The sequence below is a fragment of the Hippocampus zosterae genome, chromosome 18, assembly GCF_025434085.1.
Source record: "Hippocampus zosterae strain Florida chromosome 18, ASM2543408v3, whole genome shotgun sequence".
Taxonomy (NCBI): domain Eukaryota; kingdom Metazoa; phylum Chordata; class Actinopteri; order Syngnathiformes; family Syngnathidae; genus Hippocampus; species Hippocampus zosterae.
This window is the reverse complement of record NC_067468.1, coordinates 12,519,949-13,071,383: the sequence shown is the minus strand read 5'-3', so window position 1 is coordinate 13,071,383 and position 551,435 is coordinate 12,519,949. Positions and strand designations below refer to the sequence as shown.

Genomic DNA, 551,435 nt, shown 5'->3' with positions numbered 1-551,435 from the left:
CGTTGGGCGTCATCCACCGTGGCGCTCTTTTGCTTATTTGCTTGTCATCACTTGGATCGCGCTCCCCTCGGTTTCCATTCTGTATTTCTGGAAACGTCGTCAGAGGATCTTATTATTGCGTGGATTGTGTTATTGCGTGCCGCACCCCATCCGAACATGATCACAATAAAACGCCCCAGTGTGGTTAATTATGCTCCTGGTGTAATTGGGGCTGCGTGTAAAGTCATATTAATTCCACCATTTTCTGTGCCTATGCTGTATTGTCGATTGTATAAAGTTCGGTGAATATCCATGTACTGCTATATGCACCAAATAGACTCGATTCACTGAAGGAAATCATGAAGGAAAGCACACAGCCCAAATTACAGCATTGGATGTTCTTAAGATCTCCATCGTGTTGAGAGACTAACAAGTTGATCGACTACGCGCCCGGTTGCAGATGAATACACCACTAACAAATTGTGAAAGGTCTTCGCTGTCACAGGAGTGACTGGCCAACCAGGCTTTATGCACCGCGGAAAAAAAATGTCTTACTGGTGAGGGAAGACGTGTCAGAAGTAGTTCCGAGTTGCGAGGAAAGAAACCAAGCTATTTGGTTAAAATTGGACAATGTATATTTCATCTCTTTTGACATATGTCGTTCTCAGTACAGTGAACCCCCACAAATACTTGCTTTGGCCTGAGTATTACAAAACAAAAAAAACAGCAAATAGGTGAGTTTTTCGGCATATAACGGAAGATACATTGCCTCAAACCAACCGTGAATACCGGTAGGTTCATTTGAGAGTGCCGCTCTGCGAATTTGCAGGAGTTCTCTGTACTCGGCCTTATATTTAAGACTTAAGACTTTGGTGGGCAGATACAATCGAGGAGTTGGCTCTGGGTATGACTCTACTTCTGCACGCCTCCGTTCTACAGGCTGATGTCGATGCTGTACGTAAAAGATGACACTTGCTTGGATTTGCCTCCCACTGTCACTTCAGTCCCGTCCGGCTCAAACTTTCCCGCCCAATATCATTTTCCAGCGAGAAGCACTATTTTAGTGCGGTACTTTCCCACTTGATGACAGGCTTCGACGGAGGGAAGCGCCATGCCAACACTGAGGTAATAGAAAGCAAAACAATTAAAAAAAAAAAAACACTGCATGTATCCACTACGATTGGATTCTGTCATCAGAATTGGGATAATACTTATTGAAGCCATAAGGCTTTAAGATAAATGCAATTTGGCCATATGATGGCAAAAGTCTTGAATGGAGGCCTTCCCTTGGGACCCTAGCTGCTCTCGGAGGAGGTGGGCAGCGCCGTGGAGGCCGAGCGCCGTCGCGCCGCCAACTGCGAGCGTTCGGGGCTGTGTTTGTCGTAAGGCTGCAGCTGCACCTCCAGGAAGTCCCTGTGCTGCTGGCTGATCACCTGGCTGATGAGCGCGGGCAGAGCCTGCAGGTTGCTCAGCAGAGTCTCGAGCTTGGTCTCCAGCAAGGCGATCCTCTTCTCCATGTCCTCTCCCCGCTCGTTCAAGTCCGACACCATGTCATACATGATGTTCTGAGTCTGGGACAAGGCAGAGGAAAACACACAGCATGAGCCTCACGCGCTGCTTTTCCCGTTCCTCACTCGCTTTGCGCTTTATGAACGAGACTTCAAGGCAGCCGGCGGAACACGGATTTCTGAAAAGGAAGGGAAATAAGAACGTGCATTGAAAAAAAAACAAACAAGCAAAGAATGAGCATTTCACTGCTGACAAGAGAAAGCACTTCGCGGGAGGAGGACAAAGAATGTTAGCAAGGAGCTGGAACGAAAGACCGCCATTTTTTTTCTTTTCTTTTAATGCAGAATATAGGATCTGTCTTAGCTCAACAAAGGTTTGGAAACACTCCTCTGGAGACACAAGTGAATGAGTTCTTTTGAAAATAACAATAAGAATAAAAATAGGGGCGAAAAAGTGCGATATAAAGCGTAGCTCATAATGTGATGCGATGCAAATAATACCGCGAGGGGCCGCTTGCATCTACACTGCCCTCTTGCGGCGACACACACTTACTACAAAGAGGCCAGCAACCAGCTGCTGTGTGCAATAAAAGCCATCTTGCAGCTTTTTATTTTTATATAGCGTGATCCATCGCCAAATATTACACTTCATGACAGGCTGGCCCTGATCCAGTTTGACTGCAGCGTTCTTTTGAATGTCAAACACCCCCCCCCCCTTTTGCTTTCTGCGCACGCGCGCGTGTAGACGTGTGAATCATCTGAACACAGAAAGTCTTTCTCCCAAGTTACTGGCTCTGCTGTGTCAGGTTGGCCCACCGCCCGTTTTTTTTGCCTTAAAGTTTCTGTTTAGCGCAAAGGGGAGAAAAAACTTTTTTTTCTTCCTTCGAAGAACAACCCCCCCCCCCACCCCCCCCACACACAAGGGTGCTCTCTTGTCAAAACATATGGTGGAAGAAAAGACAAGAAGGTGAGTACAGACAACCGCGATCGTGAAACGCCTGTCTGTTCATTTGACACCTGTAGACTTTGATTGAGGAGCGAAGAAGCAGGCGTCACAACAACGCGCACGCGCACACGCACAGGCAGAGAAGCCGGAGTCTTCCCTCATGGGCAATGCGGCGGACAACCGTTACGGTCCATGTGGCTTACCTTGGCAAGGTCCACTAGCGAGTTTGCTTGGTCATTCAGCTTGCGTTGCTCCATTTTAACACTTCTCAATCTGAACACAAGACCATCCACAGGCCGGTGAATGAACGCTGCCATCAATAGTGGGGCGGGGTTAGCTTTTGTGCACACACACACAAGGGCATACGCACGCAGCACGGTCCCGGGACATGCATAAGGATGTGTGTGTGGTGTGTGTGTGTGGAGAGGTACAGAGTGAGAGAGAGATAGAGAATGCAGGGGTCACCGTGTTTGGTTGGCGCTGCATGCAAGTGGGAAGGAGCGCGACTGTATGGCTTGTCACTTCATGAATGCAAAATGAGAGCACAGCTATGCAGTGGACTCCAAATGGATCTGATATTTGACTTCATTAGGATATGCGGTCCCAAACCAAATTATACGAATGTTCGGAGAAATAAGTAATTTTTGCTACGTGTTATATTGTAATTCTATGACGTCACCCAAATGCGTATTCCTAATGGCAGAACTTTAACTTTTGCCCACTTTTAAGTCACCTGACCTGTATAATTCGCTGTTGTCCTTTCAGTGACCTTACACAACAAGCTGTTTCGTTTTGACCACCGTGTGCTTTTTTTTGGGGGGGGGGGAGCTCCATAAATAAATTAAAATGAATTTAATGCACTCATGGGATCAGTCAGTTATGTAAACAACCACAAGGGAACTAAATGAGCTTGTTCAAATTGGAGACTGACACACACGACCATCAGAGTGCGCCAAAGGTGGCAATAAAGAAAGAAAAAAGCCCCGACACCAAAACCCCCCATACGGAAGCGAAAGGTCTCACGATAAATCAAATGTGTAGCAGACAATATGTAACGTTGACACGCATCCTTTGTTACACGAATCGGACGACAGCTGATGTAGGACTCGAGGGATGACCAATAGTGGTGAAAATTGTGTGTGTGAGGGGGTGGGGGGGCGTAAGCGTGCGGAGTCCTCCTCGCCTTGCCTTTTATTCCCGGTGCGTCCGGTCACCTCAGTCTATGCGCCGGTGCATCGGAACGGCCTCTCTAAATCTGCCCGCTATCCTTTGCGACATCGCGGCGGCAACGCGAAGCCGCGGCGTGTCAGTCCCGGTTAGTGGCGTGCTGTTATTTATTTATTTCGGCTTTTAGCGTAACCCCTCTTCATTATTTTGTCTGGCGGATAAAAGGACGACGTGGACATTTGCGCCACAAGAGTCATATTTTTTTATCTTAACTGACAGTTTTACGGCGTCTGTCACTTGGCCGCGCAAATGATGGGTGGCTGGCTTTGGCCTGACCTTCCTCTGGGGTCAGGTTCCTCCTCACATATCTCACGGCTAAGAGGCACTGCACTGACGTAGCTCTCGCCTTGACTCCCACATTAACCTTGGGAACAGGGAGGGACGGCGCCTCTAAAGGAAATCGATACAATGAAACCTCCAAAGTCGAATGGCTACGAGATCGTACAATTAAGATTTTCAACACCATTTTGGACATGCGGAAACGTCGGCGTATCCGGTTTTTCGTGCCAGCGAGACGAGCTGCTTTGATTGGCGGCAAGTCAAATCAGCTGTGTTCACGCCCAAAGCGGCGCAAGCTACCTCTTGCCAAAATGACCAACACCGGGTGTAACACGCTTCGTTACAGGTTATCATTATTGGTGAATGAAAGAGTTAATGCACTATTCAAAGGGCCGCGATCGTCGTTGCGATTGTGTCATCCAACAGAGAAATCGAGGAAATGTAGGCTGCAAATGTAGGAGCAGGCCAAACAATGGTTCCACACACCGAAAGATGACCCCCTGAGCCCTGATCCGGCTGACAAAGCTGTTCAACGAAAACCCAGGAGATGTCGTGGAAAAGATGTGGCACTAGCTAGCCGTAGAGCTCGAGTCGTCATCCTTTGGTACATGAAAGCACGGTTGATTGGAGTTTAATCAGTGGCTTTCTGATTAAAGATCAAATTGTCAGCACACCCATGCAGAAATGGAAAAGGCACCATCCCTCACCGATAATTGAAATTCACTGGACGAGCATCTGAAAAAAAAAAAAAAAAAAAAAAAAGCAGTTTGACTGCAATGCCAAATGTGCGATCGAAAAAAAAAAATCCCCAAAGCGTGGCATGAATTTCACTTATCGAATGAGGCGGTGTCATTGTTTTTGGTCATACTATCGGGTTCGAGGACAAGCTCTCGTTAAGCATGCACACAACAAGGTTCTGGATCCAAATGTGAGGCGAACACTTACTTTCGAGCTCTATTGCATTGAGTGTGGACGACAAACAGGAAAAAAAATAAATCAAAGGGAAACATGAAGTAGACAAATGAATTATTGCAACATCATCAAGACATATATTCAGATGGCAAAAAATAATCAGTTTCTCTCGAGTGGGGCTGCGACGCAAACCTCATCTCCACCAGCTTGACTTACTGCTTCAGCAACCACACCGTTATCTCTCTGCAGTCTCACTTGTTTGCTGCTGCGCTTGCTCTCTTCACTGCATCCAATGCCCCCCCCCCCCCACACACGTAGAGGCGACGAAAACAACCTTGCTGCTGACGTCAGGACGCTTACGCTTGGCCAAACAGACAGACGCTGCCACAAAGCGTTAACGGCCTTACAGCTGTTTGCACCTCGCATCCTTCACGGGGGGATGTCTCACAGCGACGCCATTTGACATTTTTCATATTGCTTTCCCGAACACCTTCAGCATTTTTTTTTTGGGTGACCCACCACCGCTTCAAGTGCGAGTACTGACTACTTTTATGATGGGGGCCCAAGTGTATCCATACTCTTGTTGCATTCCAAACCACATTTTATTTTCTTCACGGCAGCGATATTAATTTAAATTTTATACATTTATAAAATCTTTTTTTCCATTCTTCAGCAATCCGCATTACAAAACGGCTAAGTTTCATCAAAGTGGCGATTCCTGGGCAAAAAAAAAACGGCGAAAAAGAGCTTTTTGTAAAAGCATGCATTTCAAGCACGTGAGGCACCACTGCCACCTACTGGTCGCTTTTTTTAAAACATGATTTACAATGCAAACGGCTTATTCTCATTCACAGATTGCATCAGACCCCCCTCCTCTCTATGACGCAAAAAAAGAAAGACTTAGATGTAGAAGTATGTCCTTGGTAGGCGGGGCCTAATTTTAAAAAGACGTACAAATACGTCTTGTGGAATGAGAGAGTTAAGAATCGAATATATAAGTGAATACAATTGAAGCGAGTCTGAACACATGGGATGCACTGTACAGGGCAGCACAGTCCTTTCTCATGCGCTACTTTGATCTGCTTGCTTTCCTGTCCTACATTCATCTTGATCCAAGCGCCACACTCACTTCAACCCAATGCTTGAGGCGCTTCGAGATAACACACACACACATATATACACATACACACACATACATATATATATATATATATATATATATATATATATATATATATATATATATATATATGCAGTAGACAGCAGTTCTCGCGTGTAATCATCTCGACAGGATGCTGAGCGCGAAACCTCCACACAAAACTGAACGTGCCTCTTTCCCACCCAGGCTGCTTCCTTCCCGGGGTTAGCGTTAGCGCCGAGGGAACGCCTCAAAAAGGAGAGCACAAGGTCTGCGTGTCATCATCACTTGAAAACCGCAAGGACATGATGACACGCCGAGGTGACCGTTCACACACACACACAAAAAGAAGCCCTCAATAAAACAGTTCCAAATGTGGATGTGAGTTACGGCAGCAATAGCGGCAGCGGACATTTTTTGCTAACTCCAGGCATTGAGCCAACATACAAACAGCAGCACATATAGTACGGCTCTAAAACTAAGTTAAGAGCACAGTCAGTCACCTTTAGTTGAACAAAACACGGAGCTGATTGCTGCCGAAAGAAGCTTCTCTGTCAGTGGAGGAAAAAAAAAACACGAGCAAGGTGAGAGGCTACGATCGATACATTAGTGGAGTCACGGCGCACTTTCGGCTGTCCTCGGAGGCTCGGGCTGAAAGGGCGGCTGCCAGGTAAGAGTGTGAACGAGCCCACTAGGAAAGGATAAAAACAAAACAAAACAAAACAAAACAAAAACCCCGCTTGGGTCAGGCCTTGGCGCCAGACTCGACGCACCCGGAGTGACGGCAACACATGAATCAACACGTCGCGGTAAAAAGCATATTTAACAGCTTTCACGCCGACGACTACAACGCTGCTCTTAATATAAATGGATTACAAGAGCCTCTTAGTCTTATGTGGCGATGGGGGTGATTTACATACATTTATGGCCTTCGCATAGTCTAACACGTATACAGAGAGCACGTAAAAGGCAGATCAGCCCCTGAGCTGTGAATTGAAAGGGAGTCAAGGTGTGTGTGTGTGTGTGTGTGTGGGGGGGGGGGGGGGCATTTCAAATCCACGTGAGCTCATTGCGTTTGCTACAGGTGTCAAATAATTCAGGATTCCGGTTCGGCTGAGCGAAAGAAAAGAAGCGCGCCACCTACTGATGTATGGCTTGGAGAAATTTCCTCTGGTGCTTCCTGACTCTGGCATGGTCCATCTTCCTCACCAGTTTGGTGTTCTTGTAGATGAGCCACGTCTCCCTGAGAACATTCGCAGCTGTATTTTTCACCTGAAAGGTTGGAGGGGCGTGGGAGGGGGTGGGGGCAAAACGCAAGTTGAATCTGACTGCGCCGGAGCGGGCACGGCGGGACGACTCACTCGTTTGGTGAGCTGGGTGTCCATCATGAAATTGTGAACGTGCTTTTCAGCTTTGGTTAACTCCAGCTTCTTGGCCACCACAGCCACCACCAAGGCGGTGCAACCCGCGCCCTGTCGAAATAAGCAGTTCAAAAGCAATTCTTGATTATCCACTTCCGGCGGATGTCACTTCCGGGTATTGCGTCATCGCTCAACGTAATGACAATGTGCTCACCATAATGCCAGTCAGGAGGCAGACTCCTTTCCCGCAGTACGTATTTGGGACCATGTCCCCGTATCCGATTGTAAGAAAGGTGATGGAGATCAACCACATGGCCCCGAGAAAGTTGCTGTTGGTATCCTGTTGGTCGTGGTACCTGAAAGAAACAACGAACGCGACAGCCTTCCTTACGCCGGGACATTCACGCTCGGAATTGAACCGACATCCAAAGTAAATCGAGGACCGAACGTGTCGAAAATCTGGATTAAGTCACGATAACCGCATTCCTTTTTCGATCACGCTTGTCCTCGCGACGGTCTCGGGTGAGTTTGAGAGAGAGGCGGAGTTACGCTTCATTTTACACTTGTGTGACAGTTAAACAATTTGTGCCTTGAAATGAAATAAATTTCCATTCAGTCCTGAATTTGCGACACCGAGCGCATATCTTTTAATCAACAAACCAGAGGTTAAGTATCGAGCATCCCAGATACGGTGTCGTTTGACCTGACGAATTCAAGCGCACTTTGTAAGCCGGATGCTAATTGAGCTCTCGGAGATGATCTATTTTTGTGCCTTATCTATGTTTGATGCCGAGAGGCGCAGCATTGCGTGAGGAGAAAGGGGGGGAAAAAAACAACACATGGATCCAGGCACCTCTCGCAAGCTCTCACGGTCCACGCCGCGATGATCCACAACGAGATGGTGAAGACCAGCAGCACCGTCCCGGGGCAGATGGTCATGAGGGTCTTCATGACGAAGCGCGTGTTGAAGTTGATCTTGTTGAGCGCCCCGATGCTGCGAGACGAGGCGTCGGTGAAGAGCTTGCTGTGCAGCAGCATGACGCGGGCGATGAGGTACAGCCGCAGGAACATGGGGATGGACAGGATGATGTCCACGTCGGCGTCCGCCTGGGACGGCACGTAGGAGTAGGCCAGGCGGGCGTTCCAGGTGAAGGTGTAGTTGCCCGGGATGGGGTGGATGGCGCACACCAGGATTTCCAGGCAGATGAAGAAGATGCGCTCGTACGTCATGGCTATCCTCCAGTCGTCCGCCGCGTTGTCCACCATAAATAACTGCGAGCAGAGCGGCCGACGTTTTTATCGATGCGACAACGCCGGGCAACAGGAAATCATTCAAGATTCTAAACAGTATGTCACTAATTGGGTCAGTTAAATCCGTTTCTCAACTGGCGTGACTCAAAACGCTCCGATTTCGATTACGGAGGTGCCAATTGATTATGTGTATGCGGATCATCCGATATTGTTCCGGGTCAAAACCCAAATTAGAAACTTACTCCGCAGAAGTCTCGCTGAGGCGAACAAATGACCTATCGATCTAACATGGACGCGTGCGTACATATGAATGAAAAACAAATGCGAGTGTTTTTTACAAGGGAATCAAAAAGTCCTTCGTCAAGAAATCGCGCGGCGGCTTGATGATCAATAAAACGGCTTACAGCATTTCACTCTGACAATGTGCAACACCTATAATAAAAATGTGAGCCAACAGTCAGGGAAGGCTGCGATAAAAGGAAGTGAAGATAAATGGCAAAACAAAACAAGGCGGGCTCGAACTTTAAGAGGGATGGACCCCGTTTGAACATAGCTTTATTTCTAAATAAAGCTACGATTAAAAAAAAAAAACGCACTCTACCCGGCAACTGAATCACTTCCTGCTTTCCTTTTCTTCAGCCAATCAGAAGCTATCAACATTAAAAAAAAACACGAAGCAATTATTAAACAACAGAATGTCATTTTAGGTCAGAACATGAAATAATACGATGCTCAAACATGAAAATGAGAATAATATTATAAGATACGTTTACAATCATAATTCTCGCGGCAGAGATCGGCTTCGGTCCACGCGTAGCGCTCAAATATCGCGACTTGATTAGATTGCAAATTTAAGCGGCTCTTGCTCATTTTTTCATGTTAATGTGAAAATATTTAAAGCACTTTGGGCGGCGGTGTTTGCACTCAAAATACAGTCGGTATATTTTATTCTTCCACCAGTTACGCCTTTTATGCACGACCCAGCGACGTGGGGAAAACGCCGCCGGAGATATTCCCACCCCCGTGTCCTGAACAAGAATTCCTGAAAATTCAAATCACGTTTTCTTATTGGTACCATTGACGTGAAAGGATTTCAAGCATTTCTGGGCCGTGTCGTTTGCTCCTCTCAAAATGCAACAAATGCACGCACGGGCGTTTCTGACACCACTGGCGCTTTTCTCTTTCTTCCACTTCTGTAATTTCTCTCACCGCTTGGAGTCTTTGAATAAAACAGGAGCAGAAAAAGGTGCAAGATTAGCAGCGTGCAGTCAGCATTTTCAGCTGCGCGCACAGTTGCACTGATGCGAACATCTGCTGCCGCCACATTAAAACCTCTCGCCTCCGAGCGGACGGTGCCAGTGACCACCGTTGAAAGTCATCTCTCTGGGGGCTTGAAGGTGGCTGTAATGTAACACCCTTCATCGCTCCACCAAACACACACTCACACACACACACACACTCACACGCATGTTCCGACGAAGGCCCCTCTGCCTTACTCTTCATCATTTTCTGCGCAATTTACAGCGATAAGAGTGTATTCAACCTGAACTAACGCCGGCAGTCCGATCAGGGTGCTCCCATCTCGTCTACACATGATCCGGAACTCTCCCTGTTGCATATTAAAGCCCATCAAAGTGCGTTAGCTTCCGCAAACGTTTGTCAAATTGATTTTCCTCGCCATTCCCATCGGAGGCGCATGCCGTCTGGACTGCTAGCAGATATTTCATAACATGTATCCGTCAGCGAGCGGTAAAGGGCGGTTCCCGGTATGTTGTTTTTGCCATGCGAAGTTGAAGCTTTTCTTGAAGGGAGGGGGAAAAAAAACACGCGTGTGATAAATTGGATGCGGTCCAGCATACGTATTAGGGGCTCTATTTTTCGCAACTAGCACAAAATGCAGTTAACGGTGCACATGGGTGGAGTTTTCTTTCTTTTGGTATTTTCACGGAGGGGCGCCGTAGTGGGTGTGAACAGGGCCGATTTGATTCCCGCCCAATTGAAGCGGCTCCTCTTATTCCTTCCTCCGTGGAACTGTGGATAATGTACTTTCCACCCCCGATCGTGTCTGTTTGTGACACATACATACACATTGCGCAGCGGGTAGGTCTGGTGTTAAACATTTTTTTAAGAAATAAGGATGATGTGAATTCAATGTTATAATTTACGAATAACAAAAATGACCTCGATTAATTGATTTCAACAATGATTTAGAGCAGGGGTGCCCAAACTTTTTGGATCGAAGATCTACTTTTTGATCAACTAACCTCACGGGATCTACCCTTACCAGCGTGCACACACACACACACACACATTTAAGATTTACCTGCTTTATTTTATTTTTTAATTTTTTTTTTTTTGTGAAAATGAGACTGATTAGTGTGCAGTGTATATTAACACAACAAATATATTACTAACAGGTACAAAGACACACAAATGCTTGTTTTTTTCTTCTCGACACTCCTCGGATCTACTTGGGACCTGTCTTAGATCTACTGCTAGATCAGGATCTACCTAATGGGCACCCCTGATTTAGAGGGTTCAATGCACAATGATGTCTTATTTATGAATGAAATGTAGCGACATTCACCACACACACATCAGTGGCAGGTAGAATCTGTCCGCCTGCGTCTGGATATAAAATCCACCAAATTTGCGTTACACAACCCGCGCCACAACTTAGACCTGCTTCCACCTGGTCTAAAATCAACTCTACTTTCTGTCACGAGTAGACGGGGCTAAAATAAAAAATGGCGTCAATCTGCCACATTGTGCTGTGCCAAAGATCCGAACAAAACTAGACTCGCCTTGGCCCGAAAACAAAGATGCGCCAGTTTTTATGCGGCAAAGAGTCCTGCAATCAGATGCGTGACACTGTCACTGACGGCGTTTGATGCGATGTCAGAAATACTTGACTTGCTAGCTCTGCTGCATTTCCACTCCTGTTATAACTCTGACACCCCTCCATCGGTGGGAATCTGACATGTTGACTCCCAACTTGCCCTTTCACCAAGCAGCAAACCCATTAAATCAATAAATAAAAGCCGGAAAGATGCCATGTCCCTTTCTTTGCAGCATGTCATTTTGCTAGCTTGAACGCGTAACGACAAGGTCTAAGAATCCTCTCTGTTTTGCTGGCTCGCCACTCCGCTTGTATTTTACTCCCTTCATTTAATTGATAGGGACATCGCAATTTACCATAGTTCAAAGACAGGTCAGGAAACTGAGGTGCCGCAGAAAGACTTTATAGCTTTTTGCTAATTTACAACCGCAGGCCGCAGTCGAGCCAAGTCGGCCTACGTAAACAAACTTAAAAATGCTTTTGAGTTAAGCCGCTCAGCCTTCATTATAATCACAAATGTGTTGAAATGTTGAAATGTGAAATGTGTTGAAAAGAGGTCGGAACAGTAAACTTGAGTTTGCAGATACGGTCATGACCATCGTAGGGAACACTCACTGCTAGCTCACGTCGGAAGCTTGCCAGCAACTTTCCATTTAGTCCAATTTGAGATTCCTCCTCATGGAGGTGAAAACAGTCTTGGAGGCGTAATGGGATCGCTGACCTAGATTGTAAATTTAGCAGGGATAAAATTAAAATTGCTGAATCGTCTTTTAGCCCCCCCGTTGTGAATACGGAAGCCCCTTTTTGTCATTTTTCAAGCTAAGGACAAAAACAAACAAGTGTAGGATAATTCAATAATATGCTGTCATGCCATTTTTCCCCACTAGAGACAAACGCCCCCTGTGCGAAGCGTTTACAGAGCTCGTTACCTCAAAACAATGTAATTAAACATTTAGATCCCCGGTTGGCGAAGGAGAGTCTCCGGAGCGGCTGGAAGCAATTAGGGGAATGGTTGACCTGAAATACAATCCGCAAGGGCCCTTTAACGCAGGGCGTCAAGCATTCAATGGTGGCACAACGACAACAGTTCTGACACTCGGATGCGTACAAAGCGATAAAGCATGTGGAGAAAGACTAAAACGAATGCCAGTTGTCATATTGGAAGCAAGTTTTTTTTTTTTGCCTGTGAGATCAGTCGAACTTCTAATGTAGGTATGTAGGTTTTGACTTCAAAATGGCGCCGCGAGAGTGGCTGCCTTTCCAGCAGCTCCTATTTTTTTGTTGTTCTACTTCTTCCTTTCATAACTTTGCTGCTGTGAATCTGGAATTTCTCCATTGCAAGACTAATAAAGGTTTTCTTAGGTAAGATTTGTTGGCGTCAAATGTGAAGAAAGGAAGTCCCGTCGAAATAATTGATGATGTCACAGAAACAAAGCTTGTGTTTTAAAGCATAACGTGTTTTAAGACGGGTCATCCTAGCCAGGCTGGAATATTTTTTAAGTGTTTTGATTTAGTTCCGAAGCTATTCACTTTGCCAAATCAACAAACATTAGCGTGTTAGCAAAACTTTTTTTTTTTTAACACTCATGTTTTATGGCATGTCCACAATGTTTGTTGAACATTTTGCAAGAACTAAGCAGTCCATTTATAAACTAAGAACAATATAGCGTGCACGTCCTCTGAAACCATTTCCTGATTAAATTCTAATGCGACCCTGTCGGAAAAAAAATCTGATGTGCCGTGAGGAAACACCGGGAAATCACATATTCATGTTTTTGTGTACGGGCTGGAAGTAACTGCACACATCAACAGAATAATTAATAAGGGTTTTTTTGTTGTTGTTTTTTTTTTAAAGGGAAAAAAATAGTCACAGAGCGTGTTCGCCTGCAATGGTGTAGCTGATATAAAACTCCTCAACTTGAACAGGAGAAAGAAAGAAAATAATTGTTTTCAAGCTGCAATGAACACAAACCAGATGAATTGCGCGAAGGCCATATGCCGCAGCTTCATTTAAAAAGGCTCCGTTGCTGATTCATTTAAAAGGGCCAGTCAACACATCCAGCATGTCTGCAAATCGTTTACGTCGTCATGTTTCTACCAGGACAAAGAAACGTGTCGGAAATCAGCGCTTTCCAGAAATATCGCTGCTGTGGCCCGTAAAGGACGGACACATTTTTCCCCCCATTCGTGTGGAGCGCATGCCAGCCATCGCTGAAATATTCTATATCCCAACCTAGCTTAGCCTTTGGACTGGTTGACGGACAATCACAGGGCACATACTGTACAAAATACCATTCACACTCATGTTTAGCGCAACCTCAATAGAGGTCTGGCATCTAGTGAGCGCCATTATAGTCTATTGTGAATGTTTTGGTTTTTGGTTAACCGAGGGAGAGCTCACCAACTCCGCTAGGCTAAGCTGGTTAGCCGCCTTCGCCACGCTCAATATAACTAATGGAGTCCGGCTCAATATTGAATCTGTGTAATGTCGAGTGGGAAACATATCTGGCGATCCACAATGAAATCGCTCAATTTCATTAGCGAACAAAGTTGAGAGCTTCGGCCCAATTAGACATTCATACGATGCTTTATTTATGATATCGAAGCGAGCCGCTAAGGGGCCCACTTTGCTGCGTAAATCTGAAACTGTCGCGTGTTCAACCTTCCAATTTTTCTTTTATTTTTCCCCCACCATTCTGAAATCAAGTTTCATGCATGCAAATAAAGTATTTTTAATCAAGCAAAGTAAGCACCTGAATAAATCTCCCTTCTTTTATCGTTGGAGCCGGGATGCACACTTGAGGCAAACACAAATGCCCCCGCATGTTCGCATTGCCCATGCAGAGCACGGCGTGGAGGACACCATCAATAAATCATCTTTCGGGTTTCCGGGTGGGAGGCAAAGAAGTACGTCTGTCCCAAAAGCTTGCATGTTCTGAGAAAACATTGAGGTCAGCAGCCTATTGAGTCACCCGACTCCAGCCTCAAATCTCAAGTTTAGTCGAAAAAATTCACGACGGGACCCTTCACAATTGTTTTATATTTCGGTTGCAGAAGTGTTTTTCATTCAAACGGATTTTCTGTTGAGCCCCAAGTTAACAACCTACTTTGTCAATCTGTAACATTGCCCCCCCCCCATCAAAAAAAACAAAACAAAAAAGTCCTTTGATTTTCTCTAAAAATACTTTCAAAATAAAAGTATCTATTCAATGATGACAATTCCAAAACAATGACAACGCCAGTTGCAACGACAATGCCCCAAAATTGATGTGACAAATATAACTCCAACCACCAATTTCCGAAGGTCAAATCAAGGGCACATGAGCCCCCCCCAAAGAATTTAGAGTTAGTCCACATTGCAGAATCGTCAGCAGTACTACCACCACAAAGCATTACGATGTAAGCCCGAACACAAACAGCCCTTGGCCAAAGAAAATTAAAAGCCCTTTGATGTGAGTGTTAAATAAAACAAAACAAACGGGAACGTATCACTTGCCTCCTTCGAGGAAAGGCAGGTGAACACGCTGACGCCCGCACGCTGACAATGACAAATCAAAGTCGGGAGAGACGCAACGCAATCTCCGCCGGTACGCTAAGTCGCCGCCTGCCAACACAGCAACCGCAGCTCAAGTAAAAAGGTCTAAAAATTCCTTTGGCGGACGGCCACGCGTCAACAAGAGGAATCAAGGCGACTTGATCATCCGCTAACACTTCAAGGAGGACTAAAAATAGGGCCGAACATCAGCATCGGGGGGGAAAAGCGGGATTTCGCATGAGAGCGATCGCTGATGATGAAACCGACCTCGTTCGCGGAAACCCCGCCTCTTTTTTTTTTTTTTTTGTGATGATACGCTTTGCACGCACATTCCGGAAGCCACCTGAGCAAAGCAGACGCTTTTCAAACCAATTCCCGTGACAGCGGGTAGGCCGCATCCATCCCCTGTGCGCCGTGACCTTTGTTTCGCAGAGCAAAAATATTTGCCGTTGTTGGAAAGTAGATAAACGAGCGGCGGCCATGTTTGCCGAGCTTGACGAGTGAATCCGTTTTTAGGTGGCTTGGAGTGGTGAAACGTTTCATAGCGGCGACGGTGTGTGACGGACATCTGGGAATGCACAGGGACCTGCGTGCATAATGGATTTCATTGCAGGGGGGGGGGGGGTGGGGGCAGGAAAACTGGAGCATAATCAATTCTTTTGAATTGAAAAAATGAGACGGCGTACTCCATCAAAGTCACAGAGGTAGTTTGTTCAATAAAAGGAAACTTTCGCACTGTAATCGACCGAGAGGTATTTTTGCATTTTGATTCGCGGATGAATTATTCCACCTTTTTAATCTCCGTCCGGGAGCAAAATTATGCAAAAGCACGTTGCTCAAAATTTACAGGTCAAAGGACAAACTCTGAAAATCTTGCCGTGGTGGATAAACGTCGGGATCCAGCATTTGGAATGTTTACTTCTATTAACATTGCATGATAGAGCAACCCCCCGCCCCCCTTAAAAAGTAAATCATTCATGAATCTTAATGGTAAAATGAAGGCATGTGCAGGGAATGATGGGACTGATGCAAATTTAAGACTATTTTGCACAAGCGCTATTCCGGTTTAGCCTGGCAAAATGTTACGACCATGCAATGCGTAAAATGCTAAATAACCCCCCCCCCCTCGGAAAGTGCCAGTCAAAACTATTACCTTCTACAAGGCGTGTATTTTGGAAATGGAACCACATTGAAATATGCTAAAGTGCATTTCTAGCCTCGCTCATCAAAGAAAGGTTCACAATGAGACATTTTACAAGTTACCGTTTCCCTTGGAGGGGCATTGCCACTGAAACCATTTAAAGAAGTCAAGAATAACTCTTTCAACATTTAAGTTCCTATCACGAGTTTGGTAACAAGAAAATGCAGAGAATATCTCTCTTATTTATTACATGAGAATTTAAATTTTTAGTAGACATTTTAGAAAGCATCATGGGAGTTAACATTTGCTCAGTTTTCGCGGGCCACATAAAATGATGCGGCGGGCCAGATCTGGCCCTCGGGCTTTGAGTTTGACAGCTATGTTTTGAAGGTTCGGTCTGCTTCGACTCTTGGATTTGCCCTCCAGAATTTAGTTTGAGCTCCACTTTCACACAAACTAGAAGAAACATTCTTCTAAAATCTTCTAAAATCTCCAAATAAAGACCGAACGGATGCCTTCCCCCGTCTGCAGTTGAGTAAAAGAATGTGTCAAACGCCTATTTATAGAAAGTTATCTTTTCGCTACAAAAGTCGCCATGCTCCATTTCTAAAAATAGTACTTCTTCTGTGTGTGTGGTGGTGGTGGTGGTAAGGGGGGGGGGGGGGGGGGTTAAAAAAACGTGTGTTTCATTACCTGGATCTCTCTTGCATGGTAGATGATAATCAGGCCCAGGAGAATGACTGTAGAAAGGCTTATCAGGCATTTTAGAGCTAATGAATACAGGGACTCCTAGAAGAGAGCGACAACACTAAAAACCAAAGACAACACTGGGGCGGTCACAGAGAAATATCACATAGTTGGGGGGGGGGGGGGTACACGGCTGATTGAGAAAGCACATGCCGTTTAGCTTGAAAACATGGCTCAGCGCTCTCCGAAATAGTGAAGCCTTCTGCTCTGGAAACTGAGTAAGAGTAACCTTGCAGCCCACTGATGAGGCTTTGAGGGGCAAAGCACACCCCGATAATAGTTCTACGCCCACGTGTGTACTTTTTAATGTTTTGAAGAGGGAAAAAAAAGTTGAGAAAATTTCAAGATACACACCTTTCCATAGGCTCCCCAGGAGAGTTCCGTCTCAATCACCATAACAACGATCCCAAACATCCCAAAGATTAAAGCATAGTCGCTGAGCCGCTTCCGCTTCTCAAACAAGGCCCTCCTGTGGCCGAGCTTCTCCCCAATGTTCTGGTTTTTCTTCTTTCCCGATTTCCCCCCGCCGCGGCCGCAGCCCCCGCCTCCGTCCCCGGACGCGTACGGCATGAGCGCGGCCGAGTGGCTCTCCGGCTTGGAGATCGCCAAGGTGTCCGACGCGTCCGCGGCCGAGAGGGGCTGCGATTCGGAATCGAACTCGTGCACGTTCCTGCGGGACGAGCTCAAGTGGCTGAGCGGCCGCAGGACGCCGCCGTTGTATCTGCAGCTGCTCATGGCCGTCTCATGGTGGGAGGCGTGCGCGCGGCTGGCCCCGGGATGCTGCGGATGCTGCTGCTGCTGCTGACGAGGAGGAGGAGGAGGAGGAGGAAGGGGGGGATGCCCGGTGGAAGTAGCATGACTAGATGGAGTCCGGTCGCGGACGCCTCGCCTGGAAAACGTCTCCGAAGATGTCCTCAAAGTTACCGCGAGGCATGTCGGCGACGTCCCGCGGAGGACGGAGCTCTCCCGGGCACGGCAGGTGCAGTGATCGGTGCAGGCGCAGGTGTAGCGCGGCGGCTTTCCGGAGGGGTGCCGGTGGCACTGAGTCGGATCCGACCGCTGCGCTTGGTACAAATGGTTCCGCAGCTGCAACGGGCTTCCCATGTCACGGCTCTCTTTCTTTTTTTTTTTTTTTTTAAAGCAGCAGCAGCAGTCCGCCTACCGCGGGGATCCGGCAACGGGTGGTATGCTACTCGGACCAGGACGGAGCCATTTCGGCTCCTGTAGGAGACCGGAGCACATTCGATTGGGCAACGAGGACCAAAACAACTGCTTCGACGTCACGAAACGCTGGCAGCCGCGGGTTAATTCGCTCTGCTCGAGATACACGTCGACAGTCTAGAAATGAAGAACAGGAGTTCTGTTCTGAGAGATACCCCCCCCCCCCCACCTCCCCAAGGCATGGGATATATTGTTTGGTGGCGTACTTGTCTACTTATTTGATATGGTCTACATATCTAAAACGCATTGCTATCCCCTTATCCCTCGAGCTCAATAAAAAAACACAACTTTTGTTTTGGAATTGCCCCCCCCCACAGCATGCTTTTAGTACTGCGTTTATCTTTGCAGTTCGAGCGTATAACCAATCAATCAATCTATATCGCTCTATTATAATACTGCATGTCCATCTAGCAATCGACCAAAGCATCTGTTTATCCGTTCACCCATTTATCTATGAAATATTAATCCATCCATCCGAAAAATGTATCGATCAAATATTTATCTATCCCATCCAGTTGTCCCGTCTAGTAATCCTCGCTAAATCCTTGTCTATGCAACTCTTTTGAAGTTGGTCACCAAAATGCTGTACTTGATCAAACAACTATATTAAAAATCTAAATACAGGCCGTCATTTAGCAGCCATCTCGGCTCCTCGTAAACTCCACACCCGAAAACATTTTTCTTGTCGCTCTCTCTTTAGTCCGGCCTTCGAGAGTTACGCCTGTGGCGACTTTATTCATTTGATTGGCTGCTGGTCACGTGGGGAGGCACGCTCAGTGCACGTGGCTGGGATTTTCCGGTTCTTCGGTAAAGTTGCTTCCACGTCCCGAGGGACGAAAGCGTGGACAGAGTGAACGAACTTCTCCACTCACCCGCTCATTGATCATAAAACCGTTCGTCTGCACACCATCGCATTGCGCACTTACTCCTGATTGGCTGCATCAAGCACAGCCTGTGACGCTGCCGCCCACTTCACTTTCCTCTTTGCTTGCGTGGAAACTGGCTTGTCCATCTCGTCCATCCATCCATCCATCCATCCGTCCGTCCGTCCGTCCGTCCGTCCGTCCGTCCGTCCGTCCCTCCCAAAATGCTTCTGAAATTCATAGCATTATAGATGTCGAGACACAGTCAAAACAAAACGACCCATATTCATACCTGTCAACTTTTCGGAGCGCCAACCTGTATAAACTACCCCCCCAAAAAATCCTTATAAAGAGCAAAAAAAATCCTTATAACATACCGAAGCATTTTATATGTTAAAACAACGGCAGAAAAAACCCGCACGACATTTTCAATGATAATTATTGTAGATTTCCATAATACACGTGATTTACTGGAAAGTTAACGGAAATAAAAGCATTCGAGTAGACTAGCACCATTCTGGGCAAAAGCAAACGGAACCTCTTAGGGGGAGAACCCCCCCGCCCCCCGGAAATTTTCAGAATCCGTATGATTTGTGCGATATGGCCATATACGTAAAATTCATCACAAAATCTGCATGAACTATGGCTAAACCGTGTAAGTTGACAGGTACGCATATTTTTTTAAGGCAGCTTGTACATTGAATTGAAAATTGGTGCCGTCACATACAATTTGTGGCCGAAACTAATATACATATCAAAATATAGGGTGCTCAAGTTTTTCTTATTACAATAAATAAATCAACCAATTCCTTGATGCAATATGATAAATAAACATGGATAAATGCGACCAATCAATATCAATAAATAGCATTCATTAATTTAATTAGATAGGTTGAAAAGGATTTGCACAGCATTGTTGTCCTTTTTTTTTTTTTTTTATAAGGTCCCGACTCCATTGGATTTGGGGTTTGTATCTTTAGCCCTGGAATGTTTCCGTCAAGTCTTGTTTGCTCGAAGTGAATGATTCGCCGCTGCTCACCCTAAAAGTCAGCTTACGACGGGCATCTGCTCAACCGAGACCCGGCCTAACGTGTACAAGCGTGATCGTAAAAGGGATCGATGAAGGCGTTTGCGACAACTGCCTACAGAAAAAAAGTACCTGCGATAGAAATTTCATGTGGCAGAATGCACCGCATGGTGTTTATGATGAACTCCCCACACTAAGTGGCGGCGGGTAGTAAGACTCCACCATGTCTAGTTAGTGTCGTCTATCTAAAGTTAACGACCCGAAAAGCCATTCCGATATTGCAGAGGGCCACCGGAAAGTTAAGTTTTATTCGGGGTTCTAAATAAAGCCTTTGTATCTTCGAGCGGGGGCCTATCATTGTTCCCCTGGCTGCAAAACGCTATTAAAGATGAAACATCCCGCCACCCTACATACAATAATTCCAGAGTCAGCTCCTCTTTAGCCCCCCTCCCAACTTCCTCAATTTGGTTTGAATCACACACGACCGTTAACAGTTTCCCCGATTGATTCCTTCTGGAAGTTCTTTTTGCACAAAAGTCGCAGGACAAGAAAGAACCCGTTGACTTCCCGAGAGTAGCGCGTTCCGCTCCAAAGCACTTTTTCAAGCACTTCATCACTTCCGAGACGTCTGTTCATTAAGTCTTTTGAAACACGCTGATGGGAAAAATTCAAATGACGTCAATCGAGCCGAATAAATCACGTCCCGTCAAGCGGTCACCTCTCCATTCAATGTAGGGGGGAAAAAAACCCCACAACAACGAGATGTATCGTCTCACTCCAATCCTACAGGAGAACGACGGCCCAGAATGCCGGATGGCTGTCACTGCCCCACTTGGCCCCAATGCAAATGGATATTCTAACTTCATCTGTCAGATGCTCCAATGGTGCCTGATCTCCAAAGTCGCCCTGGTCAAATTCCGACGCCGTTATTGGGAGAACAAATTTAGGTTGCTCAGATGGAAAAAAAAAAGCCCCATGATGTTCAAGCGGAGTAATTACTTTCACTTGCTATGCAGCGAACTTTTCTTGAGCTTCAGGCCTCGTCTTTAAGGCTTTCAAGGAATTGGGATGATTAAAAACGACAGATGCCAGCCGGGATGTGAGGATCAGAATCGCTATTAAGATTAAGAGCGTCAATTAAAAAAAACGCGACAGCGACGTGAAAAACGGGGGAGGGCATATTAGCGGGCGGGGGAAGGAGGGGGCGATTATAAAGTTCATTACTTCTCTATACGTCTTCTGACGTTTGTCGACAAACTCTGATGACCGACTAATCGACAGGAGGGTCACCCCCGTCAAATTTGCTCTTGTTTTTTTTTGTGTGTGTGTGTTTTTAATGAGACGTTTAACGTTTGGCCGAGAGAGTGTGAAAGTGTCGCTTGCGACTTAGTGAAGTGCGTCACAATGTCATTATGGTTAACACCTGCAGCCGCTTAATAAAAAAAAATTAAAAAAGTAAAAAAGGTGCTCCTTTGTGTACTTATCGCGCTCATACTTTTCCGGTTTGGGGCATCTGCAGACTTGAACGGAAGCGATCGGGGTCGTCTTTTATAAAGGCGACTACCTGGAAGCACTGGAGGACAAATAATAGACATTGATTATAAGATTTAAACATTCGATAGCACAAATAATAATTAAATAGCGCCCCAAAGGCCAACAAAGATGGCGGCCCACCCGGATCGTCACATGAACATAGCAAACCGGAGCAAAGTGACAAAAGGTATTCTGCCCGACAACAGCATCCTTTCATATTTTATCTCCATTTCTTCCTCGATATCGGGTCCGATGCTTGAAATCCAGCTCGGTTGTAGTCACGCTGCAACTGACATAACGGCAATTGACGTTGAGCGGGAGATTTATGGTCAATCGGCCTTAAACGGGACGCTCAAGGCCATGATGGCACCATGTGGGATTTGGACTTGCGATATCCACTGTCGCACTTGATGTATGGCAACTGTGCCGATGTGTTGCTAAATTCTAATTTGCAAGAAGCGACGTAGGCAGAGAATGGCCGCGACCAACCCGTGGCCCAAAACTGAATTTGGGATTTTTATGTGATCATAAATGTTCTCAAAATACTTACGTTTTTAAGTAAGTTTTAAATAGCGTGTAGCATTTGTAATGATCGTAAGTGTAAAAATAAGTTCAGCACTGTATAATAAAAAAAAATATATATAAAACTTTCATGATCGCAAAACAATTACAGAAATATCATCCTTTTTGTCGATGAGTCATATTGTGCCCCCCCCCACTCCACAAAGTCCAAAAAAAAAAAATAGTCTCGATGAGCCTCCCCCAAATTTTAGTACCGTCATCAATTGAGCTATTTTGTAAAGCACAGCCCCTGCGCATCACATAAGTTGAACTTTTTACTCATCTACCCACCAGTCCTTTGGGTCCGTGTCACTCATCCCCGAGAATGAAAACTCTTTATGGGTTTAATCATTACCTCGGACCCGGAGGGGGCGACTGGGACAGAAAAGATTGCCCTCATTTTCTCCCAAAGCGTAAAGCTGCTTCTCGACCGTCGACTTGAAATTCATATACGGCACTGTGGAGAGAGTGTCAAGCAGCATCTTACGATACATATCGGCACCGTTGAGCAGTAAATAACGTTTGGATACCTTCACGTTTTATTTCGGGGGCTGCAGAAATGTCGGCTTCATTCGGCGATTCGAGAGAGAGAGAGAGAGAGAGCACTTTTATCCGCTTTCAAAGTGCACGCTCGGCAGAGCCTGGAGTTCGAGGACGGCTTGAGCCGCAGTTACGGCCACGTGGGGAGCATTTAAGACGTCGTTTTGTACGTGGGCGGCTGATATGAAGTACCCCGACAGTTCCATATTGACTTGTATGTAACAGCGCAGAGTAGTCGAGTGGTTATTTACGCGGCCGTAAACGCGGGCGGGCAAAGTGTCGAACATTATTGCGGCGACGGGCTGTTTTGAAAGTTTGCCAAAAGGCCTAGGGAAAGAGACGATCATCACGGAAGGACTTTGTTTGTAAATGCTACGCAGTCCGTGACTATGCAGCAAGTTTGTCCGGATCTTTATTTGATTTGAAGACGGGCGGTTAAATAACCAACTGCTTCGGGCTGCCTAAAGTCTCGATCATCCATCTTGCAATGCAATAGCACACACTCGCACGTCCCCATAAGGTTAATCATTTCTGGTAAGCGTTATGAAGGTGCAACACCAGATGAGCATTTCAGTGATTCATCAGCATAGCCATGAGCAGACCGACGATGCTACAGCACCTAACACTCCTGGTAGGACTCGATTTTGTTTTTACCCGATGCCGTTTTAAATGCAATCCGGAGCGTATTAAGAAGCTAAAGAAAACGCACCTTCATCCCTCCGTTTTTTCTTTCCAGTGGGACTGTCCTCTCGTGATCGTCGTCATTTTCATATCGGGGATCGGCGGGACGTTTCAGTACGGATTCGGAATATCTTCCATGACGTCCCCTTCCGCTGTAAGTCCAAAAACACGTTTGGGTCTTAGCGACGACGGCGAGCTGCGAGGCAGTCAGATAATGATTCCGTTGCAGTACATCAAGGAGCTGGTGAACCAAACGTGTATACAGAGATACGACGTCTACCTCCGAGACTGGCAGGTGTCACTCATCTGGTCCTTCACCGTCTCCATTTTTTGCATCGGGGGCTTGCTGGGCTCGTTGCTGGCGGCTCCGTGCCTCTCGACAATTGGCAGGCTAGTGTAGAAATGAAAGCTTGTGGTGTCACAAAGACACTTTTGTCACTCACGCGGTTCTCCGTTTGCCCGTTCGCCGCTCAGAAGAAAATGTCTGTTGTTCAACAATTTGGTGGCGATGGTCGGCGCCGTGCTGATGCTCTTGAGCCAACGAGCCATGTCCTTTGAGATGATCATGGCGGGGCGATTTCTGTACGGCGTCAACGCAGGTGAGACCAAAAAGCGCAGCGCACACGGCTTAACTTAAATCCGAGAGAATCAATCCAAAAAAAAAAAAATCGAGTATTGTTTTGTCACTGAGTGGGCCTTTTTTATGCATCTGCAGGAATCAGTCTCTGTGCTCACTCTTTGTACACCGTCGAATGCACCCCAAAGATCCTGCAGGGTGTGGTGGGTGTGACCATTGCCACTTTTATCTCCATGGGGAAGTTTGTTGGTCAGCTTTTGGGGCTCAGGTGAGACGTGCGGCGGAGGGATGACAACACAGGTGCCTCTCTTAAAACACGACTGGGCCGTATGTCCCGTGCAAGTCAATTGAGGGGGGGGGGGGGACTCTTTTTGAAAAGGGTTGACCAAGTGAAGCGATGTGGTTGCACACCACCACGAATGCGGCCGCGTTCAGAATTGACCAATCGCATTCAAGCTGATGATGAATGGGAGTGTGTCAGCACACACAGCTGCCACCTTTTAATGTGCCTCGCGGCCAATATCTATTTTGGTTAATTTTTAACACGTCGTACAAAAGTGAGCCGAGGGTCCGGAATACCACTCAACGTGTTTAACTTGTGATAACGGGTGTAAGGAGATGCACTTTGGTTCAAACTCTACTAAGGCTCAAAATGAACGCCAAAACAACCGCAAAGAAACTAAAAACGAAGAAGCATTTTCTAACAATAAAAATGAACAAACTATAAAAATGTACTAAAACTAACTGATTAAAAGAGAAAAAGTCTAAACTAGGGCGGCCCGGTAAGTCCAGTGGTTAGCACGTCGGCTTCACAGTGCGGAGGTACCGGGTTCGATTCCAGCTCCGGCCTCCCTGTGTGGAGTTTGCACGTTCTCCCCGGGCCTGCGTGGGTTTTCTCCGGGTGCTCCGGTTTCCTCCCACATTCCAAAAATATGCGTGGCAGGCTGATTGAACACTCTAAATTGTCCCTAGGTGTGAGTGTGAGCGCGAATGGTTGTTCGTCTCTGTGTGCCCTGCGATTGGCTGGCAACCGATTCAGGGTGTCCCCCGCCTACTGCCCGAGGACAGCTGGGATAGGCTCCAGCACCCACCGCGACCCTAGTGAGGATCAAGCGGCTCGGAAGATGAATGAATGAATGAATGAATGAAAGTCTAAACTATGATAACCTTGGCTAAAAAACTGACTGCGATCGCTTTCAACCGGACCAGAAGGTAGCCCGCCGACATGCGTTTGGAGGCGGCTAATTCCTGGAAAGGGTTCATTGGGAAACATTGACTGCACAATCACATGTTGGCATTCGGATGCTATTTCATAGCCATTCTTCTCGCAGCGAGTTACTTGGCACAGAGGACAGATGGCCCTGGCTGCTCGGCTTCAGCGGTTTCGCTGCGCTGTTTCAGCTCGTCAGCCTCTCCTTCTTGCCGGAGTCTCCCAAATTTCTACTGCTCAACCAAGGCGACCAACGGGCTTGCGAAAAAGGTGCCGCCGTACGTTTGGGATCACGGGTTTTTTGCCGGGTACATCCGCTGAGTCATATTTTTATTTTTTTTTCTGTCACGTCACGGCCACTTAGCTTTGACGAGGCTTTGGGGTAACAAGGACCACAGCGTGGAGGTGGAGGAGATGCTGGAGGAGAAAGTTACTCTCCAGAACACCCGAAGCCGCTCTGTGATGGAGCTGTTTCGGGAGAGAAGCATTCGCTGGCAGCTGATCACCATTATCGTGACGTTCTTATCGCTGCAACTTTCTGGCCTCAACGCAGTGAGTCGACCAACGTTCCCTGCAGCAGTAATATTGATACACGATGCATGCTCCGACAAAATAATAATAATTAACGTTAAAAAAAATGTAGGCTCAAGTAGCATTCAAAACTAAAGAGGGTTTAATCCCTTAAAGTATTACAATAAACCAAAGTAACATTATGCATTGTTTAGACAGCCTTTCAAAAAAGGAAAAAAATTAATGATTCAATTCGAAATTATAGCACATAAAGTGAAATAAAAATGATACTTTTTTTTTTTTAACAAAAGGTTCTTTAAGATGATGTATGGTGAATGCAAATGTATTGTACATCAAGATTAGTACTTGAAAAGTACAGTAAATAGCTACAAAATTCATGTTCACGTTTGATTGAAGCCATTCTAGTTTGTATTTGATTCAGCAATGCTCTCACGTACCACTAGAGGGCACCCACGTACTTCACCGGGAAAGAGGGCTCCATATTCTAAATAAATACGAGGGGCCTCGGTTAATGGAGGAGATCCATTCATACGACACTGATGTCACCAGAATAATAACACAAGCTAGTCTCTGTTGCTAAGCTACGCTAATGCAGTCCAAGCCATCTTGTACTTACGATTTCTCAGCTGTAAGAACTGTGAAACCATCTAAATCTATCACCGCCTCGTCAAAATTTTTACCTATACCCGGCGAATTACATAGACCCACAATCTGTGATGGGGTTGAGCGCTCCATTTCAAGGAAATGGATTTACTGTTCTCGTCATTGTCTAAACGTTGAGCCATTTCTAGGAATCATTCAAGGAACACTTTGTGTCAATGGCTAAACTGGCTGTTTTGCCCAGAAATATTACATAAGAAACGATGTATACATATTTTGCATAAAATGGTTTGTATGACTAAATAAACATATTGTTACGATTAACCGCAGGTGTACTTCTATTCTCAAGAAGTGTTTCGTGCAGCTGGCATTCACGAAGACCAGCTCCGATACGCCACTTTGGGAACGGGGATGTGTGAAACGTTGTCCTCGCTCGTGTGCGTAAGTGCCACCTGATGACTCATCTTCCGCATATCGTCGTGTCCATTTAATGACATTTTTTGGATAAAAGCATGCAGGAGGAACGTACCACAATGTCTGTTAAATGTCAAGATTATTTTCCTTTGTTCCGGATGCGGCTGTGGTGAAAGCGCTGTAATCAATGAAAGATATCTTGAATTGAATGATAATGAATTTAGTTTCCGTGATTAGCGGGAGCTCTGCTCATGTTACTCTACAATGAGCCGGGCCCGGTCCGTGTATTTTATTTTCTTCTTATTATTCAAAAATAAATAAATAAATAAAAATAAAATAAATTCCACATGCCAGCAGATTTCAACTTCTTAAATGTAAAAAAAAAACTCAAAAATTCACAACAAATTGGAACTGCGAGGCAGAAGTGTCGTTACAGCCCCACCTTGTGGTAGTTTCTCATATTGTCATCATCTTTTCCACTTCAACTCTGTATGCATCCACTTTGCTCTGTGCCCTTGCTCCACCGTTGACGCTCCAGTTCGTGATCATTGAGAGAGCAGGAAAGAAAGTGCTGGTCTTCGCAGGATTTATGGCCATGACGGTTGCGCTCGTCCTCCTCACCATCACGCTCTATCTGCAGGTGAGCCACGCCCACCAACCGGATTTCGGCATCCTAAGCCGTTCACCCCCAAAATTGAAAAGTGACACTGGTGTCTTTGTTTCTCACCTAGCATTACATCCCCTGGACTTCGTACTGCAGCATGGCCCTCATTTTCATATTCCTCTTCAGTTATTCCATTGGGCCAGGTACGTTTTATGCCGAGATGCGAACAAACAAAGTGACAAAAGAAGAATAATAAACTGGGAAGGTGTACCGATAAATTATTTGGTGATAGAATGTTAAATGTCAGGTCATTTTTGGTCAAATTAGGAGTTTCGTTTCGACCCGAGCATTGCTTGGCCGCCATCTTGTTGCATTTTAGTCCCATGAAACTAAAATGGAGTTGAGGGCTCTCTTTTAGACAAAAAGAGTGCTTTGTCCACATTTTGTGCCATTTTAGTTCCAAGAAATGAAGTCGAGGGGAGTTGATTTTTTTTTTTAACCGTTAAATGTCATCCATGTTTGTGAAGGGGTCCTGCAAAAATCTTGCTGAAACCCTGTTGTGCTTATTTCCTGCCTGAATGATTCGTACTCGCGTGTTCTTGCCTCGCAGCCGGCGTACTCGCTCCTCTTCCAGGTGTTATTTTCACTCAGGCGTTCAAAGCGAGCGCATTCACCGTCGGCTTCGCCATCAACTGGATTGGAATGTTCATCGTGGGGATGCTCTTCCCCATCTTAGTGGTGAGCTTTTTCGTGTTACGTGCGCAAAGTTCCCACTGGAATCACAAACGCAGCCACAACGCAAAGCGCTTCCGTTCCAGGAGAACCTCGATTCCTTCAGCTTTGTCATATTCCTGTTGGTGTGCTTGACGACCGGACTGTACGTGTACTTCAACGTGCCGGAGATGAAGAATAAAAGCGCTCTGGAGATCGCCGTCGACTTTGACCGGATGCACAGCAAGTCTGGAAGGTGGAAGGGGAAAAAGAAGGATGAGCTGCCACCCAACGTCTGTACAACTTCACAGACCAAATTTTAGCTTGAACTGGTGAAGATCAGCTGGCAAAAACTTGAAATCTCAAAGATGATGTTGAAACGAGGGAGATTAAAATATGGTACTGTCTTCTTTCTTACATGAGTTTGTTTTTTTTCCATCTTGTGATGACATCATAACATGTGACAAATTTTTTACACTATTATGAATACTAGATGTTTGAAAGCCACATACAATATATTACCGGTACTCCTTTTTTTTGGGGGGGGGGGGTCCATCTTTTTGTCTAAAACACTTTGGATTTCAATCTTAAAACTCAATTACAGCAAAAACAGAACAAACAATTGATCAGTCTCTACAAATGCAACAATGGACTCGTGTAGAGGACGTCGTTCACTACATTCCCTTTAGACTCTTTTTTTTATCTTAAATTTTAATTTCAAAGTTAGTATTTACGAGAAATTTGGTTCTGCGGTGCAGGTCTCCTATTTGGAAACTCACTTAGGGGGTGCAGCGCCCACCCCGCAAGTGCGTGTGGGCGTCTGATAACGCAATCGGCTCGACAATCTGGACGGCCGCGTCGCTCTCAAGCCGCTAATGTGTTGCAGTAAACAAAACAAAAAAAGGAGGAGGGGCGGCATTCTGCGACGTACGTCACTCGGTCAATTTAAATGTGGGTTGAGCGAGGTCAACCCCGAGAGAAGTTTTGCCTCCCTTCATCAATAATTCCTCGTCGGCGGTTGTGGACGCCATGGACACAGAAGGCTGTTTTTGCGACGACTCCAAGAGGACCAGAAACAACGCGCATAAGTGAGTTTATCATGACGTCATAGTTCAAATACAAATTGGGGGGGAGGGGGGGGGGGATCTTGACTCAGAATATTCATGTTCTTGACTAGAAGGTGAATATTCAAATAATGTCTTGCATTCTCACTTCCGTTATCAAATGCGTGTTCCAACTTGCTCGTCCTGGGTTATTTGTTTTGTTTTATTTGTTTGCTTGCCCATCGCCAATAACTGTAGGCAGTCGGTTGGTACAAAATTACAAACTGCAGATTCTTACCGTCTTATAAACCAGTAAAAGTTTTAGAAACACTGAAAAACAATATGGCAATGTTGTTCTAAAAAATTATGATTCTATCGTTTGAATCACATCCATTTTATTCCGATTATTGTTTCAAAATGGGTTTTAAACGTTTATATTATGCGAGCACCATCAAGAACATCACAAGGGAAAACTCAGACCGCACTGAAAAGAAAAAAAAAGGCAAACGGAATATTACAAAAAAATAAAACTTGAAATACTACATCACCGGTATCAAACTCAAGGCCCGGGGGCCAGATCCGGCCCGCCACCACATTTTATGCGGCCCGCAAAAAGCAAACCATACATGTCAACTTCCATGATGCTAGCTAAAATCCGCACCAATATTTAAAATTCTTAACGTCCAAATTCTCAACATATTGTAAGCATTTTCTTGTCACCAAACCCATTATGACAGTCACTTAAAAGTGGAGTAAACAGTTATTCTTGACTTCTTTATGTGGTTTCAGTCATAATGGCCCTCCAAGGGAACGGTAGCTAAAATGAATTTGACACCCTGGACACTGAAATCATACATTAAAATCACAAGATATGAAATAGAATTGAAAATCATGCAGGCTGAGGAAAAAGGCAACCGCATGCAAGTATTGTGAGCGTAGCAAATGTGTGACAATTCGTCTCAGCAAATGACAGTCACGTTGAGTGGGGATCGCTCCACGGTCATGACGACTGTCCTTGTGTTCCGTCGTCACAGGATTTTTGTCAACAGAAGCTTGACGCTGGAGAGTATCAAATGTTATGGCTTCGACATGGACTACACACTGGCAAGTAAGTACGGCAACACGTCTGAAAGACCTCCCGAGATTAAAAGGGTTTTGAATCTACCACGAGAGTGTCCTAAATCATCACACTTATCAGTATTAGCACAATCAACGAGATTTACTGGTGAGCCCTACGTCAAAGTATGACGAACGCAATTGATTTGTCCCTCACAATACAAGGCTCCGATAGGCTTTTTTGGGGGGGCAGATCCATCTTCAGAATCTTTTTTTTTTTTTAAGACTACCGGTAAGTGCTTGCCTTCAAGTTTATTGCCACACGCAGCTTAAGTTTACTCAAAAACACAAATTTTTGTCTTATTGTTGTCACGATAAGACAATAAATTGCCACAGACATATATTCTATATCCTCTGTGAAAACGAGCACTAAGAATAAACATAAAATAAGCGTGCGGTATCTCTGTATGCAATATACTGCCCCCTGGTGGCACACCAGAAAGTACAGCACAACGTCCATTGGATTGACATGTCTTTTTTTTACAAACCCACAATGAGAAATGCCACCGGAAAATAGAATCGTGAAAGAAACTAGAATTGTTGTCACGACAAGACAATAAATTGCCACAGACATATATTCTATATCCTCTGTGAAAACGAGCACTAAGAATAAACATAAAATAAGCGTGCGGTATCTCTGTATGTAATATACTGCCCCCTGGTGGCACACCAGAAAGTACAGCACAACGTCCATTGGATTGTCACGATACAGAAGCTATTTTTCTTGACAAAAAACACACGACTAAATGTTTTGTTTGTGGCGCTAGAATTATTATAACAATTTGTATTTCCTACACTTTTTTGTTGTTCTCTGTCAAACATTTCATGTCTTTGTGTGCAAAATGAAAGTGTGTTAAGATTAAATTGTCATGCTGCTCTCCTTGCGCCATGTGATCGTAGTGTACAAGTCTCCGGACTATGAGAGCCTTGGCTTTGAGCTGATAAGGGACAGAATGGTGTCCGTCGGCTACCCTCATGAGATTCTGCGGTACACGTATGACCCGAGCTTCCCCACAAGGTGCGTTTGGTTACGCCAACAACATGCTTCAGTCGTGATTGGCAAGTTTTAAATTACTTTCTCTTTCACCGCCAATCATGTCGCCCGCCTTATCTTCAGGGGCTTAGTGATCGACACCACATACGGCAACCTCCTGAAGGTGGACTCCAACGGGAACATCCTAGTGTGCAGTCACGGCTTTAGCTTCCTCAAAGGGTAACGTGAAAACAAACGCCAATGGATTTTCCCCGACAATGAGCCATTCTTCTTTTTGTTTGTGCCTTAAAGCGAAGAGATTGACCACTATTACCCCAACAAGTTCATCCAAAGAGACGACACGAACCGTTTCTACATTCTCAACACCCTCTTCAACCTTTCAGGTGTCACATTGATCGCTCTTCTCATTTTTTTCTCCACCAATAGTTCTCAAACGTTTTAAACTTTGCATGAACGTTGAACTTTATCCGTGTTCTCACCACCGCACTGCTTTCGCACGCCACCTGGCCACGCAGGTAGGATCGCCGTACTGAGCACGAGCACGCACACGCACACACACTCATACGGTGTGTGGGCCAAGATCTGGACACTGCTGCCATCTACTGGTGATTTGTCATACTGAAATGATTCCGAAAGCCTTGATACTTAGTGAGGAGCCGTGCGACGCCGTTTATTGCACCCCCCGCCCCAAAAAAACACAAAAAATGTGATTCCTTTTTTACATTTTGGCATCAAATGAGTTCATTATTCTTTGATTAGTATATAAAAACAAAGGAATACTGTATTCGGAATCAGCGTCCAAAAATGTATCGACAAAAGTTTGCTTGCATCTCAGATTAAAAAAAAAAAAAAAAAAAAAAAAGGTAAAGATTTGTTGACCAGTGTCATCTTGCATAATGTGAGGACTTAATTACCATTTCAGTTGACTCACATATGATTGCTCCACAATCTTGTGTGTGTGTGTGTGTGTGTGTGTGTGTATGTGTATGTATGTCCATGTGTATGTTCCAGGGAACTATACGACTTGGCCGCCCCCGTCTGCCTGATGCAAATCTGTACATAGTATTGTTTGCTATTACTCAAAAAAATGTGTTTAGGACAAATAAACGCCCACCCCTCACTAAACTGGTTTTTCGACCTTTTGGCAGAGACATATCTCTACTCTTGCCTCGTGGACTTCTTCTCCAAATCTACCAGATACAAACTGTGAGCATGCACTTTTTTTTCAGCAACCTCCTTGCTCGGCCGACCCTCTATTACAAAGCAAATGAAAGATAACAACATTTCAACCCCTACCCCATTATCCCTCCCCCAGCGTGCTAAAAGGTTACCACCACGGCGACCTGTTCATGTCATACAGAAGCATGTTCCAAGATGTTCGCGACGCGATGGATTACATTCATGACACGGTAACCTTTACACAACATGAACGTTGGGACCCCCCCCCCCATCTGATGCATACTAAGCGTTACATTCTCTGTTGTGCATGCAGGGCATCCTCAAAGACCAGACCGTCAAGAATATTGACAAATATATTGTCCAAAATGTGAGTGGTGAAATAAGAAAAATACAATGAATTTAAATGCAGAACATATTAACAGGTGATGCATGCTGAACAAAAAAAAAACAAAAAACAGAAACTTAGCACTTTTATTTATTTTTTATGTTAAATTGCTTTTTTTTCTCTTTTTTTTTGCCCCCTCGCCCGCTGCACAATTCTATTCTATTCTATTTAGGAAATTATTATAATTCCTTTTCTCTGATAATCTTTCTCATGCAAAGTAAATTATTGAATGTTTAATTTAAATTCATGACACTCCCTCCTCCTATCATGATATTCATCTACTTAAGACGTCACTTGTACATTAACCAGTGATGCACCCCAAGACTTACGACTGCGTTTTTTTTCCTTGATTGATCACTAAATATTGATTTTTAACATTTTGTTTCTCACAGCCCAATATTATTGTTCTCTTGAGCCGAATCAAAAAGGCGGCCAAGGTGTTTCTTGCCACCAACAGTGACTACAACTACACTGATGTAAGCAACCCAAAAAAGACTCAAACCATATCCAAACCTGCTGAAAAGATGACAAACAATGACTCTGAACTTCTTCTTCCCTTTATCGAGGCTGTAATGACATACCTTCTTGAACACGGCGCCAAGGTAAGATCGTTTAAGCTTCAACGTTCACGTGAGAATGGATAAGGAACAAAGAAATGCAAAAAACAAACAAAATAAGAGATTTCAGGGTGCTACAGAGAGGCTCTCTCTAGGCAAGGTCCGACATGAATGGTGGCCCGATGGCCCGGGGCTACCATGTGACGTGTCGGGCCAGCCTAATATTATATTACGTAATTTATGTTTTAATCACTGACCTTGCTATACTGGTGTGCGTTTTGGCCACTGAGACGCCACGCTTCGCAATTTCCCCCCGCTGAAAAGGCAAAGACATAGCCAGTCTTACTTTATATAACTTTAAACGTTGTTATTTTAAGGACAAAGCAGGGTACATTCATCAAGTTTTCCACCCCACAGCAGTCTGGAGATCCCCCAGAGTCGTGGCGCTCCTTCTTTGATCTGATCGTTGTGGATACGAGGAAGCCGCTGTTCTTCGCAGGGGGCACGGTGCTAAGACAAGTCGACACGGTAGGAGGAAATGGCCGCTTTTTTTTTGTATGCATTGTACGTGGCGTGCTAGATTAACCCTTTCACGCACCCTGTAACCTGATAACATGATAAGATGTCACCGCCGTCCTTTGAAAGGGTTAGAGAAAGAACCCGCTTTGAAAAAAAAAATTGAGTGAAGTCAAAATTTGATACAATTTTGAGTTGGGCAATTCAACAAAAATAAGTTTTGCTCAAGTCAAAATTGACTTTCCCTAATTCCCAATAAAAAATTTGCTTAGTTGTGCTAAGCAACAATTTTGGCCTTAGATGTCAGTCATTGATCTTTTAAACTTGCTCCAACTTAAAGTACTATTTTAGGGCCCAAAATAAATTTTTTTAAACATGTAGTGATCTCAGGCTGAATTTGAGCGTTTTTATCGCTTTCTGAACAAAGTCAGAAAAGACCCGCCTGTCAGATGTTTTTGAAAGATTGGTGGGGGGCGGGGGGGGGGGGGGGGGGGTGATTTTAACTCCCGATCAGTTCACAAAACGGCTATACACACGTTCAATATTTCTGACGTGCGCTAAAATCCAGCAGTAGCCAATTAAGCTAGCCATAGAATCCATCCATTCGGGAAACCAAACCAAAATGCACTACGAACAGCATCGTATCGACTTACTGCAATACAAGATGAAAAAGTTCAAAACACATTTGAACTTGGAAAATGTCAACTGCGTTTGGGATACAGAACACAGGGAAACTACGGATCGGGACGTACACCGGCGCACTCAAGCATGGAACGGTGTACTCCGGAGGTGAGCCCAAAAAAAAGGACTTGTCGCGTTTCAACCGTCACTCTGCCGGTTTCATTTGGGTTCTTTTTACGGCGTCAGGCTCATCAGAGCTGGTGTCCGACCTGCTGAACGTCAAAGGTAAGGACATCCTCTATGTGGGGGATCATATCTTTGGCGACATCCTCAAGTCGAAGAAGCGCCAAGGCTGGAAGACGTTCCTGGTGGTTCCCGAGCTCACTAAAGAGCTACGAGTGTGGGAAGAGAAAAAAAGTACGCCGCTCTCTCATTTTGGGATGCCGCTATTAATTTGTGGTTGAGTTGTTTTCACGTTTTTTTTTTTTTTTTTCAGATTGGTTTGAAGAGCTGAAAGGTCTTGACATTTTCCTAGCTGATATTTACAAGTACGTACCCGTTCTAACCATTGTTTCAAATCTTACTTCTACATACAGTATATACCCCCCCCCCCCCTACACCCCCAACAAAAACACCTTTGCTTCTCTCATATGAGCATTCCAAGCATTTTCTAACCTGAACTACTGACGAAAATATTGTTGCGTGCAGGCACCTGGACAGCGGCAGCCAAGACACTCCCGACATCAGCAGCATTCAGACCAGAATGAAGGTAAGGTGCAATATCGCACAAGTGTACTGCGCACGCACGAGTTCAACTTTTACACCACATATGAGTAGGTCGGATTAAATTTGTCCTTACACGTCTTCACTGGAGTTAAACAATTATTTACATCACTACATCCTCTACTCGTGCGATGACGGCCTCAGCAAGGCAAAAACATCGTCACCAACCTCAAGCAATGTGGATTAAAACTCCTTTTTTTTTTTGACATTTCTTGAGTAGAGGACGGTCTGGCTGTCTGTGTAACCCCCCTCTTTTAGATTCTGACCACCTGGATGGACATGTCTTACGGCCGGATGGGCAGCCTACTTCGAAACGGCTCCAGACAGACTCTGTTTGCCGGCCAGCTCATGCGCTACGCTGACCTCTACGCGGCCAGCTGCCTCAGCCTGCTGCACTACCCCCTCAATTACCTATTCATGGCTCCTCCCGTACTGGTGAGTCCTCCTTTACTCGCAGCACAAGTGACACTGCAGCCCTTTCACCCGCAAACGTCAGGTGTCGCTCTTCCCAGATGCCCCACGAGGCCCCGACACTCAACACTGACGACTTTCCTTTGGCGCCGCGCACCAACTGTCAGTGCGAGCAGGCCCTAAGGTAGCTTTTGTTTGTTTGGTTTGACACCAAATCTCGAAGATATCGGTAAAAGTAGAATTGTGAACACTTTTTTGTCTCAAATGCAGCGTGACAAACAAAAGACCCTGAGGAGGAGACTTTCTAAAGAGCCTCTGCATGAAGATTTTGCATTTTGGAAATCGTAAGAGGTCAACTTGTTCTCTCAATAAATGTACGGCTCCCCCACCTGGAGGGTGGTTGCTATGCCTCTTCAATTGAGTGAACCCCCAGTAATGATGCAGCTCAATAAATTGTGAGTATGGCAGAAAAGATCATTTCCCCACTCTTTTATTGCATACTTGAATGCAGAATGTAAAATGTTAACAAAAAAAAAAAAAAAAGATCAGGGGTCACCAATGTGGGCCCTGCAGGCACCAGGATGCCCCCAAGGATCACATGAGTAGCCCCAGCGTTTGTTCTAAAAACAGCTCATTTTATAAGAATCTCGTAAAATTCTCAATTTAACCAAATTTGCTTGTGGAAAGAACATCCGAACTCTACAGGCCGGAGCTGACATTCCAACCCCTGATGTGCTCACCACGAGAGGTCTTACTGCAAACCCAAAAACATCAGGAGTCTTCACACATGGAACTATGAACTTTCCAGATAAATATGAGCACCGTCGATATTAATGAGACCCACAATGTAGTATTAGATTGAGCCTATTTGAAAACCACAAAGGAGGCGAGTACTACGTCAGTCTTATGCCTTTTAAAAGATAATAACTTTCTGTTGTTCCATGATTGTCCACTGGGTGGCAGTAAATCACCTCTGCAGCGAACTTGCTAATCAATAACTCGCTCACGCTCACGCTACACGAAATATGGTACAGAATACTGTTCGAGGGAGCAGAACGACAATACAGCAACATTTTAATACCAAAAAATACAAGGAGCGAAAGTCACTGTTTTCTTTTATCCAATTCCAGCTGACAGATACGATTTCTTTTTTTACATTTCACAAAAACATTGAAAAATGCGAAGGTTCTCGGTTTCCGGATTTCTACGGAAGTCTGTAGGCGTCAGAGTCAATACTGTATCACTAACCTACACTATCTCAACAGTCTTAATAAACAAATGCTCATCATTCCAATTTCAACATATTCCCCCTCAAAAATCACACCTTGCGGGGCACTATTTTCTCATTTCCAAAATTCACAGTTTCCCCCAATTCAACATTTTTTTACCAGAAATTCCCCATTCATTTTCAACGGGATATTCATACATACAGATCACATCATTACCATTTGAAAATCAATGCATTCAGCACATTGAATTCAACTTGGGAACAATTTTCAATTTGCCAAACTCCACGCCCCATTGAAAAAAAAAACAAGATAAAAAATAAAAACATCATTCATTCCCATTCCACATCATATAATATGATTCCAAGTACTTCTCAGACATTGGACAACCCACTCGCAACTCTGTGAGAAAACTGTGAAGCAGAACTACAGCCATTCTTCCAGTAGAAAGACTGGGCGCTAGCATTAGCCGTATTGTCTTGTGCTAGCTGTTTTGCTTTTTTTTTTTAGGCAATAGTGTAAGTTTTGTGGCAACTCTCCTTACTTCCATTACTCTTTAGTTTTTTTTAACTTCACAAAACCTAGAAAAGACCTTTTTTTTTATTATGGAAAAGGGTACAATAAACCTTTGTATCCGCCCATTGCCAAACATACGACAGAGCTTCCCGTTTGTCTGTAAATTAGCTTTGTGTTCAATTAAGCAGGCCCAAATTGCACAATAAGTACATTTGTGAGCAGGTACTTTATGACATTGTTGTCACAATGAGTTCAGTACTTTTTGTGACAAGTTTGGTGGTGTACCGTTTCTTTCTTCCATTGTAAAATGTGTGCCTCGGCGCCATCGTGACTGACAAACACTGAAATCGATACAGATAAATGGATAGATAGAAATACAGACAACACAGAGGGCTGGAGATGTTCCCATTTTCACGTGAGCCGCAAAACTTCACCAGACGGGTTTGGAGAGCCGGTTCAGTGCTCATATGGAATGTGTCTCTTCTGCGGAAGTCACCGCGGCGTGCGTGTCTTTTTTTTGTGGGGGGTGGGGGGTATGTGTGTGACTAACAATGATATCGGTACCCTCCAAATAACAGTAATGACGACAATAAGAGGGAAGAAGTGTGCAAAGAGTTGACAGCGGCTGTGTGGGTGAGGATGCTCGGACACGTGAATCGAGATTCTCAAAGCCGCGCTTTATTTCGAGTCATGTTAAACTTGATGACTCGATATCGAGTCAAAAGGTGGAATCATGAAGTGAGCAGATGTTGATTTGACAGACACCTTGGTGTCAAGTTGTCATAAGAGTGACGCAATGTGCATGCGATTAACTTCTTCTTTCGCCTTGAACATGAGGAGAGTCCACAAGACGTTCCACCCCACTCCCCCCTTTGCTTTTATTAGCACCGCCTCCTTACACACACACACACACACACACACACACACACACACACACACACACACACACACACACACATACACTTCCCAGATGATTTCATTTCCTGTATCAAGGGCTATTTCGGTTTATTTGGATTTCCCTCTTCATTGTCTGCTTGTCGGCGGGATTTATTATTGTTACTGTTTGTTTTTTGTGTGTGGGGGGGGGGGTGGCTATACTTTGCGGTTATTTGGACTAAATGCTGAATTTAATGTTAATTTTTCTAACTTTTCATTTTTTTATGCATTGCTTTTAAGACGCCAAAGAACTTTTTCTGGAGACTTTAATACAGGGAGAGAAAAAAAGTAGATACTTTTTATGCTTTTAATGAAATTGTCTGAGTCAAAGGTTTTTTTTAATCTCTCCGATGGACAAAAAGTGAATGTTCTTTTTTTGATTCTCATTCTCCTCATTCAGTATGCCTAGTTAAGAGTTTTTTTTGTGTGCAGTTTCACATTGAACAAACAAACCCAAACTGCTAGCAACCATTTACGCGTCCTTAACAGCAACAAAAAAAGTTATGCTAAGCAAGTAAGCACAGGAGAAGCATCAACTAGTTTAAAAAAAACTTGTGATTTGAGTTCATTTAAAAGATCTTTCAATGTGCAAAAAAAAGACACTTTTTCATGTTTCAACCCGATGAGACATTTTTATTTTTTTTTAAATACGAAAAATACTCTCCAGGCATACCTTTTCTTGGCACATCATCGCGAACAAATTTTATTTTTTTTTATGACTATTTTAAGAAAACCATCTTAATTCAAATGATACTTTTGACAGTCTCCTGTAATAAGATTAATTAACAGATGCGCATCAAGGGGTTTGGAAGCATCCAAGAGGCAACATTTGCATTTGTTTTGTACAACTTTATTGAAGTGCAAACACAAGGCAAAATATGAAGCTTTTTTTTTTGTTTTAAACAGTTGTTTGTATCATTCTTTTGCACCCGAAAGTGCTTCTTAGCAGCCACGTGTGGCTCTCATGGCAGGATACTATGCAGCCTGCAGATGCAGAGGCACCACCGTCCCCCATTCCACACATTCCAGGATTTCCCAGCAAGCATTGCAAGCAAGCCCAAACAAGTCACGTTCTTGTACTGGGGCGGAATTTCACACAGTCAAGTGACTTGAGGCGGCTTCTCTTCCTTTTTCAGAGTGCTTGGCCAACGAGTGGCCTTCGGGGGCCGTGTGCAATCACACAAACGAGTAAGCGGGTCACTTTGTGTCATCACAAATTTATTTATTTTTTTTAATGGACACACCGGCGCTCCCCCCCAAAAAACGGCGCAAACAACCAAGGCCCCTTTGCTCGTCGGGGTGCCCTCAGGGTTCAAACATGAGGCACACACGGGAGCACTGACACCTAATCTCAACACAACCTGAGAGAAGAGCAGAACGAGAGGGACGGATTGTGGGAGGGGGGATGGGGGGGGGGATAGGGCGAGGGGCCCGCATTCCTCCCCGAATGTCTGCCGCCCTCTCTCTCTCTCTCCCCCTCCCGGACCTGTTTGACGCCACAAGGATGCTCAAAAAAAAACCCACAGAGGCCCACACTCGCAACTCCCCCCCCCCCCCCCCCATTTCCTTTAAGCATAAACTCACACTCCCGTGTCACCGTGTTTGATGACACAACAACGCGCGGGTGCGGACGACAGTTGGTGTCAATAAACCTCATGTTACCGTTTCATGTAAGAAACAACGCTGTTACCTCAGCTGAGGAGGTCACGTTGACGCCGTTAAGGTCGCCACTCTCCAAACGAATTTAAATTCCACGAAACTTTTATTTTTTGGGGTGGTGTGGGTTCCCTACTGTTGGGAGGAAAGCGACACTGGCGAATGGCATGTTTTTCTTGAAAAGTGGTCACAGTGGAATTTTTCTGGGCTCATTTTTCTCAGTTATTTGGAATTGCAAAGCCAAAGAGTATGCAACTCTTGGTATTGATGGAATGTGGCAGATTTGGTACATTTGATCCCAAAAATTAAAAAAAAAAAAGGATGATTTGGGTTTGTAGAGGTCTGAAGTGGCTTTGGATCAAAATGTGAAATCGGGTTTTGCTTGGCTCATATTGTATCGACACATTCATACATTTTTATTCTTGAATTATGCAGAATCTATTCAGATGACCAGTTTGGACGATGCCAATTTAGCACTTTTTTAGTGAAAATCCCGATAAAGCGTACGGCCCAAATTTTGTAAGCACGGCCTTTTCCATAACCTTTTAAAGATTTCAAAGGACAAAGTTTTGGCTTAAGCAGGAAGCCTAAAACGGCTTCTACTCAACTAACGGTCAAAATTGATCACTTTTTTTTAAAACAATGTGCTAGCACTTTTTAGCCACACAATTTACATTTGCGATAAAGTTGTGAATCGGGAAGACTTAAATATCTAACTTCTTCAATCTAACTTTTTAAAATGATCGGTCCCAAATTTCTCAGTGGTTAGTGAACTTCACAACAACAGTCAAGGATTTTTTTTAATTTTTATTTGTGTCTCGGTGGACTTCTCCAGCATGGCGGCCTAATGAGAAATTTCAGGGATATGCAGGAGGGCGTTTCAATTGATTTTAACGATTGTTGGACCTTGGTGGCTTTTCGTACTTCCACTCAAGATGTTGATTTCATTGTGTGTGTTTATCTCCGCGACCCTAACACCTTTACAAATTCCACTCAACTTTATGGAGGGGTGAGGAAGGGACCAAAAGGAAGGAGCCATTCCCTTTTTTTTTTGGGTGCAGCTACAGTTATTTCCTCGCCCCCCTCCTCTTTTTTATGGTGAGTAGCAAAGGTGTAAAATACTATTTTAGTTTATTTTTCTAATTTCCACTGTGGATGAGGTTTTCTTTTTGTATGTTTTCACCCCCCAAAACTACGAAAGCAAACTTTCGGGCATGTTAGCCAAAGAAGTGAGCCAAAGTGGACAAATTTGTCGATCCAAGATTTCTTTGATCTCTCTCACGTGGAGAAAAAAAAAAATTCAGACATATGCTTGGGCAAAGGCGTACATTTTGGTACAACTTGGGGTTGCCCTTGTCTTGGGCTCCGGTCTTTCAAGTGACTTTTGACAAAAAAGGTGTCTTTGCTTTGTTTGGACGTCCCCCCCACCCCCCAAAAAAAAAACAAATAAAGAAAGAAGAAAGTCAGGAAAGAGCGCAGGAGGCTCCACCACCCGCTATCAGTCATCAAGTCAACCAGTCCACTTCCACTGGCCAGTTCTGAGGCCAAATGCTATGACAATACTATTGCACTGCTAGAATGGATGGTACAGTAGTGCAACATTGTCAAAGCAGCTGACCTCAGCATGTGTCAGCACACGGACGGAATAAAGGGACAGAGAGGAAGGGGCCGGGGGTGGGAGGGTGGAGGGGCATTATTTTGCCAATCTCCATCTAAATAGGTTGAGTTGCAATGGTGGGGGGATAGTGTTTAATTTGTTGGAGGCTATTTGGGAGGTTGTTTTTGCTAATAACAAGGGCGGGGAAGCTACGGGTGGGAGGAACTTCTGCGGCCAATCGGATTATTCCGTTGACATTATCACCATGCCATATATATTAGTTGTGCTCATATGTTTAAATACCTGTAAGGTATGTAAATTTATGAGCACAACTGGGCTAATTTAAAAAGTGTTCATTATACTCTAAAATAATGTGGAAGTTGTTTTCGTGAGTACACCAAGGACGGGGGGAAGCTCCAACTGGTGGACCATAGGCAGCCATTTAATGGACAGACCACAGCGCAGTTTTAAAAGCACATTTTCCGCATGGAAAAAACACAGGAGGGCTCACATTTTGGAAGTTGATTTTGCTAAAACACAAAAGGTCGCCCATATCCAACTAAACCCTTTTAAAAAAAAGCCCATACTTTGTAATAGCCATTTGTTAGATGGCAAACTTTTTTTTTTCTCAATGGATTCAATACTGGTCATTCAGTGAAAAGTGGGGAATATATATATATATATATATATATATATATATATGGATGGATGAAAAAGTTTTCCCCACCGCAGACCCCATATAATCTTTTTATATACACAAGTCAGAGTGGTGTGGGTCCATCAACCAATGCCCTTTTAATATTGCACTGCTCATCCCCAATGGCCAGTAGTGCAACAGAAAAAGGGCAGTGGTCAACAACCATGGAGCCTCCATTGCACAGAAAAACTTTTTTAAAAAAAAGACGGGGGGGGGGGGGGGGGATTATACAACTTGGATGAACACACGTTGATAAAACAAAGGAAAACAAACAAAAAATAAATAAGGCCATGCCTGTGTGTGGTTGATTGAGGTGGGTACACAATAACAAAAGCTGCTTGAGTGTTGAATTAACTTCCTAAATTTAACAGCGTTGCTTATACTCTCGCCCTGGGAGAATGGGAATTTCCCAGCATGTGGGGCCATACTATTCTCTTCAGTCAATGACATGCATTCTAATTTGGGGAAGAGGAGAAGGAGGAGGGGTGCGGTGGGGGTTAAAGCGAGGAAGAAAAGGAGCCGAGAGGAAGGAGGGGGCGGCGGGGGGGTTACACATTAAAGCCTCCCACACCTTGACTATCAAACTATTAGTCCGACGTGGTCCCGAGTTTCAGCTCTTGTACAAAGTGACTCTGAGCAAAGGAGTGGAAACAAAGTTGGAACAGGGAGGAAAAAGCTCATTTTGAAAAAGTGAAAGAAGTTCACGTGAGGAGTTTGCGCAACGCCGCCCGTGGCTGTTACACAACGAAGACAATCCATAGCATGACGCCAGCCATTGGACGGCTGCGAACGGGAACATCATGTAGTGGTGGCACGGGTGCTGTTTACCTGCTTTCCCCCACTCTCTCTCCGCCATGTCTACAAATGAGAAGAAGAAGAAGAAGTAGCGCGCGCAGCCTATGCGCCTCCTCTACTCCACGCCAAGCCACCCACCCAACCAACCAGCCCGGAGTCTCTTTCCTGCCAGCTCACGGCGCAACACTGACGACTTGTTAGATTGCACAACAGGCTTGGCTGCACGCACACGCCCGCAACGTGAAAATGTAACCCCACACCCACACTTCCAACCCCCCCACCCCCTTCCTCTTCACTCCCTCCCCTTTCTCCCAATCATCGGATACCTATTAGGTGGCCAAATAAGGTGCACTTTATCCTCTACAAGTCCACCCCTGTTCCGCCGACCCAACATCGGCCCGTTTTCCACGCGTGGAATCAAGTTTGCGCACACGATTTACGCGTAAAAAGAAGCTACAACTCACCGTGGAGACACCCCCACCTCCCCTCCTCTCTTCACACACACGCACCCCCACCCCCTTTTTTTCTACCTCTCCTCTTCCCACGGAATACTATCAGCAGGAGAATCCGTGGATAGGACAAGAAAAACGACGACAAGGGGGAAAAGCGAGCCTGTTTCCTCGAAATCACGCCGCGTGGAAGGAGGGTGGTGGAAGGAAAAAAAAGGGGGGGCTATGCCTTCCGTACTCGTTGTCCCCGCGTCGTTAATAACCGCACAAAACGGAGCCGAAAAGCTTCCGAAAACGAGAGTCAAAATCCCGCAAAAAAACTCCTCTTCATCCTCATCACGGGGTAGCGGTAGTGGTGGAAAAAGTGTTCCACGCACACGTAGCACACACGGCCCCCGAGCATACCGGACTCCATCTTTGACTACTTGACATTCACAGGCTGGCGAGGCTCGAGTCGCCGCTTTTGCATTGCCGCGCGCCCATTGGCTGCCTCCTGCGCTAGTCCGGGCCGATTGGCCGGCATGTAATGCCCGCCCCACTTCCTGCGCGCCGTTCATTGGTCGAGCGCGTCGACGCGTCACCCAGCGCAGCGAATCCCTGATTATCTGTGTCCCATTCACAAAATCCACACAAGCTCCTCCCCCTTCCCTTGCGGTATCCTAATTATTTTATTCACATTTGGTGGGCCCGTTATTAAAAAAAAAAAAAAACACGCTCATGATATTACAATTAGGCCTTCAATAACGTTATATAGGGTGGACTTTTGTCCAACTATGGCTTCACTTCGCTTACTTCCGGACCGAATATACATTAAAACAACTGAGTATAATTAATACAATTATTGTTAAAAACAAAACAAATGCGCGCGGGGGAGACTAAACGAGGCGCCACCACAGTGACAAAATGTGCCATTCGATTGGCTCAATTTGTCACCCTGGTCGGTGCACAAAATGGAAGCGATGCCAGTATCTCTCCCTCTTTTTTTTTTTTTTTTGATTGACGCTCAGAGAGGAGAAGCGGCCTGTGAAATTTGGCATTCCTGGCCCAGAGGAGCTGAAATAATGGCATTATCCCACGGCTTTCCCCCCTACTCGGTACACTCAGATCTGATTGTTCAGCCACTCGCATTTTTTTAAATGTAAAAGGCGGGGCGGAATGAAGGTCCGACTCTAATCTTCTTCTCCCCCCCACCCCTCCTAAAGTGTCCCGTCAAGACACAAGTTAATTTAAGGCACCGAGACATTAGAACTCTCGCTCTCCCTATCTAGTTCCAATAATAAGTTCTGATAGTGACGGCTGGTGGTCCACAGCGTCCTGCTGCTAATACACAAACTGCACTAGGACTCACACTCGTGCAGGGAATTAATGCTGCAAACGCCTGATTAGCTCATTCATTACTGTGGAGAGCCGCCCCCCCCCACACACGTTGACAATCAGCTGAAAGAAGTATGGTCAAACTGAAAATGTTCATGTAGGGGGTGGGGGGTATGATCTTGTTGTACATTAAACAATATAAGTAAAAATCCCCCCAAATCGACAACAAAGTTAAAACTGAGCAGGGTATGTTTAAAGGTGATCATAGATGTATTCACAATTAATTAGACAATAAAAACAGTTCAAAATGTGTTCATAAATCTGCTTTAAAAGTGCCAATAGGAATGAGATTTGCTTTTTGAACAACAACCAAAAAAAAATTACAAAATACATTTAAAAACATGTATACAGCATTTTTAAAATGTGTTTTAATAACTTTGAAATGAGGATGAACCAGATTATCCAACTGGACCTGCTTCAAGTTTTTTGGGGGGCTAATTCAAATGTTACATTTGCTTCGCATCACGACAAGTAATTTGCAATGCATAAAAATACAATTAATAGTCAAATGAAACGGTGTGTGGATATAAAAATTGAGTAACGTTTAGGCTTCTAATTTAGTGATCATAACTCCAAATGCTAATTTGTTAAAACATGAATTATAATCCAGTTCCAGAAATTCTTGTGCTCTCAGGAGATGCAGTGGGGAGGTTAAAATGATGAGGTAATAATTGTAAAATTTGGACAATGGACATGTAGGATTGTAAGGATTGTTTCAGTGTGTTGTGTGTGTGTTTATATCCCGCTGTTGAATTAATACATTTTATTAGCTCCAATACACGAGCGTGTATTTCACTTTTAGACATTTCTTTTTCAAACGGGCCTTAATTATGTTAATTTGCATTGAGGAGCTAAAACTGGGTGTTTTTAATCACAAGTTTATTGAAAATAATTGTATTGGAATTGTATTGTAGACTTAATGGAGACTTCTTCTTACTTTTTCTTTTCTGATTGATATAAAAATGATTTAGTCGATATAAACACATAACGGGGTAGGACTAGATAAGTTTTTTTTTACTTCATCCTACTCCCATGAACATAACTGTGTTGAATGAAGACTGATTTCTTTCTTTTTACTTTTTTATCTACCTTATTTTCTGTCAAATTATTGCTGTATATGTTTTACGTTCAATAAACTAACAAACAAAAACAAACAAACAATATTGTTAGATTGGGAGTGTTTCCAGTGATTCAACCTTTTGAAAAAGTTACGTTTTGTTGGGGGGGGGGGTGGAATCTTGTTTTTATGACTCAAGCAGACGGAGAGAGAGAGAGAGAAATTACTTTCATGCGCTGGAAAATGTTTCTGTTTAAAAGGCGCCTGGGGGGATGTGTGCGTATGTGTGTGTGTGTGTGGGGGGGCTTTAAAGCCACATAAATGCATGCAGTAGTAGTAGTAATATGGCTTCCTGCCTCTGAGTGTGTGTGTGTGTGAGAGAGAGAGAGGTGTCATGTGGGCCCGGGTGAGAAAAGCCTTTTAAAAGATGCTGCTTATTGTTGCGTCTATTTTTCTCCCCTTTTTTTTTTTTTTTGCATTTCCCCCCACGTAGCAACTCCCATCCTCCCAAAACGTACCTCCTTTCTTCCTCTGCACTTTGACCTCTTCCCTTCCCCCATCCCCATTTCCATCCACCACACACACACACACACGCGCGCACACACACACGCGCGCACACGCACACACACAGCTGCCTCCTCCTCACTCCTGGACTCTCCCATCAAGCCAAGCCAGTGTGATGGATCGTCATTGATAATTTGGAAGAAGCTTAATTGTGACATTTTGGGTGGCTGTGGGAGGTTTCTTCTCCTTTCTCATGAAGGAGCAGTGGCCGGACCCCACCTTAAGCCATCCTCTCTTCCTCCTGCTCCACCCCCCGTCCCCCTTTACCTTCCCCCCCTTAAAACAGACTCTATAGACTGCATGCATGACATTCCAGCTGTGTGGGTGGCAGGCTCCTTTTTTTTTTTCCTTTTAACTGCGTCTCCAACAGTACACAGCAGCAACTCCCGAAGCGCACAACCGCACGAGAACCGCCGCCACCCTGGCAGGCGTCTCTCTTTTAACGGGCTGAAAATAACCCCACAAACATTAGAAATTGCTGCACGTTCATACAGAGAGCCCGTATGTAAACATTTATGAAGCGAATGGGGCTAGATTAATTACTGGTCGTGTGCAACTGCACCGATGCACACTGAGCTGTTGCGAAATATTTGGACTCCAGATAAGGTTATCACACTATGGCAGTCTATAATCTAGGGGAATTAACTGTGAAATTAATTAATCAAGCATCTTTAGAAAGGCAAACTATTGATAAGCTCAGGGATGAGTGAAATTAAAAAAACAACAACAACAAAAAACAATCAAATAATATTGTAGTAATTTGGTTCCCATATTTCGGATGAATTTGGTTCAACTGGGTCATACGTCATTCTTCAAAGAAGTCAAAATATCAAAAGCGGCGCTCACAGTATGATGCATTTCAGTTGTACACCGCAAAAAAACAAAACAAAAAAACCCAACAACCCCAAAACAAAACAAACCGTCTCTTTTGAATGGAAAGGATCGCTAATGGTATCATTATTGACCCCCCTCCCCCCTTGCTAGCAGGCGTGTTGAAACCTACAAATAACTACAAAAAAATAAAATGATCTTAACACCAGGGCAAGCAAAAAGAAGAATAACAAGAGGGGGATGAAAGGTAAAAAACTAAAACTAAAATCTCTGTGTACCAAGCGGGATGCACTTGTACACCCGCGCAAACTCCAAACCCCGCCAACAATAAGCACAGAGACAATAATCATTTGATGGGTTCAATTCATTTGGGCACAACTACCATTTTATTGTGATTCACGTTACTAAACAGCAGTTTTACAGCCCCCCCCCCGCAAACACATTGCATATTTCCCCCCGTAACTCAGCATTATTACTTAGCTCACAGAAGACGTTTGGACACAGCTCTTGCCTTGGACCTCATTTTAGCTTCACTTTTAAAAACAAACGGATTGCCATTATTATTATTATTATTATTTCAGCCTGAAAAGCGAACACCGTTCTGAAAAAGAGCTAAAAGAAAGAAAATCACTTGCATGTCAGCACCCTCCTGACACTTGGACAGTTTACACATGCGCATGTCACTAAATGCAAAGTTTTATTAAATCACAGATCATTGTCACACTTTTATTGACATTCGGTTTTATGAAATGAACCAATGTGACTCTCATTATTAGTACGGTATTCTCATTCCAGTTTGGTAGACGTAGGAAGATTAGCTAAATGAATCCAGCATTAGAAATAGCTTTTGGCGTAGCTAGCTAGCTAGCTAGCTAGCTAGCTAGCGAGACACAAACAAGTCTAGTCCGTTTTGTCTTCTAGTCGAGCAAACAAGCGCCACCGGTGCACCAACAGTCACAACTGAAACACTTCCGAGTGAGCTCTGGTATTGACGGGCACATTGATGACTTATCGATTATTTCCTAGTGTGCGTGATCAACAGCGAGACTCGTCCATAAGCCACAGTTCACATCCTCCTTTCCCTCCATGCAGTATGCATACATGCACGCATCCTCTCCCCCTTTTTCCACCTCAACTATAGTGCATGGCATGAGCAGAGTCCAACAGGGGAAAAAAAACCTCAAGCCCATTAAGTGAACTTCAGAGGAATTCCTCACTTTACATACGGAATGCACTCGGGGTCAAAGGGCAAAGGGCCAGAGGGGAATCCACCCGCACCCGAGCAGGCAGGCCGGCCTTATTTAAACAAGCCTGGAATGCCTGCCGGTTGGTGTGCAGGAAAAAAAGAAGAATAAAAAGAAGAAGAAAGAGGAAGGAAGTTTTCTGCTATGAACCTAAACACGAGTGGCCAATTAATAGCAACGCTCTTGAAATGACCTCTGATGCCTCCGTTGAGAGCCTCGACGCACAACGCGGCATTCGCATCCGATGCGAAAGATCAGATCGCTCACTTTTGATTGACACTCGTCCCGAGGTACGTGTTCACTATGATTGCGCTCGAATGTTTAGTGACAAAATATAGCCTAGAAAGGAGTAAAAGTTGCAGGAAGGACATTTCGGGCCCTGGATTGGCCATCATTAGCGACTTGAAAAATGTAAAATATTCAGCCATAAACAAAACAAAAATCAAACAAACAATTATTTGTATTATTAATAATAACTCAAGGAGTATTACATGTTTGATGACACTACACAAGTTAATCCAAAGTTTCATACGGACATTTTGTTTTTGACTTCCACGTGGATCAATTTCACACAATCGCGGCATAAATGAATACCTCTCTCACAATCTCAACTCAACTGTATTTATAGAGCACTTTCAAACAGCCATCGCCGCACGCAAAGTGCTGTACATGGAGCAACTAATATGTACAACAGTAAAGCAACAAATCAGTAACAAAGACGGTAGAAAGCACTGAACAGCCAATTCAATTCAATCAAAATGTCAATTAAAAAAAAGGTCATTATTATTTTATAATCTCCAGCATTTTTTTTGTTTTTCAGGGACCGGATCTCATTAGGTTGCGCAGGTGTACTTAATGAAGTGGCCGGGGGGCTGCACAAGCAATAAAACTCTGTCTGCTGTTGTTCAAACTGCTCATTTTGCCACCGTACAGGCTTTAAAATAGCTTGCGAAATTGTTCCCAACAAATAATGCAACGTTGCCTCACTTCCTCCCTTGAATCAGTCCTCTTGAAGGTATGGGCGGGCCCCCTTTTCTAAGAGGCCCTCCAGCCAAAACCGTACACTCTTTCACTTTTGGGAAAGACGGTTTGCAAACCTTCCATAACTGCTTGTACAACACATTTTAATGATAGCGTGTATATACTGCGCAACAGATGACGACGCTGCTCAAATTTGATGTTTTGCGGTGATGTAAGCAATTATTTACCCCCCCCCCCCACTGCCCTCTTCTTCTTTTTTTTTAACTACAACATAAACAGAAATAAACACACATTCAAAAAACATAAACACACTGTTACGCCCCGGCACATGTGATCCACCCCAAATAAAGTGTTTATATGATTCTTTTCTAATGATTTACATGAGTGTGTAACATAAAACAGCACAATTAAATGTATTTTTACAATGATACAACTAATATATAGAGAGGTGTCAACAACTAGTCTCTTTGTTAGACTATTAAAATATGTAGATATTACGGTGCCATCAGATTTGTTGACTTGTGGTGATGAATGATATTTTTATTAGAATGTAACTAGCAAAAATGTGTTTTAAGCGTGAGGAACATTTCGATTACAAAAGCAGGAAACTGCCTTTAAAAAAAAAACTAAATGAATTCGTTCATTAAAAAAAAACATAATAAAAGAGTCACTACTTATACATTCACACACACAAGTATGTATGATTTATACAGCAACGCGCAAATTATTATGAGACATTTTCCAACCGTCTGAAGCTTCAATGTGAAGTATGAAGCGTGGACCGAGTTTACACAAAATGTCCTCTTTAGAATCTGTCACAAAAACTGAAATAGATATCACCGCTGTATGTATCCCACCATTTTGATGCAGTACTACTCTATAAAAATGAGTAGTGTCGTCAAAATGAAAGAGGAAAATATTTTTTTTGCACTTTTGGGGGGAGAAAATAGCCTTCTTGTAGGTTACAACAAAACGAATCAATCAATTCAAGAATCAATTCACTGGGTTTGTGTGTGTGTGTGTGTGTGTGTGGTAGGGGGTGGGGTGGGAGTGGTGTCAGAACCCAATGAATGAAAGGGTGCCCTAAATGTAAATGAAGGCGCCTCATAGTAGCTAGCCGCCATCACCTGGCCTGCCTGGTCATGTGACGTCGCCGAACAACAAAACCCAGCATTCCCAGCCAACCCCACCCATCCACGTCCTTCAGTTTTTAGGACCACCTCGTCAAATTTCTTTTCAAATGACATGCTACAATCCCCATGGCCGTGGTGGAATTCTGGCCACTTCAAAGCGGCGCAGGGTCGGCAGGGCCGAGTGGCCAATGATGGACGAGGGGCGGGTCCCTGCCTGCCTTGACCTCCCCGACCTTCCACCCCCCCCCCCACCCCCACCGCTCGCTCAGCCCTTCAGCAATCCCACCACCCAGTGTCATGCTCTTCAACCCCCACCTTCCATGTCAGTAAAGCCACCGAAAGCTAACGACTGGTCACTTGAGCCCTTCCTATCTTCACATCTGTCACTTTGAACCAGTCCTGGGAGTCCATGAAACAAAGCAATTGAATTCATTCTAGGCTTTGCAATTAATTCTTCCCAAATAGGTGGCATAAGAGACACTGTTTGTCAATGTAAACTCATTTTGGGATTAAAATGTAAGGCCTTCTCTGTTTACGATGGCGGCCTAATCTGAATCTGATTTGTATTGATTTGAATATCGTCATATTCACGACGAGGCAGCATTCTGGTGATTTTAATCCTCGGCCGTCGAGGAAGTGATCATCTAAGCGCTGCGCAAGGAATGAGATGATGCCCACCCTCCCGAAGGAAAGGAAGATGGAAGACTCAACCTGGTCTTGACCACGACACCCCCAGTGCCACAAGATTTGAGTCAAATTCCGAGAGGGAAATCAGGACTGAATGGGTAACAGGTCCAGCGTGAGCAAAACTGAACAACATGAATGAATTTAAAATGACACATAAGATTCTTTTGTCATATTATTTAGTATTCGTTTATGTCCTTCCCAATTTATATTGCACATGTTTATCCTTTATGTGACCATCAACCCAATTGGCTAAGCCTGAATAAAGAGCTCAAAATCGACAATAGTACATTTTATCTATTAATTTAAAATCTAAATCAAGGCTAGAGCCAACACCGATATAATATTTACAACATTGTCACTCAGTGGAGCACAGACCTTCCTAACGGCACACGTTTTGACAAAGACACCCCCAGCCCCATCCAATATCAAAATTGTTAGACTATGCCGAAGAAAACGGACGATACTATTTTGATTCCGCGGGGGTACATTCTGATAGTATTGTAAAGACTTTAGCAGAGTAAAAAGAAAGAATTGTGTTGACTTGAGTGGCATAAAACAATTTATATGAAAGTTCCTGAGAGCGAAAGAGCGCAGGAAAAGTCTGCGTTTCTGAGCTTTGAGTTAAAACTCTTGACTCAGCGTCTTTGCTTTGTCATTGTTGCGGCCATTTTCTGTTCATGAAGTCATCGACAAGTCAACAATTCTCCTTCCTCCTCCTCCCAACGCTCCACCCTCTGAAGGAACCGCTAACATTTAATTTCGTTTAATGACTAACTATTCAATTAATGTCCTTTCCTTTTTTTGTCACTTTACATTGTAAAAACGTTGATGTCTGTTATAGGATGACGACATTGTTAAAGCATAAAACGTTAACCTGATTTTTTAAACAAGGTTGACTGGGATATTAATACACATGACGACAATTTGGAGATTATAATAGTTGTCGTGATACTTAAATTATTATTATTTTTATTCACTATAATAAGCCGCTCTTCCTCTCCTGCCCGAAAGTAGATATTTGTATTGTGGCTCCCTCTGCTGGAGAACCTTCACACATTCACCTTATTCATACATTACAATACCCGTATTGTAATTTTGTTTTTGCAAATTTGTTAAATGGTCGGAACCACCGCTAATGCACCACACAGTATAGCATTAAACTAATAAAATAATTGCAGGCTTTGAATGACTCGCAAATGTGCGACACAATAAGATGTACTTATCAAGCCAAACACATTCTGCCATTATATATTAACAGCGAGACAAATGTTAAAAGTGTAGATTTAAAAAAAAAAAACGGAAGGGAAAAAAAAACAGGTTTTAGGAGCCAAAACGGCATCATAACTATGATCCGGCCGAAAATGAGTTTACATCCTAGAATATTTCGCAATGGAGGACTCCATGAAACATCTGCAGGCAGGAGGCTTTTGGCCGGTCTTGTACGTATCGTGACGCGTGGTGAGGTTTATGACTGGTGTGCCATTCGCATCAAAGTCAGATTTACAAATTTAGGAGCCGAACACAACGCATAATGGCTAAAAACATTTTTTGCACGCACATTAGACAATAAAGAGCGTTATTTCTAATGATTGAGACTTTGTGGTGCTAAAAAATAAAATTTCATGTCGGCTTCCACTGAAATATTAAGTTCATACTTGATGCTCTATTATTATAACGCTCAAATATTTAAAATGCATACTGTCACCACCCAAAAATATTTAATTCTAGTTTGTAAAACCCACATTGATTGTTGAATGATCTCTTTTTTCAGGTCAATCTTAAAACGTGTCTTAACTTTTTAGTTCAAGTTTGATTGTCTTACCTTTTTCGTTGTCCCTTTTCCTGTACAGCTACTCATCTTTTTCTTTGAGCTTCAAAAGTCTCTTTGTATGACTAGAGATTATATCCAGCAATTGAAGTCTTCCTGGAAAAAACCCTATTCCAAATGTTTGTCGAGTCGTTTTAAATCCGAGGACGATCTTCCCCCATGACACTTGCAACTGGCATCTTGAGCCCAAAGTAGAGTAACTTTGTCACCTTTGGTCCAGTCAAGATCAAATCATTTTCAACCCAGAAGATGAGAATGGGTCTGGAATCTTTTTCATTCATTTTCCACTGTCGAGCTATGCAGTCCGATGAGATGTGCTTTTAGTCTTCTACGCAGGTGCCTGGGGAGATGTAAATCACCACCTTGAACCTGTGCGCTCTCGTACGCCCCCTTCAGTGTGGGCACCGGAGCTGCAGTGTGGAGGTCGAATCCTCTCTGCCTCGCCTCAAGCTTAATCCGCAGTTGTATGCAATGCGGGCGGCCCGGTAGTCCAGTGGTTAGCACGTTGGCTTCACAGTGCAGAGGGCCCGGGTTCGATTCCAGCTCCGGCCTCCCTGTGTGGAGTTTGCATGTTCTCCCCGGGCCTGCGTGGGTTTTCTCCGGGTGCTCCGGTTTCCTCCCACATTCCAAAAACATGCGTGGCAGGCTGATTGAACACTCTAAATTGTCCCGAGGTGCGAGTGTGAGTGCAAATGGTTGTTCGTTTCTGTGTTCCTGCGATTGGCTGGCAACCGATTCAGGGTGTCCCCCGCCTACTGCCCGAAGACAGCTGGGATAGGCTCCAGCACCCCCCGCGACCCTAGTGAGGATCAAGCGGCTCGGAAGATGAATGAATGAATGAATGTATGCAATGCAATCAGTAAAACTATTTAATATTCGTTGGTGTGAGACTGAAACCTCCTGAGTTACAATTAGGTAAATTTTGATCTATTTCTTTCCACAAATCTATACTACAGGTCAGCCCACAAGTGTGGGTGTTTTATTTATGGTACAAATGATTCATCAAGTTGTTGAAAATGGCTTGCTCTCCTTTAATGGTTGAAGAAACAAACACAATACCTTTTGGGGTGGGGGAGGGGGGGCTGGTCTCCTGAAAAGTGATTATCTTGCCGCCGGCACTACTGATGTGTATGAGAATTATTAAATACATTAGACTGGCTATGGAAACCGTGTTTATCACAAGTGTTGGAAAACATTTAGGAGACGTTGACAGTCATAACAGACACTTCCCATCTCTAATTTTGTCCACTCACTTTTTTTTTGGTGACTGGTCACAATCTATTGAGGCTCTGCCTACCCTGGCTACACATCCCTGCACGTCCGATTGGCTTCTCCATCCGGGATCCAACCCAATTGAAGACAACAGCATTTACAGTTAGTCATGTTTATTTACAGCACAATCCTGAATGAGGGAGACATTTTTTTTTGGTGTGTGGATAAAACGCATCCAGATTCATGTTTCATCACAACACGGTTCTTAATTTATTGAGTCACCATTTGTCTATACAGAATCCATTCAGTCGCAATGTCTAGAGAGCTGCAATCCTCTGGAGACAAAATTTAATGACTGAAAAGAAATCCATAAAAAAAAAAAGGTTGTCCACAATGATCGTCTTCAGCTATTTATATGTGTATATACACACATATATATAGGTATATATGTATACTTGTATATGTATATAAATCTATATATTTTCTTGCCATGTCCATGGAGAGGTGATGGGCTTTGTGGTTTTGACAGTTCAAGCTTGGAAAGGGTGCTCAGGTCCCAAAGATTGAGATGTTTTTTTTCCCCCCTGCACCCCAAGTCACAAACGTCTCGAGTCCAAACTCTGCTGTGTACACGGGGAGGGCGGGGCTCATAGAATAGGTCCTTGTCCAGCCTCCAAAAAAGTTCGGCAATCGCCGCCCAAAATGATTACAATGCACACTTAACATGCACGTCCCGAGTAAAAAATAAAATTAAAAAAAAAAAAATGGGGGGGGGGGGGGCACACAAAAAAAAACCTGCAACGTCCCTTGGGCTTCCTTGACTTTTGTGGTATAAATTAGACAGGCACCACAAAACAGTGGCAAGACAACAAAAGAAAATAAAAAATAAATTACAAAAAAAAACAACAACAAAGACTGGTTACAGTAAAACAAACTACTTGTTAGCTTATAGTTCTAATTTCCATTGATCAATTTCAGATTTTTTTTTTGAGTGATTTCCTCCCATCCTTCAGGCCCAACACACACACAGCTGTATCTATACATGTAACCACAGTACCTGTGCATCTCCCCACATCACAATAGTCAGGTCCTCATCACGCTCACTCACTTGTTCTTTGGCGTCACCATGTCGGTGGCCTTTTAACGTCCCTTTCGGTTGTGCACAAAATTTTTTAAAAAGAAAGCATCAGAAAAAAGGGACAAAACGGGTCTCTGGATGAACGTAACATACCTTCAAATTAATTCAACATTCATTTATTTGAAGAAACATTTATTTTTAAAAAAACACTGTTTACATTTCCACCTGTCTGGACTCGCCCTATCTTGAAAAACAACCCCCCCCCCACCCCAAAAAAGTACATATTTTACAAAAAGGTTTACACACCGGTGAGTCAGAGTAGTCCACCCGCGTCAATGCCAACCTGACTATTGTCACAGCCAGTCCAAATTAAAAGCAAATTAAAAGCAGGTCATCATTCTCCCTCGCACACGCACACGCACACACACACACACACACACGCGCATACTTGAGAACAGGAGCAGGAAACTAACAGCCGTTGACACGGTTGGATATTGTTTTCTTTGCCTTTGTGTTTCTATCGCATAAGCACACACACACACACACCAAAAGTTTTCCAGGAGTCCACTGGCCGTCAGTTTCAAGCCGCCCGCTGCTCAACATGCTCTCCAACACAAATACGAACTGAAGAGATGGCAAAAATACAAGTGTACACATATCTACAAATGGGAGCCATGCCCGCCGGGTGTGCGCCATTTCAAAATGCATCATTTTTCTGTATATGCAGAGAATAAAACCGTTTTCTAAATAAAATACAATGTCGTCTTTGCGGAATGGGGAGTGAGGAGAGCAGGTGACAAGAGAGGAGGGGATGTCTCGTTATCTGTGTGTTGCGTGTATGCCCCCCCCCTCCTCTCCTTCACCGCATGTCCCTCCCCCTCCTCCTGTCGCCACGGCGACACTCCTTGCTTGTTTGACATCGCTCTGAAATAATAATGTCAAGAGTAATGACCACGACAATGCTAAAAAATATATATATATATAGACCCCTGCCCCCCACATGTCTCATTATCGCAAGTCCACTAAGGGAGGAGGGACAGGAGGGAGCTCATGTGATCTGTGTGACAAATCAATGCGGAGGAAAGACGAGAGGAAGGGGAAGTGAAACATGAGCAGGGTGTGCTATCATGAAGAGGAGGAAGATGACGTGTGTTGGGGGCATTTGTGATCCACACACGCGCGCACACACACACACACCCCCTTGTGTCCTTCTCATGGGTTCTTTGCAGATGGGTGGAAAGCATGAACAAGTTGTGACGACATGGCCTCACTGTGAGGGTGAACCCCCCACCCACCCATCCATCCATCCATCCATTCATCCCCCGCTCTTCCATGGGAGTGGGGGTCCGTGATCCTCCCCTCAGTTGCTGGTCGCTAATTGCCTGGGTGCATCATACCTCCAGGAAGCGGGAGCTGGGCTTGGTGTGGAAGGGCTCGGACCACATGCGCCGCAAATCCCCCTGAAACACATGCAGACACACACACCAAGCGCTTACACATTGGGCCAGTGCCGATGACGCGTCCTTCCATTCATGATTTTGGTCTATTGATGCGCATGGTGTTTTTTTTTTGACCATGCGAGAATTCCACCGAACAGAGACAATGTCTTCTATAACATTCGGACAGAATTATTTTATTTGGATTATTTCCGACGGCAAAACATGTTTCAAACAAATCGGCGATCTCACTAGCACCAGAACGAATTATGTTCCACTGCAGACATTCAAATCAAGCCATGAATTCTGCCGCATGGACACGCATCTCAAACCCATCAAGTAACGCGCCCGCTGACTGTGGACGTACCTTCAGGTAGGCCATGGTGAGCAGAGGCAGCAGGGTGAAGGGCACCAGGTAGAGCAGAGCAGGCTGAGCAGCACGATGGATCCTGGATGCCACGGTGGCCGTCAAAAGACCTGATCTCACACACACACCAAAAAAAAAATTACCAATCAAGCCAGACGTGTCAAACGAAATGAGACTTCCTTTCATTTTTGTTTGTGCATTTTCCCTTTGAAATAACATCCCGTTTTGGAATAAAAATCGCTCGTTCCCTCACCCACAAAATATCCGATGAGAGTGCAGTGGAAATAGGAGACCCGCTGCATGCGTCCCGACATGTTCCCGGGCCCCGCGGCCTCCCCGCTCGCTTGCTTCTTGTAGTTGTCGTAGCGCAGGACAAAGCACAGGAGCAGCCCGGGCATCACGATGTCTCCAATTCCCAGCATTGAGAAGTGACTTCCCGTGGAGCTGCGATAGAGGAGGGACAACAACGGGCATGTTTGGAATGTTAAAATTCCTCAATATCTTGTCGTCGTGCGCAAATAAAGGACAGAGCGACCAATTTGGCGAAGTAATGTTCTTTAACAGCCCACTGAGGCCGTAACGCTCATTCCAGCGGAAAATTAAAAGTCGTGCGGAGAGAAAAGCCGAGAAAAATAAATTCAATACAGGGGGGGGGAGGGGTGGAATAAATAAATAAAAATACAAAGCAGCAATAAAGAGAAACTGGAGGCACCCAGCGTCATTCCTACCTGGGAAAGACCAGTTTTCCGGGTAAGGAGAGGCGGGGGACGTCACGGGCCATCCCTGGCCCCAAGTGCAGCTTCCTGGACAGGACGTCAATGGGGTTTTCAGCAGGTTGGGTGGCAACTTTGACCATCACGTTGCTGTTGAAGATGTAGGCCGAGAAGAAGACCTAAAGGCAAACCCAAGGAGGCATCGGCACGTTATGCTCCTCTGCTTACGGTTGCTAGGCGCCCGTCGAGGCTGAAAATGAGACGCGCTGCTGCAGCGGTGGAGATTGATCATTGGCTTTTATTGGTGCTTAATGCACCCGTTTCTCCAAATGCACTTTAATGTGAATGTGACTGTGAAAACCAAGCGTCTTCCCTGACGGCTGTGACATTTACGAAGCGACGGGAATGAAACATATTAGTTAGGAACGACACGGCCCGACGGCGAGCCAATAAGTATCTGCGCCAACAAAACTTGTCTGCGTTGAAATGAACGGTCTCTCATTTATGCATCTAAATTGACAGAAATTCTCTTTGTGGGAAATTTGGAACCGTTTCTTCAAACACAAAGATATGAATGGCCACAGGGCGGCCATTTTTTTTCTCCCCCCATTCTATCCCAATGCAGACGTGAATCAAATATTCATACGAAAAAGCACTTCTTGGCCACAAGTAAACTTCGTTTGCCTTGTGACGACATATCCTTAACCCCCGCACGACCTATTTCACTGCGTGCCGTTTGCCGACTGAAAAACATCAATATTTGTCAACACAAAACATCCATCCATCCATTCATTTTCTGGACCGCTTAATCCTCACTAGGGTCGCGGGGGGAGCTGGAGCCTATCCCAGCCGTCTTCGGGCAGTAGGCGGGGGACACCCTGAATCGGTTGCCAGCCAATCGCAGGGCACACAGAGACGCACAACCATCCACGCTCACACTCACACCTAGGGACAATTTAGAGCGTCCAATCAGCCTGCCACGCATGTTTTTGGAATGTGGGAGGAAACCGGAGCACCCGGAGAAAACCCACACAAAACAGTCCACCGAAAATCAGTCGGTAGCATAATGTCGGGTGCCGCATTACGATTTTGATCCTTGCGCCGTTCGTCACCTTGTGATGCCACGTTGTAAATTTCAACGTGTGTATATTAAAGCGTCAGAAGGGAGACCTCTTTTTTCAGTGACTGTCGCTTATTGTTCCATAACCCGGCGTTTCTTTTGACTGACGGCGGCAATAATGTCACTTGAGGTTCATAAATCACGCCGACGTCCGGATGTTTTTTGGGAGACAGTGAGCTGATGACAATGAGCTTGTCCTCGTGTATCTTTTGCTCACGGCACCGCGCGTGTGTGTGTGTGTGAGAGAGAGAGCGAGCGCGTCGAGTGTGTGTCAGCAGCTATGGCGATGTCCTTACCCAGAACACGTCATAGATGAGCAGCCCTGACAGCAGCAGGCACGACACCTTCAGACTGGGCAGCCGCACAAAGGCTATCATGGCCACGCACAAACCCATGGCCAATGCTGCAAAGAGGGGAACCCCCCCCCCCCACACACAAAAATACATTAACGAACGATGGCAAGTTCGGTGAAAAAGAACAACTCGTAACGACACTTAAGACCGAATTAAAACATTCTCTCTTGCACTTAGCGTAGGCAATGATGGAGCTGAACAACAAAGTGCGTTACTCAAACGCAACCCATAAAAGTTTTTGATCGCGATGAGCATGGTTGGCGTCGTGCAGAACGGGGGGGGGGGTATGTCAACTCGGCTGCGTGGTTGACAGGGTGACGCACCGTCCATGAGGAGCCAGTGTCCGGTCAGCACCCAGATGAGCACCAACATGACGGAGAGGGAGAAGGACAGCAGCTCGGCCAGAGTGAAGCGGCCGCAGCAGCCGAATGAAATCCTGCAAGTTAAATGCGGGAGGAAAAGGTGGAGAGGCGACATCATTGACATGCACCACAACGCGCTATTGTGAGAGGAGTCGAAATAAACATTTCAACAAGTGGGAGGAGCCAGGTTAGAAAGGACCATGTCAGACAAGCTTGGACTGTGTGTGTGTGTGTGTGTGTGTGAAAGGAATCAGATTGGTTGCAGAGTGGGTGGTGGCCGCCCCTCCTTGTGGTTCACCATTGCAATGGTCCAGACACCAGCATGCTAAACTTAAACTTTAGAAGGCGGCGTGGCCAGTATATCTATTTTTTTTCTCGTTTTCTAAAAATTAAGTAGAGTCATTTGCGAAGGGTCACGGGTGAATGTTTACATGTTACGCACTATAAAAATATGAAGGCAAATGTGCGCAAGGTTCGCCGCGTCGCCAATGACGAGCAGAAACGGGGGTGGGGGGGCAGTGGCCCGGTTCGTATTTGCCATATTCGCGGGATTGTGATTGGCTGGCAACCAAATAAATAACGGCCACTATATGAGCAAGTGCAGAGCGTCGACGTGCGGTTCATAAACCTTTTGTTGTTTTTCCTTTCGGACTGGAACGCAGGCGATTGCATGTCGAGCAATGAAGCATGAAGTGATGAAATGGGAAAACAAAGAATAAAATAAAATCTTACTTGTTCTGTGGGGAGCAGGGCCTTGTCAGATACTGGCACATTGGCAACAAGAGGAAAGCAAAAGCAATTGTAGCGAGCACTGGGGATGAGAAAGACAGCAACGAGAGTCAGCTCATTCTCATCCTTTTTTTTTTTTTTTTTAGTGTCCGCTTCACGGATCAGCTAATGATCTTTGAACTTCCATCGGAGGAGCACCCAAAAAAAAAAAAGACTAGTGTGTGCGCAAGCCAAAAAGCACTCATTTGCTGCGCTCTTTGCGCGATCTGGCGCTCACCTGCCGTGCAGATGGTGAAGACCACCTGGACCGAGTCAAAGAAGAAGAACATGACGAGCAGAGACACGGAGGCGCCGATGGGTAGGAACAGCGCCTGCGTTGAGTCTATGGTCTGAATACCTTACAAGAAGACAAGATCCCAAATATCAGCGCCGTTTTTGGAATTGAGGCCGCGCAAAACGAGGTGACGCCGCAAAGGATTTGGACTCACTGTTGTTTGTGTTGCTGTTGTTGAAGGAGCCCGTCGTGGTGGGGTTGCCATCTTTGTCCTTCTCTTGGTTCTCGCAGTCCATGTTTAATGACCTGCGGCGGAGAGGAGGAGTGCTGTGAGGAAGCCTCACTTTGACAGCGTCCTCCCGTATCCGGCACTCGGTTTAATTCGCGGTCTGAAGTGTAATTGACTCGCGCACAACTGAGTGCACATGCTCGACACGTGACCAAGTGCCACTTACCTGAAGCTGCCATAGACGATGAGAAGGATGGAAATGAGGAAGGTGGACACCTGGCTGGAGTCAACTAAAGAATACGCCCTAAAGAGAAGAACATAGATTTAAAATTTTTTAAAAAAGAAGAACATGATGAACCCGATTTATTATTCCTTTTTGGATTAAGATGTCAATAAATAAGACGCGAGAGTAAAACTACAGTGAGGAACGTACCCAAGTTGTGACAACAACAAACATTTTCTGGAACAATACCGTCATCATAATATTGCCGAGCCTAGAACAAATTAACTTCTCTCCAGCATGTAGCACCAATGAACAAATTGCGCCACACCTTAGCGGTTCAACCGTAATATAGAAATTAGAAAAAAAAAAATCAGGTTGCACCCAGCAACTGGAATGTCCAAAAACATGGTGGCAAGTACAGCATATAAATGTGAATTGTTGAAAGACGTCGGGCGAGCTCAATTGGAATGGTGAGCCCTTACCACAGTAACTCTGAATGTTCAATTGAACACATTATTGCAAATATTCCATAAAAGTGACAGGACACATTAAGTGCACTGTGCATCACATCAAACTATTTATTTAAAAAAACAAAAACAAAAAAAGTGCTGCTGTTCAACAGCGGGGATAAATATTTTCCTCCCCCGGGAGACTGCTGGACCTTATTATTAAAAGCGAGCAATAAGTGGTTGTAAAATAAAAGAAGAATAGCAGGACTCATGAATTGATTTTTAAAAAATCAATTAAATCCAACTACATACAATTCTGCGCTCAAAATATGGAGTAGGCGTTGCTGACACGCGCACCGCAGCAGTCGCATCTTTTAAGACAGATATTGTGGACAGATAGCAACAGCCTTTAAAATTCCAAACTGAATGTTTTTTTAGGAAAAAAAAGTTGCACGGGCGGTAGACAAACACCTGACACGCCTTGTAAATCGGCGAGCCGATGTCATTCTTCTGAAAATGTTGCACGTCAATCTCAATTTTAACAACTGCGGACGCCTTTCGAGGAGGGTAGGGCGGGCGGCGCGGTTAAGTGGCGTGTTGGCGCAAAAAAAACAAAAACGTAGGAGTGTCCCTTTCTGGCGGTTGACTCCCTCGTTCTGGCACGGCGTACGAGAGAGCGAGCACAACAAATGATCGCAATCAACCAACGGGGCTCGTCAGGAAATCAAACGCTTCGACTGGCAGCGAACCAAAACGTCAAGAAAAGTTTGAACAAGATCCCAAAGGGTTGCGCTTGGGAGTTGAACGCAGAGAGACGAGCAGTCACAAGTTGATTCTTCCTCCAACCCCGAAATGGATTTACAATCGACGTACACAAAACGTGTGGCTCACTTGGCAGCGCTGACGTCGCACCGTCAACACTTGTCCGCTTCCGTCATAGGTAAAAACGTTGACGGCGGGAAGATGAAATGCAAGATCGCGGTTGGAATCGCGAATGCGGACAATTCAATCACATGCCCGGCATCCAAATTAGGCTTCTCAGTCGGCGCCGTGCCGTCGTACGGCTCTCGGCATCTTGGGAATGCTACAATATCCCCGGCGTGACGCATCAACAAGTGATCTGGGCCACTCGCTATTCATTTCATTCTTTGGCATCTTGGCTCGGCGACAGCAGCGAGCGGCGTTCGCATCGAACATTGTGTGGGAATTGCAGCTCGTAACGCAGATATTCCACCGGCGGCATCCAATGAAAACACAAAAGCGCAATGTTTCACTCGCAGAGCGCCGCCTTTATGCTCATGCAAAGGACTTTCCTTTCAGATGAGCGCCCGGGGAGCGCCGATGCGCAAAGAGGACTTAAATCTCGATTCAAGTTTTGAATGTTTTGACGCGGCCTGGACGTGACCCGACCCGCAACCTTCTAACGCGGGCCCTGGCGCGAGGGAAAGAGAGACAAGGCGGCCATTGTGGCTGGCTGCGTTCTGACCGAGATGCTGACTTGTCAGTCACTTGTCAAACTCGCCCTTCTCGGCTGAGGAATGCGCTCGTGTACGTAAACGCTCGATGTCGTCTATAACATGACGATCACGCTTCACATCCACTTTCCTCTGGCAACCGGCGGCCATTTTATTTGCTTCCGAGGCCTCAGAGGGCCATAACGGTCGACATCTTTGAAAATACAAAAACTCAACAAATGGTTCTGCTATTTTATTTGTTTTATTTTTTTTCCCCAAAATTGCTGCAAGGTTTTATTGTTTTTTGCAATTGAATGGTGGTTCGGACAAAAATGCTCATTTCGCACCTCTCCTCTGCAATAATTGCTGGATATAAACCCTGCTCAGTGAACATTTTGAGATACTTGCTCGGTGATAATGTTGCACAAAAGTTAATGCAAAAACCCAGCGGCAAAAGAAACGAACTGTACGCGATTGCGAAGCAGCTTGCACATGTTTGCGTTCCGTTCCGCTGATCGTCGATTTGCAAAGTAAACGTGCACACTAATAAGTCACGTCTACAATGTATCAAAAAGTTTGAGAAATAAGAGAGCTCATTAAATGTGGAGATCTTTTCCAGGGCTTTAAAAAAACTACAACAACAACAAAAAAACCTGCTGTTAAGGCCACTGTGGTGTGGAATATGCACCAAGAATAAAAGATGATCAAGGCAATTTTCATTTGCATGTGCATTTCCCAAAAGTGAATGTGACTTGGTTGGATTTCAAGAAAGAAAGAAGCTTCCAAGGAATAGGCAGAAAAAGTACAATATATATTTATATGAAGCGCATATAAAGACATCTTGCACCTTGTAGCTTTGCGTGCGCTTAAATGACAAATTCCTGACTAAACTTGAGATCATTCTCGATGCATCGCAAGCAATCTCATTCAAATATGACACTGGTCGAGGTGCCATCTGAAAAAGGCGAAAAAAAATAAAATAAAATAAAATGGAGACTTAGAGAGAGCATCTCAGAAAGACCGACCTTCTTCTTCACAGATTGGAATGACGTCACCAAATAGCCGTAAATAGGCTAAATAGTCGCCGAGTTTCATCCGTCGCGGAGCTAATTCATATTCCGGCACCAAAGTGGTTCGTCTGAATTCTGCGCACAGATGCCCGCGGAACATGGGCGAGATAGATGAATGGAACATTTAAAAACAAAATACAATCCCGGACTGTTGGGGGCTGGACGCAAGCCCAAAGGAGCCATAAACCCTCCTTGTCCAACGACAGCCCCCCCCCCTCCACACCCCTCCTCCAAATAACAATCCCAAATTTGACTTTCAACCAGCCAACATGCGTGACTTGACCACAAAAGGGTCAGCGGGCAGTAAAGGAGTCTTCTGTGGGCGTCCAGAAAAATTGTACTTGGCATGCGGATGGCCCTGCGCTGTATTTAAACACTCTTTCACAGTAGCTACAGGGTGGAGTTGCCTTGAGACCTCCAATTGGGGATTAACAATCATCTCCCTCCAACATCTAATCCAATTATGGATGTAATGGTCTAAATCCTCCAGGAACGGGAATGTAATTTGTTATCAACGGCGACCTTTTTTTTTAAATTCCATTAAACATTCGCCTCCTCTTCCGTGCAGTTTGGATGTGTGGTGTGTTTGCATCCTCGTGTGTCATTTTGAAGGGGCTGGGGGGGCCTTCGGTCTTGACATGCAATGTTTTGAGGCTTCAAACGACACGTAATGAGCTCATTTGATGGTTTTGCATTTATCGCGGGCGTGTTGGAGCCTATACCAGCTGTCTTCGGGCTGTAGGCGCGGTACAGCTGTTCTGTAGCCAGAACAGTTGCAGTAGCAGGGTCATTTAATGGGAAAGTATACAAGTTGAACTTTTGTATCTGTAATTTTTTTGTCCATCCATCCATTTTCTGATCCTCACAGGGGGTGCGGGGCGTGCTGGAGCCAATCCCAGTTGTTTTTCCCCCCCCCCCCCCCACACCATACATAGTTTGTTCCATTAAAGAGAATACTGAATATTGTTTAGAGATATGAAAACCGATTGGTTCACATTGATGTTTCACTTACGCTGATCCTTTCACCCGCCCCACCCACCAATTAATCTATCTATATATAGCGCGTCGTCCCGCACGCGGTCTGTCCTTCCGTCTGTCCCTTTTCAAAACGTACCTACTTCACCGCGCCGCTGCGCGCCGCCACTGCCCCGCTCAGGCAGTGGCTCACTACGCTCGCGCGGGCATCTTAGCGAAAAAATGTTGTCTACCCACAAGCATTGCAATGAAATTGTTAGTTATTTAGTAGAGCTAAACAGCTCTTTATTTTCGCGATAAGCAATGAAGATGAACAAAAAGTTGAACCAAGCAACAACACTTTTGTGGGCCGAAGACCCACCTTACCAGCCTTCCGCAGGAACTAGCTGATGAGCCACCCGGAGGGCGGCGAACCAGCTAGTATGATATAATGTCAACATTCCACCGTCGTAAATAGAAGTCAAACATATGGGCAGTCAGTGAGTGGCTATTTTTGAGTTCTGCTGGGCCGTTTGCGCTCATGCAGACGTGATATTTTCACCAGTGGAGAATATTAGCGCGATCGGACGTGTGCCGATTGTATTACGGCAACGCCATGTCAATGTAATGCCAGCCGAGGGCCATACAGGGGGGGGGGGATGCCAACTGTACAAAACGGAACAAGGGAATGGAATCGATTCTTCTGTGTGTGTATGTGTGTGTGTGTGTGTGTTACTCGCCAACGGACAAATTATTGGCCGTTAGAAAACTGCAGTTGTTTGTTTACATTCAAACTCAGCTTGCAGAAAACTGAAGAAAAAAAAAACCTTTTGCGTCCCCTCGCGAAGTCTAACGTTTACACACAAAGATTGACAGATAACGCTTTTTTTTAAACGCGCGTTTATGTACTTACGAGTGAATGAAAGCAACAAAGTTCAATTGAATTTTGCTTAATGTGACTTATAATACAATAACATAAAATCAGTTTTCGTTCAGCACGGTTTCCAAAGAAGCAAAAGACATCTGAAGCGTACCACCGTCTCCCAAACAATCGCACGTTAGCGATCACAGTAGCCAAACTGACCTGGAAGCAATTCAGTGAAAATGAATAATTTCCTGCCGCACATGATGAGCTCACACGGTGAAGTGGTTGGGAATCATTGACGAAGATGGTCCAGACAGTCAAGTCAGATCAATCAACTTTGTTTATCGAGGCAAAGCCTCTGATGCGTTTTTATGGGTTCTTAATCTTTTGCCAAGATGCGACAGTGTGACTCCTCACTTCCAATTAACTCTCTACTTATGTAAGCGTTTTGGTTAATATCCCGTTCGACTTGATTGAACGCAAACAGTACTGCGAAACTTACTGACTAGCAACTGCATTCCGAGTTATTACGAATTGGCAATGTCCCAAAGCCTTTCGTAGGTGGACCGGGAATGTTTCACGTCAACTTTCCGAGCGTCCATGAGACATTAGCCACGGATACAATTTCGGCGTACTCCAGATTGTAGCACATTGGAGTTGTTTGAAGCCGGATTTGCGCTTTTATGAGATTTCCCAACTAAATGTAACTCATCTTTGGCCCATGCTTGACCTCACCGCACACAAACGAGAACAGCACCTCCTCGGAGAAGGTCAGACATACATGCCTCACGAAATTCCAACATTCGCCTCGATAGACGTGCGAAACGGTAGCACGACAAGACCAGATCGCATCGGTGATAAATGAGGTGGTGGTGGTGATGATTGATAACATGGAGACACTGCTTAGCCAGAGACACCAGAACACGAGAACAACATTTGCGCCCTTCACATTGAAAAACTGTAATTTTGAAAACACAGGCTTCGGCCTCGTCTCGCAGGCTGCAATTACAAGAGTAGAACTCGTGTAGTTAAAGAGAGACGGAGAGAAAAAAAAAGTCACATTAAAACAAATATGTATATACATGCAGAAAGAGTGGTATCGCTTTAAATTTGAAATACTTATTTTAGTTCCTTTCTGCGTGATTTTCCGTGGTGGCATTTAGCACTTCAAAATGTCCGCGGCAAATTAGCCATGCTACGCTGCCAGAAAGATCGCCTCGATATTATCACCGACAAAGAATGGCTGCTACTATTAGACGTCTGTGTGTTCACAAAAGCAATTGGACCCATGCATGGTGCTGCGAAATGTGTCAGTGTGACGTAAACGCATGTGAAAGGTCAAGACAATGACACGACGAGACGCAACTATTCTATTCATAGAGCGTCTTCAACAGCAAGTCACATCGGCAGCTTCCCGCGCGAGGTTAAAGACAGAAAATAAGTACGGTGCAGACGTGACTAAAATTTGGGAGGGTGTTCTAATGAACATAAATAAATAAATTGTGCCACTTTGCCGTTTCCGGCGGCACTTGTTGTAGTCAATTAATTTCAATGAGTTCAATTATGTATAATTTGTGTTTAACGCATCCATTCAATTGTTAATTTTGCTGAATGAATGGCACGATGATAGCTTCATTCAAGAAAATTAATTGCATTCAATCCATCTGATCACGTGAAGTTCATTCTAATTCGGGTTTATGTTCCACTGGTATGAAAAGTCTGCAATTGACCACGTGACAACACATTGCAGTACTGCAAAATGGCAACTCAGCGAAGAGAAAATGTTTTTGTTTTATCAATGGCTGCATGGAAAAATGTAACACACTTATCAAAGTATTGACTAGAGAGGATCTTTTTAAGGTCAAACAGTACTTTGCAGGACACTTTCCACGAGGGGGGGGGAAACAAAAAAACGTTTGGCATCTGTGCAGGAATTCTAAGTACCGGTAGTATTCTTCACTGTCAGGCAAGTGAATAAGCACCATTATTAATATAATCAATCACATCTGTGAAGAAAAATAGTGCTGAATTGATAGAACGAATAACTACACTTAACCAATTTAGCACATGTAGCGTATTCTTACTGTACGTCTTGCTCATATCAAAATAGTATTCAAAAAGTGAATGGACAAAGGGCAAAAGCGCATAAAACACAACAGAGCTCCCAACGTTGGCATCACACATCCCACCAAAAGCAAGCAAGACTACTTTGGCGGGCTCGAGAACGCGTCTCTCAAAAGAAGGGGCGCTCCGGGAAGCGGCAACGTGACAGCGGCTATAGGTGGGCAAGCCTGGGTTGCCCTGGCGAGGGTGCCCGGCCTGTCGCTCGGGCCACCCGCCGCCGCTGCTCCCTACTCACCAGCCAGCCCAGCCCTGAGCCAACCTGGTTGATAAGATAAGATAAGATAAGATATCCTTTATTCGTCCCACACTGGGGAAATTTACAGCCTCCAGCAGCAAGAATGTATGTAGAAAGATCCTGCCTGGATCAAAATACAATACAATACAATACTATACATGCTGATTTATATAGCACTTTCACAACAGCGGCAGCTGTAACAAAGCGTTTAACAAAACAGTTAACATAAAGTAAAATAATAAACACAACACATAACATAGAACCTCGGACAGTCGTGCAGTCCTAACCACTTTTCCGTCACACGCTTTGTTGTTTGAAGCAGTTTGAGATGAAAGAGGAGAGAATCAAAGCGTCCTTTAACCAGTGGATCAGAGACGTCATGCTCAAAATGCGCACACGTCGGCTACAAGCCAAGTTTCAAAGTCAACAAGAAGCTGTAGCATCCATTGACGAAAAAAGAGATTGGTTCACTTCTCCTGTCCCATGGAAATCCATTTCAATTCCAAGCGGCGACTCTCGGTTCCAAATACGCATCGGCGCTCTGCGCCAACGCTCCTCTCTCCACATCCTCAACTATCAGCAGCCATCCATCCAGCCGCACCAACGCCGACTGTCCAACAGCGCCGACACGGCCACTGAACAAAACGGGGTTGTGAAAAATGCTGCCCATTACAGGCGCAAAAAACACAACCAACCTAGGTCTGTCCAGCACCGACAGTCAATTACACCGACATTCCTCCCAATCAAAATCTGTGCTGCCGAGAATGTGCAACCACCAAGCACAGATACTTCTCCTTTGACGAATGTCATGGCCAAAAAGCGCTGAAAACAGTCCATATCAGGTCCACACGATGAAACAACAAACAACATGTGACAAAACAAAAGACAAAAACACGAAAAAAATAACTAAAAAGCAAGGCTCTTGAAGAGCACTTGCCGAAGGCTGCCTACTCGGGCGCCATCTTGGGGAAAAAAAAATGAAAATATCGATTTGGGTGGAAGACTCCAGAAAGAAAGAGCGCAAGAGTCACGATGAACAAGAACCGAGACTGCTGCACTTTGCTCTGTGAGTAAATGTCACCAAAGGCAAAGATGGTTGGTGTGCCACATCAGAGTGCTGGAGGTGTAAGAGTGGGACTGATGTGTGATGCTGAGGCTCAAATGATACGCCACAGATGAAACGAGACACAAATGCTGCGATTTATATTGACAACTGCAGAGTTTTAACAGAAATGACAAAATCTAGCCTATTGTGAATAACGTACTGTGTTTCACGCAGTGTTGTAATAATCCTTCAAGGCGACGTCACAGAATTGGAGTAAGACATCCTCGGACATTCTGTGCCGAGGCATCCTAGGAAGAAATCTTTTTTGCCACTTTTGCAAAGGAAGTGCTTCGAGACGCAATGGAGACATTTACATAACAAACACACTAAAATCCTGAATCTCAAGACAAACCAGACCAAAGCTCTGAAAAGACCAAACACAGCAGAGGTCTTGATTCTTAGATTGCTTCCGAGGGCAAACGAAACAAGACTTGTTTTGAGTGGGGGTGTTCATAAAAATGTTGCATGCTTCACTGCACATTGCCTTGAACTGTGTTTATTTCGATTTAGTCTTCACAGTGTTCTATGACAACAGAAGTCGTATTAAGATACCAAGGCCAGGGGAAAAAAGCACCCATCTGCTGCTCTTTGTTGATCCGAGGGACAGCTAAACCTTTGATGCAAAATAAGGTTTCAACGAGCTAATTGTGCTCGTTTTCACACCTTCAAAGTTGCTGAGATAGTAGAACGCTCATCTTCTGAGGCCTCAGCAAAGTGGAAATGATTTTCATTCGAGGGGTTTGGAATTATCGCGTCACCTGAATCGAGTGTCAACATTCAAGGTAGCTTCAGGTGCTCGCATCTTTCTCCACCTGTTCAAACTGCGATGTGCTGCAACCTATCGAGTGCCACGCCGCGCGAAAAGGGGTGTCATGTTGGGACACGATTGCCACCACACTGCAAATAGCTTGAAGCCCCCCACAAGGGGAGCCATCGTTATTATGTGCGTCTCGTCGATGAACGCTGGCCCTCTCTCTCATCAGCTAACGCTAATTTGTTTGCTCACTAATCAGCTTAACGCTCCCGTGCAATGTGGCGTTCCCCCCGAGGTTATATATCCAACTCACGCGAATTCTGGATATAATAGATACAATAAAGCACAAGTGTCCAGTCAGGTAGCTGGTCGGCTAGCTCGTTAGCATTCGTTCACAAAAACACCATTGGAATTGACCTCAGCTGAATGGCGGTAGCACGGCAGCATCATTAGCCGCGGCCGGCTAACCACACATTTTTAGCTGCTCTCAGAAATATTAAAACGACTGACATGTTTTTGTCCAAGTTTAGATATGCAAAGGATGGTTAGCTACGATGGGAGACGTACACGTTTAGGTCCAAATGCGTCCCCTCGTCAATGGCACTTGCCAAAAGCAACGCAGGGGGCTAGGTGGCTAATACTTAGCGGGTAGCGCGGTGCCCGTGCGCACTCACCAAGATGAGTAGCCTTGCTCCGCCATATCGCCGACAACAGTGGGGCTACGCTACTGTGGCTCACGGGGATTGGGGTCCCGGCGACGACCGGTTGGGACCTCGATCAGGAGGAGTGTGCGGCTATTGGGGAGTAAGCTCTTTCGGCGTTTCCCTCGTTGTCCGTCGCCTTAGCGGCTACTTGTCGGTGTCAACATGGTGCTGCATCCCGACGGCAGCTAGCCGAGCCACTAGCCGAATGTGGTGCACTTGAAGCGGCTCTGGTGATGGGGGTTGCTGTGGTTAGATGAAAGAGACAAATCCACCCCCCAAAACAGCCACACAGATCGTTGCTTATGCTCTTCGTCTTTTTTTCTATTCTTTGCTGCCGTCCGTCACCCACCCCAGCCAAGAAGGCTCGGTCTCCAGCGACGTTACACCCACTGTAAATCCATATTCAGCGCGACGTTGCCTGGATAAATGCTGCTGTTTCTCGAGTCCGCAGCCCTCGCTGTTATGGAAGACGTTGAGGCTTTGTTGTCTATACTAGAGTGGCGGGGGCGCGCACACTCGCCCTGCTGCGCGTGCACGCGGAGAGAGCTTTGCAAGTAGGACGAGCACTGGACCGCTTTTGTGCACCCGAAAGCCTCGTTTGTACTTGTAGCACCGCGCATGTTTGAACGCATTCAAAGCAACGCATTTAGATAATTTAAACAGCCATTTGGACTGTGACAAAATATGTAAAACATGCCATTATCGTGGAAAGAGACGAGCTACCCAACAAATATATCTTTTTTTAATTATAAATTCTTACACAAAAAATATGCAGAGTGGCTCTGACTCCGTTTTTCATTTCGTTATTTCATATTGTACTGTATACCTTGTGTGTGTGTGTGTGTGTGTGTGTGTGTGTGTGGGTAGATGGGTGGGCGGGGCCATAATTAAATCACCCAATAGACTTACTTTGAACTATTCAATATTTATTTACTTTGTGCCAGCTGCAGTTGTTTTTGTTGAATTGGGATATCGCCCCTCCCCATCCTCTGGATGTGGTCTTCAGCTCTATGAAGGCTTCTCAGTGAGGTTTGTGTCTGAGATCCTTTGTAACTTTGCCGGCATTAGTCATTCCGTGCTGTTCGGCACCGACTCTGGTGGTCAGCAGTGATGTCATAGAACAAGAGTTAGGTAGCTAACTACAGTACTGTGAGTCCCGAATGACCGCCAGTGTGCCATGTCACTCCAAATCCTTGTGTCCGTTGTGAGAAGGTTCTGAGGGAGAGTCTTTGAACTGAACTGGAGAAAGCGGACTGTATGCTGTCACTCAATAACCCCGGCAATGGCAAACGCTCCGAATTGATGGAAAAAAACGCTGGCTGTGCACCCACCTCCCCTTCTCCAAAAACTGCAGTGCTGAGCAGGCTGACAGGGTTTTTCCTCACCAACCGGCAACAGTTTGTCCACGTGTTAATTCCCAACCAGGACTGCAATTTATTGGCAGCGATGGGTACGAGCCAAGGCTGCTCTCTGCTGTTCATTACCGACTCCATATACGTTCGACGTCTGCTTGGACCAGCCTTGACTAGTACCCATCGCTGCCAAAACTCCGGCGTAAAGCGCAGCATCCTACAGGCACAGTAATGTAATGACTATTGTGACTTTCAAAACAAAACTTTCCAATTATGGTTTAGTGGAGGCAAGATGTGTCTCCGGATGGTGGAGATTAAATTGGGGTTTAGAGGGAGGTCATCAGGATTCCCTCTGTAACCGAAGAGTGCAAGGATTACAGAAGTCTGCAGAGAGCTGCTTTTCGTTCAGATTATGCTCAATCTGTCCACAGAAATAGAGACACATCCATTCAGCAGACACTCAAGATGAATTAACCTTTGAGGCCAACTGAGGTTTAAGACTAGCTTTCCCCAAATTACACTCAACAACAGTCCTGACACAAAACTTGCGGTCGGTCTGCCAGCAATACAAAGTACAATCCCCACCAACTTCTAACTGTAAAAATATTTTTCTTTCTTTTTTATTTTATTTTTTTTTTTTTGGGGGGGGGGATATGTAGTACGAAAAAATATTGCTTATTTTAACACTTTAATGAGCAGGACAATTTTTTGGTCCTTTGAAGCTTGACGACGACGCGTTTTTCAAATAAACTGCCAATGTGCCGAAAATAAAACGTAATCAAAATCCGTGACTATCAATGCTGTAATCTTCATGGAAAATATTCCATTCCGTTCAAAAATAATACAAACTTTATATCTGTGGTTAGATCTAAAGTTGATGAAAAGATTTGCAGTGTTGAAGAGTAAAATAATACAATTAGACACACACACTTCTCGCCACGATTGCGGGATGCCCTTTCCACAGTGAACATCTCATCGGCTGCAGCTCACCAGCAACCTTGACGAGGACAAATTCAATCGAAAATCGGTGAATGACACCGGTGTCACACTCAGGGGTAAGCGATGCCAGGCTGTGTGTTCACATTAGGCCACAAGAGGGCAGTCTTTACGTATCAGCAAAAAGGCAAACGGCACAATGATTCACATTATTTTATTTTTAAATTAAAACTTGAACGCAAAGAGGATTCCCCCCAGTAGGTTTCTATTTAGAATCACTACAACAACCTCCACAACAAACACATCCATAAACACATAGGGCACTTGTTTTTTGCGTTTTACACTCCAGGCTACAATTATATTTCCCGTACAAACTGTTTTACACTGCTTAAAAATTTTTTATGATGGCACCAGTAAGACCCTGGGAAAAAAAAGTCCATGATTTCATGCATTCATTTTCATTACGTTTGACAGTATTCACTCATGAATGCATAATATATGATGGTTTAATTGATGCAGCCCCCACCTCACATATATTGTGCATAAGCAACACTTCGTAGCAACTGATAGAGACCTGTGGAACAACACCATCACAAAGAGACGATAAACAAAGCACATTGTGGCCTTAAGTTTTGAAATACCGGTTTTACACCATTGCTCCATGTCCATGCGCATAAACTGATCTTTAACAGCTTAGCTCATTTTTACAGATTTAAGTCAGAGTGTGAGAAACCTTTTCTGCTTCCAAAGGGTTGTATAAAGTCTGCCACAGGGCAGATTACATTTGCACAGTTTCTAAACAATTATACACAATGAACACATTTGTTGGTTACGTGTTTTTTTGTTTGTTTGTTAAATAGCAGTTCTGAGGTTAGCAGTCTCGCAGGGTTGATCATATCATGAATTTAAAAAAACTGTTTAGAAATGTAATACCTGCTCACGGGCAACAGAGGGAGACTGCATTTCCTGAACGGGAAACCTAAAACATAATTTGAGCGACTCAGACGAGAATGTGATGGCATCATTTCACATGTGACCAGTGCGTGCTTCATAAATGCATGCACACCTTGAACAGTTGTTCGTGCATCTTTGTAGAACTGTACGGGATATCTGGTGCATGTGATGCCGGTGCAGTTATTACAGCCAACATGCAAACATCACTGTGACGTTTCAAATTCAGGTCAGAGCGATATTATCAGCGAGGAGTCACCAGCCTGTCTTCAATGGAGAACAATGGGCCTGGGCGGCCACAACCGAGGCTGCACATCCTGTTCTGACACGGCCTCACACAATGCTTCATTTCTCAGGCTGATTTAAGGCACCTGATTACGCTTATTAAGTGATGTAACAGGGAGGCAGACTATACTGTCAGTATTGTTGCAGCTCTGACTGAGCCCAAAATTTTCTGATCATGTGGCTGTGACTAGGGCAAAGCACTTCATTCTCATTTCTTTGGTGAATTAGCCATTTATGAGTGCTGAGAAGTAATCAGGCGTGTATGCGGCCACTGATGAAATCAATAAATCAATTGCTTTTGCATTCCATTCAGTCCTGGTGATGACGTTCTTATTTCAAGAGAAAGTGGAGTGGTAGTCTTAACACACGTTAAGTGTAATCGGGCCAAATTTGAGCATTTGCAGTCTGGTTGCCCCATGGCACAGTGCTGAGATGTTATGACAGACATCCGGTTTGAGGGAGGAGACTCTGATTGTTGGGGAAGATCGATTCATACTGTATGTTGTGTGCAGTGTTGCTCATCTGCAGTACACCACACGCAGTCAGAACACATGGTTCACATATTTTTTCCTTGTCATGTGAGGGGACCCTCACATTTCAAAAGTCGGTTATGATGTTAAAATATAGGCATGTGCGGTACCCTGTTTCATTAGCAACTAAAATAAGGGCTTGACACGCTAGATTGCTTTGACATAAACACGAGCGCTTGTGTATGTTTTTGTGACCTTGATGATCTGTGTTTTGGATTCAATATTTCTGCAAGATGAGCTCCTTGGGCCCTATTTTGCTGCCCAATGCAAGCCGATGCTATACCTAGCTTTTATTTTTATGTTGGTCCTGGGAGGCAATCATTGTGGTGGGTGACTTGACTCATCTGAAAGCACAGACTTGAAGTGGAGCTTCAATTTCGAGTATTCATGCACACCCGCGCACCACTTATGTGCACCACTGCTTATAAGGAACTGCAAGATTTCCATTTGCGGATGATGTGAAGTTGGCCACCTTCCACATCAGATTGTGATCCCCAAACATACACCTGGCAATCCTCCCATAAAAGAATAAAAATATTATTTTAATATACAGTATATTATTTAAATATTATTTTATTTGAATAATAACACATTCAATAAATTTCTATTGAATTCAATGATTCAGAGGGTTTGATGCACAATGATATCAGATATATGAATAACATACAATAAATGACCTCCACCACACCACTCAGCTGGGCGCTGGAGTAGAAGCAGAAGCGCCTCTGGATCAAATGCACCGAAATCTCGTCACACCACCTGCGCCACAACTTAGACCTGGATCCACCTAAAATCTCATCTACTTTCTGTCAGCAAACTGTCAGGCACACTCAGGGCGTGTAATAGAAAATGTCCGCCTCTGCCCTCGCATGGTCAGCCAAATTCCGAAACACTGTAAAATTAGACTTGTTCCGAATATGCACCTTTGTACAAAAATAGAGACTCTCAAGTTTACTGTTGAAGTTGCCACAAGAATGTGAATTCAGACCACGCCTGCCTGATCTATTGAGAAAATAATTGAAACAAATGTGCATTCCACAAAAAATACGATTCACGTCTGCATACAGTGCACTACAAAGTTTATTGACTGCATTGATTAATAATTCAGAGTGCACTTAATTTTAACTTGCTTTTTCTCTCTAATTAAATGAAGTGTGCTGTTAACAGATGCATTCGCCGTCATGTTTACCTTGCATCAATTGATGCGCATCTTTGGCACATGTTTGCGGTGCTTTCCATTTCTTCACCTCTCTTTTTAACAGGGACGCTTGCATTAAGATGCCACATTATGCAAACATTACGCTGTGTAATGTAATATATTTGCCTAGCAACAAGTTTTTGAGGTTCTAAATGTGGTGTGTGGTGTGTGGTAAAAAAGGTAAGCAAATCATCACATCTAACTGCGGTTAAATCATGAAAACGCCCAAGACAAAAAATTGGATATTGGGTGGGGGGGGGGGGGGGGGAGTAGCTGTGATATACCCTATGCAGTGCTAGGGGGGGTCCACACCCCTTTGAAGACGCTCCCTCACCCGCCGCCTATCGGCTCCAGGGTTCTGTGGGATCCGAGTGTGCAGACACTGTTAGCATGCCTGATATGAGGGCCTGATCAAAGCTGGCTCATTCTGCCTGACCGATTTCCACAGGATTAAGGATTAGGTGGACAGGAAGCTGGGAGAGGCACACAGACTATCCGGGAGAGACCAAAAAAAAAATAAAAATGATGGTGATGGAGAGTAAAAACGTTGGCGGAGACAGAGAGGGGTCATGAGGCACTGGCAGAGAACATCTTGGGAAAGGAATGCAAGACCAAGGGCATGTAGTACAAAGGATGTGCAAAAGCGTCTCCAGTACTTACAATATTAGGCTATTGTACAATAAATGGAACATTGAAGTTCATTTAGTATGGTTGGATGGGCGGTCAGAATCCTGTTAAGGAGGCCTTATATAACACATGTGCTTTTAGTCTTGCCATGGAGAGATGTCATTAAATTGTGAAATCATGAAATCAGGAGCAAATCCAACAGGCGAGCAGCGATTAGGTCCCGTTGGGAGGAGGAAAAGGGAACGCGACGTGAGCAGGAAAGGAGAGAATTACCATAGTCAACAAGATTAAGCAGGGGTAGTTCTATTTTATGGTCTCCAAATAAGATACCGTAGGAAATGAATTTGAGAAAATGAGCAGCTGCCCGTGATTACCAAGAAAGCAGTCAAATTGGTTGAAAGGCCACATCCAAATTATTTTCCCATTGTCCAGTATTATCAGTGTGGAGTGATCAGTGAGTCCAAGACTAATCTCCCGCGGATTGCCCACAGCATTAGGTACACCTTACACATTCTCATGCCATCCAATGCAAGAGTTGAATTAACATTTATGCTTGAGAAAATGTCACTGAGTAGGGCAATCGTCACGTCAAGATGACTCTGCTTAAAAATAAATAAATAAATAATCATTCCGTGTCAGACAATGTTTACACTCGTGTCCAAAAACTGACCCCCCCCCAAAAAAAAAATCCTTCCCTCGTGTGGCTTTTTAGATAATATGATACAATGTAAACATCTGGTTTCAACTGTATATAAAAGGTAACGAGAACGGGGACAACTCAGCACCAGACTGCCAGCTCCGACGTGGACTCAAAAGTCCATCTCTCAGTTCAGTGAGATGCACAGTTGCTCATCTTCATCAGATTGTCCTCTTGCATTGCTGATTTATCCAACAGCTCAGGACACTTGACTTAGTGTCCGGGAAATTATCTTACACACGCCGACCCGGGGAGTTTTTCCCCTCTGTGCCTGCGCTTTTTCATCCTGGACACAGGGGAGTTTATGCGATTTCTTGATTGAAAATTTCACAGCACGCATTGACCATCTGCAGGCCGCAAAACACGCCGTTTGCTTCCAAGTGGTGAACACCAAATTGTGGAGGAAGTCCATCTAAGAAGCCAAAGACAATAGAGCAACACCCATTCACAACCTGTGGCACACTGTCTCATTTGCCCGGGCTTCTGTCAATTCCTGCTTTTGACCAATGACAACATACGAAGCCACCCCGCCGTCACAGAGACAGTTGGCACGGAAACAGCACATTACACCATCGTCCAAACCTCCCATTCTGCTGTCGTCATGACTCCCCTCCCTCCCTCTCTCTCTCACTCTCGCTCTCTCTCTGGTATGTTTTTTCCATCATTAATGAAATCACGGGGCGATGCCGGCCTTAAACGTAAAGACACACCCGTATCCTAACACCTCCGTTCAATGCGGGTCTCAAGCTCCTCAATGATACGTTTGTCATCACCATCGCATGAAATAAAGATCCCCTTTTGCTCCTTTTTTAAAAAAAAAAATCTCTGTTAGTCTCATGATTTAATCCTGACCATTTCCCCCTTCTCTCCCATGCGCGCTTTCTGTCCCTGCTTCTGACTCCTCCCTCCATTTCTGTCCTGCACTCCCTCTCTCTGTTTCTGACAAACACACACACACACACACACGGACGGACACACATATACAAACACACACGCGCGCAGACACACATACTCGCCCTCCACCCCCATCGCTGCAGTGTCTCAACTGCCTTGGAGCAAACGAGAGAGGATACAGACTTGTAAAAGGCACATTAAAGATAGAGACGGGCATGTGCGTGTGCATGAACGTGTGTGTGTGCGTCTGTGCATAACTGGGAGTATGCGGGAAAAATGAAGACGTGCGACTGAAAGGGTGGATTGCTCAGAGGCGTTCTCTGCGCGCAAGGGCTCATCTGCAGTATCCTTTGTGAATGGATGCTGGCTTGTGAACACGGTAAGGCTAACTACTACTCAGACTGCCGTTTTTGGTTCTTTACATCAGCTCCATTGCAAGGCCGGTTTGGGGACAGGGTAGGATAAACGTGGGGCACCTTGCGTGCGTTTCGGCCGTCTTTTCCCGCAACAAAACAGGCAAGGTGATGTTCATGAGATGACACCGGGGCAACCAGCTTGTCCGGCCCCCCTCCTCCACCCTGCTAGCTGTGTGCCAGTGGACAGTGCTATCATATCCTTGATATTTGACTCTCCACCAAAAAGCATCCGCTATCCTCTCAGAATGCTTTTGCTACATCTGCGTGCTAAAATCTGTCAGTTAGCTTATGTAGGACAAGTGTGTGTGCGTGTGTGTGTCAGTCCAGGCCACTGGGCTTGGAAATAGGAGAAGCGGAGAAGCACCACATGATCGGGTATTAGCGTCAGAAGACACCGGATGGGAATGTACAGTCGGAAAAGGGACAAAATTCCTCTTGAGCGTTGTTTTGCAGGCGCCGGGACAGATTGTAGGAGCCGTGTGGGATTGGCGCCGACCGCCGCTTTACGCCTGCGTTTTAATCGGCATTGATCACTGTTGAGTTGATTTATGGGTTGTGACGGCAAGGAGGGGGGAAAAAAACGGAAGATGGTTTCAGCAGCCTTTCAGATGTAGTAAATCGAATCATCATGATCCTCTTTTTTGTATTGTATGCTTGTGCTCCATGCCTGTGAGACGGGGAGGGAACCGTTGCAGCTGAGAGGTGGAGGGGCCTGGGGTGGTGGCAGCGGTGGGCTAACAGTAAGGAGGCAGATGGGGCAGAGGGGCGGAGGTTGTGATGCTGCAGAGAGGGGGAAAAAAATACGATTTGGAGAGACTTGCTTGTTTAAAAAAAAAAAAAAACGCTGTTCTTATCAAAATGCTGGCTGGTGATCATGACGACGTACACAGACAGACTTCAAACATCTTGGAATTAAGGTAAAAATGGTGGATAAAGTCGCCCGTGCTTCCTCAAAATGGATCAGGAAGATTAGCTTACGTAAATGCCCATATCGTTGCGCGGTTTGGGCTTGTCTGCAAAGGACGAGAAGGGATAGGAATATTGATCGGTCTGGGACTGACACATGGGCTTTTATGGGTGGCTGTTCTTAATCAAGTCCCGTGCTCAAGGTTTTTTACAAGTCAGATTTTGGAGCGATTCAACCAGGTTTTTTATCCAAAATGTGTAACTCATCATTTGCCGAGATGCCTCTTTTCCTTCCACTTGGCACTCCCATTTGATTAGTTCAATATGTCCGAATAACATCAGCGATGTAGCAATGAGGTGCTTTCCACAAACAAGATGGGAGAAGGCTTTGTGTGCTATTTGCCGCTTTCGGACTTTCTGTCATGCCAATTACGCCGGAGCCCGCTGTTGTCAATAATAATATTTCCACCTGTTTGCCCACAATCTCGTCACTGCTCGGAACCAAACAGTAGGCCAACCAAGGTCAAGCTCACTGTGACAAAAGCTCTAATCAGCCTTGCAAGCCGCAGTCACATCCGAGTGGCTTTCCCCCATTAAACAGTTTACTTTTTTCACTTGTAATGTCTGATGGAGTGGGAAAAAATGGACGAGGTCCAAGTTGATATACGGGACAATCGGAGCGTGTGAAGTGAGTCAAGCTCAAAATCCACAGAACAGCTTTTGCTTCCGTGCAAATGCATCGGGAACACAGTGTTCGACTGCAAATTAAAACATTTTGAAAAACGTATCGAATTTGTGATTCGTTTTCAGGAAAGAAAAAGGATACTAGGATGTTGAAAGGAGGATAGTAGTGTCATTTGTTTTGAGAAAAAAAAAAAACGCTAATATTTAGTATGATTTGGGGGCCGAATGGAAATATCACAACAAATGTTTGCGTGTACAAACAGTTGTCGGCCATAAAATATCAAGCCTGACGCGAGACGAGCGTGACTTCTTTGCGTGACAAAGTACTCGCCGCAAACCAGTTTATCAACCTTTTCCTGCCAGGGCAGTCGTAAATCAAGGACCCCCCCTGTGCAATTGCTTCTGAGAGCTGATTGAAATCTGTGTTGCTTCGAGTCAACCAATGTTGGGCACCTGTGAAGAAACCTCATTCAAAGCCGAGGACGTTGAGTTAAAACGTTTAAGGGGCATTTCCTCTTCGGCATAAGGCAACCTCTTCGAGAACGACAGTGGGTTCACTAATTTGCCCCAAAACAAAAGTATTAGAAACATACAGAACTCCACCATACTTCACAATGCACCACGGGTTGATTTGTGTTTGGCGGACCATCTGAGAAACAGTCTGCAGACCCTACCGCCCATAGGAATTAAGTCGCTTTCATTGGTCGACAAAATGTTGGAGACTTACTCCTTCGGACAGCCAACATGTTGTCTGGCAAATTTAAACCCCGTAGGCGTTTTTTTAAAATGGATTTTTATTGAGTTTACAGGCACCGGACGTTGCGCAACCCCATTCAACGCAGATGTGAAGCAATTCTCAGAAAAACTCATACTTAATTATTGTTTTTGTGATTTACGGGAAACGCTTCTTTTGATTTGGAAATCTTAAATGGCGTTTTCTTTCACTCTCAAAATTGATACATTTGTTTTTTTAGATTTGGGATACAATGCCCAATGCTCCCAATCTCAAAATCATATCTAAAAAGACCCACACTTCTATTATTCTGGACACAAGCGAATAAAAAAGGGCTCATCCAGTGCTCACATGAGTGGGTTTTAAACAAACGTTTAAACATGTCAAGATGTTGGCCCGAGAGAAGAATTTGGACCGAATGGTTTCAGTAAGTCAAAATGCAAAGTCCTCAATTAGACAAACACGAGGCACATAAAACATGAGGCCTCCTTCGCAACTGTGCCAATGGCAAACGATTGCTCTTGTTGCCACAGTAATGCTGTCGGTTAAATGAGTTGTATGCATATAAAACGGAGAGCAACTGGGACTAAAACTTATGCTGAGCTGACCTCCTTCCAACTCCTTTGTTACTTGCTTTCATTCAAGTTCAGTGGCTGAGATAATGTCTGGGGACAGCACGGGCAGACTTGATTTTAAAAGGGGACAACAAAATTGTGAAGGTACACGCCCAGTTGCCCGTGCACGAAGAGGGCCAGGGCCCTCGTAACACTTTTACACCACCAAGTCAGTACAACTCAAGAGCCAAAAAGAGCAATTATAGCCAACAGATGGCAGCATAGGGTTCCTTCTGTGGTGTCAAAACAACGCTCGACTCTTGCGAACATGGCGCATGTCTAGAGATGTGACCGTTACGAAAAGCTTGCGGTTGATCATAGTGTTTGTCACGTTTACAGAGTGTTGTAAAAGAGAGGAAAGATGACAGAGGTCTTTCAAATAATAGATAATAAAAATAGAAGTGATGACGTAATGTACGTACAGATTATGTCGACACTCATGGCACGATGCATATACGCACACACTACTAAATACTACTATTACTATGACTGGATAGCATGCAAATAGTTTGTAGTTTATCAAATATAAAATTGTTACACTGGTGAATATTTCTAAATACAATATTTGGCCATCTAAAGCACATTTTGGTTGTTAGTATTTTATAGACGAAAAAATATTTCTGATGTTTGAGTCGTTGCTAAAGCCAAAATCAGTGCATAAAAGTCACTGTTGTATATAAAATGTAACTCATCACGAAAAGCTTGTTTTCTGCATTTTTGGGTGCAAAATAGGTAATTTCAGTAAAACCAAGCCATGTTCTACTGCTGATTACTTTAAAAAAATAGTATGGGGTAGAAACAAACTGTTTTGTTGATGAAAGAAGAGAGTCTAATCTTTCATTTGGCAATTTCTCTATTTACGTCATCATACAATAAAACACAATCTTCTGTGAGCCTTGAAAGATCCGTCAGAATGCTCTGGATTGGCTCGCACTCAAGAGTTTCTTTTTTTCTTAAGTGGCTGGCATTGGCAGTTAATAAACTGGGGATATTCGTCTGATTCCTACAACAGGGTGCGCTCGCGCTCAGTTTACGAGAGTGAAGTGCCAACGAAAAAAGGGCGGCGTGACTCAGTGAGGGAGTGGTCGTTTTGCAACCCAGAGGTTGGTGGTTTGATCCCCGGCCGTTGCGACCACGTCGAAGTGCCCTTGAACTAGATACTGAACCCCCGGTTGCTCCTGGTGCTGCGTCAGTCGGTGAATGAGGGAGTACCCAAAGTAGAAAAGTGATCCAAGTGACAGCCGATTCACCAACGGACATTGTGATTTTACAAATGGCGTACATTGAATCAACTTGCGCAGCAGCGTAAGAATCAAGCCACACAAAGGCGTACACTGTCACCACAGTACTTACATTCATTTGACTTTCTCAGATTTACGGCCAAGTATTTTTCACACAAACTATTCTGTTCATGCGAGCGCCTGCTTTTCGTTGAGGATAGCGAGTGAGCACTGCCGCGAACCGTGAAGATAGGCCAGAGATTGACACCAATATAAAAGGGTTTGTGATTAACGAGAGATGTAAAAAGCTATTGGCAGAGAGCTTTTTTTTGTCATTGGACCAACATCGGACTAAAAGAATGTCGCCCGATTGTGAGCCGACAGATGTGTTGCAGACAAACGTAGTGTTTCGTGTCGCGTGACATACCTGACGATTGCTTGTGAGGCATCTGGGAAGACGCAGAATGATATTTATCTGGTAGTGTGGTAGATAGCACGACCGTTGGGGACGACAAAATAGAGATGCGGTTTGACAAGGCCATTAGACAGAGCTATGACCTGACTAATTGAAACTCTGCCCCTCAATTCAACATCCTGTAGTTGCTCGTCTCCAAGATGCCACCCGATGGCACCGAAACAATATTTTTGAGACACAGCTTCGGGCTGAGGTTGAAAACCGCAAATAGCTGAATTTTTCAGGAAAAAAGAAAATAACGGCGAGGGGTTATCCCAAAAATGCCGCACCTTAAAGGTTCGGGGTGTTTATTTTGGATTTTTCATCCCGGCCAGGTAATAGGAGACGTCTTTGGGAGGATATTCTCTTGTGCAGGGGGTGATATCAAGATAACTTAATGGCCCATGCTGAATCAAACCCAAATTAAGGGCGGGGCTCAGTGACCGTGTTGTATGAAACAACATTTGCTGGGCTCGCTTCTTTCTTTCTCACTTGACCTCCCTCTCATCAGTGCCCGTCGCCACATACAGGAGCCCGTCTGTTCCCCCCCCCGCTGAAGGCCAACAAGTGAACGGGCCTTCACTTGCACTCAAATGTGAGAGGACAGATTGACGGGGACAAACAGACCAACTTTGTGTTCCGTTGCACACACATAACAGTGGTCATATGACAACAAGGAGGCAGCGGAGAGGAAGGGAGAGGGGCGGGGGGTAATGGTGGCGGTGGGTTGATGTGGGAGCGCTATTGCCTGCAACCCGCGGGTAAAAGATGTTACTGTGCAATGAGAGCAGTTAAAGGTATGAGTGTGCGTATGTGGATTGTTTTCAGTTACACGTGCGCACATACAACTTTATACGGGGGAGTCAAAAATGTCAAACACAAACAGGGTCAAACTGCCATTTTAACCCTCTGTTTTTAAACAAGTCATTTTTCCAAGAAAAAAAAAAACAAAAATTGAAACATTACCAAAGAAATCATACAAGTGCGAAAATTTATTAACCACTGTTCATCCATCCATCCATTCTCTATTCCACTTATCCTGGTTGAGGGTCTTGGGGGGCGGGGCCTATTCCAGCTGATTTTGGGCAAAAGCCAGGCTACATTGGTCTGTTATTTAAAATTGTTTTTAAAAAATGTTTTTAAAAAGACCAAGAAGAAGAAAAAAAGTGTATTAATGCTTGCTGAACTGAGCTGGACTTAGATGATTTTATTTTGTGCAACCACTTCACAAAATAAATATGGAGTAAATTCTGCAAAAACTTCTATGTAACTTAAAAAAAGTTACGTTGTCTACTTAGCAACGGAGCCATTACATCCCTTGTATATCTTTTGGTAATGCCAAAAAAAAAAAAAAAAAAAAGCCGAAAAGTGTAAGAAAAAGCAAAACATTGGGACAGCGTTTAATCCCTTGTGACTGTGAACCGAGGCCGAGAGAGATTTGAGGACGTCTCGTGCAACATTTTTGCTTTTCTGGTCATGATGAGAAGTCACACGTATCATGAACACAAAACAAGCAGGAAAAACAAGCTGTCATTGTTGAAAAGGGCTGCAGAGTTTGCGGGGAGATCATATTTGGTTTTGCATGGAATCAATGCTGGAAAGACCAACAATTCCAAAAAATGTATTTGGTTTGAAAGCACCTGACAGCTGCTGAGAGTTGACATATCTTATCTGTCATGACCCAAACCGATGTTGCGCCCCAAGAGACATGCTGAGTAACCACCGTACTTGCTGTTTTTCAATGGTATATCATACATTTAGAGCCTAAAATTGCTCTTCATGCATATAGTTACAGTAATTATGACTTCACAACGAATTTGGGTCACATCGCCAATCAGGCGATGCGTTTTAATGCGTTTTAATGTATTTGTGGTCAAACAGCAAAGGAGACATCCGACAGGAAAAGTGCCTGTCCACCTTTGCCATCCTTATCCTTTCGCGTCTGGCCGCCTACTCGTCGAGTTAGCCTGTGCACAAACATGCCATTGTCAACGCTGGCTGGCCTTGTGACTCAATGTGATCCGCAAGATTGAAAAAAGGGGAACACAACCACTGAACATCAACAACGTTGCAGGGCATGATCGGAAAAAAAAAAAAAAAAAAAGAGAGCCCGCGTCCACCACGAAAAGCGTCCGCTGTTTTGGGAGAAGAACAGCGGGAACACTGCCCTCCATTGTTTTCTTTAATGACTGAGTTGCATCCTCAAAATGCAGGCATTCATCTCTGAAGTCTACCCCCAGCGTTACATCATGGACACACTTGGTACATTCGCACTATGTAAATGTATCCAAATACAAGAGCCATATTCACAATTCCAACTTGCAAAAAGAAAAATGCAATGACAATTGGTCATTTTTCACCGAGACATCAATATTGCGATTGTGGTTCTGATATTGACACAGTGCGGTTCCGCAGCATTACAAAAAAAATAACGACAATGTCAAATTTGGGGCGCGGCCAATTTTTGCGCCCTTTTCAAAGTCATCTTTACTTTCTCATGAAGCAAAAAATGCTTTTGAGCATTGGAGTCATTTTTTTCCAGAGGATGGATCACTGACTCCATTCCACCTAATACACATCTAGGGAGACACCACCTGCGCCGTAACTTAGACCTGCTTTTAGGTAGTCTAAAATGTAATCTACTATAAGCCACAGGACCTATCGAGGCGTAGTGCATTCCACCAAATTCACAATCATGCTAAACTAGCCTTGCCACGGCACGAAAATGAAGATGTCGCAGTTTTTACGCCAATCAAATCGGCGCCTGTCTCCAAAAAATTTGCAAGTATATAATAAAATGATTGTGGTAATACTTGAGGCTAAATTCCACTCGAGGTGGTCTCATTCTGAAACATTTGCTGATGATTTCTAACTGATATGGAAAATTATATCCAACAATTTGACTATTCAAAGCTTCTTTCCCCACGCGCCAAAAAAAAAAAACGGTTCTCATTAACTTACACTACAATGCATTTTGTCCAAAAAGCTAAATCTGGCCAAGACTAACATTCGGCAAAGTACTTTGATTTGCTGCGATTATCAAGCATGAATGAATCTTGATGAAAGAAGCTTTCTGGATAAATTAACGTAATCCACCAGAACAAACCCTCACGATTTTGCCCTTTCACAGCAATTTTTTTGTCAATTTGATCTCCCATTAGAGAGGATTCACACATTACTGAGAAAAAAATATACGGCCTGTGTTGGGCAAGTTAAACCTAATAAATACTGTGTAAGTTTTGGTCACCTGAAAGTAAGTTATATTACAACACTCACCTCTGAATTGCAAGGTGTCATACGACTTCTGCATTACTTTTGAGTTATTTAAAAAAAGAATCAATGCAGAAGCCTATTTTGGTAGACTGGTATCCATGCACTCGGCGTAAAACGAACATAACTTCATTTTCGTACTAGTGCAGTCTCACATTTTGGGGGCCAGGAGGTGCCTCTCTGGGCGTTCCGGTGGACGAGTTTGCCTCGCCCTCACGACTGATCAGAGAATTTGGTCACAAAAAGTAATACACATTGTTGCACTCCGAAAAAACAAAAAACAGGCGCATTGTCATTATCATTGCCGGGACAATGGTCAATGGTTCAGCATGTTTATGAATTTGGCAGATGCATCACTGGGCTTTCTTGCCGAACCCCCTGGGGCATCTGCAGAATTTGGTTAGAAAAAGTAGAACCAATTTCATACAACCCAAAAAGAGTTCCACTTTATGGCGATGTTGGTGTATTTGATTGAGGCGCATCATTCAGATATATAACAACAACAATAATAATGTGAATAATAACGTATAATCTCATCATGTTAACTATCTTCATGAACATATATTATCAACTTACACGAACTGTCGCACGTTGCATTAAAAAAAATAATTTTAATTCCATTGTCTGACCTATATCTACTCTAATTGTGATGTAAAGTGGGAGCAACACAGCTCTGACTCATCACAGCCAAGCAGGCTTTCGAGGTTACGAGTACTTTGTGTTCTGCTCCTCGGAGGTACACACACTCAAGCGTGCGTTACGCTAATAAGCTGCAAAATAAGGAATGTCACATGTTTTTCAAAGGCATCACATGATACAGTTGCAATCTGACAATGTCTGTGCTACAATCCGGGAGGACACTGATCAATCACTCTGCGGCTGGAACCATATATTGACTATTTGCTATTTATTTCTTTTGTCCTAGATTCCTAGATTAGGTTCAGGGTTCGATTCCGGCTGTAGCCTTCCTGTGTGGAGTTTGCATGTTCTCCCCGTGCCTGCGTGGGTTTTCTCCGGGTACTCCCACATTCCAAAAACATGCATGGCAGGTTAATGGAACACTAAATTGTTCCGAGGTGTGAGTGTGAGCGCGAATGGTTGTATGTCTATGTGTGCCCTGCGATTGGCTGGAAACCAGTTCAGGGTGTCCCCCACCGACTGCCCGAAGACAACTGGGATAGGCTTCAGCAAAGCCCCGCGATCCTCGTGAGGATAAGCGGATCAAAAAATGGTTTCATAAACACCTGCCATTGAATACAAATTACAGGGGAGATTTTGTGCCAATTCACGTCAATGCTAGTTTTTATCCTTGGTCCATTTGTCCTTGGCAAGGATGTGGTATTATAGGAGAAGGAGCAGATTCCAAGATTATGGGTGTGTGGGAATAGAGGGGTTCAAAATGTTTTCAACACATTGTTTTGAGCCAAATCTGGTATGATAACTCTGTCTTTTATACAACCGGAATAGCAGTTTTCATCCAACGTCTAACAAAGAAATAGTCTTTTGCGAACACCAAGATTCAATCGCCAGCCGTCGGAAATAAGTCAAATTGCGATTTATTGGAGTGAAACACGTTGAAATTAAGTTGCTCATTCCTTATTGACTGTAACAGCGTGTTTAAACTGTGTTGCCTGCAAACACTGAAATTCACATCCTTTTGAAGGAAGCACCAATGCCGTGGATCTTTCACAAGGGCTCCACCGGAGCAATCGTCACAGAGCCCTGAAAGTCACCTTGACTCCTGCCCGACCGCTGCGTCTGTCGCAAATGCATACGGAATATTTGACCCAAACACGAGCTTACGTGCGATGCCACGCGTTTGAATCCCTGCTCAACATTTTCCTCATTGGAATTCACCGGTCCCCTTTCGGGAAAAGCTGTTTGGCTGTGTTTACACTAAACAGGCTTATGTGTCACCTTGCGGTGGCCGCACAACGTGGGAGACAAGCGCAGTTGAGCTAATGCATTGCTCGTTCATCACATACATGAATAATAATATCCCTCCGGCAGCGTCTTGTCTCACTTAGGAGGCCAGCTTTATTTTTGCATGGCTGCAGGAATTCTCAGTAAAGTAAATAATCACATACTCTTTGGGTATTGTCATCTACCACAAAGGTATTTAATCTAACATGATATACAAAGTATTAAGATCGGGTCAAGAATTCCCACTATTTGACATAAAGGAATGACGCTCGTGATTTGGGTAACCCTGCCATTGTGAAGCTGTACGGTGCCGAGTCGGAGTCAAAGTCGGAGCGGGCCTCCAAACCTGGAGACAAAGGAAGTACAGTCATCTTAAAAGTCCCACGTTTCCTCTGCACCCTACTGCTTTAAATACACCAATATGACCTAACACAAAAGTCAGTCACACCACTAACAGGAGAACATTAGTACTAAAATTGAATATCCTGGTGCTCAGACTATTTACAACTCAAAATCCATCCATCCATCCGTTTTTCTAATCCGCTTATCCTCACGCGAGTATGCTGGAACCTATCTCAGTTGTCTTCGGGCAGCAGACGGGGTACACCCTGAATTGGTTGCCAGCCAATCGCAGGGCACACATTGACGAACAAACATACGCACTCACACCTAATTACAATTTGGAGTGTTCAATCAGCCTGCCATGCATGTTTTTGGAAACTGGAGTACCCGGAGAAAACCCACACAGGCATAGGGGAGAACATGCAAATTCCAAACGGGAAGGCCGGCGATGGAATCAAACCTGCTATCTCTGCACTGTGAGGTTAATGCGGGTTAAATTACAAAAAACAATTTTTTGTAATTTAAAAAGGGGGGGAGGGGTAGGTAAAGTTGGCATTACATCAGCATTCATGATGCCTTTACATTTATTCCAATTCCAATTCACCTCTGAATTTGTTGATTTACAACAAAGTGACAGTCTCGAAGATGTGTGAAATGGTATCAGCAATGATCCACGTCTACGTTTTGTTGTTAAGTTCAGCACTGCTGAAACTTTTAATGAGGCGACGATAAACGTTCGCATTTTCTTTTTCCTTGTTAGTTGTTTCCACTGTTGGCAATGCCCGCCTAACAATTATCTAATGCGGTGTGACTTCAAAAGGTGCAGAAATGCAGTTACCGCAAAAAAGGACTTCATACATCGCGTCTCAGAATCTCCGCACTCATCGTCTTGCCTGACTGTGTCATTGAAGGCGTCCTAGTTCAGGTGCCCGAAGCCAGCAAACGATGCTCGTTTGTTGGGGAGATGTTTTGTTCTCTTCTGTTTAGCCTCTCGCTCTTTTGAAGAACAAATCACTTTCCAAATTCCGGAGAAATGCTACCTTTCTCTCTGTCTTTTTTTTTTCAGATCGGTCGAGCAAAGTTGACTTTTGCCAGAAAAACTAGGCCAAAGTATGTTTGTTACTCCGCCAACGGAGAACAGCCTGTCTCATTATGTGTCTATTTACCACGGGCCACCCCTGTACCTGCAAAGCGGAGTTTTATTAACATCCAAAAACATATTACGGTTCAATATTTTTATGAGGTAAACGGCTAACTCCCAACTAATGCATACCCCCCCCCCCCCCAAAGGAGCAAAATGAAACCAGATCCCCATGAAAATATTTGTACTTTTCCACTAATCGTAGTGCATAACCTGGCAAAGAACATCCCAGATGTCTGCAAGCAAAGCGGGTCTTCTTCATTGTGCCCTGAAAGCGCGGGAGGCACCTGCATCATTTTCCCTCGAGACAGTAAATAAGCATTTTAACAAATGTCGTTTCGCTGAATTGCAGTCTGAGAACAGCAGACGATATCTGGAGGCAGTGAAGTGTTGCAGTGCAAACAGCTGAACATGCTGTTAAAAAAAACATAATTTTGCAAAACTGCATTACTGCTTTTTTGAGTCTGCTTTTCCGTGTAGTATGCTTTAGCCTGGAAAAACAAAATCACAGCTCTAACGGCAATTATCTGACTTTTTACACAGAACCTAGCGGACCGGGACAGTGCGGCGACTGTGTGCTTTCACACGGCGACACAGCGTTTCGCAATTAAAGAATTAAAAGCGTGACGATGTCAGGGCCAGCATGTGTATAAATTGATATCTTTTCTCTGTTGTGTTTTACCAGACCCTTGAGAAGTATTTATCTACAAGCCCAAGAAGCTAAATCTCACTCTGGGGTGGAGGATCGCAGCGGGCTGACGGGGAGAACGCAACAGGGGAGCCATGTGGGAATGGAGTGAGAGAAATTTCCCGATTGTACCCGTTGAGCCCAGACACTTCCTCTACTGACATAAACTGAAGAAGGAGGCCTGCCTTCCTCCAGCGCTTTTCCTCAAGGAGTGCCCTTGCTATGGTCCCCATCTCCCTTGACATTAGCAGGCAGTCCGACCTCGGTGCAAGGCGCTGTGTGGGCATCCCGCAAGTCTGGGTTTTGCCCACACAGGACTCAAGAGACTGCCCCGGAGCGAAAAGAATGAAACACTCCTGAGTCGCTCATTTCTGTGGAGGCTTTCCTGGCTGTTGGCTGTTCTAACGCAGCATCTGCCTCCCCCCGCCCCCACTCCCAATAATCCTCGCCCGTGCTCCAAACTTTCCATCCCTTCTTCTTTGCAATTAGTTCACCCGTCAAGCGGCAGCACGAGTTCCTTTGCTCTCACCACGTGGTGGAGGACCATGGGATGCCGTCAGAGCTCGGAGGAGAAGGAAGCGGCTCGGCGCTCGAGGCGAATCGACCGCCACTTGCGATCAGAGAGTCAGCGGCAGAGGCGGGAGATTAAGTTATTGCTGCTCGGCACCAGCAACTCTGGTAAGAGTACCATCGTCAAACAGATGAAGATCATTCACAGCGGCGGCTTTAACCTTGAGGCCTGCAAGGAGTATAAGCCCCTTATCCTGTACAACGCCATCGACTCGCTCACACGCATCATCCGTGCCCTGACCACCCTTAAGATTGACTTTCACAATCCCGACCGCGCCTATGACGCCGTGCAGGTCTTTGCCCTCACGGGGCCCGCCGAAAGCAAGGGCGAGATCACTCCAGAGTTGCTGGGAGTCATGAAACGCCTCTGGGCGGACTCTGGGGTCCAGGAGTGCTTTCAGCGATCCAATGAGTACCACTTAGAGGACAATACTGCTTACTACCTAAACGACCTGGACCGCATTTCCGCGCCCGAGTACATCCCGACGGTGGAGGACATTCTGCGATCCCGCGACATGACCACCGGCATTGTAGAGAACAAGTTCACCTTCAAGGAGCTGACTTTCAAGATGGTAGATGTCGGTGGACAGAGATCCGAGAGAAAGAAGTGGATCCATTGCTTTGAGGGCGTGACGGCAATCATTTTCTGCGTTGAACTGAGCGGCTATGACCTCAAGCTCTACGAGGATAACCAGACGGTAAGGAAAATCTATTTTAAGGCGCTTCATCACACAGACAGCCATACATCATAACTTATAGATGTCACAAGTGTCCCGAGCAAGACTATTATAAACTGAAGAAGAAAAAAAAAACCCAGAAGGCACAGATGGTCTGCAATGAACATTTTACTTACTCAAAATCACAATATAATCATGTAATCATGATTTATTAAATTATAATATTTGCGTCCAATGCAGGGTGTACCCCGCCTACTGCTCGAAGGCGGCTGGGATCGGCCCCAGCGATCAAACCAAAATATCTTCTTGACTTGAAGCCGTAACACAGAAAGCCACCCAAGTTTCATTTTGTGTCTGGGCCGATACGTTCACTCTGATGTAATCTTGTAAAAACAAAGCTCTATTTGAAGTGTCTCTGACTGAAGAGGGATGACCGTGTTATCTCTTGGCGGTTTTGGAATTTAAACTATTTCCTACCCATAGCATATCTGTGTTGTTAATGTTTGTTTAACTGACGAAGATCAACAATCTATTTCAGTTTTTTTTGTCAGCATCACCGAAGGGGGCAGATATTTTAATAATTCCACAAGCACCTTTTCTTTCCTAAAAGAAACCGGCGTCTGCACCCAAGGCCTTTCGAGAACCAAGTCACGCAGCACACGAGCCTGTGGTTCCGTGTGGTTACTGGAGTGAGCTAATAATGCATGGGTTACAAGTTTAAGAAAGATGGGTTGGAACTCATCAGAATAGATTCTGTGGAGAAAAAAAATCGTATGGTGTTAATTGAGTTCACAGAACCACGTGTGAAGCATTACCTGTGAGATTTAACAGCTTGCAAAGGCTCTTGGATCTCACTGGGAGTTCATAGGTGCGAGGGGAAAAAAAAACAACTTCAAATTTCGGACCGCTAACTAGCGAGCAAGAAACGATGGTTTTCAAAGTCCTGTGAGCTTACTACCGCCAACAACAAAATAACACCACGGGCTTTATTTGCGTTTGGCATAATAACTGGCGCATCTTCAGTTTTGTGCCGGGGGCGAGTCTAATTTTCAGTGTTTGGGAATTTGGCAGACTGCGCTTCAACCTTTGGGCATTCCGGTGGGCTGAAGGCGTCGTCTATTACACACCCTGGCTCACCGGCCAATTTGGCGAAAGAAAGGAGAAACGACTTAAGACCAGGTAAAAGCAGGTCAAAGTTGTGGCGCAAGTGGTGCTAAGTGGATTTAGCGCTCCGCTGTTCAAAGTGCCCACTCTACAGTGGTGATCTGTCATTACATCATCCGTAAGTGCAGCTCTGCTTTGCAGTTCCTTATAAACGGGTTTTGCGCGCTTCGATCTGCCGCATGAACTCCAGCGCACCTCTCCTGCGCCGAAAAGAGTACGAATGGCGCCACTTCCATTGGCCTGGAAACAAGTCGCTGGGTCCACAACAGCGTAAACATCCCTTTCTACCGGCGCACGTCTCTGAAAATACTAAAGAAATCACCACCCATGTGCACAGTAAGACTGCACTGTGCGCTCGATTTAAAATAAAGTCCCCATACGTGTGGAGAAAAATCAGCAATGATGGAAAGAATTCAAGCAGGATAGATAAGTCACTAGTCCGCCTCAACATTTGCTGTGCTCTGGTATCATTATAACTGAACGAACTGGATTAGGACACAAAAAGTATTCATCTACATTCCATTTGATGATCTCAACCCGATGGACACACAAATGTATTTAGCGACAACGAGCGGGGCATAAAAATCTCAGGCTCCACAGTCGAGCACTGTGAGACAGCTGGAATCGCTCAACTCGTGAACAATCCGCATACTATGACAAGACATATGAGTGATGGTTAAATATCACAAGAGTGAAGCCGCAAGCTGCAAAAAGCATTTTGCCTCGCTCAAACATTCAAGTCAAGTGGTTTGAAACGTGTTTTTTAATGAAATACATTACTGTTAAACAGTTTTCATGGGGGCTCAAAAAAATGGGCAAATTGGATGTCATGTGTTTTGCCTTTAGTGTGAATCTTTAGAACTGAATTTGACTGATACAATCAAATCCAGTTGCAGTTTGCCCATTTGTGTCAATGTAGGATTTTTGCAAACACAGTAATCTGCTTTCATTTCAGGAAATAAATCTTGCCGTCTCATTTTTAACTTCAAAGCCGCTATTAAAGAAACGTTCCTCTGGAACGAAATAGTTTCAGTTTTGATGCGCCGGATCACGCAAGACTTAAAACACACCATAATTACTGTACATCACCCACCCGTCAACTCATTCCCAGTTGCATTTTCCCTGTGCCATCTTTGTCCTCATAATGAATCGGTTTCCATGGTTACCATTGCCTAGCAACAAGCCAGTCAAATGCTCCTAATCCTGCAATGTTGACAGTGAGCTGTGACTAGGGAAAGGAGGATGAGAATGAAACGGGAGAGGAGGACAGGGGATGGGAGGAGGGGGGGGGGGCAACAAACAGCATCATCGGAGAGAATACAAGGAGATGAGCAAGGTGTGTCAAAAAAGTTCCAGGACCGGAGTCACAAATGACATATTTGAAATTCAAATCACAAACTACAAGATTGGAGATACGCTGCATTGAACACAGTGAAGTAGGCCGGCCGTCAACCAGCCCATCCATTACGTATGTATGTACAGCGCCGCAACAGGAAACACGCCCCAAACGAAAAATTTGGGCGCGGCGCCGCCGTGAGGACTGACAGCGCGTCCAATAAAAGAGGTGGTGGTGGTGGTGTGATTTCAGAGTGACAGCAGCAAGAATTTTGGTGGGGTGTCCAAATTCGTAGACTGCGTCTTCCGAAGGACCATCCACAATACTTCAAGCTCCTCCCCCATGTAGCCTCCGTGGACTGCAAAAACCGTAGAGAATTTGGACAGGCCTAATGTGTCTTATCATATAGGTGATGTTTTAAGATTAAATCCAAAAATTTAGACGAAAATCCGCCAGGAGTCCGAACGCGGGATGCGTTGGGGTGCCTCCGTGTTTTAAAATCCCTTGGAGTGTCGAGTCGGGGAGCAGCTCCAGCGTGGCGATATTCTTCTGCTGCCGGGAACTGTTGGATGCTCAGGTCATTGCGAGCAGGCGCATCGCCATGGTGAAGAAGCCAAGAGTTGTCCCGCCACAACTCTCACCTCTTCTGCTGCACTGAACAAAGACAATGATGCAGGATGTGGCCCACATTGGCTTGCAGTTTGTGTTTGAAAGCTTTGCTAGGAACTTGTCTGACACAATTTAGATATTCAGTGCACATATTGTGCGCCACTATATCACAGTGGAGGTGAAGGCGGGTGGGGGATGGGTTGGATTATGAATGCATGAATTCATAGTCCAGATTGAAATTAAATTACGAGTGCTGAGCAACTCAATGCAGCAAACGAGTGAGTGAGAGTGACCGAACTATGGAACAAATACTATGAAAATATGAAAATATGAAAACTGCATTGTCAGATTCTGGTCGAACCAGCATGCAGGGCGCTAGTTTTTTTTTTTTTTGGTAGTTGATCTTCATGTAAAATGACATGTCCCCAAAAGCAGTAACCTTATACAAGCATAAGACAGACTGCCACTTTCACAGGCACACAAGCAGATGTCTGCCGCCGTCTCGACCAATCAGATTAAGACCTGACCAAGTACTTAGGAACTAGATTACGATGGTATCATGCAATCAAACTCTTCTTATGACATAACAGTGTCTCGTTTAAAAAAAAAAAAGGCTTCTCTAATAAGCTGTATTTTTAATTCTCTGTATAATGCTATGGCAGCAATTGACTGGAAAAATACTGGTGTTGCTGTTCTTTACAGATGGCGTCAACCCGCGGGGTGAGTTGATACTGCAAGGCGGGGAGATGAACACAATACTCCCATTGAAAAAGACTGCTGAGGAAATATAAAATATTGTCAGATTTTTTTTTCCGACCTTGTGCTGCAATACGCACCAGAGTGATATGGTACTTAAAGAGTGGAGCCAGACACTGTATAGTCTGCTGATTAGTCAACAGAGACACATCGCTTTCATGTGACAAAAGGAATGGAAATGGTTTTCTCAAAGACAGCTTTTCACAGTTATGTCATAAACATCCACGTGCCAAGAAAGAAAGAACACAAATTGCTGGACGAGCTCCATCGTTAGCGAGTTGTTTTTGCTTTTTGTGAAAAATGTGAGCATTGTGTTGGGATGAAATGAAAGAAATCACACAGATGCCATCTGGCATACGCTCCCCGAGGTGAAACCGCAAGCCGGGTCAAGGTTTAAGAATTTACAAAAACTCTACCATGGTGAGCCGAACTGATTTATACGGCTCGGTAGAACGTCCTTTTTCGGAGTTTTGTGCTTGTTTTGTCAAAAGTACTTTACCCAATTGTTAATTAACTGTGGCTAATCACATTTTGGGAGGGAAAGCCGAGTTCATTTTCACAGACCACACCCAAGCCTGATAAGAAAAATCAAACAAATACTTCAATAGAAACTCAAAAAGATACAAATAAACGTTCCACAGAAGGTTTTTGCGGAATATATGAAATCCTTTGGTATGGTTCAGAAAAAGATAAACACTCTCAGCCTGAATTAATTGTTTGATGCTTTTGTGACGTGCAAAATTGAGGTCCCAATTGAAGATTTGTGTGACTTTATGTACGCAAATAATTGCGCTTCGGGAGTTTTGCTGTCATTGTCCATTTTTAGAGTTTGCATTTGTGCTTGAGGTAGAGTGCGGTCAGTGTGTATGTATTCATCTTCCGTACCGCTTGATCCTCACTAGGGTCGCGGGGGGTGCTGGAGCCCATCCCAGCCGTCTCCGGGCAGTAGGCGGGGGACACCCTGAATCGGTTGCCAGCCAATCGCAGGGCACACAGAGACGAACAACCATTCGCACTCACACTCACACCTAGGGAGAATTTAGAGTGTTCAATCAACCTGCCATGCATATTTTTGGAATGTGGGAGGAAACCGGAGCACCCGGAGAAAACCCACGCAGGCCCGGGGAGAACATGCAAACTCCACACAGGGAGGCCAGAGCTGGAATCGAACCCGGTACCTCTGCACTGTGAAGCCGACATGCTAACCACTGGACTACCGGGCCGCCAGTGTGTATGTATGAGTAAAAATTGCCTACCGCATCAGTTGCAGAGGCCGGGGTGAAAGACGAGAGGTGGTCGTCTCTTGTTTGGACACTGCAAGGGAGAGGACAGCGGTCAAACGGCAGGTTAAACTAGGTTTGGCGGACAAAGTTAAGGGACCAGCCTACAATCTTTTTGATATGTACTATACAAGTTAGGAGGAAAGGAGAGCTTTTGTTCAAACTGCAGAACAATTAGGAGAATGTGAGTGGAAGGGATAGTAACCAGTCCAAACGACTCTTTCGATGAACACAAGTGGAAAACGTAAATATAGCTGCCGGAATGACCTGCTTCTGTAGGTTCAATTAAAACGGCGGATTGGAATCCTAATTGAGGCTTCATTCTCCTTTCCCCTTTCATTTGCAATCTTTTTTTCTTTTTTTTTTTCCCAGCATGTGCAGATCTTGTGATATGCTCGGAGCATTATCTTATTCCTCTAACCTTCTAAACCACTGCATTCCATATGACAAGGACCCAGTCACAAGCTGCTGACCGGTCACCACAGGCCAGCAGCTGCTACGGGAGGCTCAACGTGCCCATTTTTCTTTCCGCTGTTGTACATCACATGATGACAAACTGTATGAGAAAAATCATTTATGTATATCCGCTTACTGCATATGAATTGAGTTCAAGAACTCTTCTCGACCATGTGATTTCAAGTGGGGGGGGGCAAATGGCAATAAACTTCGGCCTGTAGTCATCTGAATGACTACAGGCCATCAGATGCTTCCTGTAATACAATAAGAATCATGAGCCCCCGCCCGCCCCGGATACTTGTAATGGTAGTACAAATGGCGACTGTGCAGCATGCCTAAATTAAGTCACTGTAACACCAAACAGGGAAACGGGTTGATAAGTTCTCAAAAATCTGACTGAAACATGAGAACTAAAACGAGTACAAAACGGAGTTTAGGCAGATGACGATGGAGTCAGTAGGATAGATGAAATAAGAGCACTGTGTCATGTTCTGAAAATTGACTTTTCTCGGCCATGACAGAAATAGAAGCCTTTCAAAACATTAAGCCATTTGTCAAAATATTGAGTCATTTTTCAGATCAGCTTAAGCAGAGTACGCTGAAGTAAAATAAAAAGGGCATCGTCCATTAATCTGGATACTTCATGGGAGTAAAACATTTCTTTTTGTTTTTTGTTTTTTACCTCCCGAGATCACTTCAACAATGAAGGACCAGCTTGGAAACCGCTTTAGCCTTGTTAGCGCTAGCGTCAATGCCATGGTTCCTGTTTGGCGTCTAATGCTTGTCAAAAATTAGGCGGCATTCTAAAAGAATCTGCTTCACTTCATAAACCGATGCCTCGAAGGAACCTCCGAAAAGACAAGCCAAACCTGGCTTGGATTGCACTGTGACATCACCATGCTAAACGAGTAAGCTAGGTGGCTAATTTTTAAAGAGTTAAGCGCCCCTTCAATTGGAACATACTTGGCATTGTTTTATGTTCACACGATTTAACATCCAACATGCTACATACTGTGAATGTGTCACACCAGCTTTCAAAAAAAAGTCAAACCCATCTTTTAGCCAAGTCTTTTATATCAACGTGTATCCAAAATAGCCGCGAAGAACATTTCTCAACACATTTAGCTATCATTCCCATTTTCCCTCTTTAGGATGTTTCTCACCGCCCGATTTCTCTTTCATACCCCTTCCTCCCCTGCACAGAGCCGAATGGCCGAGAGCTTGCGCCTCTTTGACTCCATCTGCAACAACAACTGGTTCACCAACACCTCGCTCATCCTCTTCCTCAACAAGAAGGATCTGTTGGCTGAGAAGATCAAACGCATTCCTCTCACAGTGTGCTTCCCCGACTACAAGGGCCAGAACACCTACGAGGAAGCGGCCGTCTACGTCCAGCGGCAGTTCGAGGACCTCAACCGCAACAAGGAGACCAAGGAGATTTACTCGCACTTCACCTGCGCTACCGACACCAGCAACATCCAGTTTGTGTTCGACGCCGTCACGGACGTGATCATCCAGAACAATCTCAAGTACATTGGGCTGTGCTAGGACAAGACGTTTGGTGGGTGGGCGGGCTGGTTGGTTGGTTGGTTGAACAGGTGAGGTATGCGTTTGTCGGATGGGTTAATCCGAGTGCAACAATGACAGGAAATAAAAAAGGTCAATGAAATGAGGTTAGGGAAGGATGGTGAAGATTCGAATGCTTTAGTTGGTCAAAGATGGGGAATTGATACCCGATGTGTTTGCACTGAATATGAGTATGCAGAGACACTTAAAACACACGCAAACACCTTTATGTTTGCTCACGCAAGATTAAAATTCGAGCACTTGACGTCGCAACACTGGACATGTTAGACGGTTTTCCGCACCCGCCTGCCAAACAGAAGACAAAGTACTTACTGGGTGGCTTTTCGTTCATTTTGTCTCGATTATGTTGTTTGCCTGATGACATTTAATGCTGCTTTACAGGAAACATTAGGGGCAAAAATCAATGTTCACTTTGGGATTATTATTATTATTATTTTTCACTCTTAATAATGGTTAACAACGAGAGTGGCCGCGGGGTCGTAGGAGGAGCCCGTGTTGCAAAGGTGTGTCAAAAAAAAAACGGACACAGTTTCAAGTTGAACTAAAAAAATATTTTCTACGCACTATTTCTGTTCTTCTCCACCTAACTCTATAAAGGCTGTTGTGTTCCTCCTTTGCTTTTGCTTTTTTTTTGTGCATTGAAAAAGAAAAAAAAATGTATGGCAGACCTGCCCTTTAGAGCAGGTCACTGATTTACCGGGGAGTGTTCTGCTCGATTGCGTCAAGTGTTCGCGATGGTAATTCTACTTTCCAGCAAAGACGACAAAAAACAGTGCCAAGATCAGTTTGTAAATAAAACAGCCAACATCGATGACAATTATTTTGGTTTTGTTTTTATCAGAGGGAGGGAAAAAAATACCTTCAAACATGCATGATTTTGTTACTTTGGGATACGACTCTATTTTCCTTGGAATTTTATTTCTGTTTTCCTAGGTTCCAAAAATATATTCCCCAAAAAATATATTAAAGTCAAACACTGTGTAAGATTGTATAGTTGTCAAGAGGAATCTATTGAAGAGTTCTATCGATATAACTGCAGTGATGAGGGCGTTACGATGACTTAAAAAAAAAAAAAAAACGTTGCAAAGTCAAGTTTCATTCATGAAAAGGCAAGGATTTAAAAAGGACATTGGAAAATGTGAAAGAGACGACGCAAAGTTCAATCTTCCTTGCATTCTCCAAGTGGAAATTGTCCAACGGTTGCTATGATGTGTAAATAGACTGTACGGTACACTCTTTTGTCTAAACAAATAATAATAGTGGTTGAGCTGAAAGATGGCAAGAGACAAAGAGAGAAAGAGAGAGAAAGAGAAGGAGAAAGGGAAATTCCATTCCGTTCCTCCTCTCTTGCCCTTTCTTCCCGCTTGCGATGTGCAAACAACTGAGCTAAGGGCTTCACGTTTGACTTTACAGGATGTCCACTTCGAGAAAAAAAAAAAAAAGAAGAAAAAAAAATACAATTCAAACTAAATGACAAAAGGACAACTGCGAATAAAACTTATGCAAATTTTCATGGAGTTGTAAGTGTGGGTTTTTTTGTTTTTTGGACAGAGACTTTGCCAAAACAGTTTGTCTTGTCTAGAACTATGCGGCACCTAGTGAAATGGCGACGAGCGACATACTGTCCAAGACCATTGAATGTGCAGCGATTGTCCCCTGCGAACAATGAAACTGCTGGGGCACAACTAATAGCCACATCCAGAATGTAATTAAATTACTCCTGAATAAATTGGGCCTCTCCGTGATAGGGTGACAACATGCGGTGCCCCGCAGCTCGATGCGTACACGCTGAAGCTGTGACAAAGTGACAGCAAAATGTATCAACAGCGTAGAACCTGTATGACAAATAACATCGCACAACACACCAGCTGTGTTCAAATGAATGACTGGTTCATCTGGTGGTAATTCGCTCAATGAATGTTCCATAAAGTGAATTAGGCCTGTGGTTTATTCTTTTACGGACGGACTTCAACAATGCTGGGAAATTCGGCGTGCAGATAAATAGATCCCACTGAAGACTGGACAGTTCCGCTGCCAGCCTCATGAATGTCATGTGGAGTGCCTCGATGCCAAACAAAAACAAAACCGGACAAATCCTGGTTCTGTCCTATATCCTGTGCTCAGTTACACTCTTCATGACAAGAAATCTCAAAATTATCGTCCATGTGTCCGATGATGGAAAATCAATTTCCACACGTAGAACATGTTGCTGATGGCTAGTAGTTCTTGACGAGTTATGGGACTCATATCCAACTGGGAAAATGCTTTGGAGCAGGCATAGGACACGCAGGAAGTACGATTTACGTCATCCCTGCCAAAGCCACAGCCAACATTTACAACCTTCATGAATTTATTTTTGAGTCTGGTTAAATAATAAGAATACTGCATCTATTTATACCAGCAAATCCTTTGGACTTTTTCTTAACGACAGTGTTCAGCACTCATCTGTATAGAAGTATTTATATCCTCCAAAACAAGACTTATAAAGCCAGGCCGCAAGGATCTTGTGAATTTGCTTGTGTCCTCATCTTACCTCCGCTTCATCCAGCTGAAGTGTTCTCAGTATGCCCTCTGCGCCCCCTCAGTAGCTTCCACATCTCCACCCACCTGCTCCTTGGGTACAGACTGCCTGGTGAGTAAAAAAGAGAGAAGTCTCTGCCTCAATCAACATGCGGACAAAACGAGCATTGCCTGATTCGTACGTCCTGTCTGCTTCAGCGAGCCATCCTAAATGAAGCATGCAGGCTGAGCTTATGACCTTCTGCACTCTTTGCCTCCCAGAATATTACTGATGTTCGGCTCTTCCTCCTGACAGATATAATAAACCAACCTGGCTGAATCCGTTCATGAAACGTTTTTTGAGCAACCGTTCTCGTTGAAAAGCCGCCTTCCCATCCACAGAAAATCAATAACCTTGCTTTTTCGGTTCATCACTTATGATCGACGTACAAAACATTTTGTTGGGATATGATGAGAGAATGGCTTGGTCCAGTCACTGTCAATTCCTATTGGAAATATTCTGATTCCTTTCTGAGGAGATCCAATTTTGTGATATATCCGAATTGGGCCCACAAGCGAACAAAGAAATCAAAATGGAGTCATTTGAAACTTGTAATGACATTTTGGGTAGACCAATGAATGTCATTTGATCACTACACAAGGTTTTTGATCGATTGACGAAACCGTATGGTTTGGACTGAGGCTTTATAAATCAATTTCTGTAATTTCGTCCAAAACAGAGCTGCAGTGTTTGGGGAACCACCTTGAACTCAGAGCTACAGTTAATATGTTGCACACTCACTTTAGCAATTTAAAAATCGTTTTCCCCTCGTTTCGCCGTTAAAAAAAACAACAATAATAATTAACATTTCTGTCCTACAATACAGCTAACGTAGCTAACAATCGCTAGAATGCTGACAGAGTGAATTTATTTCACGCAATCATTGGAATGACAATTGCAGTTTACATTAAACGGTTTCATTGCTTCTACAAGAAGTTATTTGTTGGTTTAATTGTATTAGTTTCATGGCACGCTGTTTTAATGTCGACGTTCACATATAGTAGGTTTGAAGGTAAATGAACGTACCTGTAGTTCATTATTGCCAACCGTCATCAGCAATATCCGGTGTGGATTCTTATCAGTTTGCTGCCATCTACTTGACACTTTTGGTTACGACACTTTTGGTTAAGTAAGAGGATTGACTGGCGAGTCGTGGGTCTATCAGTTCAAGGTTATCCTTAAATAAATGTGTTCTATTAAAATAAATGATTTGTTTGTACTTTAATGTGTAATATCATCACGAAAGAGTATTCGCGTCTTTTTGAAATTCACCATACAATGGCATCAATGTGCTTTGTCCGTTAGAGGGCAGCATGCCCCTTCACACGGCAGTGAGCACGACGCACACAGGCAAAAGCAAAATGGTGAATTCCAAAGCGTATTGTTGGGAGATTTATCATCGTGCTGCCGTGTGATGTAAGAGGCCTTGCTCAAGTGAACCTCCACCTTTGACGTGTTTTATCTGGAAGGGGACATCGAATCTGTGGACACTGGGCCGCAGGGATCCAAAATGCTGCTGATGTGACATATGTCCATTTAAGTTTTGAAAGGTGCCTTGTGGCAATTTAGGCCTTTAATTGGCGGCAAGCGGTCATGCCCTCTCACTTGAGGCAATACATCTCTAAAAAATAAACAAACATGTTTAATTTAATTTGGATACAATTGGATCACAGTAGGTTATTATTGTGTTATGAAACACTAGTGTTGAGTTGATTATCACTAAAGTATGAAGGATATGGCATCTCAGCGACAAATTTATCATCCGCATCATAATGTACAGTTATACATTCGATAATCGGCGCTTGAGTCATTATCTTGCAGTTCAGTAACTGTTCATTTCCCTGTGGAGAGAACACCGCACTAAATACCACAAAAGAATACCTCTCTGACTCCACTCCGTAAGCTTGTTTCACTGATTGACAGAGTGGGGTGTTTAACGCTAAGCGCAGGTTTGAAACACCATACTTAATTTCATGGCCGCGCTCACTGATTTGCAATTTTTTGTCATATGTTCTGAAGGTGAAAAGATACTAGCTGCGGGCATTTACTGTATCTGTTGGCTCTTGTTCTAACAGGGAATCTCAGCATGTATTTCCTTGTGTGTGTGTTGATGATTTACAACATGACTTGCTTTCAGTGAACAAAGCCTCACATCATGAATCTATCTACTTTCAACTGAAATAATGGCGTGTTCCCAACCTTTTCCCAAACATGACTCCGCCCCCTGCGGTAGTGAATGGTTAAAAGGTACCAAGGTGACCACAGGTGCTTCATTCACCGACATTGTTGCTTATGTGGAGGACGCCTTCAACGATGTCTCGTGACTATTTTGGCTTCTCCTTCATGAGGAGCAATGCCAGAAACAACACGGCCGGCACGGCCCTCAATAATGCTGCTGATATATCCGTCATTGTGATTTATTTTTTGGTGGTCTTGGCTGTTGGACTATGGGTGAGTTGTTTCAACATCGAGGTTACCTTTTGGGTATGAAAGTAGTCATTGGTTGTCAAGGTTATTTCTGTTTTCTTTGAGATCGAGTTGAAAACCTAAACCTAGAAACAAATCGTAAAATCGCAAACGGATGACCCTCTGAACTGCCAGTGGGTGCTTGAGATTAAAAGTTGCAATGATTACACATTGACTTTATTTTCCCAGAAGGGCCTTTATTGACTGCAACCTGACTTTGTTCTTAGGTTGTGTGCATTTGATTGACAGCTGAAGGTTTAGCGGATCTGTCCAATAGCACAACCGTAGGACATAAAGTATAATATAGCATGTTTAAATTCTTCTGCTTGCTTTCAATTGCAGGCTATGGTTCGCACCAACCGTGCCACGGTCGGTGGTTTCTTCCTAGCAGGCAGAAGTATGGTTTGGTGGCCGGTGAGACCCTCATTTTCACGTCTCTTCCACGATACTGAATGTCACATGAAGATGGAATGCTTTCTGAATAAACCAATTGAATTAAAAACATAATGATAATAATTATGATTCCTTCCAAAGATTGGCGCATCTCTTTTCGCCAGTAACATCGGAAGCGGGCACTTTGTGGGAATCGCCGGGACCGGTGCAGCCTCCGGAATAGCCATAGGTGGATTTGAATGGAATGTGAGTTGAAATCATGAATTCAAATTCTATTTCAAATCATGAGAACTCTGTAGAATATTTTTTTTTCGTATTATAAGTTTTCGAATATGGTTATCGGATTACCTAAACAGCCACTGTTTTAACTTCAGGCTCTCATTGTGGTGGTCATCCTGGGTTGGCTCTTTGTGCCCATCTACATCAAAGCTGGGGTAAACAGGCCAACGTACTCTCGACTTACTCTTTCGTAAATTTAAACAAGAAGGTAGAAAGTATGGCGTCTATAAAGTACAACAGCATTTGCGTGTGTTTAGGTGGTCACCATGCCCGAATACCTGAAGAAGAGATTCGGGGGGCAGCGCATTCGCATCTACCTCTCGGTGCTCTCCCTCCTCTTGTACATTTTCACCAAGATCTCAGTAAGTTCTCTTTACATATCTCCTTGACTGTTATCAATCCCCATAAAAAATAAATAAATCGCCTCCCATCTGCTCAGGCGGACATGTTCTCCGGCGCCATTTTTATCAACCAGGCTCTGGGGCTAAATATCTACTTGGCCGTCGTGGCATTGCTCCTGATTACGGGGCTGTACACCGTCACAGGTCAGACCGCACACCCGGCAGCATTTTATTCATAAAAAAAAAAAAATAGTAAAAAAACAAATGTCTGGGGACGTCTACCGGGAGGGTTAAAGTCTTCCACACACCTTACTCTCAAACCATTTGTCAGTGGAATGTTATTTTTACTCATAGCCCATAAAATGTGATAAGTGCAAGCTAGCCTTCTATAACACTGCTAGTTGAACAGTGGAAGAGCTTAAGTTGGTTGCGACACTGATAAACAACGTCCACAAAATACGCAGAGTCGACCATATGCGGTAAAGAGTCATAAGAGGAAATAACGCTTAGCAAAATTTGACTCACATGTACATGAAACATGAAAGTCCATTTATTGCAACATGAAAATTATTTACTTGTTAATCTGCAATTTCCTCCCCTAATCTATTTAATTAACCCTTTATTACACCCTGTAACATGATAAACTGTCCACTGTAGTAACCACTCTCCCTCAAAGTGTTCACCTATTAGAATGGCCTTTTCTACAATATGCTGTAACGCTATGCTACAGTCCAGAAATTTAGATCAGGCAAGTTAAATGCCAAGTTTTTCCACATATAAAACTCGCATAGAACTAGAATAGCACTCAAAGATCTCCACCAAGGCTTAATCTCAGGCCCCTTCAGGTTTTGAACCGTTTCATTGTGTTTTATCTGTTGGCTGTATGACTGCAATCATCTCATCATGCTTTTTTGAATTTCATTCACCCCCATTTTGCATCGTTTTTAAGGACATAAGGATAAATTACAGCTCAATCTGGGAAGTGCTACAAAGCCGTTGTGTTTTGTCCTTAAGGTGGCTTGGCTGCGGTGATCTACACAGACGCCTTACAGACCATCATTATGATAGTCGGATCATTCATTCTCATGGGCTTCGGTAATCTTTTTTTTCTTCTTCATTAATATCCATATGAATGCGGTCTGAAATATGTCGTTTGAAATTTGTCTAAATAAAAGATTTGATTTGCAGCCTTCTATGAAGTGGGCGGCTACGAAAGTTTCCAGGAACGCTACATGAAGGCCATGCCATCCATCACGGGGAACATCAGTGAGAGTTGCTACAAGCCTCGGCATGACTCCTTCCACCTTTTTCGGGACGCCGTCACAGGAGACCTGCCCTGGCCCGGCTTGGTGTTTGGACTCACTATTCAAGCCACGTGGTACTGGTGCACTGATCAGGTCAGTTGAATGGCAAGTGGCGTGACTTAGGACATATCCGTGGTCATTAAAAAAAAAAAAACGTCTTGATGGATCACTTATTGTTTGATTAACCCTTTCAGGGACATCGGTTCCTACAGTGGACAACTTATCACGTTATCAGGTTATAGGGTGCATGGAAGGGTTAAATCCAGCTTTATCTTAATGGTTTTGGCCAAGCAGCACTAAAGAGCCCACTTTCCTGGCTATTGTGTGCTTTTACGAATTGTCATTCATGCATTAAATGTCGTTTTACGACTTTTATCTTCTATTTTCCGAAGAACCAAATGACTAATACGCCAGTGCCTCGATGTTGTTGTTGACCAAGACGATTAGCCGCGCCTCGTTGATCCTCACAGAAAGCCGTTAGAGCGACACCCTGTCCAATTACGGTGGAGTCTTCAGCTCTGACCGTCTGTTAAGAAAAAAAATTGAAATTAAATGCTAAGAAAAACAAACAAAAATAAGCAGTTTTCTATTTGGCTGCACTGTGTACATGAGCAGGCTACTTCCTTATTCCTGAGGGACAACGTGACGTCGGACTGTACCATTTCTGGTAAGAGGGGTCCAGCTTCAGGGTGAATATTAATTCTCCTTACATTTTAAATGTATTAATTGTGATTGTCTGTCCCTCGGTCGGTTGGTTACTTCGTAGGCACCTTACTCTGACACAGTTACAGTTCTTTTCTGAAACATTTTGTCCCCGCCGCACCCCCCAATTTTGCTGCTGTAGACTGCAAATTTCCGCAGTGTGTCTTATCTTATCTTATCTTATCTTGCATTGTAAAATAAATACAGTACATAAAATTGATACCGATACCTTTCCAATTTTCATCAATACCAATACTTTCATTCATTCATTCATTCATTGAAAAGAAAGAAAAAAAATCAATCAACAGTGTTTCACATCTGGGTTACACGGCGCTATTAGAAGGACATAGCGCCATTGTTGTAAACACAACTCTATTCATGATATGGACTTGTCTGTCTCCACCCTCCAAACAACGTAGGTGATCGTGCAGCGTTGCCTGTCAGCCAAGAATTTATCTCACGTGAAAGGCGGCTGCATCTTATGCGGCTACCTGAAGCTGCTTCCCATGTTCCTGATCGTTTTCCCCGGAATGATCAGCAGGATCCTCTACTCTGGTGAGTCACGCCGACGTTTCTAGGCGACTTCCCCAAAGCGAGCCGAACAGCGTCGTTTTGCAGACGTGGTGGCCTGCGTGGACCCGGCCGAATGCCTCAAGCACTGCGGGGCCAGCGTGGGTTGCACCAACATCGCTTATCCCAAACTGGTGGTGGATCTGATGCCCGTAGGTGGGTAAAGGAGAACCTGGCCTCACAACCTAACCTCACTGAATCCAAGCCGTGCATTCTCAGGTCTGCGTGGACTCATGCTGTCGGTCATGCTGGCCTCTCTCATGAGCTCCCTGACCTCCATCTTCAACAGCGCCAGCACTCTCTTCACCATGGACATCTACACCAAGATGCGGCGCTCGGCCACCGAGAAGGAGCTCATGATCGCTGGCAGGTTAAAAAACGAATGAACCAGAACCGATTTGCACGGTTGGGCTTTGTTAGACGGCCAACTGCCCCGCCGTGCTTGTACTCGTTGCAGAGTGTTCATTTTGGCGCTGATTGGCGTGAGCATCGCGTGGATCCCGGTGGTGCAGTCGGCCCAGAGCGGTCAACTCTTTGATTATATCCAGTCCATCACCAGCTATCTGGCACCGCCCGTCACCGCCGTTTTCATTCTGGCCATCTTCTGCAAACGAGTCAATGAATCCGTGAGTTCCTTCCGTTCGGTGGTTCTTTTCATGTCGTTTACCGGAGGCTTGTATAAACGGCGAGATGAACTCTGCTCCGTTTATCGTGTTCAAGAATGACTGTGCAAAGGTCTTTTTGTGACGGCTTTTAGTTCGGCGTTGTGTAATGGGGCGACGTTGGCAAATTTGCCGTTTTAATTTGAGCTCCGCCGGTTGCTGTGAAGCCTTTTGCGGCATACACCGGGAATCACCCAAAAATATTTGACTCTTCAAGTATGACATAATCGCCATCATTAAACCTTTCAGGGACAGCGGTTACTACAGTGGACAAGTGAAAGGGTTAAAATATATGAGTGTCGTAGTGTAGTTGTGGCGGAATACTTACCGAGGTGGTGGGTCTCCCCTTTTTAAGAGGTGGGATGGGGTGTGTGTGTTCCAACTTCTTTCTTTTACAGGGTGCCTTTTATGGGCTCATGTTCGGCCTCCTCGTCGGCTTATCCAGGATGATTGCAGAGTTTGCTTACGGCACAGGCAGCTGCGTGGAGCCCAGTAACTGTCCCACCATCATATGCGGCGTTCACTACCTCTACTTTGCCATCATCCTCTTTGTGGTCTCCTGCATCGTCATCCTCGGCGTCTCCCTCGTGACCAAACCCATCGCCGACAAACACGTACGAAAAGAACTGATGGAACAGTAACCTGTACAAGAAGCGGCGGATGTCACTTGAGATGTTTTGTTTTGGGTCCAGTTGTATCGACTGTGTTGGAGCCTGAGGAACTCTACTGAAGAAAGAGTTGACCTGGAGAAAGACGACTGGGTGGAAAATGTCAACAGTATGGAGGTGGAGGGTAATTGTCTCATGATTAATAATAACCCAATTGTTGTTGTTGTTTTTTTTTTTTTTTTTAAAGACACTACTAGTTAAAGTCGACCCTCGCTATTCATGGGGCGTAACGACCCCGCCGGCCAACGAATAGCGGAAACCCATAAATATTTGACGGCCCTTGAAATGCATATGAAAAAATTAAATAAATTACATCCCCCCCAAAAAAACTCTTCCAAAAAAACATTCATTCATTCATCTTCCGAGCCGCTTGATCCTCACTAGGGTCGCGGGTGGTGCTGGAGCCGATCCCAGCTGTCTTCGGGCAGTATGCGGGGGACACCCTGAATCGGTTGCCAGCCAATCGCAGGGCACACAGAGACGAACAACCATTCGTACTCACGCTCACACCTAGGGACAATTTAGAGTGTTCAATCAGCCTGCCACGCATGTTTTTGGAATGTGGGAGGAAACCGGAGCACCCGGAGAAAACCCACGCAGGCCCGGGGAGAACATGCAAACTCCACACAGGGAGGCCGGAGCTGGAATCGAACCCGGTACCTCTGCACTGTGAAGCCGACGTGCTAACCACTGGACTACCGGGCCGCCCTCTCCAAAAAAAACAAATACATTTAATTTAAGTTTCCCACGATAGACTGGGGCGGAGATGAGGGGTGAAAAAAAATATCTGACACAATAGGGGGAAAAAAAAAAACATCAGGAAAAAAAAGTCTTGTCAAATGTAGTCCTGTTATTTAAAAAAAAAAAAAAAAGCACTTCCAGAACGATTCAGAAATGTAATCCCCCTCTGCGTTCTTTTCCGTCTTAGAACCGGAAGAAGAACCGGGCTTCTGCAAGAAGGTGCAAGCGTGTTTCTGTGGCCTGGAGCAGAAAAAAACTCCAAAGCTGAGTGAAGAGGAACAGGCCGAGCTGCAGAGGAAGCTTACGGACACATCCGAAGTGCCGCTGTGGCGGAACGTTGCCAACGTCAACGCTCTCCTCCTCCTCTGCGTGGCTGTTTTCTTTCACGGATTTTACGGCTAAAGACGTCAACGTCTTCTTCGTGTCTTACAACTCCAATGTCTTCAGCATACAATGTAAAAACATTGGAATTGACCTTGCCGTTCCAATACTTTCGGAGGGGAATGTAATTCATATCCTAGTGCTGCAGAAATGCACTTCACGTCTTTGACATTTTTGTTCTATTCATCGTTCCAAACACTCAAGACTACTTGAGTGAGTGGACGCACATCCGGGGGCTTGTTTTGGAACGCAGCGTACTTATTCAATATAATACAACCACACCGGATGAAATAATGACATTGAGACATTGTTGACTTCCTGATGTCAACAGAAGCAGGACTGAGTCAAGATTTTCAGATTTCACTGACATATTACAGTGCTGAGCTCCTTTTTTTTTTTTCATCAGCGACTGCTAATTAGCTAGGTAGGAAGCCGCAGGGCTGGACAAAAAGGAGGCCGCGCCCGGTTTACAATAGACACAAGCCAATGGCTTATTGTAAGTTATGTAATAAAATGATTTGTGATATTTTTCCTCCATGGATCTGAGGATTTTTATTTATTTTTTGTTTCATTTTCTGTATTTTGCAACATGAAGCCTTCATTTGCCTTCATCTTGAATGCTGAATATTCATTCATTCATTCATTCATCTTCCGAGCCGCTTGATCCTCACTAGGGTCGCGGGGGGTGCTGGAGCCTATCCCAGCAGTCTTCGGGCAGTAGGCGGGGGACACCCTGAATCGGTTGCCAGCCAATCGCAGGGCACACAGAGACGAACAACCATTCGCACTCACACTCACACCTAGGGACAATTTAGAGTGTTCAATCAGCCTGCCACGCATGTTTTTGGAATGTGGGAGGAAACCGGAGCACCCGGAGAAAACCCACGCAGGCCCGGGGAGAACATGCAAACTCCACACAGGGAGGCCGGAGCTGGAATCGAACCCGGCACCTCTGCACTGTGAAGCCGACGTGCTAACCACTGGGCTACCGGGCCGCCCGAATGCTGAATATATTTATAGGATATAAGACAAGGGAAAATAATGTTGGGGGAAAAAAAACTTTGCTTGTAACAGGGAGCTATATAAACGCCACTTGAATCAGAACTTCTCCAAGTTATTTTGGAAGAAGAAAATATTTCAGAGCATGAGCTGTAGTCCTGCCCTTTTCCGCCATTGAAATAGTAAACAAATATCCTTTAAGTATTTATATTTGGATAGAATAATATTTTTCACTTAATTTTAAATTGCATGACAGTGTATTTATTTCTAACCATATTTTTGTTTAAAACAAAATAAAGGTAAGTATAAATTAAATAGGGGGTTAGAACGAATTCATTACCTTTCCATTCATTTCAATGAGTGGCATTGTCTTGGTTGATGAACGTTTCATGCGACAAATTGGATCACAGAAGCAATCAGGTTTGTCACTTGAGGTTCCACCGTATAATCTATCATGATTACAGTTATGAACATGAGATGCTCCTGCCACACTTAACATGACCCGAGTCATTCTTTAGTTAATAAACACTTTATAAAGCATTGGAAAGGCCCCTTTCATTTTAAGTAACGCTTCTTGTCGAGAACATCAACCATGGATGAAACGCAGTCAGCATTTTTACCGAACATGATTTGTTCCTGAATTTATGCTTCATTTCCTTCTCTCGGCACTCTGGAGATTGGATCTGCGTGTGCGCCAGCTTCCCGTATGTGTGTCTCGGTAGTTTTCTGTGTGTGTATATACTGTCGTTGGCTCAGGAGGGAGGGTGCGTGACTTTGGGGGTTTGGCTTTTAATGTTCCCGATTGGCTGAAATATTTCCTCTGGCAACTGAAAAGCACGCCGCCACCGCCGCCTGCGGGGCCACTGCAGTGTGTGCTGCGGCGACGACGGGATGGGAGGGAGTGTGTGATGGAGAGATAGCGGGCGAGAGAGAGAGAGAGAGCGAGAAAGAGGGCAAAGTGAGGAGAGTGCGCATGTGCAGCAGTGAGGTGTGCTCGCTTGGAACCGACGAAGGAGGAGGAGGAGGAGCTGTTGTGAAGCGGGGCTGATAAGAGCCCAGGAGAGCGGGACGGCAAGGAAAACAATCCGGTTTGATTCAAAACCCAGGGGCCAGAAGGACTTAAGCTATAGCAGGGAGGAAGAGGAAGGATGGAGACGGCCGAGAGAGACGCACCGACGCACCCCGGAGGAGGCAGAGCGGCGGCGTGAAGGACAAAAGAAGAGAGATGTGGACGTGCCTCCACCTTGCCTCCTCCATCTTAACATTGCCTCCATCCTCATCCTGCCGGAGAAGCGAACGCCGCCACCTTCTCCTCCCGCTTGCTGAATAAAGACCCCCCCCCCCCAACGAGGCTTAAGGTGAGGATGATGCCGTTTTTGCCCTTTTGTTTACGAGACGGATCGCCGAGAAGCAATCGAAATCTGGAGGAGGTGCCGGGAGGCTTGCGGTGCTGTTGCATCATCACATAAGCGTGATAGCCGTCCTAGGGCCAGTTACGAAAAGCTAATGTGGATGAACTAAGTTGGTGTTATAACAGGATGAAATGCCATAATTGGCTCTACGTAGCCCATGGGCAGCAGCTTCCCCACCCTTGTTGTGGGAGTTGGAGGTCTCGAGCAGTCTTGACATTTGGCAGGCTTCTTGGACGTGTGTGAGTGAGTGTGTGTGTGTGTGTGTGTGTGTGTGTGTGTTATCCCGACACGTACATCGGTGCTGCAGTGGGAAATATTGCCATTGCATAACCATCTCTCCCTCATGCCCCAAAAGCTTCTCCATCTTAAATATTGTGCACATCTACAATGGCTTCTAGACATGGCGGGTCTTTTTCAGGGAGGGGAGGGGTGGGGGCGGGAAATCAATCAGCCTTAATCAATCGAGCCGCTGTCGGCATATTGCGGAAGCTGATCAATCATCCATGAGGCGGCGGGTGACGCTTATTGCTTTTTCACTTTTCCGCCTGCGTGCCCCCCCTCTGCCGTGTTGTTGCCGCGGCAGCAGCTCCAGGAACGGCGAAGAGCACTTCACGGAAACGAGTTTGCAAAATGGCCGAAGTCCACCGCGGATGGTGGGAGGAAGAACCGTTTCAAAACAGAGTCGCGCATCAGTCTTGACGCGTTTAAGTGAGCAACTGCGTTATCTCGGCGGTTTAAACCGTGGGATTTTGCACACAAGGTCACCGCGTGTTACGTAATCAAAATACAACATAATACCCTCCGCGCTGCTTTTTTTTTTTTTTTCTTTACCAGCCGACGTTTGAATGTCGCTGACAGCTGAACGTCGACGACATGCGGTCGTCTCCGCGCCAACTCGTACGGGTAGGCAGATGTGAAAAGAATGTGGCGGAAAGACAGGTTTTCATTGAGAGAAGATGACGAGATAGGGAGAGAGAGAGACACACACACACACACACACACACGGGGGGTCAGGACGGAGACAGACTGATGACTCATTCAGAACATTCACAATCCTTCTCCTGGAACCGGCCTCCAGGCACAGGAGAACCGGCTTCGAAAAGATGGCAATTGATAGCAAGCGTTTGAGGACGATCGCAATGTCTGTCGGCCTTTTCGCAACAATGTTCGACGAGGTGTTCCGACACAATACAATACAATGCAGCTTCATTTTAAAGAGGATTGTCAAATCTCGTGCATGGAGCCCCACACGTCTGCTACAAGCTAAATTTGAAAGTATACAAGAAGCCGTTGCGTCCACTGACCCCCCAAAAAAACCCAAAAACGATTTGTTCACCCTTCCTGTCCCGTGTAAATCCGCTTCAATTCCAAGCGCCGACTCGTAGGTCCACGTACGCTAATGTTTGCGATGACGACCAGCAGGTCCGATGCCTACCTTGATTTCATTTGTGGCACGACGGCCGTCGTACTGCTGCCGAGACACCGCCGGGGATAACTGCGGGAAAATCTTGCAGCAGTTTGCACTTTTTCATTCGCAGGTCGCGGCCGGGATGAGCTCCTTACATAACAGCAGAGGGCGAACGTCGATTAGCGCGCAGGCTGCGCCAAAGGCGGCCCGTCGGCAGGATGAGGAGGGTCTCTTATCGGCCCGTCTTGTGTTGTGTCATCTGGAAATCAGAGAGGAATAATTTTAGCCGCTTCGTCTCATCCGGGATCAAAGACTGCTTGTGCTTTATCTCCGACAGGTGCACGCAAACATGCTGTTTATAGCCACCAAAAAAAAAAAAAAAGTAATGATATCACACTAGATATTTTTAATGTCAATGTGATTTTGCAGTCTTCAGACAAATTAACTATTTCCGCTTCGCAAAAGACACGAAAGCCCATGGGTGACGCATTTTAAATTCATCAATCAGTCTGGACCGAATCTCTGAACCCGCCCCCATCAAATCAGTATGGCAAGTGATTGACAGGCCAAATGTAGGCGACCCCTCGGGAAAGCATAACAGCTCAAGTACAGTACAATTCAGTTGTATTTAACTTTGAAGTTCAACACATTTGTGCCTTTAAGACTTGCTTTGATATAAACTTGAGTTGCGATACATTTTAAGGGAATCGTTATTTAAGAATGTTCCTCATTCCCCCTAACTGATCACCTTTTTGCACCCGCCCTCTAAGATCATCTATCACGATTCATTCATTCATATGCGTATCTTGCCGCCCAATGCCTGCACCTTATCACATTCGTGCGAAAGGGGCGGAGGAGCAGACGGGCTATTTTGAGGAAAGTGTCACATGTCCACAGTGAGCGCCATGGGGGAGGGCTAGGGGGGGACAGGACAAACAGATGCATGATGGGAGAGACACACAGAAGTCTAACATGGCCGCGGCATCATGTGAGAGCGAAGGCTGTTGAGGATGCGTAGGGGAGGGGCGCAGGAAGCGCTAATGTGTGCATGCATACACAAACCAGAAATAGAAACCTACTGTGCTGTGCCGCCGTTTTCCCTTCTTCTTCACTCACCATGTAGGTCATCTCTGCCCGCCGATTTCCTCTCAAGTGAATCGTCACTGCGCACAAAATAAAGGACCGAGGTTATTGTCTCTTTGTTTTGTTGGAAAAACAAACAAACAAAAAGGCTCACCCGCATGCTTGATGTTCTTGAACCCACGCGTAGTACAGAAATCCCGACAATCCGTTCTCGTGCTGTTGAGAGCTCCGCGGATGACGGAGTGTTGACGGAGAGGGAAGCGAGCTAGCGTGTCCGTCACGGTCACCTGCTCTCGGAAGACATCCGTTTGTACTTTACACGAGCTGTAGCAATGCCGCCTTTTACGGGGGGGGAAGTCAATACCGTAAATAGCGTGGACAAAATGGAGGAAGTCATACGAAATACAGCGTCCGGTTTCCCGAACTTTGCGGCACAGGAGGAACGACATAAAGCAACCATTTCCAAATTTGGGCAAGCTAGCGCCACGGTGCCTTTGACCTTGTGCGGTGACCCACAGTGAAAACGAGATGCGCTGAAAATGGCAAAGCAAAATCTGTTGCCCTAACTAAGTCACACACACACACACACAAATCCTCCAAGAAACTTGATCGCTGAGTCACACTAAAAAGTCAAACCTTGCAGCTGGATTCAATCCAAAGTGTTTCTTTTGTCACCAGATTGACACCCGCCCGGTTTTGCAATACTATATAAAGCACAGTCAAGTGCAATGTCACAGTATCACTCACATCCTGTCCTCAAAAACAAATGACTGCGTGACATACCGGACATTTTCTTTTCAGGTACAGGAAGTGGGCATCCTTTGCTTTTGAAATGCAATCAGTGTTGTTGGGGATATTCCAGGGCAACGATAGCACTCATGCTTCAATTTCTCACCCAAATGCAATATTTGAACCTTCAAAGTAGATCGATTGAATAGTAGGATGGTGTAGGGCACTGGTGTCAAACTCAAGGCCCGGGGGCCAGATCTGGCCCGCCACGTCATTTTATGTGGCCCGCGTAAAGCTGACCATGTGTGTGAAATTCCTTTCTAAATTCTGTACCGAAATGTGTAATAAATAATATTGATATTTTGCAATAATTTTCAGATTTTTTCTGATTTTGTTGTGAACAAACAACAAACAAATAATTGACTGATTTCAAAACACAACTTTGGTTTTGAACCGGCGATGGATTGTGTCCGTTGGCATAGACATGGATCACAAAAACAGGCAAAAGGACTGCATTCCTGTTGGCGACCGGCAATGCGTCCATGCGAACACACGCCTGAGCAAACCGTCTCCTGTGTTCTGTTTTCACAGGTAGACACGCCAAAGCTATCTGGAGGACCTGTTTTCACCACCGAAAGAGGCGCGAAATCTCAAAGGACGCCTTCGCTTAAATCGTAGGCCGCCATCTTGTCACCAAGGCCGCGAGCCAACCGGAGAGGGTCTGCTGAGTGAATTGGGCAGAGCACAATATAAACACCGAATTCACTCTGAGACACTTGGAATTGAATCGTTCCGCCCCCGTGAACGCAACCTTCCGCCAACCCGTCGCGTGCGTGCATCTAATGTGATCGCTTGGTGCTAACTGTGTGAATATCATGTTATTTTAAGAGGTAAGTGGCCAACACCGGTCAAAGAAGCTGGACTGTTTATTCTTAAGCTTTGAATTAAGGTGCTCTGGCTCAACTCTTCAACCCAGCAAGCCCTCCCAAGGATTCAGGCTGACAGGAGCCTTCATCAGGGTCGGGGGCGGGGTCTCTCAAGGCAACATGGAGGCAGCGCTTCGTCCACATGTGCCCTCTAATGGCTGACTTTAACATTGCAACGCGACCGAGTTCTCTTGCCTAGAACCCCCTTTCGAGCCTCTTTGCGTCCACTTCCGAAATCCAAATGTCTTGCCTCAGGCGTCAGCCCGTCACCATCCCGATGGACACGGTCAAGATCATCCAGTCCGAGAAGTTCCCCAGAGAGTGCACGGTGCCCGTCACCCAGCCTCGCTTCGCCCCGCCCCCCAGGGTGGCGTGGGACGGCGGCGGCGGCGGCGGCGGCGAGGGGGAGATCATCGTCAACCAGGCATGCAGCGACCTGAAGCTGGACGTGACGGTGGCGACCCCCAGGCCCACGCCGTCCCCGCAGACCCCCGCGGTCCGCAGGGAGCAGAGCTTCTTAGCGCAACGCAAAACCAGTGCCAACGAGATCTGCTACCACCAGTTCCACTACAAGATGGAGGACGTCATCGTCAATCAGTACGTGCTGCGCTCCTCCTCCACGTCCTCGTCATCGTCCTCGACCTCTTCGGGGCCCCCCGTGCCCTGCGAGCCCCTGGACTGCCCCACCTGCGGCCACACCTACAACTTCGCCGGCAAGCGCCCTCGCATCTTGTCCTGCCTGCACTCGGTGTGCGAGGAGTGCCTGCAGATCCTTTACGAGTCGTGCCCCAAGTACAAGTTCATCTCCTGCCCCACCTGCCGCCGCGAGACCGTGCTGTTTACCGATTACGGCCTGGCGGCGCTCGCCATCAACACCAGCATCCTGAGCCGGCTGCCCGCCGACCCCAACGGGCCCGTGCAGTGGGGCGGAGACGTCGACCGCAGCTGCTACCAGACTGTGCGCCAGTACTGCCAGTCGGCCTGCACCTGCCACATCGCCAACCCGCTGTCCACCTGCGGCATCATGTAGACAAAATGCGGGCGCCGCGTAAACGCTGCTCAGCCACACCTTTGTCGACTATAAGCTCTCCCCCCTTACCCTCATACACACACAGATACTGTCAATAATCCCTCCACAGATGACTTATCTCTCTATATATTTAATAGCACAGATGGATACTGTGTGGGACTTCTGGTTGCAGACGGTTCGATAAATAGTTAATATATGTATTTTACGTATGGACTGGAATCCTGTTCACCCTCTCTCGTTTGGTTGGATGTGTTTGTCATCTCTTTTCATGGGAATGCCAAGGGGAGTCGAGTACCCCCCACCCCCACCACCCCATCAAGGTGAATAAAGATTAAATTAATGACAATGCTCGTGTCACCGATGGATATCTTTTCACGACCAGTGCGGTGGTTTCCAACCTCGACACCACGGCACATTTGTGTGCCTATATTTATCGATATAGTGATTGTTTATTGTGGGGGAGCACGTTACGGTCCCACACGCGATAGGTCGGAATCTGTGATGTAGGGCGCGACTGTACTGTATGCTATTCTGACCCCAACACGGTATTTTGATGAACTAAAATGAATTAAAGGGCGGCCCGGTAGTCCAGGGGTTAGCACGTCGGCTTCACAGTGCAGAGGTACCGGGTTCGATTCCAGCTCCGGCCTCCCTGTGTGGAGTTTGCATGTTCTCCCCGGGCCTGCGTGGGTTTTCTCCGGGTGCTCCGGTTTCCTCCCACATTCCAAAAACATGCGTGGCAGGCTGATTGAACACTCTAAATTGTCCCTAGGTGTGAGTGTGAGTGCGAATGGTTGTTCGTCTCTGTGTGCCCTGCGATTGGCTGGCAACTGATTCAGGGTGTCCCCCGCCTACTGCCCGAAGACAGCTGGGATAGGCTCCGGCACCCCCCGCGACCCGAGTGAGGATCAAGCGGCTCAGAAGATGAATGAATGAATGAATAAAATGAATTAAGAAAAAAATTAATCCACCCGTTTTTATACATCCCAGGGGGCGGGCGGCCATTTTGCCACTCACCTAGTTTCTGGCTTCGGTCACGTGAGCACTGCGTTGATCGTTTTCAGTCGACAGCGAGCGGCAAAATGGCCGCCTTCTGAGTGGACCAAAAAAAATAGGTGGATTTTGCTGCTTCATTTATATTGCACCAACATAATATTATTCAGAATGCCATTTTTAGACATGCGAGGGTGCCTAGAACATATGGTCATGGAAATATTTGGCTTGACTTCCCCTTTAAATAATCATATAATAACACATAATCTAATGACAGACACCCAGAACGTTTATTGACAGGCTGTTCTTAATGAGCAGGATTTCACCAGCACATCACAGTTTTTACAGTTATTATTATCGTTTTGATATTTTAACGAAAAGCTCATTCGCTCATCGCTTGAGAATCAGTGGCATCGGTCGCAATGCTTTTGTCTACCTGTAGTAACTGTAGAGCTGACTTCACATCGCAGGAAAGTGTCTTGGTGTATATTTCGTAAATATTGCATCTGTTTCATGACTTTTTACACATTAAAATGAAATAATATTTGCAGTGAAAGGTATTGCATATAACAGCCATAGAGGAAACAAAATACTGACAAATTTTGCATATTTATCATAACTTACATCATCTTCAGATGTCTACAGCTAAATGTATTGTTACTTTTCCTGCCATGGTCAATGTGTGGTATGAATGGGAAGAGTTTTCGACCTCCTCCTGATCAGTTTGCTGAGTTGTCGCCGGGCGGCGTTACTTTCAAAGAACTGCATCGGTTGGCTGGAATAAAAAACAACAACAACAAGAGCACATTGAACAGAGCGGCGACGGAGACGACAGGAAGCAGTCGGTAGGGTGGCCCGATGTCAATTTGGAGCAGTCCCAGCATCGCCAGGCAACATATGGCGCTGGCACGCTTAAGAGATATTTCCAGCTCACCTATTTGTATTTTGAAGACTGGGCCCGTCCTTCTTCCGAGACAACAACTTGATCTTCCTGTTCTTGGCGCTTACATTAGCAAAGTCGCCCTTTGGGGAGGGAGAGAGAGAGAGAGAGAAGAACAAACAACAAAGCACAAGATATTAATAATAAGGCGTGTGTGTATATGTAGCATTACCATAAAAAATACAGAACATATTTATCAGCAGCATTAGTGATAAAAATGATATATAGTTTTTAAAATTAATTTGTTTTAATTGTGATAGCGCTGACTGGGTAGATAGTAACACATACAATTTTTACCTGTATTTTATTGCTCTGAGCCTCCTTGCCAAGTCGGTTGAATGTACTCGACTGATGCCCTTTGGAGCCCAGCTTAAACTTTCCTGCTTAAAAATAAACACATAAGTAAACAAATCATAAAAGTCAAACACATTATTGAAACACGCCCATTGTTCTGCTGTTCCGGAATATTTCGCAGCAACCTGAAAACTCACGTGGCTGTGTTGACGACACGGTCGTTTCGGAAGCTGATCTCTGTCGAAAATATTCCGGAACTTCCTCGAGCTGTTTGTCCTTGTTTGAAAGGCTCTCCAGCCGAACCTTGTAAAAAGTGAGTGGCTGACTCTGCTCTAATGATTGACAGCTGCTGGAAGTCTGACAAGAGGAAGGGAAGGACGTTATTAGTAATCAGGATGTGAAGAAACCTTGAAAAAAAAAAAAAGCAGCATGTGCGTCTGTATTTGTGTGTGATTACCCGAGCCCTGTCCACACTGCTGCCACCATTGACAAACTGCTGCTTTGCGACGTCCTCCCATTTTTGGCACACCTGCTCCAAGTACCTGAGCCCAGGACTCAGCCCCGTGGAGAACACCTCAGGGGGGGCCTGAAATGCAGCACAAGACAGGAAGGTTACAAAAAAAAAAACAAAAAAAACAAAAATAAACCACACAATGAATAACTCATTGTTGGATATCGTTTGCGTTTCAAAGCGAGCACCAAATTGTGAAAATTTAGCTCGTGAATGCCGCACCGCCGCCCTTAGCACTCACCAAAAAAAACATCAGAAGAATGTCTCAAAATAATAATGAAATGAAAACATTTTGAAATTGGTGTCCGTTTATATTTTAGTTGAGGATGATAACGGAGCGTTTAGTGAAAATTCACACAGCGCGACCGTGTTTAGCGGCATGTGAACTCCTGGTGGGCGCCGTCGGGCCTACCGGAAGTTAGCGTGAATGACATCCGAAGAACTGGCAAGCAGTTCAGCGCAAATTCTGAAAAAGGAGCTTGGACAGAGTTTCCAGTTTTCAAGTGTCACTGTTGCTCAGAAATTTTGAAAGGACGTTTGCTAACATTGGTTTGCTGTCTTATGCTAATATGCTATTAAGCTAACTTGGTGCGTTTGATTGTTTGTCTGACATACAGAGAGCGACTTGTGGCCAATGTGTGGTTTCGCTGTTGTCAGAGGTTGATGATGTTAAGTTCAACTAATTACAGTATACATTGGGGCTGGGGAGGGGGGGGGGGGTCCATCCAAACAGAACATGCAACGACTTGTATTTATTGTTCTACTTTCTTTGAATTATGTTGGTCTGTCGTATGCCAAATACTGTAAGAGCGCATATGCCATTTACATTTTTTTCCCCTCCGAATTGAGATCTCTCACATCTATTGTTTGGTTAAAATATGGGGGGGGGGGGGGGGTGAATGGCACGTGTGTACACTCCTTTAAATGTTATTGGACTTGAGCGCTTTTCTGAGAACTCCATTTCAAAGCTTCTGGATGTTGTTCTCTGCCATTCTGACAAGGAGCATGCAATGTTATTTGTAACCTGTTTAGCCTGACTGATAGCATAACACTTTTTTCTCCTCTTCAAAATCTCGGTGCACCTGCCCCAGTGTTTCAACTCAACAACAAGAACGATTTAATTAAATCTAATTACAGAGTTTGTAAATGACTGGAAACTAACTCGTGCTCGGACACTTGCCTCTGAATTTGCAGATTCATCGAGTGAACAAAGTCGGCTCCGAAACGGCGTTGTGAATAAACAGTGTGATTAATTGTGCCGTTCAGAGAATGACACGCAGGACTATAATTAAACCTACAGCAAGAGGAAATTGAATAAAAGGTTAATTTTTGGTTCCTTCTTTTCACAGCTTCTACCATCCCATGTAAGTACGGGAAATCGGTGACAACATTGACCGGGAGAGTGAAGGTCATTGATTTCTTCTACATTGGCCTTTGCTTGTGTATTCAACGGTGCCGTGCAAAAGGACGAAACCCAAAGGTTCGAACAGCACCGTGGCCAAGTCCAAAAATAAAATCCACACGGGCGTCTAGAGAACATGCGAACCAGTTTTGGATATTCCGATCTGGATGTCGAACCGCGGGGACCCGCAGCAGTGCTGTGCAATTGCGCAACCATCGCTAGCATGGACGGTTTACATAGCTAACGTGGGAGTTGGGTCATTGGAGCGAGATGAGAACTGGTTTCCGTTAACGGAAATTACAGACTGATGCGATGCGCAAATAAATTGTTTACAAAGAACCGGCATCGCAGTGTCTGCGTTCCAGTGAAAGGAACTCTGAATGCTTCAACACACACGTTTTGGACAGTATCATCCTCGCAACTTTGCGCTAACAGTTTGTGGATACCGGGACGCCCTTCCTTTCCTGCACAAAGCAAGTCCCGAGAAGTGACATATGGAAGGAAATGCGGCACACGAAGGCGTGCTCAGTTGCCACCGATATTGACTTTCGCAATGACGTGACTTCTTCGTTAGCATGTAAGTGAAACAAATTTGCATTCTGGCACAGGAATGGAACCCTGAAGAGCCGCCTTGTCAATCCGGCTGCAATTGGAAGCATAAAATTCCTTTGTGATTAATTAACCGGTGGTGAATCCAGGGTGCCCCTCACCCAAAATGAGCGAGTATGGTCTCAACGTGACGGAAAATGGATGTAGGACGTACTGGTCAATGGAACATGAAGATTCAGGGGGGTGGGAACGATGGAGTTTACACCATGATTGATTGATCAATTAACTCACACACTAACACTTCAAAAGGAAAGAGAACATCTCCGACTACCTGCTGAATTTTCCCTTCCATTACTTCCACTGCCTGCGGGTGCAAAGTCATGTCGGCAGACTGGTTTCTGACATCCTGCAACAGAGAGATATTTGGATCAGGCCGCCACTGGCGGCGGTGCGGAGCGAATAATGGCATGTGTGCAGTGTGAAGAGAGCTCGGAAGAGAGTCCGGAGGGTACGACCCCTGTCTGACCCTTTCGGTCACTTTTCCCTTTACAAGGGGGAGCAAGACTCAGCATGTTGCTGTAGGATTTATGTCATCTTCAAACCGCTGCTGGCATCCGACAACGGACAACCTTCAAGCTAACCGCGTCGCTAGTGCCGGAGCCAAATCCTAACCTTAAACCGAAATCTACGGCCGGAACAGAACTCCAACTAAACCAGACAAAACCCCCTAACTGTAATACCCCCAACCGTTACCCCGAGGCCCTAATCCAAACCCCTAACCCAACCTCACCTCCGATTGCAACCGCGTTGGTCCCATCCTTGTTCTGGAAGCCAGGATTTGTTTCCTCACGCCCGATATCTGCCATGAGCCGAAACTCTCCGACCTCAGAATGGAGGTTCTGCGTCGAGAAGCGGTATGATCACGTTGATCGATTGCGTGCGGCTCAGGACCTTGCCGGGACTCGGATCTCTGGAGAGCTTGTCTGAGTTTTTGGTTAAAGACTACGGATCCCTGAACTCTTCTGAGGTCTGTAGGCTGGGAGAGGGCAGGCGGTGACAAATAAGGGGGTAACGAAGCGGATCCATCTGACAAAAATGGGACGTGGTTGTCATTCCCTGCCCCGGATGCAAAAGAGTCCGTCTCTGCCATATCCATGGACAATGACGAGGTGGGAAAGAAAGTGTCAGTGCTGGCTGTCTCCACTCCGGAGTCCACCGATTCTGTCCGCGCATTTTTCTCCAAGGCGGAATAAGAATGCGAAGAACGTGAGGGGGAATCTTTGGAAATATCCTCCAGCAATTCGGGGTCCGGATGTTGCTCGGCCACCCAGGCCTCCATTAGGTTCCCAAAACTCCTGTACAGATTCATTCACTCTGGCTTTGGTTGCACTTCACAATCCGACTGCAACAAGAACGTGAGCGAGGATCCACTCTCGAGAGCCTTCTTGAGGTGACTTGCTCAGGTAGAATTCAAAACATCCCACTCCGGTCCGCCCCCATGCCTTTGTCACCACGCCTTCTCCACAGAAATTCACTGAGTTTGCAAATGCTCTCTTTCCTTGTGTGCATGTTTGTTGTTGGTCTTTTTTTCTGAAAAGACCATCTTCAGACTTCTGGTTCGAGCAATTGACATCATCATCATCATCATCATCCGAATGTATTTGTATGCACATAAAGATTCTGTCGAAAACATATTTGGCGGATGCTTACTGTACTTTTTTTTTTAAGTCTGGTGTGGAATTTTTACAAAGCATTTGACCCAGGTTATCAATGTGACTCATTTGCATGATCATTCTTGCCGTCACTGAATGCCGAAGGAGATCGAATCAGGATTTCACAACAGCGGTGACGATCTGTACGACAGAAGGAATGTGTAGAATGGACATTGTAATGTGCTGATATGATCTGAGCGGTCTACCTCAAACACACACGGGCACACCCGCATACACACACATTCATACACACGCTCGCGCACACGCACGAAAGCCTTTTCACAATCACTATTGCACAAAGGTTTTCCTCACACTGTAGATTTTCACAATGCATGTGACTGTTTTACAAACTGGATTTTTTTGTAATCTCCTTTAAAAACACATTCGCATAAAAATAGACAAAGTAGAATTTAAGGAAGATAAAAATTCCAATTAAATGTTCCCCTTTTCTTAACAGTTTGAGTAACCGACCTCATCTAGTTACCTTGCTTCTCAAGACGTGAATGCCTTTTAATAGATTTTTTATATACAGAATATCAAAATATTATATAAATATCATATAAAAATTATTTTAAAAAATACATCATATACATTTGAATTAAAATCGATGGTAGCAGCGGGCCTTGCGGTTCGAACAGATGCTTCGCCAACCATCTACCACTAGAGACCGCTGTTGCGCATTAAATGCAGACTATCTCGCCTTTCTTTCAATGCCAAACAAGACTCGGGAGTAAATTGATTAACTAGCAAACCGAGACGACGAAATTAAATGTTTTGCCGATTCCAGCTACGTAGTTCCATCATTTTACAACGCCACTATTTGAAAGAGGAAGCCTCGGGGTTATCACCCTGTTTAGTTTGTTGGCTATTGTGTGTAGCAACCAAGCGAGCCAACACCTGAGCAACCAGCCAACAACAGTGCAGGTGACCCGCTGGTGCCTCTCAGAGCACCAATATGGAGACAGAACATAACACAGTTTTGTTGGAGCGAGATCCACATTATATGCCAGGGTGAGTACATTGCTCCAAGCACATCCGTATGTCATTTTCGGTGAAGAATTACAGTTATGGCACAGATGAATCCTGCCGGGGCTTTTTTATTTTTATTTTTATGTGGGGTGTCTGTCTTTAGCTACTCAGGTTATCGTCCACAGCTAAAGTTCAAAATAGGGAAATCGTACGGGCAGCTGATGGCCGAGTTGCTTCACCCGGTCCCGCGCTCGGGTGGTGACGGGACCCTCGGAAGCATCCCCGAGAGGCACGCCGGGCGGATCATGCCTGGTTACACCGGTATCTCATTAGATTTTACATTATATTTACTGTTAATATCAGTTAATTTGCTCAGCATTGTGCACATCCTCTTAATTTCACCTTAATTGCGATCTATGTTTTTGTTTTCTTGAAAATAGAAATACCTGTAATGTGTTCCAAAGTGACTTCTTAAAGCATGAAATCTATTTGAGGCATTTTTTGCTGAAATATTTTACAAACTTCCATAGAAGTATAAACAGAAATTAATAGGCAATCCAAGGTAAAAACAACAAGAGTCCCAAATTGACGGCGAGTCACGTCACAGGCGAACCCCGTGTAAACAAACGTGAGAGAGCAAGTTGAACACCTCAAAACAACATCGTCGTCAAAACGGTGACGCTTGATTTGTGCTGCTCAAAATGTCAGTCTGCTTGTTACCGCAGAAGGTGATCGTTATAAATTTCGAAAGGGCATGCGTTGTTTCGCAAATTCTTCTCAACTGTGAAAAAGGATCTCTGAGTTTGAGCCATCCGGACAACTCCGAGGGCCTGCGGGCGCTTGGGGTCTGTCACACATTTTCAAATCTGATTGTCATCTTTAGAGATTCCGTTGCAATGACAAAAACTACCATGTGATGTTTTGAGCGCCAAAGAGTGATTTAGTATACACAGTGTACAGTATGTTGCATTCTTGATTTATTAATAGAAAAAATGGCCTTTACCCTGACAAACTTTGCACACTCGTGTTTCTTGCCTGTAGGTTTCATCCCCAAAAGGCAGAACTACATTGCCTGCAGCTACGCGGAAACATGCCAGAGAGCATTTTCGGATTTTTACCAGGAGATGTATACAAATAATCAATGGGCTTCGACGGATCCATCACTTGCCGACAAGTACTCGCAACCGCAGTCAGAGGTTTATTCAGCCTTGCTTTCTCTCTATTCTGTGACTAAATGACATTCTACAGTCTACCGATAATGAGATTAAAAAAAATACAAGATTTAATTTTTTTTTAACAGCGTACCACTCAGATTAGAATCTTTGTGAAGGCAGATTTTTGTTGCTATAGCTCATGTATCGGATTACATTCGAGTGTAGCTTCAGGTGTACCTAATGAAGTGTCCAGTGAGTCTGTATTTAGCTCGGGGCATGCTTGAATCAGTTCCCGCACGCTGAATTATGAATGGAGGGGCTCAGTTTCAGCTATGTACCGTCATCTATCCTTCCGAAAGCGAAGGAGACATAAATAGTCACATTCAGAGTAAAACACTTTGTAATGTCTATTGAATGATTCCCAAATGCGAGTATTTCATCGTTTTTTTCCTTTTCTTTTCTACAGTCATGTTTTGGTAAGGCATGTTGTTGATTTTTATGTCCAGAGGACAACAGCGCCCCTAGCCGCAGTTTCGGACCAAGTGGTATCCTCCAAGCCCTTAAAGAGCTTTACCCCTATTGCAAAACCACATTTGTTGGATGATGGCCACCCCTACAAGTACTACATGTCAGGTACAATGCGAGGCTGATGGCTAATAAATTAAGCTAAAAGATGCACAAATGTTCAACTTTAGTTTTTCTCTGGGGGGAAAAATAAAAAGAGGGTTGATGCAAATAACAATGCAGCAAAAAGACTACACTTTTTATGGTTTCAGTGCACTCGCATCGGGCCAGGTAGGACGGTTTCCACCATTTGTTCGACGTATTCTCTTTTTATCGTATGAAAAATTTGGTACGGACCCATTGGATGACATCATCTTGAAAAATAGATTTTGGACTTTTATTTTTGAAGGCTTTACAGGACATGTGCCGAAATCCCGCTACCTAATTGGGAAAGGTTACCCCGTTGTCACAAACGAGGCTCTTGTCCAGTTGGGGAAGCAACATGGCGGCAGCGACTGTTCACCGCCATCCGTACTTGAGAGCTACCCATCACGCCACAGGGGCGTGGTTCCAGCTTTCACGGGACATCTCCCTGGTGTGTATTGCAATATGTCTCATATTCATATAAAGCAGATGGGATTGGGGGGGGGGGGGTCCCAAAGTCCGGCCTCAGTTTATTAACTCGTGTAAACCATCCCACAGGATACAAATTCATGTACGGGCACACCTTTGGCCGTCTTTCGAAGAAAGTTTTGGAGAAAAGTGCTAAAAGGAGACCCCATCTCCAAAAATATTGAGAAGAAAACCGTAGATCAACAAGACCGTAAATCTACATATGCTACTGTTTTATTAAAATGATTGTCTTTGGACATTAAAGGATGCATTCCAACATTGTAATTATTTCTCACCCGTCACATCATTCTATTTATTCTCGCAGGCAATTGCGCAAGTCTCCATTTATATATTTATGCAACTCGTTTTTAAATAGCAGTCTATCAAAACAACACACTTTACAACATGGCTTACTGTTGTTGAGTTTACTCACAACAACATCCATCAGATCATTTCCAAACCTTAACCGGCCTTTAGAATGAATCTAGAAAAACGTAAATACAGTACCAGATCAGGTGATCTTGAGTTGCGGGAGTACCACCTGTATGAATGCAATGTCATGCAAATATGGAGGGAAAACATGCGCGGAATTATCTTAAAAACAGTCAAAAACACACGACTTCAACATTGAAATCGATCTACAGTTTACGATGCTACTTCTGAACAGAAGATTAGACGACTGGAATCAAACTGTTGCCAGAAATGTCACACTGAAATGTAGCCAAAGTCCAATGGCTAGCATTATTAGCGTCACCTCCTCCACGGAGCGAACTATGGCCAACTGTACCTCGAAATGAATTCCGTTTAAAGCTACAACAGAACCATATGACATTAAATGTGACTATTGGACTTTTGTGACAAGGAACTAAAACATAAGATACAATACTAATAGTAGAAAAGTATTACAAAATAAATAGCTTGAGCGCTTGGGTTAGCATTAGCATGTTCTATTTGACTGGGTCTACATTGAGTTTGGATTATTGTGACAACGCCAAAAACACCACCAACACAAAGAGCAGATTAGATGACTGGCTAATTCTGACTGTTTAAAAAAAAAGCCATGTCAGTGGATTGATTTCATAGAGAACATGACATCTTCATAATCCCTGACTGAATTTTGTTGTTTTTTTTTGCTGTCTAGACAGAGGTTGAGAAAAACCTGAATTTACGTGATGAGATATGAGTCACTTCATCGGTCTAGTTTCAAATATTTTAAGACATACAACATAAATTTAATGACAAACTTTTTCATAGCTGGCTCAGCTTTGGATTTAAGTACAGCTAATGCTTAATGAGTGAGGCTGCCAAAGCTGTTAATCTTGTTCGTCGTGTTCTCTGTGATTAGCGCAGCAGAACGGCTGAGTGTTGCGTTCCTAGCTGTAGCACACATTGGAAGATGTTTTGTGTAAAAGCCTTTCGGCGGCCTGCCAGTCTGACCGCCTCAGGGCTTCAATGACCTGATGGATTGAGTCAGGAATCCAACGTGGGATGTGTCTAGATGCAGCCACTGTGATGGACGATGGCATCTGGAGAAACGACAATAGGGAGAAAGCTAGATCAGGAAGGACGGACGGTTTAAAAAAAATATATATAGTAGGAACTGAACGGAAGTTCTGCACAATTTGAAAACAGTTCCTACAAGAAGCCACTAGGTGACAATATTGCTCCGCAATCACCTTTGAATCCCTGCTTCATGATGTCTATCTGACAAAAGGTTTGATGTTGCAGACAGTTTGCCGACCGCCAAGCAAATCAAAACGAAATAGAATTGCCCTCGAGCCTTGACGAAAAACCGTTTTGAATTTCAAGTTCTATCGCGATCCTTTCCGTGACATTCATCTCGGTACTTGAAGGTCTTGTACAAGGTCTTACCCTTTGACGCGACTCTGGGAAGTCGCCTGTAGCCTGGTGGAAGCATTTGCGGCTCCGAAAAGTTTGGCCCAGCGCAGTCCACCCTGGACAGGTCTCTCAACATGAACATCGGCTGCGGTTTGATTGTCTTTCTCCATTTTCCCAGAGTTCGGATTAAGTGTAGGTCTAACATCGAGGCAATTCTGGCTACAGCCAACCCCTTCCACCTCACATTCCCCCCAGTTCCTCCATTCTGGAACAGAAGCGAAAACCGTCTGGCTGACGCCATCCCCCATGGGGCGCGGTTGCCCGTTGCGTAACAACCTGGGCTCCAGCAGCAAGTCGAGCTCAAAGGGTAAGACGGAAAGAGGCTGCAGGAGAAGCAGAAGCTCCTGAAACAAAGGCCGGCATCGACCCAGCGACATGGACAGGAAGCCCCAACCGTGGTAGTGGGAAGTCACCACATCTGTGCACAAGGGAGACCGATGTCGTATCTTTTTGACTTTGGTACCTTTTCAAGGCACCTTGAAAGGCGCACTCACCTCTTTGACTGTGGAGGTGACCGAGCCAGAATTCCAAAGTTCTCAAGCTGGAAGAGGTTTGAGGGGGGCCCTTTGTGAGTGGCATCTTGAGGATTGCAACGACAAATAGAAAGATACAAACTCACTTCAGCAAGCCCATGATGAAGGCCTTCAGCTTCATGCTGTGGCTGTGTAGCTGTGGACACTTGAGGATTTTACGGACCAGGCTGGAGAGAATCTCGGTGGATGGACCTGTTGCGTCAAGGTCGTGAAAAGTTAGGATCAATAAATCAATCGAACGGAGTCAAACTTTTGAATTACCAGGTTTGGTCGAGACTTTGACTACGGTCCAGGAGGAGTTACGATGCTGACCGATGACTATGTCCAATTTGTGATCTTTGAGGCCGTCTTCTAGAATGTTCTGGATGGCGGGACACAGGTGATCCAGGACCAGACTGGCCATCATAGCACTCAGATAACTGTTGCCGAGACGCATCTGAGGTGCAAAGAGTTTTTAAAAAAATCTTTCGAAGAAAGCGTCACGTTAATTGACTTTTGGTATTATTTCCGACGACGTTCCCTTGACGGGTCCTTATATTAGCGTTTTTGGGTGTAAGCGCCAAATGTACCTTTTCTTCTGGATCTCTGCTGTTGCCAAAATGAGCTATGATGAGGTCCACCGCTCTGCTCACGGCCCTCAGCAAACCTGCGCACCAAGATGAAGAAGCCGTCGACACATTTACAAACGCTACGGGGACATAACTCACAGTCGTGTCTTAGCTTTGTTTGAATTTCGGACCTGTCCAGAAACCAGAAATCCGATATATTATATATAATGCATTCTGACACTTTCATTGAAGTATTTGAGGGACAGTAACAGTGTTTGCAGTGACGGTGGGTTATTGCACTGGCAGATTTTTGTATGCTGGATGAATTTTTGATGCATGCTGACGCCGCGTCGTACCAACGGACGGTTGCGGACCTCCGCCCATTTGCTTTTTCTCCAATTTCCAATCAGCAAAGGATTTGAATGTTCCCGAAAACAAACAGGGTGATGCGGATCATAAATCATTTGTGCGGTTCCTACTGCATCATTTTTGCGCGTCGGCATAGGCCAGCGAGCAGATGGCTCAGCCAATCCCGTGCAGGGAGAGTTAAAAATAGGTCATGTGTGAGAGGAAGCCCCTTAAGGGCGTTGAAGGAACCGCTGAAGCAAAGTGCTTTTACCCTGCTCCTCATCGGACGCATACACACCCCCACACCCACCCCACCTAAAAAAAAAAAAAGTCTGACTCATGCTAATTGTGACCGCATTCAGATTCCCGTTTCCAAACTCCGCTATAGTGGCACTCTCACCTCTCCTCTGGAGATGACTGATGGACAGAGACTCATAAGAGTTGTCGGGCGAGAGGTCCGTTGGCGGCCTCTCATTCGGGGGCGGAGGTTCGTCAAGTGGACTTTCAGCGGCGCCGATGAGGGTTTGCCGATGCCGTCGACCGGAAGTAGCGATTGAGAGCAGGGAGCCCAAAGAGGAAAGTGGGACCACGGAAGAGAGTGCAGCTGCTAGACTAAAGGTTTTTGGTGGAGGGCTCTGCGGGAGAGGATTCGCTTGATCAGGGTCGTCGTCGTCGGTTTGGGCTACGGAATCTGAAAATACGGACTCGAACAAGCTCTGGTCATGATTCGGATGGTTCTCCTTGGGGGTTGTGAGGCTTATAAGATCCTGGTAGGTAGGAATCCGAACAAACTTGGGCTGGCCGGGGCCCGAAAACAAATCCGTCGCAGTTTGTGGGCTTGCTGTGTCCTGAATGATCTTCGAGTCGGTCTGAGTTGGATTTGTTTCGGATGGCCTTGGACTACGGCGGGTCTGAAACCAGGTCTTTTGGCGGTTAGCGCAATCCGGGCTCGGCGTGCAAGTGGAGCAGGTGTCGGAGCTGGAACAGGCTTCCATGAAGATGGCGCAAGGGTTAGTTAGCGAAGAGGGTTTGGGATTCGGCTTGAAGGACGCTCGGGAGCTGCCAGACTTCCTGCTGTTTTTTTCTTTCATGTAATGTTCAACGAGGCAACCCGGCGGCTGAGCCTTGGGGAGAAGTTTGTCGTGGAGGCCAAGTACGATAGGCTGGATTGGGAGAGACGTCGGCCTCTCTGGTCGATGGGGGCACAGCAAATTTGACCCTGGATGAAAGCAACAAAAACATATCACATGATTACTACAAACTTTTTTTTTAAATGTACATACGGAAAACTCACACACTCTCCTCACTTTTCTCAAGGTGAGATTTTTCCTGGTTTAATGTAATATGCTGTTGGGCAGTTGTTTTGCGTGAGGCCAGGCATTTACAGCTCTGGTTGATGCGAAAAACCCCCGGCATGTGGCCTCGGTTCTGGATGTGGTCTTTCGTCGCGGAAGAGGATTTCTTTTCGGAAGTGTCGGCAAGCAGAAAATCCTGGTCTGGAAAAATTTCCCTCTGTTGATCCTGAGACAAAATAGAGAGAATAGCTTTTGTTCTGCCATGGTGGACGTTCAAATGAAACATGTTCAGATGCATTTTTTTTGTGTGTCCAATCACAATCATATCAGATTTTAACTTGTTATGCTGGGTAAAATCATTTTGTTTCTGGATCTGCATGATCCGCGGTCATACAATTTTCCTAGTTAATTTGCAGGCTTACCCGTGAATACTGCTGAGCTACTCGAATCATGGATAAAAATGGTCAAACATTCGTTTCAACCTTACTTCCATCCCTGTACGCTCCTGTCCACTTGTCTTTGGACGGACCAAGTGGATCTCGGGGCCGCTGATGCTCTCATCCTCGGGGCAGCCGGTGAAGTCGGACCAGGTCTCGCCGGGCGACTGGGACGAAAGATCACAATTCACTAGCTTGTAGTACGTCTGATTAGTCCCAGTGAGCAGTCCGGCTTGGTCGGACGCCTCCGGAGAAGAGAGATCTTGAGGAGGTCGACGCTCCGAGGGATGAAGGGTGCGGCTTGGAAGATGATCTCGAAGCGAGCAGCAAGACGCGGTCTTAAGAAGCTCCTCTCGCAGGGGACTATGCAAACTTTGATCATCGCGCTCACTTGGAAGAGGTCGAAGGTTGAGGAACACCGATCCCTCCGACGACGGAGATGGATGAGCCGACGGGCTGCTGAGGTCACGAGGCACGGCGGGGTTGTTGCTGCGGTCGTACATGGCGCAGAAGTTCACCAGGATCCCGTCGGAGCTGCCGCAGGAGGAGTCGCCGGCGTCGTCGGCTTGGCTATTGGGGAACATCTCTGAGGTAGACTCGATTCGGTTGTGGACGCGGCAGGAGATGTGATCGGGCATTCCGTCAGTTGCCACGGGGCCACATCTGCCCAGAAGGGGGCCCCGAGCTTGGAGGAAGTCTTCCCGGCCCCAGTCTGTGTTGCCGTCGTCGTCGGCGGCGCTTTTGTGCCACTTGCGAGTCCCGTGCAACACGAAAGATGAATCCTCTCGGTATTTGTGAAGGTTGTCCCCGTCGCTATCCTCATCGTCCTCATCCGGGTCCGGATTGGGAAGGAATGAGTTGTGCCAGCGCTGACTCGCCCTCGCTCGAACCGCTTCCTTTTTGCTTTCTTCTGCTGACCAGGCGGAGACGCAGTCACCAATGCCATCCTCCTCCTCCTCCTCATCCCCCTCCTCGTCCACTCGGCCTTCGTGGAGGCTCGCGAAACTGTTAGAAAAATGCTTCTGACTAATCGCGATGGGATGCTCCGGGCTGATCCCGTCTTGCTCTGGGAGGGACGCCGCCCGGGGCAGACCGGAGGAGCCCGGCGGCCTCCTGGCCGAGCCGCACAGGGCCCGAACGGGAAGTTGCCAGGCGGGAAGCGGAAGCAGCGGGAAGTGGCACGCAATCAGGGTGTCCCCCGAGACACTGGATGCGCCCATCATATTGTCCTCATGGTGCGGAAGATCAATTCTGAAAATATACAAGACGGGAGTTTCGTTTGTGAAGAGTATCGCAGTAATAATGCTAAAATAAGCCTGGTCCCGCGTTGGTGCTAATTCAGGTTTAAAACATATGGAGAAGAATTTGTGGTCTTCTTTATCCTCTGCATTGAATGAGTTCACCTGAGTCATCACAGAGACTCAGAATGTGTTTGGCATTTCCCTTCGCCCTTTTTCCTGCGGCGCACTTAAGTTATGATGATGCAGATCAACAAAGAGCTGCACTTAGTTGCTCAACGTTTTGTGCGTGCAACATGAGAAGCGGTCCAGGAAGTAGAAACAAATGCCTCGTCAATCATACAGCATCTCAATAACCAAGTAATATGGCACTGGAATAAATTCAAATTCGAAATCCGACGCTTTCGTAAGACCACCTCCTACAGGTCGAATGAGCAAACTCCCTTTCGCTCTTAGCCTGATCCGACCACGTACATCCCCCGTCTTCCACTTTTCTCAGCCTGCCAAAGTAGGTCAGCGGCACTGCAGACAATCACCGCCAGCGCTGCTCTGAGGAAAAGCGTGCTCACTGCAAAAACTCACAGGCAGTCATTGAAACAGCCACAGAAATATCTATTAATATTATATAAAGGAAAATTCCATTTTTTTTTTTTACAATCTAAGTGACTGAAACATTTTCATAACAACGGAATCATAAATCACCCAGAAGACACTGAAATGCGGGTGAACAGAGTATACAGGATAAACAACTTTTGGAGCTCACGTGAACGAGAAATGCACGCCTCACTTGGTGTGAGGTCAAAGGTTCAATCTTATGACAAAGGGAATTTTTTTCTAATAATTAAAAAAAAGTATTTAACGGGACATGGTTTATAGTAGCCGAAAAAAAACTAAACAAACAACAACCCTGCTATGGCACCAAAGATTAAGTCTAATATTTAATACCATACTGTCAAAAACTACCTGATCACATATTCGAGGTTTAGAAATTGGGTTAATCTGCGGGATCGGTGGCAGAATTCACAACAACAAAGATAATCTGTTGACTGTTTATCGGCATTGAGAAGGAAAAGTGATGTTGACACATCACATCACAGTACTGCAAATATTGCCATAAATAATATGTATATTAATTAGGTCAGTTCTCATCGGCACAACCTTTGATTGAGAACAAATCCAAATATTGCTGTCCAATAAATTAGCTGAAAAATGGAGAAATGTAAATGCCAATTTTGTGCCTCACACAACACACGAAGCACACAAACAAACAATGCGACAAGTCACAAAAAAAGTAGAACAATCATAATTTACACTTACAAAGTCAGTCACGATTCATCTCCATCCTCTTCTATCACGGTCACTTTCTTGTGTAAGCATCTTTGTTCAAGTATTCAAAATGCAGCTTCCGTCCTAAAATTACTTGCATGCAAATCAAAATGACGCGAAAATATGCGCATTCCGGTTTATTCTAAGATGTAGGTTTAGGATTTGAACGGTACCGAGCCTGCATCACCGAGGTACAGACGGACCCCCGCGCCGATGATCCGGCACCACCGTCAGTCAGCTGGAGGACGTGTGACGTCACGAGCCTTTCAACAAATGAGGAAAGAGGAATCGCAGTATCCAAGAGACACGTTGGGAGGGGGCAGAAATAGGGCTACAGCTCAAAACATGTTTTTAGAAAATATATAGATAGCGATACTACTAGTAACGCTACTATTACTACCAATTACTATAATATATTAATTGTAATTACCGCTGATTGTGTATAACAAATCACACTAAACGATTTTTAAGACTATAAATATAGGTAAACACTAAACACGCCCCCATTTTTTAAATGTGAAAATAGTCCCAAATCATTTTAAAATGTATTCAAGGTTATTCATACACACTATTTTAGAACTTAATTTAAAAATAAGAGTTTTATGTTTATACGTTCAGTCTTTCGCGTCGTCATGTGTTGATGGACGTCCCAAACGAAATAAAAAGCTGGCTAAGCCTTCCCCCTAGTGGCAAGAAACAAGAATTTTATGGTTTGCTCTATGGACACATCATTAGGTACACCTACACATACCCTCAAAATGGGTATTCATTCATTTTATCAACTTGTATTAGATCACATCAGAACATGCAGGTGTACCTACTGCTACTCCTTTTTACATTTACTGTAATGGACAACATAAAAGCTTTGGTCCATTTTGTAGGTTTTTTACCTCTGTTAAAATAGTCAATTTAATCACTGATTTTTAAAAAAAGTCATTTTCCTGTCTAGTCACAAAAAAGGCATAATTTGAATCCATTTATTGGACTTATTTTTTTAATGTTAAAATAAAAAAAATGTTTAGAATGGAATCTGCTGACATTGTTTACAGTATGAAAATACAAATATATAAAATGACAGCTCTTACACATCGCACTGGTGTCTATATTTGACCAAGAAACAAACTTGTTTTTTTGTTGTTTATTTGATCCATGAAGAAGCAGCTTGTTGTGCCGACACTCGCCCTGATGGAATTGTTTGTGTTCTTCAGGTGAATTTCCAGAAAGAGCAAATGTTTCTCCTGTAAAGACAAGACAGACAAAAGGAAAAAATGCTGATAATATATACAGAAACAAAAAATATGACAAGGTTTGACAAGCAAAAAATGAAAAAAAATAAATACAAGATTCCCAAAGTGTACAAAATGAAAAATAATGTAGACAGAAGTGCATCCTTGCGTCTCTTAAAAGGCATGAATAGTTCTTTTTATGTAGTTAAGATAATAATCATGAAAAAGAGCAATTTTTTGGTCCACTCAAAGAATTAAGCCCTTCGCGAAACTAGTCTTTTTCAAACAATTTCAGAAGCTCCATGTTTGCCTGACTAACTGTACCTGCAGTATTTCGTGGCACACTCCATATGATCCCTGCAGCTATCGCCCACCGGCTTCATGGAGTTCCAGCGCCACAGCAAAGACCTCTTGGTCCGCTGGACCAAGCCGGTCCAGTCTTCCGGCACAGGTGCCGATTCCACCTGACGGCACCATCATAACCAAAGATGAAGTTAGCATGATTTCCAAACACAGCTATTACGAACCATGGTTGTTGACTTACCTGCGTGCGGCACAGCAGAGCCATCAGCAGAGACAAAACGACAACCTTCTGCACCAGCGTCCTCATGGTGTCCAAATGGAGCTAAATGTCCCGTATCGGTGTGGCTTCCATTAAAAAGGCTTGAATTAGGTTAAGGAGGAGCTACCATTAAAGATCAGTTGGTTTATTAGATGCCTGGAAGTGATCGCCAGATACAAGCAGGCGGGTGCACTTATCAGTATTTACTGCAACGTAGTCTTTAACCTGTGGATTGAGGACAACTCCACGTGTGTCACCCGGACGGGACGTAACCACGCACCAGCAAAAAAAACAAAAAGTTAAATTTTCACCTTCACGACAACAGAGGTACCGACACCCATCTCATTTCCTGTTTTTGAACCACTGTCACGGCAGTGTGCGCCTCGAATTCCGCATTTGCTTACCTCGGGTAATGGGTGAAAAGCATTTTGTAAATATACATGGACTGTATGTCACAACAAAAAATAGATATTTTTCTTCACAAATTTCCTACGCCAAGATACGAAGCCCTGCACAAAAGCACCCAAGCAGACTGAGCACAATTGCAATCATGAATTTGATTCGACGTATGACAACTTGCTCATGTGAAGCACAACGACTTTATTGTTGCAATCCGGTTGACGGCAAATGACAAATGGTTTGGTAGGTGACCTATTACTAATTTATGCGGCAAAGTGATCCACATGTAAACACATTTCTCTTTTCCATCTGAGACTGCACAAAGCTCACAAGATGATTAAAATTGATTACAGTTGTGACAGCGGTGAATGGTTATTGTGATCACTTGTGTCAGGCAGTAACTTAATTCATGCAGCCCATTTGAAAAGATACTCACTTATGTACTTACTACCCAGGAAAAATGTCGCCGGTAAAAACAGTCACACAAAAAAAGGAGGCGGCATTTCTAGCAACCGGCTAGCATCAACCGAGGTGGTTTTGAGCTTTTTGTCAGCATGATGTGGGTAGTGGGGTAATGGAATTGGTGGAAAACAACCGCAAGCACACAAAAACTTCCCTTTATACTGTTAGTGTAGCGATATTGCGTTATTCAGAGCCCACGGAACTGCAGTTTACTGGACATTTTCTCAGATAAAATGGAAATTAAAAATTATTTACAAGTATTGCAGCTTGGTGGCTTGAACTCGATTTGCAGCACAGCAGTTACGAAATTTGTCAGGAGGGAGTGGGGTCAAGTTAAAAAAAAAACAAAAAAAATTTTTTTTTTGCACGACCAAGTTGAGCCAATGGAGAACACAAAAGCAAACTTGTACTTAGACCTCAAACGGTGCAGGTTCTTGGGTTAGGTATGGTGAAAAACACTGCCGTTGCCGCGCTGGCCGTCACTTCCTGTCTGGGGGGGGGGGGGGGGGGGGGGTCTACGACTCAAGCAGTGGCTGCCGTTCCGCAGCGGTACTCTGCGGGAAGAAATTAATATAAATAAAAACAATTTTAACAATTTGCAGAGTGAATATGTCAACCCCCCTAAATTGTCACATATTCTATTTACGTAATAAAACCAAGACAGAGTAGATTTTAGATGAAATTCTGAATAAATATATAATTTTAATAAAAACAATAATAATAATAATGTGCAGAGTAAATAATAAAAAAAGGGTAAATATGAACATTTGAATCCATCAATACATTATAAATATGCTGAGCATGTATTTAAATAGAAATATAATTATGATAAATGCATGGTTTGATAACAAATATTTGACAGATATCCGGAGCCTTTTTTTTTAATATATATATGTATATATAGAAATGCCAAACGGGAGGAATTGACGCACCTCTGGCATCTTGTGTCGACACGCCAGCAACATGAAGATGCCGCCCAGGATGATGCCGATCCCCATCAGTATGAAAGGAACGTTTACCAGCACGTTCTGCTCCGTCAGCACAGCGTTCAGCTTGGCCACCGATGAGTCATCAATGACGACGCTCTGGGGGCGCCAGGAGGGTTACGCAGGCGTGACTTATTTGTATGTATTTTGCTACATTTAAGGTAGCCTGAATTTTGGGCCCAGTTCGTCCCCTGGCGATGCCATACTGATGTGTGTGTATGTGTTTGTGTGCGTGCGGGCATTCCTGCATTTACCTCATTCAGGTAGAGTACGGGAAAAATCACAGTGGTCACGTTTCCTGTTTGGCTGAAATGTAAGGAGGAAAAAAAACAATCCACAATTAGGACTGCAAATTTCAAGGAATTTTATCTTTCCTAAGTAATTAAGGCAAACGCCGAAAATGGTAATAATAGAGATGCAACATTGTGAGTTAAACAAGTAATGTGACTTTTGGATCATGCATTGCATACAGTGGTTACAAAAAAAAAAAAAGAAAAAAAGTTGATGAGAATGTTAAGTGACTCCCTTACCTGAACGTGTCCATTTTCTCAACGTAGACGTTGACCTGGAGACGTTTGGCAGCTTGAAGGACGACTCCGGTGAGCTGCAAAAGATCATGGAGTTTCTGGTTAATACATCGGGGCTCCAGACCCGTTTCAACACCACAAATATGATTCTATGTACGTTGCAGGTGTGCTGCAGCCCACTCCGAGCGGTTAAACGTATCAGTGTGCTGTTTTGAAGGAAAGCAACTTGACCGATCACCGAGGAACTTGAATACATTCAAAAGAGCGTTTATGTCTCACCGGATTGAGATCAATGAAGGTCTGGTGGTACTCCTTTCGGGGCCTCATGCCGAATACCGCCCGCACAAATTTCTCATCTCCCTGGTAGAAGTGCGGCGAGGACATTATGATGGGCGCACCTGAACGCAGCACAAGATACCCCCGGTTATTGAGGAAACGAGACACGCGCGTTTAAAAGCGACACTTCCTTCACCTTGTTTGCAGGGCTTGACGTTCAGGACGCCCGAGCCCAGACAGTTGTCGGCGGGGACGCAGAAACCCGCGTTGGACGGGTTCACCGATGAGTTAGCGAACACCTGGCTGGGGGGAGCGAAGCGATACCCGGGGATGCCTTTCACCGCCACATCCTTCTCAAACACAGCGTATATAGACCTGAGATGAGAGGATTATATTCATGAAGCTAGCGCCATCTCTAATCAACATTCGCACCCTATTGTGATCATACGCTGACACAAAATAACCTGTCAAATGCTGATGATGAAAATCTGCGTGCGCACTATCATGCAGAAACACCCGTCACCTCCACGGGTGCGATGCCTCTGCTAGCACGTCAAAGTCAAATGGTAAGCAGAGCTGCAGTCACTTGTGCTGCATGCCCAGATTAGCATTTGCTAACAGCATTCCCTTCCAAACGTGCCCAACTGCTAATATGCAGAAGTCGACTGTAGTTTTCAACGTAATATCGCCAATCACCACCAGATGGCAGACATTTCTTCGTTGTGCTTACACTTGGTCTTTCACTGCCCTATACTACAATGCGAGTGGGCCTCATATTTCTTTGCGGATTTGGAATGAGATGCAGGACAAACACAGAACTTCAATGACATTATAATTTTTAGCAAGTTGATTTTTTTGGTGAAAATAAATAAATACATGACTTCTTGCACTTCATGCTAATTTGTTGTTCAGCAGTTTGGTGCCGTCCTTGAATGGTCATTTTTATGCACTTGAAAAAAAAAAAGATAAACTGATTGATGCTTCATTAGGATAGTGGATCTTTTATCCATGTATCAAAAAAATGGATGACCAAAAATTAAATCTAATCAGTGTATGTATTATGCAAGTTGTGTGTTTTTTTTTGGGGGGGGGCGGGGGGCATTCATCTTGTTAGGAAGTGCATGGTGCTATGTCTCCCCCCACTCCAGTCGCACTGATGAAAGATTTTGGTCCGCGACAGCAATTTATTTGCCCATCCCTTTCTTTCATCATCCTCTGTGAACGAGGAAGTAGCCCACAAAAATTCAGAAAGACAACAAACAACATTATGCCGTTTGACTTTTTTTCCTCCCCTCACGTTTGTTACCACGTCAACATTAGCGGGGCATCAAAGAGAAATTTCTACTCGTAGCACCGTAGAAGCTAAACGGTCTCCAAAGCCGATTTCTGCCTTTCAAATCGCTTGATTTGAAAACACAAACAGAGGAATGCCGCATAATGAAGAAGGAGAGGTTTCCTAACTAAATCCAGACAGAAAGATAAGACCAGGGCAATAACAGACCCAGTCATTGTCGACTTCCTGATGCTTCAGTCATGCCTTTTTGATTTTTGGCTGCTCCAAAACAGTCTTCTGAACCTTCATCTTAGTTCATTATGTGGGTTTGAAGTAGACTTTTTTTTTTCCTGAAGGGATTTTGAAATAAAAGTCACCTAAAATAATAACTCGGCCATGTAAGTGTTGTTTGAGCCACCTGCACAGGTCCGAGGAGAACATGTAGAGCATTTCATTCTTTGTGAGGACAGAGTGGAAGAAGGCGCCGTTGGTTCCGTTGATCATGTTGCACTCATCAGACGTCCACCAATTCAACGACCTGCATGTATAAACAAACACGTTTATGGTAGTTTTGTATGCAGGTCGGCATTTATTTTCATGGAGCATTCAGGCATTACCGAAATAACAACATATGTTCATATATTCTTTTTAAGTGGTGCTTAGGGAAATAGAGAGAGAACCGTGGTGAAAAGAAGATATTTGGGGGAAAAACTGACTCGTTAAAGGAAAATATTCATTGATTTGAACAAACTTCACACCAATCAGACAAGGAATTGTACGACCTCAGCAAAAATCATCTAATTCAATCAAAAGCTGACTGATTGTTGACCGATTGTATCAGTCGTGACAGAGGTAAGGTGAGTGAGCACGATTACCTTTGATTGTTCCACGTATCCACTCGAGCAAAGTCCTTGTAGTCCTCCTGGCCTGTGAGGAAGACGTATTCTCCATCATTGCTCGCGTTGCTCTGAATCACATCACAAAAGGGTTGTGTCAACAAAACACACAAAGCTCAGCGCCAAAAAAATTGATTAAACGCCAATTTTCATGATATCAATTTTCAGGACTTTGTAGAAGAGCCCGAAAACCGGATCCACGTCAGGTTTCAAAGCGTGGACGGCTTTCAGGAGAGCATCTTCGTAGCCCCACAGAAGCTCTCCCACGGTACGTGTGGTGAAGAGGCCCTCGTCTTTGTCCTTCATAAACGACGAGATCAGGTTGGCAATAATCGGATGATCCTTGAACCGCTCCATCAATGTCTAAATGGCAGGCAGCAAAAAAAGAGAACAGCATTTTGAATCCTCTTGGTCAAAGTGACCAAAGTCAGCTTGAAGTCAAATGCTAACGTAAGGAGCCATGCTCACCACCGCAGGGACGTTAACAGTCCTGATCAGTTCACTCTCCGGACCACGTGACATGTCGGGTTGGAATATGTATGTTTTTGTGTTGACCGCGGTTACTTTGGTCCCGTTATCATGGAAGATGATTTTTTCCATAGGCCGGTACTCTCTGAGTTAAAAAAAAGGAAATGAAACAAGTGGGTTAGAGTGAACATAGAGAACTCTGTCCTGCCGGCGTTGGAGTATTTCCTCACATAAAGCCGTCACGCTCCAATAACGCACTGCAGAAAATTAGCCGATTTCACTTAATTGATCCAAAAAATGATAGCTGTTCTTAGTACAAAGATCTGAAAAGTTGAAACCGAGTAGATTTCGAATTTAATGAAACTTGGTGCATTTGTTGGTCGTGACAATATTAAATCTCATATTGTAGGTTAATCGGAGTTAATTGAATTATGACATTTTCGGAAAAAATGGAGCACGGGAATCGTGAACAAATGCCTGCTACTGTGTTGAGTGCTACCTACCTGTACACTTCATTCTGTCGTGTAATTCACCCCCTATTACCTGTAAGTGTACGGTCCAATCTCCAGCACAGCAGGCCTGTCACCATCCAGCACCTCGAGTGGATTGGTCAGGTTGAAGAAATAAAATTGCATGTAGATCGGCGCCGGTGGATCCTCCCAAGCATCGAACGCATCGGTGCCATTCTTCAACACGATTTCCTGTTGAGAGGATACAGGGAGATGTTTAGTTTCAGATGAGAAGATTACATTAAAAAAAAAAAATCGGAATCATCTTTATAGGTATGTTACAACACACACGGAAATTGTCAACGGTAGTTTGAGTCACACTGATATTACAGCAACAAGCAACCATAACAAAAACAACATTTAGGAGGTAAAATAAGATGCTGACAAAGCCGAAATTGGTATCACGTGGGATGGATCAGATGGCAGCATTTCACAACAAATGGAGGCCAGTGAGGGATTAAACAAACAAGGTGATATTTTTAGTCTTCAACTGTGCCCAACCGAGGCCATCATGTGTGCTGCATTTAATATTACCGGTGATAGCCGCAAGCTTACGCAGATGTCAGATTACCGATGGTGTTCGCTCACCTTTTCCACCGCCGACTCCACCAGTTTTGAAAACACGTTAGACAAGGACAGCGCGATGCCCCCAATGAGAATTAAAAACGAAAACAACCCGCACGCATAAATAAAACATGATTTAATCATGACGAGGCGGCACTGGGTCACGTCAGAAGCGGACAAGTGATGCTAAAAATGACACCAACGCCCCAGAAATCCGCACAGCTCTTGTTTTGGTTTACCCGGAAGTCGCGCAAGGAAACAAAGACGAAATACCAAAATAAAATTTAAAGTCATGCGTTTTCCTGTTTCGTCGAGAGTTGCGTATTTCTTTTTGAATACAGTACTGTATAGGCACAAACCACGCCATGTGCAACTCATACAGCTTCAGGAATACGTAATTTCATAGTTTTGATATATTTGTGTGTATTGCGCCGCCAATTGAAACGTTTCAAACACACAACCTGCCTGTTTGTGCCCCCACTTCCTATCTTGCCGATTATTGCGCTGTGTAATCACGTGACATTTACGAACTTCATTTTCGTGGTTCGCCCTGGGTTATTTTTTCATAGCCTTTCATATTAGTAAACGTTAATCGCATTTTAGAATTGCCTTTTTGTAGGTAAAAAGTTTCAAGATTTCTCTTCAATTCTCAAGTCTTAGTTTTTGTCAAGTCACAAATCATCAAAACGGTGACTGGAGTCAAGTGCAGCGTCACCACCAAGCACACAGAGTTTACAGTTTTCATCTACAGTGTCTGCTCGTAGCTAATTTATATCGGAACGCATGGTAGCTATACCAACATGCATTTCTAAAAGCAAAAAATTACGTTGTACAAAAAATTGGAACCTGTTCGTGACATTGACTCCAACAGCATCTCCACTAGAGGACAGTGTCTTCCTTTTTTTTTAAAAATTAATTTTCTAAAGACAGTCAGTTCATTATTGATGTCCATCACCCAACAATTCTGACCACCCTTATCAAAATAATTCAGATACATTCTGACAGAATGTGTTTGACAAATGTTCGTGCCAAAACTTACCACTTAATTTCTTCGAGCGCTATATATTTTAAGAGACATTAAAAACACACGTTAACCTCTATAAAATCGAAGGAAATGATAAGTGCCCTGGTCTCATTTTCTTTTAAGGCACTGTATGCTTGATTGGTTTCTCTCTTCTTCTTTTATTGACATATTTACACTCATAACACATTTGCTTTTCGTCTTCGTGTCAGCTTGTATAAGGTTGCAATAAACCCTCATCCGAGTGGACCAAATCAGATCAATCGCTTAAAGCGCTGACATGTTGCTGCTTGCATTAATAACTTTTTTTCTTTTTTACTGCACTGTGGTTGCATCATCGACCAACATGCACCAACTCACTCACATAGTTTAAACGCAAAACAAACCATATATCTGTGGTGCAAATGCCAAATGACTCAAGTATACAGACAAAAGCTTATGACGTGCGAAAATGGCTATTCCCAGTTGGAGTTTACTGTTAAACTCACCAGCCAAACAAAAGAAAAATAATACTTGGAGATACCTTTGAGTTATCTTTTTTGTTTTGTGCTGTAGGTGTTTCTCAGTGTGGCACGAGGGCTCCCTCTAGTGATAGACTAAAGAGTGACTGAATTAAATTTAGAAACTATGCATCCAGAACAGTACATTTTCGAAGTATAGATCAGAATGTTTTTTTTTAAATTAACATTTGGGTCAAATTTTTATTGAACATGTTTTACATTATTATTTCTAGCGTTATCCGTATTTCCGTTCCAGCGAGCTGCAAAATCTTTCCATGCAGTTCATGAATGAAGCACAAAGGAGGACCCCTTCCCTCCCCTCCACCGCCTTCCCATCTCGGTCACGAGAGCCCGGGGCGCAATGACGTCACACTCCACAGGCAGTCAACAGCCTAGTGTGTGGAGGGAGGGGGGTTCGGCAACAGCCCCAACTTTTAATGTATGCGGCTTGGGCCGATCCGGGCCAGTGTGTCGGTCGGTCCGTCCGCCCGCCCGCACTGTTTTCTTCAGCTTTCGCTGCATCCTCCCACTGACCCACTCGAGCGGCGGCAGAACAACGACTCGCTGTTCGCTAGCTAATCCGCTTTTTGGCTCCTATTAGGAGGATCTCCAGCCCATTCTGCGACTCCATTAAAAAAAGGGTAAGTAAGCGTATTCTGCAGATAACAGCGTGCGACTTAGACAATTCGCCCTTCTAAGAGTTGTTTGTTGCAGTCTCGCGCTCGCCAAGTGTTTCGGCGGCGAAGATGCACGTCGCGCGTCTTTCGATACTTTGTCTTTGCAAAAAATTCATTTGCACTGTTCGCGGGCACGATGCAAAAAAGGCTGACAATTTGAACACGGTCTTGGATTATTTGTACACTGCAAACGCGTTTACTCAAGATGCAGACCGTTTATATTGCGCAAACATAAATGTTAGTGACAGTGAATTGTCTGAACACAACCACAAAAGAATTTGAATGAATCTGTTTGTGGGACAGCCTGTTTTAAGTCACACTACAACATGATTAACTCACCAAAGTGTAAAAAGAAGTGAACCGGTGAGCACTCTGCTAACGTCGACTTTTAAGTTTCAGCATGCTTAACTGTCATACAAGTGGATAAAGAAGTTAACCTCTTTTTTCATGAAAAATTCAAAGCGAGTGTTTAAATTTGCTAGGGAAATTTGGAAATATTCCAAATTACAAATGCTCGATGGAAACTATGGATGTGTAGGAATGAATGGGATTAAACTGCAAATGGAGATTTAACGGTATCACATTCAAGCATGAATATAAAACCATCTTGTTTTGTCATAAACATACATCCAGGCAAACTCGGTAGCGCCTTGGTATATCAATTGCTAATTTCCCCCTCACCCCATTTCACCCAAGATCACTTGGGTGTAACTTAGCGTTGTCTGACAAAACATCCATCCTTCCACCCACAAACCGATCCATCCCAACTGCTTATCCTCACAAAACAACAACAAAAACCGGTGAAGAGAAGTCACAGAAAATCCAAATTAAACGCAAAGAACAACCCGTGACATGCTGACTTAGTGTCACGTGATTGTAGTTCAAACTCTGAAACATCTTTATATCACTTTCGACTCATAAGTAGGACTGGACAGTGTCACAATCTGATCAATAATCTACTTTATTGGTCAGGATAATTTTTAAACAAATTCTTTGTGGAAAGAAAAAAATCTAAATTTAAATCATTTCTGAGGTAGTTGATGGAGGTTAAGAAAACAAAATGAAGGTAAACCTGAATGCTGTCATTGACCCCCCCCCCCCCCCCTCCCAGCAAAATCAGTGATTAGATTTTACCAGGGGAAAAACATTTAAATATAAGGGCATATCGGCTGGTTCTACTCTGTATACATATTTTTTTCCCCGTATAAAAACTGTAATATATGAAAAGAGGAGGTGCCCAACGTAACCCCCCACTAACACTCTATCAAATCTGACCAGGTTCTCCCCCCTGCGTCCATTTAAAGAGGCAAACGCTGGCAGGTAGCTGTGACATTCAAATAGCTCGACATTGCTTACGTGCTTGAAATACAAGCAGCTATCGGAGAGCAAAAGTAGAATAACCTCGTTACACGGCTGGAATGTTCGCTGGGATACTTTGGCAGGTAAATCATGGACAAGGTCTTCTTGGCCACGAAAAAAAAAAAAGAAAGAAAGAAAGAAAAAGAAAAAAATGGCGCTTGCTTGAGGGAACTAAGGCAGAAAAATACGGTTGCCAGACATCCCGGAGGGTTTGGAGGTGATTTAGAACAAGGGAAGAAAGCACCGAAAGCTGGAAACCATTTGCAGTGAAGTTGAAATTAGAATAGCATGTGCGGTGTCTACTTCGAAACAGCCTGTCGCTTGGGGGATTTAGTGAAATGTAAAAGTGGGATCGATGTGAAATATACTTTTTTTTTTTTTTTTTTGCTGCTGGACACCTCAAATCAAAAGATACGTTTGAGAAAGAAAAAAACACTCAGTGTTTCAACATTTGTGGTCCCCCCCCCACACCCCCCCCCCCCCTCCTGTCTCTCCCTTCTTCCAGCTGTAAGTGAGCGAGCGACTACATGGACTACTAGACCGAACATGAAGAGCCTTAAAGCCAAGTTCAGGAAAACTGATGTAAGTACTAAAACATATGCTCGTGACTAAGTAATAAGCGCGCGCACATGCCCGCATGTGGCAGAGGGCCGTGTTACATCTTGGGAAGCTGTGGCTGGATTTGTAGCCACCTCTCTTGGCTGCACCAATGACTGATATTTTTGCAAACGACAACAAAATAGAGCAAACGGTTTGAAATCATAACAGGCGTATAATCCATTTGAGCCCCCCTGCCCCCCCCCCCCTACCCTTGCGCGCTTTTGTAAACAGAAAACACATGAGAAAAGCTCCGTTTGCCAATGGCATGCTCTGACAGATTTAATTGCGGGTGCCACGAGAAGGCTAGCACCTCCAGAAAAAAAAAAAAAAAATGAGGTCACAGTCGGGAGACGAGGTCGAGAAGCCGTGATTGATGGCGTTGGAGCGGCGCGAAACAAACCGTACTTTTCTCACAGTGACTCATTTAAGAGGACCACATTGTGGGAGTGCCGGGCTTAATTCCAGCAAAGCGCCGTAGTTGTGCAGATCTCGACGAGCGCAGTTTACCCTGCGGATGATTAATCCATCTTTTGGGAAAGAACGGTTGTATCGCTGCCTCGCCGGCCAACATATTGAACACTCACAGGAAGTGAGGCGTCTCCGCCGAGTCTGACTCATCCGCTGTCAACCGTAGTTCTGTCGGCGACGGGAAAAGTCTGGAAGTTCCCGGGTTAACTTGGATTTGAAGAGGAAGTTGATGAAGTCTCAGATTGGTGAATAGGGACCACCATGTTTGTTTCAGATTTTTTTTTTTTTTTTGGCCAACATGCGACGTGTCAGATTTTTTTAATACAATTCAGATTTTTTTTCAAATCCGACCCATGTGTCCTTAGTATGCGAGTATAAATCGGATATGTATCCACTGCGTCTTGCAGATTAGAAGAAATATGTTTTGCGCAACCATTGAGGCTTCTGCTGTAAGACAAAAAAAAAAAAGGTCAGGGAAAGCCAACTAGAACAAGTCAATGTCATTTGGGGTTACTCAGAGGCTCATTCAATGGCATCAATCGGCATTTCTGGAAATAGAATCCATAATTTTGACGGATGCTCGTTTGCAAACCCAAATATGAATCCCTGTGATTTTTGGCTGGGCATGCAGCCAGATGAAAGTAAATGATTGCTAATTCACTCTGCTATGTGGGAGAGAACAACCGCGTCCATTGTTTGGAAAAATGTCGTGCTCGGCGTAGAGCTGCAAGATCAACAGTAGGGCTGCGTGTCCATCTCACCTTCTCGTATCGGTCGCACAACCTGGGAGGGATCCTTTGAGAGCGTGTCGGCCATCGTCATCGTTGCATCAGCCTGTTGAGCGGTGAAAAAAAAGAAAAAAAAGAGTGAGCAATGTGAATGTTGCTTAGAAACACGAGCAAAGAAATCCATTTGCACTTTTGTGTTTGCAACACATCACTCCCACATTCTATTGAGCGCTTTGTTTGTCAATGACAACTTTGGCCCGACTGTCGGCATGCTTTGCGCGACTGTTTGATTCGAACAAACGAAGGTCATTTAGTCTAAAAGTATGTCACAATAATTTTGAATTTAAATTTGGATTTCTCTCCAAACCTTGGAATTTATGGCAAGAAATATGAATAGAAAAAGTGCGTTGCCAAGAAATTGTTGGGCTACTTTATAATCAACAAGAAGTCTGATTCTATGCTGACAAATTGGTGACCCAGCACAATCTTGCATCAACTTCCACAAAGATAATACAAATCATCTTTTCTCTTGGATAAACCGTTTCCACGACATTTATGATGATGTCAGATTATTTAGTCCCATTGATTTAATTGTCTGAGTGCTGCTTCGTTAATCTAATCTGCGACCGGGCCTTCAGAATCAATTGTGCTGATCGATGAAACTGAAACTATGTTCTCCGCGGGACTTTTTCTTTAACCAATCGGATTTCAAAATCATCACGCGGTCGGCGGCATCGATTGGTGGTTCGAAGCAAGCCGAGTTGGACCGAGCAAAACAATACTGTAGTGAACAGATTTCATAACCAGCATCAACGGTGTGGATGATGCAACAGATGTGGAAAAACGCAAATGTCCATTATGGTCATTAAAAAAAATATTGATGTTATTGGGGTGTCCTTGTTTCAGACATCCCATCAAGGTACAACAACAGAAAAAAAACTAGTCGAGTAATTTGTATAACTGATGCATTTTAAGTGGATCGCCGAATGATGGCACACATGGATCGAGCAAGCACCGAATATGTCATCATATCAAATTAGGTCATATTGATTGATTATTACCTTCTCTTCATTCCTTTTCGTAATAGCTGCTGGGCGTACACACTCATTTTAATATATGCGGCCTTTTGTTGTGTTGTGTCTGTATGACAATAGTGGCTCGCACAGGCCCTCGTCTATTGTCACGATTTGCTCTCCCAGCTGCCATGCTAGGTAGGATTACCCCCCCCCTCAAATCACTTGAACATCCATGTATATTACATTGTATCAACGGTACACTGTATGTGCGCGCGCACACAATCTAATTGATGTACGGATTACATCAGTCACTACACACATCTTTTCCATGGCATCAATTAATCTGAGGTCGGGGGGGGGGGACGACATGACGCTGAACACCTCTCAAATTTTTTTTTTACTGCAATTCCACCATGTACGGCATCTAATTTTAGCTGTGTAAATATTGCAGGAATGGAGAGCTCCTTATCAGGCGTGATGGAATGTCTGCTGTGTTAAATAAAGCGGCGCTGCCCATGCAGGCACTCGGTCACATGCTGATCATCTGAAAACATTTCTACAGAATGCTTTGTGCACCGCGGGGAGAAGAGCGTTGAATTACAACACCATTAAGGCAGTTGGGTACATGATGGGGGGTGGGGGGGGGGGGGGGAATACAGACCACATAAATTCAATTATTTGAAAAGCAAAACGTTTTCGAGCTGAACATGATGGCGGCCAAATGATGATTTCTTATACAGCCGAAGCGTCGCTCTGGTGGGGGGAATGTTTTATTTGGCCCCCGTCTGACTCGATGTGGCCAGTCTGAGTTTATTCTGGCTGGGTGCAGCTAAAGGGTATTAATGCTGAGAGTGACAGTAAAGCCTTAGGGAGAGACCCTTGCTAATCCGGGGGAGGAAGGGCGAGTGTCTGTGTTGACAAATTGGAGCCAGTGACACAGAACAAAAAAAAAAAACAAGAAACCCCCCCTCCACAAAGATGTCTTCATTCAAACATACGAGCCTGATAAACTCTGTGTCCGCAATAAAGGCAATGCAATAAAAGTAGTATCCAGGTACACCGGCTGAAAAATGGATGCCTCTTGGCCTTAGATCTTTTTTTTTTTTTTTTTTTAACGCCGACACATTCCTTTACGTTTAAGCCACCAAAATATATCCGCTTAAAGCCTACGGTGGTCAAAATGTATCCCACCTTTGCCGTGAGAAGAGGTGCTAGCCGGCAGCTAGCTAGCTAGCTAACAGACTTGGCAGGAGGAGAGACGGTGGGCACACGTCTGCGGTGTCGTCTCCTTGCTTGGGAATGTAAATAATGACATGAGCTCTTCAGTTAAATATGGCAACCAGAGGGGATACATTTTCGGGGGGGGGGGGGTGCTCGGTATAATGAGCTTGCTAACTGGGAAGTGTATTAGCCTAAAAGCACGTTTTTCATACAAGTCTAATTATACGTTTGGATTAGCGATAGACTATGATTTCTTACGACTATGGGTGACCGCCTTAATTGTTGTTTATTCATTTTTTGGGGTACCGCAGGTGTTTTATTTTTGTGGATATTTGTCATGAGCATCTTGATGAAATCTGACTCGCAATAACGGGGTGGAGCCGATCTGTCCACTTCACATGATGGTCGCAGAGTCGCTGGCTTTGTTGATCGAAAACGTCGACCTTCTTAGGTTAACGTCTGCCAAATTTATCTGTCAAGCCGATTCGCAGCCATCGGATAATCGAGCTGAAAATCATCTCGATGGGTTTTCTTTATTCTTTGTGTACTTGGACCAAAGGAACAGCCTGGCTCCCCGCTTTCATTTTGGTTCAAACATGTTGTTTAGTTTGGCCGAACTGGAACAATCTATCAGGCTCGGATGTGGACGAAGTAAGGGTTCGTTTCAGGCCACCTGAAAAAATGAACGATTTCCTTTCATGAGAGACTTTTGGCTGGGGTCCGTTTTGATTTGTGGCTTGTAATGTTTTTGCTTCCCAGTTACCATACTGTGTGTTTAGTTGTACCCGATGATTTAAGTACTCAAAATGACAGATTTGCAGCTACGACATATCAAGTGGCCAAACGAAGCCTGTTTCTCGTTTATAGCGGACGGCTTGGACTCCGTGTGCTGATTAATGTAAATGAAGCGTCAAAATAGCTTCGGGGGTCACAGTTGGTTTCATCATCAAGCCTTGTTTTATTTCTAAGTTCAGCCATGTTTTCTTCAAAGGGCAGGAATGGCTATTAGTAGCCTAAGGAAGTGTTGCCCGACCATTATTTTTAAATCGGGGTTGTCTTGACATGCAGCCACAATGCCGGACATGTGCCGGACATCTTTCTTGTTTTGAATAGCAACTTCCCTTTTGCTGAAATTGAAATGCTTTGTGTTCGAGTCACACATACAAAGTTGTGGCGGTAACGTGGGAGATTGTTTGAATTTGTGATAGATTTGTAATGGTTGAACACAATCGCCTTGATGATTTTGTTCCTGGAACTGCACGAGTTGTTTATCAGCAGACTTGGATTGCTTAAAAATCGGGAATGCTTTGGTACAGATGACTTCATCTTTTTCCAAAGGGCCCATGTTACGGGAACGTGTCTTTTTACGGTACAGGTTCACATGCTGTTCATTTTTTTTTTATGATCTTAACTTGGAATCCACATCATTTGATCATTATGAACCTCTGAATTCGGATTGCAGAGTACGGGTGTTTTTTTTCCCCCCCCTTTTCTTACATTAAGCTCTTTTTACCCAATGAAGTTGCCCTCAACTCTTTTGTCTGTGCCCTGACACGAATTTTTTAAAAAAAGGATGCATTGTTTGAAGACATGTGAGAACATCTGCTTTGTTGCAGATAAGGCGTTTGCAGACATTGTAAATGTGTCAGTTTCAGGCTTTCCTTGGCCGTTTTCTTTTCCTTGGATTCACTCGTCCGGTCCTCTCCTTCCTGTCTTTTCCAAACAAAGCATGTTCCTGTAAAACGAGGAGGTTATTCCCTTTCGGACTGAGTGTCGTCTTTCTTCAGAGACTTCAAAGAAGTCTGCGGGTGGTGCTCGGCTTCTGTGAATCCAATTCCTGATTCAGGGCAATTGTTTTCGAACGGATTCATTTGGCGGTTCAATGACGTTTTGTAGTTGGTTTAGCAAACCAAACGACGATTGAAGATCTGCGTGAAGGCGTTCCAAGCATAAAATTGTAGAAATCTATTTGGCGTTCGGAAATAAATCCAAAGTCCCTAACTCGTCCAACTTCAACACCTTTTATCCTTACTTCAACAAAATCAGCTTTGCCTAGATTTCGAAGGGAAATGTCCGCGTCTTTGGAAAGTAAACGATTTCCCTTCTAGCTTCATCTGCTCGTGGAGCTATTAAAAAAAAAAAAAACATATGCACCGTAGGAAGTACTGTTTCCAGATCTGTGTTTGTTTTTCCTTGATGGAGTAGAGAAAGTTCAAAGAAACAGAGTAGTCACTCTTGGCGGACATGTTTGCGGAACCCCCCCCCCCCCCCCCCCAAAAAAAAACAGTCAGTAAACAAACATCCACGGGTGTTTTACCAATTGTACGTTGTCTTTGGAATTTCACATTAAGTTGGAAAAAAAACAGGCAGAGGGGGAAGGATACTACTATTAACATTTTTTTTGTTGCATTCTCCCCCCCCCAATTTGCCTTGTTCCCGAACTTCATCTCAATTCTCGTCCCGACCGCCAGCCTCTGGCCTGGACAAACAGGAAACTCTTAGCGTTATCAGCAAACTCTCTGCGTGTCTTAATGAGTGTCAGGCTAAAAACAGTGAGGGGGGGGGGGGGAAGGGACCCGTGTCCACACCCTTTTGCAAGTCAACTGGCAGGGAACGAGTTGGAGACGGGGCTCGAGGTGGGCTGTGCGACTCAAGTTGGAAAGGAAGCGAGGACTATTCCGTTTCCTAGCGCGCACAGAGGAACAATGACGTTTCCCGGCTTACAGTATCGTTGCAGGATAAGTGACCCATGACGCCACCGCCGGGTTGTAATTACAAGACTGCCGTCCCCGAATTGGAACAAGTCACACGACTTGCACGCGCGTTGTTATTTTTGGAGTCATTTTTCGACAAAACCGGTGCAAAATTGTGCCGTTTAAAACTTTAGTACATCCGTTGAAAATTGCAACCTTCCTGAGATAATATGACCCAAATTATGAGTAATGAGTGACATAAGTACAAGAGGTGGGGGGGGGGGGCTGCAGTGGCTTTTCATGCATCCGCCTACGCCGAACTCGCACATTTTGTCCACATTTGGCCAATTTGTTCACTTTTTGTTCAGGGGCTGAGTCACGCTCTCAAGCAAGCGCGTGAGTATTTCATCGCCCCCCCCACCATGACGCCGCACGAGCCCGAAAGTAGAGCGGCGCATTCCGCTCCACTTCAACCTGTCCGTGACAATGTCGTCGAATGCTATCAGTGTCGCACACTGCTTTAGGGTGGGGGGGCAGCCCTTCACTTTTGTTTCCCCCTCTTCACTACCAAGCGGCTACGGCGCACAATTTAAACTTCCTCTCTTGAAGCGAAGATGAGCTTTTGACACCATCTTTCTCCAAAGCGCAAGAATCGCAATTATTTTTGGGTCTGAGAAGCAGACAAAAGTAAACAAAGTTGCCGTGGAACAGGCTTTGTCTGTCTTCAAAGGTAATAAGTGCCGCAGTGCAAATGTTTCTAATTTTTTTTTTTAATGAGGAAGTACGTAGTTGAGCCTGTTCGCACATGCAGAGGTTCACATAAGTTGAAAGCTTTTCATGAAATTTACCGACAGTTGCGGTAACATTCACGCCGATGGACAATTTAGTGAACGCGACCCGGAACGGATCGCGTTTGACTTTTTGAGGTTGCCGCGTCATGTCATGCCGTATAACCCGGTTGAACACCTGCTGGCCATATATCTCCTCAACATGACCCTTGCCTCTGACTTTATATAGCGTCTGTTATTCTCACTCTGTCATTCAAATTGCTCATCTCGCGTTTCCTTGGAAATAGTCTCTCACTTTGTCAGCGATTCCAAGTCTTACCAACTACTGCAGATCAACGATCAACTTTGCCGCATGGATCATGTCCGAGTCCCCATTTTTTTCTTCCCCCAATTCATTACGCTGGCTCAACTCTATGTTCTATCGTGCAGCAGAGCTTAGTTGTCATTCAATCCGTTTCAATGACAGCCGAGCGCTTTGCTGCCAATTTTCCACCCGCTGTGTAAAAACGTATCTTACCGATTACGTTTTGCCACGAGGGCTATTTTCGCCATCGATTTCTATATTGGCATACGGTGCTGGCAATGCGCAGGCCTCAATTTGTGCAGCGCAATTTATGGAGTCAAAGGGTTTCGCAATGCTACCTTGGCGGAGGTCAGTAGGCTATCAGGTCAGCTACAATCCTGCACCGTCTTGTCTGATGTGCAGTTGAGTCGCATGCGTGCGTGGAGTTGATCGAACAGGATTTGGACCGCGCGGAATTTAACGGTATGCCCGCTCAAGTTTGCTGGGTTTCTGCAACTTTCTCTCTCAGTGTGATTTCAAGTTATTAGTCATGGGATACTTGATTTTGCAGCCTGCCAACAAAAGAAAATGCGTGCTGGTGTGTTTATGTGCATAGAACGCATGTGTTCTGTGGGCTTGGGCTAAGCCAAAGAAACATTCTCTTCCTGGGGGGGGGGGAAACATGACTCACATTAAGTATTGGCGCAAAGATGACATGACTGGAATCCACTAAATTTATTTAACAAAAATCCCCACAGAAGATATTGGAACTTAAATTTGCTTTTTTGTAACCACAGAGAGGCAACATTTTAACATTCTTAACTGTCTGGCATAAATAGCTCAACTTCGGTTGTCGTCAACGGACCACGCATTTGAAATTCATATGAAAAAATGTGCACGGTCAATGATTTATGATTTGACCATCGGCGAACTGACTTTCACGTTATGCCCCCCGCAGGTCAACGAGTGGAACAAAAATGACGAGCGCTTGCTCGCTGCAGTGGAGCACAGCGAGGCGGAGAAGGTGGCGTCGCTCGTCGCCAAGAAAGGCGCCAGTCCTATCAAGCTGGACAGCGAGGGAAAATCTGCGTAAGGAAATTGATCGGAAAGTACTCGATGGTCGGATTTACACAGGAGGACCAAGTGTCCATTCCGACTCCCGATCCGATACCTCGGCAATCCATTTAGAAAAAAAAAATGTTCTGTTATATAACGCGTCGTGAGTTTTTTTTTATTCACATTCGACCTGTGTCTCTTCCCCTTGAAACGCAACACCCGCCGACCTGCATGTTTTTAGCAGCCAGTAAAATCACAAAGCAGCGAGAAGCTGCCGACACCTGAGCGTGCTGGCGAAACAAATGCACCGCACACTTAGTTCACGTCATTGACCTTTTCTCACTCTCTCTCACACACACACACACACAACACACACACACGGTCGCAGATACTCGCAACCTTTGTTCGTCATAAAGAATGTGGCAGTTTGGTCTTTGCAAGACAACAGCACAAAGGGCGAGTCCGCGGCAGCTCCATGGTGATAAAAAGCTAATCGAAAGGCATGCGGGCATAGCTGTGGTGTGTGTGTGTGTGTTTGTGTGTGTGTGTGTGTGTGTGTTGTCTACATTCAAGGTAATCTGCATGTGTGTAATTTGCTCATTGGGCTGGAAACGGTTTCAGTTGCCTCCTGAAGTCGCACACAAACAGACGTCCGCCATTCCCACCAAGACCCCCCCCCCCCACCCCCCACCGCCCCAAACAAAGGTGTTGGCTGCGTTCGCTTTCATCACGACTATCGATTATTCACGAGGTTGCAATTTGCTGCGTTTATAGAGACCTCCACCAAGTGTGCTTGTTGTTTACAGTAGTTTTTTTTTTAATTACAATTTGAGAATTAAGAATTAAGATATCCTTTATTTGTCCCGCAATGGGGAAATTACAATCAGAATTCTGAAATGAAAAACGCTGGGTAGGGAGAGGGAAAATTGGGGGGTATTTTTTTATTTATTTTTTACACATTAAGACATTCCAGCACAGGACAGAGAGAACGACTTTTAAACAGAGTCGTGTGCGTCTATTCCTGACGTCTGACATCATTCTCCATCAATGAGTAAGTGGCCTGTGAGCTAACAACCCGCCAAGCGTGAAATGCTGCGCTAAGTGGACAAACAGCGCAACTTGGTGGAAGTCGGTGCTCTCCTACGTGCGTCGCATTTATGTTTTTCAGCCGTCAACTTTTTTTTTCTCTCTCTTTTCTTTTGCATCCAGTCTTCACGTCGCAGCGTCACGCGGTCACATCGACTGCCTAGCCGTCCTCCTCTCACACGGCGCTGACCCGACAGTGGCCGATGCCGCAGGTCGGTATCGTACACGCAGCATTATGTCACGCCGTTAGCTAGACTTGCTAGCCAGTTGACGAACGGAATGAGACCAAATGAAATTCGACTTCATGTGTGTATAAACTAACACATGTTGTGACTAGCGGCCCGGTAGTCCAGTGGTTAGCACGTCGGCTTCACAGTGCAGAGGTACCGGGTTCGATTCCAGCTCCGGCCTCCCTGTGTGGAGTTTGCATGTTCTCCCCCGGGCCTACGTGGGTTTTCTCCGGGTGCTCCGGTTTCCTCCCACATTCCGACAAATTCCTTGTGTGTTCTACATACTTGGCCAATAAAGATGATTCTGATTCTGATTCTGATATGCATGGCAGGCTGATTGAACACTCTAAATTGTCCCTAGGTGTGAGTGCGAGTGCGAATGTTCGTTTCTGTGTGCCCTGCGATTGGCTGGCAACCGATTCAGGGTGTCCCCCGCCTACTGCCCGAAGACGGCTGGGATAGGCTCCGGCACCCCCCGCGACCCTAATGAGGATCAAGCGGCTCGGAAGATGAATGAATGAAATGAATGTTGTGACTATGATAGAATGGTACTAATTAAAATTTTAACTCACCTTTGTAACGGATTAATCTTTGGTTTTTGATTAATCGCTAGGTTTAAATCCGTTACACCTGGCAGCCAAGAACAATCACGCCGAGTGTTGCAAAAGGCTTATTCAGGTAAGGTGCAATATTCGAAGAATATTTTGTTCAAGTTACTCAGAGGACGAACTGACTCCCTGGCTTTTGAGTAAATGAGCCCCCCCCCCCCCTCACAAAACGTCAAGTTATAGATAACCCGTTTCCCCTTGCAGAGCAAATGCCCCGTTGATTCAGTTGACAGCTCAGGAAGGAGCGCTTTGCATCACGCTGGTAAGAGTTCCAAATAAGTGTAAAGTTCATTTGACTGATTTATTGCGGATGAATTTTTGGACCACGTAATTGGAAAATATCTTTTTTTTTTTTTAATCAGCCCTCATCTCACCTATAGCAGGAATCATTTAGCATTCTTAGAATCAAGTGACGAAATGGAATTTAACTCCAATTTGTTGAACACAAAGTTTGCACCCTAAGTCTGAAAATGATGAATGTGTCATCATCATATTGCTCATCTTGGATTATTGAAGGAAAGAATCCTCTTTTAATTGCTTTGGTCTGTCAGAAGTGGGTGTAGTCTACTTCTGCAATCTCCGAGGAATGCTTCTTTTGTAAAAAAAAAAATAAATAAAAATGTTTTGTCCCTCTCATTTGATCCACAGCTCTTGGTGGAAAGATTCAGACTGTCCAAATTCTGTGTGAACTGAAAAGTGCCGTCAACCTAAAAGACGCCGTACGTACATTCTCATCTTGTCCACCTACTCCATGTCAGAATACGGTTGTCATACTTTTTGAGTAACGTTTGCGCATGCCGACGCGTCTGTGCTAGAGGGGGGGTCAGCGTACTGTGGGAACCGCACTCTCAAGCCGCAGACATGTGGTCTCCATTGCAGTGGAGCTCCATACCTGCGGTTTGATCCGAGTGGTATTGAGCGAGTGCGCGCGTTAAGTCATTGACATTTCCAGCGGCCCCCGTCATCTGCGTACGTATCCCCGTACAAACGCTCAAGCGAGTCATTGAAAGCAAAAACGGGGCCCACGCGCTACGTCTTACATATGTCGGAAACAGATGGATCCCGTTGGCAATGAATGGAAACCCAAATTCCTGACCGAGATCATACAACTTGGTAGTCGCTTCTTGAAATGACCCCAGTAACCGTGGCGAACGCAGGCCTGCTGCTGCTGCTCCGAGCGTGCTACGACACGGTTTACGACAGCGGTGTAATACAAAACACCACGTGGCTGTTGCTCGGAGACTCTTTTTACCCTCTGCAGCTGCACACGACTGTCAGCGTTAAAGCTTAATTGTAACCCGCTGTGGATGAAAGCTTCGTGACATAGTGTGATCCGGGGACACATGACCTCACTCCCCCTTTTTAATACACGACATAGAAAGCACCAACAATGCTAGCAAAGTTGAACAGGTGGCTTCTGTCGGGAAAAATGCATTGTCTCCACATAGCATGACATTCTGGAGAGGTATGTCAAGCTGCATGAAAGAAATCGTGACATTTACATGACCGTGAAACATCGCGGGGTCAGAGTCAGAGGTTTGTGGTGCATTTAGCACATCCAATGTTAAGGTTAAAGGGCTGCCATACCTGGGGTGGGGGTGGGAATGGACCTCTAAATTGTTCTACTCAATTTTGGCTTTTGGAAGTAATGTGTTTAAAAAAAAAAAAAACACCCTCTTTGCTCATTCTCACTTAGGCATTTATGTTTGTGTGCCATGACGCATTCTCTCCCCCTTTTCACATAATTCCGAGACTTCTCTCACCACACAGTCAACTGAACATACCATTCATGTCTAACGGTAATGTCTAATGTCCAAGTTCACTCCACATGAGTTAACGGTAGCTCGGGCTCGCGTTTGAATCCGGGTGGTGGTTGTTTCCCCGTTGTGTATTTAATGTTGGCACTGCTGCCGTTCCCCCCCCCCCAAAGGATGGGCACAGCCCTTTGCTCCTGGCAGCCAAACACGGCCACGCTGAAGTGTGCATCACTTTGCTGGACTGCGGCGCTGAAATCAGCACTTTTGACAACAGTGGCAGGTAGGGAGCACGACAGCAGCCAAGTTGCACCAAAAAGCGGAGTCTTGGGCAAAATACAAAATTGGGAGGTCAACCCCACTCACTGTTTCGCTGTACTGTGAACACTTACTTTCAAATGCACGTTGCAGGACGGCGTTGATGCTCGCCACAGAGTCCAATGCGGTGGCTGTCGTCGAAGTTCTGGTCCACAGAGGGGCAATCCTATCCGCGGTGGATTTTCATGGCCGCGATGTCCTGCACTATGCCAAAATGTCCGCCAATTGTGAGGTTAAAGCTGCGCTCACCGCTGCTCTGACCAGGCAGCTCCCTGGTGAGACACAAACACACGTGCGGGGATAAATAAAAACATGCAAAGTTGGAGTACACACTTGAACCACTTGAATTTTGCACTTCGATACAGTTGAATGCCTCTTCACAGTGTCAATGCAGTCAACACTGCCATCTGGCGGACAGTCTATGTAATACTTCTTTTGGATGTGTCAATGAGTTGATGTGTTTTTTGTTTGTTTTTCTTTTTCACTCACGTTACAGATGTCAAGTCTCCCATAAGTCCTGCGGTAAGGAACTGTGCATTTCAACGTTTTTACACAAATCAAATATGAACTCTGAAAAGAAAAAAAAAAGCCCGTTTGCTATAATTCGAGGAAACTCAATTCTCATCACTCGGTCATTGAAACTAACCACCACTGATTCCATTTCTCCCTTCGCTTTTTGCTGACCCCTATAGCATGATCAAGTAGCTAAGCTAAATGATGAACGGATCACAACTCCCAAAAAACGAAAAGCACCTCCACCTCCTATTAGCTCACTGCAGGTAAAACGCATGTCTCTCTTTGTCTGCTTGTATCAATGTCCTGCACTCTTGTATTAATACACATTTTGGAAAACGTAGTATTCGGTAGTAAGTCTGGCCTGTTTTCTGTGAAAACACCGGAAGCAAGCATCAAATAATATTAGCAGATAAAATCTTTATTCAAACAAGCTTTTGGGATTTGTTGCGCATACACATCAAAAGAAGTCTTTCGGAGATAAAATCACTTTCAACTTTGTCCGCCTGCAGAGGTCTGGAGCGTCTTCGCCTTCAGTTTCTGGAACCCCTTCATCCAACAAAAGTGACACTCCAAAACGATTCAATTACAAGGTAATAACCAAAAGTACGGGAAATTAGAAGATGATACACTCGTTGGCCAACGCGCAAGGAGATCCCACCTTGACTCCCATCTCATCCTCTCTCAATCGCCACTCCCACTCCACTCCCCCCCCCCCCCCTGCTCCCTCCCCCTTGTTCTCGGATGGAAGGATGATGAAGCCCGAGAGGACGATGAGAAGCTGCGCAACAACCAGAGCACCATGTTGCTGGAGACAATGGACGACTCGACGAACGGCGATGAAATGGATCCCAAGGTAATTAAAACACATTCGTTTTTTCAATTACACAATTCGACCAACGCAGGGGGGGGGTGGTGACAGGTTGCATTTGACTCGAAAAGTAGAGCGCGAGTCATAACAGTGACAGAATCTACAGTAGTAAGAGTTACCTCAAGGCATTTATCTTTCTCCTTCCGTTCACTCAAATGTTTTTGCGTCGCAATCGTTGCGCTTTGTGTCGATGCGTTTGCCACGTTTAAAACTTCAAACGTACAGCGGATATGGAAAGTTGAGCGCCGCGGGACATCTGTTTCGAGCTCAACTTGTTCAACCTTCAGCATTCTTGTGGAGGTCGAACCAAATGCTGACATGTCGGGGCCTGTTTTGGTGTTGGCTGACTTGGCGAGTGGTCCTGAGCTCAGGGCTTCTCAAGTGTCTCCTCCAGCTTGTAATGTATACGGTATGTTGTTTGCGTCGACAGGTCAACCCCGGTGTTACGCCATCGGCCGCTCTCGTTTCAGCCCTTCAAGCAAAGATTACCGCTCTTACTCTGGAAAACCAGCAACTGGCCAATAATTTTAAGGTAAGAAGCCCCGAGAACAATAAAGGACTCATGCCGCTTTTTCTTCACTATACAGTACCAACAACTCAGCTTTACATTCCTTGGTTTTGGTCGGTTGATATTACGATGAACGCGCTGCCTACCATTTTATTTTTTCTGTGCTATTCACTTCAACTACCTTAATGCAAAGCAACCAAAAAATAAAATAAAAAAACAACCCATGCACATTTTTTTGGGGTACTCTCTCTGTAATGCTCCTAAGGCCTCGGTACCGGTAATAGGAAAGTGGAGTTTGCATGTTCTCCCCGGACCTGCGTGGGTTTTCTCCGGGTGCTCCGGTGTCCTCCCACATTCCAAAATATGCATGGCAGGCTGATTGAACGCTCTAAAATTGTCCCTAGGTGTGAGTGTGAGTGCGAATGGTTGTTCGTTTCTGTGTGCCCTGCGATTGGCTGGCAACCGATTCAGGGTGTCCCCCGCCTACTGCCCGAAGACAGCTGGGATAGGCTCCAGCACCCCCCGCGACCCTAGTGAGGATCAAGCGGTACGGAAGATGAATGAATAATGTTGTTAGATGAGTTTGAAAAGATACTACAGGGATTTGGGATGAGAGTTTTTGATATGTATACAGACACACCGTCAATGACTCATGTTTTTTTTTCTCTCTCTCTACTCGTCACAGGAATCGGTCCTTGTTCCCCACAAATAGGGAAGCTCTACTGAATATCACACTCAATAACAGCTTTAAGCACACACACTGATTTTTATTTTTTTTGTCATTGTGTGGGGTCGCTCACATTTAAAAAAATGAGTTAAAACATCCGACAAAGCACCCCGCTTTCGTTAGCAGCAATGTTAGCTACAGTGATGCTACTCTAATGAATCCGCTGGACGCCTTAGCGACCACCGTTTAAGTCATATGGACCTCTGACTTATCAAGCGTTTGAAATTGTTTCGCCATTGAAAAAATAATCAGCAAGTAGCATGTTTTGCCACGCAGGTCCAAGAACGAATCACGCACTGGGAAAGAGGCGTTGAAGATGCGCAGCAAAAGCGTGTTTGTGTCCGGTGTTGTTTATGTTCAGCCTCCAATTCATGTTTGCAGAAACATCCATCTCTCCAAGCAAACGAGGACCTGAAAGAAACCAGCCGTCCCGACAGCATGACCTCTAACTCCTCCTTCCATTCCACACGGGATGACTTGGAGCTAGCCGCAGCTGTAGCTTCCACCGCCCACGCGTCGCGGGAGGACGGAATCGAGGAGGAAGTGATAAGGGGCGGCCAAGAGGAGACCCGACTGCTAAGACAGGCGCTCGAGAACGTCCAGATGAAGCTGCTGGAAACTAGAAAAGAGAACCGCTCGCTTCAGGCTCTGATAAACCCGGAGAGGAGCAGAGAAACGGGCGAGGAGGGAAGTGTAAGAGGGAAAGCCAAAGAAGAAGAGTTGATCGAGAGTCTGGCGGAGCTGCAGGCAAAGCTCACAGACACCCAAGAGAGATACCACCAAGCCGTGGAGGAGGTGGAGGAGTTGAGATCGCAGATGGGAAGCGACCTGGCCAATCAGCGGCGAGCGTCCGCGCTCGAACAGGAAGTAAAGCAGCTGAAGGCGCAGATCGCCCAGACGGGCTGCGAGCACGAGAATGCGACTCAAAGATTGAGATATCTGGAGGAGGCGCTGCGGAGGACCGAGGAAGAGAGCCGGAGCGCTCAGGAGAAAGAAACGAGGATGGCAAAAATGGAGGGGATGTATAAGGAGGCACAGGAGGAGATTAGGATGCTCCAGGTATGTCGATTTTTTAATTTTTGTTGAAAATTAAATCATTCACTCCCAAAGACGTTTTTAAACGTCATTTCAGACTGAATGAGTTAATTGGCTGAGATACTTTGTAAGTAGCTCGTCTTTTAAGCCAATATATGAATGCCGTTCATCAGGAGGCTCTCAAGGGCACAGTTCCCGTGGAGGCCGCAGCTAAAGATTTCGAGGAAATGAAGTCCGAGCTCAACGAGGTCATTTGCGGACTGCAGCGTCGCCTCCTGGAGTTGTCGCACTCCTACAGCGAAACACGGGCTCAGCTCGGCGCCACGCGGAGGCAGCTGGCCGAGACCGGCCGGCCGCCGTCCCCGCCCTCGGAGGAGTTGCAGCTGGAGATGCAGAACAGGCTGGAGGAGATGCAAACGTTGCTCGCCGACACGGAGAAGAAGTACTCTGAGGCTCTGGAGGAGATCTCGCAGCTGAGGCAGGAGGCGGAGGTTCAGGCGCAAAGCTCCGTGGACCTCGCTGACCACGCCCAAGTGATGTCGTCGTTGGGAAACGCCATCAAGCAGTTGGAAAGTCAGTGTGAAGAACTGAAAGAGCAGCTCCGCCTCAAGACCTTGCAACTGGACGCTCTTCAGAACAGGTGAGCAAGGGAACAATTGACGCCACCATGTGTCCTGTTTTGATTTTTTTTTTTTCAATCAATGCCTATTTTATCTCATTCAATCCCAGCCATTTTCACTGGAGCAACCCACAGAATATTTGGTTGTAATGCTATATAAACACAGAGCCTACCAAAATAAAGTTTGGACTCTCTTCTTTCAGCAGAAAAAAAAATATTTTGTTTCTATCTTTTTCCATTCTGCAGCAATCGGTATTACAAAATGGCTAAGTTTCATGAAAATTCATGAGCATGGGCAAAAAAAAAAAATGGAGAAAAAGAGCTTTTTGTAAAAACATGCATTTCAAGCACGTGAGGCACCACTGCCACCTACTGGTCGCTTTTTTACACGATTTACAATGCAAACGGCTTATTCTCATTCACAGATTGCATCAGACCCTCCTCTCTATGACGCAAAAAAAAAAAAAAAAGACAGACGTACAAGTACGTCCTTGGTAGGCAGGGCCTAATTTTAAAAAGACGTACAGTACATCTTGTGTAATGAAAGAGATGAAGTGTTTTTAAACTCACTACACGTATACCATAAACTACAATCACAAAACACATTTTCCCCCCAAACTCATCTTGCAACATTCATTCATTCATTCATTCATCTTCCAAGCCGCTTGATCCTCACTAGGGTCGCGGGGGGTGCTGGAGCCTATCCCAGCTGTCTTCGGGCAGTAGGCGGGGGACACCCTGAATCGGTTGCCAGCCAATCGCAGGGCACACAGAAACGAACAACCATTCGCACTCACACTCACACCCAGGGACAATTTAGAGCGTTCAATCAGCCTGCCACGCATGTTTTTGGAATGTGGGAGGAAACCGGAGCACCCGGAGAAAACCCACGCAGGCCCGGGGAGAACATGCAAACTCCACACAGGGAGGCCGGAGCTGGAATCGAACCCGGTACCTCTGCACCGTGAAGCCGACGTGCTAACCACTGGACTACCGGGCCGCCCCATCTTGCAATATCACCCTTAAAAATAAATAGTTGAAGGATTGCTTCGATTGCAGGCATGTGCACATGCACTTGCAGCAAAAGCACTCGGTCACTTCCACTAACAGCACAGGCTAAACTCAATCCCTCCCCCAGCATACAAAAATGTTAGTCTCAGTTGAGATGCATCACATGAACGTCCTTCCTCGACACCAATCGCTACTTTCCTATTCGCCATCTCTGTGTAACCACGTTGGTTGTTCCCCTGCAGGCTGGCGACGGAAAAAGAAACCGTATCAGCGGATTCAATCTCCGGCGAGGAGCACGGCAAAATGCGCGAGCAGCTGGAGGGCGAGGTGAACCACCTGACGCAGCTCCTCCAGGAGGCCCTGCGGAAGCAAGACGAGATGGCTTTGGAGGCGGCTGACGCCTGGCAGAAGGTGAGCGGGGGAAGCCTCAAACTCCCCAACAGCCCCCCCAAGGTGGACCACACATTGCAGGCTCATCACTAACGGCCGTTTTATTCCAACCAAAAGGCGCGGGACAATCGAGCAGAGCGGGAGGCCATCCAAGAGGTTCTGACGTCAAGGGAGAAAGAGAACCAGAGCCTGACTTCCAAACTGGCCGAGTCCCAGGATGCCGTGTGTCAGCTCAAGCAGCTGGTGGAGAATCACGTGGCCTCCGAGAGGGAGAAGAACAAGCGGGTGGGTCGCTTTTGACCCCGTCGGACGAGGCTTGCCCAGGAGTCTAATGCATCTCATTGGTCCCTCCCAGATCAATGACCTATCGCGGGAAGTGGCCAAGCTAAAGGACGCCTTGAACAGCCTATCACAGCTCTCGTACAGCTCAGGATCGCCCTCTAAGAGACAGCAGCAGAACCAGCAGCTGGAGACCATGCAGCAACAAGTCAAACAATTGCAGTACCAACTCGCCGTAAGATTTCGTCTGCCTTTTTCTTTCTTTCATATGAAATTACGCGTTTGTATTCCCCTCACACGCTGCTTCTGTTCCACATCTCAGGAGTCCAAGAAGCAGCACAATGAGATCGTGTCAGTCTACAGGATGCATCTTCTTTATGCTGTACAGGTACGAGGGTTTTCCCAAATGTTTGTTGGTCCACGGAATAACGAGTCGGGCTAATCATTTCGACTTTGAATGATCAGATCTTTACTGACTTTCATCGCAACGGAATGGAAAAATGATCCAAATTTGGCCCCGATTGCGTATGAATGTTTATCTGTTGCGTTGCACTTCAGGGTCAGATGGATGAGGATGTGCAGAAAGCCTTGAAGCAAATCTTGATGATGTGCAAGGTGCCAAGTCAAACCAAGGAAGCCTGCTGAGACGCACCGAGCACGCTCCAAAGCCAACAAACCCAAAACAAACACACTGAAGTCAACCGCTGCTGCCGCCGCCAACGTCCCCCTCGAGGCCGCAACACGGCGCGCCTCTGAACTCACATGGGTCTACTTTGCAGGAGTCACAACGACAAGTTCACGGCAAACCGCCCGAAACCCAACATTCATTAATATCAATCAACAAGCCAACTTCCTGTGTGTACACAAACACGCGAGCTGTCACATTGCTACGTGAAAGCAGCGACTATGATCCACTTCTGTTACATGGCGTGTCCAAAAAAAAAAAAAAAAAAAAAAGCCTTATTGGTGCTGCCATTTATAGCGTCTATTTTTTACAATTTACAACCATGTTATTTTTTACCTTAGCTGTCCAAATGTGTAATACTTTCCTTGGTACAATCTAAATTATTTTTATTGTCATGACGGCGAAGCATGAGATTGTGGCCATGTTTGCATGATAATGTTTGTAACTATTTTACTCTACTAAAAATGTTTTTTTTTTTTTTGTCCAAGTTACTGTACTCTAATAAGGAGGCTCTTGTTTGAATGAGAGTTGTTTTTTTTTTTTTCGTCCTCCAAATGTAACAATGCACTATTTGGCCTACTGACATGTCTTTTTATTCACGCCCTCTATTGAATTGTAAACGTTTGAATATTTTAGTGTCACAAAATGATGGGAGATAAGCCGCAAGGGTCTCGAGTCTGCACTTATTGATAAGACAATTCACGATGGCTCCGACGTGTTTTTTGCATCCCGGTCCAAATGAGCTGTTTGAATGCCATATTCGAGTACCGTAATTGGATGTCCCATTTGCAGCACTTTTTATGTCGTGTATCTCCTAAAACGTTTACTACTCCGCCATTTTTTTTTGCCTTAGTACTGTGCCAATAGCCATACGATTTCATTAGGTGACTTTTGCTGGAGTGTTTGACTGTTTAAAAAAAAATAATAATAAAAGAAACATCTGCGTGATTTCATGATCATTTTTCTCTTGTCTTGCTCAGGAAGAATGTTCAAAACACTGCTGACAAACATATCTTGGGGCCCCGCCGAGAGGACTCTTGCATGTTTTTGTAAAACATAATAACATCTGGGCCTCTGAAATATTTTGTATATCTAATGGAAAGAAAGCGCATTAAATTCAAGGTTGCTTGTTGTGTCTTCAGAACTACAGTTTTGTGGGGATGTTCAGCTCATTTTTTGTGCCCTCAGCAATAAACCAACCACTAAAACATCACAGTTGTGTTAATTTTTCACAGTTCACATGGTGATCACCGTAAATGCATAAAAACAGAAGATTAATATGATGGATCATCATCACCTTCGGGCGGGCGGACACCTTGTATGTTCAAATTTGGTTGAATTTCAGATTTTTCACAGGTCTATACTGTTGGGTCTCCCCCAACATGAGACTGATCTACAATTTGTAGTGAACAATCTACCTCGCTCTCTTAGACGATGCAATATCAGTGGCTTAGCAAAAGTGACGGTTTCATGAGACGTGAGCATCCTACACGACGAATATAGGTGGAGAGAACGTTTCTCCGGGCATTTGGGTGACCTGATTTAGTCTCATCAATTAAAAGGAAGCTGAAATAAATGGTCGAGGGGGTCCCGAAATGCCAGTTTTTAAGTTCGGAAGCAACAAATGGATGTTTTGATGTCTCAGGAGAATGTTCATGCAAAAAACACAGCCTTTCTATGCATCAGATACAGTACATTTGACAATAAAGTTTAATCCAATCCAATCATTGGCCACTAGATGGCAGCATTTACCAAACGCTTAATATTTGTCTGGCAGCCCGGTATGGGTCGTAGGGAGCTGTTGTGCCTCGCAGGTTGAGATTTCCTATCTCGGCTGGATGCTCTTCTGTGAAATTTTGCATTTTGGGCCGTGATCGTGTGACTTTTCTACGGGCACTCTGGCTTCCTCCTACATTCCAAAAACACGTCTGTTAGTTTCACCGAAAACTCTCCACTGTCCATAGGTGTGAATGCGAGTGTACATCCTGGGATGCGATCCAGCTCGCCTATTATTCTCCGCTACTTGGGACAAATCGACAAAAGTAATTCCCCGGATGAAGTTCAACAGATTAAATCAATGTCCTCATGCTCCAAGAAAGAAACTGTTTGTCATCAAGTTGTCCATTCCATCGCTTTCAGGTTATGATGAACTCCCCAGAGTAACTCAGGATCATTTATCTTCTTTTCTGTTCCCTCTAACCAGTTGCACAAAACCACTCGGTTTCCTGTCCTGGCTCCTGCCCGCTGGGCAAAGACAGACACACAAACACAGATCTGTCTTTACACGATAACTTCCTGTCAGTCGTGCCTCCCCAGACGTTGCGGCCTCAGGGTGCCGCACGCGGTGATCCCAATGCATCATGGGGCCGTATTGGTCAAGCGACACGAGCCGCAGCAACATACGCAAAAGAAACGTGGGGTTGTAAACTTCAATAAAGTGGTAAAAGACAAATAGTGACAACTTGATAGGCAAAGTCTTAAGTTGATGAGTCAAAATAGTACCAAAGAGTCAAATTCATGAGGGGGGAAAAAAAGCAATGTTGTAATCTAGTCAAATATTTGAGAGAGAAAAAGGTCAAAGGTCACTTTGATGGGAATAGTCACAATTCTAAATTTACAATTTTACAAGAAAAAGTCATACATCTTTGTGGTTTGCCATTCTATGACTGCAGCATTCATATTTGCCTCAAAAAGATATTCTGCCCTTCTTTTCATCCCCGCAAATCTACTGCTTCTATTTCCGCCTCCCAATTTGTGTCAACTGCCAAAAAGGAAGCTGCAGATGAATAGGTCAGTTTTTTTTTTGGGGGGGGGGGGTTGTTTTGGTGACCGAAACCACCACTCGGTGGTAATTCATCACTGCTGTCACAGAGTTTTGCCTGCCACTTTAAGATTCAACTCCTCTGCTTATCATTTGTTTATCCGGTGCATTTCTTAATAATGACATGATCCGCGCCTGGTAAACATTGTTGTTTGATTCCCACTAAAAGTGCGTCACAATGTGACACGTGCTTGCCCCGAAGTGACCGTGTCTCCGTACGCGCTTAAGTGTTGTCCTTCTAAAGGCGCTTGAGAGATTTGACCTAATTCCTTCGAAATGCGCGACTGAAAATGTCATGTTCTTATTGTTGCTGTGGAAAGTTTAGGCAACAGACTCATAATAATCGTGATTTTTTTTTTATTAATTGTATACAAATAGTCGGGTCTCCGGGGTCCGTGCATATTCGTCCAATATTCAAATAAACAACCACAAATCTTCGGTGAGATGCCAAATTCGGCTGCACTTCGTGCGGTCAATTTACGCAATAAAAAATAACCACTGCTGAATAAAGGCTACTAAGAAATGGATTAAGAGGTTATCACTGTAAGTGTGGCTAAAGAGGTTCATATGAATTTTAGTACCAGTGGAAACATTTGTGTTGTCATACAGCAAAAAAAAAAAAAAAAAAAAAAAATGTTGGGTGACACCAAATCTACATAAAGTGCCTCCCAAGACTTTGCTTTAGGCATGCGGCCTCTGGGGAACACTTGGGCATGTCAGTAAAGGCAGCCATGAGAAATGCCAGCGCGGAGTTACAGTCGGAGAACAACACCAAAGGACACAATGGAAATAGAAGCAAAAACTGCACAGGTAAGAACGACCTTTTTCTTTCCGTTTTTTAGCCTTGCGAACCTTAAGTTCCAAACGCATCCATTCATTTTCTTTCGTGGTTGTCTTCATTGGGGTCATTGTATGGTTATACACACCAAAACAAACGCCAACGAACAATAAAAACACTGCTTTGTATGATATGATGTATGATACTGCTCGTATTGACAATGTGGGATTAAATTTATTCCGAAACCGTCAACCACCATAACAATCAACTTCTGCTGGTCCACTGTTAACACTGAACAAGATGAGCGCTGGCTGAATATAATATTCAATATTTAAGTATGCAGGCTGCATTATTCTCAGGGTCTGTTGTTACGTCAATAGCATTGTAATTCCAAAAACGGTGCTAAAAATTCAAATAATAACAAAAAAATAATAATTGTGAAATAATATGGAATTCCCCAAATTGCGACATAGCACGTTCCCGCCCGACCACCATATTTTCGCGCCTCACTTACCTAAAAGGAATACAGTTTGACTTTTGGTACAATCTCCGACTGAGTTCTCATGAGAACACGTTGCCCTTCATCACCCCCCCCCCCCCCCGCACATCATTACAAACACATTACGTTCCAACTAATACGACCGCACTTTATTGTGAAGTGATTACGTACATGACGTGTTGTTGCAATGTCGGAACCTTCCCACCTCCACTGCCAAGCAGTCAAACGTCTTACGTTTAGATGTGCCGCGCTGGCCTTGAAACTGGAGCGTGGTAGAGGTACACACCAAGAGATACAAGCGGCTTAATTGCTGCAAGATGTAACTTGGCCCGCGGCCCACCCTGGCCCTCACATACATTCACAAACCTTGTTAAAGTGTGTGACAGAAAAGCAAAAAGGGGGGGGGGGGCAGGGGGGGTTGGATGCGTGCGTGCCCCACATGAAGGACTCGGCGCAAAGACTTCACAGACTTTTGTTTATTTGCTGGCTAAAGACCAAATCTTCAATGAAAAACTTTTGCTTAATCAAACCGAATCGAAATATGAGCGCGGAGCCTCTTTGAGGGTTTGAAAGACAAGCGAACAACAGACTTGCGGATCAAAGACGATATTAATGCAAACATGCCTGACTGGTCTACATTTGGCCCGCGGTAGAAACTGATGAAGTGTTACAAAACAGACCTGATGAGAGGGGCCGCGGAGGAGGGACGTTCTGGCCTAGTCTGACGTAGCAAAAAAACAAAAACAAACAATTTTGGCGAGGTTACTCAAACTACACAACCACAGTGTTCAATTTGCCCCCCAAAATAAATTGATTAAATTCTGGTGCATATACAGCAATTTCTCTCTGCAGCTTTTATTTCAAAACGGACCATGGGAAATGTTCATCACTGCGCATGGACATCACTCGGCGTTCTACCTGAGGACTGAAATAGTGGAAGGCCCTGCGATTTTTAATCAACCGGCTCCCATTGGAGGCCGAGCAGCCTCGTTGCAGTCCCTCTCTCGTTCACTGTGGCCTCCCGACATCAGGTTCTGATGAGGCTAACTGGAACCATGTGGCTCCAGGCTGGCTCCCCAGACACATTGGACAATATTGTGTTATTAATGGCCAAAATGGAGACAAAAGGAAAGGAAATCGGTCCCCTTCTCAAAGGCTGAGCTGCTTCTGAGGTAGTTCTTAGGAGAATGCGGTATGTCCGTGTTTGAAATTTGGACTATCCCTTCGGTCTCAGAGGGCTGAGCTGCATGTCGTTCAGCTTATCGGGCTTAACTTTCTGCTGGTGAACTGCAAGAAATTGGGTTTCGGGGAAGATCGTTCATGTTTAAATGAACCTCAAGGAGGTTCTTTCTGCCCGCTTGACTACAATCAAAGTCCGCCTGAGGGTACATGTATAGGAACTTGAACCTTGATCTCCAGTGCATCTAATGCCTCTGAGATGGGATTTCAGAACCCGACTGATGAAAGCTTTAAAGGTTTGACCCAACATTCCAATTCATGAACAGGGACGAGTGTTGTAGTCACGACCACACCAACAGAGACAAATATTTTTTTTTTTTTGGTGCTACCATACCCTGAAGAACTGGACTCAGGTCTGCCACTTGCTCTCACTGTGCTTATTTTCTCACTGTAAAGATGATGTGGCCTTTCGTTCACTTTTTGGCACGTTATCCAAAATTTATATTGAGTGCAGCTAAATGAACAAGACGAGCGGCACATGTTGAGCGACAGTTCGGTGGACTCCGGCGCTAATGGCTTCCTTTACACCCCCCCTTGCTCCCTTCCCCACCTGCCGCCCCGCATGGTCACCTATGATTCATTTTGCATCAAAGTAACGGAAGCAACATTCACAGTGAGTCAAAGCACCACCAAAGACTTTTTCTTCATTTGTCTTCACTCATTCTTGCCTCATAGACGCATAAACATGTACACGCGTGTACAGTACCACGGGAAAGAGTCACCACAGAATTTACAGGAACGTTATAAGGACTCACGGTGTGTGTGAGAGTGCAATAGAAAGGAAAAAAAAAAAGAGCGACACTTGTCTCGGAGTGGTTTATTAAAAAGGTGAGAAGTGAGTGCGGTGTCTGGAGGAGGGGGTTAAATTGTGCTCTTAAAAGTGCACTTCAAAGCGAGTACGGTGTCAGAGCTGAGGGGCACGAGAGTGGGAAAGAAGGATGAAGGAGGAGAACGAAAAGATACAAATGACGAAGGCTCGGGGAAAGCCCGTAGCGGGGGCTCCACCGGCGATGACTGGACATTGAGAAAAATGGAAGAGCGAGACCACATGAGAGGGCCGACACAGGAAGGATGTGTGGGCCAAATTAGCAGCATCGATGGAGCGCAAAACAAGAGACCAAAGAAGTTACGGGAAATATTTACGATATGCGCCATCCATCAGGAAAACTTTAGACATTGTAAACCACTCACCGGCCACAACATTAGGAACACCTGCGCGCTAATGAGATCCAAATACGGGAACCCCATCGAAAACACTCTGGCTTAACGAAGACAAGGGTCAATCTTAAGCCCCCTTTTGTTTCGCGCTGTTCATGGCCCAGTTGCCCACTCAAATTTGCGCTCCATTTAAAAAAATACAACAAGATTTAACAAGACCTGCATCACATTTAAAATAAAAGGTCTCAGAATAGTTAGTCACTTGCTTTTGACATTGACCGCTCATCTTAATTGCCTCCATCCCTCGTTTCTCCTTGACCTGATTGGTTGCCACACTTGTTAGCAAATTACTGTATTATCCTTATTCTCATTGCCTTCTAGGAAGGCAGCTGTAAAGCAGATGGCGGGGTGGCCAGCACAGACTAAACACTTCAGAGTCATGGGAGACTTTTAACAGACTCGCGTTCACAGATACGGTTGCCGTGATTGCAGTGTGTGTGTGTGTGTGTGTGTGTGTGTGTGTGTGTGTGTGTGTGTGTGTGAGAAAAACAGCAAATTTGAGGGAACCAAAAATACTGCATTCCTCTTTCCATTTTCGGTACCACATAAAGTGTACTGCGTCACAGCAGGGAATGAAGTCTGTTCGCGCTGCGACGCCATGTGATGCGCCACAAAAGCAACCCAACTCAAATACGTCCAAGTGGAAACACAAAGATTAGGGAATTTAAAAAAAACAACAACAACTGTTTTTCAAAAAGCATTGCTTAATATTTTCAAAAGAATTACTTAATCCACATTAGTGTCCTCCCGCCCTCCGATATCAGCCATTGTTTCACCTGACACTGATTGCTTTCTTGCTTTTTAAAAACAAAAATAAACAAAAATATAATTTAATGAATCAACTTGGCTTCCCAAATAACTTTATGGAGAGATTAAGTGACATTCCCGAAGCGTAATATCAGTGTAATTACTGCTCAGTAACATGTTTTTTTTTTTTTTTACACCACGACGTGAAGCCCACCCCCCCTACTTTAACTAATTATGTAACTCACAATAAAGCAAAGCTAAGGCCACGTTACATGACACTCCAAGACTCCGAAGTGCTCCCTTCCAGCATCCGCATGAGAGTAATTAAAACGAGTCATTTAGTTTTATCGCGCAACAGACTTGTCTTTTTGCGAGAGGATCTTCATTTACGAGAGCTAAACAAGCAACGCCAAATGCATATGCTCAGCTTTACCGTAACGACACAGCCATGAGAATAACGTCATAGCAAAAAAAAAAAAATCTATATATATATATATATATATATATTTTTTTTTACCAAGGGCTAGATATCACGTTCTCCCCGTTTCATCTTCGCACTCTCGCCGCGGCTCTTTGCTCTTCATCTTGCTGTAAAAGGCAATCATCATTAGTGTATGTTTGGTAATCCAATCTGCTGATGCGGCTTTGATCGGCCGACGTCAACCAGGCCCAAAAACTCTCCGAGTCCTCACGGTAATGAATGAGACGGGGGAGAGGATCTGGCCCTCGCTCGCTTCTCATCAGACCCTCGCATGTGTTTCTGATCTGTTCAAATAATCTGTGTTTATCTGGCCATGGTTAATTTTGTGCTGGGAAATAAATACAACCGCCAAACAAGTGAAATCAACTTTTCCTCCATGTTGTTCTTCATTTTTGTGTCACCTGTTTGGGAGTGGGCTGGAGTTACGAACACGTCAAGAGCCGTCGATGGACGCCGTTTGTGTTTCTCTTCCAAATGTGTTTTTGGTAAAAGCGTGACTATGAGCAGAAACCCCAATCAGACGTGAGTAATGCCGCTAGTTTTCACATCTCCCGTGTGCAACAATGTCAGAGCCCGTTAGTAACGAATTAATCAACCGGAGTTTGCTGGGCCCGTGGCGTCTGATAGCGTTTTTCTTGGAAGCTCTGGAGTTTGTCTTCACAGCTGCATTTTTTTACAAGACCTCGGCTCTACGAGGGAGTGACAAAGAGAGGAGCGCTCAGGGGGTTGCAAAACAGTCAAGAGAGTCATCTAGGAAAGAAAAGAAAACATAATAAAGAAACCTGAGGGGTGACATATAAGCACGGCAGAGGCCACGGTCGTATTCCGAGTGCGGCTGTCAGTGATGCAATTATTCAGTTTCCAATGCAAAATTTGAATTGTTAACCGTCTGCACGATCAAAAGTAGGGCTACGAATGAACGACCGTAAACCTGCCATCCCACCAGAGATCCTTCCACCTAGTACTACAAATGCAGCATAAATGAGAAAATAAAGCTCAACTTACTGTATGAAGATGAAAAAGTGTTCATTCTGACTTCAGAAATATCAATATTTGGGCAGTGTGGTGGACGGAGGTTGGTCGCAAAATTCATCGCGGTTATGATGATGGTCAATTTGTTTTTTACCCTCGCGTGACCGGAATGTGAAGATGAATTGAATCGGCGCTTCAGAAAGGATCGGCTGATGCTTCATTAAAGTGAATGAAGAAAATACTTTGCATAGATAAAGGCTTCGTGGGAGTGACTGTTAAAACCTTTATTTAAAATGTAGGGGGGGGAAAAACGTGTCTAAACTCACATACTGCTGTATTGCTGAAATCAAATGAGTTTCTTGCCTCGGTCATACAGCGCAATAAGAGAGTTGCGTTGAACCTTTTCAGGTTCTTCCATCACTCCGGGGTAAAAAGCACAATTTGTCTTTATCGCGCAATGACATCATACCACAGCCCACCCACATGTCTCAACACTCCCCCTGTTGAATACACCCATCTCCCTAAAAAAAATCCATCACCCCTAAAAGCTTTGGCTCATTGCTCAGTTTACCCCACGCTGTTATCTTATCTAACTGTACAAGATGATGAACAACTCGGGTTAAAAAGCTCTCATCCATACCGATTTTTTTTTTTCCTTTCCAGAACTAAAAAAACACAAACTATTGATTCGAAGTAGTGCATTTGGAATCACCGGTATCTTTGTTTTCCCTACACAATGTCGCGCCACCTGCACACAACCTTGAAGCTGGCCGTGTCACAGTAGGTGGCCATTAAGACAAACTTGTGAATTAGGAGAAGAGACAACTGTGCCGAGTCAGCGGCTCAAAGTGAAAGTGTGGAAAAAAAAAAAAAAAATCAAACGCTTGCTTGATAAAATGAAGCAGAATTTGCATTCAGTCTGATTGCAAGTGGTAAACTTTGAAGGCTTCTTGTTTTGGTTTGAACAGAGAATCCAAATAAATTGTCCTTTTTTCTGTTTCTCAATAAATCATTTTGTCAAATAATATCTTGGTTTTTCTATTCATCATCTGACCACACAAGAAAACAAAATTATTTGTCAAGTACATTAACGCTGGCCAATAACTAAAGTCACATGTGAGTAAAATTTTGCAGCAGATGTTTGCAATGTATTTGAAACCTTTTGCATCTTTTTATTTCATAAGCACAAGTATGCAGATTTAAGATGATGAAATCCAAAATGATTTTCAATTCTGATCCGGATGCTATTTTTACATTTGCGTGTGTCCGGGCAAATTCCGGAATCTGGTCACCCTGACAAATAGAACTTTCGCAGTTTCTGAGTCAGCTGAGTAGCTATGATGGGAAATCTGCACTGTTTGTTGTCGGAAAGTGACCCGGCCCTGAACGGTGGCAGGTGGTTAATGAGTCTCTCGTGACATTGTTTAATTTTGTACACGCCTCAGCTGTCGCGGGCTGTCACTCCATACAACACGTTCAACAGAATCAGATTTAGCCAGGCTATCAGCGCAATTGAAAGAAATTCTTCTTTTCTGGCATCAACATATGGAAAAGTATGATGGAAAAGTGACCGAATGACATTGCTGCATCATGCCAGTTTTCATTCCGCAAGGGACGGACGGAATGGTTATATTGTGAGGAAAAAGGATTACCCAAACAAAAGCGGACATTACAGTGTTTAGGAGTTAACGTGGTAATGAATTAGGGTTTTGGTAGTTTTGCGGAACAGAAGTTGTGACGTAGTCGAAGCAACAGCGCCTCTAGTGTCGGTAGGCAAGAAGTGCACTCAATTGCGTCACAATCAAGAATTAACATGACGGTTAACAATTAATCGACTATTACACCCACAAGCGACCCTTTTTATTATCTCCACAAAAGACGAGAGTTGAGTTTCTGTTTGATTGCTATTCATAAATTAGATTAAGGACGGGACAGAGACACGGCTCGACGGCAGCACGGTCGTTTTTGTCTCGTGAGTGTACAAGATTCGCAGAGTTTGCCCGATCAGCAATCCTCGACCGCAAAACAGCATGACAACATTCTATTCGGCCAATATCATTGTGCACTGCGGACGTATGCAAACAATTTCAGGGATGAGGCAAGACTGAAAACTTCGATGTCTGTTTCTTGGCAGGAGTCGAGCAATTTCTCAAGCGAGACATACACGAGTATGAACCAACCTCCCTCGACTCATTTGTAAAGCAAAATTTCATCAGTGTCCCCCGTTACTTTCAAAGGCTTTTCAGCACAATTCCTTTTTTTTTTTCCTCCATTGTGCCTTCCTGCAGCCTCTATTTGAGCGTGTCTTTGCTTTGTGTGTGTCTAGACAGTCTATTTCTCCAGCTTCGGGGATGGTTGACTGGCTTCACCACATCACACAGGTTTGTGTGCTGTAGTTTGTTCTCCCATCAGAGTGCAGGCTAAATTGCCTTTCAGTTCTTGTTGCCTTCTCTTGTCCCCGGCTGATGTCATGAGCGGGTTGAGGGGAGGGCGGCTAGGCCGTGTGTATACATCGACGTGAGAGGCCATACAACTCACGTGAACCTGACACCTGAAATCCAACCTGCGTGCATGGAACGTTGCCGGTGTCTCGTTCCATAGTAACGCAAGACAATGCTATCATACTCGGTCCTCAGAGCCTCATCTGACCCCACCAGGGCCTGACAACCCTAATTGTGATTCTGCACTTGAAACTGTCTCGACAGAATCAGGGATCACGATTAGAAATTAATCAATTGTTCTTTTATGCGGCAGGCAACGGCATTCATTTCAAACCTACATCTTCATAGATAAATTGATACTTCATTTGTCCTCTGGGGGAAATTAAATAAAACATATTCCAAAAACGGATGAAAACAATTTCCACATTAGGGGAAGTACTCGCACGCTGGAATATCTAAGGCATGGAGGAGGAAACAAATGCTGGAGGGGGCCATATTTGTGGTACTCTTTCACCAAATTCAACGCGCTCAAAATTTTAAAATCATTCAGGTTCCGTTTGTCCTGCATATCATTCCAAGTCCATAAAAAAAAAAAATATGATGAGGCTTATTCGCATTGTAGTAAAAGGGCAGGACAAGACCGTAACGAAGCGCAACTAAGAAATGTTTGCCATCTGGTGGCGAATGGTGATATTACAACTGAAAACTAGATTTGAAATTGTAATGCAAAACATCCATTCCCGATTCTTCAGATTCTCTCCGAGTTGGTAGACTCAAAAGGCAAACCTGGCATTCCCACTGAGCGGCTTTTGGTTTATATTTACGAGCCATAACGGTGGCTGCCTTCAACTACGTTTCTCTAGTTGCACCTATCAATGAATCCGCCCGTGATTGGTTTTGGCTGATTTCTCGTTTTTTTTTTTTTTAAATGATGACCACTGATTGGTCACAGGCGTACTCCGCTTTCCACTTCCTGCCTGATGAAATAAACAAGAATGCCAAGAGAATCATCAATCATCACAGACAATTACCTCTCCTCTCTGTTTGGCTGACCCTAGCCCGAACCACCACCTTCCCCCCACAGCCCCTGCCGCCGCCGCCGCCACCACCACCAGCTTGCCTATTTTGTGTATCGTTTGTTTGTCTCGCTTTAACAACCAACATGCCTGGACTGTGACAGATGTGCCAGTTTATGTCGAATGTCAAACTTTATCACGCTCATGTGGGAGGTGCTCAGTTTAGGCCCAGTTGAAACAAATGATGCTCGGTTTTAAAAAAGTATTTGGTGGCCGTATAATTAAAGAATACGAAAACCTCATGACTCATTACATGCTTGTCCACTGCCAAGGATGGAAACCACATTTTTCTTTTCATGACCAGAATTTGCATGTGACAAAATGCTATTCAAACTAGTCCGTGCATATCTCCGACGTGGGAATGAAAGGAATAGTGTATGTTAATTTCAAAATAATGGCTGCAAAAAAACATGAGGACAGAAGATTCATTTGGATTAAACACGAGTACATTTGACCTATCGATATTTCAGTGCTGGCCATTCAGCTCCACTGGACTTCGCCTAAAGTCTGGGGGGGATGGGGGGGGGGTTGCTTTGCTTTTTGTGGAGGCCATTAAACCAGAGCCGGAAACACATTTTTTTTAAAACATGGTTCTTTTATTGATATGATAAATGATGGAACAATGAAGCAACCTCGCACAATTCTCGTCTTATTTTAAATTTCATTAGCCTGTTCGGGTCACCGAGTTTATTTTATTAACACTAAAAAGTCTGCCAAAGTGCAGCAATTACAGTAGACCTCACAACGGGCCAACAAGATTGATCACCACTGCCCTTATCATAATTCATATGCTTGCAGCTGCACCCAAGAATTTCTTACATATTACACTTCCAGTACAGTAATTCATAAGGCACTATACATGACAAGAAACATGAGCTTTGTTGCAGGACTAAAAGTTTATCTTGACAATTTATCCCGATGAGCATCCTTGACGTGTTTTGTTCAGTCTCAACTGAATACGGTTTGTTTAGAAAACCAGAAAAATGGTTCAAGAAACAAGCGATTGGTTTGAAATAATAAGGCCAAATTAAATAAAAAGTAAATGAGAATGAAAATGTTAATTTGTCCTTGAAATAAAATACACAAACATACAAAGCGTGAATGTGGCGCAGATAAAATTGCCATTCGTGTTCCGTCACAAACAATCTTGTTGGACAAACAACTATGAATCAAACTCAATCCAAAAATTGTTTGGAAGCAAAGCCAGCGCAAAATTGAATCTGAAAACTTTCACAATAAGCAACTAGTGCTACACATTTTTTTTTTTTTTTTTTTTTGGTGGCCATAAGGGTCGTCGGGCCTTAAGTGGTGCTGGCGTACAAGAATGAATGTTTCTTTAAGGCAAATGTCAAGGAACACCTGCTTCACAGATGCAAGGTTGTGTGTTTAAAAAAAAAAAAGACAACTCCATGTCAAAATATGGCATCGCTTTCCTTTCCAATGTTTAATTATTCCTTGTTATGACAGCACTCAGCGTGGCCCGAAGGAATAAACTATTTGTCCTCAATGTCGATTTTTAGAGGACAGTGGCGGCTGAAGAAGAACAGCCGCCCCTGCGCCAGACTGTTCTGCCTTGTCTCCATTGGAAATGAGACTGTATCCCTCTGACCTTCATAGGTGCGTTTGTTCTGATGGATCACAAGGGGTCAAGGGGATGAAAGACAGGTTGGGATGCAATCATCTGGATTGCGGACATGAAGCCAAACATCCGCAACCCGCGAAGGTCCATGTGCCGTGTGTACGCCGTTTCGTACTTCGATTCCACACGGCTTGTACTTTTCCACTTCTTCCTAACGTGCGACCCTCATATTTAAGATTTATGATATTTGCAATGAATGATCAGTGACTGATGGACTCGGATGACAGAAGTGAATGTCAGTATAAGCACACTATTGCATAATTTTTTTTAAAAATACATGCACAACACAGTGTGACTCATAAACTCTCACATGGCAAAGAATTAGTCCCGCTTTTCTTTGTTATAATCCTCAAACATTTTTTTGTTTACATGATGTGAAGGCTGAAGAAGGCTGGCTCACCTTCAGACGCTGCCTGACAAAGAGGTGTTTACTTCTGTTGGTCGACTCGCTGATCCGTGTTTGTTTCCACTCAAAAGGGTAGAACATTCCAAGCAATGTGTTCGGTGGTGAACAGAAACACAAATGTGACTTCTAAAGCATCAATATTAATGTATGTATTAGACACGGTGGTGCAAAATTTGCTCAAGGAGGGAAAGGCGGGAGGGGGGGGGCGGAGGAGGGGAAACCTCCTTTGTGTCTCTAAGAGGTTTAATGTGTCTTTAATTAAACTTAAGTGCCAAGCCCATTTGTGCGGAGGTGATTTGAGGACTGTAATGTGCTCAACGCCACCGGCTCAAAAGGCAATGAAACAATTAGAATCACTGAAAGCAAACTGCTGGTCCCTAATGATGTCTTCCTTCCAGGCATAAGCAATCAAGCCTCATTTAAGGTACGGGCCGACGGAGCCAGAGGCAACGGCGTCGGTCGAGTCCCCAGCATTTGCTGATCTGGAGCCTGCAATTTTCAGCCAAAACCGCGGGGCAGCATTTTGACTCCTTTGGGATGAAAACTAAAAAAAAAAAAGTGACCGCATTTAAACAGTTTTTGGTCACGTAATATTTCCTCCAAATTTAATAAATGGAACGGATTGCCCTCCAACATTGCCTTTAAGTGGAGGGAAATTGCCAACTGGGCCTGGTGGGCCACAAACCCACCACCACCACCACCACCAGTAATGTTGGGGGGGGGGGGGGGCGGAGGAATTCCCCGCCAACTGCAACCAATCAGAAAGTCCTAAAAGAAAGGCCAGAACTAGGTCAGCGACCACCGTGCAATGTAATATCATAACGGAGGCAAGTTACCGATAGATGCAATATAAAAGTAGTAGTGCTATGAAGAAAAAGGCCGAATTCGAATTAAAATGAGGTTTTGGTGGTGGAATCAACGGTTGGCACTGATTTCAAATGCCAGAGTTGGTGTTTGCAGAAGAACCAGTCTGGTTGAATTCGTCAACCGTTTTCCTCATCGATGAAAATGGAAATAAAAAGTGTGTTTGAATGACACTCTCTACAGAATAAAACGCAAACAACAAAAAGCTTCAACAACGAAGGCCAGCGGTGCCTCACATACGATTTTTCTTGAAAAAAAGTTGCGCAGTGAGACCGAGGCTATCTTCCTCTCTCGCCGTCTTCTCTTCACACCACTTGCTGAGACAGCCGCTATTGGAATGAGTGTTACATAAAGCCACCAAAAGCTAAATTTCTTTGATCCTTACGGAACGGAAGTCTCACGTGACGTCATGCGTGACAGCGGGTCACCCTGGCAACATTGCTCCAGAAAAATACAAATAAAAAACGCCGCTGTTGGACTTCAGGTTCCACTGTGTAATTTAATACTGTAATGTTATTCGCTTAATATGAGTTAATCATTTGTCTGTACAATGTTTTCATTCATTCATTCATTCATCTTCCGAACCGCTTGATCCTCACTAGGGTCGCGGTGGGTGCTGGAGCCTATCCCAACTGTCTCCGGGCAGTAGGCGGGGGACACCCTGAATCGGTTGCCAGCCAATCACAGGGCACACAGAGACGAACAACCATTCGCACTCACACTCACACCTAGGGACAATTTAGAGTGTTCAATCAGCCTGCCATGCATGTTTTTGGAATGTGGGAGGAAACCGGAGCACCCGGAGAAAACCCACGCAGGCCCGGGGAGAACATGCAAACTCCACACAGGGAGGCCGGAGCTGGAATCGAAACCGGTAGCCGACGTGCTAACCACTGGACTACCGGGCCGCCACAATGTTTTCAATGTAAACATTTTGGCAGATGGCCTCTTGAAATCATGTAACTTTGAATTGTGCAACTCCCGGAAATGCAAACAACATTTGGCTGAAAATCTTTTTCAAAGAGGGGAAACCCCTACAGCCTTCCTAAGTAGTTTAGAAGAGGGGGGGGGGGGGGGGGGGGCTCAACGAGGGAGAATGCGTGCCGCTCGGCGGCATCCAACAAATTGTTTTCTGCTGTGACGAAACATTTCTTCCCCTCACGGAACGAGCGACGTGCAACATCTGAATCGTGTTAGGATGCCCGCACACCAAAACGCGGGGCTGCACAACTTGGCCGCCGAATGCATCGCTGATCGCTAACTTTTGTATGATCAGTTCACGTGCGTCTACGACAACGCAGAATGTTAAAAAACGAGTCGCCGCCAGTTGATTCGAAGCCGGCCGCGCGCGTGTGTGTGTGTTCTCCGGCCACGCTTCCCCGAGCGGCGTCGAGGTTGACCACGCCCTTTTTCTTTCAATTGACATTTCTCCAAGCCAGGGACTAGACGCAGATGTGCTGCAGAGCAGCTCCACACGCCGGACCGGAAATATATCAAACCGCTTGACACAAAAGGAAGTAGTGATGTCACAGCGAGAGGTCTTCAATTACACACGGGGCATGTTGAAGAAGTGCGTCTCAAAGTGCTGTCCGTGGTGCTGAAGCGTATCGCCCCAAGTGGTCCTTGATGTGGAACTTGTAATTATGGATGCAATTAGCAACGGCGCGAGGTATACGTGTATGATAACTAGCAGTCATTTTTTTTGGGGGGGGGGGGTATTGTAAGTAATTATCGCAGAAAAACAATAAAAGAACTCAGTATGGCGCACATCGCTATGAAGGTTGAAACGTGGATGTTATGAGTATCTGTGGCTTTGTCCACCTGTATGCTATCAGGACCGATCCTGGTTCGAGATGACGTAAGAGGCCTGAGCCGTTTTTGATTCTGATGCAAGGGAAAGAGTCCCGATGTTGGTCAAATGGCAAAAGAGAAAAGAAATTAAATTAAATTACTAATTAAAAATACAAAATTAGCCAGCGGGCACATTTTCGTGTTAGCCGATCTGTTTGGTAGTTTGTCAGCTACTTTCTGATCCATGGAAAAGTATTTACGATATTGTGAAACAGAAATGCTTCAAGTGGCGAAAAGAGAAACGCACGCCATTAGGTTTTACAAGACACAAAATACACGATAATCGCGAAATTCCCAATTCAAGCCCCCGTATCGAATATTCTGCCTTTGCAAGGATAATGTTTATTTTTGATTGACAGCGAGATATTCACCTAACATGTGTTTATGATTACACTTGTAGTTTGCGGCGGTTGTAGCGCCGCACTGGATCATACCGAGAGCTGTTTCTAATATTTTGATTCTCTCATGTTGCTAAACAAATTAAAACGGCTGTCAGTATGAGGCAGCGCAGATTTACACGATGCGCAACACAATAACGAATATCAAAAACAGAAGAAAGAGAGACAGAGCGACATGACGGATTAAGAATGGAGGACACAATGAAGGAGAAAACGCAGCAAAGCACGGCAAGTCTACCCTATTTATCTTCTATCAGCAGTGCAATTCAGTCAACAAAAAAAAAGGGCGGGGTGAGGGGTGGGGGGGGGGACCTTTGAAAAGATGAGAAGAAAGCGATGTTGTCTGACAATGTGAAAAGGAAATGAAACAAAGCTGGGGAGCAGACAGAACACCTGGATTCTTGAACGGTGAAATGCTGCGACTCAAAGTTAGAACCTCCCTTCATGTAAGCGCCTCGGGCAGATGTTTATCTTGACATTTAAAGCTCCTGATGATCCTGGTAAAGAAATCGAGAGATTGTATCTGAGATGAGAGGAACTTGACTCGGCTCAGACCTTGGCCATGCAAGATGGAGGGGGGCGGGGGTTGTGAAATTGTCACGGATGACAGGTTTTACAGGTAGGAGCACAAAAACCAGTAAAAAAAAAAAGGAATTCCGATTCCAAGCCTCACCGTTTGCCTCAAATATTAGTCGACAGAAGAATTATGGTTCCAAATTACGATTACCAGGATGCTTATCATGCAGAGTCACAAGTCAAGTCAACTTTATTTATATGTCCCGTAATCACAAAGACTCTCAAAAGGCTTCACATGCCCGTAGTTGACAAATTTTAACCCCTACGAGGGCAAGAATAAACTCAAATGACCCCACCTGGGGAAAAATAATGAGAAACCTTGAGAAGGGGCCGCAGATGGGACAATCCCCTTCCAGGGTGACAGGCTGCAATGGATGCCGAGTGGGTTGGTTGCTCAATCAAGAAATCTTTGTAAAAATAGAACAAATATTTTGCAGAGGGCCACTGACGGTGTCGCTCCTTTTCAGTTTAGGTGACCGTGTGAAAATTAGTGAATAAAGTTCGGACTCGATGTGCCCCGAGACTGGTGCGGTCTGCTTTTCTCATGAAGTCAGCTGGGTTCGATTCCAGCTCTCCACAAAACTGAACAGGATAAATAGAAACAATTTAGATGGATGGATTATTTTTTTTTTTTCATAAATACAAATTCCATCTGCACCAAATTTAATGGTTTCTTCCTCGGCCAGTGAGTCACTCCTCCAAAAGGTTTTGTGAAACTGGCGGTTTGTCAGCGGTATTTGCAGGATCCCGCTTACAAATTGACTGAAACCGCTTTACTTGGGCAAAGAGTTACAAGAATTAATCACTTACAAATTTGGAGTTTATGGATCCCAAAAAAAAAAAGAACAAGGCACATCGGACTTTGTTCTTTTTTTTGGAGTGGGTCGTTCTGGAATTTGTGTCAATTCATCTTCAATGCTGGACCTGAAAGGTGCTAGCCCAAAATCTTGGCTCAAGTTCAGTGCTTGAAGGGCATAACATTGGAGGTCTTCCACACCAAACTCGCTAAAATCAATTCCGCAAAAAAAAAAAAAAAAAAAGAAATCAGATGGACAGTCACGAAATATGAGAAACCTTTTTCTTCCCTTCATGCTCAGCTTGCGGAGCTTTGGCCCGGCGAGGGGAGGAGAGAGAAACACCAGGGGGAGGGAAAGAGAAATAGGGGTGTGTCAGAGTCACCCCACGCCCCCCCCCCCCCCCCCACACACACACACATTCAACCAGACACACAAATGCACAAAGTTCTTCAAAGCCTAGTGGTCTCCATAGATATCCAATCACACCAAGAGATGACAAGTGAGAGGGTGGGGGGGTGGGGCGTGGGGGGCTGCAGATAAATAAGGTGAAAGCAGAGACAGCGCTCAAGTCCGCACAGCTGATAGAGACGGGGAGAGAGAGAGAGAGAGAGAGGGAGAGAGAGAGAGAGAGAGAGGGCCAAAAAAAGAGAGGGAGCCACTGAAAAGAAGAAACGCAGCGCTCGGAGCACTCACACTCGAACAAGCGAGTCTGCGAAAGTGACTCCGTCAAGACGTTTGGATTCCTTCACACCGCTTTTTTTTGTTTGTTTACGACCCAACTTGGTGTGGGATTTTAGTGGCCATTTTGTTCCCCTTTAAAGTTGTTAGACAGAAGAAATACAGCATCATTTGATTACATGGTATGCACCTTCCGGGACGAGAGGACAGGGGACCACGTGTTTGGACTCGAGTTTCATACTCCCAAGAGTGAGATTTTTGAATATTAATAAGGATTGGAAAGTGCATTGCGAGGGCGACCGGGAGGAAAAAGTATTGGACGGGGAGACGGAGGACCCCCCCGCCGCCGCCCCCAGCAGTTGTTCAAACTGTGCGTGATTTGACTTATGGATGTCGAGACATTCCTCCAGACCTCCTGAGGAATAAGCAACGAAGCAAGTCCAAGATTCTGGGCCCCGTTACACAACCGACGGCGTCTCGAGATTTAAAGTGCGTGGAGTCGAGGTTGCGGGAAAGAGGAGATTTTGGAAAGCACGGGAGGGGGGGCCTCTCCCGCTCTTGTAGCCTTCTCCCTGCCCCCCCCAGCTCAGCATGCCCCAGCCCCTGAGCACCTCCACAGCTCCTCCAGCTCCACTACCATGTGTAGATGGACAGTGACACAAGGTGCACCGGTCGCCTGGCTCTCCTCCCGCCCCCGACACCGCCGCCACGCAACCCCGCCGCGCCTCCTCGCCACCCTCGTCTTCATCCTTTTGCTCCTCCTGCTCGGACCGTCCTCATCCTCGTCTTCTCCCGCGCCGCCGAGTTTGAACCAAAGCCATCATCATGCCGGAGGAGGGAGCCCGCCTCGCCCCTCCGTCTCGCGGGAATCATCCGCGTCATGGTCCTCACCGGCGCCTCTGCGCGCCTCCTCGGCCAGGTTGCCACGGGCGACCAACCTGTCATCGCCGTCTCCCGCCGCCGTGGTGGGGCGCCACGTGCGCAGCAGCTACAACCACCTGCAGGGAGACGTGCGGCGACGGAAACTGTTCTCCTACCAGAAGTTTTTCCTCCGCATTGACAAGAAAGGGAAAGTCAACGGCACCAAAAGCGAGGACGACCCTTACAGTAAGTCACTCAATCTTCGGCAGCTTTAAATTGACGCTGGAAATCCAAGTCCAGCCACCGTATTCTATCTTGTCCTGAAATGCCTCTACGCTGCAAAAGATGCAAAGCCAGGAAAACAAAAGATGGAATCCACTGTATCCAATTTCAGAAAAGTACCCAAAAGGAAGTCATCTATCTTTGAGGAAACATCTTAAACACACCGCTCATCACTTCCTTAATGAGAGACATTGCCCCCACCCACCCCCACCATCTATAGCACCGGTTGATTCAGTAACGATACATTTATGGCAGATTGATAGCAATGCCGGACCCATAATTGCAGTTTCGTTCGACTTTAATATAAAATGCTCCTTTTATGAGCTAATAAGATAAGATAAGATATCCTTTATTCGGCCCACACTGGGGAAATTTACAGCCTCCAGCAGCAACAATGTATGTAGAAAGAAGAAAGATAAAAAAATCTAAAAATATAATAAAAATATAATAGTGAACATAATTGCGTGATTTTGGAATTACCCGAGCACATGCTCCACTCGGACCCATTTTTATTCCAAAGCAAGACCGCAAAACTCTACCTTGCGGCACCTCGAACCTGTAACGTCGGGGGGGGGGGGGGGGGGACTTCTAGATCAAGTCATATTAGTCACGCGCTTTCATACACGTCGCAGGGTTCAATGAATCTGTCTGCGGCGGTGTACCAAGCTTCTCCTGCTGAGCACACGCACACGCACGTACGCACACTTGCAGCTACACGCGGGCACAGAGAGGCCAGTCTTGCACATGGCCTCCATATGGCAAAGACCACTTTTATTAGGGCCCGGACCAGTGTGTGCGTGTGTGCGCGCGCATGTGTGTGTGCCACTCAGACACCAAGCCTCTGCCAGACATGGCTGAAGGAATTTCAATTAGCGTCTTTTCCACCCATTGCCTGCAGACGCGCTCGGAGGCTGCAACAAGTCACTGATGCCATAACAGCATCAGGTCATGGAATTAAAGTCCCAATCCATCATGCAGTTTGTTTCCCGGCCAGAGAGAAAAGCCAAAGAATAAATCAGATGTTATCAGAGCGTGATCGCAGATATACAACGTTGTAACCTCACGTTCTACAAGTGGGAATGATTTGACGATCGGGGGGAGAGGAATCTCTCCGGGGTGAATCATGCTTTTGACGTGCGCGCACATCTGCGCGCAAGCTTGCGTGTATGTTGACGCTAATGTACCACCTCCGGCGATTCTCCAAACAAATTGCCGTCTTCAAATAAAAAAAAAAAAAGATGCCGCTATATTGCGGCGCCGTTTCACGTGATCGTTCGGCACGTGACCTTTTCTTGACGTGCGCGCACATCTGGAGTAAGTTGTCAATTAGCTTGTTTGGAAAAAGCCATATCGATATATTTATGTATATATATGCAAGTAACACGGGGGGGTTGGGACCGCCTGGTGCCAAGAGCTTCAAAAGCCCGCATGTACTGTAAATGCAAAAATGTTCTCTCTTGAATCTGATTTGTGCTCATTCAAAACACATGGCCGGTGTGAGACAAGCGCGAAGGAAGCTTTCACGCACACCTACGATCATGTCACAGAGCATTTCGGCTCAGCACCGCGGCATCTCAGGTGTTGAGCCAAGCGCTTATTTGGAGTCGTCCTTTTTTTGCGGCGCGGTTATCAAGCTCTCGAAGGTCTGGTAATGTTCAGGAGGTCAGATTGTAAATGGGCCTCAATAGATGGTGTCAGAGGTGATGAGGACGTTTTAAGTCAAGCTCTAAGGTCATGAATCTACCCCCTCCCAGGCTGGATTTTGTTTGTTTCTAAATCAGATTGTCGCAGTTAAGAGTATGAAACATGTGACAAAGTGATTTCCTAGCTGTCCGGGTGACCGCCGGCGACGCCGAAAAGTCCCGCTCGCGCATGTTTTCGGGGCAATTGAAACACAGCCCAAATTGTGGAGGATCTCACGTTCCCATTCGGCGGATGTTTTTCCACCTCCATGCTAATTACACCACTGTGCTCATTTGACACCCCGCCCCCAACCCGGGTTGACCCTTACCGAGTGACCCTCAGTCAGGAAGATTTGTTCATGGCAAAGTCACTCCATGTGTTGAAGCAAATGCTAGTTCTACAATACAGATAATTAAATGTCATTATGATATTCCAATTATGGGGGAGGGGGGGCTATTGACCATGAAAAAACTCCATCCGGGGATGTTAGTTGACCATCGATGTCTTTAAAAATTCTACAAGGTATATTTTCAAAATTCTCACGTGATCGGAAGTACTGCTAAGACGTAGTCAAAACAAGTCAGACATGCTGTTAGGCACTGTTATTCATCTTCCGAGCCGCTTGATCCTAACTAGGGTCGCGGGGGGTGCTGGAGCCTATCCCAGCTGTCTTCGGGCAGCAGGCGGGGGACACCCTGAATTGGTTGCCAGCCAATCACAGGGCACACAGAGACGAACAACCATCCACACTCACACCTAGGGACAATTTAGAGCGTTCAATCAGCCTGCCATGCATATTTTTGGAATGTGGGAGGAAACCGGAGCACCCGGAGAAAACCCACGCAGGCCCGGGGAGAACATGCAAACTCCACACAGGGAGGCCGGAGCTGGAATCGAACCCGGTACCTCTGCACTGTGAAGCCGACGAGGCACCGTTATGTTAAAATCAATAAAAAGAGCAAAGTTTCAGAACAGATATGAACCAAAAGACTTTCGCTTTCACGTGTCTCTGAGGGAAAAAGTCTTTTTCCACATCGTTTGCCATTTAATAGCCTGGAGTAAGGACACGAAAAAGAAAATCTAGCAAAACACATGCGGGTTTTAACACTTTGACGATTGCAGGGCAGGGAGGTATGGTGAGCCCCCCCCCCCCCCACCCCCCTGTTTAAAAATCGGGCTCAAGTAGCAAACAGCATCACCTCTGTGTCGCCGCTCCATCTTCAAGTCAAATGACATAAAGTACACAAAAAGCCATTTAACACACGTTTGATCTCGCTACGTTCTCCGATTTCTTCCTGAACCGCGTCCAGCTCGTCACTATTCTAGATCGTCATTCAGTTACAACGCCGGTCCACTTCGCCCTTCTCTCCCCACTTGATGAGCGTTTAGGGTTCTCGTGGGAAAACGTATCAGTGTGGCCCATAAAAAAGAGTGATGAGGAGCTACGGGACGCAGCAGAGGTTAATGTCAGCATTGCTTTGGCTTCAAAGTTACTTTGACATCTTCATGGACTCCTCTCTCAGTAAATTAAAGTGGTGCGCAAACGTCACGCGGGCAAGCCCGCTCGGAAAATACCGTAACCGTCAGAGTCGTCCGAAACTCTGCCAAAGTCAACAACTCCGTTCAGCTGTGCTCCGAAAACATACACTAAAACTAAACTACCTGCACGCTTCCTCATACATCTGCTCCATTTGCTCCTCGGAAACTAACCGGGAGAAGTTACAGTAGATTTGTTTTTATTTTACAGAGGTCGCGGAGCACATTAGTCGAGGTAATTGAGTGCCGGGAGATGAACGTGGACTTGAAATGTGCGCCGTCATCGATTGTGAAGAACTCTGTGAATGATGTTGGATTCATTTAGTCTTGGAGCAACGATGGAAACTGAAAAAAAAAAAAAAACGGTGCGGTGGATTTAATCATATTCCTTTCGTCAGGTGGTTGCACAAAATAAAATCATCTGGATCGAGACGTCCAGTCTGGATCCAGATGATTTTATTAATTGTCACCACTTGACGAAATAAATTTGAGTAAAAACCTTTTTTAGTTTGTTTGTTTTTCTTTTCCAGTGAAGTCATCACTGGAACATGGGTGGCTAATTAACCAGCACCCATTTCTTAAAACTAGCAGCTGAGCAGATAGAACCGCTCGACATACACACAAAATTATTGAGGCAATTCATCATCTTTTTTTAGGCGAGCCGACAATCTTCACCTGAAATGTTAACTCCAAATTGAACAGTTGACAAAGCGTCTAACCGACAGTACTTGCTTTGAAACACAGCTGAAGTCTGGATCAAATTACGCCACTTCGGAATCATGACCTCTTTTCTTTTACTGGAACCCGCCAAACACTCACCATTTAATATGCCCCCCGCTCCCCCCAAAAAACTGCACAATACTGATCAGACGTGCGGGTAAGACTCTTAAGTGGTTTTACTATAACCACACACTTCAAACCACCAAGCATAAAATGAAGCACGGCTTTGAAATTAACCTCATTAGAAAAAGATACAAATTGAGGGACTGGTCGGTTTCCTTATTATGCATACAATGCCTTTGTGGAATCGGAGATCGGATTTATTCATGCTATTTTCTATTTAGTCCTGAAGTACAACCCTTATTAAAGATGTAAGTTCGGCATAATTTCAACTGCATCTGACTTTAAATATTGCATGCAAAAAAAAAAAAAATCACTTTTCCGAGGTTGTGCTGTGGATTTCCGAGGATGAGGAACAAAAAGAAGCAGAAGCATCAGAAGTTGATTATGATGCCAAAGAATGTTTAGTTGGTGGGGAAGCCTTTTGATTGTTTATATTATGCTCAGGATTCTTGCGGACTATCATCATAAAGTAAACAGGATTGGGAGGAAAGGCGTGATATTCAGCCAAAAAAAAAACAAAAAAAAGCCGGATCTATCAGGTTTTCGGGCTGTAATGGCAGATTTCACCGATTTTTTCACCTGCAAGTTAGATTTCTGAGCACGGCAGCGCGTGCAGGTTCTCCATTCCTGATGCTTTACAGTCCGGTGGAGTTGATTGATACACACCGCCCATTCGGATTCTTGGCCAATCCAAAAATGTAACAAATCCTCCAGTTTGGCCACAAACCACAGAGACGTCCTCACTTTACTCTTTGTACAACGTCTCCCAGCGTAGCCGCAGTTACAAATGAGGATATTCCTTCAACTGCCCGGCATTTTACATGCCGTTCATCATGGGAGCAAATTAGAGCCAAGTTGATAGGAGCCAAAGTGCCAGCCATGCCTCGCAGAAGCTGGCAAATTTGTATTTTTAGCCCGCTTGTCTGTCTCTCTCTCTGCATTAAGAGAGTCAAGACCGAAAGTGTCATTGTTGCGTTACGAAGCGGAGCATGCGAAGCGGCAAAATTAATGGCCAGTAAAGCAGTGGGAGGTGAAGAACAGCATCTGTGATGGATAACATCCAGGGCCGCTGCCATCAAGACACCATGTGCTTCCCACTCTCCGACATTCTCTCACCGTTGCGACGCCCCCCCCCCCTACCCCCCTCATATAGCCTCTGCATGAAAGTGAGGCTCTTAATGGAGTCATCAAAGTTAGCGCTGAGAGGTCCGAAGTTTAAGTCCGGGGAAGCATCTGGACAACCGGCCTTGCAAGAACAGAGCGGGCAGGAATGCCAGCTAATGAACCTGTGTCTTACATCTCAACGCTGGCCATGTTTAACGACTCCCCCCCCCTATTTTTATTTTATTTTTAATCTTTTACAGGCCAATTTTGTTGAAATGTCAAGCTGAACACAGCCACGGTGTCAAATAATTTAGTCAGCAGACGGTTCATTTACATTCTCGTGGTAGCGTTGTTATTTTTGGGCAGCCTGAAATCTTTTGATGTAAAAAAAAAAAAAAAAAAAACGCAAGTGCAGACCCTCAAAGATTGGCAAACACGCCTAGCTGCGAAATGCTAAAAAAACTAATGGCAAAGTGCGTTGTTTACATTTGAAGTGCGTCAAGAGATCATCTTTAGGGGGCTTTGGAACCAAAAGAGTCACGAATTGAGATCAGCTGCAGGTTCTATACATTTATCAAGTTAGCCTGTTTATGATCTGAAACATACAGATTACAGAGTTGTGGCGTAAAATGACCAGACTTCTACAGCCGAAATTTAGTGCCAACACCTCTCACCGCAACAGGCGGTTTGAGGGGGGGGCGCGAATGAAAAATGTGTGAAATGCAGATGACCGTCACAGCACATTAGCTAAAAACATAACTCCTGCCGTGGAAGGCCCGTGAAATGTTTTGACAGAAACTGGCAGCTTTGGCACTTTATCATGTTACAAAGTCAACCGTGGTGCAGGAATGGCAATACCTCCGGTGGTCACGACCCCCCCCCCCCCCACCCCACCCCATTCTCTATCAATCCCCTGAATTTATGGTGGGTTTCTCTCCCAGATGCTTTCAAACGTCCCGTATGCGACATAAGTGAGCCCAACTTATCGAGTCGCAAGCGATGTGATCCAACTCACAATTTGCCTTTGACCATCAACCTCTGGAATTTCAAACAAAAGAGCTTTTGGCTTGGTGGGATTTGGTTTTTGGTGTGGTTATGGACTAAGTGCACTTTGTTTTTCTTTACTTAACCACAGACGGTTTTAGAATCACACAAAACATGGAAAAATACTGACGTAAAATCAAACAGTTGAAGGGACAACAATGAATTATGCGACACTTTGTGCGTCAGATACAATCATGCTTATGAAGCTAAACAATCTTTAAATATGAACTCGAGACAGCGTTTAATGTTCAGAGCACTCCAGCCTCGGGTTTGTGGGGAGGGGCCAACTAGTTTTGTGGAAAATGCAGCATTTTTCACACGGCATGTCTGTGTTATATGGCATGGCATCGTTTTGCTGAAAATGTGTTTTGCATTGCAAATAACTTACTTACCAATGTCGGTATATTTGAAGTTGAGGGTGTTACACAAGCACCCTTTGATCTGCCCCCCAAAATCATCCTTAAGTATTTTTTTTTGTTTTTTGGAGTGTAAAATACGGTCCCCCGATTTGCTATCAGAGTGAGTCACTTGGATGAATAAAGACTAAAAACATCGCAAAGGAGTGTAAATGATTTTAAATCCGCTTTGATTCATTTCAGGAATCGGGATTTCTTTACTTCTAAATCTCGCTTTTCAATGCTGCATTTCTAATAACAGTATGCGCAGCATAAGGAATTACCAGTACCTGTCTAGATAAATCCGATTTTCACACTCAGCGCTAAATACAACATTGTCGCGTCAAAGATACAAGAATAAAGCGAGTATGTCGGGAGAAAAATAATAATAATAATAAAAAAAGTACTCGACCGAGCACACCATGTTGTCCGTTCGAACAGCCAAAGCAAAAACTCACGACTGCAAAGAATTAAAAAATTACAAATGAACCCATCACATCAATAACACGTCCAGCATCGCTTCATATGACCGCTGCTCCCTTTGCAGTCTTGAGATGAGACTTTCAAGACACCGATTTGACATTAGCTTTGAATTGAGTAATTGTGCTACATTAACAAAAACAACAAGAAAAACAAACGACATGTCCAATAAAATAGCTTTACTCTGCTAATAAATCTCCGTTCAGGTCACATGTGATGTGGTTGGCAGGGGGTCGGCTACGAGCCGAAGCATCGCAGCTCCTTTTTATGGTGACAAGCAGTGTGTATTTAGTGGAAGATGTCCTCCCCCATGCCGTTTCGATTAGGTGAACCTTGAACAATTTGTGCTTTTTTCGTAGCCTTTTAAAACACAGATAATTAAGATGCCGGGCTGTGATCCAGAGGACACATGGAGGCAAGTTCACGGCCCCTTTCAGAAATAAGACCACATAAATGAGTATGGCAAAAAAAGGCAAGAGTGTTGTTGCAATCTACTTTTGCCTTTTGTTACCACCTGGACCTTCTTTCATGCTGCAAGCTAGCAGATGGGCTTGCTCCTTGCTAACCGGGGGTCATACAAAGAGCCCACCGCTTTCGAAACAGGTGAAGCGGCCTTTCGCGTCTCGCTGACGGACCTTATTTTGACACGTCTTAGAAAAACCTCTGCCGTGCCGTGGGCAGGGCGCAACATTTGGAGGCGGGCGCGCGAGAAGTTTTGCGGCGCTTTGTGTGCATGTCACTTTGACGAATAGTCGCGTCATTGAAAGCCAACAATGTGTTTAGTTTCGACAAAGATACATTTTTATTTGATGGCGAATATAAGGATTGGACTGCTGTCAAGACGCTTTGGAGAATATGCCAGATTAATGGCTTACATATGTGCTTTGTACCACCAACATTCATATTAGGATTTGAAATACAACAAAACCTACAGAATGTTGAAAAGCTTGCACATGTCCGGGGGGGGGGGGGGGGGGGCTCACATTTTTTTTCTGAACATTCAGACCGGAATTTACTAACTTGTGGCCATCGCAGATAGCACCCTAAAACTGGAGGATACGCATCGCTGTCTGAAAAGGGAGGAGGAGAAAGAGAGCAAAAGAGGCATCTGGTAGAGAGGCGTCACAGTGACGTCTCCGTCATTTGATCGTGACCGGATGACAAGTTAGGCTACGAAGACGCGACGAACGACACGCAAATGACTTCTTTGTGCAACATGCTGTGAACGAGTCGTCACGCCACTCCTGAAAGCACACTCGGTGACTGCGATACTCGTTGTTTTCCATCGGATGGGTTGGCCTAAAAGCGTTTGGCACGCCAAAAAGAAAATTTGCTGTCATGATGATTTTTTACCGTGATTGGCTACGGCACATTCCATGTACACGTTCGGGTTACGTTGACACAGTCGCAGCAGGACCTCCGTCGTAAAGCAAAGACGCTCTGCACCAAGTGACTGAAGCTAACTGCTTTTTACCTTCAATGCTGCTTTTTTTTGGGGGGGGGGTATTGATTCAGGCAAAGGAAATGAATGGTTTTTATTCTCTGATTTAATAGAATAAGTCCGAAGAAGTCACACAATATTTCAGTTTTACTTCCCAATTTCCCTCTGCTACCCATAGTCTGCCTGCGAGGTTGCTTCCTACAGGCCCCTCCAGCTAATCCTCTGAAAGCAGCCCCCCCCCCGCCCCATATCTTTACAGCATGCCGTAACCGACTGTAGGATGAGTCAAGTCAAGTCAACAATATTTATAGAGCACTTTCAAACAGCCATCGCCGCATACAAAGTGCTGTACATGGAGCGATTTAACATGCACAATAAACAGTCAGACAAATGATGAGAGAAGAAGTAACCGCTGACCACTGCTTAAACCAATAATTGGTTCGGGCATGAAAACCGATACACACGCAATGACCTCTCCAGAGCCTGGCAGCCGGAACACTTCTCTCTGTCCCGTTTATGTGCTTGCCTGCCTACATGCGCTCCCCCCTGGCCAGAAAAACAAACATAAGAGGGGAAAATGTTTTTTCCTGGCTTACACCTCAGTAGCGGGGCACGCAGCCAGCGAGAAAAGCGGCGAAATGAGCAGGGGGCAAGAGGCCGCTCTGAGGTCCGACTGTAACGTTGCGGGCCGTGCTGAGGAACGACGCGAGACTGGGGCTTACTTGTGAGGAGAAGAAAAAAAACTTTTTTTTCCCTATGGATTCCACCCACAGAATCTATATGATAGTGTCAAAGTCGAGGCACGGGGGCCAGATCTGGCCCGCCACATCATTTTATGTGGCCCGCGAAATCAAATCAAGCATGTCAAATTCCTTAATGTTTGCTAAAGTCTGAACCAAAATTTCAAATTGTCATATGTAACCCACAATAACAGTCATTATTCTTGACTTCTGATTTTAAATCTAGTTATTCATTCATTTGTTGTGCGCTATATCTGTGATATGTGGAGGGGATTAAACATTTATGTAGTTTCCCCAAATTCAGAATGGCCCTCCAAGGGAAACAGTCACTAAAACGTAGCCCGCGACAAAAATGAGTTTGACACCCCTAATCTAAATTGAAGCCTGTTTTTAACAACAAAACATTGCATGTCCTAAATACCTTGTGTTTGCTGTACTGTAATCTGCAGCGGTCAACGCGTCAGCAACATTTTGCCGCTCCGTCATTCGTCAGCGGCCGGCCCGCCAGTCTGTCATTGTTATTTTACCCGCGCTTCCGTCAATGTTACAGTTTGTCAACGCTATTTCAATCAACTATTTTTTGGGAGGTGGTTGAAAACGTGTAAAAGGTTCGAGAACCACTACTTTGGGTTTTAACAGCAAAACACGCTCACTCATAGCAACCCACGAGTGCCACAAATAAAGACGGAGCAGTCCACACGGGAACCAGAACCACAGAATCCATTATCAGCTCAAGCATATCTCAACACACAAAGTTCTTAACACTCACAGGCTAAACATATCTAGCATGTGGTACAATTGATCAACTGTTCCAAGTTACATACACGGCGCAAGGACACGCCGTGCTAAATAGATTGTTCGTCCGTGATTCATTATCAATAAAAAATAGATAAGGTCAAGGAATGCGTTTTCTCCATAACAATAGATAAAACATGGGTTAAAGGAATCTGCATATCCTACAAAGGTATTTCTTTTGAATGTCCACGCACATCACAAGGCAAATGTTTTTTAACAAACGAGTGATATGAAAAAATGTCTCATTTTTGCTGTGTATTGTTTCTGTAAAAGTGCTTTGAAAATGCAAACATTCAAAAAGCGCACTTTAAAAAAAAAAAAGATATTAACACAAATCCTACCAAACAAGTCACTTTCTTACAAAAGAGATGTCTCTCTGTCCACCAGGTATTCTGGAGATCAAGTCGGTGGACGTGGGAGTTGTGGCCATCAGGGGCCTCAGCAGTAACTATTATCTGGCCATCAGCAAGAAGGGAGAGCTGTACGGCGCGGTGAGTTTATAGCCGAACCACTTAAAAAAAAAAAGTAAATAAAGAGTATATTTTGCGCATGTGACGTGAATACTCCCAAGCAAACTTGCTCTGAATCAATGTGAACTGCTATCACTTTCAAGAGATGCTCTTGGTGTCGAGAACTGATATGCACCGGAAAATAATCTGGATGTTCTTTCTCTCCATATCAACCCTTTTTTTTGTTGGCTAACTTTAGTAGTCCTGAGTTTGTCAGATTTTAAAATTGGGAAATAAATGCTTAAAAAGTCAAAATCATTTCAGGTCTCTTTATGCTCGCTATGTACAGTATGATTCATTTTCAAAATTAGAACCACGTGTGTTCATTTTAAACAAGCCACGAAATCAAAATGGAAGTCAATATTCGGCACATAAATAGACACATTACACTGACAGCAAAATAACACATAATAGGGGTGGTTTGGGGGTTGAGAATTTAAACTTTGGTCTCAGCTCCAATTAATGAAAAACATCAGCTTTGTCATCATGGTAAATTCAGACCAAAATCTGTGGACTCACTCTTAACATGATCATTTAACTAACCCCCAAGAGAAGTCAAGATGCAAATCGCAACAACAAAAAGAAGCTGTACCTTAAATCCAAGTTGATGAATTCCTCCTCCATTTAGTGATTCAGTGATTTCTCACACGATGGAATTTGGTTTAGAGGCAAGCACGTATCTCAAATGTCCATCTGGTCAAACGTAAAAAGTGTGTTATCTTCCACACTGCTGCAAACCAACGTCCATTACTTTGAGTGCTTGTCAAATGTCAAAAGTTGGCAAAAGAATCTCCAAGTGCTCAGGCAACACTGGAGAAAGACGTGTATAAAATATTCATCAAGCAGGTGGTTTCAAAATTATGAATACAATTTATTCTTTGACAGGTGTTTCATTACCTTCGTTCAGCTGAGGCGTTAATGCTTTTTTTACAAGCATCGCTTCCTCTATCCAGGGAGAATTTCAAAATAAAAACAAAGCCCTTTCCCCTTTCCTAAAATATTTTCAAAATAAAACAGGAAGCAAAAAGAATATTCAGAACAGACTTTGTTAGGATAATGTTCATGAAAACAGCTGTTGAAACGATAGGAGCAATTTTATGATTATATTATGTTGCATTTATTTATTTATTTGCCATATTTAATAGGTGGGATAAAAGCTGATGGATAGAAGATGATTATTTTAGGTGGCACGGGGTGAAGAAGGAATTCATTTAAAATTATATTTATGATTGATGGTAAATACAACTGGGTATCCCCCTGCTGCCATTAACGTAACATAATTTTAGTTTGACATTCAGGCCCACGAACACTAATCGGTCAGTTGTGAGTACAATGAAACAAGATCGTCATCATTTCCGAACAATGAGTATACTTTTCAGCACATTTTTGCCACTCGCATTTTTGGACAGTAGAAGAAGCACCTTCATTGAACAAAGGCCGGGAAGCATAGCATTAGTGACATCTGACAATTGGGCTTTTGCTGACTTTAAACTGGAAGAAAAAGAAAATTATCGGCATGTGTGTACCCTGCAATAAGAAAGACTTGCCTTATGGTTGATACCATGAGAGTATATTGGTAGATTATGGCTGGTTGTCAATCCAAGCTGTTGTTTTCTGTTTTTTTTTTTCCATTGGGCAAGCAAGGCAGGAAGTAAAGTTAGTCAATGTGAGTTCTCTCCATTCACAGGAAACACAATCCCCCACCTTTTCTATTCTTCCCTCAGTTCCTCTGGGGGAGCGAAGGTGGGGAGGGGGTGTAATGCCCTGTTTCATCTCTTTTCTCCTCCACTCATTCTCCCTCCCTGGGTTTAAAAGAGGCAACTCTCAGCATGTCCCTGCGGAGCAGTGGCGGCGGCTGAGATGAAATGACACCCGCTAGAATAGAAAAAGAAGCATTCTGTTGCACGGCACCCCAAACTGAATTCCCATGACGTGTACTCGTGCTCTGTTGCAACACAAGACGCACTCGCACAGGCCCCGAAGGGCTGGCATTTGATTACACTCGATGGCTCTGCAACACTGACTCCTTTATCCTTAAGGCATCCAATGAAATCATTGTTTCATTCTATTGGCGGATTAACACACAGGCAATTAGGACCGTAGGCCTGTCACAGAAAACCAATGCTTGATTAAACCAACATGTACGATTAATTAATCGATTAATTGTTAATCACGGGACTGATATAATGAATAAATAATACACAAATGAACGCACACCAAAACTCCTTGTCATTTTTTGGGTCTTTTGTTATGTTGACACAATCTTGTGTAACAGTAATGTGATCAAAAATATATCGGAAAATGTTGTAATTTCATCATGGTCCTTGGCCATCCTTCCCCCCTCGTTCACACCTGTGCCTCTCTTCCACAGAGGGACTTCGGGCCAGACTGTCGCCTGATCGAGCGCATCGAGGAGAACAAGTACAACACGTACGCTTCGGCGGAGTGGCGCAACAAGAGAAAGCACATGTTTGTGGGACTCAACGCCAACGGTAAAGCCGTGAGGGGCAAGAAGACCAGGAGGAAAAACACAACCACTCACTTCTTGCCCATTGTGGTGCATCCCCGGTGACGAGACAGTCAGAGGAAAATACAATCTGCAGACTGCCGGCTGAGCATCTCGGGACGGACTTTGTTTGGAAAGAGACCGAAAGGCGACTTGGCATCCGCAGGAGCAACAAGGGGGGGGAGGAAACCTAAAAGACATTTCGCATCTGTCGGATGAGGACATTTCTATTTTTTAAAGAAAGATATATTGCTATACAATGTATATAATATTTTGGGGGTCTAACTTATAAAAGCACGCTGGCGCCGTAGGAAATATGGGAATAATAAAAAATGTGTGATCAGCAACAGAAAAAAAAAGAGGTGCAAAGCGGAAAGGGGGCGGTTGAAAGAGTAGCAAACCAAACAATTCAAACTCTCTCAAAAGCTTTCTTTGAATTTATTTATTTGGTGTCATATTTAACAGAAAGAACAAATACACGCTAAAAAGACAATTGAATGTCTTTTCGTTGTAAACCATTTATGCCTTTTTTTCTTTTCTTTTTGAATACTACTCAATTTAAACCTGAATAAATATATAAATATATTTGTCCTTAACTTGCAGTGAGTCGTTTTGTGTATTTAGACCCTCTTCATACAGCTGTGTTTATTATCATGATGATGATTATTTTTAGGGGCATAAATTGCCCTTCCGGGGACCTCCGTGTGTGAAAAGTAACTAACTTATTAATTACTACCAATCGAGCCACACATGTAAAATTAAAGAAGCCTTCCTTTCATATAATTAAAAAAAAATAATAAAAATAAAAAGCACCAGCCATCTTCTTTCCTGACAAACGCAAAGCCGCAAGCACACCCTGGCAGTTGTGCTCATGTGAGCGTGCGGGTGCATCAGTGGTCCAGCAGCTGGGGAAAAAGCCGCCGCCTTGACCTTACTTGTCTGAAACCTGTTGCCAAGACATCCCCCCCCTCCACCCCCCACCCCCACGAGACAGCAGGGCATATGGCGTAACATAAATATCACCCTCTTGTTTATCACCTGATTCTAATTAAGCATGATGTCATGTTTTCTTAATCTTCTGTCAAGTTCTTAAAGCCGTCCATGTCATGTGGCTGATGTCTGGTTCCTGCGATTTCTCTCGTTCGCACCCACCCTCCCCCCTTGCTCCCTCCACCTCCACTGATTCTTGTCATGCCTTGGTGAGGCTCGGATGAATTTTCAATAATCAGACCTGGGGCAAGGTTATTATTATTACACAGACTTGCAGCCTTCTTCTACCCGGGGCTGCAGTTGTTGTAATTTGCATCCATCACTTTTCAACTCTCTGCCATCTGTTCCTTTCTCTCTTTCCCGCTCTTCGTGTGTGTGTGTGTGTGTGTGTGTGTGATGGAAGCTGCTGTGTCTGAGACTAGAAAAAAAAAAGATTCAGGTTATTTGCTCAGGAATATACCGGTATGCTCACATCCGAATGCGAGTTAAGTACGACACATCAGAGGGGGTGCACTTTGAATTTTCCTTTTATCCCCATGGGGAAAGCTGCTCTTTGTTTACATGATTACTTGGGTGTTCCATAAACGACATATCAAGTACAATTACTCTGAAATGTGTTCAAGGCGCCGAGCCACCCACACCCCTTTCCCACCGTCATAAAGTTCAAGGGCAAACAGCCCGAAACCAACGTACACCTGAATAGGTTAGGGTTACTTTTACATAACAAGGTGAAAAACACTGCAAAAAATGATTGGACATCCTGTAATATGCATGCATGGCCAGTAGTTGGCGATGTTATTTTCGAAAGAAATCGTACACACATACAAACATCTTTTTTTTATCCGCCCCCATCATTTGCGAATCATCAGCAAAACGGGCGTCCATCAGTGACGGACTGACGGACTGGGGTGAATGTTCACCTCTGGCTCTGTAACTATGAAAACAGGCGAAGTGATAAGAGTAGACTGCCGCAACTTAATTTTCGTGCGGGGGCAAGTCTAAGTTTACTTTGTTTGGGAATTTGGCAGACGACATTGCGCCGTGCTGGGCGTTCCAGTGGACTGAAGGCATTTTTCACGCCCCCGGCGCATCTGACAACGTGGTGACAACGTGGACTAGAATGTGGCGTAGATAATGTTATGTGATATTGGTGGATATGATCCAGGCGCAGGCAGACAGATTCTGAGCTCCGCGGACATGTGTGGTGGATATTACAGACAACGGCGTGGGAAAATCCCTCTAAATGACTGGAGAAATCAATTTATTGAATGAATAATTATGAAGATTTTAAAAATATTTCTGAAAGCACCCCTCTGACCGCGGGGTGGTGTGGGGCTGGGGGGGTGGCTTGACCGAATTTAAAGGGAAAAAGGGAAATAAGGAAGCCCCTTCCAGCTGTGCTCTCTCCCACAACGGCGCAAACATTTCTACCCGTCTACAAAAACACCAAAAGAAAGAAAACTCCACAAATGCACTCAGCGAGAATTGTGCTGGGCATGAAAATATGGCCCAAAGGCAAATGTCATGCCAGGGCTAGCTAGCCATTTCACAGATACGCCGCATATTTATAGCATCATCTTAAAATACAAATAAAGAAGTAAAAAAGGAACACACTAATAGCATTTGATGATGACATGTGACATAACACTTTGTGAAGTACACAGAGTCTTAAGGGCATGAGTTCTGGAACAAAAAATATTGTGCTATTAAAAGTGGGAAATACACATAATAATTGGGTCAAATTTAGCCTTTTTTTTACCCTCTTCCAATCAAATCAGTGGATTAATGAATATTTGATTTTTTTTTAAACCCGTTTGGCTGTTCAATCATGCAGAATGGAGGATCTGCATTAAAAGGGGCCTCAATTTATGGTCTTTCGCCCCCACAACATCAACGCAATCTAATTTTGCATGCAAGTCAGAACGTACTAACCTATGCTGCTAATGAAGCAAAAAAATAAAAAATAAATACTGCTGCGCAAACGTAGTTAATTGTATGCTGTTGGTAACCTCAAAATATTATACGTTGCCACACTGAGGACCCTGTACTGAAAAACAACTCAAACTACAGTATTTTGCGCAAACTGGTTCACTTGTTAATTGAGGAATGCGACTCAAGAAAGTTGCATCCTGTACCACGTGTGGAACTTTGGGAAGATCACTGCACTTTTATTGCAACAGCAAAATGACTTTGTGTGGTCTTGCGTTTAAGCGTAATGCACAACAAGGCCACACTTTTCCACTTTTATTTGACGCAGATGTTCCAGACTGATTTGTGAGATGAAAATCTGCACGTCATCGCTTGCGTTCTCAACTCTTGAGAAGGGTTTCTGCAAGCCCTCCGCCAATGTCAGTTTTGCGGCGAGCTGCTCGGGTTGTGTTTGGTCAGAGTTTGGTTTGTTGAGGCATGCGGCGAGGTTCAGGATGCGGTTTCTGTTTCGACTGCATCGCCATCTATTGAGTCTGTGTCGTAGTTTGACTGAAACGTAGCCCGGCGGCCTTGCATGTTCGCGGCCCCTCTGTTTGCCCACGGAGTCCTGCAGCCGCACCGATCGACCACAGAGGCAGCTATAAATATTTAACTTTGTCGTGAAAATCCAAATAACACTTACAAATATGATAAACATTCAACAATATTAAGTTTCCTACAAGAAATGGGAAGATATGGGGGGGGGGGGGATCCAAAATCTGTGAAACTACTGTTCATAGCGGGTCTTTGGTTAATGACACAGTTCAGTTTGTCACGCAACACGGTCTATCATTACCCTAAACTGAAGTTCAAAATGTTTTTTAAAAAAAAAAGCTTTTTGGTTTATTGATCACTTGAGTTGAATGATTGTCTATCTGTACCCTGTGAACCACTTCTGCCTCTTGCCCAATCTCAGCTGGAAAAGGCTCCAGCCACCCCACCTGCAACCCGAATGAGGACAACCATTGTGGAAAATGGATAAATGTATTGGAAAGATTGTTTGCTTCACACAATGGATGGTGTCGCAACTTGGCGGTGCCAATATGGCCGCGCAAACATTTTTCTTCCATTAAAAATGTAACATAAAAGAAGCAGTTGAGATTTGCGGTTTGGAGATTTATGTACTGAAAGAACCACAGTCCTGGGGGATTTTTTTTTTTTTTTTTTTTTACGGTCGAGGTGGGGGCACAGGGAAGAAAGTGAGTGTAGGAGAGTAAATGTTAGCTGAGGGAGCAGCAGTAGGGACTTGATGCCAAAGGGGGGTGGAGGGGGGGGGGTGTTTGAGAGGAAGACGGCATGATGGGGCCGATTAAAGAACTTGCCAGGCTTTGGGGCAGGGGAGTTGGGGGTAGGGGGTGGTTGGGGGGGCGGGGGGGGATCCAGAGAGACTTTGGGGGCATTCATTGGAAGCAGACCAAGGGAGTTCCAGGAAGCACCAGGACGAAAACCATCAGTTGAAGACAACTCCTCAAGTTAATGTCTTTTTGTCCACTTTGAGCAAAGTTACATAAATGTTTGCGGGCTAACTAACTGTTTGCTCACATCAGTGTTTTTTTTAAATATTTTATTTTTCTTTTAAATAAGCAATTATGTGCCATGGCTGCTTGTCATGTTTGTGCTGGAGCTTGTTGCTCCCGTAGCGGCCAACAAGCACAATCATTATGCAGGCACGTAATTACGTCGTGGAAGCTCAATGCATCACACTCATCGCTCCATTTATCATTACCACGCAAGACAGAACTTTTAACTGATATAATCACTTGCCTTATGTTTGGAATATTAGCTGGTCGTAATATTGGTTTATCCTGCCTTCATTAGCATTTTCAGTTCGGTCCAGAGGGAGGCCGGGGGCCTGGAGCAGAGCCTTGTATTCTCCATCTTCACATCTCCCGAGAGCTTCAAGTTTCCTGCAACAGGTGGCTCAAACATTTGCCTTGGCTGCCACTGAGCCGACGTTCTGTTTATCGATTCGGGGATTGGGGGAGGAAAAAAAAAAAGGTGAGGAGAGGAGGCAAAAAGTGAAGGAAAGAAAACCATAAATCCAAGAGCTGGAGAGTCGATGTGACAGCACCGTTCAACTTTCAGCTTGCTCCATCGTTTTATTTTATTTTATTTTTTACATCTTCAGCTCTTTTTAATATGCGAGACCCTTTATATGACGTAAAAAAAACCAACATAATTGCTTATAGTATGAGGTGTACTCAAAATGATGAGCACAGCACGGAGTAACAAGACTGACCTGTGAGAGGCAGTGTGGTGCCACAGGGCCGCCAGACAACCGAAAAATACAACGAATAAGGAAGAGAAGAAGCTAAAATATAGATTAACCTGTGTGTTAACTACCTTTCGGTATCACAAATGATCACAGGTATATACAAAAAAGTAAGCATAGTATTTTGTACGGATATTTCTCTTAGGCTTTGACAAACTTATTTAACATTTTCCAGAACTGAAGTCAAAATTTCCAAATGAGTCTCCTCTCCTGTCCACTTTTTTTTCTGCCCTTCATCTCATATCTGGCTTTTTTCTGCCTGGATGCCCCCCCTTACCCCTCCTTTCCTCACCTCTTCCATACATGAACCCCCACCCATTTCTTCCCGGCCAGAGAAATATGCCTGCCGTTCAAATGAAAATATATTTGTTGTTTTGCTTGGCCTTCTTGCCTCCCCCTCGGCTGGCGTGATTGAGGCCGAGACCCCGTGCCCGTTGGAAGCAGAAAGCCTCCATTAGTCCTTGATCAGTAGACTGCCTGACAGCAAGGGCAACATACGCAGCATTAGGGCCTGACACGGGATTAAATAAAGACTAATTTATTGACTGCCCGTCCGGACGAACGAGGCAATAACTGTTTTCCCTTCAGGGTTTAATTAAATATGCGGGGATGAATACATGAAGGGATCGGATCACAGGAGACAGTCAATCGATCAGCTGTTTTACTGAAGACACTGTAAACGGTGATGCAACACACTGCACATAACAGTACTTGCAGTGTATCCGTTCGTCGGCCAAAATATTAGGTACAACTGCACAATAAAGTCTGTATAAAAAAAATTAAAAAATCTGTCAAAGTAGGGTCATTCGAAATAAAGGGAAACGTTTACTGACCTTATTTTTGGAGCATGGAAGAACTTTAATGGGACACATAATTGCATGTACTGTATATACTGAGTATATACTGAGTGTCAAAAACAATTAGAGAAGACTGTCTACCAGAAATCTGTTTGTAATTATCTTTATGAAGTTTGCATATGCATTTGTGAGTATCCCCGGTTGTGTTTTCTCATTGTATTTCTAATTCTCATCTTGCCATACAGGTGTACGAAGCATCGCGGCGAGTGGGTCTTTATGTACTGTACTGTAAATGGAAAATATGATCCAACCCAGACTGGATTATGGAACAACATCCATCCATCCATCTTCTACCGCTTATCCGGGGCCGGGTCGCGGGGGCAACAGCTTTAGCAGGGAAGCCCAGACTTCCCTCTCCCTAGCTACTTCTTCCAGCTCTCCCCAGGGGATCCCGAGGCGTTCCCAGGCAAGCTGGGTGACATAGTCTCTCCAGCGTGTCCTGGGTCTTCCTCGGGGACTCCTCCCGGTGGGACATGCCCGGAACACCTCACCAGGGAGGCGTTCAGGAGGCATCCGAATCAGATGCCCAAGCCACCTCATCTGGCTCCTCTAGATGTGGAGGAGAAGCGGCTCGACTCGGAGCCCCTCCCGGATGACCGAGCTTCTCACCTTATCTCTAAGGGAGAGCCCGGACACCCTGCGGAGAAAACACATTTCGGCCGCTTGTATCCGGGATCTCGTTCTTTCGGTCACGACCTATAGCTCGTGACCATAGATGAGGGTTGTAACGTAGATCGGCCGGTAAATTGAGAGCTTCGCCCTTTGGCTCAGCTCCTTCTTCACCACGACAGACCGATACAACGTCCTTGTGTAAATTATCCACCATTAAAAAAAAAAAAATACGACTTCAAGATACTCAGAGGTTAAAAAGGGTGAGGAGGGGGACACAACACACCCAATGCTGCGATAAATGCTTGCAGCATCTGCTATAGATTTGTGTGGATTTTCACATTGCAAAGTCTCAAATGCAGAATTGAACTCCCCTCTGAGTACATTCTTAATTGTGCATACCGCCAACGCTGTTTTGAGGATGATTTAAATACAGTTAAACAGCCAAAATTACGTCACCCTCCGGAACGAGATGATGGCAGAAAGGCCGGAAAAATTTGCTGCGTTGTCAGCAGGACACCTACAGGGTGTATAAAACGATCGGGTTTTCCCTATTGAATTGCAATAATAGCAATCAGGTACTATTTTGCCACGCTATCTTGTACCTCAAGTCTGCGCTTGCAAGTCAAAGCAATCGACTCGAATCGAAGTATGGCTCCTATCGCAAAGAACTCAATAAGGCGAGTCATCTCCGGCGGCACTATTGTAAAGACAAACAACCATTCACGCTCACATTTACACCCGTGTCTATTTTTAGGATCATATAAAAATTCTTTTGTTGTAGTACAATACAAGACAATAGTCAATAACCGTTGGGATGCATTTGATGCATTGGCAAGTGCTGTTGTTTTGGGCTCGGGGATAAGTCTTTAATGAGTGTGGGCACAATAGCGTCTATGGACTAAGGCAATTTGCGGTACGAATTGTTTTTCTCCTTGAGTGGAAAAGAGAAGCGTCCATTTTTTTCATTATGGAGAGCCTGGAGGACACTCTCGGAAGTAATACACTGAAATTGAAATGTAACAACATAAAACACAATGTATGGTTATAAAATATATTGAAAAACAAAACAAAACTAACTTTCCAAAGATGTGGCGTGCAGAAACCGAAAGAGAAACATTGCATTTTTACCACATTTCAACACCTTATTATGAGATATAAGTCGGCGTGGTGAGGTCTCAAGGTAAGAGCACCCTTCATTTTACAGTGAAAAAACTGTTCCCTGGAAATGTGAACCACATGTTGGCTCCATATGAAAGCAATAAACAGCTTCTGGCCCCCACGTCCCCAAATCCAGCAGTCAGATAAATCGTCACGATGACTGTCGAACACACATTTATTTCATCTATTTATTCACAGTACTTCCAATCCCCACCCCCTTACCCCCCAAGGTCACACGAGACGCACTTGTTTGCCCTTAATAACAAATTAAAACTACGATCGCATGCTCCGAATACGTTTACCTTGCGGTTCTAAGCGAAATCACATTTCACTCCAGTCAGTGTTTATCATTCCCAAAACGCTCTGCGAGCGTCTCACTTTATCTTTCACAAAACAACAATTGTTATAATAAGATACGGCTGCCTCGTGGGGTCAGATAGCATTCGAAATGTATTCTTGTTCGGAAAAGATCTCGTATCTTAGAAACGCAATAATAATATCTTTGAAAGGAACAATGCTGAGGCATGACGAGGACCGCGTTCCAATTGAAAACTTGATGACAGATAGTTGTGTGAGGCACTCATAAAACTGCCGAGTGGTCCGATAACACTTCAAAATGTAAACTTGTGTCGTTCTGACGTACAGTAGGCGAAATAACTGACTGGATCCTCTGCCAAATGCGTGTTGACTTTTCACAGAAATGAACGGTCTCAAGACATCACTCTCTTGAAAGGTCCAATGAACAGAGCCATGTTAAGAAATCTTGGATGAAAATCTGCTTTCCTCTGCAAGAACACAGAAGACGGGTCATGGATAGGTCTTCCAACATGACAATGACCCAAATCATATCGCCAGGGGAAAGAAAAAGAAGCTTATTAAATCTTTATATGGCAGCCATTAAAAAAAAGATGGAAAAACTATTTCAAGCATTCTGACTGTTCATTCATATCTCACAGATTATTATTTAGCGATATGTAAAAAATAGGGTTGCTTCTACCTCATTCCATTTATGAGTAATTAGCGGTAGAACATGGGTTGGTTTCACCCCAAACACCCGATGATGTCTTTCCAACTATCGCGAATGGAACAATTTTACATTTGAGAAACAAATGTGAAACAAGCATCCTATTTTGTAGTAGTGGTAGTAGTATTTAGTAGTGTGTGTGAGTGGGTGTGTACATTTTGGTACATTACGTCATCGATTCCAAAGTAATTTTTTTAAAATCTCTGTAATGTGAACAACACCTTAATCAATCACAAGCTGCCATCGGATTTTGAGAGAGAAAATGTACTCACGTGCATCCAGATTGTTTTGATGCACGGTTATCTCATGCAAGCGAGGCAATTCTGCCATCTGATGGCCATAATTAGATTGTTTTCTTTCCCGGTTTAATGATCAAACAAGTTGGCAAAGATTTACTCCACACATTCAGATTCAAAAAAAAAAAAAGAAAAGTTGATAGCAATTGATAGTGACGGCCTTGTTAGAATTGGCATTCAAAGAGTTAAGGTCATAGAGTTCTCTTTTGTCAGTCTCCAGAGCTCAACCCAAAAGAATGTCTATGGAAGGAAGCGAAGCTCGAAATTTCCAAGCAACGCAGCAAGCAAAATGTAAATGTCGGATGACTTCATTCATAGCTCCGCTACTTTTGAGTCTTTGACCGAAGGCACGCACGCCCCACACGAACGTGCATGAGCACGATTCTCAAACATGGCCGTTCATAACGCGCATAGTTGTGATGAATAGTCACTGTGAACGCATGTCCAGCTTCAACAAAATAGTGCTTACAATAGCTGGCGTTAGCAATTCAAACAAACCGTTGTTAGCCACGGCTGCTACGTCCAAGTACCTACCAGTTCGTTTTCCTTTATGTCTCTAAATCTTTTGACCAACCTATAATTAAGTTCATAATAGTCCATCTCCTTCTTATCAATGCGACCCGGGCTTCACATTCAGTGTCTGCAAAACATGTCCTCAAAGCTGGCAAAAGCCTATGAGGTAATAATTTTGTTTTTGTTTTTTTTTTTAAGTCGTATTTCGGTGCCCTATCGTTGACAACAAAGGCAGAGCACAATACTTTTTTGCCCGATATTGTTCTGTGGACAAAACCGCGGGATAATAATGAATAAAATGGAAAATAAACAGAAGGAGAAACACGATCTTCAGCAGAATTTGTGTGTGCTAATTATAGAACGGCGATATCGACTGAAATTGTTCCGTAAAACTCAACTCAACCCAACTCCACATAGCGTGTGCATTTATCTTTCCTCACCATTGGCCACGGATGTCGGGGAATCCTCGTCTATACCTTCAGGACACTTGTGCACATGATTTGTGCTCAAAACTAAACGCGGCTGGGGGACCTCCAGCAGTGCTTTGCATCTGCAGCTGCGGGATGATGTTATTTTTGAATAGAATTGGTTATCATCTGTGTGAAAGATTTTATCACATGTCCCAGAAGGGCTGTTGGATCACTTTGTAAAGCGTCCCGAAACACAGTGCTGCTGTTTGTTTGGACAGAAAACAACCCGAGTTAAAGACACAGGAAACAGACTCCTCAATTTCCTTATCTCTGATTCTCGTTGGGAAGCGTCCAATGTCCCTGCGGTGTTTATTTGTCCAATTGGAAATTGTGTCGGAGGACTAAATGTTCCCCTGCCCAGTCTTTGCAATGAGCATCATTTCAGACAGTTACAATTTTTCAACAAGCCAACGTTGAAGAAACGTTTTGGAACTTTATTTTTAAGAGGGTGTCTTTTTTTAGCATATCAACTTCTACCAGAGGAGTCACTTGATTGGGAAGCAATATATAGGCCAATACAAACGTTTCAGCCCGGAGCAAATAGCTAACTGAGTGATGGTAACGAGACGGAATGCGGTTGCATATTGATATGTTAATTTTTCACACATTTAAATGTGTATGACCACATGGCTTTATCTGGGTGAGCTTAAATCTTTGGATGGGGCGGCACAGCCTATGACCGGTTTCGCAAACCCGATGAAGACGAGCGCAAGGGAAAGTGGATGAATGGATGGAATGTACAGTAATGGTAACATTTACCAAAACAGACTGTCACATGCGATCAAATAGTCCTAATATTGTTTTTATCTTTACAGTTGGTGAAGTGGCATGAGGCCCATCACCCAAGGCCATTCCTGTACACAACGTGGTGCCGAGTGCCCACACTATCGCTCTATTAATCAGAAAACCTTGTGGAGCCTACTCTGCAAGCTTCTCTAACTTCTCTTCCAGGAAGGGGAGAAAAAAAACTACACAAAAAGTAACCCTCCATGTTTTCCTGCGCTTATTAGGGTAATATATAAAATACATCGGAGCACATAAGGAATGCAAGAAGAACCGTGAGTTGGGTTCTGAGAATTAGCTCACATTATAGCAATGGCCGATTTACATCGAAATACTTTGCTGTCTTGCTCCTTTTGCTCCGCCAGCAATACAGTATGTCTTGAAGCTGTCATCCCCCTGGCTCTCCCCTGCTTACTCTTAACAAGCGCAAGCCTCTTGGCCAGATGTATTGCACCGTCCAGGTTTTTCTTACCTTGGCTTTAAAACTCTCCTGCATGATTAAAAAGAGCCAGGAAGTCAGGACGGACTGAAGAAAATGTGGTGTGAAGGGGAGCGAGAAAAAGTCAGGTCTTTTTGTTACAATACAATACAATACAATACAATACAATACATGCTGATTTATATAGCGCTTCCACAACAGCGGCAGCTGTAACAAAGTGTTTAAGGAAGAAAACCCAGAACAATTTCTGTGAACATAAGGGACCCGCTGATGCGATGCTTGTTTTTAGCAACATTTCGTCCGTTTTCATCCGCCTTAAACTGGTCTGAAACCTTAGTTGTCCGTGCTAGCATTTAACAACAAGCTAACATTTGCCATTTACAAACAAGCTAACGTTTAAGTCTTTTACACAACGAAACAGTAACGCACAAAAACATTTGGAAATATGGGTGGTCACGAAGGACGGTAGCGATGCATTGAGTTTTAAAAAAAAAACAGGACGACCAGGCCCCTCACGGGTGGAGAATGTGAATTAGCTACTGTGTGAGCCCCTTCCTAGCGCTAACTTGAGATTGCGAATTGAGAGTTGGTTATAAATGGGAAAAGATATGCTCCTTGGAGCCCACCAATGAATTACAGATGTAAATAGTCTCTGATACATCGGCCATTCTATGAGCCACAGACATTCCAAGCAGACATTTGGCAAAAACAGTGTCAAAAAGCTGTCAGATGCCAAAGGAGTCATCCTTGGAGCTGGCGCAGTGCTTCATCTCATACTTTTTTTTCATGTATGTGACAACAAGCCCCGGGGGATCCAAAGGAAAGCCATCTCCTAATTCTCGTCGAACGCGAGCGAAAGTTTTCAATGTGCTTGACGGATGAATCGTACTTTAACTTTTCCCAGCTTTGTTTATGCGCCCCCATTATGCCGCGTTCTCTCCGTGTTGCGACTTGGACTGTTGTGCGGACCGAGCTGGGGGGAACTCCATTCCGGTTGCTCTCAAGGTTGATGCGCATATTTGACAAAGGATTTCACTCCGAGTTACTCTCAAGCTCATTTATTTGCCAGGACTGTGAAGCAAGGCTCTTCTCGCCATGTGCTTAGGACTCCAGACTACCCAAGGCCATGTCGGATTTCAACTGTTTGCAACATTAACGACCATTTACATAACAACGTTTATGTATATATTCCATCGCAATTTAGTGACGGCATTGTGCTAAGCCCTCAGTGTTATTTTCGAGGAGGGGTTCCCTAACATAGATTCGGGGACCCAAATAGGGTCGTCAGAGTAAACATCCATCCCTTTTTTTGATCCGATTTATCCTCATGAGGGTCGCGTGGCGTGCCGGAGCCTATCGGAGCTGTCTTCGGGCAGTAGGCGGGGGGCACCCTGAACCGGTTGCCAGCCAATTGCAGGGCACGGAGAGACCAACAACGATCCACGCTCACATTCAGACCTACGGACAATTTAAAGTGTTCCATTAACCTGCCATGAAGGTTTTTGGAATGTGTTGAGAAAACCGGAGTTCCCGGAGAAAACCCACACAGGCACGCTTGTATTAAGCCATTATGAACACCTCAAAATGGTACCCACCCTTCTAAACACTAGTTACACTTACACCAAATACATGTAACTTCTAAAACGCAAAATGAAGAATAAATACTCTGTACCGGCACAGGTGGAAACCAAAAGTCATCCGCCACGACCCAAGCCTCCGCTGCCACACCCGCGTCGGAATTTCCTCATCTTCAACTTCAACGGTAGCCACAGCAACTAACTTTCGCTTGCACAGCCAGTATTTACAATGCAAAAAAAAGTCGTATTAATCCACGAGAATTGTATCTTTGACTACAATGTGATGTGAGAGGCTGGATAAGGTAAGTCATTTTAAACTAAAAAGGAAAATTGACTCGTATCATATCATACCAAACCGTAATCCCTCTGAATCAAACCGAATCGTTCCTGGAACTGTATCGGATCCCCCTACATCTCAAATTGTCTTTATTGGAAAGATGTACACACTAAAAAGGCAAATTTTGTTACAAATTTCTCATTCCTGTTTCTGGAAAGGACAACCGCGATCATAAACGCAGTTAAATGAACACCCGTGTCCATCAAACGTGATCACGTGACAGATGACACAGAGGAAGTTATCGCCATCGGACACAAACAAACAACACGTGTTCTGTTTTCCAAAAATGCCTCTTAACAGATACAAACAAGAAGCATCTTCTCCAAATCGTCTCGCAGCTCTGAGCCAACGTGTTGGCCTGGGCTGCTGCGCTCTTAGACACACACACACACACGGACAGGCAAACAGGTCTAATGAGTCACAGCTGCTACAAATGCTTGCGTGATACGGGCAGCAATTAATGTGGACTTGATGCAGAACATGTTGACCTCCTAAACCAGAGCGAGGATGAAGAGACAAGAACAATAAAGGCCGCCATTTACGTCCAGTGAGACAGAAGCACGGGGCTTCATGTCCGCTGACCCCTTCATCTGGCTCGATGTCAACCCCGAACCTGCGTTTTGGACAACATGGCACGCCCGTGCCTCGAGGGGATCCCGATGGAGCCACCGCGGAAAAGGAAAACACAAGTCGTGGGAGTGCGATGACGACACTTGCGGCACATCTGACTCTGTCTTTTGTTATTGTTACAACAAAGCAATCCCTATTGCCGTAAAATTGCATTACGCGCCTTAATGGCCAACATCACTTGTTCAACGCTCGGATTAGTGAATACCTCAATTTTCAAGGTTACGGTCATTGACGATGTTCTGTAGTAAAACATGAATTGGGATCATGCTTCCAACACTCGAACTGCAACGTTGGAAGAAGTGAATGGTGTCAATCAGGTGTCAATCTCAGCTGCGCTGTTGAGCTACTGAAGTAGACGGCATATCTGACGAGCAATTGGTCGATTTGAGCAGATGCCACAATTTAAGGAAACTTTTTTTTTTTAAATACAAATAATAATCCTGGGCGGCCCGGTAGTCCAGTGGTTAGCACGTCGGCTTCACAGTGCAGAGGTACCGGGTTCGATTCCAACTCCGGCCTCCCTGTGTGGAGTTTGCATGTTCTCCCCAGGCCTGCGTGGGTTTTCTCCGGGTGCTCCGGTTTCCTCCCACATTCCAAAAAAACATGCGTGGCAGGCTGATTGAACACTCTAAATTGTCCCTCGGTGTGAGTGTGAGTGCGAATGGTTGTTTGTTTCTGCGTGCCCTGCGACTCGCTGGCAACCGATTCAGGGTGTCTCCCGCCTACTGCCCGAAGACAGCTGGGATAGGCTCCAGCACCCCCCGCCACCCTAGTGAGGATCAAGCGGCTCGGAAGATGAATGAATGAATGAATAATAATCCTAATAATTCTGTTATTGTGGAACCAAAACGGTCCAAATTGTCAAATATCGGTAATTTTGTGCAGAATCCCGCTAACTGATCAACAAACTGCCATCAAAACAACACCTGTAAGCGTTACATATTCATACTTGGCGAAAGAAAAAAAAGAAGAGCGCACACAACGCAGCTGTTTTGGAGGCCCCGTGGGTCGACGACGTCGTCTTGAATCACCATTGACACGACCCATGCGGTCTGGAATAGCCTCCCCGGACGCAACGTTGCTCTGAAGCGCCGCATCGCATCGGATGATCGGTGTCAACGGCATAATGTCTCTCATAGTGATTGAAAGCAGACAAAGCAAGACAGAACTGCAGACCCTGTATGTGTGCGAGTGTGCGTGCGTCCGTGTGAACTTTTCTCGTGACATTGACTCCTCTGAACCGGAGAATGACGACTCTCGCGCCAATGAAATTGACCTCCGTTGAAGCGATGTGTCTCGCCCCAAAATACAGAAAGCTCTGTCTTTTTTATTATCTGCACAACACATGTGAAAATAGGAAAACATTGTCGGTGGGTGTGGGGGGGGGGCAAATACCCTTGTCAGACAAGCTGGATTAACAGATGATCAATGGATGGACATACGGACAGACTGATGGACAGGTAGATGGATAAATAGACTGCAGTGTCTTAAAGTGCGCCTCTAGTGGTCAGAAAGAAAACTAGATTTTTTTTTTTTTTTTCAGGAAAAAGAGAAATCCATCCAAATGCGTTGTTGGTTGCAACAAGCTTGTAACAGCTCACGAAAACTATTTGTCAAGTCGTCATTGGCCATCCTTGCCGGCAAGAAGCGGAAGCCATGACGCAGCGGCGATGAAAACCGTTTTGGCCCGGCCGTCTTTCAGATTCAACGTGGCACTTTCTTGGTTGGAGTCTGACGAATGTGAGTCAGACTTGCGATTTTCCGCAGGCATTCGGACAGTCGTGACGTCACTGACGGACGGCCGTTTTGCTGACTCTGTGTGTCAGATTTCAAAGTGGAAATGTCATCCGAAGTCATGACTTTGGACAGTTGCTCCAGCCAACTCTCTGACGTGTCGGCCATTACGTTCAACTTGTTATTTGAAAACGGCCGCCAGTGAGCCGGCACTACAAAGGAGAAAAGAAAGTTGATACGTTCGGCAAGACAATGAATCGACAGAGGTAGTCTGTCTCTCTTTCTCTTTATTTCTCAACGCTCGGCTGCCTGGCGAGTCACGAAGCTGCGCTCTTTCCTCATCTCGGGGGTGCGGTTCGTAGTCCCGGTTGTCTTTTATCTTTTCATCAATTCGGTTTTGTTGCATCTGCACCACCGAACATGCCGAGGCTTTCTGTTCTATTTTGTGGTCGTTTTTGTGCTCGATAAAGTTGAGCTGTTCTAAGTGAGTCTCAGTTCGCACGGAACTGCACGTACTGTTACCCACGGCAAAAAAAAAAAAAAAAAAAAAGGCCCGCCTGAGGTACACTCGAGGTTTCCATGACGACCGGGGGGCTGTGTGCTAAAGTTTTGCGACAAAGTGAGAAGGAAAAAAGCAGTCCATCAAAACAGTAAAAAAAAAATCAAATTAAACTACATTAAAAAAGCATCAATTCGTTTTTTTTTCTCACGGAGTTCACTGATCAGTTGATGGCACAGATCAGTGCAAGTGGCGCATGCAACTTGACTTTTTCACCTGTCACTCTGCCCACCCTTCCAAAAAGTTGAGTTTTGCTACGTGTGTAAAAACAGCACCAAACAACGCAATAATCGCCTCAGAGGCCAAAGCCACAGCAGCTGCTCTGAACACACGAATGCACTCACACACACACACACACTCACACACACAAAGTCATCTTTACGGTGCCTTTCAGATGTGGCCGCACAACAATAATCGTGCTCATAAACATTTTGGGTCGCGGCCCAGAGAGGCGCGCGCTTCTTCGAGGGTTGTGGTGAGTAAACAGAGCTTTAAAAAGAATAACAAGGCACCTGTGAAGTGTTGCTTATTTTCACTTCGACACAAAACGTTTGAAGATGGGACGGCAGAGTCTTTGTAGCCGCATCTATAATAATAATCGGACCCGACGCAAACACAACAAATGGCAAGAAATAAAATCTCCGGGGCGAAGCGGAATTCTCTAGATGAAAATTGGATTCATTTTGCTGCATACCATTGACTGAAAATGACGTCACAGTGCCTAAGTGTGACAGTGTGGGACAAATAAAGGATATCTTATCTTATCTTATCTAAGGCAGGGGTGTCAAACTCGTTTTTTGTAGCGGGCCGCTTCGGAGTCACGTCTTCCCTCAGAGGGCCGATGCAAAATCTCAACGTTACTTATTACCCACGACAATTTGACATTACGGGTGTCCAGTGGTTAGCACGTCGGCTTCACAGTGCAGAGGTACCGGGTTCGATTCCAGCTCCGGCCTCCCTGTGTGGAGTTTGCATGTTCTGCCCGGGCCTGCGTGGGTTTTCTCCGGGTGCTCCGGTTTCCTCCCACATTCCAAAAACATGCGTGGCAGGCTGATTGAACACTCCAAATTGGAGAAACCGGAGCACCCGGAGAAAACCCACGCAGGCCCGGGGAGAACATGCAAACTCCACACAGGGAGGCCGGAGCTGGAATTGAACCCGGTACCTCTGCACTGTGAAGTCTACGTGCTAACCACTGGACTACCGGGCCGCAAATTTTAATTCATATTCCACAAACGTAATATTAACCCGAATATTGGGGCGCATAAGAACGTCTTATTGTCAAGAACATCTCTGACTGTTAAACCTGACAGGCACAGTTTAGTTTGGAAAATAGTTTGGCCTCTGCAGATGGAATATTCCCCGTTTTCATCATTGAAAAGATTGATTCGCCATGCAAACACACACACACACACACACACACACACACACACACACACACACACAGAAGCCCAGGTCATCGCACCTCACCACAGTATCCTCAGACTGCGGTCAATGGAATAATGTTCACACTGGCAAAGACAAGCCGCACCGTCCGTCCAAAGAATGAGTTGCAATAACAGAATTCCTCGCACGAGGAATGATCCGAGCCACAAGAGAGTGCAAGGTTGTCGCCGCAAGACAGCCTCGCGAAAGAATAACATCTTGGGGGAGAGAATAGAAGCCTTTGCATTCTTTTTTTTTTTCATGCAAAGTAGCAATATTTCAAAGGCACTCTATAAATATCTGCTTTCTGTCGATCTGCCGAGCCAATAGCAATACACCTTTTCGGAGCAGCGGGGCCAATGTTATTCCATCTGGATAGCCAGCGTGTGTATCATTACATGCCGAGCAAGCAGAACTCGCCCCCCCCCCCCCCTTCCCCCATATTCCCTTCCTAAAGAGCCAAACCGCACGCACAAAAGAATTTCATGTATGTTTGCCTTCCTTTGCTTCCTTCCAGGAGGAGACGAGAGCGTCTGAAACAGGTGCTGGAAGCGGGTCGGAAACTCACTCGCGCATTTACATCCTTCTGTCACGTTCTCGTGCGTCCGTCTACAACCCAAAGGGATGTACGGAGGGTCGGCGACTGCATCGCCTTGGACCACTGGACTACCATTTATTCATTCATTCATTCATCTTCCGAGCCGCTTGATCCTCACTAGGGTCGCGGGGGGTGCTGGAGCCTATCCCAGCTGTCTTCGGGCAGTAGGCGGGGGACACCCTGAATCGGTTGCCAGCCAATCGCAGGGCACACAGAATCGAACAACCATTCGCACTCACACTCACACCTAGGGACAATTTAGAGTGTTCAATCAGCCTGCCACGCATGTTTTTGGAATGTGGGAGGAAACCGGAGCACCCGGAGAAAACCCACGCAGGCCCGGGGAGAACATGCAAACTCCACACAGGGAGGCCGGAGCTGGAATCGAACCCGGTACCTCTGCACTGTGAAGCTGACGTGCTAACCACTGGACTACCGGGCCGCGGACTACCATTTAGGTCATTATCTGTTAATTGGACGTTTTATGTATGGTAAGCATAAGTGGTATCGGTACTTGGTATCGGTATCAGCGACCACACACGCACCGGTATCGGTTTGAAAGAAGCGGTATCGGACATCCGTAGTTTGAGGTACAGTAGCTGAAGAGAAAATTCAGGTCGGCACATCAGTGGACGAGTCCATCGCCACGATGCCAGTCACGAATTTGATTTTTCGTTTGACGTTCCGTATCAATGCAAACGATATTATGAGAAAAAAGGACGTCAGTTGAAGTCTAAAGCCAATCTGGTCAGTAAATAAACCGAAAAGACCTTGTCAAGAACCAAACAATGCTGATTTGGATTGTATTCACTCACTGATGGCAAGTAAGCAATCCCGCACATGTGAACGGACAGGCTTGTAATTTTAGACGGCGGGGGAACAAATTGGTCCGTCTCACCCACTCAAGTCAATCAAGACGTTGAGGAGAGGAGGAAGAAACAGTAAACACGGACAAAGGAGCGCAGACAAATTGGGAAAGACGGCCATGGGAGTGTCTCGCCATCCTCCCGTTGGTGGTCTCTCTTCCCACCGTTTAATTGGCCAGGTGGGAGGGAGATGAGAGCCGCCGGAACCAGCCGGAACGCGCTCGGCGGACCAGGACTCGCAGGGAGAGGCCTTCATCAAAACAGCAGTTGCCGCTTATTACATTATTATTACAGAACAGCAGCTTGATTACGGATGGGAGGTCTACTTTGACGGACATGTCTGGACGCCCAAAAGGTCGAACAGGGATACATACAAAAATGCTATTTCGAGATGATTGGCACATTTGATGAATTATGATGCTTTTAGATGTTTGAAAGCTCATTTTAGGATCGAAGTAAAAATGACTCATCGCGGTCTACAATTATTCTCACAATTGTGATGTGGTCCCTCGCTATTAAAATCATCAAGGCAATTCATTTCTGAACCCAATTTTACATTTCCTTTCCCGTTTGCCTTTTATAAATTCCTTCTTGAGCTCAAAATGAGGCATGTGGGCTCCGTCGCTAACCCAATAAGGGTATCAAGTATCGAGATGACAAATAACACACTTTATTGAATGATTTGCATCGCCGTTTTGGATCCAATTTAAACGCACGCCGAGATGAGAAATGAGACGACGGAAAGTAAAATCACATGTCGAGCCGTTGCCCACGCCGTGGCGAGGATATAAACAAAAGCGGTAATAAAAAACAGGCCGAATAGTTGCGAGCTGATCTAGTGGCGGCGAGTCTTCGGGGCAGCGCAAGTAACTCCCGACTTGCAATGAATTCGGATGGCATTTGTTGCAGCAATTTGGAAAGAGATCACCCCCTGACGAGCTGCTTGAGTGGACGTAATGAGACAAAGCAACGCCTTGTGCAGAGTTTCAGATTTGATATGGCTGCTTATTATAGAACGCAACGCACCCAACAAACTAAGTGTGGTCCCGGCCATGACCACCGTGACTGAAAATGACACAATTGCACAAAGCCACAAACATCCAGCTGCTTCAATGAGAAAGCAAACATTCTAAACTTGTCTCGAGGAGTGTTATGTTGTTGCTAATTTTTCATCAAAATGTTGTTGCTTTCTCTTGCCATCTCGTGTTTTCATGATTATCTTGCTCACAAATAAGTAGGGCACAATTTGGAATACAGCAACCGCTCCACATGCACTTCACATTTCAGACCAGACCCGTGAAATAGAAATACCCAAATTAAATACACCCAACCCCAGGCAGGCTTTCACAGTATTTACGGTGCGCAACGTCAAAACATTACAAACACATTGAAAAATATTGTACAGTTTGACAGTGTACCAATCCCGCTGTGTTCACTTCCCAGCCGTCAACTGACGAGAATTATGAAACGAACGTACGACCCGCGTTTTCTCCAGGCATAAAAAGCAGGATAAAAGTCAAGTTTTCTTTCAAATTTACAGTATGTATGCATGTATGTATGCATGTCACCATCTAGCGGTTGACAGTGGAATTGCATGCAAAACAAATGGTACGAGAAAGTTAAAAAACTGGATCAACAAAGTCTGCAAAGTCACAGGACAGCAAAGCTAGACTCCGCAATGGAGGGTCGAGGGTTAGGGGGTTTGGGGTTGGGGGGGGCTACTATAGGAGGACCGTTGTGTGTCTGGACTGTGGAACCTGTTGGCTAAATTTAGTTATGGCGAAATTTATTCGGGGAAGTACTTAACCTCTAAAGTGGAGTTGGCTGAACATATCTAGTTGGACCTTTTTGGTTCCAAGAAGTCCAAGCCATGTCCAATATAAAAATCTGGTGACATTTTAGTGCTGAGAAACTATGTTGGACTGAGGAGGGGAATTTCAATAAGTTAGGCCACAATCTTGTCCAAAAAACAAAAATTAGTCGATGATTCTTTTCTCTCTCTGTTCTAGTCTTCCCGAAAACGGAGGCCGAAATGCGAAGCGCATGACGCTCTGCTGTACATGAGGTATCGAATGTGGGCGCTTGGATGTGTGTGTTGACCGAACTGATTGTTGTTTGGATGTCTACACGAAAACGGAGTAAAAGGAGCGGGGCAGGTGGCCTCCTTCATCTGGAGCGCAGCTGTACCCAAGATGACTCACACACTCCTTTTCCTACCTTGACCAAAACACACACGCACGAGCGCACCTTCAAACACATACTTGCCACGATGAAACACACACACACACACCTCAGATATCTCCAATCAGACATGGCAGACCTCCCCCGTTGTCCTCTCAAGTGCGCTTTGATGTGGCATTTCATGACCAACTTAATTCAAGGAAATAAAAAGTTATGAACGAGACGTTTCACTCTTGCTGCACCGGCACTCGTGATGGAAGATAAACGGCTCTCTAATGCACTCGACTGTCATTTTTCCCAAATCTTATGATTGTTGCCATGTGACAAATCTCCTGCAACGGTGGTAAATCCACATTTCAGCGACCTGTCATGTAGAACTAACAACAACGCTAACTGGCAGGCAGGACGCTATCTGGCAGAAATGTCAATACACCATTTAGAAATCTTATTTGTTACTAAAGTCAAGTGTTTTTTTGTTTTGTTTGTTTTGTTAAGCCTTTCATGCACCTTGTCACCTGATAACATGATAAACTGTCCGCTGTCGTAACTGCTGTCCCTGAAAGGGTTAAAAAAAAAGGCATTTGATTATTCCAACATGGCCCAATGGTATACGAATGCGAGTCCCCCCTCGTGAACCCCGGTTCGCGCCCGGGTCTTCGCTTACTGGCGGCCCGGTAGTCCAGTGGTTAGCACGTTGGCTTCACAGTGCAGAGATACCGGGTTCGATTCCAGCTCCGGCCTCCCTGTGTGGAGTTTGCATGTTCTCCCCGGGTCTGCGTGGGTTTTCTCCGGGTGCTCCGGTTTCCTCCCACATTCCAAAAATATGCATGGCAGGCTGATTGAACGCTCTAAATTGTCCCTAGGTGTGAGTGTGAGCGTGGATGTTTGTTCGTCTATGTGTGCCCTGCGATTGGCTGGCAACCGATTCAGGGTGTCCCCCGCCTACTGCCCGGAGACGGCTGGGATAGGCTCCAGCACCCCCCGTGACCCTAGTGAGGATCAAGCGGTTCGGAAGATGAATGAATGAATGAATTATTTTTACCCTCGGCTACCTTATTTAACTTGCGATATGCATCTTCTCGAATCGTTTATATGGATATTTAGATTCAGTGTGGGTCTTTTATATGTAACATTGGGTTTTTTTTGGGTGCATCTGGCTGCTTCTTTCCATCCTCTGGCTATCTGGACTTCACCTTTGGGTAACAGGTTGTTTGTCATCGTTTATATTTTACACGTGTGCTCACCCCTCAGAGGCACGGTAAGGGTACTTTAGATCAACCCCCCCGCCACCAACCACGTTACACTTCGATTCCTGGAACACTTAACATTACGTGCGTACCCACACATGCACTTTAGCAATCAGCGATGCTTTGTTGACAACAAATTGGGCAGGAATTCAAATGCTGGGTTCAATTAAGCCGGCAAGTGACAAGCTCACAAACATCAACTTTGTTGCTTTGAAGTTATTTTTGTGATCAGATTTGACTCAGAGGGTCCTAAAATTTGAATAAATAAAACTAAAAAGTTGATTGAGTCACTGCGTTTCTCTGTCCCCCCCCCCTCACTTGAAAACATGCATATTCCGGATAATGCTTTTTTTTTTTTTTTCTCAAATGGCTTGTATACAAATAGTTGATTCCTTGGAGTGCATGTCCACTCATTAAATGTGAAATTCATAATATACAGTAAGATAACATGACATAATGCAAAATATTAAAATACCCATATAATATCCACTGTTATCGAACAGTGGGCCTAATTTAATTTACAAAAAAACCCACACTCAGCTACGGACGGTCGAATATCCAGAATAACTTTCAAGATCACGTAGAAATGTCCGCGTTCCCCACAGGTGTGACTCCCCTGCTATCACCCCAAAGCCAAAAGGTAAGCAGAGCTGCACTGCACGCAGTCGAGTGTATGACTGCTGATATCTCGCAGTAAAAATGATTTTATTGTCTTAAAATTCATGGGCACTCACTCCACACATTTCTTGCCCGGTCTCTGTTTATCCAGGCAACAAAAGCCCCCCCCCCTCCCCCACACACACTCAATTGGCCAGGGAATATATGAGGGGGGGGGGGCGAGGGGGTTTATGGCTGCTTACTTTCATGAGACAGGTCAGCCCCTTAAAACAGTGAGACAAGAAATAATAAAGTGTCCTATAATTCTTGATCCTTGGGGTATTTCAACAAAATTGTCACAGACGTGTTATTAAGACACCTGGGAACCGTTTTACATTGTTAAAAAAAAAAAAAAATACAAACACAGGTCTCCCTCAAGCAACGTCTGCGTTCATGTTAGTGCGCGTTCAGGAAGTGTGTGTGTTCCCCCCCCACTCCCCACAGTGTCCTGACTGTAAAACAAATATGGTTGGCGGTCGCTTGTAAAGGAGTCACCACAAAGGGTGGGAAGGGCATGTCAAATAAACAAACACGCTATTTACAAAAAAAAAAAAAAAAAGTTTATCTCTCGCTTGCTATGGATTGTTTATCCGCGCAACCGTGTGTGTAAAGTTTGCTCGATGATTTGCTCTATGGCGTGTCGACACATCAACGGTGGCTTCCGTGTCCGTGTTGCGGGCTCGTTTGTGTGTGTGTGTGTGTGTGTGTGCGTGTGTGTCAGAGTGCACTCTTTCTTCCATTTGAATGTTGCTGCGAACCAAAACAGCAGCACCCGAGGTCACGTTGAGCAAGCATTGTTTTCTAGACACTTTTGGCTACATTACTCGTGCGGATGTTTCCGAGTGGTACGGAGATACTTTTGGGGTGTAGGGGAGGGGTGTGTGTGTGTGTGTGACTGTGTTGACAAAAGGGTGAATCATCCCGCCGTTGGTTTGGACGCCTCCCCATCGGGCTCTTGTAAATATTTGAGAGGGACTGTTGACATGAAGATAACACGAACTAATGCACTTGCGAGTCAGGAGAGCTGGCGATGGCGATACAGCGGCGGGGTCCCAAATTGGGGCCTGGGGAGCCTCGTTCGAAAACTTGGCGGTCCGCGAGATAAAGGACAATAAAAAAATGTCGCCAGGATATACAAGGTTGAAACATTTGTGTTCAAATGCCAAATTTTGGTCAAGTAAAAAAAATGTTTTTTTTTTTTTTTTTAAGAACAAAATGTGTATTTTTCACTCCCATAGGAAGTTGCGTAATATTTGAAGTTTTATTTGTGAAATTCTCTCATTAAAACTCACCCCCCCCCCCCCCCCCGCCCAATAAACAGTTTTACAATATTATGACTGGTTATGCCTTGGAAAAAAATACAACTTTATTCTTTTCAGATGATCATTTTTCTTTCCCATAACAATTTACGTATTTGTTTTTTATTGTAATAATCACAGCTATTTACGACTTTAATCTGTTTTTGTGGGGGGTTTTTGTTGTTTTTTTTTTTTTTTTGCTTGAAAACAACTGGCTCAAATGGTGTCCAAAATAACCATTGAGTTCATCATTGTCAAGAAGATTTTTCGGAGGACTTCCTCTTGAAATACGAACCTTTGCTGAATTTTCAACAACACGCTTTTAAGAAGAATGCAAACAATTTGCTGAGGCGGATGCCGTTTCAGGAGCTTTTTTTTCTTTTTTTTAACTAGGTTTGAACTGCTGAACGTAACCTCCGGGGTTCAACGTACGAATAAAAAATGTCATTTAGTCAACGCAATAAATCCTTTCAGGCACTTAAGACAAACCGCACGAGCGGTGGTTTTTTTTTTTTTCTCAGCAAATTCCAAGACAATTCCAAGTTGTTGCGTAAAGCTCCATTTAAAACGTTTCTGTTTTGCATCATAGATTGTGCGAAATAACACTTGAACGCGCTCGGCGTCCCTACGAGCCGTCCGACGATGACCTCGCCTTTCCCACTTTTGGAGCAGCTGAGGAACATCTCGCGCCGAGGTCGAAAGAGACGAGCCGTCATAAATCCGCACTTTCCAAAGGCGCAGGCGGGTCGGTCGGGGGCCAGCCGGCAGCGGCGTATTATGAATAGTTGCTATTCTGGAGTGTTCTCTTGGCAGACGCTCCCGAGCTGCAGTGTGTGGCCGCTTGACAAAAACACATCAGTTTCAGCAAAAGCCCTCTAAATTAGCTTTTATTGCCATTCCGATGGCTGAGTCATCACACCGTCACACTAATGAGGGCTTCCCCTCGCTCCATCTTTTCTCTCGCTCGAAGCCTGACTTTCAAAATGGAGAGAAGTCGCTCCAAAACGTGAGTTTGATCGCCATTGAATTGTCAAATGAATCTATGACATCGCTTGTATGTTCCTCGGTGTGTGTAAGTTTGCTGATACACCGTCAGGGCAAAAAAAAAAAAAAAAGAAAATCCGCAGGACCCTCTTTTGTTGTGCTCCCGAAATTCCATCGGGAAAACCATCCGCTTTGGTGGCACGACATCTGCATTGTCCGTCCCTTACGCATGGACTTGAAACGCACACGCAACCACAACAAGCCGCCACACCTGACTGATAAGGACGGACTGAGTATGGGGGCATCTCGGCACTTTCAAGCTTCCGCCGGCGCCGCCATCAACATCGTCGTCACGAGCAGCAACCCACATCGGACTAACTCTTTGGTGATAGCTATCGGATGTGATTTTGTTTTCCATTAATCATGGATTTTGCTGTTATTCCAACTGGCGCTGACATTTGATGGACGATTTTTAAATATGATGATCGCGTTTCGATGAGTTTATTGAAATTATGTTGAGATAGTTTCGCGTGCAAACAGGATCTAAGGATTTGAATTGAGATGGAGTGTCCACTGTCGTACGAAATACGGTACGGCATCTGTTCGTAGCTGGCTATTCGCAAATTCGCCTGTTCACGTTCATTTTTCACAGAACCACACCATGATGTCATGGAATTGGTGTCCAAGGAAGGAGTATATCATGGAATTACAGATGAGTTTAGATTTTTTTTTTTTAATCCGATTTAACAATTTTTTTTTTTGGGGTGGAGGTTGGAACGGATTAACGGTATTTTCAGTCAGTGAATGGAGAATACAGTGAATGTCTCACAGGACATGAAGTGGGAAGTCAACACCATCTCCATCCTGAAAAGGGCCCGGCAGCGGATGTACTTCCTGAGGCTGCCGAGTAAGCATGGCCTGCCACAGGAGGTGCTACGACAGTTCTACACGGCAGTCATCGAATCAATCCTGTGTTCTTCCATCACGGTTTGGTTTGGGGCCGCCACAAAAAAGGACAAAATCCGACTTCAACGGACAGTTAGGACGGCAGAAAAAATCGTTGGCACCGCCCTACCCACTCTTGAGGACTTGCACACTGCAAGAATCAAGACAAGGGCACGGAAAATCCTCCTGGATCCCCCGCACCCTGCCCACCACCTTTTCCAGCTACTCCCCTCAGGCAGACGCTACAGATCCATGCGCACCAAATCCAGTAGACACTTAAACAGCTTCTTCCCTCTAGCCATTAACTCCTTAAACAGTCACTGACATAGTCACTCTTCTTGCACCACAAAATGGTACTACAAAACTACTGGTTACTCTAAAATGGTTCAATGATTTTGTTGTTTACAATGATACTAGTGCAGCGTGTTATACCGGAGACAAATCCTTGTTCTACATACTTGGCCAATAAAGATGATTCTGATTCTGATTCTGATTCTGAAATAGAAACAGTAAGTCGGTACAGCATGAGTGGAAAAACAAACGTGATCATCCCAACAAATGATTTCCTGTCACGTTTCATCAGATGTCAGCACATGTCCTACAAACCCGTGAATATGCCACCATACAGCTGCGGTGCATTCAAAGACCGGGTATCGGAGTATGTAGGCCGCTGTTGTGTCTTTTACGGCTAAAACAGCGACACGGACCTCAACGTACACCTGCCCTCACACACATACACACACACACACATTCCTTCCATGACAGAGTGCCGGCTAAATGGACGGGTCAGGTGTTTCTGCCTTTGTAGTTTGACAAACGCCGAGCGAGAGACAGAAAGTGAGCGAGACAGACTGGAGAATAGCGCTGGAAAAGATATGATGTTTTCCTTTCTTCCGCTTGGGCTCTGAAACTCCATCTCTCTTTCATTGGCCCTTTCATTGTCACTCAACTCTTTTGTGCGGCGCTGATGAGGCCCCCCCTTTGACACCAAAGAGGTCATCCGGCTGATACCCGACTCCCATTGACGGCCTGGTAACATCCTTTCCATAACTTCCTTTTATTTCCCGACAAGGCTATTAAAGTTGTCCGTTTTTTGGGTTGTTTTTTGCTAAGGTAGGACTACACCCCCCAAACTAACACCCCCCCTCCCCCTTATTTAATTGGACGCAGAGGCTTTTATTGCAAAAGAGCACAGGGTGTTCTCTTTGGTGCGGAGCAGTTCCAGCGGAGGCTTGTGTGGTCATGGGCTTTGGGCCGAGACTGGTTTATCCCACTAACCCTGAGGTGCTCCAAAACAATGGTTTCTCTTGCGGATTTAAATTGGGCCCCACACATGGAGTTGGTGGGCTACAAACACTCAAGCCTACTGTACATTACAGTTCATACAGCGAAGAAGCGGAACGATGATTGCCGTGAGAGTATGTCAACGTCTCTGTGAGGAAGGTTTTCCCTTTAGCTTTCCTTGTGGTTGCTAAAAGGTTACTGCTGTGGCTGTTTTTAAGAATAGGCTATTGGGTCCTTTACTGACCTGCTACAAAAGTTACAGAACTCATGGGATTAGAATTAATCCATAGACCACAACGGAGTCCATATAAGGGCTTGAAGGAAAACATTCGGCAGACCAACTCTACTGGATTGAGGATGCAGAGGAGAAAAAAAAATACACTTGAAGGCCTAAAACACGAGGAATCGTTGGATTTTATGGAAGCTTTCAACTCTCGAGTATTTCATTGAAGTCAGAGACTGTTTAACTTGTTGGACAAATTAACTGGCTGAATCCAGTGGACTCTTTCATCAGTTGGATTCCAAAGACAGTTGAATGCATCCGACAGACAAGAGTTTGACCCTCGTTACTATAGAAAAATTGTGGTTCCAACAGAAACTGTTTGGAATCCTCCAGACCCTCGAGTATGGATCCGATAAACCCCATAAATTGTTCCCATGGAAAATTCAGCCTGTTCTAAAGAACATTTATTGGATGCTAAGGATCCGTAACCAGATCAATCTTACAAATCTTTTAAGCGTGAAGATCTTTTCGACCCTTTAACCATTCGGGTTCTACAACGACAAATTTCTAGATTGGTTGGACCCAATGGCCCTAAAACTGGGCGGATCCTAGGGACAATTTTGCCTTGGATCATAAGGACCCCTAAGCTGGGTGGGCTCTATGGACTCTTGACCTCGGATCCTACAAATCCTTCAATATAGATCTGACAGGAACCATTTTACAGGCCATTTATTAGATCCTGCGGACACTTTAACGAGATCAATCTTACAGATCATTGAAGCCGTGAGATCTTTTAGACCCCTTAAACCAGTTGGGTCCTACTACACACCTTCTCTACCTGTTGGGACGCTACAGATCCCTTAATTGGTTGAATCCAACGGCTCTTGAAGAGGTTGGATCCTCGGGACAATTTAACCATTACTTCAGTATTTTATGCACGGTATACTTAACCTGTTCAATCCTACTGACCCTTCAACTTGTTGGACCCTAGGGATGATTTCATGAATCATACTGACCCTTCATCACTTTGGATCCTATGGATGATTTACTCGTTGGAATGTGTTGTGTTTAGCTGAACAATACCTAGACAGGAATATCGGAAAAGCAAGTACCCCAGGTACTAACCGGCTCCTGGACCAGCAGGTATACAACTGCCTCAGACTCAGGAAAAATCCCCCAAAACGTTATTTAGAAAGCTGTAGTTTTTCTACCCTTTTCTCTACTCAAAGAGTGTTTTTCTCCCGTCTGACCGAAGGACAATAACAAACTCTTACTAAGTGGTCCTGGAAGATGTTTCAATAAACATTTTGTTTCCCTAAAACGTGTTGCCTCCGTTTTAGAGATACATTATGCACTAAAAGGCTCATAGCGACACGTCGGCCTGCCGCCTCTTAGTCCTACATTAAGCAGCCGCCCCCCTACTTCTTTCATTCGTCTCTTCTCCTTCCATCCCCATCTCTCAACAATTTACATCCAGAGGTTGAGGAGCAGCTGGACAATAAAAGCAGCTTAAAAGACTCACTGCCTCCATGTTTACATTAGCCGGCCCTAAGCAGCGACGAAATTGAACAGTAAAAAGGTCATTTGTGTTCCTCGCCGGCCAGGTTGCTTTGACATTTATCTCCCGCTGTCATAGTGCAAATGTCTTTCGGAGAGTGCAATGTATTCCGGAGGCCCGACTGGGAGCTTTTAGGACGAGCTCGGTACGGCCTTCGCTCCTTTCAAGCGCTGATTTCAAGATAAGCGCTTTTGATTTCAATACTATCGAGACCTGAAAATGGTGGCGATGTATTTTTAGCAACAAAAAAAGGCTTATTATATTAACTACAACTTATTATATTTTGATATTTTATTGATGTTGAGTCAATGACCCACCCGATGACCAATCGGAGCGGGGCGTCAATTAGAGGGTCCTTTCCAGTTCTTTACAGTGACAGTTTTGAACCTCAGCCAGCGTTAAAAAATAATAATAATAAATAAAAATCCTTATCCATTACGCTGCCGACTGCATAAGCGATTTCCCGCGGGATTTTTGCTGCTGTTCACGCAGTCTATCAAAATGTGAGTGCGCATACGTTCAAGCGTGAGGAACACAACTGCAGGAGACTCTCAACCGGCCTTCCTTCCCCCTGCATGGCGTGACAGATGAGCACGATGCACCTTCAGTTGGTTACGCGAGTTTAAAGCATAGTTACACATGTTTACTACAGTCGCCCCTGCGGGGACGTGTGGCGGTCACATGGCTTCGCTGCAAGTCATTAAAGTAGCAGATACACGTTATAGCTCATGTTTACACTGACCATTTGTTGGAAGATATGTGGAACAGATGTCCCCCCCCCCCCCACCACCACCTCACCGATTAAAAAAACAAAACACTTTAGAGATGTTTCATCCTTGGTCTTGATTATGACACACTCAGAAACACACCACTAATCTACTTGGATCTAAGGCGGAGGAGGTGGAGGAGGAATTGCCTGTCAACAAATCCCACCAAAAACACGATTGCATCAGCACACCTTTCAACAAGCATTACTTCATGCTCATATGGTGATAACACGTATAAATGCAGCATATGTAACGAGGCCCCGGTGTCGAGTCTGGCCTGTGTGCCATTTGTGTAAAACCTGTCAAATAGGGGACTGCAGCGTTGTTGCGGACGACTTGTTATGACTTGGTGTCGTGTTAACACACCATCCACGGACAAACCGGGGTGACTATGACAGTGTGAGACAGAAGCTATGGAAACAACCGTGGCATGTCACGAAGCATGCTGTTTAAAACACTTGACGACTGGAAGCGAATGTGAAAATGTCCCGGAGCAAACTTTCTTCTTACCCAACCGGGCTCTGTCTGATTTTTATCCTCTTTACTGCGCTGAAATGTCTCAAGTCATCTTTCCACATTGAAATCAAAGGAAACGCCATTAATCCGTTCCGGCCTCCTCTCCGCGCACCACCGAACTAATAAGTAAATAAAAACAAACCCAAAAAAAATGAAGCCGAAGACAGACATACAGACTATCCTGGAGACTCAGCGCCCCTCAGTACGGCAGTAATATTAGTTGTTCTTCACAAAGGATATGGTTCTATGTGTATGGTTCTATGGTCGGCCAGCGTGTTGTTGAGGCACCGTCATTTTTTTTTACATTCTACTGTCCACTTTGCTGCAATGAAACCTATTTTCATTTTAGAAGGACTATTGAAAGGTTCGCCTATGCCATTCAATTTAAATAATTTGATCTTTTGAACCATCTGGGTCATATTTTAACACGAAAAAGCAGACTCAGGTCACATAATGCCACCTGGACTTTTTTTTTTTTAAATATCGAATACATAGTGCATTTTAATAGACAAACACAAAGACAAAATAACGATAAAGCCAAACTTGTGACCAAACACGACTTTACCACAAATAATTTGCAACCTCATCAAAGTGCACGCAAAGCCGCAGGCCAAAAGAGCGCAGGATGGAGGCTTATTGCGGCATAGGCATGCGGGTGATCCATCACAGTTGAGGATAAATAGTGGCAAAGTGACAACGGGGGCAGGAGGCGATCACCTGAGCCGTTATCACACAGTGGCGCTTCACCATTAACACCAACACCACCAGAACTGTGATAATTTCCTGCATACACAACCTCATAGTTCTAAACATTTTCACACCCCCCCCAAAAAAGTTTCAATCGCTATCGCTGCATCTCACCCTCAACTGCGGCGAGTGACAGCTCCCCTCAGATGTGGCGTACCCACAGAGGAGATAAGAGCCTGTCTGAGTGCTACTTGTTGCCGGATGAGGTCGCCCTCATGGCACACGCATGCACTCATCATCCTATCGTCTCATCTCTGTGGGCACCCACCCTAACGCCAGCTTCCCCCCAGACGGCCCTCCGATGATGATGAATGGCAAATCGTGTGGCGCTGGGAGCTGAAATTGTCACACAAACTCGGATTTACATCGGAGGTAGTAACGAGGCCCCCATGGCCCACTCATGCAATCCCTTTGTGTGTGTGTGTGTGTGTGTCTGTCACACACACACACATACACGGGTTAGAGAGGTTGGTTTATTATTTCTCACATTCATAATTAAAATGATGAACGTATGTCTGGAAACTAATAACAACTTTAGAAATACCTTTACAGTTAAAAATATTTGAGTGACTCGCGTCATTTGCGTATCAATTTTTGTTTCATTCAGTTAATTAACCTGGGCACACTCCAATTACTGTAAAAATATTTGCAATTAAGAACGATAACGACGCCAAGTGAGACCTATTGACAATTTTTGAATGACTTCATTAAAAGCTGATCGGCGATTCGCTCTGAAGCTACAATAGAATCGTCATCATGTGACTTTGTTGGAAAGGTCACGGTAGAGTAACATGACTAAAACAAAAAGACACCACACAGCATACAGTACTTCGTGTAAATACAAGTTTATTTTTTTTTTTTGAGGGATGATGCTCCATGATAAACAAAAGCGGAAAAGAACATCCACAGTACGTTTCCTTACCATGGTGCATTCAAACTTCCAATCCCGCTAGCTGTGCTTCACAAATGCCACATTACAAAAATACTTTCCTTTGAGGGGGGTGGGGGGGGGGCACCAGAAAACATACATATGCAAATTGACCTAGTTACAGTAAAATGATGATTTTCGTAAGAATGGGCAACAACCTCGAATTGTTCCGCCAACAATGCCGACAACTCCAGGAAGTTGTCATGCATGTGAGCGCACAATCGCCAACGACTCAAACTAGACTGCAGCAAAACTGAGGTCAGGCGGTTCGACGAGACACAAAAGACGACGACGGGGTCCCAAAAAAATGAAGTATGGAAATGACGTGATTGGTCCGATGGAAAACGCTATTGGTCGTGTGTGTGAAGAGGTAGAGAGAAACGGATGGCGGAAGGGTCGCAGGGGTTCGTACACACTAGCAGGTCTTCTTACAGAACATTTACAAAAGACTTGAAATGGAGCAACTCCCCCCCCCCCCACCCCCTTTATTGTTCCTCAAACCAGGAAAAATAACATCTAGCGTTCCAAACGATGCAACATTTCTTCTCCGGTGTATTTAATGTTCATTGTGACGGCGCACATTGGAATGAAGCTGGATTGACACCGCACGATTCAAGTGATAAATTTGAAATGTTTGCGCTCAATTAGGACAAATGGGGTCGAAGGGAAAAACAAAAATGCACCGAATCAGATCTTTGGATTGCAATGGTTCTCAAATAGTGGTACGCCATCTAGTGGTATGGGAAAGAATCACGGCCTAAGTACAGTTCAGTTGTATTTAACTTTTAAATTCAAATATTTCTTAAATAAATTGCGGTGCTTTCCAATTTAACATTTCCATATGATACATATTAATTGAATCGTGAAATAAATCATTTGGATACTTGGAGCTGCACTGTAAATCCAGCCTAAAGGAGTAAAAAGTTGGGCTTTGACATGTCTCGAATGCTTAACCGAATGGGACTTGTTAAACAATCTCGCTGTGAAACGTACTTAAAACGCAACGACACGGACATAATAAATGCCAGATTACGCATTTCTTGAAAAACGGTTACAATTTATCCACGCAAGTGAGCTGAAATATCTGACGGCAAGATGTCATCGCTCTCCATGAAAAAAACAAAAAAAAAAATCACATTCTTCAGGTTCATCCGAGTTCGCAGAAATATGTCTTTTGTTGCTTTCACAGATCAAAATCTTTCGGTTGGACAGTGAAGAACAAAGTCCACGACGAGGCCATCAAATTGTAATTCATGAAAGCGATGATGACTTCTTCAACGTTTCTCAATACAGTACGAGACTGTAAAAAAAATTATTTTTTTTACAAAACGGTTTTGATCATATTGCTTTTGTTTTCCTGCCAGTCATGAAAATGGGCTTACCTGCCCTCGTGCTTCAGAAGCATTGCAGTAATTTGATCCATTCAAAAGGGATTGTCGAAAAAAAAAAAAGGGGGAGGGGGGCAAAAAATAAATCAAAGACGGTGCGGCGTTCTCTGAAATGTCACTCTCTCGAATATTAGAGAAAAAAATGCATGAGAGTTTCAATCTCTATTTCCTAAGAGTGTAATGTCACACATCTAACATGTAATTCACTCAATGTGGATCGCCGCAATCTAAATGGCAGACCCTTCCTTCATCTAAACGCTAAACATTAAAATATGTAACGGCACAAACGTGACGTGTACGCTAATCGCTGCCATTTCTCTAATGGTGACGTGACGTCGTCGACGAGACTGCCGCAAAAAAAAAAAAAAAAAATTTACGCCATGTCGCCCGGCCTCTGTGTGGTTCCCTTTATGTGCGAGTGGGGGCGGGGGGGTTTTAAGGGCGATGGCGGAGCGCGCCTCACTGAGCCTCGCGGACCTTTGCTTGCAGGGCGTCGCACGTCTTCTTGGCGTCGCCCAGCAACATGGCCGTGTTGGGCTTGTAGAAGATGGGGTTGTCCACGGCGGCGTATCCCACACCCAGCGAGCGTTTCATCACCACCACCTACGGCAAACCGGAGCGGACACCGTCAAGACGGTAAGCGCTGTCCTTTTTTTCGCAGCCACAGACCAGTGGGTGTTGAAACGAAGCGGGGCGCCACTTACTGGGGGCCTCGCCAGTCCACCAACTTAGCGGCCATTTGGATTTGAGTTCCGAGTATGATCACAGAACGGATGACTCTGAAGTCAAGGTACCGCTGCACTGTATGCTAATTCCCAAGCCCTTCCAATTCAAGGACTCACGAACATCTGCTGCATGAATTCCCTTCCCACTACTTGATCGAAGGTGATAATTTCATCCCGTGCGTGCCAAAAACGCACTTTGTTGCCTATTTTGAGTGGAAAAGGTCAGGCAGTTTATTCCCCGAAATGCCTTACTCAAGCTTCACTTTGCAGAGTGTTTAAAAGCATTTTCCTAATCAGTGCATGTTGCTCGAACTGCGCGTGCGACAGCCGACTTTTATTTCTATGGGACGGAGGCAGTCCACAGTTTACGACATAATTTTATTTTACAGTTGCGACGAGACTCATATTTTTGCGTCCAAATTTTTGAGTTACGGGCAACCTTTCGATAAACTTTGAGTAAAGTGGGGGGAAAAAAAATGTCCGATGCTCTTTTGGCCGTTTCCTGAACGGGGCAGACAACCGGTCATAAAAGCAAAATGACAACACTCACAAGGAGCATGGGGCAGACACTCGACACACAACACAGACATGTATGAGAGCGTGTGACATCTCAATTTCTCCGTAACGTCAAATATAAAACAAAGTCGGCCATTCAAGACACACGTTTGATTTTTTTACTTCCACACCCATTATTGTGTCGAACATCAACAGCGACACATCATTTCAGTCAAAAAGCACCTTTGCTGAATGACATTTAAAAAAAACAAAAACAAAAAAAAAAGGCATCTCGACGAAAAAAGTTAAAATCTATATTGAAATGTTATGTTTGGTGGGTGTGCAACCAAATTCAGCAACAGACAAAAGACCCCGATTTCGAAATGCAAGGCATTCTTTTGAGCCATATCGCATAGCCCCGCTTAGGCCACAAATATAAATCATCCATCGTTCTTTGATACCGATACGGTGAAAAAGAGAGTCAGGGTGTTGCAGCATAATCATGACAGTGTTTTTCGGACTACGAGTTGCTCTGGAGAATAAGTTGCACCAGTCAAAAAAAAAACGGCGTAGAAAAGCAAAACAATATATAAATTACTTCGAACTACAGTGCATTGCATTTGAATTCAATTAATTCTTCAGCCCTGTGTCGTAGCCCAAAAATCTCCCACGGAGACAACTTTTTTTTTTTTGACAAGGGGAAATGTCATAGGATTCACTTATTGCTCGCGCCAACAATTAGAGGCAAAGTTTAAGGATTTTGACAGCATGATATTTCAACACCGAGGCATATACTGTATAGAAGCCGGCCGGCAATAGGCCCGTGCCTATTCACATGTTGATTTAATTGGGTTATCTTTTAATTTTGAGGGGGTTTTTTTCTGTGTAAAGATTGCTGTGGGCAAAGCGTGTCCAATCCCAGATCTCGGAGCAGCGCCATTCCACAGCGACACAGTCAGCCCTAATAGGATCAGGATGGGACTGCACCTGGAGCTGTAACCATCCCGCTCGCTCTCTCTCCCGTTTATCGCAACATTCACTCGTCTGTTGCTCTTTTATCTATTTTGGGCCCGGGGGGACGTGAATGTTATGACGGCGCGGGCGTGTGCCAGATGTGTCTCACCTGCTTGGCCTTCCAGACCTCCAGCACGGGCATGCCGGCAATGATGGAGTTGGGGTCTTCCTGGGCGGCGGAGTTCACCGTGTCGTTGGCGCCGATCACCAGGACCAGGTCGGTCTCTGATTAGACACACCAGACGATGGAATGAAATTTAAAGTCGATACTGCTGATAGGCCAGCGCGTGTTCAAACGGGGCCATGGCGACCACGTTCTGCGAAACGTGTTAACATTTACTTATTTGTACTTGCAGCACTTTGACAAATCACATCATGCGGTGGATTCCAAACTTGAAGGGGCCTTGGGCCTCAAAATTATGACCGCCTCTTCTTCTTTCTTTCTTGGAACTAAATTGAGGTAAAACTCCTAGTTGCCTTTTAATAGTTCCAAGTCCCGTGGTAAAATTCTTGCGTCTTTACGGTGTAATCAAAACCGCATCTCGAGTATCATCGAGCATCAAAGTCGTCAAAAGTTAACGACGAGTGAGGCAACACGACTTTACTTGGTCGTATAATTTCACAATTTGATCGGTGGGCAGACCCTCCACAGACAAACCCATTCAAAAGTAACATTTCCATTTGGTTGCGTCCTATAGTTTGATGTTCTAAGGCACAGGTGTCAAACTCAAGGCTCGGGGGCCAGATCCGGCTCACCACATCATTTTATGCGGCGCGCGAATAACAAATCATGTGTGTCAACTTCCTTGATCCTTGCTAAAATCTGTACCGAAATGTCAAATTGTCACGTGAAATAATAAAAAAATGAGTTTGACACCCCTGTTCTAACGTGATACGGATGTGTACTCGGGTGTCCCGGTTCATCTTACCAGGGAAGTCTTCATTGATTTCATCCATCTCCAGGACAATGTCATAAGGGACGCCGGCTTCGGCCAACAGCACGTTGAGCTGACCGGGCATACGGCCGGCGACGGGGTGGATACCGAACCTGTAGCAACATCATGCAATTACTATTTTTGATTAAGATTGGCGTGGTTGGGGGGGGGGGGAATACTCAATTCACAACTTAGAAAATCCAGCATTGGATCAAGTCATGTATTCCCCTGCTGAACACTTGTTATTTTAATGAAACGAGAATCACCAAAAACTTACCGCACGTCCTTGCCAGCATCTTTGAGATTCTTCACCAACTCGGCAATGGGGTACTGTGCCTTCGCAGCACAAAGACCGTAACCTGTTTAAAAAAAAAATAGGGGGGGATTTATTGTTATTTTTTGAGTCTATGCTTAGTTGGATACTCGCATAGCTAAACGAGGTCACTAAAAGATGATAAATGGGGTAAACGGTACTCAAGGTAACCTGTTGTCCACTAATAGGGTTGGTAGGGTTGAATTTCATGAATGGTAACGACAGATAAAAGCGCCTATTCAGGGCAGCAGGGTGATTGGCAGTTCTTGCGGAATACAAAATCCTCAGTTTGATCAGGCCGTTTCAGTGCCGTATAATCACCGCAGGAACATTTTTGAAGATGGAGTCTGCCGCTGACCCTCCAAGGCCCTAAACCGCTCACCGACTACCCGCTGTGACAGAGTTTTACAATCCCACAGAATGTGCTAATGCAGTTGTGAGAGCAAAAAGTGCTGCGAGAAAAAAAACACTAAGCTTGCCAGCTTCAAAAGAGCTCCACTGCCCAAATCACCAATAAATTTTAGATGTTGCCACAGGGGTTGACGAGTAAGATGTGGCGAAGCGTAACGTCGCGAAGGAGGACTGAAAAGTGAGCATGTGAAATGTAGCAAGGAGACTGGAACTGTAGTGGTCATTTTTAAATTGACATTGACCCAGTTCACCAATTAACTAGCATCCTTGTCTGGTGAGTGACGTGGGAGTCAACAAGAACCACCAGGGAACGTCTTTTTCGAGGGTTGAAAATAATGTCCCACCATAAATCAGTTCAACCATAAGTCTACTCACGCACTTATATGCCTTGAAATGTGTTTCAAAACCTTAAAGAGTGATTCAACTTCAGTGTTAGCATGCTAACCGCTAGCTCACCATTCTGCCGGTGACTATGTCATGTACATGCTGATTTGTGGTACTTGATCTTTATCACACCGTTAAAAAGCCCACATCCACATGTCAAACACTCCAGTGGTGCTAACGAACCCTAACAACCAGTCAAAAACCATCGTGCGTGGATACGCCAATTACAGTCAAGAATTTCTGACACCAAGGGGAGGGAAAAAAAAGATAAAAGAAGAAAATGATTCTGCGCCTCTCTGCTTCCCTACATTCCACATTTTGGAGAAAAATAAACCCTAAGAGAGGACAAGGCATGCAAATCACGTTTATTTCCCCCCTACTGTCCAAAAAAAAAAAAATCTTCATGTTTTGCCCAGATGTCAATCAGGTGAGGTGACAGACGGCTGCAATTGGTCTCAAATGGTCAAAGTGGAAACAGGGTGATGGACTAAAGAGGGCAGACCAGTGGCTGATTAGTGCAGCAGAGAAAATAATCAGCCATCTGATTACACGGTGTTCCAGCAATTATGACATCAGCGGCAGTAAACCTCAACACGGGACATACTGCATTGTGATCGACTTGACTTATTCAAGTTAAAGCTCCGTGGATCCAAAAAAAAAAAAAAGTAAATAAAACATTGCATCATGTGATGGCTCCATTGACCTCGAAGTAATTGTGACAGGGCGAGTATCCTTGACAAGGCTTTGTTATGATTATTCTAAATTCTCCTCTTTTGACTCATGTTGAGTTAAAAAAAAATATTTCTGGAATTCTTTTTCTTTTTTTATTATTTGTTGAAAAGAAAAAACAAATGGAAAGCCTTTTTTTCCGCCACAGCTTCCAACTCAGACTTTATTTTGGCGCCTTTTCGGTTCGGGCTGTCGGACATGATCACCGTTTGTAGCAGAAAAGTCAAATATTGTATCACAATAGGATACGGGCACAAAGTGAAGGAAAAAAAAAACTATTCACAAGTTTGTAAAAGTGCATTTCAATGTGCTAAATGAGTCTCTTACACCTGAAATTTACTCAAGACTATTTTTCACGTATTTTTAAAATGACGAAAAATAGAACTGTATTTTATAAAACCTTGTCAATTAGCCAAGCAAAACGATGAACACGGGTCAAGAAGGGGTTAAATAAACAGAACATGCACTTTTCAAAAGACTGGAAAGGGGGCGGTGGGGGGGGGGGGTCGACTGGCAAAGTCAAAGCGCTGTTTTTCTACTTGGGGGGGTTACCTGGAGTGATGATAATGCTCTGGGCCTCTTTAATCATGTCGACGGTCTGATCCACGTTGACCTCAGTGTGCGTCCCTGTGATCTCCATGGGCTTCCCGGTACCGGTGGAAGACGTGCCGTAGCCCCCCAGGATGACGTTGGCCAGCGAGCGGTTCATGGCCTGATGGATGGGAAGCGTCGCTTTCATTATTGTTATTGTCTCGTTTTGTGTTAACTTGATTTAAAAATTAGGATTGAGGGGAAAGCAGACGCGAGGGCCAACAATCTAGCCGTGATGATAACATGAGAGTTCCTCCTGGTGGACACGAGAGGAAAATTATTTGACCGTATTCTATCCACAAATGTTCCCATGCAGATATCCTGCAAAATTGGTACATAATATCCATAACAGGAGATCGGGCATTCATTGCTTTTTGCACTTCACATAAAAACTCAGCAGACTCATTGTTAAGAAGGCGTGAGAGAAATGCTAATCTGCTTTTCTGACCACTGTCGAAGCGCCTATGAGCAAGGCATCGTTGTCTAAGCGAAGCCTTCTGAATTTTCATTTCAGCGAGACATAATCTGAAAATCATGTTCCATCGCGACGTACCACACACATGATGTACGACAAAATGGCGCCAGACGATCCGATGAGGGCGCCGACGATGGTCAGGAGATTGTTGTTGAGCAGGAAGCCCTCGGCGCACAAGGCCCACCCCGAGTAGCTGTTCAGCACGGTGATCACCACCGGCATGTCGGCACCGCCGATGGCCGCGGTTAAGGTTACTCCCTGGAGTACAAAACAGAAGAGCACGTTAGGGCCGAGACACCTGCGATTGGAAAATCGAAAAACACGAGAGATTATGATGTAATACATTGACACAAAATCGGATTGCCGCGAAAAACGGAAAGCAGCTTTGGAAAAAGAAACGCCAACGGATTCATCATCATCATCATCATCATCATCCATCGACTTCCTGCATTGAAAATGATCCATGAGCTGATAAGAGCCTGATTGGAGACGAGACATTTAGTAGCCAAGCCCTGATTGATTCGTCGGGGCGACGTGCAGATGTGTGGATCGGCTAAGAGCTCATTTGCTGACCGATCAATGGAATATCTTTTGATTATTATCATTATAATAATGACTGAAATGCATTTCGGCTCGTTAATTGGCCTCCCCCTGCTAACTATGATCGATTTTTAAGGTAGCGGGGGGGGGTTGGAAGCCTCCCAAAAGCAGCCGCTGGTTATTGTAATCGCTCAGTGTGTCATCATTACTAGAAATGTGAAGCGTTAAATGACAGAAAGAAATTGAGGTCAAAGAGTTGTTCGGTATTCTGCAGCTAAAATTTGAGTTCGACGTCAAGGGAGCGAAACATTTTTAAAAGGTTAAGTGTGACTTTATAGTGGCGAAGCCCAATATAATTAGAGTCAAGTGCGAGCAGGAAGCTGGCAGTTGCACAAAGTCGAATTTTTTTTTTTTTTTAAACCACGACGGTTGCCAGACTCTGAAAAGATTTCTGGGCAGCGCCTGGTGCCAGTGCAACAGGCCGCTTATTGACTAGCATCTCTCTGGCCCGACTTCACCCGCTTCCCGATGGAAATAAGAAATGAACCAGAAAATCAGCATGAACAGATTCCGATTTGCGCGCGTCGAAACGTCGCCATAAAAAAAATAAAATAAAAAAAATAAAGAAATTAATGAATGTGTCGTTGTGCGCACATGGCCGCACTCCAGACCAGTCCTCACACGACGGGCCATACCATGATGGCAGACAGAGCGGAGACCGAGCCCAGGCAGGTGATGCCCGTGGTGTAGCTGGGGTCCAGCATGTAAGGGATCATCCCACCGATGCTGCCGGCCATCAGAGAGGCGTTCAGGGCGTGGCGGGCGGGAAGAATCAAGGGGGCGCTGTTCAGCATACCTGCAGGACCGGGAGGAGGAGTAAACGTCACCGCTTCAGACCGGATTTGCATTGTTCAGGTGATACCGTTGCAGCTTTTGGGACAAAATTTTGGGGTGAACGTAAAATGCATGATGACCCGATAAGGTGAACTTAAATTTGACCTTGTGTAAACTTTGATGACCCTTTAAGGTGAACTTAAATTTGACCTTGTGTAAACTTTGCAATGCGCATGTCTGTTCAGCGTGCCAAATCCATTTCGCACAATCCCTCTCCACTTTTTACGCAATAAAATATCTGCTCCAAAATCCATCTCCAACCTTGCAGTTTGCCGTAAGCCACCAAAGAGCCGCTGAAAGTGACTCCGCCGATGAAGGTGCCCAGGTAGGCCACGATCTTGGTCAGATTGGCCGCGGGGTCCGTGGCAAAGTGCGGGTACTCCACCATGTACTCGGCCACGCAGGTCAGCACGGCCGCCAGACCCACCAGGCTGTGGAAGGCGGCCACCAGCTGCGGCAGGTCGCTGATCTGGATCCTCTTAGCGATCGTCAGACCTGCAGAGGAGGAAGAAACAAGTGATTAAGCACGCAGACATGCGAGGACATGCACATCTCACCGAGATGAACAGAGAGCTGCCGGGAAGAAGACCTTTCTCAAGAAACTATGTTTTGCCGATGGCTTATTTGGCCATTTTACATGTTTGGACCGACGGAAATGACGTGAACTGTTTAGTCTGGTCCTGGGCTTTGTTACTGGAACAATTAGCATTTCAATTCAATGTTCTAAGTAAGAGATAGTGACTAATGCGCGATTCTAACGAGCCGAGACCCAACCTTGTGAATCTGGCAGCAAACAATCTGATGCTTCTTAATCTCTCCAAGCCGATGGCGAACACACACAGACGTCACATCCGAACAGGACACCTCCCGCGACTACAAATTCTGACTCACCGGCGGTTCCGCCGACGGCCATTGCGGCGCTCATCTGCGCCAGGAGCTCGGGACTTGGCTTGAGTGCGCCCAGAGTGGCGACGATGCCGCCGGCGACGCCCATTATACCCAAAGCGTTACCCAAGCGGGCTGTGGACTGGTTAGACAGGCCAGCCAGGGCGCCGACGCAACACATTCCGGAACCCAAGTACATCATCTGGTGAGAGGAGGGGATGTACAAAAAAAAAGAAAAAAAAAAAGACTTAAAAAGACTGTTTTACATGGATGATTTGTTCAACATCTGGACTAACAAAGACCACATAAAAAGGATGATTACCTAACTTTTACATGCCGGAGTACGACTTTGATGGACGCATTAAAATGGACGCAGCGGATTCTACGGGCACATGACCAAGCTCAAAAATTCCCCCACCTGCTCAATGTTGTATCCCGACTGCAGCGCTGCGGCGTATCCGCCCACGAACACGCCGGCCGGAAGCAGATAGAGGTAGTTGTGCTCCGGGGGATCGTTGGGACGCTTGAACATGTCCAACATCTTCTGAGTCACCAGGAAACCACCTTGGCCAAACAAAATGGAAGCTTAAGCGAGGTATGCGCATCACGATAATTGAGGCGCATGCATATGCGCCGCGCTTTTTACATAGCGGACTCACAAAGTGCTTCACACGGTTCAAATAAAAGCAAAAAAAAATTTTTTTTAATCTAGTCTTGCTGAAATGCCCGTCTAAAACGTTTTTGTTTTTTTTTAAATGTCCGTCATATAGTGTTCCGAGCCCCGTCATGCGATGTCTTCTTCGAAACATTCATTCATTCATCTTCCGAGCCGCTTGATCCTCACTAGGGTCGCGGGGGGTGCTGGAGCCTATCCCAGCTGTCTTCGGGCAGTAGGCGGGGGACACCCTGAATCGGTTGCCAGCCAATCGCAGGGCACACAGAGACGAACAACCATTCGCACTCACACTCACACTTAGGGACAATTTAGAGTGTTCAATCAGCCTGCCACGCATGTTTTTGGAATGTGGGAGGAAACCGGAGCACCCGGAGAAAACCCACGCAGGCCGGGGAGAACATGCAAACTCCACACAGGGAGGCCGGAGCTGGAATCGAACCCGGTACCTCTGCACTGTGAAGCCGACGTGCTAACCAATGGACTACCGGGCCGCCCCCTTCTTCGAAACAGGTGCGCAAAATTCAACGGACGGAGTGCAGAGCGGGGCGCTCCTCTGAATTTGTAGCCAAGTCGCGTGCGTCATCCATTTGCATGGAATCATGGTTGGCTGCCCCCCCCTACCCCCCTGAGGTTTGTGGCTTTTGCGGTCTACCGCTTGGGAGATGTACATTTTGAACCGTGGATAAATGAAGGGTAATAAAGGAGAGTTTCAAAAATCAAAAAATAAGTCTTGGTTGGAGTATTTGACACACCAAAGTGGCTCAAGTCATCAGAACGCAAAGCTTTTGTTCCAACCCAAATTCAAAGTTTTCACCGTCAGTCACGGTATCGGTGACGGGCGGCGGGGCGATGGAGCCGTCGAGTGCCCGAAGGCTCAAAGGCACACGACCTTTCAGGCCAGCGGTTTACTCCCAAGCCCTTCACATTCTGATGGGGTTCCTCATGTTGTGTCGAGTCTTTCTACAGATGACGGGCAGCTTTTGGAACAATGTTTGTTGCCCCAGTAGATCGACTCAAGGTCGCTTGGCTGGCCCCGCGAATCACGTGGACCACCGCTCGATACATTTTCAGGCTTGACAATTAATCCATTTCTTGTACCCAAACCCGTTATTTGTATACACACTGCTCCTTCTTATTTAATAGTAAGTGTTAAAAACAGATTCCAGCTCCGGCCTCCCTGTGTGGAGTTTGCATGTTCTCCCCGGGCCTGCGTGGGTTTTCTCCGGGTGCCCCGGTTTCCTCCCACATCCCAAAAATATGCATGGCAGGCTGATTGAACACTAAATTGTCCCTAGGTGTGAGTGTGAGTGCGAATGGTTGTTCGTCTATGTGTGCCCTGCGATTGGCTGGCAACCGATTCAGGGTGTCCCCCGCCTACTGCCCGGAGACGGCTGGGATGGGCTCCAGCACCCCCCGCGACCCTAGTGAGGATCAAGCGGCTCGGAAGATGAATGAATGAATGTTAAAAAGAGTTCTGTGACACATGGCTTCAGTTAAAGTTGCTTCAAGATTCCACTATGGACCTCTTCCAAGCGGTGTTATGCCCTATTAAGGACTGTCAGGTTTCGTTGCCTGTGCCCCGCTTTTATTTTGGCGGGCGAGGGCTTCTCGTCTGCGCCGTGACTGCCGTGGCAACCGCTCGGACAGTTGAAAACCACGTCAAAAGCCACTGGAGCTTGATCAGAGCAGGTGGGTATGAAAGAGGGGCCGTGGAGCTGGCTCGGAGGAATATTCTCATACAATCGCTATCAAAACCCGTCAATCACCCGTCGACGCTGACGTTTTATTGGCCGGCGCTTGCCGTTGCGCGCGTGCGTGTTGGGAAGGGACTCACCAGCGATGTTGACTGAGGAGATGAAGGCGGCGAGCACAGCCAGTGTCTGCGCCGTGCTTGTTGGGGTGTAGCCACCTCCCATCAGGGCCAGACCACCCACGGCCGTGAGACCTGCACGCAAGTAGACGTTTGGAAGATTACGTCCGTTCTGATTTCATATGACATTCTAAACTTGGGTGAAAAACCCCTAAAGTTAAGGAAAAAAGGAGAAAAAAAATCCATTATAGATTCCAGCCCCACTTGATTGCATTTATGATTTACGTTATGATCGGCATTCAAAAGGACTTCAGCGGGTATTGCGGGCCTGTGAATTTCTGTTCCGCTGCGACAACACTCCATGACTTAACATTCACATTGAAGAGTTTGTGTAGAATAAGGTTAATTCCACAAAAGAATCAAAGGGTAGGAAAGTCCCCGAGGAGCATGTGAGACGAGCAAAGATGGAAACATAAAAGCAAGTGCAGGCCCCGTGGCCAATAAAAGTTTAACAGGATGTGAAAAGTGTCCGCGTTCGTTCCCGCCGAAGCTCGGCGGCCTCACTCTGATGTCTGGGCGAGTCGCGTGCACGCGCGACTAAATGAGCAAAGAGACCACCCTGACCCCCCCCCCAAAAGATTACCGCTGGTGTGTTACTTCCTACCTCAGCGTGGGTCGCCGGGGTGATCAAAGCCACGGGAACACACACGTGCACTTACCTCCCCCGACCTTTGGACCCCGTCGTGTTAAGCGGCAGTCAACAACGGGAACGCCATCTTTGAAGGTTTTATTTGGACTGAAGGAGATTTACATTTTCGTCTTGAAAATTGCACACGGATGCCGAGATGCGCATAGAAAGGGTTGGCGCGCATGAATCACGAAGCTAACGTTTGGTCTTAATGTAGCTATACCGTTTATGGCAAAAAAAAAAAAATAATAATAATAAAAAACCTGCATGATTACTAGCCAATCCGAGTCGAATAAATGAAAATCAATCGAGACAGCGCAGTACATATTGTGGACCTAAACGATCCCGCACACCACTGACCTGAGATGGCGTTGGTCACGGACATGAGCGGCGAGTGGAGCGCCGGGGTGACACCCCACACGGTGTGGTATCCCACGATGCCCGCCAAGCCGAAGGTGGTGACCATCTGGGTGAAGGCGGCGTTGGGAGCCGCCAAACCCAAACCTAACAGCGTGGTGAAGCCTGAAGCGAAGGAGGGAAAGCGTTCGGCATTTAAAATAGCATCAGATACATGAAGTCAGTCACTCCCAAAGACGGTTTTAAACGTCTTTTCAGACTTGGTCCAGAATTGATTGAAGATTCACTGATTGTTCACGGTGGCATCAGTTGAGGCAGATGCACCAACCACTATTCCACCGTGCTATTTCTAATTTCTGCTTCTAGACCAATCTCACTAATGGAGTTTTGAGTCGTTTGCCACCTCGGCATATGCACATTTTCCTCATTTCCTGTTGCCACGTGAAAAAAACTCTCCGACGCCCCATCAGCACGAAAGTTTCTTTTTCAAAACGACTCCGTGACACGTCCACTTTAACGAGCGGGGAAGCAGGAACTGGCGAGGGGTCAACGCGCCGAACGACGGTGGCCGACAACAACGTGTGATTCGAAATGAAGTGCGTGCGGAGCACTGACACGCCACCCCTGCACGGCACCGCGGGGGGGGGGGCGAGTGGGCGGCGGCGGCGTCACTTCAAACGAACGCTCGGCGTGACGCCGCTTTTATACCGCGCGTTTCCTGACACTAAGAGGGTGCCCGTTTGGGGGGGGGGGGGGGGGGGGGTCGGTGTGCGAGCGCTCGCTTTTATCTGGCTGTGACACTTCGCACCTCCCCGTGCGCATTCCGGCGCTGACCTAAAAGAGATGACCCCGACCTCCCGAAGGCTGACCCATGAGTCCGATGAGGACAATTAAGGCAAAATGAAGTTCAGGGGGCCAGGGGGGGGGGGGGCGGAGAACTCCTGAACTTCCTTCCCACGTGAATGACACATTCAAGCGCACTGACCTCCGGTGTACGCGCCGGCGGAAGTGAGCGTCGCCCTGAAGGGAGAGATTTGGGAAGACTTCTCGGCCTCCAGCTCCTTGACAGACTTGGGCTTGGGGGGAGCGGCGGTGGGCATGTTGTTGGGCTGAGGTGCCGGGAAGAGGATCTTTCCATTCTGAAAAAACAAAAAGAGAAAAATGAGGAAAAATGAAAGAAAACAAATCTGTGGTATCAATAGGGGTCATTTATTGCCAACATTTATGAAGCGATGACCTGAACTTTTGGTTTCCTCTTCAGTCCCGATGACCTCAATCTAACATTAGACGAAAAACATCCATGTAGTACAAACTAATGGCACGCATTGTAATATCTGTTATGAACGCGTCATTTATAGGTTGTGCAACATGTTCAGTGAATAAATACGGATAAAATAGTCGACTGCAGATCATTTGTTTACTGGAAAGAAACTTTTAGACGCCGGCCCAAAACTGATTAAAGCACAAGAAGCTTCCCAACAATATGATGAGGATGGATGACAAAGTGCGGTCGGAAAAACGATCCGCTATGCATCAGCTCTGCCGTGACTGGTAATGAAAGCAGAGGTCACGCTTCAGTTCAAAGCCTGTAACTGAAGCCTCGCTGGCCACAATATTAGGTACACGCCCACAATCTAATACGTGCGCCGCCGGTCTACCTTGAACGAGGCCAATAACTCGCTTTGATTGACGCTGTACGAGATAATTAAGATTAAAAAAAAATACAAATAGTCGGCGTAGTGCTGTAAGACTGCATACTTGCATCCTACAATTTCAACTTTGTTGCAGTCAAGTCGCTACTTACACCGTGTAAAATACAAAGCAGGAGATCTTCTGAAACGGCAGTCAGTGTACTTAACGATGTTAACTCGCATAATTTGGGCTCAGCAATTTATCGACATCACGGTGCCCCAACTGAGGATAAACGTGAGAGAAAATGGAGCGCTGAATACATTCAAGTGTATAAAATAACTTAAACATGTTGGATATTCGTTGCTTCGTTGGTGAACTGTATAGGAAAAAAAAGTTTTAATTTCCAGCCCAACGTTAAAAAAAAAAAAAAGATTCAGTTACTGGTTTGGAAAGTAGAAAATAGGCAAAAATGTTGATCTTTGTTTTTCCAGAGTAAAAATATATGCTTGAATGCATTTTTGTAAGATTTAGATTTTAGATTTAGATTTTTTAAAAATAAGTCAGCTTTTTGTGGCTTGCTACACAAATGAGAGAGAGAGATCGATCTATAAATTGAGATATTGCCGTACAAATGTAAACAACAGCAGTTAAATTTGAGGGTCAGCTTTGTCTGGGAATCAAACTGTAACTTGTTGTGAGGGTGACACCTAGTGGCCATGAGAGGAAGATACACATTCATTTTTGCTTTGCCCTTGCAAAAATCTCTGAGCACCCCGGGAGCCTGTTGACCAAAAGCGATCATTCAGTTTTTGTTTTTTTTTTTTATTTAAAGAGTCGGGGATTCACGGTTTTGTTTGTACCTTCGACAATTTAGAGGAACAGCATTTAATTGTTCCGTCTGTCACTATACAGTTGACAGATGGACGGCCGAAGATACATTACAGTATTTGCAGTCAATAACGAATCTTTTTCGGACTAATTTAGTGGTATTGGACAATTTCCCACAGGAAACCCGATGACCTATCACCACACGCTAATCAGCTGCAATATGGCGCTTGGGAGTCATCGTTCTCAATCACAAGGATCAAACTCAAGAGGATTGTGAGAAATTCCAAAGACAGGCCCGCATGTTCACATTTCATACCTGCATGACAACAGAGCCTCTGACAACATGATCCATGGTCCCAAAGTCAAACGCGTCCTTCACATCAAGGTAAAAGTTGTCCTTGTCTGGACTGATGGCGCGCAACAATTTTGTGATATTGTTGGAGTAGAGCGTGCTGGACTGCGTGGGCAAGCGGCTGGGCAGGTCTGTGTACCCAATATGGGTTACACCCTGCGAAAACGAGAGCAATCACACTTCTGAGATTTTTTTTTTGTCTTCCAAACGGGTCATTCGTAATGACTGAGTAACTCTCAGGCGCACTCACATTGTATACAGACAGCTCCCCCGGGACCGTGGTCTCGATGTTTCCACCGGCCTCAGCTGCCAGGTCCACCACCACCGATCCATCCTTCATACTCTCTATCATTGGCTTGGTGATAAGGATGGGGGCCCGCTTACCTGACGCGTGAAAACAAGGAGCTGTTGAACCCACGATACATTTGTGGCCACATCATGATCAAATCTTGTAAGTAGGGCTGAAGTGAGGTTGCAAAATATGTCCCGCGGTTGGCCCCTGAGACACAGTATACGGTACTGCTTAGGACACAGTTTCCGTGCATACCGGGAATGAGCGCGGTGCTGATGACAATGTCCACCTCCTGACACTGTTTGGCAAACAGCTTCATCTCTGCCTCAATGAACTCTTTTGACATTACTTTGGCGTAGCCTCCTTGACCCTCTCCAGACTCCTTGAAGTCCACCTCGAGCGGTTCGGCGCCCAAAGACTTGAACTGGTCCAACGCATCAGCCCTGCGGGAGAAAATGACAGCAGCCAATCGTAAGCTTGTTTGTGTGTGTGTGTGTGAAATGTATGAGAGAGAAACACACCTTGTGTCAAAGCCTCGAACTATGGCCCCCATGGCTCTGGCGCTGCCGGCCGCTGCTAATCCAGCCACTCCGCCACCGATGATTAGCACCTAATGGAGGTGGGCCGCAAGGTTCAATCTTAGGGCTCATTTTATTTCTGTATTTACAGAAACAATCTGCGTAAAATGTGTCAAAGCAATGTTGATAGTCATCTTTGAGCGCTTCCGCTAAATGTTTTCAGTACTTGAACTAATGCCGTACTTTGCTTTCTCAAGTGATCTTTTCCATGCTTATGTAGAAAAATGTTAATAAAAGAGCAGCAATTCAAGGTCACTACACTACACACACCTTAGCGGGTGGCACCTTCCCGGCTGCAGTGATTTGTCCTGTGAAAAAGCGACCAAAGTTGTTCGCAGCTAGCACGACGGCCTTGTACCTAACGAAAAGAGGGAGTGAAATAAATTTTTTGTTTTTTTGTTTTGACACAATGATATATTGTATATGGAGGACCAACTGTATTGTCACCAGCTCCCATTCAAGGCACCATGTACCCACCCTGCAATGTTCGCCATGGAGCTGAGGGCATCGTAACCCTGGGCGATGGTGACTCGGGGCACCTGGTCCATCGCCAGGACGGTGGCTTTCTTCTGAGAAAGCATGTCCATCAGCTCGGGGTTCTGAGCCGGGTAGATGAAGCTGACTAAAGTGGCCGCATCCTTCATCAGCTCGACCTCATGGATGCCCAAGTCCGGGTTGAAAACAGGAGCACGGACCTAAAAGCAGATGATTTGGAAGGGATGAGCTTTCTTTACTGCTGATCTTTTGGAGCCCTTAGCTGTAAAGGCCGCACAGCAGGCTTACCTTGACCAACACGTCGGCTGCAAATACATCTTTAAGGTCTTTCATTGTAGCTCCAGCCTGGGCATACTGCTCATCTTGAAACTTTGAAGATTCTCCCGCGCCGGTCTCCACGACAACATTGAAGCCCTGCTTGACAAGCGCCTGGACACCAGCGGGAGAGAGCGCCACACGCCGTTCATTTTGAAAAATTTCTTTTGGGACGCCAACTGTGAGTTGTTTGTATGGAATTCCTGCAGAGGCAAAAGGGCAGACGACAAAGGTGCACCTGAGATCAACAACCGTTTTTTCAGAGTGCAGCCATTAATACCATTCACGATCTATTAGATATATATTTTTTTTCATATTTCATACTGGATAGATAAAGGAGAAATCAAAATTTGATTGTCACAGTAGCAAATGCCCTACTAATGAGCACAATTCATCTGTGGCATTTTACACTACCTGGACTGGCACATCTTCCGAGGGCGTGATTGATCCTGAAAAATCGTACGCATGATGTTTTGATAGTTGGGGCATGTTGCAGTTTTAAACAAGACACCCCGCTGAGGACAGGGGCCGAGGAGCCAGCCACAAGCACGCGTAGGAGGCTGGCCATGGTGCTCGCACACACACACAGCAGTAGGAGCTCAGCCGCGCAGAGAGCACTTCCTCCTGACGAAGAAGGAAAAGCACCGTGGGTAAATGACACTGGTCAAGAACTTTGGTAACAAATAAATACTGTACATAAATAAAATTTTTGAATTAATTAATTAAATTAAACCATGCCACACTAGAGGAGCTGACCCAACCAGGGACAAAATGATACATCACTTTTAATAAAGGTGTTATAACAATCGTTTGAACTTTTGAAACATTAATTCATCCATGTACAGTTTTTTTTCTATCTTGTTTATTGTTCAGTAGGGTCACATGAGAGCTGGCGCATTCACATTAATTCACATCACACCGCCAACGGGAAATCCTGATTTTTTTAAAATAAAATGTGCATCGTCACATTATTAGTTTTAGCATCAAAATATCCAGTATCCTTGATTGCAGCACAGACAACAATAACAACCATTCATACGTGAACTCAATCGCCTTAACGCTGTCATGTCACAGAGAGGTGGCCTGTACTGTATTGGTCAACTTGATTCGAAATGAGCCAGAGGATCAATATGTTGTCAGAGGGCAATTAACACAGAATGTCGAACCCTGATATGCGTTGCAATGAAAGGACACGTTTAGGTACAGTTCGATTAAGTTCTCAGCCAGTCATGAAGTTATCCAAATGATGGATAGACGGATAGATATAGGCTACAGATAACGTTTGGTAAGATCGATGGATGAATGGATCGATCGATCAAATTCAGCAGGTTAACCTGCCAGATGGTGCCGCGTTCTAGCGCGTCATCATTTTAACCGTCGTCACCAAAATAAATGAAACGTAACACGTCACCAACACGTCCAGCAATTCACGAGCTTGTGGACAAAACAAAAATCAAGTTGCTTCTGCTGAGAATGTCACGCAATAAAAGTGCGGAACGGAGGCAGTTAGTTCTTACAGTCCAGCGTATTGACGGATGCAAATTTCAATTCGTTTTTTAAAAAAATATGACTTTCATTCAATGGCTTCCAAATGCCACATTGACAGTGTCATTCAGACGACCTGATAAGTTTAAGCACGAAACGGAAAACGTTTCTATTAAAAGGTCCACGGTATCACGCTCACGCGAGCCACAGCGACATTCATCCATTAATGTTTTTTTTTAATTTATTTGATTGTGTCCTCTGGCCGGCGTGCAAGTGGTGGGACTAGCTAGCAGTTAGCATGCTAGCCGCTGAAAAATGCACATCTGTCTCGTGCACTGGAAGGGCAGCGAGTGAAATTTAAAAGAACACAAAGGCCCGCACACGTGCACGTACGGCTGCACGACACGAATGCACGTTGAAAAACATTCAAGAACAACAGGGATCGACGTCATAAAGTCCACTGACCTTTGCAAGGGTCTCGTCGGTGTCTTTTTTCGTGTGCACGGCCGAATTTGAGTCGACCCGGAAGATGTCAGCCGAAGCGGCCGGAATATCATTGGAGCATTTGAGGATGGACGAACTCGTCTAAATGAGCAAACTCTCGTTTATGATTTATGATTTATGAGGGACGCTATTCTAACACATTGACACGGTTACGTTTAGGTTTATCAATTTATTCCAAACAAGTAAGATTAATCCTTGTATCATTTATAACCTGGAATGAATTGTACCCGATTGTTACAAATTGTTATAAAAAAATAAATATGAACGAGGAGAATTTTACATTATTTACAATATCAATACATCTCAAAATATAAATCTGAAAATGAAGTCCGCCACGTATCCACTTGGAGGCGCTGTTTGACCGTTTCTGATGTTTTTAAAAAATATGAAATGGCAATTGCACTGCGGGCAAAATAAAGCTTTTTCTTGAAAAGAACCACTGAAGTTTAGTTTGCGTGATTTATATTAATTATTTAACCAATTAGGAAAGTGTTTGGTTTCAATATTTTTTTAAATGGCAACATGTAGTACTGATTACGATAGGTTATATAATTAACAATACATACATGTTTATGTATGTACAATGTATGTAACATATGTATGGACTCTCTGTATGTATGTCTGAGAGAGAGACCAATATGAGTTTTTTTTTCCAGGGCCGATACTGATTATTAGCAACCATGGAGGCTGATAACCGATATTTGCAGCCAATTTGCAGAAAAAGGCAAAATACCGGTGGGATGCGCGCATTCCAACATTACAGTGTACAAGCATTGTCATTTGCAGTTTCTATCTATCTTCGTATCCCCAAACACCTTCTGAGAGAATTATATGCAGGTCTTAGTAATATTGTCACTTTTTTCGGTAAAAAAAAAAAAAGGTCTGATATAATGAATGCATGAGTAGCCATTGCACTTTTTCCAAGGTTGGTTTGGTTTGATGTTCAACGCAAATTGCAATCAATGAATTGTTCACATAAAAAGAATAGGTCACGGTGAGGACAAACGCTCTTCCCCCGGCACTGTTCATCTGGACTTGCTTATGTGGCTCAGGGAGAGGAATGTATAGTAAGGATGTCTGTTTTCTTGTTGGAACATTTCTCCCCATTGCCATCTGCAACTATTTGGCACAGTTATGTTTTTACACGCCACGCCAGAATAAGCTGATGTAACAATACAACAATATTGTTTTGTATGGTGATTTAAAGTTGATGTAAATATGTTATGATGGTCGTGTTTGTGTGTGTGTGCGTGTGTGTGAGGCACATAAGCCTTTGAAGAAAATTCCAGCCGTGTTAACAAGCCTCAGCTTAATGCAAACCAGGAGTGAATGTGGAGAAAGAGAGAGGAAGGTCTCCGTCCTCACTCTGTCTGCAGGCTTGAGGCTCTCACGTTAAGTCTTGTTTTGTCCTTTTGCGATCTTATTCCCTAATTTTTCCCAACCTTAATGACGACGACATTATTTGCATTTTTTTTTCTGACATGGATTCATGCATTTGGCTCGTTTCGGTGTGACATTTGACAGCTTGTTCTAGCAACGCTTGAATGAATGTTATGAGTTGTCTGACCAACCAGTGAGAATGTTTTGCCGCTTCTGCACACACTGGCTTCTCGTCGCTGCCCTGTGGAGCCTCGGTCACTCAAGCTCATTGGCCGCACGGCGGAAAGTCACTTCCAGCAAGTCCAAAAGCCAGCTGGACCCCAATGTGAAGGACTGGGGAGACTATTCGGATCTCCTCCCGGGAACGGCGCTGGGACTGGGCCTGAATGAAGACAGACGACATGGACACGACAACAGAGACGGTTGGGGATCGTCATCGAGCCTCGCTCCTGATTTAGATTTTCTCTCCGACTATGCAGGCAAGCAAAAAAGAACGGATGGCATGTTTGGAATATTTGGTTGCGTCAGAAGTCATGTTTCAGTCCCAATGAAATCCTTTGGGTAAACATGGCGCCGTAATGGAGTGAAATCTCGGAGCAGCCGTCGGATCCCCCTGCTCAAGAAGACTTGCACTAGACTCCTACTCAGCTAACAATTTATTTCACGAGTAGATGCGCACCCGCCATTCTCTTTTCTCGCCCGCAGGTAAAAAGCGACTGTGGGTAATGACAGCCCCCACTTACAATGACCACTACCTTCGTATGATGGAGAAACAGCTGGAAGACATGGATCAGGTTCTTGAGTCGTAAAACAAGGGATGGGCTTTGTGCACTTGCTCAGATTTTTTTTTTTTCGGTCTCCTTCAGAAATCGCTAAACTGCCATCTGGCCGAAAGAGACACGTTCATCGTCACCGTCATCCAAAACGCTATGATGGAAGGAAGGATCCAGAAGACGACAGTTCAAGGAGAGGCCACGGTGGAGACACTGGACCCCGACACTGTCACCAAGCTGCTGCACTATCTTGAGCTCACCCAGGTAAAAGATAAAAGACAATTATATCTGCGCGATCAGGAACGGTCTACTCATACGGCAAAAAGCACGATGCGCTACGGCGACCCGTAACGGGTTTTATTGGTTTCAGGACCAAGCCTTTCACATGTTGGTGCTGAAAAAAAACCTGAGAGTCAGCGAGCGGTTCCCCTACCCGGTTCGGGTAGAGGCGATCTTGGAGGTCATAGATCAATTGCCCATGAGGAAGCTGGAGAAGATAACCAGAAAAGGATCCAAACTGAGGTTCCGCGTTAACACTTTGTACCGTATTTTCCGCACTGTAAGGCGCTTCGGAGTATAAGGCGCACCTTCAATAAACCGCCTATTTTAACCCTAAACGACTGCTATATGTTCACTGAACACCAAAATATATGTTTTTAAAATATTCAATGCTTTAATCCTAATTTAGGATTACGGACAAATTTGACCCTCCCCGTGGGTTCTCCAGGATGAAAACTGTTTTCATATATAGGGTGCAGCGCATTATAAGATGCATCGAAGAGAAGCTACAATCGTGGCTGCGGTTGCATTATGCGTCCACTAGATGGAGCTACGCTCAAGCGAATACAATACAATACAGATTTATTGATACAAAGCCTTCAAAACCGCTGCAGCCACAACAAAGCGCTTTGCAGAACATTTAAATGACTTTATTCAAGAATATTGAATCTGAATATTGATCCATATACAAAGCGCATCGGATTATAAGGCGCACCGTCGGCTTTTGAGGAAATTGAATGCGTTTTGGTGCCCCTTATAGTGCGCAAAATACGGTAGCATTACAAAAGAAAATACACAAAATGGGGGGCCTTGAGCTTTATGTGAGCACTGTTTCACAATTTCGCAGGTGTGAAAGCACGAAAAAGAAAGTTGTGGTGAAAAGGAAAAAGATGATGAAGAAGAAGAAGATCATTCTGAGTCCTCAGAAGAAAAGCAACTTGACCTCTGAGGTGACCCTGCAAAGGAAGCCCCGGATGGACAAAAAAGCCGTGCTGAAGAGTAAGATCCAGGACATTCTGAGCGGCAAGTCCAGGTTTGTTATTTGGAAGGCGCCGGCTGGGAGGAGAAAAGAGGCCACCGGTGACGGCGGCGCTGCCGGCGGTGGCAAACGGGAAGAGGAAAAGAAGAATACGCAGCGTCCTCCTGCTGTGTCAACAGGAAAAGAGGAAGTGAAGCAAGAAAGGTGATTTCATTTCAGATTTCTTTTACGTTCACTCTCAAATGCAAAACTGTCACCAAAAATAACAAGGACCAAAAAAAAAGAAAAAAAAAACGATCGAAGTTTTTTTTGGATGGCAAGGGTGCGTCCAACAAAACATTTGTCTTGGTTACATTTCACCCCTGCATGTCCAAACTGCTCACGTGAAGCCACCATTTTACATCACGTGTCCCCTTTGTCCCGAATTTTGCAGGCCTGACGCCACATCGGACACAGGGCCTAAAAAACACGCAGAGGAGAGTAAAAAGGAGAATGAGCAAAAAGAAAAATCCCCAAAAAAGGGCAAAGGAAAAAAGGGAAAGAAAGGGAAAGGAAGAGGCAAGAAGTCTCACAAAGAAGCAAGTGAGAAGGACAAAAATGCCTTGAAAGACTTTCTGGATCATTTAAAGGGGAAGAGAAGGTTGATGGTAAGAATCCCTTAAACGTCACGCGCCGTCCAGTTAACGGTGTTTGATCGTGCGTGTGTGTGTGTGTGTTTGTCGTGGTGGTGGAAGCTAATCTCAACCCCGAGCAGCGACGCAACGCTGTTCGTGCAGCAGAGCGCCGAGAACGAGAAGCAGCGCTGTGAGCTGGCCACCCGCAAGGTCACCGTGGCGACCATCGTGGGCAAAGGCAACGACGCCACCCTCACGTTGGAGCACCCCCGGCTCGGTAGGACGGCTCGGCACGCATTTCGTGGTCCTCGTCTAGTCGTATTTATGACGGATAACACGACAAGAATATTATTTTCAGACTATTTCTTTTCATTCTAAAACTTACACGGGATTCCCACAGCAACATACAACAAAAAAATGTCCTCATTTTCTCAACATAATAATGTCGTCCTGCTTCCTTCCCATTTTATTTTTTTAATAAGAAGTCCTTTAAACTTCTTTTCACAATGAGCTCATTGTGCGTTATTTGCATTGAAGAGTCGGAGCCTCCATTCAGCGAGCTACCGGAACAGTTGTCCGATTCAGGCCTGATCTCACTGTTGCGATCCCATCTGGGTTTGTCTTCGCCTGATCTTTTTTCCATGACCGTCACCGACTACGACATCGGGCCCAACGTAAGATTACATTTGGATTCCATGCAAATTCCTGTATGACAATATCATTTGTAGTCCGGGGATAAGGTTTCCTGCATCCCATTTTGATTCCACCCACCCCAGAGAGTGTTTGAGGCGCCTCCATCAAGCCTCGCTATATTCGACTACATCGACAACTTTCCCTCAAGGCGCCCCGAGAAAGAAAAAGAAAGGAAAAGTCCTCCAGCGTGCGGAGCTGACAAGCAACAACCCAAAACGGAGAATTCCCTGCTAAGGTAAAGCAAGGGTCCACACGCCCACACGCGTACACCGAACGCCAAACGACCCAAATGTTGACTGACCCATCCTCGTTAGGTTCGTGTCCAAGAGGAGACTACTGATCATCTCTGCTCCAGCTGAGGACGACTACTCATTTCAACAGCAGCTGTCCGCTCTCAACGGGCAAGAATGTCACCTTGGTTAGCGATGCGCCGCACTCGCCCTCGGCGGCGGCACAATCTACCGAGAACCAATACGACAGCTGTATTCCAAAATTGTACTTTGAAGTGTTTTGAGCGACATTGTCAGGAACATGCAAAAAATTGCATGCAAAGACTTTAACTAGTACCATATTGGCCCGAATATAAGAGTGTTTTTTGCATTGAAATAAGAATAAAAAGTGGGGGTCGTCTTATATTTGGGGTCTAGACGTTATGCCCATTCACGACGCTAGATGGCGCCAGATATCATTGAAGCGAAAGCTGAACTTGACTCCCCAGGCAAAAGTGAAGCCCTGTCACAAAGAATAAAAATGAAAATAGCGGTAGCACGAAGAAGAAAAATAAAAAATAGCAGTAAGAAAGAAAATAATAGAAGAGATAACAGAAAATGGAGAAACATAGCGACAATCTGGGGAAAAGTGGGTAGGTCAAAGATCGGCCAGGTTAACCGGCAGCTGAGAAGTTATGATGTCATTTACATTTCAAAATCCAGAAGCCATTCATTTACGAATGTGATTGCACTTTAGTTTACATATTTAAATGTTCAGATATTAAGACTTTCATTCATTCATTCATTCATCTTCCGAGCCGCTTGATCCTCATAACATGCTTTTTCTCTCAAATATATTGTTAGAATCATTTGTTTCAGATGTACTGTAATTATTTGCTGTATAAAAATATATTTGGTGTTCAAAAACTCTTTTTTTCCAAACGTGAGTCTTGAAAAAGAGGGGGTCGTCTTATAATCAGGGCCGTCTTATATTCGGGGCCAATACGCTCAGTTAACCTTGTGTTTGAAATACTCAAAATAGATGTCCGCTGTCTTGCTTTGCCGAAAGTATCTTTGCTTCTCTCAGGAATTCGTCACGTTGCCATGTTGAAGCTAACCGGGGTTGGGGAGAAAGCTTCCGGGACTGTTGAGCTGTTTCCGCTCAATGGTGATTACATTTCCTGGTTTATGGTTGTCATTTCATTTTTGGGGATTTTTGCCTCCATCTTGAGAGGTTCTCCATTTTCTATTTTCATATCACATACATCTGTCACCATCCCCTCCAGGTCGCAGTCAGAGTGAAGTGGAGCCGTTGTCCCGCGTGGTGGTCAACGACCTGCGCGAGCAGCTGAAAATCAGCAAGGATTACTTCAGCATGCTGGTGGTGGGCAAGGACGGCGACGTCAAGGCGTGGTTCCCCTCACCCATGTGGTCTCTGGAGAACGTATACGACTTGGTCGACTCCCTGGAGCTGCGTCTGCAGGAGGAGAAGCTGCAGAGACGGCTCGGGATCCACTGCCCGGAGGTGTACGAGAGAGGCGGAGGAGGAGAGGGGGAACGTTACAACGGTTACGGGGAAGAGCGTCACCGCTAACAAGGAATGAACCTCGGATCACACACGAGACATATTGGAACACCAAAGACTTTGCTTGGAGAATTTTTGGATTCGATTTGGGAATGAATCATAGTATATTGCACAAGTGTCGGAGGAATGCTGGAATGGCAACGCGTGTGATGTATGTTTCGCCGGCTAAATGAGCATTAAACTGTTGAGCAATCAGTCAAGCGATTGACGCGATGGGCGCGAGCCCATCAACGTCGTTGACATTACATTTCTGACGGCCTCCCAACGCAAAGGCAGTTTGCAAACTGGAGACACAAACCCTCGCACGGTAGCTTAGCTTTAGCTAGCTGGTACAACAGAACGCGGGGGGATTTAAAACTAACAAACCCTCGCACGGTAGCTTAGCTTTAGCTAGCTGGTACAACAGAACGCGGGGGGGATTTAAAACTGTAACAAACCCTCGCACGTTAGCTTAGCTTTAGCTAGCTGGTACAACAGAACACGGGGGGATTTAAAACTTTAACAAACCCTCACACGTTAGCTTAGCTTTAGCTAGCTGGTACAACAGAACGCGGGGGGATTTAAAACTAACAAACCCTCGCACGGTAGCTTAGCTTTAGCTAGCTGGTACAACAGAACGCGGGGGGAATTTAAAACTGTAACAAACCCTCACACGTTAGCTTAGCTTTAGCTAGCTGGTACAACAGAACGCGGGGGGATTTAAAACTAACAAACCCTCACACGTTAGCTTAGCTTTAGCTAGCTGGTACAACAGAACGCGGGGGGGGGGGATTTAAAACTTTAACAAACGCAAAAACAAAACACAACACTGGGTTCTGTCATTGGCCAGCGAGGAATCCCGGCGGTCAAACTAAGTTATTTTAAACTAAAAAGGAAAACCTTTCCGTAAGTTGACGCGACTGCTTTAGCATGTCGGTGGACACTGCGACATGTTTTCAAAAAAAGGGAATATGAGGCTTGATAAAGCGCTTTGGACGACTTGTGTCCAAGATAAGTACACTTTTTCAGTTTTTGGACTTTGATGTACGGCAAAAGTACATTTTGTAACCAATTTCAGTCGCTCGGGATCTGCCCATCATCAACTTTGAGGAATGCTGATCCTCCCAGGCCGATAGAAGGCCTACAAATCAGAAGTTCGCCACCCCTGATTGAATCGAACACCTTTCCTTTTTCTTTTTTCGACTTTATAGTCCCTTGGAACCAAGCTGCCGGACACAGGCAAGAAGCAAAGTGGCCAGGGACAAGCAAACCATGAGATCATCATAGCGAGATAATAGAAAGTGTGACACATACACACAGCACGGGGCGAGAGAGGAAGTAACCCACAGCAGTTCACACACTCAATGCTTCATATCGCTCTCTCTCTCTCTCACGGTCAGGTACACAAACTCACACACGTACGCACGCACCGCATAGCTACTTCGTCAGACCAAGCCGAGGCCAGCGGGACTGTTCTCAACATGGTGAGTCCCTCAAACGACATTAAAAACAACTGCTAAGATATGTGACGGACCTTCAATTTTTATGACGTCAACTATTCGCTGGTGAGCGACAAGTGCACAATTCGACAGGGCTTATCGGAATATTGACAGACTTGTAGGGTCAACGGGATGATTCCGCTATTTTATATACATCTTTTTTTTAATTCATTGGATATTCAAGTCAATCTGAAAAGGGAGCCATTTTGTTTCACTTCTGCGGCTCTTTCTTGTGCAACTTTGGCCCTCATCTCTCATCAAAATGGAAATAGAAAAGTTTGCTTCCTCTTTGTTTTGACCAGAGAACCAGGCTCCTATCGCACAAACGATTTCATTTCAAAGCTGGCGTCTCGTCTAAACTATCCTTTGCTATGCAGCGGTTCATCGCCGTGAGGAATTGACCAAGATTCGCATTATGTGCAAACCTGGGGGGAAAAAAGGACATTTCGAAATGTTTTTAATGTTTTTACAAAGCTATAGTTTTGTAAAAGTCTTCTGCATTAGTCCAAGAGGCACAGTTGCAACTTTCTGGAGCAAGACATGTTGGGTAATTTTAGTTTTTTTTTTTGGGGGGGGGGGGGGGGTGGAGTTGTGGCGGGTGTTAAGAAACAGACACGTGACGGAGGGTATTTTTCGACTGATTTCATTTCCTAGCTTGTCACGGGGATGATGCTCGTACAACTTTTTCATCGGGGGCAGGTGGATGTTCAATCATTTGAGTTTAAGATGAAGTCGTTTCATATTCCTCGTGATTAAACTCCACCGTAAACTCCAACTTTGTATATTGAAAAATAAAAAATTTCCAAATGTAAAGCAAATTTTATTTATTTATTATTTTCTACTAAAATTAAATTGTGCAAATGGTAAATATTGAACAAAATATATATATATATGGTTGTTGCTGCAGCCAAGGTACCGGCAAGGGGGGGGGGGGGGGGGGCATAGGTGCTGTATGCCATTCGACTCTTATCTCTACTTCCTCGTACTGCGTCGTACGCTCGTTTCTTCTTTATCCAGTGCGCCTCCGCGTCCAAAGTGTCACCGCTCCTCTAAATCGTTCTCTTTCCCGTTGTTTGCAGGAAAACAAGGCTGACGTCAAGGCCATCATGGCTCGTTTTCAAGCCAACGCCGGGGCCGCCGAGGAGAGCTCCTCGCCGTCGCCGAGACACAAAGCGCCCCTCAACGTCACCCTCTCATCTGGTCCCGCCGTCCCGTCCAAGAAACCCATTTTGGAGAGTCTCTCGGACGGTAATTTAATTCTACCGCCCAAACCCTCGTCCTACCTTCAAAGCACAATAAAAAGTGACGCCGAGGTGCCGGGAGCAAACAAAACTAAAGCGGCGAGCAGATTTAACAACACCCTCGGTGAAATGACGGATAAAAAAGCCGCGTTTGAGAGAGGCCAGACAGCTCTGAAGTCTCGTGAAGTGCAAAGCCCCGTGCTGAAGCCCACCCCCCTAAAACCTCCTCTCGGCACGAGCCTTTCAAACCCCAAACCCCGCGGTCCGAAGCCACCTCCGGCGGGATCCAAACCAAGTTGGGTGAAAGAAGCGAGCGGCGGAGGCTCGCCGACCGAGCCCGCCCCGCCCAAAGTGCCCCCGTTGCACCGAAAACCCAACAGCAGCATCGTCAAGTTACGGCAACAGAACGAGCCAGACGCAGATAAAGCGTCGCCTCCGTCAAACTTCCTGGCGGCCAAAGAGGCTTTCAACAAGCAGAAAAACAAATCCGAGTCGGACATCAGCGCGGAGGCGGACGCCAGACCGCCCATCAGCGCCAACCCTGCCGTCCCCCCTCCCAAACCCCCGGCCAGTAAAAAGCCCAGCTTGAGAATTCCGCCCAACGCCTCAATCCAGAACACCGACGATGATGTTTCCCCTTCGGAACCGAAACGCAAGCCGCTTCCAAAGACGCTCACTTTGGGCCCTGCGCCCCCCAAACCCAAACGACCGCCCAAAGTAGACCTGGAAGACTTCAGAAGAGCTGCGGGGATTTTTCACGGTAAGTCGGACTAGTTGCTTAACTCATTCAATACCGGCCAATTCTGGACCCAGTCTGAAAAGACGTTCCAAAACGTCTTTGGGAGTGAATGAGTTGAACTCGAAAATCAATTTGTTTGGAGTTGAATACAAATCATAAATGATTCCGAATTCCGACTGAGTGACTTCACTTGTTGTTCAAAGGTTTGCATGAGTCACATATTGACTTCCTCCATTTGTCCAGTCGAGTTCACGGCCCATTTTCTCTTTTGGCTCCGCCCCCCCTCAACGGCCGGCTCACTTTTGTTTTTGGCCGTATGGGGAACTTGTGAAGAAGGAAGCAGGGGAGAGAGAGTTTCGAGCGAGAGCTCTGCTGTTTACACACGGACGAGATAAGGGCCGATGCACTCACGCCTTCATCAGATCATTTATTTTCCCGTTCAAATTAAATCACCCGGATATTGATGAATTATTGCTTGATCCGAAGCGGCCTGGTAGTCCAGTGGTTAGCACGTGGGCTTCACAGTGCAGAGGTACCGGGTTCGATTCCAGCTCCGGCCTCCCTGTGTGGAGTTTGCATGTTCTCCCCGGGCCTGCGTGGGTTTTCTCCGGGTGCTCCGGTTTCCTCCCACAGTCCAAAAACATGCGTGGAAGGCTGATTGAACACTCTAAATTGTCCCTAGGTGTGAGTGTGAGTGCGAATGGTTGTTCGTCTCTGTGTGCCCTGCGATTGGCTGGCAACCGATTCAGGGTGTCCCCCGCCTACTGCCCGAAGACGGCTGGGATAGGCTCCAGCACCCCCGGCGACCCTAGTGAGGATCACGCGGTTCGGAAAATGGATGGATGGATGCTTGATCCGATTGCGTTCCAAATACAGTGACAAACTATTACCAAAGTCCAAAATCAACATCCTCAAGTCGCCTGTCATTTTAAAAGCCGTTTTTAAGGGCTTTCTCGGCCCGCAAGTATTCGCTCGAGATACTCGGAATACACAAACAGTCGCACAAATATGTATGATTATTATATAATATATTAATATATGTATTATTACAATTATTTTTTTGTGACAGGAAATAACACTTCCAACAAAACAGTTCAGCCAACCGGCTCAGCCTCCGGTAACCTTGGCGCAAACCGGCCTCAGCCGCCTCGAAGTGCACTTCCAAGTCTGCCCCCGCGACCTTCGGGAACCATGTAATGCACAGTGCGCGCACACACACACACACACACACACACATGTGGATGAAATTGACATTTTCAACTTGTACCTTGCAGCGTGCACCAGGAAGAATCCTACGACGATGTCGACGCGGTCAAGATCAGCTCTTCACTTCCTCCTCCTCTACCGCCATCTGCAGGTGCGGTCGAATACTGAAAAGCATCAAACACGTCAAGATTGTTTTGTTTTGAGGATATTATTTGTCATCAAAATGACGTCTTTAATATCATGGAACGCCTTTTTATTTTTTGTTAGTTCTTGTAAACGTTTAAACCGTTTTAAAATAACTATCGTCAGACATGTAGACATTATTCAGGTAAAGTTACAACCGCTACATTTAATTTCCTGCCACGGATGATGCTGCAACTTTGCGGTTTTGCTTTTTGGGCAACTCCGTGCTAGAAATGATTTGGACGACAAAGTCCAACATAGTCAACCTTTGTAACATGTCAGTTTTAATTTTTTTTTTTTTTTTGGGGGGGGGGCTCCCTTCAGGTCATCCAAGCCTGAAGCCAAAGGTGACAAACGCTTCATTCCTCCTTTCAAATTCAATCCGAATCCGACACATTTGCTACATTGACGCAACGCTTAACGGAATCATCACGTACGTCATCATCGTAAAGTTTGCTCGTCGTTTCGATTTGCGTCCGCGCGTGTGCAGGAGGAAGAACAGGACGACGACAGCGGTGATATGTACGAGCCTCTTGACGATGCGTGGTAAGAGAACCTTTTGGGTTTTTTTTTTAACCAAGTTGGAGATTTTTTTCCCCCCCAATTCGGTTTCCGCTCGTCAACAGGGACGAACACGAGAAAAGGAAAGAGAAAGAGGAGAAACGACAACTGGAGGCCGAGAAGAAGGAGCAGAAGGGGCGAGAGAAGAAAGAACAAGAGGCCAGAAAGAAATTCAAGGTGAGACGCCACGCCCTTTTTGACACTTTGCCGGATTAGCTTCGGAACTTTTAACCTGCGATATGATTTTGGCACGTCAGCTGGTGGGCCCCGTGGAAGCGATACATCAGGGCAAAGCTCGCGGGGACTGCAAAGGCAGTAGGACGGAGCTGGCGCTCAAGCGAGGCGACTGCCTGGATATCATTCGAGTTCAAGGCAACCCGGAGGGAAAATGGTTGGGACGAAAACAAGACGGATCCAGTATGTTGAGTGTTTTTTTTTGTGACCTGCGTTATATTCCTCCGTACCAAAATCAAAATTGTGACTTTTTTTTTTTGAGGGGAGGGGGGGGCTTTGGTAAAATTTTAAGATGAAAAAAAACCCCTTAAATTTCATCATCATCAAAAAAAAAGTTGGCAAAATGCGCTTGCTCCTTTGCCAGTTGGCTACGTGAAGACGACGTCGGTGGAGATCGACTTCAACACTCTGAAGACGCAACAGGCTCAGCAGGGTGCCAGGTTTGACGTCTACGATGACGTGGACGTGGCTTCGTCGGACAGCAGGTGCCCGAGTAACTTTCAAATTGTTCATATCGATTGATACGTTTTTGTTTGTGTGTGTGGGGGGGGGGGGCGGGGGCGGGTTGTTTCATTCATTGACAAGTCAAGTGTATTCTGCTTGATTTTTAATTTTTTTTTAATCAAATAAATTTGCTTTGATATCAATATTCCAACCCGTTTTCTCTCCGCAGTGGAATCAGTGGACAAGGAGGTAACTTGGCTCACACTTTTCACAGAATTTTGTTTTCATTCATTTGACTCATTATAATAAGTTGTGAGTAATTCCATTCCCAAACACCACCCCCCTCCCCCGCCGCCCCCACAGTGTTTTTACCGCCTCCCCCAGTAGAGGATGACGAACTCTATAATGACGTCATCGATCCGGATTTGGATGTGAGGTAGGTAATGCCAAAAACACTCACACGATGAAATAAGAACGTATTTAAAAAAAAAAAATCATCTGTATATATTTGGCTGTTTAGTCATCAACGGCCCAGGTTGTCCGTTCCAAAGTCGCTGGGCCTCCTGAAGATTTTTGAGCGAAACAGACGTCCAGTCAGCACTAAAGTGTAAAAAAAATACACTCGGTAGTAAGGCCGGTTTCTCACACGTTAATCCAGAAATCTTTCACGTCAAACCACCGATGATGTCATTCACGTTGCATGAGATTGATTTTTTATTTTTTTTTTAATTTAAATGGGTTGGTGTTTGTGTGCAATCAACTAATTGTGTTTGTCGATCACTAATCCGCTGATTACGTTGGCGGGACTGACGCATGACGCCGATCATCCGGAAATTGAGGGCATCGGCTGTCAAACAGATTGAGTCAAAGTGACGTAACCTCTTTCGGAAGATAAGTAGGATAACTTTTGACGTTTCTCCTTTCTTCCGATGCGCCAGACTTCCTCCACCCAGCCAGTTTACGGCCGAGGACAATGCAGGTATTTCAAAATAATTGTTTTTTTGGTTTGTGTTTTTAAAGAGAAAGGAAAAAAAGGATCATTTGTGGATTTTTGTTGCATTTTTTTTTAAATAGTCATCATTGTCATCCATTTTTGACACTTCAAATTCTGTTCAGCATCGTGCGACGATATTATTGATATCATATATCAATTAGGATATTTTTGAAAGTAGAATTTAAATACAAAAGGCTTTTTTTGTTTGTGGTTCAATCCAGTATAATTTTTTTCTGGGGTTTTTTTTTTTCTATGAAAGGAAAAGAAGAAAAACTATTTTCAAATGAGTGTGATTGAAGTATACACATACAAAACATGATACTTCATCTTTTTTTTTTTTTAATTAATGTCAACTTTAAAAATACCGGTACATCTACCAAAACTATTCAAATATGATTTTTCTATTAAAAGCAGCGAAAAAGATAAATAAATGATCCAGTCTTGTTTTTGTTCCGCATAATTGTCGCAAATTTGGATCAAATTAGAACAAAAGAACAATTGTCTTTGTTTCGACGACCATTGTGTTCGAGCGCAAGTCGAAAACGAAAAGACAACAACCGAAAACCTCTTTCATCTGTTTGAAGTTGACGACGAGCTCTACTACGACGTCGACGCCCAAATCCAGCCGCCTCCGCCACCCATCAGCAGGTACGACCGTGTCATTTGGCGCTACTTTGTCGCGGCCTTTTCCCCCCCCCAAGTTGCGCCGCCATTTTTTATTTCCTCAGCATTCCGTCCACGAGAGGCAGAGGCAAGGCGGAAGAGACTGACCCGAAAAAGACAAAGAAGCTTGAGAAAGAAGAGAAAGACTTCAGGAAAAAGTTCAAAGTTTGTATTTCTTTCTTTCTATAAAAAAAATATGTATATATATATGTAAAACAAATGGATGTCCTTGTCATGCAATGTGCTTTCAGTATGACGGTGAAATCCAGGTCCTGTATCAGGTGACCGTTAGCCCCACTGCGGTGAACAAAAAGTGGGGCATCAAAGAGCTGGCGGTCAAAGCCGGGGAGAAACTTGACGTGATCGTCAAGCCCACCGACAACAAAATGATCTGTCGCAACGAGGAGGGCAAGTGTGAGTGCACAAAAGTATCGGGACACACGGCCGTTACACCGACTGGACGATGTCCCAGTATTCCTCCCCCCACCCCCGACCCCCGATGGCCTATTCTAATCTATGTGTGTTTGTCCTTCACAGTTGGTTACGTTTCAATGTGTCATATTTGCATGGAGTGAGTAGCACAAATATTTTCACGCGGTTCACATATAGCAAAACAGGAAGCGACAAGTAAACAAGAAAGCTGACTTGTTTTGTTTTTTTTTTAATTTACAGCGACGGCGACATTTATGACGATATCGGCGATGGTATGTTTTTTCTCCAATCAATCAGTCTCAAATTCTAAATGAAAGGAATTTTTAATCATGATGGCATCTTCCTCCGCAGAGTGCATCTATGACAATGAATGAAGAAGACTGCATCCTGTGTACATACCAAGTTATTTAAATTGTGTTTTGGAAATCGGCGCTTGGCCTTTTGGCAACATTTTTCAAAATATAAAACACAGCAGTATTTACACCTTTTCCATTTTGTTTTCAAATGTTCTCAGCTTTGTGCACACATAACGCTTAGGCAACCTTCCCTGTAAAATACCTTTATACGTTTAAATGTGTTATGGACTCTAAAATAATGTATATAGACTCATGTGACATGTGTAATCATGTAAAAGTCAGTTTTTTCCCCCCCTGTTTAATAAATATGTTTACAAAAAAAGCTATACATGTATTTATATCAATTATCATGACATGCATTTTCACAGTTCTAAAGTTCAGAATTAAAAATTTGTCTGGGCATAGGTGGAGAACATGCACATCAATTTTGGTAGCGACAGATTGTAGTTTTATGGTATGCGACATTCAGCTTTTTCTCATTGGAGAATGTCTACGAGGAGAAAAAAAGCTTAATGCCCATGAAATCCAAAATACTGTGCTATATTTTCAGAGGTTGAAGTGGGCATAAGTGGAGCTGTGCAAATGAATTTTGTATCGCTTTTTAACAATAAGCGTTTAAGATTGTCGTTTCCTCAAATCTTAACATATTGGCAACATTTAAACACCGTTTCCTTTATTCAAGCTCTTTTCACTTGATGGTTTACAAAAATTAATTTTTGTTGTCACTTACCTTTTTTGCAATTAATTCCACATAGCGAAGCTGTGGTTAATTAACGTCAAAATCTAATGACAAACACAAATACATTGACTGATAAGCACAAATTCTTTACCTTGTTGCCACTTTCAACCGGGCTCGGTGTAAACTGTTGTATTCGTCGTCTGTGTATCTTCCTGTTACTTTTTATAAAACTAATCAGTTTGACTGGTGAGCATGTTTGGCCTCATCGTGCAGACGTGCATCAGCGTTCAAATCTGGCGTCAGGCTTTTCCTTGTGCCTTCAAAGTAAAAATTCACTCCAACAGGAAAATTTAAAATAAAAGCTTAAATATTGTAGCAAGTGGATAAGATAAAAACGCTGTTTGTAACAGATAGCCATGCTTTACAAAGCGAAATTTTAAACTACGTATAAGGTGTCATTTTTTTCCTGCGCTTGAGGTCCAATTGTGGTTGTTGCGCTAACACCATTTAGACAGAGTGGGGCGCTGTATCCATTTTAAGTCACCTGAAGAAGAAAAAGGCGGAAGTGAATGTTCTTCTCTTCATCATGGCTCCCCCTGTAGCTGTCTCTCCGCTCATTAAGGTGAAACAAACACTTCTTAGATTATTCTAACGCGAGTCTTTTCGTTACGGTACCATTCTCTCATTAATCATATTGTGATGCGTCCGATGTTCAAAGTTGTTTTTTTTATTTTCGTTGCGTAGTAACCTCTTTTAAGTTTGTCCCACGTATGTCACTACAATGACATTGAGGTGTTTTTCATATGAATACGCAAAATTACGCAGAAATTCTCGGAAAAATATTTCCCATAGTCTGTAGTGAACGACTTTGATAAGATCCGTGTGCATGTTCTTTTGATTAATGCGTACGTGTTTAAACTCATCCGACGGAAGGTCAATGAGGACTTCGCTAGCGTGCTTGTTTTTTAAAGCGCAGTAGATTGCTGAAAGACAAATTTGGAACTTTATGGCGTTATTTGTATTAACATGCATAACCTAATAATGTGCGTGATATTTTCAGACGGCCCGGTGGTCTGCCCTGTTGTTTGGCGTCTTGTATGGCAAACAGAGGTTTGGTAAGTTTATTAAGCAATCCCCTTCCTTTCAGTACAGTGATGTAAAAGGAGTGTGGTCGGTGTAATTGCTTTCACCGGCCGTAGGTTCTCTATATCAGAAACATGAATTATCACGAGATATGGCATCACAACATTGTTATTATTCAGAGTACCTGAAGCCCATCGCAGAGGAGGAGCGCAAGGTGGAGGAGGCTGAAAAGAAGGCCCGAGAGGAACAGGAGCGCATTGCCAAACAACTGGCCGAAGGTAGCACACGACTGTGACATCATCATTCGATTTATTTCCTTCTATTTCCTGGTCTCAATGTTTCTCCTCCTTCTGTCTCCACAGCTAATTCAGACACCATCCTCAAGTGAGCCATCACTTCCTGTCTGCTGTGCTCCAAAATGAATAAAAGCTGATTATTTTTCATGTGAGGTGATGAGCGTGTTCATTGGGATGCAGGTGTGTGTGTGTCCTTGATTTGAAGGCCGGTTGTAATCCTGGCGTTGTTTAGCAGCAATAATCCCAGGATTGGGGTCACCCGCCTGTAGTAGAAAGTGCACTGTGGACATAAGCACTCCTCTCTAAATTGTCAACACTAAAAATATATTTGCTTTATTTGAATCTTTGTGTCACACACGGAGCATGCGGTGTTCAAAGTAGTTAATGAAAAAAAAGTTTTATTTTAACCACTGAGACAAATTGTTTTCCACAATGTTCCAATGTATTAAAATGCACCTGTACAGTGTTACTGTGTCGGTATTTTTTTCTAAAGGAACCATTCGTGGAAACAGCACACAGGAATCCGTTTTTAGCAACAAGGGTGTATTTACAGTAAGCTAGAGTTGACAAGCAACCCCAAATTTTGGAACATAAACTCACATCCCATATGTACAGTACATGCACACTTACGCAGTCCACGTATGTAAATATTCGACAAAGACTAGAAGATGCTTCTCCCGCTTCTGATTCTTTCTGCCCTTTCCTGAAAAGCACCAATTTCCCTGCAGAAATTCTATGGGACCACGTTTGCACGCACGTCCGTCTCCCCGACTTATTTTTTTCTCCCCATCCTTGGCGGAGACTACAGTGGTCATCAAATTCTCCTGTGAGTGTTTCAGCAAACCGAGCAGGTCTTGGAGCCTCCCCCACCGGCGTTATCCGCTGATGGTCAAAGGCAAAATGTTTACTCAGAATCATGCTGAGCATTCAATCACACAGAAATACGACCATTTATGAATCATTTTCTCGTGGCACCTTTCCTGGCTGCGGCTGCCTGCTTCGCCGCCTTCTCGTCTTCGGTGGCTTTGAGTTTCGCCTCGTACTCTTCCTTTTTGGCGTTCCACTCCTTCCTGTTGTTCAGGATTCCATCCAGCATGGGTTGGATTTGGGGGTGGAAGCGGGAGAACTCCTGCGAGAGGGTGGAGAGTACAATTTATCCTCCTGTTCTATGGTTTGATTGACAACTGGTTTATCGAACCAGTCAAATGAAGCTTCACCTTGTAGACAAACGTGCAGACAAAGTCGATGAAACCGCATTGGAGTTTGGGAAGCTCTGCTGCTTTGTTCCTGTCCATCATAGGCTGGCGGATACAAAAGTACACAGAATTAGAACTGGAAACGCATTCGACTAAGGTTTCGTCCACTCGTTAGTAACGCACATGTACCACTTTGTTTCAGTATATTGTACTTGGCAGATGGTAAATGTATTCCATTTTGATGAAGCGGGCATCACGTCAAACTGGAAATCTTTGGTTGTCACCAGAGGACAAATTGTTCAAATCGATTTTGCACATGCAAAGTACACAAGTTCGCTTTTCTGTTGAGCAGATGAGGTATGTGTTGTAAAAATGGGAGGACTGTGAATGCGAATGAAGGCATCACAGGATGTCCATTGAGAATTCTTACTCATTGTTGAAATCATTTGCAACGACTTACAATGGGTTGTTGCTCCAGCACCGTCCTCTCCAGGTCACCTTGCTCCCAAAACTCCGCCGCCACGGACAGGGCAACCTGCGTGACGCAAACACGCAGTGAGTACTGCGGAGGTATTTCAAGAATCGCGCATAGGCCTCACCTTGCTTTGCACTTCCCAAGGTTTGGTGATGGCCGACAAGTCGCAAGCGGTCATCATCATGGCCCTGCGGTGACAAAACAATTATGAAAGGCTTGAGACAATGAGCAGTAAAATTTTTTTGGGGGGCGGGGGGGTGTATAGAGTCCACTCACATGACGATCTCCTTCCTGGTTGTTTCTAGAGACATGAAATCAACCCACTTCTTTTCGTCCTCATACGTGTGTGAAAGGTCCACAATCTTTTGGAACATGGTCCTCTTTCTGGCATGCGAGGAGAAAGGATGAGCATTTATTCCCGCATATTCTCTCATACGCGTGAGAGGGGACTAAGCATAACGTCGGCTCACTTGAAATAAAGAGCGAGATCAGTGGCGATGATGGCGATATCGGTGAGGTGAATGACGTGGTCCATCTGTCGCCTGTTCAGGTTCTGGTAGATGTTCAGTGACTACGGGTGAGGGAGGAAAGGAAGATCTGTACGTTGTTGGCTTTTCAGGTTCAAAACATGCACATTAAATTTTTGTCATGATGTACGAAAGAAGTATTGGGATCACATAACATACCAAAAAAAGTTTTTTAAAAAAAAGGTAAAGTTAACTTGTTTACAAATGACTGTCGACCGGTCCACTGTACGTTCTCACCTCATCGGACAAGAGAAATTTCCCAAACTCTAGATGGTGCCGTTCCAAGATGGAAGATCCGTGCAGCTTGGCTAGAGGGTTGCCTGATCTGTTTTGACGTGAACATAATTCGGATTCTTTCAAAAACAATGTCATCTGGATTACACATCCAATATATGCTAATCGCTACCATCCCCACGTCGTTTTCAGAAACACAGTCGAGCCATAATACTGCACATTTGTAATTGACAGGTGATTAATAAGACCAACGTCAGGTAGAAAATTCAGCAAGCAACACTTACTTGACCTGGTACAAATTATTGGTCCCTCTGTGGTCAATGTCATGAAGAAAGCCTGCTGTAATCATGGCCATGACCTCCAGGTCGGTGTAGTACCTCTTCAGCAGTCCCGTCTGGCACAAAGACGCAAGTATGAAAGAAATCCCGCTTTGCTTTTTTTTAAGGCTGAATAGGCATGTAGTAAAATACCGTCAAAAGCGTGAACATGGTCTGCCCCACGTTGAAGCCGTGGCGCCAGTTGTGATAAGTGATTCTCCTGTAGCCTTTACTGACAGAGTACATGAAACGAACCAGCACCTGAGGAGAGCCGATGGAACCGCGATGCTCAGAAGGAATCCCAAAATGTTTGAGACCAAGTACGAGAGTGTGGACAAATCACCTCCTGCGGGATTTGGAACTTCTTGACGACGCCCACTTCGTAGTACATCTGAATCCCGCACTTGACCAGTTCCATCTCTGTGCAGTTGAAATCCGAAAAGCGGAACTCGTAGATCTCAAATTTCTTGATCAGAGGCGGCAGGGCTTTTTTCTACAAAATAAAAAGTCTTTGACACAACTGCATTCAACCCGCTCGACATCCCGTTGTTCACCGTTTTACCAAGATATTTTGAAGCTCCTCCTCTTCACACTCCCATGGTTCGCGGTCATACAGCTCTTGGGTGTTCTGGGAGTGGATAGAAAAAAATTATGTTCGACTGGCTCTTGAATTTAATGTGTTTTTACTGCTAACCTTATTTCCTAAAAGAAAAACCTTTCACCACAACGCTAATCCCTGTATTTGAACTTTGACCTCTAAACAAAGGGTTTGTCCCATCACCTATCGTCCACTTACAAAAATGTCCTGACAACTCGCCCCCGAAAGATTGTCTCATTCCTGTCGGAATTGTGGTCAGTAATGAGCTTTTGATGTTTGTTTTCTCGTTGATTACCAGTGACGGCTAGAGACGTCAAAATGTTTTACCATGGGCTGGCGGTGAATGACTTTTAATAGGGAGACTCCACTGTCAAAATGTAGAACTGTAGAATCTTAAAACATCTTCAACAAGAATCTGATACTGACCAGGATATTTTGAATTTCATCGTCCCGGCATTTAACATGGTAGAGCACCATGTCCTGGGCAATGTCTTTGCGGTTCTCCAGCTTGTTCATTTTGTCATACGTGTCCGTGTTCAAAGCTGACCAGCCCAGGAACTGGGTCAAAGCCTTGGAAACAAGCGACACCAGAACAATCAGGGCCCGTACAGAAGATTCAGCGGAATATGGAATGGCGATCTGAAAATATCATACCTCCATGAGCTGCTCATCATGCTCGTCAAAAGGCTTGCCATCTTTTCTGTTGTAAAATGTCGCCACGCCGACAATCTCTTCCTTTTTGTTGACGATCGGGAGGGAGAGAACATTCTTTATGGTCCATCCGCTGCTGTCCAGCGCCTCGGTCTGGATCATACAAACGACAAAACATATCGTGTTCATTGAGCGGCACATTGACACTATTCCCTTTCACGACTGCGCCTTTCCTACCTGGAAATCAAACGTCTCATCCGCCCCCGCATTCATAATATTGCAAATCTAAGGAGGACAAAACCAATAAATGGATTGCTCATGAAAACACAGAGCAAAGACCATATTGCTGTAAATGGAACTCACAAAGCCACTTTCAGCAACATAAGTAGGCAAGCCGCTGCTCAAGGCCCAGTGGTCTGCCGGTGGATTACTAGATGACAAATAAAGATGTTAGTCTGATCTAATTCACAGATATTACGGTACATCATATGCTTTTTAAAGAACAACTAGGCATAAACTAATCCCAGATCATGTATTTTTTTTTTTATATAACACATGGCGGTCCCCATTTCAATGGAATTTCAATGGCATCGAAACTAGCCCGAGGAGCACCATATTATTTCCAGTTTGATCACTTCGTAACCATCGTCAAACATGGGCAAACTTGTGCGCAAAGGCCTATTTGTGTTTTTATTTTATTTATATTTTTGTGTGTGTGTGATATTGTATATCTAGTTAAAAGTCTAAATAAAAAAGGCTTTACTCACGGTATTACTTTGATATCTTCCTTCCCATGTAGTATGTAATCAATTACTTTGTAGAAATGTATTTCCTTAAAAATAAAGAAATATTTAGCTTATCAAATCTCTTTTTTTTCCATTCTGGACAATGCAAAAAAAGAAGTACCCTTCCATCAGGAGTTACAGGTCCAGAGTAAGGAGGTTGCTCTCCCATTAACACTGGCCATACGTCAAAGAACTCCTGAAAGACAGAAACAGAATTATGTTTGGCTCAAAAAGAAAAAAAAAAACAAAAAACGATGGAAGAGCAAAATATAGAAAACTCGCCTTTTCCTTGGTCATGTCAAGTAAGCCAACAGAGTAGCGGTCACAGTTGAGGTAGGCTCGCACCGTGTACAAGGCCTTGTGGAACTGTCGCTCGATGTCGGTCAACTCTTCGAACACTTTGTTGGCAGACCATAGCAGCAGCTGGAAAACGACCACTTACTTTTTAAAATAAATTAAAATCAATTCTACAGCGTAAAATTGTAGCTGATTCATATGCTACAACAACAAAAAAAACGATACAGTATTGAAGGTGCAGTGTGTAGAATTTAGTGACATCTAGTGGCGACAGAATAGAATGTAACTAGCAAAGCGCGAAGCAATGGGCCTTATATGGCGACTTCCGTCACTGTCCTGCTCTTCACCTGTCCTTTACGGGTTTCACAGTTGTGGAGGTAACTCAGGTGGTAGATCTTCAAGTTCAAAGTGGCAATTTTCAGATACTTTGAAAAGAGCTGCAAAAGAACACACATGCACGATTACAAAATGTTCTACAGCTGCAAAATGTCAAGCGAAGTGGGTCTCACGTCTTCATCCTCATTCGTGAAATGAGGCCCGGTGGTCTTGTTGAGGGCGATGATCACGGCCACCAGGTCTTTGCCGTTGAGGATGGGCGCGGCCAGAATGTTCCTGGTCTTGTAATCAGTGAGCTCATCCACAAATGAGCTGAAGTACTGGTTCTGAAACACAGAAAATACACAATATTAATTTTACTGTAATATGATAACATTGAGTAAACAGTTTTAGCGGAAGGTAACAGTGAATATGCTTTGCGAATCAAGTTTCACGACAATGGGATCATCAATTCAAATATTACCTTTGTACAGAATTCTCAGAAGTGTGAATTTTTTATACAGTCCGACACATTTCAAAACAAATGGCTCAAACATACAGTAGAGGAGAGACACAAAATGTTGCTAGCAAAACATCATTTTCTTAGCTGGCTGATTTTGAGCACCAAGATTTGAAGGGGGACCACTTAATCCAGTCCACTAACATAAAAGATTAAAAATGTATGCAGACAAGAAACTAGATCTGTCGTACATTACTGCTGACGAAATACTCGGGCCGTGTAATCCACTCGAGCAGAGCTGCAAATAAATGGATTATGTCTCACAAGTGGATTAAACCTTCACTTGGTCAAATATAGCTGCATGGCTGCATTCACCTGCAATTGGTTCGTCTTGGCTGTAAAAGTGTTCACAGGGGCCTCAAATTACTGATACTTACATATCACCTATATTTTGTATGTATGTATATAGTTTTTGTGTGTGTGTCTGATTTAGCTTGACTTGGAAGTCTTAACAAATAAACATCATTGAGGTAGGTGTCTTGGTGTCATTTTGCTGCCACCTGTTGGTCGTATCGAGTAGCGGTTGGTCCGCTTACCTCTTTGACATCCTTCACGTTGACCGTCTTCTTGGTCTGGGCTACATGGCCAACGATCCCCAAGTCCAGTGGGTAGACGATCTCGGAATCGGGCGGCACGACGCACTCGTCCAGCTCAGACTGGGTGTGGACACCGAAGAGTCTGGTGGCCAACTCGCCGATGCCGTTCCTCTGCCTGTACATGAACAGGCTGCAGCGGTCGGCGTGGATCAGCGCACTGATTCTCTTGAGGATCTTGAAGACCACTTTCTCCATGTTGATGTTCTCCTGCATGTCTGTGATCAGGTCATACATGATCCGACTTTCCTCCACCTGGGGGGGACAAAGGGAGCGTAATCTTCCCGTTTTGGTTTCGGACGCGTTTTTCAGTTAAAGTAGTCAGACTACCTGGCTGAGTTCCTGAAATTGGCTGAAGTCCACCTGCTTTACCGGGAGTCCAGACAGCTTAGATATGTCGCTTTGAGTCATCTTCTTGGCAAAGTACTCCTTCGTAAAAGCCGGGTTCTCTGTGAGGAACTTTTCTACATCCTCCTTTTGCACGCCCATCTTTCCCGCCGCGTCCTCTTCACCCAATTGACGGCAGCCTCTTCAAAGGCAACAACAAATCTCTGGCTTTGACCTTTGCTGTCACGATGCTACCTCCAACTATGAACCGACAAGGCTACCCGAAAAGCAACAAAAAGTTGATGCGAGATCCACTTTAGGCCTTTATCGTAATCCAAAATGGGGAGGCAAAACGATGGTATAAAGTGCCCGTTAGAAGTAAAAATAATAATCCCCCTCCCCCCTGTGTACGCGTCGGATGAAGAGCCCTGATGAGAAGGCAGAGGGCTGAATGCAAACAATCCTCCTGCCCTCAGCAGATACTTGGAAAGGTTAGCAGGGGATCTACCTAGTCAGGTGATCATCTCCGAGCCCATATGGGCCCCACAGTGATCGTAGTCATCACAGGAGTATCATCCAATGACTTGGACTGGCTTTTGTGCTCAACGGGCCTCATTTGGATCCGAGTCGTTATCCTCTCCACAGCCACTTCTTCCAGCTCATCTGGGCGTGGATTCCGAGGCGCTCCCAAGCCAACCAGGAGGCAGCATCTCCAGGATGTCCCGGGTCGTATCCGTAACCTCCTTGCTGTGGGATATGCCCGGAACGCCAGGGAGGCGCCCAGGAAGCATCCTAAGCAGATCCCCGAACCACCTCGTCTCAATGCAGAAGGGGGGAGAGGGGGGGGCAGCGTCCTCGGAGGACTGAACCTCTCACGCTATTGCTAAAAGGAGATTCCAGACACCCTGTGGAGGAAACTTATTTTGTATTCATGATCTTGTTCTTTTGGTCACAACCCACAGCTGCGACCTTGTGACCGTCGGCTTGTTTATGCTAAGACATTTCTCCCATGATGGGGATCAATACATTTTTTTATTCCGTGTTGAAAAATAACTTTTCTAGCAAGGTAGAGCCTCTTCACGTACATAGATTTCGGCCGCATTGGCGCTGTGCTTTTGTTTATCGTCTCGTCTTTCAATTTTGCTCGTCTCTTATGGCCATCTCGCGGCAGGCCCGTGCAAGCTCTTTAAGCGCTTATCAAACAAGACCTCTTCGAGCATAAGCCCGATTAAGTTAGGACACGGGTTGATTATCTCTGCACCACAACTGTCTGTGCTGTTCTAAATGCCATGCCTGTTGTTGTTCACAACTTTGCATCACAAGGCTGCGGCAACGGATTGTGTCAACAAGGTTTGCATAAGCGCTTCTGAAAAGGTCATATTAATAATCTGTTTCCACTATAATCAATCACAACAGTCCAGGAGCGGATGCGTGTTTTTTTTTTTTTTTTTTTGTCTAATTTGTTCCAGGCTGAAACTGATGCCATCTAACACAGTTCAGGAATGAACCGAGTGGTGATTGGATCCCAGACACGTAGTCAAAAATCCGTAACAAAAATATTTATCGAGAAAAAAAACGTATAAACAGAAATGGCTACTCAACGCATAAACAAAAAGCAAGGTAATAGTAACGCCGAGAATATACACAACATGACAAGAGTCCAATTACATGAACACAAAACAAGATCAAAGACAAAAATGACCTCAATACTTACTACCGAGGAACTAGAGGCAAAAGCGACTACGAGAGATTTCGAAAACGACACTTGAGGAAGAGCAGCAACAAGATCAATAATCCGACTTGGCAGTCCTTAAATACATGGCTTCATCATGATGATCAAATTGGCAGCAGGTGTGCAAGCTGGAGGAGAAGCCCTCCATTGCCACCTGCTGGAGACACGGTGGAACAATTCCAACCACCGCTCACCAGCTGCAGTACAAATAATGACCACCAGGTAAACTCAAAGTCATACTTTAGTACTTCACCTTTCCTTTTCCACTTCCTCGGTCCTGTCTTTTCCTTCATGAGTGGAGAAAAAGCATCGCCATATAGCATTAAAAAATACAGTATGTTGCAGAATGAATTATTATTTAGTCTTGACACCCCATTCAATAGTTAATCCACGGAGTGCCGGAAAGGTTACAGGACTGGTACCACAAAAGATTATATTTCAACCCCAAATCACAAATTAGCAGTTCTTTCTTCAACATGATTAGACATAGCAGCTTTTTATTCAATCGCTGCAGTTGCACAGTGAATCTATTTGCGTCCGTGAGCCGTTTCAGGCCTACACAAAACGGATTAGAGCCCAGAGGTGAAAGTAGATCGTCTGACTTGATTGGCTTGTTTTGTCGTCTGTCTCGGCGAGGACACTGTTTTACTATTTTTATGTTCAGGCCATGAACTTAATGTCCTTTTTGTGTGGCTAGTTTTAACCGGATAAAAGGGACACGTGCAGCAGTAGCAGCAGACAGTTTGGGGGACAATTTTGGTGGGTTACTGTCACGTTGCTACGTTATGACAGCGGTAATCGCAGGTGACCGAGGTTAATCTGGGAAGTTCGTGAGTTCACATGGCGGAGAAGATGAGAGTATGTTTGTTTGTGTGCCATACAATCTGTCGGCAAGCATTCATACACGAGACAACAATTACAAACACTTTTGTTTTAGCTTCGGCCCGACCTGAAGATCCGTGGAAGGACTGCTTCGATGTCGCCGAAAGCTGCATTTGTGCCGCACAATTTTTAAAATTAATTAATTGAGTACTCCATTTGGATTTGTGTGATGCGGTTTGAAATCAATAAACGTTTGATGTACTTCTAAAAGCACATTGCCAGGCCATGACATTTGCTAGCATGAAGCATGATTTGAGTGGGGATTCGGGATCAAAGGATGTAAATGTACAGCATAATTAACTCTTTATTTTGGGCAGCACAAACGACCATTATCAACATTTATAGTAACGGCGTCAAAAAAGTTTTGGGCCCCCTGAATCAGAAACTGTACAACTTGAGCAAAAAAGACTTGTGCTGAAGTCTCTCTTTAAAGATTTGGGTGCAGTCTTTCCAAGTAACCTGCAAGCGATTGCGCCTCCCAGTTAGTTACATAAAAGTCGAATTGTTTTTGTTTTGTTTTGTTTTTTTAATGGTAAATCTTTGGCAAATTTGAACACAGAAGCCAGCTTACGGTAAGGACTTCTCTCCAACGAGATTACCTCTAGATTTAAGCACCTTATTTAGTTCCGGCCATGAAAATCAGTCGTAAGCTGGTCTACGTTTAGCCGTATATAAAGGAGGCGGCGGCGGACGTCGGACCCAATCTGGTGTTTGGCCACAGACGTAGACTTCTTGCTCATACTTCGACATAAAGAAGGTAGGACAAAGTATTTTTTTGAGGGGGGTGTGTTACCAGCAAAGTTGATGGCCTGCTTGTGTCACACGACAGGAAGTGACAGGATTTAACGGGGTCACGTTTTTGGATATAAAACTTTGTCTGGGATGGTTGACCTCAACCAGTGTTTTCTCCTCATAACGTGATGTTGTGATCTTGTGTGATCTTGTGTGCCCACCTAGAATGGCGTCCACCAAGCTGGCACTCCTGCTGGTCGTTCTGTCCTGCATTGAGAGCTGTCTGTCCACCCCGTGCGTGGTTGACAGCTTTTCCGTCAAACAGGACTTTGATCCCAATAGAGTAAGTACACCCTTAAAGTTGCCACTGATGGGAAAAAACAACTCCAAATTAATTGGAAAGCAGGTCTGACAACCCCAATTAATGTTCTGCATTCAGTACTCCGGGAAGTGGTACGCTTTGCAGAAGAAGGATCCGGAGGGTTTGTTCCTGCAGGACAACATCTCGGCGGAGTACACTATCGACGACGACGGCAGCATGACGGCTTCCTCCAAGGGACGCGTCACCCTCTTCGGGTTCGTCAGACACCCGCATATTCAAAATTGTCCGCCGTAACGAAAAAAAAAAAACCCCAGAAGATCATTTGTCTTTCTTTACAGCTGTCAAAAATCAAAAGTCCATCAAAAATGGTTGGAGAAGGGTGGTACCTCATCTTAGAATTTCCATCCATCCATTTTTGAATCCGCTTATTCTAACACGGGCCACGGGCATGGTGCAGCCTATCCCGGCTGTCTTCGGGCAGTAGGCGGGGTACACCCTGAACTGGTTGCCAGCCAATCGCAGGTCTTATGATAGTATCCTTCAAAATAAATGCCTTGCAAATTATTTCATTTTGAAACTTACAAGCACATGCGGCAAACTCTCGCATTGCCACTGACGACCCAGGCTAAACTTAGCTCCTGCGTGACCAAAAAAAAAAGATAAAACCACAAATATTGTGGATAGGTGGGTGAATTTATGACTGGTGCAGGGAATTACTATCCAGAGAGGAGTTGGTTTCTTAGCTACGTTTTTCCAAGATGGTTCCGGATTGTAAAAGATGAGAAATGAGTTGAGTTCAAGATAGGAATTTTCCATGTTTTTATGTCGTAGCTTCTGGGTCGTATGCGCTGATATGGCTGCCCAGTACTCCGTCCCCGACCCCGCAACCCCTGGAAAGATGTTCATGAACTACCAGGGACTGGCCAGTTACCTGTCCAGCGGAGGTAAGTGCCCCCCCCCCCCCCCCAGAAAAAAAATCCCTTTTTGGGTCCCTTTCCTAACAGTATGTGAACCCCAACCTTCACCAGGGGACAACTACTGGGTGATCGACACCGACTACGACAACTACGCCATCACCTACGCCTGCCGCACCGTCAAGGAGGACGGCAGCTGCGATGACGGCTACGCCCTGGTCTTCTCCAGGAACCCCCGCGGCCTGCCCCCGGCCATCCAGCGCATCGTGCGCCAGAAGCAGGAAGACATCTGCATGGTCGGACAGTTTCAGCCAGTGCTGCAATCCGGAGCGTGCTAAGAATGGCAAAGCGGGGGGGGGGAGCGGGCGGGCGAGCGAGACAAGAAGCAAAGCGGCGACACCAGGCTGCGGTTGTCGTGGCTTGAAAGCAAGAGTGATGTGGAACAGAATGTTTGCATGGGACTGATGTGAGACGAGCATTAAACAAAAAAAAAATAATGACCACCTTACATAACCTCATACCTGGAATCCAAGTTTCCGAAGTTGCTGTTTCCAGTGGTCTTCAAATGAATGTAACGTTTTTTTTTCTAAAACCACACCTGGCTTTGTTTTGTGAATAAAAGAAGGTCTGAAACGTGCTGAGCAGCTGATCACCTTCCTGATCCGCCGCAAGAACCCGCAGACGTGTGAAACACAGAGCGCTTAAGGGGCTTACTGCTGGCCTGATATTTTGGCGCATCAGTCCTGTTATGCTAATTTGACCGTCAGATCGATCGGATTAGTGATTTGGAAGAAAGCAGTGGTAGGTCTTGCGCTTGGTATACCCCCCCCCCCCCCCCCCCCCCCACCGCCCACCAGTGGGCCTTTCGGTGCCGTCTCAGGTACCTGACAAAATCATCAATCAGACCCCCTGTTAAGCATCAATCAATGTTTCGGCAATTTGCCATCCCACGCATTCGTCACATGATCATAAGAGTGAGTCAGGTCAAGATTTATTCAGCGACACATGAAGACAGGAGGAGTTAAACATTATCCTTGCACGTGACTTAGGGATACTACGGTAAACTTTGATACCCAAAGAAATAAATATCTCGGGGTACACAGTATTCTTTTGTAGAACACTTGCCCACTAGTAGTCTAATAATATTAGCAGAGTATGAGTGCGTATCACTATGTTAGATTACGTTTCACAAGACTTCTAGAACGTCTGTCTGGTAACAAATAATTATCACATCCTTATTTTTTATTTTTATTTTTTGCTTTTACTTTCCTGATGATTGGCTCCGAAATGCACCTTCCTATTTCTTGGTCTCTTCGATTTGCTCCACCTCACTGGATTCATCCACCACCTTGCCGTTGACCATAGTCTGCGTCACCACCTTCACGATCTTCCTGGTGCGCACGTCGGGCTCTTCTGCACACGCAATCATACAAACGACAATGTATATAGATAGAGAGAGAAAGAAAATATAGTTAAAAGTACTCACTTTTTGGTGGAGGTGGAACTTCCTTTAAGCTGAAACACAAAGAAAAATTTGCTTTGAACAAAAAGGACAAACACTCAAGTGATAGATCCACACGCTAACTTGCGCTTCTGCTTCGATATGTTGACAAATGAAAAAACTCCTCAACTAGATGTTGCATAAAACAAAAGGATTTAATGTCACCTAATGCCGTGATTCCCATGAACTGAGGCACTTTTTTTTTGTCGCCAAAAATCGCCAAAATAGGATGCATATGTTGATTTCATTCTTTTTGGCATCTAATCGAAGACTCTACCCACCTCACTTTTCCCCCCCCCCATGTCATATCCGGCTGGTACTAAAACTGGCATCTTATTGAGCTGAGTGCCTGTCAATGCTTGCGAACATAGCGAGCGTCGGTTTGTAAAGATGTTGCATAAGACTGCCAAGATGTGCGCAGACACTTTTTATTTATTCCAATGAGTTTTTTCTCTTTCAAAATTTCTAGGCGGTATCTTATTTTTTTTATTTTATTTTTTTTTACAAACCCTGACGCAAATCCAACGTTGGCAAGTATTCCCTGCCCAATGAGTCAGCAGCTTTACCTTTCCTCTCCCTCCAGCAAGCGCCTGTAGGTGGCAATCTCCATCTCCAGGTTCTGTTTGATGCGCAGGAGCTGCTCGTAGTCCGTCTTGGTGCGCTGCATGTCCAGCCGGAGCTGCGAGAGGTCTTCTTCCAATTGGTTCAGGGTGACGTGCAGACGCTCCATCTCGGCGGCGTACTTCTGATTGGTTTCGCCCAGGTTCGCCTCCAGGGTCGCAACCTGAGGGTAGAAACCGAGGCAACGCAGGATGGCAACGGTTCAATTCTGTTCATGTCCCGCGTACGCTTCGAGTAGAAACAGAAGAACAGTCGGAACGTTCTTTTTAAGGCAGGATGGCGATCACCATTTTAGAAGCTTATCCCACCGTCTGCCAGTCGACCTCAAACCTCCAAAATGTCGTACCGATCCTCAGATGACTTCACAAGCCATGACCAACAAACCCCCGTTCTCTCCAAAGCAAACGCTGTCTGGCAAGACTCATTCACTTGACGCCTCGCTGGGAGTCGACCCTGACTCAGCAGTTTGCTGCTGTCGCTGCCTAAACATGTTGACTGTCAACACGCGCTTAGTAGTCAAACAAGCGTTTCTGAAGGTGCAAATATGATCCGGCGCGAGGAAGTTTGACTGCGAAACTGGACTTGCGCCAGCAGCTGAAAAACGACTTGCAGAAAACTGACTCCACTTACTTCTTAGCACTCACTCTTAGTAGCTAAGTTTTCATTCATTCATTCATCTTCCGAGCCGCTTGATCCTCACTAGGGTCGCGGGGGGTGCTGGAGCCCATCCCAGCTGTCTCCGGGCAGTAGGCGGGGAACACCCTGAATCGGTTGCCAGCCAATCGCAGGGCACACAGAGACGAACAACCATTCGCACTCACACTCACACCTAGGGAGAATTTAGAGTGTTCAATCAGCCTGCCATGCATATTTTCGGAATGTGGGAGGAAACCGGAGCACCCGGAGAAAACCCACGCAGACCCGGGGAGAACATGCAAACTCCACACAGGGAGGCCGGAGCTGGAATCGAACCCGGTACCTCTGCACTGTGAAGCCGACGTGCTAACCACTGGACTACCGGGCCGCCTGTAGCTAAGTTTTATTAATCGATTTTTTTTTACCTGCTGTTTTTTTAACTCCCTACTACCTACTACCGGTTAGCTACACTGTAACTACTTCCAACTACCAGTCACTGACTGCTTAACCGCACAACTCCAAAACTAGCAACTGGACGCTACTTAATTTTGAGACATTGCACCGATGGAATATAATGCACACCCTACCCACTGTCAGAAAATCAGAAAAACCATCGCATCCAAGTGAAAATAGTGGAGGGAAAGGAAAAAAAAAATCTCACCAAAGACACTTTCTGTGAATTTGTGGTATGCTTTCTTCACATCCGACATTTGGTGTGCGTCTAATCACCTGCTTGTGCAAACTCTCCAGCTCCACTTCGAGGGTTTGAAGGAAGCGCTGCCTTTCGACCAGCTCGCTCTGCGCAACTCTCAGGGCCTCGTTGCTCTCCTTCACGTCGTTCTGCACCGTCTCCAGCTGACACAGGAGAAGGTCAAAAATGACTGCGCTTCAACTTTTTTTTCTTGCCCAACTAGTCTTATGAAACACTTTGGCGGCCAACTGGATCCGACAGTTGTGTACCTTTTTGCGGTACCAGTGCTCGGCGTGTTCCTTGTTTTTCTTGACTATGCCCTCATATTGGAGCCGCAGTTCAGACAGGATGGCTCCCAGCTCGGGTCCCTGGGCCGAGTCCACCTCCACGTTTACCTCATCCCGGGCTATACGAGACTTCATCTGCTCCAGTTCCTGCAGAGTAGGAATTAATATTCCCCCTGCATCGACAGTACATTATTTAGATCTTTTCCGTCAATAGTTAATGAAGGACGGCTTGGTTTACCATCCAAACAAAGTAAAAGTAGTCGACCTCGGCTTTATTCTATAAATGAGTGAATAAGCAGCTACGGTGGACGCACATTTACGCTCTGCTGTTTATTTCCGCTGGAAAAAGTGTGCAGTCGGGTTGTAATGTTCCGATTTGTGTCTGTATGCTCACGTTGCCATTGCGTGCGGATAAAGACGGTTTTGTGACAGAAAATGTTCCTGGCTATAGTACACCTCACATAGAATGAGCAGACAGAAGCGGTTGTCTTAGTGTCATACGATCTAGCTGTTCTTTGTGTCTGTTGTAACCAAAGGACCCCCCCAGAAGACCACTTTCAGCCACCAAATTAGGTCAGTCAACTACAATCTGTCTTCTTGTTGTTTGAATGGGAGTGAAAAATGAGCAAAAATCCGAACACTTCTGGTTGAAATATTGACTGAAAGGGGGTTTGTTTTTTTCCATGTAATTTTTTTTTTTTAAATATCAAGATGGTGCCATGTTTTTTTTTCCCATGTCAGGCAGGGACGGAGGGTGTTCCCTCCAGAGCGACACCTGTTGCTAATCTGCCTCTATATAGACCCAGACAAGCCAACAACTGGCTGTCAGATTATTTTGCCTTGCTCATGACTCCGTCTCTTTTTGCACTGGGATGACTGAAGAGGAAATTAAAATGCGGAGCCCAGGAGAAGTGGACAAGGCACGCAGACTACCTCCTCGTGGTTTTTCCTGAGGAAATAAAGTTCCTCTTTCAGGCTGTCGAGGTCGCCCCTGAGGGAAGCGATAATCTGGTCATGGTCACTCTTGGCCTTCTTCAGGGCCACGCAGTCTCGCTCCACCGACTGACACATCACCAGCTCCGTCTCCCACCTAGTTGGAATTTGTCAGTTGAACTTTTTTTTTTTATGTGCGAGACTGGCCGATGTCTCGAGGACATGCACCACGATCCAGTGTGATCATGAACGACTCACTTGATCCTAAAGTCATCGGCAGCCAGTCTGGCGTTATCGATCTCCAACATGAGGCGAGCATTTTCCAAGGTCTTCTTCCTCACCTAAAAAACATGAACTGTTAAATAGTTCAACTGACAATATAGCGCATTAAAGACCAACAGAGGTTTTCCTGAAACCAAAACAAAAGGGACTGGCAACCAGTCTTGGGTGTGCGCCGCATCTCACGCAAAGTCAACTGAAGTAGCACGAGGGCTCCAGTCCCTGTTGTTTTAGTTAGTTTTTTAATTAATCAAGTTGACTTTCCAGTGTGTCTTTACCTCCTGCTCGACTGCATGAGCCTGGGTCATCATGGATTCAAGGTCATGACCTTTGGGAATGCGCTCGATCATCACTTGCTTGATCTTCATCTCCAGGTCGGCATTGGAGCGTTCTAGCGAGTGCACCTGCGACGACAAAAAGGGACGGTTTGATCAAAGCACATCCGCGACATCATATCCTCATCTGCCGCTTGGCTGCTGACCAAGAACCCCCCCCCCCCCCCCGCCCCCCAAACAGAAGCACACCTTATCCAAGTACTTGGCCAGACGGTTGTTGAGACTCTGCATGGCCTCCTTCTCGTTGACGCTGCCGGCGTGGCGCCCGTTCAGCTGCAGGCCGGTCGGCCCGTTGAGGTCATGGCTGACGGACGCCGATCGGGTCAGCGGGCCGCCGGCGGAGAGCGAGACGGATGCGCGGGAGCGGCTGGCGTCCATCAGGGAGCGGCTGGAGAACGATGGCTGGCGACTTACTGAGTAACCCCGAAGTGACATGCTGGAGGTCATGATGACGGGCTGCGGTCGAGGGGTACACGGGAATGTAAGATGGGTCGGCACATACCAGCATTCGAGCGACCCTTCAAGACTTAAAAACTTTTTGTGAAAAGATAAATTTTATGCACAATATCGACTTTGATGCTAATAATTGTGGCTTTAGTGATGCAAACATCTGAACAGTCGTCTTCATATGTGCAATGGATATCCCAAAAAAGTCCGCTTGCCCCGATGTTGAAAAGCCAGGTTGTGAAATGCATCATAAATAAGAAGTCACGAACATTCTTCTGAAGTATCACAAAAGATTTGTGCAAAGCCATACACAATTTATTTCATCCTACATAGGCACAAGGACACTTCAGGTCCACTCAACATGATAAAATAGCTCTCAAAATGTGTGAGAGTCCATCGTGCGCCATCCGGGGCACCAGCGACGTGGTCAGCACCTCTTCAGTTTGTCCATCTCACTTCCATTCAGTAAAAAAAAATTAAAAAAGCAATCTAATCTAAATGTAAATTCTCATATCAGAATGCACTCATAAAGTCAATGACTATGATAATAAGATCCCTTTTGTATTCACGAAGAGCAAATAATCCCAGCGTATAAATATGGGGCGCAGTTAATGAAGTATCATCTTACTTCCTGTACATTGGACACATCAACGTGTGGATGTTGGACAGTCGGCCTTTGTGTGTGTCTATGTGTGTGTGTGTGTGACAGGGGGGGATGCGAGGCTTGTCCGTATGCGCTGGTTCTGGTGCGTTTCTCAACAGAGTTCGAGAGGCGGATTAGCCATCAAGGGAACCTCTCTGTTTGTCTGTCACTTGATCCTGGCAACGCGACAGAGGAGCCATCAGGGCACAGATGAACTCCTTGTTCACATGGGGAAATGATGGCCTAAATATGATTCATTGTGCATTCCGAAACAGAGACGAGGTAACCCTTTTGTTGGCTACAAAATGCAATTTTCGATTGATATAATTTTTTTTTCTCACGTGTATCACAGCGTAAATCGTGATAAATCTCATGCATGTGTGTTTTATTGTCAAATGATAGCTCATTTAATCTCAGGGAGATCATTTCCATGAGTCAATTATCACAAAGGTAATAAAACAAAAGATGTCTTAAACTTACCGAGTTGGTCTTGAAGCAACGGGTGAGAAATGACGATCGGGCTCAAGGAGGCTCTGCGCTGTTGATACTGCAAGGTGAGTTTATATTCAGGTGAGCGGGGAAGTGGGCGTGGCCTGTTCACAGAAAATGAAGGTGGTGAGCAAAAGGAGTACGGCATCGCTTGATGGGGTGGGGGTGGGGGGGTTATTATTAGCATTGTAATTTAGTCAATGAAGTCCAATGTATACAATACATATGTCAGGAAGATGCCTTTGATATTGTTTCAGCAATGTATAAATCAGCATGTATTGTATTGTATTGTATTGTATTGTATAATGTCAGCGTGGCATCAAGTATGCCTTCCGCTGGCTGACAATAACCCTCTCGTGTGTCAGGGCTATTGAATGTCTCATTGCTGTCACTGTTTCACAGTCATGGAAGCAGCCTCCAGTCACACTGCCCCCCCACCCCCCGTCTCTGTAACTTGAACGTCCTTTCAGTGAATTATTAAACCGTGGTGGCTCAGAGGACGAGGACGCTGGCTTGCGCGCACCCGTGTGCAAAGGCCCGCATGAGCAGGATAACATGCACCGGTTTGAGCGATAAAACCGCAACATTGCCTTCAAATATGCTACGTTCATGACCATAACTCCGGTGAATTCGGTCTATGCAAATGAACTCAGCATTGAAGCACAGCACTCATTTGTTTGCCGCAGACGAGGATATTATAATTTCAATGAGATGCAAATATCCCGCTTCCATCGTTTGTATTCTGACCTTAATCAACATTTTTTTTTTTTGTGCGAGAGACAAAAACAGGTTTGGGGCCTCCGTAGTGATGAAATGATTTGCCTTTGAGGCAGCATAAAAAAGTGACACATAGTGCAGTTTTTAAATCTGTTATAATACTGAACAGGCCCGACGTCACTAAGATATCACACACTTTCATCACAATTTGAGATACAATTATCGAGCCTCTCTGATATAAAGCAAGGAAACAACATTTTGAAAATAGACAGAAATTATTGAAAGATATAGAACACACTGAAAGGTGCAGCTAGGAAAATATGAAAAGATAGAGTACATTCATAGCCAGTACAATATATTCAATTTGTAAGGCTTCACATCAGCAGTTATGCCTCCTGCCAAAGGAGGGCAGCAACAAGCTACCTTGGAAAAACTTGCTCACCTCTCGCATACATATGATTTGATAAATGATATTAAGATATTAAAGATAATATTATAACTTGAGAATACAAGTGCAACAGAATAGATAGGAAACAATGTAATAGATGGATGGATTCTAATTAGACTTCATAGGGAAAATAGATGTAGATCTACTTGTTTGCCACAAACTACCAACCTATAGTACATGTTCAATACTTAATTCCAATTTTTATTCCTATAGATTCATTTATTTTATTAAATATAAAAATAGCGTAAATCCATTTGTTGGTCTGTCCATTTACGTAATTTATCCATCCATTGATACATTGTATCTTTTGATCGCTATTGCAGTGATTCTCAAGTGTGGTAAAAGAGCGCCCTCTCGTGGTGAGCACGAAAAAAATATGAGTTTCACGTTTTGCGTCACGACGCATAACGTTGCAGTACCTTAAACTTTTGTTTTAATTTCCTGTATTTAAAGGCCGCGTTCATGTTCAAGTTGTGCATCACGTTACAGTGCCTTTGAATAATATTAAATATCCTCTCGGAATAACAATTCTACCGTTTTTTATGAACATTTAGGCTTACTGCGACTATGGTTGCTCTTTAAATAAAGCGGAGTTGAGTTGAATGTTTTCATGATGGTGATACTTGGAAGGCCAAGATATTTCATTTTAGGTGTAAAAAGTTGAAGAACCACCGGTCTCCTGTAGCTACGTCTTGATCTCTCGATATTTCTCTTCCGCTCTCTGCGTCTATCGATCTCTCGATCAACGTACCAAAAGTGAGGTTAAACATGAGCTAAATCCACCGTTATCCCTTAACTTTCACTTCCTGCTTCTCTCGCATCCCTCCCCGACAGAGTTTGGTCTGTTAAACAAATAAACGGGTGATTAAACGAACAGAACGCCAGGATACTCCTGCTGACCCCACTTGACTCCCTGTGACTCCTGTCACAAGTGATCATATGATCGCTTCGGTGGCGCATGCGACTTGACACCGAGGCCAGGCTGCCAACTTTGACCATCGGGTCACGTCCACGAAAAAAAAAAGGGGGGGGGGGGATTGAATAGAATATGCCGGACGGAGCATGGGTGAAGCCTCTCAGTAGCTCCTCAAGTGATTGCTTCCTGTTTGAGTTCAGGTGCTGCCTTTCACTCTCACTCATAGACAAACAAACATGGACATGATTACTGTGTGCAAGGAGCGAAAAGTTTCTCTCACACAATGCAAGTATCTGTATAAAGCATGCACTATCCTAACCCAAACGGTTTGAAGCAAAAAACAAAACAACATTCAAGCGTGGCACAAATCTGCTGAACAAGAAACAAACATCCAGTTCAAGAACATGTTCCGTGCATTTTTTTTCACAAAAACCACCCTACTCAAAATTTTAATATTATTGAGGGACTATGTTTGTCCTAGATATCATTCCAAATCCGCAGAAAAAATTGGTTGGGCCTACTCACGTTGTAATATCAGGCAGCATACGACCCAGTGCAAATGCAACTATGGCTTGCCCGCCATCTAGTGGTGATTGGTGATATTACAACTGTATGCTACAGTGAATTGCATATTCAGTTTGACGGCCATGGTTTTGCATATTCGCGGATTTTTAACTGACTAAAAAATGTAGTCACGGCTTACCACAGTTAAATTCTCCGAAAATAGATTTCAATTTGAACAAAAAAAAAAATTAAAGGCTCAGACTTATGGCTCTTGGGCCTCCGACGTGAGTTTGATGCTGAGCCCACGAGCTATTTTCTGATAAGATACAAATCAGTGGGCAATTGAGGAAAAAAAAAGGCACATAACACTACATATGTGAACCACTCTGTAAAAGCACGCACTCCCCCCCCCCCCCACGCCGTTGCCTGAGTGCTGCTTTTGTGTGTCAGACAAACATCAGCGTGCATGTTTGTGTGCGAGCGCAGATTATGATTTCAGAAGGCTTGTGATATTTTAGATATGCATCTATAAGCCTAGCTGCTGAGTGGATGGGAAGTTGAAAGGAAAAAGTGTGTGTGTGGGGGCGTTTGTGTGTGCGCACGCGCGTGCGTGCGAGTACTTTTTATTTAAGTGGAAAGTTGGCAAGGGGCCCAGCGTTGTCCTCGGGGAAGCCCTCGTCTTCAACGCGCGAGTGTAGCGATGCCTTGCTCAAGAGCTTTAATTTCCAATCCGCTCCCTCAAGGGAAAATGAAATAAAATTACAGTTCGATTTTTATATAAAATTCGACACCGTTTGAAATATGAATATCTATGTGACATCATATTCTCGGCAAATGAAACTAAATAGTCCTCAAATTGAAAACCAGGAGATTTGTTCATTAAAAAAAATTAATCGCTCACCAAGTCGCCACTCCCTTGCGCTGGTACGAGTCGCCGTGGTAACACAAATAAACGGGCCCTGCGGTCTAAGGGGTGGGGTGAGGGCTCGCTCATTTGCATGAGACAGGACCGTGACCTCAAAACAGGCCAATTTCGCGACATTCTGTCTAAACTTTGACACATCTCATTCCCATCTGAGTTCATTTGAGCACGAAAATCACTATGTCATCAGAAACTATGAAACGAGGTCCTTTTTTGGGCCACTATGTAAAGCATGCAATTCAGGAAATGCAAACTACAGCTGAATACGTCACAACATATCACGGTCCATTGCCCAAAAATACAATGAAAACATGCCCTCTAGTGGCTATTTTAAGTATAAATGAAAATTTGAAATGAAGGTGCTACAATTCTAATCCACCGTTTTGCAGTCAAATATATATTTATAATTTTTTTAAAACTAAGAATCGTTGTACAAAAGTGTTTGTAAAGCTCTTATCGCAGCACATTCATGACAAAAAAGAGTCAACAGAGAATCAACTCCACCCCACACCCCCATCCAAAAATCCCCAAATCAATCCAACTCTCCATCTTGGATTTAAAAGAAAAATAATTCAAGTTGTGACTTTGAGTTTGTCAAGGAGACATGGACACAGAAGACGATAATGACACAGTGCTGTGATGCGCGGCTAATGTGATCATTAGATGTTTGTTTGGAGGAAGACGCTCGGCTTTTCTTCCTTTGGGGCCATTAAGAGCTGGCAGCGGCCTTGTTTTTGCCTTGTTGTCTAAACCGGGCCTTTTCATATCGTGGTGACGTGTGCTTGCGGTTTCTCCTCGGCGTGTGCGTGTGCGCATGTGGGTCTAATAATACGAATATAAAATAAGAATGAAATGATGTTCCGTTTTCAATGGATGCTGTCGGGCGGGTAGTTTGTCGAAATTTTGGGCCGCTGTAAAGCTACTACTGTACACGAGAGTCAAAATATTAGAAACAACTGTCAGTGTGATGAATGTTTGTTGGACAAGTATGTAAAATTTTACTGACTTAAAAACATGATCAAGGTGCTGATCCAATTTAAAATAATTGTTAATGATTAAAACAAACGTTTTGAATGAATAAATTACAACCAAAGTTTTTTACACTTTAAAAAAAATAGTGAATGCCTTTTTCTATTAAAAAAATCAATTTAAATCTCTTGAAATTCATACAAAACAACAATTTGGTCACTTAGAATCAAAATATTCTAATGAGGAAAAATTATAAATATAATCTGACATGACCTCTTTCTGTCATAATCAAACCCTTTCCCCAGGTAAAAAAAAAAGAAAACTAAAATAACGAAACAAATGTTAAGAAAATGAAACCGCCGCTGTCCCCAATGTGTCATAAAACGGTTTAAAAGAAATAAACCCGCCACAATTTCGGAGAATCTTATTTTTTAACATTGAATCATTTCTTGCCTGAAGTTGTCGATCAATATGGCCGCCCTGTGATGAATATGCACGAGGCGTCTTCCTCCTCATCCTCCTCCTCCTCTTCGGCGGCGATGGCTGCGAAGGCCCGGTAATTGCCGGTCGTCAGGGGTGGCAGGAACCGTAATTTGCATCTCAGGGATCCTGCAATCAGCGTTCTATTCATTAGTGAGCATGCCGCTTCATCTGCTGGCCACTCAGAGCTGCCAATCTCCCGGCGGCAGCCAAAGCATGCGGGGAGGAAGGGGGCGGGCGGGCGGGCGCGGGGGGGGGAGACAGCAAATGGGGAAAAGTTTCAATTACAAGCCGTGGCCGCGCCGAGTGGTGTAACACGTCTCACACCCTATATTTAGGCGGGTTTTTACGCAGGTGATTGACTGGTGGCGCTTTGTGGAAAGAGAATTGGATGAAGAAAGCTCAATGAAAGCGTATAATGGCATGAATGTTCAATCACAGCGCAGCCCGAAGGAGGGGGGTCGACGTCTGCGGCCGTGTGAAGTGGGGGGCCCGCGACCGTCGAGACAAGACACGGACGATTGTCACTCAGCGCTATTGTCTCGTCAAGATTACACGAGATTTGATTTGCTCTCTTTGTCGCGCCACGTCGCTCGCTCCCGTGTGCGGCTTCCCGCCTTAATTCCTGACACTGGGGGACACACGGTAAGGACGAATCTGACACCGGGCCGAGAAATAAGCATCTTAACCATTTCGTGCCTCCGGTAATCCGATAATATGATCAAATGTCCACTGGAGTGGCCTTCCGTGCCTGAAAGGATGAAATTCCACCAATGTGCGTATCCCCCTGTGGGCAGGCGGGGTCCGAGCAATGCGGAAAAAGCCGCAGGTAAACTCTGGACAACACTTGGCAAACAGCAAATTATGCTCTGCTAAACAAAGTTCCGAGTATGTGACGATAGTATCACTTCTGTTGTCCTCTCACTGTTCTATTTTATAACTTCGCACGAAGCAATGGGATGGTCGTTTTGACTCACTTGATGTTGTGGTTGACACACGAAGGTAACGCTGCATCTATATTTGTTTCTCCGCCAGACTCTCACATTCTTCTTTGTCTAGAAATGAAGACACACGTCATTAGGTAATGCTGCACAATAGCCACGATAGCGTGCAAAAATGAAACAAAAAAGGTTTTCTATTCATTTTTGATTGACATTGCCAGAGAGGTGTTGGATTACCACAGTGTCAATCGTTGTACGACTGTGACAGTGTCAATCAAAGGGGTTATGTAAAGTTCCTGACCATGTTTTGACAAATCAACCTGCGTTTTTCCTTTCAAGGTTTCTCCCTCATACTCCATTTTGGTGGAAATGGACGATGCCAATAAAGCTCTCTTGAAAACAAAACAAACTAAATGTTCTATATGTTTGTTGGGGTCATAAACGGTAAACGGCAAACCAACTTTCGTTGGGATCCAATCCAGATTACACAGAGGGCCGCATTTCACGTGGACAATCCCATTTTACACGTTCACACACTGTGTGTGTGTGTGTGTGTGTGTCTGTGCGTGGGTCTCATATTTAATCAGATCCTTTTGTTGTTTTCTACTCCCAGTTGCCAGTTGTGTTGGGAAATGTACCTAATGTTGTGACCGGCGAGGGCACGAACTGCGGGATTTTCTGAAGCACACGTGTAAATAAATTGTAATCAATCGGGAAAGCAATGAACACAATCCTATTGCCGAGCCTCTACTCATTCAATACGAGTGCAATTACACTGATTAAAGCCAACACATCAATGCATTCGTCAGTGCGTAGCATAGGGCGGGTATCGGTGAAGCGCTGCCATTTGTTTTGTTGAGCGTATTTGCTTAAGCTTTGCTCTTTTTTTTTTTAAACAGAAAAGTTTTGTCATGTTGCTATGTTGTTTTGTTCTTATAAAGGATCATTGTTCTGCTCTGGCATGGGGGAAAAAAAGTGAAAGAAGCATGTTTTATATCAAGAACAAACCCTCACTTGTTTCGCGGCGCTCATTCTTTTCGGCCTTAAGACCGTCTTGTCTCATTTGTATGCACAGCATAATATTATATACACGCACACACACACATATATATATATATATATATATATATATATATATATATATATATATATATATATATATATATATATATACACATGATTGAATGGTCTTTTGTGACAAAGTGAAAACTGAAATAATAGTTGAAGGGTCTCACGACTTTGTATTATGATAACAACAAGAGAAATGGCGAAGATAACCATAGACTTTCTTGTTTATGAATGACATTAACAAATATTGGCAGGAGAAAACAGCACCACCTGCTGGCTGTGTGCCCCAAAAAGCCGAGTCACCGATGACCACAATCACAGCTCGACTTGACCTTGGGATGAACCTGTCGATACACGGCCGGGGAAATGCCCCAATTTCCCCCCCTTGACTTGGCGTGCTTGATCTCGAATCGCAGCTCATTTCTCCACGCATGAGCACATTTCCTCCTCTCACTCGTGACAGCCTTTTTATTGCCTTTGCACGGCACCTTTCCACCCCGTCGGCGCGCACCGCCGGCAGTTGAAGGCGAGCGTCTGCCGTCGCAGAAACAACAACCAAAAAAAAAAAAAAACGGACTCTGACGGGCCTCTGTCAAATTATTAAGGACGCCGCTCTGATGATTCTGCAACCGGACTCCGACCAACCGTTCTCCAGATGACTGCAATAACACTATTACGCTTGCCATCATCGTGTCCAAACACCTCTCGCTGTCAGTCTGTCTGACCAGCTGTCAAAATGCGACCCCCCCGCCCCCACCGCCACAACCAGCATCCACTCCCCCCCAACCTCTTCATGCCTTCGGCTGTGAAAAGACAAGAGAGGAGCGGTTAAAAGCGAGGCGAATTCCTCAGTTTCGGAGCCGCTGCAACACCTTGACACGCACCTGTCAGGGACCTTAATATGGCGTGTGTGCACGTGCGCGGGGAGGGGGCAGGGGGGTTCAGGCGAGGGAGCGTGGAGCTCAGTGGGTGGCAAAGGAGAGCGATGGCTGCTTCTGACAGGAGCTATTTGGCTAATCCAAAACAACAGCTGTAAGGTAAGGAGGGAAGGGGGGGGGGGGGGGGCAAGGGGCGGGTGGGTGACGGGGCAGCTATACAGGAGGTAAAAATGAACCCTGCGTGGAAAAGCGCTTGCATAAAAAGGGTGACAAATGCGTTACGACTGTGTTACAACTGTAACTTGTTCCTGCTATTTCCACAATCAAACTATTTTGAAAATCGAGTTTGTAATTAGAAATGAGTCGTCCTGCTTTGGCCTCCTCCTCTCACTTTTTGATGATTTCGATTCTCTCCTCATCTCAAAAAACCTTCATTGGAATTTACACTTGCAATTTTAGCCTTCAGCGTCACAGATCTTTTACTTTTTTTAAAATTGACTGTTTACAGCTGTTGTAGTACCCATTGTTCTCTTGGAACCCCTCTATCCGGTTTTCTCTTTTTTACGTTGAGCATTTTTGACCGTCCCCATGTATATGATATAATGTGTTATGATTTTTAGCGACGTAAAAAACGCTGAATCCACTCTGTGAGAAGTGCCCGTACAAATAAAATGGCCCCCTAATTGGCAACAACCAACATGCTGCATGTCGAGTGATGTCACTTTGTTGGAGGGAGGCGTGAAGGGAGGACAGCCAGCCTGCTGGGACGCCATTGAGTTGCATCCATTAGCGTCCAAAACGGCAGGTGAAAATGATTACGCACAGTACGGTCAGGCATGTACTGGCCTTCATTAAACATCTGGTTGAGTTTTGTCGAAGGGGGAAGCCACGTTAGGGTGGTCCTCTCTCCTCCAACACATCTGTCCTGTTAACACGGGTCGGGCCGCCAGCGTTCTAACGTCTTCTGCAACGCGACACCTGGGAGGCTCACGACTGACTGCATAATTAAAAGAATTACGTGGTGAGAAGCATTGCGGGATCACGTTTGTGAACGCATGGCAAGATATTCGAGCAATACCCGGATATACTGGATTGCAAGTACTCCCATGAGCGGAGTTGATCCCTGCGCAGCTGATTTTTAGGCGACAGTCAGTCACAAAATGGCCGCCATTCATCAGAATACCGTGCTTCAACTAGTCAGGCTGCGTCTGACATTTTTGACTTGACCGCCCTTATAAGATAAACATCAGCAGATTGCCTTCCATTATTTTTACAATCCAAATATATTTCGGTTCCCGGTTACAAGCGGCCGAAATGAGTTTTCTCCGCAGGGTGTCCGGGCTCTCCCTTAGAGATAAGGTGAGAAGCTCAGTCATCCGGGAGGGGCTCAGAGTCGAGCCGCTTCTCCTTCATATCGAGAGGAGCCAGATGAGGTGGCTTGGGCATCTTATTCGGATGCCTCCTGAGCGACTCCCCGGTTAGGTGTTCCAGTCATGCCCTACCGGGAGGAGACCCCGAGGAAGACCCAGGACACGCTGGAGAGACTGTCACCCAGCTTGCCTGGGAACGACTCGGGATCCCCCGGGGAGAGCTGGACGAAGTAGCTAGGGAGAGGGAAGTCTGGGCTTCCCTGCTAAAGCTGTTGCCCCCGCGACCCGGCCCCGGATAAGCGGTAGATGATGGATGGATGGATGGATGGATGGATGGAAATATATTTATGTGTTTTGCGTTATACTAGCAATGATGTGATTGCTTGTCTATAGCATTCCTGTGGTAGTACCAAGAAGATGACCAACCTCCAAAAGGTCTTGATGACATCATCACAGTTTCACGTCACCAAGAAGGACTGCCATCACATGGTAGAAACCCAGTCTAAAAACATAATACAAATTAAAAAAGGACATTTGGACAACAATACAAGAGTGGTCTAGACCTTTTCACCTTGGCTCCTTGGTGTCCACATCATCCACTTTTCCTCCGATTGGGACAATGACAATGTTACACAGGCGTTGGAATTGCACACATTCTTCCACACCGAAACTTCCAAGCATAGCTTGACCGACTTGGGTTTTGGCCTTCCCCGAACTTTCCTCTAAAAGCTGTAATTGTCCAAATCATTTCAAGAAAGTTTTCGTCCGACCTCCGATTGATTGATGAAGAGGTGTGTCCAAATCCTGTTGCCCGTGTATCAGTCTGAGCGATGGTTCATGTTGATGGGATCGGGCCATATTTGGTCATGAATGTGGTTCGGAGCCTAATGACAGAAAAGAATCAGGACACGGCCCATATCCACAAGTGCACATTAAGTCCAATGCCTTATTAGAAATAATGTCGTATTTAACATTGTGCTGCTAATTCATAGCTCTTAGCTTGTTTCCTCACACACACACACACACACAAACACACACAGGCGTGCACGCACACACCCTTAACCTCCCATATTAATCCATGAGCTCTAACCTGGAGTCTTCTTTAAAGTCACTTTGGGAACTTTAAACACACTTTCATGTCTGATTGTTCCTGAGTTCTTTAGAAGGTGTGTATTATGCATCCGTGTGTGTGTGTGTGTGCGCGCCTAAGTAGCAACAGATGCTTCTTGTGACCTCAGAGGCTTCCTGGAAACTCAAATTTGTCAAAATGAAGCAGGAAAAAGAGAGAGCACTGCAGTTTAGGTGAATGTAACTTATACGGGACACACATACACACACACACACACACACACACACACACACACACACACACACACACACACACACACACACACACTGTATGCCATGCAAACAAAGCTTTTTGGGTTGTGTTACAATGACCTCATTGAATGGTAATCATAAATTGTACACATGCAGCATCAAATAAATGATGACATGTTACCGAGGACGTGATATTACAACGCAAAACGAGAAACCCTCGAGTGATCTTTTTTTTTTGGTGCTATTTTTCCCAAATTTGAAAACAGTAAAATATAGCCGGCGCTTTTCGGACAGTTTCAGTCATTTATTTATTTTTAAATATGTATGAAGATTTTTTTTAAATTATATTTAAATTTGCATACAAAATAAATACACATGAGGAAGCAAAACAATACTTCATTTCTATCCCACAAAAATAAATGCATAAATAAATAAAATTGAATGATTTCGGTATTAATATTTTACTATCCATGCAGATGGTGCTGTATATATTACAGAAATATGAAAAACCTTTTGTTTTGTTATGTCGGGGAAAATAATATCGCCTGCAACTGATATGTTATTTTAAGTCCTTTTTTTTTTTTTGATGAGGGACAATTTCCTGCCAATGTAATGACAGACCATTTAAAAAGCGACTTGTGAAACAAATGGTGTTCTGACTCAAGTCTTCACTCCGGGTTTTCACTTGCCGGCTCCTCGTATCTCGCAACAAGGCCGAAAATAAACCAGCCGTGTGACTGGGGACACAGCGGCGGCTGATGGCGGCCCTCGCACACATCATCCTCGCGCCGGAAAAGAAATCACGCTATCTGGGGGCGACGAGCAGGCCTCGAGCCGAGCCCATGATATCACCTCTTTAGCAAAACAAGAGGAAACGCGTGCCGGTCGCTCTCATATGCGACCAATTATTTCACGGTGAAGTCGAGTTGTGGGAGCTGGAGGGAGGAGGGGTGGGGATGGGGGGGGGGGGGGGGCAGGGGGACATTTTCAACCATTAGCCCTTTAGCTCCGGGATCATACTGAGGGTAATAGTGACTAAACGCTGAATAAACACATTTGGCTAATAGGTCATTCCAACCTGAAACGAACGGCAAAACCAGCCGATTGGCTCTCGCGGACGCCATCATCGGCGACGGGTGCATGCAGAAAAGACGCAAAATCACGTCCGAGTCGACGAAACAATGTCAATGTCAGTTTTAGTTTGGGTAGCACATTTTCAATGGCGAGCATAAACTCGGTGAGCTTCAGGATTTAAAAAAAAAGCAAGCATTACATGTGCCACTTACGTTTTGTTATGGGGTTTTATTGCAACACATTCACTTCTGCATTAGTATCAATGCACGGTTGCCACATACGCTGCTGGTCTTTTATGACCCATTGTCATAAAAACGTCAATAGATATTTTGGATGCTTTGATGTGATTCTTTTGCGCTGCTTCAGTCCAATTTCCCCAAGCATATTCTCTTATCTGATAATGACAATAGTGCGACTGATTGTCTGTCAGCATTCATGCAAAAAATATATATAAATAAGTCAAGTTACAGAGTTATTGTACTTGTTTTCGTGCAGTTTGGTGTCACATCTGTTCCGAATGTGGGAAATAGAACGGCAGCGTCAAAACTTGATTTTGGAGTAGATAAATTAACAGGCTAAAAACAAAAACATTGCCGAAAAGTAGAAAGAAAAAAAAAGAAAAGATGAAATGAATCGTGTTTTGTGGAACCTCGGCTGAGCTCAGACGTGTAGCTCGTGAAGCGTGGCAGTAAAAAGTCCAACGCGCCGGTCGCCACGCTGCTGTCTTGCAGCGGGCCCGCGGCTCTGTTTACTTTCCGCTAGCAGGGTGATCTGGAAGTGTTTGGCCGGGGCTCTGCCGCTCACTGGGAACGATCAGGCAATTCACATTTTAAACTATTTTGATATCGGGGCCCTGTGGAGAGTTGCTCTTTTCCTTGAGAACATGACTTGCCTTTGGGCTCTGGGGCCTGCTCGCACGGCCCGAGCAGTAAACACGGGCATGGAAGCCAGAGAGTTCCTTTCGTGTTGTGAATTGACGGCTACAAAAAGCAAGGGTGGGGGGGGGTTGTCAGGGGGGTGGGGGATCACCCTCTCCCAAGATCTCACGATTGTGAGGAGGATTCTACTGTAAACAGACTGCAGGGAGGGAAATCGATGCAGACGAGTGACTTAATACCTCGCACTGAGAAGAAACGTATCGACTCTCAATAGACTGGCACTGGGTAGAAATTCGCGGCAGCCATCTTGGCAAAGGGGTTTCATGACACAGCAAAGAATAAGACGTGCGCGTTCAGTTGAACCCTTTCAGCGTTTAACCTGCAAACATGATAAGCTGCCCACTGTAGGAACCATAATGAATGCTGAAAAAAAAAAGGAACACAAATTTCCCCAGTGTGGGACGAATAAAGGATATCTTTATCTTAAAGCTGATACACAGACAGGATGATGTGACTTATTCTGTTCTGGATGGCAACAGGTGGCTCCAAAGGTCCCCCTGGAACTTAATCGCGCATCTTGTGACTCTGGCATATATGAACCAATACATCTGTAATCATAAATAATAATCTCCTCACAAAATTAAGTGAAATTGGATCATCTCTCAACACAAGTCTGCCCAGGTTGGAAAGAACGGCCTTAGCGCGCTGCAAAAAATAAAAAAAATGCTACGCCGTCACGATTGCTACTGTATACCCCGCTACAGTACATCCTTCCCCACAAGTATCTATGCATGCATTTTTTTTAATTTGACTTTTTTACCATCATGAAATTGAGAGACAGCTTTCATACCAATGCTTTTGTGTGCCGCAAAAAAATAATAATAATCATTGAATGACGTGATATAAGGACTCACACAGACTACCACCACCCAAATGACCATTTAATTGAATTTAAATCAACACTAAGCTTCGATTTGTTTGCGATGACTAAAAAAAAAAAAAATGCACACCACCGCCTCGCTCGGTGTCATCCTACACCTGACCGGACATGATGCGATGAAATGAGGTACTCAGTGTAATATGTTGGGGGACGGCGCGCGTACACAACGGGGGAAGCAACATCTGCGATGTAACTTTCAACGCGGCTCGGGAAAAGTAAATTCGAAATGATCAATGATCAGCACGACCGGTCATTTATAAAAGAAGAGAGCGCGAATTTGTCTTGCGCGTTTCTGTGTTACTTGATGTTCATTTCTGCTCCTTCCTATTTATTTATTGACTTATTTTTTTGCCTGTGTTGTTTTCTCAGCATTGCAATGCATCACTTGACATTACCCAAGCAAGTTTGAGATGCAGCGCATCAGCTGAAAGCAATTTGGTCCCGAGCGCAGCTGCCAGGCGGATAAGACTTTCCTTCTTTCGTTTACTTTGAAATGTTCCTCCACCTCCCCAACCCCCCACCCCACCCCAACTTCCAAAATACACAAGGCGGCCAAATTGCTGACATGTGTGGGGGGGAGCGGGGACGGCGAGGCTCCTGCATTTTTTCATGCCCCCACTACGCAAAAGTCCACATTGTTTATTTAAAGAACGCTGAACACTTTAGCACTATTAAGCAACATGTCATATAGTAAACTAAAGGTTTCCTCTCAAGAAAAAATTCCTGACAGTTTATTTTTCCTCCGCAAAAAGTTGGTTTTGACTCACCAAGCTGCCTCCATGCACAAGTAAGCAAACGGGCCTGCGAAGCGTACGACGCGAAAGTACAAAGCAAACCTGGAAGGGTTGCGCAGATTGTGGGAGTTGACACCACAGCATTGGACCGTCTCTTGCCCCGATGCGTGCCTGTCACAAATGAGAGGAATGCGTGATCAAAACTACACCATCATTTCATAGAATGAACCGCAAGAGGAAAATGACTACATTTCAAGATTCTTTCACTCGGCGGACGGCTACACACGCGGGCAACATTGTTGATGACATTCTGTTGGGGAAAAAAACTGTCATAAAAATTGACTGAAACTAAAATCAGACATTGATTTATTTTTGTGGTCCAACAGAAATCCCGCATTACCTTTTGAGGCAATCAATTTGCACCGGTGGTGTTGTGATACATGCTTGTGCCTTCTGTGCAAAGGGCATCGGTTCGATCCCCACAGCCAGTACCCCAAAACCTGGAAAGAAAAACGGGTGTGTTACATCTCGTGCGAATACTGTGCCAAACGTGTTGTCTTTTGTTGAAATTGAAAAAGGTCATGAGCTTACTTTGACAAGAGAAGGGGGGGGGGGCAACAGGGTAAAACGGGACAAGCGAAACAGGCATGACAGCCAGGAGTCAGCTTTGTGTGCGTCATCCAAGGCGAGGAGGGGCATGATAGGAAGGAAAGAAGACTTCCACGGGGCGGGGCGGGGCTGGATGGAGGGGTGGGGGGGCGCTGAGAAAGGAAGGTTACTATGACTGATAGCCCACCGGGGCCCACAAAGCCAGCCGACACAGGGAAGCAGCTAATATACCTTGACATGCGTAGGAAACCCAAAACGCTGCGAGAGCTCCGTCAGATAGGAGCCACCCAGAGGAGTGTGTAGCCTGAGCCGCCGTGTGTCCTGTCTAACTAGCACTGTTTACATGAGTGCGTGGCCAAGGAATGCTCCAGTATACCTTGAAGAAACCACAAGCACAACAGCATTAGCGGCACATCAGCTCCCCGCCATGGGAACAAGTCAACTCTGCTCAGCTACCAACAAAAAAGCAACACTTGGCTCCCCCTCTGTGTGTGCGTGTGTGTGTGTTCAGTCCATAGGATCGTGTGCTTCAGTCAATATTAGCTTGGATGCTGTAATATTGTCAGCAAACGCTTAATGGGAATTGAAAAGGGCAGAGTGACTCCTATGTGGATTTCAGTCAGGACTGATTTTCAGAAATTAGCTCCAGTGACATGATGGGAACAGACAGTTTGGAGACAAAAAAGCAACACTTGTGTGCAAAGTTACGGTCCCGACTGCCAACAGACTTTGTTTCCACAAAAAAGACTGGAAACCAATAGTTATGACCCACTAAAATACTTACCACTGAAACAACTTCTTTTCTTTTTTTTTCTGTGGGAAACATTTTTGTGCGGGGCTTGTTGTGCTAAACATTCGGAGACACATAAAAACATGTTTTTGAAAACAACTGAAGATTGGATAAATCAACTAAAACGTTAAATATATACACAACAATGTTTATGCTAGGCAGCTAGCTACCTAGCCAGTCAACCACATGACAAAATGTGGAAGAAAGAGACTAAAAATCTCTTTGCGAATGCCTTAGTTTGAAGAGATCGCTTTGAAAAGTTAAACTGGGTTTTTTTTTCCCATCCAAAAAGCACTACAGATTATTTTTCACTTAGTACATGTGAAATTGTTTGCTGTTGACAAGAGAGAATGACAACAAATGGATGAATGCCCTGGAAAAAAAAAAGAGTTCGAAAAGCACAACATGGTCACATAAAAAATAAAACAAATAGAAACGGTGCCTCGAAATGTATATTATTTTTAGAATTTGGGTTTCTTTTCTTAATACCGGTACATTAAAAATACCTTACCATATGGACATTATGGAGTGTGTATGAATGGTTTAAAAAGAGGAATGGGACACCTGACCTTAAAAGTTTGGAGTTTGTTTGCCCTCTTGTAGTTGGATCTGCTTTCCTTTTCAGGCAGAAAACTTTCTCCATGGTTTTTGGAGTGTCTAATGGAATTTTTGAAGTCAGGGCTCATGTTCGTACACACCAAAATCCTCCAAGTGTGTCCTCGGCTGGAATGGAAAAGGATTTTTTCCCCCCCCCACAGTTTTCCCACAATGGTGGGTGCATTAATTATGCCAATATTTGTACGCATCAATTGGTACAAATGAGGAATTTAGACCCCGGGCAAACTGAGGTGATTGAAGCCAAAATTGTCCATATTGGCCAGTCATTCTGTGTCAATGTCAAAAATTTTAACGGATTGTGCTAATCTGTAATTGGCCGCTAACCAGTCCAGGGTGTAACCCTGCTATTTGCCAAAGTGGAGTGAGGATAGGTTCCAGCCCACCCGAGACCCCCGTTGGACATAGGAAAATGGAAAAAGATTAATGGAGAACCCAGGGATTAGCAAAACCAGAATGATAAAATTTATTAAGCAGTGTGATTTGAGTCCTTATAGTGATGTCAGGAAACAATCAAGATGTATCCAGAGGGGCCCTGTTTTTTTCACTCATTGTTCACACTACCTCACTCCAAAAATGATTATGTATCATTTTCCTGACAAGAAGGCCGTGTATAAACAAAAAAAAAATGGAATGAAGGAAAGAATGAGCAGAGGTTGAACGTGCACCCGGTGCAGCTGGGTAAGGTCTGTTTTGGCTGACGAGACTAGTGAAAGAGCGCGAGATAAAGCAAAGGGGAAGCGGGCGTGAAGGCAAATTGACTCTGACTTACAGCAGGAGAGGAGAAGAAGCAAAAAAAAAGGATTGGATGTTGGCAGCAGGGAAAGAGAGTCTGTGGTAGACTCGTAAATAGCCGGAGGGACAGAAAGGATTGAGAAATGGAGCTATCAGTGGAGGAGCGATGAAGGTCTGGGCTCGGGCCAACATAAACACACGGCTGCCCTGTAGGAGCTGCGGCAACATACATGCCTGAAACGGCCTTGTCCATACACAATACGTACAAACATGTAAACACTTAGTGTGCACATTTTTATGTAACACACGCATACTATATGTATGAACACACACACACACACACACATACCAGAAGGCAAGCGCCCAAACCGCAACATCTTGAGTGTTAAGCCGTATGTCATTTCATTTCATCACATACTTCACATTAGTCCACTTTGCTGCGATACCACAGAATAAACATGCAGCGCCCCTCAAAAAAAAAAAAAGACTGCAGTTTTATTTTTACACATGTGAAATAAACACACAGGAGAGTTAGCGGCGCCCCGCGGAAAATCGCTTCTAGGCCATCTTGGACAGCTCACTGAAAATTGTTTTCGCTGTAGGAATGCAATTCGATCATTGTGTGCATGTGAATGTTGACAGATGCTACCCATCTTAAAGGGGGGGGGGCATGATTTGAGGACAACAGTGAAGTTGCTTAATGCTACAAAAAGTGTCTGAATAAATCCACATACGATACAAATATGCCCATAAATAAGCAAATACAAAAACATTGTTTGGTATTACTTGTTTATGTGTACCATGCTTTACTTCCCCAAACTCTAATGTACAGTAAATTCTCTTCCCCACACTTTGTTGTAGCTAGTCCAGCTTTCGGATCAGGTATTGTTTGAAAAGGCCACAAAACTAGAAATGTTTAATCTTTCGGTCTAATAGGCTGATACCATGCATGATCTTGACTTCCTAATCACTTGCCGTGGCTCCGAGTGATTTCTCTTTCCCAAGCTCCAGTGGGCCATCATGAGATGCATTGTAAAAAGACGTGGTCGACATTTTGTGACAATGTCACGTGGTCGACATTTTGTCGACCAAATTGATACGCTTAGATGAATCCTCTCAGGACTGCATCCAGAGGTGTGACTTCGAAATTTGAATTTGAAATACATCTCCCTGGATGTGATACCAATGCCTCAAACTTTGACCTCTCGAATATATGTTTTTAAGTGAGAAAAATAATGGCTCACCTGTCTCAAATCCAACGAAAACATGAGCGGATTTCATCGACCACATAAGCATTAGCATTCGGACAAGCGCCATGTTTGTTTTTGGCACGGCTGTGTGTGACGCCTCCATTAACTTGTAACCGAGCGTAGCTTGCCGTGCTGCCAACGTAACGAGCGCCCTCTTGCTCCTTCTTTGTTTTTGACCAGCCAACCAACCACCCGACGCACGCAGCCACCAATGTGGGCTTCGGTGTTTTCTTAAGCGAGACATTCAAAAGGTGTTGGGCGAAACTGTAGCGGGATAACAGCGTCTGCCGAGCGTGTCTGCCTGGAATGCAAAACACGAGCCGTGGTTGTCACTCAGACGCCAGTGAAAGCTTCCATCATGACACTGTTTAGGTGTGAGATTCTTTTAAACTGTTCCTGCTTTAATCGCTAGTGTGTAAAAAATATTAATGAAACAAATAATCAATCAAATGAATTCATATTTGTATTTTATAACATCAGCCAACATCAGATTTGAATCAGTGATGGCGTTGTCGTCATTGAAGCCAATGTTATAACGTTTTTGATCACAGCAACATTTAAATATTTTAAACATCCGTCCTATTTGCAGTTTTTAGTCGAAGCCTGTCGAAATTTTTGGGTGTAAGACCTGTTAAAGAGTACACACTGTACTTGGCTTGAGAACTGAGCACCAATAAGTCAACTTTGGAGTTTATTTTGTATGTTTGTTGCATTTATTTCACTGCTGGTAATTCAGGCAGACGGGACTGCAGCCTCCTCATCTCCCGCTTCAACCATGTTGTTTGTTTAACAGTCTTGAAAGCTGCATAAATAAATAATACCTTACATAACCATGTCTGCTACATTTCAGCTGTCCCCATCTCTTCTCCACACGACGGGGGCGGGGGGCACTTGTGGCCAGTGGGCGCATTTTGCCACATAAAGCAACAACCTGCACGGCGGTTCAAAGCCAAGTGCGAGGGGACATGAAAGTAGCACTCAGTACAAGATCACAAGGCGAGAAGGCAAGGAGTGTAAACAGATAAAACAAGCCTCCATTTTCGGGCCTATCTCAAGGGTACCCTCATTGCGCAGGGTGGCTCTTAACGTTATGGATGCTGAAAAATGACCCGCCGGTTTCAACTCGATATCCATTTGCGGAAAACGTCGACATCTGCCACCCCTGCACTGTTTTGGCGCTCATCACCAATCCAAACATTCATTTAATTGCCTCCACTGTGACACTGGACATTGGGAATATTGACAGGCGTGTTAGAAAGCAGCAAAGTTGTTTGAGTATTTTAGCGTGTCCAGCTCCCAGGCGGGCTGTTGCTTTGTGAAAGCCCCCGTATTGTATTTCTTTCCTGTGCCAGAGCACGTTTCCTGTGGCGCTGCCGTGTCAAACAACGATGACCCGCCGCTTCCTGCAAGTCGCATGGAGGCGAGGCCCTGCCACGAGCCCCGGGGGCCTCTTGGCCAGCCACCGAACATGCTCGGAGTCCCCCCACCGCATCCTCCCCACGCTTTCGAGTCATCCCCCAGGCTTGCCTCTACCGCATCTCACTTTCCTCCCGCTTCCCCCCTTTTGCTTGGATGTTGATCACTCCTCTAAGCATGCCCCTCCACTGTGCCTTGCCCCCTTCTGCTCCGTGCTTCCCTTAATCCACACCTCCTTTCCTCTTTGGATTCAATCTCCCCCACGCCCCCCTTCTCCTTCTCCGTGCAGGTCAGAAAAGGTTCTGTCAGACATTTCCCGTGCACGCCGCTGATCCAGTCCACACCTTCGGAAGGGGATTTCTTCTTCAGTCACGTGCGGTCTACGGTCAAAATGCACCAAACTGGGAAGAACCCGCAGTGAATTGCTTAGCAACACATTTTTCACATTTTCATTGGAATCCCACCAACGCTTCGCGCCGTCGCTTGACTTACCCGTTTCATCCCGGAAAGAGAACATTTTAACAGCGCTAGTCCTTATGATGGGTTTCGCGGATAAGCTTGAATACACCCTGGACTGGTCGCCAACCAATCACAGGGCACATATAGACAACAAACATGGACAAAGAGTATTCGATTAACTTGAGACGACATGTCAATTGTACATGGAAAGGCCCGAGCCGTGAACCTCAGGAGTTTGGAGGCAAACCTGCTATCCACTTACCGCATCGCGCTGCCCTTCTTTTGATTTCCACTGGCGGAAATTGTTTCCAAATCCAACAGAGGTGAACCAGAGTTCCAAAACGGATCGTGCTCCACTTTACATGGGAATTTCGGGTTTGTATTCATTTAAAGGTGTCATTCTGAAAACCTCTGGCTCAATATTTAGTATCTGAATGTTTATTTTGATCTCGTGATGAAGTCAGAAGGACCGTCGGCGGCCGAGCCTTGAACTGTCTGCTTTTCGAGAGACGTCTCCAAGTAAACACCTGTGAGCCGCGTGCGCGGAGCTGCCAATTGGAGCATTGCTATTGTTCCCTGTAGAAATCAAGAACATGGCAGAGGTTAAAGACCTAACCCGAGTGATGACTACTAGCTTGCAAAAGACCTCCCTTACAACTGAAACTTGGACAGAAGGGGGGAAAAATAATAATAATAATAATCGTTTTGCTCACATCTGTTCATTGGGTCAGCGAGGCGTTCGATTGGCTTTGCTTGCCGTCTCATTTGGAGGTCACCGCGTCCTCGCGTGTCTGCGCACGTGAGCTGGCGACACAAACACGCCTCGCATCGCCTAAGTGCTTCTTTTTCACTCCGTCCCGGCCGGGTCATGGAACAGGAAGCGAGCTGGGAGAAAAGAAGGAAGCAGAAGCAGCTCTCTGTGGCTGCAGGTAGTCACCTTTAGTCTTGACCTTGAACCGGCCCTCAATCAGGCTGACAGCGCATTGCTCGGACAAAGCGCAGATGTGCATAAACAGTGACGCACAACCGCGCATAAGCAGCTTTGAGACAAAAAAAAAAAAGACGGACATAAAAATCCTTAATTTATTTCTTTATTATGTGACAGCAATGTTCACCGATGACATTTACAGAAGCGGACCGGGAAAGCTACGATGCATCATGCATGCGGTCCTTCCTTTCGTTAAAATAAATTTTATGAAGATGGCGAAGCTGTACAAAAGCCACTTGTAGGACCAAACAATGACAAAACCGCTGCTGTCAAAACATTTGGTGCCCTCCCCCCCCCCGGCTGCTTTTAGACAGAGCCCGTGACCTCACCAAGGCCAAAAGAACAACCTGCTGCCATATTTAGAAGGCTCGAGTTTACCCCCGATGGTCGGATTGGGCTCGGGGCGCGGGCGAGAGTGGTAGGGGTTCTCCGGCAGGGGCCTCGAGGTTGAAACCTTGGTCACCTAGAAAATAAATCAGGCGCACCATCACGTGGTTGTACGGGCGCGCACTTCCTTGCATTCAAATGTCGACACCCTGCGCCTCTGAGGAACTCAAAACTGAAACGGTCCCCTTTCAGAAAACGTTTGCCTAACTCTGTCACATCCAGACATGGCGAGAATGGCAACTCATTTTCCACCCCAGATCTGTTAAAGTGTGAGAACAATAGCTTTGACTGACAGAGGAAAGTTGGGAGTGGGAAGAGTGGGAGGGGGGGCCGGGTAGGGGGGGGCATGATTTGTAAAATCTAGTTTGGTCGTTGCAATCAAAAGCTCCTCTCTAATCAACACCAACGGCAGCCATCAAATTGAAGTGCCCGCTAACGAGGCTCACCTTCGACAGATCTCCCAGCTCAGGTCGCTCCCAACCCAGCTTGTCAAGGACGCAGTTGTCGAAGGATTGCTGTTGCCGGCGGCAACGGCGCAGCTCGGTCAAATTGGAATAGTCCAGGCAGGTCCAGTACTCTGTGAACGACTCGGCGCAGTTGCCCTTGATTTGCCTGACAGACAACATGCGAAACATGCGATGACTCTCGATGCACTCACTATTGACACAATATTAATAAATAACTGTTTAGAATTATATGTTTACTGAATTATATACATTCAGTATATAATTCATTTATTTTGCAGACATTTTTTTTAGTTGTGAACATTAAGACTTGTCTCGAATCATGAGTGCTTGTCCTGAAATTAGCAGTGCTAACATACCTGAAGAAGTTGAGCGCACATTCGTTGACTTTCCTCCCTTCTTCGAGACACTTGCGAGGGTCCTTTTCCTCCCAGCGGCAGAGCATGAACTCTTTGTTAGGTTTGTCACACTGGGAGCCATAGTGGTGAGCAGCGGCCTTCAGCACCGCAGATGACACACTGATCTGGTCGGGTGTCATGAATAACAGTCAACTGACAAATAGCTATTCGAGCGCATATTCAATCAACCTAACACGCATGTTTTCAGAATATATGAGGAGGCACGAGAAAACCCACACAAGTATGGCGAGACCGAAGATGAGGCTCAAACCAGAGTATTGCATTGTGAGGCATATTTACTAGCCACTAGGGCAACGTGCTGTCTTGACACGTCAAGTAACCTTACCTCATTTATTTCCAACAGCCATTACGTTATCGATAGAGTCATATTCAATGGCATAAGGAAGAGATAAAAAAGGAGACTTTAAAATCAGTTGCTTCAATTCAACAATGTTTATTATTATGGTTGTCGTGTCATAATTAAGAGCTACTGCTGCTGCAAACATTTGATACCGTCTTTATCAACATGAGTGGGTAGAAACATTAAAAACTACGCTCTGTATGATACATTGCAGCTCAAGACCACTGCAAACCAGAAGCACAATTTTAAAAAAAACATGTTAATACGTCTGGCAGTGTACGTCAAAACATAACCTTATCTTGGTTGCGATTTTAGCATAGTTACCAAGGTCCAAGCTTCTAACATCCGTCTTACAAGGATAAGTTCAACGTGTCATATAACGTTGCTGTGATTGACAGAATTTCGGTACATAGCAGACATAATCAAACAGATCTTGCTGAGTGTTAATGATGCAGACTATTAAAATTAGCTTGTGCTGCAATCTGGTAGATCAGACGCCGGTCGCATTGGCATAAAGACATTTAACATAGATCAGACGCCGGTCGCATTGGCATAAAGACATTTAACAATTTTAAAAAAATGCGCAGTGTAACTCTGTATCAACGTCCTACGACTGATGACACGTAAATTACGTTTCTTGCAGTAAATTCCAGCAAATTACAAACAGTGAGAGAACGGGGTTAGCGGAATAGCTAACATGCTAGCTTCTTAGCTTGAGTATAATTTCCATTCGCACTGCTGCTCACCTCGTCCACGTTCAGCTCCTGCAAACTGGGGATTTCCACCGGCATGGCTGCATGCGCGTGTAATAAAGCACACGCGGGGAAATCGACGACGCTGACACAACTTTGAAGGTCTCCTCGTCTGGCTCAGGACGAGCGACGGGACAGCAGAGAAGGTCAGTTTTCTCGTCAACTTGGAGGCGAGTGTTGATGACGCATCGTGACGCGCTGGACAACAAAGCACGCATGCGCACTGGGGATCTGGGTACAGGAATTAAATGTTTTATAGAAGTCTGATTTTGATCTTGGGAGTACATAAACTTGGGAGTTTATGTACACTTTCTTAGTTCAAATGTTTCATCAGCATAAAATGTCACAAGACGATACGTTCACTTGACGATACTGAAGTAAATACGTTGCCATGGTAACATGGACGCGCTTTTAGAACTGGTGGACGACGACCGTTTTACACGCGTCAATGCGACGATGCTTACGTGTGGCAGTTTTTTAAGGGGGGGACCATCGGTTTCTATATTTTGTGTTATAGTAACCGCAGAAGAAAATAAATTCTAAGGAGACCGCTTATTGAAAGAGAAGTTAAGTGGAAAAATGGAGCTCACCGGAAGCAGTTATGAAGGCCCTACTCTAAACAGCAGGTAAGTATAAGTTGTTTTAATTGCATCCGTTTCATTAGCCCTGACCAATGTGTGAATACTGAAATTGAATGGACGGACGGATAGACAGACATCCATAAATTCAGTGAAAAAAAAACAATTACGTGTGTGTTTGGGGGGCAAAAAAAAATAAAGAAAATAATAAAAACGTGAGCATCTCTGCAAATAACAGGTAAAAAAACCTGCTCATGCCATACCATAAAATGAAGTGGTCTAAAATATGGTTGCATTGTATCATCGGATTGCTCAATTATACTGTAATGTTAGCGGGTGAAAAATAGATGACAGAATTCATGCATTTTTCAATCATTCTGATTGATACGTATTGATGCAGGATATAAGAATGTTAACATGGTGGTCTATTGTCCTGTTAGGATGGAAGGAGAAGGGGAGTACACCTTCCCATCAGAGACCAAGTACATAGGGGAGATGAAAGATGGGATGTTTCATGGAGGAGGGGTGCTCCACTTTCCAAATGGAAGTAAATACGAGGCCACCTGGGAGAACGGCATTGCCACGCAGGTGTGTGTGTGTGTGTTTTTCTGCACACGTCTACTCTATGTTTTTCAAATCGGTTATACTTAATATTCCATCTGCTGCATGTTATAGTAATCACTCCGCATTCTTGTAACGGCTATTAGGTTTCTCCGTGTCATACTTGACAAAGGTGTATTCTGTCCTGCTCACGTGCATTTACAGCAGCAATCATTGCAATTATTATCATCAATTCCGATGAGGGTCACTTCAAATGATAGTCACGGTGAACCGTGACTAAACTCAGCCAAGACTTCCCCGCACCTGCAATGATGCAACTATGCTGAGCCCAAACGGCAACACGTTGAACCCTGGGGATAAGCAACACAGCTTTAGTCTGACCAAGAGCAATTTACATGAAAAAGAATATCGCATATTTAAAAAACAAAACAGAATTACTGAATGTTATCAATCACGCAGATATTTATTTGAATTTTCCTGGTTATGACTTACAATTGGCCAGGTCGCTTGTTGCTAGGCAGATTTCATATAACGTATACAGAAAAAAAAGATAATTTGGATTTACTTTGCTCATGTCTTGCATTAAAGATTTCCAACCTCCCAACAAAAGAAAATCAAGTCCAATTAGATAACCGTTGTAATCTCCACGGAAAGATTTATCTTGGCTGGGCTACAAATGAATGTCATCAATTTCAACGCGGTCCCATTCGCTCCGTTTTCCATGTCGGAACAGATGTCATGAGTTTTTTTTCTAATTGCATTGTTTACTTAGAAAAGTAGCTGTTTCTAATAAACAACATTCCCCAACCATGTTCACTTTTTTTCTATTATGAGTCCTTGTCTCTTTCCACACACACACACACGCACACACCGTCGACATTTGTTTACCAGAAGGAAAATCCCATTGTCTCCCATTAGAGCAGATCCATGCAGACTGGAATCTCCATCCCTGCCTCCAACCAAAAACAACGACGGAAAAAAAAAACAGATTACAGTCTTGTTTTCTTAAATAGTTTTGTTCTGGAGAGACATTCGCGTCCCCCCCCCCCCCCCCCTCACCCGTGTCAAAAGCAGATGTGCATGTCAAACAATTGGATGAAATGAATTGAATCGTCATCCATCAAATAAATGCTCATCTATTAAATTTCTTTTTTTTTTTTGTCTTCCACCGTATTACTTAAAAAAAAGGGATCATTCACCTTTGCCGATGGGCTGCTGTACCAAGAGAAGAACTGGGATTATTGCGACGGCAACGACAGACGCTTCTACACCGAAAGATGCAACGGCCTTCGCCCGGCAGGTTGATATTGTTGTCATTTGATCGACGCTTTTAAGAGCGAATCACGTGCCTGTTTTTTTTTTCCTTTACAAAAGGTGAATCCCAGCTGACAGACCTGCATCCTCCACGTGTCATTCCTGACGGCTGCTATGACTGTGGAGATGGTTTCTATGACCCCGAGACGAGAATAATCACTTCCTACGATGGGACTTTCCTTAGAAATGCTGGTGAGACAAAAAAACAAACAAACAAACAAAAAAAACGTTGTTTGTTGCACTCGTTGCGTTCACCGGTCTCACGATTTGATCAAGTATGGCGGCTCGAGTGGCAGGCTTGTTCTCCTGAAAGTCAACGCCAACCATTTGTCCCAGTTGCACTGTCCTCAACTCTTTATTCTGTATTCAGCAGCATCCTTACTCAAGAGTGTGCAAGTGTATTCGACATACCCTCTTGTCTTGTGACACTTTAAAAAAAAAAAAAAGGAAAAATGCTCCTGTATCCTGTATAGATTTATTTTCTAACCCAAGGAAGTGTAAGGGCATTTGTCAGAGCGCATGTAAACTTGGGATTTATAGCCTCAGGGCTTCCCGTCCAGGATGCAATGATGATGGCACACGGGGGTGGGGGGGGGGGGGGGGGGAAGAAAAGCCCCTAATCCGGTGTGGGGAAACACCTCCGTACAGTAAGGAAAGAGGAAGGAGTGGGTGCACGTTGATGTTCTAACGGGTGCAACTCACCGACAGTCACCCGACAGAACTGAATGAATTTGATGATAGCGTTGGCTAATCTTTGCTCCTTTTGCAGGGGCTACTTAGACACCGTTGCTAGCGCTGGCAAACATTCCCGTCCGGCACGGTGCCAAAACGCAGAACAATAGGATCGTTGACCAATATTCCCCTAAGAGGTCAGGGATTATTTTGGGAGTCGCGGCGGGGACCGTACCACGGTTATGCTGAGGTTGGAGAAAGACGTCATTTGTGAGTCATAAGTTTTAAACGGTGGAGTTTGAAGCGAGTCCCAAGTCGGGCAAAAATCCGGTTGAGTCATTCCTCGGGCTCTGAACCAATCAGATGTCAATTCAATTCAATTCAAGGGGCAGCCCGGTAGCCCCGTGGTTAGCACGTCGGCTTCACAGTGCAGAGGTACCGTGTTCGATTCCAGCTCCGGCCTCCCTGTGTGGAGTTTGCATGTTCTCCCCGGGCCTGAGTGGGTTTTCTCCGGGTGCTCCGGTTTCCTCCCACATTCCAAAAACATGTGTGGCAGGCTGATTGAACACTCTAAATTGTCCCTAGGTGTGAGTGGGAGTGCGAATGGTTGTTCGTCTCTGTATGCCCTGCGATTGGCTGGCAACCGATTCAGGGTGTCCCCCGCCTACTGCCCGAAGACAGCTGGGATAGGCTCCAGCACCCCCGCGACCCTAGTGAGGATCAAGCGGCTCGGAAGGTTCCCAATACAATGCGTAAATGACGCTTTTGACCAGCTACAATGCAAAAAAAAAATAGTTGGGTGAACTCATAATTGCCAGACAACTGATAAAATTATAAATTGGGCCAAATACTTTTGCGCGCAAAATGAATGGGACCGGCGAATATGGATATGCCGCATGATTGTGGTCATCATGAACCGCCGTGATCCTTTATCGTGATATTTTCCTCTTTTTTTTTTTAACAAACTACTGAAAGTATAGGCCCGAGGCTAATTTGTGAAAAGGCGCCGACAGACTCTTCGAGTAGCAACACAGCAGGCAGCTGCAGGGCTACCATATTGTTTGCCGCACTTTCCTGTTTCTGGGATAAGCACTTCCCTTTGAAAAGGCCTCCACTGTGAAAAACATTCCAGTGCCAACAAAAACACCTCTGGTGACTAAAACGACAGGCCCTCCCTTTGTCCTCGTCAGGCTGAGGTGTTCCACGGACAGATAACATCAACCTAGGGCCTTGAGAAGTGGAATATTTCAAACCCTGGCTGCGCATACTGTACATCTGCGAACAGAAAAACACCATTTGGGTTGACTCCAAAGCGCGTTTGCGCACGGATGATCATTTTTAAGATGTGTATCAAACCAGATGCTGTTTTTTGTCGTGTGATGATATCATAGAAGTGAATTGGGCACAGATGACTTACACATGTACCGTTTCGCTCCGCCGGTTAGACATTCCGGTTCCACAATAAGATCTGAAGAGTTCAAACGCAAAAAGTATGGTGGAGTTAAAATAAGTTTCTTGATTTGGGGTTTCAGGATTAACAATTTGTATTGAGGAGATTCTAAAGTTTGTTCTAAATTGAGCAATTAAGAGGCTACGGCTCATCCTAAATGTCGCGGGTGAGACGGAGCATTTCCTCAACTGACTTTTGGACGAAAGGTCGGCACCCTTGATTGGACGCCAGCCAAACGAGGGCTGCATGTAGACAAACGGCCATTCACACTTACCGTCACTTCGTTGGGCATCTTCAGGGAACCTAACGTGCACGTTCTTGGGACATGCGAGACAGCAAAAATGTCGCCAATACTTACCGGCCACCTGTGTCCTCAATTAAGGGCAACTTAAATCACCAGCGTCCAATCTGAAGAGGGCGCCATTACCGAAGATGTGAATAGGGGTCAATCTAATCATCATCAATGCAGGTTACAGGGGGTTCCCTCTTGACCCGATGACGAGATACACGTAGGCCGCGATGATTACATTTTAGAGCCACAAAGACGGACGGAAAATGTTTGCAGCTGCTGATAAGCTCAATTGACCAAGCCCGGCCCAAATCCCCCCCACAGTCTCCCTCCTGATCAGGTAGGAAGAAGATTGGGAGAGTTTTGTGCTTGAAGTGGCTGTTAGCGTTGACGCCCGTCGCTGCCAAATTACACACAATCAGTCGACAAACCAGGACCTGAATACCCCCCACCCCCACCCACCCCGCCACAATGGAGCCCCACGCGCGCGCCAGCCTTTCGGGGTGAGGCCCGCGCGCCTGCTCAAGTGCATGCAGCTGCGCGCGCTCCAGAGAAGGGCGACTTCCCCTGCAATTAGCTCCGCATTTCACTCGTAACAATTGACGAACTGCAGCATTATCTGCTCCTCTGGCAGTCCTTCTGTGGCAGAACACACAAAAAAAAATAGGGGCCGACCATTTTGCGCTGGGTTATTGTTTACGGGTGTCTGAAGTGGTTGTGAGAAGTTATTTTCTCCTAATTGTCAGGCTTATCTTGATTTGACAAAATTTACCAGCGACCTGAATGGCACTTCACTGCTCAAGCTGCCTTTTATACACAAAAGTGACCTGTGTTTTTAATTCTGCAGCCCAGTCGCTATTATGCCTCCTTTCATGCTGTGTGAGATTACGATTCCGTTGACTAGGCCGATAGATATTTAAATGGCGGTCAAGCGGAAGACATTTTCAAGAGGCCCCGCCGTACTTAATTTGACGTACAGTGAACCACCATCGATTTGTGGGGGTGGGGGGCGGGGGGTACATTCTTCACCCAGACGCCAGTCGCAAAACTCTGCGATAAAAGGCTACATGACAAAAAAAAGAAAGTTTTTGAAAATAGTTTTACACCTACAAGTGCTTTAAATACAATTCGAATGATTTAAGCACCCTTTTAAACATTAAACAGACAATATAATGGAATCAGATATGCATTAAGATGTGAAGACAATAGCCGTTAAGAGGCTGGGCCTGGTGGGGAGGGGAGTGACGTCAGAGAGTTTGTGTCTTGGTGTGAGCTGTGAGTCTCCCCATTATGAAAACCCATAAAAAGATATTGCTATTAACCTCAGGTATCCTGAAAACTTACTAGCGTATCATGTTTTTTTTGTTTTGTTTTTTTAACAGATGACTCGGAACACGAGTGGATCGTGCGTACCTGTCGAGTGGCAGAGGAGCCGATTCCCGAGTCCTTCCTGGAAGAAGTGGCCTGTGTTTCTCATATGGATTAAAAAAAATGAAAATGATTAACTTGTTGGGTCATAATATGTCATGAATGAAGCTTGCTTACCTTTTTGACGCCTAAGTCAGTAAGTACAATAAATGAAAAACTGAAGTTGATGTGTTGTCTGCATTTGCGACACCGCAAGCTAGCAAGCTAACTTTAGCATGTTTGCTTGTGATTGTAATGCATGGCATTTTAGGGCTTGAAGGGTTATTGTGGCGTGTGGGATGCGTGGTGCTAAATAAATCAATGAATAAATACAAACGCAAATGTAATTTCAAGTTTGTGTCTATTTCTGTTTGCCAGCCACACGTAGTGACGCAAGTGATAGGGAATGACCACAAATGTCATCACATTGTTTTATTGCATTTTGTTTACACAAAACATGGATGATGCACAGTCTATCAAATAAACGTTTGTGTTTTCATGTCATTGTTGTTGCTTTTTTAATTTTTTAGTTTATTTTACAAAAATCAAACAAAAAGTGCTTTACAGGATTTTTTTTTTCATCTCAATAAATACAAGGACGTTGAGGTTCTCGTTGGATCCGCTTCTTTACACGATGGCTGTGGCACATAAGTACATGATGCGCAGACCTTCCCCAACACGCACACACACGCGCGCGCACACACACACACACACACACACACACACACACACACAGTCTGAGTCACATCTTACAAGTAGGTTCCATCTTTGTCAGTTTTGTACCAATACTGTTTCACGCCAAGCAAACAGGCATTATTTTTATTCCTTTTTTTTCTTCCCGGAATATTAGTTTGACCAGTCTGCAGTCTGTTTAAAGAACCCTGAAATGGACAAAATCCTCCGACGTTGTGCTTTGCGGTCCTTCATTTTTAGGCATTGAAACCATTGACGTATTCAGCAATTGGAAATGAGGCCTTCCAACACAACAGCGTTTTGTCGCCGTGAGTCATTATGTCGGGCGAGTGAATTTCATTTGGGTGGACTTCCAAGGTCTTCCTGACCACAGTTTGAGCTCCACCACTGAGCCCCTGTGACAACCCCCCCCCCACCCTCTCCCATTCATTTGCAGGCCTCCAGAGGCTTCGGTCCATCTCCTTGAGTCACTTCCAGCCTTCCAGACTCCTCCCAAGTCGGAACAATTCCTGTTACACGGGCGTGCGTATGACCAATGACATCATACACAACGAGGCAGAATATTCCTATTCAGCGCACTAAAAGGTGTTTTTTTTTCTCTCTCCTCCGATCCGACTCTGGCTCAACCTGATGGTTGCCGATCGGGTGTGAGTGATTGGAGGTCAAGTGTCGGGGGCGAAGAGGTTTGAGGCAGGTCCTAAAAAGTCGCAGTAGTGGCGGCATGCTAGCGGCTGAGGGGCAGCTGAGGCAGCGACATGGCCTGGTGGGGGAGACTCTGGGAGGTCAACACGGAGAAAGGGTGACCTGATTAACACACACACACAAACACACACACACACACGCGTTATAAAAATGTGTTTATGATTTTTGTTGATATGGCGATATTGCTTTTTTGATGAACATTGTTGGCCTGTACAAGGATTTGAGATATTTGTAATTTAAGTAATTAACGTTTTTATGATTTTGTTTGTATTGAGTGAAGTATGTGGCATGTGTATGTTTTTATTTCAATTATTTTATTCATGAATAATATTAGCTGCAAGTGAAAGGTGATGAGTTTTTTTTCCAGCATTATAATAATTTTATATTAAGGTTTTTAGAGGTGACAGTAGTTTATTTTGAATTATATTTACAGTGTATATAACGAAGAATATATTGTATTGGAATCATTCAAAAAATGACTCAGCATTTATTTTATTGTAAACATTTTAAAAATGGCTCATCATTTATTTAATTTCTAACTTCAAGTCAGCTGAGTTGAAGTTTATGGTTGTAACAGTTTTTTGTATAACATTTAAATGATTTAACTTATCTCAATGAGAAAATAATAAAATAATTTGAGAAATAAATATACATTAAATAAACAAGATAATATAAATAAAATAAAATAAATAAATAATAATTAAAATAATCCTATTTGTTGCCGTTTGCTAATGGCAAGCAAAAATAGGGAACGCTAAAAGACATACTGTCGATGTATCCGTGTAGGGCGACCATGCGCGCCCTGTCGGGGCTGCCGAAGGGAGAGTAGTGAAGGTCATCTGGCAAGGACGAGGGTATCCTGGACTGGGGGTGACCCTGGGGGCCCCCGCTGTGCTGGGGCGTGTGCTTTTTGTGTCTTGCTCTGCAGTTTTGAAACCACACCTATGAAGAGTGATGCAAGCGGGTGTGATGTTTGTCCACAAATGCGGGGGGGGGATAGTGCCGACGACGGTGACGGACGCGCAGGACGCACTCACCTGTATAACTCGCCTGCTGAGACCCGTCATGTCGGCAAGTTTTTGTAACGTCTGAGCATCCGGGTTGTTGTCCTGGGCAAACTGGGCCTGCATGATCTGTCCAGAAATCACATGTCAGTCAGTCGCAGGGCACACATAGAGACAAGCGACCATTCACACCCACATCCACACCGTCACTCAGTGGGAACCGATCCCACGCTGCCCACTCGCAAGTCCGGTGTGTGTAGCGCTACACCATTAGCGACTTAGCCCTGAGTTAGTCGATAACCTCTTGATACTATTCTCCTTATTACAAGCCATTGGACCATGCAGTTTTTTTTCGAATAGGGTCCAATTGTTGCACATTGCTGCTTTAATAATAATAATAATAATAATAATACTAAAAGGGTTTTTGTTTGTGTCACCTGTAGCTGTTCAGCAGTGAAAGACGTCCGTGCCCTTTTGGCCGGTTTGGGCTGATTGTCTTGTTCTGTCGGAACCGCTCCCTCTAATGTGATACCATTGCCTGAAAAAGCACAATGAGCACATGATGAGTTTTCAGTCCGGTTAAATCAATTCAAATGTTTCCCTTTTCCCTCCAGGGTAAGAAATGTGAACGACGTTGTTGTTGTGATTTTCTGCTTGTCCCACTTTTGAGTGAGTGGGGTGTGTATATGTTAATGTGTCCGCAGTGGCATCGTAGAAGCAGCATTCATTTGCCGGCTGTCACTCCCACCCCCAAAAATGTCACTAACTCTAGATCTATAAAGTGTAAAATTATCATTTGCTGTTCGCTTCGTGGTTAACGAAAGCTGTACTCGGGGTGCAGAAGACCGGACTCCCCAAAATCCAGAACAGTGAATTCAAATGAAAATTGGATTTTAAGTCAATGCTAATTCTTTCGCCTTTGTGTATTTTGACTGAGCTTCAGGAATCCCAAGAATGATTCGTATGTGGGGACGAAGGGGGGGGGGGACGCATACCGTATGTCACCTTCTAAGCCAAGAAACTGTGTTTCAAATTTTTCAGCTTCAGCCATTTTTTAAGCATCAACAATTATATTAGCTTTTACAATCATATGGATTTCATTAAAACAAAACTACAGACATGAAAACTATTTTTTTGGGGGTGGGGGTTATCAAAATACAGTGGAAATAACTGATACTCAAGATATTAATACATTATTATTAGTAGTAGTAGCAGCAGTAGTAGTTATGGCAGTCTACTGAAAAAAAATATTTATTTATTTTTATTACGGGATTGTAGTCATCCAACAAAGAGAATCGAACCCGCTCACCGCTTTCCGCCGCTCGCTTGAGGTTCTCCACCATGGTGTCGTAGTGGATCCTGCACAGCACCTTTTCCTCCACCAGGCCAAACTCCTCCCCCGTGGACAACTGCCTCTTACACGAGTAGCACGCGAAGCACGCCAAGTGGTACGCGTTGCCTCTGGCGCGCCGCACCCAGTCGCTGGCGTAGATCTGACGCCCGCAGCGGGCACACTTAGTACCAAACCTACTGTGAGGGACAGAAGAAGAGAAGCCGCTGAGGTACGGGAAACACGACGAGGTCATTCCATCCGTTTTCTATCATGCTTGTTCTCATGACAACGCATTCTGGATGATAGCAATGAAACGCAGACACAAATGCGGACGCGTTATGAAACCGTAACCATAACTATTCGGCGGCTTGTGACGAAAATGAGTTTGATACCCCTGAAAAGTTTTCATGGTTGAGGCCCTGAGCCCAATCGCGAACCCAGGAATAAATTATGAGGGATAATTACAGCAGATAATTAATTAATATTCATTCATTCATCTTCCATACCGCTTGATCCTCACTAGGGTCGCGGGGGGTGCTGGAGCCCATCCCAGCCGTCTCCGGGCAGTAGGCGGGGGACACCCTGAATCGGTTGCCAGCCAATCGCAGGGCACACAGAGACGAACAACCATCCACGCTCACACTCACACCCAGGGACAATTTAGAGTGTTCAATCAGCCTGCCATGCATATTTTTGGAATGTGGGAGGAAACCGGAGCACCCGGAGAAAACCCACGCAGGCCCGGGGAGAACATGCAAACTCCACACAGGGAGGCCGGAGCTGGAATCGAACCCGGTACCCCTGCACTGTGAAGCCGACGTGCTAACCACTGGACTAATTAATTAATAATTACAGATAATTACTGCTTTGATGATTTACTTCATCATTTTATTTTATTTTTTTAATGTCCTCTCCTGAACGCTGATGTTTCAGTTTAAACTTTATGGAGGATTGAAGGAACTTAGGAGGAGGATGTGACCTACGCTAAAAGTCCCTAAGTTGAGCTCTGGATGCAAACAAACCAAGACCTGCAATTTCCTGACTGATGCCTGAAAATCCTGACACACACACACACACATACATTAAAGTACGCTGGCAATTTCCCAGAGTTGAAGGTACGGGAAAAAAAAAAAAAAAAGAAGTGGATGACATCAGAGCTCCTCGTGGCTGTCGTGTAACCGATAGTAACAGAGAGGTCAGGCATCCATTCTACCGCAATGATTGGTATAGAGGGGGTTAGGGGGTGGGGTGCGAATGCGGCACGAGGCCAGCGAATGAGGGTTTTTGGAAAGACGAACGTAAACGTCGCGAGGACTCCGAAATGATTAACGACGGACGCGGCTGAAATGAGGCGTTAATATCTGACGTAAACACGCGCTGCTTTATTGGAGCCCTTCGCATGGTGGTAAATGCGTTCGAGGACAGAATGAGGCAAACAGTGTGGTGATGGAGGCAGAACAGACCCCGCGCTCATGGAAAGCAAATAAAACGCTCAGTCAAGTGAGTTCATGACACGACAGAAAGTGTGATGCGGTTGCGCTGGGGTTTGTTCTTGCACTCATGAAATGTGGATGAGGTTTTTTTTTAGATGTTATGCTGATGTGTGATTTGTTTGTATTTGTGTATGCAGCTGTGCTTTGCTCAAAGACAATTTTCACCTAAGGCGGCCTGGACTGATCGCAAACCACTCACCAATCGCACAATTAGAGAAACAAACATTCACACTCACACCTAGGAACAATTTAGAGTGTTCCATTAACACGCCACGCATGTTTTTGGAATGTGGGAGGAAAACCGGAGTACCCGGAGAAAACCCACGCAGGCCCGGGGAGTGAACATGCAAACTCAACACAGGAAAAAAACGTTGTCGAAATCGAACCACTGTGAGGCCGACATGCCAGTCAGTCGACCACCCGGCCGCCATATTGAATATTCATTCATTCATTCATTCATTCATTCATTCATCTTCCGAGCCGCTTGATCCTCACTAGGGTCGCGGGGGGTTCTGGAGCCTATCCCAGCTGTCTTTGGGCAGTAGGCGGGGGACACCCTGAATCGGTTGCCAGCCAATCGCAGGGCACACAGAAGCGAACAACCATTCGCACTCACACTCACACCTAGGGACAATTTAGAGTGTTCAATCAGCCTGCCATGCATATTTTTGGAATGTGGGAGGAAACCGCAGCACCCGGAGAAAACCCACGCAGGCCCGGGGAGAACATGCAAACTCCACACAGGGAGGCCGGAGCTGGAATCGAACCCGGTACCTCCGCACTGTGAAACCAACGTGCTAACCACTGGACTACCGGGCCGCTCATATTGAATATCACATTTTCAAAATGAACAATTGATCAATTGGATGAATTTACAACCATTAGAAATGTAATTGTAATGCGTTATTCAACCCGTTGCTGTCAGTCTGACTTCACCATCCAAGATCAACAAAGACTCCTACATGACACAAAGCTCTTGTAGGGGGGGGGGGGACACAAAAGTCATTGCTCATAATATCCACTACGCCAGATAATGAAACACAAGGAGCCATGGACATATAAAAAAAAAAAAAAATCAAGAAAAGCCAGCGCGGCTTGTGAGATGCGAAGAGACAAAAGCAAAGGGAAGGAAAAGGGTGAATTCGACACAGGCGGTACGGGCGATCTGTAGCGGGGGCGGGGGGGAGTACAAGGGCCGCCACTTGAGTGGGTTTTGGCAGAGAACCAGCCCACTCAAGTCCACTCTGTCTGGGATGAAAGCCCGCTGTTGTGCCCTCCGAGTCCTCACAAGCGTGCCCCCCCCTCCTCTTTTTGGTGCTTCCATCCATCCACACATGCGGCTTTACTCGACAAGTCATTTCAAGGCGACCGTCACATGATACATACAACAACGAAATAATCGGAATAAGCGAATACTAAATGGTCCGCTTCTGTGAATATGAGTGTTTGTTTATCTTGCGCTGAAGAAAACGGATCCGTCACACTTCACGTGGCTAAAGAATAAAAAATAATATAAACTGATGCTAGTGTAGTTATTTAACATGATTTATTATTATTTTGGGCAGATACGTTCCTCCACGTGTCTCCACGTGAGTAGCCTGCAGAACTATTCTAAAAAAAAATACTAAAAAAATAATGAGGGGCATTGTGATTTCCTAAGAATGTTGTTCAAGTACTCATTTAAGAATAATAAGAACAAAGAAAAGCTTTATTCGTCTCACAATGGAGACATTCCCAATTTACAGCAGCAAAGTTACGGGAAGGAAGAAAGTAGAAGAAGGAAAAAGTAGAGGAGCTGCTATAAAGGCAACCACTCTCGCGGCGCCATCTTGAAGTCGGAATAACGTCACAACAAAATAATACAACATGACACATAAGACACGGCAGGTCATTTAATCTTAACCACTTTTCTGCATACTCTGTTGGCGAGCGTTTTTTTTTTTTTTTTTTTTTTTGATTGACGGCTCAGATGATGTTCCATACTTAAATTTCCAACCCTGTACTTAACAACCCAATCATGTCCATGTCAAACTATCGAACAACCCAACATTCAAGGTCACGATAACAAGCCTTGTTATGGCGACTCGACAATACACTGAGCCAATTTGCCAAAGTTGTCACTGAGATCTTCCAATAAAGTCATTCTGGAGACAAACGAACTTTGTGGCTTATATTGTACCGTTCCGGATTGTTATGGCGAGCTCAAGCTCTTGCTATACAGTAAAAAGCAAAACATTTGTGAGGCTGACTTACTAATCCGGCATGACAGCTCGTCTGCTCGGATACTCTGTAGACAAAACCCAGAGCTGCAAGTCATCACTCATTTCAAGGACCTCGCCTCCTCTTATCTTCATTGCCATATAGCCCCCCCCCCCCGTTTTTTTTTTAACTCATTCAGCAATCCGGGGGTTATTTTGGATTAGTGTTAAGACATCAAGTACAGTTGCTGTGCTCTAAAATGAATAAATATGTCAAAATGTATGCCAAGTACGTGAATTTGTCCCAACAACTCAAAATTGTTGCTAAAATGAAGAATTAAATGAGGTCATGAAATTATGTATTTTAAGCTGCTGTATCAGTGCTATCAATGTAAAAATATTAATGAAAAAATGGCTCAAAAATATAGTCCAGGCGTTTTGGGGGTTACAGTTTTCAATGTTGTACATTTTTTTGTGTGTAGTAATTTCTGTCAGATTGAATTGAATAGATTTTTTTTTAGCAGCATTTGGTTTCATATCGAGTCTACAAAGGAGGAAGATCTTTAAATAATCATTTCAATCACGCACAATACCCGGCATTAATGTAGGAAGCCTCGAATAATTGAACCTTTGTATGACGGATGTCTTTTGTTTTTTTGATTCTTGATTAATTCCCTCCGTTAAAAGAAAAACTAGCAATTCTGCATGGGGGAGGGGGGGGGTTGCTATGGAAACCTAATCACCTAGCTAGAGGTGGGTTGATGAGTAATTACTGCCACAATTCAGCCGCACACATGCGCACTTTCCGCTTAACAAAGCTCACTCGGGGTACAGTACGAGCACCCTGATGTGCACCTGATTGAGACTGCCATGAGATTTCCTGCTTCTGTGGGTGCGTGTGTGTGTGCGTGTGTGAGTGTGTAAGATACTACAGCCGAAAATTTTAGTTTGAGTGGCACAGCAAGGGCTTTGTCCTGCACTTCTATCCCAACACACACACAGACCCACACACACTCTGATTTCCTGCTATTACGTCCCATTAAAGTGTCTGTCAGTCCAAAGCCAGATGAGAGAGTGACATAGATGAGGAAACATCTCCAGAGGTTTTGGAAGTGGTCCAAATGAATCTGGAAGTTCCATTTTTAAAAAAAGGTGTTTTTATTTTCATTCCTGATATGCACTGTGACTTCCAAATCAATGAAAACTGAAACAAATGTGTCCAAATGAGTGCCAAAAGCTTTTGTCAAACATCCAAATTTCCCAATAGATGAGATGAGATTAGATAACATTACATTACATTAGATCAGGGGTGCCCATTAGGTAGATCCTGATCTAGCGGTAGATCTAAGACAGGTCCCAAGTAGCTCAGAGGAGTGTCGAGAAGAAAAAAAACAAACAACCATTTGTGTGTCTTTGTACATGTTAGTACCGGTAATATATTTTTTGTGTTAATATACACTGCACACTAATCATCTTATCAGTCTCATTTTTACTAAAAACAAATATTTAAAAAATAAAATAAAGCAGATAAATCTCAAATTTGTGTGTGTGTGTGCGTGCGCGCGCCGGTAAGGGTAGATCCCGGGAGGTTAGTTGATCAAAAAGTAGATCTTCGATCCAAAAAGTTTGGGCACCCCTGCATTAGATTATAATAGATTATATGAGATCCAAAACAGTTTCAAATTAGCGACACTCACTTTCATGATTTTTAATCCTTTATCCTTAACTGAAAATTAGAAAAGTAAAACAACTCGTGAGACGTACTGTAAGTGTGAGTTTATTTTTCACCAATTATAAATTACAATTAAACAATCACTTGTTCAAACTGTTTTTGGGGGGTACTTCAAAAATATTTTTAAAATTAATATTTAAATACAGTACATACAGACATACATACATATATGCTGTCCACTCAAGTTCTTTAGCCTTGGAGTTAAGTATGTGGCTGCAAAGAGTTGTTTGTCCATCTTTCTGCAATACCAAATTACACGAGATACCTTTCCACACTTGAAATATGCAATTCCGTATGACCCTCAAATAAACTGGAATGCCCCCCCCACACCCTCGATCGGAAAAAAAGATTAGCGCCACTGCCAAGCTTCCAATAATTGAGTTAAAGGATTTGCTATACAGTTCAATGATGATGATGGCATAAACATCTCGCCATGTGACAGCCATTTGTACCTTTCCTGACTCCCTTCTCTGGCTGGAAGTCGCTCGCATACGCTCAACGTCCTATTTTACATATTTAATAATGGCTCACAGTCCGGGGAGAGGTTTGGGGGCGCAAGGGGTGACCGGTGAGGGAGGGTGTAAACGGAAAGAGGGCGGGGAGGTCAGCTCGAGTATTAGTACGAACCTGGCAGAGCAACCAGAAATGTGTGTTGTGAAAATAATAAAAAGCAAGTGATTGACAGCTGCTGGACATGCATAAATAAACAGAGACCGCAGGGCGTGTTTGTGTGGCGGCGTCGAGCGAGGTGATATACAGTACATGTGTGCATTTCTTTACGCCTACTGAGCTGTGTGTATTGAAGAGCAAACGTGTATGTTAGTTTGGGATAAGAATCACATTCAGGATCACAAGGGGAAAAAAAAAAGGTGCTGACCAGGCACTCGGGGAGGTCTAATTGCTGGTCTGGAGGTCTGGGGTGGAGGCCGAGTAATTGCTGGTGATTATAAACCTCAGCCGCGGTTTTGTGTCAGGTTTCGATCACACGCTGACATTTGTGTCCCTACGCCAGGATTTTCGGGGCAAAACACAAACACACTAAAATAATGCTTCTCAAAGTGCGGTTCGCGAAAGTATCGCTGTGTCGATACAGTTTCGGATGTGTGTCACTTTTGAGCGCGATGCATTTGCATTTCGTCTCGAAGAACTGTTTTGTTTTTCGCACTTTGGTTCTGAATGAATACATCGAGCCACGACGTTACGGTTGGTCAAGATGGCGGTGCTTTGAAAACCGCTAGACTAAAACACAAATGCCACAAATTCATTATAAACTAATAATATACATAAATACACCACGACAAACATAAATTGCGGGCTCAAAAAAAAACATCTTCAAGCATTTGACTCCATTTGACTCCCAAAGTTATTTCATGGCCGCCATTTTGGCTCCCGGGGTCTTGTTAATGTTTTTTTTCTGCCAATTCCACATGACCAAAGCACATGCGCACATGTTATCTGCACACGCTATCCAGTTTTTAAATATAACACAGCACATGTTCTCCAACGGTTGATCTAACTTGTTGCAAACAGTAGACATCACAACGCTCACAATTGGAAGCACTCATCCCTCCCCCCTCATCCTCCTCCAAGATGAAAAAGTGACAACACCCTGTGTTTGTCCCTGAAAGCGATTGCATCATCCACGCATTTGGGCGTTGTCTTTCAGATTTTTAAATGGGGAAAAGAAAAGCAGAAAAATGTGTTTTGTTTCGCGCGAGTAGGAGTCTGACAGACATTTATGATTGTATTTAATATAGTTGTATTGTTATATATATATATATTTTTTACCAGTGACTTGTTGAGTGCAGTGCTAAATGCTGACGACAGCTATGGCCTGGCTTTCATTTGTGTTTTTTGCTTTTAGTTGTGATTGCAGAATGAAGCGAAAAAAAAAAACAAAACAAGAAAAAACATGTCAACAGGAGAACAATCTTTCTTTGCCTGTCCTTGCAATGTTGTCTTGAAGTCATTATTTCCACCTTACTTTTGCAGGCAGCTCACTCATATTGCAATGTTCTATCATTATTTCCTTTGTCATGATTTATATGTTACAACGACATCTGCATCCAGCATAATACTCACGAAAGTGAGGGCAGAGCTATAAAATATGACAAACTGAACTGGTTATTTTATATTTTTAGCATTGTCCATCGATAGAAAAGCACTAGTAGTGATATTAATTACAATAATATATATTTTTTGTATTATTTGACACGATCTATATTAACCTACTCATGAATTTCATTTTAAATTAGCTACTCAAAAAAAAAGACTACTGGGTCAAAACTAAAAAATATGTTATTCGAAGTTGATCTACAACTGCTGTTCATATTCAATCATGAACACGTAAGTATTACACAATAATATTAAAAAATACAGCATTAAGTACAAGAAATGCATTAAATTGAGTTGAATGGCAACTTTATATCCACATATACACGTACACTTGTGAATATTATTTTCCCCCAAAAAATAAATAAATCAAACCGCAGTTTTTCAAGCAATGTGATAAAATGGTCTACCCCGAATCCCATGAAAAGGTATTTTCTGAAGAATCCCGCATTTCAAAATGTGTGTTTGATGACATGAGGCACTTTAGCAGAGAGGAGGTGGTGTTTTGCAAATAAAAGTCGTATAGTAAACTTACCCTACCTGAAATAATCCATTTTACAGAAGATCTCCTTGTTTTTGATGTAGCAGCTACTGTGCTGACGTAACGACGTCCGGCACACCGAACATTCCAGGCAGCGCACGTGCCAGATCAGGTTGTTCACCTGCGCGTGCACGCACACGCGCGCACAACACACACACGCACGCACACACACACACAAACCATTTTTAATACATTAGTCAATACATATATTACGATGCCATTATAAACGACATGTTAACGCTATATTACGTCTACAAGATTATATTGTATCAAAAATGAAAACACCGATTGAATTCGAACGCCATTTTGAATATTCAAATGAGTCTTTGAAGACACTATTTTGGATTCGTTTGTTTTCGTTTACGTCATTAAACGGCTCATCGTTTCGTTTCGTATGCTAGCATTAGCATTACGAGAATGCTCGAAATGATAACCAAAAACAAACAAACCAACAAAAAGGGGCCAATATATTTTTATTTTACCTGGATCCGATAAAAATAACGAGACGAATAGCTTTCTTAAAATACGCGAGGATTCGTTTCAACCGCCAAAGCGTCGCAAATCACGGTCTATACAGTAAATTAAATCAAATCTGACAAAATGCTATTTTCAAAAATACAGTATAGGCAGAATTAGTATTCTGCTGGCTCAAGAAATAAATAGGAAATTTCAGCTTTGAAAATAATGAGATAGAAAGAATTAAATTCATGGCTGCAGGTTTTAGAAAAACATAATTGTTTTATTTGAAAACAATCTTGATGGATACAATTTACCAGTACGATTAAACCACGACGTCCGTTTAAAGTATTTATAATCCGATGGAAAAGTCACATACTATACTGATTCATACTGATCCAGTAATAGTTTATACGATTGCTTTCGATTTATTTATCAATACTGGAATGCCGTATGGTTTATAGTGTTAATTCAATATAGTTTTAAATTGACTTAGATATTACAGCGTTGGATTGCATTAAATATCACTTCTCATCACGTTTAATTTGGGTAGCTCCACTTTCCCACGAGGGAATTTGTTTAAAAGGGCGAAGAAACAGGAGACTGACAGTCACGTTTTGACAGGCTTAAAAAAATATTGCGGCTCAAATTTACTCCCCGGCTAACAATGCTAAAATGTCACGATGAGCACAACGAATAAACATCTAATTCGCTTCATTTCACCTATTTGCGAAACAGTCACCATGTTTAGTTCTGACGTTCAGCCTCCAGGCCTCGAACACAAGACATTTCGACTCCACGCAAAAACGCCAACCCGCCAATGCGCTCACCTTCAGCAAGTATCGGTCCAGTATTTCCAGGCCGCAACTAGCGCACACGTTCTTCCCCGTGGACGGAACCGAGCTGGCGGTGGAGGTGGGAGAGCACACGGAGGGCGTGGAAGGCGTGCTCGGGGACGAGCGTGTGTCCTCCCGCTCCATGTTGGACCGCTGAGACTCCGCGTCCGACTGAGACTGCGTGGAAGAGGGGTGTGTGGGGGGGGGGGGGGGGGGCAGCCACGAATCAGAACCGAGTGTCACACACACACACACGCACGCACACGTAGACGCAACCTCAAACTCACGCGGGCACGCACACGTTTCCATCTTATCACTCGTCTTGATCACGTGAACAAAATTAATATGGCGACAGGTTGTGATTTTTCCACCTTCGACGAATGACAAAAATGACTAGAAGGTAAAACAACAATGAATTTCCCTATTGTGAGACAAACAAAGGTTTTCTTTTCTTGTATCAATTTTTTAAATTATTTAAAAAATTTAATATTATGTATTCTATCTTATTTTGTTTGTAATATCGTTTTACTACATTATTCTCATTTTATTCTAATGCACAAATATTTAGTAGAATCCTTTAGTATTTTTTTAACGAAATCATTATTATTATGCTGTTTGCATGATTTAAAATGAAATATTATTGAGCTAATGCCCTTTAATAAATACAGAAAGCACCACAGCACGAGGTCCATATGGCCCGTGGAAGTATATGATAAAGTCCGTTATGCAAAAAATATCTCTTTGTTTTAAAATATATATATATATATATCTCCAAACTATCTCACATGCAAATGCCCTTAACATACAATTCCAAAAATGATTGCGATATACTGTACCTGTATTGGGAAAGTTACCGTGTGCTTTCTTAATCATTTGATTTGGTGTTTCAATTGCATTCATATTTCCATAATGTCTCTTAACTCCAATAAGATGACTTTCCAAAAACATCGTGTTTTTTCTTCATTAGTCAAATTTAATTGCGCCACGATTGTCAAAACACTTGGAGCCTCCCCCCAACCCCAAATACAGTCAAATATTAAAAAATACATAAGAGCGGTCTTACCATTTGCGTGTGTTTGGAGTCCACGCTGCAGCCCGCAGCACTCTGACGTTCACTGCAGATCACCTACAGCCAAACGGACATCTTCAGCATCTTCCGTGTGATAAATCAACCAGTGTGAATGATCAGCTTTATACACTCGCCTTAATAAACCCCCCAAGCGTGCCCATTACCATCCCTCCCCTTTGACAACAAAAAGACACCATGAAATGAAGGCTCTCAAATTGGCTTTCGGGAATAATAGCGTTTTTCCTTGCAATCCAGGACACGCGTGGAGACGAGGGGTGGGGAAGAGGGGGGGTTGGGGGGTGTTATGGAGGGGGGTAAACTACCTGTAATTACAAATAACTGGCGGATAAGAGGTTGCACAAGTGTCTATTTCATGTGTCGATCAGTGGGCGAGCGACGGGTCACGCAAAGAGTTGCAAATGTAATTTCTGCCCTTTCCCACCCCAAGCGGTTAAATTCTTGTAATTAAATTCGTATTAGTTTTTTTTAAACTACAGGTGTTGGGTCGTTTGTGAAAAATATATTTAAAAACTAAACCCCCAAAAAGCACCTCTGTGCGTCATGCAAAATTTGTTTTTTTGTTATTGTAAAGTGTCCTTGGGTGTCTTGAAAGGCGCTTATAAATAAAATGAATTATTATTATTATTATTATTACTCCAACAAACACCCCAAAAGACTCGCCTTACCTGCTTCGTGGTGGACAGAACCGTGTTGCCCTCTGACAGAGGGGACAAAACTTCATTTTTCCAGTACATGAATCCCCCGGAGCCTCCCGGCGAGCAGCGGCAGCAGTCAAGCCGGGGACAAGTTGTCGATGGGCGGCCAGCAGAGCTTTTATCATCCGGTGCTCGCAAGAAACGCTCCTCGCCGGCCTTTTTTTTTTGGTGTGTTTTTTTTTCAAGCGGTCTTGACAGCTCCTTTCCCGGCTTTAAGAACGTTGACGGCGATCCTGTTGTGTGGCGAAGCAAAACTGCGTTTGTCTAGAAGTCTGGTAGAAAGACAAGGCATGTGCGCAACTGCACACCCTCCCCTTCGTGCACTGTACCTCTCCCCTCACTGGTGGGATGGAGTTGTGACTTTACAGGAAGTGCAACTCGCACGCAGCTTCTTATTCCTCCACGCAAACGCTTTCCAAGGTGCAGAGAGAGGTGGAGGGCTGCAAAGAAGAGAGTTACGCTGCGTGGCCTGCCTCCCTTTCGGGGGGACAAAAATAGGAGGGCGCGCGCGTGCGGATTTGCATATCTCGCAAAGAACTGCAAAAACAAAAAAAACAACTAAAAAATAAAAAATGACAGCGTTGCAATATGCCATAGGGATTTTCATCGTGTGACACTGAGAAACGCTGAGAAACACATTTGCTCGTCTGTTATTTGAAAACGAGACGCGTCCGTAGCAATAACTCTACTCGCCCAAATTCAATCAAAACACAAAATGTTTTAATAACAATTTTCGGTTTGAACTGAACGGAAGAGGATTTCAACAGTTGCCGAATTATGACAAGCGTGTTGGACGATGTCAAACTTAGGTGACAAATAATTATTGCCATAAAGAAAAAAAAAATAATACGACGCAAACGCGAGCCCCGATACATTGACGTTGTTCACTAAAAATACGCACAATTTAGAAGCTAAATTAAACGTTTTCAAAATAGGTGCATTCGTGTGTTACATTTAATTTAGGAACAGACATTAGGATGATTGCCAGCAATTTAACGCACAAAAGACATAAAAGGGCCTTTTTTTTTTGCAAAGGAGCGAGGATTTGGTTGGTCGTTAACTGTATTAACAACCGCGCTCTTTCCGATGCAATTTGTGCGCAATAATAAAAGGTTAAAGGTTAATAAAGGTTTGACTTGCAGGCACGCTGAGTGAAATGAAATAAGAGCATTATATGGCTGGCGCTTTTCTTTCTTGGGAGAAGATTTTTTGTAACTTTTTTTTTAATCGGGGAGTCATCATAACGAAAAAAGAGAATTGCTTAAAAGCATCCTTTGGCTATGTCTTTTTTTTTTAATTCCACTGGAAAATTAATGGACCAGAAATACGCGTTGTTGCGTCTATTTTTTCATGGTTTACATTATGAGTAGAAAATAGAGAATATCACAAAAGATCACAAATCAAAAACATTTTTTCTTGTTGAGGAAATTCGATTTAATTTTTTTAAAAAATCACGGGGGGGGGGGGGCATCATCATACACTCTCCCAATTTGGCTGGGAATTATTATGTTTTTTTTTCCATAACGGGGCCATTTAATTTGATTCTTTTTCAAATGTCTTCCAACGGTCATACAAAATAATGCTACAACCAAACAAATGTTTATTATTAGACACTATGAGCATTTGTGGTTTATTTTTTTTTCGGCTCTGAGGTTTAAATTGCTCTGAGAATTGCATGGCAAGTATAATAATCTCGAGGTAGGTGTCAGACCCACAGTTCGTGAATCCCCCCCACCCCCTAAAAAAAAAGAAACAAACAAGACAACCAGCACGACTACAAATAATTAAATTAATAAATCCACACAACAATGTTGTGCACAAAACGGCTCAACATTTTTGCAAGTCTTGCTTACTTACACAATTGGTTTTTAAAAGGCTTTGTTTTTCTTCAGAATGACGCAGTCGATCCTGCATATCCCAAACATCAACACACGCACACTCAAATAAATTGTAACATAACCAAATGACTGAATGTTATTCGCCCAGCATTGCTGTGAACAATGTCAGTGTCTATTATTCTGAGCCTTTAAAAAAAAAAAAAGAGTCCCTGCTGGGCTGGGTCAGGGGATCCTGAGATGTGTGTGTGTGTGTTTGGGGGAGGTGGCCAGGAGGAGCGGAATGGGGGTTCTCCTTGATAAGTGGTCATCTCCTAAACCTTCGAAAGGGCCTGCTATGTGATTTGGAGTAGGGCTCCCAGCGCTTCCTCTCTGGCGGCTTGTTGTAGACGTAGGCGGACGGGCCTGAGTACTCCTCATCGGGATTCTCCTCCATCATCTGCAGCTTGGCCTCGATAGCGCGGATCTTAGCGCTCGTACTTGTGGAGGACACACGCGCACACACACAAACAAAATAAATAAGAGAAGTTAGAAAGCCGAATGGGAAATACCGGCGCAAGAGTACCAATCTTAGAGTGAAATATTAAAAGGGGGTGTGGGGGGGGGGGCTAAGAGGAGGAAGAGCAGGAGAGGGATGATGCATCTGGGCGGGCATGAAAGAAGACAGTGTTTTCATTTGCTCTCGTGCGAGGTGTGAAGAGCGCCATTTCAAGTCGACACTAGAGCCCAAGTGTGCGGTCTGTCCCGAGAAGAGCTCTCAAGATGGCATCCCGCGCTCGGGAGACACTGGCTCATGGCTAAGAGCCCCTCACTCTGCTTTATTTCCGACACTTGGAAACGCGGCGATGAAAGCTCCCAAGGACAATAGCCGCTCCCCAAAATAATAGCAGGACTTGTCGATATGTAAGTAGATGATCAATGAGATGGAACGTGGCTATCTCATGCTATAAATGGAAATTATTGGGGCTGAAAGTGAACCTTTGGAAAATCCTCCTGCTTTCGAGACAAGGAATACGCATTTGTAACGCGGTGTACCCGAGTCTGGGTCCACACGCCACCCGGTTGGTGTCAGAAAATGTCAATGGAGTGAGGACGCGGGCACATTTGTATTTCGCAACGAATCCGCAAAGCAATAAAGAAGTGCAATTCATGTAAGTCGGGAAAATTTTGTTTGCGTGCGCTCAAACAACCTGAGGTGGTTCGTCGTCAAGGCTCCCTCGACTCCGTCGCCGCTGCTTGACGGCTCCAAGCTGGAAGGCATCGTCTTGTCGTTACGGAACCCTTCAAACCTCTGCAGATGACGATGACGATTAAGATGGCGGCGGCCAGAGAACCCGAGAGATGGGTTACAGACACCAATGGAAACAAAAGAAGCACCGACAGGTGGAAAGAGAGCAAAGGGGTGAAAGAACCGCTAGGAAAGTGACGGCAGGCATTCGTGTAACACAGATAGCGTCTAAACATGAAAGAATGAAGGAGTTAGTTTAGCATTTAGCAAACAAAAACAGAACGTGCAGAGAGAGGAACGCTCCGATAAGACAGGCTGCCATCTGCACTCATTCATCTCAGCTAGCCAACAGTGAATTCTCGTTACCTATGGATGAAAGAAACAAAAAAAACAAAAGACCAGAAACTAAATGGACATCATGTGACAGGTGAAACAAAGACTAGTTGTTGTTATTGGGAAAACAATTGTCGAGCAATCTAGATCTCAAACGTTCGGGTCCAAGGAACCCTTTACAAGGGCGATTTGTACTTATTTATTTATTTGTTTGGGGCCTGGGGGGTGACAATAACAAAGTCATGAATAGTTTTTAAGAGAGAAGCGGTATTATGTTCGTAGAAGAAAGTATTACAATTAATGAATTATAATTTAATGAATTATAATTAATTAATTGTAATTTAATTTAATTAAAATGACAGAAAAAGTTTGCAAAGGAACAAAGTCATGTTTTTATTTTTTCTATGTGATTTAATTCTTTTTTTTGTAATATTATGTCTTATTTTGGACAAATTTGCCCGCCCCCCAAAAAAGAAAATTAAAAAAAAAGTAATACGTTCTCCAAAAATATATGCCCTCCTATTTTTAAAGGACTTTAGTCTAGTAATAATATTTTTCTTTACAAAAAAAAATAAAATAAAAACATTTCATTCATGTCGGGGTGTCAGACAAATTTAAGATAAGTCGGATTGATTGGTTCGTTCTGTGTGTTTAATTGGCACGTCGTATAGCTTAGTCGGAGGAACTTTTTAAAATGATGCCAACATTATAATATGTTGCAAATTGTTTAGTTGACCCCAAAGGTACAGCTCACGAATCGACAATGTAGTTATCCGTAAATATCAATTCGAACCTGAGACATACAAATCAGTTCGGAATTGGTTCACATTTTCTCTTATGCTATATCCTAAAAAAATAGAGCATTGCTGGAAAACTGTCCTGCTTACAGAGTGTCAAATCTAATTGCTCCAAGGGGGATATTTAGTTTTGGAAGTGGTGGTACTTGTCATAAAAAATAAGCACAACTAGGCCAAGGTGATGAAAATGTGACACTGCGTGAGCGTGCGCGCATGTGACCGTCGGGTGTGATTCATCTCTATACAGGATATCCCGCCGCTATTTGCCAGCCTATTGTTAAGAGACAAGCGTTGTGCTCAGATTCCGCCGCTCGCTCGGCTCCACGAGCGACTGGGGAAGAAACGCGAAGAATGGCGGCACGGATGCTCTTTTAGCTCACGTGCTTCAGGCTTCCAAAATTCAATCGCACGCACCCTTTCGGCTTAGGTAGAAGTGATACGGCAGACGGCATTTTTTTTTGCAGCTGGTCTGGTATAAAGGCGCAGAAAATTCTTTTCTTCAGAGGTGCTATCAGGTGGAACGCTGACTCGATGCCGCGTGCATCTTAATACCTGACAGCGGGGTGCCACCCCGATGGCGATTGCACTCGATCTCTGCGTAAATGATCCCTTCATAATTTTTTTTTAAAAACCAAAGCCCGATCTATACCACATCATTGCTTGTTGCGCTAAAGTGCAGCAGTGGAAAAGAGCGAGTGTGACACTTACCCGTACCTGTGCGTGGGCCCATCGCACAACCAGTTTCTTGGACAGCGCCAGCTTGCCATTCAAGCACTGGATGGCTCTTTCGGCCTCCTGCCGACCAAAAAAAAAAGAAAGATGATCGTGACGTTTACGACTCGACCGTGGTAGATCCCGACGGACAAATTCAGGTGAAGAAACTCGGACCTCGCGTATTAATGAAGCACTTCATCTGGGTGTGTGAGTAAGTATGCGCGAGTGTCGAAGATAAACACACACTTCCTTTGTATAAACTCTTCAGGGAGGACTTCATAGCCCAGGGATAAGACACTGGCTGCGAAACTAGATGCTTATCATGATCCCTCCCGGCTCATTGTAAAACAAATACAGGCGAGTCAAGTTAGTGGGCGGCGGTGTCTGTTGCTTTTAATACGAAACAGAATCCACCACACACACACACACACACGATTACGTTTGAGGTTGAGATATATTCATCCATTCATTCATCATCCGAGCCGCTTGATCCTCACTAGGGTCGCGGGGGGTGCTGGAGCCTATCCCAGCCGTCTCCGGGCAGTAGGCAGGGGACACCCTGAATTGGTTGCCAGCCAATTGCAGGGCACACAGAGACGAACAACCACTCACGCTCTCACTCACACCTAGGGACAATTTAGAGTGTTCAATCAGCCTGCCACGCATGTTTTTGGAATGTGGGAGGAAACCGGAGCACCCGGAGAAAACCCACGCAGGCCCGGGGAGAACATGCAAACTCCACACAGGGAGGCCGGAGCTGGAAGGTTGAGATATAGATAGAGATAATAATAAAGTGTGGCCATGGCTACTTTGACACTCTTCCGCCCTCTGCTGTCAAATAAAAGTGCTATCAAAATGCCCTCGGGCTCGCATTGTGAATAGTCACGTGACCGAAACCCAGAAAACAGCTGAGCCATGCAGTCCACTTCTGTGTGTGCATGCGCGTATGTGTGTGTTGTGTGTGTACCTCTCTGGTGTTGAAGTTGACAAAGCAGTAGCCTCGCGGTTGGCCTTCCAGAGGCCCGGATTTATGGAACAAGAAGTCGAACTGTTTGACATGGCCGAATTTTTCGAGGAGCTTCACCAAGTGATACCTGCCAGGAGAGGAAACATGGGACAGAGTGAACACACACACACACACAGATAACAAAAAAGCCCCAGGGGGTGCCAAAAGGAGTATGTGATTTATCTTTATTTATTTAGTCACACTGGAAGAAAAGGAAACGTAATTTTTGTCTCGGCATCAGAAGGATTGTTGTCATCCTGCGCCCGGCCACTGTACAGTGTGTCTCTGTCAAGCGTGAGGGGATAATGAGAACGGCAGCTTTCCCTTCCCTGACACCTTTTTAGCAGCGGGCCAGCTGGTGCGGGCACGCCTGAGACAGTAAATCTTTTATTGAGACAATGACGAGGATACGGTAGCAGGACAATGAGGGAATAAAACAAAGGAAGCCTTCGGGCTCCCCCCTCCCGTGCGCCCGACTGCACAAACAACATCCAGCCTGCGACTGAACTTAGATATGCGCTCACGGAAGAGCTATGCGCCCGTGCGCATTTGGAAGCGTGGGTACGGCCGGCTTCGTAGCGGCATGGGGGAAAAAAAAAATGTGTCTTCTGGGAAAAGAGGCTGGACAATGAGACCTGCGTCACCTACCGACAGCCGCGCTGGCTCCAACGACAATGTAGGCAAATCAAATCAAAATCAAGAGTCCCCCGCCGCGGTATTTTTAGACTCCAGCTTCAGGCTCTGTTTACACTTTGTTCCCGACGCGCATGAAGGTCCCGTTTTGCCTCCCATTTCAAGCTAGGTTGGGGTTTCTCAAGGCACGGGTGTCAAACTCTGGCCCTCGAGGGCCACGATCCTGTGTGATTGAGAACCAAGTTGACACCATCTCAAAAAGATCACACCATTATTTGTGATTTTATGAAACATTATAATGTCTTCCTCTCCATTGGCGCTCACGACTGCTTCATGAGGAAAACGTTCGTGCCCGTAATCTCCCAAATATTGCTGCGAGCCCTTTGATATTTTTGATATTTCATTTATGCGGGTACGAGTAGAGACATGCGTGTGAATATTTGGGGACGACTGATAACAGTTTTCCGACGGTCACCTTTCTCTTCCTAACTGCCGCCGTTCTGCCACGGCGTCATTAGCGCGACATCCTTTGCGCTACGACGGAGCAAACCGACGGCTCCAAAGAACGCAACAAAGGAAGACGTCATTATCTCCAGGACTGGAGGTGACTGCAGGTGAAATACGGGTTTGTTTTGTTCAACGGCTTCTTATTGTTTTGTTGTTATTATTTGAAATCTCAAGAGGGTTTTTGTGTATGGCCGGCGCGATGAGCATCGCTGTATGACAATGCGCAGTGTGTGTGAGAGCGCGTATGGGATGTGGAGGGCGACTTTCCAGGTCGGGTACAGTAGTACACTTGTACAGCTCCCTTGAGGGCTTTAGACCGCAGATGACTTCTGCTTTTCCCAGACAACACCCTGCAAACATACCTGAACAAAGCGACTAAGAAGTAAGTTCATGTTCAAATATTGGATGTGAAAAATACTTAAAAAAATATATATATACATATATATACAGTATACCAAGTAAACACATACCCACCGAAAAAGAGAAATGACACCTTTATGTCAGTTGTAAAAAAAATAAAAAATTACAGTATACATATACTGGTTGCCAATACAATGCAGATACTCCAAGAACATTTTTGGAGACTCGCAACAGAACCACAATGGACTGCGCCTCACGGGAGCAGTAAAAACCGCCGGAGGAAGAGGAGGAGATGGGGAGGAGGGAGGAGAGGGGGTGGGTGGGGGGAAAGGGCGGGAGAACCTGTGGAGAGTGAGAGTAAAGTTCAAATTGGCAGCGTTTACGGCAAGGTGAAAGGTGGAGGCGGGAGGATGCCGCTGTGAAGGAAGCGAGGTGAGAAGATGGGTAATGGCGCAAAGGAGGAAGGGGGAAAAAAAAGAGGGTGGGGGGAGTTTGATTTGAGATAAGTGATGAGCTAAGTGGACAGCGGTGGGACCACTATTCTAGATAGCTAGCTAGATAGATAGCTAGATAGATAGCTACATAGCTAGATAGATAGCTAGCTATATGGCTAGATGGCTAGATGGCTAGATGGCTAGATGGCTAGATGGCTAGATAGATAGATAGATAGATAGATAGATAGATAGATAGATAGATAGATAGATAGATAGATAGATAGATAGATAGATAGATAGATAGATAGATAGATAGATAGATAGATAGATAGATAGATAGATAGATAGATAGATAGATAGATAGATAAATTGCTGACATTTATGGTCAACAATGTTGGTTCACGCAACAAAGTGAGCAAGTGTTTTCTGCTTAAATATTGCAGTTGGGCTCAATAAAAGGGGATAACCATTCTGGAAATGCTGTGAAATGCTAAGGAAGCTAATTTTCACGATAGCAAAAGCCAAAACATTTCGTTGAGTTGCCCAACTTCAAATGGTATCCGAGTTTGTTGCCTTGAAAGTTTTTTATTTTTATTTTTTAACAATGTGGGAACCGGTTAAAGGAATAAAAATGAAAAGACCGATAGCAAACGACACAATTTCAAGCGTGAAGCTTTGCGCAAGGGCAATCGGGAGCCGGCAAGGCCGGTCTGCCTCCCTCCTCAAATGGACACAGCTATGGAACAAAAAAAAGTGCCAGTGCCAGCCATGAGCTAATTAATCTTCCCAATCAGCAACAGGGGCCGTGGGCATTTCTCATGTTTTCTCTTCAAAACGTCGCACGAGGGGCGCTATTTAAAACAGAAGTGGAGCAGGGCATAGGAAAGGGAAGGAAACGCCTGTCTAGACGCCCACCAGAGCCTGCAACACATATATTCTGCAGAAGCCCCCCTCAACTGGCACACAAAAACAATCTCCTTGTGCGAAAAATAGGAGTTTCCACTCCAGCACATTGTGCAGAAAGGTAATTTCAAGCCCACACAATGGTGGGTGATCGATCGGTGGCTCTGTTGCACAATGTTTTTATTCGTTTTAATTATTTTAAACAAAGCGAGACATAAGCTTGTGTTTAAAAGGGCGAGGGCCAGTCAATTCCTCTGCACATGTTGAACTGCTCACCAAAAGCGTTGGTTGAAAAACAAAGTTTAGATTTATTTTGTTTTGAGTGAAAGATGCATAGTGTAGTTTTCTGTGTAGTACAACATTGTAGATTGTTATGGTACATGAAGGGTGGAAAAAAAAAACAAAACAATTAGCAAACATCGGCCAAATTGCCGATGATGTTTGCCGGTGTTCGAAGGGCTTTAATTGGCTTGGTCAGGCCCTAATTTTTAAATTCAAGCGTTTTCAGTTACGAGTGTGGTCCCGGAACGCATCAAACTTTTAAGTTAAGGCGGTACAGTTAATACAGGTTCTAAGACAGGTGCTGGAATTATTCTTTTTTTAAAGACCAATGTCAGAGAACAAAGAGTCGTCAACCTTCAGGATACATCCGAGGCATGTACACAAAATAAAGCAAGAAATGCACACGCAGAGATAGGTACAGGTTGACAGAGAGAGTAAACAGGGCAGGTGGGTGAAGAACGATGGCTGCCGCTTTTGCAGAGCAGCTCCACGCCTCGCTGCCACTAATTTACACACCCAAGCCCGTCTGCTCAGTGTCAGCCTGCAACACACGGGCGCTACACACACACACGCCTCATCAATCATGCAGGCACGCACAATACAGTGGCTCTCTGTGGGAGGCAGATATAGCCAGCTTTAAAAGGCAAAGTTTGGGATTTATAATGCTGACTGCCAAACATCAGATTTGCGTCGAACGCTTTAACGCTGCTTAGAGTTGACAGCTCCACGTGTGTGCGTCATATTTGTTAGTTTTGGGTGAAAAGTGGATTTGTCTTCTGTTCTGTTTCTTTAAATTGTGTGTATGTGTGGAGGGGCGGGGGATAGTTATTCAAGATAATATACTTACTCAGTGATTTTGGGATCAATGTTGCCTATCCACAAGCGGTTTCCATCATGGGCACCACTGTCTGAAATGATGGAGGCATTTTCCATTGTCTCTGCTGCAGACGACATTCGTCCACTGACAAGGCAACGTAAGGGAATATCATTAAATGTACATTCTACTTCATATTCATATTTTTTTTCTTCCTTCTTCCCACAATCTTGCTGCTGTGGACTGTAAATTTCCGCAGTGTGGGACAAATAAAGGATATCTTAATATTTCAAGAAACTATTTTGTGGAAGAACAATTGTCTTACTGAGCTATAACCGACGTAAGGAAACACCATGCAACTTTTATTGCGAGACGCTTATTAGTTTCAGATTATTAAAATGATACATACATTTGTGGGCAACAGTGACACGCGTCTAATATGATCGGCGTTGACTTTAAGATGAAAATACACTTCAAGTACGAGCTGCTTGATCGCTCTCAAAAACACAGGACGACAGGACGCCGAAATTAAGACATTTTGAGTGTAATAGATGCGATGTAGTTATGGGGAAACACTTGCGATCTGAGGTTGCAGAATACAAACTAAACTAGCATGTGAGGTTTGAATCCATAAATGCTGCTTGGATTCACAGCTAGCTGTTCGATATTACCTACTTTGCTCAACAGTGAGCACGGTGCCGCGAAACTACTGAAAACATTGAGCAACTAATATTAATTAATGCTTTATTTTAGCAGTTTAAGAGCGATTAGCATGTTTAGCACTTACCTCCTCGGTGTATCACACCAGTGATATGACCGCGGCTTCTTCTCCGATCGAATTCACTTCTAATCCCGCTCTCGGGATGCTCGGTGGTGTCAGATAATAATAATATTCATTCTAAATCCATGAGGCGGATTTGTGAGTTTGAATTTAGTTGAAAGTGCTGTTTTGAGGGCGAGGCAGTGGATTTGCTACCGCCCAACAACACAGGCGCACTGTGATGCCGTATGTTGTGTTTGTAGCGCACTCGTTTTGAATTCCGCATATCCCAACCACACAGACAGTAGTTCAAGTCAGGGGTTTCCTACTCTGTCGGCACACTCGGTACGATATTTCAAGCGCTAACATCTCAAAAATCCGTCGCGGTACGATGACGACTAAATGTGAAGCATCGGTTCCCTGCACCATGCTCCTGTAAAGATTTGCAACAGCAAGTACGCGTATTTTATGTAATTTAAGGTACTGTATTGCTTTGATTGTGTTATTCTTGTCATTTCTGCTAAACCGTGTTTCTTACTACTCTTTGTAGTATTTCTGACGTGCCACGAGTCGCGAGGAAAAATGTCTCAACACTTCGACCTTCAAACTTTCCTATTCCAGTCTCCACTCATTATAAAACACGCGCAGAAGTCTTATTATGATGCTATAGAACCCCCTTCTATGTTAATTGTTATTAAGCTGTGACATTTCAATTCATTCGTATGGAGACAGTTCGAATCAAATGTGCGCTAGAATTTAATGCACGTCACTTAATTTTCATCATATTAGGACAGTGTTATAAAACAAATAATGCATCTCATTTAATTGTTACAGTAAATATTTTTTTAAACAGGAGTCATTGTTTTCGTTGATAGAACAATGGAACAATTACCCAAATATTGTGTGTCAGACCTTGTTTTTTTGTTTTGTTTTTTTTGGTATGGCGGAGATGAGATTAAACCAGGAAGAGCATGATCAGATAGAATTTTTAGTTCACACTCGAAAGTGTACAAAGGAGACCTCATGCGGGCTCACCCGCTGCTTTGCTGCAGTAAAAGAGGTGTGAGTTCAGCTGCATCTGCAGGATGTGATGTTACAGTGTCCCATTGACCACCTGTGCTCGACGTTTTCTGCATGACTTCCCCTCCAAGCAGCTCCATCAGCATCCCACATCGGAGCCGATGTGCTCTACCACAGTTGAGTCTGATCCTATCAGCTTGCCAGGAAAGTCTGCCTGACATGCTTTGAAAGCCTGTAAGGAGTTTAAAATGGGATGCTGTGGCGGTCCACTGTCTGACCTGAACATATTTGGATATCATATCGTCTCTGGACGTGTGCCTCATTGATTTGGTTTGTGATATTTATGGCAATAACAAGTTGGACTACGGCCCATCCAAAGCATCCACACAGCATATATAACACATCTGTTCTTATCAGAATGCAGAAACTGCTGCTCGCTCAAGGATAAATAAAAACATTCATTCATTCATTCATCTTCCGAGCCGCTTGATCCTCACTAGGGTCGCGGGGGGTGCTGGAGCCTATCCCAGCTGTCATCGGGCAGTAGGCGGGGGACACCCTGAATCGGTTGCCAGCCAATCGCAGGGCACACAGAGACGAACAAACATCCGAGCTCACAATCACACCTGGGGACAATTTGGAGTGTTCAATCAGCCTGCCATGCATGTTTTTGGAATGTGGGAGGAAACCGGAGCACCCGGAGAAAACCCACGCAGGCCCGGGGAGAACATGCAAACTCCACACAGGGAGGCCGGAGCTGGAATCGAACCCGGTACCTCTGCACTGTGAAGCCGACGTGCTAACCACTGGACTACCGGGCCATAATAATAAAAACAATTACTAGAAATGTTTTAACAGTGCGACCTAGGGCTGCATGCCACTGACTTTTATTCTTTATTCTTCATTTATGATAACAATATTACGCCGCATTCCGTTTTGGGGCCGAGACTGCGGTATGCTTCTCCCCTTTCAGCTCACGGAGAGTTCTTCACAGCCATTGGCATTGAAAGACGGGCTTTAGAGTGCTTGCGTCTGCGGTCTTTTGTTACTCCAGAGATTGTCTGTACTTGTGCGCTCTAAGGTTCAGCGGCACAGTTCACAGTCTGCAATGTGGGAGGTGGTGAGTCCACGATAAAGTCAGGTGGTCTGGTATATGTGTTCAATCAATGGACTGGGAGGAATCCCCAAACATCATCATTGTATGTGCACTTCACTTGGAATAAAAGACGGTAAAGTGCTGGTACAAGATGTATGCCTACCTCCTACTGGCTGATATGGGCTATTACCAGTTTTTAAATAAAAATACAGGTACAGTAATAGCCTGCAAGGCTATTGTGATAATTTTGATATCAAATAATCTATCAGTCTTTTCCAATTTGAGCTGAAAAAAAAAGCTCCATCTCGATATGATCCAATTGTATTTAAAAGTTATGTTTCTATTTTTTTGTGTTGGCTCGTTAGCCATGGCGACGAATCATTTGAGCCGACTGCATCCGCTGCTCTGTCAGTCCTTGCGATCGCTCCGGTGTGCCCCCGCCATCCCCGCGACGCTCAGCGCCCCACCTTTGTTCCGAAATGGCCCGTGCCAGCCTGCCGCGTGCGTGCGGCTCTATGCCACCAAGAAGGCTAAAGGTTAGTGTGGAGTGACTTGCGGGCGCCGTGTCTCTCGCTGAACGACCTTTCTCATTTTCCTCCCCCCAGCCAAGACAAAGGGACAAGCGGCCAAGGTGAATATTAGCGCCGCTCTGGTGGAAGACATCATCAGTCTGGAGGAAGTGAAGGACGACATGGCGGCTGTTCTCAATGCGCTCAAAGATGACTTCACACGTAACCTCAGCATCAGAACCTCACCCGGTATTGTCTCATGTTGTACGATTATCAGCCACACTTGCAACTTGACTGCCACAAAATACTTTGATTTGATTTTTTTTTTTTCAACTTACAAATCCACACGCAGTCCTTGTTTGCATCACAGAGTGCCCCGTATGACCTTACCTTGACCCCACTTTGACCATGATTTCCCCAACTACATCCAGGTCGTGACCCGGTGCCTCCGGCCTGGAAAGATGGTAGCTTGGTTTGGGGATGAGGGTCAGAGGGGGATGAAATGGAAGGCCAAATGGGCGGAAGGCGATCGTTTTATTCTCCTTGGCGATATGCAATTTCTGTTGCTTTTGCATGTGCCGAAGCAGCAATAGAAAACCAAAAGTCCTTAAATGGTCAATTTCTTATTTGTCCTTCTCCTGACCGCCTTTCTTCTTCTTCTTCACATTTTGGCTCAAACATTTTTAATGACGAGCACGAAAGAAACTCTCATTTCCATCCGCTTCCTCGGCCTCCGTCCCTTCATCCATCCATCTGTCCGTCCGCCTCGCTTCTGTCCAGCTGCACGGTAATCCGGGGAGGCAGCCCGGGACTTAAGGTTTGACAGCGGGGATGAGATGTTGGAATGGAATGACGTCAGTTGTCCGGAGCGAGCGAGCGTGCGTGTCTCGTGCGCAAAAGCGTACGTGTGTTTACCGCAACTTTCTCATCTGGATTTAATCAGGAGTAAGTGCGGCTCGAGCTGTATGAAAGTGTGTAGAAAGCCAGAGATCGATAGAAGGAGAACATTCGCCGAGTTGTTGAAGGTCAAAGCTCGGTTGCCAGGGCGACTTCCACGCAGCAGCATCCTGTCGGGTTGCTTTGAAGGATCGGTTTGACTTGTCGGGAAACGGACGTCTTCGACGCAGTCATCGATCAGTCGGGCGCCAGCCTTCAAAAAGAAGATAGAACGGTTAGATTTGCAAGTGGTGCGTTTGCCCTCAGCGAATACCTGAGAAACGTTTGGCACAGCATAAGATGACTTTTGCTGTGCAGATTGTTTTCCTCATTTATTATTTCTCTATATTCGTAACACAGGCTTAGCTTTTTTTTTCTGGGAATATTAAAATTAATTTTTCATTTGTCTGACTTTCCTGAATGAGTGAAAAATGTTCCCTCCCCCCCAATGTTGCCCTTTTCAATATTGTTATGGAATGCGGTAAAGAAAAAAAAGTTCGATTTTGTAAGAGTGAGCCAAGAAAATGAATAATAATATAATATATATTATTATATAATAATATAACAGAGGGGGCGGCCCGGTAGTCCAGTGGTTAGCACGTCGGCTTCACAGTGCAGAGGTACCGGGTTCGATTCCAGCTCCGGCCTCCCTGTGTGGAGTTTGCATGCTCTCCCCGGGCCTATGTGGGTTTTCTCCGGGTGCTCCGGTTTCCTCCCACATTCCAAAAACATGCGTGGCAGGCTGATTGAACACTCTAAATTGTCCCTAGGTGTGAGTGTGAGTGCGAATGGTTGTTCGTCTCTGTGTGCCCTGCGATTGGCTGGCAACCGATTCAGGGTGTCCCCCGCCTACTGCCCGGAGACGGCTGGGATGGGCTCCAGCACCCCCCGCGACCCTAGTGAGGATCAAGCGGCTCGGAAGATGAATGAATGAATGAATGAATGAATATAACAGAGGTTTCATTCCATTCATACCCAATTCAGTAATGGGATACTTTCAAATGGAAAAAGTAAAATCAATACAGAACATTCAGTTTCATGAATGTGAAAGATCAATGTACTGCCCATTCATTGTTCTGGTCAAAGGCTCAACCCCATTTTTTTTTTTCCGTTTATCATCATGTTCATGTTTTCTCACATCTTAACTGATGTGGTCGAGATTTCTGATATCCTCCCTGCCAGATCTCTTACCTCTGTCTCTCTCTCTCCTGGTAAAGAAATGGCCGCCTGTCTGGCCGGCGTAAGTGCTAACAGATGTTGTCGGTGCACATTGTCAAGGCACAAGTAACAAAGCCGGACAGGCAGAAGGTCAGAGCTACGAATCGGAAACCCTTGCGACCGTATTTGTACTCGCAATATCTTCTTCTTGTACCTGAGCCTCGGAATCAAACAATGAAACGGTGACATTAAGGAAATGACTGTCACCTCTCTTTCTGCCCCCCCACACACACCTTCGCACACCGCCAGCAGTGTCATGAGTTGCAACCTCCGCAGCCTAAGCAGGCACAGAGTGATGTAAGGCAGAGGTGGAAGAGAAAGGAAACAACTGCGTCTGAGGTTAGCCAGATGGAAGGAGAGGGGAATCGAGGGGAGATGCGGGGGGGGGGGGGGGGGGGGGTTCGAGGTCAACACACCTTTGCTTCGCTCATCACTGAAGCGAGAAGAGGTGCTCGTCATAAATAAACAATTATTTTCTTGAGCCGCATTCGTTATCGGTCCCTTTCTGACCAGATGATTAATTGCCTGCTGAAAACGAGGGCCGCTTTCCTGCACCTTTTCCATCTCTCCCTGCTTGTAACACACCCGATCCAAATGATCAGCTCATCAGCAAGCTTTGCGGGAGCCCGATAAAGATCCTGATCATTTCAGTCTGGTGTGTTGCGGCAGGAAACCATGAAGGGTGTAATGGCGATGGAGGACTGGAGTTTGCCACCCGCCCTCGAAAAAGATGATCCCTAGCAATCATCCCAATGTAGCACACCACGTGATAATCATTTGGGATCATCTTTTCTTTTTGTAATATTTTTAAGAGTGGTTTTTAGCTCCCAGAACTGCTCGGACACGTTGTCGGTCTGACGAATTGTCAATTTTAATATTTACGATGGCAAAAAGTGTGTTTGGTTCACGTGGCAAAGATAGCCAATTAGGGAGCGCGCAAAGTCACTTTGTTGCTAGCAGCCGTTTGTGATGAGTGTGTGTGGGTTTTTTTGGGGGGGGGGGGGTGAGGGGTCGCCGGTGAAAAAGAAACAATGGTAATAATGTTGACAAATGTTTAGTCATGTGTACATGTGCCATGTTGTATAGGAGCTCTGGACCACATTGTGGTGTCAACGCCAGATGGGAAGTTCCCTCTCAACCAGCTGGGCCAAGTCTCCATGAAATCCCCTCAGCTCATTCTGGTCAATATGAGCAGCTACCCCGAGGTAAGATAATCACTCACACACCAACAAACGTGTGTCTTTTTTTTTTTTTTTCACTGGCACGCGCGTGTAGATGCTAGCAAGCTAGCTCGGGTATGGTGCGGTTCATGTAAGTATCGGCGTAACAAAAAAAAATAATCGGGGATGACTCATTTGTTTGTTTGAGTAACTTTTAGAAGCAGGCTGTTCCCCAATGCCAGATGACGACACCATACAGTATTTTTTTTTCATTCTGGGGGCTTTCAGAATTGCTTTTGAATATGGCCTGAATATGGTTCTCTCAGCACGCACTTTTTCTTCTTTCTTTTTTTTATTAATTAGTTCTTCCAAAGCACATGTGATAGCACTCCAAAACGTTTCTTGGAAATTTGCGACATTTTCTTTTTCATCCTGCTGACTCACAAACAAACAAACTGCGGGGAAAACCGTACCTCTGGTCTTGGTTCTTTGGCGCTGTGCGAAAGGTAATAACCTGAGGCTTGAAGTGGAGCCAGAGCAGACATATGAAACCTGACCTCAGTGTCTCACTCCAACTTTGTCTCATATGCTAATTGATGGATCACTCGAGGAGTCCTTTGTTCTGGAGTGAAAGATAGCACCATGAACTTGAACGGTGTGCGTGTGCTTATATGTGCATAGATACGTCTGTGTGTACGCTGTCACCGAATAGGAAATGACCTCATTTTACCCCCAGGTTAGGAAGGAATGGATTATTTTTCTTTCTTTCCTTTTTTTTTTGAATACCCTCCTTTCCTTTCTTCCCTGATACAACACTGTACTAATCACAGCTCTGGTTCATCCACTAGGCTTATAGTGTCCAGACTTTTTCCAGACTGGTGGTCTGGAAAGTCAAAGCGCCCCCCCCCCCCTTTCTTTTACTTTTTCAGTACAATTAAGTGATTACACAATCATCCATCCATCTATTTTCCATATATTGCCTTCTTCTTCTTGTTTTCATTTCACTCACAATAGAACTCCTGACCTGCCAGGAAATTGAACAATTAACGCAACAATATTTAGTAATGACTCTTTCAATGAGCTCACCGAAATCATGCAGGTGGAATCATGACTTAATACTCGCCCTAATACTTAGAGTTGTAGCATTTGTTCTGTTTCTTACAGCTGCGAGGGTGGCGTGAATTCATAAGTTGTAAAATGGGGGAAAAAAAGTAAGAAATATACATCCCTTCCATGCTCATTAAAAAAAAAATATACGCACACATGTCCCCCGCAGCTATTTGCGTTAAAACTCACCTATCTCTAAAAATGCCACAAAATGGCGCCGAAGCCGGAAAAGTAGTACATCAATTTCAATGAACCATGTTAAAGTGAAATATCTCGACTGAGAGGCACGCTTTTTATATCTACGAAGAGTTAAGATTAGCTTGGGTCGTTACGGAGAGTCATTACTACATCTGCATCAACTGACATGAGCATTGATGATTTTTTTTTTGTTGTATCTACGAAGAGTTAAGATTAGCTTGGGTCGTTACGGAGAGTCATTACTACATCTGCATCAACTGACATGAGCATTGATGATTTTTTTTTTGTTGCTATTTATGGCAAGGCTAGCTCCAGGTTATACTTTCTCGTCACCGCGCAAAATGACTTGATTGTACACCGATGCTAACCTTGTAATCTTATTTTGTAAACCCGGAACCCCCCCCTGTGCTTGGCCTATGACAACGCTCGGCCAGCCAGTGGTCCTCTGGTAAGTGTTTATAAGCAGCGACTCTTAACCGCAGACCACACGCGCGCTCAAGCAGATACACAACACAGGCAGTACTCTGGCGTGCAAGTTGCACATAGAGGTGAGGCCGGCGTGCCCGGAGCTAATAGGCTTATAATGACGCCGATCCATTACCGGGACTTCCAGATGCCCTTCAATTGTTTTCCAGTCATTTATTAACAAGCAGCAGACCCGTGTTTGGGTCGTAGGTGACTAGCACCAAAGCGCTCGTACACGCAGGCGGACAGCGAACCCGCATTCCTTTTCCTTTTCCTTCTTGGCTTCCAACGAGAGCCGCTTGCGTTTGATGTGAACATTCAGTGTAATTTCCTCTGGTCCTCACTTACATATTAACGAGAACCTGGCCTGAATATATATTTATTTCTTTTTGTACAAAAAAAAACAAAAAAAATACTCCATCAGGAGTGCGGAAGCGATGATGAATATGACGCTGAGAACGCTCAAACATCGGTATGAGCTGAATTTATCACTTGCCGCTCCAAGAGAGCAAGAAGAGGTCTGTTGCTCTCTGGGCGATTTCCGTAAAGGAAAAGAAACAAGAGCTGAATGAATGAATTCATTGCGCACAAATAAGTTCCTTTAATCTCGCTGCCATTTCTTTTCCACCCCCGAGTGGGAAACACCAGAAGGAGCTGTCTTGAAAGGAGAGAAGGGGGAGGGTTAAAAAAAAAAAAGGATATGCACATTTGTATGCATTTATAAACTCTTTGGAATGCTCAGCACAGGGAATTGTCATGCCGCAAAATTGTTTGGAAGTGATTTTCCTTTCTCCTGTATGCAAAGTCTGCAAAGTGCAGCATCTGGGAGGATGTTTACAATCTCTCGGCAATGCCCTCGTGTGTCCAAATGATCATTGTCAAGATTGCGCTTAGCTCTTTTTCTTTTCTTTTGCGTATTTATTTCTTTAATTTAAATCCGGGGTGTCCTACTTCCCTCCTAAACGTCATGCAGGATGCCGGATTTTATGGCTATCTGATGTCCAATCAGACTGACATTTGAGGTCGTTCCTGAAAGAAAGAGTTTGGATCGCAATACCGATCCAGTCGACAAAGCTCAGCTTCTCGTAATTACATGCGCAGGTGCGTGCGGTCAGCAACAACGTAAGAGCTCGACAAGAAGGAGCAACGCGAGCCTGCGGTGATTTCATCCGCAATGACTCCGCACCTGACGTGATTTCGAGTGCAACTAGGAGACTGTAGTGAGCGAATTGTGTCGTAATATATTGATAAGAGACAAGTACGGATAGATTGTATGACTTTTTTTTTTGCTTTCGAAAATATTCATTCATTCATTCATTCATTCATCTTCCGTACCGCTTGATCCTCACTAGGGTCGCGGGGGGTGCTGGAGCCCATCCCAGCCATCTCCGGGCAGTAGGCGGGGTACACCCTGAATCGGTTGCCAGCCAATCGCAGGGCACACAGAGACGAACAACCATCCACGCTCACACTCACACCTAGGGACAATTTAGAGTGTTCAATCAGCCTGCTATGCATATTTTTGGAAGGTGGGAGGAAACCGGAGCACCCGGAGAAAACCCACGCAGGCCCGGGGAGAATATGCAAACTCCACACAGGGAGGCCGGAGCTGGAATCGAACCCGGTACCTCTGCACTGTGAAGCCGACGTGCTAACCACTGGATACCGGGCCGCCCGCTTTCGAAAATAGTTTTATTGAATTGTATTTTTTCATGTGTACATGTTCGGATGAGGCCTCAAATGTTTATTTATTGTTTGATCGACCATATGAGCAGTTTCATGGCTTACTTATTCCCGTTTCAATACAATATTAACATCGTAGCAAAATGGCTTTCAAGGAGGACTTTTTTTTCCTCCTAATTTCAAGCCGTTTCTTTTTGTGTGTGTGCGTGTGTGTGTGTCTGTGTGAAAGCAAGCTCTCTTGTTGGGTCACTGTGGGTCAGCGCCCTGCCCTGCAGCCTCTCCCAAAGGACTGGCGCTGACAGTGGCCCAAGGCACTTCCACACTATATGGGCAGCCACACACACACACACACGTTGCCCACTCGAACACACACAGCATACAGAACATCTTAATGACTGCCAGCTGGAGAAAGACCACTACCTGCAGTTGTAGCTTTGATTTTTTTTTTCATTCACCCCACCTTTCCTGTGCATGTTCTTGCCTCTGTGTGTGTGTGTGTGTGTGTTGGTTTGCGCGTGGCCTCAGGCGACGGCAGCAGCTACCCGTGCCCTGAGAGAGAGTAGCATGAACCTCAACCCTGAGGCGGACGGGACAATCATCAAGGTGCCTGTTCCGAAGTGAGTCTCTTCTACACACACGTGCCCGCACCAACACAAGACTCCTGCTAACAGCCAGTTAAGTGCATACAAACCGCACTACAAATGACACTGAAGACACCGAAAGCTACGTTAGCACCGCAGCTCAGTAAATGGTTCAGTTGTTACATCTCGGCAATGACGTGATGTCATCTTGAGTGGACATGAAGTGAGATCGAGGAGCGTTGCCCTTCATTCATTCATTCATTCATTCATCTTCCGAGCCGCTTGATCCTCACTAGGGTCACAGCTGTCTTCGGGCAGTAGGCGGGGGACACCCTGAATCAGTTGCCAGCCAATCGCAGGGCACACAGAAACGAACAACCATTCGCACTCACACTCACACCTAGGGACAATTTAGAGTGTTCAATCAGCCTGCCACGCATGTTTTTGGAATGTGGGAGGAAACCGGAGCACCCGGAGAAAACCCACGTCGGCCCGGGGAGAACATGCAAACTCCACACAGGGAGGCCGAAGCTGGAATCGAACCCGGTACCTCTGCACCGGGAAGCCGACGTGCTAACCACTGGACTACCGGGCCGGAGCGTTGCCCTGTATCTTCAAAATATTTCTACCTCCTCCCGCTTCGCTATCCCAACGAAATGAGATGACAAAATGAGTCCTTACACAGTTGCTTAAAAAAAGCGAGTTAATTTCTCGAACTGGTCCCAATATTTGAAGAGTAAATATTGCACTATTATCAGTGTAAAGGCGTGAAGTTGTCATCATAATTCTACGAGTGAAATATAAATGATCCAGAGGAAAGAAAAAAAAGTTTTACTGCAAGAACCGACTTAGTTTTGTCATGTGTGCCTGCCCATTAATTTGAGTCTTTCCATGCAGTCCTTTGCTGTCTATATTGTGCACATTTGCATATAAGATGGAAAGCAAGCCCGTTTGTTGATGTGCGTGCCTTTTTCCCGGGCGGACGCAGCACCAGCAGCAGCAGCAGGTGTTATTCTGATGGAGTAGGGACACATGCGTCGGACCGCTCCCCCAAAACACAGCCACCCGCCCCCTCCAATCAGCCCCGGCACGCTCCCGAGCCGCCATTTGCATCTGCAAAGAGAAGAAGAAGGCGCCCGTTGATTCGCGGCGCAATCAGCAATTAGAGCGTATTGTTTGCAATAAATAGATGCTACTCGTGGATTGTTTGCAAATAGTCGGCGAGGCTCGAAAACGGCAATTAAGGACAAAGGAGCAGAATGACACGGCGAGTCAAATTTTCCGAATGATTAAAACAAAGGGAGGTGATTGCAAAAAGTTGTCGGGTTGATGAACGTTTCACTTCTGGAGTGAAACCTCCGGGGGGAGTGATTGTTTGTAAAATAGCAGTTAGAAACTTTTGACAAAATAACAGCCTCATTTTCGCACTTTGCTGGGCGTTTGTTTTAAAGGTATAATGAAGGGCGAGTTGGGTCAGATCCACTTAAGGACGTTTGAAGTGATCCAACTTGAATCACGCTCAATAAGAGCGCAGCACTTCGTCAAGTTGGAACCGTTAATTAACCAACGCGAATACAAATGATGGATTGTTGTTTGTTCCTCCAGCCACACGGGGGCGTTTCGTTGTATCTTTATGGCCTTAGAAGTGCTTTTCGTTCAAATATTTTGGCTCGAGTTGTACGTTAGCATGGTGCGAGTTGCGCGCGGACGCACTGACCGTTTATCCTCCATGCCGTCTGTCCGCAAACCTCAGAACATAATTTTCTGGATTCGTACAAGATCAGTAGCTCAAGTTGAATCCACATTGGCCGGATTTATAACATTGAACATGTACAGACGGCACCTTGCGGTCCACTTAAATACGGTCTGCCGTTCGCCAAAGTCAGCTGGGATTCGGGTCCGCTTCTCTGCTGAACTGTGGCAGAGAAAACCCAAGGTGTCTTGAAATCGCTAACCTCCGCTTAGCGATCATGATTCCTTGACCGCAGCTGTGAATGGATCTCACGGGGGGGGCAAATGGTCAAAGGCTTGGCGGAGGCCCGCTTTCTCGGAGTAACTCACTGCTGCTCTGGGAAAAAAAAATTAGTCTAAAATTTTTCTATGGTCAGGGAAAGCCTGTTTAACATCACCGTCACACGTCTTTTAATTTAAAGGCGCAGGCCCGCTCTTATGGGCGGCCCGTTGGTCCAGTGGTTAGCACGTCGGCTTCACAGTCCAGAGGTACCGGGTTCGATTCCAGCTCCGGCCTCCCTGTGTGGAGTTTGCATGTTCTCCCCGGGCCTGCGTGGGTTTTCTCCGGGTGCTCCGGTTTCCTCCCACATTCCAAAAACATGCGTGGCAGGCTGATTGAACACTCTAAATTGTCCCTAGGTGTGAGTGTGAGTGCGAATGGTTGTTCGTTTCTGTGTGCCCTGCGATTGGCTGGCAACCGATTCAGGGTGTCCCCCGCCTACTGCCCGGAGACGGCTGGAGACGGCTCCAGCACCCCCCGCGACCCTAGTGAGGATCAAGCGGCTCGGAAGATGAATGAATGAATGAGGCCCGGGGATTCAACTTTTTTTTCGGGCCTTCTCCCTCGCAGAGTGACACGTGAGCACAGAGAGAACCTCGCCAAAACGGCCAAGCAGTTCAGCAACAAGGCCAAAGACTCCCTGAGGAGAGTGCGCTCAAACGCTGTGGCGCAAGTGAAAAAGGCCAAGGAGGGACACTCCGAGGACACCATCCGCCTCGTCGAGAAACAGGTACAAAGGACGTAATCGAAAAGGGGGCGGGGCCTTATCCGAGCGCGACTCCTCCGCCGCAACTGTCGCGTCTCTGTCGCCGCAGATTCAGCAAATGGCCGACGGCATCGTCGCAGACATCGACAAACAACTCGCAGCCAAGACCAAAGAGCTGCTCGGTTGAACGTGAGGAGACGCGTGAGCATCTGTTCGATTCAATACCTCGGCGTCTTTCATACGGCAACACAAACTCAATGGCAATAGGTTTTGGGACTCTTGTGTTTCACGTGTAAGCGGAAGATGGATCAAAACCGTGCGGTTCTGGACTACAACTTCCCTGACGGTGGCACAGATGTGAAATGAAATGAAAATGGCTCTCAAAAAACAATTATCGTTTCTGTGTGACAGCTTGAAAACGTAACAAATTAATTCGGGGCCTGGTTTTGACATGCGCACGACGACCATTCACCAAACTCCATTTACACTCGTCGCCAAGTTCCGAATTTAAGTCTTTCCGCTCGGAACGTCTTGGAGGTCTCGTAGTGGCAACGGACCGCTGTCGGGCGTCGTCGTGGTAACGTCATGTCAAAATGCGAGCAGCATATTCCCATTCTCATTCGTCCTTTAAACTATTGCAGCTCATGGGGATCATTTTGACAGTGTTTACGGGGTCGTTGTGTAATTGCGGCCCAGGAGGTTTTCTTTACATTGTTGCCACATCACGAGCAATGATGCACAAACAACGAACAAACAAAACCAGAAAAACCCCCCCCAAAACATCCTCCTTTTTGCCAACTTCAAATAAATTGAGCACTAGGAACAAATGGCTTTTTAATGGGATTTGTGGGCTTCCTCATCAACCATCTTGCCACAAGTCTGTCTGTTTATATAAAAACAAGCGCACCCGTCTGAATGTCAACTGGCTTTGTTTTTTTTTGTTTAGTTTTTTTTTCATCCCGCTTGCATTGTCAACGAGTCGCTAAGCATTTGCCTCGCGTTCGAGATTGAAAACGCATCTGCATGTCGACCGCACGTCTCAGTTCCCCCCTTTAAATGATTATTGATGGACCCTATTAAAAGCCAAACCGCTTTTTGTAGTGCGCGATGGTGCGTGCGTGATCGCTCTTATTTTCTTTTTCTCCGCTTTCAGTTTGAAGTCGACCCCCCCGCCCCCCCGTCCCCCACCTCCATTAGTTTGAGTGATAATGGACTTTTCCTGTGTGCGCGGATCTGACTGTTGGCACTACAATGGTCCATTTGGGTGGGGTGGGGTGGGGTGGGGTGGGGTGGGAAGAGGTCAGTGGGGGATTTTAATATTGCCTTTGTTTTGAAATTGCTGCATTTGGGGAAAAAAACAATATGGGACTTGTCTTGTTGTCCGATTGTATGACTCGGAGCAGAACCATTCGACTCCTGCTTTCCTCTTCCTGTGGGGTCGTCCTAAAATCTCGATCTGCTTCGGGTGCAGCGCAGCGTCATTCCATCACGCTTACCCTTTTGTTCAAAAACAAGGCGTTCGAGCGATAGTAGGCCTTCGTCCTTCAGCGCGGCGTCGCTTTAATGGGCTAAACAGAGCCCAGTCGTTGGATAAACACGAGTTTAGCGAAGGAGCGTCCGCGCAAGGGGACGCGGGCGGCCTCGCGTGGAAATGGCAGCGTTCGCCGCACCATTCCGTGTCCAGATGTCAGCAATTTTGGGGGCATTGTGTACCTTGGCCTGCAACAGAGGCTTCATGATCGATGGAGGGCTGAAAATCTCCACGTCTCTGGCGCAACAAACGCAGGCCAAGCGTGAGGAAATTGCTTTCAGCTGATAGCTTCATTTCGCTTGACATTTATCAAGTGGAAGACGGGTTCCTTTTTTTTTTTTCTTTTTTTTTTTCTTCGTTTGAATGTTTACCGCAAACGACACACCGTGTTCTCGGCTCGTGTGTGTGCTCACTCGGTAAACTTTTAGCGGGGGATTTGATAGCAGGGGCCTTTTGTTTGCTTTCTGTACACGGAAGGAATGATAACCACGCGTGCTGTGATAAACGGGATGTGCAAAAGTTTGCTAATCACTGCGCGATGAGCCACTTCAATAGGTACACCTGCACAATTTGAAAAACAACAACCAGATATGATGTCGATTGCGCTCTGCCTTTAGAAAGAAATGAATATTCACTGTAGACATTTTTTTTTTTACCCCCGCAGGAAATAATACAAAGTGGGTCTGTGAGACAGTTCTTCTTACTTTGAATGTAAGTTAGCCAAATTGTGACATCACAATTTGGCTAACTTACATCATAATCTGCCGATGACGTGACCAGCTGGGTTTTCACGAAGCTCCAGTGCTATTTTATCGCATCAAAGTCCAAATGGGAGCATGTGGTTGGAGATGCTAGCGTTAGCTTAGATGTTAGCGTTAGCTTCTGACGAACGGCGCACACGGTGCTGCCCCCACGAGTGTGAAAACGCTTTTATGGTCTTTGCGGAGACTCACTCAGCCTCACGTCGAAGAGATTCTGGGTTTGAATCTCAAGGCTTCTTGCTTTTTCTCCACTTGCTCTGCTCCCTCGCGCCTTCCCCAAAGATGCGAATGTTTGGTTTATTGAATTGTTTATCGGTGAAAGTCTGTTCACGCAGTGGATCGACTCGAGCAACCAGTCCGGGGTGTGTACGTAACTGGGCTCGACTTACAGAAGTGATTCAAAATGATTCTTCGAAGCAGCTCTCAATACCGAACATTTTGGTTGTGTCGGTGTTAGCTAACGTTGTGGCCGTGGTGTAGATCGGGTTAAAATACAAGTAGGGACATATTAAAGGGCAATTTGCACTCGTGGTGTTGCCGCGACAGCTTCCCATCATCCTCTTCTCTGTACTTCTGGATGCTGATTTCTGTGTGACTTATGTGAGAATAGCATGACGCTAACATGTAGCAAGCCACACACACATATGCAAACACACATCGCCGCTCTCTCCCCTCATTACCTCTGGAGTGCGAAAGAGTGCGCGAAGCTACCCCGAACATGTCATCGAGGCTCCAATCAGCGCATGAATATGAAAATAAAGCTCTCCAAAGGGGACACTCATTGCGCGGCAAATGGCTGCTTATGCAAATTCAATTGAAAAGAATCCGATGTTGGGCAAGAGCTCCTCTGACCTTTTCAGTCCGCTCACACGGGCCCCGATTAATATTTATAGATGTAATTGGAACGAGCTCGGGTGGCGCGAGGCCTTGTTCCGACGCGGTTAGACACATGTCGGCCGTGCGCCCGCTACAGGTGGACGCGCTTACATTCTGCGGCGAACCGAGATTGCTTTTAAGGAGGAAGTTGGACATCCTCATAATCAAGTAAACTAATAGCGGGCAGTGAGAGTGTTTCCTTCCGCCGCATTCGGCGTGTCAGTCATTGGCAGAATTGCTCCTGTCTGTCTGTCTGGTCTGCGAGCTATTTGGATGGAGCGGAACGTGCGTCCACACAGTGAAGCCCACTTGACGTTTAGTGTGCACCGCAAAGCCCCCTTTTTTTGTGGGGGGGGGGGGGGGTAGTGCTCCCCCCTTTCAACTGACGTGCTTTCCACACACCTCCCGTCTTGCCGACGTGAACAAAGCCTTCCTCAGTCCAAAGTGGCCCAATCTCAAATGATTAGCGGCATGGGAGGAATTACATATTTAGCTTTACGTCCGTCACCATTTCCTCCCCGCTGCCTGATCTGAAGTGACTGGCGACTGGTCCCCTCTATGTCGCGCTATCTCCGTGAGGCTAAGAAGAACCCCCCCCCCGGCGCACCCCCCACCCCCCAGGAGACGAGTGTAATCAAGCGCCTCCAGCAGTGTGGAAGATGAGAGGTGCAGGGTGGACCCTGATGACAATGGACCCGATGGCAATTATATATTTTCATCTATCTGAACCCTTTTCGTATCAGGACCCCCCCAGCCCCCCACGGTGTTCATACTAAATTTATGAGGAAAAAAAAAAAGATGCAGTGGTCGACCGTCATTCTATTTTGCCAGTGAATGCTTGCCGCAAATCTTTGTTCAAAACGACTCGGCCAGAAGAAAACTCATCATGTGGATCAACTCATTCAGTGCCCCTTGTGCAACCCTTCTTTACCCTACCGTGTGAAAATTTGGAATTGAATGACTTTTATTTTTAAAGGCAAGGTTTCCAAAAGCTCTTTTTTTTTAACTTGTTCTGTACGATGCGATTCACACACACACACACACACACTGAAACCTGTTGTAGTTCATCCTCTATACCATCAGCCCTCGCTCGTAAATAAAGCAGATGGACACCGCCAAAGCCATTGGACAGGAAGCCTGTTAATCTGCAATCCAATCCAACCCGAGTCAAGACTGAAACTCGGCTCAGCTTGACTGAGCGGGACCTGCGAGGAAGGAAGTGGAGAACTCAGGAAGCGGCGTTCAGAGCTTTCACCAGTCATATCCATCACGAGGGCTGGTGATGGAGGCATGATTCTGTGTGTGTGTGTGTGTGTGTGTGTGTGTCATATCCATCACACGGGCAGGAGAGCAGTCATTAGAGGGGCTGGGGCGCATTTTAACTAAACATCTTTTTCCATAAAATAAATGCTTCCAGGTTACCGCGGGTCCCGGAGAAGCCAGGTCGCCCAGCGTTTGCTGCCACTCATCTGATCTCAATTACCAGGCCCCGCCGGGTCACAGGCCTGCGCTGGATGCACACCGGAGAAGACAAGCAAGCAAGTGTGCCTTTCTCTTTTGCTTCCAATTGACACATCGCCACCCCGGCGTGAACCTTCCACCTCTTACGTTTCTCTTGACTGAGGCTGGTATTGGGACACACACGTTACGCTTAACGTGTGAGGACCCCCGAGAGGGCTGGGGGGGCGGGTGTAAAAATTAGAAATACGCCCCTGTCCACCACATCCATGTATTGAAATAAATTTTTAAAAACGGCTTGGGACCTAATTGGATTTCACCACTCACCCGGACTGGGATTTGAAGTCCGATCCTTGTGTCCAAAGTCAGTAACGTTCCCCACTAATTCACCCCCCCCCCCCCTCCACCAATATCCAATCTTGAACCCAGCCTGCTGGGTCAAATAACCCCACCTTGGGTAAAAGTAACTCAATCTGCTCAAAACCCGCTTCATACATGTATATGCATGTACACACACACACACACACAACACACACGCACGCGCGCGCACACACACGTACGTACTGTATCAGCGTAAACTCCGTGTGCATTTACATCTCTACATCATCATAGGATAATTGCTTCCTCATGCTTCCCTTTCTTCCCCCACGTGAATATTAATTACCAGAAGATGAAACCAACCCCTTTGGTCTGCAAGGTTGAGGTCAAAAGAGGAAAGAGGGGACCGTGTGTGTGTGTGTGTCTGTGTGTGTGTGTGTGTGTGTGTGAATGCGGGGGGGGGGGGACCTTGAGGCACTTAATTTGAGATCCAAATAGCGTACTTATAAATAAAATGTATTATTATTATTATTATTATTTATCTAATTGAACTTTTTGGAGGGGTTTGATGTATTTTTGATGTTGCTTTTTTTAAACAGCCCTTCTCCTGCTACGGAATGTATGCAAATCTGCATTTCATATTTTCAAATGGTCTCCACTTGAGTGAACACAATTCATGATCTTCGTTTGTAAATCGAGAAAACCGTAAGCAGGTCGTGTTGCATTTGTATGGGCGGGTGGATGGCGCCATCTAGTGACTTTGTGGAGACTGCAGGAAAAGGAAAATCAATAACAGTGATAAACATCAATCATTCACAGTGACTTATGTTTATCTTTCCATCCATCCTTTCTCACAAAAATAATGGACACTGATTTTACAATGTAAGAAGCAGACTTTTTATTTCCATAACTCTCCACAAGTGATTCCATTTTCAAGTGATCCCGTGTCCCATTATTGGGCTAGGGGGGCTTTTTCAAGGACAATGTGTACTTTTACAAATACACCATTATGAATACGTCACTGCATGCAGGAATCTGATAAGCGCCATATTTAAAAAAAATAAATAAACGGGATGTCCTCTAAAAAAGCATTTTGTTGAAGATATCACGCGGTTCTATCAAGATTTGTATTTTTTATGATTCTAGAATCATTATAATATTGTGCATGTGAAGTCAGGGAATTTTGACTTTTTTTCTGAGAAAATTTTGAATTACTTTAAAAGTTCATATTGCTTGTTAAAAATTCCCCTCGCTAGTATTGACCTGTCATCGTAAACAGGAACTCGAGTCTACGTCAAAAGGCCATTGAAAGTACAGTACATTCTTGGAATGCCCTTCAAAAAGCTCGTTTCGGTTCCCGTCCTACTTTTAGTCTATGATTTCCTCGAAGAGTGAACAATGACGAGGCAATAAAGTCGCTATCTTTTCCAACGCAATGGGATTTTATCCTAATTAGCAGTTTTGGTGATCGTTATCATTTGAGTCATTAAGCCACTTTGCTTTCAGTTGCATTATTATTGACTCAAGTGGTTCAAAAAGACAATTTGAGCTATTCCGCGTAGGAGATTCCTCTGGATGAATGATGCAACACAAAATACTAATCATAAAAAAAATGGAAGTGTCATTATTATAGCAATCAGTGCGATCAAGTTTGTCTTTATAAACTTTGAAACTCTGCTGAAATGTCAAAAGACCAAAGATGCGCTTCTTCCCACTGCCTCAAATCCATCGAGGAAGGCCGTTTCTCCGATGTCCGTCAGAAAAAAGCTTCTCTAGCGGACACTCCCTGCAAACGAGCACAAGATCCTTTTTGTAAGATTGTCATGATGACCAGAAAAATCTGTTGCATTTTATGAATTGGACTTGGTAGTTTCACGTGCCGATCTGGTTTTGGCTTCAGAGGACTTGTCCACCAGAGGACCTTCCAAAAACGTTCCCTGTTGGTGCACCTGGCGATCTGAAGACAGCCAAAGAAAATCTCCCTCAGATTTTCATTCCCGTTCTTGTAATTAGATACACGCATCTGAAGACTAATGAACTGCAACACTGTGCGCCGTTGTGGGATGGAAGTAGTCTTTTCCCGGCTAATCCCTGTGCCATCTGTCATTTACATCAAAATAAGGCGCTCCCTTTGCAAATTATGTTGCCGGAAAAGACCTAGAAGCTGCTTAGATAGGCCGGGAATCTGCTGAGTTCCTTCCCACAACGGCGCAAACACCCTCTCCCATTTGCGCTAGTCTAGCAGGATGCCAAAAGAAAGAAAGCTACACTCATGCGCAGAGTTAAACCACACTTTGCACTAAAATTCAGGTGTGCATGTAAATAGGCGTCACAGGTGTCCAAATCTGGCCTACCACATCATTTTTATAGCTCCCAAAATTTCGATTTTCATAGGAAATAAATTATAGTCTTCAGATTGTTCTTTGCCATGACAGTCATGACTCGAAAAAAGAGTCATGACTGTGAAAGTCATGATGATGTTGCTTTTTACAATACAATACAATACATGCTGATTTATTTTTGACACAGTTGATAGACAAATCGAGACGGTTTATTTTTCATTACCTTTTCTGCGCAGTTGAAGTACCACTATAATGAGGCCGATCAGTGCTATTCCAATACATGTGCCAAATGCAGTCTGGGTTACATTTGCATTGTTTGTGTGTTCCTTCTGTAGCGGTGTTTCATCTATTTAAAAAAAAAAAAAAGAACAACAAAAAAAACTGTTGTGGTTGATTTTGTTAGGAGATGATTTTTCATGTGATTGGTCACAAATTATGAAACAAACCAACATATGATAGACACATTGTCAGGGTTTTCACTTCCCCATTCAAGTTTGAAAACAATGCTGATTCATGACTCGGGTGACAATTTGGAAATTCTGCGGAATTTCCAGAAATCAGGTATTTACGTTGTCATATCGGTGATGCCAACTATTCTTTTCTGTTATTTATGAGAATGGCTTTTGTGAAAACGTTTTACAACAACTTTAAATCGAATGCGCATCACATGTCGCAAAAGTGGAAACTCGTGCATGGTAAATCCCGCTCACCTGGGATGTGAAAAGTCGCAGAGGAGCCGTTACTGTGAAAACTACACGTGTAGTTGTTTTTCTGCGATGATCCCACCCGTACCTGAGTGGTGATTCTGAAAAGGTGGTCCGCAGTTGTCACAACGGTAGTGCTGGCATTGAGCTTTTGACCGTGAGCGTCCTCCCAGGCCACCGTGGACACCGGGTAGCCCTCGGATCGGCAGCTTAACACGAGCTCGCCTCCAGCCGCCGACTTGGAAATGCTTTTTGTGACCGTTTTATAAGGTGCTGCGAGGTGGAGATAAAGCACACAATGCCCGTTCAACCATTAAATGTGAAATTATACACGCAAACAAATCTTTGGTCATACACCACGCTTACATCATCCTACACAGGTGGCAGGCACCCGCTAATCATGTTGAATCCAAAAGGTAAGCAGAGCTGCATTTTTCTTTTTTTTTTTAAATAGCAAAGATTGAAGTTAGCTTCTGCTAAATGACACATAACTACTTAATTACTCGAGATATGTTTGTCTCCAGGAGTGAAAATGTTTTTATTGTCTTTTTTTTTTTTTTTTTTGCCACACTATAGATTTGTATACAACGCGTCCTTGCCAGTTCTGCACCGTAGCTACAATCTAGCTCCCGACCCTGCGCGGACTTATTTTTTGCACATTTGCCGTACTGGTACGAAAGCCGTGTGTCAAGAAGTGTTCTTTACCAGTGACAGATAAATTAATGTGCTTGAAGTCAGCCCCATTCCTTGTCCGCACTAAGCACTGGTAGGTTCCCGTGTCGTTGATGCGAAGCCTGGACACCTGTAACAGTAAGTACAGTAAAACACACACATTCAGTTCCACTGTTGTTGTGTTGTGTGTTTGTGGTGTGGACTCATATTGGTACTTCAGTACATTGCATTATAGAGACATTTGGGTCTGCAAGATCCTGACCTGCAGCCTGGCCCAACCATCTTTAATCCCATCCATGAGGACCCTGGCGCGACCCCTGAAGTCCGGATGCTGGAAGGACATTTGCTCCTGCCCGTGATCCAGGCGGTACACCTCCCGAAAGCGATCCCCTGAGATCCAGTACCAGGCCATTGTCAAATTGTCATAGGGATACGGTGACAAAGGGTGGAAGCGGCAGCCCATCAACACGTCTCCTCCCAATTGGCCTCTGTATGAGGCTTGTTCAGCAGTCGTGGTTAGCGGGACTGCTGGAGAGGAGGCGAAAGGAAAGATTTCAAAGGACTGCAGTGGATTAAAAGTGTTTTTTTTAAATGTGCTTTGTGTCCATTTCAAATACCTTGGAGACAGGGCTGAAACACCAATTGCAAAATAAAGACTTTGGTCCAGTTCATTTAGAGCTGTGGGACAAAGGACAAAGGCAAGCGAGCAAGAGTCAGATGACTTTTTTCTAGGGGGGGTGCCTATCTCTTTTTTTTCCAGTATCACTTCATCTCTTCCTCAATTTGGGAAATTTTAAACTCCTTCATATATTAATTTAATACCCCAGATATTTTTTTCCAATAAAACAAAGTATTTATCGCAGCTTTACTGTAAAAGCAAATGTTAAGTGACTTTGATTTTTGGGAAATTCATGTAAATTTAAACCTACATAACTCGGACATTCGGGCTGTTCAATGGCCAGTGATGATTTGCCAATTCAGGTCATTCAAAGAGAAGAAACGAACAAACAAGAATTCCTGTCAGATCTTTTTTCAAATTAAATTAAATTAAATTAAATTAAATTAAATTAAATTAAAAAGCACAAAATTGGTCACTCAAATTGTCCCTAGGTGTGGGTGTGGGCGTGCATGGTTATTCGTCTCTATGTGCCCTGCGATTGGCTGGCAACCAATTCAAGGTGTCCCCTGTCTACTCCCCGAAGACAGCTGGGATAGGCTCCAGCACCCTCCGCGACCCTCGTGAGGATAAAGCGGTTCGGAAGATGAATGAACTTTGAAAGAAATTACGATCCATCCATCCATTTTCTATTCCCAGCTGTCTTTGGGCAGTCGGAGGGGGACACCGGAACCAGATGCCAGCCAATCGCAGGGCAACAAATTACTCTTCAATTTGATATCCAAAATACAACTTAATTTACTTCAAATTCTGATTAAAATAAATCAAGAAATAAATAAACGGGGTTTCTCTTCAACAATTATTCAGTCTCCTACCTTGTGTGTGAACTTGAGTCTTCTGTCCCGTCAAAGTTTCGAGCGCAGTATTTTGTTTCAACCGCGCCCATTTTTCGTGTGACGTCACAGCAAAGCTATATACTGGAATAAATTAATATCAAATGATATACAGCACAAATAAATATAAAATGAAGTATTGTGGGGGAAGTGTGTGTTTGTGAGTGTGTATGTGTTTATTAGTATATTTTTATTTTTTCGGAAATTACAGCTTTGTTTTACTTTGAAAAGACAAATCGGAAGTGCATTTTTGGTGTACTCTTTAAACTTGACAACTATCCAATAATTACGCGTAATGACGTATTGAGGAAATCCTTGACACCAGTCACCTTGCTCGAGAATTCGTGTACGTACATGTATATTTTTTTACAGCTATTTCATTTCATGGCCAAAGTAGCAGCTGTTTTGAGGCAATTCGTGCTTTCTTAATTGCTTTTCAAAATATTAGCCGTACGGCTAGCCGTGACTAACTCGGAAGTTTAACATATCAAATTGAACCTTTTAGGTGGAAAAAAGAACGTCAAGGTCAGATAACAAAGTGTCGAGACAGAAGAGTCAAACAGTGTTACTTCCTAGGTATAAAATAGAGGAGTTATAAAATTCTTAGAGTAAATGCATTAAATGAAAAGGTAACGTGATGTTTGTGCAATCATATTTTGTTCCCCTTTCATTTTGGATTTCAAGCAGCTCAGTGGGAACCATCGCCACCATGGGCTTTCTTCTCTCCAAATCCATGGATGCAAACTTGAAAAAACAGCAAGAGTTCATGCTTCACAACTCCAGGCTACAGGTGAGTCACGTTACTATGGCGATTTAAACACACGGAACCAGTTGTGCCAGTCAAGCAACCTCGAACAATTCTTCAACAGATTTTTTTTCCACATGCTCAGTGCCAAAATGAAGCGGTCAAATTCAATATGATTTTGTAAATTTCCAGGAAAATATTTGTCTCCAAGACTATTACCACTCTTTTCATTTTCTCAAACAATGTTTCCCAACCTTTATTGAGCCAAGACACATTTTTGAAAATTCTCCCATCGCAACACCAAATGAAAACGTCCCAAACAGATTTGCCTGTGGATTCAACAACAACAGATAGGGCTGATGATGCCCATGTTTGCTTCAGCTTACAATAGTTTAGCCAAACTAGAATGAAACACCGCATCAAAACAATCGCAGTCCATAACAACTCGGCAGAACTTTGCTAAACCTACATGTAAATATGACAACCAATATCTGCTACAGTATATTTATGGTTTTACAAAGGTGTATTGACTGTAATTGAATCTTCTGCCTTCTAGTGGGGAAGAACATTGAAATGTTCTGCCTGTCGTTATATATCACTGGAATAAATACCATACAGAGAAATTGGTTCATTTCACGCAGACACCTCATAATCTCTCATAGCTACTCGTTTGGGTAATCCCTGACTCAGCAGAAATCTAGTTACAGTGTCTGATGAATCTGTTTAAATAAGTCATCATCATCATCATCATTATCATTCCTTTCGCCAAGCAGGGATACCGTGTGACGTTGATGAAGTTATTTTTACTTACAGGCGCAATAGAAAAGGAAATTGGAACCTTGAGTAAAGTGGAAATAAACATGATACCAAACCACATTCTGCACATGTTTCCACATTCAGCGTGGTTTCGTAGTAAAAGAGTGCCGGTACTCGACTGGCCTGCCTGCAGTCCAGACCCGTCTTCCATTGACTCTGCCCCAGTTTATTTAATTTGTTTTTTGGGGAAGGTCAAGTCAAGTCAAGTCAAGTCAAGTCAACAGTATTTATAGAGCACTTTCAAACAGCCATCGCTGCATACAAAGTGCTGTACATGGAGCGATTTAACATATACAATAAACAGTAAGACGAATCAGTAATAAGTAATAAGTAATAAGGCGGTAGAAAGCACCAAGCAGTAAAACCAATAGCAAATCTAAGTCATGCTGAGTCAAACGCCAAAGAATACAAGTGAGTTTTGAGGAGGGCTTTAAAGATGGGCAGCGAGGAGGCTTGCCGAATGTTCAGTGGGAGGTCATTCCAGAGAGATGGACCAGCAACAGAAAAGGCTCGATCCCCTCTGAGCCTCAGTTTAGTTCTTGGTACGTCTAGCAAAGACTGGTCCACAGACCTGAGGCGCCGGGCAGGGGTGTAGGGGCGTATGAGCTCAGAGAGGTAAGGTGGCGCGAGATTATTCTGAGATTTGAAAACAAAGAGGAGGATCTTAAAAATAATTCTAAAATGAATGGGGAGCCAGTGAAGGGATGCCAAAGTAGGAGTTATATGCTCCCTCTTACGAGTACCAGTCAAGAGGCGAGCAGCGGCATTCTGTACCAGCTGAAGGCGCTTGATGGTGTTGCTGCCCTAACATCCAAAGTTTAAACATAAAATATCTTGCCTTTATAGTGAATTTAATTAAATATAGGTTGAAATGACTTGCAAATCATTGTATTCTGTGTTTATTGATGGTTCGTCTCAACTTCAGTGAAATGAGTATTGTTGTCGCTCTGCGTGGTTTTGCTAATTCACAGTGACATATGGAAACTGATTTATGTTATCTAAAAAAAAAAGGCCACAGTTTGTTTCGACTTTCAAGTTCCTCTGAGTCAGCTTAATTACACGGGTAGTGGAATTCATTTGTTTTATGTTGTTTTTTTTCCAGTCTTACACTTACGTCACAGTTCATCATTGCCACGTGTGACTGAAAACATTTCCTGCACAGGAAGTGATTTTTGTGTTTCCATTGTCCATTGACAAAGACGTATGCCTTGAGTTGATTTTAGCTTTTTTTTTTAATATATAAATGGATCAAACCCATTTCCTTTTGTGCAGCCACTTAACATGATTATTGATGGCTCCAAGCTGCATCGCAGCTGTGTCACACGGGGACACCTGAGCACTAAACCAGATTGTTTTGTTATTTGTACTGTACCTTCATTTACCGCTGCTCAGCCCAGCTGTACACACATGAGATTAAGACGAATCTCTTTTTTTTTTTTTTTCGGGGATGCTTAACCTGCGGCCGTGAGGACCTCGAATCGGAGATTCTCATTTGCGGATACTTTAATTTCTCGGATGCCGATGTACTGAATCATGAATCTATGGTGGGAGGGGTGGGGATGGTTAAGCTGGCCAACGAGAATCGATCAAATTATTTGATGGTGTCGGCTGATACTCTGACTCACTTTTACCAAAGAGAGATGACGCATTTTAAGTTTTGTTATTTTTAGATGGCAACGAGCTATTTATAAATCTTATCTGTGTCAAACTCTGACGATAAACGCATCAGGAAATGGATGGGTGGATGGAATGGATGGAATTCCACACACGAACGGAATCGCTAAGGAATGCGATCAACAGCAACGATTGCCGTCACCATAGAGAATGCGCGCAAACATCACGTCGGATACTCCATCGAAACACTTTGATTGGCATTTGAAAGCCCACATGTGAATAATTGGTGATTAAGTGAACATTTGCTGCCCCACGGAGGATCGGACTTCTTGAGAAGAAAGGAGCGTTGGCGCGGAGTGCCGATGCGGATTTGGAGCTGGGAGTCGCGGCTTGGAGTTTGAAGCGGATTATGTGGGACAGGAGAAGTGAACTAATCTCTTTTCGTCAATGGACGCTACAGCTTCGTGTTTGCTTTCAAAACTTTGCTTGTAGCAGACGTGTGCACATTTTTCAGCATGATGTCTCTGATCCACTGGTGAAAGGACACTTTGATCCTCTCCTCTTTCATCTATAACTGCTTCAGACAACAAAGTGTATGCAGAAAAGTGGTGAAGATTGCACGACTGTCTCTGTCCTATGTGTTGTCTTGTGTTATTTTTGTTATTTTTGACTTCAAAATGGCGCCGCGAGAGTGGCTGCCTTTCCAGCAGCTCCTATTTTTTTGTTGTTCTACTTCTTCCTTTCATAACTTTGCTGCTGTGAATCTGGAATTTCTCCATTGCGAGACTAATAAAGGTTTTCTTAATCTTAATCTTAATCTTGAAATTAGTTTTAAAAAGAACAACATGGCTTGATTGCGTTAATTATCTCAAGTACATTCATTGTGTATTAATTCACCTCTGACGTAATTGCGAGGGGGAGCGTTCTGATTTCGGGCAATTGTTTTTGAACGGTCAAGCCATGGTAGTCCGCATGGGATCACGGTAGGAGGTCAGTACTGTTAAGGACAATGGCTCCATCCGTTGGAAAAGAAGAAACATTATTTGTCCCCTATAAACACACACATAAAAGTGAGTCCACTGGTATCTCCACTCTGTTGCTCATATTCCGTGTATGTTTTTTACAGCTGGAGCGTCAGATGATGATGCAGAACCAGATGAGGGAGCGACAGATGGCCATGCAGATCGCCTGGTCAAGGGAGTTCATCAAGTACTTCGGTACATTCTTCGTGGTGGCCTCCACTGGCTTAACCGTGGGGTGAGTTTCACACCTCGTCGAGACTCGATGCGGTTTTTGGAGCGTGAGTGCATTTTCACAGCTTCACCTTTTTGTCCAGTGGCCTTTTGCCGCCGTAGCGACCGGACAGTCCCGAAATGTCATTTTATACGACTGACTAGCTTTTCTCACCAATAGCAGCAGCCAGTCTGGCAATGCACAAATCATATGCCGTGTGTCAAGTTTTAACCCCTTTATGCACGCGCTAACCTGATAACATGATAAGCTGTCCCTGAAAGGGTTAAAAAAAAAAAGCGGTACTTTTGCCCATTCATCAAAGTGAACATAGTCAAATGTGTTTTTCTTCTCCTCCAGTGCCTTAAAAAGAAAGAAACCAGCCATGTTGGCCCCGATCTTGCCACTCGGCTTCATCTTAGCCTATCAAATGGACAACGCCTATGGGACACTTATTCACCGAATTCGAGGTAAGGGCAGTCAAGTCGATCATCCCCTCTGTTCGAGTCAAGTTGAAAAGTGTTGAGTTCATTTCGTTGCGCGCTCACCAAACTTTGAGAAGAATTCCTTGGTGGACTCGGCTCTGTGCCCTGAGGAACAGTACATTGTAATGTTCAATAGTCCCAAATGTTATGTCAAAAGAAAACTAAATACAATGAAATACAACCATCCAGAGGAAAAATACCATTAGAAAAACTATAGGTGTATAAAAGCCCCCCAAAAATACGGGTGACAATAGTGCTCTGTATAATTGTTGTTTAAAAAAAAAAAGTCCAAAATAGGAGAAGATGAACGTCTTTAGCCCAAAACACTTGCATTCTGCTTTCCCATTGCTTTTTAGGGGAGGCCGAGGGTATCATGGTGTCTGAAAATGACCGTCTGGACTTGCCTCATGGGATGCCAACCTTCGATAGCATAGAGAAGGCCCGACGCGCTAAAAGCAACTTGGCCTCTTTCTTGGAGAGATAACTATGTTATCTTCCCGAAAGACGCTTCCAACGGTAAAACCGTCCATTTGCGCTTGTCAGACTGTTACCTGTTGCTCGCCGTGGGGAAAAGACGAATGCCGTTGCATGTTCTTGGGTCATGTGATACTGTATATGGAATATTACTTTTTTGTAAGAGGCAGTAGAATTCAACGGCTAAAGATTTGCACCAAATATAACCCATATACGAAACTTGATCCCGTATTGAGGATTAATTAGGCATCAATTTCAAACCTGCTTAGTGTCAATCAACTTCATTAAAGGTGCCTTGGCTGCACATTTTTTATTCATACTAACGAGAATGCCCCTGCTATTTTTTTTTTTCAAATACTATACACGGGAGGCGGCCCGGTAGTCCAGTGGTTAGCACGTCGGCTTCACAGTGCAGAGGTACCGGGTTCGATTCCAGCTCCGGCCTCCCTGTGTGGAGTTTGCATGTTCTCCCCGGGCCTGCGTGGGTTTTCTCCGGGTGCTCCGTTTTCCTCCCACATTCCAAAAATATGCATGGCAGGCTGATTGAACACTCCAAATTGTCCCTAGGTGTGAGTGTGAGCGTCGATGGTTGTTCGTCTATGTGTGCCCTGCGATTGGCTGGCAACCGATTCAGGGTGTCCCCCGCCTACTGCCCGGAGACAGCTGGGATAGGCTCCAGCACCCCCCGCGACCCTAGTGAGGATCAAGCGGCTCGGAAGATGAATGAATGAATGAATGAATGAACTATACTATACAGTTGTGCAATGGAAATGGTGTAACCCGTACATAAATTCACTGAACATAGTAAAATATATCATGACTACCGGTATTTAAAATTTTTGATGAGAACTCGCAGCTAAAGAAAATCCCAGATTCATCAACTCAAAAAAATTGAATATTAGGTAACAATCTATTTTTTTTTAATTGTCTTTCTGAAAAGCACTTTATCTGTTTCATCGTGAGATTCAATTTTTCACTTGAACTACTGCATAAAATGGGAACTTTTCTATCATATTCTGATGAATTGAGATGAGCCTCGAGTCATCACACCAGACTCACTTATTTTGCATTAACAATGCGGAAATAAAGTAGAAATAATTATTGTTCAAATTCTACCGAAAATAACTGGTCTGGTCAGTCAAGACTTGGATGTTTACACCGTCAACAATTGAAGGTGACAAAATGAAACCAACGTTGCCAAGTGTGGCTCCCAGTTTTCCGTGTGACCTCAGCGCTGACGTGGAGGCGAGGCTCAATGCCGCTTTCAATGCAAGAGTCCACCACTCACGCTTGTAATATTGCCACGCGAAGAAATAAACCTCAGCGCGTCATTGCCGTCGGTCAAAATGACGCACGCACGTGTGTGTATGTGACGGAGAGAGAAAGAGAGGGGAGAGTCTGGAGCGACTCCACAAAGTTAAGCGGACGACTATAAAAGATGTGGTCTCCCCCAAAGAAAACCACTCGAGTTCCATTAGGCCAGAGAACTTTTTTTTTTTTAATGGATGCCAATTAGCTGCATTGACAGCTGATTGTTGAGAAGCATGTTTTTGAGACTCGCCATATGCGTGTTGCTGTCGGCGCTGGTCGTGTACGGCGACGCGCAGCCTCAAACCATCAGCAGAGCGCTCCTGCCCAGGGAGTACGGAGTCAAGCTATGCGGCAGGGAGTTCATACGAGCTGTTATTTTCACCTGCGGAGGCTCCCGTTGGAAGCGACTCATCGACGCAGACTATGGTGAGCGGACCTTTTGTTGTTCATGTAAGATTGTGATGTGAAAAGTGGATTTATTTATCAACAGTGAAAAGCAAGGAATCAGCATTAAGGCAGTTTATGGCGCTGGATGGCGATGGCGGTCCAATGCACTTGTCAATGAAATCGTCATACTGTATCCCGCTTGATCCAATCTGAATTGAAAACGTTTTAAATACCTGTCGTTGTTTTTGTACTCCTGAAGTAAATATTTTCTCTCTCAAATCTACTCCATGAACGGAATTGGAATTTAGCTTCAAATTCAAAATTAAAATTTGTATAGATTTTTTATTTTTATTTTTTTACAATAGAAAAGAGATGACACAAAAGTGCTTTTCATTGGCCAGAAAGGAAAAAAAAATCTTAATGTTTTCCAAGAAGCAATTCCATGACCTTCATCCAACACATGGGCCACCAGTTGAGAATCACTGCCCTACTTGATGTAGCGGTCATTTCTATTCGAAATAACCAGGTCTCAGGAAAACTTGTAAATCCTGTAAAGTGTGCTGTTCATTTTTTTTCTTCACAAGACATTTATGTTTTGAATTAATGCACTCTATATGTGGATGTCGCCCAAATATCTATCTAATCGATCCATGTGTCTAAAAATCGTGTTGTTTTAGATTTGTCCACCAGATGGCGCTTCCGCATTACAAACATGCCGCAAAATATTATACAGCTCTGTCTTATTGCAAATGTGCCTTTGCACTGAAATGTAAATATATCTTATTCGGATTTTGATTTTTCATATTTCGTAATGACAATGAAATTCATCAAACGATGTGAATAACATGATATCTTTCTCCAGAATCTTTCTATCGGAGTCCCCGCGGTGACGTCACGAAAAAGAGCCAGCAGCTCACGTCCCACACCCGGAACCTTCTTCCCCGGCGCACATCCTCCACCTCCTCCGTATTTTCTCCAACTTCCCTGGCGGACAGCTTAACCCTTCGCGCTGCTTCAAGCAAAAGTGACGAGCGCGACACGTCCAACGTTTTTGGTGCGCTGACTCGAGCACGGTGGCGGAGGCGGAGGCGCTTTTCTCAGGGTGTAGCGGGTGTTTGCTGCATTGAAGGCTGTACGAAGTATGATATTGGAGGCTTATGTTGAAAGGTCCCGCGGCGTCGTGTTGTCATGTAAATAGCTCGTAACAAATTTGTTTGGGGTGGGGAATGTCAGCCTTCCATAAGAAAGATAAATAAATATATTCCGTAAAACAAGAGTTGCGTTTGTGTCCAGACTCAGAATCGTGTTTGACTGTTCATCCAATAAAAATAATCGCCTATGAGTTGAATTTTGCCTGTAAAGCCACCGATTTGCTGTTACAGTGCAAATGACTTTATTACTTTGGCACCATATTGTAGCAAGAAACTATGTTAAGGTGGATTGAGGAATCGGATTTAGCCCACAATTGCCCCGCGCCTGGCTAGTGCTTTGCTCTTGTGGCTATTTTATAAACTGTCCCTATCTCCTGCAACTGCAACTAAAATAATCGGAACTTTCCCACCATACTCCTGAGTATAAATGTATTATTAGACCATTGAGATTGTCTCAGAGACAAACCCGACATCACGAGGTCCTTTTAATGTGGATTCTCCCCACAGCGTCTAACCAGACAAGGAGTCCAAAAGAAATTCACACACTGATTACAAGACTTGATCATTTATTTAAAGACAGTTGTAAGAAAAAGTATGTGAACCCTTTGGAATGACTCACATTCCTCAAATAATTCATCAAAGTATAATAATTCATACAGTCTGCCTAAATTGATATCATGCTAACAATTATTGTGTTTTTATTGGGCACATGTTTAAAGTGCAGGGTGGGACAAATATGTGAACGTGACTTTTATGAGTGCTAATCGGAGTCAGGAAACCACCAACTTTGAGTCAAATCAAAGTGACGAGATTGGAGGTCTTTGCTAAAGGTGCCCTGCACACTCGGTTTGAGTCAGCAACTAGACTTCCCGTCTACCTTATAGGATGGTGTCTACTGAGTAACCTAAATCAGTGATTCTGAGAATGACAATTAAAAAAAAAAAAAATTAAAATAAGCGTGCCAAATAAATGACCACGTTTTCAGTACATTTAATAATACCACGGATGGCTTTTATTCAATTTGAATAGTAAAAAGTCCTTCAAAAAAATGTTCTCTTCATTTCTTTGCCACATACTGACAACAACGTAAAGGTACATTTAAGATGAGGAGTCATCAAAACGGTTTCTGTGAAATGCCTTCACACTTTTTGGAAATGTAAACACTTTCAAAATGTATACTGTATTCAACAGATAATATTACTTTGTTTTTAACGACATGTTGTTGGTCACTCATGTTTTAGCCCAGTCGGTGGAAATACAAAAAAAAAAAAGGGGCGGGGACAATATACATGCATTCAATATCAAAATATTTTATAAAACAAATTTAAAAAAAATTAAAAATCAAATACATAATAAGGGGGGAAAAAAGCAATATTCAAAGGCAATCAGGAATGTTCTTTGGAGTCAGGTGTAGTGTTTCCGAAGTCCTCACATCACTTGTGGCGACGCAGTTGCATCAAAGCGGCGGTCGGCCCGGCGTGATCGGACTCGTTTGTTTGCCATCAAAGCAACCAAAAGCGAGACTTGACCAATGACTGCGCCTCACGTGTCCAGGTTGTCTCGTGCCATCTCCACGCTGTGGATCAACATTTGGAAAGTGGGCCTCTGTCCCGGGTCGCCGCTCCAGCACTCGGTCATCATCCGGTGCATCTGACAAAGTGAAATCGGTCATTTACACGCCGACAGTTACGCTCGGCGTCAGCGTTTAATGGCGACATTGTATTAGAGCGAGGGCGGGGAAGCCTTTTCCGTGAGCCATGTAAGAGAGATGGCAGACAGATTATTATCCGCTTATGACACTGCTTAGCCAGCTCTATTTTTTTCCACCCCCATCGCACGTGGCACTGACGCGTTTGGGAAGATGACATAACCCCGGCCATTCGCTTTAGTTGACGATTAAAACTTTTTCTCCAGTCGGGGGTTTGGAATGCAGACTTGATTTGGTCGTAACGTGGCTAATTAAAAAAAAAAAGTTTTTTTTTTTTCAAGGTCACATGGTTTGTATAACACATTTCAAAATAAGAAAAAAAAATATGTTTGTGCTGACCTCCTTAGGGCAATGTTCAGGAACGGGCAAGCGATAGCCTTGTTTCAGCAGATCGATCAAATGATAAACGATCATCTGCCCTTGTTTGTCATTTCCCATTTGCTCCATAAACACCTGCAGCAAAAAAATACAAAAAAGAAGTCATAACGAGTCAGAGACATCACCGCAGAACCTGCTTTTTTTAAAAGGAGCATTTCATCAAAGAGAATTGATTCATAGTTTGCGGGAAAGTCGTGCGAGATTGTACCGCAGGTGGGCTGTAGCCTTTGTCACAGTAGGTAAAAAGTTCATACAGAACCACACCAAAACTCCAAACGTCCGATGCCACTGAAAATTTGCTTTCCGTAAGTGACTCTGGCGAATACCTGGAGAAAAAAAAATAAAATAAAAATTAAATGACGTATTTCAGGGACAGCGGTTACTACAGTGGACGTCTTATCATGGTATCAGGTTACAGGGTGCATGTGAAAGGGTGAATCAAACATGTTGCCGTCTTTATGAAATGCTGACCAAAAAATGGGACTTTCTCCGGGCTCCCTCACGGTGTAGTACTCTTTGTCCTGGGGGAGCACTTTGGTCAGACCAAAGTCACCGATCTTCACCCTCGTGTCGCTCTCCACCAGAATATTTCTGGTGGCCAGGTCTCGGTGGATGTAACGCCTTGTGGCCAGGTAGTCCATACCCTAAAACCAACATGTTACATGTAAATCCAAGAGGGGGAGGGGGGGGAATTCAACATTTTTCCATTGCTCCCGAAAGAAATGTGCCAAAAAATTTGCATTTATTGAGAAGGAAGTATTTGTTGATGCTGGTGGATTTCCTGTAATAGTGTCGACCATTCATTTGAAGCTAAAATAATCTATGCGGCATTTAATTATAACTTTAATGTTGTGAGTAGGCGGCCCGGTAGTCCAGTGGTTAGCACGTCGGCTTCACAGTGCAGAGGTACCGGGTTCGATTCCAGCTCCGGCCTCCCTGTGTGGAGTTTGCATGTTCTCCCCGGGCCTGCGTGGTTTTTCTCCGGGTGCTCCGGTTTCCTCCCACATTCCAAAAACATTCGTGGCAGGCTGATTGAACACTCTAAATTGTCCCTGGGTGTGAGTGTGGGCGTGGATGGTTGTTCGTTTCTGTGTGCCCTGTGATTGGCTGGCAACCGATTCAGGGTGTCCCCCGCCTACTGCCCGAAGTCAGCTGGGATAGGCTCCAGCACCCCCCGCGACCCAAGTGAGGATCAAGCGGCTCAGAAGATGAATGAATGTTGTGAGTAACTCACTTTTTTCATATTTTTCCGCAAATATTAAACGCGTCACATTAAACAAACAGATGTCGCCACACGCCGACCGAGTACTCTGTCATGTGCTGTCCAGTGGAGTGTTGTCACCTTGCAGATCTGTAGCGCATAAAGAAGCAGCTTCTTGAAATCAAAGTGGACTTTGTTTTTCAGCAGATAATCCCGCAAACTGCCATAGGGAAGATACTCCATAATCAGGCGTAGGTTCTTGCGTCCTGAAAGAGGAAGTGTTAAAATGATTTTTTTCCCCTTTTCTATTTTTTTCCTTTCTGACAGATGAAATCAGTTCTATTTGTTGGCGCCCTCGCTCGTCCGTACCTGCGCTGTAGCACACGCCTTTATATTTGACAATGTTCTCGTGATGGAGAGACTTGAGGATCTCGATCTCGCGCTCGAAATCCCGGATGTGCTCCGCCGTGCTGTGCTGGAGTTTCTTGACGGCCACCACCTCCCCCGTGCTGTCCTGCAGGGGGTCGTACCGACACATCTCCACGCTGCCAAAATTCCCCTGCAAGGGCGAAGAGGGTAGACATTTAGATGTCTCGTATGTGTGTGTGTGTGTGCACTCGTTTCCATGTTTTGAGGGGACATAAAATTGGAAACACTGTGTGTGTGTGTGTGTGGGTGTCTGCGTGCAGGTGCGTCTCACTTTGCCCAACTGTTTGAGAAAGATGAGGTGTCGCTCCTCAAACTGAGCGGGCTCTTGACACTCCGAGGCCCACGGGAAGCCGAGGCCTCGCGTTTTGGCCGGCACCATGTCGCTCTCCACCAGCAGCTCGTAGTCTGCGCCGAAAGGCGAGAAAGACGATGACGACGCCACATGGACAATACCGTGGCTGTATTTCCGCATATAAGTGAAAGGCAGCGTTGGTTTACTCGAGTGCAGATGCAGGATTTTGCAGAGCGTGCTCAACGTCATTTTGCATATTCTGAGAAGGACTATACCGGATGTCGATGAATTTCTCATACGCAATGTGAATGATCAAAACACGAGACGAATTGCGTTGGCTGATTTTGCGCCTTTAAATGCCACGCCCGGAAGTTCGGTGCCAGCGTACCACGGGCAAAAATAAGAAGTGGCCGGGAGAACCGTTTTCCTATGCTGACATGTCTGAATCTTCTGAATGAGCAAAGCGCTAATTTGGAGCCGGTCACAAGAAGGAGTCATGCGTTTCCAGTTATAACGTTTCAACTTTACATGAGGCCACCAAAGTTATACTTGATCCGTTTTTCGATATTGAATATGTTTGGCAGGTGAAAAAGGGCAAAACGTGGGCAAGTCGCTACCTGGGGTAAAGAGACTGTTCAGGTCTCTGATGACCGCTCGGAAGGAGGGTCGGTGCGAAGGCTCGTAGTCCATACAGCTGTTAATCAGATTGGCCAGCTCGGTCCATTTGGGAGCCGGCAGCTGGTGTCTGTCCTCGTAGAACATCATCTTCTGCAAAGGGCAGCACAGATGCAGTCAAGTCAAGTCAGATTGATTGAAATCGCCCTTCATCACAAAAGAGTCTCAAAGTCAGAATAGGTGTGAACTTTTGGTGGCTCCTTGCTTGTAGGGATGCCACAAACCATCATCGGGCAAATCCATGACGAATTTCAGTGCCCCTGCTTGCTCGTGTGGAATCGTCGCTACATTCTGGACCTCGATTAACCCTCGTAGTGCACCGCTTGCGATAAATGTAAAATGATGTCTTTGAATCAAAGGCAAAGGCATTCAGAAAAACACGAGAGAGCTGAAACTTATGGAGGGGTTCTAAAATGGCCTAAATTTCATGACGTCACCGGCTGATAATTCTCAGGCATTTCAGCAATAATAAAAAACGTTTTGATACCTTAATCTTCACAATTTACATATTTTGCACCATAGAGACCCAATATAATTCATATTTTTGAATGCATGGTAAACCTAATGTGTAAACATGCATTTCACGCGATTTTTACGTCAATCGCTTTGTTTTCGCTTGGACAGACATATGCATGCCACATTGTTGGGTTGAGGTCATTCCAATTGTGCAACTTTTAGGTGGCGCCAGAGGATCGCAAATGAGTTTGCCTTTTTGCAGGAGGCTTCAAACCAATGTATTTTAACATGAACACGTCCGGTCGGGATTGTTAGTAGGGCTTGATTGGGAGCTCCAGACACAATTTTTTTTTTCCTTTTGCAAAAAATAAAGAATAAAAAAATCCCAAAGAACTAATAAAAACTATATATGTATGGATAGCACAGATGCCTCTGAACATTTTGAGTGTTTGAAAAAAAAATGTTTTTATAACACAAAATACATCATTACAAAAATTGTAAAATGCGTAACTTAAGGCCTTTTTAATTTGGGGCACACAAGGGTTAAGTGTGTCGCGTGGGCCCTCGAAACACACGAGTGAATCAAGGCGTCCGTCGTCTTTGTCACCTTGCAGCAGTCGAGGGTGCCGAGTGGTTTATCTCCACCGCTGCAGATCTCCCACAGGGTGGTGCCGAAGCCCCACTTATCAGTGGCCAAACTCAGATTTTGCTGGTTTTCAATGCACTCCGGCGGCACCCACGGGATCCGCTCCACCAGAACTGTTGAGTCCAAAGGCAGCAGACGAACGTTTGGCTGGCGATTCGATCCGTCACATTTGAGTGTGGAGGTATGATTTTTAAGGACCTTCTTTGGGCAGCACGGTGGTGCCGATGCCGGGGTCACTCAGCTTGATGAACGGCAGGCTGCCCGTCTTCCGGTCCTCCTTTCGGATCACCAGAACGTTCTTGGCGCACACGTTGCCGTGGACGACGTTCTTGTCTTCCTGAGGCCGCAAAAGACAAACGCTTAGCGCTCTGGCGAGAATAATCTTCCGTGATGATCTTACCAGGTAGTGCATGGCCCAGGCTAGCTGCTTGGCTACCTCCAACTTCCAAGTGATGTTGATGCTACTTTTGTTCTTTTTCAAATACGTGTCGAGAGAGCCAAATTTACCGTACTCCTGGACCATAATGTCTGAAACGAAGAAACGAAGGAGAGGTCAGTTTGATGCACCCGTCCATTTTTTTTTTTTAATGACTAAAACATGACAAACAGGAGTGAGGAAATTTGGTCTTTTGCGATTTGAACTTACTCTCGTCTCCGCAAACGCACACGCCGTAGTTGAGGAGCAAGTGCTTGTGGGAGAGCTGGCTCATCATGCTGGCCGCTTCAAAGAATGACTGGGGGGTGGGGGGGGGGGGCAGGAGAAACCAAAGCAATGTGAGAACAGGAGCCACTGGAGCTTCTCCACTCAGCCAAGTAGTCATAAGCTGACCTCTGAGTAACTACGATGAGCCTTGTCCAGGATTTTGATCACCACTTCGATTTGATGAATCTCTCCGTAGTCTCCGAGCTCCTTCCTCACGCCGGAGAAGAGCTTGGTGAACGTACCCTGGCCGAGACTCTCACTCTAAAATATCGAGCCAAACAATGCTAAAGCACTTTCACGAGGAGGTGTCGTTTCCTGTTGCTATATTTGATGAATTGGAGGAATGGCAGAAAGCGACGATGGGTTGTCTTACGATGACAAGGTCCTCTTTTCGAATCTTGTGGAAAACCATCTGGCTGATGCTTTTTTGAAGCGAGGGAGACAGAAGAACATCCGGCCCTTGGTTATTTCGACACACCAGCAGGTTGGATTTGTCTGGAGAAGCGTGGAGGGCACGTGTTAGGTCGTGTTAGGTAGCTTCCACCCAAAATCGTCATTCGATCGTCATTTACATGCAAGACGCTCTTAAATGACAAATTTGAATCATTCGTGATCTATTTTTTATTTTAAATTTTTTCCGACTGACGTTTGGGGCTGGGCGGGCAGCACTTGGTCAGATGGAATGTGTGTCCGTCCGTGCGAAGCGCCTCCTTTTGGTAGCAGTTGAGAAGTTCCCCGAGGGTGTCGAAGCTTCTCTTGGCCCCGTTCAGAACGTAATTTCCCGACTCGCCCCTCAGAATCTGACAGTGCTTGTAGTCCATCATAGCATCATACTGAAGGTCAAAGGTCAAACACATTGGCCGTCATATCACGTCCGAAGTCCGCGTTGGCAAAAAAAAAAAAAAAATTAGGCGGACCATCAATCAGCAAGTCACATGATCGCTTACCCCCACCACAAAGGACATAAATAATTTATCGTAGTCTCTGGGGCTACGGCGCAGCATGTACAAGCCCTGGCGGTTGCCGGAGCGACGCAGCTTAGCGATGGTAAACTCCATCCTGTGGACCAGAGAGACGCGTTACGTTGCGTGGGAGCGTCGACGCCCAAAAATCTTTTTGGCCGAGCGCGCGGGCCACTTACGACACGGGGCCGTGACAGTGATTCTGAATGCCTTCCAGAAGCCTCGGGGGGGCCACCTCCTTGCAAAGAAAATGATGGGCGTCCGCAACCAGTCTGTAATATCCGTCCACTAGCGATACAAATGACAATGCCTCAGAGAGAGAGCGAAACTCCAGCTCCTAAGTGGACAAAGAATATATCAGAATTATGAAATTAAAAAAAAAAAATCACAAGTGCTTAATTTTCGACGCCCCACTGGAGAAGTTCTACTCACAACATCGCAAGACTGGAAAACAAAAACACGATTGTTCCTTCACCCCCCCGACCGATACAAAAGATTAGCGCGCCCTCGCGATAATGACGACGGTGTCATGAAAGACGTGCATGATACCAGCGAATCAGATTTAGTCCAGACTAGAAATTATATTCGGCCAGAAACATTCACAAATGCGTCAAACGCGTCGTTTCTGCTGCGCGGACTTTCATTTGATGGCGTTTTGAGCATTTCCACATCGCCGCACAACTCCAGAAATGTGTCAGACAGCCAGTGTGTGTGTGCTTTACCAGGATGTGGTGGTCTTGTCTCGTGAGCGTAACGACACGACTCTCCACCGAGCCTTCCTTATTGGCCTGCTTGATGCTGATGTCTATCACCTCTTGGAAATCGCAGTACGTCTGCAGCTCCTAAACCGCACATCATGCAAATGCGGATCATAATGACCGTCTCCCCCCGTTTGCCGCCCCAGGCGTACGACGGACCGCGGCCGATTTAGATTATGCAGAACTTGTCAATTGCCATGGCGACGCAAACCCCCCTCGGTCGTCGTCTTCCTTACCTCCTCTGCTCCCTCCGTTTTCCCTTTTGACCACTGGATGCCCTTGTTGCCCATGACGACGATGCTAACATCGTGCGCAGACAGGTCCGTGACGCGGAAGCGCTCCGAGTAGAGCGACGGAAGCAATATCTCCAAGCTCATCAGATACTTGAGGCGAAGTTTACACACCGTGGCCTTTAATTCGGTGAACTGCTGGATGAAGCGCTTGAAGCGGAAGCGGATGCGCTTCCGCGTCAGGATGTTGTACTCCTGTATGCGACTTCGCATGCAGCTCGGCAGGAAGGATTTGTAGCTGAAACAGACATGTTTTATTTATTTATTTGAAGAGACCTCAAACCGAAACACTCGCGGTGCATTCGACGAGTCAACGGACCTGGTGTCGTTGTAGATGCGCACGGGAGACTGACCGCTTTCTTTGGCCAGACGCATCATGTCGAGAACCGCCAAGCCCAGACACTCTTCCTGGGCTTCGTGACCCATCGGGATGACAACCTTAGCGTTAAGGAAGTCACTGCGCCACTGGCGAGGAAAATACCAAAAAACATCCTCTTTGGAAAACGATAGTTAGGGAAATAATCATTTATTCATTGTGAGATTTTGTTGATTAGTCATTAGTCGTTGAAGGAAAAAAAATCATCAGCTATGGGCGGTTGGGCCGACTCCACACAGTCTCGTATGGCGTCATTTAGTCATTAGATTCAAACTGGCAGGTTGTTTTGTCCCTTTTTGATCGGGGCAACTTAGTTAAATGGCATCCCGTAGTCATTAGTCAATCGCATATTTTGTCAACAAAAGTGTAATGTGTGCGTTGAAATTCTGGATCTTTTTAAAGAGTGGTACAGTAGAGACACTCCAGTCGACCTGTTTTGGTAAAATCCACGACTGTCATGCTTCATTGAAGAAGGAACACTGTATGCTTGTGAGGCAAGTTCGATTTTTATTTATTCATTCATTCATTCATTCATCTTCCGAACCGCTTGATCCTCACTAGGGTCGCGGGGGGGTGCCGGAGCCTATCCCAGCTGTCTCCGGGCAGTAGGCGGGGGACACCCTGAATCGGTTGCCAGCCAATCGCAGGGCACACAGAGACAAACAACCATTCGCACCCTCACTCACACCTAGGGACAATTTTTAGAGTGTTCAATCAGCCTGCCACGCATATTTTTGGAATGTGGGAGGAAACCGGAGCACCCGGAGAAAACCCACGCAGGCCCGGGGAGAACATGCAAACTCCACACAGGGAGGCCGGAGCTGTAATCGAACCCGGTACCTCTGCACTGTGAAGCCGACGTGCTAACTAACCACTGGACTACCAGGCCGCGATTTTTATTTATTCATTCATTTATTTTTTTGGTGCTGTATATTAAAATTATTTTTGCGGTCAGTCTGCTATAAATGGCTGGCGCCCAGTGAAGTATTCTCTCGTTTTTATCAATGACAGCGTCACAAATGTGCATTCTTTTTTTTTTTTGGTTTGATTAGATATTGAATTGGCAAATCAACTAATATTCCAGGGCGGCCCGGTAGTCCAGTGGTTAGCACGTCGGCTTCAGAGTGCAGAGGTACCGGGTTCGATTCCAGCTCCGGCCTCCCTGTGTGGAGTTTGCATGTTCTCCCCGGGCCTGCGTGGGTTTTCTCCGGGTGCTCCGGTTTCCTCCCACATTCCAAAAACATGCGTGGCAGGCTGATTGAACGCTCTAAATTGTCCCTAGGTGTGAGTGTGAGCGTGGATGGTTGTTTGTCTATGTGTGCCCTGCGATTGGCTGGCAACCGATTCAGGGTGTCCCCCGCCTACTGCCCGGAGACGGCTGGGATAGGCTCCAGCACCCCCCGCGACCCTAGTGAGGATCAAGCGGCTCGGAAGATGAATGAATGAACTAATATTCCACCCAAAAGCGACAGCAAAATAAATATTTTGACGAAGGGTGTGGTCGACACTTTTTCATGGTTTCCAACAGAAAAATGCAATGATACCAGGATAACGGTTTACTTTGATTTGAATTATCCTTCCAACCTTGTCTTGAAGTTTGAACCACAGTGGCACATTTGCAAAAGGGCGGATCAGGTCCCTCATTTGTCTGCTCGGTGACTGTTTATGTTCTGTTTGTATGCGAACAGAAGCGAGTCGCGTCACACTAACAAACGCGGGCGCAACACGCAGACAAAGAGAGACAACAACATCACTGTGTTCCCCGATTTGTGTCGCTTAACCATCATTAACCATGTTACTCGCCGTGCGCGACTTTAAGAGGGAAAAAAAAAATGCCGGAATGGTCGGCTAACTCTAATCGCATGCGAGTACAACCGGGATGATTACATTTTGTTGCGTCCGCTCGCTCATAACAGCGACTGCCGTTCCTCTCGGCTCTTTTGGTGATTCGCGTTGAAAAAAAAGGGAGACCTCAGCGTGATATTTGTCCTTACGACTGACCTGGAAAAATTGATACGCCATGACGCACTCATCCATCACAGGGCTCTCCGTGCCCTTGTTAATTCCGCAGCGGTGAGCATATGACGAACTGCCACTGTTATACCAGCCGGGAAAGTAGTACCTGGTTCAAGGTGGGGGGGTCAGGGGGAGAGAGAGAGAGAGGGGGGGGTCATTATCTCGCATGCTGGAGAATGAACACTCGCGAACGCCGTAAACCTTCTACCTGATTCTGAAGTGCAGGCGCTCGCTGGCCTCCTGGTGCAGTTTGAAGACATGATTAGCTGGGAACCACACTTGGTCGCTTTCTCTCATCAGGCTGAACAAATTGAAATACAGTGGCGCGATACCTGAAATGAATATTTGGTCCATCAAGACTTGAAAAGCAAGCAGTTATTATTATTATTTTATTACACAGAACCCAGCAAACGCATCCGTTTCAGCAAAAAGCAACAATTTGCAACAAATGTTACACGGCTCTCTGTAATGTCCGTGCTTAGTGGTCTGGATTGAAAATATTGTCATATTTCAACGTAATATGTCATTCTTGGGATGCAAAAAAATGTATTTTCAAAGTGTGAGTGTCGCAACTTAGCTGACGAGCGCTTTCAACACAACACGCCGGGCAAAGTGTAAAACTTCACACCCCTGTCCTGGCGAGCAACAAGCGCGTCAAAAATGCAAACGGCTGGAAACTCTCAAAATGTCAGCCGGGACTTGTGTTTGACATTAGGGGAAACATGCACCCGCATGGAGAAAATTGTAGAGTCAGGTTATTCGGAGACAGAAGGTTTTCTTAACAGGAAGCACTCACCAGAGTGAGGCAACAGCCTGACGATGAGAACACTGCCTAAGGAGGAAGTGCGCTGGACCGCAAGCGGAAGTCAAGGTACTTGAGGGGTTAACCTACATACGAGTGCTGCCATGCATTATTATTTACAATACGAATATTCGACCACCGACGCGTCTTCGGTTGTGACGACACAACGTTTTCTTGTCTGTGCAATGCGGCTCCATTTATTTTTGTCTTACACTCACTTCCTGTCAAGGAATCGCGTCCTCTCCCGCACATCTCAACCAGCTTTCGCTCCAAACCTGGGAATTTTGGGTTCAAAACGGCGTTTTATCTTCGACTTTTACCTACAGTGAAGGTAATCGAGCGCCACCTGTTCTCAGAACATCAAACTCAACTGATACTTTGACAGTTGCAAGATGTCAGCAGATTTGACGGAAATTCTGACTCAGCGAGCGCTGGAACGTTTCCAAGGAATGAGTAGTTTACACCGCTTTACGAATACATTGGAAATGTTTAAAAACAACCCGACAAAAGTGGCTTTGGCGTCGCCATCCGAATCACTCGGTTACCGTTAAAAACGTCGCATCAAACTGTAGCGATGAAAACTCTGAGGTCTGATTCCAAGTGGCCAAATGATAATTCAATTTTTAAAATGTTCATCGTTTCAGTGACCACAAGTTATGGGATTAAAAACTCACTTGGATCACGTATTTCTATTTTCATATTCTATTGAAAATAGTTACCGTATTTTCCGCACTCTAGGGCGCACCCAAAAGCATTCAATGTTCTTCAAAGCCAACAGTGCGCTTTATATTTAATCCGATGCGCCTTATAGATGATCAATATTCTGAATTCTTGAACGTAGTATTTTAAATATTCTGTAAAGCGCTTTGTTACAGCTGCAGCGATTGTGAAAGCCCTATCTAAATAAAGCTGTATAGTATAGTATTCCCTTTAGCGTAGCTCCATCTAGTGGATGCATAATGCAACCGCAGCCACTATTGTAGCTTCTATTCTATGCGCCTTATAATGGGGTGCGCCTTATACATGAAAACTGTTTAAAATAGGCCATTCATAGGCCTTATACTCCGAAGTGCCATATAGTGCGGAAAATACGTTAAACGGTAGACAAGGATAGATAGCAATCTGTAGATAGATATAAGGGGATTGTGGAAGGCAACGCATAGAATGTCCAAAGCAACATTTGCTTCATGTCTCACCGCAAGTTTTGGCCGCGAGGATGCAGAGCTGCTCCGCGACGTACTCGCCAGGCGGGTAAGTGAGCACGCACTCCTCTCCTCCATCGCCCTTCCTCACGTAGTACAGGTAGACACTGAGGCATGTGCTATTCCGCTCAGGTCCAGAAGGTGCCGTGCAGTCAGGTGGGAGACCATTATGATGTGCTTTGGGACAGGTGGTGGACGGGTTCATGTTTTTCGCCAGAAAACAGGCCATGCACCACCGCCAACATCCACCTAGCAATGGACCAAGACGAGAAAAGAGAATTTCATTAGGAGAGTTGAAGATTCTAGCGTGCTAATATTTGCCATTAACAGCTCTGATGTGGTTGAGTGCAAGATGGAGATGTAAATATCTGGAAATTCAAAGCTGAAATGTTCATTTAATATCCAACGTTTGATGTCGACAGCAAAAATTTGCCCTCGTTGTTCCAATACATGTGGAGGGGAGTCCATCTTTTCCCCTCATCTTGAGTCAACTTTCAACATTCATTGAAGTGAGCAAAGTGAAATCCAGATGAAACACATTGTTTGACTACAAACAATGTGATAACAATCAAAACCAGTTCAAGTGTCCGCAGCAAGAATGTAAACGTGCTAAAGGTCCTGTGTTCCGTGTGCCCTCGTTTCCTCTGTTGGGCTGCTGAACCACAACGCAGCTAAAGACGCGTCTGCAAGGCCAAATAGAAGATGTCAACTACATTCATGACCTCAAGTAGCGCAAGTGATAAAAAGATACATTTAAGCTTCACAATGACAAAGAGGAAAGTGTGACCGAGAAAGAATAAAGCCAGCTGCTCTCCAGTGGAATGTGATGAACGCACATGACTCTACGGTCATTTCCCACATCCTGGATGAAACAGTTTGTGTTTTTTTTTTCAGTGATGATGGCGCCGTAGTTGACAGCCGTCTGTGAGAGCTCTTCAAGACCTCAGATTTTTTTTGGGTTGTTTTTATACAGTATTTTGTTTTGTCATATTGTTGTCCTTCGGGTGGACTTTTTTCAGCGTTTGGGCCACGGCATTCGTCGAAGAAGAAGAAGAATCTGTGCATCTCGGCACACTCGTGTACCATCACTGATTTTGATGGGGAGGAACCTCGGCACTATTTGACTGTCGCCGCTTGACAGGCCTGTGATGCTTGAGGTTTTTTGGCCCCTGTAATGGGCATCATTTTTCACAGTCCCGATTTGTTCAGCGGTGATACCGGCGCTGTTGGACGGTCCGCATTGGTGCGGCTGGATGGATAACTGCTGGAGCTGAAGATGAGGAGGGAGTAGGGTCGGCATGCAGCGCAGATGCGCATTTGGACCTGAGAGTCGGCGCTTGGAATTGAAGCGGATTTACATGGGACAGGAGAGGTGAACCAATCTCTTTTTGTCTTCTGTGTTTACTTTCAAATTTAGCTTGTACCAGACGTGTGCACATTTAGAGCGTGACGTCTCTGATCCACTGGTGAAAGGACACTTTGATTCTCTCCTCTGTCATCTATAACTGCTTCAAATAACAAGCCGTACGTTGGAATATGGTTATGATTGAATGACCGGCCACGTTTTATGTTATGTGTTTTGTTATTTTTTGTTATTTTACGTTAGCTGTTCTGTAAAACACTTTGTTACAGCCGCAGCTGTTGTGAAAGCCCCATGTAAGTACATTTTATTGTATAGGAAAGCATTGTTGACAAATGCTGCAACAGATTATTCAGATTAACTGTCAACGATAGTCCTTACTACAATATCATGCAGAATATTGTGCAGGTTTTCCAAGACATCTGCAGGTTCTTGCAGAGGGATTGTGATGAGTCAAATATTTCACATATAATTTGATGAGGAAGTTGAGCACATGTTTCAGAAGAACATGGGAAAACATCCCTTGTGTTGTGTGTTCCATGTTTACACACCCAAAACATTTATCACACAGCATACAGGCGTGTTTCGTACTCAAGTCTTATCAGGGCCTCCTCGGTTTGCTGCGGTAGGTCCTCGTTATCAGTCACAACACATTTTATCATTTACTACACTAAAGTCTGCCTCTGGAAATTTGGGCTTTCACAGCGTGCGCTGTCCCTCTTTTAATAACACTGCAACTGTAACTTTGGCAAATCTGAGCAATACGGCAATCTTCAAGAAGCCAAAAAGTTGCTACATTCAACCAACAAATAGTGAAATTGTGAGTCATCGACACCCACCCCAAAAAATGTTGTAACTGCCTGAAGATGCCACATTCTGCTGACAAAGCCCTGTTTTTCAATTAGACATGGCTGCGGTCTGACTAAAAAACCTGTGCCACCGAATTCAACTTTTTTTTCAAGCAAACAACCACAAAGATGGGATGAAACAATTTAAAGATTTAAAGAGGCATTTTTCAACAATCTTAAAATGAACTCGAAGTGAATGGAGGCCTGAATTGGATTTATGTGCTCCCTGCTACAAGCTCCAGTTAGGAGACAAGCAGCTACATTTTGGACCAACTGGAGATGCTTGAGGAAGTACTGTCAGAAACCCAGACATGATGTAACAAATGCATCGATTACTCGAGCTGTCTCCTTATGTATATTATCCAGTCATACATGTGAAATGATAAATACTGTGAGGTCGAGTTGTAAAACAACTTATATGGGTAATTGGTTTCCAACTACCAAGCTATCGCAAGCTTAAACCTAAGAAACATATATATGTGAATGTGAAAGGGGGTGGATTACTCTTGGATCACTCCATTCGCTATTGGCGACTACGGCCATGACTAGAGCATCAGCGGTTTTATAGGGTGGCATGCACTGGCAGCTGCCACCTTTACCAAATGCCTTGCCATCCCTGTCACCACTCCAAGAGTTGGCAACAAATCTATCAATACTACATTCAAAATGTCATTATAAACATTTCTGATATTGTGTATTTTAAAACAATTCATTGAAACGTCTTTGCCAAGGTGAAATTGGCCAGAGCCGCCGCTGGTCCACACGTTTGTGACGTCATGGGAAAACTATTCCACACATGATGTAATGTGCGAATGTGCACGACAAAAGTGCCTTCGTTGGTAATTAGGATGTTCAGAATCAGTGAATGGGCCGTAAATGTTGTTGTTGTAACTTTAAAACTGTCCCATCGTCATTGTCGCCATGCATTTTTTAGTAGTAATCGTATGAGTCGTGTTATTAAACATGCATACCTGTCAACCGAACATAACCAAATCAATTACATCGCGTCAACGTTTTGAGAACGTCATATCAACAATGCTCAGCTTATAAAACCATCAGACCCGCTAAAACAAACACTTACAGTCTTGTTGTCGTCGAGTTGTGGGCGGGAGCAATGCCGCTTGCACGACGCTGCTAAAATGCTCAAATGTGCTAAAAATTCTCACACTGCTAACGGCTCCCACGTCGGCCTTGGCTTCGAACACCGACCGTCCAGCAGCCGCGCCGTATCTTTGTCCCGAAACACAACAACGATAGCCTTTAACTGCTCTCGTCCGGGGCCAACTGTCAACTGTCAAGCGAACCAATAGTGACCCAGGACCCTCTCGCTTGGAGTAAAACACGGGAACTCTCTCACTCCTCGACTTTTCCCCTCTCGCGAGTGGGAGTAAACAATAGTCCGCCCAAGACCATCGTGTTTGTGAGTCGGGCAAAGAGCTCCCCCTGGTGGAATTGTATCGCATAGCAGGCTGATCTCGCTGGTGTTTCCACAACAAACTATTATTTATGCCAGCCTCAAGAACATATCCGACTATTTAACGGAAATAAAATCATAACTGACAGCACAGGGAGATACCGTACATTGCAAATGATAAAAAACAACAACACATAATTCTGAGGAGAGTTATGATAATGAAAATAAAAGATATGTGGTTGCAAAAGGGTGCACACCCACTTACTTGGACGTGGATGTGTTCGGAATGAACAGATTCCATTCAAATTTATTGTAAATGGGAGTCAGCAGACACCTGTCACCATTTAATGTGTTTCTGATTCAACCCGAATTTCAGATGTTTTAGTTGGCTTTTCCTGACTTCTTTTCAATTTCTTGCAGAAGCCTAAATGGTTTTTTTCTGCAAACATTTAATGCTTGATCCATCGAGCTGTTCATAATTTCAACAAACTATGCTTAAGCCCCAGTTCCAACTGAAGAAAAACAGTCCAAAACCATGACCCCCCCCCACCCCCACCTCATAGCTTCACTGTACTGCATGTATACCGTATTTTCTTCTTTTAATGATGAGCATCGCTTTTTTTTGCAGCAAGTAAAATTTAACAAATTATTTCATAACATATAAAAGTTACTGCATAATCATAGATGAAATTGATATATATTTTTTTATAAGAGCGTACCCATCAATTTACACAATGCAATAGAAATAACTGAACGAAGCACAACCAAATACTTTTTAACTCATCCGTTTCAGCAAAAAGCAACACAATGCAACAAATGTTACAGGGCTCTCTGTAATGTATGTGCTTAGATTGAAAATATTGTCATATTTCAACGTAATATGTAATTCTTGGGATGCAAAAATGTATTTTCAAAGTGTGAGTGTCGCGTGCCATATCGAGGGTTTATATGCAACTGTATAGAGTAAAGTGCTACGGCGAACCTGTATCGGCGCGTTTCACTGGTGCGCCACACGCACTTAATAGTCTTGTGAACATATCAAGACATATTCTTGTCCTGTTCCTTTAAAAAGCAAGCAGCCCACGCCTCGACAAAAGCGGATGGTTCCGGCTTGCATCTCTTCTTTTTTTTTTTTTTAATGCTCGCGCGCCACATGAAAATAGTGTCGAAGCACTTGTCTTGTGTCCTACGCAGTCGTTTTGCTTTGACGTTCAGCCATAGGTGGAAGGACGGCGCCCGGGGCCGGGGGAGTGCGCCATGCGAGGCCGCCTGCGAGGCACCGCGGCCGGCTGAGGAAGCTCTGTCAGCGGAGCAGCCGTTCGCCATCATTCGCTCCTCCGAGCCAGCGGACCACCTGAACCCAAAGTGCCGTTTCTTGCTTCAAGACTCATCTCCAGGCCTCCTTTTCATCATTCTTTTGATTTATTATTTTTTTGTGTTGCCATCTTGATGGACGAAGGAGAGCGCGTTTTGGCTGAGGAGGCGTGCGTGAGGTAGGTGACTTCCCCAGATGTGCTTCTTTTTTTTTTGCCTCTCCTTCAACTTCACTCGGCCTCAACTTGTTTTGATTACGCTGTGTTTGTTTAGCGTGAAATGAATTTGGTGCCAGCTAAACGTCTGCAACTGGTGCTGAACGGAGAAAGAGGAGAGGAGGAGGTGGGAGGAGGCAGGTGGTGCGTGGATGTTCTTTGGCCGCTCTAGAAAACACTGAACAGCATTCTCGGGTTGTGATGGAGCACATTTCCCAACTTTTTAGACGACAAGAGAAACAGAAATAGGATATATTCACCCCGCAGTGGTCACGTATATTGCCATTCTGCATGTAAATTAAAAAGATATACTTTGAAACGAGTCAGCTTGGTCAAGGGAAATTTAGAATATGTGCCAAGGCACGCCACTTTTAATTCAGTGTTCCAATTTGCACTTGATTGAAGAAACGCCATGTAGCACATCATATTGTTGAGATGTTGTGATTTTTATTTTATTTTGACCTATAACTTGAGCAGTACAGATTTTACCATGCGTTGTATTTGATAGCTGTGACATTTCATGGGGGGGGGGGGGTAATCCACCTGTTGCTGACCCTAACAATTATTTCATCAATGTATTACAATGTTGCTAAATATTGAAAACATTGTGTGCAAGAAAAAAAACAGGCAGATTCAATATCACGGGGAAAATATATATATATATTGGCCAGGTGGTGCCTGGTATCCTCCAGACCAGATGCCTGACATTCACGCCAAAGAGGTCAGTCTTTGTCTCCTCAGACCAAAGTATTTTCTTTCTCATGGTCCGTGTCAGTGTTGAAAATTTGCAGAACATTCATGCTTTTGTGAACGTGGGAGGAGGCAAGATAGATCAGATGCAAACCCACAAACTCAGAACCGAGAGGCTTGACATCACCTATTACAAACAAATATATTTAGGAAATTCTTGTTTGGCTTTCTTTGCAAATTGTAACATTGCTGCATGAGAGACCGAAATTAAATGTAAAGAAGCATGTCACACAGTAAGAAATACCGTATTGTATTTTTTTTTCAGTTGTCCCATAAAGACTAATATATAAATTTTTTTCATATTTTTAAAAGATTACACAACTCCTGTTTGCTTCCTTTGCTGCAACTGTATTAAAAATATAAGATGCCGTTTTTCAGTGGAGTAGCATGTGAGCTGCATGCTTCCTCCCACCAAGATACTGCCCCCACGCACGAGAACGACAGCCATCAGGAATATAACACGCACACACACACACGCACACACACATACAATAAACAGCAGCTGGTGACGGGGGGTGACAAAAAAAAATTGCTTAAAGCAGGGCACACTTTGTATCTTATTTGGAAAACTGTTAGCGAGTGAGCGCTAGTATAAAAGAATACCTTCAAAACTGTTTTGTAATTAAGTCTAAATGCATTGTAATCATTTTTCAATGCGTTTACAGCGTGTGGGTGGGGTAAAAGCGACCCCCCCATCAAAAAAGTAGGTTTTTATACGGCAGATTTTCACCTCTCACTAGTTAGGTTTCCATGACAGTTTTTAGCAAAATAAAAGCGATAAACAAATACCAGAAAAAATCTCCCAAAGTAAAGTAATTTCTTCCAATCACTGACCGTACATGTGGACAATAGTGACTGTGCAACAGGAGAAGTTTGTAAGCCGAGCCACCAAAACAGGATATAACCGTTGTTCAAAGCAGGAACAGGTGGCTGTAGTGTTATGTTCCCTACCAGTGGCTTTGCTCCCCCCCACCCCCCCACTACCCCGTCCTCGTCCTTAAATTCACACCCGGGGCTCCTTTTGCCACAAGAGCGTGATCAAACTGTTTTTGACGGTGCTGTTTTTCAACGGGAATGTGGGGTGCAGTTATGGCAGTTAAATTTGGGGTGCCTGACTGAAGGAAACATGAGGCGGGAGCACGTTTTGACGCGGTCCGGGCGGCACGGAGCCCTTGAAGGTGCGTAAATATAAGAAATGATCTCAAAAAGGGACGTGTTTCGATAGCTTTTAAGTGTTTTCAAAGAGTCATTATGTGTAACATGCAATTTGGCCTCTGTTATGTAATTACTCGGTCCTCACGCTCGCAATTTAAAATGACCCAGTCCTATTGAACTATTTTAACAAGAATTCAAATTTGAAGAGCACTATTTTCGTGCGTGAGTCGTCATCAAACTGCGCGTATAGGCGGATATTTTTTTTCTTCTTCTCTAAAGGTGCGTTTGCGCTGTTGTGGGAGCGAACACAGGTCGACATTTTGCCATCCAATGCAAGCGACTCGCCTCATTCGCGTTCAAAGCAGCGTTTCTAAGGAAACTGCGAGATCTCCACATGTAGAAGATGCAAAATCATCCGCTGTGGAGTGAGCACTTGGAGACCACTTTGCCAAAACTGAGGTGAAGATGAAAGCATCAAAGACATTGATGGCCTTTGACCTTTGTGTGATTTAGAACATTGACAAAACACACGCTCTTTGAAGGATTAGTTTCGCTTTGAAGCCTTCCATAATCTTTATAGAGCGGGTATTCTTTGAAAGTCGCGCTTAGATCATCCGGGTGTGGACTCGACGCCTGATATGCACCAAAACCAGCATGTCTCGTCCCTCGTGCCTTTTCTAGCGCTGGCCAGCCGCAGCTCGCTGCAATGTCTTCCCCCTGAGCCTGACGCCGTCTCCTCCCCGGAGCCGGGATGCCGGTGCAGGCCGCGCAGTGGACGGACTTCCTGTCCTGTCCCATCTGCTACAACGAGTTCAACGGTAGCGGCCAGCAGCCCGTCAGCCTGGGCTGCTCGCACACGGTGTGCCGCACCTGCCTGCACAAGCTGCACCGCAAAGCCTGCCCCTTCGACCAGACGCCCATCAGCACGGATATCGACCTGCTGCCCGTCAACTGTGCCCTGCTGCAGCTGCTCGGAGCTCAGGTCAAAGGAAACTTAACAATTTGGAAATGGAATGGATTAGCAAAAAAAAAAAATGATTGGACAAAAACGGTGTTTTTGTGTCTTTTAGGTTCCGGACGTGCAGCCAGTTAGCCTGAGCAGTGCGACAGATGTTGGACACTATGAGGCCTGCAGGGCGTGTGTGGAAGAGCTGGCGCTATACCTCAAACCAATTAGCGGCACGAAAGGTTCGTAAATGCTTCGTAAATGACAGTTTGTGATGGAGAATAAAAAAAAAAGCTGAATGCGCTCCTCCAGGCGTGGCCACGCCTCCGAGTCCGAGCGCACTCAGCCGTCCCATGCAGAGGAAGCTGGTGACGCTGGTCAACTGCCAGCTGGTGGAGGAGGAAGGCCGCCTGCGGGCCGTACGAGCGGGACGCTCGCTGGGGGAGCGGACGGTGACCGAGCTCATCCTGCTTCACCAGAACCCCCAGCAGCTGTCCGCCAACCTCTGGGCTGCGGTGAGGGCGCGGGGATGCCAATTCCTGGGGCCTGGTGAGTCAACGTCGCCATTTAAAAAGATCACGTCTGCAACGCTACTTCTTGGTCAATTCTTCTCCGCTTCAGCCATGCAGGAGGATGCACTGAAGCTTGTGCTGTTGGCTCTGGAGGACGGTTCGGCACTGTCCAGGAAGGTGCTGGTGTTGTTTGTTGTGCAAAAGTTGGAGGGGCGCTTCCCTCAGGCTTCCAAAACAAGCATTGGCCATGTGGTGCAGCTCCTCTACAGGGCCTCCTGCTTCAAGGTACGGTACAATTCCTCCAAGGCGAGGGCCACCCTGAACATAAAAGAAAATATTGTGCAACAACTGCACAAAGGTTTATTAATTCATAGGATGAGCATTTGTGAGTTACAATAAATGTGCTCGGGCCTTTTATAATAGTTGTTCTGAGGTTTTATTTGTTGAATTTGACGTGAGTCAGAACCTGCCATATAGTGTAACTAGCTGGTTCGCCGCCCTTCGGCCCACAAAAGTGTTGTTGCTTGGTTCAACTTTTTGTTCATCTTCATTGCTTATCGCGAAAATAAAGAGATGTTTAGCTCTACTAAATAACTAACAATTTCATTGCAATGCTTGTGGGTAGACAACATTTTTTCGCTAAGATGCCCGCGCGATCGTAGTGAGCCACTGCCTGAGCGGCGCAGTGGCGGTGCGGTGAAGTAGGTACGTTTTGAAAAGGGACAGACGGAAGGACAGACCGCGTGCGGGACGACGCGCAATATATATATAGATGAAAAAAAAAACGCATCATAAATGTACATGAATGCGCATTTGACCTTCGTACCCTCGGAACACAAACGGAGCACCCCCCGTGGATACAAAAGTCAAGTACAAGTAACTAATACGCAGACCCCCCGCGGACATGTGCGTGTATTTCGGTGCCGGTTACGCGATGTTGCACATAGCTGGCAGGCCACAAATGCCGACTATTTACTGATGATGTAACGGCCTTCTAAGTTCTTGCTTGGCTCTCGATGAAGGCGGAGGCTTTTTGCTTTCTGCTCCTTTTGATTGGTGTGATGTCGTCTAATGATGATTACTCATAGGGCAGATTCTGAAAAAGGGAGATTCCCTTTTCATGATCTGAATTTGAGTTGATATGTCTGAAGATTTATCACACCTAATAATACGCCGAGCCGTCCACGGATGGCTAGCAAGCTAGTTAGCAAGCTATGTAGCTAGCTAGCTTGCTATCTGTGGGGGGGATAGAACAAGCCTTATGTGATATGGCGGGTCAAAAGGTATGAAGTTTGAAAATAAAACATATCACAATGTAAAAAGAAATGATCGAACGTCTTCCTTCATCATCATCCAGGTAACCAAGCGAGATGAAGACTCCTCACTGATGCAGCTGAAGGAGGAATTCCGCACGTACGAAGCTCTGAGGAGAGAACACGACGCTCAAATTGTGCACATCGCCATGGAAGCTGGCCTCCGCATCTCGCCCGAGCAGTGGTCTTCTCTGCTGTACGGGGACCTGGTCCACAAGTCGCACATGCAGTCCATCATTGACAAGGTCATTTGACTCATACTCTAAGACAGGGTACAGCTGGGCTTTTTTTCCCCACAAAAGTTCCATTTTAATCGATTTTTTGTTTCCTCCTTCGCTCATAGTGAAAGCAATTGACAACATCGATCTCCACAACTTTTGCTCTTTGTTTTGTGTTCTTTTTTTTTCACAAGCGTTGAACAAGTGCTCTAGCAAATATCAGACGATTGTTTTATTGGGTTATTTGACAGTTTTTACTCTACAGTATGTTATGGCAATATATGATGCATTTTAATACCTTTGGGAAATCCAGCAAATCTGAGAAAACTTTTTTTTTACGTATAATTATTAAAAAAAAATAAAAGAAGACCGGCATTATCATTTATTACTATGTAGTTACAGTCTCCAGAGTCGTTTGCAAAGAGTGTCCAGGAGCTGACCATCGTCCTGCAGAGGACAGGAGACCCGGCCAACCTCACCAGTCTCAGAGCTCACCTGGAGCTGCTGGCCAACATAGACCACAATACAGGTACAGTATACGTCACTTGGTTTTTAGATTAGATCGATTTGTGTGATGGGCTCTAATGATGACTACTCATAGGGCAGATTTGAAGAAAGGGAGACTCCCTTTTGCTGTATCTGAATTTGGGTTGAGATATCTGAAGACGCCTCACACGGCCACACAAAAACATTGCTCGCAATGGAATCTCTGTAGGCATGAGCCATGACTCATCGCTGTGCTAGAGAGACAAATGCTTTGGCCATAGTCTGAAATTGGAATAACATATCGACAAGAAAACACAGTTATAGTATTGCGAAGGGATCGTTTCTTTGTATTTGCATAGACGATGCAGCACCATCCTGGGAAGAGCTGGAAAATGTGACGTTGGCTGTGAAGTTGGTGGTTCATGGCCTGGTAGAATTCATCCAAAACTTCAGTAAGAAAGGCCACGACACCCCGCAGGTAGTCACTTGAGTATGCGGCGGTGTAGATTTTGCTCTTTGATGAACAGTTGCATCATACGTCTACTTTGTTTGTGGCGTTTGCAGCCTCAGGTGAACAGCAAGTATAAGACCAGCATGTGCAGGGATCTTCGTCATCAGGGAGGTTGTCTGAGAGGAAGTAACTGCACATTTGCACACACGCAGGATGAACTCGACAAGTGAGTGAATGACGGATGTTACTTTGAAATGGAGGGATGGGCATTTTGAGCTATTTGGTACTAGAAGTCAAATTAAATTTTTTTCTTTTTTGTAGCATTCAATGGAATTTCATGGAATTTTACCACCATTTCCTACCTTATTTATTGAAATGAAAGTCAAATTTCATTGTCACAAGTTCTTATGGGATTCCAAAGAACCCGATATTGTGGTCAATTCTCACTGAGAGCTTTTCCAAGTTGGCATCCCTTTTGCGAACGAGTTCAGGAATTGTATCCAATCTGCTCGTTAAGTCTCACGACAGCTAGCTAAACGATTGCCCAAAAGTGCTGCCACCTTCCGAACTTTGTGATAAATCAGGAAAATGATTCCGCCAAACAGCAGAATGTCTTTTCTCAGAATTCCCATGACCTAAGCGACCGATCTTTCTCATCGGAAAAAAAATGTGCGTTGAGATACCTGCTGATCAATTAATTCCATAATTGTTTTTTACAGATTTCGCCTGAAGAACAAGAAGAGCGGAAGTCTTGGCCGTGCATTCCCTCCATCCGGTGGTAAAACCTTCACGGCGGAGGGCGGCATCCACACTGACGGTGCCGCGGGAGTCGGAGAGGACACCCTGAAGGAAGGTGGCCCTCACCCGCAACTCGTCTCCAGAGGAGCTGAGCCCATGGACGACATTGCGAGAGTCGTGCCCAGCGAATCCGTCGGGGCAAGTGGGTCCAGTATGACCTTCCTGGGTTCAGCTGAACCGTAAGCATCTTCTTTTGACTATGAAAGAAAGAACAAGATTACAAATGAAGCAATTCAAATTATTTGGAACATGGAAATTAATTAGAAATTGGTTTTCTTTTCAACACTTTCTATAAAATATGATTTTGTCTTCTATTCAACAATGTACTTAGTTGTTTTTATTGCCGCTTTCTTCTTGAGGAAGCCAGCGTCCCCTCCCGGAACTCCCGTCAGCCACTCCGCAGCGTCGTTTCCTTTGACTGCCATGGGACGGGTGACTGATGGTGGCGGGGGCTCAGTGTCCAAACACGGTGGTCCCCTCATGCTACGAGTGCCTCATCCTTCTCAGGCCTCGGAGATGTTCTACCAGGAGCAACAATCTGCGTACGACACGGCCCGCTACCAGCCAAACTGTGAGTCCTTCTTTGAATATGGTATTTCCTCAAATGGGGGCTGTTTATGAAATTAAAAACAGGACCGGGTGTCCAGGGTGTAAGTCATCTGCTTTATGCTCCTGCTCACACGCAACCCGAATGAGGACAAATGTTCGAGAAAATGGATGGAGGAATTTAACACAGCATCAATTCGACTCATTTTGCTCGCGGGCCGTATAAATTGATGTGGCGGGCCAGATCTGGCCCCGGGGCCTTGACTTTCACACTGTGAATTAGAGTGTAAAACGCGATTTGAGGAAATACAGTGAACGCCTCAATTATATTAGCATATATTGACAAGAAAGTAAAATATATTTCTCTACTCATCCCCTAGCAGGTTCCTACTGCCCATCAACTCTCCACCCTCCACACAAACCCTGCATGGCTCGCTTTCTCAGATCTTCCAACGTCCCAGAATCCTCTTTGCCGCCGTCCCCCTTTCCCGGCGAGCCTCAGATAGCCCATCAAAACCCCTCCTCTCCTTCCGCGGGATATCCACCGCATCCGCCGAGAGAGCGCATGGGAACCGCCGTCTTCCACCACCACCCGGGGCAGCCTCCGTATGGACCCCTGGCTTCTGCCCACGGGGTTTATGCACCGCTTTACGACAGCAGAAGAGTGTGGAGACCTCAGGTTGAGCCTTCTGTTCTTTCTACCAAATGCATCTTTGCTGTTATGAACACATCTGCATATTTACATTGCAGCTGTACCATCGAGAGGACGCCAGGAGTAATTCGTTGCCTCCGGAGGTGCTGCATTCCTCCGTCTACCAGCCTCCACTCAGGGAGAGATTCAACTCGCTAGACAGCAACTTCTGCTCCGGATCCGAGCACCGTGCGGCGCTGCACAGGGTGGGTGCAAAATGCGCATGCATATCGGTATGTTCGAATATCATAGATAAGTGCAAAAATCTGGGGGGTGCTGGAGCCTATCCCAGCTGTCTTCGGGCAGTAGGCGGGGGACACCCTGAATTGGTTGCCAGCCAATCACAGGGCACACAGAGACGAACAACCATCCACGCTCACATTCACACCTAGGGACAATTTTTAGAGTGTTCAATCAGCCTGCCATGCATATTTTTGGAATGTGGGAGGAAACCGGAGCACCCGGAGAAAACCCACACAGGAGGAGGAGAACATGCAAACTCCACACAGGGAGGCCGGAGCTGGAATCGAACCCGGTACCTCTGCACTATGAAGCCGACGTGCTAACCACTGGACTACCGGGCCGCCTATGTGTATTATTATTATTATTATTATTATTATTATTATTATTATTATTATTATTATTATTTTAATTCTTTGATTTCAAAAACATTCCTTTCCTTGAGTTTGTCTTACGCCCACATTTGTCACCTCTCCGTTCACTGCCAGTCGCGGAGCCACCCCCCCCCCCCCCCCCCCCCCGAACCACCTCTGTATGTACTCCATCCTCCTACTTGTACCTTACCGAAATATGTCTCTGCCGCCCCCACTCACTTCCGTGCGTTTTCTCCTCGTCCTACTCCGCCAGCACTGCTGCAGCCGACATATTTTATAATTGCAACGCGCTATTGAAAAGAAGCACTGTTAAACTTTAACTGAAGTGCGCCGCATGCTGTAACTGAGGTCGCTCATTAAAAGACGTAATTGTTATTGTCATACGAGATTTTGTTTCGTAAAAGAACATTTGCAATTTTCTGTATCGCTGGTGAGGCTGAGGTAGGGAGTTCAGCCCACCCGCGACCCGTGACAAGCACGATGAAAAATGGCCGTATGGATCTTCTGAGCTTTTCATTAGTTTCATGCCCCTCGCTCTGCTTTTCATCCTCGCAACCCATAAAAGTCTCATCGTGATTTTCTGTCTCACTTATATGCATCGTTGTTTTTTTTTTTCTCCAAGGAGTACGGCCGTGTCCCCGTGGTCTACGACGACCTATTCCGACGTAAGCAAGAGCAGTGGGCGCATCACCACCACCATCATCATCATCATCATCACAGCGCCAGCAGGCCCTCGCAGCCTTCAGCCATTTTCAACGTGGACTTCGGACCCGAGGTACGCGTCGAATCCGAGCGGCAGCCTGGATTGACCATTACGGTACGAGTCATTACAAGAAGCGGCGGTACTTGTTGAGTTAACGTCTTTATGCTTAATTGAATTACCCGCTCGGAGAGCTTCCGCCAGGCCCCCGGGTCTCATACTGTGCAAGTGGGAGATAGTTGCTTAGCAACTATGGCCGATCAAATCATGGCTCAACTGCGGCGAGCGTGGGTGCATGTGTGAGAGAAAAAAGAATCATTTGAGACTTTTAACGAGCAGCGACTGTCGAATTCTGCTGACTAAAGTTTTGCGAAATTGATGTGCAATGTACAGCTCTGGAATAACTTGGAAGGCTTCCTCTAAATTGGTGCTCCTATAATCATTACTTACGTTCCTATTCATGTTAAAAATAATGTGTTTGTTGCAGCATGTGGAGACCGGTGCAGGTCAGTGTATGGGGTGCCGCTTCAGAGGCGAGGAGAGCCTGGCGCGCTACTCGCCGTGGTCCTGCGGCTCGACCGTTGGCCCCTGTCTCAGCCCCTTTGAACCTGAGGCACTCACACCAACGGCGTCTCACTCCGCCTTGGAGCAGTCGGTGAGTCATTTGTGCACACAAATTAGTAGTTTGTTTGCACAATGTATTAATAAAAAAACATTTTTTTTGGTTTGTTTTTTGCAAATGTCAAAACTGGCGCTGTGTAAGACTAGTTTCTCAATTAGCAGTTGGACGGGTGCAGCAGCGGCAGCGGCGCAGGTGTTAGCAGCGACGGCAGCGTCACTTGCGGCGGCGTCCCAAAGTGCTGGCTTCACTCGTCGGATCACTACAGGCGACTGAAAGAAGAGGATCCCATCATTCCCTTCAGCGAGGGGCCCATTATCTCCAAGTGGGGGGCCATATCCAGGGCGTCTCGCTCGGGCTATCACACCACCGATCCCGTCCAGTCCACCGCTTGCCAGGCTGGCGCCAGCACCACGCCCGTCAACTTTAAAGGTAAGCGTGACCAACAAGTTTTAGAACGTTTTCCTGAACGGCAGTGATCACATCGTTGGACATTTTGCCATCATGGTTCACCTACTGCACTCCCGGGTGGAAAAAAAACAAAACAAAACAAGCCATCGCTAATGGCAACACTATTAAACAAACCCGTCAAGGTCGAGGAAATTTGGGGATCTTCTCTGGACAACTATTTAGTACATCCACTACCCACAAATGGATTGAAATTTTTTGTAATTTTATTTTTTGGGGGGAAAAAAATCTCAAGAATTTTTTGGGATATTCATTCATTCATTCATCTTCCGAGCCGCTTGATCCTCACTAGGGTCGAGGGGGGTGCTGGAGCCTATCCCAGCTGTCTCCGGGCAGTAGGCGGGGGACACCCCGAATCGGTTGCCAGCCAATCGCAGGGCACACAGAGACGAACAACCATTCGCACTCACACTCACACCTAGGGACAATTTAGAGTGTTCAATCAGCCTGCCACGCATGTTTTTGGAATGTGGGAGGAAACCGGAGCACCCGGAGAAAACCCACGCAGGCCCGGGGTGAACATGCAAACTCCACACAGGGAGGCCAGAGCTGGAATCGAACCCGGTACCTCTGCACTGTGAGGCCGACGCACTAACCAGTCGATCACCAGGCCGCCCAACTGTGGTCCTTGACATTTGAATTCATTTGTATCGTTAAATTTCCCAGATTATAACTGCCCCTTGGATCGCAGCGAGTATCGATGGTGCTCAAGGGGATCCGATTCTTCCAGCCACTCCAGCTTCCGAGAAAGGTACAACATTTTTACACGTCTGCAGATTCTGCCGCTTATTTTTGTTGAGCGATTATTAAAGAATGAGGACACGTCCTACTTTACTGACTGTATGCTAAAAAAAGATGCACTTTGAGTTTTATTTTGTCACCTGGCGCCCTAAGCGTGCATTTGCGGATTGAGTGAGCAGCTTTGTCGACATTCATCAAGTGAGAAAATTGCATGTGATCTTCAAAGCCACCAGACAACCTTCAGCCAAGATCGGGACTGTGACAAGAGCGAGCCGGGCCCCGAACGAGACATTGAGCTTGAGCTGCGCGCTCTGGACATGGAGGACTCGGAGCCACAGGACACCGCGTCTCAGGTAGAGCTTGAAAAAGCACTTTGAATTGCCGGACTGTACCTTTTCCATCGTCTTGTCCTTTTTGCCTCTCAGGATTCTTTGGAGCTGGCCGCGCCATACTCCGAAGATGCTTCTCACCTCCTGGCACCGACTTGCTCTTCTCCGTTGCTGTCATCCCCGCTCAAGGAACACCACGCTGAGGACACTTCAACGGATAAAATGGACGCTTACCTGCTGAAAAAGATGGCCTTCAGGTGACTTGTGAGGAATCATGTCGAGGATTAATCTCAAGTGTGCAGACAGACTCGAAATTAGCTCATTTCGTCATTTTTCCAGTAGGATCACTTTTCGACTCATTCACTCCCTAAGACGTTTTTAAACGTCTTTTCAGACTTGGCCTAGAATTGGCTGGTACTGAATGAGTTAATTACCGGTATTGGAAAATGTCACATAAACCATCTGTACAGAAAAAGTATTTAAAAAAAAGTTAATCTGTAAACAGGAGTTCTTTTTGCTTTACTTCCAGGAAGTCGCTGTCACCCATAGGCTTGGTCTCGGGAGGTCTGGCCGTCGGCAAGCTGGTGCTGCGGACGGGAACGCCTCTGCCCGGCGGCGACTCCTCCCCTCGCTCTTGTCCAGAAGCGCCCGGGACGGAGATGCTACTTAGTGGAAGCTAAGGGATATTTCATATCACAACAACATCACCCTCCACACGCACTTTGACATCAAATGATATAGTTTACATAAAATTCATTCTGTTGTGGTTTTAACACAGCAGGACCCCCAAGCGCCCCCACCCCCCCACCCCCATGTGAAGGTGAGAATGACTAATTTATAAATGTCTGGGTGTGGTTTTTGTTCTATGAGTTTAAAACGATTGCGCATACTTTTTTGTATTGCTCGTGCCTTGGAAAAACATCTGTCTTTTTCTATGACGCATGAATACTTTATTCGTCTTGCGATGGGCAAATTTGCGACATTTCAGCGGCAATAGTGGACGCAAGAAAGGGAAAAAAAGAAGATATCGCGTGCGACGGAAGAAAATGTACCAATTTTGCATGCTGAAACACAATAACGCAGTTCTACTATTTCTACCACTTTGACTTCTACTTCTAACAATAATTTATTACTGGTTTCACATACAGTGGCACCACCAAAGTCCGAATTATTTTCCCATAGGAAATAATGTAAAATGAGCTCAAATTGTGCAACAAAAACAAATTCCTGACAGGCGCATTGAGAGGCAGCGGGTCTTAAAGGTACCACATATAGTACTTCCTTTATGCTTATATTGGAGTGAGGGGCCAGACTTTTCCTGGTTATTGTCACACTTTTCAAATGGGGAAAGGAAAAAAAAATTTGAACAAATTCGTTTTTCCTAAAGTGACCCCAAATACACACAAATGGGTTAAAAATGTCACTCCTTTACACAGATGATGCAATGTTGCTGGACACTGAGTAAAATTTCTGGTTTACCACTCTGTGTTAAATCGCGGAAAAGGCTGCTAATGGCAGTAAAAGAGTCAAAAGCATATGAGACATAACCCTACGGTAGTTTGTGTGGTTGCGTAAGGAGCACAAGTCGAACAGAGCACTTGCAAAAAAAAACCCCCCAAAAAAGCACCTTCCCCTGACAATGTTGATTAAGATTATTCATTCATTTACAATTGTCAGGCAGGCTATTAGATTGTTTGGAAAAGATCTGTAATTAATAACTTGACACGGGCGATGACGAAGCTATTTTAAAATGACCCGGAACATACTTTAGATGTCGTCCTGGAAAATGAATGGAAAAAAAAAATCTGGATTCATTGTGGTCATCTGATGATGCCATCAGGCTCTATGCATCAATCAAACATGACACCACGCGTTTGGCGGTTAGCTTTGGAATGTCATCCCCAGCGGGAGCGGATCACAAATGTCTCGTCTGCGTGGTGACTCAAAACAAGGCTTTTCTTCTACATGTCATATGATGCTTTGAACTGAGGCCACCAAGGAATGGCCGATGGTGCCGTCATGAGGTCCCATGACTTTTGCGCCGTTATTCATTGCTGCAGGTGACACCAGAAAACACGTTATCAAACTAGAGTCAATTAAAGGTTGCGATCCTTGCCATTTGTTGTACTCACAAAATATGATATTAACCCTCTGGTGCATGGATTATGAAAGCCTGAATTAATGTTTTTGTTTCTTTCTTTCTAGTGCATAAGAAAAACAAAATTGTGATTCTTCAAACTTTTTTGAGTGTGCCGGATAAGTATTATACAACAACATCCCGCAGTATCTCAACACCCGCATCATCGAAATGTCTCTGAATGTTTCTTTCAAATAAAGGGGAGCCGCAAAGAGCATTTCAAAACCCCGTTAGGAATTTCCACCGTATAAATCATTGTATGTAGAAGAAAATGGCTCTTAAAATCCTGTGCACTGTAGTAACCGCGATGCACCAGAGACTGGGGTGCGCAACCTAAAGCCTGTGGGCCATATATGGTCCCTTAAAGCAAATATAACTAGAACTCAAACCTAAGAAGCTCTGTCATGAAAGCCCCCCTGCTAACATTGAATCTACCTGCATGGTAGTCGTTCTGTTCCCTTCTGGTCTTTGTTTTGTTTGTGCATTTTGTGCAGCCGCTAACTTCTGTGAAGTTGTTTGTCCGAGTATTTCGTATCAGGACTGCAATCACGATATTTGAAAACGTTCACGGTGTCGTAAATATAAAACCTGGCGATGTGCATACATATCCTCTGTACTGTATATGCATATCCTAGTCATATTTTGTTATGGCATATGAGAACCGCTTGGGAAATGAATATTTTGTACGCTTTTTGTATGTCAACCAAGTTCAGCTCTGTGAGCCACCGTTGCGCCGCATCTGTTGACAACACTTTTCAAGTCATCTCAAGTGCCATCGAATGAACGATTAGCAAGAACTGTGAGATAATATTTTTGTTATCAAACTTAACCTGAGGTTTCCCCAGTAAAGAATTTTGTTGCTCCGCAATTATCGTCATGCCATTAAATTATCTGTGCAAGTACCGTGTTTCCTCAGATAGCGGCCCAAGGCAATGTGGTACTTAACTGTGAACGTTCAAACTGTGCATAATGTTACAGTGACTTGCAAGAGCATGCTACTTGTTTGCTCATTCATACTGATTATTATTCTTAGAATTATTATTAGTTGTTGTGATTGTATTCATGGTTTGGGTTCTAAGAACTTGTGCGTCTTAACTCTTGATATTATATGGGGGGGAGGGGGGGGGGATATTTGTTAAATGTGAAACATAAACAGATGAACTGATGTTTTCCTGTTACTCATGTCTGTATTAGACGCTTTATTCGCAAATCTGTTGTTTGGTTGAAACTATTGAAGAGATGGTATGCATCCATCCTTGTATCTACTCCGGCGCCATCTATCGATGGATTGCTCGGTTTATTTATCTGACCCGATCAGATTTGGTTGAAGGTTCGAGTCAGTGGGGCAGTTGTCTAATGTTTCAGAAGGAAGAAAATGAAAATCCTTGAGAGACGGTATAATGTAACACGTCCCTTCATTGAAATAATACAGTTATGTATTCCATTTATTTCCTTGGAAATGCCACTTTACGAAAGTTTTCCTTTTTACGAAATGCGAACGCTTGACGACACTAAAGTCTACGTGTTGATGAAGAGTGACTTTTAAATGATTCATTTCGACGGCCGGCGTGTGAGCAACTGGCTATTGTGAGCGTGGCTGTGTGGGTTGTTTCTTTGTCTTTTCTTGCATATGACAGTGATGTTAAGCAACAAAGTGCTTCTGTGTTGCACTGTGAGCTGAGACTGGATGCATGCAACAATAAAGCAACTAAACTTCATGATTGTTCTTTTATTCTTTAACAAAGAAATGCCATCACAATTCCAAACCTCAAGTTTCTTTTTCAGTGAAACACATGTAAAATCACAAGATGTTTGCCAAGGAAAGTGGGTATATCCTCTCCAAATCCTGAAAATTACTGCATATAACTGCATAATTTATACTGTTTGTATTCACGAGTGTGTATGAATAATAATAATAATAATAATAATACAATGTACAGTCATTCGTTTTTTCCATAACTACACATTTTACCATTTTTTTGTGGAGGATGTATATTGAATGATTATGAAATTAGCATTTTTAATATAGGTCTAATTATGTCACAAAAATCTGGCACGATTAAAAAAGAAGCACCCTCAATCGACAGTCAATTCGAAGTAGTGTGCGTGTGTGGCGCATGCGCGTTTGATATAGAGCGCATCGTAATGCAGGGGCACGCAAGGGGGCGTAACAAACACGCGCATGCGCAACAGCGTTGACAGCGGGTTGCTCGGGGCTTGTGTTTACAGCTCGGACGGATGCTGTTTGGCTTGTGACGAAATTGGTGTACGACAATGTCGCACCAAACGTCATATGAGAGCATATAGCTGCGGTGATTTAAAGGTAGGAGAACTTCAACGCGCTGAAGCGCTTATGAATGTTGACTGCTTCTTCGTTGGGGGGAACAATTGTCAGTGTGAAGTGTGAGCAGCATAGCATGCTAGCTTGACAGCAGGCTGTTGTATAGTGGCCTGCATCCAGGATTTTCCTCCTCCCTGCCTACATACGCGGCAATGCATATCTGCAACAACCTCGCGTGGCAACTATTACCTTGACAAACGTTTAGCTTGGCAGTCAACGACCTTGGCCGCTGTTTAAATGGGCAGGCTCCCGTGTCGCTGTGACGCCTAACCCTTGGCAGTCAGGTTGACGCTAACTACAAGTTCAGAGTTGGATCAATTCATCAAAACAAACTCTTCATGCGACGGCGTTTGTGTTTGGAATACATTTCAGATCGTGGTGGTGTTTGCGTGCACCACTAAGGGTAGTAGGTTTGCTCGTGTCCGGATTAAGTTGGGTGCCAGAAAGCCAATTAAATGTCCAGGCTAGCAGTATAATGTATGCTAACAAGGCGTGACGTCCATCAAATCCAATGCCTGAACCCACATGGCCTGATTGTTTTGTTTTGCTCCCATTGAGAAATGAATCTTGGTGTGATGGATGATGCTTTTCTTCGTGCACTTTCAGATCACTGCTGATAAATCCTTGAGCAAGATTTTCTTGCCTTTTCTGGGTTTTGATTTGGGGTGTGGCGTTTATTTATTCAAGTTAGGGCGATAATAAGATGTAGGGCATTGTTGAATCATTCAGCATTGGTCAGGGATTAGGGCCAAATGAGTGTGACAAATAATCTAATTGCAACACCCCACCTTTATATTGCAGTTGCAATTTAATATGCAATTGTTTTTTTTCAAGGTCCTCTTCCAATCTGTTTCTTAACATATAAACCATATACTACCCTATATTACAATACATCATTTCATATTCGTTATACGCTAGGGCTCCCACAAACGATTATTTTGCTCGTTGACTAATCAACAATACAATACAATATATGCTGATTTATATAGCGCTTTCACAACAGCGGCAGCTGTAACAAAGCGCTTAACAAAACAGTTAAGATAAAGTAAAATAATAAAAACAACACGTAACATAAAACACGGACAGTCGTGCAGTCCTAACCACTTTTCTGTCACACGCTTTGATGTTTGAAGCAGTTTGAGATGAAAGAGGAGAGAATCAAAGTGTCCTTTAACCAGTGGATCAAAGACGTCATAGTCGCAATGAGTTGACTATCGAATCAAGAGAGCAGCAGTATCTTGTGTTGTAATCTCTTCATGTGTAGAAAATCAAAATGAACGAGTAAATAAAAAAATCTGCAAAAATGTGTTAGAAAAATTTAAGATATTAAGAGCTAAGATCAGATGATTCAGTCGGCTGGCCTGGATTTAAATTGTATTTTTCCTGAAATTCTGACTTCATTTTGGGGAATATTTTGACATTATTCCCATAATTATAATTCTCATCTCTTCTATGATTCCAAGATATACACCAGCCAAGTTTTTAAATACGACATACATATGTGAAAATTCAGGTTGACACTGGCTTGTTCTATTTTGCCATTGTCATGGCTTTATAATGTATTCAAAAATGTTTTAACAATATGATGTAGCGCACTTGTACACTGCGACAAATTACAGCCACGTGAATACGCATTATGTGAAAGGAATACCCCACAGCATTACATAACATCACAGCCAGTGTGAAGTGCAGCATCTTGAACTGTGCTGATTGACAGCTTGGAATTGCTTCGCTCACATGAGCAAGTGTCCTTCAAAACAGTTTCCGGCTGCGTTAATATTGTCACCCTGAGCGGCTCGACTTGATTTCCTAATCCAAAGAAACCTCAGATGTGTCCATTGTCTGATATTTGCCGGCAGCAGTTCAAATTAGTGACGGGAATGGCAGTTCTTTTGAGTGGTACACAATGCTTTCTTCCTTTGGACAAAAGATTGCGCTGCCCTTTTCTTTTATGTGCTGCTTGTGCGCTGCTCCCAGTGTCTCACTTATTTTCGGTCACTATTATCCTTTTCTTATCTGTGCATTGTTCACAGCTGAGAGGGTTCAGCCGGCCGCCACGGACAGCCCCGTTCAGCTGCCACAAAACAAAAAAAGTGGACGCTCCCTCACGAGTCGGCAAGTCCCCCGTTTTGACCAAGCAGGAGAGCTTTTTCCACATGAGACATACCTGTAACTGATCTCCATACTCTTTTTGTGACACCCTTACGTCAACATTGGAACAGCATCTTTCTTAACCGTCGCACACAGAAAAAAATAAAATTAAAAAAATGTTCATTTGTAACTTTTTCATTGAACTCTTTTGTAATTTAGACATTCAAAACAATCACGACCTCTGAAGCAGCAAGGATCAACTTCACATTGTGTGTGCTTTATTTCAGTGCCCCGGGATCCGAACACTTGCAAGTAGTTCCAGGTTGTAAATTGCTTTACTGCCGTTAAGCGAGCGTGCAGCTTGGCACGCGCGGCGGAGCGTTGATCCTGATGCTCATGCTAGGCAGACCCCCCCTGAGTGTGACAAGGCCTTCTTTGTGGCCGTGTCAGAGCCGCCAGTTCATGTCGGGTAGCCTCTCTGTGTGCTCGGTGCCGTTCTTTTTATCTTTACAATTCCGCTGATCCTTTGCCGAGATGGTGCTCTTTTGGGGGGGGGGGGGGGGGGAAACAAACAGTTGTTTTATTCCCAATTTTGGCTCCAAAAAGCATAAACAGATTTTTTTTTAATAGGCAAGCAGTCTGTTGAAGCCAACCTGTGTTGCGTGATAATTGCAACATGAGTTTGTTTGTATATTCCTCCCTCGGACATTCAGCAGCTCATCAGCCTGCCGTGCATGTTTGTTTTTTTTTGGAATGCGGGAGGAAACCGCGAGTACCCGGGGAAAACCCATGCAGACCCGGGGAGAATATGCAAACTCCACACAGAGCTGGAATTGAACCTGGTACCTCAGCACTTTGAGGTCGATGTGCTAACCACTTTTAATTCTGTCCTTTTTTTTTCTTTTTCCAGGTGATTTTTGCACAGCATCTCCCACCGCTTCTTCTTTCCTCCTCCTCCTCTTCGCGTCTTCCATTCATGAGCAGAGTGGCTGAGCGTAAGAGCGACTGCCATGGATGACAAGGGCTTGGTGGGGAAGATTAGCGTGTCGTCAGACTCGGTGTCCACTCTTAACAGTGAGGACTTTGTCCTGGTGTCCCGGCTGGGGGACGAGACGCCCTCGTCCACTAATAATGGTAGTGATGACGAAAAGACGGGATTGAAGGTAAGGACGGTGAGTCTCGGGTGTGGATGCATCAGGGTGCGAGGGACGGCTCGCTTTTATTTTATTTTATTCACTTAAAGGGGATCTATTATGGAAAATGTACTTTTGAATTGCTTTCGGACTAAATGTTGGTTCTTTGGATTGCCTGCCCAATTATTATGTGTAAACTTAAAGAACCAATCGGCCTATTTGTGAAAATATATTTTAAAAAATGCATCATTTTATCTCCCTTAAATTGTTTATTGAGGACCAGTTCGGAACTTGATGATCCTCATACTCATTGTCTTTTTCCATCTTGATCATTTGCAAAAATCACAAATCAGAAGTTGCAATTGATTTTTATTTCTCACTCCTTTTCCACATTGGCTTTTTACACACTAACCATCAAGCTTAACCATTTGGAGTTTCACTTCTTCTTTTCTTACCCTTTATGTTACCTGTGTCTGGATTAAGAAAACCCTGGCATGCTTTTTCAAACGTTGGGCCTCATTCCGTTAAGTTGGTTATTGTTGAGCAGGGGTCTCCAACGTGGTGCCCGCGAGCACCAGGTAGCCCGTGAGGACCACACCAGTAGCCCGCCAGTGCTAGGATTGTGATTTGCTCGTAGAAATTTTGATTTAAAAATGCAAACATGGGCAGCATTATAGATTCTATAGCCACCTATTTAGCTATCTAACTAGCTAGCTACAGTATATATCTAGCTAGCTAATGTTCTAATATTATTAAATGTAATTTGTACAAATGTTATTTCAGACGCGTATCAATTTGGTAGCCCTTCACACAATCAGGACACATGAAGTAGCTCTCACTCTCAAAAAGTTTGGTGACCCCTGTTGTTGAGAATGCTTTTGATTCGGCGGAATTCTGTCGTCAAGCGATGGAGGAAAACTGGAGTGGAATGATTTCACTGTAACCGGCGCAGGTACTGTGAATTCTGTCTCAGCTTGTTTGCTGTCATGACATTGTGCTCCAGCCACATTGGGGAGTGTCAATACTAATCCATTGATTAATCACTGACCAATGGATGGGTGGACGGATGGATTTCAGGCACTATTTGAGGCATATTTTCCCTAATTTCTTGGGTGGTATCTTTGGCATTTGAATAGTCGCTCTCCTGTTTCCATGAAATGTCTTTTGAGATCACTGGCATGTGTGATTGACAGTCACAAAGAAAGAAGGGAACAACGTGGAGCGAGGAGGGAGTCAAAGGTGACTCTATTCATCCTGTGCATCTCGGAATTAATGACATTAGCATGTGCTACAATGGTCGACGATGCTGTATGCGTCATAGCACAGCGTGGCCGACTGCTGGCCGGCCAATTTTGTGCAGCTGCTCCTGCTTTGGACTCATTCTTTGTTATTTTTGTTTCTGTATGTTGCAAGGGTGTGTCGTGTCACAAAGAGAGGGGAGGACTTTGCGAGGGAGGAACTGCAGTCAGGCAGGCACCATCTTGTGTGTGTCCCAAAGGGGTTCAGGTTACCACTTCGTCTCCTGTCCCACCCCTTTCCTCACTCAGTGAAGGCATTTTTGACGTTCATTACGTCGACAGTGATTTCATTGACTTAATCACATTTCCCCTTGGTCACCATTTCCTGCCCGGGACCACTTTTCAACATTTCCAAAAGTGTTTAATGGTGAGATACCAGAAGATGGCGCCACGACAACATGAACGGTGTGTAGACTCGACAAGCCACCGAGAGCCAACATAAGACCGGCATAAAAGTCGGCATTCTTTTTGACACAGCCAGAGAGGTATTAATTGATTAAACGATGTATTTATTCACATGGTGGTAGTTTGCACTTTTATACTTTATTGGCAATATTCTGGTCACCTTGTTTAGCTATATGGGAGGGACGACATTTTAGAAATATCTTAAGCATGGTTCTGGTTCACTTGAATAACACTGGTAAATTTGTCTCGCTTATGCTATTCTCATGAATCTCACCCCCCCCCCACTCCAAGAAAAAAAAAAAAGGATTTAGATGAAAGTGGTGCACATTGTTCGGAACGAAGCGTTTTGTGAGAACGTGGATAAAGCTGCAAATCACAAAAATAGCAAAGGGAAAAAAATAACATTCTTGTGTGTTCTTACTGCTTTTAAGCTCGGTGTACTCAAACTGACCAAGCATCATACCAAACGCAATATGTCTACTGACCATTGCAAGTCTCCTTCCCCCATGCCAGAAGACAGATCTTGGATAGGCAATATGGCTCAATATCTTCTCGTCATTATTGCTGTGGTAAATGACTGATACGACGTGTAACGACATTAATACAAACACTCAGTTCCTCTGTCTGAGTCCGGCAACAGCGCACTCTTTTCATTGTCTCCTAATTGGATATTATGCCGTTTTACATCACACCCGCGGTCGGTTCCGCAGTCGGATTTGCCATTGTAAATGATGATATTTATCATTGTCTACTAGGCCATTTTCTGAGCAGATCAGAGAGGGGGGAAAAATCTCTCAGCAGGTTACTCAGGGTGATAGTTCAAAGAGAATCCATTTTTTGTTGACTGTAGTATTTGAAGGGATTCAGTCAAATTGAGTCAATTGTCACCTTTCATTTCAAAGCCCAAAGTTTTTTGTTGTGGTGTACAATGGGTTAAGGTGGTGATTTGACTGTCCATCATTTATGACAGCTCGGATGAAAACCCTTCATTCACTTCTTCATCCCGACATCATGATTTGGTTTTTCACCTGCGCCGTCTCTTGTACTGTCCATCACGTCAGAGAGGAATCGGTGTGTCTAAACTTGTTGTCTGTTATGCAGGTGATTTCAGAGGAAGGGGTCAGCTTTAAGGTCAGTCTCTTTGAGTCTTTGCTCTCTTCCTCCTCCTCTTTGTAGTCTTTGTATCTCTCTCTCTCTCTCTCTCTCTCTCTCTCTCTCTCTCTCTCTCTCTCTGTAACGTGATTCAGTGGTGACTGTCCGTGATTTGTGCTCTCTTGTTCATTTGCTGGCTGTTGAGTGAGCCCACAAGTTGGTCACTGTGTTGATTTAGCTCTCATGGTGATAGCATTAGAAAGAAGTATTCATATGTAGTGTCGCCTGAACATTCACGCAAGTTTTTAGGACTGGCTTTCAATGCAATGTCATCAATATGCAACAGGCTTCTGATGTGCATTTGGAGGTTAGGAACCTGAGGTTAGAGCCTTATTACGCAGATGTGCAAATTCATTTGTAAAAAAAATTGTAACCTGGAAAAGTTGGCGTCTTCGTAAACAATGAACATTATAATATTTTATTAAGGGGTGCACATAAGTGGTGCACCGGTGCGCTCGAGCGCTGGGGATTGAATATTTTACCTTTTGTACACTAAGAATTAGTCAGTCCAGCCTCGATTTAAGTCATCGACCACAACAATTGCTTACGAAGGCTAACTTCAAAATAAAAGTAAAGTAACGCATTGATATCGATGTAATCTGACTTGTTTAGTGTGAAGTTGACCCTCATGACACTGTGGTGGTCCAATGCGAGCAGAAGAGCTAGCGGTGAGACGGTTCTGCGTGTGCTTGGTTTGATTCATTTATAGCCTTAAGATTAGAATATACTATATGTACTTTTACTTGTTTCATAAACAGTTAGCGTTGGCCGCACTCCACCATTTACACGACTTACATTTTTACTGACCTACTAATCACTAAAATGGTAAAAGATGTAAAAAAGAGGATGCTTGTCCACAGAGCAATCACTTGATGCACATTATGTCTTCCAAGAATAAGGTGAGAAACAGTGATACAAAAGGAGGATTTATTAATGCACCGAAGTTGCTCGCTTATCAGCACCATGTTGTGGTCAATCACATGTCGTAGAAAAATGTGATTTCGCAGGCTTTGCTTCAGTGATTTTTAATCAGTGTTTTTCGGTTTACTGACATCTGTTTGGCCCTAAATGTCTCCATTTGAATTCTGTGTGTTTGTGTGTGTGTGTTTTAAGATTGTGGGAAATGGCAGTGAGCAGCAACTCCAAAGGGAGCTAGAGGATGTCCTCATGGAACCGTCGTTGGGCGACGCCAGGTCGGGGCCCCTGGCGGGCGCCGGGGACCATGACCTCCTGCTCACCACGGCATCGCCCGTAGCACCAGGCACTGATCCCCTCAGTGCACCATCACCCAAGGTGGAGATGGTACTTCCTGTTCAGACAGCTCAGGAGAGCGAGCTGAATGAGCGGTCCTATCGGGGTGAGTGGTTATGCTTGGTAATTCTAAACGTTTAGCTGCAAGGAACTGAATTGGCTCATGTAAAACTTGAGGTGAAATTAATCATGTGTGTGTGTGTGCGTGCGTGTGCACGCGCATCATTAATGCAGGAGAACACTGACTGCACATTGCTCTGGATGAGAGAACCCGTACATTTTGACTGCTATGATTAATGCGTCGTGATAATTAAAATTTGAGATGGTCATACTGACTGAAAATGTAATCCTGTTTATCTCTAATCCATAAACTGTTGAATCCTTCTTGGAAATGATGGCCTTGATCACTTCTAGAAATAATTTTTTGACTGGATAAGAAAGTGGCTCATCGTGACATCAAATGATTGAGCAACCAAGCCTCAAATCATGGTCCAACATATGTGAGATGAAGGGCAGTGTGTCTTCACACAATGATGCCGAAATAAAAGCAGTCGGGGTTTGGCTTGAAGTAGCCGTATCCTAATATTTTCCACAATATTTCATAAAATAGTCATCGGCACAACCCGTCCCTGCTTGAAGCAAGAACACGCATGCAGGCTATCTCTAGTGGCGCGCAAGCTAATCTAACACTCCGTTTCACAAGGAGAGGACAGTAATATATTCTCCGGACAGACAAAGGAAGAATTTAACTTTTTAGAAAATGTGCCCAATGTTACATCTGGTGTAAAAATCACACACCATTTTATAAAAAGAACATCATGGTGGTGGTTGTGTGATCCGGGATCGCTCTATTGCTTCAGGACCTGGATGACAGGCTCTGATTAATGGAACATATTAACAGCATCTTTTTTTTTTATTCCAGTGCTTATGCAGTCACTTTATGCCACAGGAGGTGAAGAAAGGTCTACAATTGAAAGATCAAAGTAGAGCTCATGACGTGCTTCCTTCACAGGAGATGAATCGTCATCAGACGGCAGTCCTGGTAGTCCCATCCCAGATGAGGACAGTGTAGTCTTCAGTCAGCTGACATATCTCGGGTGCGCCTCGGTCAACGCTCCCCGCAGTGAAGTGGAGGCTCTCCGTATGATGGACATCCTGAGGGGGCAGTGTCAGCTCCCCTTGGACGTCACGTTGTGTGTGCCAGGCGTGTCTGAAGGCACTGTCAGGTAATTGGAGAATTTTTAGCCATGTCCTCCAAGCGATCCCGGAGGTTAATTCTACTCGATATGACTGCGAACAGTCAACCCTGATCAGGTTTGAATTGGTACAGTATTTGCAGCGTTTGCAATAGAAGTACTAAAGTCATTTATGGAGTAGGATTTGTTTACTCGTGTGACAAATTGCAACTCACTACATTCTTACTAAACTTGCACAAAACTGCAGCTTTTTTGGAAATTGAGACAGTTCGCAGTGGTACCCGTGATGAGCGTTGCTTCACATTCATTTTCACAGGCTTTTGGACCCCAACAACAGTACGGAGATCGCCAACTACCCGATCTATAAGATTCTGTTCTGCGTGCGCGGCCATGACGGCACGCCGGAGAGTGACTGCTTTGCGTTCACCGAGAGCCACTACAACGCCGAGATCTTCAGGATCCATGTGTTCCGTTGCCAAATCCAAGAGGCAGTAAGTTCTTTTTTTTTTCATTTCTTTTTCTCACATGAATAATATGATACCGTCGTTTCTCAACGAGTGGGAAAACCCTCTCAGCGACTCTGGCTCCTGATTAGCCAAGTCAAGGCTATTCAAAAATAATGTGAAAATGTTAGCACAGTTTTTCAGTGAATCACTGAAGAAAGAAGAGTTTAGATCCACAGATTGCGCCAAATCGAGTCTTGTGATGAGCAGAGTGGCTTTTTGGGCACACGAGGAGCGCGATCATGACACACCCATTTGTTTCCTGTGAAAGTGAGCAATGCGTACAGAAGTGGCTGCAGAAAATGGATCATAACAGTTATTATTCCAGGAGTAGACTCTGACACGATTGTTCAGCAGTGTTTTCTTCTGGGGAGCTCCGCAATGTACTTGATTTTTGCCATTTTACAGCATGTCTCTGTAATAACCAATTTTGTTTTCTTTTAAATGACAGTTTTGCACGACGTAAATTGTCACATTCGCCCATGTTACTTCTCTGATTGTAGATGCGCCTCCCACATCTGCAACTGCTTTAATGATGAAACCCTGGCCACTATTTGACCAAGTACCGGTACTTCATGCGCAATTTTAAAGCTTTCGAAATCGTTAAGACTGAGCAGGAATACCCCCAAATTTCTGTGTTCCCCTCACATTGCAGTCTATTTATATAAACACGGCCAATGTTGCTAGCAGCGCTCTGTTGACCTTGTCTTGAATTGCTGATCCCCTGCCCCCGACCCCGTAGCATGTCCCACAGGGGCCACGTCGGTGTTGGGAGCTTCCCCGGTGCAAAGGCGTTATGTCATGCACTCCGGGCTGTGTTGCAGTACTCATATAACCCGCACACAAAATATCAAGAAAAGCCCCCAGAACAAGAGGTGTTAAGGGAGACGATGTGTCACTGCTTATATCATTCAACAGACGTGGCGATGGGGGTAGAGAAAAACGGGGTTAAGGCTTCAGAACACCCAGTCCAAATTGAAACTGCATTTGAACCTTAAAATGTCAATTTGGTATTTTACCGTGTGTGTGTGTGTGTTGCTGTTTGAATTCCAGCTCAGGGCTTCTTGAGTTGAGTTTTAATCTGTCTAATTGTGCTGCTTTCCCTCTCTGCAGGTGAGTCGGATTCTGTACAGCTTTGCCACAGCATTTCGGCGGTCAGCTAAGAAGGCGGCAGTGGCGTCGCAGCAGCCTGCTCCACTCACGCCAGATAGCGACTTGTTTACTTTCACCGTCAGCCTGGAAATCAAGGAGGATGATGGCAAAGGCACTTTCAGGTATAAGAATTGATGATGTGTTTTCCTAGCAATCAGATACTGACTGAAAACGTATACACACACTGACAATGGATAAAAAAAAAAAAAAATGCAGTCTTCTTTAAACAAAAAAATGCATTAAACTCAGTACCTCCATTGAGGACAAGCATGCCACTTTTTTTTGTATTTATGCTGCAAAGCGAGTGAAACAGCTTTTTTTTTTTTTTTTTACAAATGAGGGGATGTAAAATCAGCCAGCCATACAAGGCAAGCTTAAACTTCAATTGAGCAAGTCTATCTTTATTTCATCGAACACAATGAGTTCCCTCTTTCCAAGTTGCCTGCTCTCTTGTTTGAGGTTATGCAATTAAGACCAGAAAGAGCAAGACATCCTTGAAGCTTCCATCACGCTCCAGTTCAGAGGGAAACACAAGCGCCTGTGTGGTTGCTGCTTTCAACCGGCTTTTGACCAGTTTTTATTTCTTTCCCAATCATCTCCATGTGCTCACAACTATTAACATTTCAAATAGATTTAAAGACTAGATTATCTTCACATTTGAATCCGGAGCGAACGACATTCACGCACAGGGCACGCACACTCAGAGGGAATTAGTTTGTGAGATTCGAAAGAACAAAGCACAACCCTATTCTTTCGTTTCACTTAGCTATGAACTAAATTTGATTGGAATCGACCTGTCGTGATGCATTTTGGTGTATTTCTTCTTGCACGATTCAAACTCGCTCTTAATGTGTGGTGATGAATTTAGATTTTTTCTTTGATTTACTGCTTGATTGCCCCCTCCCCCAGTGCTGTAGCAAAAGACAAGGACAAGCAGAGCTTCAAACTACGTGCCGGAATGGACAAGAAAATAGTCATTTATGTCCAGCAGACGTCCAATAAGGAACTGGCTATTGAGCGGTAAGAGGAAACACACACGTACACACACGTGCACGAGGAGGAAAATGTCAAATATCTAATGCTTGGATCTGTATACAATAATTAGGCCTGTTCAAGTAGCTAGTTGTAGTAACTGACTAGCAATATTTTGATTTTTTGTTGAAGTTTTTTTTGTGTGTGTGCCCCTGCTCAAGGTGTTTTGGTCTTCTGCTTAGCCCTGGCAAGAACGTCAAAAACAGTGACATGCACCTTCTAGACCTGGTAGGTTAGTTGTGTGCACTTGTGTGTATCGATACCTTGGATGTATTTTGAATACAATAAAACATCTGTGATTTTAATAGTAATTAGTGTATACACGTTTGGACAAATGGACGACTCCTCAATAAACACCCCTTTTTTTGCACTCATTGACAGAAGATGGATACCATTCACCAAGGAAAAAAAAACTCATTTGTTCAGTGTATGAATACATGCGCGTTGAGCTGTCCATGTGGAGTTATTTATATGTGGGCATGAGCTAATTCCCTCCGACTTGTGCCCCCTTTTAGGAGTCAATGGGAAAGAGCTCCGACGGGAAGTCTTACATCATCACAGGAAGTTGGAACCCCAGCACGCCTCAGTTCCAGGCTGTGAACGAGGAAACGCCCAAAGGTTACAAAGACCAGCTACTGTATTATTAACAAAAACAAAAGAACCCCGCTATTAGCTGCCTTTGTTTTTCTGTTTCACATCCACACATGTAAATTGCTTTATGGAATTGAGTTCAACCACTGATGACATTTCAGTGACAAGAAAATGACAGCTAGTTAGCCACTAGCTAGCTAATATAGCAGTACACAGCGTCACTTAGTGCCTCTTCTTGTCAAACAGTGCAGACAGTTGGACTAAATGAAATGAAACACTAACTAATCGCCCTTGCTTGGATAAGTAGTGTCACGTTGTTCATTGATTGGTCTTGGTTAATTGGTGATGATAAATAAAACCGTTTTTCTTGCTTTTGTAGATAAATGTATGTACATGACGACAGCGGTGGACCTCGTCATTACAGAGGTCGAAGAGCCGGTGCGTTTCCTTCTGGAGACGAGGGTCCGGGTTTGCTCTCCCAACGATCGTCTCTTTTGGCCCTTCAGCAAGCGGAACCACACTGAAACCTACTACCTGAAACTGCGACAGGTATGCCGACTTATGGCGAGCACTTGCGGTTTCATCCAAGCAAATGAAGGTCAAGCTTGAAATCAGTTTATGCTAATGCTGCACAAAGTGAAAATACTTCCTCATTGCATTTTTTTTTTCTTCTTCAGATGGAGCGCAAGGAGCGGAAGAGTCCCTCCGCCGACACACTTTACGAGGTGGTGAGTTTGGAAAGTGAGACAGAGAGAGAGAAACGGAAGACCACAGCTAGTCCTGGTATCCCTCCTGGCGCGCCGGGTTCGATGGTCCCTTCTCCACCAGAGGATGACGAAGAGGAAGGTAATTTTTTTTCGTCCGTTCATCATCATTTTGGCAACCCGGTAAATACCTCAATGCATTTAATCATAAGAAAATGTTGTTGTAGAAGAGTAAAATTTCAAACAGAAAGCACGAATCCCGCCCTTGTGAATGAACCTCTATCGAAATCACAGCACAACTCCGCGGACATCTCACTGAATAGTTTATACACTCTGATATTTATCATTGCTCGTCCTCGTCAGTGATGGCTATTATACACTATTTAAGCAGGAAATTAAAACACTCCCCCTGAAGGCTGTCCCGGATATAAATGTGATGTTCGCCCAAGTCCTCGTGGTGCCAGGTCACAAGCTGTGTTGAAGAACTTCTTGTGCTGTACTTCAAGTGTCAGCAACCATGTGTTTGTGTTATTTTTAAGACGTCCACACAAAATGTGGATATTCCGCCTCACTGATATGTCAAGAGATCCAGGTTTGAATCTTTGCTCTCTGTGTATGCCCACCATGTCACACAGTTTATATATATAAAATATGCTGCCCACAGCTGATGGGTAGATGGATAGATAAGTGGCGTGACGTCAATATGCGGCCGTGAAAAGAACCCGCTTATTTTGTCGTTGTTCATTCTCCATCTCACATGCGGCCAATAGGGAAGCTGTGGGCCATGATTGAGCGAAAGCTTGCTGCATTACGCAAAACATAGTACAACGGCTCTTTAGTCGAGAGAACACATTTTTGTGCACCATGTAGGTGTATCACGTCCCGCTCCTGGAAGTTTTCACAAATTCTAAGGGCAAATACTTTGTGCGATGGAGATTACTTTGAATGCCTGGGAGGGGAGGCGCCTCACCACTTTGTACACATCTGACTCCGGGTTGCACATTGTGTTCTTTTATTTATTTATTTATTGCACGTTGCATTGCAATTTATTTCAACGTGGTCGAAAAAAAAAATTATTATGTATTATTGAAGTTGTGTATTCTAAAGATTTATTGAACAACTTCTCCAATCTTTCACTGAAAATATACCCACCAAAAAGCTCATACGCCCGAAATTGCAATTGGTTGTCTAATTTGAAGCGAACAGCTTTACTTGCCCTTAAAAAAATCCTTGAATTTCACATTATTTGTAAGAAAACCAGAAGAAGAAGCTCATGCAACCTTTTTTTTCTGGGAATTTAGATGTTATGGAGGATTGATCATTTTTAATATTCTTTTTTTTTTTTTTATTCCACAAAAATGGCGGCTACTTACCATGTTGCTCATAAATTGTCTTTGTTACATTCTTCCTCTTTGCCACCACCATTTATAGTCTGCGGTCACATAAAAAAGAAGCCAAAGAATAAGAAAAACACTTGTGGGGGGTGGGGTGGGGGGTGTATTCTTTTTGATTTGGACTCCGATGAAGTCTCACAAGATTTGCTGAAAGTGTCATGTGAAACCTTTTTTTTTCTGGCGCATTCGGCATTGACGCACATTCACTCACCACAGACTAGAGGCTGGAGGCGACATGCGGACCGCTCCGTTCAGGAAGTCCAAACGTGGACATAGTTTACGAGCCCCTTGAATGAGGGTCTTTCGTGCGTTTCGACGGTCAGGTGACTAGAAATGTTTCTGTTTTATTAAATGACATGTTTTCCGTTATTTATGAGTGGACATCGTGTAATCATAGTTATACACACCGTGTGCTCAAGGATAAGTCACCAACGTCGTCCAGTTTTATTCGTGTCATAAATCTCCCATTCGATGATATGTTCTATTTTGATATAAAGGTAACTGGAATTGTTTTCATAACTTACTTGGATCACGCAAACTTGTTATGATCGCAAGTTTTGGATAGATGTGATCACGGTTTGGCCGCTGTGTGCATGTCTGTTGTTGCTCACCGTGGTCCAGAGAGTGCTCAGGGAGTTTGCGTGTGTGTGCTTAGACGGATGGAAAATGTAACAAGTAAATGTTTTTTTTTTTGTGTGTGTGTCTAGATAATGACGAGCCATTACTCAGTGGTTCTGGTGATGTTTCCAAAGAGTGTGCTGAGAAGATCCTGGAGACCTGGGGAGACTTGCTATCTAAGTGGTAAGGTCTTTTGTTGTGTTTGGCCTTCAGCAGTCTTTCTGCTTCCTCTGAAACAAACAGTCACACAATTGCCCCTTATTTATTTATTTGAAGGAACAAGATAAGCACCTTGATGGGGTAGCTCTCCTCTCCCATTGCTGCGTTTGTTTTTTAATTAAAAGCATATGATTTAAAAAAAAATAGGACGTGTGGTGTCTTGAAAGCGTACGTGCTTTGGGTAGCTTGAGCAGGACAAAATGTAAAATGGTTGCACAATTTAAGTCATGACCCTAAGGCCAGATGACAGAGAAGCTCCGGCCTACTGTTGAACCGTGAATTATAGTCGTCACGGTGACTACAGATGTTTCCATACACACAACTTTGGTTCCTCTTGCTACTCAACTGTTTTTACGGTGCGCATTAAAATGACTGGTATTACATAATGGGACACATTGTAAATGTAAAAACCGCATTAAAAGTAGAAGTGAATCTAGTCAGTAATCGGGGTGCCAAGTGGCTTCCGATACGATAACAATCTTGCATCTCGAGGCATTCCCCAAACTGATGGTGATCCGTTACGATATCAGCAGGAATGAAGCATGCTTTTAGTTTTTTACTAAGAAATGTTGTAAGAGCCTTGATCATGTGATACTATTTCACACAAAGAACAATTGTCAACCTCAAGCATGAGATATTGGAGATTTTAGATGTAGACAGATATAACCTGATGCTGTTTTTTTGTTGTTGTTTTTTTGGTCTTATATTGGACCAATATAAATTAGATCTGTCTGTGTTGAATGCGATCACCACTGGCGCTGAATTTGCCACGCTTCTAATTTTTACGAATGCGCTAAGCCGCCAACGGCTACGAGAAGAAGCATTTTGTGACTTGGCGGAAGGCACAGGCCGACAAATGCCTGCGCTACAATTTTGTTGCGCTCAAGGTGACATGGTAGGTTTAAAGTTGAGATTCTCCCCGCATCCTGTGCCGCGTGATGATACATTTGTTACAAATTCATTATGTGCTACTCATAACCTTGAAAATGGTTATGAACTTGTGTCCCATTACTTTTGTGAACCAAGCTCTAAATTGGTTCATCGATTGTAATTGACCAGAGAAATCATCCCCATGACTGACCACTGCTCTTCCGCCTCCTTTCTCAGGCATATGAATCTGTCCGTGCGTCCCAGGCCGCTTCCAGCTCTGGTGCGGAGCGGGATACCCGAGGCGCTCCGTGGGGAGGTGTGGCAGCTCTTGTCTGGTTGCCACAACAATGACCATCAGGTCGAGGAGTACCGCACTCTCATCACAAAGGTAAGGCAAAACAACACAATGGTAATTACTTAAGGATGACACACACACACACACACTACTATACTATAATATTCTTACTCTTAATTTTATTTCGAAATGTGTAGGGGAAAAAATATGCAAGTAGCAGAGGCAGACGATGGTACTTTCCAATTTCAATAAATGTAGCAAGTCGTTGTCCGACCAGACATTTTGTTCACCCCTGCATAAAATAAAAAAGGCTCATGGGTCTCTCGAGAGTAGCAAACCCTGCTACAGTGACCCAAAAAATAAAAATCCCAGGATTTTTATTTTGGGATTATTTCCCACAGTCCAGACATGCAATCTTTTTTCCAAAAGTTCCCAGTGCCGCAGTAAAGTGGCGCCAAAGCATTTAATCAGACATTTTTACGTTGGGCTAACGGGAGGTATGACAACAGTACACCCCCCCCCCCCACACCTCAACTTATAGGTTTTGTGCGTTCACACAGTAATTGCTTTTTCCCTTCAATGTTTTATGTGTTGTTCTAATCTAAGTACAGATGTACATATATTTGATCCGACACTGCAAGTACTGCACTTATTTTTCACACATACCCGTGGGCATATATGTTGTATTTCAGAGACCCCCCCCCCCACCACCACACACACACCAAAATGTGCCAATGCTGCTCTTCAGTTCTTGGCTGCAACTCTGTTGTCTGCTTATGTAAAGGCAACATCCCGGGGGCACAATGCTGGTTCCCAGGTGGTGAAAACATGTTGGTCTTGCCTTTTTCCTCCACTTCCCTCTTGACCCCCCCACCCCGCTGCCTGACCACTGTGCCCACCTCCCTTTCCAAGACTTTTTTTTCTCTTTAGCTGCACGCAGTTCCTGTGCAACAACAGTCCCTGCAGATGCATTTGGGTTAACTTAAATGGTATGAATGGAATGTTAGCTTTCCCTCACAAGATCATAACAATGATGTGCAGCGCTACCGATTTGATAACCACTGGACAGAAAGTTGGAAAGTATTTTTAAGGCATTCCGGGATAGGAAAACACGTGCGGCTTGTCCAACAGACATTTCTCGATTTATTTAGTCTACCCAAAGCTTGGCTGGTTGAGAGTGTCAGCAATAGTATATAAAGTATGTTCAGCAATACCGAAACCTTTTCAAGTTCAATGCCCCCCAAATTGAGAAATTGACAAAAAAAAATGTTTCGGTACATCTGGGTGGATCATGCCTCATGGCCAAAGTCTGCTGGGATAGACTCCTGCTCACCCCTCATCTTTCATAGGGGCAAGCGCTATAGAAAATGGATGGGGGAGTGGTCTTAGAATTGGGGTGTTCTTAATTTTGTTTTTTTGCTTTCTTGCCATAACTAATGCCACTAAAAATGTACCGTAGAATAAATAATTATAAATGCATAATTAGTTTGTTCACAGTTATGTTCCAATATCAGTTTTGGATGAGGATTTTGTTAGCCATGGATATAGTCAAATTTATCTCTTCATTCAAAGAACAGTAAAAATCTATTAACATTCACTTTGCAATTACTACTCTTCATAATTAACTTGGCTTCTTAAGTACAATGCTCATTATTTAATGACTAGGCTACATCTATTTTTTAATTTGTGCATACCATGGTCACATGCCAGCTCCTACTAAATTTTGTGCTCTTGTACATACTGTGTTGTTAGCGTACGCGCGCGTGCGTGCATCTCCCTGTGTTGCATGCACATTGTGTCCTAGCTAGCAGCCTCTTTGATCCCTTGACCTGGTCTCGGCCTGTCTGAACATGCTGTTCATCAGCCTTTCTGATGAGGCCATTGAAAAAGCGGTTACAATTTCAAATGCGCGGCCCGGTAGTCCAGTGGTTAGCACGTCGGCTTCACAGTGCGGAGGTACCGGGTTCGATTCCAGCTCCGGCCTCCCTGTGTGGAGTTTGCATGTTCTCCCCGGGCCTGCGTGGGTTTTCTCCGGGTGCTCCGGTTTCCTCCCACATTTCAAAAACATGCGTGGCAGGCTGATTGAACACTCTAAATTGTCCCTAGGTGTGAGTGTGAGTGCGAATGGCTGTTCGTTTCTGTGTGCCCTGCGATTGGCTGGCAACCGATTCAGGGTGTCCCCCGCCTACTGCCCGAAGACAGCTGGGATAGGCTCCAGCACCCCCCGCGACCCTAGTGAGGATCAAGCGGCTCGGAAGATGAATGAATGAATGAATTTCAAATGCAACCTTTTTTTCCCCCAATACACCCCTGACGTGAACCTCCCTGCTACAGAGTACTGCAAGTACCAGATTATATTTGAATGCTGACTAATTAACATTCCAGCCAGTAACCAAAAAGAGCAAAACCCATTAAGCTATTGTAGCCGTGGCCCGCATTTTTAATTACTAACATAAATTAAAGCAGGCAGGAGGCATTGAGTGACAGAGGCAATATGCCTGGTTTTGGCGAGTTGGTTGCCTATCCTAACTCGCCCAGTGGAAGCTGATTGTCGCGAAGTTGTGTCAAAAGAGAGGACAGAAATAAAACGGGAACACCTATTTGATGTGTGAAGAAGCTAACACCTGCGTTGGTTGACATCTAATGTTTCTTTTCCGCTGCGACGTACCGACTCACCGTTCTGTCAGTTGTGCGTAAAAAAAAACAACAACAATGGAGGAGAATGGGGGTGTCCTGTATTTACTTTTTGGTCCAGGTAAGGAGACACATCCAAGAGGAGACTAAATATATTAATTATAAAAATTATTAAAAAATAAATAAAAAATGCAGCACTGGATCTGATGCACAGCAACACTGTTTCGGGAATGCTCTGTAATTCCGCATAACAATTCGAGGCTGGATGGGTTTTTATGAAAGAACATTCGAACCTCTGCTTCAACTCCATCAGTGGCATGACCTCCAGCTTCCCGGAACTTACATGTAACAGCCATGTGTCCCAATACTTTGTGTAACGCCAGGATGTTTTCAGCAAGACAAAACAGGCCATTGTGACTCTCCAAATGCCAATACCTTGGGATAGTTGGAATCAGAAGTGCTTGTATTGTGTTGCCATGTGTTAGGCACGCGAATGCCCTCTCCAAGGTTTGATGAAAACACAACTTAAGTTGGATGGGAACAGAACTGAGGGCCTTTTGTGCTTTTGGTGAAAGAAAAAGCGCATGATGACAACTGCACGGTGCGCAAGCATGTCAATACTTTAATCACGGTTACATCTTGTCGGTTTCTTCCCTCGTTTAATTTTCATAGCATAGTGTGCCAAAGCAGCCACTGACTTGATGTGGTATTTTTAACTGCGGTGTTTGTAATTTGCAGCACAGCAGAATGCGGTCTAGTGACCACGTAACCACGTTCCTTTTGCACTTTACATTGATTGAAATCAAAATATCAGTTGCCAATAGTTACGAATAGAAATGGTAATTGTTTTGTCGATATATTGAGGCACGGAGTAGTCTTCTGGATTAAATGTTTTTTTTTTTGGGTGAATCAGGATTTTTATGGCGACCAAGACAAAACAACACATCATTTACAAACTCTGGGCGTCAAAGTTTCCCGTGACCCCAATCATTAAAGAGAAACAAGCGAGGGGGCCCCCCATTAATTACAACAACCAGATTCAGCGGAATGCTGAGTTTTTATTTGTTGGAATCGTCGGAATTGTGGTTCAGTGGTGCTTCCCAAAGTATGGTGACTAGTTAAAACTAGTTATGAGACCTTGCACAGTGTACAAAGTTTTGTAGATTTATGTTGTGCTCCGTTCAGGAAGCAAGTGTCAGGATGTCACGCTGCCTCCTCTTCATCATTGTGGCTGCACCCTTTTCATCCTGCCATTTTGTTCCTAATATCCCGAACTTCTTTCTCACCTTTCCTCTTTTCTCTGATGAGCTCTCTCCTCCCTTGCCTCTCCCTGCTATTCCCCCCCACCCCCCTCCCATTCCTCTCCATGCAACCCTCTTCGCCTCGCTGTCATTTATTTTTAGCTCCTCGTGCGGTGGGCCGAGGGGGTGCGTGAATGCAAGGGAGTGTGTCTGGATTTTGCTGGCTGGGGCGGAGAGAGAAAGGTGCAGGCTGGTGTGTGTGTATGTGCGTGTTTGGGTCTCGATCACGCGACGGCAAATTGCTGGGCACGAGACAAACTCTGCGGCTTTCCGAAAGTCATTAAATGAGGATGTAGATCATCTAGCGTTTGGCTATTAATATCCGACTGGGGGCCTAATTTTAGTGCAGGATCCTGTGTAATTATATCTAATCATAACAGCGCATATCCTCGTAAGTTGTCGCACAGATTCATTAGACTGAGGAGGTGTGGGGCGGGGGGCTGTCATAACTAAGTTGTTTAAGAAGATGCAATCGAAAAGCTTTTCCGTACAAGCTTGAGCAGTCCTCCAGAGTTTATAATGAACAACTGTCTGCTAGAAGGGAGATTAAGATGTCAGGTTCATTTTTGCCGACTCACGCTTAGCTGACGCTTTCAAAATTGTGTCATGCAGCATCTGCAAATCTGTTCGACCAAAAGCATGCGTGCACACCCCTTCCTGTCCAACTAGAATTTAATTAGGGATGTATTTGGTACGTACTTTTGTCATTTGGTTCTAAAAACGAGATCAATTTATCGTCCACATAAAATCCTACTGGCCATATATTGTAACTGCATTCCTGTTTATATGGTTATGCTACAGTCTACTGAAATTCCAAAACTGCCCCCCCCCCCGATGCCCTCCCCCAAAAAACAGCCACGAATAAGCACTACCCAACTGTATGGCGGTTTTTGTTTTTTTTTGTTCGCAGAGCATTGTTGGCGTGCGTAATCAGATATTGCTATATTTTCCAATCGCATTGTGTGGCTATATTGACGACCTGCCAAGGTGAAGCTGATAGATGGACTGAGTGTTCAGTGATTTAGCGGTCAGCGGTGCGCTTTCAGAATAGTCAATTCTGTCCGTCTGAACTTGATGAACTCGAACCGAAATGATTTTGTCATCTCGACAACGTGCAAGTGAGGAATTATCCATTTTGCTCTTGTTTGTGGTGTTAATTAGGACGATCTCAGGCTGCGGAAGTAGAACAGTTTGTGTTACACTTTCAGGACCTGTAGAGTTCTCTTGCGCTGGTTCTGTTGTGTTGTTGTTGTGCGTTTTGAATTTTTTTTCATGCGTTTGGGAAGTGAGCATCATCACAGTCATTTTATTTGGAAAACAAGCGTGATCGTAGTAATTCGGATGCTTGGTGAAGAAATAGCAGAGCATGGAAAAAGAGGGCATACCAATGCAATTTAGGTTTTCGGGGAATGTTCATCATTTCTTGATTGTAGATTATGGTTTCCCTTGAGTGAATCACATGACTTTTTTTTTGCTATTTTGGCATCATTGTGGCATTTGAGGATCGCATGGTGAGAAATGACCAAAACAAATAGCCATGCGGAAGATAGCTTACCATGTTGCGCTGTCTGAGCTCTAGACAAAAGCAGTATTGTACACCAAAGTCTCCACTTTGCTGCAGCAATGTGTTGTCTTGTGCCCGTCGTCTTCTGACTGTGGCCAGTGGGCACATGGTGAAAAATAAGTACAAGAAAAACACTTCATCTTCTGCATTGTTGTTTATTAGCATCTTGTTCTGGCTGTTCAATGTGAAACGTTGTTTACCGCTACTTCATTTCTTTTTTTTTTTTTTTTTTTGCAGTTTCTTGCGGTGCTCTTTTGAAATAAAAATCCCACAACGACATGAGTCGAGCTGGTGCTCTGCAGTGACAGCGCGGTGGTAAACATGATGCCGAAAAACATTGGTCAAACTTTTAAGTATATTTGAGTACTCCACATGATTGCTTTTCAACGTTGATTATGACAAATAAACTTTGTCAAAAATAGTTTATGGTCTGTATACGGTCATGGAAATATTAGACCAGTCCTGTTTGTTCAGTTGGATTTGATGCTGCCCAAAACCGTGCTTTTAGGCATTCCACGTGCTATCGCTTATTAAAATGACCAGGAAATTGAAAAAAAACCAAGGTGGTCTAATTTCTTTCATTGATGAAGTATTCATCGTCGAATTGCATTTCTCGTTTCGGTAGAAATTAAAATGTTGATTTCAAGCTGGAGAACACTGCAAATGAAATCACAAATGGAACATCGCTAAAGTAGCGTGCACGGTGTTTCCTCTTTGCATGGCAGCACAAAGCACCGTGTGTTTCTAATCATTGCAGGGACGGTTTACGTGTTTTAAATTTTACTCCTGACCAGTTTTCGTTACAAGTGAAACTCATCTATTCAAAAGGAGCGCAAAACGGATGCAGTTTCAGGGACGACGTCTCGCACATCCGCGTTTAGCGCTAAACAGTAACGCCGCTCATTTTGTATCGCTGTTTAATTGTCGCGATGACAATCTGGCCGCGCGCATGAGAGCATGTCGGCAAATGAAAAGTGGTCGGGTGGAGGAGGCGCGGGATGGAGGCAGTTGCATGTCTCCGCTCTCGATGATTGGCTTGAGCCCACACGGAAGGGAGGGACTTCTGCCGCTCTTTCTTCAGTCGAAAGAGCGCCAGCTCCAGTGGGGCGGGAGACTGGGAGTAAAGAAGAGAAAGAGACTGTTTAGCAAAGGAGGATAAATCATCACCAAGAAGGGTGGGGGGGAGGCGGCAGAGGGTTCCTCCAGCATCGGTATGCCAGCCTACCTCATTTCCACTTCAGACATTGTTGCTGAGGTGTGGATGTGTGATTGTCTGCGTGTGTGTGTTCAGGCATTTTCGACATCTGTCACCTCATACACTGCTTTCCTTCCAGCAGTTGGCTGTGATACGATGGCAAAGGACTAGACGGAAACTTGGGGCGGGTGGGAGGGGAAGGTTGGGGGTGGGGGGGCGGATAAAGAGCCCGCACACACGGAACTGTGGTGGAAATAAGGTAAAGAAGAGGCAAGAGAGGAAGAGGAAAAGAAGGAGAACCAGGAAGAGATGGACTAAGCATCCGTTGATGACTGCTTTGTTTCTTCAGCATGTTGCACCGCGTTCTTTCTTCACTGGAACCCGCGTTTGTGTTTCTGTGGACTCCAAAAATATAAAGAGGGATTCCTCGTTCTGACCCTTCCGCGGGAGATGTTGCAGCCATCGCTGCGATTCAGGGTACCAAAGGCTTGGCGAGGACAAACCGGACTGGATTTTTTTCTTCTACAAAGACATACTTTTTGCCTGTGGAAAGCAGTCGATACGTTTTGTCTTATTTTGTCCCCGCTTTGCATTTGAAATGAGGCGGCAGATTAACAACGGAATTGAAGCATGGAGCATTTGGTCTAGAATGAAAGTGTGCAGTTAGTTTCAAACATCCAAGGATTGAGTCCAAGGATTCACCTTACCCTCGAAGGGCCCCCGAGAGACGTCCTCCTGCCCACGATGATGAATTCCACCCTGGATCCACTGAACCTGAGCTCCGCTGACCTGCCGAACTTCACTGCTCCCTTTTGCCTGCTTGAGATCCGCTATTCCGCAATCTTCACCACCTGCCTGCTCGAAGTCTCCATTATCCTTCTCCTCACCGTTCTGATTATTTCAGGCAACTTGGTGGTGATTTTTGTTTTTCACTGCGCCCCTTTGCTGAGCCAGCACACCACCAGCGCTTTCATCCAGACCATGGCGTACGCCGATTTGCTTGTCGGTGTCAGCTGCCTCTTCCCCTCCTTGTCCCTATTGCATCACCTCCAAGGTCTTGACCCCAAACTCACCTGCCAGGTGTTTGGATACCTGGTGTCCGTTTTGAAGTCCGTCTCCATGGCGTCGTTGGCGTGCGTGAGCGTGGACCGCTACATCGCCATCACGCAACCCCTGACCTACGTGGCCCTGGTGACGCCGTGTCGGGTGCGCTGCTGCATCATTCTGATTTGGTTGTACTCGGCACTGGTGTTTCTGCCGTCATTCCTCGGTTGGGGGAAGCCCGGTTACCACGGCGACGTGGTGGAGTGGTGCGCCGTCGAGTGGAGGACCCAGCCGGCCTTCACCACCTTGATTGTCCTGCTTCTCTATGCGCCCGCCGCTCTCACGGTCTGCTTCACGTACGCCAACATCTTCAAGATCTGCCGGCAGCACACGCGGGAGATCAGCGAACGTCAGGCGCGCTACCGACCCCAACCGCACCCGGATCCGGCTTTGACATCGGGATCTTTGGCCAAGGACAATGGCGAACTGGACCAAAGGCATTCTCCTGGCTTATTGAAAGCTCACAAACACCACCATCAACACCCGCATTATCAACAACCCTCTTCCACATACCCGGATAAACGATATGCCATGGTACTGTTCCGCATTACCAGCGTTTTCTACATCCTCTGGTTGCCCTACATCATTTACTTTCTGTTGGAGAGCGGTGGACTCTACCACCACCCGGCGGCGTCTTTCCTCACCACTTGGCTGGCCATCAGCAACAGCTTCTGTAACTGCCTCATCTACAGCCTCTCCAACTCCGCCTTCAGGAAGGGCCTCAAGCGTCTCTGCTCGTACTGCTTACGGCGCAGCGGCAGCGGTTTCGGCGTCAGGAAACCCAAAAAGGCTTTCATCGGTTCGATCGACCAGGGATGTACTGCGGCAGGGTACGGATCCGACGAGATAGGAATCGGCACAACGTGTCATGTGTAGTGGCCTCGTCGGGGACAGCTATGTGCCACATTTGTGCGTTTCAACGGCTCGGCTGAAGTGTCTCTCCTCTGCGAGATGAAATGTCACGAAGAGATGGAAGGAGGCGTGATTGTGCCACTGCTTTTTCCATCACATTTGGAGGTTACACAGACGTCCTCTCTGCTCACGCCACGCTGGGGGGAGTCTGGAGTTAGCCGCTGAAGGATAAACTGGGCTAAATAGGCTTACAAGGTGTCATTCGTCCATGGGAGGGGACAGTAGTTTTGTTAAGGCAACACAATGCAAGGACTGAGGATTGTCATGAACGAAGCGTATGTCAGTCGAGAAAACGACGCGACTGCAAACAGAACATTACGTAGCAAGCAAGCTGAAGTCTTAATATGAACTACTTGGGAGGTGTTCTTGCCCTTGCCACTTAGAATAAGAGTTATGTGTCAAGTTGGTGTACGTTCAAATCAATGAATGACACACCGTCTGGCTGCGCTTAATCCGTGAAGAATAAACACAACAGAAATGATGTCGAGGTAGACCGTATGACTTCTATCAATTTTTGTAGTGGTTTAGACGAGATACTCAGCCCTTGATGGAAATTCCTTGGGTTCAAATGAATGGCTTTGACTGTTCACCAAACACTGCAGTTTATTTATTTTTTATTCCTTTCTCTTGTTGCATGTAATGCAGTTGACACTCCGATTTTCTCCGCTGTCATTGCTTGTTTATTGTGTAACTTGGTGCAAGTGTCAATCAAAACAAGAGAGCAGATGTTTTTACACCAACTGTACGCTGATAACCGGTACATAATTAGCCCCACCCCCCCGTTATCTGGTACATCTTTGCCTGCGAACAATTGTCTGATGACACGCTTTTTTTGTGGTCGTTGAAACGTCCCGAATATGAAGAACTGCCTTGCTCCATCGAGCGCAGCAGTAATTGGATTCAGCATTGTGATCACTGTAATGTACCTGTCCGTTTGCACATAACTGTTGACCATCACAGGACAACACACACACACACACACACTCACAGAAAGAAAAAAAACAGAGAGGCCATTCTGTCCGGCTACAAAGTTCCCCTGAAAAGAGAGTGACCCCTGAGACCCGCATGTCTCTTGTGTGCATGCGTGTATTGTATGTTTCCATCATCTCTTCATCTGTGCTTTTCGGAACGTGCCGGAACGTCACATTCAGCAAGCTGAATAGATCCGTTGTAAGAATACAAAGCGCGGAAAAAGATAACTTAGCTTTATGTACAGTACCTTATGTTGTATACCAAAGAGAGTTTGATGTTTGCTTAAAAAAAAAAAAAATTCAGTTGGTAACCGGTATGGAGATGAAATATTGGGGGCGGCGCTGCACTTTTGGCGAAGAGCCGCAAAACTGTGAAGCGCCGTTTGAAGTCTTGCGTTGAAATACAAATTGAAGTGGGAGTGCGTTATGCTTCCGTTTCTAGAGGGCTGAGTTTTGTAGACGCGCGACTGTTAGACAGGTTGCTGTCAATTTTACGTGGGACTGTTTGTACTTTTCAACAGCTGACTTGTCAGGCTGGCGTGTTTTCATTTTGTTGTTTTTTTTCTCGCACACCGGAGCGTCTGCGACTCGGTTCGGGTGTACTGGAACGCGACCAACGGCTGAACAAGACTGTTAATTGAAGCGAGGGTGCTAACACAGTTTTTTTTTTCCCCCGCCTGTCATTGCTCGAGAATATTTGAAGTGTTTTTGTGGGTGTAGAGTTTTGTAATTAGGATGACTTAATTCATAATAGATTCACGTGTTGTCTTACAAAATGCTGTCATTCGTGAAGCAGTGCCAAATACAGTACGATAATCGCTCATGTTGCTACCTTGTGTCGTCCACCGCGTTGTCAGTGTCCAGAAATGGCATATTGAATGTGTGCGTCGATGTTATTGTGAAGATAGAAATGAGGCAGAAGCTAACTGCAATTGTATTTATTATGAAAGTGCATCTTTCTCTTGGCAGATTTCATTGAGGCGATTCTACTGTAACTTGTTTTTTCTAGATCGCAATCTACTGAAGTGATCAGAATTTATCAAGGTTTTTTTTCCTCTTTAAAAAAAAAAAAAGAAATTTCAAGGTCGGGTGACGGGTGTTGCTGCTGCCGACAAGTTTATGCGCACTACTTTATGGGTTGTTCAGGGAGCAAGTGGACTCATTGTTTTGTCGATAATTTCTCAATCTGTACATACAGCGTGGCTCCTTGTAAATAAATGCTGTTTGAGAGATACTATCATTAAATTATTTTGCGTTAAGACACAATTCAGGACTACAAGTACTGAAATAGCATTGGCTCCGAAACATTTGAAAGCGCTTGTACAAACGAAATCAATTGCTGCGCTTTAACACACATGCAGGGCTAGAGTCAGACAATTCCTTATCTGTCTTCCAATCTGTTTTGCGTTTTTCTTTGTGCTTATTTTAGGATCTAAATAGGACACAGCAGTACGGAGCTAATTGTACACTCATGACCAAGCTTTTGGGAGCAGCTGACTTTTTTTTGCGCTTGAAAACTCCCTGAGATAAGAGTCCAGTCTTCCCATTCTAAGTCACGGTCTTATCCAGGACGAGTTTAGTCAAATGAATGTTGAGATAGAAGCAATCAAATGCGTGTTTTATTTGAAACGAGATCCTGTGACTAATACCGGAAGACGTTATGATTCTCTGTAGGCGGCAAACCTACGTGTACTGTATATTGTATTGTAACTTTGTACATGTTGTGCATCTGTACTGAGAAAATAAATGTCATTTTATCTCGATGTACTTTTTTGTACCTTTTTTCTAATCACAGCGGATGATAAAACATTCCAAACGCATGCTGTGCGCTCTCCATGATAGGAACATATTTTGACAACAGACTAACAAATATGGATGGATGGAATTCTTTTCTCAGGTCTTAAAAAAAAAAAAGCTTCCAATCATGCAGAACTAAATCATTTGCTGAATTGCAAACGTGTCAGTTTAAGATTGTCGCCGAGAAAGTCCTAACATGATGTAAATGGGCTGTAACACACCGGCCGGCACCAGAATGCAGAGCGCTGAGTGTGCATTCTGGTAATGAGGCAGGGCGCGTTTTAGCGGATGACTGAATGATGCGTGATTGAAGCCATAACCGAGCGGAGGATGTTGATTTGGCGCTTTACGTCGTCTTGTTTCGTAAGCTTGTCGTGTTTGGGATGATGCTTCCGTAACTTGTGAAGGCTGACGCGGCACAGCGGTTGAAGTGGCACAAAAACCTGGGGTGTGAAGATCATGATTTGGTTGAGTCGTAGCTGGGGTGGTCGATTTTAGGAAAGTGCGGAAAAAAAAAACCTGCCGGGGGAAGAAATTGTGAGGTTTCAATAATATCCGGCCGTATGTTCATTTGGCATTTCAACGGGGAGCGGAGAAAGAACAACAGAGTCAGCCATTGTGTTAACTCCAGCAAAATCAGGGACATGAACAATAGAGGGCTAAATACGCAACCTTCCCACGGAAGCGCAACGCGAATCCGCTATTCCCACAATTGCAGTAGTCATGCAGCACACGGCCTCGCACACATTGTAGGGTCTTGCCATATATGGCAAGTTTTTGTTTGATTACATTTGGTGTCCATCCATGAAATGCTATTTTTAAAAAGAAATCCTTCAAGTCTATGTGGCTGTGCTAAAAAAAAAGCAAAGCAAAAATCCATATCATAGCCTCATCATCAGATTATTTTCATATGTTGTGACAGAACCAGTTTTGGGAACAACTGAGCTTTTTGTTTGTTATTACATGCTCATGAAATGCAGTTATTTATTTATTTTTCATCATCGTCCAACCAGCGGCGTCGGCTATACTAATTGGATCAGCTTGCTCACGCTCTATGACCGCTCGGGAGAAAATGGATTGAACATAGTTCCTCTGAATCGTTCTGGAAGAAGTTCCAAAGACATTCGTGGCCGAGGCCAAAGTCAATGCATTTATTTTATGAAGCCATTCATTATTAATAAAAAAAGCAAAGGACCGATACTGTTTTTTTCACCCCCCATCAAAAATTATGAGCCGAACCAAATCAGCATTCACAGTTTTAAATCACCATTAATTGGCTTGACTGTAATTGAACTTTTCAACCCCACACCCCCCAAAAGGTGTCTTCATGCAATATTTCCATTTCAAAACATTTCACCAGTGTTTCAGTCATAACGTCTGACATTCTTGCGCTAACAAAGGATAAAAATAAATTGCACCTCATTTCACACAGGGTATGCGCGATTAAGCTAGCATCAGCGTAGTGTTGCCAAATTAGTGACTTTTACTGTTTCAGACGCTGCCAGTGATTTAAAATAAAGCTTATCTTAATAAAAATAAGCAACGAGCTGACTTTTTGAGCTGTTATTCCAGACTTGTTGAGATTTTGCAACTCGCTAAGCCGCAACTATTCACTTATAGTCAGTCTGCCTGGACGTGGCCTCAGGAGGAAGTTGACTTGACTTGACTTGACAGATGAGGATAAACAACTTTTTTGGCAAAGCACAGCAGCTCTATGTTAAAAAAAAATGAAGCATATCAAGAAAAGAACACTGTCCCTTCTGTCAAGCATGGACGAGGATCTGTTACGCTCTGGGGCTGCTTTGCTCCATCTGACACGGTGTGTGGAATCTGTTGTGCAGGTTGCAATGAATTCTCAAGACCATCAAGGTATTGTGGGCCAAAATTCCGACTGGGGAGGTGCAGAGGTCTCATCTAGATCGTTTGAGTGCTATGATTTCCACAAAAGGTTGCGCATCAGAATGTTAATGGTCCATTTTTGCATTTTTGTCCAGGCCTATTTCATGAGTTTGTTTCAAGAAAAAAAAATCTGTGAAACCACAATTCAAAAGCAATATATTGATTTTCATTGGTTGTTTTTTATTGGTTAATATTATTTTTTTAATGACTACTTCTTTTGTTAGATTCAATTTATTTCTGTGACCCCCTTCAGGTTTTTCTTACACGAACAGAGGGGTAACAACAATTGCGCATGGTTTCTTTGGATTATGAATTGACCGCACTTGAGTCATGACGAAGCAAATGGTCTTTCATGCCGTTCCTCGCACTTCCGTCCACCGCTATGAGAAACCGGTTCTGTTTTCACTGCCCTCTCACGCTAGGCTCCCTTCAAGTGCCCCCAGAAAGACAGAATGGAAGCTAATTGGCCGTTATGTCAGAGGTCTTTGTCTAAGCTCTCAGCACTCGAGATAAGAACGGCTAAGTGGCGCTCGGATAAACACGGAAGCTTATCATTCACTCGGATGCCGCGGATCCGTGTTATGGACAACACTCACTGCCGGAGTCCTGGCTGTGATCCGTTAGACCGATATCAAAAAGCCTTGGGCTTAAACTGCAGTGACTGCACTATCTGCTTTTGCCGTCGTAACGGAGATATAAGCAGGCCCGGGAATGACAGAATGTGAAGAACTTAACGCAGTACATACAGTCCGCTCAACGTACTGTGTGCACGGTCGACTCGGTACACAGTCTTCTGGCACACGGCAAACAACAAACGGTGATTGATTTTTCAGGGCGCGGTTGGAAGTTGTTGGAAGACACTCGGCAGCAACACGCGAATGCCGGTTCACGTTCGCCATTAGCTGACTTTGGTTGGACGAGTTCTTTCTTCCGGTGTTGCTTTTTATACCCTGCTGTATTTTCATTTAGCAGTTCTTCCTCTCTGGATGTCGGTGTAGTGCATGCGATGACAAGGTGCTGATGACTTGATGCATATCAGAGACTCAGATCTTGTGTGACACTTGCTGTGTAGACCCCCCCCCCCAAAAAAAAACCTTTTGTTCATTGCAGTCTCAGTATAACAATAAAGTGGTGATTGTTTCGAATGCTAAAAGTTCTCTAATATGTCCGCCATATTGCTCTATACTGTTTTTTTTTTCTGTTTCTAAGAAACAGGATGTTATTTTCTCCATGAATTATTTCTTTCAATGTCTTGTGGTGAGTCTTTTTCATGTTCTATATAAATATAACAGCAACTCCCATCCACCCCCCCCCCCCCTCTCTTGATCTCACTGCTAGGAATCCCCGCAGGACAGTGCCATTACTCGGGACATTAACAGGACGTTCCCGGCTCATGACTACTTCAAAGACACCGGAGGAGATGGGCAAGACTCCCTGTATAAGATCTGCAAGGTATTTACACACTCGCCCACATTTCAAAGATGTTTTGCGCTCCATACGGGGGGAAGGGGGGTTGGGTCCTTTGTGGCGACATCTCTTAAATTTGTCAATCAGAATGCGATGGAGTCTCTCGCTAGAAGTCCTCATTCAAATATTGAGATGGGAAAAAAAAACCCCACACAGGCTGGAAATGAACCACCCGGTGAAAAACCGTAAGCCTGTCTTCTTGCGCCGCGTATTTTTACCCGCACCATTCATGTCAGAGGACCGTCATAAACCGTGCAATGCTTTTTCCAGCCTGTCAAAAAAATAAATACAAATCCTTTTGAGTCCTGCTCCCCTGACGAATGAAGTATGTCGCATGTCACATGCAGTTGTTAGCCCAAATTTCCAGCTGTTCCCGAATGATGCCGCAGGCCTCTTGGCAGGCTCCCCGACCAACCTTCCTCTTATCTTAATCAATTATATGAAGAAGACTCATTTTTAAATACGCTTTATTTCAATACGAGTGATGAGATAAACCCCCCTTTTTGTCTTCTTCTGTGTGATCTTCTTAATTTCATCAGTCTGGATCAACATCAGCCACTGCAAATAATACATCTGAGGATTTTGTCCCCGCTGACTTCCATATGAATGATCCTGCGAAAGGCAATATTACGTTATCAACTCGCTGCCATTTTACCAGAATCCCAAAACAAATTATTGCTCCCAACATCAAGAATTGTTTTGACTTTAGAAGTCATCCGATGTCACTTTGAAGGTTCCTTTCTCAAAACAATCATGTGAATGCTCGGTAAAAATTCGCATTACTAAAAAAAACGCGTACGTACCAGTAATTAAATATCAGGCTTTTTCTTTGCTTTGTTTCCAGGGGCAATTGGTGGCCTCGTGATTAGAAACAATGACGATCTGTGTCTTCAAGCCCCACCTTGTAGGACTCGTAAATCACGCCGATTGCATTTCCTCGGCGTCCAACCTAACGATTGCGCCAACAGCTCGGTAGCGCAGTCAGGACGCCTACGCTGAGTTTGACAGCCGTCGATCCGGAACACACATCAAATGAAATCTAAGACGCATTCTCCACTTTTTACGATGAAATGAGCATATTCTTGAGACGTGGCTGTGGTTTGCTGCGCTCGGGATTTTTCATTTCATTCATTATGCATGTGGAACTCGAGCGAGGGCATCCATCTCGACGCAGTTAAGCACCTCCTCAGGTGTGTTTAAATAATTCAGCCAGCGCCACCGCCTCTCTTTTGCTCCGCTCGTGGATTGATCCGCGCTTTGTCCCTTTCGACTTGACTCATTGCTTGCATTTGTTGCTCAGTAGGCCACCGCGAACCGTTTTGGTGAAACTCTTGTCCCGTTGTCTTTATCGTCTCTCGCTGTCACGATGGTACTCCTGGGTTCCTTTTCTCTCTCTCTCTCCCAACATCACTCTGACGCGCGTTTTGGTCGCCGTGCACTTCTAAAAGCGGAACTCCCATCTGCTCTGGAATCAGTATTTAAACAGGCTCTATCTGAGCGATATGATGTAAATAAGCATGGCTTTTATGTTTTGTTCATTCGTCTCCCTCCTTTTATTTACCGCCTCACTCTCTTGGTATTTATGCACGAGTCTTATTCTACATTATGGTTAAAAAAAAAAACATCCCTCACCGACCGACCTTTTTCAGTTAGAAATTTGATCATAATTTTCAGGGAAAGTAGGCCTTTAAAGTTGTACAAACGTCATTTGAACCACCTTGCGTCAAGGGATTGAGTTGGCTTTTTTTTCGCAACTTTTTCGGTACTCATTTTTCCCTGCCAAAAGGAACCCAGCTCAATCGTGTTTTCGAAGTTTGTGTTTCACTGGCTTTGCCTTTCACACTTATTAACTTAGTTTGTGCAAGAAGGGTGACCAACATCTGTTTTTCGTTCCAGTCACGAGAACAACTTCGACTCATAAGTTGTTTTTTTTTTTTTCATTTCATTTTTCAGTGTTTGCATGAACTGTCAAGCCCATTTAATGACTTTCTGTTCACTGCCTTTGTCTCCTCCCTCCAGGCATACTCTGTATATGATGAGGAGATTGGCTACTGCCAGGGACAATCCTTCTTGGCTGCTGTGCTACTGTTGCACGTGAGTTTCCATATCAGTCCAGCAAAAATGCTTTTTTTTTTTTTTTTTTTTTACATGCCTTAAGTCCTCTTATCAGCTGGGTTCCAGTTCAGTGTTTGGTCATCTTGTCCAACAATTTCAAGGACAGAAAACAACTGTTTAGTGTTCTCTTTTGACATCAGTCTCAGATATCGACTCCCATGATGTTTTGGTGCCATATAACATCTGGTGAGATTTCCTGGAGGGTGGTATGTGCGTTGCAGTCATTTGGTGTGTCAATCAGCCCTGCAAAAGTCAATGACTTCACAGCTAATGCCGAGCTCAATATTTCATCTAGTTTTCAATCCAGATTTTATTATCGTCAAGGTCAGTTTGACCCCCATTTGTTATTTTTTTCTGTAAACCAACGTCATTGTTTTGTTTTGTATCTAATGTTTTTTTTTTTAATTGGGAAGACTGGGTAAACACAAAATTTGAAGAAATTTGAGAACCACCCTTGTTTTTCAGTTTGTTGTTCTAATGACAGGATTATGTTTTTTGATTGCCATCTTGACATGGTACAAATATTTTGGAACGTTTCCTTACCAATATGTCTAAAGGAGCGTCAACAATGCATTTGCTTTAGGGTGTTTCCACTTACGCAACCAGCCGATTATGTTGTTTTCTTTCTTTCACCCTCTGATAGTTGTTACTTTTGCATTCTGTTGCAGAATTGACACTGTCGTAGGGGGAAGTGGTTTTAAATGTTGCATTATCACTAGAATATACATCCTCAAGATTTCGAATGTCTTATTCCAACAATAGTGCAAAGAAAAAATAAAATTGCAATTTCAGAATGAATGGTTTCTCTAGCCAACATTGCCACCTAGAGGTCAACCCACATCACAGCGTCCTTGCAACAAAAGGGCTGCACAATTTCGAACGATCTCAAGATGAGAAACATTCTACTTAGATTATTACCCAACTTTATACGCGACAGCCTATATGCGGTGTAAATCGAGACACGCCCCTAAAAGTCTGGAGTTTGTCGCTCAGATGCCGGAGGAGCAAGCCTTCAGTGTGCTCGTCAAGATCATGTTTGACTATGGTCTCAGGGATCTGTTCAAGCAAAACTTTGAAGATCTGCATTGCAAGTTCTTCCAGCTGGAGAGACTCATGCAGGTTGGTGCCTTTCTTATACGGTTCATTCCGATCACGGGACCAACATTAAGTGCGCACGCACGCCGTATCCTGTCTTTTGACTTAAATAAGGCGCTAAGAATCTGCATATCTTTACCCCGTTGGCCCTTTGTCTTTATCAGGAATATATACCCGATTTGTACACCCATTTCCTGAACGTGGGTTTGGAAGCTCACATGTACGCCTCCCAGTGGTTCCTCACCCTCTTTACAGCCAAGTTCCCTCTCTACATGGTCTTCCATATCATTGACCTGCTTCTGTGCGAGGTGAGATGCGCCACATTGCCGCACCCCCATACTGTCATCATATTGCGTTACCTTGTAGTTGATCCCGTTATTGTCATCCTTAGGGCATCAGTGTGATCTTCAACGTGGCCCTAGCACTTCTCAAGGTAACGTTTGCATCATATTTATGTTTGACCGCTCTATTTATGTTTGAGTTTGAGCTCTACTGTTGCTGGTCTTGACGATGAGAAGTACTTGGCTCTGGTCTTCCTTCGAAAGGAAAATTGTAACCCATTTCTTCTTCTTCTTATTTTTCTTTTAGACATCAAAAGATGATCTGATCCAAACAGACTTTGAGGGCGCCCTCAAATTTTTTCGTGTTCCGGTTCCCAAAAGATATCGCTCAGAGGAGAATGCCAAGAAGCTGATGGAGCTGGCTTGTAGCATGAAGGTGGGTATCACCCCCCCCCCCCCCCGTCCCTTGGGTGAGTTTGGAATGTGACCTTTTACCCAGGCGTACACTGTGTACCTGATTAAATGGGATGGTTAAATGAGGGCCGATGAAGCGTTGTGGCGTATTTAAACAATATTTGATACTCTCGCTCAATATTTTTTCTCACATTGTGTGTCATAAAATATTTTATGAATATATTCTACGTGTCATGAAGCAGTTACATGCCCACCTAATCATATTTTGACTAACGGCTTTGGATTATTGTTTACAACCGCCGTTTTTGTGTTTTTCTATGAAATTCAGTACTTTCCCCTTGAATTTCTACACTGCTGCTTTATTACCAGTAGGGGGCACTGTTTAACTTAAAATGTAATTGAAAGCCGCCGACACGCTGCACGCACACAGACCCGTGTTTTGACAGATTTTGGACCATCTGGCCCACTTTCGGACATTCAAGGTAACTTTGGCCAATACTGTATATTTTTAGACCCAACTCAGTCAAGGAGCCTGCTGACTTTGATAAGATTTCCCGATTTTACATCATGCATATTGACAAACCTTGTTTACCTGCAAGAGTGCCCTCTGAGCCACCTTGATTTTTGGCACCATCGTTGACAAACTGTCACATTTGAACCCGATAGTGTAAATCCAGCTTTAAAAATTCCATTCATGCGTGTTTTTCTTTTTTCATACATGTGACAATACTCAACTAAATAGGTTAGAAACAAAATCTGTTGCTGTTCTGCTTCAGATCAGCCAGAAGAAGCTGAAGAAGTTTGAGAAGGAGTACCACACCATTCGGGAGCAGCAGGAACAGCAGGAAGCCCCTATTGAGAGATATGAGGTTTGTATGTGTGCAAAGGCAACACCCCACCACCCACAAAATTTCCATCAAAGCTTTATCATTAACTCTCTGCTTTGACTACATTTTAACAGTGAGCTGTGCCAGGGCACGTTTGCTTTATTTATTACAAAAAAAAAATATGTAACAGGGTTCACTCGACAATCTACTACATTTTAACATTTTAGAGCTTAAAAAAAAAAGTCCCAAAAAATGAGGTAGTGATCAAAATGTAATACATCATTTTAGGCCATAAGTCATATACAGTTTCCTGTAATATATCAGCTGCAGTCAGCGTGAAAAATATACAGAACTGTACTTTTTATTTTTTTTACCCATAAATTATTTTGGTACATCGATTTTTCCGTAGCGCTCTATTCTTGCTTGACTTTTTTATGTTCACCATGCACATGCAAGTCATCTCCTGTTAAACATTACACCGAGTTCTCACCTTAGTTAAATCTCATACCCGCTTGCTCTCCCACTTTTATGTTATTCTGTTCATTTGCAGCTTTTGCTTCCCGTATCCCGCTTGCATTGGGCCACGCCCGCCCCTTGTTTTACTCCCCTGACCTCCCCTTCCTCTTTCGGCCCTGTTTTAATCTTTGTCTCGACGTTGACCTGCAGAGGGAGAACCGTCGTTTGCAGGAGGCCAACATGCGCTTGGAGCAGGAGAACGACGACCTGGCACACGAGCTGGTCAGCAGCAAGATTGCCCTGCGCAAAGACCTTGACAACGTAAGTCGGAAAAAGAAAAGGTGGACGTTTTCTGGTTTTTGTGGGATGTAGGAAAACTCGTGCGGTAACTCATACCAACCGAGTTGCACATTAAGCTAGTCTGTAACAATCGCTGGCCAGCAAAAGTTTAAATCCAGTAATATGATCAAATTCAAACATACACTTCACAGTGTATGTATCTATCCATACGATTAGAAATTATTTTTAATGTCACCTGTGACATCAACATCATGAGCCTGGTTCCACCAAATCACTTTTGTGTGTCAGGCTGAGGAGAAGGCCGACGCCCTGAACAAGGAGCTGCTGCTGACCAAACAGAAACTCGTTGACGCAGAGGATGAGAAGAGACGACTGGAGGAAGAGTCGGCGCAGGTCTCTGCGTTATTTATTATGCATGACACGTCTAGAAATTGTGGCACAGATTTTAGCAAGGATCATGGAAGGTGACTCGCAAGATTTGTTTCCACGGGCCGCGTAAAAGGATCGCGTCGGGCCGGATCGGGGCCACGGGCCACAAGTTTGACACCTATGATTTAGCTTTCTGTCTCCTTTACATGTCCATGGCGGTAACAAAGAAACACGGTCTCTGGAGGTTATAGCACTCGCATCTGCCATTCGTGCTTGGCTTCTAACAGTTTGTCGTGTGTGTCCACAGCTGAAGGAGATGTGCCGACGAGAGCTGGACAAGTCGGAATCCGAGATTAAGAAGAACGGCTCCATTATTGGGGAATACAAGCAGGTATGGCTCAAGGTTATTTAAATCGTAGTTTGATCACATTCCACCATCATTCAACCCTTAATAGAAACACCAAAGTGCCTGTTGAGGGTACGCCACATTTAATCGATCCCCGTTTTGTATGGTAGCTCCTCCGAAAGGCCTTCATTTTAAAAAGCCTGTCGTGTCCCGCAGGTCTCAGAGGAGCGATGGGGTGTTAAATATTGCAACTAGCCCGGGTCATTTAAATAATAATCAATAAATGCCTTCATCGATCGTGCGCCCAGCGGCCCCCGCTAGCTGAGTTGTGTGCCAACGTGACATAATCATTACAAGAATGCCGCATTTAGTTGACGCCGCGCTGTGCCCCGTGGCTTTGATGTGATTAGTAACTGAGCTGGAAATGAAGTCGAGGCGTGTAAGTGTGCCGCTCATAAATCAACACACTGAACACGGCACACGCCGTTGCTTAACACCCGACGCTAGCATATGCGGAGCAGCTAGCGACGCAGCTAGCGACCCCTTGACTCTTATTTTTGGGTGTTTTTTTCCTCTGTGCTGCACAAATAATTTGTAGCGCGTGTGAGTTTGTGTGTGCGGTGCAGAAAATCTCAACATCAAGACGCCGTGTCCTTCAGGCGAACTCTGTGATGACTGTGAGCGGATTCCGAGTCCTCCTAGCGCCGTTTCATCCTTTGTGGATGTCATCCTGTCGCTTGATGTTGAAATGCAAACCCCTTTGCGGATCCATTTTCTCCCGTATTGCCATTGCGGAGCTGTTATGCAACATTTCTGTCGCTCCCCGCCTGAGTGTGCGGACAGAAATAGCAAGAGGAGGACATCTTTCGAGGCAAAGTTTTCAATATTCAAAAACGTTATGGCGCCATTTTACCTGACAATACCTGCATTGGTGCCGAGAAAAAGAATTGGGGTTACACACCTCCCTTATTACCAACCAGTGACGCATCCAAATGATTTCAAATTCTATAACTTGAGGTTTCATATTTAAATAACATTGCTTTTAACATGCTGACAATATAATCTCAATTCTATACATTGGAATGATTTCCAGCTTTTGAGTCACATAAACGCCAGCGCATTCTCTTGCCGAACAGGTAGAACGTTTACAAATCTAAAAATAAATGTTTCGCAGCTGGAAGATCAAGGAGGGCTGGGGGGGGGGGAGAAAAACCCGTAGTGATGTGGGAGGTCCATGGCAAGTGTACAGGCAGCTGAAAGGAAAAGAGATGACAACAGGAAGAGATAAAAAAGGCCCGTAGGAGGACTATGATAACTATCTGCTGCGAGGAGGATAAGAAGAGACGCTGTGGATGAGAAACGAGAACGCTCTTGTTGACCAGAGGCTGGAAAAGCTCATGTTTGACTTGTGATCACTTGTATTATGTTGCGCTGTCTATTTACACGATGTAGTTTCCCTTATCATGCTTCCGGCGTGAGATTCAGGCGCAGCATACAAAAAGAGGGTCTTTACCTTCAAGAGTGCCCTCTGAGCCCCCCTTGAGATATACTACACTTGATGGACCAATTGTATACATTTCTGGGAAAAAAAAATTAAATTGACCAAATTGTGACATAAGGACATAGGAGGTTTCGACCCGACGCCAGCTGTCCCCTCTGGTGTGCAAGCCGTGTGAAACAGGTAGTGGTGAAATAGTCTAAATTCGGCAAACTAAAGCTCAAGCTAAACGCCAGCACAGAGAAGATCATTTAGGACAGAAGTGCAATTTAATAGGGTGTGTCCTTGTTTAAGACTTGTGGGTTTAGTATGGGGCAAAAATGTTGCATGCTCAAGTCTGAACTTTACAGTATATGGATATCCTTGTTTTTTATCTTCATAAAACATGAAAATTCACTGAGGGCAACTCATCTCCTTCCAGATCTGCTCCCAGCTGAGCGAGCGGCTGGAAAAGCAACAGGCGGCCAATCGAGGAGAGCTTGAGAAGATCAGAGTGAGTTTTGCCTTCGCACATGCACGCATACGCGCACGCACGCACTTGAACGTGACTTTGGAGAAGTGTATGTACCCGGCATCGTGCCTTGGGGATTACCTCAGCCATGAGGAGTAAATGGAGCGCAAAGACAGAGCTCGTTCAGTGCATACATTGTGGATGGATCAAACAGTATAACGACTACATTCCAGAGTTTAATCCTTTCGCTATAAATACCGAATAGTTTTGTGAATGTGACCGAGAAATTTGCATTTGTTCAAACACCCATTTGCCCCTGGACTCTCTGCAGATAGGTTAATCATCTCTCTAGTGACAATTTCTTCCCCCTTTTTTGAACACATGAGGAAGAAAACACTTCTCGTTCCTTCATTTATCCTGCAGCCTTTAGTCCACTTCAGCGGTTTTGTGTTTAACCGTCCTCTCTCCTCCCCAGGCCAAAGTGGAGGGCTGCGACAAATGCAGCAGCCTTTTCAACAAGGAAGGTCGCGTCCGGGCGCCCGTGGCGGCGCCGCCACCTGGAGGCAGCGAGGAGACGGATGAGGAGAAGGAGGCTTTGAAAAACCAGTTGAGGGAAATGGAGCTGGAACTGGCGCAGACCAAACTGCAGCTGGTGGAGGCCGAGTGCAAGATCCAGGTAGCTCAAACGCTTCCTTTTGGCAGCCTAAAAAAACTGTTCTCGTGTGTAATTTGGACAAGTGTTAAAGTAGTTCAAGCTGAGCACAGTGGATCTCCTGAAACGTGAAAAACTCTTTGTGAGTTGCTACGTGCTTACTTTACTGCCATTCCTTCTACCATCAGGACCTGGAGCACCATCTGGGTCTGGCTCTCAACGAGGTCCAGGCGGCCAAGAAGACCTGGTTCAACCGAACGCTCAGCTCCATCAAAACAGTCACCGGCACCCAGGGCAAAGAGACCACCTAACCCTGCTCGGGCTTGGTGGTCTCTTTTGCGTCAGCCGGAACTTGAACGCTTCTCGCTTTCCATCCCGGGGCGAGCGTCACTACGAAGCCACATTTCTTCTCCTTTTTCCTCCTCCCGTTTAGGCCCAACAGGACTACAGACACGTGCACTGACATAAGCGCCTTTCAAAAAACAAAACAAAACCAAAAAAAAAAAAAACATTTTGTTTCCACTCCCCCATCCAGTGGTCACACTTTGGTTTGTGACCTTGTTACTGCTGGACCAACAAGAGGAGGAAGGTAGGACCTCTCTGTAACCATGGCAACATGACAGGCGCACACTCCCTCTTTCCCCCTTCCCTGAAGAAAAAGTAAAAAAACAAAAAAAACTACTGGCACAAACTACAAGAAAAGTTTTCGGTACGAGACATGTTAGATGCTTTTTTTTTTCGTAAACATACCGCTTCCCCTTTTCTATGTTTGTTCATGAATGTGCTTCTATAAAGTGCGAATGCGTGTGAGTGAGAGCTTAAATAACGGCTTGAACTCAAAGTGTGTCGTGTAGGAATGCATGCATGGACGAGAAGACATATTTCGTGTTTGTTGTAGCGTAAGCGATTCAGTCACACAAACGACGCAGCCGCTTTCTTTCGCTCATGTAGGGTTGCCATAGCGACATTTGTCCATATGTGCCCAGCTGTTGACCGGCGACCAGCCCTGAGTGTAAAAAGAAAATGGATTAACGCCACTTTCACACTTGGTGTGATTTGAATTCTAATGTATGACGCTCGACTTACTGTTGAGCATTATAAAAAAAAAATACAATAAAATATCAAGACTATCCCTAACTAGAGTGGTCAACAGCAAATTTTAATCTGAGATGGCTTTATGTGTCACTGAAGGTATTTCTAATGCTGATTTAAAATGTGTACTTACTGTTTTTGGTTTTTCTTTTTAGCACATCAACGTTTTGAGATCTTTTTTTTAAGTTTGCAATACGGATTTTACTGTACATTGTAAGTTATAGCCATGACATTTCAGATTAAACCACGTGTTGCGGCACCGATTTCATCATTTTTAATTATATTGCTGCACAATATATACTGCTGCACAAACCAACAGGGAAAATGTGTGCTGGCATTACTCGTTCACACAATGCCGATGCTATAAGGTTTGGAATCGGATCACGAAATGACAAATAAGAGTTTTTGTGACGGTGCCGACGCAGAAGACGTGGTCGTTTACTTTTTTTTTTGTATTTGTAGCATTAATTTACAGCCTGAAATTGTTTTAGTTGGGGTTTTTTTGGGGGGGGGTCATACAAATATTTACTGTAATTATGACTACTACATAAGAGTAGGGTAGTGATGGAAGAGGGGGTGCTTTGGCATGCGTTGAAGATGAGCAGATTTTCACCTCTTGCACAGAGCTCTCTTTTCCCCGGGAGAACACTGTAGAGTTGCACAACTAATATTTCCCAGAGGAAATACGAGAAATAAACCCTTGCAGATTCATTTTAACATTCTTAACAATTGTTATTACATTTGGAAGGAAAGAAAAAACAAGTTCAACCATCTTAAAGTTAAAACATCAAAACAAAATGTTATTTTATGAAAATTGTGATGGCTCTCGCCACGTCGTGTTGAGCAAGGACAAAGATGCATGTGCCACTTTTCTACCGCGCAATAAGTTCCTTTTTGGGTTCGCTGGTTGTCTTCCTGTTTTTTGTGTTTTTTTTATTTTTGCCCTTGCTGATACTCTCCTGTGAATTGGAACATTTTGCCACATGCCTACCCAATGCGTGTGTGGTTTACCTTTGGAAATACTTGGTCCCCGTACATCATCAAAACAAGTTTGTGTGTGTGTGTGTGTGTGTCCTGTTGAAAAAAGTCAATAATACTGTGTTCTGATATTGACCATGTCTAAAGAATTGTAATCTTATGAGATTAAAATTGCGGACCACATAAAATGATGTGGCGGGCCGAATCTGACCCTTGGGCCTTCAGTTTGACACCTGCTAACAAAGCCTTTTTTTATGACTTTGATCATGTTTATTTATTTTTTTACTTGTAATTTTTTGTAGTAATGTGGTTCCAATGCTCCTTTGTATGAATTGTTTTTTCTGAGTTGCAATTTTTAATGAACATTTCCTTTAAGTCCCACAAAATTACAAGAAATACTTAAGTCTCAAAAAAAATAATCTAAAGTTGGAACAAGAATGAACTCATAATCCAATGTGAATAATGTCTTAACCCGTGAATTTCCCAAATTTAAAGAAGCACTGCTGACTGATCTGTGCATCTAAATTCAATAGAGCTCTGGCTACCTTGCACTAAACCACCACTATCTTGTTTAACCATGTGCAGTGACCCCCCCTCCCCCGCCTTCAAGAGGAATGAAAGTAGGCAGTAAATCTATTAGTATTAGATCCTCCGTCATCCTGCTTTTTACGCCTACTGTATAATGTACAGTACATCTCCGAGAATTATTCTCTAATGTATGAAATTTGTAATTCTACAAAAGAGAATTTGTTCACAATATTTTGCCTTATCCATTGCTGTTACTTTCAATCAATATGTTTTAAAATGTGTTTTGTATTATTTTAGGTGTGCTTAAAAAGTCCTTTTAAAATTAAGTGCCCAAAATGCTATAAAAACATGTCGAGATGTTTCTAAATTGCAGGATTTCACTTATAGCAGGGATGGTCAGGAACGTAGAGTAAAACCCGCGATGGAGGTGGGTATACTGTAACCAAACAAAGCTAAATACAACATTTTGTGCAAATGTATACTGTGAGGTAAAAACTTGTGTGCATGCAACCAACCTAGCGACACATGTTGTCTGACATGAAACAGACAGCTGAGTCTCCAAAAATCCAAGCACACCTAATACTTTTTGAAGTCAACATGCCAGACTCCGAAGCCTAACAAGCCCGTGGAAGGTTTCAAACGCGATCAAGTCAATTAGCACTACGGATGTAAATACCCTACGTGTTGGTGTTGCTGGGTCGAAAAGGTCTAAAGCATCATTAGTGAGGGAGTCAGAGGACTAATGTTTTTGAAGTTAGAGCATCTGACAATGTCGGCTCGATAAAGAAAGCAGTGATGGGAGATTATGAGAGACCCGTCAATCACTTGGGGGGGGGGGGCTAATTCCACAAGGGCTAGATCCCACTGCACTAATAGTCATACCTAAAATACCCATCCAGACACAGAGCAATTATCACACAATAAAATTGCACACCCAGGCAATTAACATGATCACAGAGAATGTCCCTGCACTTGACAGAATGTAGGGAGGGGGAAAAAAATGGGATTGGGAATAATGGGTTCTTTTTGCGCTTCATTTGAGGATCTGAAAGTATACGTACACTTCACAACATATTGCAGGCCGTCTAGTTAAACGCGCATTTGTTGTTTTTTCGAAAAAGCTTTTGTGTTTTTCATGTTTTTTGGGGGGAAATGATATTTCTCAACCCTAAGTGCCCCGTACAAAGAGGTATTCATTTCATTTCGATTGTCATTCATTTGTTATATTAATTATGATCCCTCCAGGGGAAATTCAGCGGGACTTTAGTGTGTATTTATTTTGGCTGCACACCGCACGGAGAATCGGGCCGCACACTCAAGCAAAGACATCTGCGTAAAGGTAAAAATGACAAAAAATGTGGAACTAAATTTGATGACTATTTTGGTGGAATAGTGTTAAATATTGTCATGTGACACTAGTGGGTGGCGAGGGGGTGCTGGAGCCTATCCCAGCGGTCGTCGGGTAGTAGGCGGGGAACACCGTGAACCAGTTGCCAGCAAATCACACCTCGGGACAATTTAAAGTGTCCAATCAGCCTGCCATGGATGTTTTGGGGAATGTGGGAGGAAACCGGAATACCCAGAGAAAACCCACGCAAGCCCAGGGAGCACATGCAAACTCCACACAGGAAGGCTGGAGCGTGGACCTTCCGAGAGTTGTCAAAACAGAACATATCACTTGTCTGGCGTCATTCAATACGATGAAACCGCGAAGAAAAAAAAATACGAGCGCGTAAAATGGAAGTCTGCAATTTGTGTTGTACTTCCCTCGTGGCTTTTGCCTCACTTCTGCTGAGCCTCGAGAGATGAGGCGGAAGGACGCGAGCAGAGGGAAGTAAAAGATGAAATCATGTGATCGGAAAAGGGAAATGAGGCAACAGGCATCCGTTGATTGAAGATCATATGGCACATGCTGGCTTTTTTTTTTCTTTTTCTTGCGTGTGCGACTTTTTGCTCAAGCTAGCCAATCGCCACGTGAAGTGATTATGAAGTGTTTTTAATGCGCAAGTGATTACCGGTGTCCGTGTCGCAGGAGTTGGCGCTTTCACAGCTTTGCATCACCCAGCCAGCGATTCATTTTCATTCGTCCCACTTTGTTGCCATCATTAATTAGTCGGGCGTGTATGAGGCTTGAAAAGTGTCCATCTGCTTGTGAATTCAGCACAGTTATTTTAATTTTAACTTCTGTTTTGCAATTTCTATTTGTACTTTTTTAGTTAAACGAGTACTGCTACATTTACTCGAGTCCTTTTCTTTTGTCACCCACAATTTTGAATGCGTTTGCCACCTCCGTCCGCGCTCCTCGTTATTGTCTTTTGTGAAGAGATGGCGGTGCATCGAAGGTCACGCTGCTTTTGTCGGGGTGTTGAAAACAAATGTGTGGCACTGTACAAACTTAGGTCTGCTAACGCTAATGTGTTTTCCGAGACTTCCACTGTCAACCCTCTTAATGAATGCACCACCTGAGGTGTGTGTGGGTCTGTGTGTGTGTGTGTGTGTGTGCTCGCGCGCTGATGAATTGTGTCAGGCCTTGGGTGGGTGCGCCAATCTCGTCTCACCTTACCATCACCTGTCACAGACAACAGATGTTCACACCACCGGATTATTTCCCCGCTCAACACCACATTGTGGTTTGTGTGGGTGTGTACGTGTGTGCGCAGGGGAAGGGCTTTGTGAATTGCCGTACTATTGCCTGTTCATGCATGTGATCTTAATCACAATGCATCTTGCCGAGGGGAGGAGCATAGTGGTTTCATGTTTAGCACAGTTGCATGACCATTTTGAGGTTCTGGGTTCGAATCTTGGCTCGGGGCTTCCCGTGTGGGCATCTGTTCACCTGTAGGACACCTCGGAGATATCATTTGGAATGGTATTTAATGATAATTTTCCAAAGATGGATGATACCGTTGTCGGCGGAGACATCTTATCTCCCCCAAAGTATAACGAGGAAACTTTTCTAATAGGATACTAAATTGGAAAATGTGGTCATCGAAAGCACTTAGAAGGTCGACGCAATTTTGCGTGATTGATAAGACAAATAATAGCGAGGGGGAATGTGAAATGCAGATGAATATTTTTGGCTGCCTGCCATGTGTGTTGGTGAGCGTCCCGCTTCGTGCGCCGGCAACACCATCTGCTGCACGTCCGTCCGTCCGTCCGGGTTCTGGCTAACCCAGCAAGACTTCCACACAGAATCGCAGTCCAGCTCTCCTCTGTGTGCCGCTTGTGATCGCGTATCCAGGTGGCATCTTACCAAATGAATCAAGCCTGTTCTTCGCACAGGCCTAAATATGGCACCGGCCGTCTGTTTCTCTCCAAACATTCAAACCCACATCGCCAACCGATGGGTCAAACAATAGGTGTGCTGCTGTAGTTGGGGTAAAAAAAAAGAGGAGTCAGATGGCAGGCGTTTGTGATGGGGGTGGATGAGAGGATAAGAAGGGGAGGAGGGGGGGACGGTTGCTCCCGTCTCATCTTTTGTTCTGGATAATAAGGCCGTCACCCTGCAACTCCGTAAGCTGCAAAAACCCTTCACTTGTAAGACAATGATACCTTTGAGGTCCGACACAATCCGGGATGCTGCTTGACCCCCGGTCCTATGGAAAGTCATGGAAATGGAAAAAACTAATTCCGGGATCTAACTGTGGTATTCACAAAACCTTTTATTCATGTAATTTAATTCGGTGCTTCTCATAAAGAAGATTTTTTTTTTACAGGCATGCATTAATTTACCTGGGAAAAAAAATGAGAGCGCCACTGCCACCTACTGTATTGGATGTGCAATTACACTTTATTCTAGTATGGCAAAAACAATAAAAATAAAAGCATGTTCTGGAGGACAGTCAAGGGGGAGGAGGGAGGATTTATGGCCACCATAAGAGCTAGATGTCGGATGCACACAAGTAAATTAAGGCCTTGAATATTGCCGTCGTTCTGGTTGACGAGGCCGACTGGAGCCGACCCGCATCTGCAACCCACATGAAAGCTAAAAATATTCCAGCACCATTGACTGCTGCTGTGCCGTCGCCCCAGCGGGTAGAGGAGTCGGTTGCATGTGTGTAGTATGTTTGTGTGCATGCCTGACAGTCTGCAAATGCTGAAACTGCTTAGTGAAGGGGTTTACTTTGTTTACAGCTCTTAACTATGCTATTAAAAAACACACATTTTCAAGCTCGTGTGTGTGCACTATATTGACTATAAAACGACACGCGTGCACTTAAAGGACACAAGTACATGCAAAATCCACATTGGAGCACAGAACCCTGGATAGTTAGTTCGAGAGCAGGTGCGATGAGACTGACAGACGGTCCGCGTTTCTCGTCCAATTAGAAACCACAAGCGTGACCACGTGAACAAATCCCCGTTGCGTGAATTTCCGTCCAAGTGGCGACAAGCAGCAGCAGCAGCGCGTTGAGTGGAAGGGAAACAACCGCAAGGCTTGAACGAACCTTTGGTCGGGGGACATTCGCGCAGGTAATTGCTTCTTTTTTTTTTTCATTGGCGTGCACGCTATCGCGCATGCGCGTGTCCGGCTCAGGCTGGGCTATGTTGGGACAGTGGAGATGAGGAGCGGGGGGGGGGGACTCGATGGCTACAGATGATTCACGGACAGGACACATCATCTGCCACTCGCACCGCTACCGTCTGCGCCTTCGTGCAACCCCCCCCCCCCCACCCGCCCACCACCGTCTCATCCGAAGCTATTGATAGTTGACAGAAGCCTTGTAATCCTCCCACCTCCCTGCACCGAACTGCTAGAACGTTCGCCTGTAATTTGCAGATGCTGAAAATGTTGCCCGAACTTTATTTTGCCCCGAGATTAGTTTTAATTGCTCGGATTGACACCAATCTGTGGATGCTCAAGGGCGAGTGTGCGTTTAGTTCGTGTGTGTGTGTGTGTGTGTGTGAATGTGCTGCATGAAAAGCATGCAGGAGAGCAGGGTCAAGATGAATTATTTATAAGACTGTCTGAGAGAGGAGGATGCTTCCCTTCGGATCAAAACAAATGAGAAACGGTCCTTTCCACACACATTCCAGAGACGTGACTTTTGGCTCGCACAAAAGAAGATCGTTGTGCCAGTGAAGAAAGCTCCTAATTTGATGACCACTTATCGAAAAATGGGGCGTCAACTTGTGCGATTCTCTATTAAATTAAGTCGTCGAGCATCAGAATTACCCAGACGCTCGAAATCTGTAGCATGATAATGAAATATTCTGGTCTTGTTCATCAAACATTGGCACATGTAGCAGTACAATAAAGTTTTTTTTTTCAAGGTCAATGAGAAATTCTGTGCCTGACTTCGATGTTCATTAAAAAAAATCATCAATAATTTAGTTTTTGTTTCATTTTTTGCAAAATCTTACCACATACAGTGAGCCAAGTAGACGCGCGCGCGCGGCGCGTGCGTGCGCGCAGATTCCGAGCAAATCGAGTGTGCGCATGCGCACTCCCTGCACCATTCATCTCAAGGGAACCTCATCTCGGTGCTCGGAAAGCAGAAGGAGAAACCAGCAGGCGGCAACGGGTTGTCGCTCCTCGAAGCCGGCTGGTGCCCACTTTTCGTAGCACTCTTGGACACCGACGCATTTTTCTTTTTCTCTTTTAACGGGGAGTGTTTATTTTTGGTGGTAATTTTTAACCCGTTTGGATTCTACGTTGATTTGTCTCCGACGTCTTCCACCCCCCCCCACACACCTCAGCGCAGCAATAGCTGTAAGTTGTTTCATTTGTATACAGAAAGGCTTGCTTGTTTTACATCGTATAGTTCAATTGTTATGTTTTAATAATTATTTCCCGGTTTCGTGTAAACTGTCGTCTCCCTTTTCTTTGTATTCAAGAGTATTTGTGCGCGTTTCCGTGTCGAAATTAAACAAAAGAAAAAGAGGAACCTGACTCAAAGTTACCCTGGTTTATGTTGTAACGTGAAAACAATTTGGACTGATTGCAACATGTGCTCAAAATGTTAAAGAGTCGTTTAACAAGCCGGAAATGCCTTAAAGTGAATCTTGCACTGCAGGTGTTTTGACGCTGCACTTCCGCAGCACGCTGTCAAGCTCTGAAAGCCCAAATTATATCCAGCAGTTCTCGTCGCGCTAATTGTATTTTGTCTGCTTACTTATGTCACCATTCGTAGTGTTTTGCATGGTTTTTAAATCAAAGCCTGCGCAATTTGATCGCGCGGAGGTTACTTCCTTACTTGATCTTTTCACCTCTCCCTGAGAAACGCTGAATTGCACTCTTGCCTTGTTAAACCAGCTTGTTTGCATACCTGTGCACTTAAAACAGGGTTGAGGGAGAATTGCGGTTCTCGAAAACGCACCGCTTCAGAGGAACTGTTATTAAAAACACAAACAACCCTCCACCACAGAGTGCAGCCCGAACACTTTTAATGCACAAACGATCACAATTTTTTTAGCTTGTAAGTCGATTTAAAAATCGTCTGAGCCGCGGCTCGTATCTCAAAAAGCTTGTTAGTCGGTTCACAAATCAGTGAAGCTACCACTGTTTGCACAAAGACTACTGCAGTCCTTCGAAAGCCAGAAGAGGGCGCTTCCACTTCTTAAATTAAAATGTAATTCCCCACCATGGCCAGCAGGGGCTGTTAAATAACGAGCGGCACTTGTTAAAATTAAAAATGGTGTCATTCATTTGCGTCACAAGCAATTGATGCCCTAAGACTGTCACATGAAATCAATTCCATTGTCCTAATATGTAAAAAAAAACACAATTTTCAATTGCTGATTCAGAACTGAAATCCATCCATCCCTCCATTATCTGAAGCGCTTATCCTGTTCAGGGCCGTCGGAGTGGACCGAAATCTCATGATTCACCAGACAACAAGGAACTAGAAAAACGTACTTTTCATGTGTTTCAATTGGCCAAAAGTGGCAACGATAAAGCCAAGGTTAAAAATCAGACCCCCCCCAAATTGTTAAAAATGAAACAAGGTGGCCAAAAATACGGCCAGCTTGGAGCCTAGCGTGTTAAATGTGAGCTAGCGTTTAGCAGTGAACAAATCTTTTGTGACGAATGGCTCGTTTCCGTTTGGGTTATTTAGGTTAACTCCACCCGGTCCCACCCGTGCGCGACACGCAACCGGTCACACCTGCTTCGCTCATGTTCGAAATGTGGGGTGTCTTTGTTTTGGCCCCGTGGCCCCCGCCTCACTTGGCACACTGATTTATGTCGGGGCTGTTTGGTTGTTACTTGTAAGTCATACAATGTTGCTCTTGTGGTGTGCGCTGTGGATGTTGTTCTTGTGAGGCAGAACGGGGTAGGGGGGGGGGGTTGACTGGTTTTAGCCTCGTTTATTTGGGCTTCTGCGTTCATGCTTGAGTTTCCGTTTTTACTTCCACCATTTAGGGTTCTTAGTAAGACTTGTGCACGGGTCTGCTGCTTTTCTGTCTTGTGTTTATTTATTCAGCAACAGAGAGTTCCAGGTGTTTATTTAAGAGGGGCTTTCTTTGTACACACTGTCGACAGAAAATTGTTGCTTTCGTTGCTTTCGTGTTACAATTGAAATGGAATGTGGAACTGCCTCACGATATTTTGCTGTTTCTAGTTAAGTGTCAGATTGAGCTTTTATTTTTTTCAAAGTCAGAAATGTCAGAAATTAAAAATAACAATCATACAGTAATAATAATAATTAAATGATGTGAAGGAAAATTGTAAATAGTACTGCGATTTATCCATTTGTGTTCATATTGTATTTAATTGAAAGATGTTTGTTTTTTTTCTCTCTTTCTCCTTTCTTCTTTCTACATACATTCTTGCTGCTGGAGGCTGTAAATTTCCCCATTGTGCGACGAATAAAGGATATCTTATCTTATCTTATGTTCTTGAGAGGAATATGTTTTATGTGACCCCCCCCACTAATGTAAAATGGCATTCTGAATGAATTTGCGTTTGCGGAGTATGAACCGAGCAGCAAAATCCACCTGTGTTGATCCACCTCACTGGGCGGCCATTTTGCAACTTGCCGTCGACTGAAATGACATCACAGTTGCTTTTGTTTTTATGAGTTTGGTCATGTGACGTTCACAAGCTTGAGCCGTTACATAACATATCATTGAAATTAAGGTTTTGACTTGACTTCTCGTTTGATTGATTCATAGATAAAAAAAAAAATCATAATGGAGGATGGGTTAGTATCTCTGAATGGTTTAAACTCGTTTTCAAATGCTAGCGTTCACCAGTAGAATATGAATTTTCTTCTTAGTTGACACCTTTTGAGCCAGCTTTAAGACCGTGTTGATTTGAATTGAGTTTGTCACGCTACTTGATGCCCCACTGCCGTGATGTCGTTCGATTTCAGTTGAAAAATCTGAGTAGCAATAAATACTTTCTGATACATGTATCGAAATGGTTCGTTACACCGCTGACGTTCAATGCGAGAACAAAGAAAGCATCTGTTGAGGGAGAGGCATTTATTTGTTCAAGTCGACGACTCGCTTGGCGACTAATTGAGGCACGGTGTCTTGCATCGGTTGTTTGAGGAGTCGAGAGTTGTTGTCTTGCATGAGTGCTTTGTTTGTTTTAAATCAGTCAACAGTTGGACGCTCGACATTGATTTACGCTCGCCAAAGACAAAATGAGTGACGGCGTCTTGTTAAACCTTGCACTTCTTAGATGTCGCGACGCCGGCATAATTTATCAGCGCTAATACGTTTTCCGTGCCACATAAGGTCATTGTTGTAGGTTTCTTTTGGGGGCGGGGGGGATGACATTGAACCGCTATGAGTGGGTCGTTGCAGTGCATTTTAAAATGGATTTATTCAAATGGACTGACTGCGGTCCAGCTCTGCAGATTAAGGACACATACAATTGGCATGACACATCGCAGCAAACGCATCAACAGCCGACGGACAGCTCGACAGATCCCGGCGCTCCAAAAATGTTGGCCGAGAATAAAACCCCATTGATCCCGTTTTGGGTGAATTCATGCAACGTCCCGCTTGAAGCAGGTTGGCGTGTCACAGACTGATACAGTGCCTCTGCAGTTGGAGCGCGTTCGGTTTCCCGCTGCCTGTCAGCGAAACCGGAGTCCGCCCAGCAGCTCTCCAATTTTTAGCACACGGCAGCACATCTCCCATCTCATCTGGCAGGCAAATGTAGCGTTAATTCAATTGGCCGCCGCCATAGTAAAAGCCTTCCTAATTGGCCGACGCGGCAGCTGGCTGCCAAGGCTTTGCTGAGCCCGTCAGGTTGAGGGTCCCCGCGGGCGCCGTACAGCAGGAAAGGGTAAACAAAGGGCAGGTGACGTGTGACTGCGTTGCGTTGTTTACGCCGTTCAACATGACAAAATAAACACACGCACTCGCTTTTGGGATTCTCGGTCTTCCATCTGAACAGATCTCGTTTCAGTTGGACGCCGTTAATTGACACCCGCTCACACGCACTTCCTTGTAACCCCAGCTCGCTTTTGTCAGGCCGAGGAAACATCTGATTCGGGAACGGAGCCATCAACACATCCAGACCAAAGCGGGGGGGGGGGGGAGGGGGGGGAGGGGGGGGGATGAGGGGGCGGAGGTAACTCTTCTCCTAACTGCCACTGCAGCAGTTCCTGTTTCCTTTCACCTCGGTGAGGAATCCAGCAGTGACAAGGCGTGGGACACACACACACACACACACACAGCACAGAGTCAGAGAGTGTGGAAGGTTGGCCATGTAAGGTTTCCTGTACCACAAGAAAAACTTCTCTCACCCCCCACATGAACCTTGGCTGAGGCATGTTTCCTTAAAATGATCTCGGAGTAGAGTTAAGATGGTTATAGCTTTAAAAAAAAAATCACCTTAATATAGATGCTAAGTATGATGTTTCATATTACTTGTTAGCATTACACCAGCGTCATTGTATTGCTATACGGTGTCGGGGTGGGGGTGAGGGGGGGGGGGTGATAATTTTTCCTATTTTCCTTCAATTCCAGCCTCAAAACACATCTGTTTAGACAAGCCTATTCACTCGGACCATAAAGCCATTATTTTATGTAATTATTTATTTTTGTTGTTTTTTTTCTTATCTTATTTGATGTTGTTTTTAACATTGTACTCGTGATTTTAACTGCGTGTTGTAAGGTGTCCTTGAGTTTCTCGAAAGGCGCCCACAAATAAAATGTATTATTATTATTATTATTTTGTTTTATCAGTTTTACAGTAAATGTCAACGGGGAGTGAAAAATAGATTTTCTGTTTGGAGTGCCGTGCGAGCGATTTAAAAAAATTTTTTTTCATCATTTCCTCATAGTGATGTTCTCCAAGTCTCCCGTTACTTGCCGGCAAAAAAAGTGAGAACAGGCAATGTGGAATCCTTGACTGTCGGTGTGTTGACAGTGTGCCCCTCGCACCCGCGGTGGTGAAAAATCGTGGCCTCTTACAGAATTTTTAGTCACCCTGTTGAATAATAGCCCAAATGCTGAAACCATTCTCAAGCGCATGCATGGATGAAATGGCACTCTCCAAAAAAAAAAAAATAAAATAAAATAAAAAATCCTAGTTTGACGACTTGAGGTTATATTAGACTGCGTATTATTAAAATCATCCTTCTTCTCTTGTCACTACGAGCACCCGACAAACTCACTATTGGAACAGGTTGGCAGTTAAGCTGTGAAAATAAACACGATATATATACCTGTATAAATAATATATCTATATATATATTTTTTTTCATTGTCTCTCGTGTTTGACACTGCGTGGGCAAAGCATGTTTGTGCATTTCCAGACGTCTGAAGTCTTGATTTCTAAAATAAACATTGAAGCGAACTTGAGCTTTCAACTTCCCCCCCGCCTCTGTTGACGCGATTGTTGCGCGAATCTAAAATATGACATTTCTGCGTCCGAAGCGCAATCATGAGGCGTTGACGGGGGAGGAGGAGGAATGTGTTTACTGTGACAGGTTGGATCTGCTGTCGGAGAGCCAATCTGTGCTCTCACTTTCAGCGCTTGCACATGCTTCTCACACTTCTGAGCGGTGCCTTGGAACACAACTCGCCCGCGTCTTGATAACCCATTTAAACGGGGCTCCTTATCTCAGCATGCTCTCTCCACCACCCCCCACTTTTTGTCACGTTCGACCGCGTTCACTTCCTCCTCTCCTTTTTTCGTTGTGTTGAAAAGAGCTTAGACCAGGGAAATCGGAGCTTACCCTCATTCAGGCCTCCCGGAAAACCAGGCTACTTAAAGCAAGAGGACCATGTTCGGACTTGAACTGGATGTGTGCCTGGTTGAATCCTGTTATGGGTTGACAAATGGGTACCGCTGTCGGCAGTGCCATAGAGCAAGGCACCAAGGCGCTCAAGTCCAGAGTCATGTTGTAACTCCCTTTCAAAAACTGTGGAGAAAATGATTCACTTAAACGGTGACATATTAAGAATATTATTTTTTTTTTTGTGTGTGTGCATCACGTGTAATGACGCAATGTTTCTTCTCTGCCACTGTGACCTCTTGACTGTTGTCAGCAGATGAATCGCCGCTTTCATGTTAAACTGTGGCGAATCACCCCCCCCCCCCACCCCCCAATAATTGGTCGTGCAGATTATCAGCGAGGTTCCCTGTGTGTGTGTGTGTGTGTGTGTGTGTGAGAGAGTTGCCTTTATCTGATTAGGACGTTTATCTAATAAAGGAGGATTTATGGGATTCATCTCGTACACACACTCACGCAGATAGCAAAGGATAGCCATGAACTCATTCACTCCCAAAGACGTTTTTAAACGTCGTTTCAGACTTTGTCTAGAATTGGCTGGTACTGGATGAGTTTTAAAAGAATATGTGCTTCTGTACAAATGTATGCCATTGATCATTTTTTCTGATAGAAGCGTTAACTTTTTTTTTTTTTAACGCCCATCTTCTCCTAACGTATTTCTTTGGTATGTGTCATAGACAATTTCCTCGTCGTATTTTTGAAAAACAGGATAAAGAAAGAAACGGCGACGGCTTTTGTTCTTTTTTTTACGATGCTGAAATGTTTTCCGGCTTTACCGCTACTTTCTTTTCAAACCCGCCAATCAATCGGTTTTACCGAGGTCACGTCGACTGCGCCGGTGGTGTGTTGCGGAAATCTCAACGATCGCAACTTATATTCCACTACGTTGTTTTGAAAGATTTTTTTTTTTAATGGGTGCTTTGTGCAATTACGTGTACCGTGGCATTCTCCGACTTGTCTTATTTGCTGCGGGGAGGAAATAAAACGGAGTGGAAGCAACGGCGCGAGCACACAGCCCCAACACATGAACAAAAATCGCACTGAAGCTTGCGTTGTATTTCTCCAGAGATCTTTTGGAGCCATATCGTCGTCTCACTTGAGCGCGCGCATCCGCTTCATGAGCGCGCTGTCGCTCGGCTGCTCGTTTGGCTTCTCTCCATTTCGAGTTGACTTTCCATGAGTCAAAAGTTTTTTTTTTCCTCATGTTATCGAGCAGATGTGTATCAAATTAACCTTTGCTGGATGTTTTATTCAAACTTTGTGGAGTGAATTTAGCATCTCACTGCGCCACCCTGACGCAAAAGCTTAGTGAGTGTCCGGGTTTTCACGATGTTGCTCACTCGCAAATGAGTCATTGATCCAGATCCTTGGCGCTTGGTCAAGGCTGTTTGGTGTTCCGCCAGCATCCCTCGGCAACTCCCCGCCTGTGTTCTCCGTCTCTATAGAGCCGATTGGTGTTCTCTGCGCTAGCGGTGTATAGGATATTGCGAAAATCTATGAATTCTGATGAACTCTGATGCCCCATTGGTCACGGAAGCAAACGTGATCTGTGAAATGTGCTAAAAAGACGTCTGAAAATGTCACGAATGAGCTTGTCGAGTGTCTGGAATGTTAAAACTTCAGCAAGTATGGAGCGGCCTAACAAGAGGGTGAAAGTAAAGCAAGAGGCCGCCGCTATCTGCTCATTTACGCGTCCTGTCGTCATTAATTTCTCTTGTCGACTTCATCTGTTTATTAGCAACGTTAGCTGTCCATGGTGCTGAAAAAAGTGATTGTCTACCTTATCGCAGGCTTTAATAACGGTTAGAATCTCAACGGTGTGAGGGAAGTGAGAGAACAAAAACAAAGCAATCGCACAGGAACGCCGCATCGACACCATCTGCTGTTATTTTGCTTTCGGAGCGGGCAGTCGGGCAAAGACGCAAGCAATAACGATACTGTAGCGCGACGATAGCATTCACGTCTCCGTGTACAGTATGTAGAGGAATGAAGAGTATGAGAAAGACGGAAGCAAAGTCCCTGCGTCAAAGCTGACCCCCCCCACCCCCACCCCCGTGTCGAGATATGTTGACACGATGAAGCGAGCCAAGAAGAAAATTTGGCATCATTTCACTCTTAAAAGTCGCAAGGAAGATAAACCGCGGTCAACGCTTTACCACATTAGCGCCTGGACGATAGCCTGCGCTAAAGTAACGTTAGCTAATTCGTCTCGCTAACCGTTGCTAGCTGCAATGTACCGTAATGTTTGTGAAGTGGTGATGAGTAGACGGCCACCGGTACAGCTCGACTCACTTTTATGAACGAATGCTAAGAAAAAAATAAAAAATAGGCGAGCGCATTCATACATGAGCTTCCGATAAGCCGCACGTAAGTCTCAACTAGCAGGCTAGCTCATAGGTTAGCCTTTTAACACGTCACTCACCGGGCTCAGCCCACACCTTTTTAAAGTCATACGCACTCGGTCACAAATACGACAGTGAGCATGGTTGACAAAATAATTTCGACTTATCCTTTCCTGAACTCTCAACATTTGGATTTAGACGCGATAATCGGGATGAGAAAATTCAAATTATTCATTGTATGGAAGCGTCCAAATCGTTTCATTACTGACCATGTCTTCCGTGCCAGATGATCTCTTTCCGCGGCTTTTCATCTGGTGTTGTGAAACCCTCGCAATCATTAAACCGGCGCCGTCGTTGCCAGAATGTCCGGTTTACGCGCATGCTAATTCGCCGGCATCATCATGAGCAGCGCGCAGATAACAGCTGCATAAAACCGTGATTTTTTTTTTTTGTCCGATTAGCCTATGCGTATTTTATGCGGGTATTTTGCTCCCCTTCCGACCACGACGACATGCCCGTTTCTTGGCATCGTAGACCCGCAGTTGATGCAAAATGCAGATTGGATTGCGCGCTCTGTGGCGAGGTCATCTCAGGCAGCCCGGCTATTTCTGTTGGCCCTTTTCAGCCGGCTAAGATGCAACGCTGCCAATTTCAGAGCGCCACTTTGGGTTAATCCATTTAGCACGCTGGCTTGTGTTGCTTTCAGGCTCCGATTCATCTTCAACAACAACGGTGGTTCGATCCACTTTGACGACACTTAAAATATGAGCCGGGCGTCGCGCTGGATGGTTTGACATTGAAAACTCGGGACAATCGTTCTATCAATTTTTGCTTGACGATTGAGCGAGCGATCGGAATCACGGTATCGGAATGGAAAATAGCCGTTTATATGTACACGCTCGGTTCGCAAATATGTCTCCTCTCATATGAGCGGGGCGTCGCGCTGGACGGTTTGACATTGAAAACTCGGGACAATCGTTCTCTCGATTTTGCTTGACGATTGAGCGAGCGATCGGAATCACGGTATCAGAATGGAAAATAGCCGTTTATATGTAGACGCTCGGTTCGCAAATATGTCTCCTCTCCGGCCGTAGCGCATACGCGCTAAAAAAAGCGCTTGCGAAACGAGTTGCGTGCTCGCAGCGTTTTGTCAGCGTGAACGTTTTAATTACCGCGCAGAATTGCTGAAACATACTCATTAACGCTTTATGAGTTCACCTTATTGCCGCTTTGTTGGCCGGCGCAACGGGGAAACGATTCCACGGACACAACCGGATCGGGATACATGCTTATTTTTAAACGAGGAGCCGTGTTTATTTATTGCCAGTCGTTTAGATCAAGGCGATCGTCTATTTGATTAGTCGCTGTATGTAAACATCAACTCCTCCCAAAATGGAATCGCAATACTCCGTCGGGTAGCGATGACGACATTAGTTTCCGTATTCCGTGTTTGGCGATCATTGGTGCAATAAGAAAAGCGAGCAAGGTGACGTTGAAAACAAAGCAAGGAAAATTGAACAAAGCGGGATCGAGGCGGCTCGATAATAAAGCGCTCGGATTTCAAGATGCCTGAACCTAAAACGTTTCACGGCGCCTCCTAGCTTTCTCACGATTGTGGGAGACTGACATGTTGATGGCACCGACAAAAAAAAATCAATGCGATAGCGCTTTCCTCCTTCTCTCTCTCGTTCTCCCTCTGTGGGAATTGTGTGACCCAGTTAGCTCCTCCAGCAGGCAGCAGCAGAGTTATTTTTACATATTAACAGGAGACAATACTTTGTCCTCTGCTCGTCCTCCTCCCGTCTCTCCGTTTCCCTTTTTTTTTTTGGCTCCGCATCTTCCATCTAAGCTCTTTGACGCCCTTTCAACTTTCTCCGTTGGCTCCGGGCCCGCCTTCTAGCGAGATTCGTCGGCTCCTTGCCGCCGCCGATAGTTCAATATTTTGGGAGTTGAGGTCAATTGCAAAGTGTGTCATTTGGACAGGGGAATACATGTTATTATTCATGGTACAGATTTTCCTGTATCATAAGAGATTTAAAAAAATGTGTGTGTGTGTGTGTGTGTGTGTGTTTGTATATATATATATATATATATATATAATATAAATATGTGTGTATAATATATATATATATAAATATATGGGCGGCCCGGTAGTCCAGTGGTTAGCACGTCGGCTTCACAGTGCAGAGGTACCGGGTTCGATTCCAGCTCCGGCCTCCCTGTGTGGAGTTTGCATGTTCTCCCCGGGCCTGCGTGGGTTTTCTCCGGGTGCTCCGGTTTCCTCCCGCATTCCAAAAAACATGCGTGGCAGGCTGATTGAACACTCTAAATTGTCCCTAGGTGTGAGCGTGAATGGTTGTTTGTCTCTGTGTGCCCTGCGATTGGCTGGCAACCGATTCAGGGTGTCCCCCGCCTACTGCCTGGAGACAGCTGGGATAGGCTCCAGCACCCATCGCGACCCTAATGAGGATCAAGCAGTTCGGAAGATGAATGAATGAATGAATATATATATATTTTTTTATCCATCCATCCATCATCTACCGCTTATCCGGGGCCGGGTCGCGGGGGCAACAGCTTTAGCAGGGAAGCCCAGACTTCCCTCTCCCTAGCTACTTCTTCCAGCTCTCCCCGGGGGATCCCGAGTCGTTCCCAGGCAAGCTGGGTGACATAGTCTCTCCAGCGTGTCCTGGTTCTTCCTCGGGGTCTCCTCCCGGTAGGACATGACCGGAACACCTCACCGGGGAGGCGCTCAGGAGGCATCCGAATCAGATGCCCAAGCCACCTCATCTGGCTCCTCTCGATGTGGAGGAGAAGCGGCTCGACTCTGAGCCCCTCCCGGATGACTGAGCTTCTCACCTTATCTCTAAGGGAGAGCCCGGACACCCTGCGGAGAAAACTCATTTTTCATTCATATATATTTTATATTTACTTTTTTCTTCATGATTTTGCAATGCACACAAAAACAGGCTTATAGGGTTAATTGTTAACATGCTTCCTGAGCTAAAGTCTGATGTCTTGGCATTACTACTCTGCGCGACTTTAAAGCCCCCCCACAACCCCCGCCCGGCATCCTTTTGGCATGTCTGAGCCCGGACCGGACTATCGCCGCCTGCTAGTAAAGTAACAGTTGAAGAGGTGATTGAATGTTGTGGAAGTGGTACGACCTTCAAAGATCCATACGGCGCTCGACTTGAGAGCGATGGCGCCGAAGTGAGGATGTTGCCGGATAATTGTTGAATTGATTTGGAGATGCTCTAATTTGCTCCGTACAGATTGAGACGTATTAAGATATTAGCCTCTGGTCTGCCGCTAGTCGATACAAGATAGGTGACTCGGTATTGATCGTTTGTCATTTCGATTTCAGCGATAGTTGGGATGTTGGGGGAGGGGATGGCTTCCTTTAATTACAATTTTTTTTTTTTTTTTGGACATAGTCTTTTGTTTGAATCCTCTCCTCTCTTCTCCAGAGAGTTAAAGGAGAGAGAGTGTAGTTGCAGGTGTCGACAGGTCGTCTATTCACCCGCTAATGATGACGGATGGCCCGACTGGGGAGCAAGAACGCGGGCAGAAGCTGAGCGATTCGCCGAGATTAAAGAAATAGCCGCGTAAGAGCGGCCCGCGTTTATATTTGTCCGCTTGCCGGGCAGGTGGTGGAAGTTTTAGCGACGTGCTGAGGTCGTTCTCGTCGTCTTGCGCGTACAGTATCGACGGAGGAAAACCGCGTTGACGTTTTCAGAACATTTCTCACTTCCGCCCAAAAAATGAGGAGTAAGTCGTTAACTTATTGCCAATGACTGAAATGTCGGAATGCGAACGTTAGCATGAACATGCAAATTTTTTTTGTGAAAACCGTATTATCTTTTTAAATACCGTTTAATTCCGCTAACAAAGAGGGATTAAAACATAACCTCCTTCGGGGGCGGCAATAAATCCAGAATGCTTGTTTGGAACCTCTTAAAAATGACTTGAATTATGCCTTTGGATTTATCAAGCAATCCTTTCAATGTGATCAAAATTGCCGGATTAGTTTTTTTTTTTTTTCCCGCTGTCATCCAAATAACAATGCACACAGAGTTGCTGATTCGAAAATAAATACCGTCTCTTTTTTTCCCCAGCAAAAGAAGTCGGGTTGTCGCTCTTCACGTGCCGGGTTGAACGGGATGACACTTAATTTTGTCGAAGGGCCTCGGCTCTCTGGTATCTGTCACCCTGCTGTCCAAGGCATCAAATAGCGGTGTGAATATAGGCTTGACAGATAGGAAGTGTGATCCCCCCCGCCCACCCCACCCGTCTCCCTACATCACGGACCGCACACACACACACACACACACACACACACACACACACACTGACACCATGGTAAAGTCTCACCCTTCCCAAAGTGAAGGCTGTCGCTATGGCAACCATGACTGAGGGGGGGAAATGACTGGGCCGCCTTTTGGAATGAAGTATGAAGCCTCGGAAATTAGCCGCTCATTTTGATATTGACACAAGACATCTTTGTTCTCCCTCACTGGGCTAGTCTACTTGTACAGTGTATATGTACATACGTACAACAGAACTGTTAGCTCATTCACTCCCAAAGACGTTTTTAAACGTCTTTTCAGATTTGGTCTAGAATTGGCTGGTACTGAATGGGTTTGAATGAAGCTCATGGTTCAACTTTTCCTGAACTTATCCGCGTTGAGTTTGCAGGTGCTAACTGCAGTGAGTTTGGAAACAGTCACGGCTTTGTAACTTCCACGTCTCCACTGGGGCTCACTGATGGATGATTAATTTGTATCTAGTGGCGAGAGAGAGAGGTCGGATTAAAAAAAAAATCTTTTAAGGGTGCCGCCTATCAGCCGCTTGTTTCGCTGGTAAGTGATACGTGCGCCACTCTTGGCACCCTCGCCGTCACAGGTCGAAAACGCAGTGGGCGGAGCCGCGCACTTTGCTGATTGGTCAGAAAAAGGGAACTTTGCAAGATTGTCTTCTGGTAAGCGGCCGCATGCCGGGGAGAAAGAACGACACAACAAATCACGTACACAAGCTTCAGAAGATGAAACCTGACACAATATTATGGTAAAAATAGTTTTGAAATGCATCATCCTTGTCTCTTTTTTTTTTTGACTTCTTATATCCACTGTATACAAAAAAGTGTGCGCAAATACAAATACATTTTGAACGGAGACTTAGACACAAGCACTCATGAAAATGAATTGGCCACTTTTATTTCAACACTAATAGGTATGGTGACTCGCAGACGGATACTCATCAGGCTTTACTCAAGGAGAGAAATGGCGTGCCCGTTTTCTTTAATGAGGAAGGCGGCAGCATATGGTCCAGAAAGGCTGAGCTTGGAAAAACAATAAACGGCGTCAGAGTGCTTATGCTGTATGTAGCTTATTAAAAAAAACGACAACAAAAAACAAGAGTTTCTACCAGTTTTTAAAATTTATTTTATCTATCTATATATATATATATATATATATATATATATTATAAATATATAATATAAATATTGTATATATATTTATTTTATTTTTTGTGAGTCTGACCTCCTCACCAGAGATTTTTAGAGTTTCCCCCTCCCCCCATCAATTTTCACATCGATTCACAGCGTGCCGTCCAAGTTGGTCGGCCTTTGGCCAAACGGCGTCGAAGTTGTGTCTCGTGTTTTAGCTCGTCGGCAGAAATCGGCGTCACCTTCAAGGTGTAAAATAAAGCTAGGCGCATCCAGCTAACAGCAGTTACCAAGCCCGGATTTTATAGAACGGTGGCCGCTTGGCGTAGAATGTTTATATCTGAGTAATAAACGCAACCTAAGGCTGGAATCCCGTTTAACTCGCCGTAATAAGAAGAGTCCATTATGCTCAAGCAACACCCACGTCAGACATGCTCCCTTTTAACAAGGTGCGAGTACTTAAAAAGAACACGCCACGGAGACTCGTATTGGTCCCCGCTCTCTTGCCAATGTGAGTTTTCATGCTGCGCGCGTGCGTTCCTCGCACTCGAGGGGCTGTCGGGATCACCTCCAAAGTTGTCAAATGTGCGTAACTACATATTATCTCTCTGGATAATCCTTTCCAAGATACGGTTGGCGTCCTTCCGTTTTAACGCCTTTCACTTATTTCGGCGTCGGACTACGAGATTGTCCAGTTTCTTGAGTTTAATTGTGGTCAGGGTTATGCGTGATGAGATATTAAAACTCACTGGAAACGATTTCAGGTACACATTTGGAAATAGAGCACCAGCAATTGTCTTCGTTTTCAAAGTCAAATGAATAAACTTTATAGATTTTTTTTTTTGACCTTCGTACCCTGTAATCTCTTTACGGGGGAAGGCAAGAATGGAAATGAGGTTGGAGTTCTATCAGTAGCAAACTGTGACTCTTAAACCTTGACCTGCTTGACCCCTGCCACTATTAAAAAAAAAAAAAAGAAGCCAACTACCTTCTTGGCATATTCTCTCTGTCCTATCCTGTCCCGCTGCGTCACGATTTTTCACGTGAAAATCCTCGTCAAGTCCTGAAAATGAAAGAGATGTGAATAGGATTTGTTTCTTTGAATGCCCAGGCGTCAACACGTCCAGAAAAAAAAGACTTTCTGGACACGCTTGCGTGTCTGATTTGAACCCAAAGTTCAAGTGGAAGGTATCCAGAGAATTACGGTCCTCAGGGGATGTTCTACTTAGGCTTGCAGCACTTCTCCCAAAATCAAATGCAAAATTGCCGCTAATAGAGAATAATTTGTTTGCCCAGCACATTTGAAATTGACAGCTTGGGAAAAAGTCGAGCATCCAGAACTGTTTTCGTTCTCGCATGCAGTCGCAAGTACTTGAAGTCTTTACCTTGGTGTGAAATTTGGATGTCAACAAAGAGTTTCTCTCTTCTCCGCGATCTCTAATCTGACTCGCCTCAAGCTTCAAATCCCGCGCCCCACCTCCCGAATAACTTGCAGAGCTACCTATTTAAAGACGGTCGCAACGCATTCGGTTATCTCAAACGCCGACAGTGCGGCTGATAATCCGATGCGCCTTGTATATGGATCAATATTCTGATTTCTTGGACGTAGTACTCTAAATGTTCTGTAAAGCGGTTTGTTACAGCTGCAGCGATTGTGAAAGCTCTATATAAATAAAGCTGTATTATATTGCATTCCCCGTGATGTGCCTCCATCTAGTGGATGCAAAACGCAACTGCAGCCCCTATTGAAGCTTCTATTTCTGCGACCTATATATGAGAACAATTTTAAAATGGGCCATTCATCGAAGGTGCGCCTGATAGTGCGGAAAATACGGTCTTTGTATTATTATTCACAGTACTCTGACATATATCGGCATTATGCTAATCCGAAAATGGGGAAATTATTACTTGATGGACAGCGTCATAAAATAGTGATAATATTTAAAGGGTTGCTTCATTCTCTCCACGAGGTGGTAAACGGTCTTCGTGTAGACGTAAAGTAGCTTTTATGCTACTCACCCAGCAACCTTCCCCACTCGCATCTCAGTGCGGGTGTTTGTTGGTCTGTGTGCGCGCGTTTATGCGTAAATAATTGATGACTGCGGAGGTTTCGCGGATCCCCGTGAGTAGTGAACCAGACGCTGCCTTCCTCCTTTCAGGCGTGGGCTGAGACTGCTGCCGCTAAAGTTGGACGTTGGATTGGATCATGGCCAACTTGTATTTGGAGTTTGCTGGATGCTACGTAAATATCCGAATATCGAGCTGCCATAAATCAGCAACACGGCAACAAGAAGTATTGCAAATCAATGACTTCAATTTTAGGAGCATCTTTCAAATATCGATTGTTTTATTTTATTTTATTTTTTGCGGTCATGTTAATTGGGGAGACCTAATACAACAAATTATAACAATATGACAAAATCATGATTGAATAAATTGGTTTTCTGATCCGTATCATCAAGTCTTTTTTTTTTTTTTTTTTTTACATTCACACAAATCTGTTTCACTTCAAACGTTGTATTTCTGAATGGGTTATGTGGTCCTTCAGCAAACCTAAATTCATTAAAAAACAACAACAACATCTCGGATATCCTAAGTAAAAAAAAAACATTAGGACTTGATTGCGAAAACAACCAAATAACTACGGCCATTGTAATTATTCAATATTTCAGCTCGGCCTCACAGCGCCGCATCATCCGACTGCTAGCTTTTCCTTTTTAGTTGAAGATAATTTACTTGAAACTTCCTAGGTCATACCCTCTCCGCCGGCAGAACAGAGGGTGGGATTTTTTCTTCTTGTTTTTGATATTTATTTCTCTGCTGGATGATTGAATGGCTTTTTTTTTTAAATTCCAATTTTTTTGCATGCCTTTAATTTAACAAGCCAATTATATTTATATGGAGAAGTCACATGAATACGCTTTGAAAATGAAATGAGCTGCCAGGCTCCGTAGCCCCCGTGGATGTAAGAAGCCAATTAAACGCAGACGGTCATTACACCGAATAGCGCACCGAAAAGGAATTGGAGAACTAAGTCGCTTCACATTCATTGAAACCGAGTTGCTCATTGTACGCTTATTCCATAACGGCCTCTGCTTGCTTTGCACTCATCCTCCCTTGTCTTCACACTAATGGCCATCTATCACAAATTTGCCTTTTATCTCTCCACTTATTTTATACTTGGTCATTTTTTGTCGTTTTTCCTCTGTCTTTCTTACCAGCCACCCACCCCTTCCGTCGCCGCAGTGTCCTTGGAAAAGCTGTGACTTTGCTCGGGTGAGCGCAGCAGCGAGCATCCCTCCGACACATGCGCAGACATACCTAAAAAAAAAAAAATGCTATAAATAATTCATCACCATTAAAGTGTGCGTGACTTCCTGCAAATATTTTTGGGGGGGACAAATATTGCAGAGAAAACCTGCGTCTGTTTGCCGAGCGCAACTTTAACCCGCATATTTTCACACTTGGGCTAAATCAACAAACCGACACCAAATAGAGCTTCACTGTGCTCGAATGCTATTTTAATAGACAACGCGTCTCCATTAATCGCCAAGCGCGGCGTTCTCCAAATTAAGTGGCCGCCCTTAAAAAGGGATGAGGTTAATTATCCCACATCTCCTCCAATCGTGTCCATCCTTCTAACAGTCGGCGTGGCGCAGTTAGCCGTTGTTCGTAATTAACGGTGAACACGCGGCCATTTAAAAGTCAACTTCCGAGGCTATTTGAACTTGCTAAGTCCGCCTATGACCGCAGTATGGGTGACAAATCCGTTTTGGACTCCCATTTTTCATGCCAGGGGTGTGCCATGGATGGATAGCTTGGCGTGCAAATACTCAATTTCTCTTCCTTTGACTTTGAGTTGAATCTCTCTCAATTTCATACAATGGGTGTAGTTATCATGTTATGAATGAATGAATCGACCGCGGTGCCCATCGCAAAGGTTGCAAGGCCATCTGTTGTGGCGACGCTTGCTAGCGTGTTCAACGCGATGCCATTCTGACGCCGCCATCACCCCCCCCCCCCCCACATAAAGTCCGCCGTTGACTATTCTTGGACGAGGACAGCCTATTGTCCGCTTTTCCGTGGCTTCTCAAATATAGATGAAGTCTTATTGCGTTGTAAGATGAGACGATTATAAGTCGCTCGATAGTCTTTGTTGTTGTCACCGCTCTCCATTAGAGGTCACGGGCGCATGCTCTGCGGGACGCCGCTTTGAATTGCCGTCTCTTGTTGTTTTCCGTCGTTGACCAGGCAGGTATGGCCTGGTTAAGTCGCTGCTGTGCCGGCCTGAATGTTTATTTTCCGTAGTCTGTGTCTTATTAATATGCTGATATGTGTGACAGTATCTCGGCGCCCTCTCTCTCTCTCTCTCTTTGTGTTATGCTCAGTTGAAGGGGGAAAAATATGGCTTCCGTCGCCATGGCGACCAATCCCAAGGGGAAAAGTTGAATGAAGCTGAATCTCTTACTGACTCCCCCCCCCCCCTTCCATTGTCCCATGTGCATTTGCAATTTGATGCTTCCTTTGTCCAGCAAAAAAAAAAAGGCGCACTCGAGGATCATAAGAGCCGTTTGCCTGGCAAATGTTGCTCTTTTTCAAGATGACTTGATTGTTAAAGGAAGGAGGTTGATTGATTTAGTCCCGCCCCAATTGTTTGGTTGCACACTCGTTAATGAAAAAGATTATGATAATTTGACCTTTTGGAAGTCTGACACTCACCCAAAAGGGTGCGGGAATTTTTTTTCTCTCTTGATATAACGATATAATCGTTCTTGGACTCTAAATATTGCGTGGGGTGTGAAAAGTCAGACTGACTCATGCCATTAAGCCACGCCTCTTTTAATGGAAGCAAAGTCGTATAGCAACCAAATTCCTCTCTTCTTTTTCAGTGACAAACCGAGATGAAAGTCTAAGTATGAAAGAAAAATGAGATTCACAGCGTCGTTGTCGCCTTCTTCACGTCGGAATGCGACGGCCCTCCCCACAATCGGTCTTCCGGTCTTTTTCTCTGTCCCGGCGTCTTAAGTCTCATGAAACTGCTTCACGAAGCACACTACCCTAAATTGACCCTGAATGAATAGACTCGCTCATCGGACTGTCGCTAAAGCAGCGGAGATGCTGTCTTGGCTTGTCCCCCCCCCCCCCAAAAAAAAGCCCAACTGGCTTGAGTATAATCCACAAAATTCAAAATAAAGCCCCGCACGGTACTTGACCGAGCGAGTCCCCATTGCCAATGGCGGCGAGAGATTGGAACCCCGGGATACCTTCCAGTAACGCGTACGTGCGCTCGCCAGCCTGCTTATGAGTGTCGTGGAGTAACCTCCCCCCCCACCCCCCATTACGGAATTAGTTCACATCTGGACAAGCCTCACGCTCGTGCTTTTTCAACTGGCAGGGCTTTGGGATGATGATATTATGCGGGACGTTTTTCAATATCCTCCGAACGATAGTTTGAGAATATCATAAATTCTATCTCTTATTATTATTTTTTTTTTAGTCTGTTAATGCACATCGAGTGACAATCAATTCACAAGGTGGAAGGCGAAACTGAGTCCTTAAAATTAGTTTACTCTTTGCCAGGGCGATCCCACAAAATTGTGGTTTAAAAGAGGCTCCTTGCATCTCGAAAGATGATTCGATTTATTTTCTTCTTAAAACCATTTTCAGTACTTTTAGCGACAAATCTTGTTTGGGATGCTGCATCTCTACATCTGAAAGTAGAACGCGCATTGCAGGTTTGCAAGGTTTTATCCACCATCTGTTTGCTGCGGCGCTTCTCAGCCGCTCGGACGAGTACACCAAACGCATCACAAAGATATCGAAAGCAAAAGATCTCGAGGTATCTTCGTTCGGCGCGGTTTGCATGTTGAAAGGGAGAAGAAAAACTGATCGAGCGTTCCCGAATAGACACGGTTTGTGTTCCTCTTCCACAACACCCCATCTTGTGGGTCTTCTTTCATTTGAGGGTCTTTGTTTACAAAAAAAAAAAAAACGGTTCTGGCGTGGGCGGCTTTGCGTTTTGGCAAACATGAGCTTAACAGCGAAAAGCCTTTCAAGTGGGGGGTGAGGGGGGGGGGGGGGGATTAAGCTACTCGGTGTCAATGGATCAGAGAACTAGTCCAAAGACCACTTGGCTATGACACCGTGGCACTCAATGACAACGTTTGCGTACGTAATTTCGAAAAGTGTTTCTCACCAGACCTTAAAATGGTTCGGACGAACACGCGTGCAAGTCAACACGTTGCTCGCTATACGATTTGTATGACGGCCGATGGGGTGCGGCGGCTTGGCAGCCGGGCTGGCGCCATCTGTTCCCCGCTGAAATCGACGCAGCGGGAGCTCAGCCCCGCGCGCGTGCGCCACTGTAGGTGTACTTACTCTTTATTCGTGAAAATGTGCACGCACGGTCGCAGGTGATTACCTTGGTGACGGACAGACGGATTGCGTCCGAGTCTCTCTGGTTATGATCCACCGTCAGCAGGATATCTGAATGCACACCCGCACACCCGCACGCCATCTCCATTTCAATAATCAAGAGGACAGAGTTGCACTCCTCTGTCAATGTTATCTACCCTCTCCACTCCCCACGCGCCTCCAAAGAAACATCAGCAGTTTCTTTTTGCCGACTCATCAGGACCGACTGACCTCTCTTGGCCCGCAGCTGGACCCAGTCAAGTGTGAGCTACAGCGTGCGAATGCTGAAATAAATAAAAATAAAAACCAATGCGCGGTGGCGGTTGTTATTCCTCAACTATCCACGGTGACCTTATTGAATTTCTCTGCCTGCCGTTGGACCCGATCAAGGCGGAAAAGTTTGGAAAACCCGAAATGATTGGCGCGGACCTGAATTAGAGTCCACTTAAGGGACATAAATCTTGCTAATTCCATAATGCGGAGATGAAATGTTGACATCATAAATTGGCAATTTTCACACCATGTCGTCCATTCCTGCTGATTGGCTGGAGGCACAACCTTTTTCCTCATATCCCATTCCATGGACACAAAAGACAACACATTGAGACTCCTCTACAACGAAATATTTACAGCCAAAAAAAATTTCACAACAGGGGGTTTTTCACTCTAGCAAATTTGATCTCTGATGTAAACACACACACAAACGTATGTGTACACGCACACACGTGTACTCTTTATTTTTAGCAGTAGAGGTCGCTGTTGGATTAGACTTCGTTGTGAATCTCATCGCGAGGCAAGAGCTGAGAAAAATAGTTCGTATAACGCAACAGGGGGTATTTTTCATTGTATGGGGGGGCCAGGAAAGTGAGAATGGTGTTAATGCATGAAGATTTTTTCACACTAGGAGATATTTTCGCCCATGTAGGTTTTGTTGTAGAGGAGTTCCACTGTACTCCTCCCCTTTCCCTCCTCTGAAAGAACGACTCGTGTAGAATTGTACAGATCATGCAGGAAATGCATCGTTTGGGAGTCGACCTTAACGTTGAGTCGAACGGAGCATGATGGGGAGGAAGTCCCAAAATAAACTCTCAGGAAAGTGTGGAGTGGCCGCCATTTCCGTCCGCCCGTCTCACCGTCCGTTCCCCTGTCTCACCGCGGGACAACAAAGCTGTGCAAACACTTTTCGGTGAGCTGGCACCGTTTGTTTTCAGATGCAGTAAGACGAGGGGCACCTGGTAACGTGATCCCGCCCCGACTGAATTTGCCGAGCTCGCCACCTGCTCCTGAGAGTTTCATTATCGTTTGTCCTGCTCATTAGCGCACACTCGCGCGTGTTGATCCAGATGCAAATATCAGCGCACAAACCAAGCGGTACGAATATAACGTGACCGTTTGTTGACCGACTCGAAATCTGCTGAATGGAGAAAAAGGGGCTGTAGTTCATATAAAGAGTTTAATGGCATCATTGAAGCCATACAGTTTGAAAAAAAAATGGCAACATAAACAATTCTATAAGGAAATCAATTCTCGAAAGCGTTTCCGCCGCCGCTAATTAACACTCACCCACACTGTGGCTTCTTGCATCCTTTGCCCCCCCCGCGCTCCCTTTGTCTCATCAAGAGCTCATGCCCTTTGATGGTTATCCGAAGAGAAAAGTGTAAATTGCCCCTCAAAGCCATATCAGCAGTGAAATCACTTCCAGTCCCTTCCTTTATCCGCCACCTGATTCCTTTCATCCCTGTCGGGAAAACAGGATTTAATGGCCTGCTGATGGAAGGACACGGCACAGATGCCACCCAACTACCCCCCCACACACACACAATCCTGAGAAAAAAAATTATATCAAACTTAACAAAGTTGAAATGACATTGACGACGCCGAAAAATGTGAAAATGGGCTTTTGTTTGTCCCACATGCGCATCTGTGTTTGCAAACATGTCCTGTCGCCAAGATTCATTACGGAGGGCTTCCCCTCCTTCCCTTGAGAAAACACACACACACATTGAGGATCTGTGGAAGAAAGGGGTGTGTGCATGCAAGAATTATTTCCCCACAGTTGAAGCTCTACAATTCTACAGAATTGTTCAGAATTCTGTAGAATTGTAGAGCTTCATTTTGAGGACGCTAAGCTAAGAAGCTAAGAGCTGCTTCTTGGGCACTGATGAATGCAAAAAGGGCTACCGCTTTAATACACATGACGCAAATTATTATTTTACGACGCTACCATTCAGGCCTGACCCATTTAAATACCCCTCCCCCCAAAAAATCGACTGACTAATTGTATTTACACATGAACACGTCACAACATCGTGACCAATCTTGCCAAAATGGACACTTAAAAGCTTGTTTAGATACTCCAGCTGCTTTGCAAAAAAACAAAATGAAGGCATTGCGTCAGGTTATGTAACCTGCACTCAAATCATGTGCGTGCAATGTTTGCAGGCATGGCCATGATGGAAGAGTGGTTACCCCCCGCCCTTTACACCCCAATTTCCCCCTTGTTGGCCGTGTCAGTGCAAGAGCCAAATCACGAGTGCGCGGACTGTTGCTGCCACGTGTGTTCAGGCGCTAATTGTGAGTGTTGCAGGCCAGTGGCTCGAAACATCCGGAGCGATGTCTGCCGGGGAGAAAATAAGGAGCCAGCCACTCACTTGTTTAAACCCCCCCCTGCCCCTCCCCCCTTTCCAATTGGCCTCCCTTTAAACGCTTCCTTTCACCTGTCCCTTTTCATGATCAAATCTGCCCTTCTTTATTTCTCGTTTAGGCCTTGGAAGTGTGTCGACAGTCTGTGTGTTCACACCCTGAACGGCGCATCATCTTTCAGCTCAGCCGCCGTATTTTTAAAAGGGGCGGGATATTATTCCGTTTGAGTCGCTAACCAGCGTGTCGTTTTTTTTTTTTTTTTTTTTTTCAGGGGCGTCTTCTCATCGGGCGGTGGCGACAGCGACGGAGGTGCACATGAGGAGCGCTGTGACGACGGCATCCTGACCAGTAACCTCGCGCGTGCAGCACACCCTCACGCCCGGCGAACCCCAACAGCGGGCGTTGTTGGAAGGAAGGAAGGAAGCCCGGTGACCGCTCTTCCCGTCGGCATGGTAATGTCGAAGACGTTAAAATGAAAAAAAAAAAAGGGCCCTGTTACAAAATATACATTGCGCAGCCAAATTACAAGTGCGCGGTTGTGCAATGGCGGAGGAATGGAGAGGTGGAGTGAGGGAGCGAAACAAGGGATTGATTAATGGTCTCGGCCCGTGACAACGGGAGCTTTTCCCTGAGGGGGGGAGCAGAGCACATGATGAATTATTAAAAGGTAAAACAAGTGGAAGGAGGAAAGAAAAGACTGTGGAGAGGTACTTTTGGGATGCGGCGGGGGGGGTCAAGGAGGACCAATGCTTGAGAGAGATACAGACGGGGACGGAGATACCACCGCAGGTGTTGATTTTGGACTTTGCCGAACAGGGCACATCCTTGAGGTCGTAAATTACCAAAGGGTAATGAGACGCGCGCGTGCGCGCAGTCGCTCGCCGCATGCTAACACGGCGCCGTGATTAGTCCTGAGTTATGGTGATGCAGTAAAAGATACGCGTGACCTTGGCGAGGTTGTCAACGCCTAAACCGCGTGATACATGAAGCATCCTGTCTAATGACTTGGCGCTGAGATTTCTATTTTTAATGAATGCACAGGCCAGTCGGTACCTGCGCGTGCACTCTCTCTTTTTTGAGGTCACATCGCTTTTTTGCGGGTATTTTTTTCTTTCGCTTGTAACGGTCTCGGCGCCTGTTCACGCTTCAATTTCACGCTCACCTTTTGCTCACTGCCATTTAAAATGCGCGCGTCCTTTTCAGCGGCTCAGTTTTTGCGGTTCAAACGTGGGTGTGCAGTATGTGGCGGCATGAGATGACGATGTGAGGCAAATGCGCGGCTATTTTTGCAGGTCCTGCTGCTGGTGTTTGATTGACGGCTAACAAATGAGTGAGATGCGGTTTCGGCACGTGCAGCGGAGACACCCGCAGTATTTCAGAGTGGAGGGACTGGTGTGATTATTTTTTTTTCATGATTTTGAGGCTTCTTTTGAATTACTTGGCGACTTTTTTTTTTTAATCTTTCAAAATTTTAAAGTGAGCATACAAAAATAAATATTGACCATTGGTAATGAGCCACATGCTGCTTCACCATTTCTAAAGACGCATATATTATCTGATGATGTAACAGAGTCTTCTGGTGAAGTTGCGTTGCAACTGTACGGGATTATTACGCCTACTAAAGTAGAGCCCGACAATCGCTTTTAGTGGTGCTTTCGTTTTAATTTAGGCGTTCGCACACTCGTCAGTACATAAGCAGACATGATGACAAAAAAAGGCCTTTTGTCCAAATACAGAGTTAGACTTTAAGCTCCTGATATTTAAAAGAAATTAAATAAATCGTTCCTAAAATAATTTTGCACTCGATGTCTCAATTTAGTCCAGTTGTTCTATTTTTAGCCGGTATGGAAAACTGCCTGCCGTCAGTTCACGCTTACTTATTTTTGACGTCCCAGTGCAGGTGTGTTGTAATTGGAAAGACGGTGAAAAAGGAAAAGCACAATGGAAAAAGAGGCTAGCGGAGAGTGCGGCGCATCGGCCTGCCGCAGAGTGCACGGAATTAATTTTTCATACAATCTCCCTTTGGGTGCTGAATGGTCCAAAGAAGCCACAATTTATTTTATTTTGTTTATTTTTATCCCGTTGCTGGGCCCGTCGCTTCTAAGTGCTGATTGATTCGGTGTTTTGAAGTTTGAATGTGATGCCTTTTATGCTGAAATACTCGTTTCATACGGCCTGTCAAGCCCATTCATGGCAAGCTTTTTTGTTTTTTTTGTTTTTTTTGCTGCAAACGGCACCAAATATTGTTGTCCATCTCAACTCTGGTCAATGGCGTTAGTTTTCATTTTCTTTTGGAAGCTTTTCTCACGCTCGTCAGCTTCCCGCTTTCCGCCTGCCTGACCCCCCCCTCGCCCCCACCCCCACCCGACCCCTCCGCTTTCGGTGTTTGTTCACCATCGCCCTCTTATCTCGGCACTCAGCGTGCACTCGAGGCACATGACTTATTCAAGGTAAGTGCAGACGAGAAATCTTGTCCACCTATAAACGCACCCTCAAACGTAAGTGGGCTTAATACAACGCCTGATGAAACGTTTGCTTAACGCAGCGCCTGCTAAAAAAAAAATCCCAAAACAAAACGCAAATTGACTGTTGATTACTGCCAGATTTCATGATCACGCGGAACTCACGAGTGCTTCTTTTAATGAAATTGTGCGACGTAGAAAGTGCGGCTGAGCTGAATAATCCGTGACTTGATTCACGGCACGTTGAAGCAAATGAGGCTTCATCAAACGCGTCATCCGTTATGTGTCATCTGGCATTTTAAGTGACATTTTTGTCTCGCACGTTCATCAAATTTTCCTGTCGGAAATAATGTCAAGTGAACTCATTCATTGGTGTAATGCAGAGACATTTTAAGCACGGTTAGATTAAAACCAAATATCATTGAAATCAAGTCGCACAACTGAGCCTTGATTGATATTTAATATTGATCAAAAGGGAGATATGGGTGTTTTTCAAAATGTTGTTTTGCCTTTTAAGGAAATGCACGCTCAACCGCTTCCTAATTTGATTTGCAGGTGCAATTGATGTAAATGTCACTCACATTTTAGAGCAAAGCCAAAACAAGTCTTTTTTTTAAATTTAATTTTATTATTTTTGAATGATCTCACAATAGGGATTTTTATTTATTTATTTATTTGAGAAATTTCTACTCTTGGTTGTCTTTCATGTTAATTCGCAACGGCTGTGTACTCTACCCGTTAGCTGTGTTAGCATGTCGGCAAACCCAAGGAATGACTCTTTCGTAGTCTGCATGTAAAAAAAAAAAGGAACACGTTGAACATGCTTGAAAACATTTTTTTTTTTAATCACTCGGTTTGATCCCTTTGTGACAGCCCATATGAGGTGTTTGCTGACATTGATGGCCCAGATTTCAGTCTGTGTGGTGAAACGCTCTCTTCAAACTAGGCCGGCAGATTACGTGAGTGGGCAAATCAAGGTGGGCTCAAGGACGGTCACGTCAGCATCTCAAAGATGGAGTGCCGTATCCTTGTGAGTCTGAGCTTTACTGACGCCTCCTGAGACCTTTTTTAGTAGCCGAGGAATTGTCGAGGTCACGAGAGCGCTCCGCGGGTGCTTCATCAGACAGGCCTTGATTAAATTGCTTGTTTTTAACGTTACCTTGACGTCCAACCTTTCCGCTAAAACTCCATGTAGCTCGTATCTTATGGTGCCACCTCTCGAGTTGTCCGGGCTTGCGCTTTAAGAGGGCGTGAGGGGGGGGGGGGGGGGAATCGATTGCCGTCTCCGAGCTCTCATAACTGCTCCAATTTACATTGCGCTCGGAGCAGCTGAGGCTCACCTCCCCCACAGTCAAGCAGACATCGACACGAGCTCACAAAGTGTGTTCGTGAAGCCCCGCCCCTCCCATTAGAGGCAGCTCATTAAATTTGTGGCTGTCGGTTTGTTTAAACACTTCTGAAGAGATACGCACACCCACAAGTATAAAGTGGTCATATGATTGTGCGCACGCAAGAAGGGTGACCTGTTTAAAAAAAAATCATCATCATAATAACGTGTGTGAAGCGAAATTATAAAAAAAACACCCAATGCAAAAAAAATGTTGGTCAAGCATTGGGAAAGGCATTGATTTTTTTTTTTCAGCTTCTTCCTCCTTTTTATCAGCATGCACTTAAAGGAAAAATGCCTCAAACATTTTTGGTAAGAATGATAAAATATTGAAAATAGTATTTCGAGGTCCACAACGTAGTCATTGCTTGAAAATGAAATTGGCTTGAAAAAAAAAAATTGCGATTAATTATATTTGGAATAATTCACTGCAGAGTCCACGCGCTCTTAAAGCCTTCAATTAACTACACAGGCGTTGTTTACGCAACATATTTCATGATTAAATGGCTTACAAGTATACGCAGACATTCATGTTTGAATGTTAAATCAATAAAACTTGATTTGAATGACTTATTAAAAGCACGCAGGCAAACTCTCTTTAGGTCACAAGTGGTAAATCGTAGCTAGCCAGTCATCAATGCTAACGTAGCCGTTTTCACATCAAGCTAATTGGAGTTGAATTCCATATTTGACAATCTTTTATGGTCGCGTCTAAATTTGAATCATTGGCGGGATCCAGGAATTAGACTTGGCCAGCCAGACGTTTGCATCACTCTCCACACGGCAGCTAAATAAGGCTGGGGTGGCTTCGCTTATTGTGTGCAGCACTCATCCTCTATTCCGTTAATGGCTTTATCTCTCGCACTCTAGTGAAAGAAAAGCATGCGTGTTTGAGTGTGTGCGTGTGTTTACACGAGTGCAGAGAATAAAGGGGAAGCGTGCGTCTGGGAGATAAGCGGGGGGGACCGTTTTGCAAGCGTGTCGAGAGCAGCCCCATCTGTGTCGAACTGGGCCCTGCACCTCGGGCTGCTCTCCAGCATCATGCGATAACCTTCATGATTCAAAAATGAACTTTTCTTCACCGGAGTGTGAGATGGCAGATATGACAGAGCGGGAAAAAAAAGACGAGCGACAAGGAGAAATTGTCCGAAAATAATATTCCACGGTGAAGCTGCTAAATGAAAGGCAGACCGTGAGTAACGCATTGTTTGTGCAGTTGTTACCAGGTATTAAATATTATATGAAATAATGGTGTGCTGTTATGCTGCGGGGGAGTTGGGTGGGGTGTGGGGGGGCATAAATCACTTCTGTGTAGCATTTGCATCTTGTATATCACAGCATATGTCGAGATAATGGATTATAATGCCGTGTAATTATGATTAGGGGGGTCACACATCAGCCTCTCCCCACACGGCAAATTAACTTCCCCGCTGTGTCGGTTTTACTCTGAAATTAGATTAGTTCTCACTTAATCGCCACCGCCTGCTTTGCCGCTGCGCCGCATGACACGCCGAAGACGGTTGGAGGGGTTGTCACGACGCGGCACGTTGAACTTTCTTCTCTGCGCTAAAGTTAAAAAATTGCTCAAGGGCGGTTATATGGATTTTTTTTTTTTTTTTTGCTGCCAGATATGCAAGAAAAAAAATCCTATTGGTCAGCCTTAGTTATGTTTTTGTGTGCTGCTGCTTTAACGGCAATATTTTCGTGCCGAATCTTAATTTCTTGTATTCGGTTTTATGCAGACAGAAATGAACTCCATAGCTATAATCTGGTAAAAACCGATTTTCCCTTGCAGAGGTCCTTCCGTTCCTTCAGCAATGACGACCGCCACGTCATGGCGAAGCACTCCACCATCTACCCGTCGTCTCACGACTTGGAGGCGGTTCAGACGCTCATCTCCAACGTGGAGTGCGCCCTCAAACACGTCTCGGACTGGCTGGATCAGACCAACTCGGAGGCACTCGGTCAAGCGGACGGCCGAGCGCCGGACGGCACGGACGACGAGAAGCCCGGCGGGGAAGCCGAGGGATCCGACGATGGCCGCAGGTGCGGCCGACGCTGTGCGGCGGAGTGACCGAAATCAGAAATAAGTGGCGATTATTTTACAATGTCACTTCCTCGCAGGGAGGCCAGCGGCGGTCGAGTGCTGTGCGGAGTGATGAGAATCGGTTTGGTGGCGAAAGGGCTCCTCATAAAAGGCGACATGGACCTGGAGCTGGTGTTGATGTGCAGAGATAAACCCACGCAGATATTATTGGACTCGGTCTGCAACAACTTACCCGGCCAAATAGAGGTGAGATGCTGCGCTCGCGAGCGCTTTTGATCAAATGCCAGTGCTTAAAGTGGATGCATGGACAACGCAGAGCCGCTTCAATATTTTCCTTGACATGAACACTTTGATCAGTCTGACTTATGATGCGTCACAAGCATTTCTTGTTGCTTCGGCTCAATCTGAGAAGCCCACGAGTGGCTACTGGGAGTTGCACTGCCCGTTTGCTATTTTATTTTTATTTTTTTTATTTGCACTGCTAGCCGCTACGTCCACTAGCCAGAGGCTCGGCTGCACTGTATTGATTTTCATATGCATCCGTCGCTAGGTTATAACATCCGTCAGTTGCTCATTAAGTTCTACGTGGGGACTTGTACCGTTTTGTACACCTTTGCACTGTATACAAATTAATATACAGTCAACCCCCCCCCCCCCATCCCCTCTGTAATAAATGTGATAATCTCACACCTTGGTTGCTATTGTTCACACACAGACCTCAAAAAGCTAATTGCTAGTCTGGCGCTAGCCAAAATGGCCGCCCGTTCACTGGCTCAACTTTTGTGGATAGCAACCCCCCGAAAAGTCTCGTCTCTCATTTTAAAATCCAGGTTAAAACGCCAGTGATAAGACGAGCAAGTCGCAACGATAAAGTAATTGGGCGAGATAAACAATTTAATGTCGTCGTAAAGGAATAATTGAGATCTAATAAAGGGTTAGCTAGCGTAAAATAGGCCAGCACATTATCAAAGAATAACAGTCCCTTCAGCTGGATGTGACATTGCCGCAATTATCCGATAAATCCATGACAAACCTCCGCCTCTGCCCATTTGTTTCAGTTGCGAGTTGGATCGTGTGTGCGGATATTCAGTAAGCATGCTCGTGTATGTGCGCGAAAAGCGTAATTTGGAGTTTCTGATTTTTCTCATTTGGCCTTGTGGCCGCAACTCGCTTAAAAACAATGTCACAGGAATACACATGTACTTGTTTTTGCTACTCAAGAGGACACTTGACAAGAATAAAAATAAATAAACAAGTCCACGATACGCAAAAGCCAGCGGAGAATCTCCCGCACAGCACCGTAACATTTCCCGAGACCTCAAGCTGAGCATATCCGCACCGAAGGACGTTTTCTCGTCACTCCTTATTTCTGCTTTGTCATTCTGTTGCACTCAGACCGAGATTCTTTCCGCTGTGCCGCCTTTTCATCCGCCATATGTTTTGACCGTGATCTGTGACCACCCACTTTATTTTCCGCCCTACACATGACAGAAGCTGACAGAGGAGAAATACGAGGTCAGGAGCTCCCTGCCCGAAGCGGCCATCGTGGTACGGACTACAACCGAGCCCAAACTCACACTGAAGATCACACTCACCTCTCCGGCCATGAGAGATGAGGACGAGGAAGAGGAGGAGGAGGAAGAGGAGGATGAAGTGGGGGAGCACGAGGAGTTACACGGGGAGGAAGCTCAGGATGTGCTGGCGGCAGAGGAGGAGGACGTGGAGGGCCACGAGGAGTTACACGGGGCGGGAACTGAGGAGGTGGCGGCAGAACAGGAGGACGACGTGGAGGAGATGGAGAAGAGGAATGGCCACGGTAGGATAACGGATCGGAAAGCCTGTCTTCCATGTCATTTTAACTCGTTCACTCCCAAAATCGTTTTTAAACGTCTTTTCAAACTTTGGCTGGGTGAATGAGTTCAATTGATTGGTCCCCGGATTCGATAGCCACGCGGTAGCTAGCGAGCGAGCCGTCCATCGTGTGGCTTCCTGTCCAATTCGGCATTTGTGGTGTCCGGGGTGAGATGAGAGATGACGCCGAGGTTGGCCGCAAGGTGCCGCGGCGGGTTCGAGGAGAGCGCCGACTCGTTTGCTCAAAAGCACGCGTACACATGGACACCCTTCAGTGACATACGTGACGTTTATTCAATGTTTTGTGTCGCAAAGGTCATTGCCCTGCATCCGGTTGTCAGTCTCTGTTGTTGTCAACTTTGGTACATATTTTTATTCAATATACTTTTAAATGTAGCAGCAAAGTGGAGATACAGAAAAATTCACTTTTTTTCCAACTTATGTAAAAAGAGTCAGGGTACACATTTTACATCATTGATTTTATTTTTTTGGGTAGTCAACTCGGGGTCAATTTTCCCATTGACTCGTCGCTGATGTCCGAATTTACAGGAAAAGCAATTTGTAACATTTTTTAAATGATCATACAAGTGTAAAAATAAGTTAACCATTGCTAATCATTTTTTCATCATGACAAATGCCCACACAAATCGAGTGTAAACATGCAATGGAGTTGATCACATTCTGCTGAGTATTGATTACTATGAGCCATTTTTTTTTTTGGGTGCATCTTTAGGGGCATAGTTTCTCTCCAAATGTTGGTTGGGATTCCTAATTTTATGGCCTCGGTGACGTTAGATTTTCTGGGTTCCCCTGTACTTTGAGCTGCGGTGCAGCTGTGGTTTTTGCTTGCTCACCGGTGCGCCGTGGTTCGAGCAGCTGGCAGAGAATAAGCAGAGAACCAGTTTGGGGATACCATAGGGCATAGAGGAGCAACCGTAACGATCCGACGTCCGAGCGCTCTCACGCGGGACGGCCCTTGAGAAACAGCTTTTATGCATCACACTGAAGCAAACGGACACAAACGCAATGCCGGCCGGCGATCCTGGCCGGATGAGTTCCGAGATCACGCACTTGTAGTGCCGCTTTCCATCTTGATGGTAACAGTTTGACATTTCCCTTTAAGACCTCTCGAGGAAAGGCTTCGGAAGGGATGAGAACAACATTTACTTGAGCATGTTTTCACGGCCACTCTTGAGTGCGTTTTATTTCACTCGGAGTCCCGCACATCGTGATTAAAATTAAAAAATAAAAACCTCCGTGTGACCGCTTCTCATTCATATACAGCTGTGTTGGATTCAACTTGCCTTGCAGGAAGGTGGCGAGACAAGAAATTCAAACAATACAGCAGCATAAGAATGATCCAACCCTCTCTAACCTCTGACCCCCCCCCCCCCCCCCCCCCACCCACACACGCTTTAATCTTTCCTCAGTTGGGTTTGCTAAACCAATCCGAGTGTGTTTAGTTCTACTTTTTGGACACTTGATCGTGTGCTTGCTCAAAGCATCTCAAGTCAACCCAAAAGTGAAAAAACTCAACTATTTTGATTCCTGCCTGATGTGACAAGTCTGCATCAAAATACTTTTCAAAGAAAGAAATTATTTCCAAAATACACGACGGAGCCGTTTGATTTCCCTTTGCCGCCAACCCGCGCGGTAAATCAAACGCTCCCGAGGTATTTGTTTGTCTGCAAAAAAAAAAAAAAAAAATCTCTCCACCCTCGTGACTCTCCGTCTCACCGATTTGTCAGCTGCCAGACGCACGGAAAGTATAAGTCGCTCTTGAATAGCGTGTGTCATTTTTTTTTTTTTTTTTTTTTTGGGAAAAAAAAAAATCCGCGCTATTTGAACGCTTTCGCCACGGATCGGTGACTTGTAGAACGGACGCGTTTCTACAAGGAGACGAGCGAAAAGCGCCGCCTTTAGCCCGAAAACGTTGGCGGCGGCGCGGAATGCCCGCACTCGCGCCGGTTTTTTCCCGGCAGCGTCTGCACGCATTGGCGCGCGCTCAGCTCCGATGTGTGTCTTACGTTTTCTACGTTGGGTTGTTATTGTTTTCGTGGCAGTGTCGGGTGCTGCCGCGCAAAGAGTGGAGGCTGAGGAGGAGGAGGAGGAGGAGGAGGAGGAAGAGGGAGAGGTGCTGGATAGACACAGATGTCTGTTGGCCCTGGCAGCGCTGCGACACGCCAAGTGGTTCAAGGTCGGCACCCGCTCACTTCCTGTCTTCCTGCCTGAGGCCGTTTTTTGTAGCCTGACGATTGACGAGTGCATCTCATCGGATCACATTACCGCTTCGGGAATAAGACTTCCCGTAGGTTAAAATACATTTTTTAAAAAGCCATTAAATCCCGATTATATGCAACGAAAAAATATCGTGAGGCTACAAAGGCAATTGTGATTTTTTTTTTTTGTGGTTGCTTTTTGCGATTTTTTTTTTTTTTTTTTTTTTTTGGTTGCTTTTTGCGATTTTTTTTTTTTTTTTTTTTTAATTTTTGTGAACCTGCCTGCTCTATATCAAGTCAATTCCTCCCTTTTAAAACCCTTCCCACACCCATCCTCCTGATTCACTAACTGACCCAAAACACACACACACACACACACACAAAAGAAGTACACAAAAGCACACAAAAAAAAAGTCATCCAAAAAATTCTGGTGTTTAGGCAGTTTGGCTAACGAGCGCTGTCTTTTCTGTACTATCACAGATTCTTCTGTCCCTCAATTTCTTCCCGATTCTTATTCTGCCGCCGTTCCCCTTTTTTTATCCCGTTTGTGTTGTCGTCAGGCTCGAGTGAACGGACTCAAGTCCTGCGTTATCGTTCTCAGGATACTTAGAGATATGTGCAATAGACAACCCGCCTGGGAGCCCCTTAACGGATGGGTAAGATTGGATGACTCGCTCGGGGGACGCATGTCGTCAATCTTGCAACGCATCGATGGAAAAATTTTTTTTCTTCTTCTTTTTGGCGCTTTTCTTGGCAGCCTTTGGAACTGATCTGCGAGAAGGCCATCGCCACCTGCAACAGACCTCTCGGGGCAGGAGAAGCCTTGCGCCGAGTGATGGAGTGTCTCGCCTCGGGCATACTGCTACCAGGTTAAAAAAAAACATTTCACGTCGAAATGTGGTCGTTACGCGATGCGAGAGAGAGTCCATTTAGTGACGTGAAGCGCCGCAAAAATCAAGTTGAAACCAACCAAAATTCAGATTTCATTGTGGACCGAAGAAACAAAATGCTTTTGTCAATGACATTGTGTAGCCTCGTTTATCGTTTGTGGGAGGGGGCGGGGCTTGTTTGAATCTCTTCCGGAGAAGTTGCCAATTCACATCATTTGCCACCTTCCCGTAGGCTCGGGTCCTAAAAAAAAAAATCCTCGTTCAATGTTGTTGAAAGGCGGCGAGAGCGCATTGCTTTTGCGTCATGTTCTGTTACTTCCACCAGGCGGTCCAGGTTTGCGCGACCCGTGCGAGATGGAGCCCACCAACACTTTAGCCAACATGACGGATGAGCAGGCCGAGGCCATTACCTTTAGCGCACAGGTACGGTGCACACACACACACACACACACACACATCCACGTTTGACACCCTGACAAGGACATTTACGCGTGTGTGAGTGACACCACGCACACATACGCTCGACTGGACTAGGCAGCGTTCCGAGCTCGCGTGTTTCTTAGTGAATCCGGCCGTCCATTTTCCCTTTGAAGGCACGACGAACGAGGCTGGAATGTAAATTTGGGGGGGGGGGGGGGGAGGATAATTTGTATCGGAGCAGATACTAGCGCCGATAGAAGAGAGGAAGCTGTTCTGTCATCGGGCGACTACGCCGAGCCTCATGAATATGCCGGGCACTCCCCGGATTGGATTCACATTAGCGCGGTGGCCATCGCAGGCCACCGCCACCGCCGCCCTCGTCGTTTGTGCGGGCTGACGACGCGCGCGCTTGATTGATTGCGATCGATGGACACGCGTCGATGAGATGAAGACGACATGACCCTTACCCGCGCGTCGGAGGCGAGCGTCGCCGACCAATGAAAAACGTCTTAATAACTTGACCCGCCCTCGAACGCTACCAACGCGTCACGCTCAAAATCCGGTGTGTGAACAAAAGTCCGCAAGAAGCGCGCGGTCAACAACGCGGGCGGCCGAAGTCTTTTTTTTTCATCTTCTCTCCCTCTGTATGCGCTTTGTGTTTGGCAGCGTGCTCTCAGGCTCATGGCGTTTGGACAGATCTGCAAAGTGCTGGAGATGGAGCCTCTTCCCTCAAATAAACCGTTGCAGAAATACGCTTGGTGTGACAAAGAAGGTGTGTGTGTGTGTGTGTGTGTGTGTGTGTGTGTGTGTGTGCGTGTGTGTGTGAATTCTTCCATTCAAGCTAAAACATTCCAAGGCTAACGTGGCCTTGCGCTGAGGGATTTCGGACTGAAAAGCTTCCCTGTTGGATCTCAAACGTCACCTGAACCCCCCCCCCCCCACCCCCCCAATGCGGCTCTGACAGCACCATCAATATTATTGTCAGGCCTCCCATTTCTGTTGACCTCCTCCGTACTACTCAATCATGGTTTTGGCAGTTTACAACTGGTGTAATTGCGTTGACATTCACGTAAAAAAAAAAAAAAACGCGCGTCGTATTTTGTAGAACGATGAAGCAAACGTGTCTCGCTCTCCTTCCAGGCTCGGGTTTGAAAAGGCCATACGACGAGGGAATGATGGACGACAAAGACCTCATCAAGAAGATGAAGCGGAATCTTAGGAGAGGTGTGCCGCCACGCGGAGGGAAGTCGCGATTCCCTGTAGATGCATTGGCGATGAATAAACATCCTCTTGGCAGCGGAATATTTTCAAACAAAAACAAGGCGCGGACGCGTTGAAGATTTTTTTTTTCTTTCTTTCGCTCCTTCTGCCCGTCAGCCTCTCTCCCTATTTTTTTTTTTTAGTCATCTTACATCTCTCGCATGCTGATCAATACTATCGATTGCCAGCGTTTTACCAGGCCGCTGTACCTCGATGGAAAACGGGAGATGGAGCCGCAGAATTACTTGCAGTGCGACGTTAATTGCGATATTTGAAAATACGGCGTTAAATTTTTATGCTGATTCCAAAATTGCACTCCCCCCCCCCCCCCCGTAACTGTTGAAATTTTATTAATTTTCTTGGCAGTTTACCAGATAAGCTAAATTCCCAAATTTTGGCTCAGTTCTCGACAGCAAAGCCATCGACTCCAACCAGCCAATGAACGCCCTGATGCGGTTGAACCAGATCCGTCCAGGTCTGCAGTATCGCCTCCTCTCCCAGTCGGGCCCGGTTCACGCCCCCGTCTTCACCATGTCCGTGGACTTGGATGGGAGCATCTACGAAGCGTCGGGCTCCTCCAAGAAGACCGCCAAGCTCCATGTTGCTGTCAAGGTAACAAAACTGTTTTTAGTTTTTTTGTTTTAGTTTTAGTTTTTTTTTTGCTGTTAGTGCCCCAAAATACATTCAGTTTTTTTTTTTTTTTTTTAAACACAGATTTTGAATGTGTGTGTGCGGAGGTGGGCAAATCTGTGTAATCCTAAAGTGGTCGTGAACAAAAGGCTCTCCAGAGCAAAGAGCGGGATAATCCGCTCGATGCTTCATTCCCATAAAAGGCTTTCTGCCCGTCTCCCTGTTTTTTTTTCTCTCTCTCTCTCTCTCTGTTTCTTTCCATCATGTTTCGACCGTATGATCTCTCCATCAGTAAACACAATCACCCAGTGGGTCCAAAAAAAAGTGTATTTTTCTTTTTTTTTTTTTTTCCTCTCTGCCTAAAACCAGGTGGAGAGATGGAGGCTTTTGCCGACTTAGTTTGTTTCATTCGAACCCTTCCACCATTTCAAAAAATCTAATCATGGTCCACTCGCCGATGCGGTCATTTTTCATGACATCAACATATATGACGTTTGCCAACAAGAAAATAAGAACCCTTTGTTACCTTTTTGCTATTTTAATTTATTTTATCCAGCTAGCTTTTAAAGCTCCCGTTTAACGTCACCGTCTTCGTCCCTTGCGCAGGTTCTCCAGGCGATGGGCTACCCGACCGGTTTTGACTCGGACCTGGACCCCATGAGCTCGGACGAGAAGTCCGACGGCGAAGGCAAGAGCGAGACGTCCTCGCACACGAGCAATAACGCGACGCACTCCTCGGACGGCTCCAACACGCTGGAGGTGGGCCTCGAATGCAACGCCGAGGCGAGCGCATGGGGGGGGACCTTTCTGATGACACCGTCATCGCATTAAGATGCGTGCGTAACCCCTCCCCCCTCCATCAGGTGCGAACTCAGGGCCCCATACTGACGGCGAGCGGGAAGAACCCCGTCATGGAGCTGAACGAGAAACGGCGAGGTCTCAAGTATGAGCTCATCTCTGAAAGCGGAGGCAGCCACGATAAGCGCTTTGTCATGGAGGTGCGTGTCCTTTTTCAAGACGTCAAGCAGCCTGATTGAAGAAAGTCCCGAACGGCGAAATTGTGTGTTCACACTGAACCGGGATTGCTAGCGCTGTCGGTCGGTCTGTTGCGCCAACTAGGGGGCGCTAAATTGTGCGCTCACTCACTCTCACATAGGCCTGCTTGATTATGGGAAAAAAAAAAATGACCCAAATAGATCTCTCAGGTGCACATTTTTAAACCCAAGTATGCTCACTATAATATTCGACTATGAGAGAGAGTGTGAGAGAGCAGATTCGCTTCCAAATTTGTTTGTATGAGCAATCAAGTCTGCGCTTGTTTTCTTTGTTGTCATTTTGCACAATCGGGTTTATCGCAGGGCCACCGGAGGACTTCCTAAAACAAAAGGCCTCAGATGGGGAAAAAAAATCAAACACAGGGATGAGCGTCAAAGACTCACTTGTACTCGGGCTGAATTGGCCAATGAAGTGCGATGCCACACACACACACACACACACACACACACACACACACACACACACACACACAAGCTCACGCATGCATGGAGGAACCAGCTCTCAGTGAGGCGTGCCGTTTCCTGACAAGCCTCGATGCTCCGTCGCTCCGCTGATTGATTAGCTAGCCTGTTCTGACGGCGCGGCGTCGCTAAGCAAGCGGGCGTGGTCCGTCAGACCGAAGTTGAGTGGCCCGTTGTCGGTTTTGGGACTGCGTTGTTGGGGGATGATTAGTTTTGACAGGGGTGTGGGGGGGGGGGGGGGTAATTAGCGCTATAATTAATGATAATTAGCGGTAAACCCCCAGATTTAGCGCTAATTATATTCTCTGCGTATGGCAGGTGGAGGTGGACGGACAGAAGTTCCGTGGGGCGGGCCCCAACAAAAAGGTAGCAAAAGCCAGTGCGGCTTTGGCCGCTCTGGAAAAACTCTTCTCTGGTCCCAACGCTGCTGCAAACAAGAAGAAGAAGCTGCTGCCTCAGGTCAGGAATGCACAACACGCCATGTTACCTCATTAACACTCTGATTGGTTCGTCAAAAGTTACGGCATGATCGACTAAAACCACAAATGCACCGATACCACTTTTCCCCCCTATACCAAGATATTTGAATTCTGGCCTCTAATTGAGTGATCATATCGTTAATGTCTTGAAATGGGATTCCATTGTTCCTGAAGTACACAAAACTTTATTGAACAGGCCACAAGAAAGATGATTTTTGTCTCCGTTTCGAGACAAACTGACAGAACACTCTCGCTTATCCATTGGTAGCATACGGTACACATTATTTGGCGTCAATATGTGTTTTTTTTTTTTTCTTCGCTCCGGTTAAGTGGCGATTGGATCATTTCCCCGCCGCAAAAGTGATACTCTCGCGCAGCGCAGTAGGTGGAAATGACGGTAATAGTTCAACGCGCTTAGCCTAGCGGTGAGCGCAGCCCTTAACTCCCAATTTACGGTAGCGCGCGGATCAGACGTCCATAAAGCGCGCCGCCGCGCCGTCGTTCCGACATTGGCACTCTCTAATTCCGTGAAATCTCCATTGTGTTCCCGCCGCTCAGACGAAAGGAGCCCTAGCTGCGGCGGCGGCGGCCTCGGCCGTGGCGGCTCAGGTAGCCCAAGGACGAGGACGGGCGGCCCTCGCGCGGGGAGCCTTCGTTAGCGCCGCGGCGCCAGGATACGTCACGCCGGGTGAGTCTTTGTTTTTTTACAATTTTTTTTTTATTTTGTGACTCCATGTCGGGTTTGTGAGCTGCGCACGGGTGCCATCTGACCCCGTTTTCGTGGACTCGTCAACAGGCTTCGGAACGCCGTACGCCTACAGCCCGGCCGCCGCCGCCGCCGCAGCTGCTCCTGCGTACGGTACGTGCGGCTTGTCGTTTTCCGCCATTGCAGCGCTCGCTTCTCTCTGTCGCTTTCAATTCCCGGTCCTCGCTCAACAGCATCTGCGATCATCCTCACGGTTCAAAGCTTTTTTGGTTTCCCTCTTCCGACTTGGACTCTTAACATCTCAACTCTCCTTTTTTTTTTTAGTTTTTCGGACCGATTGATTAAATGCTGATCGGGGCTGTAAGCTTTCTCTCCCGTGTGTGTGCATTTGGCGTTTGGTGTGTGTGTGTGAGAGATCTTCAAAGAAACGTGCCCTTTGGCTAAGTGTTCGCTCGCCACTTGATATTCAGCCAAGCACTGCTGTCTGACTTTCTGGTCTTTCAGAGCTGAGATCAAATGGGACTTTATGAATTTCGAAGGGAAATAAGAGCGTTGCGGCAGCTCATGTTTAAATATACGATCTGAAAGACGAGGTATGGGAAGTCGCGATTTGATGAAACGAAGAACTCGGCGATGGTGCGGAATTGCTGGTTACCGTACAACTTGGCTTCGACCACCGGAGGCGCTGTTGAGTCGGTCTCAACTCGATTGCTAATTAAAAGAAAACCAGTTTAAAATCAGCTTTTAAAATCACCCAAGAAAGCCTTCTCCACTGCACCGGCTGTTTTTCATTTGATTGTTTCGTATTTTCAGCCTGGACGTGTCGTATTTACTCCACTCGCCCCCCGCATGTTTACTTGACCGTGAGACGGGACATTTTGGAAACACTCTTATGCAGTTGTGCCTTTTTGAGTGGAAACAAAAGCACTTTAAAACCGCCACTGCGTACAAAGTAATGTACATGGAGTAATAATCATTTGTACAAAAAAAAAAAAAGAAAGCACAAAAAAAACAAAAGGTGACAAAAGTCCAACAAAATACGTCGCTCCTTTTTATTCGTTTAATTTTCGCGCGCTCGCCGGACGACCACCGGAGCTTCTCCCACGAGTCGGACAGCAAGTCCATTTCCGCCCACGAGTTGACGGCGGTGAAAATTAGGATTGTGCCACCCCCCCCCCCCCCCCCCACTCCCTCGCGCCCTCCGCCACTTGCAAGTCAGTCAACAGCTGTACATCGAAAAAAAAAACATTCCCCCCCCCCCCCCTCAGTACAATTGAGACAGACAGGAAGCAGCGAGGCCTGCATGAAGAAGCGCTTTGATCTTTCCCCATTCACAACTTTAACACCCCCCCCAACTTTCCCCCCGCCCTGCTTCCGCTGCTTGGAGATGCGCCGCCACTAACTCTCGCCGCAAGGCCGACTCGTCGCGGACGTCTCCTCGTCGTGAAAGCGTTGGCCGCTCACTCACGTCGAGCTCTTCTCATGTGTCCCCCCTTTCCAGGTTTGCCCAAGAGAATGCTTCTGTTGCCCGTCATGAAAGTACCCGCCTACCCCCTCCCCCACTACCACTTCTTTTAGACCAGCAGACGCGTAAACCAAACAGTTTTTTTTTCCACAAGGGACACCTTTTCGTCTTCTTTCCATACACTCTCAAGATGCAGAAATATATATATTTTTTGGGTGGGGGGGTTGTTGTTATTCCCCCAAAACATACTGCAGGTTTAACTTTTGAAGTTGAAAACTTGAAGGATTTATACTGTGAATTTTTACTTTTTTTCGCTCATCCTAAATTATCTGTTGTGATTTTGTTCTTTGCCAGAGCAGGGGGGGGTGCTTACTTTTGCAATACGTCACACGTATTCTCTGTAAAATATCAAAAGATGAAGGGTTGTATAGGAAGCATTCAATCATGTGGAATAAAGTTTATTTCCTATAAAAGTGGAACGCCGACTTGTGTCGTTTTTTCTTTTTTTTTGCCTCGTATTTGCTCAGCTTTCAGGAAAAGCGAAGTCCAATTGACGCCGCGCAATTAATTTCGAATCGGTGATACTCCCGCCTCGTACATGCGCGGCGAATTTCAATCTTTTTACGTTAATCCCATGTCAGCCCCCATCCGGGGAACCATTTGTGCAGCTATTAGTCTGATTCCGCATTCAGCCGCACGATCCCATTACCTCCCATGGATTAATATTTGCCGGGTTGTCCCGCCGGGGGGGGCACGTCGCAAGCAAGTGAGCGTCGGGCCGGTTTGGTTTAGCGATTTTCAGTTATTTATTTATTTGGGGCCATGTATTTAGTGACAGATAACCGATGACAAATTACTAGCGGTACCGAATATTGAATGGATTTGTTTCTGATTTCGGTTTTTGACATTTTTATTGCCGAACGGGTTCACGTGTGCTCTTTCGTGGCAAAATTTGAAAGGAATTGTTAGCTTCAGCGAAGACTGAATGGAGCGGAAGTGCGAGTGTGAATTGTTGTTTGTTTCGCGTAACAAGTCGATGCTCCAGGTTGCTGCTCCAAAGAGAATGGATGGTTAAAAAAAAAATCTCGTATCCAATTTCCATACTTCATTTGTTAGTATTTTAAATGAGTTCCGATGAAGTTTTGTTTTTTCTTCAAAATGTCACGTCAAATTGAAATGTATAAAATGCCACTTTAACCAAAATTTTGGGGTTGGGGCTGGAACTATTCCAAAAATGGCTCCGCCCCTTGAAGTGACGCCGCTGTTAAATGCCAACCTAACCTTCCTCCTGGTCCAAAGTCTCAAGATGTTTCACTATTGTGTGTTTTGTGTGTGTGTGTGTGTGTGTGTCATTCCAGGGGGTCTTTTCATAGACAATCCCTTCTACCAGCCACGGACCCTCGCGCCCTTCATCATCCACCTGGGCCCCCAGGATCTCTTTTCTGACTTCTAGAGGAGATGACAGGTTTTTCGGGTCGCCCCCCTCCCTCCCACCACCTCGTCACACGTTACTCTGCGGCGGCTCACACTTCCTGCCTCTTTCTTTTTTTTTTTTTTTTTTCCTGGGAGGCCTTCCTCTTCTTGCTGCTGCGCTTGGATTTCTAAACAGGCAGCAGAACGTGACAGCTCCTCTCTTCTTCTTCTTCTTCTTCTCGATGAAGCGGACACCTCATGATGGGAGGAGGAGATTGGGTGAGGGGGTCGGGGGGCTATGGGGTGGCTCTACGTGACCCTAAAAGCAATACTCGCATTTGGCGAGAAAAGCGTGAGCGAGCTGCTCTTTCAAGCAATAGCAATACACACGAACTCCTCTCTTCAAGAAGAATGTCCGGCGAGTTCACGCGGCGTTGCAATAGCTCATCTTGATTGTATCCAAATTGGGTGTGCGTACATGTGCGATATGACACACACACACACACGCACACACACACACGTATATATAAACAAACAATGTGTGGTAACTACAATATTATAACGATGTAACTATGTAAATACATTTTAAAGGATAACTTATTGTTATAAATTATTTTAGGACGATGCAGTGACATGTGCGTGTACTAAGGCACTCTAGCTTTCTTCCAGTTTTCTATAACACGAGCGACTCGTAGGAGAAACCAATATTTATCTTTAGCCATTATTCCTATTAATCGCCGCTCTTAGAAAAAAAAATAAGGACTTTCCTTTCCTTCCTAGACGTCGTTCTGAGCCTAACGCCACGAGGTGCTCGCTTTTTCTTATCAGCGAATCACACACACACACACACACACACACTTTCTGCAAGTAAGCACATGTTCTGAAGCCTCACCGCTGGCAGGGAACGCCCTTTGTGTTTGTTTGTTTGTTTGTTTGTTTGCGTGTGCTCATCTATGAAACATGTCCGCCGTGCCGGTCAGCTCCGAGGGGAATTTTGCTCGTTGGCCTTCATGCGCAAAAAGCACACGCGTCGCACAGCGTCATGACTCGATATTGAACTCGCCGCACATCCGGGCTTTTTAAGGTCACTATTTCGGAGTTTATGTTGCATCGTTAAGGGTGGAAAGTGGCCTTTTGACATCAAAATGTGCTGCCCGACGGACGGACGGACGGATAGACGGTCGGAGACGAAACGCAAAATGTTCAATGGCTGTATTTGGACACTTTTGGGAGATGGAGCGTGTCTTTAATTGCAGTTTTGTTATTTTTGTTTCGTTTAGTTTCAGCTGCCAAATTAGTTTGCGCCTGTCGTTGCCCATGTTTAATTCCAGTGAGCGTGTCTTTTCAAAGGTTTGTAAACTCAAGATAAATTTTAAAAAAATAGCCCGACAAAAAGTCATTTTGAACAACCGCCAATGCCTTTGCCGACGGAAGCCCCGTCGCTGCCACGTAAAACAAACGCTCATGAGCACATTGTCAAATATCATTTTGACATCATGAGTGATTAACATTGCTAAATCCGCCATTTAAATGCAGATGATAATGAATTTTTATTTTTTTTTGGGGGGGGGGGGTGATTGGCACGTAGAAGCCAAGGTTGAGGACAGCTCCACGCATTATTGCGTGGAACCTGACCTTCTGACCTTTGACACGTCTTTTTTTCCCCCCTTCTGCCTGGTCTCTGCACGTACCCCCCCCCCCTTCCACTCTCCCCTCTCTCCAGATGGCCCCCATTAATGAGGCAGACAGTGAGCAACCTCCTCGTTTCCCCTCCGGCCTCCCGAGTGGCATGCTAGCAGTCACCCTGGCCACGTGCATTTAAAAAAAAGGAAAAACGCCATTTTAACAAGCCAAGTTGATTAGAAAAGAGCCTCAATGACGACAGCAAATATGAACAACTGTCTCCTTGAACATTTTTAAAAATGTTCAGTGCCTCGGAACTCGCTGCCTCGCACGTCCATATTTCCCGCTTGGTAGTATCGACCCAATGGTATCGAGGAGCTATCGAAAAAAATGAACAAGGACGTATTCTGGCGTGTTCAAATGCAGCCACTGAGCACGTCAAAGTAGCGCGCGCGGCTGTCGGGTTTGGAAACCACTGAGCGTATTCCGACTCCTTTGCTGGCCAGCCGAAATAGATCGCAAATAGATGCGGCGTCACGTTTCACTTGCGCAGTGGACCAGAATAACTGCGGATCATATCATTTTCCCCATGTGTGTGTTTGCGGGGGTGGGGGGGGGGGATTATCTACACGCTGCACACACACACACACACACACACCCATGTAGCCAGACGCTTACACACATGAAGCATGTCGTCGCATTCATACCTGCTGGTCAAGGTTCAACATTTGGAAGGATGGAACGTTTAGTTTGAGAATGTACACGGTGTTGTTCTCGTGATTGTAGAGTAGAATGTATTTACTCCTATAGAGTAAAGAAAATATATTAATACAACCTATATACAGTATATGGTCACATGCGCAAAAAAAAATATTATATATACCTGTATATACAGTATATATATTTTCAAGCGGACGTGTTTTTGGGTGCATTCCAATTATTTTCTTCCGTTTTTATTTCAAACGTTTTGACAAAATCTAGTGTCTTATGAGCTTGTAAATATATTTTTTTGTTTTTTTTTTCAAGAAAGCCTTTGACTAAAAATAAATCAAATACAAATAAATAGATCAATAAATAAATAACCTTTTTTTTTTTTTTTTTTTGGTCTGATGCTGCCTATGAAACTGCAAAGCGATATTTAATCCTCAGAGTCTACCGAATTGATCGGAGTGCGCCGAAGGAGACAATAATGGCGGCGACGGGATTGTGCTGTGTTCACTGTTTGGTAGCAAAAAAAAAAAAAAAAAAAAACATTCACAGCAGTGCTGCTTTGCACTTTGTCACTTCATTTCTGCTTGTGGGAGTGAATAATAAAAGCGAGAAAGTGCTGAATCATTCCATTTGACTTCTTGTGTCCTAATTGTCAACTAATTGGATTCCCAAAGGTTGCTTTTCATAAAGAGGAAGGCCCTTTACAGTCCAAATACATCAGAAACAAAGTCAGTCCCCTCATTTGTTTTATTGCCGCATCACTTCAGTATCTATTCATGTATTTTTATTTTATTTTATTTTTTAGCTTCACGTTTCCGATATCGTTTGACAAACATTTGCTGTGCTTCACGCTAAAAATGTCAATGATGTGTCATGAGCGAGTGATGATATGTTTTACGACGACACGCCCTAATCACAGAGCCACGGTTGCGGCCCATAATAGGCACGTGGGTGCATAATTGGCGTACAAGTGTACGGCAATATGAGCCGTCAATCATCTGCAACCTTGCTGATGACTTGATGAGACTCCGTATCGCATGGCAACCCGGGGCAGGTCCACACTCTGGTTCGGTTTCCGATCGTTCTAATGGGAGGTGCCTTGGGTGGCTTTTCACTCTCGCTTAGCATGCGGTGCTAGCACGTGCGCCGACGTATGCCCGACTGTCACATTTCCTCTTCAGTCACCCTAATGTGGAAAAGCCTCCGGCTATGCCATAGGACACACAATCCCACGAGGAGCAATAAGGGACTCTGGCCTTGTGACAACGTGGACCGTGTTTCACCGAAGTAATCAACTCGCAGCTCAGGATAGCCGAGCTGGTTTTAGTACACATGCTCAACATTGTGACTGGTTCGATAAAAGTGTCGGGTAGCACAAATAATGTACGGCGACTGCATTTTGTTTTGTTTTTTTTTTCATTGACAGCAAGACCCAGTATGGTGCCAGTGCTAATTTCTTGTATTATTATAATTTTTAGTTATGTATTTATTTTAATGACACCTGTCGGGAAGACCCTCGTTACTTTCAAGAGGGACACCTCTCCGGTTTCCGCCTTGCAGACCGACTTTTGTCAAGGTAACGCACACGAAACCGCTTTCATGACGCTTGGGGGGGCCACGTTTTCTGAAGTCACAAACGTGTGCAGGTTTCCATGCAACTTTCTGAATGACCCTTGTGGGGACCATCCTAAGGAAACACACACACACACACATACCAGTAAAGGTCTCTAGTGGGGTTTTTTTTTTGGTTTGTTTTTTTGGGGGGCATGGGGGGTGGGTTCTTACATCCTGTCACAGATAAGCATTTAATTTCCTCTAGGTGTGCAGTTCAGCACCACCTTTAAAGACTCCTCTTTGAATATTTCTCCCTTTCAAGACGTACAAAAACTTAACAGATTTGCTAACCGTGCACTATAATTGTTTTATAGGATGCTTTCGCGCTGCAGAGTGCATGCCGACGTTGACTGCCGAGCACCTGTCCAATATGAAGACGCCTATCGCGAACGCATGGACGGAAGCTTAAAGCGGGTGATCGTAGACGATTGAGTTAAGCACGCTCGCCGTGGTACAAAATAACCTCTCGCGGCGCACGCATGCATACAAAGTTAGATGTCAATCATGCCGGCGGGATTGTCGGAGCGACAGTTGCCGTAACAGTCAAAGCACAGACACGTGCGCAATGAGGTCAGGATGTTTTGGGAATTTCTGTCCCGCTAAGCAGTGTTGTTTATGTAGCCGCATTGTACAAGTGCCCAAGTTGGGAAAAAAAAATCGGAATAATCATGCGTGTAAAATTGGTTCAGTGGAATCATTAATGCACTTAACTCATTCGTTACCAGCCAATTCTAGACCATGTCTGAAAAGACGTATAAAAACGTCTTTGGGAGTGAATGAGTTAATTAGATGGATTCACTCTAAAAGAAAACAGCTTGAGAGCACATGATCATTGTTGTGTTCTGCGATGTTCCATTACATCCTGGAAAATAACTTTGGTTGCTTGGCAGGCCCGAAAAAGACCCAACGAAATGCATACGCCCCATTAAAACGATACACGTTGCCTTATAAGCAAGCGTCAGAAACCTCAAGTAATTCTCACAAGTATTAAGTCACATACAACATGTTCAGCGTGAAACGATGCGGTGAAGGGAATCCGTGGGAAATTGGCACCGGGTTGCTAACTGCATTTATAATCCGATTCAAAATCAAAGTGAAATATTTTCACGGTTGGCAGCGAATTTCAAAATTGTCATTGGATGCACGGATTTTCCTCAAATGTTTTTTGGTGAGCCATCCTGATGAGATGAGCTGCAATCAATAATCGTGTCAAGTGAAGGGAGCACTCTGCAGACATCCCATCTCATCGACTTTCATCAATGCATTTACCAACTGGGGTTAGGGAGCAACAGGAAAGCAGGTTTTCGAGTGACCAACCGCAAAGCTTAGATCACTCCCCGAGTCCTAATAACCTTCACCTCTCCCCTGCCGAGTTAATGGATTAACACCGAGTGGTTGCACAATGACACGGTAAAGAAAATCCATCAAATGTATGCTGCGGTGGTAAAGAAGCTCAATAACGAGCGTCAGGGACGAGCCTCGGGCGGAAAATGTCGGTGATTAACATTTTGGATTCATGCATGGGGACAACAGTCGCTCAATAAAACGTGCTTGTTGTTCATCGACGCTGCTATATGGCCGCCGATGCAAAGTCGGGAGCGAGGGGGTGTGAACACTGTTGGGCCAAATTTGAGCATTTTCCCTTTATTTATTGACAACAATACAAATAACGGCGAGTAAACGTTTCGTTTCATTTCACCGTATGGAATTGTTCACAATCGGCTTGCTTTCACCGATAAAAGAAATCAATAGCGCCATCAATCAATTGATATGGCAATAGTGCTTGATCTCACAGTAAAAAAAACGAGAGTGTAACGGAACATTACGATATACCTTCACCCGATACCGCATGTCTACCGTATTCGATTCTTGAGTTGAATTCCCCCGACATGCTTTGATGAATCTCATCCGACTGTGTTTAAGTCAAAGCGATTCATCACAAAGCGCCTACGGGCTTCACGGTTGACTCACAATGCAATAAAGAATAATATACACAAAGGAAGCAGCTCCGAAGTGGGGAGGGATTCAGATATAATTTTCAGCAGACCGCAATCATCAGGATCTCATATTTGATCGCATGGTGGGAAGAGACGGGGGAGGGGGTCGGGGGGGGGGTGCATGATGCATGATGAAATAAGATTGCAAGGTGTGGGAGTAACATGACCTCGGGTTAACAAAGAGCAATGGAAAAATACGGGCAGGTGGGCAAGGGAATCGATGGATGAGGGAGCAGGAGGCAAGGCGGACTTGCGGATCAAGTTCTATGCCTGACGCCTGACGCCTTACTGACGCCCTTGCGGGCTCCAGCTCGAAGCTTCGGCTTGACAGCTGGGGTCATCCAAGTCGAGCGCGCACAAAATACACAAACCTTCTGGAGGGTCTGCAACAAAACAAAGCTCCTGTGAAAGCGAAATAGATTTATTTTTGGTGTGTGTGTTTAAGGCAGGATGACTCGCCTACCTGTAAGTACAGTATAGAGCGGTAAAGTACCACTTTTACCATCGCGCCATCCGTCACAGCAGCTGCTTGTCCAATTAAGCCACCGCGCGTGTTTTTCACGCTATTAAGCGGGTGAATACATCCGTGTTTTGGAGGACACCAATTTAGTGACTCCTCATGCACTTCAAATGAACTACCAGCGGTTCTTGTGAAATAATAAATGGCTGCTTGAGTACTTTTGAGATGTCGGTGGAAATGGAGCGGCTAGGCCTGGAGGTTTGTGATTAAATTCGGTGAACGTTGCACCGTTTTCTTGGCGTCATCTGCTCTCTGGTGGAGCAGTACAGTCGAGGCCTGCGGATGGAATGCCGATTACAACCTGCTCAGGTAGAGAAAATCTTTTTATTTTTCGCAAATAAAATATTTTAAAAAATTTTTGTTTCACTTTGTTTTTATATAATACTATTGCATCATTGAAATGACACTGAATGTATTTGGTGTATAGGGAGAGTCCTGCACATTTCTCTTCAGCAAGCCGGTGTGTTCCATCGTCCCGAGACGGCAGCACACAGCCTTGATGCACTTGACCAAATTCAACTCGGCTCGGCCTCCGCCTCACCTGTGATCCTAATGAGGACAAACCATATAAAGGTATTCACGAGATGAATGGATAACTATCATGTCCATGTCCAGACATCCTATAGTGATATAAATAACTATTGCAGAAAGTTACTTGGAGAAGCGAAGAGGCAGCTGGGGCATCATTAGTGCCAGCGCCTCCTGTCATTTGTCCCAGATGTTTTCTTTTCTCGTCAGAGTGAGTCTGACGTGACGTCTTTGTTGTTTTTTTTTTTATCTTCTCGCAAATCAAGTGTGAGACAAGGGTGGCAGCATGAACAAAGGTCAGATATTTATACATTTCCGGGAACACCGACACGCTTGACGCCTTTTGTAAATTAGCAAGCTAGGGCACCTGCTCTTAGAGGAGCAGAGAACACTGAGTGTGCACACACCGACATGTAACTGAGGATTTTTTTTGGGGGGGGGGGGGGGTGCACTCAGTTCAGCATCTATGATGCATTCATTCTGTGTCTCATGAGGTATGAGGAGGTCATTTGGCCATCGCTGTCAATCTGAGGGGGAAAATTTGAAGAAATGACGGCAGCCCCAAGTATTAGACCATCTATATACATATTTACATGAATTACAAGTCCATATTGTACATATTAAATAGCTAATTTTTTTTTTTTTTACTTCACGATTCACAAGCTGCGGTCGTATCTCTGAAGTCCTCCGGGGTTCCCCCATTGGAGGTCAAACATGCTTATGTAAAGCATTTAATACACGGAACAATAATTCGGTTATAACCGCTCATAAATTATGCAGCAAAACTGCCAAAGAATGGAGATTAAGAAAAATAATTGCTTGCAATAATATCACAGGAAAAAAGTAAGATTATTACAAGCATTAAGTTGCTATGGAGTTATAAATCTTTTTTTTAAATATATATACATATAACCTCCATTGTGATAATATTAGGAAATCAGACCATAAGTCAGATTTCAGTGTGTGTATGCCTCAGGTCATGTTTGCTCATAAATTACGGATGAATTATTGAAGGCTTGATTTGTTTTCACCAAGGTGAAATTTTGACGCATCCGGCGTTGCACACAAACACATGCACGCCCATGTACACGCATCCCCCTCGGCCCCCCAACGACAGAGTAGAACAAACACAGGCTTTCACTCCTGAAAATGACTTTGGAAGAAACGGTGAAGGCGAACCGTAGTCCTAAATGAAAAGTCCAGCCCATCTACTCCAATCACTTCCAATAAAGCAACACATCCACCATGTCAATGCCGGTGCCGTGAAAAGCTCTCCAAGAGGTAATGGCCGTCGGGCCTTCACTGATATAATTAAATGCACGAGGCGCCAACAATAACCAAATTAAACAGATGGTACCTACGTTATGCTTTGTAGTTAGTCAATAAGATTCATTTACCGAGATCATCTGAATATCGATTATATCCAAATGACGTCTAATTAAAAGTGTGAGAAGATCATTTATCGTGTCTCGGTTTCATTTGGGTCTTTCTGGGTCATAATTGTTTGTTTTTTCCACAAACACAATGTAACTGAACAGCAGATGACTATGTTGAGATTAGCACAGGTGCATACAACATGTCAGTGGAAAGAAAAAAAATAGACTTGACTTTCCCTTTATTCTTTGTGTTGTATAAAAAAAAAAGACTTCTAAGCTGAAGACACGTCATTGAGAGAAAACAAGAATGTCTTTATTGTACTGATCTATCTGTCCGTCCGCCCATCAAAACTGATTCACCAATTGTAAATATTTTTGACAGATCCAGGGTAATTTATTCGTGTGTGTTGGGTATAATATGAAAATACCCGTCGCTTATTTTAGATGCAAAGCTTGAGTACAACATATTCATGATTAAATGCATTCATATGTGTGAGTGGGTGCATGAAGCTTTTTGAATCCAGTCCTTGAAATGTTGCTGTATTCATCCCGCGTCTCCTTTTATGGAATTCTTCCAGCAAAACACGTCTGAATAAAAGGGGGAGAAAGGCTGTGGAGCCCCGAGGGGCACAGCAGAACATAAAGTAAAACTGTCACTTCAGCTGGAATGTTTTTCCTCATTTTAGCATATGGCACCATCTAGTGGCTCAAAAGAAGAATCGCACCCAGAGTCACGCGGAATGGAGTCTCGTACTGGACCTCCACCCAGGTTGAAAGCCGGCTCGTCATCAGAGAATTACATTAATGGTAAGGACACACACTGGCGAGTGTATCGCCATTCACACGGAGAATATTAATTGTTCTGCCTCTCTCAATCACTGTCGGATCTGCGCTACCTAGCGGTTAGCATAAGGAATTGCACCCGATTCAAATGATCCGAATGGAACCAGGTGCGTTGTGAATTACTGAAAACTACATTAAAGAATAACATGGAAAAAAATGTATGGATGCCCGTGGATAGTCAAAATAAATATGTTGAATTAATTGTCCCTGTTGGAGAAAATGTGACTAGTTGATTGTTTGCGTGGTGCTGTGTGAAATAACCCCCTGCCAACGTCCCCTCCCCTACATGCTGTGTTGTGTGTAAAAACTTAAATTATTGGCTGTTATGTATTGTTTATGCGTCTCGCAATGGTAAATTCATAGTGTGCAAGCCAACATGTTTTTCTTCACCGTGATTTGTGATGTGCGGATTGTATCATAAATAACTGGAATGATGTCATGAAACAGGAAGGTGGGAGGGATTTTATTTACAAGGTCAATAAAAGGTTAGAGATAGTTGCGTGTTATGCATTCCTCCACAAGAGCTCTAGAGGTGAGGGTATCGGGAGCGCTTTCACGGGGAGCTACAGTGGTCAAGCCTAACATAGCTTCACGGGGGCCATTGGGAACTGTAATTTCCCCCGTTTGCAGCTCCACACTATGCAGGACTGCGTTGGGCCGCTTTGGCAATGACCTCATCTCAGTTTTTTATTCAGTAGAAAAAGCAGCCTGTAGGTGCACCTTGTCTGCAGCTTCCATTTCATCCAGTAGATGGCGACAGCCTGAGTTTGAAAAAGGACTCAACGAGCCTCTAACATCAGAAAAATAATGAGGTGAATTTATTGTATGTTGTACTGAGAACGAAAAGACTTCTCACATGTCATTGGCCCGTTCTCCTTTCGGGAAACACAACCATTCCCTCATCACACTTGAATGAATATATTCCTCATCATTTTCATGCATAAAATGGAGGCTGTGTGTCCATTTTATGCAAATGTGCTCTTTATTCTTGCTTTTGTCGGCCTTTCGTGCACCCTAAAAGATCTCCATCAGTTTCCCCGGAAGTCCGCAGTCAACCCTTCCACTGCCTTCTGCTTCCCGGGAAAACATTGATGACAGCTGATTTTGACATCTTGTGTGTTTCATTTTACATGAAGTCCAGCCTTGCCTGGTGCACACGTGTTAGATGTGCCGCTTCATTCATGTCCTTGAAGCGTGTGCCCGTATTTCTGTGTGTGCTGTGCGCGTGGGAGATGAAGGGGCTCAGATGTGTAAGTACACGTTTAATTATGCGAATGGTTTGCATTTCCAAAAATGATGTGACTGTGCACGTGCGCCTGCGCCTGCGTCTTGTGCACGGCGCCTGATTAAATCAAAGCAGTGCCCTCTGGGTGCAGGCGTGCATGTGTGGGTGTGGGTGTGTGCATTCGCCAATTACTGTAGATTGAATTAATGTGGCGCCTGTGTAAATGAGCTGGGGGGTGGGTGTGGGGGGGCGTGAGCGGGTGGACCTGCTTCAGTTGCTGCTTTTGCTGAACAATATCCAACACACACACACACACACATACACACATACATACATTAACGCATGTACACCTGCTAATGATCGCCGGCATGCACATTATCTTTGTTTCTGGTCACATTTTTTTAATGCACTTATTCTCATGTGGTCTACTTGTTTTTTTGTTTTTTTTTGCGCACACACCAACAAGACAGGCCCCCGCACATACTCCTTTCATTAGAGAGATGCTGGCAGATACATGCTGGGATTCTCCATTGTGCTCCCTATCAGCCTGTGGGATAGGGCTCGCTAATTAATATCTAACTGACGTCCGCCTCCGAGCGGCAAGTGGGGGGGATGTTGAGATAGGGGACACAGAGGAGGGAAAGCGGGAGGGTTGTGTGGGGTGGGGGGGGGGGGGGTCTGCAGAAAGATAGCCAATGAAAGAAAGACAGCAAATGACCACCTGGGGCAAGTCGCCCCCTGCTGTGGAGTGGCAGTTCCTGGCATGTGCGAAATGTGCGGGTGCGCATTAAGGAGGGCGTGGGGGTCGCTGATCATTATGATAGAGGATGATAAGCATGTGGATGACTGGATACAATTCTTGGTTGAGGATTCTTTAGTATTGATTAGTTTTTTTGTACAACAAGCACATTTCATTTTGATCTTTTGTGACCTTTGTGGTAGATTTGAGTCCATCAGGTTGAAAAAAAATGTCAAGTGAAGACTGCTCAATAACTTGTTAGCTGCCGTGTGCTTTCCACTTGTGATTAAAAAAAAAATGCGCGTGTTATGTTTCAGCATCACAGACCGTGTTGGACTCGCTGTAAGAAGCTGTATGACTCCATTTTTAAACCTGACCCCGAAGCCAGAGCAGTTGTCATACACTCATCACATTGCCACCCCGCCCTCGGTCCTGTTTCGTTCATCTCGGGTGTGTGTGTGTGGGTGTGGTGCAATAGCCAGATGTGACATGCTACAACGTGATTATTTTGGAGGGATTTAACAGCGGATTGGGTTTGGGGATAGCCTGGAACCCCTATAATGAGATCATGCGTCCGCCCTCCCCCTACTGCGCAATCTGCTTAATCCAGCACTGGATTGTGCAGAAATGAATCCACCCTGCCATGTTATTTGTCTTACATGCATTTATGGGGCGGCTTGGCAAAGTCTTTACGGACTTTTATCTGACGTGACAAAGATGAGATAAAGACGCAAGAATAACTCTGGTGATTATTATTATTTTTCTTTTTTTGCAGGCTCGACAAAATGCCACGTCAGAATTTTAGGCCCGAGTGGGGTTGTCATGGCGAAGCGTCCTCGAGGATGACGCGCGTATACAAGGCCCTGGAGTCAGAGCCCCCACACCACTGGTGACAGCACGCGTGAGCGTGTGAAACGGGGGCTGAGGAGAATCACGCCGTGTTCTCCTTTTCGACACCTGCTGTCGTGTTTCAGCTTTTAATGAGCTGCCAGGCTGCATTATTCCAGCTTTGCCAGCAAATGCGCTTTGGCTGCTGCCACAGTTGTCTTAAGTGAAATAGGGAAGCGAAAGACGGTGTATATACGCATTCAAGTGTGTGTGTGTGTGTGTGTGAGTGTGAGTGTGTGTTTGGAGGTGGGGGTGGAGACTCGCCCCCTTTCGGGCTCCTTTCACGGCTGAAGAAAGGTTAGATTTCTCAGGGAGGCTGCATTCCTCTCCGCTCCCTATTCATGTACTTATTTCATCTTGCAGGGGTCACTTCACCAAAGTTTTAAGAGACAACAGAATATTTTTTTTCTGGGGAAAAAAAAAAACGCAAAATCACTCAGACCAAATAAAACATTCATCATTGTGGAGACCATTTGTGAATGGACTTTTTCATTAATACGCAGTGGTTAGCACGTTGGCTTCACAGTGCAGAGGTACCGGGTTCGATTCCAGCTCCGGCCTCCCTGTGTGGAGTTTGCATGTTCTCCCCGGGCCTGCGTGGGTTTTCTCCGGGTGCTGCGGTTTCCTCCCACATTCCAAAAACATGCGTGGCAGGCTGATTGAACGCTCTAAATTGTCCCTAGGTGTGAGTGTGAGTGCGAATGGTTGTTCGTTTCTGTGTGCCCTGCGATTGGCTGGCAACCGATTCAGGGTGTCCCCCCCCTACTGCCCGAGGTCAGGTGGGATAGGCTCCAGCCTCCCCCGCGACCCTAGTGAGGATCAAGCGGCTTGGAAGATGAATGAATGAATTTGTGAGACTCCAATGAAACAATGTGGACTTTAAAAAAAAAAAAAACATCCCAATTCTAATTGCAACCCCTAGGGGGCATCTTTTCATAGGATCTGATGATTGCTATCAGGGGCTTTAATGTTGTCACCGGTGCGATTTGAATATTTTAAGCCGCAGCATCTTTTTGCAAAGAATTGCAATTTCAGCTTCTCTTTGGTCCTCTTGTCTTCACTTTCTACCACTTTCACCGCCTTCATCTTCCCCACCCACTCATGCATACCATGTCAGCATTGTCTCAGCACCAAAGGGGTGGGGATTTTTTTTTTTTGGGTGAGGGGGTGGGTGGGGGGGTCGTCCGGCAGGGTGGGTGGGGTCTGCCTGCAATTCGACAGCACTCTCCCCTGCTTATTCTTGCCAATGTTCAAGGCCCTCTCCCCTCCCATCCATCCTCCCACTCCCCCCCCCTCTTCCCTCTGGTTCACCCTCCCCCCACCCACACGCCTTTCACGAGCAAGCAATGAGGTAATCCCTAGCAGCCGCGTGAAGTGCAGCAAGTGCGGTGAGAGGAGCAAGAACAGCAGCCGGCGTGATGTCAGGCAGGAGCCGTGAGACGCGCTGACTCTTCTCACTTTTCTCGTTTTATCCGCGCTCTCCTCTAGCTTGGTGTGGTTAGCTTTTTGGGGGGTTTTTTTGGTGGGGGGGGGGGGGTTGTATGTAGTCAGAGGGTCACTATGTGGAGGGGTTTTTAGGCTAGGCAAAGCAGGGGTGGGACAGGCTTAGCCCAGGGGCTTGGGGGGCTTATATTGGACACCCCCCACCCCACCCGGGTGGGGTGAAGAGACAGTCGAGGCAAAAAAAAAAAGAGACGAGGACGTGAGAAGGGAAAAGTGTTGGTTGCCCACCATGACGGAAAGGTGCAGTCTGTGGAGCGCCTTGTCGGCTGCGGCGTGCTGCTTCTACCGAGGATCTTTCATGCAGGTGCAGGTCAGTGCGTGTCGCATGCTGATGTGTGTCCCGCGGCATTCCCCCCTCTTGATGCACGGTAACGTCAACCCTCACGCAAAGCGGCACGCCGGTGACATCACGGATGGGAACAACGGCCTGTCAAAGCCACTGTGCGGAGGAGAGCCATAGTGGCATGTGAGAGTTTTTTAGTGCAATGGGAGTGAAAATGCGTTGAGGGTCGTCTACGGGATCATCTTGGCTTGATCTAATTCCACCTCACAGTTTGGAACCTGATATGCGACCATGTACAGTACGCGAGACAGGATGTGACTCCAGAGTGTATTTTGCTCAACGTGCTGCTCACGGTAAAAAAAAGCCGATATCAAGTTTCAGATGTTTCGGTGCCTCGTTAGATGAGAACGTGGACTTTGGGAGAGCTAAAGGTTTGGAAAACTGTCGTTACTTGAACAAAATGAAGATTGGCTTTTTGTTGGTGTTTTTTTGGTGTGCTACGCAAGTTGCGAGGAATTGTGCGTTGATCAAAGCCATTGAGGCAAAACCGAGACGCTTTTCATTCAGTTTCGACTCGTTTACTCTTCAAGACACAGACGAGCAAACTCCACACACTGGGAAGGAAAACGGGAGTTCAGAACATTCAGAAAGAAATCGGCCCGTTTCATTAGCGATAGCAATGTAAATGTTAATGAGTGGAAATTAATACGCTGTATGCCAATTATGAAATGCCCAAAAGTGCCAATTATGAAAATGTAGGTGGGGCAGCATATTGGAAGAAAGGTCTCGAATCTCTTGGGCTTCACGGCTGAGCATTATTGAAATGTAGTCAAGTTGCAATGATGTCATATTTTGAGGAATAAAACCCTTGCTCCACCGAAGTAGAAAGTTGTTGCATCACAGCGGTTGAATTCATTCATTCGCGAAGCCCGATTCGTTGCCACATGGGATTGTTTTCAAACATTTACGTTTTATTCGGCCCAATATTGACGCCCCGATCCATTCTCATTAAAGATGGCTTGTCAAGCGCAACATTGTGCAAACCGAGCACGGGCGCTGTTAATTGTTACTCGTTCAACTCATCCATAGTCCCAATGCTGCCATCACTTTACATCACTCGTTCTCATTCGTTAGTTAGTTCTTATCAATACGCTCTTACACACGGGCTGTGCATGACTTCTTAAATTAATTTTTTTATTGGCATCAGAAACACCTGAGGTTGAATGTTAATGTTTGACCCGCTGAAGGCGACAAAACGTAAAGACGGCAGCGTCGAGCTGCTTCTTGCCACTTCAAGCTGAAGTGTCAAAGTAAACATCCAACAAGAAGAGTGACACATTTACATTGTGCTCCAAGCAGCGAATATTTTGAGCACGACACATGTAGAAAGACGCGTGTAAGACTCACAGGCTTATTCCTGATTCTTTATCATCCAGTGAAATGACAGTGACGCCTCAAGCATACCGCTCTCGAGCTAGGTTCAGCTAGCATCGAGTCAAAACAGCTTTAGAATGACTGTTTTCATGCCTTACATGGCGTCGGTGAGTGTTTGAAAAGCGTTTCGGTTGTTTTGACAGACAAATTGGACACTAGTCAGCGTTTTCAGGTTGCGCTGAATTTCTTTTGGAAATGTCATACTCTCAAATTGTAGTTAATCAGGGACGACTCTGTAATAACCGGGCGTCGTGGTGTTGTGGAGTGTCCCCAGCTCATCGGCCGTATCAGTGGAGAGAGATTACATTTGATCCCGTGCTCTAGACTGCGCTATTCTCACCGTGTGCACGCACACGCACACACACGCACACACACAAACACACACACACACACACACGGTCATGCTGCTCAACCATTGTGTGTGCATTATTTCCAGCGCTTCCAGCGCGTCTCCGTAACTGGGACAATGTAACTACCCCCTGGACTACTGACAGTGACAGTAACATCCCCCCCCCCCCTCCTCATCTCTCTCACTCACACACACACAGAGATGCGTGGTTAGCTCGCCCTCCCCTCCACTTTGATTGTTTTTGAAGTTAATCTCTCTTTTTCTCTCTGCCAGCCACTTTCCCTCATTCTCCTCCTCCTCTTTTGGCCTCCACGGCTGTGGCCTCATTCCCCGCTGACCTGAGCAGCATGTGGCCGCCATGGTGCCCAAGTCGGCAAGCCGGTCCGGTCGCTCTGTCCTTTTTAGCATTCCTGCGCCCCGACTGTACGTGTCACGTTCACACAGTCGGGCCTCCGGGCTGGCAATGTGACGGATGCGTGCTTGCCCGGACCACGTCTCTGCCTGGATACGCCACATCATAGGCCGCTCAGAGTCTTAGGCCATACAGTATGGCTTTCAAAATGCACGCTGAATGTACATTTTGAGAAATTTTGTTCACAATAACGAGCACTTCTGATCGAATAATTTATCAAGATAACCTATTTTCAGTTAGAACAAGGAAGTTGTATGTGACGTACATAACAATTGTTAAAAGGGAAGAAATTACCAAATCACTCAAAGTTTTATTCAGGTTTGTGTCCTAGAAGTTTGTTTTTGTTTTTCATAATGGTGTTTGTCAAAGCAAAAATTTTCAGTGGAAAATAATGCAAATGATTCCAGGGTCACACCGTTGTGTGTGTATAATACCGCATTCAAATGAACCGACGTATTTACTTCCTTTTAATTCTGATTTTTAGTGTAAATTCAACTTTAATGAGTAAAGATGGCTTCTGGATGTGCCTCACAATTCGTTTTAATGAACACCAATGTGTTGACCTTTTGTGATAAAAGAGGAGGAAAGAAAAAAGCAAAGCTCAAGTAACCCTAGAATGCCCCCCCGCCCACCCAAAATAAATTCATTTTGTTCACATTTCACCTTGTCCAAACTCGGAGACATTCATCTTCAAAAGTTCCCACTTTCACCGTTTGCGCCTTTTTTTCACAAACTTTGGCGTCAACTCCCCTGCTCGTTCTCGCGCCCGCTTTACCGCACGCGCAACGCATCCCCCCCCCCCTTTTCATCACGCTGACGAGCCGCTCGTCATTCTCCCCTTTATGTCCTTCTAAAGAGTGTTTATGCACAGCCTGTAGTGCAGTTGGAGGTTATTTGCTTCGACGGTAATAAAAAAAAAAAACAGTACGACGACGCCGAGGGCGTCCCGCCGACAAAATCAAGGACGTTGCTTTTGCCAACTCGGTCACAGCAGGTTAACCCGCAATGGTCTCGTCATTCTGACGATACACCCTTGCCAGTGTCAGTCAGCCAAGCGTATATGTGTGTGTGTGTGTGTGCTGGGCCAAGCCGACTGGTATGTTTTAGCATTGAAATATTCCCCATGTAATCCACTCCTCTTATCTGCTCTCTCCTTCTCACCCTCCTCCCTAAAAAAAAAAAAAGCTTTTCATCATATAAATCCTCTTTTGGCATGCTGGCCTGTCACACCCCGCAGGCACATAGTGTGAGGGCACAGCTGTGCGCGTGCGTATGTACGCGTGTGTGTGTTGTCCGCATCCTCATTAGTGCACTGCTGTGGGGTTTTTTTTTTGGGGGGGGGGGGGGCATTAATTAAGCTCGGGAGTGTGAGATGCGTATTTTGGTTTCACGTATGTTCTGTTGTCCGAATTTGGCTTTCTCGGGGGCGAGATCAAAGTCACGGAGTCTCGGAGCATGCTGACGAATAAACGAGATTGGACGCTTAATGTGTATTGTCCGCTGTTTTGTGCAATCAAACCTGGAGGATGACAAAAAGGCATCAAGGGTGTTCTTGGTTTGCGACGCAGTTTTGTTCCGACGTAACTTGAATTTGTACGTAAATTAGAATGCGCTAACGTACAGCCGGAATTTACGACGGGATGAAAACTCATTTGAGTCTGCATCCGGTAGTCGTAATTAGAAAGGAAGCCCAATGAATTCATAACGTCCTCGTAAGTGCTTGTGAAAATGGACGGATGAATGCATCACGTTACTCGTATGCGCCGATCAAGACATTGCACTCGGAAACCTTGTAAAACGAGTTAAAGCTTGGATCCACTTTCTTCAAATTTGAAAGTGGCGAGCACGAGCAGTTGGTTGAAATGAATTAAACATAGCTTTGCTTGCATAACCCACTGGCACAAAAAAAAAAAAAAAAAAACTTGCATTCATCTGCAGAGGTGGGCAGAGTAGCAAAAGATTGGACACAACTCGGAGTACTTAAGAATCAGATGACTTAAAAGTTCATCCATTTTTAGGCATGCGCAGATAACGGAGCCGTCAGGTGAATATACTTTATATTGGATGTGGCCGGGGGCGGGGCTTAGCCTTATCTGACTGCGAGTTACAGACTAGGAAATCCTCCGCAGTTGTTTCGGCCATCTTTCATGTGTCGTTTTGCCACTTTGGCTAATAGCTCCATGTAAAGCGCTCAAACTTGTGTTATTTTGTTAAATCATCACAAACGAGTCAAAAGAACGTCGCATTCAAGGTACAAAATGTTCCGAAATGTTAAATGTAACGGAGCAAATGTAGCGTGCGACTTCCCGCTTCTTTTGCTCATCCGTTTAGGGGATGTTTGGTTGCTGTGGTTCCGCCGTCGGGTCGATTTAAAAAAAAAAAAAAAAAAATACGTGCGGTTTGAGCTTATTACCGGCACACCGTTGGAGCCGAGCGGACAGGAAATCATTATTTCCGATTGAGAGTGAAGGACGGACTTGGAACACACTCGTTAGACCTTCATCAATTTAGCCCAGATTTTGATTTTGTCTAACTTGAACTATTGAGCGTATCTTGAAGTGGCACATTGCGGCCTACGAAGGAAATCTTCATTCGGACTCGACGGTCTCCCGGTCGTGTTGTTGATTTCAGGCTTCGGGCCGAGATTACAGTGCTCTCGCGCCCTCGTGTTATCGCCGCTGCTCCGCTCTAACGTGATTGAGGAAAGCTTCACATTAGAATTTAAAAAAAAAAAAAAAAAAAGGGATGCTGCTTCAGGAAAGGGGGTTGGGGGTGGGGGGGGGGGGGTTATTCCAAAAAGGAATCAGCCTGCGAGTTAAATATTTGGCCCTATCAGCATTTGAGAGGGGTGATCGAAAGTAGCGTCATGGAATTGCCGAATAAAATGAACAAAAGTGGGACCTCGCGCGTTTCAATGGTGAAACTAATTCGAAATCCGGAGTTCATTTTATGGCACAAAATGGATCCGTAGATGCTCGCAAAGTGTTAACAAGCTCTTGATGGATTTCCCTTCATAGAGATTGAACGTCGACGGCATCGATTCACGTTGCTTAATTATCATGCTCGTCTTTTCCTCGCTTATACGGTTAGTCCGCTAGTATGTATATTATTTACCGTTCTGGTTTCTCATTTAAATTTTTTTTAGAGACGTGTCCCCGCGATGATTTTTTTTCTCAAGTCTCCAGTTTTTCTCAAGAGGTGGAAAGCTGAGAAGTGCGGCCGTTGTATTTACCAATGCGTTTTTTTTTTGTCCTTTAAATTCACACGTGCCTTTGGATGGATGGCACGCGCTCACACACACACACACACACACACACTCCTAGCATATGTTGGGCAAGCCACAGCTGACATCGTGACAGGATTTGGAGCAGGAGGTGCGCAATTGTTTGCCTCACTCATCTTTGACCTCAGACGGCTGCGGCTTGAAGTGCTGCGCAAATGCCGCCATAGTTCTCGGAATGCCTTCAACTGCACGTTGAAAAAATAAGCTAAAGCAAACAAAAAACAAACAAACAACCCCCTCCCCCAACCCCCTCCCTGCACAATATCTTCATTCGACAATATCTCAACATCGTCAAAATGTACATTTCCGCCATTTGGCTAGCTGTGTAGCAGCAGTTACACTCTTAGAAATATTGACATTAGATTAATGCTTCAGTTTTTTTTTTCATGTTTAATGAATTCCTAAAGAGTTCCGGTAGCTAAAGTGTGTTTGAGTTTTGGAAACAAACCGTCCCTGACCACCGGGAAGGTTTAAATGGATGAGTTTAGTCCGTGAACGGACCCGATGCTGTTAAAGCGTCTCGGTGTGATTTGCACGGAGCAGCTGAGAATGGCACACTTGTTTTCGACGCTTTCCTTGAAGAAATCCGCGCGTGCATACGTCCACGTGGCTCACTTGGCAAACCTTTCGTTTGCCATCTCTGACTGCCGGCTGTTAAAACCGTCATTGGGCAACACGCTGATCGCCGAGATGTCTTTAGGTCATGTTAGTAAATGAGAAAATGTTTCTGATGCTATTTTCCCTTCTGCTGGCGTGGGGGCGGAACAACAAAAAAAAAGTTTTGTGAGCATCTCGTGCTCACGTGTGAAGTCTCGGACGACATCCCAGCCGCTCGGCCAGCAATTACGATCCGCCGAGTGACATCATGCACTTAAGAAAGTGGTGGGGTGGAGGTTGGAGTGGGGTGCGAAGATGTACAGAGGCTAATTTCCCATGAGCCTCTCTTTTTGTGTGGCGTGTCTCTCACGGCAACGTTGACGCTCGCACTCAGTCCACGCGCGCTAAAAATCACTTTCTCGCCTTGCCTCTCGCCTTCATGCCTGCTTAAAAATTGTCACGAGGGGCGGGGGGGGGGGGGCTGGCTCTCTGAAGGTGTGCTTACATCAATACGGAAGTGTGTGTCTCTGTGTGTGTGTGTGAGAGAGAGTCCCAGCTCCATCTACGTTACCATGACAACCACCCGGTAACAACTCAGAGACAACACCCATTTCTCCCAACCGCCCCCCCCCTCCCCCTCCCCTCCTTCTGGGGCTTGTATGTGGAGAATCGCTTTGAGTGTACATTTGCTTGCGTGTACGTGCGTACGGGGGCATCCATTAGGGAGCATCCCGCCGGCAGGTCTCGCAATGATGGACAAGACCCTGATAGCTGCGGCCGTATGCTTCAGTAGGGAGTGGTCGTACACACACACACACACACACACACACACACACACACACACACACACACACACACACACACACACACATTTGAATGAGTGGTGATACCTCAGCGGAGCTCTCACGCTGTGTACATAGCCAGCCAATAGCAACGTTGGCCTCTCTGCCTCCACAAGGCGATGACATCATCGTCGTCCAATGGCATGGCGTTTTAAGGGCGTGCTCTTTTTTTTGGTTTTTTTTTCCTGCCGGGTCCGCTTGCGTGTGTGGCGGCGATAAAACGAATTGATATGCATCTAAGGGTCCTTGCGGCTTCAAGCTATTCGTCATTTCTTTCCTGTCATGCAGCCTGAGCTCTTTCACTCCATCTTTGCTTTGCTATGCCCCGCCCCCCCCCCCCTCGCTGTCTCCCCTTCACTCGCCATCATAATCAACATCATCTCCGCCTTGTGCACGTGAAGTGCGCGCGCGTCAAGTTCCAAGGCCGGTCGATAGGTCATTGTTTGTATTGTGACTAAGCAAAATGTGTGTGTGTGTTTGCGGGGCTACCGCCACAGATAAATGTCTCTATGACAACCTTCTCCCCGGCTCTGACCTTCGATCCAAATGAGTCTTGGCATCATCACTACTCTGTCACGCCACGAGAGTTATGGCGCTCTCTGATGCGGCCATTATGTTGTCACTTTATTTAAAACGAGTCCCGGGCCGTCAGCATTGTGATAGGATGACACTGTTGTGAGGAAACACAAATTGGTCTCGCGTTAAGATAACCATTCGTCTTGAGTGTGTTGGGGTTTTTTTTTTTCTCGTGAATGTAAGTTTCTACCCGCTTAGGTCTGCCTAAAGCTACGCGAACGGCTATTGTTAAAAATACACAGCAAAATGTTTCATTTTGGCTTGAACAAAGAGAATGCTGAAATTAACAAACCTAATTGCGTCTCATTCTGGCTTCTTGGCTCCATTTTCAATTAGCCTCAAGCTAAGCTAAGCTAACTTTTTTTCCTTAAAGTGATTAATAGATGAAACAAACAAACAACCCCCCCCCTTCCCCCCAAGAACTGTTCTCACAGGAAGCTTATTTTCTTCTACAAGATAGCTTTTATTCCCCCCCCCCCCAAAAAAAACAAAACAAATGTAATCTTGCCTAGCACAACAATTAGCACAAGGCTAAATGTTTTTAGCCTGACTGTCATGTTCATATATTTCAAATTTGATGTCGGTCTGTAGGTCTAAGACGGCCCGGTAGTCCAGTGGTTAGCACGTCGGCTTCACAGTGCAGAGGTACCGGGTTCGATTCCAGCTCCGGCCTCCCTGTGTGGAGTTTGCATGTTCTCCCCGGGCCGGCGTGGGTTTTCTCCGGGTGCTCCGGTTTCCTCCCACATTCCAAAAATATGCATGGCAGGCTGATTGAACACTCTAAATTGTCCCTAGGTGTGAGTGTGAGTGCGAATGGTTGTTCGTTTCTGTGTGCCCTGCGTTTGGCTGGCAACCGATTCAGGGTGTCCCCCGCCTACTGCCCGGAGACGGCTGGGATAGGCTCCAGCACCTCCCGCGACCCTCGTGAGGATCAAGCGGTTAGGAAGATGAATGAATGAATGTAGGTCTACACATTTTCACAAATCAATAAGTACAAAGTAATATTAATTGATAAATGCATCGGGATGTGCTGGTTTAATCCAAGGCACGTATGCTGCAGTTAAGAATGCCTTTGCTAACCTCCAGGCAGTCGGTGTCGAGAGGCCAGAATTGATGGATTAGGATGCCAGGCAGGATGTTAAGATGTGGTTCTCCCCCCGCCCCCCTCCACCGGGGGATGTAGGTTAGAGGCCCCACACCCGTCACGATAAAAGCTGCCACCTCTGAGTGGAATTGAAAGAAACACTGCTGCGAGTTATAAAAGTATCGCACTTATGAACTGCAAAATACAAGCCAACGCGCGCCAAACTATTGCTATCAGAGAATCGCGGCTCTGATTCGTCACGATTGATCAGCGCATCAGAGTTTTCCCATTTCGGCAAGACCTAAAGGAAATATTTCAAATGGTTTTCAAGCCTGCGCCCGCCTTTGTTGTGACAAGCGTCCGCGGGTGTGGTGTTTTATATCCTGGCGTAGTTCCGACGGGCAAAGCTGATTACGTCTCCTCTGTCGGTCATTGATTAATTAATCAGATGCTGTGTCACCATATGCTGTTTGCATCCATGGCTGCGGATTAAAAACCGCAGCTGATCCCGCTTGCCGTAGTATAAGTGCGTTGGGTGGCGTCTATCGCGCGCATTGTGTGGAAACTTACGTTTGATTAACAATCTGCATTATATCATTATGACATACTGAAGATTGTTTGTGTGTGTGTGTGTGTTTGTCCCTTTTCACCATTCTCATGCACTTAGCTGCTGTTTATCATGGGAGAGCGGCGCCCTCCATTTTTGGTACCCTCGTCTATTAAAGAATACAGGAAAGAAATGGATCGCGGGTTTTCTATCACAGTTGTCACGGTCATGATGGATGGTACTAGTATGGATGGTAATACTTGCGCCTTGCCTCCAAATCGCAATAAGGAAAGTGTGTGCGTGTGTGTTTCTGATTGGTTGCACCTCTTGGTTAAAATGATGCATGCTCGTCTAGACCTGTGTGTGTGTGTGTATTTTTAAGGATACAGTGGCTTGTATTGATGAGTCCTCAGACCATCCATCCGCCCACATGGTGACCTTTTACCTCCAAAAGCCTGCAAATTAGCCATTAATGGCTCATCCCCAAGAGAAGAGGGTGACAGTGAGTGGCGGAGGCCCCAGGTGTGTGTGTGTGTGTGTGTGTGTGTGTGTGTGGTGTGTGTGTGTGTGGTAGAATAAGAAAATTGGTGACCGGGCTGGACATGTCAAGGGTGTTTTGCTATTGGACTTTTGACTATTAATATTAATGATACTATAATGAACCTGAGTATAAAAGAGAGAAAAAGGTGACATCACCCGTTATCGTGGACACCCAATCGAGATGATAATAATAGTCATCATTTGAAGTGATTGCATCGTTCGGCGTTTTATTGTGTTTTTTGGGGGCTTCAGGATGGGAGTTTGGCATTTTTGAAAATATTTTTGGCAACTTCTCTTCAAAATAGATTGAATATTGGTATGATAATGAAATTGTTTTGAATGACTCCTGATAAATGGGGTCCAGAGAAAGGATTTGATGATTAATGATAAGTGACATGACTTTACCATATGTGTAAGTAATAAGGTGTATTTCAGTTGATTTCTCAGTGTAGCTGCCCGTCGTCCTCTGCAGTTACGTACATAAACACCACCGGCTGCTGTTAGAGGAAATGCAGTATTTTATTTTCGTCCACTCCATGGATCAGGTCCGTCCGTTTCTTGCTGGTGCAACCAGGAAGCTGCTTCCTTTACACATACTGGCTGAGTGCATCGGGAAGTGATGGAGAATGATATGATACGGCGAAAGAAGGTCACGTAGAGCAAGATGGAGGCTAGCGAGTGAGATGATCTGTCAGCAAGAAGGTAACGAGAGGGAGAGAGAGAGAGAGAGCGGACTCAATCAAAGGTAAGGAAGATGGGGGAAAAAATCTGGCTCAGAAGTAGATGTGATAAATCGCTGCAACCGGTTCAAGATCAAATGAGACAACCGACTTCCTCGCGTGGATTTAGCGCTATCGTCGGCGGGCTGCGTTTTGTCAAGTGACATGTTCCACAGCGAGGAGGCGTAGCAGGCGAGGAGAATAAGTTGACAAGAAGATAAATATATACTGGCTATTCCGTGAAACCTGTGCAGCACGCGCAGTGCAAAGACGGCGGCCCGGATGTATCGAGCACAAAATTATTTTGTATAAAATTGTGTAAAAATATTTAGTATAAAGTACCGATATCTGTTTTCAATGTAGTGTGGAACAACTACCCAGTCCCTCCTACTGACGACGTAAGACTGGATATGGTGCACACAGTCACAATTTGGTGTGCAGTATTTCAAAAGTGACTTAGAACAAAAAAAAGGGGAAATATTGGAAAGCACACGTATACATATTTTACGACAGTGGAGGTGATGCGAAGCGCAAAAGGCTTCGAGAACGAAGGCCTAACTGCAGGGGAGTCGGGCATCATCAGTTCATCGCCTTAGTCACACGTTGTCAACGTCTCGACAAAACTAATTGCTGCAAAATCTATTCCAAGCGTTGATTAATAGAGTCGGATGAGCGCCGCGCGCTAAGCCGGCTTCCGCGCTTTGTCAACCTCCCCAAAGTGGCCCCCGCTAGCAAACGCAATCGCGCAATTAAACTGGAGCATTTCCTCAAATAGATTGTTTACTCAACCGCAGAGAGGAACCGGGTGTTTATTTATCCAAATGCTTGCGTAAGGCTGTCCGCTAAATTGGCCGAAGAAGTGCTTCTAATTAATCTAATTAATCTATCTAATTAATCTAATTAAAAAGTTAAAACTAGGAGAAAAAAAAACATCTTGGACCCTTAGTTACTGTTGCTAAGGGCAGCATTTGCTGATATTCCACGACTGCATCGTTAGCTATATTCGTATTGTATATTAAAATCATCCGAGAGGGGGAGGCACTGAGATTCTGGGCCCGCAGGCCGCCAGTTTGCCCCCTCCCTGACCGAGCATATGGTGTTGTGCTGCGTTGCCTGCACCGCTCAAAACCGCTGACCGAGCCGTACCAGATTTCGAAGAACACACGGTCGTACGCGGAATAAGCGTCATGATCCTCTCAACCCGCCGCGTTTTCCTCACCAGTTCACACCATTGCGCATGAGAGAGCAGTGCACACACGGGACACATTAACCTCTTCTTTCTCTCACACGCACGTACGTCACGTATGTTACTTCCTGAGGGCAGCGCACCAGCTGGGCTGTTCGGTGTTACCTTAGCAACAGCATCTGCAGGCGTGGCATCGCTTGGCATCATTTCGTCTAGCCACCCATTTTTTTTTTTTGCTCTGGAAACCTTTAACTACCAAGTACCACCGAAACAAATTTACCGTGGGCTCTAGTACCACCGAAACAAATTTATCGTGGGCTCAAGTACCACCGAAACAAATTTACCGTGGGCTCAAGTACCACCGAAACAAATTTACCGTGGGCTCAAGTACCACCGAAACAAATTTACCGTGGGCTCAAGTACCACCGAAACAAATTTACTGTGGGCTCAAGTACCACGAAACAAATTTATCGTGGGCTCAAGTACCACTGAAACAAATTTACCGTGGGCTCAAGTACCACCAAAACAAATTTATCGTGGGCTCAAGTACCACCGAAACAAATTTACCGTGGGCTCAAGTACCACCGAAACAAATTTACCGTGGGCTCAAGTACCACCGAAACAAATTTACCGTGGGCTCAAGTACCACCGAAACAAATTTACCGTGGGCTCAAGTACCACCGAAACAAATTTATCGTGGGCTCAAGTACCACCGAAACAAATTTACCGTGGGCTCCAGTACCACCGAAACAAATTTATCGTGGGCTCAAGTACCACCGAAACAAATTTACCGTGGGCTCAAGTACCACCGAAACGAATTTACCGTGGGCTCAAGTACCACCGAAACAAATTTATCGTGGGCTCAAGTACCACCGAAACAAATTTACCGTGGGCTCAAGTACCACCGAAACAAATTTACTGTGGGCTCAAGTACCACGAAACAAATTTATCGTGGGCTCAAGTACCACTGAAACAAATTTACCGTGGGCTCAAGTACCACCAAAACAAATTTATCGTGGGCTCAAGTACCACCGAAACAAATTTACCGTGGGCTCAAGTACCACCGAAACAAATTTACCGTGGGCTCAAGTACCACCGAAACAAATTTACCGTGGGCTCAAGTACCACCGAAACAAATTTACCGTGGGCTCAAGTACCACCGAAACAAATTTATCGTGGGCTCAAGTACCACCGAAACAAATTTACCGTGGGCTCCAGTACCACCGAAACAAATTTATCGTGGGCTCAAGTACCACCGAAACAAATTTACCGTGGGCTCAAGTACCACCGAAACGAATTTACCGTGGGCTCAAGTACCACCGAAACAAATTTATCGTGGGCTCAAGTACCACCGAAACAAATTTACCGTGGGCTCAAGTACCACCGAAACAAATTTATCGTGGGCTCAAGTACCACCGAAACAAATTTACCGTGGGCTCAAGTACCGCCGTAAAGACCGACGTTAAAAGTACAGTAGCGTATTATGAGTAAATAAAATTTTTTAAACTCCTGCAAGTGGGAGACAGTTTCCAGTCTCACCGTGTCTCAGTGAGATCCTGTAATTGAGACTCTGGGTATGAAATTTGTTTCATTTTATGGCAACAACAGCATGGGTGGAGGGGGGGGGGGCAGGTGCGGTCATGTTTATAGTGCAATTTCATTAGCGAACACAATTTGAGTTGGAATTAGGTTCATGGATTTTATTCGATTTTCATCCACCCCAACGTCTAATTAAATGCGTTGTTATCGCTAATCAGCGTTTGCGCGGCGTTCTGTTCTGGGTGTGCAATGATTACCGATGTCATCAGACATTACATGCATGCTTCCATACAGATCCCCACCGCATGTAAGTGCATCGCTTTTGTGCACGTGTGCGTGCGCTTTATGGATCCGGTTGGCAGCAAGGTCAGCCTCAGGGGTTTCATCCATAAAACACATCCACTCAGACTGGGTCCAGAGGACGGTGAGGCCTTCGGGCAGCTGTGATGTCATCGTATATCTTTGGGCGTGATGACATGCACGGACACGCTCCTGTCTCACTCGCACTGTATTGTGTTGTCATCAAAGCATTGATGGGTGCCGGTTGCCAGGTGGATCGGAACTATGAGGAGATCGATGAAATAAATTGATCCGGTCTCATGGGAATATGCGCACGAAAGGAAATATGGATGGCTCACTGAGGAATTGGAATTAAAAATATGAATGGGAGCATCGGGTAGTGTGCCTATGGCAGGGAGTAGCTCGCAATGAGCATTTGAATATTTCAAACATTGCAGAATGATGATGTACGACACTCCCTGCCGCACAAATGAATATGTACGACTGCTTTCTTAACCTAGAGGGGGGGTTTCAAAAAGACATTAGTTAAAGCTGTCTCGATACCGCAGCATCTTGTTTAAACCTGCTTTGACCTCACATTCGGTGCAATGAGAGTGAGTGATTTTGTTTTGACAACACAAAAGACATATTAAACAGTGGAGGGGGCGGGGCGGGCGGGGGTAGGGGGTTCTTGCCGTCTAGTCATTAACGTAATCTTAAAGGAATTTTGCAGGAAATAGTCCAAGATCAGACTCAGAAGTCTCGGCTAATGTAGCTCAAATCGTATTTCCTCATTGAAATCAATGGAAATGCCATTAATCTGTTCCAGCCACCCTGAAAAAAATCAAATAAGATAAGATATTCATTCATTCATTCATCTTCCGAGCCGCTTGATCCTCACTAGGGTCGCGGGGGGTGCTGGAGCCTATCCCAGCTGTCTTTGGGCAGTAGGCGGGGGACACCCTGAATCGGTTGCCAGCCAATCGCAGGGCACACAGAAACGAACAACCATTCGCACTCACACTCACAACTAGGGACAATTTAGAGTGTCCAATCAGCCTGCCACACATGTTTTTGGAATGTGGGAGGAAACCGGAGCACCCGGAGAAAACCCACGCAGGCCCGGGGAGAACATGCAAACGCCACACAGGGAGGCCGGAGCTGGAATCGAACCCGGTACCTCTGCACTGTGAAGCCGACGTGCTAACCACTGGCTACCGGGACGCCCTAAGATAAGATAAGATATCCTTTATTTGTCCCACACTGGGGATATTTATATATAAATAAATAAAAAGTCAATTTTATTTAAAGCCAATTGTGCAAAATGACATGATGGGGCTCCCTTGTCGGGGGTGATCAGGGAGATTGTAGAATGCAAAGCAGCGCATGCGGTACGGAACGAGGCTGTGTCGGCGACTGCCTCAGTGGGAGTGTCACTGTACAGTATGTCACATCTTTCGCACCAGCTGTCAGTCAGTCCCGGAGGTCTTTGCACACGTTAAAACTGACTGACAGCTCAAAAACAATGCTGCAGGTTGTGTGGATTTGGATAGAAATGTGAAGTACATATCAGCATCTACCTGCTAAGCTGCCCCAAGACACACACACATGTGTATGTGTGTGTGTGTTAACACGAGTATAGTCGAAGGTCACAGTTATTATTAGACTCATGGTTTTGCTCTTTGTAGCTCGACTGCTGTCATTTTACCCGGTTATGTGCCACATTGTGCGCCTCCTGCTCTTTTGTTTCCTCGGGCCAAGCTCATCCATCAGGAATGTTTTGTTTTTCAGACTGCATGTTTCATTGAGTGAATCAACTGTGAGGCATTTTCTGTAAGGCCAATCTTACAACAGCTTGCCATATCTGCACCTTTGTCTGGAACAGGACCAAAACTGTATTAGCTGCATCAAATCATAAAGTTTATGAGAAATGTGGTCTACAAGTTATGAGAATAATTTCTTATTCATGAGACGTGGTACTATTTTTTTGGCCTCATTTTCGATAATGGCTGTGCTCATCAGAGCCAGCTGATGAACTGCAGCCTATCGCGGCTGACTTTTGAATTGGTCGCCAGCCAATTGCAGGGCACGTTTAGACAAACAACCAATCACGCTATTTTTCGAGCGCAGAGCCCAGTGTAGCTGTGCGTAAGGGTTGAGTTGTCTTTCTTTGGCATCCTGGTGGATAGGCGCAGATAGAAAAGGGCGTTTGCGCAGTTGTGGAAGAGAACACAGCTGACTTGTTTGCCATCCAATGGTTTAAAAACGTCTGAGTGGATTTTCATTGCCACCTTAAGATGCTTGTCACCCAAATCGTATGTTTTTCAGTCAAAAAGGCTCAGGTTGCACCCGTAAAAACACATCCTAACAATGCCCCAAAGACAAAATGAGACGTTTGCGTTCATTCTGAGGTCAAAGTGTCCTGCCATCATTTTAGTACTCATGTGACTTGAAAACTATTATACCCGTGAGAACCAGGCACACCGTATCAGTCGAAGTCAGGATGGAGGGCACAAAAGGATTATCGGAGTCCACAGAGCAGTGATACTGGACACGTACAGGCGTGCAAATCCTCAGCCAGCCCCCCCCCCCCCCCCCCCGCCCTTTAATGTGAGACAGGAGCGTTGCATGGCCTTAATGCCGTAATCCTGGTCTGCATTGCTCTCCCCCCAAAATTTTGTTTTTAAATGGGAGGGCAAAAGTGGGAAGAGTAACTGATCCCAGGACAGCTTCTCACAACTCTGCATTTTTGGTGGGATTCCCCCCCCTCCACTCCCAAAGCCTTCCCCCATTCTCCACCCCCACAGCCCATCCAACCGCTTCAGGCGTTGCCACGACAACAGGGTCAGCGGCAAGCCCTGTGGGCTGCAAAACAGAAAAGGTGCCCTCCAGTCTTTTTGCTCTCACCCCCCCCCCACCCCACCCTTTATTCTTCTCCACTTTGTTCATTTGTGTGCATGCTGAGAAATGCATGAGACTGTACAGAACTCAAAGAGATTCTGCTCCAACTGTATTTTCTGTTCTTCTTGGTGCCATTTTTTTTTCTTTCATTGGGCGTTTTATCTTTTTGTAGAAATACATGCACTGGTGTTAAGGATATTTTTTTTTAAACATTTACTGGTAACTGCAATCCGGTCCAGTTCTATTAAAAAAAATGTGAGCAGATTACAAGTACATTTATTCATTCATCTTCCATACCGCTTGATCCTCACTAGGGTGGCGGGGGGTGCTGGAGCCCATCCCAGCCATCTCCGGGCAGTAGGCGGGGGACACCCTGAATCGGTTGCCAGCCAATCGCAGGGCACACATAGACGAACAACCATCCACGCTCACACTCACACCTAGGGACAATTTAGAGTGTTCAATCAGCCTGTCACGCATATTTTTGGAATGTGGGAGGTAACCGGAGCACCCGGAGAAAACCCACGCAGACCCGGGGAGAACATGCAAACTTCACACAGGGAGGCCGGAGCTGGAATCGAACCCGGTACCTCTGCACTGTGAAGCCGACGTGCTAACCACTGGACTACCGGGCCACAAGTACATTTATTTGTTTCAAATCTTTTTTTGCCTCTGCATACAAATTCCTTTTAAAGCATCATTTCATTTGATTGATACTATTTTGCATATTTATTATTCCATTCGGCCGCAAAAGCCTGTCCAAGCTGACGTCTACATTCGCGCTTTACAGTATGCAATGGGTGTGCGTTTGATTGATACAGTGGAGGTGTAAATGAAGTGGCACCTCTCGCCGTGCCTTCAGCTGTGATTGCATTGCAATCTTTTCCACACTCACCTCCCCGCCTTTGCAGTATAGCGAGTGCGTACTTTATACGCCTGCCTCAGTGATAACAGTGCTTATCTTCGATGACCTGCTCTGAGTGCCTGTCTGGGGCCTTCAACTAAATATTGAGCCCCATCCATCCGTCCATCAATAGTCACTCATACACCTACACACACTTTGTGATTGGACCCTCTGGCGAAGCAAAGTCTTGCATCAGCTGTTAATTTGCTTTAACTCTCACAGCTGCTAATAGGCTAGCCGTCCTCTCCGCCAGTTAGCCTCTCTAAGTCCATTTAATGAGGTTCCATTGTTCCGTCTGTCTGAGTTTGGATGCTGTCTGCACTTTCTGTTGCACGCTGCTTAGTTTTGTCTCAAGGTTCACGTAGTGCGCAAAAATATACCGTTGGTGGGCTTGTTTGCAGTCGGATGTTTCCCCCAATGGAATTGAGCAGAGCGTTTCTACTACTAACTGGAAAAATGGATATGGAATGAAGGTTTCTTGTCAGAGTCGCCGCGCTCTGTTTGAGTGTCACTGTTTGATTGGCTGGAACGGATTAATGGCATTCGCATTCGTTTCAATGGTAAGGAATGATTTATGATGTCCCAGATGTCCCAACCGCTAGTAACTAATAACCAACAAAAATCATTCTCGGAGAGAATGAGAAAGTGAGGACACTCTTGGCTCACAATAGCCGTCATCGGATTCTCCTTGCGTATCACTGTTGCACAGTACGTTGCCGTGGAAACCAGCAATTATTTTGTTGATGTGGGAATACGGCGCAAATTATTCACTGTAACAAAACCGGCGATGCACCATTGATTTTTTTTGTTTTTTCCTCGTCACAATCTAACTAACGAGTCGGCAGTCATAAAAATGAAATGTAGCTTGGCAATTTGAAGTAAAAAAAGAAAAAAGAAAAATAGGAAATGAATTTCACCTTGAAAAAAGGCGCCACACGCAGTCAGGCTCGTTTAGCCTCACTTTGCATTGCAGTTGAATTGGAACAATGATCTCTACTGGAAAGCATGGTGGACAAGTGGTTAGCACTTCTGCCTCACAGTTCTCACTTTCTGTAGTCGAGTCTCAGCTGATGTTTTCCCTGTCCTTCCGCCCACATTCTAAAAAATTGACTCAAAACTGTCCATAGCTGTGAATGTGAGTCTGGATGTGTGTTTGTCTATACGCTGCCAATAACTGACAGGCGACCAGTCCAGGGTCTCTTGCTCAAAGTGAGCTGGGATAGGCAAGGGTGATAAAAAATGATATGAAAAAATTATCCAGCAGCCTATCGGGCTTGAATATATCTGCCCAGTGCCCAGAACTATATTTTTGTTGACGCAAAATGCAATATCATCTATATTGCATCGCTTGATATGCTATCATGTGTTATATCGGATATGAAAACGGAGGTCTCTTGCGTCTTTAGACCTGCCATTTTCTCCCTTTTGTTTTTTCTTTTTTTTCATTGTCAATTTGTCGCTGTCCCTGACAAATCCGCGAAGCCTATCTCAAGTCAAACTTGACTCAATTTTCAATTACCCTCATATAGACTCTTACACACACAACTGGTCTATTGTTGAAAGTCCGTTGGAGGCCTCAGCTGGGTTTCCACGGAGACGAGCGGAAGAAATAAGCGCCCACTTGACCCTGTCGCTCTGTTCCTGGCCTCCGTGCGCACCTCAAATCTAATCTGGGAAATGCGAGCCGCTGAGGCGATATTCCTCCATCAGCCCTCGAGGGGGAGCGGAGAAGAAGGCTGAGAAGGTGGCGAAGACACAAGGAAGTTCATCATTTCATTTTGCACTGACCTGGGGAAGAGAGCATCGATCACGGGGGCCTCTTCTCGTCGCACGCGATATTCTCAATGTTTGATGTCGTGCAAGTATTGGAATTCACTGCACACAGTTTCATTCCCAAACTCAAGTAAACAAGCGGAAAAAATTCTCAAAATCAGCTCGACTGAATTCGTTAGCGTGATTTCTTTCGCGGCGAGATCGTCTTTGAAGGTAAACAAGCATGAAAATGTTTGCCGGAATTTATTTTCATGTCTTACAACCGCAGATTTCCCGAGAGTGTCGCTTATTTGTGCAAGCGAGCGGCAAGCGGAAAGCTTTGAAATCTGAAACATGATCCTCTTGTCGTTGTCTGACACTTGTGTGTGTGTGTGTGTGTGTGTGTGTGTGTGTATTGAGTCACTGAAAAGCAACTGAAGGACTCCGCAGTACTTCAGAACAATCAAAAGCTTACTTAGTATGATTTCTTCCCCTTGGTAATCAGGTCAGGGTCAATCGGATTGCTTTGTGCGCATTTGTTGTCATCCAAGTTAAAATGATCATAAATGCTTATATTATGATTATTTATCAATTTTATTTTTATGTATTTTTGTGACCATGCACATCTGAAGTATTCTCTAAGGTCGACAAATGGCCTCCTCGCTCAGAACCACTGCAATCCGTGGGCTATTTACCCGTCACATCGATGCCACTTCACTCATGTGCCGCCCCCCCCCCCCACCCCGGCCCTCCCTCCCGTCTGTGTCCTTCAGTTCTCCAAGGAGAAGTACCTGCTGGAGTCTCCTCCCGAGAAGCTGCGGAAGGAGCTGGAGGAGGAGCTGAAGCTGAGTCCGGCTGACATCAGGAGCCATGGCTGGTATCATGGACACATACCCCGAGAGGTATGCGGAGCAAACACCCGAACTTGAAACATTGCTTATTTTGCATGACATGGCGAGAAGAAAACCATAATCCATTTTGTGCACGGAGAGTTGCGCTCAATAAATAAATCCGTGCTGTTGAAAACCACCTCGGCGGCGGTAATTAAACAAGATTAAAATGCGGGTTGAGGGCCGTGCTTTTTAAGCGCTCGCTTGAGCGGCTTTTGAGCAGCGCAAACACAGGATGGCACCGATTAACGACTCCCATCGTCGCTCTCTCTGCTCTGCGGGATTGACTTAAGTGTTCGCAAAGAGAGTTGCGAAGCCAAGCGGGTAGCTATGCGCATCGCTCGCGTATTCAATTTGGCATTTCGTAGCTGGCCAGGGGCGTGCGGAGGGCGGGTCCACCAGGGCGATGGCCTCACGGGCACCCACCACACCACGGAAATATTTTAGGGCGTGTCCGCTGCCGATTTTGGATGAATGTGTATTTTGAAGGGGCATCCGTTCGTGGCTCCTACGCAGGCGCACGCTCTCTGGGTTTTTATTCGTTTTGCATGTTATGCATTATTCATGGGTTGTCCCAATGTAAACTTAGTGGGAAGTCGAAGCACTCTGTCTACTACATAAAATACACTTGCACACCAACGCACACCCGCATTCACTGCTCTAGAGAGGCTTTCTGCTATGCCACTTCCATTACATGAATGCATTATTCTTTTTTTTTTATTATTCATTGTCAAACTATTTGACATGTTTTAAATAAACAACGGAGCAAATGTTTGCCTCATTAACAAATCGACTGGCTAATCCGTGTCTGTTTTTCAAAATCAAATTGTGGAGCTTGATCATAAATTGCCCACTGCTGATTTTAATGAGCTGAAAATGTTTTTTGAGTGTGGGGAGGAAGCTGGCGTTCCTGGAGAAAACCCACATCAGCACGGTGAGAGTAGACAAACTCCACTCCAGAAGGGTCTGAGTCGTGATTCGAAGGCGGGACTTCAGCGGTATCGGGCAGTCATGCTTACCATTAGACCGCTGTGTGGTCCATTTAGCCGTCAAACATGAAATATTCTCTATACATCTACCTTAATAGGGTATATGTATATTTAAAGCAGTGGTGGAGCACTGTGGAGCACCGGTAAGAAAAAAATAATAATAATAAATAAATAGAAGGAATGCTCTGTGTTTTTACCGCCCTCTGCTGGCGATGTTCTGTCAGTGCATTCATCAGTTAACTTCATATTACCACTGCATGATATGATTCTGCTTTTTTATATGATTATTTTCTTTATTTCTCCTCTTAAATTGTTTTTTTTAATGTGGAGACTGTTGTTTTTGTTTTCTCTTGGGTCTTAGGCTGCTTTACCCACCATGACAGAAAGATAAATTTTATAGATTGCTTGTTTTCAGTGACATTCAAAACCATTTTTGGACTTTCCTTTTTTTTTTTTTTTAATACACAATAATGCTGAACACAATAGATTTCTACTGAAAAAAAAACAAAAGCTTTTCTCAGTCGGCAGTCTCTGTTGGCACCTTATTTTTCTCCGGCAGCATGAACAGCACAGCAGATGCATTTTGGCAGCTCATTGTCATTGTTGTGCAACTCCAAAATGCCCTCAAGCATTGTTGTAATTAATCCCGATGGGCCGGATTCCTGTTATTCAACTGTTCAAAAAAAAAAGATTTAAAAGCATGACGTTTTGACAAGTAATGTAGGAACGTGTACCTCTTGGTCTTTAAGCTTTGCGGTCTATTTTCTACTCATATTTTCATTCAGTTTATTTATGGAGAGATGATTCAGATTAATGACTGCTGTCCAGAGAAAGGAATGAAGTTCCTTTTTGCATTCAATATGTATTGCAGGTGACATCAGGGTTAAAAATGCAATGATGTCATGACAGTGGTTCAAGCAATTTGTCCACCAAGCTTGCGCTGATGTCATCCCTGCTCTTATGACCGACCGGCATTATTGTCCTCTTAGGGCTTGTCCTTTTTTTTTTTTTTCTTCATAAAAATCAGATTTTTGGTATTGGTCGTTTTCACTATCAATTGATCATATTCACATCCAATACATCACGACAACAACAAAATAATACTCTAGCATTCACTTGTATCATATAATAAGATCGAAATATTTCTTTTAGCATCCGTGTGACTTCTGTACATGTGCGTAGGTGTCGGAGACTCTTGTGCAGCATCACGGAGACTTCCTAGTGCGTGACTCCCTGATCAACGTGAGTGACTACGTGCTGACCTGTCGGTGGGATAATGAAGCGCTGCATTTCAAGATCAGCAAAGTCCTGGTCAAATCCAGTGACACCAAGGTAAGCGCATCCGTCAACTTGTCATGATCGCAACTACAAGACATGGATTCCACATCATGTTTCCGTTGTATTGTCCAGGTGCAGTACGTGCTGGAGTCGGAAAGCTTCGACTCGGTCCCGGAGCTGGTGCGCTTCTACGCAAGTCAACGCAAAGCCATCTCGCAGTCCGGCGGTGTCCATATCTACTGTCCGGTGAGCCGGACCCTCCCGCTGCGCTACCTGGAGGCCACCTTCGCCCTATCCGGCGGCAAGCACGGTTGCGCCTACTCGCCGTCCAATCAGAGGGGAGCGTACATCAAGAGGCGGAGCGTTACCATGATGGATGGGCTCACCACAGAGAAGATGATGCCTCATAGGTGAGTTCCCTGGAGCGCTCTTCAAAATACAGGTGCACCTCAATCAATTCGACTATCGTGGAAAGCGTCATTTATTTCAGTAGTTCAATTTAAAAAAAATGGAAAGTTATTGTATTGTAAAGATCTCCTTGGTAAACCGATCCCCTGTACTTGTATTCTGACCCCAACCGTTCCTGTGCCTGAAGTCTCAACTCCCGTTCCACGTCTCCTTATTTTAACCATTGTTACATTCTCATACGTGATGTCCATTTATTGCTTCTTGTTACACGCGCAAACAGCGACTCAGACAGCCCAAGTCCAGTTGAGACACCAGCGGCACCGCCGGAACCTCTGCCGCAACCTGTGCCCAAATGCAGGTGGTTGGTGTGTGTATTACGTGTGGTGTGTGAGACACAAGTGTGTAGAGCTAGTACACTTGCCACATCCCTGCGGCCGCACCCCCCTCCCCCCACCTCATCGGCACCCCCTCCCCAGAAGTGTGTAAAATTCAGATGGACCGTTTTATTGCTACCTTTTTAAAGCGCCGCAAATGGCAGTCACCGGTGATGACAAGCGCCACCTTCTGCACCTTCACCTGCTGCATATTTCTGAATTTTGACATTTGGAATGATGAATTATATCATTATAATATTCATTCATTCATTCATCTTCCGAGCCGCTTGATCCTCACTAGGGTCGCGGGGGGTGCTGGAAACCGGAGCACCCGGAGAAAACCCACGCAGGCCCGGGGAGAACATGCAAACTCCACACAGGGAGGCCGGAGCTGGAATCGAACCCGGTACCTCTGCACTGTGAAGCAGACGTACTAACCACTGGAGTACCGGGCCGCCTTATTATAATATTGCGTATGCGTATTTGAACGCATCAAACAATCGTTCCGGAACAATTTCAAATTGAAAACGATAAACTTTGTCAAAAGAAAGCACCCATAACCACGTCACTTCTTGTCACGTGACACAACCCCCCCTCCCACCCTCCCCTGCCCCCCGCGGCCATGTCAACAACATGTAAAATACATCCATGAGGGATTTTTAACAATCGACTATTGTGTTTGCAGCCCTTCCACCATCCACCACCACAAAGACGCGATGAGGAACTGTGCGATGAGCATGGACCAGATTCAAGAGTACCGCTGCCCCTTGTCGCCCGTGGGGGAGACGCCCATGTCCCCCGCGTACTGTGCGAGTAAGCCCACTACCGACGCAGCCGTCATTTCTCTCGACCGAAAAATGTTGCCATTTCAGCTCAAGGCTCATCTCTCATCTCCAGTCACCAGACAGAGAGCCCACTCAGGTGGGCGAGTCCTGGCGGTGGTGCCCCCTTCCCCCATCGCGCGGCGTTCCAGCGACCCTCAGCTCAGCCCGTCTTCCAGCAACAACCCCCCGGAACATCCCGCCAACATCTCTCACTCGGCTCATTCCTCGCCGGCTCATCGTCCCGCTTTCCAGTCGCACTCCTCCGAAACGGCGGGCAGCTACTGCGACCTCAGACCTTGCCCATCCGGACCCCCCAAACCTCCTACTAAGACCTACGTGGAGCGTTTGCGGGTGGAGGAGGAGAGGAACGAGGGTGTGAGGGAGGAAGGAGACGGGATGTGTAGCGCTCCTCGGGTGGAGACCGCTTCCTTGTTCCGGCCATCCAGGTCTGAGACAAATTTATTTGAATTCATTCATTCATTCATCTTCCGTGCCGCTTGATCCTCACTAGGGTCGCGGGGGGTGCTGGAGCCCATCCCAGCCGTCTCCGGGCAGTAGGCGGGGGACACCCTGAATCGGTTGCCAGCCAATCGCAGGGCATACATAGACGAACAACCATCCACGCTCACACTCACACCTAGGGACAATTCAGAGTGTTCAATCAGCCTGCCATACATATTTTTGGAATGTGGGAGGAAACCGGAGCACCCGGAGAAAACCCACGCAGGCCCGGGGAGAACATGCAAACTCCACACAGGGAGGCCGGAGCTGGAATCGAACCCGGTACCTCTGCACTGTGAAGCCGACGCGCTAACCACTGGACTACCGGGCCGCCCCATTTATTTATTAAACATTTATTTATTTTTTAAATAAAAAACGCCATTATTTGAATTCTTTAAAGAAAAAAAATAATCACACTCGTTCTGAACAAAAACTGAAATATGCAAATGCCGTCATGCTGCTTTATTGGTGATTTCATTTTTTTTTCTAAATAACCAAATAATACTGTACACAGCAAAAAGGTGTTCAATTTTCATGCAAATGCACATGCTATACATACATACCTTTATGTTTCATGATTAATCTAAGTTAATTAAAAGTTAAGTTAATTAACTTTGAAATGTAAGTTAATTAAAGTTTGAAATATTTTTTTTTCAACGTGATAGGAAAAAAAACAAATCCATCGCGTCTCTGGGCGGGTCACCGTCGGAATCATTCGTCCACAGTGCGCTGACCGTCGCGGTGCAGTACCGGTTTATCGTCGTTCACTTGTTTGTAATTGAGCAAATGTTTCCCGCGCAGGTTTGAGTCTTGCATCATGCCGGCTGACAACAAACCTCTGGAGATGTCCGTGCTGAAGAGAGTGAAAGAGCTGCTGGCTGAAGTGGATGCAAGGACGGCGGCAAAGCACATCACCTTAGTCGACTGCACGGTACGTCAACGCACGTTGTAGAAAATTTCAAGCAAAACATAGAATGCTTATCTTATTATTATTTTTTTTTATCTCTCTTGGGCAGATTGCAAGAATACTAGGTGTCAAGTCAGAGATGCAAAGGATGATGGGAGTGTCCTCGGGCTTGGAGTTACTCACGCTACCTCACGGACACCAGCTGAGACTTGACCTGCTGGAGAGGTGCGCTGTCTTCTTCTTCAGGGCACCCGCCCTTGATTTGAGAGTCAAGCATTCACAAAAGTCTAAAAAAAAATTTTAAAAAATAAATAAATGTTTAATAAATAAATGTAAATAAAGGGGCTCTCTCTTAGAGATAAGGTGAGAAGCTCGGTCATCCGGGAGGGGCTCAGAGTCGAGCCGCTTCTCATCCATATCGAGAGGAGCCAGATGAGGTGGCTTGGGCATCTTATTCGGATGCCTCCTGAGCGCCTCCCCGGTGAGGTGTTCCGGTCATGCCCCACCGGGAGGAGACCCCGAGGAAGACCCAGGACACGCTGGAGAGACTATGTCACCCAGCTTGTCTGGGAACGACTCGGGATCCCCCGGGGAGAGCTGGACGAAGTAGCTAGGGAGAGGGAAGTCTGGGCTTCTCTGCTAAAGCTGTTGCCCCCGCGACCACATAAGCGGTAGAGGATGGATGGATGAAATAAATGTTTAAAAAGAGGGCGGGGTGTACCAGTTGCTGTACTTACCTCACATCGTGCAAAATCGCCAAGTTTGCTGCTGAGCACATTTGTTGCCAACCAAAAAAAGGGGCACCAAAATAAAATTAAAGTGTGTCGTCTTAGTCACGCTGTGGTCCTTTTTTCTCCCTCCCTATGATGGAAATTTCAGGTTCTACACCATGTCCATCATGACGGCCGTGGACCTGCTGGGCTGCACGGGAAGCACGGAGGAGCGGGCGGCCCTGCTCCATAAGACCATCCAGTTGGCGGCCGAGCTGAAGAGCAACCTGGGTAACATGTTTGGCTTTGCCGCAGTGATGAGGGCGTTGGAACTGCCGCAGGTGAGATAAACACACTTGGCCATGTTCTTGTGCTTTTTGCTCTGACGCTTGTGGGATTACGCTTTAGATTTCCCGTTTGGAGCAAACGTGGGTGACGTTACGGCAGAGACATACAGAAGGCGCCATCCTGTATGAGAAGAAGCTCAAACCTTTCCTGAAGAATTTGAATGACGGCAAAGGTATTCCTGGTTGCATGTCATCTTGAAAATATTCATACCAGTGGGACCACTATATAAATAATAATTCAATAAAAAATGTATTGCACAAACAGTTCTTCAAAAATAACTGCAAATGGACTTAAAAGTGAAAGTCAACTGAACTCTACTGAAAAATGACGATAATGGAACATGCATAGGTGGAACATTTCATTCGTTGATTCTTCACCTACCACTAGAGGGCGCCACACACACCGCAAATTGAGAATCACTGAACGGGAGAATGTGTTTTGCATTTATTAGACATGAAAACAGAAATTCCAGACGTATCACAGCAAATATGCCCAAATGAATGAACTTTAACAACTTTTTTTTAAAAACCACGGTGCCACCTTCTGGATCTAGTGGGAGCATTGGCGATATTATTTATTTTTCTTCAATGCATTTTTTTCTCTCCTTTGCTTCCAGAGTCCAGCGCGGTATCCAACACCACCTTTCCTCACATCCTCCCCGTCCTGTCATTGCTGGAGCGAGGCCTGGCGCTCGGGGAGGTGCTGGAGCCATGGGAGAGCGCAGAAGTGGGCGTGGACGTGGTCATGCACCACCTAGAGGCAGCCCGCACCGTCGCGCATCACGGGGCGATCTACAGGAGAAACGTCGAGAGCAAATTGCAGGGTATGGACACATGCAGACAGCTGCACTGAACTGCGTTTGGGCTCGTTCTCGGCCGGTTGCAGCGTGTATTTATTGCCACGACGAGAAATTGATCGCTCACTGTATTGATCACCGAGCCATTAAACCTGTTAACCCTGGTTAATCAGGGTGACTAAGTAGATTGAGAATAAATAGTGTAGCTCTTGCATTTCGTCTCATTACATTGTACTTGTAGCATTCATTTTCAAACATTTTACATTTTGTGTTTATCAGACAGTAATCCCGTGATTTTATTTGCACTATCATGTCACATTTCCAGAAACAATCAATATTATGAAAAAAAGTGCAATTTAACAGTATGCACCGTGCCACAGAGGTCATTGGGAGCCATTCAGAATTAATGTTCATATACAATACAATACAATACATGCTGATTTATATAGCGCGTTCACAACAGCTGCAGCTGTAACAAAGCGCTTAACAAAAGAGTTAACATAAAGTAAATTAATTAAAAAATTCTATGTGACATTAACTCATTCACTCCCAAAGACGTTTTTAAACGTCTTTTCAGACTTGGTCCAGAATTGACTGGTACTGAATGAGTCAAAAGCTCAGTGTTTAACCCTCCTTTTAGGCTGCAGGTCAAACTAACCCATTGTAATTTTGGGGGGGAAGTCTTAAGTGGATCAGGATTTTGGAGTCAATCATATAGTAACACGCTGTCATCTCTAACTTGGACGTGCAACGTGATTCCATCTTAACTCCTCTTCCTCTCCTTCGCCCTCCGGCGCAGGGTTCCAGGTACAGGTCGACATCCTTGAGATTTTCCAGACAGAGTTCCAGATGCGTCTGCTGTGGGGCTGCCGCGGTTCCGAAGGCAGCCAGCTGGAGCGCTACGAGAAGTTCGACAAGGTCCTCACCGCCCTCTCGCACAAGCTGGAGCCTCCGGTGCGCCACAGCGAGCTATAGCGGTGATTTTTTTTTTCAAACAAAGACAACCTTGCATTCTGCACTTACCACTCCAAAGTGGTCTTGTCTTGCATGGCATAAAAGGGGGAACACTGAGGAATACCGGCGGACCTCCGCGAGTGGCGAGGCAGCTAAACGTACGGCGGGATGTCACTTTCAACACACTACACTGCAAACTGTAGCACTGCGGACGTCCTCACTTCTCCCGAAAATGTCCACAAGAGGAGACAAGTGAGTATGGTGGTCAATCCTGAGGGTCAATCTGCAGAGTTTGGCTTTGCTCCGCACACACCGATGCTTCCCTGCTATTTCACACCGTCATAGAAATGAGTGGTGATCTTTGAATTAGATCATAATGAACATGTCTTTCTTTGTGCGCGTGCGTTTGTGTGTAAGTCATGTGAACATTCCTTTATTTATGTTTTTTTTTTTTTTTTTTTTTGGAGGAGCTCGATCCATTCAGGGCATTCGCCTACTTTTATTTCGGGAATCGGGAAGGATCCGTAAAAGCTCAATCCCATCAAATATGTATCGGCTACTCGTTAATACATGCATCTCAAATGAAGGAGTAAAAAGTGAAGGCTTTGAGAGTCGTTCAAAACAGTAATAAAGGACATATAAGATGTTACTTGTGGTATCAAATGGTTGACTGCTTATGTTCAATGTCATCTTTCAAGCTCGTGAGTCTGAGAGGGTTGCAACTGACTCTCAGAGCTATGCAATCACTTCAGCCAAAGGACGAAACTCATTTTTAAAAATATTTTTGAAGTGTTTTGCCCCCTCCCTCGCCCCTCCCCATCGCCTTGCTGTCTACCTCCAAATCCAAGCATTCTATAATATACTCAAATGTACATGTCAGGTATCGAGCAAGGTGAATTAATTCTCAGTCTACTCTGATCTTTACATGAGTGTTTGTCTTTTGTGGTCTGAAACACTTGAGTGGTGGGTGGGGGGGGGCGGGGGGGTCACAGCTGAAAGGCCATGCAAAAAAAAAAAAAATCCCATTCTGACCCAGCAGGGGGCAACCTTAATTCAAACAAGCCCCAAAGTGTGTGTACAGCGTATCGCGTGTGTTGTCATCCGCTCAAGCTGATGATGGAAGAAAGATTTTATGTGTGTTTTTATTGATTCTTGCTTTGGATACTGAACGGTGAACGGGGAAAGGACAGGTTTTTGTTGTTTGCTTTGTTTTTTTTTCTACATAATTGTAAATAACGATTCACTCTTTTTCAAATAAAACGATTGCTTGTGTCACAGACATGCCTTGAATTTGGAGTCAATTGAGAATCAAGGATGCCTTTCAACATCGACGGTATTCGTTTTCCATAGAGTTTGGGGTCACGTGGTAGGATGCCAGGGTACCTGGAGAAAACCCATGCAAACAAAAAAAGAAAACGTCTCTCCAACGTGCCGGGCTCATTGGAGAGACACGCTTAGGACTAACCATTATTTATTGTCGAACAACTGCATTTGTAGAACCACCTTTTATTGTTTCTATGCGGGACCATCATAATATTGCGCCAGAAAAGTTGGGGACTGCTGTATTAAGCAACCGTGTAACTCCCCAATTTCATAGCTTTCAACGGTTCCTCATCAAGGGAGATTTAAAGGCAAAGTTTGCTCGATCCATTTAAATCTGACACTCACCCTTTGAAAAAAAAAGTGAGACTCATCATCTTACAGACATCTAATCAGACAAACTGATGGCATCTGCGATGTAGCACCGAAAAAGAAACCGCAGAAGCCAGCACAATGGAATGAAACGGCCCGCCGCCGCGCCATCTGCCACAATAGGAAAATCATCATCGGCTGCGCTCTTTGTCTCCGCCGCCCATACAGTTCCATAGGCGGAACATGTTATGGATGTCATCACTAAGAGGATTCTCTCTGCTTGATATCTTGGAACGTGTTCATTTCAGCTCTTTATGTTCCTTATTGAAACAGACATGAGATCTTACGGACCCGCCTGCCAGCCATCCAGCAAGGCAGTCAGACCGCCAACCGGCCAACCGCCATCCCCTAATCTCATAACCCCATTCCCCACCCCCCACTGTTGTTTTTGGGAACATGCTCCAAAGTTAATTGACGAAAGTTAGTCATTTGTGTCCACTGTTCCTAAACTTCACGGCAGCTTAGCAAACATGAGGTGGCACCCATGGCAGTTGTGGCTGGCCGCAGGGGGTCATCCTTCCTGGATAATTCAACCCGTAACCGTGAAGTTGATATGAATATAACACAAAATTCACTAGCATAGATACTTATCATGTCTTCATTAATAGCAAAACCACCACGCCATCATCGGGCTCCTCTCAATTTCCCGCACATGTCCGCCCCCTTGGCCCCCCCTGGCCCCTGCCAGGCCCCTGGTCGATCTGTCTATGTGGCCCTGCTCTGACTCCTCATTAACACATGAATACAGGGGAGGAAAGAGCCTGCGAAGGCTTGGACGCCAACAGAAGGCAAGACGATTTGCAATTCAAACCTCTGACCGACCCCATAGCGCACGCACGCCCACACCCACTTTGTACCCCAGTATCCTATATAGTGGGATCAGAACTGTCACCAGTATGACTGAGCATCTGTATAAAGAGGGAGAGTCAGGGAGAGACAGATGTAGATTCACACAGCCATTTCATACTTTGCTACTGAAAAGGTTTTGACACCGTTTGGCAACTACTTTTCGATCCAACATGACAGATAACAAAGGTCAAATTAGGATATATTTTGCATATTACAGTATTTGAAATTTGGAAATATACCACAAAAAAATGATTCTTAATTTCATTCCATAATCAATATAAACAAACCATCATAAATACTCTTGACTAACAATTATAGTAGAAAAGGTTAGGAGTTAATATGAAAATTGTGAGATTGTGTTTACAAATTTACAATGAATAAACTAACAAACAAATAGATAGCCAGACAGACATTTTACACATCTTTTTCTTTTCAATTTTTTTTTAATCTTTATTGAACAAGTCAGAATACAATTCTCAGCAAACAGAAAACAAAACGAACGTGCTACCAATACATACATATTACAAACGTTTAAACATAAAAGAAGGAAAAAAAATAGAATGAAGCCAGGGATTTTTAGACAAAAATTATTGTGTAAGCGGAAACTGTTTATGACGTCACTTCCTACGACCCCCCAACACCACTTCCTGCATGTGCCGACAAGATGGCTGCACCCATGGCTATTCATTTGGAGTTTGGGTAGGTGATTTAAAACCCCTCGCGACTGCTCGCTGGGTTGTCAAACTTTTCCAGCATTCATTCAGTGGGACGGTACGACAACACGCGACTACTCGAGTGTTTTTTCGTTCAGTCTTTAATGAGTCGTGTAGTTTAAGAAGACGTAAACCAGTGGAGCAGCTAGCTTTAAGTTAGCCGTGTTTGTAGCTTTGTGCTGCGCCTGTCAGCGCTGTGATAGAAATAGGAGGTATGTTTGGTAGAATTTTTTAGGTGCGTGTAAATATACTCTGTTGGGATTTCGAACGTGTTGTCATAAAAAGATTTTCTTTTCTGTTTTCAGTGGAGGAGCAGAGCTTCTTTTTGATGGTGTGAAGGATCATCATGTCACTCTTCCAAGCAATGCAGAACCTTGTGAGTATCTCATGACACATTGGACAGATTTGTTGCCTTTGTGAGATAAGTCAGGATTGTTATTGCGATTGCATTAAAGACATTTTTAAATGTGTTATTTGGTAAAATTGTATGTGCTCTGACCAAAGTTGGCAAGGAAGGAAGGCTTACAGCTAGCCCTCTGCATCTCTCCAAGTAAAGGTTAATCAATACACATCTCGGTACATGGGGTGCAATACGATTCAAGAACGGTACATTTTCAGCAATGGGTGGATTGGATATGATTTGATTCAGTGCTTACTTGCTTACATGCCCTCTATGTTTTTATGTCACTGTGTTACTCATCGAAACCATATCTCAAGTAGAAAGCATCACGGGTATTTTCCCATGTCTATCTTCCCCTTACGTTGCTCTCAGGTTCTTCCTCCTATTGTCCGACATGAGTGGTGCCCGAGTGTGAACGGAGGCAGTAAAAGAAGGCAGTAAAGGAGGCTCAAAGGGCTTCTGGGCCTTTACAAGAGTGCAATTAGGGTTCATCCTCCGAGTCCTCTTATTTTATTATATTTTTCATTTGTCGCTGCTCAGATCGTGAGGAAAACAAAAGAGAAGAAGAAAAAAATCATTTGCCAGCAGGAATTCATTCACACTAAAGTCAGGACCTTGCTCATTAGCAAGCAGGGTTAAAAAGTAGTTTCCTCAGAGGTTGAAATGAATGAGGGAGAAATAAGTGTCGTATTGGTTTTGGACCAAACAAAAGACGAGCGGCCGTGACGCCCGAGTTACCGCGGTGACGACGACACAAAAGTTGACCAGAGAAGGGAATGTTAAAGGAGATATGACCTGACTGCACCACAGCACACCATCCATGTGTACTTATGCTTTCGTGTGGAATATCCGACTCGCATCTATAAATGTTAACATGCTTGTGGCAGTTCAGTTCAAAAACACCCCCGCAAAACACCTTCTCAAGAAATTTGAATATTGCATAAGAAACAATTAAAAAGACCTTTGATAGAAATTGCAAAGGCATTATTGTCATGTGTTGAACGAATCCTTGTATGAATTTCACTTTCTAACCCGACTGCTGAAATAAATTCGCTTTAAAATAAACACATTTTTCATGAACACCTCTGTGACACCGCCAATCAAAACAGTTCTTTATCTTTGTAAAGACAGATTTGATGCAGCGCTTGTGTTATCTTGTTGCGCAGGTGCTCGTTCTCGCCTCCCGTTTCCACCACGTATGAATCGTTTACGCTCAATAGCCATACGGTTCCAGCCTAATTTTAATAATTATCTGTGTGTGTTTGTGAGGGTGGATGTGTTGGGGTTTGAGGGGGCAGGGGATTGTTAGGGCCTATATAATTGCTTCTGAATCCTTCTTATTTCTCCGTGACCCCAGCCGGTGATTGATGACCCTCGACTGAAAGATCCCGCCCCCACTCTCTTCTCTCGATTCTCACACACACACACACACCCTAGCGAAAACCCCCAATGGTCTGGGGGTCTCGCCGTTTCTCCACCAAGATGGATCACGCCCCCCCCACCCCGTAGTCACACGACCGTCAAAATCACTCAAAGAACCCCCCCACCCCCCTAAAAAAAGGGCAGCAAATGGGCACCCACAAAGAAAAAAACCCCTGAATTGGTGGTTTTGAATCACTGTCAAAATGGCGCCTTTTCCCTCCGCTCAGTCGGTCACATTCCCTTCCCGGCAGCCACGCAGCGGCGAACTCCCAAGGTGCAACGCGAGGTCGTGACGCACGTTCCACCCTTTTCTCGCCATCGCTCCTGTTCCATTTTGTGTCATCGGCGATGATGACGACGTCCTTGTTCTTCCCCCTTGTGCTCACCTTTACTCGTAGCCGCACAACATACGTTCACTCTACATCCAGGTCCATTTTCTTGTTCAATCTGAACTAGCAGCCTTTAGCGTGACGCCATTAAAACCCCCCCTCCCGCACCCCCCTGTGGACTGTTTCTATTTTCGGCCACAGTTTGAATGATGGCCGCGTCTTCCTGTTTGCGGGAGGAGGAGAGCAGATTTTATTGGGGAGAAGATGGGGGTGGGGGTGGGGGGGTAAATGAAAAGCAAAAGGGGGAATGGGGGCAAGGGGTAATGATGGAGAAAAGCACATACAGTCGATAGCGGAGAAAGCGACGAAAAAAGGAGAAAAGGTGGTCAGCACCGCAAAAGGAGTTATGACTTTTCTGCTGATTACTTCTGTTTTTAGCCCTGAGGGTGTATGTCTGCGTGTCGCATTAGGGACACCTTCAATCCAGTCGGCTGTATCGAAAATTCCACCTTTAAATAAACAAAACAAACCAAAAAAAAAGAAGACTGATGTTCAATTTTTTTGTTTGTTTTTGTTCCAGAGACTGGAATGCTATCAAACACGTTTGGTAGCATTGTAGCGCATCATACGGTGCTCGGGGCTTTTCGATATAGTTGCAAAGATATTGTCAATTGAGTGGTTCGCTGATTGTGTCGGTCAAAACGTGGAATCGGGCCTGTAGAAAATGTCCTTGCAGTGGAGGTGGACATACAGTCTGTTCGGTTGATCTACAGTAAGTGTGTGTGCGTGTGTTTGTGCGTGAGTCAGACATTTTACACATGTAGAATAAACCTATTTGAGTTATGTTCATTTTGACTGCAGCGCTATACGGCAGAAGTATCACAACGTGAGTGTTTTCGCACGTTAAAATAAGGTCGTGAGCACACACACACACGCACGCACGCAATTTGAACTTGACAGGTAGCCCCGCAAATCACATTCGCTCCATTTTGGCCTCACCGCTGCCGACATTTAATTTTGTTTGTTTTTGGTCCTGTTTTTACACTGGTGCAAATTTTAATGGTATCACCCCTCACCCCCCCCCCCCCTTTCAAAAGGAACATTTTATTGATGGTTAACTGTCACGACAAAGGGAGGAATAAATTGCAACATTTTGTGGGTTTTAAAGAAGGATTTCCCCGTCACTGTTAATCATTTGGAATCGTTTTATGGAGCTGTGATTTTTACCTTTCATTGCTGCTGCATCACAGCTTCATCCGACATCGCTTCACCTCATGTATCCCCACTTTTCCGCTCCCTCTCTCCTGTCTTTTATTTCGTCCTCTCTGCTGTGTTTTTCCTGTGAGCAACCGGAATGGTGAGCCAACCTATGGCCCATGGGCCACATTCAGCCTGCGAGAACATTCAATCCGGCCCCTCATGCAATTCTAAACAAATTATATGCTGATAATAAACCTATTTTTTTATCAATTTATTTTTTGTAACATTAATATGGTCCCACAAAAGACATAATGCCCATATACAGGAAAAAATGTCATTTAGGTGTTGATGTGTGTGATGTGACTTTACAGATCATGCACTTGCACTCGATTGTGGTTATTTTGAAAAAGAAAACACATACGCACATTTAACATCGGGCTAATATATTCATTGTGTGATCGTGTTTAGCGGGGAGTGGGTGGGTGGGTGCGGGGGGTGTTGTATTTATCCTAAAAGTGCTCATTGTCGCCCGGTCTGAGCGCGGCTTAGCCCTTTTGTCGACGGGGTCAGAGTCGCCGCAGACGAGGTCACCCTCATTTAGTGCCAGGCACGGCAACGGTCAAGCTCGGACGCTTTTGACTTTGCAGCGAGGGAAACAATCAAGCTTACATAAGCAACCGTACGCAGATATGATGTGTACGTGGCTGCAGATTCCTGCGTACAACTGCTTTCATCATTGTATTGAGAAGCGCTGGTGTTTATTTGTTCTCGCCTGCTTAGACAGGATATAAGACAATTTAAGTGGCAATGTTCTCATTTACAGTTGCCATTCACATCTTGCATAGAGCAGGGATGAGCAACTAAAATGGTAGGGAGGGGGTGGCACAATTTTTCATCAGTGCAATTGGGGGGTGGTCACCTAGAACCAGGTGTATGGCAAAAAAAATGCAATTTTAATTTTATTAGTCCTTTTTAAAATAATTTGGGACATTTGTTAAATAAATGTTTTCCATCCGTGGCATACTGTATATTACTATTTCCTGATACCTATATCGTTTTTTTTTTTGTGACATAGACCACGACTGCCTATTGTTGCTGCTGTTCATGTTGAGCATACAGTAGAATTTTGATTTATTCATGAATAGTCATCCATTAACTACTGATATTTAGTATTGCTGAATGTTTTTTACGTGTGTATTTATGTATCGTTGTTTAGCTACCGCGAAATTTACTATTGCCTGTGTTTATTTCATTCTCAACCACGAACTAGTCCTTTTTTTTTCTTTTTTCATTTGCTACGTACAATGCTGCTGACTCTCCTTTCTGCTGCTCGCATTCGGTCGTATTGCTTCATCAAGTACACTGGCCACATACACGGCTGCTCTTCTTCGTCTTGGTCTCACCGATGCTGTAAATATGGACATTGATATTATTGGTGGTGTAATTCTTTATTATTTCTACATGCTGCCGCTGTCCACTTAGTTGCTCTCAAACAGAAATCTCCCCATTGTGGGACCACTAAAGCCTCATCTATTCTATTCTCATCCGAGCAAGGTGATCAATGTCGCCCTTGGCCATTGACATTAGCCCCCCACACCCCCCGCCCCGAGCTCCTCAACGCCAACACATGAACTCATACATATACATGCAGCCACGTCCCGCCTGGTGCCTCTGTCCTGTCGCGTCGCATCGACCAGGGGGCTTGGAAAGCACGCACCTTGACCTCTCACCCCTGACCTCCGTTGTCTGCCTTTTTTTTTTTTTTTGCAGGGGACATGAAGCAGCTGCTTATGTGGATCCGACACAACCTGCTCAAGGAGCGGCCCGAGCTTTTTGTCCAGGGCGACTCTGTGTGAGTGTCCTCCTCCCTTATTGTTGCTATACTGTTCCTTGGAAGCTGGTAAGAAAAACAAATTGTATTCTTCGAGATTGCTGGCTGACTTTTACGGCCTGCCTTTGCGGAGCGCTATTTATAGCATCACCTGACCACGGAATAGAGCCGCCCACCTATAAACCTGCTTCATTAGACCTACGCGTGTGTATTGTCTCCGTTCGTCGGGGCATTTTTACGACTGCTACGACAATCTTGAGATCCTTTTTAAATTCTTTGTTGTTCTTCTGTATTTTAATAGCCAATTGACACACACGCACACTCACAAATGGAGCACGCGTGTCATGTGTCCATCATGACCGCTCACCTCCCCCTCCTTTCCTACGCTTGTTTAAAAGGCTCATCAGGAGGTGCATGGCGCTCCTGGCTCTCCATTAATTTCGACTGACATTTTGATTTTCTTCATAATCTCCGTATTTACCCGCCTCCATTAAATTTCATCGAAGAAGTAGGATGGGGAAAAATCGAGAGTGACAGGGAACTCGGAACCAGAAAATCCACACTATCGAAAAAAAAAATGTATGTAATATTCGCGTTTTAATTTTTATATATGCATGTATATAGGTATATATACATACACCATATTATTCTGCAGGACTAAATTCATTGTAATATAAATAAAACCTGCACATGTAAAAACTGTACGCACGCCTCATGCCTTTGTAGATTATTAATGTTGGCATTGTGTCTTCATCAGTTTTGTTGGTACTTAATACATTGATGACTAAAAAAAACTTTGCAATGATGACCGCTAAAAGGAAGTTTGCATGATTTTCAACGGGAAAACAAATTTGGAAATGAGAACAACCGGAAGTCGACGAGCGTCACTGAACAGATCGTGTTCAACTTTGGAGGTTCCGCTGCGCTCATTTTTCGTTTCCTGCTTCAGTTCAGTAGCCTGTGCTGCTTGTGTTACACGCCACAAAAAGCAGACCACACACATGCAAAGGAAAAGGAGACCCATGGGGGGGTGCGGGTGTAGGGGAGTTCCCCTAAGTTGAGGTGGGGGATGGAGGGAAGTTGTCTTTCTCTTAGATATTTTGCTAATATTGTCACATTTTATGTATGCATTTTTCATCCACGCTCCCCTAAAAGGCAGAAAAACGGCATTAAAATAATCAGTAAATATGCACAAAATAAAGTGACATCCAACCCTTCATCCAGCCATGATATTTTTTAAAAAAAACAATCATGATTTTTTTTTCAACATTCTCTATTCTTTTTTTTTGAACTCTCAAATTTTTCATTCTTCAGACTGGAGAACATTGTTTCACATTTTTCTGCATGCACGTGCCTCAGTAAAATGTTATGAAAAATCCTCATATAGCCTCAAAATAATTATGAAACATTACTCAAACAAAGAGTAATGAATCCAATTTTAAAATATTTTGGTTTTTTTTTTTTTTTGTGGAGTCTTTAACATGCACCACCCCAATGTGTTTAAGAAAATAAATTGGTGGGGAAGAAATCCGCAATAGTGTTAAAACCCATATTCAATATATGTAAAATAATGTGAACAACTATCAGAATTTAAAATGAAAAGATTTTTTTATGCATGTGCAGCATTTTTTTTAAATGTCCATCCTGTGTTTCTTTTTCGCCTGTGCATTTTTACAGTACAGTACTGTGTGGCTTTTGCACACATATTATGATCCACCCCCACTTTACCTGTCTGTTTTATTACTCCCTCTCCCCCCCCACCACCACGGACGGCCATCATCCTTTTATAGGAGACCTGGGATCTTGGTGCTGATCAATGACGCTGACTGGGAGCTAATGGTGAGCACCGCCATATTTGAACCCTTTCCTCACGTCTGGTTGTTCTCCAGGGCCGAGACAACAAATGTCCGGCCCGCGGGCCCTATGTGGCCCCGCCAGAGCACTTGTCGTGGCCCTCAGTGTGAGGCAAAAACCAAATACAAATTCAAAGGAACTTTTATTTGGGGGGGGGGGGGAATCTCAAAACATTTAATCAACAAATCTTCATAATACATATTTAATATGCCTGTTATTGGAGGGGGGCTGGGGTAAATATCCTCCGTTTTGTGCAATGCATGGCTCCTCACAGTATGCGTGCGTGTCACAATTAGAAGATGAGCACAAAGGCTAATCTGTACATTGGCGAAGGCTTTCATTGTGATCCCTGTAGGTCGACCGCATTTGATGCCTGACCTTGTACACACACACACACACACACACACACCCATGCACACACACACACACACACGTCCATGCGCATACACACACTCCTCTGATCAGCTTCAGTGTGCACAAATCCCATTCATGGAGAGTATGTTTGTATTGACACAAGGATGTTTCCTGTGTTGTGTTGTGGGGCCTCCAGGGCGAGTTGGACTACCGCCTGCAAGAGCGAGACAACGTTGTGTTTATTTCCACTCTGCATGGAGGATAAAACACACACCCCCACACACACACACAATTAGACCGTGCATCCCTCATTCACATCCCAACAAAGCTGAACGCCATTGGATGACACGTCAGACGGCCAAGGTGATGGATGGTCCGTAGGAGCCAGGGGGCTTCTCATAGACGGCCACCGAGCAATTCGAGAAGAATTTTCTCCAATTGGAAGACTTTTTTTTCCCCCGATTTGTTTTTAAATATAAATGAACTGGGCAGGAGTCATGGCAACGCCGTTAATCATCAGAATATCACACAACAGTGTCCCCCCGCCCACTATTATTCATATTTCCTTCTTTTTACAATATGTGTTTATATTTCTTAACTGTAAAGTTGAAATTATTTGTTGTTGTTTTAAAATAAAGCGTTACCAACAGGGAGAATGTTGTTTTAATAAGTCTGCCATTCAACTATTAACTCCATCCCCATGTCAAAACTTCCAATCGTAATCTTGCAGTCATTTTTCTGATGTTGTCTTTATTTAAAATATATATATATATATATATTTTTTTTTTCATACACTGATGCTCACTATGTAGCGACGGGAATGTTGCTTCTACTATTATCACAAGGGTGCATTCATCAATCAATGAACGCACACCCACCTCCATACAAAACCGTCCACACCAGAGATTGAAATCATTTGAGGTTTTTCCCCAAAGCATTTTAAAAATATTGCCACAGACACATTAAAATGTTACGTTTTTTTTTAAATGTAATTTTATCATTTGCATCATGCCAAAGCTCATTTTACAAAACAAAACATCTGCAACATCTGTGGAAGGAATGCTGAGTCAGTGATGCCGTTTCTCATATGGGCCATTACCCACTCAACGAACACAAAACCAGCTCCATACAACACATCCTCATAACAATGTTCAGTTTGCTTCCGTTTTTTTATTTTATTGAAATCAAATTTGAACCTTAACATACAACATGTTTCTTCTCATCCCGAGCATGTCATTCCCCACACACGTGTATGTACAGTATCCACACAATGTGATTCCATCAACAGTATTTAGCTCTTTGTTTTATTGATTTTTCGCATTCTCTTAATTCCAAGTTCTTAACCTACCTTATTTACTGTAACCTGAATAACCACACTGTTTCGTATTATATATATATATATATATATATATATATATATATATATTATATATTATAATCCACGCTGCCCTTCTTCTGTCATCATTTTAAACTGCATACAATTTCTTTTAGTTACCTTATTAAAATGATCTCCCTCCCTCTCTTTAAAAAAAAACTTCACCTTAATGAGTGGTCTATTAATACGGTTTTATGACGGTATAATAAGTGGTGCCTATTAATTTGATTAAGTAAAATATATATATATATATAATGTGATCATATACTTGTCTGTATTAATACATTTAAAGGCTCACAAACAATGCAATTTGTGTTTACTAGCAAGGCCTTGCCCTTGCCAAATATGTTAATTTGAAAAAACGATTATTAATACATGAATTTGACTGAAAACTGTTTTTTAAAAATCTTATCCACACATTTTTCTCTTATAATTTTACATGCTGATGTTTATTTACATGTATTTTATGATCACCTGAGGGACATTTTAAGCCTGCCAAAGGCCTGCTACTGAGCCACCCAAGACACGTGTGTGTGTGTGTGTGTGTGCGTGTGTGTGTGGGTGTGTGTTCCAGGATCACTGCGGGAGGTCGAGGTGTCGCCTCGGGCTTGCCCTCTCCTACGAGCGCCCCTAGCGACCTAAAAGCCCCCCCCCCCCCCCCCCCCCATCTCGCCTGTAAAGTCCCTTTTTGCATCGGGTAAGCGTCCGTGAATAAAGTGGAAAGGGAATGCTAATGAGTATGCGAGGGGCCCCACTGGAGACTAAAAAGAGAGACTTTTAAAACGAGGCCTTCACAAAAATGATTTGTTTGATTTTCTAAGAGGTTAGGGGGTTCATTTCCTCTTTCACTGTAGCCGCCTCGATTCTTTTAACAGTTTGGCATTGTTAAATTCGTCGTTTGTTTATTGGATAGCATTCGCGCATGATTGGCAGGCATCACAAGTTACAAATGTCGATGGGTCAGAAAATGCATATCATAATA

General features: G+C 44.9%; 36 protein-coding genes and 5 long non-coding RNA genes across 79 annotated transcripts; 23 read left to right on the top strand and 18 right to left on the bottom strand.

The window, feature by feature from the left end:
* Window positions 1-1,135: 1,135 nt before the first annotated feature.
* kcnn2 (potassium calcium-activated channel subfamily N member 2) lies at window positions 1,136-18,853 on the bottom strand. Of its 5 annotated transcripts, none has more exons than XM_052051547.1 (9): window positions 17,218-18,842; window positions 16,810-16,902; window positions 8,204-8,622; window positions 7,565-7,706; window positions 7,351-7,461; window positions 7,134-7,261; window positions 4,885-4,893; window positions 2,637-2,706; window positions 1,136-1,550 (listed from the first exon to the last, which is right to left on the bottom strand). In XM_052051547.1, the coding sequence occupies exons 1-9, from the start codon at window positions 17,965-17,967 to the stop codon at window positions 1,275-1,277; spliced, it is 1,998 nt and encodes a 665-aa protein (XP_051907507.1). In that variant the 5' UTR covers window positions 17,968-18,842; the 3' UTR covers window positions 1,136-1,274. The 5 variants fall into 5 exon arrangements, 4 of the variants coding, with proteins under 4 accessions (XP_051907507.1, XP_051907506.1, XP_051907508.1 ...); XM_052051546.1 differs by having other exon boundaries at window positions 16,810-16,905; window positions 17,218-18,838; XR_007959858.1 differs by having other exon boundaries at window positions 1,504-1,550; window positions 4,647-4,893; window positions 16,810-16,905; window positions 17,218-18,853.
* A 2,447-nt stretch (window positions 18,854-21,300) lies between these two features.
* LOC127591544 (uncharacterized) lies at window positions 21,301-23,687 on the bottom strand. The gene is made up of 3 exons (XR_007959893.1): window positions 23,570-23,687; window positions 23,318-23,485; window positions 21,301-21,547 (listed from the first exon to the last, which is right to left on the bottom strand). It is a non-coding gene; the product is annotated as an uncharacterized LOC127591544 (long non-coding RNA).
* slc2a11l (solute carrier family 2 member 11, like) lies at window positions 23,085-28,353 on the top strand. Its single transcript, XM_052051770.1, has 12 exons — window positions 23,085-23,239; window positions 23,345-23,443; window positions 23,519-23,679; window positions 23,764-23,888; window positions 24,005-24,134; window positions 25,198-25,346; window positions 25,441-25,628; window positions 26,538-26,648; window positions 27,160-27,261; window positions 27,353-27,428; window positions 27,836-27,963; window positions 28,044-28,353. The coding sequence occupies exons 1-12, from the start codon at window positions 23,201-23,203 to the stop codon at window positions 28,257-28,259; spliced, it is 1,524 nt and encodes a 507-aa protein (XP_051907730.1). The 5' UTR covers window positions 23,085-23,200; the 3' UTR covers window positions 28,260-28,353.
* A 504-nt stretch (window positions 28,354-28,857) lies between these two features.
* On the top strand, window positions 28,858-36,013 carry nt5c2l1 (5'-nucleotidase, cytosolic II, like 1). 2 transcript variants are annotated; one of them, XM_052051580.1, is made up of 18 exons: window positions 28,858-29,024; window positions 30,014-30,087; window positions 30,996-31,113; window positions 31,213-31,308; window positions 31,381-31,472; window positions 32,238-32,295; window positions 32,405-32,498; window positions 32,582-32,635; window positions 33,046-33,129; window positions 33,220-33,255; window positions 33,631-33,738; window positions 34,449-34,515; window positions 34,594-34,764; window positions 34,844-34,895; window positions 35,056-35,116; window positions 35,389-35,565; window positions 35,643-35,725; window positions 35,812-36,013. In XM_052051580.1, the coding sequence occupies exons 1-18, from the start codon at window positions 28,966-28,968 to the stop codon at window positions 35,831-35,833; spliced, it is 1,506 nt and encodes a 501-aa protein (XP_051907540.1). In that variant the 5' UTR covers window positions 28,858-28,965; the 3' UTR covers window positions 35,834-36,013. The 2 variants fall into 2 exon arrangements, with proteins under 2 accessions (XP_051907540.1, XP_051907539.1); XM_052051579.1 differs by having other exon boundaries at window positions 33,628-33,738.
* Window positions 36,014-54,480: 18,467 nt separating this feature from the next.
* sppl3 (signal peptide peptidase 3) lies at window positions 54,481-71,470 on the bottom strand. The gene is made up of 11 exons (XM_052051660.1): window positions 70,893-71,470; window positions 61,212-61,289; window positions 60,971-61,062; window positions 60,760-60,879; window positions 60,486-60,564; window positions 59,715-59,827; window positions 59,335-59,441; window positions 57,934-58,097; window positions 57,459-57,649; window positions 57,206-57,315; window positions 54,481-56,862 (listed from the first exon to the last, which is right to left on the bottom strand). Exons 1-11 carry the CDS (start codon window positions 70,916-70,918, stop codon window positions 56,794-56,796), a joined length of 1,149 nt encoding a protein of 382 aa, XP_051907620.1. The 5' UTR covers window positions 70,919-71,470; the 3' UTR covers window positions 54,481-56,793.
* Window positions 71,471-78,442: 6,972 nt separating this feature from the next.
* gnaz (guanine nucleotide binding protein (G protein), alpha z polypeptide) lies at window positions 78,443-100,729 on the top strand. Of its 2 annotated transcripts, none has more exons than XM_052051671.1 (3): window positions 78,443-78,771; window positions 90,781-92,051; window positions 98,835-100,729. In XM_052051671.1, exons 2-3 carry the CDS (start codon window positions 91,329-91,331, stop codon window positions 99,177-99,179), a joined length of 1,068 nt encoding a protein of 355 aa, XP_051907631.1. In that variant the 5' UTR covers window positions 78,443-78,771; window positions 90,781-91,328; the 3' UTR covers window positions 99,180-100,729. The 2 variants fall into 2 exon arrangements, with proteins under 2 accessions (XP_051907631.1, XP_051907632.1); XM_052051672.1 differs by lacking the exon at window positions 78,443-78,771 and adding an exon at window positions 79,554-79,725.
* A 3,340-nt stretch (window positions 100,730-104,069) lies between these two features.
* Window positions 104,070-110,824, top strand: slc5a1 (solute carrier family 5 member 1). The gene is made up of 15 exons (XM_052051551.1): window positions 104,070-104,229; window positions 104,587-104,658; window positions 104,779-104,883; window positions 105,012-105,071; window positions 105,174-105,278; window positions 105,356-105,461; window positions 106,272-106,352; window positions 106,446-106,654; window positions 107,683-107,818; window positions 107,882-107,989; window positions 108,053-108,203; window positions 108,291-108,459; window positions 108,894-109,109; window positions 109,188-109,287; window positions 110,092-110,824. Exons 1-15 carry the CDS (start codon window positions 104,071-104,073, stop codon window positions 110,304-110,306), a joined length of 1,992 nt encoding a protein of 663 aa, XP_051907511.1. The 5' UTR covers window position 104,070; the 3' UTR covers window positions 110,307-110,824.
* On the bottom strand, window positions 108,303-115,634 carry LOC127591538 (uncharacterized). Its single transcript, XR_007959882.1, has 2 exons — window positions 114,132-115,634; window positions 108,303-109,137 (listed from the first exon to the last, which is right to left on the bottom strand). It is a non-coding gene; the product is annotated as an uncharacterized LOC127591538 (long non-coding RNA).
* rnf208 (ring finger protein 208) lies at window positions 112,168-118,218 on the top strand. Its single transcript, XM_052051699.1, has 2 exons — window positions 112,168-112,642; window positions 116,508-118,218. The coding sequence occupies exon 2, from the start codon at window positions 117,084-117,086 to the stop codon at window positions 117,870-117,872; it is 789 nt and encodes a 262-aa protein (XP_051907659.1). The 5' UTR covers window positions 112,168-112,642; window positions 116,508-117,083; the 3' UTR covers window positions 117,873-118,218.
* Window positions 118,219-119,346: 1,128 nt separating this feature from the next.
* On the bottom strand, window positions 119,347-124,045 carry si:dkey-106l3.7 (uncharacterized). 4 transcript variants are annotated; one of them, XM_052051647.1, is made up of 7 exons: window positions 123,352-124,045; window positions 122,893-122,967; window positions 120,557-120,685; window positions 120,285-120,456; window positions 120,103-120,188; window positions 119,800-119,888; window positions 119,347-119,640 (listed from the first exon to the last, which is right to left on the bottom strand). In XM_052051647.1, exons 1-7 carry the CDS (start codon window positions 123,928-123,930, stop codon window positions 119,541-119,543), a joined length of 1,230 nt encoding a protein of 409 aa, XP_051907607.1. In that variant the 5' UTR covers window positions 123,931-124,045; the 3' UTR covers window positions 119,347-119,540. The 4 variants fall into 4 exon arrangements, with proteins under 4 accessions (XP_051907607.1, XP_051907608.1, XP_051907610.1 ...); XM_052051648.1 differs by having other exon boundaries at window positions 120,103-120,185; XM_052051650.1 differs by having other exon boundaries at window positions 120,297-120,456.
* Window positions 124,046-124,926: 881 nt separating this feature from the next.
* fam166b (family with sequence similarity 166 member B) lies at window positions 124,927-127,789 on the top strand. Its single transcript, XM_052051700.1, has 6 exons — window positions 124,927-125,284; window positions 125,406-125,563; window positions 126,284-126,438; window positions 126,903-127,029; window positions 127,310-127,495; window positions 127,603-127,789. The coding sequence occupies exons 1-6, from the start codon at window positions 125,229-125,231 to the stop codon at window positions 127,695-127,697; spliced, it is 777 nt and encodes a 258-aa protein (XP_051907660.1). The 5' UTR covers window positions 124,927-125,228; the 3' UTR covers window positions 127,698-127,789.
* Window positions 127,790-128,565: 776 nt separating this feature from the next.
* Window positions 128,566-135,475, bottom strand: LOC127591366 (AP-4 complex accessory subunit RUSC2). Of its 3 annotated transcripts, none has more exons than XM_052051458.1 (10): window positions 135,128-135,473; window positions 132,665-133,823; window positions 132,148-132,361; window positions 131,241-132,059; window positions 130,514-130,590; window positions 130,206-130,380; window positions 130,031-130,136; window positions 129,906-129,952; window positions 129,385-129,829; window positions 128,566-129,038 (listed from the first exon to the last, which is right to left on the bottom strand). In XM_052051458.1, the coding sequence occupies exons 2-10, from the start codon at window positions 133,793-133,795 to the stop codon at window positions 128,954-128,956; spliced, it is 3,099 nt and encodes a 1,032-aa protein (XP_051907418.1). In that variant the 5' UTR covers window positions 133,796-133,823; window positions 135,128-135,473; the 3' UTR covers window positions 128,566-128,953. The 3 variants fall into 3 exon arrangements, with proteins under 3 accessions (XP_051907418.1, XP_051907417.1, XP_051907419.1); XM_052051457.1 differs by having other exon boundaries at window positions 132,623-133,823; window positions 135,128-135,470; XM_052051459.1 differs by lacking the exon at window positions 128,566-129,038 and having other exon boundaries at window positions 129,440-129,616; window positions 129,688-129,829; window positions 132,623-133,823; window positions 135,128-135,475.
* Window positions 135,476-136,099: 624 nt separating this feature from the next.
* Window positions 136,100-137,349, bottom strand: LOC127591525 (liver-expressed antimicrobial peptide 2). Its single transcript, XM_052051765.1, has 3 exons — window positions 136,907-137,349; window positions 136,687-136,826; window positions 136,100-136,374 (listed from the first exon to the last, which is right to left on the bottom strand). The coding sequence occupies exons 1-3, from the start codon at window positions 136,970-136,972 to the stop codon at window positions 136,341-136,343; spliced, it is 240 nt and encodes a 79-aa protein (XP_051907725.1). The 5' UTR covers window positions 136,973-137,349; the 3' UTR covers window positions 136,100-136,340.
* Window positions 137,350-137,504: 155 nt separating this feature from the next.
* Window positions 137,505-143,549, bottom strand: scarb2c (scavenger receptor class B, member 2c). Its single transcript, XM_052051589.1, has 12 exons — window positions 143,309-143,549; window positions 142,755-142,912; window positions 142,212-142,356; window positions 141,915-142,106; window positions 141,723-141,814; window positions 141,266-141,385; window positions 139,771-139,949; window positions 139,578-139,696; window positions 139,302-139,375; window positions 139,026-139,077; window positions 138,718-138,870; window positions 137,505-138,339 (listed from the first exon to the last, which is right to left on the bottom strand). Exons 1-12 carry the CDS (start codon window positions 143,426-143,428, stop codon window positions 138,301-138,303), a joined length of 1,443 nt encoding a protein of 480 aa, XP_051907549.1. The 5' UTR covers window positions 143,429-143,549; the 3' UTR covers window positions 137,505-138,300.
* Window positions 143,550-146,747: 3,198 nt separating this feature from the next.
* On the top strand, window positions 146,748-167,541 carry rai14 (retinoic acid induced 14). Of its 2 annotated transcripts, XM_052051470.1 has the most exons (21): window positions 146,749-146,924; window positions 147,347-147,423; window positions 155,597-155,727; window positions 156,904-156,992; window positions 157,624-157,688; window positions 157,823-157,880; window positions 158,267-158,337; window positions 159,549-159,655; window positions 159,784-159,965; window positions 160,187-160,212; window positions 160,383-160,469; window positions 160,716-160,796; window positions 160,955-161,059; window positions 161,505-161,606; window positions 162,691-163,368; window positions 163,518-163,984; window positions 165,217-165,385; window positions 165,482-165,649; window positions 165,720-165,878; window positions 165,966-166,031; window positions 166,202-167,541. In XM_052051470.1, exons 2-21 carry the CDS (start codon window positions 147,388-147,390, stop codon window positions 166,286-166,288), a joined length of 2,934 nt encoding a protein of 977 aa, XP_051907430.1. In that variant the 5' UTR covers window positions 146,749-146,924; window positions 147,347-147,387; the 3' UTR covers window positions 166,289-167,541. The 2 variants fall into 2 exon arrangements, with proteins under 2 accessions (XP_051907431.1, XP_051907430.1); XM_052051471.1 differs by lacking the exon at window positions 160,383-160,469 and having other exon boundaries at window positions 146,748-146,924.
* Window positions 167,542-185,669: 18,128 nt separating this feature from the next.
* On the top strand, window positions 185,670-200,624 carry fgf10a (fibroblast growth factor 10a). The gene is made up of 3 exons (XM_052051701.1): window positions 185,670-186,916; window positions 197,401-197,504; window positions 199,894-200,624. The coding sequence occupies exons 1-3, from the start codon at window positions 186,448-186,450 to the stop codon at window positions 200,092-200,094; spliced, it is 774 nt and encodes a 257-aa protein (XP_051907661.1). The 5' UTR covers window positions 185,670-186,447; the 3' UTR covers window positions 200,095-200,624.
* Window positions 198,965-200,195, bottom strand: LOC127591545 (uncharacterized). The gene is made up of 3 exons (XR_007959894.1): window positions 200,065-200,195; window positions 199,227-199,397; window positions 198,965-199,136 (listed from the first exon to the last, which is right to left on the bottom strand). It is a non-coding gene; the product is annotated as an uncharacterized LOC127591545 (long non-coding RNA).
* Window positions 200,625-232,372: 31,748 nt separating the features above from the next.
* On the bottom strand, window positions 232,373-252,300 carry nnt (nicotinamide nucleotide transhydrogenase). The gene is made up of 22 exons (XM_052051456.1): window positions 252,224-252,300; window positions 250,688-250,897; window positions 250,247-250,476; window positions 249,941-250,158; window positions 249,734-249,821; window positions 249,407-249,495; window positions 249,141-249,328; window positions 248,844-248,977; window positions 248,558-248,749; window positions 246,767-246,920; window positions 245,785-245,946; window positions 244,761-244,871; window positions 242,669-242,814; window positions 242,257-242,452; window positions 241,627-241,860; window positions 241,167-241,327; window positions 240,010-240,189; window positions 239,418-239,577; window positions 237,306-237,387; window positions 237,023-237,141; window positions 236,203-236,318; window positions 232,373-234,462 (listed from the first exon to the last, which is right to left on the bottom strand). Exons 2-22 carry the CDS (start codon window positions 250,839-250,841, stop codon window positions 234,319-234,321), a joined length of 3,258 nt encoding a protein of 1,085 aa, XP_051907416.1. The 5' UTR covers window positions 250,842-250,897; window positions 252,224-252,300; the 3' UTR covers window positions 232,373-234,318.
* A 1,255-nt stretch (window positions 252,301-253,555) lies between these two features.
* ccdc80l2 (coiled-coil domain containing 80 like 2) lies at window positions 253,556-258,974 on the top strand. Its single transcript, XM_052051526.1, has 12 exons — window positions 253,556-254,121; window positions 254,348-254,436; window positions 254,509-254,679; window positions 254,786-254,937; window positions 255,542-255,877; window positions 256,107-256,320; window positions 256,408-256,564; window positions 256,825-256,961; window positions 257,064-257,215; window positions 257,295-257,398; window positions 258,277-258,357; window positions 258,476-258,974. The coding sequence occupies exons 1-12, from the start codon at window positions 253,842-253,844 to the stop codon at window positions 258,781-258,783; spliced, it is 2,181 nt and encodes a 726-aa protein (XP_051907486.1). The 5' UTR covers window positions 253,556-253,841; the 3' UTR covers window positions 258,784-258,974.
* Window positions 258,975-260,089: 1,115 nt separating this feature from the next.
* Window positions 260,090-267,631, top strand: fybb (FYN binding protein b). 2 transcript variants are annotated; one of them, XM_052051495.1, is made up of 19 exons: window positions 260,090-260,237; window positions 261,332-262,253; window positions 263,302-263,425; window positions 263,507-263,589; window positions 263,946-263,968; window positions 264,112-264,167; window positions 264,248-264,359; window positions 264,440-264,599; window positions 264,781-264,901; window positions 265,090-265,109; window positions 265,224-265,296; window positions 265,381-265,467; window positions 265,799-265,839; window positions 266,439-266,502; window positions 266,583-266,682; window positions 266,769-266,931; window positions 267,055-267,088; window positions 267,190-267,221; window positions 267,301-267,631. In XM_052051495.1, exons 1-19 carry the CDS (start codon window positions 260,118-260,120, stop codon window positions 267,321-267,323), a joined length of 2,358 nt encoding a protein of 785 aa, XP_051907455.1. In that variant the 5' UTR covers window positions 260,090-260,117; the 3' UTR covers window positions 267,324-267,631. The 2 variants fall into 2 exon arrangements, with proteins under 2 accessions (XP_051907455.1, XP_051907456.1); XM_052051496.1 differs by lacking the exon at window positions 265,381-265,467.
* An 868-nt stretch (window positions 267,632-268,499) lies between these two features.
* atp5mea (ATP synthase membrane subunit ea) lies at window positions 268,500-269,510 on the top strand. Its single transcript, XM_052051766.1, has 4 exons — window positions 268,500-268,606; window positions 269,045-269,099; window positions 269,247-269,345; window positions 269,430-269,510. Exons 1-4 carry the CDS (start codon window positions 268,571-268,573, stop codon window positions 269,453-269,455), a joined length of 216 nt encoding a protein of 71 aa, XP_051907726.1. The 5' UTR covers window positions 268,500-268,570; the 3' UTR covers window positions 269,456-269,510.
* A 154-nt stretch (window positions 269,511-269,664) lies between these two features.
* On the bottom strand, window positions 269,665-279,357 carry pde6b (phosphodiesterase 6B, cGMP-specific, rod, beta). Its single transcript, XM_052051492.1, has 23 exons — window positions 276,202-279,357; window positions 275,815-276,126; window positions 274,953-275,105; window positions 274,791-274,880; window positions 274,429-274,569; window positions 274,268-274,342; window positions 274,129-274,193; window positions 273,725-273,791; window positions 273,599-273,646; window positions 273,365-273,514; window positions 273,137-273,280; window positions 272,675-272,740; window positions 272,456-272,605; window positions 272,266-272,373; window positions 272,080-272,189; window positions 271,799-271,886; window positions 271,505-271,605; window positions 271,311-271,418; window positions 271,159-271,222; window positions 271,020-271,094; window positions 270,581-270,664; window positions 270,339-270,492; window positions 269,665-270,245 (listed from the first exon to the last, which is right to left on the bottom strand). The coding sequence occupies exons 1-23, from the start codon at window positions 276,358-276,360 to the stop codon at window positions 270,199-270,201; spliced, it is 2,559 nt and encodes an 852-aa protein (XP_051907452.1). The 5' UTR covers window positions 276,361-279,357; the 3' UTR covers window positions 269,665-270,198.
* Window positions 279,358-279,440: 83 nt separating this feature from the next.
* On the top strand, window positions 279,441-281,417 carry LOC127591491 (purpurin-like). 2 transcript variants are annotated; one of them, XM_052051718.1, is made up of 6 exons: window positions 279,441-279,569; window positions 279,770-279,887; window positions 279,984-280,120; window positions 280,205-280,234; window positions 280,698-280,810; window positions 280,895-281,417. In XM_052051718.1, the coding sequence occupies exons 2-6, from the start codon at window positions 279,771-279,773 to the stop codon at window positions 281,116-281,118; spliced, it is 621 nt and encodes a 206-aa protein (XP_051907678.1). In that variant the 5' UTR covers window positions 279,441-279,569; window position 279,770; the 3' UTR covers window positions 281,119-281,417. The 2 variants fall into 2 exon arrangements, with proteins under 2 accessions (XP_051907678.1, XP_051907679.1); XM_052051719.1 differs by lacking the exon at window positions 280,205-280,234 and having other exon boundaries at window positions 279,447-279,569.
* A 332-nt stretch (window positions 281,418-281,749) lies between these two features.
* Window positions 281,750-297,470, bottom strand: si:ch211-243g18.2 (uncharacterized protein LOC559906 homolog). Of its 3 annotated transcripts, XM_052051633.1 has the most exons (14): window positions 297,427-297,470; window positions 297,282-297,357; window positions 293,576-293,653; window positions 292,572-292,727; window positions 287,634-287,746; window positions 286,253-286,519; window positions 286,007-286,132; window positions 285,708-285,790; window positions 285,450-285,606; window positions 284,499-284,663; window positions 284,268-284,393; window positions 282,848-283,065; window positions 282,267-282,295; window positions 281,750-282,193 (listed from the first exon to the last, which is right to left on the bottom strand). In XM_052051633.1, the coding sequence occupies exons 6-14, from the start codon at window positions 286,508-286,510 to the stop codon at window positions 282,078-282,080; spliced, it is 1,278 nt and encodes a 425-aa protein (XP_051907593.1). In that variant the 5' UTR covers window positions 286,511-286,519; window positions 287,634-287,746; window positions 292,572-292,727; window positions 293,576-293,653; window positions 297,282-297,357; window positions 297,427-297,470; the 3' UTR covers window positions 281,750-282,077. The 3 variants fall into 3 exon arrangements, with proteins under 3 accessions (XP_051907593.1, XP_051907595.1, XP_051907594.1); XM_052051635.1 differs by lacking the exon at window positions 282,267-282,295; XM_052051634.1 differs by lacking the exon at window positions 293,576-293,653.
* Window positions 297,470-302,303, bottom strand: LOC127591543 (uncharacterized). 2 transcript variants are annotated; one of them, XR_007959892.1, is made up of 4 exons: window positions 302,202-302,303; window positions 302,051-302,111; window positions 301,904-301,972; window positions 297,470-297,739 (listed from the first exon to the last, which is right to left on the bottom strand). It is a non-coding gene; the product is annotated as an uncharacterized LOC127591543 (long non-coding RNA). The 2 variants fall into 2 exon arrangements; XR_007959890.1 differs by lacking the exon at window positions 297,470-297,739 and having other exon boundaries at window positions 299,486-301,972.
* Window positions 302,304-308,752: 6,449 nt separating this feature from the next.
* ndufa8 (NADH:ubiquinone oxidoreductase subunit A8) lies at window positions 308,753-311,206 on the bottom strand. The gene is made up of 4 exons (XM_052051727.1): window positions 311,020-311,206; window positions 309,874-310,037; window positions 309,497-309,662; window positions 308,753-309,126 (listed from the first exon to the last, which is right to left on the bottom strand). Exons 1-4 carry the CDS (start codon window positions 311,062-311,064, stop codon window positions 308,989-308,991), a joined length of 513 nt encoding a protein of 170 aa, XP_051907687.1. The 5' UTR covers window positions 311,065-311,206; the 3' UTR covers window positions 308,753-308,988.
* morn5 (MORN repeat containing 5) lies at window positions 311,172-317,800 on the top strand. The gene is made up of 6 exons (XM_052051725.1): window positions 311,172-311,260; window positions 311,543-311,651; window positions 312,044-312,191; window positions 313,353-313,464; window positions 313,539-313,670; window positions 317,272-317,800. The coding sequence occupies exons 2-6, from the start codon at window positions 311,605-311,607 to the stop codon at window positions 317,373-317,375; spliced, it is 543 nt and encodes a 180-aa protein (XP_051907685.1). The 5' UTR covers window positions 311,172-311,260; window positions 311,543-311,604; the 3' UTR covers window positions 317,376-317,800.
* A 309-nt stretch (window positions 317,801-318,109) lies between these two features.
* Window positions 318,110-333,548, bottom strand: lhx6a (LIM homeobox 6a). 4 transcript variants are annotated; one of them, XM_052051663.1, is made up of 10 exons: window positions 332,511-333,548; window positions 332,152-332,414; window positions 331,460-331,522; window positions 330,391-330,573; window positions 329,104-329,225; window positions 321,005-321,225; window positions 320,133-320,233; window positions 319,729-319,824; window positions 319,459-319,633; window positions 318,110-318,793 (listed from the first exon to the last, which is right to left on the bottom strand). In XM_052051663.1, the coding sequence occupies exons 2-10, from the start codon at window positions 332,218-332,220 to the stop codon at window positions 318,714-318,716; spliced, it is 1,110 nt and encodes a 369-aa protein (XP_051907623.1). In that variant the 5' UTR covers window positions 332,221-332,414; window positions 332,511-333,548; the 3' UTR covers window positions 318,110-318,713. The 4 variants fall into 4 exon arrangements, 3 of the variants coding, with proteins under 3 accessions (XP_051907623.1, XP_051907625.1, XP_051907624.1); XR_007959859.1 differs by having other exon boundaries at window positions 319,459-319,613; window positions 332,152-333,548; XM_052051665.1 differs by having other exon boundaries at window positions 331,460-331,549; window positions 332,152-333,548.
* A 210-nt stretch (window positions 333,549-333,758) lies between these two features.
* Window positions 333,759-343,047, bottom strand: rbm18 (RNA binding motif protein 18). 2 transcript variants are annotated; one of them, XM_052051721.1, is made up of 6 exons: window positions 342,815-343,047; window positions 342,061-342,174; window positions 338,056-338,182; window positions 337,083-337,169; window positions 335,207-335,307; window positions 333,759-334,495 (listed from the first exon to the last, which is right to left on the bottom strand). In XM_052051721.1, the coding sequence occupies exons 2-6, from the start codon at window positions 342,165-342,167 to the stop codon at window positions 334,324-334,326; spliced, it is 594 nt and encodes a 197-aa protein (XP_051907681.1). In that variant the 5' UTR covers window positions 342,168-342,174; window positions 342,815-343,047; the 3' UTR covers window positions 333,759-334,323. The 2 variants fall into 2 exon arrangements, with proteins under 2 accessions (XP_051907681.1, XP_051907682.1); XM_052051722.1 differs by having other exon boundaries at window positions 337,089-337,169.
* Window positions 343,048-343,090: 43 nt separating this feature from the next.
* On the top strand, window positions 343,091-360,362 carry mrrf (mitochondrial ribosome recycling factor). 3 transcript variants are annotated; one of them, XM_052051681.1, is made up of 8 exons: window positions 343,092-343,242; window positions 345,269-345,439; window positions 345,509-345,661; window positions 348,653-348,771; window positions 352,705-352,796; window positions 355,342-355,501; window positions 355,587-355,756; window positions 355,787-356,245. In XM_052051681.1, the coding sequence occupies exons 2-7, from the start codon at window positions 345,271-345,273 to the stop codon at window positions 355,662-355,664; spliced, it is 771 nt and encodes a 256-aa protein (XP_051907641.1). In that variant the 5' UTR covers window positions 343,092-343,242; window positions 345,269-345,270; the 3' UTR covers window positions 355,665-355,756; window positions 355,787-356,245. The 3 variants fall into 3 exon arrangements, with proteins under 3 accessions (XP_051907639.1, XP_051907641.1, XP_051907640.1); XM_052051679.1 differs by lacking the exons at window positions 355,587-355,756; window positions 355,787-356,245 and adding an exon at window positions 360,063-360,362 and having other exon boundaries at window positions 343,091-343,242; XM_052051680.1 differs by lacking the exons at window positions 355,587-355,756; window positions 355,787-356,245 and adding an exon at window positions 360,063-360,362 and having other exon boundaries at window positions 343,152-343,267.
* Window positions 360,363-361,916: 1,554 nt separating this feature from the next.
* LOC127591476 (programmed cell death 1 ligand 1-like) lies at window positions 361,917-365,707 on the bottom strand. Of its 4 annotated transcripts, none has more exons than XR_007959861.1 (7): window positions 365,631-365,707; window positions 364,757-364,817; window positions 364,402-364,667; window positions 364,173-364,269; window positions 363,556-363,740; window positions 362,987-363,109; window positions 361,917-362,207 (listed from the first exon to the last, which is right to left on the bottom strand). XR_007959861.1 is itself a non-coding variant. In XM_052051695.1 (7 exons), the coding sequence occupies exons 2-7, from the start codon at window positions 364,809-364,811 to the stop codon at window positions 362,194-362,196; spliced, it is 822 nt and encodes a 273-aa protein (XP_051907655.1). In that variant the 5' UTR covers window positions 364,812-364,817; window positions 365,631-365,707; the 3' UTR covers window positions 361,917-362,193. The 4 variants fall into 4 exon arrangements, 3 of the variants coding, with proteins under 3 accessions (XP_051907655.1, XP_051907656.1, XP_051907657.1); XM_052051695.1 differs by having other exon boundaries at window positions 363,474-363,740; XM_052051696.1 differs by lacking the exon at window positions 362,987-363,109 and having other exon boundaries at window positions 363,474-363,740.
* A 254-nt stretch (window positions 365,708-365,961) lies between these two features.
* plgrkt (plasminogen receptor, C-terminal lysine transmembrane protein) lies at window positions 365,962-371,331 on the top strand. 4 transcript variants are annotated; one of them, XM_052051738.1, is made up of 5 exons: window positions 365,962-365,994; window positions 366,333-366,438; window positions 369,950-370,080; window positions 370,414-370,523; window positions 370,895-371,331. In XM_052051738.1, the coding sequence occupies exons 2-5, from the start codon at window positions 366,358-366,360 to the stop codon at window positions 371,020-371,022; spliced, it is 450 nt and encodes a 149-aa protein (XP_051907698.1). In that variant the 5' UTR covers window positions 365,962-365,994; window positions 366,333-366,357; the 3' UTR covers window positions 371,023-371,331. The 4 variants fall into 4 exon arrangements, with proteins under 4 accessions (XP_051907698.1, XP_051907699.1, XP_051907701.1 ...); XM_052051739.1 differs by having other exon boundaries at window positions 365,970-365,994; window positions 366,336-366,438; XM_052051741.1 differs by lacking the exon at window positions 365,962-365,994 and adding an exon at window positions 366,041-366,224 and having other exon boundaries at window positions 366,336-366,438.
* Window positions 371,332-371,772: 441 nt separating this feature from the next.
* Window positions 371,773-375,218, top strand: LOC127591499 (relaxin-3-like). The gene is made up of 2 exons (XM_052051728.1): window positions 371,773-372,749; window positions 373,573-375,218. The coding sequence occupies exons 1-2, from the start codon at window positions 372,557-372,559 to the stop codon at window positions 373,872-373,874; spliced, it is 495 nt and encodes a 164-aa protein (XP_051907688.1). The 5' UTR covers window positions 371,773-372,556; the 3' UTR covers window positions 373,875-375,218.
* jak2a (Janus kinase 2a) lies at window positions 374,851-390,370 on the bottom strand. Of its 2 annotated transcripts, none has more exons than XM_052051449.1 (24): window positions 390,045-390,370; window positions 386,750-387,004; window positions 384,960-385,083; window positions 384,737-384,857; window positions 382,679-382,824; window positions 382,306-382,597; window positions 382,034-382,153; window positions 381,491-381,648; window positions 381,297-381,408; window positions 380,996-381,182; window positions 380,723-380,844; window positions 380,476-380,610; window positions 380,293-380,380; window positions 380,047-380,174; window positions 379,845-379,983; window positions 379,608-379,759; window positions 378,487-378,637; window positions 377,849-377,982; window positions 377,518-377,707; window positions 377,290-377,414; window positions 376,419-376,591; window positions 376,156-376,273; window positions 375,909-376,022; window positions 374,851-375,511 (listed from the first exon to the last, which is right to left on the bottom strand). In XM_052051449.1, the coding sequence occupies exons 2-24, from the start codon at window positions 386,982-386,984 to the stop codon at window positions 375,404-375,406; spliced, it is 3,372 nt and encodes a 1,123-aa protein (XP_051907409.1). In that variant the 5' UTR covers window positions 386,985-387,004; window positions 390,045-390,370; the 3' UTR covers window positions 374,851-375,403. The 2 variants fall into 2 exon arrangements, with proteins under 2 accessions (XP_051907409.1, XP_051907410.1); XM_052051450.1 differs by having other exon boundaries at window positions 390,130-390,370.
* LOC127591556 (uncharacterized) lies at window positions 376,563-384,050 on the top strand. The gene is made up of 2 exons (XR_007959905.1): window positions 376,563-376,853; window positions 383,868-384,050. It is a non-coding gene; the product is annotated as an uncharacterized LOC127591556 (long non-coding RNA).
* Window positions 390,371-391,302: 932 nt separating the features above from the next.
* rc3h2 (ring finger and CCCH-type domains 2) lies at window positions 391,303-407,098 on the top strand. Of its 2 annotated transcripts, XM_052051463.1 has the most exons (20): window positions 391,303-391,870; window positions 394,493-394,793; window positions 394,882-394,999; window positions 395,070-395,306; window positions 395,379-395,554; window positions 396,627-396,827; window positions 397,197-397,329; window positions 397,646-397,764; window positions 397,851-397,963; window positions 398,457-398,714; window positions 398,895-399,106; window positions 399,462-399,760; window positions 399,832-399,978; window positions 401,009-401,161; window positions 401,574-401,741; window positions 401,867-402,137; window positions 402,840-402,924; window positions 403,141-403,267; window positions 403,340-403,500; window positions 403,773-407,098. In XM_052051463.1, the coding sequence occupies exons 2-20, from the start codon at window positions 394,563-394,565 to the stop codon at window positions 403,921-403,923; spliced, it is 3,360 nt and encodes a 1,119-aa protein (XP_051907423.1). In that variant the 5' UTR covers window positions 391,303-391,870; window positions 394,493-394,562; the 3' UTR covers window positions 403,924-407,098. The 2 variants fall into 2 exon arrangements, with proteins under 2 accessions (XP_051907423.1, XP_051907422.1); XM_052051462.1 differs by lacking the exons at window positions 391,303-391,870; window positions 394,493-394,793; window positions 394,882-394,999 and having other exon boundaries at window positions 395,057-395,306; window positions 401,009-401,203; window positions 401,870-402,137.
* A 440-nt stretch (window positions 407,099-407,538) lies between these two features.
* Window positions 407,539-448,624, top strand: LOC127591364 (rab GTPase-activating protein 1). 4 transcript variants are annotated; one of them, XM_052051452.1, is made up of 27 exons: window positions 407,539-407,703; window positions 410,723-410,975; window positions 413,750-413,779; window positions 414,914-415,157; window positions 416,064-416,277; window positions 416,564-416,738; window positions 417,864-418,024; window positions 418,812-418,922; window positions 419,096-419,162; window positions 419,450-419,552; window positions 419,905-420,074; window positions 420,203-420,371; window positions 422,331-422,424; window positions 423,568-423,718; window positions 438,341-438,454; window positions 440,489-440,563; window positions 441,578-441,703; window positions 441,844-441,987; window positions 442,071-442,112; window positions 442,268-442,396; window positions 443,151-443,243; window positions 443,868-443,978; window positions 444,246-444,350; window positions 444,634-444,717; window positions 446,592-446,663; window positions 447,097-447,297; window positions 447,462-448,624. In XM_052051452.1, the coding sequence occupies exons 2-27, from the start codon at window positions 410,823-410,825 to the stop codon at window positions 447,582-447,584; spliced, it is 3,261 nt and encodes a 1,086-aa protein (XP_051907412.1). In that variant the 5' UTR covers window positions 407,539-407,703; window positions 410,723-410,822; the 3' UTR covers window positions 447,585-448,624. The 4 variants fall into 4 exon arrangements, with proteins under 4 accessions (XP_051907412.1, XP_051907411.1, XP_051907415.1 ...); XM_052051451.1 differs by having other exon boundaries at window positions 410,723-410,984; XM_052051455.1 differs by lacking the exon at window positions 413,750-413,779.
* On the top strand, window positions 430,531-432,556 carry LOC127591445 (probable G-protein coupled receptor 21). Its single transcript, XM_052051643.1, has one exon. It carries the CDS (start codon window positions 431,064-431,066, stop codon window positions 432,297-432,299), a length of 1,236 nt encoding a protein of 411 aa, XP_051907603.1. The 5' UTR covers window positions 430,531-431,063; the 3' UTR covers window positions 432,300-432,556.
* Window positions 448,625-454,213: 5,589 nt separating the features above from the next.
* strbp (spermatid perinuclear RNA binding protein) lies at window positions 454,214-499,622 on the top strand. 3 transcript variants are annotated; one of them, XM_052051506.1, is made up of 18 exons: window positions 454,214-454,344; window positions 478,186-478,366; window positions 483,559-483,809; window positions 483,888-484,056; window positions 485,302-485,626; window positions 487,725-487,858; window positions 488,442-488,537; window positions 488,639-488,750; window positions 489,097-489,194; window positions 489,858-489,963; window positions 490,332-490,415; window positions 490,855-491,063; window positions 491,688-491,840; window positions 491,945-492,079; window positions 492,917-493,057; window positions 493,636-493,765; window positions 493,874-493,936; window positions 496,607-499,622. In XM_052051506.1, exons 2-18 carry the CDS (start codon window positions 478,364-478,366, stop codon window positions 496,699-496,701), a joined length of 2,304 nt encoding a protein of 767 aa, XP_051907466.1. In that variant the 5' UTR covers window positions 454,214-454,344; window positions 478,186-478,363; the 3' UTR covers window positions 496,702-499,622. The 3 variants fall into 3 exon arrangements, with proteins under 3 accessions (XP_051907466.1, XP_051907465.1, XP_051907467.1); XM_052051505.1 differs by lacking the exon at window positions 454,214-454,344 and adding an exon at window positions 455,327-455,584; XM_052051507.1 differs by lacking the exons at window positions 454,214-454,344; window positions 496,607-499,622 and adding exons at window positions 455,327-455,584; window positions 495,285-495,721.
* A 10,442-nt stretch (window positions 499,623-510,064) lies between these two features.
* On the top strand, window positions 510,065-539,713 carry sh2d3ca (SH2 domain containing 3Ca). 3 transcript variants are annotated; one of them, XM_052051533.1, is made up of 13 exons: window positions 510,065-510,532; window positions 530,229-530,357; window positions 532,517-532,666; window positions 532,745-533,022; window positions 533,301-533,378; window positions 534,080-534,207; window positions 534,292-534,664; window positions 535,521-535,650; window positions 535,736-535,851; window positions 536,506-536,677; window positions 536,745-536,856; window positions 537,301-537,507; window positions 538,280-539,713. In XM_052051533.1, the coding sequence occupies exons 1-13, from the start codon at window positions 510,458-510,460 to the stop codon at window positions 538,453-538,455; spliced, it is 2,124 nt and encodes a 707-aa protein (XP_051907493.1). In that variant the 5' UTR covers window positions 510,065-510,457; the 3' UTR covers window positions 538,456-539,713. The 3 variants fall into 3 exon arrangements, with proteins under 3 accessions (XP_051907493.1, XP_051907492.1, XP_051907494.1); XM_052051532.1 differs by having other exon boundaries at window positions 510,065-510,538; XM_052051534.1 differs by lacking the exon at window positions 533,301-533,378 and having other exon boundaries at window positions 510,067-510,538.
* Window positions 539,714-541,590: 1,877 nt separating this feature from the next.
* On the top strand, window positions 541,591-550,114 carry urm1 (ubiquitin related modifier 1). Its single transcript, XM_052051764.1, has 5 exons — window positions 541,591-541,674; window positions 541,994-542,064; window positions 546,810-546,891; window positions 548,661-548,709; window positions 549,275-550,114. The coding sequence occupies exons 1-5, from the start codon at window positions 541,640-541,642 to the stop codon at window positions 549,341-549,343; spliced, it is 306 nt and encodes a 101-aa protein (XP_051907724.1). The 5' UTR covers window positions 541,591-541,639; the 3' UTR covers window positions 549,344-550,114.
* The last annotated feature ends 1,321 nt before the right edge of the window (window positions 550,115-551,435 follow it).

What these genes read in the sequence shown, in the direction of transcription:
- kcnn2 (XM_052051546.1), bottom strand. Translation starts at nt 17,967, where the DNA reads ATGGGAAGCCCGTTGCAGCTGCGGAACCATTTGTACCAAGCGCAGCGG. An exon ending in ACCATGCAAGAGAGATCCAG is followed by an intron (nt 8,623 to 16,809) that starts GTAATGAAACAC and finishes CTCTGCTCGCAG; the next exon opens with TTATTTATGGTGGACAACGC. An exon ending in CGCTAGTGGACCTTGCCAAG is followed by an intron (nt 1,551 to 2,636) that starts GTAAGCCACATG and finishes GCCTTGTCCCAG; the next exon opens with ACTCAGAACATCATGTATGA.
- slc2a11l (XM_052051770.1), top strand. Translation starts at nt 23,201, where the DNA reads ATGAGCAGACCGACGATGCTACAGCACCTAACACTCCTG. An exon ending in CCATGACGTCCCCTTCCGCT is followed by an intron (nt 23,444 to 23,518) that starts GTAAGTCCAAAA and finishes ATTCCGTTGCAG; the next exon opens with TACATCAAGGAGCTGGTGAA. An exon ending in CCATCACGCTCTATCTGCAG is followed by an intron (nt 27,262 to 27,352) that starts GTGAGCCACGCC and finishes TTTCTCACCTAG; the next exon opens with CATTACATCCCCTGGACTTC.
- nt5c2l1 (XM_052051579.1), top strand. Translation starts at nt 28,966, where the DNA reads ATGGACACAGAAGGCTGTTTTTGCGACGACTCCAAGAGGACCAGAAAC. An exon ending in ACAAATATATTGTCCAAAAT is followed by an intron (nt 32,636 to 33,045) that starts GTGAGTGGTGAA and finishes TGTTTCTCACAG; the next exon opens with CCCAATATTATTGTTCTCTT. An exon ending in CAGTGCGAGCAGGCCCTAAG is followed by an intron (nt 35,726 to 35,811) that starts GTAGCTTTTGTT and finishes TCTCAAATGCAG; the next exon opens with CGTGACAAACAAAAGACCCT.
- sppl3 (XM_052051660.1), bottom strand. Translation starts at nt 70,918, where the DNA reads ATGGCGGAGCAAGGCTACTCATCTTG. An exon ending in CTTCACCATCTGCACGGCAG is followed by an intron (nt 60,565 to 60,759) that starts GTGAGCGCCAGA and finishes TCTCATCCCCAG; the next exon opens with TGCTCGCTACAATTGCTTTT. An exon ending in TCACCATGGCCTACCTGAAG is followed by an intron (nt 56,863 to 57,205) that starts GTACGTCCACAG and finishes CATGTGTTTCAG; the next exon opens with GGGGATTTGCGGCGCATGTG.
- gnaz (XM_052051671.1), top strand. Translation starts at nt 91,329, where the DNA reads ATGGGATGCCGTCAGAGCTCGGAGGAGAAGGAAGCGGCTCGGCGCTCG. An exon ending in TCTACGAGGATAACCAGACG is followed by an intron (nt 92,052 to 98,834) that starts GTAAGGAAAATC and finishes TCCCCTGCACAG; the next exon opens with AGCCGAATGGCCGAGAGCTT.
- slc5a1 (XM_052051551.1), top strand. Translation starts at nt 104,071, where the DNA reads ATGTGGAGGACGCCTTCAACGATGTCTCGTGACTATTTTGGCTTCTCC. An exon ending in TAGGTGGATTTGAATGGAAT is followed by an intron (nt 104,884 to 105,011) that starts GTGAGTTGAAAT and finishes TTTTAACTTCAG; the next exon opens with GCTCTCATTGTGGTGGTCAT. An exon ending in AACCCATCGCCGACAAACAC is followed by an intron (nt 109,110 to 109,187) that starts GTACGAAAAGAA and finishes TTTTGGGTCCAG; the next exon opens with TTGTATCGACTGTGTTGGAG.
- rnf208 (XM_052051699.1), top strand. Translation starts at nt 117,084, where the DNA reads ATGTCTTGCCTCAGGCGTCAGCCCGTCACCATCCCGATGGACACGGTC.
- si:dkey-106l3.7 (XM_052051647.1), bottom strand. Translation starts at nt 123,930, where the DNA reads ATGAATCTGTACAGGAGTTTTGGGAACCTAATGGAGGCCTGGGTGGCC. An exon ending in GCAGTGTGGACAGGGCTCGG is followed by an intron (nt 120,457 to 120,556) that starts GTAATCACACAC and finishes TCCTCTTGTCAG; the next exon opens with ACTTCCAGCAGCTGTCAATC. An exon ending in ACAGCCACGTGAGTTTTCAG is followed by an intron (nt 120,189 to 120,284) that starts GTTGCTGCGAAA and finishes TTTATTTTTAAG; the next exon opens with CAGGAAAGTTTAAGCTGGGC.
- fam166b (XM_052051700.1), top strand. Translation starts at nt 125,229, where the DNA reads ATGGAGACAGAACATAACACAGTTTTGTTGGAGCGAGATCCACATTAT. An exon ending in ACTCGCAACCGCAGTCAGAG is followed by an intron (nt 126,439 to 126,902) that starts GTTTATTCAGCC and finishes TTTTATGTCCAG; the next exon opens with AGGACAACAGCGCCCCTAGC. An exon ending in TTTCACGGGACATCTCCCTG is followed by an intron (nt 127,496 to 127,602) that starts GTGTGTATTGCA and finishes ACCATCCCACAG; the next exon opens with GATACAAATTCATGTACGGG.
- LOC127591366 (XM_052051457.1), bottom strand. Translation starts at nt 133,795, where the DNA reads ATGATGGGCGCATCCAGTGTCTCGGGGGACACCCTGATTGCGTGCCAC. An exon ending in AGGAGCGTACAGGGATGGAA is followed by an intron (nt 132,362 to 132,622) that starts GTAAGGTTGAAA and finishes ATTTTGTCTCAG; the next exon opens with GATCAACAGAGGGAAATTTT. An exon ending in TTCATCATGGGCTTGCTGAA is followed by an intron (nt 129,953 to 130,030) that starts GTGAGTTTGTAT and finishes AACCTCTTCCAG; the next exon opens with CTTGAGAACTTTGGAATTCT.
- LOC127591525 (XM_052051765.1), bottom strand. Translation starts at nt 136,972, where the DNA reads ATGAGGACGCTGGTGCAGAAGGTTGTCGTTTTGTCTCTGCTGATGGCT. An exon ending in CTCTGCTGTGCCGCACGCAG is followed by an intron (nt 136,827 to 136,906) that starts GTAAGTCAACAA and finishes TGGTGCCGTCAG; the next exon opens with GTGGAATCGGCACCTGTGCC. An exon ending in TGTGCCACGAAATACTGCAG is followed by an intron (nt 136,375 to 136,686) that starts GTACAGTTAGTC and finishes TTGTCTTTACAG; the next exon opens with GAGAAACATTTGCTCTTTCT.
- scarb2c (XM_052051589.1), bottom strand. Translation starts at nt 143,428, where the DNA reads ATGATTAAATCATGTTTTATTTATGCGTGCGGGTTGTTTTCGTTTTTA. An exon ending in TTCTCCTCGGACCTGTGCAG is followed by an intron (nt 139,950 to 141,265) that starts GTGGCTCAAACA and finishes CTCTCATCTCAG; the next exon opens with GTCTATATACGCTGTGTTTG. An exon ending in CCTTCATTGATCTCAATCCG is followed by an intron (nt 139,376 to 139,577) that starts GTGAGACATAAA and finishes GATCTTTTGCAG; the next exon opens with CTCACCGGAGTCGTCCTTCA.
- rai14 (XM_052051470.1), top strand. Translation starts at nt 147,388, where the DNA reads ATGAAGAGCCTTAAAGCCAAGTTCAGGAAAACTGAT. An exon ending in AGTCTCCCATAAGTCCTGCG is followed by an intron (nt 160,213 to 160,382) that starts GTAAGGAACTGT and finishes TGACCCCTATAG; the next exon opens with CATGATCAAGTAGCTAAGCT. An exon ending in CAAAACGATTCAATTACAAG is followed by an intron (nt 160,797 to 160,954) that starts GTAATAACCAAA and finishes CTCGGATGGAAG; the next exon opens with GATGATGAAGCCCGAGAGGA.
- fgf10a (XM_052051701.1), top strand. Translation starts at nt 186,448, where the DNA reads ATGTGTAGATGGACAGTGACACAAGGTGCACCGGTCGCCTGGCTCTCC. An exon ending in AAGCGAGGACGACCCTTACA is followed by an intron (nt 186,917 to 197,400) that starts GTAAGTCACTCA and finishes TCTGTCCACCAG; the next exon opens with GTATTCTGGAGATCAAGTCG. An exon ending in AGGGAGAGCTGTACGGCGCG is followed by an intron (nt 197,505 to 199,893) that starts GTGAGTTTATAG and finishes TCTCTTCCACAG; the next exon opens with AGGGACTTCGGGCCAGACTG.
- nnt (XM_052051456.1), bottom strand. Translation starts at nt 250,841, where the DNA reads ATGGCCAGCCTCCTACGCGTGCTTGTGGCTGGCTCCTCGGCCCCTGTC. An exon ending in CAGCCGACGTGTTGGTCAAG is followed by an intron (nt 250,159 to 250,246) that starts GTAAGCCTGCTG and finishes ATCTGCTTTTAG; the next exon opens with GTCCGTGCTCCTGTTTTCAA. An exon ending in TGTCGTACATCATGTGTGTG is followed by an intron (nt 239,578 to 240,009) that starts GTACGTCGCGAT and finishes CCCATCCATCAG; the next exon opens with GCCATGAACCGCTCGCTGGC.
- ccdc80l2 (XM_052051526.1), top strand. Translation starts at nt 253,842, where the DNA reads ATGTTTTGCCGCTTCTGCACACACTGGCTTCTCGTCGCTGCCCTGTGG. An exon ending in CGGGCAAGAATGTCACCTTG is followed by an intron (nt 257,399 to 258,276) that starts GTTAGCGATGCG and finishes TGCTTCTCTCAG; the next exon opens with GAATTCGTCACGTTGCCATG. An exon ending in TGAGCTGTTTCCGCTCAATG is followed by an intron (nt 258,358 to 258,475) that starts GTGATTACATTT and finishes CATCCCCTCCAG; the next exon opens with GTCGCAGTCAGAGTGAAGTG.
- fybb (XM_052051495.1), top strand. Translation starts at nt 260,118, where the DNA reads ATGCTTCATATCGCTCTCTCTCTCTCTCACGGTCAGGTACACAAACTC. An exon ending in AGGCCAGAAAGAAATTCAAG is followed by an intron (nt 264,360 to 264,439) that starts GTGAGACGCCAC and finishes TTGGCACGTCAG; the next exon opens with CTGGTGGGCCCCGTGGAAGC. An exon ending in TTATGACGATATCGGCGATG is followed by an intron (nt 267,222 to 267,300) that starts GTATGTTTTTTC and finishes CTTCCTCCGCAG; the next exon opens with AGTGCATCTATGACAATGAA.
- atp5mea (XM_052051766.1), top strand. Translation starts at nt 268,571, where the DNA reads ATGGCTCCCCCTGTAGCTGTCTCTCCGCTCATTAAG. An exon ending in GTATGGCAAACAGAGGTTTG is followed by an intron (nt 269,100 to 269,246) that starts GTAAGTTTATTA and finishes GTTATTATTCAG; the next exon opens with AGTACCTGAAGCCCATCGCA. An exon ending in TGCCAAACAACTGGCCGAAG is followed by an intron (nt 269,346 to 269,429) that starts GTAGCACACGAC and finishes CTGTCTCCACAG; the next exon opens with CTAATTCAGACACCATCCTC.
- pde6b (XM_052051492.1), bottom strand. Translation starts at nt 276,360, where the DNA reads ATGGGCGTGCAAAAGGAGGATGTAGAAAAGTTCCTCACAGAGAACCCG. An exon ending in AATTTCAGGAACTCAGCCAG is followed by an intron (nt 276,127 to 276,201) that starts GTAGTCTGACTA and finishes TGTCCCCCCCAG; the next exon opens with GTGGAGGAAAGTCGGATCAT. An exon ending in AGTTCCAAATCCCGCAGGAG is followed by an intron (nt 272,374 to 272,455) that starts GTGATTTGTCCA and finishes GGCTCTCCTCAG; the next exon opens with GTGCTGGTTCGTTTCATGTA.
- LOC127591491 (XM_052051718.1), top strand. Translation starts at nt 279,771, where the DNA reads ATGGCGTCCACCAAGCTGGCACTCCTGCTGGTCGTTCTGTCCTGCATT. An exon ending in GGACGCGTCACCCTCTTCGG is followed by an intron (nt 280,121 to 280,204) that starts GTTCGTCAGACA and finishes CTTTCTTTACAG; the next exon opens with CTGTCAAAAATCAAAAGTCC. An exon ending in TCAAAAGTCCATCAAAAATG is followed by an intron (nt 280,235 to 280,697) that starts GTTGGAGAAGGG and finishes TTTATGTCGTAG; the next exon opens with CTTCTGGGTCGTATGCGCTG.
- si:ch211-243g18.2 (XM_052051633.1), bottom strand. Translation starts at nt 286,510, where the DNA reads ATGACCTCCAGCATGTCACTTCGGGGTTACTCAGTAAGTCGCCAGCCA. An exon ending in TCAGGAAAAACCACGAGGAG is followed by an intron (nt 284,664 to 285,449) that starts GTAGTCTGCGTG and finishes CCTACTCTGCAG; the next exon opens with GAACTGGAGCAGATGAAGTC. An exon ending in AGCACTGGTACCGCAAAAAG is followed by an intron (nt 284,394 to 284,498) that starts GTACACAACTGT and finishes CTCCTGTGTCAG; the next exon opens with CTGGAGACGGTGCAGAACGA.
- ndufa8 (XM_052051727.1), bottom strand. Translation starts at nt 311,064, where the DNA reads ATGCCGGTGGAAATCCCCAGTTTGCAGGAGCTGAACGTGGACGAG. An exon ending in TGTGCGCTCAACTTCTTCAG is followed by an intron (nt 309,663 to 309,873) that starts GTATGTTAGCAC and finishes GTTGTCTGTCAG; the next exon opens with GCAAATCAAGGGCAACTGCG. An exon ending in AGCTGGGAGATCTGTCGAAG is followed by an intron (nt 309,127 to 309,496) that starts GTGAGCCTCGTT and finishes TTTATTTTCTAG; the next exon opens with GTGACCAAGGTTTCAACCTC.
- morn5 (XM_052051725.1), top strand. Translation starts at nt 311,605, where the DNA reads ATGGAGCTCACCGGAAGCAGTTATGAAGGCCCTACTCTAAACAGCAG. An exon ending in GGCCCTACTCTAAACAGCAG is followed by an intron (nt 311,652 to 312,043) that starts GTAAGTATAAGT and finishes TTGTCCTGTTAG; the next exon opens with GATGGAAGGAGAAGGGGAGT. An exon ending in AGAACGGCATTGCCACGCAG is followed by an intron (nt 312,192 to 313,352) that starts GTGTGTGTGTGT and finishes CTTAAAAAAAAG; the next exon opens with GGATCATTCACCTTTGCCGA.
- lhx6a (XM_052051663.1), bottom strand. Translation starts at nt 332,220, where the DNA reads ATGTACTGGAAAAATGAAGTTTTGTCCCCTCTGTCAGAGGGCAACACG. An exon ending in ACTCCAAACACACGCAAATG is followed by an intron (nt 330,574 to 331,459) that starts GTAAGACCGCTC and finishes TCTTCCACGCAG; the next exon opens with TCTCAGTCGGACGCGGAGTC. An exon ending in TCAGCAGGCGAGTTATACAG is followed by an intron (nt 319,634 to 319,728) that starts GTGAGTGCGTCC and finishes CACTCTTCATAG; the next exon opens with GTGTGGTTTCAAAACTGCAG.
- rbm18 (XM_052051721.1), bottom strand. Translation starts at nt 342,167, where the DNA reads ATGTCGTCTGCAGCAGAGACAATGGAAAATGCCTCCATCATTTCAGAC. An exon ending in ATTGATCCCAAAATCACTGA is followed by an intron (nt 338,183 to 342,060) that starts GTAAGTATATTA and finishes CTCTCCTGGCAG; the next exon opens with GTATCACTTGGTGAAGCTCC. An exon ending in TTGACGACGAACCACCTCAG is followed by an intron (nt 334,496 to 335,206) that starts GTTGTTTGAGCG and finishes GTCCTCCACAAG; the next exon opens with TACGAGCGCTAAGATCCGCG.
- mrrf (XM_052051679.1), top strand. Translation starts at nt 345,271, where the DNA reads ATGGCGACGAATCATTTGAGCCGACTGCATCCGCTGCTCTGTCAGTCC. An exon ending in CAGCATCAGAACCTCACCCG is followed by an intron (nt 345,662 to 348,652) that starts GTATTGTCTCAT and finishes CATGTTGTATAG; the next exon opens with GAGCTCTGGACCACATTGTG. An exon ending in ATATGAGCAGCTACCCCGAG is followed by an intron (nt 348,772 to 352,704) that starts GTAAGATAATCA and finishes GCGTGGCCTCAG; the next exon opens with GCGACGGCAGCAGCTACCCG.
- LOC127591476 (XM_052051695.1), bottom strand. Translation starts at nt 364,811, where the DNA reads ATGAACTGGACCAAAGTCTTTATTTTGCAATTGGTGTTTCAGCCCTGT. An exon ending in ATGGTTGGGCCAGGCTGCAG is followed by an intron (nt 364,270 to 364,401) that starts GTCAGGATCTTG and finishes TTACTGTTACAG; the next exon opens with GTGTCCAGGCTTCGCATCAA. An exon ending in CATTAATTTATCTGTCACTG is followed by an intron (nt 363,741 to 364,172) that starts GTAAAGAACACT and finishes TCCACCTCGCAG; the next exon opens with CACCTTATAAAACGGTCACA.
- plgrkt (XM_052051738.1), top strand. Translation starts at nt 366,358, where the DNA reads ATGGGCTTTCTTCTCTCCAAATCCATGGATGCAAACTTGAAAAAACAG. An exon ending in TTCACAACTCCAGGCTACAG is followed by an intron (nt 366,439 to 369,949) that starts GTGAGTCACGTT and finishes TGTTTTTTACAG; the next exon opens with CTGGAGCGTCAGATGATGAT. An exon ending in ACTTATTCACCGAATTCGAG is followed by an intron (nt 370,524 to 370,894) that starts GTAAGGGCAGTC and finishes ATTGCTTTTTAG; the next exon opens with GGGAGGCCGAGGGTATCATG.
- LOC127591499 (XM_052051728.1), top strand. Translation starts at nt 372,557, where the DNA reads ATGTTTTTGAGACTCGCCATATGCGTGTTGCTGTCGGCGCTGGTCGTG. An exon ending in ACTCATCGACGCAGACTATG is followed by an intron (nt 372,750 to 373,572) that starts GTGAGCGGACCT and finishes ATCTTTCTCCAG; the next exon opens with AATCTTTCTATCGGAGTCCC.
- jak2a (XM_052051449.1), bottom strand. Translation starts at nt 386,984, where the DNA reads ATGGCCTGTTTTCTGGCGAAAAACATGAACCCGTCCACCACCTGTCCC. An exon ending in CTCATCGTAGTTACTCAGAG is followed by an intron (nt 380,381 to 380,475) that starts GTCAGCTTATGA and finishes CCCACCCCCCAG; the next exon opens with TCATTCTTTGAAGCGGCCAG. An exon ending in AGGCGTGTGCTACAGCGCAG is followed by an intron (nt 377,415 to 377,517) that starts GTACGGACGAGC and finishes TTCCTCTTTCAG; the next exon opens with GACGCAAGAACCTACGCCTG.
- rc3h2 (XM_052051463.1), top strand. Translation starts at nt 394,563, where the DNA reads ATGCCGGTGCAGGCCGCGCAGTGGACGGACTTCCTGTCCTGTCCCATC. An exon ending in ACAGGGCCTCCTGCTTCAAG is followed by an intron (nt 395,555 to 396,626) that starts GTACGGTACAAT and finishes ATCATCATCCAG; the next exon opens with GTAACCAAGCGAGATGAAGA. An exon ending in GAAGAGTGTGGAGACCTCAG is followed by an intron (nt 399,761 to 399,831) that starts GTTGAGCCTTCT and finishes TTTACATTGCAG; the next exon opens with CTGTACCATCGAGAGGACGC.
- LOC127591364 (XM_052051451.1), top strand. Translation starts at nt 410,823, where the DNA reads ATGGATGACAAGGGCTTGGTGGGGAAGATTAGCGTGTCGTCAGACTCG. An exon ending in AAGGAACTGGCTATTGAGCG is followed by an intron (nt 418,923 to 419,095) that starts GTAAGAGGAAAC and finishes CCCCTGCTCAAG; the next exon opens with GTGTTTTGGTCTTCTGCTTA. An exon ending in ACCGCACTCTCATCACAAAG is followed by an intron (nt 423,719 to 438,340) that starts GTAAGGCAAAAC and finishes TCTCACTGCTAG; the next exon opens with GAATCCCCGCAGGACAGTGC.
- LOC127591445 (XM_052051643.1), top strand. Translation starts at nt 431,064, where the DNA reads ATGATGAATTCCACCCTGGATCCACTGAACCTGAGCTCCGCTGACCTG.
- strbp (XM_052051506.1), top strand. An exon ending in GGAGAAGAGGAATGGCCACG is followed by an intron (nt 485,627 to 487,724) that starts GTAGGATAACGG and finishes TTTTCGTGGCAG; the next exon opens with TGTCGGGTGCTGCCGCGCAA. An exon ending in ACGGCTCCAACACGCTGGAG is followed by an intron (nt 491,841 to 491,944) that starts GTGGGCCTCGAA and finishes CCCCTCCATCAG; the next exon opens with GTGCGAACTCAGGGCCCCAT.
- sh2d3ca (XM_052051532.1), top strand. Translation starts at nt 510,458, where the DNA reads ATGACGGAAAGGTGCAGTCTGTGGAGCGCCTTGTCGGCTGCGGCGTGC. An exon ending in GTCCCCCGCGTACTGTGCGA is followed by an intron (nt 534,208 to 534,291) that starts GTAAGCCCACTA and finishes TCTCATCTCCAG; the next exon opens with TCACCAGACAGAGAGCCCAC. An exon ending in GGGCGTTGGAACTGCCGCAG is followed by an intron (nt 536,678 to 536,744) that starts GTGAGATAAACA and finishes ATTACGCTTTAG; the next exon opens with ATTTCCCGTTTGGAGCAAAC.
- urm1 (XM_052051764.1), top strand. Translation starts at nt 541,640, where the DNA reads ATGGCTGCACCCATGGCTATTCATTTGGAGTTTGG. An exon ending in TCCAAGCAATGCAGAACCTT is followed by an intron (nt 542,065 to 546,809) that starts GTGAGTATCTCA and finishes TTTTTTTTGCAG; the next exon opens with GGGACATGAAGCAGCTGCTT. An exon ending in ACGCTGACTGGGAGCTAATG is followed by an intron (nt 548,710 to 549,274) that starts GTGAGCACCGCC and finishes TGGGGCCTCCAG; the next exon opens with GGCGAGTTGGACTACCGCCT.